Source organism: Mus caroli, unplaced genomic scaffold (assembly GCF_978045245.1).
Source record: "Mus caroli unplaced genomic scaffold, Mus_caroli_1 scaffold_11, whole genome shotgun sequence".
Taxonomy (NCBI): domain Eukaryota; kingdom Metazoa; phylum Chordata; class Mammalia; order Rodentia; family Muridae; genus Mus; species Mus caroli.
The window spans coordinates 64,327,803-64,820,679 of NW_028227266.1; the positions used below are offsets into that span (position 1 = coordinate 64,327,803).

At 42.7% G+C, this 492,877-nt stretch overlaps 9 protein-coding genes, 2 non-coding genes and 3 pseudogenes across 27 annotated transcripts; 7 read left to right on the forward strand and 7 right to left on the reverse strand.

Annotated features, from left to right (window-relative positions):
- Positions 1-2,281: 2,281 nt before the first annotated feature.
- Positions 2,282-15,659, forward strand: Oaz2 (ornithine decarboxylase antizyme 2). The gene is given in 6 exon segments (XM_021172652.3): positions 2,282-2,490; positions 11,841-11,916; positions 11,918-11,998; positions 13,153-13,328; positions 14,186-14,271; positions 14,457-15,659. Coding segments are annotated over 6 exon segments (570 nt in total). The 5' UTR covers positions 2,282-2,470; the 3' UTR covers positions 14,588-15,659.
- A 1,060-nt stretch (positions 15,660-16,719) lies between these two features.
- Znf609 (zinc finger protein 609) lies at positions 16,720-155,885 on the reverse strand. The gene is made up of 10 exons (XM_021171766.3): positions 155,785-155,885; positions 124,958-125,831; positions 59,690-59,915; positions 31,435-31,522; positions 27,819-30,156; positions 26,358-26,724; positions 23,008-23,183; positions 22,545-22,761; positions 21,479-21,557; positions 16,720-21,050 (listed from the first exon to the last, which is right to left on the reverse strand). Exons 2-9 carry the CDS (start codon positions 125,702-125,704, stop codon positions 21,484-21,486), a joined length of 4,233 nt encoding a protein of 1,410 aa, XP_021027425.1. The 5' UTR covers positions 125,705-125,831; positions 155,785-155,885; the 3' UTR covers positions 16,720-21,050; positions 21,479-21,483.
- On the reverse strand, positions 68,158-68,966 carry LOC110301333 (ATP synthase F(0) complex subunit f, mitochondrial pseudogene; annotated as a pseudogene).
- Positions 85,756-86,721, forward strand: LOC147002054 (high mobility group protein B1 pseudogene; annotated as a pseudogene).
- A 3,668-nt stretch (positions 155,886-159,553) lies between the features above and the next one.
- On the reverse strand, positions 159,554-215,527 carry Trip4 (thyroid hormone receptor interactor 4). 2 transcript variants are annotated; one of them, XM_021172377.3, is made up of 13 exons: positions 215,283-215,527; positions 210,923-211,092; positions 208,733-208,866; positions 204,716-204,928; positions 202,583-202,661; positions 197,495-197,624; positions 195,563-195,778; positions 189,491-189,617; positions 188,604-188,791; positions 184,679-184,803; positions 183,198-183,289; positions 167,502-167,604; positions 159,554-161,896 (listed from the first exon to the last, which is right to left on the reverse strand). In XM_021172377.3, exons 1-13 carry the CDS (start codon positions 215,381-215,383, stop codon positions 161,829-161,831), a joined length of 1,746 nt encoding a protein of 581 aa, XP_021028036.1. In that variant the 5' UTR covers positions 215,384-215,527; the 3' UTR covers positions 159,554-161,828. The 2 variants fall into 2 exon arrangements, with proteins under 2 accessions (XP_021028036.1, XP_029337643.1); XM_029481783.2 differs by lacking the exon at positions 167,502-167,604.
- Positions 208,078-208,233, reverse strand: LOC115032029 (U1 spliceosomal RNA; annotated as a pseudogene).
- A 5,013-nt stretch (positions 215,528-220,540) lies between the features above and the next one.
- Pclaf (PCNA clamp associated factor) lies at positions 220,541-239,131 on the forward strand. Of its 2 annotated transcripts, none has more exons than XM_085844722.1 (4): positions 220,541-220,651; positions 220,909-220,986; positions 223,532-223,694; positions 237,577-239,131. In XM_085844722.1, the coding sequence occupies exons 1-4, from the start codon at positions 220,606-220,608 to the stop codon at positions 237,656-237,658; spliced, it is 369 nt and encodes a 122-aa protein (XP_085700848.1). In that variant the 5' UTR covers positions 220,541-220,605; the 3' UTR covers positions 237,659-239,131. The 2 variants fall into 2 exon arrangements, with proteins under 2 accessions (XP_085700848.1, XP_021028852.2); XM_021173193.3 differs by having other exon boundaries at positions 237,594-239,131.
- On the forward strand, positions 235,939-236,043 carry LOC115032109 (U6 spliceosomal RNA). Its single transcript, XR_003837736.1, has one exon. It is a non-coding gene; the product is annotated as a U6 spliceosomal RNA (small nuclear RNA).
- Positions 239,132-245,695: 6,564 nt separating the features above from the next.
- On the forward strand, positions 245,696-376,257 carry Csnk1g1 (casein kinase 1 gamma 1). Of its 12 annotated transcripts, XM_029481319.2 has the most exons (17): positions 245,696-245,852; positions 254,382-254,461; positions 256,070-256,134; positions 280,113-280,161; positions 289,110-289,502; positions 303,872-303,912; positions 311,753-311,822; positions 334,396-334,547; positions 337,065-337,299; positions 342,736-342,821; positions 345,100-345,184; positions 345,460-345,608; positions 347,713-347,820; positions 354,757-354,867; positions 363,333-363,439; positions 366,234-366,257; positions 370,783-376,257. In XM_029481319.2, exons 5-17 carry the CDS (start codon positions 289,322-289,324, stop codon positions 370,835-370,837), a joined length of 1,404 nt encoding a protein of 467 aa, XP_029337179.1. In that variant the 5' UTR covers positions 245,696-245,852; positions 254,382-254,461; positions 256,070-256,134; positions 280,113-280,161; positions 289,110-289,321; the 3' UTR covers positions 370,838-376,257. The 12 variants fall into 12 exon arrangements, with proteins under 12 accessions (XP_029337179.1, XP_085700849.1, XP_029337178.1 ...); XM_085844723.1 differs by lacking the exon at positions 254,382-254,461 and having other exon boundaries at positions 256,070-256,145; XM_029481318.2 differs by lacking the exon at positions 254,382-254,461.
- On the reverse strand, positions 282,900-283,031 carry LOC115032041 (small nucleolar RNA SNORA17). Its single transcript, XR_003837688.1, has one exon. It is a non-coding gene; the product is annotated as a small nucleolar RNA SNORA17 (small nucleolar RNA).
- Positions 376,258-401,157: 24,900 nt separating the features above from the next.
- On the forward strand, positions 401,158-407,334 carry Ppib (peptidylprolyl isomerase B). Its single transcript, XM_021172127.3, has 5 exons — positions 401,158-401,423; positions 402,506-402,619; positions 403,978-404,071; positions 406,169-406,353; positions 407,007-407,334. The coding sequence occupies exons 1-5, from the start codon at positions 401,289-401,291 to the stop codon at positions 407,127-407,129; spliced, it is 651 nt and encodes a 216-aa protein (XP_021027786.1). The 5' UTR covers positions 401,158-401,288; the 3' UTR covers positions 407,130-407,334.
- Positions 407,333-410,457, reverse strand: Snx22 (sorting nexin 22). 4 transcript variants are annotated; one of them, XM_021173438.3, is made up of 7 exons: positions 410,288-410,455; positions 409,856-409,939; positions 409,374-409,478; positions 408,813-408,907; positions 408,476-408,508; positions 408,209-408,276; positions 407,333-407,913 (listed from the first exon to the last, which is right to left on the reverse strand). In XM_021173438.3, the coding sequence occupies exons 1-7, from the start codon at positions 410,360-410,362 to the stop codon at positions 407,795-407,797; spliced, it is 579 nt and encodes a 192-aa protein (XP_021029097.1). In that variant the 5' UTR covers positions 410,363-410,455; the 3' UTR covers positions 407,333-407,794. The 4 variants fall into 4 exon arrangements, with proteins under 4 accessions (XP_021029097.1, XP_085700852.1, XP_085700851.1 ...); XM_085844726.1 differs by lacking the exon at positions 409,374-409,478 and having other exon boundaries at positions 410,288-410,457; XM_085844725.1 differs by lacking the exon at positions 408,476-408,508.
- A 19,262-nt stretch (positions 410,458-429,719) lies between these two features.
- Positions 429,720-466,798, reverse strand: Snx1 (sorting nexin 1). The gene is made up of 15 exons (XM_021171418.2): positions 466,534-466,798; positions 451,917-452,028; positions 447,576-447,703; positions 446,820-446,886; positions 443,304-443,347; positions 440,218-440,359; positions 439,087-439,165; positions 438,167-438,242; positions 436,195-436,308; positions 435,930-436,023; positions 434,752-434,957; positions 432,181-432,324; positions 431,139-431,219; positions 430,737-430,808; positions 429,720-430,152 (listed from the first exon to the last, which is right to left on the reverse strand). Exons 1-15 carry the CDS (start codon positions 466,690-466,692, stop codon positions 430,102-430,104), a joined length of 1,569 nt encoding a protein of 522 aa, XP_021027077.1. The 5' UTR covers positions 466,693-466,798; the 3' UTR covers positions 429,720-430,101.
- Positions 466,799-468,571: 1,773 nt separating this feature from the next.
- On the forward strand, positions 468,572-481,093 carry Ciao2a (cytosolic iron-sulfur assembly component 2A). Its single transcript, XM_021171420.2, has 5 exons — positions 468,572-468,916; positions 474,818-474,982; positions 475,727-475,776; positions 478,473-478,518; positions 480,464-481,093. The coding sequence occupies exons 1-5, from the start codon at positions 468,793-468,795 to the stop codon at positions 480,559-480,561; spliced, it is 483 nt and encodes a 160-aa protein (XP_021027079.1). The 5' UTR covers positions 468,572-468,792; the 3' UTR covers positions 480,562-481,093.
- Positions 481,094-492,877: the final 11,784 nt, after the last annotated feature.

The following is a 492,877-nucleotide window of genomic DNA, read 5'->3' on the forward strand; positions in this document are numbered from 1 at the left end:
CGAACTCAGAGATCCACCTGCCTCCGATTCTTGAGGCGCTGGGATCAAAGGAGTGTGCCACCACGCCCGGCAAGGATTTCTGTTTTTTTCTTCTTCGAGACATGATTTCTCTGTGTAGCCCTAGCTGTCCTGGAACTCACTCTGTAGACCAGGCTGGCCTCGAACTCACAGAGGGCTACCTGTCTCTTCCTCCTGAGAGCTAGAACTAATGGAATATGCCATTACTGCTCTGCTGAGGTTTTGTTGTTGGGGGCTCGGGGATCGTTTGAGACAGTTTTTCTCTGTGTAGCCCTGGCTGTCTTGGAACTATGTAGAGGCTGGCCTCAATTCAGAGACCTGTCTGCCTCTGCCTCCCCAGTGCTGGGACTAAAGGATTGTGCCACCATGTCCAGCAAGGTGAGCCAGAGAAAGTACTGAATATCTAATGATAACCATGACAGTTCTTTTACCACTTCAATTTTTTTTTTAAGATTTATTTATTTATTATTATATGTAAGTACACTGTAGCTGTCTTCAGACACACCAGAAGAGGGCGTCAGATCTCATTACGGATGGTTGTGAGCCACCATGTGGTTGCTGGGATTTGAACTCTGGACCTTCGGAAGAGCAGTCGGGTGCTCTTACCCACTGAGACATCTCACCAGCCCCTCAATTTTTGTTTTAAGAAAAAGTAAAACATAGTGTGAAAGCCTGTCCTTCCTTTTGTACTATTTTGGTATCCCCATGATCTGAACACTAAAATCTTGTGTGTGAGACAGAATCCTTAGGTCCCAAGGGGCGCTGTAGCTTGGCAGTGGAGGTCATGTTGACCACTGCATTTTGGAGTAATACCAAAGTGAAAAAGTACAGGTTTTTCAAGCTGTCTCTTCCGCGTGTTGCTTTCTCTGCAGTGTCCTTCAGACTGAGTACTTACTTCATATTGTGATGGCCTCTCTCTCTGGACAGATTGTGACATCCAAGGTAGGTACATTGCCTGGCTCATTGTGGAATCTTCCTGGATTCCTGCCCATGCTAGAAGCACATAGTATGTAGCTATTTACTGAACGTTGACTAAATGAACGGATGATTTGAGGTGACCTGTGGTCTGAGAGTGCATCCTCTCCCTTTCTCTCTGCCCCACCTTTCTCTCTCTCTCTCTCTCTCTCTCTCTCTCTCTCTCTCTCTCTCTCCCTCCCCTCCCTCCCCCAACCCCCAAGATAGGGTCTCACCGTGTTACACTAGCCAGCCTGGAACTTGTTGCCTGCATACCACAAGCTGGCTTCAACTCACAGAGCCTCACCTGCCCCTGTGTCCTGGGTGCTAAGATAGATAAAGGCTTACACAGTCTCTTCTGACTGCAGTCTAAGTTGACTGCACAGGTTTGACGACTAGGGTTCTCCTGTGAGTGTGGCTGGGATTTGGGGGTGTGTGTACATTGCTGCCTGACCTCTGTGATTAGAGGGCCAGTCAAGACAGTGGCAGTGCACTAGGTGCCTTGCATGATCAATTGAAGTAGCTTGCACTGATTGGCTGGAAGCCACTGTCATTGCACTATGAATTGAAGGGAAAGATCTGTGGGATTGGATTCACACTGGAAATGGTGCTACTCTGTGAGTCTTCTATTTCAGATTTTGTTTTGTTTAGTGACATGGGTTTACAAATAGTATTCTCAGGTTTCGGTTTGGCCACACACCAAAAGCAGCAAGTGCCAGTGTGGTGAGGCACGCTATTTCCAGCACTTGGCAGGACAGGAAGTAAAGGAAGGAGGATGGGGGGATTCAAAGTCATCTTCCAGTGAGTCTGAGGCTAGCCTGAGCTACAAAGACTGTATCAAAAAATAAACAAAAAGCAGAAATGAACGAGTGGAGAGGGCTCAGCGGATAAGAGCACCGGTTGCTCTTCCAGAGGACTTGGGTTCAATTCCCAGCCTCTTCATGGCAGGTCACACTGTCTGTAATTCCTGTGCCAGGGCATCTGACAACATCCTCATATAGAGATACATGCAGGCAAAACACCAATGTGTATAAAAAATAAACATACATAAATGATTAAGAAAGAACAAAAGCAGAAATGAAGACTGGCCTTAGCCAAGCAGAACCTGAGTTCTTGGCATGGAGAGAGACCTCTTTCCCCACTTCTCCCTGGCTACCACCCCTCTTCCTGAGATGATAGCTTGCCCTTGGTACGCCTGCGCTTAGGCAGGGCGGTGCTTCGCCCTTTGTTGTGGGCCCCAGTTTCCCAGGACACCAAGCGGCGCTGGGTGGGGCTATGCAGATGAGATACTTGGGGGCGGGGCGGTTGCGCGGCGGCGGCCGGGGAGGGTCAGTTGGAGGCAGGCGCTCGCTGAGGCAAGAGGAGGGCACTCGGCCCGCGGCCTGACAGGGACTTAGCCCACAGAGACCGGCCCGCGCGCGCGACCCCACACCCACCCACTCGTCCACCTACCCACTCCCCGCGCCGCCTCCTCCCACCCTGAGCAGAGCCACCGAGGATGATAAACACCCAGGACAGGTAACGGCCCGGCGCAGGCTCCCCGCCCCCATCCTCCCTCCGCAGCTCCAGAGGCCTTCGTCCCCCCCCCCCCAGCAGCCTGCCCCCACCCCCCAGGGGGCTCCATCCGCTCCCACTGTTCCTCTTCGCCATCCCTGCCATGCCACCCGAGCCCTGAAATCGGGCCTCCTTCCGTCCTTTAGCCCCCTTCCTCCAGCTCTGCCCATCCCCCTCATCCGGGTTTTCTCCTCGCCCGGAGCCCCCCCTCCCCAAAACCTGGACATAGCCAGTCAGTCGCTCCGTTTTCTTAAGCCCAGCGGGACGGTGCCCAGTTCCCCATACTGTGGGCTTTCTCCCACAGATTCCCCGAATTGGTTCTTATCTTCCCTAAATCTCTCTTACTCTTCCACAAGTCACTTAATCGCTTTAAATCCATTCTGTAGTGAAAATTGCTTCCCAGGCAGACTCCTCTCAGCCCTGCCTGGCTGTCCCCAAAGGCAATCTCTGTCCGGCAGTTCTCAACTCGACCCTTTCCCCCTCTTCCCACCTCCTTGGGTTGTGCAGTCCTACTCTCTTTCCCTACCCTTCTCCAGGTAGGTCCCATTTTCCTGTCTGGGAACCCCCACTCTTTTTATTTCTCTAACACTATGGAGTCCATTCCTGCCCTCCATCCTGTTTTTCCAATGATGTCGCCAACACACTCTTACCCTTTAAACACTACAAAGTCTCAGTTGGAACTCATCTTACGCCCCCCACTCCCTTTCTTTAAAATCATTATATCGCCCAACTTAGTCTGTCTCCTTTCCTGGGAAGATCTTTAAGTGCTACCCCCCTTTAAATTTCACTCCAGGGCCTCCAAAACCAGATCCTGGGCCCTTGGAAGTTATCTACCTCAAGACCCAATCCCTGTTTCCCCCAGGATTTGAAATGCATTATTCTTTTGAAATGGTGTGGGTTTCTTAACTTTCAACCAAAGTAGGCAGAAGTCATCCCTTTAGTTACCCTCTCTTTTTTCCACGTCCTCAGATATCCCACAATTCTGCCCCAGACAGATGCTCTTCTCCAAAGCTATTCCAGAATTTTCCGATCCCTCAGGATTTGTAATGCCACTTGCTTATGTATTATCTTGGCTTCCATTAGCAATTCAGAAATGATTCCTTTGCCTTCCCCTGTAAGGCTCGGTGCTAAACCCTCCAAAACTTTTTTTGAAACCCATTCAGTTCCCATACTAGATCTTTTATCTTCACATTGGACTTTTTATAGCCTCTGACCTTGAGCAAGCAGATCCATTCCTTAAACTGTCAGGATCCCTCCAAAACCAGATGACTTCCTCCTACAAGTCATCTTTCTTGTGGCTGTTTACATAGGGCTCTGCCACTCAAGGGACCTCTGGAAGCTTGGGCTTCTTTTTCACTAAGTGATCTTGATACTCTCGCTTTCCTGCTTGATGCTTCTTCCAGCTCCATCTTTTCTCCAGCTGTGTGTTCCTTACATTTCAGTGTGTCTTAAACCTAGCTAGACATTAAAAACAAACACAAACCAAAAAACCAGTTATCTGTTCTTTCCTAGATTGCTCCAAATGGCCTAAGGTAGAGCCTGGTAAGTGGTGTGTATTCTAAAGCTCTCCAGTTCTCATGTGGAGCCTGAGTTGAAAAATACTCTCAGCCCAAGGAGGCCTTAGCCTTTCTTTATTCCTGCAGTGTTAGCCCCTCTAGTGACAAGCGATTTCTTGGTCTCCTTTTGTTCAGAGTTAGCCTGATAGTGATGGTGTGCACGACTGTGATCCTAGCACTCAGGTGGCAGAGGCAGGTGGGTCTCTGAGTTCAAGACCATTCTGGTCTTTAGATCAAGTTCTATGACAGCTGACAGCCGGGGCTGCACAGAGAAACCCTTTATTTTTTTATTTATTTTTTTAAGAACTCTTCTTTACCTTATGATATATTTATTGCTCCATTTTTGGCCATTTTCTATTCCAACTTCATCTTTCCATATAGGAACCTCATTCACTTCCGATTTCCTGGCTTGTTATGGTTGTGCTTGAGCCAATGTCACCAAACTACCAAACCTTTGCCGGTAGTCCCATCCTCCTTTTTCCTTTTTCCTTTTCCCTTTCCAAGTCTCTCCATGTAGGTCCCCAGAGCATTCCATTCTTTGAGTCTATCTTCTTTAACCCAGTCCTTCACAGCTCAGGAGGTGGAGGTGGGTGTATCCTTGGATGATGCAGGATGCAAAAGGTGCTGTTGTGGTCCGGAAGACTGTGTGTGCTGAGGATGGAGAGCAAGGTTGGAGAGTATGTGAGATGGGTTTTTCCCTGGGGTTGGAAGTGGGTCATTTTAGCGGTCATTCAGGAGCCCTTTGGACTGATGGGGTCTAGGTGCCAAGTCCTTTGCAGCTTGCGCCAGAGATTTGAGTATTTGAGACCAATACTTAAGGACTTTCATGACCTGAGTGTGAGCTTTCCTTGAGTTCTAATTGTGCCGCACTTAGCCAATGTGCTTACATGTAAAAAGTAGGGGGTTGAGTTAGCATAACTTGGAAGGATTATTTCAGCTGCCTAAGTGGCAAAACAGGCTCACTTGTCTCCAGGGCCCTTGCTTTAGTGTGTTGGTAATTTGAGGGGCTTGGCTGTGTGAGGCAGGTGGAGGGAGGAGTCAGTTGGCCTGCCAGGGCCTGGGCAAAAGCTGGTCCTTGGATCAGGCTCTTCTCCTTTGGCCTGGGGGTGGGGTGGGGTGTACAGGGTGTCTGGTTTCTTTGCTTTATGGCAGTCTTGTTTCCATAGTGTGTTTCCCAGCTTCCCTTCTCCTGTGCTGGCCCTTAACTTTCTGAACGGAATCCTGTTGGAGTCTTAGCTGGGGTTCTGATAACAGCCGGATGTTCTTCCCAGGCACTGTTGGTATTTTTAATGTGCACTGTAGGGAGCTGGCTGAGAGTTTAGTTCCCATTGGGTGGGGGATGGGCTTTCCAGCTTCCCTTGCTCCAGTGAAAAATTCAGGAGAGGGAGGCCTACTTCCCTGGAAGAAATAGTTGTGGAGGAGCTGGCAGTGTTTTGAAAACAAGGCTCTTCCTTTCTAGCAGTCAGATTATATCTCCAAAATGTCAGAATTCCTGATGGTGGGGGAAGGAAGAAGAGCAAATACAAGACCCCTTTATTATGTGCTTTGAACAATAGGTTTAAATTGAAAAGGATATCAAGTTTTGTTACCTTACCTTTGCCTGGAGTTGTAGGGGCTGGGACACAGTATCTGACTAGGGCTTGCTTGGTACCCTGTGACAGTTGAGTATGTAGAGTATAGTCAACACTGGCTTGGTTAGCCATATTATAGTCAATCTATATGATGGGCTCTAGAGGAAAACATTAGGCTCCACAGCCGTGTTTTTTGGGGTAGGGAGCTCCCAAGAACATTTTAGGAGCTACCTATAGTATTTTCACTGCATGGCTTCCTCTGTAATGGAATTTCTGTCTCTTTCCAAATAATTTGATATTGTTAATTCTCCTTTCTCATCAGTTTTGCTTGATGAGTGTGGGGCAGTAGGGAGATAGACAGCTAGTATAATCAGAAACACCCCTAAATTGGGTGTATGCTGTAGAAAGCAATGGGGACTATTTATAGCAATTCCCCATTCTGCCAAGAAACCCAAATTTAGCCCTAGAGCTGTGCTTATATATGAAGGAGACTGAGGGGTAGGGCAAGAGGTCTGTTATAAATGAGCATTTATGGGAAAAGCCATTCATTCCTTTCTGAACTGGAGTGCAGTGGTTAGGTTTACAAGGCTCATTGAAAGTGATAGGGGCTGGGACTGGAGACATGGCTTAGTGGTTAAGAGGATCTAGGTTCAATTCCCAGTGTCCAGCATCCCCATAGTAGTTCATAATCATATGTAATATCAACCCTAGGGAATCCAAAACCGCCTTCTGGCCTCCAGAGGTAAAATACCAACATACATAAAATAAGCAGGGCACGGTGGCACACACTTAACCCCAGCACTCAGGAGGCAGAGGCAGGTGGACTCTTTGAGTTTGAGGCCAGTCTGGTCTACAAAGCAAGTTCCAGGACAGCCAGGGCTACACAGAGAAGACCTGTCTTGAAAAAGCAAACCAACAAACAAAAGTGATAAGGCTGGGCATGGCGACACAGGCTTTTAGTCCCAGGAGGCAGTGGTAGACAGATTTCCATCAAGTTTCAGGCCAGCCTGGTCTACATAGTGAATTCTAGACTAGCCAGGGCTACATGGTCAATAAGACATTGGTGGTAAACTATAACAATAAAAAACAAGAACAAAAACAAAACAGGAAGGAAGTTATAGAATAGACTCTAATGGCTCAGTAGACGAGCAAGATAGTTTCCTGCAAACAGCAGCAGCAACAAATGTCTTGTGTAAGAGAAGCTTTAAGAACATTTCCTGGGCCTTTGATATAAACGATGATGTAATCCTGCCCTCAGAGGGGAGGCTGGACTATGTGAAGAGCTAACAGTATAAACTACACTGAAGACTTAAAAATATAAAAATATCTTACAGTGCAGTAGGATTGTTAGCTATCTAGCAACCATAAGTGGCAATAGGGTTGTGCCTGTCATTGGCAGATGTATCAATGTTAGTTGTGTGATTAGCAAACATCTGGTACAGATATTAGGGCTGCGATCAGATGTATGTTTCTTGTAGAAAATCAACTAAAATCTATTTTTGCTTTCAGCCTATAATTCAGAGTGGTGATGTCATTTTTTTTTTTTTATAATCATACTGATTGTGTATACTCCTTTTGGAGCATGTAACAGCTCTGATGAAGTGACTTAATTGACTAATGCATTGCACCATACATGGCATCTCTCAGATGCAGAGAGGAATTGTCAGTTGGAAATCGTTCTCTGTGGTCACTGTAGATTGAAGGTGGCTGACACTTCCTACCTTTCTTCTTGCATCTTTATTGCTAAGTGTGCTTGTAGTTCTGGATTAGTCTTGCTTTACGTAAGGATTACTCATCGGAGATGTTCCTAGCCCTAGAGTACAAACCACCCATGTGAGGGAATTGAGGCTGCCTTGGGTATTGTGTGAAGGAGGATCTGAGAGAGACACAAGTGGGTCAGAAGAAGTGGAGGGAATGAACGTAGAATACTGGGAGTGTTATTTTTGTGTCTTTTCATTTGATACTACCAAGGCCAGCTGATTGATGATCCTCTCTGACAGGCAGTGGGGATGAAATAGAGCAGACCTGAATGGGTTGAGACTTCACTAGAGTGAAAAACTAAACCAAGTTTGAATTCCAACTATTAGATTAGGTTGTGTTTGAGCAAAGTAAAATTAAAAAAAAAGTGTGTGTGGGGGGAGATGACAAAGTCAGTTGGAAGTTTTTTGGACTGTTTTGAGACAAGTTCTCACACCCTTAAATCACCATGTAGCTTTCAACTCAGAGCAATCTCCTGCTTCAGCTTCCAGAGACCTGGGACTACAAATGAGCACTTGTTGAGTTTTTCCTTTTGCTTGTGGTATTGGGTCTTTACATTCTAGGCAGGTAGTCTACCACTGAGCTACATCTCCAGCCCTGGAAGCCCTTTGTTAAGATATTTGATAGCACACTGTAATCCCCACACTTGGGAGATAGAGACAAGCAGGAGGGTCAGAAGTTCAAGGTCATCCTCATGTACGTGGCGAGTTTAAGGCAAGAAAAAAGGTTAAATTCTTGTAATTAGTAAATGCCATCACGATCTAAAAATATGATTTCAATGATAAAAAAATTTGACTTATACATCTGCTACATACAGTGTCTTTTGATAGTCATCATATGAAATTGTGGCTAGCTAGAGACATTTCAGATAGTAGGTCCACAGACACATTGATTGTTGGAGAATCGAACCCAGGGCCCTGTCTACACTAGGCAGACACTCCCAGTCCTCACGGATTCTGTGAAGTAGCAGCAGTAAGTGAACTGTGTATAGGTGACCTGAGGTGTGTTTCCAGGGGGAGGTCCTTTAACAGCTGAGGAAACAAGAGGCTTTAACATCAGCTCTAAGCTCCAGTGTCTTGATCTGCCTTGGATGTGGATACCAGACACTTCATTTCCAGTATGCTCTATTTGCTCTTCTCAAAAGCAGGACTGGGTCAGCTGGATGTCTGGGTACAGTATATACAGTTGACTTCTCTTAACCTATCTTTTTTGCGCCTCTGGCCTTAAACTTTAAAAAAGAATGTTTAAGTTACATTAATTTATTGTGTGTGTGCATAGTGTATGGAGGGCCAAAGGCTAGTTTGTTTTTCCATGTGGGATCAAGGGGTTGAACTGAGGTCCTCAGGCTTGGTGGCAAGGCTTTACCTGTTGAGCTTTCTCTTCCATCTCATGCTAGATTAAATTTAAATCATCTTTTTGGTGTAAGGATTAAGTCATTTCTGCCCCCTAGTGGAATGACTAAAATCTGTGGAAGGATTGGCAAAAGCTGAAATAAAACCAAATTGAGTACGAAATCTTTTCTATCTTGTCTTAGAGAGACTTGTCTTTAAGACTCCACATTCTCAAGCTGGCCATTGATGGTAACACACCTTCAATCCCAGCACCCAGGTGGCAGGGGCAGGTGATCTCTTGAGTTCAAGCCCAGTCTGGCCTACAGATCCGGAGTTCCAAGATAGCCAGGGTTACACAGAGAAGCCTGGGATGGGGGTGGTGGAGGGAAGAGGGGGCAATTCTCTTGTTCTTAAATTCTTTCAAAATCTTTTAAATTTCATTCATCATGATTTTGATATATCATTTGAACACTATCAGAAGAGAAGGTTGTTACCAGGCAGTTTCATGTTCTATAATTGCTATGTCCCATCACTCATCCCTTAAGAAATGACAATCAGATGTTTTGAGTATCGTAATCTGACATTCGGGTAACTAGTAATCAGTGTGTCATAATGCACAGTAAAGAGACTTCTTAGTGACCTCATGTCGTGTCTACCCAGTTGGGGAACTGGTCCTGGATACATACCTACTTCTACAGGGTTTTTAGAACAGCAGAGCTTGTATGTGATGATCCTGTGTGTGTGTGTGTGTGTGTGTGTGTGTGAGAGAGAGAGAGAGAGAGAGAGAGAGAGAGAGAGAGAGAGAAGGGGTGGGAGAGGAGTAGGGGGTGATCTGTTATCAAGGTGTGAACTTGTTGCATTTATTGATAAAGAAACCAGAAGTATCCCAGGTTTACAGATTAGTGTAGGAAAAGGAGGGTAGACACTAGGGATTATTTCTAGGAAAACAAAGAGTGCCCCTGCCCTTCCATCACTAAACTGATTCTTTCTAGGGGTGGCCTATTGTTTCTGCCATTTCTGATCATGAATTAGTTAGGAATTGGGATGCTGGTTGGAATGTAAGGTTTATGTCCAGTTAACTCAGAAGTCTGGCAGCAGAATTCTAGGATTGCAAGGACCTTGGTGATCTAGTTGTTTTATAAATCCAAACAGTTCTAGTATGCAAGGGATCTTCTTCTTGTCACAGATGGGACTTGTTTAGTCCTTGGGATAGTTCTGCCAGTGTATGCTAGCCAGCCAGCCAGCCAGCTATTTTCCCCAGTAGCCCAGCCTTTTGGTACCCCTACAGAACCTCAACAAAGGGTTAAGAGGGGGAGCTTCTCAGATGGGGTTTGGGGAATTCCTGACCTGAAGAAAAATTTGTTTTATTTGCCTGGACATCGATATTCTGTTCCTTACTATTTTACTAGGGGAAATTACAATAACTTTGTCTAAAGTAGAAAACAGAGCCTGTCCTTGTCCAGTAGCTGTTGCTAAAACTAAGAGTTGAGAAGTATTCCCTGAGGAAGGCAAGAGGTGGGATATGTAATGATGTGCAGATGAGGACACCACTGCAGGAGTTTAGTCTCTCAAATACTGTAGCATGTTTTAGAACCCCAGTTGGAATCCCCGGAGAAGACACACTGAGAAGTGAGAAGTTAGTCAGGGTGGGCTTGCATCCCTGCCTCAGCTACATCAATGCAAGCCTGGTGGTGGTTAGCTATGTTTAGTTTTGTTGAGTTTCAGTTACAAGAACTTTACACCAGCAAACCATGCACCATTTCAGTGAGGAAAAAAGCCCCAATTTCTAGCAAATACTGATTTCTGTAGTGTAGATATACTACACACACTTGGCTGGTTCAACACTGATAACAGTTGTGTAGGGAGATGGCTGTAGCACTCCCATTCACTAGTTCCCTATGTGGCACTGTGTTGTAGCTATGGGACAGGTCTGCTCCTGAGTCATGATACACATCACAGATTTCCTCTTTCCCTGTCATTAAGCCAGAACCAAAGATGGCAATAGTTTTGTGTTTTCCTGAAAATTAACGTGGCTTTCAGCCAGGCAGTGGTGATGAACACCTTTAATCCCAGCACTCAGAAAGCAGAGGCAGGCATACCTCCTAATTCAAGGCCAGCCCGGACTACATATTGAGTTCCAGGACAGCCAGGGCTGCACAGAGAAACCCTGTCTTGAAAAAAAATGGCTGACACATGTGGTGGCAACAGATCTTTTCTTGTGCCTGTGTCTGTTTTGACAGTGTCAGTATTACCTATGTTCTCATGCTTCGTTCATAAGCCTAGAGCAATTTGGGGCCCCTCTCTCCTCTCCCTTTCTCTCTCCCTCTCTAATTGCAGTTCCTTTGCTGAGATGAAGGATGGGAAAGTGAGTAGCCTGGGTAGTTTCTCAGCCCATAGTACCCAGCCCATGTTGACACTTCATTTTAGGCTCAGTGATTGTGCTGTATTGGTGACTAAAGCACAGATGGTTAAGGAAAGAGACTGATTAGGGGACATGATGCTGGAGACTTAGCAGCCAAGCTAGGATGGAGTAAATCTCATGTCAAGAGCTTACTGATGTTTGATAGTAATCCTCTGGTCAGATACATCCAGCAGGACTCCCTTGGACTTCTGGGACAGTATGCCTCTTGATAAAGTAGCATTTGTAGTAGTTTAAGAAAGAATTAAGCCAGGTGGTGGTTGTGCACGCCTTTGATCCCAGCACTTGGGAGGCAGAGGCAGGTGGATTTCTGAGTTCGAGGCCAGCCTGGTCTACAGAGTGAGTTCCATCCAGGACAGCCAGGGCTACACAGAGAAACCCTGTCTTGAAAAACAAAACAAGAGGCAGAGGCAGGTGAATTTCTGAGTCCGAGGCCAGCCTGGTCTACAGAGTGAGTTCCAGTATAGCCAGGGCTATACAGAGAAACCCTGTTTCGAAAAAACAAACAAACAAACAAAAAAAAAAAAAAAAGAAAGAAAAAAAGAAAGAAAGGAAGAAGAAGAAAGAACTTGAGTAGTGGGGAAGTCATAGAATACTTGGGTAGGCAGAGGAGGGCGGGGCTGGAGGGTATGGACTGAATGTCCTCGTGTTTACTGTCTGACTTTCTGTCTCTTTGCAGTAGTATTTTGCCGTTGAGTAACTGTCCCCAGCTCCAGTGCTGCAGGCACATTGTTCCAGGGCCTCTGTGGTGCTCCTGATGCCCCTCACCCACTGTCGAAGATCCCCGGTGGGCGAGGGGGCGGCAGGGATCCTTCTCTCTCAGCTCTAATATATAAGGTAAGGAGGACCTTGTATAGAAGCTTGGGTGGAGTCTCCCAGATCCCACAGAGCAGCTGCTCAAATGCTTAATTTTTCCTTAGTGTTCTCTTAGGCAGAAGTAGTAGGGTGGCGGAGGGAAAACGGGAACTGTTAACTTTTAAAATTGAAGCTGTGTGTGCTTTATTGGAATCCTAGAGGGAGAATCATTAATACTGCTTGTTGCCTTTTAATCTAATGGTGGTTGAGACCCAGGACCCAGTTCAGCTTCTTTCTTAGGTTAGGAATGGAAAGTTAGCAGGGCATGAGAATTCTGTGCATAAGGACTTGAGTGCTGGGATCACAGGCGTATATTCCATGCCCAGCTATCTTTTACTTAAAGGCAAGACCTCAGGCCACACATGGTAGCTTAAGCCTTTAAGTATAACACTTTGGAGCAAAGGCAGGTGGATCTCTAGGAGTTCCAGGCCAGTCAGGGCTATATAGTGAGATACTGTCTTAAAAACAAAATGCCTTATGTAGTCCAGGCTGGCCTTTAACTCATAATCCTCCTGCTCCAGTGTAGCAATACTAGAACTTCATGTTTTTATTATTTTTCTCTTAAAGAAGGTACAGCTCTGACAAACTGTCAGATTAGGAATACCTAGGTTTTAATTTCAGCTTTGCATTTATTACTGCAGGAACCATGGGCCAGTTGCTAAATTGCTCTTGCCTTGTTAGTTCTTTTTTTTTGTTGTTATTTTTCAAGACAGGGTTTCTCTATGTAGCCCTGGTTGTCCTGGAACTCACTCTGTAGACCAGGCTGGCCTCAAACTCAGAAATCCGCCTGCCTCTGCCTCCTGAGTGCTGGGATTAAAGGCGTGTGCTACCACGCCTGGCTTATTGGTTCATATTTAAGGTAGAGATATTAGTACATGAATATTACTTTGCATAGTACTCAGTACTTGGTTTGTTCTGAGTAAAGATTTCCTTTTCCATCTTATTCTGGCCTTTATCAACAGCAGCTGTTCTTAGAAATGGTTGTAATTGGCTGACCTAGAGGTCTGTATTTTTGAAATGACCCTGATTCACACTGCCCTGAGAATGGCCCAAGGGATGCAGCACCCTTGGTTTAGGGAGCATAGGATGAGGCCAGTAGTAGAGATCCTGTCCTCTGCCCTAACTTTCCCTCCCAGGACGAGAAGCTCACTGTAACCCAGGACCTCCCCGTGAACGATGGAAAACCTCACATCGTCCACTTCCAGTATGAGGTCACCGAGGTGAAGGTCTCTTCCTGGGATGCAGTCCTGTCCAGCCAGAGCCTGTTTGTAGAAATCCCAGATGGATTATTAGCTGATGGGAGCAAAGAAGGGTAAGGCAACAATCAAGAGAATGTCTGTTGGGGATAGCAGCTTTATAGGGGAGTCTATACCTTCTCCCTCTGAGCTCTAGTAGATGTTTTGTTGTAAGTTACTTTTAGCTAGGAAATCAGGCCTGCTCTAGGTTATAATTAAAGCAAATTGTTAGCATATTAGCCAGTCACCCACCAGTTTATCAGATTCCCGGAAGATATCAAGTTCCCCTTGATCCTCCATACAAAGAAAGGTGCAATTCCAAAGACCAGGGAATACAGGTAGAATGGTGGAATTTTATTGGATTAGGCACTGTTCTTGTAGTAACCAGTGTAAAATACAGTCCCAGGACATTCTCTTGACTGATCCCAGTTTCTATGTTTTTTTGAGACAGGCTTTTACTTTATTGTCCTGATTGTCTTGGAACTGTGTAGACCAGACTAGCCTTGAACTCAAAGAGATCCACTGCCTCTGTCTCCAGAGTGCTAGATTAAAGGTGTGAGTCACCAAACCTGGCCTCAAGTTTATTGAGGAAACTGGGCTCAGAGTATTCCTGTCAGTGTAATGACCACAGTAAGCTGGGCTCTGTTAAAGGCCCCACTTTCTCTTGTGATTTGCATTTCTTAAGTCAGTATTATTATCAGATGAAGAAATCAAGTTATCAGGAGAGAGAAGCTCCCCCCCGCCCCCCCCCCCCCCAGGTCTGTGACTTATTTTTCTCTTCACGTAGGGCTCTAGGTTGAGATCTTCAAGTGGGAATCTTTCTTTGGAGATTCTGGATTAATTTTGTGGTCTTTAGGCTCAGATGGTCCTTTTAAAGGGGGGTTGGGGAGGAAGTTTGAGGTGGTAGTGGACCTGAGCAGTGCTGTTTCTGCAGATTATTAGCACTGCTAGAGTTTGCTGAGGAGAAGATGAAAGTGAACTACGTCTTCATCTGCTTCAGGAAGGGCCGGGAAGACAGAGGTGAGCAGTCAGAACAGTCTGACACCTATGCAGAGGGCTGTACACCGTGTACATTTGCCTTACCAAGCTGGAGAGTTGTGGCTAAGGGGAAGTTCCTGAGGACCTAGTATTTGTTTGTTTGATCTTTGGAGTTTTCCCTGGATTTGAGCCTCATCAGAGTCCCTTCTATGCTTCATTTTCTGCAGCTCCACTCCTGAAGACGTTCAGCTTCTTGGGCTTTGAGATTGTGCGTCCAGGTCATCCCTGTGTCCCCTCTCGGCCAGATGTGATGTTTATGGTTTACCCCCTGGACCAGAACTTGTCTGATGAGGACTAATGGTCACAGAGGATGCTTTGCCTAAGAGCCACAGTGGGGGAAGAGGGGACGTTAGGCAGCCTTGGGACAGAGGAGAGGGTCTCTGGCTGTCTAGGGAAGGACATTGAGGGGCTCAGGTTGAGGGTTGCCCATTGTGTTCTCGGAGTTGACTCGTTGAAATTGTTTTCCATAAAGAACAGTATAAGCATATTATTCACATGTAATCACCAATAGTAAATGAAGATGTTTATGAACTGGCATTAGAAGCTTTTTAAACTGCGCTGTGATGTGCTCCATCTACCCTAGGGGAGGACATTGCCTGCAGGGGCGGGACTGCCGGGCCCAGGACAGGCCTGGAGGGCTGGTGGGCAGGACTGTCAGGCTCAGGTCTCCTTGGAGTTGGGCTTTCTTCTTTTGGTTTTGAAGACTTAGGTATTTTCTTTCTTTGCTCCTTGTCATCCAGGGGCTCCTGAGTGTAGGCTTTAGCTCCTGGGCAGTGTCCTTGGGTTGTCTTCAACACTCCACCTTGAGCTTCTGGCATTTTGTGTCTGGCCTGGTGTAAGCAGGTCTGACCTTGCTTTCTTTACAGCTTAGTGTTATTCTGGCATTTGGTTAAGCTGGCTTAATCTGTTTAATGTTACCAGTACATTTTAAATAGGGGCATTGAAACTCACTCCCCCACACCAGGGCTTTTTTGGGGGTGCCTGGGCCTTAAGAAACTAGCCAAACTACATCTCAAGTTACCACCAGAGCTCTTGCCTCTGTGGCCTAGGCCCCAGGATCTCTTTCCTTGCAAGAGCAGAGAGGAAGAATACCAAACTCAGGGCCTGGGGTTTGTGGGGGAGCCTGTTCTTAGCGCCTGGATGCCTCTGGCTGGCCAAGCACAGTACTGCCTGCCTCCTTAACAGGTTCAGAACAGTGCCTGCGCTGCAGAGCCGAGAGGTAGGGCTGGACTGCAGAAATGGCCTGCCTTTTACTGCTTTCACCAAACAGCTTGTTCTAAAGAGAAAAGGGAGAGAGATCTACATTGGGTGTGGGGTGTCAGGGAGGCAAGTGTGTTGTGTTACTGTGTCAATAAACTGATTTAAAGTTGTGGTTGGTCTGTCTTTTTATTCCTGTACCAGGACCAACTTCCTGTCACAACCAGAGCTTAAACATAAGTATGGTACATACTTCTCAGGGACAAGGCTGCTTGCTGCTGGTCTCTGGGGCCATGTTATACTGTGACATTCAGGGTTGCTAGGGGTGGCACACACTAAGTGCCCATGGAGAGAGAGGTGCATACGTAACACTTTCCTATGTAGTATTGACTAACTCAAATCCAGTTGTTACACACAGGGGTTGGGCTTAAAACTTTACTTTTTATGGTACTGCCTAACTTTATTCCTGAAGTCTTTGTTTCCTTGTTGACGAAAGCTTGTGTCAGCCTTCCTGCCGTAGCCTCTGCAGTGCACACTCTAAGTGGCACATTCTGTTCCAGTTTAGTTTTGTCTTCTTGGAGCCCAGTGTTCTATGGCATGTCTTCTGGTCCCTTTGTATCATCACCAGCATGAGGAATCAGTCATCTCGCAGTGGTCCTGGAGAGGGATCTAAGCAGGCCCCTGCCTCACTTCTCAAGAGTTCTCACAGGCACTCCTTCCCCTCAAGGCCTGTAGATTTACAATTGCCTTATAGTCATCCTTTAGTTTCTTTACAGGCTTTGCCCAATTTTCAGTTTTTCTTTTTCTTTTTTTTTGGTTTGTCGAGACAGGGTTTCTCTGTGTAGCCCTGGCTGTCCTGGAACTCAGAAATCCGCCTGCCTCTGCCTCCCAAGTGCTCAGCTTGTTTTTCATGGAGCTTACCTGTACTGTATTTAGCCATTTAGCCAAGTCACTAAACTTAGGTTCGACCTGCACATGGCATTTCTTCAAAGTCATTCACTTGAAAATACCCTCCATCAAACAGATGACTGCTAGAGGCAAGAGTCAAATGTAAAACCTGAGATACACATTCACAGATAAATAGGGGTAACAGTCCTTTACTGTCAGCTCACAAAGCAGAGGGAACACACTGTGTTTCTTCTGCTACTGTATGCAGATTCTTCCTGTTAACAGCCAGTGAAACAGGCTGACTTGGAAACCATATACCTACCCAAAGAGTTCTCTGGCAAAAAAATAAATTAAAAATAAAAAGGATTATTGAAGCCCACCACTGACAACATAATCATTGTAAAGCAGGCAGCAGCACTTCTTTTTTTTTTTTTTTTTTTAAAAAGCAACTTAGAAAGTAGAAAATTTGGGGGTGATGAAGAAGAGAGATAGGGGAGATACGTGAAAGGCAAACTTTAGTCTAAATGTAAGAACAGGGACATTAAAAACTTTATTCAATAAATACAACAAATAATTTAAAAATATACTTCAATTCCAAAGCCAATTAAGAAAAGGAAGTAGAAACAAAGGGGAAAGGGAAGAGGAGGTATGGAAAGAAGGAAGGCTGAACGTGATTTGGCTGGGCTGTTTCAGACAGTATCACTATTTGAGTCTCAAAAGCTCTTACCAATAGATCCTTAGCCCTTGAGGGTAACCACGGGAGTCCAGGAGCAATCCTGGGACCAGCAGACTTCTGAGGCTAGGATGGGTACAGATAGTATAGGGTGGAGTGCTGGGTGGGGGTTGTGGGGGTGAGGGAGAGGGGGACAGGGCGGGAGATTTCCCACTTGTTCCTAAAAACCTTTCATTCTAACGCCCAGGTAAGTTTAAGTAGTGCAAAATCTCAGGCAGAGAGCTCCCAGGTGCATAGTTTCATAGATGAATGAATGTCCCAAGCCAAGGGCCTCTGGGAGGCAGGTCCCAGAGCACCCAGGGGTCCAAAGCCACTTTGGTGAATGAGATCTAAGGGTTTAAAAAAAGAGGTCAGGATACAGGATCAGCCAGTGGCCAAGGTGGAAAACAATGCTGGAAAGGAAGAAGCTACAGGGCAGGTGGGCACACTGGGTTCAACAGCTTGCTGTCAGCCAGGAAAGGGGAAGCTGAGGTGGGTATGGAGCAGGGCTAGAGAAAAGACAGGGAAGCTGAGGGGGAACAGAACAGCTAGGGGAGGAGGCAGCAGCTCAGCAGCAAACTCCAGGAGAAATAACCAGCAGCCCTCACAGATTTGTGATTGTCTCTTAAAAAGATTTATTTTCTCTTCTTGCCTGAATGTACAAAGGCAAAAAGAGTACAGTTTGTATATATATATATTTATATATATATATATATATATATAAAAAAACAAGGAACTTGGTAATGTACACTTTACAGAAGGGAAGAATCAGGAAGACTGAAATTAAATTCAACAGAGCAACGCCAATGGAACAAAAGCTATGAACAGCAACACTGTCCCTCCAGCCCGAGCCTCCAGCTTGCCCCAACCTGCTCCCAACGGGAGGGCTGAGCACCAAGGCAAGCGGGTGGGCTGGGGCAGGAGGGGCTGGGGATAAGGCCTGGGAGGGGCCCATGGCAGGGAATCACTGGAAAGTTTCCTTGGATGCCCTAGTGATAAATGACAAAGGCCCAGAATTAGGGCCAGCTAGCTGCCCAGCCGAATCTTGGGGGCCATCAGAGTACACAGATAAGGTACATGGGGTAGGTGATGAGGCCTCAAATCTATATCCAATTCTCTAGCCCTTCTGCAGTCTTAGCTAACTCCCTTAAACTAAGTCCCCCGCCCCCTGGAGCCTGGAGAGAAGGTGCATGAAAGGATCATTTCACAGGGTACCCTCTTACCCTTCTACGCTTCTTTGACCTTGAGATGTGTGGAGAGAGTAGGCTAAGAGGAGACTACATGTACAAGTATAACATGGGGAAATGAGGAAGTAGATGTGAATCCTAAGCAGCAGCTGGCAATCGGTAGCTGCCCTTCCTCAGGGTGAGGCCCCTACTTCCTATAGCTTCTCTTCCACATGAGTCCCTGGAGATCATTAAGAGCAAGAGCATGGGCAGGGTGGCTTAGTGAAAGGCTTGGCTTGGTGGTCTGCACCAGATCCTGTCTTTCTGACTAGGAGTGGAGGTGGACAGTTTTGAAGCACTAGTCAGGAATTTCCACAGCTGTAGCTGTGTATGTAATACTACTTCAGAGCGGGAAGACTGGACTCAGACTAGGGACCAGGAGGATGGAGCTGAGAACATAGGGTCAGTTTTCTACTGCTAATCTCCTTTCAGAGCAGCACCTGTTTTTCAAGGGGCACTTGGGTAGAGGGAACAAAAAGCTGACTTGTTTCTATCGGGAAGAGGGGAGAGAGACAGACAGAGGGGGGGAGGGAGGGGAAGGGGAGAGAGAGAAAGCTGTTCCTTCTGCAGGATCTAAGGCTGTCTTGCAAATACAGACACACCTCTGTTATAAATGAAGTGGAAAGGGCTGGAATGTGGGCCATGCCTACCCAGGGAAAAACAAAATTGCTCCAATGGTTTTTTTTGTTTTTTTTTTTTTACAATATGTACAAAGCACACTGCAAACCAGTGCCACAGATACATACAAAACACAATGTTTAAAAAAAAAAAAAAAAAAAAAAAACAGGAACAGATGGGAGCATGGCTCTACTCACTAGAGTCTTGTGGGGAGAAGCATAATTAGGCGACAGTCACTTTCTTAGTAAGGGTAATGGATTAGATAAGATGTTATCTCCAACATCTATCTCCATGAATGAAAGGGGGTCACTGCCCAGACTCCTGCCGGGGCAGCATGTGGCAGAGGGGACAATGGTGGTGAGGAGGCTGTTTAGACAAAAGGATTTTCCCAAGTGCCCAGAACCCAACTCAAACAAAAACAAGGACTTGGAAACAGGAAAGGTTTGGAGGTCAGAGGTGCTAACTACCAAAGCCTGATTATATACAGGGAGGGTTCATGGGTTCTTGGGAGCTAGCTTCTCTTGGGCTTTGTGCTTAATGTCTCCTACCACCCCACTTTCCCAAAGAAGTTAGAGCCACCTACCTTCCTGCTCTCAAACTGTCACTTTTGACATGCTTGTTTCAAGCTCCCGATTAGCCTAAGCTGGTATCTGTGCATCTTTCTCTCTCTCTTGCAGTCCAAAGGGCAAAAACAGGAGGAAAGGGTTTCAAAGGGATGGTACCCTGCAATAGCAAAGAACTAAAAAACATCCCACATGCTGGGAAGACGTGACTCCAACAAAGCTAGGTCATCACTTTTCCCTAACATGACTTTGTAGCTCAGGAGAACATAGAAATGCCTGCCACCTCAGAGCCTGTGGCACTGTGTCCACTCTGTCCTGTGTCCACTCTGACCTGGGCATATAATGTTTGGATTTGCTGTTTTAGGGTCTAAGGAGCAAATCATCTCCCTTGGCCAGTGGCCCCTAAAACATAAACGGGTGTTACAAAGACACTCCTCATATTGGCACGTACGGAGTTACAGAGTGACTGTATAAAATCATGTACCTGTAGACAGAGGAACTGGGATGGATGGATACATTTGTGACCCTAAATGAGAAGGATACTCAGATAACTGACTGTCTCCAAGAACAGCCTGCCTTCTGGTTTCTGCTCTAAAGTGATGTGGCAGGCTCCAAGGTTACCCATGCTGGGAGGAAGTCTATTAATACTGCCTGAGTTGTAGAAGCCAAGCAGTAGAAGAGGTGAGGTCAGTATGGGGAATCCCCCCTGGGAAAGGCACCAAGGGGTTAAAAAAGAAAGAGAAAGGGGCAAGGAGTTGGGAGATCTGGAAAGCAGCAGGAATTTTGGTGAGGAAGCAGATTCAGTTTCACAGACTCCACTTATGCTCCAGTTCCTCCCAGCATCCCCAGGGAGCCTGTGCTGGTGCTAGAACCCCTGTCTTCCACCTGACAGGAGCACAAGACTCTGATGGGGCAAGTGTCTTACTCTCCCCTTTACAGGTTAGGCTCTGAGCATTTATCTGTGCTCACATCAGAGGGGGATGTCTCCACATTTGAAGACCTTGTCTTCGCAATTACAGAGGAAACAGCTCCCTACTTCTTTCCTGAGATTCTAATTTCTCCACGTGCTGCCAGTTCCCAGGGCCCAAACCACTGAGGAGATGTGGAATCTGGTTTATGGTGGTAATGACAGTGAGGGGTATGGCTGCTGTGCTGTCTTCAGACTTTATCCCGTGCTTGGGGTCCCTCCCAGGTGTGTGGTGCTGCTCTGGCAGCAGACCAGGGGCTAAGGTAACAGAGCAGTCATTTCTCTGGGATGAGGCTGAGTTCTCTCAGTTGCTCCTATGCCTTCATCTCCATAGATGACCACAACAAAACTGTGGCTGAGAGAATAAATATTTTTGCAAAGTACCAGTTCTCCAGCTCCTGAGGAAGAGGGAGGGTCGGGGGTCGGAGGGTCTAGTGGAGGTGAGGCAACCAAGGGTCTGCCTTCAGTCACGGTCGGAATGGCAAACAGGATGATCAACACCGTAACTGATGGTAAGATGGCACCTCCAGAATCACCTCGAATGAGCCAGTCTGGCCCATGAAGCTGACTTCATCTGGGCACTTGGTGTTCTGCGAAGGAAACACACAGATAAAACAGCTAATTGCGGTCTGCTGGTATCACAACCACAAGATGGCGCTCAAAGAAAATGAACTGGGGCTGGCAAATGGTTTAGTGAGTAAGGGTGCTTGCTGCCAAGCGTGAGATGAATTCCATCACCCACAGTCTGAAGAGGGGACTCCCTGTAAACTGTTCTGTGAGCTCTGCTCACAAGTACTACCCTTCACAACAACGTTAAAAACACCATCTGGTGCTGGTCCTCCGCAGGCCTTCAAATGCACATAGCTTCACAAGAGGCTGCTGTCACAGGCCTGGCCAACAGTCTCCCTTTTCCAGATTACTGACATCACATAGTTAACCCTCACTTGCAGGGATTCTGTGGATTCAAGTAGCACTACCCCTGTTAATCTGTCACTACAGATTAACAAAATCTACTTACCATTCTCACCTCCGGGGGGGTGGGTAGAGTGAGGGAGTTGAGCCTTGCTGGCTGGCAACAATGGCTGTAGAAGAAAGCCCTGGGCAAGCAGAGAACATATTAATATAGCACTCAGGAAGTCACCCTTCACAAGTTGGCTCGCTGTGAGGAGCTTCCCCTTAAATTCCCCTACCTAGTGCCATTGGATTTTTGGGGTGCCAACAGCTTGTTTCTCTCTAGTGGTTCCTTACTCTGATGAATAATGAGAGCTCCCAAGCTCCAGGGAAGAAATAAGTCCCAGCCTAAAGCAAGGTATTTTAGGGCTCGGCAGAGTGTTTAAGAGAGGATCTCTGTATGTGTGTGTTGTACATGTGTGGAGGTCATAGGACAACTGAGTATCTTTTTTTCTTTTTGCTTTTTCGAGACAGGATTTCTCTGTATAGCCCTGGCTGTCCTGGAACTCACTTTGTAGACCAGGCTGGCCTCGAACTCAGAAATCCGCCTGCCTCTGCCTCCCAAGTGCTGGGATTAAAGGCGTGCGCCACCATGCCTGGCAGCTGAGTGTCATTCTTAAAGTGCCTTCTGTCTTTTGTTTGAGACAAGGCCTTCCACTAGCTTGGAACTTTGCCAAGTAGGCTAGGCTGGCTGGCCAGTGAGCTCCAGGGATCTGCCTGTTTTCCTTCCACCTGATCACTGTAGTTACAAGCACACACCACCACATCTGTCTTATTACATGGATTTTGAGGACTAAATTCAGGTCCTCTGCTTATAAGGCAAGTGCTTCACTAAGTCTTCTTCCCATTCCACTTTGAATTTATTTTTATATTACTGCTTCAACATCCTGAGTGGTGGGAATCTCAGATTAGAAATCTGGGGGTACCCAGCACTCATGAGGCAGAGGCAGGCGGATTTCTGAGTTCGAGGCCAGCCTGGTCTACAAAGTGAGTTCCAGGACAGCCAGAGCTACACAGAGAAACCCTGTCTCGAAAAAACAAAATCTGGGGGTGAAAAAGATTCTTTGAGGGCAGGGGCCTTGTTACAGGGACTACTACTGAAATGGAAACAAAGCTGGAGGAAGGAGCCTTACCTGCGGCATAGGGTAGGTTGTACTGTGCTGGGAGCAAGGAATAGCCCAAGTGGTGGTGGTGGTGGTGTGTGGACATCAGGCGCTGGGAAGGGGATGTGCGGGGCCGGTCGGCACTCCTGTCAGCACCTCCTGCTCCCGCAACACTGCCACAGCTGCCACCACCCCCAACCACCCCACAGCCTCCTCGATCTCTCTCCTGAGAATTTTTATCACTTATCTGGAAAGGAAAGGAGACATATCAAGACACTATAATGAGATATAGACGCACTAGTGATCTAACCAGTGTCCTATATTATTGACTCTAAAACTGCAGGGTATCTACAAATAAAGGGGGTACCCTTATAAGGCTGGTATCAAGTCACCCAAGTAGCATCGTGTCAGGGCCTGCACCTGCCTACTCCTCCCATGCTGTGGCTTCTACTCCGTGGTCTTTGGACAAGGACCTGGGCTGTCCTCCACTTACCGTGGGAGACTTGCTCTTGTAGTGACTTGCATGTTGCTGCAAGATGTCCAGGGCTTTGGACTCTGAGCTGGCTTTACAGCTCACACTGGGGCTGGCACGGGCCTTGTCAGCGTCCTCGCCACCTGAGACCTTGCTGCCATACGGGGAGAAAGAATAGCTGGAAGGCAAATAGGAACCTAGAAAAGGAAAAATCAAGCAGTCAGAGAAATGAAGGCAGAAGAGACTGCTCTAGTGAAGGGTCAGGTGGCATCAGCTCGCCTAAGCAGTCCCAGACACTTTTGACCACAGCTCCTGGCTTCCTCCTCTTTTAACAAGCTGAGAACAGGTGAAGGGATAGCATATAGCACGCGGTTTACCAAAGCTGACTTCTCAGTTCTCCTGAGTTATCTCAGAGTCCTATGATAAAGTGGAAAGATCCAAGGATTTAAAGTCAGACAACCCTTGGGCTGCATAACTGTAAATGAAGTGACAGCCTTTTTGAGTTTCAGTTTATCATCAAAATGAAGATATTAGCAGGCATGACGGTACACCCATAATCCCAACACAGGTGGTTGGGACAGAATTCTGCACTCAGTGTCAGCCTATACTACATGAGATCCTGTTCTCCAAAACAAGGGCTGAGATGGCTCATGGGTAAAAGGACTTGCTGCCAGGCCTGATGACCTGAGTTTGATCCCAGCACTCAGGCCAGAAGCAGGTAGACCTAGGTGAAGTTGAAGCCAGTTTCATCTATTCCAGGCCAACCAGGATTACATAATGAAACTATGTTTTTATTGGAAAAGAAAAAGGGGTGATGGTGGTGGTAGGCCAGGTGTGGGAGTACACACCTTTAATTCCAGTACTGGAGAGGCAGAGGCAGGCAGATTACTGAGTCAAGACCAGCTTGGTCTACATGATGAGTTCTGAGTCAGCCAGGACTGTTTCAAAAAAGGGTGGTGGTCCTGGAGAGATGGCGCAGTATCTGGTAAGAGCACTTATTGTTCTTCCAGAGAACCTGCGTTCAATTCTCAGCACCCACATCAGGTGGCTGTAACCCCAGCTCCAGGGGAGCTGATGTTCTCCGTAAACACTGTGATTACATGCATGTTTTTCCCTCTCCCTCCCTCTCTCGCCCCTCACATACACACATTTATAAACAAATCTAAAAAAATAAGCAAAAGATACTAGTACAAAAAGAACAGGAGCATATATAATGCTCTAATCCAGGACTAGGGAGGCAACAGTAAGAGGATTGTTTCAAGGAAGGTAGCCTGAATACAGTAAATTCTAGCACAGAATTTACAGAATCTAGTTCCAGCAAAGTCTTTTCCCAAACAAGCAACAGGAAGATAGGTGTACACACACCTGTAGTTTTAGCTAAGGCAGGAAGATGAGATGAAGGTCAGCCTGGGCTTAGATGGCCAGACTTTGTCTCAGAAACTGAAGCTGGGTTGAAGAGACACATCAGTGGTTAAGAACACTTGCCTCGATTGCAAAGGACCCAGATTTCATTTTTAGCACCTCCATGGTGGCTCCATGGTATCTAACACCTTTTCCTGGCTTTCCTGGGTATCATACATGCAAATGGTGCACATAGATACATTAAGGTAAACATTCACACAAACAAAAACAATGATGCTTGCATACAAGCATGAGGATCAAAGTTCAGATCACCAGGGCCTACATAAAAGGCCAGGTGAAAGTGCTCATAGCTCTAAACTGTGAGGGTACAGACAGCAAAACCCTGGGGCTCACTGGCAAGTCAGTCTAGAATAATTGAGCTTTAGGTTCAGTGAGAGATCCTGTTTGAAAAAATAAATCATCAAAGAAGATAAATGACACTGACCTCTGACCTACACACACATGCAAATGCATAGATACACAAGCTGGGTGTGGTGGCATTGCTTATAATTCCAGCACTTGTGAGCAGAGGCAAGAAAAAGGAGGAACACTGGTTAATTATAGGCTAACAAACAAGGGCTCCATAAGAAGACCCTGTCTCAATGATGAAGACAGAACAACAGGGAAAAATGCATAAATCATTTAAGACAGTGCATGGCCCAGAGACAAGCCTTAGTGGATGGAGCTTTATTTGTATATAGGTGTAGGCACACCGTGAGGGTGAGATGATCTCCGTATCTGTTTGAAAAGCTTACTTGTATTCAGAATTTATCCCATAATAATGCCAGCAGACTGTGAAGACTAGTCTAGGAGGCTGGGAGCTGTAAGGAGTGAATGCTTAGGCTGATCTAATGGAGAACAGGCATTACCAGAAGCTGAGGATGGCAGGGCAGGGCAGGGCAGGGCAGGGCAGGGCAGGGCAGATAACAGATGCCCAAACACAGACAGAGGTATGAGCTCTAGTGTACTGCCGCACAATAGAGTGGCTATTACATATTTCATGAAGTGCTAAAGAGAAGAACAGGGGGAATGGCATTTACCTTGAGTGGATCAGTGGACACTGACTGTATCATATCATATCATCAACGGCCAGATCATGGCCAGGCATGGTGATGCATGTTTTTAACCCCAGCACTTGGGAGAGAGGCAGGTGGCTCTCTACAAGTTAAGAGCCCAGTTTGTTCTACATAAGTTCCCAGGCCAGCCAGGGCTACAAAGTGAAATTCTGTCTCAGGAATTCTGTCTCCCAAACTCAAACCAACCAACCAACAAAGTGGAAGTTCTGGGTCTTACATAGCTCTTCAGGCAATAGAAATTAGTGTGTAGAGTGGAATATGAACATTTTTTTTCCTAACAAGTTAAAAAACATTTAAACCTTGACCCACTGAGAACTCATTGTCAGCGGTGTAAGAACTAATTTTTCTCAAGCGGAACCTACTGGACATCCCTCCAACTGACTTCAAAATGTTCTCTGCATCCCCGGCAGCTTTCTGATCTCACAGCTGAGCACAGCTTCAAAGCTGAATGCCTGTGTTGTTCTGGTTTGAATCTTATTTGTCACATGTACTGCTCCCGCTGTATTAAGCTGTGAAGTCCTGGATGGAGGGAACTGGTCTCCCCTAGTTCTTTAGTATTCCCCACAGTGCCTTGCATGCAGCAGAAATCAGAGTGCATGTCTAAAGAAATTCCAGCGGAGAGAATGTGGCTGTGGTGCACATGAGTTTTTCCACTGGTCATCAAGAAAAGCCGACTGTAGAGGCAACCTTAGCTGAAGGACGGGAGAGGTGGCTTTTCTGATTATAATTACGGTCATTTAAGGTTAGAGTGACAACTTCCCGTCATGGACACCTTATCTATAAAAAAGTCTGTCATCCAAGTCAGTCTCCCAAAGCCACACAGCAAAGAGCTCTAGACTGAAAAGGCGCTCCACCTCCCTTGCCCACGAGCAGCACAGCCAGCAGGTACTGTACCTGGGTAGTTCTGCATCATCACAGCAGGCATCCCCCGGTAGCTGGGGTGGTTGGGATCATATGACTGGCTGTAAGAGTAGCCATGCATGTAGGGGATGTAGGACTGGTGCTGGGTGAGCGGTGAGGACACAGGCACATGGACACTTGGTCGGGGCTCCTTGCTCCCGAGGCGGGATTCCTCGGATGGGGGTAGCTTGCAGTCACTACTTGTGCTTTCCTTCCCGTCTTCCTTGGGAACAGAGTCCTTACTCCGGCTCCTGTCCTCCTTTAATTTTCGTTCCCGTTCCTCTTTCCACCGATCATCCTCTGACTTGATGTCTGAGTATTTGGCAGGATAAACATATGTCCACATTCGAGACTCCGTCTCCTGCAAAAACCACAGAATGGGTGCCGAGCAGTAGTACACACAAAAGCCTTTCAAACCCAAGGTCTAAGTAGAAACGTTAACAACACTACAGCACTCAAGGCGCAGTGCGCTTCTGACTTGTACAGAATTTGTTTACAAAAACACTGAGGAGGCAGAGGCAGATAGAACCTACGGGTGGGTTCAGGGCCAGCCAGGAATACATAGCGAGACCCTATCATGACAAAACACCTTCTCAAACCTAAGGAAACAAGATCCTAGGAGAGAAACAGTGACGCCATCAGTGGCTCTTCTCTGTACAAGACTCCTGGGGCAGCCACTCTGGGAATACAAGTTGCTTCCTGCCAAGATGTTTATGTTGCTTTGCAGTTATCAGTGCCTCAGGAGGAAAGGGAAGACCGTGTGAATGTTTGCAACAGGTATGGGTATCTGCGGAGACCAGAAGAGAGAATCCGATCCCCTGGAGCTGGAGTTACAGGCGGCTGCAAGCCATCTGATGTGGGTGTTAGGAATAAACTTCAGTCCTCCGGAGGGACAGGAAGTACTTTTAACCACTGAGCCACCTCTCCAGTCCCACTAGTTTTAATTTCTAAATAACATTTATTTAAGAGAACGGGGTCTTGCTAAGTATATGTAGCCCAGGCTATACAGCTCAGTGTGGCTATAAACTCAAGATAACCTGCTTTTAGCCTCCCAAGTCCTAGGATTACAGGCATGTGTTGTCACAGCTGACATCATAAATTCCTTTATAAAGAAACCTGTTAGGTGAGTGCTATATGCTTCCATTCTGAAACATTCTGAACACTGGGCTAGAAGTCAAAATACCCAGGTACTTGTCTTGCTTTGCTAATGAAGTCTCAACTAACTGTAGACAAAATAAGTTGTCTTATTAGTCCTTCTTCCCTATCGAAGGAAAAAATACCTTTTAAGGAGGTAACGGTGCTTTTTAAAAAACATAAAATGTACATGTTTACTAAAATTATACAATTCTTCTGCTAATTTCAATTCAATGGAACCCCTAAACAAGACAATGCTGGTCTGTGGGAGCCAGAAAGTTTACTAGACAGCATCTCCACTTCCTTACATACAACAGTTACCTGTCGGTACCAGAGTATTGGATCCACCTCTGCCTGTCGGCCACACTCAGTGCCCGTCTTAGCCTCAGACGCCTCCTTGCCTAGGTGGCTGGCCTCCCCCAGCTTCCCTTTAAGGCCTTCAGGGGGCTGGCTGGGGAGTTTTGATGAGTCATCTAACTTGGGAATGATGACAGACTTGGCAGGATCCGTCCCAGGCTCCTTGGCCTTGCCGGGCCCTGACTTCACCAGGTCTGTCAGGCTGGGAGCCTTGGTAAGAGTTGGTGGAATTGAGGGCTTTTGCTTCCACTCTTCCTTGAGCGATGCCTCCCGCTCTTTCAGGCCCATCTCTGTCTTCTTGTCCAGTCCCCGCTGCTGCTGCTCCAGGCTCTGCCGCTTCTGCTGTTCTTCATACTGCTGCCGATAAGCTGTGTTGGTACTCAGGAGGTGGCTGTGGTAACTCTGGTCACTGTAGCCGTAAGGAGGCACGTAGGCATACTGGTTGTAGTACAGGGACTGCATGTACATGTTGGGCCGCTGCTGGATGACGGAGGGCTGCTGACTGGAATTGCTCAGCTCCGGCTTCTTTTCCTCACAGACGTCATTCTTCACTTTCCCTTCTACGCTCTCAGGCTCCTCATCCTTTTTTGTCTTTAAGGGCTGGCTCTCCATTCCGGCCTGGCTGCTTGAGGTGAGAGCCCCTGGGCTGGACTGTGCATAACCAGGAGAGTAGTAACTTTCAAAGCCTTGATAATATGGGGAGTCTTTGCTCTGGGGCTGAGGGGGGAACAGTGTTTTTTTAGCCCCTTCTTTAACCAGCTGCTCAGGGTCCTTCGACTTGGCACTGTCCACCTTGCCCTCCCCATCCTCCCCAGCATCAGAAATGTCAGAGTAGGCAGGGCTATTGGTTTTGACTGAGCTGGCTTCAGCTCCATTCTGGGTCACTACATGGAGGGGAGTGAGAGGTTGGGTTGGGGTAGCACTATCTAGGCGGCTGCTGCCTCCGATTGAAGGGCTGGGGGCATTGTCAGTGAAACTGTAAACCTTATCCGCCTCAGCCTTGATACTAGCTAACCGGCTTTGGTGGGACTCTGAGGAGCCGTTCAGAAGGCTCTCCACTTTGATTCCATCTCCTGCTGCGTCTCTGAACGGGCTCTTACCTTCTTCTGCTCGGCATACCTTCCCAGGGGTCAGAGGACTTTCAAGCTCCTTTGATGAGTCCTTCTTTTTTTTGTCTTTCTTTTTCTTGTCCTTGGCAGGGGTCAGGGCAGGGCTGACTGTGAAAGGTTCTCCCATAACAGTGGGCTTGGGCTGAATGGGCTTGAGTTGGGGACTGTTGGGCATGGCTTGGACCACGGTGGTGGTCAGGCCTGAGGAGGAACCTGGGCTTGCTGCCGTGAAGGTGGCTGTCTGGAAAGTGTAGATCTGTTGTGGGGGGATGGCAGGGGCAATGGGGCGGGCTGATTTTAAGCTCTTGGATGGAATCTTTTCAGATTTCAGACTGGAGGGCTTTTTACACTTTTCCTTTTCCATACACTTCCTTTCCAAAGAGTCAAAGGCATCGTTACTTGTTTCATCCATTACCGAGGGCCCGTCATCAGAGCCATCATTGGATAAGGCTCCAGGGTCTGTGTCTCCCTCCCCACTCAGTTTTTTCTTACAGAGGCCTTTTGTGCTGAATTTGCTCGAAGGGGAAGGGCTGTGAGGTTCAACAAGCCGAACTTTGGGGGTAGCTGAGCGGGCAGGGGACAAGGATCCTTTCTGTGGGACAGGCGCACCGTTGCAGCTGAGGTCTGCATGGAGGGCGGGCTCTTCTCCATACTCACTGTCTCCATCAGCTTCCGGTTTGCTGTCGTCATCCGTGTGGGCGTGAGCTTGGTGGTACTTAAGCCCATTGATGTGCTTGTACTTTTTGTTGCAGTTTGGGTGGGGACAGTCAATCAGGACCGGGGAGGGACAATTTCTGTCCATAAGAGTGGGTTCTACCTTGGTCCCAGGGAGGGGCCCGGTGGCTGAGCCCATGGAGTTTGTACGGACACGCTTGCTCCCTTTGGAGTCCTCTGAGCTAGAATTCAGCTCCATGTCTGAAAGAGGTTTGCTTTTCCGCTTATTGGCTGAGGAAGGGCTGGCTTTGACATCCTCAGAGGTGCTGCTGGCAGGAGGGCGGTGCTCTGAGGAGTTCTGGCTACCCCGACGGCCTTTGCTATTGGCTCCTGCTCGGGTCTTGCTGCTGCTGCTGGTCCCTTTGCTGTCAGACGCTGTGGCTGCCTCACTGACAGGCGTGTTACTGCTGGGACGCATGCGCTTGCCTCTTCCTCGGCCATTCCGCATTTCCAAGTCACTGGTGGGGGAGTCACAGAACCTTGGAGAAGGACAAATAGGACAGGATATATTACTACCTTTGTTTTTGTGAGGCAGGGCCTACCAGCATGAACTATGCTCCCAGCTTTCTTTTTCTTGAAACCTAGGCTGGCTAGGAGCTCACTAAGTAGTCAAAGCTGGCCTCTAACTTGCAGCAATTCTTCTGCCCAGCTTCCGTTTGTTTTTTTTTTGTTTGTCTTTTTGTTTTTTTTGTTTTTTTTTTTTTTTTGAGACAGGGTTTCTCTGTGTACCCCTGGCTGACCTGGAACTCACTCTGTAGACCAGGCTGGCCTCGAACTCAGAAATCCGCCTGCCTCTGCCTCCCGAGTGCTGGGATTAAAGGCGTGGGCTTCAGCTTCCATTTTAATGACTGGTTTCCTTTAGGAACCTGCACGGGAACTGTATTGAGAAGTAACCTCCTAGCATGTCATTTGCATACTAGTTCTGGAACACCCCACACCATATTCTAGGCCTCTCAAGCCCTAGCACACTGGGTACTAACATTAGGAATAAGATATAAGAAGACATTGAAATATTAGTGTTTTTTATTGCATTTTTATTTTGTGGTGCTGTTAGAGAATTAATCCATAAGCCTCACAGAATATTCCAGACCCAAAATGTTAATATTATCACACATTTTGGAGACAAGGTATGTACTCAGGGTTAGCCTCAACTTCCTGTGTTGCTAAAGGTGGCTTTGAACTTCTAACCCTTCTGTATCCACCAGTGCTGGGATTACAGGGACATAGAACTATGGCTGCTTGAGATGGTTTACTTAAAGATCAAATTTGCAACTTGAAAGTAAGGCCAGGCCCAGTGACTCACACAAACACCTGTAATCCCAGCAATCAGGAAGCTAAGGTAAGATGATCACCTTGGGTTTGAGGCAGCCTGCCTTATTCAGTGAGTTCCAAGACAACCTGAGCTATGGGATGAACCCTTGTCCCAAAGAAAGGAGGAAGGGAGGGAGGGAAGAAGGGGGAGGCTGGAAGGAAGGCAAGAAGAACGGAAGGAAGGAAGGAAAGGAGGGAAGGAGGGAGGGATGGAGGGAGAGAAGGAAGGAAGGAAGGAAGGAAGGAAGGAAGGAAGGAAGGAAGGAAGGAAGGAAGGAAGGAAGGAAGGAAAGTGGATATAACTTGGGGTGGTGCCTCAAACTACTGATACCAGCCACTCAGGAGGCTTCAGTTTCAGGCCAACTGGGCCAACTGTAGTAAGATAAAGGTCTAACAGTTCACTGATTATGTGGGGGTTCAGACTGATATAAACTGTACATGCTCACCTTGGGGGTGCCCAATCATGCCTTGTGCAGTCAAGAAGTGTACCTACATATGTCTTGTTTCTCCATGTCACATTTACCACCAACATCCCTGAAATCAAGAAGAAAGAAGTATGGGTGATACAGACCTTTTGGCCACTGCAAAGAATATTCTTTATCTGAGAAGTACTCTGGTTCCTCCTGGGAAGTTTAATGTTGCTCTGGTACCCATGGGCGAGAACAGTTCCATGGGAAGGAACTGCCTACAGTACTCCTGAATTCTTACCGATGAGCAACAGTTCAGACTTCATAGCTTGATCAAGACAGTTTTTATTTTTCTGAAACAGGGCCTCATGGGTCCCAGGCTGTCCTTAAGCATTCTGAACCTCACTCCACTACCACTGAGTGTCAGGATGACAGGCAGGCCCAGCACACCCAGATTTATGCAGTCCTTGGGACTGAACTCAGGGCTTTGTGTATGCTAGACAAGCACTCTACTGAGCTATATTCTCAGCCCTCCCTAGTTTTTATAAAGACAGTGTCTTGCTATATAGCTCAGGCTAGCCTCAAGCTATCTAGTCCAGGATGGCTTTGAATCATGATCCTTCTTCCCCATCCTGTTGAGTGCTCGGCTTATATGTGTGTGCCTCCGTGCCTGGCTTCATGCATTCATTTTAGCTGAGTTAAACTATTCCGGTGCATGACGTAACGGCAGCTTGTATGTTCTCTGTTGCTGTTGCTGCCGCTTAGGTTGTTTGATATGCTTTACTTTTAAAAAGAAAAAGACAATTTTTAAAATCACTTTTGGTTATGTGTATATGAGTGGGTATGTGCACATATGACTGGAGATGCCTGATGAAACCAGAGGTTTTGGATCCCCCTAGAACTGGAGGTGGTTGTGAGTCACCTGATGTTGGGGTTGGGAACTGAACTTGGATTCTCTAAAAGAGCAGTATGTTCTCTTAACCACCATGCTTTTTCTCCAGTCTCACTCTTAAATGATACCACAATAACTTATTAAAAGGGGGTGGGGACTATGGTTCACTTGGCAGAGTGCTCGTCCAGGACACATAAAATCCTGGCTCTATCCCTAGCACCACATAAACTGGGCATTGTGGCACAAACCTGTAAGCAAAGCACTTGAAGGGTGGTATTAGAAGCAATGTAAGTTCTCATTACCTTTAGTTATATACCTAGTTCAAGGCCAGCCTAGGATATGTGATACCCTGGTTCCTCGACCCATCCCCCCCCCCCAAAGGGAAACAAGGCTTTTGAAGATGTATTACAACAATATTCCTAAATTCAAAAAGCAGTTAAAAAAAATCCAGGCATGGTAGTGCACATCTGTGATTCTGACATTTGTGGGGGGGTGGAGGCAGGACGATCAGGGAAGTTCAAGGCCAGCTGGTCTACAGAGTGAGCGCTAGGGCTCCACAGAGAAACTATCTTGAAAATCAAAAATGGGGTGGGGGGGTTAGCATGTGAGTGCTCCGGTGTAGCTTACTGGCACAGTGTTTCCCTAGCACATACACAGCCCTGGGTATTACTGGATATGATTCCTAATTCTTCCAGACAGACAGACAGAGAGAGAGAGAGAGAGAGAGAGAGAGAGAGAGAGATCTAGAAAGAGAGTAGTGTATATGGAACAGTGGCATGGTACTTCCATTTAAGGAAGAGTATATATTTCTCATTATGAATTTGTTTGGAGGGACAGGGGCACATGGTGTGAATGGAGAGGTCAGAGAACAATTTCTAACAAAAAGTTATACTGTGCTACCATGTAGGCTCCAGGAATTAAACTTAGGCCTCACCCACTGACACATTTCGTAGGAATATCCTTGAATGTTTCTAAGAAGGAAGTGTGAAGCTAATGAACAATGACAAGAGGGATACTTCATTAAGAATGTTGTTTTGGGGCTGGTGAGATGGCTCAGTGAGTGAGAGCACCCGACTGCTCTTCCGAAGGTCAGGGGTTCAAATCCCAGCAACCACATGGTGGCTCACAACCATCCGTAACAAGATCTGACTCCCTCTTCTGGAGTGTCTGAAGACAGCTACAGTGTACTTACATATAATAAATAAATAAATCTTAAAAAAAAAAAAGAATGTTGTTTTAATTTAATTTATGTATATGTACTAGAGTGTGCATTTAGAGGTCAGAGGATGAGAAGCAAGTGCTCTTAACAGCTGAGCCCCAATCATTTTCTTTAGTTGTAACTTTTCATGCCGTGGAGTAAAGTTTCTGTAACATAATCAGATATTTCCAACGGTTTATTTGCTGGTGGCAATGAATGATATGTAGAAGTGGTTTACGCTTGTGTTATGTTTATTAACCCTTTTTGGCTTCTTAGTTAATAGTTTTCTTTATTTTGCTTTTGAGTCTGGATCGTAAAACTCAAACCCGCTCATTGAGTATATACTCAAGTTGGTGAAAGGTAACCTTGAATTTATCCTCCTGCCTCCCCACCTCCAAGTGCAGAAATTACAGGCATGTGCCACTATAAACCTGTGCTGGAGATCAGAATAAATAAAAATGCAATGAAGAAGAAGAAAAGGAGGAGGAGGAGGAGGAGGAGAAGGTAGAGAAAGCTTGGTGTGATAGTGCGTGCTTTTAAATCTCAGCCCTTGAGAGGCTCTGAGTTCTAGAGCTATGCAGAGAGATTGTCACTCCACCCTCCCAAAAAACTTAGTAGTAGTACAGGCTGGTGAGATGGTTAAGTGAGTAAAGGCACTTGCTGCCAAGACTAATAATCCGAGTTCAACCCCTGGGACCCACATGGTGGATGGAGAAAAACCAACTCCTTCAAAGTGTCCTCTGACTTCTCTAAGTGTGCTGTGGAGCACACACACACACACACACACACACACACAAATAGATAAACATGTAATAAAGAGATCAAGGTCACTCTCCACTGGAGGAGATCATGCCTAAAACAACAAAACAAAACAAAAAAGGAATTGAAATCAGAAACTAAAGTCCAATAAGGGTAAATATTTTATTGAAAGACTAAGAGAAGCCAGATCCTTCTGATTCTAGGATGAGCTAGCTATCTATTGGATTTATTCTTTTCATAGTACGTTCTTAGATTACCCGTTTACCTCTCCCTTCACCTGTACTGAGTGACAATGTAAGTCTGCAAGGGGACAGGTATTCAAAGGAAAGAAAGGACAGGATTCCTATCCCCTTCAAGACCCTGGCTTCTTAAGGGAATGGACTATCTTCTAAGAAAGTAATTGAACTAAATTTTACACAGAGACTCTGTTAAAACAAACAAACCCCAAACCCAACAGTGTCCACTGTTTCTAGACAAGGTAAGTCTCAGTCAGACAGGTCCCAACCACATTCACAGAGGTGGACAAGCACAGCTTCACAGAGAGAACAGACACACAGGTGGATGGATGCTATTTCTATTCTTGAGACATCTGGGGATACATGTTTCTAAGTATGACTTCTTTCTCCATCACACTCTGCAAACCTAACAGTACTGAATGAGCTGAAGATCGGGCGGCAAATCGAGAGAGCTGGTAACAGGGAAGGGAGGAGGGACACTTCTAACATGGAAAGACAAAATGGAGGCTTGTTGAAATGTCACAGGAAACACATTTGCTGAAGTGTAACGCTCTTCCTACGAGGTTCTAGTGAATAAGAAGAGAGGAAGGAAAAGAAAAAAATAACACTTTACAGACCTACTTTCTCCAACACTTTATAGACTTACAAGCTTTAGGGCAATAAAAAGTAAGAAAACAGGTCTCCATATTTGAAGGGTTCTTATTTTTCAGTGTTCACAAAACAAGGAAATCCTTGACACAATCCCAGAGGGCAATTCTGTTACGAGCGTCTCTCTATGCAGTTATTATCACCTTTACTGACACAGACACAAGAAAGGGGCCAAGGCACCCTGTTCCAGCAGGACGACTGCAACTGGACCTTCCTCTTTTTTTTTTTTTTTTAATTTATTTTCATAGGTTTTATGTGTTTTGTTTGCATTTATGTGTGTTACATACATGCCTGGTACCCACATGTGATGGTTTGTATATCCTTGGACTAGGGAGTGGCACCATTTGGAGGTGTGGCCTTGTTGGAATAGGTGTGACTTGGTTGGAATGGGTGTGTCACTGTGGGTGTGGGTATAAGATCCTCACCCTAGTTGCCTGGAAGTCAGTCTTCCACTAGCAGCCTTTGAATGAAGACGTAGAACTCTCAGCTCTGCCTGCACCATGCCTGCCTGGATACTGCCATTCTCCCACCTTGAAGATAATGGACTGAACCTCTGAACCTGTAAGCCAGCCCCAATTAAATGTTGTTTTTTATAAGACTTGCCTTGGTCATGGTGTCTGTTCACAGCAGTAAAACCCTAACTAAGACACCACAGAAGCCAGCAGAGAGCACTGGAACCCCTGGAAGTGGAGTGACAGACAGTGGTGAGCCACCATGTAGATCTGGAACAAGAGCAAGCAGAGCTCTTCATCACTGGGCCATTTCTGCAGAGCCTGCTCATTTGTTTTGTTTTTGTTTTTGTTTTTGTTTTTTTTGAGACAGTCTCACTGTGTAGCCCTGCTGGCATTACAGAGATCTGCCTGCCTCTGCCTCCTATGTGCTGAAATTAAAGGTGTGTGCCTCTCTGCCTGGTGGTGGCTGCTACTGAGTCTTATTATATTTTACTTTATAAAAATGGTGTGTTAGTGTGCATCTGTATCCACTTGCAGAAGCCCCCCCCCCCCCCAGAGGGTGTCAGGTGTCCTCTTCGGTCATATTACATGTTCTTCCTTTGAGGGAAGGTCACTCCCTGAACTTGGAGTTGATGTATTTTCAGAAATCTAGTTGTACAGTTTTTCTGTTTCAAGAATTAATTTCTTCATTCCTTTCTTCACTGTTCTCCTACTACCCCCATGCCCCCCTCACTTCTGAGTGGTGTGTGTGCACTAGGCACCAAATTCAGATTTATCCCTATTGGGTAAGCACTCCACCTCTACCCCCAGACCCCTGACAGGGTTTCTCTGTATAACAGATTTGGTTGTCCTAGAACTCAGAAATCTTCCTGCCTCTGCCTCCTGAGTGCCAGGATTAAAGGTGTGTACTACCACCCTTAACTGACCTGTATAAGAAGTCTAACTCCTTAAGAGAAACAACTGATGATTGTGTAAGCTAGAACTCAGGGGACTTGGGCATGGCACAAGGAAAATGTGGGCTGAAAAAAGGAAATAAAACTGGATTTCTGTGGTACTTGGTTGGGTAAGAGCCAGCTACCCTGGCCTGTTTCTCTGCTCCTGAAATCTCTCAATAATTTCTTCTATTCCATTTCTACCATAACCACTGGGGGTCAAGCCCTCATTAACTCATCCTAAAGACTATTTTAACAGCTTTGAATTAGACGGCCTGTACTAAAGACTGCAGGCTTCAGTTCTATCCGCCCAGTTAGTAAGCTATTGTCTGATTCATCTACTTCAAACACTGCTGTCAAGCAGCTAACCAGCACATAAGTAATTATTTACATCCCATCACGTGCCAAGTACGACTTGGAGATTTAAAACAGAACAGAGATACATGGTTACTGAACTGAAAGCTTCATTCTATTTTCAGGGTACAGAATGGATAAACAAAATCATTGCTAAGACTGACCAACTAGACTGGAGAGATGGCTCAGAGGTTAAGAACACTGTCTGCTCTTCCAGAGGTCTTGAGTTCAATTCCCAGCAACCACATGGTGGCTCATAGCCATCTATAATGAGATCTGGTGCCCTATTCTGGCCTGCATACATACATGCAAGCAGAATACTGTGTACATAATAAATAAACATTAAAAAAAAAAGACCGACTGACCAACCAACCATAAAACCAACTGGCTAGATGTGTTAGAATATATTAGTCCCAGCTGCTTGGAAGACTGACGTAAAAGGATCATGTGAACTCAGAAGTTCAAGGTCAGCCTATAAACAATAAAGAAGCCTTAATCTTAAAACAAAACTAAAATTAAAACAGTCCCTCAAAACAACAAGATGCCCCCCACCCCAAATATATGCAAAGGGGTTTGGGTCACAGCTCATAGTATAGGCTTAGCACAGCACATACAAGGTCCTGGGTTTTATTCCTAATACCAAACCCCAAATCATATTCTTTTTTTTTTTTTTTTTTTTTTGTTTTTTGAGACAGGGTTTCTCTGTATAGCCCTGGCTATCCTGGAACTCATTTTGTAGACCAGGCTGGCCTTGAACTCAGAAATCTGCCTGCCTTTGCCTCCCGAGTGCTGGGATTAAAGGTGTGCGCTACCACGCTCGGCCCAAACCATATTCTATGTGTTGTGGTAGCCATGGTCTGTGGCAGACCAGGGAAAGAGGGGAGTGAGAGACAAAACATAAGAAGAGACCACACTGTGGTGGGCTGGGGCTATGGCAACACAGAGGAGAGGCTCAAGGCTTCCTCAAGCACCCATTCTAAGCAGACTCTTGTGAGTTGCCACTGATTTGGGGTTATTGCATTCAAATAAATCACAGAAAATAAGAAAATTGTTTTGTTTGAGACAGGGTTCCACTCTGTAGCCCTGACTGGCCTTGAAAGGCTCAGAGATTCCCTGGTCTCCCAGTGCTGGGATTAAAGGCGTTAAAGGCCACCACACCAGAAGATTTGTTTTTATTTTGTGTGCGTTTTGCCTACACTCATGAATATATGCACATGCGTTTGTGTGTGTGATTAGTGACCGCAGAGGACAGAAGATCATCCCAGAGCCTCTGGAACTGGAGTTGCAGACAGTTTAAGTCACCTTGTGGATGAAGGGAATACAGCCTTGTCTTCAGGAAGATCTCTGAGCCATCTCTTAAGGCTCTACGACAAACAGTTTGACCTTTGTGCTGATGCTCATAAACAGCTCCTGACAGATGATCCTCAGCTGACTAATGTGTAATGTTAGCATATAAAGTATATATTTTCCAAATCTGGTAAGAATATAGGCTGTTTTCAGCTTTCATATCACATACTTAGCCCATGCTCTATAGCCTCAGACCTTTTCACATGTAATATATGTTTTTTGTTGTTGTATATTCTTATAAAGTGTATATTATTTTTAGTTCATGTCTTTCCTCACTGAGCCATCTCGTCAGCTCCTTGATCTCATTATTTTTTTCATTTTTCTTTTTTTTCTAGTTTTTTGAGATATAGGGATTAGGGGAAAGTCTCAAGGATAGCTGTAGTGGCTATTCCTGGTTGTCAACTTGACTATATCTGGAATGAACTACAATTCAGAATTGGAAGGCTCACCAGTGATCCTAATCTGGATGCTGGGAGATACACGTTTCTGACCTTAATCTTGGCATGGAGATCTTGCAGCATAGTGGCTATGAATCCCAGAAGATTAAGGCGGCGGGGGGGGGGGGGGGGATCATTGAGTTCAAGGTCATCTGGGACACAGCAGGTCCCAGATCCAGGCATGGTGGCACACACCTATAATCTGGGCCACACCTTTTGCTGGAGACCTACATAAGGACATTGGAAGAAGGAAGATCCCCCACCCCCTTCTTCGACTGCTTGCCTTGTGGGACCAAGCAACTGCTAGATCCTTGGACTTCCATTCACAGCTGCTGTTGGGAGTTGGATGCAGACTGTAAGTCATCAACAAATCCTCTTACTATATAGAGACTAACCATAAGTTCTGTGACTCTAGAGAACACTGACTAATATAATAGCCCAGGCTAGCCTTGAACTTGCTAGTAGCTTTGAGGTTCTGATCCCCTGCTGTCATCTCCCAAATGCTGGGATTATAGGTTTGTACCATCAGGGCTGATTTGTCTTGTGTGTGCATGAGTGTTATGAATGTGTGTGTGTGTGTGTGTACCGTAGCACAGATGGAGGTCAGAAGTCAGTTCTCTCTACCTTGTGGGTCCTGGGGACTGACCAATCTATATTGCTATATATTCTACCTAGTTTGTAATATCTATGTACATCATTTAATAATCAACAACTAATGATCACTGATCATAACTATAATAAACTATCCATAGTTGGTGGCTATGAAAAAATATAGAAACAAAAGTCATGGTTTGTGAGCTTGGATGAGCGAGCAGGAGTGCTTGCTGCTCCAAGCATGAAGACATGAATTTGGATTCCAACACACACATACAAAGCCAAGCAAGGCTACAACACATGCCTGTAACTCCAGCACGACGAGGGAATACTGAGGCTTGCTGGCTGCCAGCATAACTCCAGGTTCAGCAAGGGACCTCTGTCAAGGTGATAATGTGATAGTGATACAGCAGGACACCAGATGTCCTCCTGGGCCTCAGACATGTGTGTAGAGGTACCCGAACCTGTACACACCATACAAACATACTCATGTCTGTGTATGTACATACTAAAGCATGGTCTCTCATGTGTCTTATGTTACAGCTGGGATAAATTCACATACAAATAATGACATGCTTTATGCACACATAAAGACAGAGTGAAGCATACCTAAGTGGTCTGTCTATACTAACTATATCATGACATATCGAGTTAGAGGATGTGCTGTTAAATTTACAAGAACTATGATAGTGAAGCTATAAATAGCATTTGAAATGTTTTTAGACTTTGCTCTATTGTGGTGGAGCAACCATACTGTCATCTCTATCTCAAGTTTCAACACTTAAGAAAATAAGAAAAAAGGGTTGTTGAGAAGGTTCACAGGGTAAAAGTACTTGCTGCTAAGCCTGATGACCTGGATTTGAGCCCTAGTACCAACACTGTGGAACGAAAGAACTTGCTCTTGTAGGCTGTCCTATGACCTTTACAGTCACATGTTCCCCTCGTCACAACAAAGCAAGTAAATACATGTGTAAAAAAGAAAAGGAGGGTAATTGTACAATCCATTAGTCCCTTGACAGCTCTGCTAGCAAAGTCATAGCCCTTTACTTCCCAGTCCAGAAGAAATTGTGGGCATTATTAAGAAGTTAAAATCAGAGATAATGTAGACTGTAGTAGCTTACCAATATATTAAGTTAAAGCAACATTCTATGTGTGGTTTTTAAAACGTCTTTATTCTTATTGTGTATGTGGGCACACACATATCATTGTATGTAGTATGTGGAGGTCAGAGGACAATCTTGTACAGTCAGTTCTTTCTTCGTACCATGTGGATTCTAGGAGTCAAGCTCAGCAGGTGTGCACGGCTAGTGCTTTTTTTTGTGTGTTTCTGAGGCTGGGAAAGGGGGACTGAATGATTTTCTCTCTGATTTCACAGGGTTCATAATACAGAATGAAAGAATGGAGAAAAAAATAAGCAGATGACATTACCACAGGCAGTGCTTCCTGACCAGGTTAGGAGATAAAGAGGGTACACTGGGCAGCTGATGAATATTCTAATCTGTCCAGGTAACAAGGTGCTTTAAAGACTTGTAAGATGAGTTTTTATTTTTGACAGTTTATTCCAGATAGGTCTCAACCTTATATTTTTCTTGTCAGACCTCATACTCCCAAATAGTTGGGATTATGGTCTACACCACCATTTGCTTTTTAAACACAAGGTCTTTTTTAAAAAAACAAAAACAAAACAAAAAACAAACAAACAAAAAAACCCACAAGCCTACTTTATGTAGCCTTGGCTGTCTTGGAGCTGGTATTATGTAGACAGATTAGGCTGGCCTCCAACTTTCAGAGATCTACCTTCCTCTGTGTTCCAAGTAATGGGATTAAGGCGTGCCTCACCATACCCGGCAAGACTAGTAATAATCTTCATTTTCAAAAAATTTAAAATATTTGTTGTATGTACTTGACTGTATTTACCCTTATCCTGATTATTTTGGAAATCTGGAGAAAGATTGAGGCCCAAGTAGTATATGGATAGGTACTCAGTCAAGGAGACACTGTGTACATTTGGTACTAACTACAAATACTGTAGGTAATATGGAATAGTGACAGAAAACTGTAAACTGATTGTGCCTTATATTATGACCCAAAACAAAACAAAAACAAACAAACAAACAAACAAATCCCCCAAAACAAGACCAAATCTGAGCCAAGCTTGCAGTGAATGGCTCTCTAACTCCTCCAGTACTTAGGAGAGACAAAGGAGGAAGGGTTAGGGCTAGAGATCACTCGGACCCAGATAGTGAGCTTGAAGGCAGTCTGGGCTACAAAGAACCCAGTGGCACATGCCTTTAATTCCAGTACTTTGGAGTCATATGCAGGTAGATTTCTGTGAGTTCAAGGCCAACCTGGTCTACAAAGTTCCAGGACAGCCAGGGCTGCACAGAGAAACCCTGTCTCAAAAAAAACCAAACCAACCAACAACATCATCACCTCACAAATCTTAAAGGAAGCAAGGCTATTTGGTACAATGTGACAGGGAACAGTTTGTGTCATTCTGCCCGTTTTATGGTAAACATAGCTTTACATGGTTGAACATGCCTGTAACCCTAGCAATTGGGAGGCAGATGAAAAAGTTCCAGGCCAGGCTGTGCTATATAGTCTGTCTCAGAACACCACCACCACCACCACCACCGAAAACAGAACAAAAAGAGGTCAGTAAGATGTCTGAGCAGGAAGAGGCAAGCATGATGGCATGAGTTTGGAATCTGAGACCTGCATGGTAGGAGAGAGTTAACTAAGAAAGTTGTCCTCTGACTTCTGTGTGTGCAAGAGTGTGTGCACACACCTATGATCTCCCTGTCTCTGCCTTAGTGTGCTGGTTGACAGTACTGTGCCACAACACCTGGATTCAAATATTCAAAAAAAGGGGGGGGGGAGCATAGTGTTGCACACCTTTAATCCCAGCACTGAGGAGGCAGAGGCAGGTAGATCTCTGTGAGTTCAAGGCTAGCCTGGTTTACAAAAGAAATTCCAGGAGAGTCAGGGTTGTTACACAGAGAAACTTGGATTTGTGTGTGTGTATGTAGGTGCCCATGGAGTTCAGGAGTCGGCATCAGACTGCCTGGAGCTGTAGCTTCAGGAAGTTGTGAAGCTTAACATGGGTGCTGTGGGCCAGAACCAGGCCCTGTGCAATAGGAGCATGTGCTTTTAACTGCTGAGCCATTTCTCCACCCTCACTGGCTTCAAGGTCTTCATTTTTATTTATGTTTGCTGCCAGACAAAATTTGTTATATATTTTGGGATAATTATAATAATAATTATTATTTTGGTTTTTTTTGAGACAGGGTTTCTCTGTGTAGCCCTGGTTGTCCTTGAACTCACTCTGTAGACCAGGCTGGCCTCAAACTCAGAAATTCGCCTGCCTCTGTCTCCCGAGTGCTGGAATTAAAGGCGTGCGCCACCACTGCCCAGCTTGGGATAATTATTCATCTTCCTCTTCCACCACGACAGCAGTTTACAACCTGTGTTATGACTCCTGGTGTGGAGGTAGGTATTGAATGACTCTTTCATCTTACATATCATATATTTATATATTCTGAACCATAACAGTAGCAAAATTACAGTTATGAAGTAGTAATGAAAATAACTTTACCATTGAGGTTCATCACAACATGAGGAACTACATTAAAGGGTCACAGCATTAGGAAGGTCAAGAACCACTGCACTATAAAATGATACATTAGGAGATTTTAGAACTTAACTATTCTCACATGCTGAAAATGTCTATTCAAAACTCAGATCCCAACCGGGCAGTGGTGGCGCACGCCTTTAATCTCAGAGCTTGGGAGGCAGAGGCAGGTGGATTTCTGAGTTCGAGGCCAGCCTGGTCTACAGAGTGAGTTCCAGGACAGGCAGGACCAACCAACAACAACAACAACAACAACAAAAAGATTCAGATCCCAGTATAATACAACTGAAGTTATGAGAGGGGTTCTCCAGGCTCGGTGATACACAAAGTACATATGTGGAGTTCCAGACAGGACACTATTAATTATATCTAAGCATCTTCTCTGTTACCTCACATTTAATCTTAATAGCCCCATAGTACTATTATTTCCACTTTACAGGTGGGAAAATAGAAGCTCAGAGCAATCTTACACAACAAATTATTGAGGCCAGCCTGGCCTATATAAGACCCTGTCTCAAACAAAACAAAATGAGACCCAACTCAAAATGTAGCCTAATCAATCAGATCAGACCCAAAGCAGTATGCTCTAAACTACTGCAGCTGCCTCCCAAGGTAGAAACACACTTTCTCAGCTCTCAAGTGTTCATTATTTCCTGTTGTAAAACACTACACATTCTATGGACTACAGTTGTGGACTTGGTGAAAGACATCAATACCCATGGGCTTATTTTTGGCTGAGAAGCAGTTATTGATTTTATGTTTGACTGCTCTCTACTGGAAAAGAAAACAGCAGTAACAAGGCTGCATACAGGTGGCAAAGGCACAGGCGAAGACACAGGGATAAAGAAGAAATATTTACCTAAGCAAAGCAACATAGGACAGAAAGCGGAAAAGAAAGTAGGGGACAGAAACTCTGAAGGTCAGAGGCGCAAAGTTATCTGTATAAAACATGTGTGTGTCTCCTTTGTTCGTGGGGTGCCTGTTGATGACATAAGAACAAAATGCAGGGCAAGCAAGGGGTGGAGCTCAGTGGGGAAGATGCTTTCTTAGCAGGCATGGGTTTGACACTCAACATTAGGTCATCTTTATCCTCATCCATGAGGTCAGCCTCTGTTACATAATGACAACCTGGGATACTTGAGACCCTATCTTTTTTTTTTTTTTTTTTTTTGGTTTTTCGAGACAGGGTTTGGGTTTCTCTGTGTAGCCCTGGCTGTCCTGGAACTCACTCTGTAGACCAGGCTGTCCTTGAACTCAGAAATCTGCCTGCCTCTGCCTCCCAAGTGCTGGGATTAAAGGCGTGTGCCACCAAGCCCGGCTGAGACCCTATCTTTAAAAAAAGGAAAAAAAAAAGTTCAAGATTTAAAGTGCTAGAAAATTGTAGAGGTCGGGAGGCAGAGGTAGGCGGATTTCTGAGTTCGAGGCCAGCCTGGTCTACAGTGTGAGTTCCAGGACAGCCAAGGCTACACAGAGAAACCCTGCCTCGAAAAACCAAAAAAAAAAAAAAAAAAAAAAAAGAAAATTGTAGAGGTTATGTTTTAAAAATTTATATATGCAGGAGATAATGTAATAACCAAGCACTCATGAGAAATCCTTAACATGAAATGTCATGCAGTTACTTAAAATGTTATCAGAGGCTATTTAACCTTTAGAGAACTTTCATGGTGTATTCCTCTAAGTAAACAAAGACCTCAAAGCATAGAGGAAGGGATCCCCAATCTGTTAAAAAGAAAATGTATGTGTATGTAGTCTCTGGGTGACTGTATTTATTTAGTTTTTTCTAGACAGGTCTCACTTTGTAGCATGGGATGGTTTTGAACTCATGGCAGTCTTCCCGCCTCAGGCTTATGAAGGAGAGGAGGACAGGTGAAAGCCAAGACATCTGGCTCTTATTTATTTATTTATTTATTTTTAAATACCACTACTCCTCACAAGGCGAAACATACAGTCAAAGCTTTTCACATAAAAGTAAAAAAGGTACCCTAGAAAGCTCTATTTGCTTATCTGGCCAGAGAGAAAGACAACAGTAAGCTGAGCTAGCATCAGTGGTTGGAGAGGTGGCAGCTGATGCCTGTTGCTCACACACACACACACACACACACACACACACACACACACACACACACACAGAGGTGTCAGTTGTCATTTCGTGCACTTTCGTCTCTTGAGGTTATAAATGTCTCTTTGATTTCCTAATAAAATACATTCTCCTTGCTTTTACTTCTTATAATAGAGATCCGTCTAGTCACAACACGATCAAAATCCCATTTATGATGTCTGTGGTTCCAATTTCTTGATGTTTTCTTTTTACTTTTTTATGCATATGGACAATTTACTTATGTCTGTTGTACCACACGTGCACATGTGTGCTTGGTACCCTTGGCAGCCAGAAGAGGGAGTCAGGTTCCCAGGGTCTAGAGGTCTAGCTGGTTGTGAACTGTCTAGGGAGTTGCTGGGAAGTGAACCCAGGTCAACTGGAGAAGCTGCCTCCTCTCCAGCCTCTCCAGTTTCTTTCTAAAGAAGAATGGCTGCATATCTGTTTGCCAGTGTCAAGAGATGAGATGAGATGAGGAGAAGACAGCCTAATAAAAACCTTTCCTCCCAGTCAATACCAGTGATAAGTTTTCTGGTTCTCTTGAGACATAAGACAGGAAGAGGAAGAGATAACCCACAGTTTCTGGGGACCCAGAGCTATAGCCTAGCCTTGGCTTAGAGCAGGAATGCTGTGGTTAGGACTCAGGAGTTGCCTATGAGATGAGACTCTAGGCACCACTACTGCAAAAGCCCCAGTAGGGAAACAGAGGCAGTGTTTTATTTTCCATAACTATCTCTGGTATGTTTTAATCTAACATTCAAACTTTGATATGTTACTAGAGAATGTACAAATTTCTGACCTCCCTCGTTCATGCTCTCCCTCCCCATTCCTTCCCTTTTTTTTTTTTTCCCCAATTCCTTCCCTTTTGTGATAGGGTCTTACTCTGTCACAGGCTGTAGCTTGAACTCACTTTGTTCTGGCTTTCTGACAATCTTCCTGCCTCAACATCTTCAATGCTGATATTAGAGGGGTGAGCCACTATGACTAGCTTGTATAGACTTCTGAGCATCGTTTCCCAGAACAAAAAGTTCAAAGAAAAGATGTAAAGAAAGGGTAAATACAGTCTTAAAGTCACAAGAGAGAGTAGCCTTCAGAAACAAACAAGAGTTTTGCACAAAACAAAAGTAACCACTGGCAGACTTACCTGAAACTGTACCTTTTTTTTTTTTTAAATGCAGGTAACCACAGGGTTATAATGCAGCAACCACCAGAAACTGCCATGATTCAGGGAAAACTCTATAGTTTTAAATTTGTCTACTGCAATTAAATTATTAGAGATGTGTTATGCTATAAGTTCTTTATGTGTAAACACAGCAAGATTTACTAATTTTTCTTTGCATGTATGTTCATGTGTGTGTACACGTGTGGATGGAAGCCAGAGGACAATCTTGGGTGTTGCTCCTCAGGAGTCATTCACCTTGTTTTTTCTTTCTTTCCTTCATTCTTTTTTTATTTTGATTTTTCAAGACAGGATTTCTCTGTGTAGCCTTGGCTGTCCTTTAGTCACAGGGATTTGCCTGCTTCTGCCTCCCAGTGCTGGGATCAAAAGCATGTGCCACCACCACCCTACATCACCAAGCTTACTTTCCATGAATTCATGGGATAGAACTTGGGTTCTCACGCCTGCATGATGGTAAAGAAGGCCCCAAAATATCAAGTGGCTATTACTATCTTTACTCGCGCATTCCAGGCTGAAGAAGTTTAGAAGCAGGGTTTAGAACCAGGCTGTTATGGGAAGGCCAGAGCACAGCAGCCTAGATGTAACCTTTCCCCGCTGTGGGACGGGTGGGCAGTTTCTGGAAAAAAGCTGGAGATCTGAGAGGCTTCTTCCTTTCATCTCTGAAGTGTTCACACTGGGAAATCTGGCAGAAGTGCATCACGGATCAGGTCACACACCCTTCCTTACACTGCATGTCCTCTCTCCTCTCTTGCTGAGGCATAAATATACTGTAGCCATGGCTGGAGGCCATCCTATCAGCTGGAATCTTTCTCGGAAAATCCCTAGAGTAAAAAAGGTCAGAGCTCAGTACAACTGTGTTGAGGAAATTGTTGCCTGGGGTGACAGGGACTCACACTGTCCACAGCTTTACTACTTGATGACCTAGCAGGAGGACTCAAGGTGACAGCATGGGCTAGGGCTGGCTTACACAGGTCCCTTTGCTTTCTTCTTTCAGCCAAAGCCTAAGAAGAACAGCAAACTTTGGAAATCTATTTCTCTTTCTGTAACCTCTGTGTGGCAGTTTCAGGGTTTGTTAAGAGAGCAGCATTCGATAGAAGCAGCAATGTGCAAAGAGAAAGGCAGTCAACTGGCTGGGGTCTATGGGCCCCAGGGCCTTGGGAAGCCATGACTCTCCGTATCACACACACAAGGACCACGCCAAGTTTCCATGGTAGGAAGAGGAACTGTTTCTAGACATCCTTTCTTTCTTGTGACAACACTTACAGCTTCTGTTATGGACTAAATTGTGCTTCCTCCCAAATATATATTCTAATCCAAGGTACCTCAAAATAGCATCTTTGTTGTTTTAAGACAGCTCATACAGCCCTTGTTGGCTCGGAATTCACTATTTAGCTGAGGCGGACTTTAAACATCTACACATCCTGCTTCCAACAGCCAGTGCTAGAATTTAAGCTGGACAGCACCATTGGCTATTATTTGTAGCCTTATAAAAAGGAGACTCTGGACACAGACACAGAAGCAAGGTGGCATGTGAACAAGTGATACTAATCAAGCTGCCCAAATGCTACCAGTGCCTTGCTCTACTCCTCAGCCCAGCGCTCAGTAACTAACACTAGCACAAGCAGGAGGATGGATCACACTTTGAATGTTCTCCAAACTAATCTGTGGATCCAATGTAATCCCAATGTAATCTGTGGATACAGTGTAACCCCAATGTAATCTGTGGATCCAATGTAATCCCAATGTAATCTGTGGATCCAGTGTAATCCCAATGTAATCTGTGGATCCAGTGTAACCCCAATGTAATCTGTGGATCCAATGTAATCCCAATGTAATCTGTGGATCCAGTGTAATCCCAATGTAATCTGTGGATCCAGTGTAACCCCAATGTAATCTGTGGATCCAATGTAGTCCCAATCAAAATTCACAGCAGGGCTTTTCATTAAAAAGTCACAAGCTGATCCTGACATTTATGTGGAAATGCGTACTGTGGAGAACAGCCCAGGTGATCTTAGGAAGTACAACCCAGCTAGAGAGAGGACTTACACTACTAGGTGTCCTGACTTACAAAGGGGTAGTTAAGCCCTGAGTTTTCGTGGGAGACTGAATAAGACAATGAATGCAAAGTAGAGAGCCCACCAGTAAGGCAGATGTGCCTTCTCTGTGCACCACGGGCAATGGTGGTGTTTTCTATGAGGTGCTGAACCAATTATGGACCCACAAGATTAAAAACAACCTTGACTCTCAATTCAAACCTTAAATAAAAAATCAGTTACAAAAACCAAGGTTCTCAGAGGGAATTTAGGAGATTATCTAAGAGTATGAAAAACTGCTAAACATGACACAAAAATTCCACTAATAACAAAAGGAAAAATAAAGACAAACCAGGTTTAATAAAAATGAAGCTTATATGCATGAAAAGACTAACATTATAAAAAAGGCAAGACACAGAAGATTTCTATAACACATCTGATGTGTATCTATGACTAGAATACACAAACTATAACTCAAAAAAGATATACAACCTAACCCAACAACTGACAAAACACTTAAGAGGAACATCACAGAAGATTTACATAGGTCAGTAAATACAAGACAAGATGCTAGATTTTACCATTCTTCAGGAAGGTACAAACTAACAACTCAGTGAGAAGCCACTGTCCACCAACCAGAAGGACTCAGATAGCAAGTGTCAAAGGGAAAGACAAAGGCAAATGCTGGCTAGGATGCAGGCCACTGTCACTCTAGCATGTTACAGCACTGCGGAGGCAGAGGCAGGCACAGTTTAAGGCCAGCCTGGTCTACAGAGCGAGTTCCAGGACAGCCAGGGCTACACTGAGAAACCCTGTCTGGAACACCCCCTTCTGCCCCCCAAATGTAAACTAAATTACTATTTTGGAAACCTGGAAATATACATACAGTCATACATACATACAAACATACATACATACATACATATCTGACCCAGTATAGCTAGGAATATGCACATATTAAAGTATGTCCAAGAATTTTCAAAGCAACTTAAAAAAAAAAATAGATCCAAACCAAAAATAAATAAAAATGCTCATAAACAACAGAATGAGTTTATTCACATAGTGGAACACTCAAATAAAGAAAAGAGTTAATTATAGGTCAGGTGTGGTAGAGCATACCTTTAAACCCAGACCCCAATAGATAGAAGCAGGAATCTGTGAATTCTGGGCCAGTCGGGCTATATGGTGAGACCCTGTCTTAAAAGTTAACTAACTACATGCAACATGGCTGAATCTCACTGGCATAATGCTGAGCATCTCAGCATCACAAAGTGTATACTATAACAATTTATGCACGCAAGCTTCAACCGGGTAACACTAATTAGCCGGTGGCAGTCAGATTTACGGGAGGGAACCAGGAGGCGTTCTGATGATACTGCTTTTCTTCACCTTAGGTCCTAGGAACACAGGGTGTATTCATCTTGCAAGTTCAATGATCTGTATGTATGCATGTGGTTCATGTACATACTTATCACTGTTCAATGAGACCTACTGATAAAAACCCAAATATCTGGGTTTATGACTCCTATGCACCAGTGAGGAGTGTAACAAAGCAGGCAGTGGCAGATCTGCTGAGACACAGGCCAGTTCTGGTCCTTAGACAATCAACCTGCAGGCCAGCAGCAAAGCAGCCTAGCATCTGATGTGACAGCACATGGTGGGAGAGGGAAGGCTTCTTTTTTCTTTTTTTAATCCATTCTTTATCCATGCCGATATTGATTCAAGAGATTTTAAAATGTAATTCTACCGAGAGAGCTAACCACTGAAAAATAGAGGGAAACTTGGTAAATCATAAAATGCACTGTTTCCATACTTTAATGTTAAAGGACCTGTGAATTTCTGAGAGGTGTTGGGTGTCTGGCCAAGCTGGTCCCCCAGTTACTTTAGGGTTAAACAGTACATTTGACTATGAGCTCACTAAGAGTAGAAGATTATTCCACAGCCTTTTAGGCTTTTTTTTTTTTTAAAGAATATCCAAAAACAAACAAACAAAAAACAAAGCAAAAAACCAAAAAACAGAAACAAAAACAAAAAAACAGAAGAACTGGATGGGGATGGGGTGGGAGTCTACTCAAGTCTTATTACCAGCCTTTGTCTTGTAGCTTGTTCCTTTGGAGAAGGCCATGAAGGCACAACGGAAAAGAATAAAGAACCTGGCAGGAGTAAGAACCAGGGCAGGGGATTAAAGGGAAATTCTTTAAGCAATTAGCAAGACCTAAAAATGACACACTTTCCATGTTTTCCTAATCCAGCCCCCCATGAAAAGTACATGGGCCTGGTTTCTCACTGTAATTTAACTCAGAAACAGAGAGGCCTGAATGGCCCTAACAAAGCCTAAGTCTTGGCAGACAGATCGTAAGGCCATTTAGCAATGCTGTCTCATGCCAGGAGGAATAAGCTACCTACCCACTCGATCCTGGGGAAATTATCTCCAGCTGCCTAAATTATAAAGTTGATGCCCCGTGATTTCTTTGTTCCGTAAAGCCTAAGGGAGAAGGGATAATGAGGAATCAGAAGGGGAGGAGAACGACCTCTGGTTTTAGATGGGAAAAAGAAGGGAAGGGAGGGGAGATGAGAGGGAAAGCAGGAGGCCAGGAGAGGAGGGGAGGGGAGAGAGGGGCGAATAAAAAATCACCCCCCTCCCCATTAAGAAACAGTAACATGTAGCAGCAGTGTGGGAGCAAAGCTCTGCCTGAACTGGTTTAAAACTGCTGCCTGCTGCCCTGGGAGCGAGGGCTAGTTGCCAAGATTGTTGATAGCTTCTGCTCACCATTGCCTCAGCAGCTTTATAAGCGGTGCAGGCCCAAGACCTGTTTTTAGCAGTGTGAGCACTAAGACCAATGAATGACATCTAGATCTCATCACAAAAAAACCCAAAAACCAAAAACCTGACAAGAACTATGTTGTCTTCTGTCCCATGCAAATGATCACAGAGCATAAATACTGAGCTCTAGAAGGAGCACACAGATGGTGTAGTTCAACCACTGCTCTTAGGAAGGGGAAAGCAGTGCACACACTAGCTAAATGAGCTTATCACAGAACAAGAGAACACTGACGCTCTGAAGTGAAGCCAGGGCTAGGCTAGTGCTCAGATCCGCATCATTATCAGAACTGCATGTATGGTCCAGGCTTCACTTATCTGAACACTTAAGCTTTAGCCACTAAACGACTGGTAAAGGATTACATTGGTACAAAATGGGCCTGTGTTCCACATGATCTGAGGAGAATTTTTTTTTATGTATATGAGTACACTGTAGCTGTTCTGATGGTTGTGAACCACCATGTCAGTGGGACCTTCGGAACTCAGGACCTTCGGAAGAGCAGTCAGTGCTCTTAACCTCTGAGCCAATCTCTGCAGCCCCCATGAGGGGAATTTTCAAAACAACTTTACCTATTTGCAAGCTTACAGCCGAACACATACAAGGTCTCCCTGTACTCTGCTGGCATGTGTCTGTGGCATGGGGGTGAGAAGAGGTGGGTTACACTAAAGGAACATGTCTTTTTCCCTTGAAGATAAGTACTCTATTTTGTAATTCATAAAATAAAACTCAAAACAGACTATGAATCAGTTAGGGCTTCAAGATTAACTAACTATATGATAGTGGGGCGATAACACAATCCACTTGGGTATAGAAACACATCATGTCCTGAAGCACCCTGGGAGGAAGCTGTTAGATGGGAAGAATGTGTTGTCTTTTTTTTTTTTTTCTTTTTTTTCTTTTTTAGTATGGGAAGGGTGGGAGAAAGTAGGTATTGATTTGCCTAATGTTTCCTTTGTGTGGCTGCTGGTGCCATGTAGTGGTCTGTCGGTATGAAGATTTGTGGTACCAGACAATGGCTACTAGGCTTTCAAGAGTCAGGCTACTATGCAGTAGGCTAAGTAGTGGGGAAAGCTTGGCCACTCCATACCACCTTTTTCCAGGTGAGTGTTGCCAAAAGCAAGACTGAGAAGAAAGGCAATTCATGTAAGAAAAACCAGTAGCTAAGTACAAACACTGAAAATTCAGCATTTCACAGTTTATACACAAATGCTCCTATACCAGAATCACAAAGGTTAACTACCATTTTAAAAAGAGTCACAGAGGGTTTACTAAGAAGCACTGGGCAGTTTCTTAGGAATTACACAAGCAAGCTAACCTTCATAGTAAACTGCTGCCCAGTGGAAAAGAGGCCAACCCATAGATTAAAAGCTCAAGGCTCAACAGAGAGTCTGAAACAGGGCCACAAGTTTGCCTAACAGAAGCTGTAGAACAGAAGTCACCCTCGGTCTGTATAGATGTCAGCTACTTACCAGCCCTCACTGTTTCCCTCACAAAAGCATTGTTCATTCTTAACAAACAAATAAAATAAATAAATATGATCTGATTTATTTTTACTGTGGGAGGATGTGGGAGGGTGTGTGCAAGCTACCCAGTGCATGTGGAGGCCAGAGGACGATGTGCAGGATCTGGTTCTCTTCTTGCACTGTGGCTCAGGTTGTCAGGCTTTGTTGTGCTGAGCCATCTTGCCAACCTAATTGATGCTGTTTTGTTTTCGAGAACACATATTTTCGCATATGTAAACACACACACTCTCTCTCACTCTCTCTCTCTCTCTCTCTCTCTCTCTCTCTCACACACACACACACACACACACACACCCTCCAAAATTGTAAGCTATTAGCAATATTCAACTGTTAAAATTAAATTTTATTTAGCAGCTTACGCTGGCCTTGTATTTGCAATTCTTTCTTTCTTAGCCTCCCCAGTGCTGGACCACAGCATATGTACATGTCTGGGTTTCATAAGAATTTTTTTTTTTTTTTTTTTTTTTTGAGACAGGGTTTCTCTGTATAGCCCTGGCTGTCCTGGAACTCACTCTGTAGACCAGGCTGGCCTGGAACTCAGAAATCTGCATGCCTCTGCCTCCCGAGTGCTGGGATTAAAGGCGTGTGGCACCATGCCGGGCTTTCGTGAGACAATTTTAATACATTTTTATTCATTTTAAAGGAACTCACCCCCCCCCCTTCAGACACCCCAGAAGAGGGTGTCAGATCCCATTACAGGTGGCTGTGAGCCACCGCGTGGCTGCTGGGGATTGAACTCAAAAGTCAGTGCTCTTAACTGCTGAGCCATCTTTCTAGCCCCCACAGTTTTGTTTTTAATAGCAGAATTTTAAAATACAAATGTCAAAGGAACAGCACATAAATCATCTACAAGCAGAAATGTTCTGAGAGGCAGCTGAGAAGGCAGCAGAGCCAGGGAGGGGCTGCCTACTCAACACCCTTCCTTCCTTTTCTGCCTTTGAGGTTTCTCCATACTCATGTTTCTGAGAGTACAACAGCCCTCAAGTTTGATAGTCCTAACAGACATGGCCATAATGGGAGCTGGAGAGATGGCTCAAATGTTAAGAGCACTTGTTGCTCTTGCAGAGAACTCCGGGTCCCAGTACCACATGGAACTTATAATCTCCCACAACAGGGGATCCAACACCCTCTTCTGACTTCCAGTATGCACATGGTCCACATACATACACGCAAGCAAAACACTTATTTTTACAGAATAGCAGCAGATCAGCTCTAGAATTACCAAACTGGTTCCTCAGACAGAAGTGAACAGTGGATTGACACTTCAAATACCAATCTGGGTAAATATAATAAACTATTCTGGAGCTCTTTCTGAAGGTATAGCTAACAGCTGGAAGACAAAAATTTTAAAAATGTGTGATATGGACAAACATTAAGGCTAGGAATTGACAACCTTTTCCAAGGAGAGCCTGCTGTGGTCTGAGGGTGAAATGTCACCCATTGGCTTATGCATCTGAATACTTAGTTCCTAGAAGGTGGTGCTGTTTTGGAAGGTTGGGGAATTTTCAGGAAATTTGGCCTTGCTACAGGATGGGTGAGCATTAGCTTTTCAAAGCTTGACCATCCTACTTCCTGTCCACTCTCTGCCTCTTGATACAGATACAAGGTGACCAACTGCTTCATGTTCTTGCCACCACAGCTTCCAGGCCATGACTGTATCCCTTTTTAAAATGTAAATCCCCACCCCCACAAATAAAAAATCCCTGTCTCCCTTAGGGTTGTTTCTTCTTATCTGGTTACAGCTATGAGAAAGTAACCAACTCAGGGTCAAGGGTCACAATAGTAATGGCAGATGCTCCTTTTACCACAATACCAATTCCTGTGTAAAGCACGTATGGCAGAGACCAACACCTCTGGTTTAGTATTGCTGTCTAAAAGGACAAACTATAGCAACTTCTGGAATTCTTATCTAAAGTCAGTCTTGCTGTCTTGGAAGTACCACAGGTATAAAACAATCATCCTAGATAGCCAGGCATGGTGATACATGCCCAGTCCAACACCTGGGAGACAGAGGCGGAGGATTAAGAGTGCCACATCAGAGCCAGGAACAATGAAGTATGCTTGTAATCCCTACACTTGTATGTAGGGCGCCACCACGCCCAGCTGTATCTGTAGTTCTTATGATTAAAAGGAAGACTGACTCAAGAATCTAGATCTTAGCCAGGCGGTGGTGGCGCACGCCTTTAATCCCAGCACTTGGGAGGCAGAGGCTGGTGGATTTCTGAGTTCGAGGCCAGCCTGGTCTACAGAGTGAGTTCCAGGACAGCCAGGGCTACACAGAGAAACCCTGTCTAGAAAGAATCTAGATCTTGGGCTGGAGAGATGGCTCGGTGGTTAAGAGCACTGACTGCTCTTCCAGAGTCCTGAGTTCAATTCCCAGCAACCACATGGTGGGTCACATCTATCTGTAATCGGATCTGTTGCCCTCTTCTGGTGTGTCTGAAGACAGCTACAGTCTACTCATATATAATAAATAAATCTTAAAAAAGAAATCTAGATCTTGAGGACATCTTATTTCTTGAAGAGACATGTGCCAAGTATTAATTCACATAAAAGCTTCTCCCGGGTAGTCAGTAAGCAAAGTACAATGTATCTCTCTAGAATAATTCTTTTCCCCTCAGAATGAAAGGAAGGAATGAAGAAAAGCAGGAAAGCATTCTCTTAGGGTTAAACACAAGACAAAAATAGGAAAAATCTGGTACTAAAATTCTAAAAGTAAGGTCAGCAATATGGTTCTGAGGATAAAGGTATTTGCTGCCCAAACACCTGCAGATTTGAGTTTGACCCCAGAATCCACGTTCAGTGGAAGGAGATAACAACCTCACAAGAAGTTGTCCTCCCACCTCGTGTGTGTCCTAGGACACATTTTCTCAGGCCTGTACCATGCATCTATACAATAGCAATTAACATAAGAGCACTTTTTGCAGAGGAATTAGGTTTGATTCCCAGCATCCACATGGTTGCTCACAACCTTATGAAACTCAAGTTCTAGAGGATGTGATGCCCTTTTCTGACCTCTGTGAGCACCAGGCACTCAAGTGGCACACACACACACACACACACAGACACACACACACAGACACACACACACACACACACACACACACACACGGCAAATCATTCTCACATGCGAAGTAAACCTTAAAAAAAAAGGACACTGTCTCAACATAACAAAACAAAACAACAACTCTTACATATTTAAATAAATAAAAAGGATATCAAATACTCTAAAAGCAGTATTTGTTCTTAGAGAAGTCTGGAAAGTAATGACATAATTGTGAGTTGAAGTAATAGTAAAGGACTTGTTACATATATGTTAACAGAAACAGAATGACACAGATGTTATTCATTCAAACAAAAAGACTTTCTTTTTCTTTTATGTTCTATGGTGAACTTACTATGTATCCAAGGCTGGTCTTGAGTTGGCTATCCTATTGCCCCAGATTATTGGCAAAGATTATAATAGCAGTTTTGCTTTTCTTTTTGGCCACACAATTATTTAAGATTTTTATTTTGCTTATATATGTGTGTGTGTTTGCATGTACAAACAAGCCTATGTCCATGTATATGCTGTGTACTCAGGTGCCTGCAGTGGCTAGAAGAGGGGATCAGCTCTCTTGGCATCAGAGGTAGGGTCATCTGTGAAACTTGATGCTGGTTCCCATGACCACTGAGCCACCTCTCTAGCCCTTACACAGTTAAATTTTACTTGGGAGGTGCAAACAGGAGGACCAGGTGTTCAAGCTCATCCTTGGTTACAAAATGAGTCTGAAACCAACCTGAACTCCAAAGTACTTACTTCACAACAAAAGGAGGACATGGCTGTGGGTGCCTATGCTTTTAGCCCTGGGAGGCAAATCCTAAGAGCTCACTGGCCAGTCGACCTCGTAAGTGAGCTTCTGGAGCAGTGAGATGCCTTATCTCAAGGCAGTAAGGCAGACGATGAAAGGGGAAGAGACACACAATGTCCTGTGTTGGCCTCTGCACGTGTAGTACATGTGCACAGCTGCACACTCATTTGTGTGCACAACAGCTCAAGTGTTGGGATTCAATGGTGAGCAGAGTCCCTGATTTTGTTGAATTTTGTAAACAGTGGAAAATATGGACAACAGAGAAAGGATATAGATCAGTGGTATAGTGTTTACATAGCACAAAGGCCCGAGAGTCTATCTCCAGCACTGCTAATTAAATCTCCACAGCAGTGAGAGAAAGTAGGCATCCTTAAAGATTTTCATTGTCATTGGAAGGTGGAATGAGTTTGTTTCACTCTCTTGAAAAGACTTTCTCAGGTTCATTTGTTTGTTTGTTTTTCGAGACAGGGTTTCTCTGTGTAGCCCTGGCTGTCCTGGAACTCACTCTGTAGACCAGGCTGGCCTCGAACTCAGAAATCCACCTGCCTCTGCCTCCCAAGTGCTGGGATTAAAGGCGTGCGCCACCACTGCCCAGCACAATAAATAAATCTTTAAAAAAAAATGTGTGTGTGTGTGTGTGTGTATAGTGCAGCATGCCACATGTATGCAGGAGGCCAGAGAGGGTATCAGAGCCCTGGAGCTGGAGTTATGGGTAGCTAAATGGTGGTGTGAACCAAACTTGGGTTCTCTAAAAGAGCATCCAGTTTTCTTAACTACTAAGAAACTACCATCTCTCCAGCCCCTAAGGTTCATATTTTGTTCTTAGAGAAAAGCCAACCACCATGAAGAGAGTAGAACACATAAGCAGGAAATTACATGTTTTACAACACATTGAGGCACAGATCTCTCCTGAAGATTGCATAGTGGCCCAAAGACTCTGCCCATGGGACTGGAAAGAGAGCTCAGTGGTTAAGAGCACTGGCTGCTCTTATAGAGGATTTGGATTCAACTTTAGTACCTACATAGTGGGTAACAACCTTTTCCAAACTCTCTCCTGGCCACTGTGGGCACTGCCTATGATACATGCAGGCAAAATATACATATACCTAAAATATATTTAAATAAAATACATACATACATACATACATACATACATACATACATAAATAAGATTAAGTTCCTGCTGTCTACATACATTTGTCATTCTAACACAATTAGTGTGCTCAGATACTTAGCCACAGGCAGGCAATATCATTTTATATTTTACTTATTATTTCAAAGGTTTTTTATGTGTATGGATATTTTGCCTGTGTGTATCTGAACTATGCATGTGCCTGGTGCGCAAGGAAGCCAAAAGCGGGGATTTCCTGGGACTGGAATTTTATATGGTTATATGCTGCCTCGGGGATGTTAGAAATCAAACTTGGATCCCCTAGAAGAGCAACCAGTGCTCTTAACTTGACCCATTTCACAGCCTCACATTTAAAAATTAGACATCTAATTTCTTATTTCCAGATTGCACACTGTAAATACACATCTAGATTTTTGCATAAGTTTCTATAACCTTTTCACTTGAAATACATTAGCATCTACTGCACAGAGGGCTTTCAGTAACGCCAAATGACAATAAAAATACTTATGAGAACAGCCTACTAGTAGACTGACAAGTTAGTGCTGCTATATCAGAGATAGTTAGCTGTGTTCCTCTGGGTACCGCCACAGAGTCACAACAGGAATTGTGGCTGTGTTCTCCAACCACAGACACTTGGATGAGAAGTTCACTTTAAAAAAAAAAATTTACTTTTTATTTATATGAGTACACTGTCTTCAGACACACCAGGAGAAGGCATTGGATCTCATTACAGATGTTGTAAGCCACCATGTGGTTGGTGGAATTTGAACTCAGGACCTTTGGAAGAGCAGTCAGTGCTCTTAACCATTGAGCCATCTCTCCAGCCTACCCCCCCCCCCACTCCCCTCTCCTTTAAGACAGTCTCTTTGGCTGTCCTGGAACTCAGAGATCTATCCACTTCTGCCTCCACAGTGCTAGGATTAAAGATGTGTGCCACCTCCCATCCCCCATGATGAGAACTTGGTTTTTTATTAAAGAATCCTTTGCACTCAAAGTAACTAAATGTTACCAAGGGATCTGACTTAAATGGTTAAGTGCCTTTGTACCCCCATTCTTTTCTGTTCATGTTTCTGTTCAGAAATTCTAACAGTAGAGTTTCTGTTCTCCAGGGCAAATGGAACATATAAAAAGTCTGCATGGCAGCTAATAGCAAGCCAGGTGAAAGCCCCAAATTTCCCTACTGACAAGGCCCATAAAGACTGTATGTACTCAGGGACAGACACATCAAATGTGTAGGTAGTTGGACAATGAGGTGACCTGTGGAAGGAAGGAGTTGCCTGTATACCTGGAAATACTTAAAATTCACTGTGCCAACATTAAGTGGCACAATTTAAGAGTGGCAGGTGTGGTAGTACACTTCTGCAATCCCAGTAATTGAGAGGTAGAAGCAGGAGGAACCAGAATTTAAAGCCATCATTAGCTACATATTAACTTTGAAGCTACCACGGGCTACATGAGACCATGTTTATGTTTTTTGTTTTTTTAAAATCAAGACCAACACCTCCCACCCCCATGTCTGCATGGCAGTTTCCCTGGCCCTGTTCTCCAAAGCCAGTGAAACTGCCCAGCCAAGAGCTGCCCCCAATCAATCTGCCTTTGTAACAAACACAGAGGCTGGAGAGATGGCTCAAGCAGCAGCAAGTACTAGCTGAGTTACAAGAAGATCCTTAGAGAACACACTGGTTTCTGTTAAGAGCAATGGCTGCTCTTCCAGAGGACCCTGGTTCAATTCCCTATAAGCACTTGGCAGCTCACAACTGCTTGTAACTTCAGTTCTAGTATGTCCCTCACACATAGATGCTGATAAATCACCAACACATTAAAAAAACAAAAAATTAAAAAAACCCTCAAACAAACACAGTACTGGTCTCTATTTCCTTGATTCCCTCAAACGCCTTTTTATTAGTTCCTCTTAAAGTCTAATTGAAAATTCCACCTGTCATCTAAATCCCTGATATAAAACATAATGGAGGGCTTAGAGAGTACTGATATAGTTTAAACGACACAGCAAGCACTTAGTAAATGACTGTGTACCAGCTAAAAAAGGGAAATAATTTAGGGGGACAATGAATACTCTTATGGGTGCTTGGCAGTGTTCCCATTTTTTTGGTGGCAATATTTATACCACTAAGCCTCTAGGGACTCTTCTGCAGAGCCAATTGAGCAGGATGGACTTACCATCTTCTGTTTCCTGCCACACGATGCCTTCAAGGTTGACGCTGGTTCCAGGTTCACAGGGGCCTAAGCACTCAGGCTCTGTGGCTAGAGCCACATCGCATGTGTTGACACCAACTGATCGGGTACGGACCATGATCTGCTCACAGGGAGATGAGATGTCATTATTGACCACTGGCACTAACAGGTGCAGTGGCAGCACCGCTGGGGTGGAAACTGGGGACTCCATCTGTAAGAGAAGAGAAAGTATAGCTGAGCTATAAGAAGACCATTAGAGGACATACTGCTTTCTGTACTTAACATAGTTCTATTTGTCTTTTCCTCTCAAGTTCTACCTCATGATACCACTACAAACATGTGGTTTAGATGACAACATCTCAGACTAGAACTATCTATCTATCTGTCTGTCTGTCTACCTACCTATCTATTTTTGTTTACTTATCGATCTATCTACTTTTGTTTACTTAGAAGAGGGTGACTCAGGTTGGCCTCAGATTCCCTATGTAGCTAGCAAAGGATGCCCTTAACCTCCTAATCTTAACAAATACTGATATTAAACATATGTCATCATGGCTGGCCTTATTTTCTTTTATTTGAGGGAAGTCTCACTTTGTAGCCCAGGATGGCTTTGAATTCACACCAATCCTTCTGCCTGCATCTGCCTCACTACTCCCCACTCAAGGTCGCACCTGGGTAGCCTTGGTTGGCCTGGAACTCTCTATGTAGACCAGGCTCCCTTAAAACTCACAAAGATCTGCTTTGCCTCCACCTCTGAGGCAGACAGAACCTGAATTCCAGTTTGCACTACATAAACAAAACCAAAACCAAACCAAACAAAATGGCAAGCTCCCAGCTTCTGAGTTATATATTACTCACCATTGTACTTCCTACTAGTACTCAATCTATCAGGTTAAAATCAATGAATACAGGCTAGAGATAAAGAGAACCCAGATTCAGTAATGCTATCATTGCTAATTATCCTAGAAGCTTTAATACATCTTTAGTTAGGAGAAAGTTTACAAATTGTAGGAGGGCTGGGAGCAATTTGATGGGGATTTCTGAAACTCAAAAATTGGTGGTTGGTCAATGAGTATAACATCTTTGAATAGGACAGTAACATCAAATGTGTCTCTAATACACAGGAGATGATGCTATTATGCACAAGTCAATCCATACCAGCATGAAGATACAACTGATTATGCACACACTAAATGGTTGAACACTAGTAATCTACTTTGAAAGTTAGAACTTCACAGAACATAAATTATTCAAGTTCCAGAATAAAACATGCTTGGAAGTAACAAGGTGGATGGTGGCCATTTATTACTTATGTTAAAGATTTATTTATTTATTTAAAGAATTTATTTATTTTATTTACATGAGTACGCTTTAGCTGTCTTCAGACACACCAGAAGAGGGCATCAGGTCCCATTACAGATGGTTGTGAGCCACCATGTGGTTGCTGGGAATTGAACTCAGGACCTCTGGAAGAACAGCCAGTTAACCGTTGAGCCATCTCTCCAGCCCAAGATTTATTTTTTTAAAAAAAGATTTAAAACTTTTTATTGTATGGGTATGAATATTTTGCCTACATACACGCATATACACCATGTATGTGCTACTAGGAAAGCACTGCAGTTATGGATGGTTATGAGCTCCTGTGTGGCTGCTGGGAACCAGGCTGGAGGCCTGTGTAACAGCCGAAAATGCGTTTAACTGGTGAGCTCTCTCTCCAGCTCCTGAGCTGTGGACCAAACTCAAGCCCTGGGCTTGCTCAGCATGAACTTTATCATTGGGCTAAACTCCAAGCCCTCCCCTTGCTTTATTTTTAATTATGTGTGTGAGTTTTTGTGTGGTGTCCTTGGAGGGCAGAAGAGGATGTCAGACTCTCCTGGACCTGGAGTTATAGATGGTTGGGAGCCATTCAACCTGTTCTGGAAACCTAACTCTAGCCCGCTACAAGGAAAGTCGCACTCTTAACTACGAGCCATCTCTCCAGGCCCTCGTTACTGGCTAAATACTAGCATGTATCAAGGTGACAAATTACTAACGGTGAGTCCATAATGCCCAGATCCTAACTAAGACTCTTCCACACATACAAAGTTAATACACACATGCACTGATTTCCTCTCAACACATGGCACCAATCAGCAAGCTTAGAAAAGGAGTTATGGATTTGGTTCCCTTCCCCTATGAAAGACTCTTCAGCTGGCTTAAATCCGGTTCTTCAGAGTGGCTAATCTTAATCAAAAGATGAGACTGACAAGGATGCTAACTATGGTCTTTGACTAGAGAGACTTTTGGAGATAGAAACACACAGCCGCTATCCAAACTCCTGGTCAGCTCTGCAATGAACTCTGACCTGAGGTTAAGTTAGTGCATGGCCAACATTCTGCCTATAAACGACTTCTCTCCCCACATGTACCTTTCTACTCTTGAGAAAATTCAGTCTCAAAGCTGTTTAGATACTGCCTGCATTTTTTTATAGCTGGCTCTGACTTCTTAGTTTAGGAAGTTACCACTACTGCAGAACAACCAACACTTTCAGAGTCCACAGAATGTTGACACAGTGATTCTTTGACTAATTCTGGTCCCCAAAGAGCTGCCCAAAAAAGCTATCCACATCTTTCTCTTCACACCCGGCTCCAACACTACCTTTTTCATAAAATGAAACGAAGTGCAAGTTGTATGATGAGTATTCTGCTCTGCTCTCTCTTTTTGTGATGTAGTAGGTCCTTGAAAGGCCCTTTAAATTTCCCACACAAGCTAGGCATGATGGTGCATCCCTTAAATTAATTCCAGTACTCTTGAGGTGGAGGCAGGCAGGTATCTGTGAGTTCCAGGCCAGTCAATGCTGCACAGAGAGACCTTGTCTCTATTCAACCAACCAACCAACCAACCATTCTCTACACAGGGTTTAGGGAGATAGCTCAGTGAGTATAGTACAAACATGAGAACCTGAGTTCAAATCCCCAGCACACATAGAAAAGTTGGGTGTGGTGGTGTGTATCTTTAACTCCAGCAATGGAATCTGGAGTGGAGATGGATGGTTCATTCCCGGGGGCTTGTTGTTCAGCTTTGCTAGTCAAAATGGCAAATTGTGGGTTTAGTTAGAGACCCTGTCCAAAACAAACCAAACCAAAACAGGGGAGCAATAGAGGAAGGTATCAGACACTCACATCTGGCCTTTATACACTATACATGTGTGTGCATGCAAACACACACACACACAACACTCCATAGGTTTGAAGGTAAACTGGAATGTTCCTACTACTACTTTATAGTGCTAGAATACAGCTTTGAGAGGTACAGTTAGAAAAGTCAGGAACAGAATATACAGACCATCTGCACTCTAGCTACTTCTCTATCTCTCTTCTTTTTATAAGAAAGAACTAAGACTGAGCACTATCGGTATATACAGTCTTTCTTCTGGTACCAAAATAAGTCCCTTCAAGGTACTCTTTCTTGGATACAAAGACTGATCTAGTTTAGGACACAGCTGGGTGTGGTGGCTCATACTTGCAATCCCAGTATCCAGAAGGTTGTGCCTAGTACATCACTGTGAGCAAGAAGCCAGTCTGGGCTACAAAGGAGTTTGTGGTAAACCCTGTTTCAACACCTCTGGATCCCAAAGAAAGTCAAACCAACCAATTAACAAACCTCCCCAAACAAAAAATCCTTCTGTGAGCTTGCAGATTGCCTTGCTTGCACATGCTCTGTTAACAATCCATTCCACAACGGAGGCAGCACTATCAGGCACAGAGGTCACCAGAAAGACATCTACTCTTGCTCTCTCTGAGTCCAGAAAGGCATACTAGTGTGCTATAGATAAGAGCCAGATCCCAGTTCTGCACTGAGAAACACAGAAAAGATCAGATGTGAGATGGAAATGCCACTGCTGCTTTTGAGCAGTCTATCGTACTAAACTTTGCTACTGAACACCTCAACAAAAATGTTAGTGGAAATGCTATACCCCAGGATTCTGTTATTGCTGTTTGTTTTTCTTTTTTTTTTTCTTTTTTCTTTTTGGTTTTTCGAGACAGGGTTTCTCTGTGTAGCTCTGGCTGTCCTGGAACTCATTTTGTAGACCAGGCTGGCCTCGAACTCAGAAATCCACCTGCCTCTGCCTCCCAAGTGCTGGGATTAAAGGCGTGCGCCACCACCGCCCGGCTGCTGTTTGTTTTTCAATACAGGGTTTCTCTGTGCATCACTAGCTATCCTGGAACTATCTCTGTAGACCAGGTTGGCCGGAAACTCAGAGATTCCCTTGCCTCTGCCTCCAGAGTGCTGAGATTAAAGATGTGTGCCACTATAGTTGGCTAATAATTAACTGTTTTTGTTGGGCTGGCGAGATGACTCAGAGGGTAAGAGCACTGACTGCTCTTCTGAAGGTCCTGAGTGGCTCACAACCACTCATAATGAGATCTGATGCCCTTTTCTAGTGCATCTGAAGACAGCTACAGTGTATGTATGTATAATAAATAAATCTTTGGGCCAGAGTGAGCAGGGACTGAGCAGGGCTGACCAGATTGCAGAGGTCCTAAATTCAATTCCCAACAATGACATGAAGACTCATAACTATCTGTACAGCTATAGTGTACTCATATACATAAAATAAATGAATAAATAAATCTTTAAAAACAAAACCAAAAACCTGTTTTTGTTGCTGTTGTTTTTAAAATTCTTTTGGTGGTAGGAGGTAAGGCCTCACTCTAGTCTAGGTGGCTGTCACAGCTCTTGTTATGTAGTCCAGTCTGGACTTGAATTTACCACAATCCATCTCACTAATATTCCATCCTCCATAGTGCTGAAATTACATGTATAAGGCACTACACCTGCTTTCAAAGATTTTTTTCCCCTTTGGAGAATCCTAGTCCAGCCTTGGAATTAAGGTGTGGCTGAGGATAACCTTGCACTTCTGATCTCCTTGCCTCTACTATCTATGTGTTGGGGTTACAGATAGGTGCCACCAAGCCCTGCTTTATGTAGTACTGGGAACTGAACCCAGGCCTTCTGTGTGCCAGATAAGCACTCACTCTACTGACTGAGCGACATCTCCAGCTTTCATAGCTCAGGGTTTCATTAACACGTACACATCAAAACTACCTCACAGGTCAGAGCCACTAAGCAGAGCTGTGTCTCTGTATGAAGTTAGCTTTACTTTATTATGCACTGAATTAGAAGGGAAGTATGGGAAATCAAAGAAATCTTCCTTTCCAACAGAAATTTAAAGAACGATCACAGAGAATCATAGTGTTTAATTATAATACCAGCTCTACTAATTATTATTTGGGTGCAATTAGAATCTACACAAAGCCATAATACATTATAAGTAGCACTGTGATATACACCTAATAGTCTAGATGGCGCCAGGTGGTAGTAGTGGTGGTGGTGTACACCTTTAATCCCAGCATTTGGGAGGCAGAGGCAGATGGCCAGCCTGGTCTACAGAGGGAGTTCAAGGACAGCCAGAGCTACACAGAGAAACCCTATTTGGTAAAACAAAAGCAAACAAATAAAAATTCTAGATTGCTTGATAGTATATCATATTCAGCTACTTTCTGGAACAAGCATTGCTTCATTTATTACTCTGCAAGAAAATTAAAATCAGAAAATTACTCACTTGCTATCTTTTTCATACCTAGGGCCCCCAAACAGAGATGTCAATTGACTGGCACCAGCAGGGGAAATAAAGCATAGGGATGTGAAAAGTTAAGGTCATCAAATGTCTCCATGGCTACAACATAAGTTGGACCAATTCTTAAATCTCTGATTGGGACATTTTTTTACTGGGCATCCCTGGGCTCAGTTACATAGCAAGGAAAAAACAAAACAAACAGAAGCCTGAAAAGAAACCAAGAATTTAGAACAAATCTGAAGTTCCATAAAGTCCATTTCCTGTATCTTTTGGTGATATTTCTTTTCAGTTCACCTTTCCATATTAGTTTAACAGCACCCATTAAGATTCTCAATAGCATCTATTAAGGTTCTGGGGTGCTGACAGGCAGGCAGCTCAGAGATAGGGACAGAGAGAATAATATAGAAAGGCCAAGGTCATTAATCTCCTCACAAGAAGTAATTATCCACTGACTTCCACAGGAGAGGCACTGATGGAGAAAATTGTTCCAGGCTGCAGTACAGTTTTGGGATAGAAAATGTTCTAAAGAAGATATATTTGGGACAGACTTCCTTTTCCCTTCACAATGTGGATCTCATACCTTCATGTTCCTAGTCAAAAGACAGAAAAGAGTCAGCAGTTAAGAGCATGTCCTTTTCTTACAGAGGACCTGTTCAGCTCCCAGCATCCACATCAGTGGCTCACAATGGCTTTAGTTCTAGCTACAAGGATTCTGATGTCTTGTCTGTGCAGACTCTTGCACTCTAGCTCAGACATTCACACATACACATAACTAAAAATTAAACATTTAAGCCAGGCAGTGGTGGCGCATGCCTTTAATCCCAGCACTTGGGAGGCAGAGGCAGGTGGATTTCTGAGTTCGAGGCAAGCCTGGTCTACAGAGTGAGTTCCAGGACAGCCAGGGCTACACAGAGAAACCCTGCCTCAAAAAAACCAAATAAATAAATAAAAATTAAACACTTTAAAAAGGCAGAAAGATAGTTATACTGGCAACGGCACTAGCTCTAAGAAGATTTGTTCAAAATAATCATACAAGAGAGTATAGAAAGTAGAATGCTAAGGCTGTGTACAATGATGCAGACTTGTAATGTCAATACTTGGGAGGCAGAGGCAAGAGGATTCGATCTCAAAGTTGTAAGTTATCCTTTGCAAACTCTAGTCCCTACACTCTACTAAGTGACTACTGAACCTATTCTTGACAAACCCAACCAACCAACCAACCAACCAACCAACCAAATCACTGACAGAACTGATGTCTGCCCTTGACAGAGGGAAGGAGTCACCCTCTCTAAATGCTCATTTCTTTGGCAACATTACCAAGGACAGATAAAACATATCTGAAGCCGGGCGTGGTGGCGCACACCCTGAATCCCAGCACTCGGGAGGCAGAGGCGGGCGGATTTCTGAGTTCGAGGCCAGCCTGGTCTACAAAGTGAGTGCCAGGACAGCCAGGGCTACACAGAGAAACCCTGTCTCGAAAAACCAAAACAAACAAACAAACAAAAAAGCATATCTGAAATTAGAAGCCATCATCTACCTTCCTTTTAATGAGCCCTTAACTCTGAGACATCATTTTTTTAATATGTAGCTTTTTTCTTTTATTGAAGATATTTTTCATACAATATATTCTAATTACAGTTTCTTCTCTCCCCTTCAGCTTTCCTCTCTATAAATTGTCTGCCACATCCTGTAGTAAGAGAGACATCATTTTCTACAGGAAACTTTCTTGTTCTTGGCATTTAAACTTCAAGTATAGGTCTAAAATGTCAAGTGGTAGGACAACTGTTGTATAGAATGGTTTACTTAAAAAAAAAAAAAAAGACAAGGTCTCACTGTCTAGCTGTGGCTGGCCTCAAATTGACAATGGAGACTACACTGGGCTCCAACTTGAGCTGAGCCTCTTCAAGCTGCGACTTCCTAGTGCTATGGTTACACAGTTCTACTGCGCCCTGCTTCTCAAACTTCTCATCAGCCAAGTTTTCTAAGTTTCTATACATCGTCTACACACCAGACCCTTGAAATGGCTCAGCAGGTAAAGGTACTTCCTTGCTAAGCTTGATGACCTGTGTTTAATGCTCCCCAGGACCCACATGGTGGAGGGAGTAAAATCAGTGCCCTTAAGTTGCCTTCCTACCACTCCCACATAAGTGCTATGGCTCTTTCCCCACACACATGCAATAAATACAGTGCAATGCTTGCTTGTTTGAGAAAGAATCTCATGTAGCACAAATGCTATGTAATTGTTGTAATGTTTGAATGAGAAATGTCCCCCATAGACATTTAAACACTTGGTCCCCAGGGAGTGGCACTGTTTTTTGGAGGGGTTATGAAATGTGACATTGCTGCGGAAAACATGTCACTGGGGTAGACTCTGAGTGTTCGTAGTCTTATTCCACTTCCAATTTGCTCTCTCTGCTGTTCTTATGTCTGAGATACAGGCTCCCTGCATCATCTTCCTGCTGCCTTGCCTGTTGCTTGCTGCCTTGCCTCGTGACATGACAGTCATGTTTCTCTGGAGCTGTAAGTCAAATAAACTTCTTATATAAGATACTTTGGTCATGGTATTTTTATTACAAGTAACAGAAAAATTGTCTTAAACTAAAAGACAGACTGGTGGAAATCTCTGCTGTGTTAATAGCTGAGTGGTCACAGACACATTATACCACACCCACCTTCCTTCCTTAAGATACTGAACTGTTCTTTTAATGTTGTCCAAGCTGAGTTCTTGGGCTCAAGTGATGCTCTTGTCTCACTCCTCCAGGGAGCTGGGACTATGGCATGCTTTGCTACAGTGTCTCCTCTATAAAACTTGTCATACTGTATGGAGGTCAGGGACCAACTTGCAGGAGTCAGTTTTCTCCTTCTATCATATGGGTCCCTAGGAACTGAATTTAAGGCTTGACAATGAGTGCCTTTACACAGTAAGCCAACTTGCAGACCTTTTATTGGACACTAGTTCTCAGTCAGGGTATGAAGATTCAGCCAGTTGAATTCTGAAGAATAGGTCGGAGTGGGTCAGGCAGTTATGCTCAGCGACCCCTCTTCAATGGTACTTGCATCGCCACTCATGTTTGAGTTCCTTGTAAGAAATGCAGTAGCTGAAAACCACATAGGCTGCCAGTACCATGTTTATCCCCCGAGATGCTGCCTTTCAAATGTTGATGTACTTGTTGTAATACCGGTCATACCCTCTCTGAAAAGCTCCTGCAATGCCACTGGGGGTGAAATCCCGTATCAGTATCCAGCTCGGCAGCTTTCTAAGTTTGACCTCCGTGAGTTTCTCCTTCAATGGCATGAGTGATGCCATCTTCAAGTCCTGGTGTCCGCAGAACTCCAACTTGCAGACTCTTTTTTTTATTTTTATTTTTATTTTATGTAAGTACACTGCAGCTGTCTTCAGACACTCCAGAAGGGGGCGCCAGATCTCGTTACGGATGGTTGTGAGCCACCATGTGGTTGCTGGGATTTGAACCTCGGACCTTCGGAAGAGCAGTCGGGTGCTCTTACCCACTGAGCCATCTCACCAGCCCCAACTTGCAGACTCTTAGGCTTTCTTTTTTTCTTTCTTTGTTTGTTTATTTATATGAGTACACGGTAGCTGTCTTCAGACACACCAGAAGAGGGCATAGGATCCCATTACAGATGGTTGTGAGCCACCATGTGGTTGCTAGGAATTGAACTCAGGACCTTTGGAAGAGCAGTTAGTGCTCTTAACCACTGAGCCATCTCTCCAGCCCCTCTTTTCATTTTTTAAAAAATGGCTGTAATAAACAATTAGCATTTTTGAGATGGAGTCTCCCTGTGTAGTCTTTTGGTTTTTTTTTTTTTTTAATTAATTTATTTTATGTATGTGAATACACTGTAGCTGTCTTCAGACAGATCAGAAGAGGGCATCAGATCCCATTACAGATGGTTGTGAGCCACTGTGAAGCTGCTGGGAATTGAACTCAGGACCTCTGGAAGAGCAGTTAATCACTGAGCCATCTCTCCAGCCCCTTCTATTTTATTTTAAACAAGGTCTCTCGAAGCCCAAGTTAATGTCAAACTCCTTATCCTGATGCTTCCATCTTCCTTGTGCTAGGGTGACAAGTATGTACAATCACACCAGGGTGGGCTTTGACTTTCTTTCCCTTGTAAAGAAATTGCTCTTTTTTGTAGGAAGTTCATTCCTGTGTCCATACTCTACTACAGAAGCAGGCCTAGATTTATCCTAACTGTATGGAATAGATTCTTCAGTTCTAGATTATTTTTCATTTGGAACCTTGAGATATGAAAACTAATTAAATCTGCAGTTTCCTGAGGTCACTTTGCCTGGCTTATGAAGACATCTCTCCTGGACTAAAGGGAAACAGACTGGCTGCTTTTGCAGAGGACTCAGGATCACTTCCCAGAAATCACATGGCCACTAACACTCTTTTTTTTTAAATGGTTTTCTGAGACAGGGTTTCTCTGTGTAGCCCTGGCTGTCCTGGCACTCACTTTGTAGACCAGGCTGGCCTCGAACTCAGAAATCCGCCCGCCTCTGCCTCCCGAGTGCTGGGATTAAAGGCGTGCGCCACCACCACCCAGGAACCTTCAGCTCAATCTTAAGGGACAAATTCAACAAAAAGATTAGGGAAATTAGGTTACTTTTGGTTTGATGCAATACCAAATACGTAGTCTCAGAGGAAGCAACAGTCATTTGTTAGAAGAATTGAAGATTATGGTGGAAGATGTCTAGCAGGGTAAAGAGTCAATGCAACATGACAATCAGGAAAGTGACATGTTCCATTATGCTTTAAAGCGTTTCCTGTACTAGGGCTAGACACACAGCTCCTGGCAGAGCCTAGCAGCATATACTTCACCTTCAGTTGTGTTTTCAAGAAGATGAATGAATCAAAGGCATGGATACCAATCAGAAGCAAGCCCACCACAACACTCCAAGGAAGAAAAGACAACCTGGCCTGAGGCAGATTAGTGAAAAGTTACGGATTAGAGGCAGAATAAATAGGACTTGGTGAATAACTCAATATTCAGGAGGTAAGAAACACCTGGGCTGTTTTCTAGTGTCATTATCACAAACAGGATGTACAATGAGACAAAGTACAGTAGCACTGAACACAAATATGTTACTGGGGCAGAATCAACAAACAAGTGTAGTGAGCTGGATGTATATGTCAGGAAGTTATGAGACAAATCAGAGAGTAGATCATAAAAGTGCCACACTTGCTTGGGTGAGATAGTTGCAGAGTCGCAGATATTGATTACACACAGAACAGAACTCAGGGAAGAGAACAGCAATATTCAAAGAAATAAATGCACAAAGGGGAGACCATAAGGAACTCTGAAGGCGACAGTAACCACGGTGACTAACTTCTGCTTATTGTGTGTGTGCCAAGCCCTTGGGAAAGCTCTTTTCAGACATTTCAGTTACTCCTTAAAACCCACAGTGGTAGCCAGGCGTGGTGGTGCACGCCTTTAACCTCAGCACTCGGGAGGCGGAGGCAGGCAGATTTCTGAGTTCGAGGCTAGCCTGGTCTACAAATGAGTTCCAGGACAGCCAGGCTACACAGAGAAACCCTGTCTCGAAAAACCAAAACCAACCAAACAAACAAACCCCCCCCCCCCCCAACAAACCCCTGCAGTGGTTACTTTTGGCAGTATGGTCTAGAATTCATGATGTAGCTAAAGACAACATTTAACTTCTAATCCTTGTGCCTCTACCTTCTTATTTATTTATTCATTTATTTTATAAGTACAGTGTACTTACATATAAGAGCAGTCAGTGCTCTTCTTAACTGCTGAACCATCTCTCCAGCCATGCCTCCACCTTCTGAGTGCTGGGATTATCAGTGTGTGCCACCATGTCTGGTTTATGTGGATATTGAGCCTAGTGTTATGTGCATGCTAGGCAAGCATTCTGCTTTTAAACATGAATATTGGGCCACATGGAGGGAGGAGAGAAACTCAAAGTTGCTGGGTGGAGTAAATTGTTGCTAAAGGTTTGGTTCCATTTGTCACTATTGGAATGTGGCGGTACAAATCTTGGACTGGGCCTTAATGGGAGGAGGTCTTCAGGTCACTGGGAATTATGCTTTCAGAGGTAATTTCTTATTTTCTGTTTTCCACTTTTTTTGGTGGGGGTGGGGGGTTCGAGACAGGGTTTCTCTGTGTAGCTCTAGCTGTCCTAGAACTCACTCTGTAGACCAGGCTGGCCTCGAACTCAGAAATCCGCCTGCCTCTGCCTCCCTAGTGCTGGGATTAAAGGCGTGCGTCACCACCGCCCGGCTAGGAGTCTACTTCTGATCAATGTTAGCTTTATGGCCTACATATTTGAACGTGTGGCAGCTGCCTGTCTATAGTTTTCTGGCACCCTTTAATTGACAGATCACTGATTTTGAGTACAAATTCTATACTCTCTACTATGATTACTTTGGACTTAAAAGACTTCAATTCAATCAAAACTTTAAGTATTCTGTCCAAAAGGGTATTTGCTATTTAGTACTCCAGTAAAGCAAATAAAAAAAAAATTAAGAAGTGTGTCGGTCCATGATTGTAACGCCAGCACCCTCGAAGCCAAAGGGCTATCATTCTCCACTACATAGTGAGTTTCAGGTCACACTCAACTGTTACATGAAACCTAGTGTCAAAACAGACGAAACTAAAATGGATAAATAAACCACCACCATCACCCCACCCTACCCCCAACAAAATCAGGCATGATGGGGCACGCCTGTAAATTCAGTTCTTAGGAGGGCTCTGGGTTCAAGGCAAATGAGCTATGCAACGAGATCTTGTCAGAAAACCCTTACATCAGTGAGATGACAGGACAGGCACACAGATTTATGATATACAGATCAGTTCAATGTTTTTTCATTAACTAATTTGGTGGTCAGATGTAGCCCAAGCTGGCTAGAACTCTCTATGTAGACAAGGATGACTATCAAGTCCTGATTCACCTGCCTCCACCTTCCAGGTGAGCAATTACAGGAACGTGCCACCATGCCCGTCTTTTCAATGCTGTTGCTTTATAGCTGGGGAGAAACAGATTCAGAAACAACCTGAGTGTTCATCAAAGAAGAATCTCTACTGTTGAGGACAAGTAGCCACAATCTATTTCTTTTTAGTGACTAAAAGGATAAAAGGTCATAACACAGGGTGGAACAGCCCAGCGATGCTAAAGTGAGACCTATCAGAGCATAAATGATTCTTAAAACAATCACCAACAGGGGAGGTCTGGAAGGACATTCCAGCTCATTTTGAGTAAGGAAATCTGAGATGACTTTACACTGAAAATTTATTATCCTTGTTTAAAATTTATGTTTTGAGAGAAAAGGGAGGTTTATGTATGCATTTCATTACAACAAAAGGTACTGAGTTAATAAGAAATGTGCAAGTAGGAAAAGTAAGAAGACTGGCCAGGCCGGGCGTGGTGGCACACGCCTTTAATCCCAGCACTCGGGAGGCAGAGGCAGGCGGATTTCTGAGTTCGAGGCCAGCCTGGTCTACAGAGTGAGTTCCAGGACAGCCAAGGCTACACAGAGAAACCCTGTCTCGAAAAACCAAAAAAAAAAAAAAAAAAAAGAAGACTGGCCAGGTGAGGGGGCTATGCCTCTGATCCTAGCATGCAGTAGACAGAGGCAGGACACCCTAGTCTACATGGGAGATCCACACTAGCCAGGGTTACATAGTGAGACCTTAGGGAGGGTGGGGTGGTGGTACACAGAAGGAAGGCTGGAGGTCAGAAAATAAAATAATTACCGCATGCTTGCTGGGGAGCAGGAGTATCTCAGTGGTGTTTATGTTTGTTGGTTGAGACAGGGTCTCTCCTTCATTGCCCTGAGAGTAACTAACCCACCATGTAGACCAGGCTGGCCTCAAATTCACAGAGCTCTGCATGCTTCTGCCTCCCAAATGCTGAGATTAAAGGTGAGTGCCACTATGCTTGGCTTCAATAGTCTTCAAAAGGCAAATATGCATATATACTATTATTGCTATTATTATATATTACTATTATCCTCATATATATGCATATATGTGGATATGTATATATATATATATATATATATATATATATATATATATATATGGGGATAAAAAAAAAACTACCATGGGAGTTACATTAAGACAGCCACAGATGGCATCTCTGAAGAGGTGTATTTAAACTGAGAACCAGGATGGGAAGGTGCCAGTCACATGAAGAACTTAAGAGTAAATAACAGGCAGAGAGAATGGCATATACAAACCTCTAAAGCAGGACAAAACTTAGCATACCTCCCAAGGATAACTTGCATTAAGTCTAGCTTTCTTGAACCAATAGGCATATTTCACAAGCACACAGATATACAAAGTTTTTATTGAGAAATAAATAGCAACCCCAAATTCCTCTCTGTGGCAACCAGAATTCTGCCTGGAACAGAGCCAGAAAAAGCCATGTTTCTAGCACTTCTGAGAAAACTGTGGCTTCTGTTTATCAAATTAAAATGCAAAGCAGCTCATTCCTGTGTCACTAGAAACTGTCAGAAAGGGATTATGGTTCCCACCCCAAGGATGCAGGTCAGCTACACAATACCCATCTTCCAGTACCGAGAGGGAGGAGAAAGATTAGGCCTGCTTCCAAATAGCAGGCCTGCCTGCTTGTTACCGTGGTAACCTCCTTTCCCTGAGCTGCTCTCATTTGTCTCTCTCTGCCTGACCTTCATGTTGCTCTGACAGTACTGAGGAGGAAAAGGTGCCTGCCTGCCAGCTAAGCACTCAGACTGAGGGCACTGAGCAAGAACAAGAGGCACTCAAATTCCCTCTTATTCTAAACTCCAAAACTGTGACCTCAGAGAAAGATTTCTGGTGGCTCTTGTCATTCCACCCTTCCTCCCTGCTCTCAGAGACACCTCACTTCTCTGATATATCCTTTTAGTCTGAAGACTCTGAGTCAGAGTCAAGCAGGAGAGTGACAAGCCACAGAGAAGAGGAAAAATGAGGCATGACAAGCTGGACTACAGATAATAAAACACTAACTCAAAGCCGCCTGACATACAGCATCATAGGTAGGCGTAGCTGCTGATTTCCTTGCTGCAAGACTCGTGCTATGTGCACTGTCAGAAGAGAGATGGAGCCCCAAAGCTTAGTGCTTCCCACTGCTTTTCAAGACACGTATATACAGAGTTTGACCACTGATCAAACAATTACTGAGTTCTTTCCCTGGAAAGCTTTTATATTATGCACTGAACATAGAATGGTAAATGGAAAAGACCACTAAATACATAGAAATTAGACATTACTAGAGCTAGGCATTTGTCTCACCTGTGTGATTCCAGGACTCAAGAGGATGACGTAGAACTGAGTTTCAAGCTAGCTAGGACTATATATTAAATCATACAAACCCCCAAAGAAGGAGCTGGGGGTGGGGCATGCTTGAAAACCTATAGGGCATATGGTTAACAGAAACAACTACCATGGAGGTTACATTAAGACAGCCACAGATGTTATCTCTGAAGAGGTATATTTAAACTGAGACCCTGGATGGGAAGGTGCCAGTCACATGAAGAACCTAAGCATAAACAACAAGCAGAGGGAACAGCATATACAAACCTCTAAGGCACAATATATTCATATTAGATATACCCAGGGGAAAAGCATCTGCTGATTCTTAGGAGGCACGAAGAATGGACAACATTAAAATAATTAACCAACGCCGGGCGTGGTGGCGCACGCCTTTAATCCCAGCACTTGGGAGGCAGAGGCAGGAGGATTTCTGAGTTCGAGGCCAGCCTAGTCTACAAAGTGAGTCCCAGGACAGCCAAGGCTATACAGAGAAACCCTGTCTCGAAAAACCAAAAAAAAAAAAAAAAAAAATTCACCAGAGTGGTTCTGGTGTCTTGCCTCTGTAATCCTAGTATTGGGGAGACTAAGGAAGGAGAACTACAAGTTCCAAGCTAGTTTGAGTTATCATGTGTGTCATAAAACAAAACAAAACAAAACAAACAAAACCCAGGAACAGAAAAAGATGGCTCAGTGGGTAAAACTGCATGACACAGAGCCTGGGTTGAAATCCAGGACCCATATGTGGGAAGGAGAGACCCAGTTCCTTTGAGCTGTAGCCAGGTCTCTCTACACAGGCACCATAGCACACGTGCACCCACATACATATTCACAAGCAAGCAAGCAAGCAATGCAGCTAGTCACTGAATTCAAGTGATTGTTATTTTTCAATCATAAAAACCTGTGATGTATGGACAGTTTGCTTATCCAAATTCTTAATGGTGCCTCATGGTAGAAGCTCGTTATCCTAGCTATTCTGGAAGCTGAGTAGGAATGTCACAAGTTCAAGGTCAGCCTGAGCAACTTTGTAGGCCCTAAATATTGAATATACAATACTAGGGTCAAATTTCTACTAACTGTCATTCCAAAACACAGTTTATAAGAATAGGGCTGGGGGCTGGTGAGATGGCTCAGTGGGTAAGAGCACCCGACTGCTCTTCCAAAGGTCCAGAGTTCAAATCCCAGCAACCACATGGTGGCTAACAACCATCCGTAACGAGATCTGGCGCCCTCTTCTGGAGTGTCTGAAGACAGCTACAGTGTACTTACATATAATAAGTAAATAAATCTTAAAAAAAAAAAAAAAAAAAAAAAAAGAATAGGGCTGGGCTGGGGAGACGGCTCAGTGGTAAGGTGCTAGCTGCAGAACCTGATGACCTTAGCTTAAATCTCTAGAAGCCATGATAAATCGGGACAGGGTTGGGTAAATAGCTGTATAAACAGCATGTTTCTCTAAATGCTTGAAGGCTGAAATAGGACCATTGAATGGAAGCTTGGGGGCCAGCTATCCTGGTGTGCACAGTGAAAAACAGCAAAGAGGCCTACTCTCAAAATGGAAGATGCGGACTGACTCCTGAAGTTGCCCTCTGCTCTCCAGATGTGTGTATACACCCCCGCCCCAGAGTGAGTGAGCACAGGAGTGCAAGAGAACAGGGATACTTATTATTTCTCTTCCATTCCAGGGCTTCCATTAACTCCCTTTACCCACCACGTTTTTCTCAAATCTATGTACGCTGGAGCTATGAGGCTATAAGGAAAGTGGCTACCACATGGAAACTGCCATTGACAGCTATGGTTTATCTTCACTCAAGCAGATCTATACTGGTTCTGGATTTGTTTCCAAGGATAACAGGATACAAAACTGACGGACACACACACACACACACACACACACACACACACAAGGATAACAGGATACAAAACTGACGGACACACACACACACACACACACACACACACACACGTTGGTTTGCCTGACATGGTCCCTCATCTCATATGCATGACCTTGTGTCATTTCAGATAATATTCAGTTAAGGCCCTAAAATGTGAATACTGAGCAGTCAGACCAATTAAAGTCTAGAACTCTTTGCACACAGGTAGATTGATCCTTTCTCCCAACTTCCTTTTTTGAGGTAGGGTCACACTGAGCAGCCCTGACTGGCCTGCCATTCTCAGCAATCCTCCTGTTGTAGCCTTCTGAGTACTGGGATTATGGATGTTGAGGCAACATGCCTTGCAGGACTTTGGGGTTTTTGTTTGTTTATTTGTTTTAAAGATTTACTTATTCTATGTAAGTATACTGTAGCTGTCTTCAGACACTCCAGAAGAGGGCATCAGATCTCATTATGGATGGTTGTGAGCCACTGTGTGGTTGCTGGGATTTGAACTCAGGACCTTCAGAAGAGCAGTCAGTGCTCTTAACCACTAATGTCATCTCACCAGCCCCCAGACTTTGGTATTTTTAATCAGTAAGTATTTGACAGCTAGGAAGGATTTGAGTTTTTAAGTTAAACAGGGCCATATGCAGCCTTTTCTTTCCCCCTCCAGCTTCTTCGAGATCAGCCCAAACTTAGCACTTCTGCTCTCTAGCAAACTAGAAGCATGCCCAAGCTCACCATTTGTTTCTCATTAAAAAAAAAAAAAAAATTAAAATTTGACAAAGAGTCCTATTAAGTTGCTTAGGCTGGCCTTGAACTTGTGACATTCCTACCTGGCTTCCAGAATAGCTACGATAACAGTCTTGTACCAAGAGGCTTGACAGACCACACCTAATTTTACACTAGTACCCATTAGTCTCAGTTTTCGCTGTTACTTGTCTGTGCCACTTCACTGTGAATATATAAGAGCTTTCTGAAAGGATAGCTTTTCATGCCAAATTAACAATGTATGAATCTATTTCCAATATAAATTTAAAAAACATTTTATTTATAAACTTAACCCTGTAGAAAGGAAAATCTCACATAAAGCTATGTTCCTGAAATGTAATATTTTAGAAAAGAGTAGAGGGATACTACTGATACTAAAAGACACTTCAGATGAAAAGATAATCATGGGGGTGGGGGGTGGGGGACCTAACTTTGAAGGCTGTGTTCAGATATTTTGCTGTCTTCTTTAAGAAAGTCACTTAATTTTTTTATGCCTAGTATGTTCATTAATATGAAAACCATACTGATACATATTATAAGAACTAAATGAAATATATAAAAAGCATTTAGCACTGCTATCTGGCACATAAGTCAGATATCAGCACTAATTCAGGATACAGGTTAGGCATTTGGATTAATTAATTTTTATGTTTTTGAGACATACCCCTACCTGGTCTGAAACTCATTATGTAGACCAGACTGGTGTGGAATTCTCAGCAATCCTCTTACCCAAGTGCTGGGATTATAAGCATGTGCTACCATGCTGAGAAAGAGCCGGCTGTCCAGAAGCAGTGAGTTGACTCGGTGGTTAAGGCCTTTGCAGCCAAGCCTGGTGACCTGAGTTTGCTCCCCAGAGCCCGGGTTAGGGAAGGAAAGAACCGAGTCCTGCTTTCTGCCTTAGTTTCTTGTCCAGCATTTAATGCCTTTAATAATGGCTGAGCCATCTCTCTAGCCCTGCCTTTATTTTTTGAGATTAATAAAATAGCACTGTATAAATTTTATTGATTGATTTTATTGACTGACTGACTGTGATACCTTCTGCATGCCAGGCACGCATTCTTCCGTGGACTTACATCCCTAGTACTCTTTTTAGCTTTTACTTTGAGATTAGGTCTTATAATTACCTAGGACAGTATAGAGCTCAATCTTTAACCCTCCAATACTTTGAACTCTCATCCTCCTGCCTCAGTCTCTTTAGTGGCTGGGATTTCAACTTAATTTGAACTGGCTTAATATTGTAATAAACCCTAACTTGTCTAAATTCAAACTAAGTGTTGGACACAGCTATTATGCTCAATAGCAGTTCTATTAACTTGGGCTTTATTACAAATGTATCCATCAAAACAAGAGTGTCTCATTCAGACAAGCATTTTTAGTACAAAATCAAAACACTGAGACTGAGGAGCCTTTCTGAAATTCTGTAACTAAGATAAAGGTACTATGTAATCAATGACTTTGGATGTATCAGGCTTAAGAGTCAAAACATGATAGCTACTGAAAGAACACACACTTTGAGCTCCAGATAGAGAGATTTTAATGTTTTGAATGATAAATGTTCACATAGTTTAGGTGCATTTATTCAGATTAAGAGATAACATCTGTCAGTCTGTGAAATACTAACACGGTCTTAGATTTAAATGATGTTCCCATCGAGAGCATCCCACAGCCTAGTTAGTTCTGAAGATCTCCTCCTCCTCTTTTATTTTCATTTATAGGTCTTGTTCAGGTCTCAAAAGGAATTCTTTGGTCTTTAGCCACCAAACTGGACTGGTTTGTTTGAATAAAAGTAAAGGTGAGAAAGCATGAAAGCATGTACGTACGTACGTACGTATACACACACACACACACACACACACACACACACACACACACATATGGAGGGAGGGAGAGGGAAAGGGAGAGGGGGAGGGAGAGAGGGAGAGGGGGAGAGGGAGAGAGGAAGAGGAAGAGAGGGAGAGAGAGAGAAGAAGAGGGGGAGAGGGAGAGAGGGAGAGAGAGAGAGAGGGAGAGAAGGAGAGAGAGAGGGGGAGAGAGAGAGAGACAGAGACAGAGATGATGGACACAAGGGCTGAGAAAGTAAAGACACTTGCTGTGTGAGCGTGGTGACCTGAGTTTAGCCTCAGACTTTGGGTAAAGGGAGGCAGAGAACAAATTCTATGAAGGTGTCCCATGGCCTGCACACTTGCCGTGGGGCACAGGACTGCACAATGCACCCCCCAGAAATAATACATAAAAAAGTAAAAGTATTAAAATAGCAAGCATATACATGCAAGAAACTACATACATTAAAAACATAAACACAAGAACAGAGAAAGCAGTCCACAAGAGGAAAAGTCCTTACACATGTCTAGTAAGTCAATGGAACAGAAATCCATGCCTTTACATGTCAATTACTTTAATTCTACCAGTCTGTTTCATTATAACAGACCCTATGTAGCTATCTGCTTTCTCATTCAAATGAACATATTGGTATTACTGTAAATCACAAAATTTCTTTTCTCCTGTAAAAGAAAGAAAAAAAAAGGAAAAGGAAAAGAAAAAGAAAAAAGCCATGTGGTGGCACTGGCATTTAATTCCAGCAATAAGGGGGCAGAGGCAGGCAGATCTCTGAGTTTAAGGCCATCCTTGTCTACAGAACAAGTTCAAGAGCCAGGTAGTGGAGGCATACACCTTTAATCCCAGCACTTGGGAGGCAGAGGCAGGTGGATTTCTGAGTTCGAGGCCAGCCTGGTCTACAAAGTAAGTTCCAGGACAGCCAAGGCTATACAGAGAAACTACAGAGAAACCCTGTCTCGAGAAAACAAAACAAAACAAAAAAATCAGAAAAAATATCAACTTCCAAGTTTACCTTCCTTCTTAAGTTTCTGTTTTTGAGACTGCATTTATGTGTGTAGCCCTGACTGTTGTGGAACTCAATCTATAGACCAGGCTGGCCTGGAACTCACAAAGACCCACCTGCCTCTGTTTCCCCAGTACTGGGACCAAAGGTGTATGTCACTACCATCCAGCCTAGCTCTCATTTCTTTATATATGCACAACACGGTGAGCCATGTGGCAAGGTACCAAATCACTTCATTACCATATTAACAAGTCCAGACTTTCTACCAAAGGGAGAGTTTGTATTTATATGTCTAGAGGGGATTCTCACAGCACATTCTCCTTAGCAACAGCATCCAAACAGAATTGAATTAGTTCTTTTTTATCACATTTAAGACAGTGCACTTTTCTTTCCTAAAATATATATTTCATTAGTTCTTTGAAAGTTTAACACATTTGATCATATTTACTGTTTCTCTCCTTTTTCCAGATCTACCCACCTTCCTTTCCTAACCTTGTGTCTTTTCTTCCTCATCAAGGCCAATCTGTGCTACCCAAATATTCATGGATGGGTGCCCCCTGTTTTTTTTTAATTTAATGTTTAATTAATTCTTCGTGAACTTTAAATCATGCACCTCAAACCCACTCATCTGCCCGCCCTCTGCCCTTGCAACCAGGCCCCTCCCCAAAGAAAAATCTAATCTTGTTGTGGAAGCTGTAGTATGTCACAGTGTGTCACACAGTATACCCTTTTGTCCACACTTCTTTATTTGTGAATATTCACTGTAATGAGTCATTGGTCTGGTTCAAGGTCTCTGCTTCTCCTACACTATCAATCTGGACCCTTACCAGGAATCTTCTTGGATATCCTGTTATTGCCCTGTGTTATGAAGATCCTGCAGCTTTGGATCTGTAGGACTGGCTCCTTCACTTGATTCAGCAGTTCATAGATGGGGTAGATACTGGGGTGGGTTAATTTAAAGCCCTGGATCTGGGCCTGGATAGTTTGTGAGCTTGTCAACCAGCCAGCTCTCCTGCTTTTCCCCATCAAGTCATCCATCACCACTAGGGCAAGCTTTCCAGCCCTGCCCTGGATAGCTCACCCAATCTTGTGCCCTTGGGGCAGCTAATTCCACTCCCAGGCAAGCAAGGCCAGCTCTACTGTGCTGCCCCGGTGAAATGCAGGGCCTACTTTCCCAAGTGCTGCAGCCAGTGAGGGGCAGAGTCAGCTCTCCTGCTCGCCTGCTCTCAGGGCCAGCCCTCCCTCATTAACAGCATCCAGGACCACTATCCCAGGAATGGAACCACCACAATGGTACTCACACATCAATAACTAAATACAAAAATACCCTACAGATTTGCCTATAGACCAGCCATATGGAGGCATTTTCTCAATTGAGAGTTACTCTCTCCAAAAGACTCCAGCTTGTGTCGAGTTGGCATAAAACTAGCCAGCATAGTATGTAACATAGGATGGGTACTCATATTGTCATTAACCACACTCTTGGTCATATACATGTACCCACCATAATAGAAAAAAAAATTAAGTTGATAATACCAAATACAGGCAGGTGAAGCAGTACAGGATATATTTCACAACTCAAAACTAAGAAAAATAATCATCCCCTCTGACTGTTTTGGACTAAAATGTACAGACAAGGTTGAGACTGCAGCAACTGGGGGTGGAGAGATTAACTTAGCTCCTTCCACTGCTCTAAACAATTAAATACAACTTGGAATTCTTGCCTGTTCTGCACATCGCCTCCTAAAACACTGAATAAACAGCAAAGCATTTCCCTTCTGGAATCTTTTCTAGAAAACAAAAGGAAGAGATAACTCAAGAAAAAAGTCAGAAATATTTTAAAGAAAAACATCACTATTATAGAACTAAAAGGAGTCATACCTTGCACAATGTTACAGATGATTCTTTGCCTACATCATTTTTTAAAGGTACAGGATAGCCTTAGCTGAGGATGACCTTGGACATTTAATCCTCCTGCTTCAACTTCCCAAGTGCTTCTCTGTTTTATGTGGTATTTGGCATTGGAATCCAGTTTTTTTTTGTTTTTTTGTTTTTGGTTTATCGACACAGGGTTTCTCTGTATAGCCCTGGCTGTCCTGGAACTCACTCTGTAGACCAGGCTGGCCTCAAACTCAGAAATCTACCTGCCTCTGCCTCCTGAGTGCTGGGATTAAAGGCGTATGCCACCATGCCCTGCGAAATCCAGAGTTTTTGTATGCAAAGCAAGAACTCTACTAGCCACAACCCCAGCTATCTTCCAACATACGGAAAGGTTAAAATTAAAGACAACTAAAAAATTTAAGTTGTGGGTTGGAGAGGTGGCTTAGAGGTAAAGAGCACTGACTGTTCTTCCAGAGGTACTGAGTTCAATCCCAGCAACCACATGGTGGCTCACAAACACCTGTAATGAGATCTGGTGCCGCCTTCTGGTGTTCAGGCACGCATGCATACAGAACATTGTATACATAAGAAAATAAATCTTTTAAAAAAATTAAGTTCTGGGTCAAATGAAGTTGAAAATTTTGTATATAAAGTTCTCCCAAATTTACCTCTCATAATATCTTTCTCTTTTCTTTCCTCTTTTTTCTTTTCTTTTTTTTTTTTTTTTTAGACAGGGTTTCTCTGTGCAGCCCTGGCTGTCCTTGAACTCACAGAGATCCTCATACATATACCTCCTGCTGTTGGGATTAAAGGCAGGCTGCACCACCACCACCACATCCAAAATTCTTTTCATAGAAAGAGAATGATACTAGCAAGCAGTGGTGGCATATCCTTATAATCCCAGCACCGAGTTCAAGAGCAGTCATATATACATGCTCAATTGCTTGTGCTCAGATCAATTTCTCCACTTTTGCACATCCCTGCCCCTCCCCCCACAGTACCACCCACACTGGGCTAGGTCTTCCCACATTAAGTAACTTAAGACACCTCGGCACAGATATGCCCATAGGCCAATTCACTACACAATCTCACTGAAAATCTCTTTCCAGGTGACTCTAGGTTGTGTTGATGTCAACCACTTTTTCTTCCTTCTTTCTACACACACACATGCACACGCACAGGCAACGAAGAGAATGTGAGAGGGGGCAGACACAATTTCTTGGAGCTAATGTTGCAATTCCAGGGCAGGCAGCACAAGGATGGTACCTCACAGCCAACTCCCCAAGTGAGCTGACAGAGAAGGAAGGGCCTCTCTAACAACCACAGCATTGCTTCCTCAGTTTATGAGAAGCACAGCCCCTGTGGCCTACTTGGAAAGGGTCCTTAAGAATCCACCAAGGACTATAATGGCAAAAAAGGGCCAATATAAGCTAAACAATGCCAGCTGAGGCTGAAACTACGCAATCAGTAATCAGCTTAAGGAAATCCAAGTTATAATTTTTCTTATCTAGATAATGCTTTGTGCCATTATGCAATCAGTTTTTAAAAGGTAATTTTTATTAGCGGACTATAGTAGTGCATGCCTTTGATCCTAGCACTCAAAAGGCAGAGGCAGGTGGAGCCCTGTGAGTTCCAGGCCAGCCTGGTCTACAAAGCAAGTCTAGGACAGCCAGGGATCTGTTACACAGAGAAACCCTGTCTCAAAAAACAAAAACAAAACAAGAAATAGTAACTTTTACTTTATATACATGGGTATTTTGTTTGCCCAATGTAAGTATGTATGCATATACATGTACATTACATACTCAAGGAGGCCAGCAGAGGGTGCTGCAGTCTCCTGTTACTGTTACTACATAGAGCTGTATGGGTGCTATGAAGCAAAGCCAGGCCCTGGAGGAGATCAGCCAGTGCTCTTAACCGTGATCCATTTCTCCAGAGCCCCAAGAAGATTTTTAAAATTTTACTTATTTGAAGAGGTCCTGCACAGTATCATGCTGCATATGTGATAGTCAGAGGACAACTTATAGGAGTTAGTGGCTAGGTAAGAGAAACATGTTTTCTGTTTTATTGAGACAGGGTTTCTCTGTGTGTATCTCTGGCTGTCCTGGAATTCTCTCTGTAGACTAGGCTGGCCTTGAACTCAAAGAGATCTACCTGCCTCTGCTTTCCGAGTGCTGGGATTAAAGGTGTGCACCACCACCTTACTGCTGAGAAAATAACTAAAACATGCTAGAAACCGGGATGTGGCAGTGCCTATCTGTCGTCTCAGCTATGTTTAAGGATGAGACAGGAGCATCACTTAAACATATGAGTTGGAGATCAGTTTGGGCAACACAAAAAGACCCATTTGCAAATTAGGGCCTGAGGAACAGCTCAGTTGGTGGAGTGCTTGCTTAGAGCACAAAATCAGGCACAATAGCAAATACTAGGAGAGTCAGAAGTTTATAGAGTCAGGCTCAGTGAGATGGCGCAGTGGGTAAAGCACTTGCTGAAGAAGTCTGATGACCTAATCTCAATCCCAGGACCCATGAAAAGGTAGGTCCACAGAGTTGGCCTCTGACCTTCACTGTGGCACACATGTGCCTGTCCTTTAAGATGAGATTCACTGAATTTATTGATAAATCTGACAGCATGGTTAATCTTCACTTAGATTATTTTATATATCTTTCAACATTTTTGTAGTTTACAGTGTATAGGTCTTACACATTTTTTGTCAGGATTATCTTTTAACAATTTAATATCACTGTAAATGGTGTTTTTAAAATTTCATTTTAAGTATATAAAATACTTTTCATATAATTAATCTTTGCTCTGTATTTTTACTAAATTCATACTTTAGTTGTTGTGGGTGTTGTGTGTTTATGTGTGTCAAAGTTTTTAAGACATGGGCCTATGGCTCCTAGAATATCTCCATCCCGGTGGAGATCTAAGTGGGAGGCAGAGGCAGGAGCCTCATTCCCAAAGCTAAAAGGCCAGTCAGCCTGGAGTACATATACACAGTATAGAAAAACAAGAGTCCCTGCCTCAACAAGGTAGGGAGAGATGACTAACTTCCAAAATTTGTCCTTTGACTTCTGCATGGGATCATACACAAACATACCATACAAACATAGTAAGTAAAACTCAAATTTAAATGTGACAAGTACAATGGGCTGGATAAACCTTATCAAGACCTTCCCTTCGATTCCTAGTTTTCTTTTTTCTTTTTTCTTTTTTTTTTTTAACATGGTGCAAGCTGTTACAGGAGAGCTTTTATTTATTATTTAATTTTTATTTTCTTTAATTAGGTATTTTCTTCATTTACATTTCCAATGCTATCCCAAAAGTCCCCCATACCCTCCCCCCTATTCCTAGTTTTCTGATTAGCTGAGGTAAATGAGATATTCAGTTTGGTGTGAAGCTTAAAGTGAGTACCAAAAACACTCAGTAATCAACATATTTTAATACAATAATTTTTTAGGCTTAAATCCTTTATTAGAAACCATGCAAACTTGATACAAAAATCAAGTGCAGGGCTGAAGAGATGGCTCAGCTGTTAGGAGCACTGACTGTTCTTCCAAAGTTCTTAAGTTCAAATCCCAGCAACCACATAGTGGCTCACAACCATCCGTAATGAGATCTGATGCCCTCTTCTGGGGTGCCTGAAGACAGCTACAGTGTACTTACATATAATAAATAAATAAATCTTTAAAAAAATTCAACTCTCACAGCCATTGCAGTACATTGAGCTCCATAGAGACAGTGCCGGGGCAAGCGCGAGCTGGACCGGCACTGGGCAACTCTGTGCTTCGCGGAGGAAAATCAACTAAACATGGGCAAAGGAGATCCTAAGAAGCCGAGAGGCAAAATGTCCTCATATGCATTCTTTGTGCAAACTTGCCGGGAGGAGCACAAGAAGAAGCACCCGGATGCTTCTGTCAACTTCTCAGAGTTCTCCAAGAAGTGCTCAGAGAGGTGGAAGACCACGTCTGCTAAAGAAAAGGGGAGATTCGAAGATACGGCAAAGGCTGACAAGGCTCGTTATGAGAGAGAAATGAAAACCTACATCCCCCCCAAAGGGGAGACCAAAAAGAAGTTCAAGGACCCCAATGCACCCAAGAGGCCTCCTTCGGCCTTCTTCTTGTTCTGTTCTGAGTACCGCCCCAAAATCAAAGGCGAGCATCCTGGCTTATCCATTGGTGATGTTGCAAAGAAACTAGGAGAGATGTGGAACAACACTGCAGCAAATGACAAGCAGCCCTATGAGAAGAAAGCTGCCAAGCTGAAGAAGTACGAGAAGGATATTGCTGCCTACAGAGCTAAAGGAAAACCTGATGCAGCAAAAAAGGGGATGGTCAAGGCTGAAAAGAGCAAGAAAAAGAAGGAAGAGGAAGACGAGGAGGATGAAGAGGATGAGGAAGAGGAGGAAGACGAAGATGATGATGATGAATAAGTTGGTTCTATCGCAGTTTTTTTTTTCTTGTCTATAAAGCATTTAACCCCCCTGTACACAACTCACTCCTTTTAAAGAAAAAAATTGAAATGTAAGGCTGTGTAAGATTTGTTTTTAAACTGTCTTTTTTTGTATAGTTAACACACTACCAAATGTGTCTTTAGATAGCCCTGTCCTGGTGGTATTTTCAATAGCCACTAACCTTGCCTGGTACAGTCTGGGGGTTGTAAATTGGCATGGAAATTTAAAGCAGGTTCTTGTTGGTGCACAGCACAAATTAGTTATATATGGGGACAGTAGTTTGTTTTTTTTTTTCCTTTGGTTTTATTTTTGGGTTTTATTTTTTTCATCTTCAGTTGTCTCTGATGTAGCTTATATGAAGATAATTGTTGTTCTGTTAACTGAATACCACTCTGTAATTGCAAAAAAAAAAATTGCGGCTGTTTTGTTGACATTCTGAATGCTTCTAAGTAAATACAATTAAAAAAAAATTCAAGTGCAGTAAGAACCTGTTAATATTAATGCTAGGGTTTCTCATCATAGCATCAATTCAATCATTTTTAAAATAAAAAAAATAATAATACAAGCCAGGCCTGATGGAGCATGTCTTTAATGCCAGCTCTTTGGGGAGCTGAAGTTAGGGGATCATAAGTTCTAGGCCACTGAATGAGACCACATTTAAAAAATAAAACATAACATGAGAAACTGAGTATAGTGGAGTAGGGATGTATGTAACCCTGGCACTCGGGAAGGTGGAAGCAGCCACACGGTGGAAATGGAGGCCAGCGTAGGCTCCATGATCTCGATGCAAAACAAAAACAAACAAACCTCAAAACAAGTAAAAGAAAGAATTGCAACACAGCTTCATGGTACCTGCCTAACATGCAGAGTTCTTTTTTTTTTTTTTTTTTGGTTTTTTCGAGACAGGGTTTCTCTGTGTAGCCCTGGCTGTCCTGGCACTCACTTTGTAGACCAGGCTGGCCTCGAACTCAGAAATCCGCCTGCCTCTGCCTCCCGAGTGCTGGGATTAAAGGCGTGCGCCACCACGCCCGGCTGCAGAGTTCTTTACTTTAATCCCAGCAGGTGAGGAGGACCTCTGTGAGTGGTTGACATACAGTTCCAGCCATCGTAGACAACACAACGAGACCCTTTCTCAAAAATCAACAAAAGATTTGTTTTTATTTATGTTTATGGGTGTTTTGCCTGTATGTATGTTTGTACATTACATGTGTGCCTAGTGCCCATAGAGGCCAGAAGAGGGGATTAGAGTCCCCAGAACTAAAGTTAACAGATAATTGTTAGCAGCCATTTGATTTGGTGCTGGGATTTGAACCCAGTCTTCTGCTAGAACAATCAGAGCTTTGAACCACTGAGTGAACCATCTTCTCTAGCCCAAGAATTTGTTTCCTTGCTTTCCAGTTTCAATAAATAATCTGTTTTCTTGTGGGGAAGGGAAGGGGAGGGGAGGGGAGGGGAGGGGAGGGGAGGGGAGGGGAGGGGACGGAAGGGAAGGGAAGGGAAGGGAAGGGAAGGGAAGGGAAGGGAAGGGAAGGGGAAACCTGCTGAGATACATCGCCAATTCTAAAATCTGGATTCTTATTTTCCTTGCTTTCCAGTTTCAATAAATAATCTGTTTTCTTGTGGGGAAGGGGAGGGGAGGGGAGGGGAGGGGAGGGGAGGGGAGGGGAGGGGAGGGGAGGGGAGGGGAGGGGAGGGGAGGGGAGGGAAGGGAAGGGAAGGGAAGGGAAGGGAAGGGAAGGGAAGGGAAGGGAAGGGAAGGGAAGGGAAGGGGAAACCTGCTGAGATACATCGCCAATTCTAAAATCTGGATTCTTATTTTCCACAGAAACCCTTGGATTTGTTTTTGACTCTTCTTCATGTTGAGGCTGTCATTCATGCTGTTTCCTGTGTAAGAATGAAAAGCCCTTTCTATATCACCAATCAAAGCAAGTCAAGCAGGAATCATCTCTATACTGTGCTGCCAAGTACAAGCCCCATTAAATTAGTGAAGAGTACACAGAGGGATAGGGCTTGGTTTAGTGAAATGATTAGTGTCCAGAGAACTGCAACTCTGCAAGCTGCTGCTTTTAGAGAAATTCACTTAACTGTATCCATGGGTGCCCCCCCTCTCCTTGCTTCAAAACTCAGATGTTCACCCAGCCCTAGCAGGAAGATGAAGACCTCAGAGAGAGGGTGCTGACAGCAGACTGCAGAGGCTGCAGACACAACTCGCTTTAATTGCACCAGCAACTGCTAAGCAATTAGTGAAAAAGAAAAAGAAAGAGCATTAGGGCAAAGAGGAATGGAACATGCAACCATGTGGAAATTCGCCATCCTTGACTGAGGAGAGCGGGTTACTCATGGCAGCTGCGATGCACCCAAACCTTGCACCTGAGCCCCAAGGCCCCTCTTTCCAAGCAGCAACAGTGAGTGACAGTCTAGTCTTCCCCTTGCCTTTACAGTTTTTATCTCCCATTTTCTTCCCTGTGGCCACAAACAAACTAAGGAAAGATGAAAGTCACAGATCAAGTGGGTGATTTAGCTCTTGGGTTCCTTGGGCAGAGCCTGTGCTTGCACAATACTGGAATATGAGCATCCATAAATACTAAGCAGTGGTTCATCAGAAGCATGCATGTACTGGGCCTAGGGAGTGGTGACGACAGGTCACTTCTGCAGGTGCCGTTTCCAAGTTGTATCCTTATTCTATCATAGTCAAGAAAGGCAATACAATTAAAAACTGCCAACAAAACCCAGAGAAAGTCAATTCTCAAATGTGACTTGGGGGGGGGGGGAGAAAAAGAAACAAGAGCTAAAACAGTAAATCATCCTCAGTCAACAGGGAATTTGGAATAGTATCAGTAAGTATCGGTGTCTTTTGTGAGGAGAGAGTATAGAAGTCAACGAGAGGAATAGTTCCTAAGGAAGATAAATGTTCAGGTACCCTCATTTCTCCACATTCACTATAAAATCACAGCCTAGAAAGTCCCAGATTTTCTATAATGACCTAGATTTTAAAAACAGACCTGCTGGACCAGGTGTGGTAGTGCCTGCCTACCATCTCAGCACTCAGGAGCTCTCTGAGTCTTAGACCAGCTTGAGTTATATGAAACTGTCTCACAAAACCCCAATGATAATGAATAAATCTAATGGTCATTTTATGTATGAGTTACCCCAAAGTCCCAGCACAGTGCTATCCAGCAACCAGTAAAGCAATTCAGGTAAAATTAAAGCCAAATAGAAAAGCCTAAAGGATAAAAATTGGGGCAGAGGTAGAGGGGAAGAAATCTCAACAGAGTATATCAAGTACAAAAGGCTGAAGAGGAAATGTCCTTGACAGAGTTGAACACAGAAGTGTTCGCACTCCCCACCTCTGGGAATCCTTTTCCTGAATACTTACATTACAAATTATACACCCAGGGCTGGAGAGATGGGTTAGCTGTTAAAGGCTAGGCTCACAATCAAAATAAATCACATACCTATATTAGCTTTCTATGACCTAATCTCTTACTTTCTTCATAACACTTGTCATTACCTAACATTACATGTAACTGCTAAATTTTTTATTACACTTATGTATTTATCTATTTAGAGAGAGTGTGTGTCATGGAAGGTCAGAAGACAACTTGTAGGAGCTGGTTCCTCCCTTCCATTTTGTTGGTTCTAGAGACTGAATGTAGAGCCATAAGTGCCTTTACCTACCCACTAAGCCATCGCTCTGGTCCCATGTAATTTATTTTATACCAAATTATATATTTATTTTATTCATCTCTTGTTCCCAGAATGGGATATATGTTCAATGAGGCTGAAGCCAGGGTCTTTCGTAGGTCCATGAGGCTTCTTTCAGTAATTTAGGAAAGTCTGCATTTCACAGGCTTGCAGCTCCACACTAATGGGCAGTTAATGAGGAAAGCCTGAATCACAGTTTCCTTTACCTCTCAGCTCATTGACAGGCACTGATAAGTATTTGCAGGAGAGTAAAGTTAGAGGGAAGGCAGACAACCAGACCTACTAAAATCTAGGGAGTTGGATTGGATTTTCTTTTGCTTTAACAGCAGTGCCATGAAATACTTTTTCACTAAATCTTTTCTTTTTTTGGGGGGGGGGGCTTGTCAGGGGTGGTGGGTACAGGGGGATAGTAGAACAAACAGCTTGGCTGTTTGGAACTCGAGATGTAGACCAGGCTGGCCTTAAACTCAGGGCAATGCCTCCCCCCAGCTGGGATCAGTAAGTGATGCAAACAATTCTGCAGTATGTGAAGTCATCATGCAAACTAGTAACCCAATGCCTCCCAAGATGCCCTCACGGGCCTGCCTTCTGCCTACTTCATTCTCTTCTAGCTTAAATGTCATTTTCTCAAGGGACATTTGCAGCAGAACAGCTATCAACATCCCTTGGCATTTCTGACCAAATAAAGAAAACAGCACAGATCTGAATCCAGTCCAGGTTCCTGACTTAACTTCTCTTGTTCAGCTTTTCCATCTGTAAAGGAACAAGAACAATACCTCATTTATGGGATGACAGTAACAGTAACAGTAACTGTTCTTACTATGTGCCAGGTGTAAAGTAAATATGACAGAACTACCTTTTCAAGCTAGGTATGAGGTCATGCTTTTACTTCTCTCAGCTCTTCTGTATGTTTAAAACTTTATGTAATCCACAATGTTTGGAAAATTGTCTTTGTAAAGCTTTCAATTGACTAATAGTCTCTTTAAAGGAGGTACGAATCTACTACTAAAAGAGCTGATAATAAACACCTGTTTTTAAATCTCTAAAAGGAGGCTGAAGAGACTGTCAACCATTAAGAGAAATCACTGGTTGCTATCCCAGGACCTGGGTTTGATTTCCACATACCCACATTGGGATTCACAACCATCTGCAGGCACAGTACCATTGTCCTTTTCTGGCCTGGTACTACATGTATGTGGTACACAGACAAACATGTAGGTAAAAACCTATACGCATAAAATAAAAATTAAAGTACTAGGTGTTTAAAATGCTTATTTAAAATGTATTGTTTATAAATACTTCCTCTGGGGCTGGAGGGATGGCTCAATAGCTACGAGCACTGGTTGCTCTTGAAAAGGACCCAGGTTTGATTCCCAGCACCTTTCTCCCATTACTTTAGTTTTAGAATGCACATGATACACAGACATACACTCATACATGAAATAAATGTCTAACAGTAAATATATATATATAAAAAGTTTCTCACAACCCTTTTTAATCCGCTCCTTTCCAATCCTCTACTTCTTATGAATATGCAGCAGAAGCTAACACACGCTTCTGAGAATTCTGATTTTTTCACTCTGAGTCAAATTTCCCAAAGCTTAGCACTGAAGCCTTCTGTTCTATCAGCTGCGCCAGGCTCCCTGCCTCTCTCAGTGTGGTCGAGGGAATACCCAAACCTGAAAGCTGATCTGAGCTTCCAGCAGAATGGGATTCCACACACCTGAGTTCTATACTCTGTGGTCTAACCTCTCTCCATCAGCTCTAGAAAAGCAGTTCACACTCAGTGGGCTGCAATCAGGTTGGCCCAGGAAAAGCCGGGAAGCCCTGTCCTCCAACTCTCACTAGCAGCTGAAGAGCTTTCCTTTTAACCCTTTCTTCATTTCCTTTCAGATATGTTTCCTTTACTCACATTTAATTGTAAGCTGTGAATCAATTACATCATTCTTTCTACTAAACTATGTTCATGAACTAGACTTTCAAGACATAGCCAGAAGTCACGTGTGTTGGTTCACACTTTCACATATGTAATTCCAGCACCTGGGAGGTAGAGGCAGAAAGCTTTCATTACATAAGGAGTGTGACGCTGTAGCCTAGGCACTGTGAGAAACTCAAAAGCACGTATTCTAAGTGGTGGTGAAGTTTCCTCACTGGCACACTATGCCCAGCAGGAGCTGGGATGAGCAGCTGCTCAGCAGTTGCGGACACGTGGGGCAGGCCAGGTCTCCTTTGAAATCAATTCTAAGCCAAGGAAGATAAACATTGCATATGTGGACTATGAAGACACTATGTCAACAGCATGAACTCTGAAGTGCTGCGGGAAAAACCTAAGGCCTTTGTGGCTGCTGGGATAGCTTGCCAGTACACTTCCCCATATGCATCCCTTCATGAGACAGTTCCTTCATCTACCTGGTGTGAAACTGGGACAAGTCCTGCACAAACCACCTAGGAAGGACTGAGAAGCCGGGAGGATCTGCTGGTGGCATCTGGTTGTTGCTCACTCATGTTGCGCCATGATGAATTACACACCACCTTTTATTAACAAGAGGAAAATGGCGTGATGAAAACAACTGTGGTCTTGCAGCAGAGGGACAGTGAGGCGCAGTGCACAAAACCAAGATCAACGGCTTTGCAGGTCTGCTGTGGAGACAGCTGTATTCTGCTTCCTCGGTGCACACATTAACCATTTCCACCTAAGATACCTACAGTGTCCTTTGAGTCACTGCCATCAATTTAGAATTAAAACAGTTGCAATAAATACGTACATACATACCAAAAACCCAAAAAAAGAAAGAAAGAGAGGGGAAGAGAGAGAGGGAATGGGAGCTAGAGCAAGACAGCTAGAATTTGTGTCTTACAGTCAGCTGTCCTGTCATCATGGTCACCTATTCAGAATATATTACTAGGACAAGATGGGAGGTGGAGATGAGCAGCTCTGGAACTCAAAGACCACACACACACACACACACACACACACACACACACACCAGATAAACACATAAAACTGCCTTTTATTTCCAGTAATGTAGAAAAGTCTAAATTTACTGACCTCAAAATGTTAACTTCTCCCTTATAACAATGGCCCAACAACTTAAGGAGACCAAGGAAGCAGTAGTTCAACATGCAATATACAAGTGACTTTTATAATTATCTTGAGTTAATTAATGGGTTACACAAGCAGCTTCTCTCACCAAAGCACTATCTCTTCTTAGTGTCAGTAGAACAATTAATCATTATGAGAATATACATTTGCTTCCTATACTAGTTTGGAATTATCTTCAGAACTCTTTAAAACGTAGGTTGCTACTCTTCTTTAGATAATTAGATATCACAAGTAAGCTCATCTCTTACTTTGCATAGTAAGTATTCTGTGTCCCTCTGGACACACAGGTAAACAGACAGACACAGACATGTACCCAAACATACACTACCTGCTTGTGATTGTTGGGTTTTGGCAGGTTCTGCTTTTAAATGGAAAACTCAGGTTAAAGTTCAATCATGCTGTTTCTTACATTACTGCCAAGAGACAAAGCCTGACTCCTACTTGTCCAGCATCATTAGTAAAATGTAAGAATTTAATCTAATATCTGAGACTTAGCTCAGGCAGGAACTTCAAACACCGGGTGTGGCTGTACTCTGAGTGTTTAGGAGTAAAATCGGAGTCTCCTGTGGGTGTTTCGTTTATGTAATGGTGCCATCACACTAAATGACAGAGGGGCCAAGCACGGTGGTGAGATGAGCCATGTTGAAATGACAGTCCTGGGTGATAAATTAACTTTCACCCCTTTTCTAGTTTTATGTTCGTGAAGATGTCAATGTTCCTAATCAAAGTCTCTTTGAATGTATAGGTGAAGGTTGACATGAAATCCTCAGTACAGGGATTGTAAGCGTGTGAAACTACACCAAGCCTTTCCACTTCTGGAGCAAGACTTGGGTTCTTAGGCCTTGGAAGGAAGCACTTTATCAAATGAGCTAACTCCCTAGCTCTGTTCTAAACAGTTTCTATGTGTCATTTTCACTTCTAGGTGGTTCCTGAATATGTCACGTACCAGGGAGGAACAACTGGGCGAAGGGACCAATTGAGGCAAGAAAAAAAAATGTCTATGTGGATGGTGCATGACTGGTAAGACAGCAGTCACAGTCAGATGTGTAGGATCTGTGGCCTTTGGTTAAATGATTTTTGCTTAGTGCTCAGCTGGCACAGTGATGGCTTACTATGTACAGAACCCTAGGTTCAATCCCCAGAACGGCTTAAACTGGGCATGGTAGAGCAGGCTTGGAATCCTAGCACCTGGGAGGTAAAAAACAGAGTTTTTATTAGTTGAGTTATTAGGGGACTTTAAAATATAGCATCAGTGACAGTGGCCTATACTCATGTTCCTGTGGAAGCTCACAAGTTCATACAAAGCCAAAAAATTCCATGAAAAAAAATGTACTTAAGTGTACATTCTGTAGACTTCAGCCATCTGTGTCCTATTTTTTGTTCCTCTAAATTAGTGAATTAAAAGTCCTAACCTAGACATTGTGGTTCATGTTTGTTAAGGGTCTGGAGGCAGGAGGATTACTGTGAGTTTGAGCTTGAACTACACAGTAAGAGCCTATTTCAAAAGAAAAACAACAACCCAATTTCTTCTTCATAGGTTCATAGGCTTTTTTTTTTTTTCTTCTTCATAACCATCTTTCTCTCTCATTTTAAATGGTTATGGATGCTCTGCCTGCATGTATGTCTGTGCACCAAGTATTTGTCTAGTGGCTGTAAAGGCCAGAAGAGAACACAGGATATCCTAGGACTGGAGTTCCACACAGGTATAAGCCACCACGGGGTGCTGGGACTCCAACCTGGATCCTCAGAAAGAACAGACAGTGCTCTGAGATACTGAGCTACTGCCTTGCCCCGCCGTCATCTCATCTATTTTTATTCCTTTTCCCTGGCATCTCACTGCAAAATCTTTTCCATCTCTGTTCTTTTCCTCCTCTTCTCTAAAACTGTGCATAATGTACACAGATGGGTGGAAAATTTAAGAGACAATCCCCTGTAAAGAAGGGCCTGAGTTTTCTGTGTTAGGATCTAAATCATGAGTATGGAAGCAGTCTGATTTTAGGAGTTGTATATAAGGCTTTCCCCATATAAGTAAAGGAACACGGACAATAAATAAACTATTTAAATGGAATGGCATCTGATGCTACAGAAAGCCAAAGGATCCCCAGCTAAAAAGAAAACAAAACAAAGACTTGGGAGATAAGCGGCAGGCTAAGTTTAGGAGTAGATGGCTACTGAGCTCTAAAACAGTATCTCGTGTGAGATCTGTCTCCAGATGCTTCTTGTCCACACTCTCTGCTAGTCATCTGAACTTCAGTGTAGCCTGCTTTAATCTGTGTTGCATTGTGGATATCATTACCTATCTTGTTTACAGCACAACAAGGTGAACAGGGGAGAAAGGTAGAATATTAAATGATTTATCTGTGAAGACGCAGAGCACTGGAAAAGGTCAAACTAATTCATTTATTCAATAAATATTTACCGAGCAACTACTGTGTGCCAGAAACAAAATGGATGTAGTCTGTATTCTCATGGGAGTTTATACCCTTAAAAACTGTAGGGAATCTCACATCGTAGTGATGCATGTCCATCTTTTTTTTTTTAGCCAGATATTGAGATTCTCTATTCTTTTTATGTCTGTCTGTCTTTCTTCCTTTCTTTTTTAAAATTTTATTTATTTAATGTATGAGTGCTCTGCTGCATATATATCTGCGGGCATCAGATCCCCCCTATAGATGGTTGTGAGCCACAATGTGGTTGCTGGGAATCGAACTCATGACCCCTGGAAGAGCAGCCAGTGCTCTTAGCTGCTGAGCCATCTCTCCAGTCCTACTGAGATGCTCTAAAGGTTCACACTACCATACCCATCGTTCTTCAAGGCTGTGCATGCTCAGAGACAGGGAATCTCAAGTCCTGACTGGGCAATGATGCTTTCCTTTCTTGGCACATTCTCTGTGGCTCAGCCAATCTTCTTTACCCATTGCTTATTGTCACCAGTCACTTTTAATCTCTGCAGTGGTCCCTCCTCACCTTCATTCCTTGCTGACTAACCCAAAGGTAATTTTAGCCTTCCACTTTTTCTGCCCAGGTCTTAAGTCTCACTACCATTACCCTTTCTAAAATATAAAGATTTATTCTGTCTCTGTGTGAGGGTATATGCATGTGAGTGCAGATGCCCATGGAGGCCAGGGTGTGGCACTCCCTGGAGCTGGAGTTAGGCAACTGAGCTATCTCTCCAGCTTCCAACCTCATCACCTTTTGAGTCCATCTTTAAACCAACGGATCTTTTCTTACAAAACAAACATTCTAATTAAGAAACACTTCATAGTTCTAAAATGAAAATTTTACAGCTTTGAAGTCTCACATTAAAATAGTTTACAATATTAAGGAGTAAGTACTTGTTGAACAATCCTCATATAAGGTAGGAGAGAACTGACTCAAAAGGTTGTCATTCACACAAATAAAATGTGACGGACAGACACAGACACACACTCACACAGAGACACACCCTCTCTCCCCCTCTGCCCATCCGCCCGTCTGTCAGTTTGAGTTACGTATGGCCCTGTTTCAAAAGGAAGCACCTGGTTTAATAACATCTAGATCAGAATCCGCTCTAACATATCTAATATTCTTTTTTTTTTTTTTTTTTTTTGGTTTTTCGAGACAAGGTTTCTCTGTGTAGCCCTGGCTGTCCTGGCACTCACTTTGTAGACCAGGCTGGCCTCGAACTCAGAAATCCGCCTGCCTCTGCCTCCCGAGTGCTGGGATTAAAGGCGTGCGCCACCACGCCCGGCTTCATATCTAATATTCTTATTCAATCGTCCAAAAGCTGAATTACTTAGAAACTAACAGCTTCCCCTTCTCACTGCCTCTCTCCTTTCTCTCCATAACACTCAGAATTGCGGAGCCATCTCTTAGCCCCTAAAGTAACACATTTTCCTAGTTCCCTGATCTCTGATCTCATAAAACAACATGGTTTACAGGGCTATACTCTGTTTTCTATTTTGTGCTTGTAGGTATTGAAAAAAGCTCAAATGCCTCCCTCTTCTGGCCTCCCTGGGCACTCTACACACATAGCATACATATCTACAGATATAGACATAACATCAAAAAAAAGATCTTTCAGCAAAAATTCAGATGCCAAGACTTGTACAGTGAGATGGGAGCTGGAGGGAGAAGTGAGGAGCCAGGGGCTTTTATGTGGAACTTTCCTGAAAACTCCTGATAGAACTGAGACAATTCTGATCAGAGTACTTTCATTAAATAGACAATTGTGAATTAATTTTCCTCTTGCTACTTATGAGTAATTCTATTCTTGCATGTATGCATAGAAAACCCACCACTACCATCACCACACACACACACACACACACACACAAAAAAAACCCAGAAAACTAACAAGCCAAAATCTTATCAGGTATGTTCAATGTGTGGCCTACTGACTATAAGCAGCCAAGGAATGAACGAATGCAGCCTAAACAAACCTGCAGACTTAAAACATTGGTTTTTGTGTGAGTGTTTTTGCAACTCAATTGAGGTTCTAGAACATGAGCTTTGTAGGTGACAATCATGCCAGAATAGGAAGAAGCTGAACATGCCTGTTGGGCCATATGTAACCTATCCTTACTGTTCCAACCAGAATAAAGTAGGTTAAACATCAACACTGTGACTGGATATGTAGAAAACCCTGAGAACCTATAGACAATTTCTAGAAGCATTAATAGAGGTCAATGAAAACATGAGAAATCAGTTGCCTTCCTATATAAGAGCAAATGAAAAGATGTATGTTTCTAAACATCTAGGATCAAAATAGAAATTTAAACAGCTATGACCTCACACCAACTAGGATGGCTATAATTAAAAAGACTGTATCAGTGATGACAAGGTGAAGCTGACATGCACTGTTGGGAAGAGGGCAAAACAGTGCAACCATCTGGGAAAACAGTTCACTAATTCTTTTTTTTTAAAGATTTATTTATTTATTTATTATTTAATGTGTCTGAGTACACCACTGCTTTCTTCAGACACACCAGAAGAGGGCATCAGATGCCCTTATAGATGGTCGTGAGCCACCATGTGGTTGCTGGGAACTGAACTCAGGACCTCTAGAAGAGCAGTCAGTGCTCTTAACCACTGAGCCATCTCTCCAGCCCAAATGTGTAGCCCAGGCTAACCTCAAACTCGCAATTCTCCTGCCTCTGCCTCCTTCAGCAAATTCTACCAGCTTGTGCCACCACAACTGGCTCATTAATTCTTAAAAAGCTAAAAATCCAACTACCCAGTAATTTTCCTTCTAGTATTTTTACCCAAGAAAAGTAAAACCCTCTGTCTTTCTATAAAAAGCATTGTAAAAGTGCATTTTCAAAGCTTTATTTATAAACGCCAAACTAGAAATCATCCACCATCACCAAAGGAAGGGGAAGGAGAGCGACCATCATAAAGCACACAACAGGGGCCTTTCAAGCACATTACAGTGGTGGAAAGAGCTGGACACAGGAAGCACAATGCTTGATTCTTTTGACACATAATCTAGAACAGGCAAGCTCACTTACTGTGTTAGAGATCAGGTGAGCAGTGGGTCACAATGGAGCACCTGACTGAAAGGACACAAGGAAGCTTCATTCTGGGGGAATTTAACTGTATCTTTGTTTGGATGGTGGTTAAACAGTTTATTCACTTATCAAAATTCAGTAATCTATACACTTAAATTTAAATCTATTAGTTTAATTGCATGGACATATCACAATGAATATATTTTTAAAAATCTTGCCCCGGTACAACAAACAAAAACAAGTGACAAACTCTCCGTGTATGTGGGTCCTTTTCTTGTCATACTGCCTGTCTCCCACCTTTTATTAAGCAGGTCTGACTGCTAACACAGCAGAAAACACGAGTAGTCTCTTCTCTATGTTCTTTTTCTGAGTCTCATTCAGTCCTTTCAAACTCATTACCACCAAAACGACCCTGAACTTCCGATCTCTCTGCCTCTACCTTCCAAATACTAGGACTGTAGGTACCTAATTTTATAGGGTGTTGAGGACTGAACATAGGACTTCTGTATATTAGGAAACACTCAAACAACAGAACTACATCCTCAGCCCTTAGAAATAGGTTTCTAGTCTCATTGGATTTTGTTAATTACCAAGTCTAAGCCTTAACCCTTTATTATAGCTGACATAGCTCTGTCATAACAGGTAAAATACAGCTTTCTGTAACATCTAAGGTCCATGAACCACACTGAAACACACAGCACAGTCCCTACAATCTGACAGTCTGGTCAATAAGGAAAAAGTACCAACTTTAGAATCCAGAAACTCAAAAGGGGTGGAGGTGGGAGACCTGGAAAACAACTCAGGTAAACAACAACTTGCTGCTAAGCCGGATAACCCGAGCTCCAGAGAGGGAAAGGAGAGAGCAGTGCCAACAAGTGGGACTTCTACATCCAAGTACCATGGCATCCTCCACCCCTCAGAACCAGAGACTAAAAAACCTTTAACAGCAAGGAAGCAGGCATGGCAGTTCTCCCGTGTAATCTTAACACTTGGAGGTTAAAGGGAAGGACTGAGTGATTCATTGTAGCCTAAGCTACATAGTGAGGTCAAGGTGCTTCTGGGATATAAAGTGAGACTCAGTTACACTCTCCACCACAAATAAGATCTTTCAATTTAGTTGAAAAAAAAAAAAAAAAAAGGTCATATGATGTGACAAATGCATGACCCAAAATATGAGGTCTGGGGGCTTTCTGAATTAACAGTTTCGTGTTAAGTTCTAGGGATGGAACCAAGGGTCCAGCAATCACCAGGCACTCAGCTATGTCCTCAGTAGAGTTTTTACTTTTGTAAAACAGTATTTTAAACAAGTTTTTTGAGGGTGCCATACAATGTATTTGATTATACCCACTCCCTACTCCTCGTTCTATCTCCTCCCAGATTTTCTTCAGTCTCCCAATTTAGTGTTATTTTGACTTTCTTTTTTTTTAATTATTTATTTTATGTATATAAGTACACTGTAGCTGTCTTCAGACACACCAGAAGAGTACATTGAGCCCCATTACAGGTTGTTGTGAGTCGCCATGTGGTCGCTGGGAATTGAACTCAGGACCTCTGGAAGAGCAGTCAGTGCTCTTAACCATCTGAGCCATCTCGGCAGCCCTAATTCTGACTTTCTTTAAAATAGCCCAGAGTCCAATTTGTTCTATCCACACACTCCTGGTAATAGGGCCATTTACTGAAGTCTGGTCAATCAGCAGGGGTTACACCCTTAAAAATACTGACTGTCTCCCCCGGAGTCAGTCAGAATCAGTCCCTTAGGTGGGTCATAACAAAGGCTACCTAACTTACAATGTAGCTGAAGATGCCCTTAGTCTCCCAAGTGCTGGGATTATTGGCACATGCCATTATGATCAGCTTTACTTTTAATCTGGAGATAGGAGCTTATTAAATTGGCTTTAAACTTGTAATATATTGCTTCAGCCTCCCAAGTGGCTAAAATTTCAGGCCTGGGTCATCAGACTTGGTTTTAATGATTCTTTATTTGATAAAAACCAGAAGATTGAGCTCAGTCAGTGGTAGAATGCCTGTGTAGAAAGCTCAAGGGCCCGGAGATGGCTGGTGGGAACTGGAAAGCAGGACCATGGTGGCACACCCCTATAATCCCAGTAACTGAGAGGCAGAGGTGGGAGCAAGCCTCAGCTACTTACTTCTGATTTTGAGGCTAGTTTGAGTTATATAAGATCCCATCTACAAAAAGGTGGGGAGATATCAATATTTATGGAACATATGGCTTGCTTAAGGACTTGACATACCTTACTATCACTAAAATAAAGGAGAAACAGTAGATGAGGAAGCTAGGAAAAAACCACAAAGGGGCAGAGTTCTGAAGAGTTATGTGTAGCATTAGTGTAGTGGCACACACCTTCAATCCCAACACTTGGGAAGTACAGGTAGGCAAATCTCTGAGTTCAGGGACAGCCTGGTCTATCAGTGATTCCAGGACAGCTACTGTTATGTAGAGAGACCTGTCCCAAAACAAAAACAAAGGCCAAGTGCCTTTAATCTCAGCACACAAGAGGCAGAAGTGGATGTGACAAATACAGGATGGGGAGGAGGAGGGGGAGAGAAAAGAGGGATGAGGGAAAAGATCAAACTGGTGCATCTAACCACAGAGCACTACTCAACAGTCAAAAGTACTGAAGAAAATCAACTCCATAAACTTGTCCTCTGACCTTCATTCATGTGTTATGGCATGTGAACACCCACACATCTCATATACACATGCATGCATGCATGCATGCATGCGCGCGCGCACACACGCACACGCACACATGTGCACTCCCGCGAGCCATCCGCGTGGAGGTGGAGGCCAGGCTAGTAGTTGCCAGGATTAGTGATGGGGCACATGCAGAAAACTCAAAGTAAGGATCGTCGCAGTGCTAGAATTGTTCAGAATCTTGATAGTCAACTTGCAAAAAACACCAAGTTCGGCTCCCAGTACCCAATAATGTGGACATACCCTCCCTCCACACACACAGATTGAAAATAATTATTAAAAATCTTTCTAAATAAAAGCAAATGCAATGCAAACAAACAAAAACTAAAAGTCTATCTCATCTTCCGTGTGATAAAATTATATAAAACTAAAAATATTGATGGACAAGTTAAATATGGAAAATCTATATAATTTACCCATGTTGCAGCCTGGTTGTTATATTTACCAGTTGAAATTGTTACTACTGGACACAGTAGGGTAGGGCACACCTTTAGTCCCAGCACTTGGGAGGTAGAGGGAGTAGATTTCTGTGAGTTTGAGGCCAGCCTGGTCTACATTGCAAGATTCAAGATAGCTAGGACTACAGGGTAAGACTCTGTCTCAAACAAGACAAATCCTGCCCTGCCTGCCCTGGCTCACCCCCCAAACACACTACTGAGGGAAATTGGTTAAGTAAAGTAATTTAGTCTACTATTCTTAAAAACTCCCTGTGAGTATTAGTATCTCAATCAATTTGTCAATCAAAAATAGTGGTGGTGCTAGGAATGCAGCTCTGCGGAGTGTTCCCTCACTGGCACACAGGAGGCCCTGAGCTGAATTCCCTTCCCTTTGCAAGGAAAAGAAAAGAAGAAAGGAGGGAGGGAAAAGGAAGAAAATGGTTGTAGGGTTGGTGAGATGGCTCTCAGGTACCTAAGTTCCATCCCTGGAACCACTTGTCCTGGTACCTCCACTCACACACGTGTGTTCTGACATACACTAAATAAATATAAATAAAGCAAAATGAAAACCAAGACAGTAAATAAGAAAGACTGCAACCCTACACAAAAGCATTCTCAAACTATTATAAAGGACTTAGAAAAGCACACAGGAAAGGGAGAAGTGCTGAGCTGATGGCAGAAACTTTGGAACCTGGAAAGCAAATGAAGGCCTGGATAAGGGACAGACAGACAAGCCACCACAGGCTGCTACAGTGAATACTACATTTGCAAATGGAGAAAAATCATAAACTCAAGAATTCTTCCCCCAAATCTAAGAATTGGTAGCATCTATTAATTCAGGCTCAGAACTGATGATTTAGAATGAATAAAGCTGATTAAAACTGTGTGGAAGCAGCAATATCCTTAACTTTTCTCACTCAGATGTACTCCTTCATTTGAGAGACTAAAGGCTTAATTTCCTCAAGTGGCTCACACAGGATCTCTGGACTAGAGTGCTTCCGGCATAGTAGAGAAGATGAATATTATACTTAAAATAAGGAAATTAAATGTGGCAGAGAATGCTAAATACTAAACGCTGAACCTGCACATTTTTCTCACGTGGCTCAGAAAAGGCTGATAATCTTCACCCTCCAGGAGAATTAGAATAAGTTTCTAAGGAATCTGAGAAACACACAAGGAAAGACCTAAAGATATCGGCATCTGGGGCTCGCTACTTAAGGGCCACCGGACTGGGAGCTCAGCGTAAGCACAGAGCTTCCACTGTATTTTTCAGCAATACAACTTAAAGACATTGAAAACATGAACAGAGACATCCAAGGCTCCAGACAGCTTTTAAAAAAGAGCCTCTAACATGAAAAATGAGATCAAAATGAGTATTTTGTAAATGAGTCAACAGAGGCCAATACCAACTAAAACTGAAGTTATTTACCACAACGCATACTTCATTCACATACCTATAAGCCAGGCAGTAACAGGTGTTTTGGAAACAGACATTCATAAAAGGAAATCCAGGAGCAGCAGCCCGGTAAAGCTTTTACTCTTATCTAGCAAGGAGGACAAGATGCTAAGCATAATAAAGCACACAGATAAGTAAGAGACAGATTAGAGACAGAGGAACAATGGGGTAAAGAAGGGACAGCTGGAGACACAGCGCAGCTGACAAAATGCTTGCCTACCATGCATGAAGCCCTCAGTTTGATCCCTAGAACCACAGAAGCCTGCAGTGGTACACAACCTGGTGTGTCCTGTAATACCAGCACTGAGGAGGTGGGAGCAGGAGATGCTAAATTCAAGGTCAATCCTCAGTCATACAGTGAGGTCCAGAGCAACCTGGGAGAGATGAAGCTGTGCCTCAAAAAAGAAAAAAAAAAATCAACAATGGGGCAGTAGAGCAGTGTAGAAATGAGCTGCACATTTCCAACAGGGTGACACTTGAGGACAGAAGGCAGAGAGTGGAGGAACTGGAGGTGTCGCCAAGAGCACACAACCACCTATAAACTCCAGTTCCAGGAGGTTGGTCCAGTGCCCTCTCTGGCCTCCTCAGACAGCAGGCATGCACATGGTGCACAGACACACTCATAGACAAAACACTTCTGACATACATATTTTAAACAGTCACAATGGCCAAGAGACTGTGGAAGCAAGATTCAGAGTTCAGGAAGGAATTAAATCTCTCCAAGTCTTAGGACTGACAAAGAGGACTGAGAATTTCTCTCAAGTCTTTCAGTTAAAGTTAAAAACAGCCAGGCAGTGGTGGCACACGCCTTTAATCCCAGCACTTGGGAGGCAGAGGCAGGCGAATTTCTGAGTTCGAGGCCAGCCTGGTCTACAAAGTGAGTTCCAGGACAGTCAGGGCTCCACAGAGAAACCCTGTCTCGAAAAACCAAAAAAAAAAAAAAGAAAAAGAAAAAGAGAAAGTTAAAAACATAGATGCTGCTTAGCACAGCGAACACAGTGTCTGTGCCACCATTCTAGTGCTTTCAGGGTTAGTCTCTCATTTTGGGATCAACAGTCCTCTAGGTAGCTAATAGGTTTTTTTTTTTTTTTTTTTTTAAACAGTGAGACTGACTGACTATACTTCAAGTTAGCAAAGAACTCATTACATAGCCCAGGCTGGTCTCAAACTCAAGCAATCTTCCTGACTCAGCCTTCTGAGTGCTACAATAACATGATTCACTTGTGTGTTATGCAATCCATTGGCTGCACAGCAGAACCAATGCTACTAAATAATACTCTAGTATGCACAGAGGAATGGTATTCATTACATATTAAGAGGAAGAACCAGTAAAGCTGTGTATGATGGCTCACACCTGCTATCACAGCACTTGCGATGCTAAGACAGAAGGCCAGTTCTAGCTACAGAGTGACACCCTACCTTAACAAAACCAAACACAGTAATTCTGAGGCAAATTGGAAATAGCAATACTTGTTGCCATGATGCTCTGAGCCCTTCCCTTCTTTCACAGCCAAATCTTACCCTCAGATTAGGAATCAGCTGACCAGCAAGGTCTTTCCATAAGATAGTTGTGGATAACAGCTGTAAGTATTGTCTGTCTCCAGAGTGTGTGTGCTTTAATGAGAACTGTGAAACCTTCAAGTCCCAAAGGAACTGTAGTCAAGTTAGCAGGAAATATTATTCTGAAAAATACCTTCTAGCTATTTCCAAGTCACAGAATAAATAAATTCTGCCAGTCACACAGATTAGGCTGAGTCTTGCCCTTCAAGTGCCAGCTAAGAGCCAAATGGGTGGCTCAATGGGTTATGGAGCTTGCCTCTAAGCCTCACACTGAGACCATGGGCTTTCCACATAATTCAAGGGAGAACTGACTCTGAAGAACTGTCCCACTGTAGGTGGAGAGCCATGGTATGGTATATATAAGCATGTGTATGATGAGGTCTTTGGTTTCAATCCCTATACCTGATAATGCAAACAATAAGGAGTATGTGTAGAAAATGATTCTGTTTAAAAAAGATTTATTTATTTACTTTATGTATATAAGTGCTCTACCTACATGTACACTTGCAGGCCAGAAGAGGGCACCAGATCCCATTACAGACGGTTGTGAGCCACCATGTAGTTGCTGGGAATTGAACTCAGGACCTCTGAATGAGCAGTCATTCAGAGTTTAACGGCTAAACCATTTCTCCAGCCCTTTCTCTCCTCCCACCCTCTGAGCAGAGCAAGCATGGGTTTATTAACAACAAGAGAATTAGGGGTGGTGGAACATGTCTTTAATTCCAATACTCAGGAATCACAGAGAAGTGGATCTCTTTTTGAGACCAATCTGTTCAACATGAAAAGTTCAAGACCAGCCAGGGCTATGTAGTGAGACACTGTTTCAAAAAGAGTAGGGGTATGGCTAGGTATGGTGGTATATGGCTATAAATCTAGCACGAAAAATTTGAGGCCAGCTTGGTATACCTTGCAAATTCCAGACCAGTCAAGGCTACATAGTGACTCTATCTCAGACACAAAAGCAAAATAAAATAAAAAATAAATAAAGTTAAATGGGAAAACAGCGGGAGGGGTCCAAAGGAGGAAAACCCCCCCTTTTTTTTTTTTTTAAATAACGCATTGTACAGTTTTATTTAAAATGTGCATATGAAAAAAAAAGTCAAAGTAATGACATACAGTGTAGCCCACACTAAAGGAAATAACATTCGAATGAAACCTTTCTTATCGAATTTAGAAATTCACATCTATTGAGCGAAACTGTCTTGGAAAACCCCTATCTTAAAGTACCATTATTCTTGTGTGTGGAGGTTTTACCTGCACCTATGTCTGTGCATTAGGATGCCTGGTGCCCAAGGACACCACCAGAGGGCATCAGATCGCCTGGAACTGGATGGAGTTAAAGATAATTGTGAACCATCATGTGGGTGCCAGGAACCGAACTCTGGGACCTCTGGGCCATCTCTCCAGCCCCTTTTGTTTTCTTTTTTTCTTTAAGATTGATTGATTGATTGATTATATGTAAGTACACTGTAGCTGTCTTCAGACACTCCAGAAGAAGGCATCATATTTCGTTACAGATGGTTGTGAGCCACCACATGGTTGCTGGAATTTGAACTCAGTACCTTCAGAAGAGCAGTCAGCACTCTTAACCACTGAGCCATCTCGCCAGCCCCCTTTTGTTTCTTTTAACACCAAAATAGTACAATACGTCCAAAACACATTCTCTACTTGACCCAAATTTGTTTTCTTACTTACCACAAACCTATTAAAAGTTAAACATAAATCTAAATCTCTAATAAGCAGAAGCTTGCGCCTATAAAGTCACCAAAAAGTGTGTGAAAATAAATGAGCCCATTTCTGTGGCACTTCCTTAACTGAAATGTTACTATAGAGAAGTAAAGGTTCTGACGGAGCAGTCTGTCATAATGTTATATGGCAGTCTCTGCCTCTTCAACCCATCCCCCTCTCTTTCGTCACCCTTCATGTTCCCCCTTTTCTCCTCTCTGAGAGTTTCACTATGTAGCCCAGGTTGGACTCTATCCCAAGCACTGCTCCCCCTGCCACAGCCTTCCCAGTGCTGTGTTATAATAGTGCCAAGACAGCTGCCAGCCCCTTTCTTTTTATATAAAACTCTTTTTATATTAGCTCAGTAGTGAAAGTAACTACTAAGTTAACTGATATCATAGATACCTCCCCTTCTAAGAAGCGAACTAAATGTGCTAAGCATTTAAAAAGAACTACTACCCCTTACACCTACTTACCACCAGCAGCTTAAAAAATAAACACAGACTTCTGAACATAGTAACCGATGAAGATAATAACTTTGATACAAATTATAAAAACATAAAGAAAAGGAGTTTCAGACTTCAGGGTGAAATCTCATCATCAAATGTAATAAAATCTAGTCAAGCTAGGCCAAACCAGGTCAGTTCTCTAATGGGAAAATTAAAGATGCTTAAACAGAGTTGAGATTCATGCCCAAGCTAGTCTTGAACCAATAATCTCAACCACTTCTCCAATGTTACAGAAACTCCTTTCAAAATACAACTGGAAGGAAGCCTGTAATCCCAGTTGAGGTAGGAAGATTACAAAGTCAAGGCCTGTCTGGGCTATAAAGGGAGTTTTAGGCTAGCTGGGTAACTTAATAGGATTCTGTTTCAAAGTAAAACAGAACAAGAGGGCTGTTACAGGCCTCTGACACCGCACAATGCTTGCCTGCATCCATCCCAGAAGTAGGAGGCAGGGTCCTCAAGCCAGTCATCACAGCACTCAGAAGCAAAGGCAGGAACATCACAAGTTCAATACCAGCCTTGGCTACACATGGGAGTTTAAGGCCAGCTTGAGCTTGTGAGGTCTTCTCTCAAGAAAAACAAACAAGCAAACAATCGGCTTTTTTGCCCTTTGCCAACTATTAACTGAAAAGCACTATTTCACTACTTTTAGAATCTTTTAAAATATTTATTCATTTTGTTTGTGTGTGATGTGATAAGTAAGGGCTCTCTACAGAACTATGCCTACAACCAACAGCTGCTCCTATTAAAAATTATTACTGTGTGTGTGTGTATTGTACACGTGCAAGTGTTAAAAGACAACCTTTTATCATGTGGGTGCAGAGAACTGAACACAGATCAATATTGGTGGCAAGAACCTTTTCCTGCTCAGCCTTCCCTTTGTATTTCCAATATTAGGGGGAAAAAGTTTAAAGAAACATTAATGGAAAGTTTTGAAGCCTGAACACTGAAATCTCATTAGCAGAAAATATCAAAGAAACATTAAGAACAGGTTGCTGCTAATTGAGGTCAAGGCATCCCTGTTGCCAAGTAGACAGTTGACCACGAAGGCATCAGAGATAACAATGGCTGTACTTTGCCCTAATCTCTCTGACAAAACGGGCCTTTGTCTACAGTGACCAAATACCCCTCAGTTCTCCCAAGGCCTAGACAGCACAGCTGGAGTTTGGTACTCCAAGACAGGGATTAAGAAACAATTTCCAGCACACAACCCCGACAGCAAACTCTGCAGGCAGCCAGGATCAGCAGAGATTAATGGAGTGGGGAGAAGAGAGCTAGATCCCAAGAACCTGATGACTGGAGTTCTATCCTCTGGCCCCACATGGTGGAAATAAAGCCAGGAGACTTGCAGGTCTTGCTCATAGAAGAGGACCTGCCTAGTTTGTGTAAGGCTCTGGGCAGACGACTGTGGCAGGGTGACCTTTGGGTTAGAGGCCAGCCTGGTCCATAGTGTTCCAGATCAGCCAAGAATACAAAGTTTTGGGATCAAAAAGAGGAGGGGCAGGGAGTGCTCTGGGTTCAGTCCTCAGCACAGGGAAGCAAAACAAACAAAACCGGGGCAGCAGAGCCCACAGGCAACAGTGGCACCTCGTTCCCACGGCGGTGATGTGTTTCCCTCCCCCTCTAATGCCAGCCTGACGCCTTTCTAGCCCCTTCAGCGTGACTGAGACAGCTGTCTATCCTCTTTCAAAAACCAAGCTCACAAGAATGGGATTTTAGGAAAACTTAAATACTTCCAAACAGACAGAATTTTTGCTTAGGATATTGGAAAAAAAAAAAAAAAGCTATGGGTCTTGACTCTATCTAATTAAACCCTACCCCAACCCCAGCTTTAGTCTTGGCACAGCAGAATACTAAAAGGCTGTCCTAGAAAAGCTATAAAATGGTAAGTATCCTGAGGTGGGGGGGTGTTTCCAAGCCTCAGAGACCAGCTCCAAACTATTCGGATTCACACAACATCCAAAGCCATAAACAATCCTTTCACTTACAGAGCCTCCCATACATTTCTCCCTTAACTAACTCTGGAGCCAGGATTAGAGACTGCAGGCACATGCCAGTTCTTGTTTGGGCTGGTTACCACCTCAAAAGCTGCTTGGCTCAAGACCTGCCCTTTCTTTATAGGATCTTTCAAGTTTCAAAACAGCACCTTTTCTTGGATTCCTCTCAAGACACTGAGGTAGGTGACTTCATCTATTACTTTGAGCTTGGGCTCCATCCAGGAACTTCTCTTAGAATTTACATTCTCACATATTGAAGAACTTACCAGAAAGCAAACCCTTTCACAAGTAACTTCAGTGGCATCAGACCAGAGGGTCATTGATGGCAGAGTGACTAGGAATAGGCCACCATCATCTCTGAGGTTCCAACAGGTAATCTGGGAAGGAAGCTGCTGCTATGCAGACAGCTCACAGCTTATCTTCCTTTACCTCACCTTATTTCTGAACCTTCAATTCCAATACCCTATTGCCAGAAGTTGAAAATGTTTTCGAAAGTGAAATTCTGACTTTTTTTTTTAAACCTGCCTTTCCATCCTATCACTAATGTCACATTTTAGGAGTTTAGGAAAAATGAAAACCCAAACATACTTAGACAGTTCTAGGTTGCCTGGTTCTATATTGGAAAAACAAAAAACAAAAACAACAACAACAACAAAAAAACTACTTTCTAAGGAAATAGAACATTTACAGCAAAAACAACATATATCATACAATTTCATAAACCACAGCGGTCTAACTCAAGAAACTTCTTCCAAGTACTTCTACAAGGAAGAGGACATTTTAGTAAACAGCTTTCTAACAAAGCTTTCGCCCTCCATGAAAAGTTGACAATGTGTGACAAATTTCTGGTTCTCAAAAACCTCCACCCACTCACTGGCCCATCCCCAAGTGTTGGGCATGGTTCCTGACTGCTCTTTCAATTTCATCTAAAATCTTAGATTACTTGAAGAAAAACACCCATGCACGCACGCACGCACGCACACATACATACACACACACACACACACACACACACACACACAAGCACACATACATACACACACACACACACACACACACACACACACCAAAACACCAAAACACAAAAAACTAAGTTTCTTTTACAAGTATTGCATATTCTTGGAGTTAATTTGGTGTGTGGATACCACTTTTTCCAAAATACATCTACCAAGTCTGCAACCTGACTCTGAGACATTATATCTTTAAAAAAATTTATGCTCAGCCGGGCGTGGTGGTGCATGGCTTTAATCCTAGCACTCAGGAGGCAGAGGCAGGCGGATTTCTGAGTTCGAGACCAGCCTGGTCTACAAAGTGAGTTCCAGAACAGCCAGGGCTACACAGAGAAACCCACCTGGGATAATTGGGACTCTGTCACAAAGACAAAACATGGGAAGTTTGAGGTCACCCTGAATTGCAAGAATTGAAGGGCTTACCTGGCAAGCACTTTATTGACTGAGCTATCATGCCAACCCACTATGCACCTCTTATTACACAAGTATTACTTGTGTTAGAAAAAAAGGCTAGCTGTGATGAAAGGATGGACCATTTAGAGACTGCTGTATCCAGGGATCCGTCCCATAATCAGCTTCTAAACGCTGACACCATTGCATACACTAGCAAGATTTTGCTGAAAGGACCCAAATATAGCTGTCTCTTGTGAGACGATGCCGGGGCCTAGCAAACACAGGAGTGGATGTTCACAGTCAGCTATTGGATGTATCACAGGGCTCCCAATGGAGAAGCCAGAGAAAGTACCCAAGGAGCTAAAGGGATCTGCAACCCTATTGTTGGAACAACATGATGTACTAACCAGAACCCTGGAGCTCTTGTCTCTAGCTGCATATGTATCGAAAGATGGCCTAGTCGGCCATCAATGGAAAGAGAGGCCCATTGGACTTGCAAACTTTATATGCCCCAATATAGGGGAATGCCAGGGCCAAAAGAATGGGAATGGGTGGGTAGGGAAGTGGGGGGCGCTATGGGGGACTTTTGGGATAGTATTGGAAATGTAATTGAGGAAAATATGTAATAAAAATATAAAAAAAAAAAAAGAAAAAAAGGCTAGACTTTATGAATACATATTATCCATCAGCACTGTTCTCAAACACAAAGCCATCTTTTTAAGAGACTGAAACTGAAAATAATCGCTTGTCTTAAAGCTAGAGAAAAAACTGGTTGTGTGTGGTATTTATGGAGTCAGTGTGTTACACTTCAGCATGTCATTACCCTGAGTAACTCTGAAGGCCAAGTCCTCAGAGGATATGATATCTAAGTCTGACTTTACCACCTGGCATTTGTAGGAGATGGGAAAGAACAAGAACTACTAGAGGGGGAAAAGAAAGTGTCAGCCTTTTTCTAAGACTGTTTGATTTCAAATCCCTACGTTCTCAATCCAAGCACATATGTATAATCAAAACGGAAATGCCTTATGGCATGCTTTGTCTAAAACAGACATTCTACCAGATGTTTAGGAGTCTGCAGAGTGGTAGAACTGATCTGCTCTAACGTAGTGTGTACAAATGTGTAGTCACTTTGTGTGATAATTCCCACAGCCACACAACTGCTAATTTTCAGTGGTATGTATGATATATTTGAAATACAACAAAAATCTTTTTAAAAATGCATCAGGAGAATAGAATGAATACAAATTTTAAGAGTAAAACTAATATACATACTAGTGCTGAAAGCTGTGTTTTAAATTTCATTGTACAAGGATGTTAATTTTGCCAAAATATTATTCCACAATATTTTAAAATGACTTCACAGTATATTTAGGTATTTGTTCATCTTTGTTAATAACTGGATTCTTTTTTAAAAAAGAATTTTTTTTTAAATTTATATGAGTACACTCACTGTAGCTGTCTTCAGACACACCAGAAGAGGGTATTAGATCCCATTACAGATGGTTATGAGCCACCATGTGGTTGCTGGGAATTGAACTCAGTACCTCTGGAAGAGCAGTCAATGCTCGTAACCTTACTGAGTCATCTCTCCAGCCCAATAACTGAATTCTAATCACTTCCCCTTAAGTAAGACACTTACAGTCTCAGCAGTGAACCAGGCATGGTGGTGCATGTCTGGAATCCTTGAACTTGTGAGGCCTAGGCAGAAGGTTTAGGAGTTCAAGGTCATCTTCCTTTACATAGGAAATCCAAGGCCAGACTGGGCTACATGAGACCCCTGTGTAAAAACCAAACAAACAAAAGCAAACAACCCCAAAGCAAACAAACAAAAGATATACTAGTAGAAAATGATTTATAATGCAAAACATTTAACTTTCTTCTGGACTTCAAAGGAATTATATTTCTAAAGACAAAACAAAAACACTAAGAGAAAAAGGATTTCTGCTCTTTCTTTGACATAGTATTTATCTTCCTAAAGCAGCACGCTTAGTTTGAATATGTCCAGAAGTAGACTCAGGCAGAAATAAAGTTTTTATTTTTAGCAGCATTCTTTCATTTCAGAATGTCACAAACTTCCAGGAAACATTTTTGTCCATAATAAGTGCAAAAAATACAATCACTAACTAACATATGGAAAACAAAAAACAAAAACCAGAAACCCTGACTTTGGTTCAGCAATAAATTTTGATTATCTTAATCTGTTTTATTCTCTTTAGTCCACTTTTACAAAAATCCCAAATTGCTATACTGTGGCAAACAGATCCAGCTATAAGGATTTTCTTCAGCTGTGTTGATGCATCTACCTATAACCCTTGCATTTGGGATTAAGTTTGAGGCCAGTCTGGATTACATATGGTGCTACAACAAACAACAGAGCAATGAATTAACTTCAAATTTATTTGTTCTAAAGATGAATAAGTAAAGCTGGTGTAGATATTAGGCCTTAACGTGTTTTTACAAATTTTCAGAAATTCATATTTCTCCTACTAATGATGAAATTGCAAACTCAGCTTCATTCTAACTGTATTCCTAAATGCCTGGCCCCATGCTCTCTAGATCAATGGTGAAAAGGGGCAGTTGGATGGGAACCTGGAATATGCTGTAAGAGCATCAAATAACATCCGAAGCACAGTGGACAGCCCATCTGGAAATGGCAAAGGCAACTCTGATCTGAAAGTGCATTCGCTGGGGTCAGGGACGTTACTATGAGATTGTAGCCATTATACCCATGAAGTGTCACCAATATGACTGTCCAAATGTGAGCTGAACAAGGAGGACCAATGAACAAACTGGACAGGGAAATGCCCTCAAGGATTCAACCCTCCACAAACCCTAGGCAACTAGGTAAAGCTGGGAGTGGGTGGGGTGGTCCTCCCCAGGAAAGACCAGTCCTCCTCAGAAAGGGCACACCAATTGGTTGTTCAGTGCCAAATGAACAGCTCTGAAAACATACATACATTGTACGGACTCAACAGGTATATTTAGGATTATATATGTTTATACATACATACATATATACATACATACACACACACACACATGCAATAACAACCGGTGGAAAAAAAGAGACACAAATGTGAAGGAGAGCAGGGAGGGCTTGAAGGGAGGAGAGTGAAGGGACAAATGATGTAATTAGATCACAATCTCAATTATACAATATTGTGAAGAACCTACATAGAATGCGTCCCCAAGAATAATGGGTTTTAACACAGTGGAACATTAAAAGCCCCAGCAGGAATTCTAGAATGTGGCCTAAATTGAGAAGCACTCAGACTTCTGAAACTTGAATACTAACCTGTCCTAGCCATGTTACCTTGACTGGTGCAAGGTAAATGTGTTGTGTCTCTCCTTTCTACAGCATTGTGCAGCTTTCCCTGACACCTAACTCAGTGCACTGCTGAGTCCCTGAAAATGAAGAAACATACCATCCAGAAATGCCAGCTCTGAGCTGAGGGACCTGGGTACCAGTGTATGAAAACCTTCTTAAGGAGTCTCTTGCCAAACAAAAATAGAATCAATCTAGACAGGAAAATTCATCAAATCCTAATCCAGTATTTGTCACTACAACTACAACTCATCTTAAGTGTCAAAGCAGTTAGAGAGTTTCCCAGGAAAACTGTCCTCTCTCAGCGGACAACAAATGCTTCAAACTCAAGAGGGACCTGCTTAAGACCTGACTTTGTATTCTCTGAAGCTAGTGAAACTTGACAAAAAGGAGTATCCTGACACTCATTCTTCTGGACTGTTCATGCTGTCTGTGCTAATTCTTCAGAGGGCTGAAGTCTGAGACCAGTGAGAACTCTCAGCTCAGCGGTAGACATAGAGTATGAAAGCCTGGTGACCTGAATTTGACCACTGGGACCCACATGAAGGTAGAAGGAGGGAGCCAACTTGATAATGTTACCATTTCACTGTCACTCATGCATCATGGTATACAGAGCAGTGCACACATGTGCTCATACATGCCCACACACACCCCAAGTAAATAATTTTTATTAAAGGATCATGCTATCTTCATTTCAAATCTAAGAAATAAATTTCAGGACTTAAACACCAAACAAACTGGTTTGAAAGGAAACTGTTATGAAAGAGCTATGGTTCTTCCAAGTGATCTCTACCAAAAGGAGTCCAAAACAATGAGATGAACTAAACTGACCAAATACCAACCTAAACCACAACAGCTCTAAATGTTCTGGATTAATCTCTCCCTTAAGCTTCCTGGGACATTAGTAAGAGTTGCAGTATTGTTCTACGTATTATAAAATGGATACCTGCTGTGTATTTCAGGCAATAAACTTTCCAGGTCTTTAAGGGTAGCCTTTCTCTTTAATTTCATAAACATCTTCTATCACTGTATCTCAGTTAGGAATAATACATTAGAAACAAGTCTTTTGGGTGTGTGGGGGAGGAGACAGGGGAAATAAGGTCTTGCTGTGTTGCCCAAGTTGGTCTCTAACCTGGAGCTCAAGGGATCCTCTTATCTCAGATGAGACTCTAGGTACAGACAACTGTGAAGATAACAATTTTCAAATACTTTACAATATTTAAGTATTATGCTGAGCACTTAAGCTTCCTTATCTTGTTTAAACTTCAGTGATTTTAAGAGGTGATGGTTTGCATTACAGTTGATGAAGGGGAAGCTTAAAAAGGTAGCATTTTGAGCTTTTCTTCTGTTTTTCAAGTTCTAAACCCTAAATTGGTGAGATGATTTGGGAAAGGCCCTGCCTGACTGGAGTTCAAACCCTACAACCTACTCGATCAACATAAGGAGGACCAAGATAGCAGAGCAGTGGTGGCGTATGCCTTTAATCCCAGCACTTGGGAGGCAAAGGCCAGCAGATTTCTAAGTTCGAGGCCAGCCTGGTCTACAGAGTGAGTTTCAGGACAGCCAAAAACCCTGTCAGGAAAAAAAAAAAAAAGACCAAGATGTTCACTGAACATTACTCACGCATACCTCAAATACAATAAAAGTAAAATATGTTTTAAGTTCCAAACCCCTAGATAATCCCTCTAATTTGAAGCATCTCAATTTGTCAAAGAAGACAAAAGATAATCTATATAACACATAGAAAAAGAAAAACCACATCTATAGTCAAGGGTTAATTTTTATTCTTTAAAGTTTTTGGCAAATTTTATTTTCACTTAAAAATTTTAATTCTTGCTGGGCGTGGTGGCACACGCCTTTGACCCCAGCACTCGGGAGGCAGAGGCAGGCAGATTTCTGAGTTTGAGGCCAGCCTGGTCTACAAAGTGAGTTCCAGGACAGCCAGGGCACACAGAGAAACCCTGTCTTAAAAAAAAACCAAAAAAAAAAAAAATCTTATTTTTATTTTATATGTATGTGTGTAGTAGTGCATGCGATGCTCATGGAGTTTTACGGAACTGAAATTACATATAGATGGTTGTGAGGAATCATGGGAGTGCTGGCAAGTGAACCTGGATCCTCTGCAAGCGTAAGTGCTCTTAACAGATAAGCCATCTCTCTGGCCCCCGCATTGTCACTTTTAAGAAGAAAGGGACAAATAATGTTGTACCTGAAACTTGAGTATCAGTCAGTAGGACAGCTAATGTTTGGGGAAGGGGGGCTGTTGCTTCTTTGGAAAAAGGGTCGACTACAGAGGTTTATCTTGAACTCTAAGCTCAGGCCCCACCAGCCGTAAGTACTGGGATCACAGATATACGCTGCCACAGCAGGGAGGAAATGCAATGCTAAAATGGAAATTGTGAAAAATTGAGCCTAAGGGTTACTGGGAGCCCTGGTTAAAGTCTGACAGTGGAGTCTTTATCCAGCCATCAAAAACCACTGATGCTAAAGGAAATGGTGACTTTCATTCTCACCTGAGTTACCACTTCATGTGGAACTGTTCGCTAGAGTACTTTCAAAAGAAAAACACTAAGGGTTTAAAAAATACTTCTAGGGTCTAAAGGTTAAGGGATTTCCCACCCTCTCTTCCTTTCCTTTCTGAGGCCAAAAAGGTACCACTGGCCCTGAAGATTCAAGAACAAGAAAGAATTCTAGAAATATACACGTACATAAAGGAAAAACCCTTTTACCATCCTGATTTTTCCTCATTCTTGGGAAAACAAAACAAAACGCTTTTCTTGTTGGTCTTTATGGCAAAAGAAAGATGCTAAAAGAAAAAAAAAGAGGCCATTTTATTATTCCAACCACCATAATAGAGACACATTAAGATCTATTATATTTTTTATTTTTATTTAGGTGTTAAGTGTCTCTGTGAGTGCCAGACATGTGTAGTACTGGTAAAGGCCAAAAGAACGTGTTAGATCTCTGGTGGCTGGGGTTATAAATGGTTGTAAGCTGCTTGACATAGGTGCTGGGAACGTAGGTCCTCAGCAAGAACAGCAAATACTCTTTAACTGTTGAGCCTTAACCCTCTAGACCCTTTAAGTATAATTTTACCCTATAAATAGACATTTTCAAAGTGCTCTAAATTACCCTCCTACTCTTCCAGCAGTCTGTCCTCTGCCCAACATGAACTCTGCCTCGTACTGAGACAGATCTGAAGTCCAAGACAACATAAACACTGACACACCAGTATCCAAGTATGAGTAACTTCAGGGAAAAGCGTTTAAGACACATGTCTCCTCAGATAGCCAAGGACATTTCTTATGTGGGTGCTCTCATCCATGACTAAACTGTATCAAGAGTAATATATTTTAAAATATTAATATGGCCTGGCACCTTCCTGATGCTAATTCTTCCAAGTCCACCCAAATGGTACAACTGGGAAATTAGCCGAGGAGAAAAGCAATCTTCCCTCTGCTCTCTACCTTCAGACACTCCTTCTCCATACCACTGCCTTGTACAGAATCAATTCTATACAAATGCAGAGATAAAACATGCTCACACACACAAATAACTCTCAGCAGGATCTAAAAATCAAAGCCTAACCCCATGGTTTTTAAGTGAGCAAGTCCAATTTCCTTCTTTGTAGCTCTTGACACTTGCTGGCGAGAAGCCGTCTGGATTTTTTCTGCCTTGTTCCTGCACCAGAAGGCTCTGCACTGCAGGTCAGAGGATGATAAGGAAATGAACAGTGTAATTTCCAAGGCCTCTGAACACAGCCCTGTCAGCAGCTCTGGAGGCAGGTTACTCAAGCATGGCTTGAAGAGTGCAAACCACAGAGAGGAGGTCTCAGGCAGTCAGCAGTGGCAGATCTCAGCTGTGTGTGTTATTGCCACCTCTAGCCTGAAAGCACAAGCCTGCTGCCTCCCTAGATAAGCCCCGCTGGTAAAAAGCTCTTGTACCCAAATGGCAAAAATACAAGTTCACATCAGGGGAGGAAAATTAGGGACTAGGACTTAGATTTTATTTTCCTTTGCATGCTTATGTAGCAACAAAAGCATGGCTCTTCCATGCTCTGCCATGAGACTGTACATGCTGGCAGACCCACAGCAACGGCCATCCAGCACACTCAACACCACCCCAGGGATGCAGACAATTCATATAACGAAGTACAATCTGAAGTACAACGAGGCTGCTTCAATCTCTCTGAATCTTGTTTTTGGTCTTCTGAGGCTTTAGAACATAGCACCAGCATGCAAATTTCCCAGCCCAGGTTTGGAGCTTCTCCTGGGCACAGTGATGAAAGTCTTAGCCAACATGTTCATCTGTTACTGACAGGCGTTCTTGTGCAATAAACTGTTATAGTTCAGACCATCATTGCCTAGGACAGACTGACACATATTTTAAATAATTTTTTCTAATCGTTACTAAATGCTTCCTATGTATTACATAATTTTCTCTGACTTAACTAATGTAATTTTTTGTTTTGTAAACAAAATCTTCCTATGTAGCCTTAGCTGTCCTAACTTCCCATATGGAACAGGCTGGCCTTGAACCCAAGAGATTTGCCTGCATCTGCCTTCCAAGTACTGGGATTAAAGGTGTGTGCTATGATGCCCAACAACTAATTTAATATTGCAATAACCAATGTGCACACTAGTAAAGATCAGTTAGGTAACTAGCTCAAGATCACTCAGGTAGAAGCACAGAGCTGAGAAACTCCCAACAGTCAGACTGCAGATCACATTCTTTAAGAAGAAAAGGAAAATTAGGAGGAGGGGGTAGGGTGGGAGTGTGTGTACATCTGTGTGCCTGTATGTGTGCACACAAGCATTTGCCATGGTTTAGATGTTAAGGTCAGAGGATAATTTGAGAGTCAGTTTTCCTTTGACATATGGGTTCTGGGAATCAAACGCAGGTCATTAGAGTTGGCAGGGATCCTTAACCTGCTAAGTCAGCCATGTTTTCACTTCCCAGAGTACATTCTTAATCACAAAATCATGTAAGACTTGATGTGAAATTTACATTAAAGTTGGTCTTAAAATCAGAAATGGTTCCTAAAATGTACTCCACAAAGAAAATGTACAAAGGTTCACAAAATCTCTTTACTTCAAAGTCAAGATCTCTGGGCCCTTATCCCAAAAATGTATGCAGTAGATGTGATGTAGGGTCAACAATCTACACTTAAAAAAACCAAACCAAACCAAACCAAACCAAAAACCTGTTGTACACTTGATTTGTACCTAAGACTGCATCACAGTAAGAATAGAGGTCAAAGAACAATTTTCTGGAGTCAGTTCTTTCCTTCCATTGTAAGGTTCTGGGGAGTGGGTGGGTATGGGATATGTGTGTGAACTTAGGTAGTGAGGTTCTGTTGTAGAGAGCTTCACCTGCAAGGCCATCTTGCCAGTCAACAATCCTCCCTTGAAAGACATCCTTACCCAGGTTCTATGCACTTTTAGGAGCTCTACTTTAGTTGTAACTGTTAGCTCTAAGAAAGAAGAGACCATCTCTTCTTTACCTAGAATCTAAGGTACAACTATTTGATATACGTAATAAGCAACGGTATCCATGGGTCAGTGAGAGGGTTCAGCAAGCAAAGGCGTCTGTCCCAGGCCTGCGGACCTGAGCTTGATCCCTGGACCCATATGGTTCAATGGAAAACAACTATGACAATTACAGATTCATTAAGAAATCTAGGTAGGGCTAGAGAGATGGCTCAGTGGTTAAGAGCACCAACTAGTCTTCCAGCGGTCCTGAGCTCAATTCCCAGCAACCACATAGTGGCTCACAACCATCTGTAATGGGATCTGATGCCCTCTTCTGGTGTGTCTAAAATAACATAAAATAAATAAATAAATAACATAAACATAAAATAAATAAATAAATCTAAAAGAAAAAAAAAGACAGGGCTTCACACTGAAAAGAAAGAAAGGAAGGAAGGAAGGAAGCAAGCAAGCAAGCAAGCTAAAGTAACACATACTACATCATTTCGTGTTCAAGAGGCTGGAAAGATGGATAAAAGCATTGGCTGTAAAAGCACAAGAACCTGTTCTGGACCCCAGCACCCTTGGAGCACAGAGAACCAAGCATGGCTCTGCATACACCTACAATCTCAGAGCTGTGGAAGAAGACAGAGAACTGAGAGGCTTGCTAACTGCCAACCTATACTCCAGAGTCACCAAGCGACCCTCAAGGGAATAAAGCAGAGAACACTAGAGCAGAACACCTGACCTTCAAGTGCACACAGGCTCACACGCCACACTCTGCTTGTACAGAAAAATCATGGTGTTAAAAAAAAAAACCCTAGCTTTAACCAGGTGTGGCATGATAGCTCACACCTATGATCCCATGACACAAAGGCCCAGGCTCAAAAACAAAAACCAGACAATATCTCTCAAACAACAAATCAAAAACCTAGCTTCCATACTAGCCTTTGTTATAATCCAAGAAAGTCTGAGAAAGTCACATGACCTTCACAGTCTGGAGGAAGCTTCCTTTCTCAAAATGGGGAAATTGAACAAGATAATCTTTCTCTAGACTTTCCATGAATGATACCATCCATAAGGAAAATAAGAGCTGCTGAATAAAAATAAATCATGCTTGTGGTCAGACAATGCAACTTGGACCCAAGGAAGAATTAGCTTTTTATTTTTTCAGTGAAGGAAAATGCTTGGGGACATTTGGCTCTGCTGTCAATAACCGAGGAAAGAGCAGCAAGTCAGGAGGAAGGCATCAGGAAAGCCTGAGATCACTGGGAATAACAAACCTGACCTAGATTGGCCAATGAGGAATGGCAACACAAAAGAAATGACTTAGAAGGCATAAACTAGAATGGGAAACCAAGGGCAAAGGAAGAGGCTCTTAAAACACATATAATGTAGAACCCATAATCTGAAGGCAAAAAAGCCAAGAACACCCTCAACAACATGTTTTCCTTGTACTCTAAACTAATGAGGAAAGTTAGAGAAGGCAAATAAAGCCTCACTAGTGAAAGCAACCCGAGCTGACACCAAGCACTGCCAGCTGAGTGTACGGTTCCTACCTTGTAACATCAAAAGCAAATGCTAAGGAAAAGGAAGCTTGGGATTGCAAAACTCTAGACCCTAATCACTAGAGCTGACTAGGTACCTTATATAACTTGGAAAAAAAGTATTTTCAATAAATGCCTCATCCAGAACTCCTGGACATACACCCTGACAGTCAGCACCGACAGATCACACTGTCTTGTTTGTGAATTCCTTTCTTCTTGCCTGTCAGAGGGGTGACAAAAGCAGTGAGCTCAGAGCATCAGACAGGAATCTACCTCCTCCATGCATCTCCTGTTCCATCCTCAACCTAACAACCTATCAATCAAGCCAAAAAGCAAGGAAGCAGACAGAAGACAGAAACTCCACGGGCTTTCCTTGACATTATTACCTCTCCCATCTCCTCAGGGGTGTTCAATAGTTCAGGGCAGCAATGGCTCCTAAGAGCCATTTCAGTCTCTCCAGGAAACTCTGCCAAAAAGGTGTGTTAGAGCAAACCCTGATTTCATGAAGGGAAATACACATGCTCGGCTGACAGAAATCCCTCAGTCACAGAGCAGTGCCAGGCACTTACTTTGATAGAGAAAGCCCTGGAGTAGGGAATTTGAGTATTCAACCCCTGATTAGCTAGTGCTCAACATGGGACAATTCGAACCAGTATCACAGACTCCTCTTCTATTTGGAAAAGTGGTCGGTGGGGGCTAAAGAGATGGCTTAGTGGTTAGAGCACTGGCTATTGTTGCTGAGTACCCAATTTCAGTTCCCAGAACCCACATTGCAGCTAAAAACTATCTGCAACTTCAGTTTCAGAGAACCCAACGCCTCTTCTGGCCCCTGAATACATGCACATAGACGCACATCAGGCAAAACACCCATTTACATCAAATAAAAATAAATAAACGTTGCGGAAGAAAAGAAAAGGCAGCGTGGAATACAGTGCTTTAATCAAGATATCTTCAATTTTGAGTTTCCCGTCTTCATGGTAGCTTCCAGCTTGATTACATCACACGTTTTGTTTTTTGGGTTCTGTTGATTGTCCCTACAAAAAGTAACATTCCAAACTAGTTATATCAGAGGCAAGCCCATATTTCAGGGGTTTCAAAGACTCTGCTTGCAAACTAAATTACAACACTAATCAACACTCTGAGAGCAGCTATTGTATGCAACACACTGGGGTTCCAAGTTCTTAAAAGCTGATGCTTCCTGAAAAACTCCTAACCTTTTCTTTCTTATCTTCCTCTCCCTACCTCTCTGCTCTGCCATCAGATCAAGCCTGTGCATTCCCACTAGCCACCGATCCGATGGGCTGCAACCCCAGACCCTTTCCTTTCTTTCACTTTGCCTGTCTCCTCTTTCCATTCCATTCCATTCCAGAAATGCTTGTTCCTTGCAAAGTGTGTTTGTCTCCTAGCAACTTCCAAACATTTACTTAAATATTTTATTAGCCAAAGACAATATGGTGGTAAAGCATCTCTGAGCAACTGTATCCAACTGAGGTTCTAGAGTACAAGGTAAGGAAGTGTTAAAAAGCAGACTCAGCCAGGTAGGTGTTGTATGCTAGTCATTCCAGCAATACAGAGGCAGAGGCAGAAGCAGAGGCAGGAATACATCTCAAGTTCAAGAATAGCCTGGTCTAGCCATGTAGGTGTACTCCTTTAGACCCAGCACTCTGAGTTTGAGGCCAACTTGGTTTACAAAGAGAGTTCTCGGACAGCCAGGGCAACACAGAGAAACCCTCCCTGTCTTAGAAAAGAAAACAAAACCAACCAAACAAACAAAAACTAATAACTTGGCCTATATAGTAAGTTCTAGGCAAGTCAGGATTGTATAACTGGATATGTATTGGGAAAAAAAAATCACAACAATAAATAAATAAACAAATAAATAAAATTGTGCTTATGGTAACACTGAACTGCACAAGTTGTTTGACTCTCAATACTTCCCAGAAATTAGTTTTTCTCAAAATATGAAGCACCTTTTTTCCTCCCCTTTTATTTCTTTTTTTTTTTTTTGGTTTTTCGAGACAGGGTTTCTCTGTGTAGCCCTGGCTGTCCTGGCACTCACTTTGTAGACCAGGCTGGCCTCGAACTCAGAAATCCGCCTGCCTCTGCCTCCCGAGTGCTGGGATTAAAGGCGTGCGCCACCACGCCCGGCTTTCCCCTTTTATTTCTTATTTGACTGCTCCATTCGTAGTCTACCAGGGAGGCAAAGCTTATGTCAAAGTTACAATAAGGGGCAAAGCTCCCTAGCACCAAGATGGAACAGCTAAAAGTATAGTGTCTTTCAGGCCACTCAAACAATGTATGCACCTACACAAGAGAAAATAGACTCCTTAGAGTAAGTCATGGACACTGAGACTTAAATATAATCCATACCTAAGCAGTCGTAATCCATTCACCACAGACTACAACTGAATTTAGAAGATTCCAACACAAGTATTCTAAAAGATGAGAAATGAAGAACACCCTCAGAGGTACCCTTCCACACAGAACAACGATTGTGAACACGGATACATGGCAGGGACCTCCTGAAGCCAGATGTAGGGAACAGTCTAATGAGCCTGGAACAGTAGCAAGAACTCCTGGTACTCCCAGGCCTCTTTAAAACAGCATTACCCATCTGCACCCCAGAGAAAATGGCAAATCACAGCCGGCACAGAATGAACCATGCCAATTACCAGCTGGAACTTGACTCTACTGAGGTGGACTACAGCATCTGCCACCCAAACATAGGCAGCCTCTCTGGCAGCTGCCACTGGCAAAAGGGAATCAACCATTGTGTTATATAACAGGAAAAAAATCACAGCCCTGCTACCGAAAACACCCAGATGTTGCTAAAAGCTACAGATGTGCCAGAGGCAAAGACCAAAATACCTATAGCAAAGAAAACACAAGGTACTACCTACCAAAATCCAGGCAATAAGAGAGCACCTCCACCCAAACATACATACTTACATAAACACACACACACACATATATACATACATACATACAGTCTTTATTTATTAACACTTATATTTGGAAATAGGTATTCCCTGCTGCAACTGATGTAATTACAGAGAAATCAATTTATGCCGCATCTGCTGTGATCAGCTGAATGCACAGGGCGAGCAGAGCAAAGCAGAAAATCAAGAGCCAAAGAACAGCTCATCACCAGACCAGCTGCTTTGTAGGAAAATGTAGCCTGCTCAAGTCTGTGGCAGCCTGAGCTGACCCTAGACTGGAAACTATTCTACTATAGTCCTACAAGCTTTATTTCCTGAAGCATCAGCTACGATCGCTTTCCCGAGGGAGGGAGCAGTCCTACTGCCTCCTGGGGTTGCAGGCACCTATGCTTCCAAGTCAAGCAGAAAGGGAGGTATTATTACACGGTTTGGCAGCAATAAAACCACCATGAGACTTTTGATTTCCGATGGTTGCAGGAGATAACTGGCAGAGAGCAATACTTTCAGGGGCCAAAGAATATTCTAGGCCAAACTTTCAAAGCTACCACAGTAACCTATAATGCCTGATTAAGTGCTGTCTAGTATAGTCAGCACCTCCTGTCCCTTGTTTTCTAGACTGGTATCTTTATCACTTTGTTTTTGGTAGCCACCAATAGAATCCTTAGCAGATACACCATGACAATTAACTCTTTGTCCTGCCATAGACTCGGCAGTACCATTTACCCCACTAAGAACATCATTCAGGTTGAACATGTAACCAAAGCCTTTTACATTTATCAACCATCATGATCCTGATGAGGAGATTTCAGCCAAGCAGGAAATCACATGAAGATTTAATGTCAGCATCTAGCAACAAGTGTCTTGACATGTGACAATAATAAGGTGTGAGAAAATTCACTCTACCAAGTAGCTGATCCCCAAACAGAAATTGTATTCCAAGAGGTCTGGGCCTGCTGCAAATGAGTCTGTAGGGAATGCTCTAATTTGGAACAAAATCACATTATCATTACCAGCTGCTCTGACCTTGTAATTGGTCATTACCCACAAACTAATGAGCCTCCCACAGAGTGCACACAGCATTTGGCGGTTAGTCCGGGGCAGTTCTGATGGGCAGTGGGCAGCCAGATCTGGCCACCTCTTACCTTTTCAGACTTGACTTTCTTTAGTGGCCGGCACTCATTCTCCCCTTCCTCTGGCTCCGGCTTAGTTCCCAAAGGATTGAGCGCTGCCCCGGGTTCAATAGCTATACTCCCAAGCGGCTCCACGGTTCCTGTGTCCATCCCTGCACTTCCATCATACTGACTACCCCGTCCTCCCAAGGGAACTGGCTGGAGGACCCCAGGATCCTTTTCCGAACAAGTCCCCACGCCTTCACTTCTCTCCTTCTTGCCCTTAGATGAGCTGTTCTCCTTTTCCTTTTTGGAGCCAGCTACACTGCGTGACGCCTTAGCAGCCTTCTCTGAGCCCTTGGGAGCAACAGCAGCAACCAGGCCTCCCGCACTGGCACCATCTCCTGCGCGACCCTGCACCTCTTTCTTGCTGGCTGCTCCCTCACTTGGAGAGAACAAGGAAGTCCCTGGAGTGGGTTTGCTAGCGTCTTTGCCACTCTTACTCCTTTTGGATTTTGATTTGCCTTCCTTCCCTTGAGGACCTGGCACTGGGGTGACAAACTTGATGTTGTCTGGTAGTGTGGCCACAGCATTGGGAGCTGGTATCCCCACCTCCTTGGAGCCTGACATTTCCAGTTTCTGCTGGTCCTTTTCCAGGTCGGCGTCCAGGTCGATGATGAGATTCCCTACTCCAATGTCCCATTCATCCCCACTGTCGTACGTCTCAACCGGGTTTGCATCCACTCCTTTCCCTCCGCAGGCTCCACTGCTCAAGGACATCTTAGAGTCAACGTCCCACCTCAAGATTCAAGGCTCTTCCTTGCCCCCAGCTTTCCTATTTTCAGCTTCAGCTACGTTCTCAGACCTGCCTCCTTGGTCAGAACATGTCCAGTGGACAACATCATTGCTGGAAAAAGAAAATGTTAAAAAGCTGTTAAAGAAAACAATACAGGCAAGGAGATAGCCTGAAATAAACTCCCAATACAAGCTGGACCCTTCCTGTGTGGCTCTCATGCCTCAGTGGGCAAGACAAGTTCAATTATATCTCCAACCATGTCACCCTGCACCTAGAGAAGGTCACTCCCATCCCACCTCCTCAGGGAAGAATACAGTATTTCTATGCCCAAGAGTCTGTGGTGAGTGTTAACTAGTAGTCTTCTACAATTAGTTGCCCCTTCCTGAAAGACTTAACTTCTCCTACCACTGCCAGCTGGTACTCCTGTCTGACTCAGTACAGGCTGCAGCACATTACAGATTGAAGCTGCAACAACTCTGCTCACATGCCCTTTACTGTTAGCTGCTTGAATTATCAGTAACTCAGAACATGATCTAGCAAAAGCCTTAACAGCTCTATACTGACAGGGCCAACCCCTACTAAAAATAGTGTACAGATTCCCTGTCATTCTAGTACTGTAGAAAAAAAAAAAAACCCTACTGTGGTTAAGGGAAAGAATAAAGAACTAGGAAAAGGGGCTGGTGAGATGGCTCAGTGGGTAAGAGCACCCGACTGCTCTTCCGAAGGTCCAGAGTTCAAATCCCAGCAACCACATGGTGGCTCACAACCATCCGTAACGAGATCTGGCGCCCTCTTCTGGAGTGTCTGAAGATAGCTACAGTGTACTTACATATAATAAATAAATAAATCTTTAAAAAAAAAAAAAAAGAACTAGGAAAAATGTGAATTTTCAGTGTATAACTACAACCAGACATGGTTCTCAGAGGGACTCAGCATATCACTTGATTCCAGAGAAGCTACAAAGTCATTACCAAACACCAGGCTGGAAAGCAGGGTTCATACTAAATATTTAGAAAGAGAAATGTTTTCCTTGACTCTGCTGAAAGCCCTTCTCCCAAGAGTAAAATGATTCTTCACTTTGTTATGGTAAGATTTAAAGACCTGACTAAGAGACATCAAGGCTTTATACCAGAGGCACACCATCAGAGACAGGCTTTTACAAGGATAATTTATGTCTGCCCATTGTCTTCTGGCTTAGGAGACATAGAGGGAAACATCACCTAGGAAAACCAGCAACCAATGTGTACCATCCAGGAGTGATTCTAGGACAAAACCAAAAGTTTTGTTCTTGTGTACTTTCCTGTGCACCATCTTTCTATATCTATTTAGAAAACAAAACAAACTTTGGGAACACGCTTATGTATAAAGAGCAGGACAGCGGTGTCACAGATCAACCTGGAAAGTAATTATTTAATGAGTAAATGACTCATATAGGACAAGGCAAGCTGTGACTTTCTACCTGTTCTGTCATAACAATGTCTATAAACTAGGGTGCTGGGGGCGGGGGGGAGGAAGACATTTTAGAAAAGCAGGTCTGAAGCCGGGTGTGGTGGCGCACGCCTTTAATCCCAGCACTTGGGAGGCAGAGGCAGGTGGATTTCTGAGTTCGAGGCCAGCCTGGTCTACAGAGTGAGTTCCAGGACAGCCATGGCTACACAGAGAAACCTTGTCTCAAAAAACCAAAAAAGACAGAAAGAAAGAAAGAAAGAAAGAAAGAAAGAAAGAAAGAAAGAAAGAAAGAAAGAAAGAAAGAAAGAAAGAAAGGAAGGAAGGAAGGAAGGAAGGAAGGAAGGAAGGAAGGAAGGAAGGAAGAGAAGCAGGTCTGTACCACGTCAGCATCAGATTTAAGCAAGAGGTATGACCTTAATCTGCAGTTTAGCTTCAGATTTGATAGTTCACCCATTACCTAAGTAGAAAGTTTATTGCCAACAGCAGTCAACTACTGCTTATTAGCAAGTATCAAGTCTATATAAATCTTGCTTCCTCCAGGATGAGCTAAATTAAAAGTGGGGGAATAAGATAAAACAATCGCTCTACAGAAAAACCCTGTCTCGAACCCCCCCCAAAAAAGATGAAACAATCAAGAGAAGGAAAATGACCCCATGAAAGGTAAGGACCCATAATTCCTGAAGATGCTGAGAGATGAGAACTTTGAAAGTGACCTAAGAATTAAAAAAATAATTGTTAGTGAACTGTTTGGATTTTTTAATACTCAAGAAGACATGGTGTCTAAGAGTAGTATAACAGATATTTGTTCATTCACCAAACAGTCTTAAAACTTACAGCCTAGGATGTGCTAGGCATTAAAGAGTCAGAAAATACAGCAACTAATCACAGCGAGCGAGGAGGCAGAGCTCGGCACTGAAAGCGATTCTCTTACAAGGGCCAAAAGCATTTCTAAGAAGAGAATGCTTAAACTGAATTCCCACTACAGAGGACTGTGACAGCACAATCCTTCCCCAAGTCATAATGTATCACCTCTGCAATCTTTTTAACCGTGGCTGGGTTTAACATCTATTCCACATTAATTAAAGCTTTACTTACCATCTCCAGAGCTGCATTATCATTAGTGTGTAATTTAGTCACTGAATGACCTCACACATAGTTTTACCATTGGAAAACCACTATAACTTTCCTTACGTACAAGAGACATTTCTCTAAAAAATAGAATGGTAGTAAAGAGACTGGAGGAGAGAGAAAAATGAAGGCACAAGCATGAAATTCCTAGGACTTGCTGAGAGTTCTTTTTGCACTGTACTGGCCAACTTGTGTAAGAGCAGGATAAGTATGCCAATAAGGAAGAACAGCATTAAGAAGGTAACAGGGGGGGCTGGTGAGATGGCTCAGTGGGTAAGAGCACCCAACTCCTCTTCCGAAGGTCCAGAGTTCAAATCCCAGCAACCACATGGTGGCTCACAACCATCCGCAACGAGACCTGGCACCCTCTTCTGGAGTGTCTGAAGACAGACAGTGTACTTACATATAATAAATAAATCTTAAAAAAAAAAAAAAAAGAAGGTAACAGGTTAAAATGAAAAGAAACAACTTAGCTGAAAGGACAAAAGGACAACTACTATGGGAGGGTGGTAGAGTACTTGCCTAGTTACTCATCAAATATACACAAAAAAGAAAGATTAAAGCCCGGCACACGCCTTTAATCCCAGCACTCAGGAGGCAGAGGCAGGCAGATTTCTGAGTTCGAGGCCAGTCTGGTCTACAGAGTGAGTTCCAGGACAGCCAGGGCTACACAGAGAAACCCTGTCTCAAAAAAAAAAAAAAAAAAAAAAAAAGAAGAAGAAGAAGAAGAAGAAGAAGAAGAAGAAGAAGAGGAGGAGGAAGAGGAGGAGGAGGAGGAGGAGAAGAAGAAGATGATAAAATTAAACATAAATCAGTATCAATTAAAACCAGAGCAATCAAAAATGCACAAAAATAAATCTATGCAATAAAATTATGCAAAATTATCTTTTCAGAGTGCAAAGGGAATGAGCAATAAAGAAAAGTAATAAAGGAAACAGATGCCACATTTAGTGCCACTTAAGAGATTGGAATAAGTGGGAGAAAAGCAACCTATCAAAGACAAAATTCAGGAGCAACACCTTGTGTAGACAAAGACTTTTCATGAAGACCAGAAATGACCACTACATGTTCAGCAAACTCATTTGTTTAGGGACAGACAGCAGCCTGAGATAGCTTCAAACTCACTGTGTAAAACTCTTGGCCCTCATGCCTCTGCATTGCAAGGGTTGTCACACATGTACTGAACACTCAACTTATTTTGAGACTAGATCTCCTATATATTGCCCAGGTTGATCTTAAACTCATGAACTCATGAGTCTTCTGCATCAGTCTCCAAAATTCTTGGAATTACAGGTATGTATGTGCCATCACACCTGGCTTGGTGAAAGCATTAAAAAAAAAAAAGGAAAACTCAGCCAGGCAAGGTAGGGCACACCCAGCACTCAGGAGGCAGAGGCAGGTTGATCTTTCTGAGTTTAGGGCCAGCCTAGTCTATAATACAAATTCCAGGATAGCCAGGGCTACACAGAGAAATCCTGTCTTAACCCTCACTCCTAAAAAAGGACCAGCATAGGCTACATGAGCTATGGTCTTAAAAATAAACAAAACAATTTGTTAGGAAAGACTCTTATACTAGAAGCTGTAAAAATAAATAAATCTCTCACTGTTTCTCCTTCTCCCACCCCAATCAGGGTTTCTCTGTGTATCAGTCTTGGCTGTCCTAGAACTTGCTTTGTAGACCAAGCTGGCCTCAAACTCAGAGGTTTGCCTGCCTCTGCCTTGAATTAAAGGCACGTACCACCATGCCTGGCTGTAAATAAACAAGTCTTTTTAAAAATCTTATACTAGTGGGTCTGCTGGAAAAGCTATTCTGGAGGATAAGGCAGGAGGCTCACAAGTTTAACAACTGCCTGGACTACAGTTAAGTTCAAGATCAATCTATGCATCCCAGTGAGATTCTGTTTCAAAAGGTAACATTTTTTAAAAAGGAAATCAGTTCGGCCAAATGCCCAAGATCCTAGCTTCAATCCCAGTACTGACAAAACAAACAAAAAACACATGAACTGTGTGTATGTGCATGTGTTCGTGTGTGTGTGCGTGTGTGTGTGTGCGTGTGTGTGTGTGTGTGTGTGTGTGTGTGTGTATACGCACGCACACACATACACATATATATTTGAAGACAGCAACAGTGACAGTGAACTTACATAAATATAATAAATAAATCTTAAAAAAAAAGAATGGCAACTGAAGCTAGCCTTCATCCTAAACTTAAAAAAAAAATTACATAGAACACTAAAACAAGTTCCATAAATGTAAGTAATTCTTGTAAGTACAAATGCTGAATTGTAAACTCTGAAGATAAATTCAATAAACATTATCTTTACCTATTAAAAAGTTCCTTGCTAGAAAACTACCTAGAACTTCTAAATGTCTAGAACATAAAATAAAAAAAGACATATCCCAAGGAAAGATTTCTAGTGGTCCTGGTGTTCTTTTAGAGATCTCATCTCCTATTTTTGACAATAAAGAATTGCATAAACATTACATTACTTCAACCAGGTGACTTCAGAAACCCAGCTTTCAAAACTCAGCAGACTTCATAATAACTTTGGTGGTACATTTCAAAATATACACTGTAAACTTGCCAAGGAGTCTTTAATTAGCCTTGGCCACAGCAGCCAAACCATTTCCCATCTGTTCCATACAGCATCCCTGGTTTTATACAGCTAATAATCAGCTCTGACAGGTCACTGCAGACATGTTTAACCTTAGGAGGTAGGATAACTATCACACTGGCTGGAAATGAAAAATGCACTCTCCATGAATGAGAGTGCAGAACCAGGGCAAGCAATGCTGTCTCAGAGCTCTGTGACCATTTCCCTAGCTCTTCTCTCCTCCTGTGTAACTAGACTCCATTCCTATTAGGATTACTACCCAGCAGATTCTGATATCACTTGTCCACCAAAACTTATGCCATCTGTGCTGTTTCTGCACATATAGCAAGAAATTCCTGTCTACATGGCTGTGGCTATGGGACCAAGGTCATGACAATCACTCTATACCCACACAAAGTAGTTACCACCAGAGTTTCCAATTTGGAAGCCAAATACAGATCCTGGCCTATCAGCCCAGGGATAAAATCTTAGACCACACACTTAATAGGTTATCATCTGCCTGTTTTGAGGATATTTGTCATAGGTCATACATATTATTCCTCTACTATAGGAATAAATCAGCCTCTTCTCCAAGGATAAGACTGATAAAAATTGTTCACTGCCCTTATTGAGAAGGCAAATCGACTACTGAGCCATACTTACATATAAGCATAACTAGAGCACTTCTCTTTCTACCCAGATAAAGCTCTATAGCCCCTAAGGACTTCAAAAAGAGGGTTCTATTCCTTGCTAACTACCCACAGACAATCCAGTCTATGAAAAAAATAAAGCATATAATGTTATCCTCTACTCTTTTAAGAGCTTTAGGTCAATTTTCTTATAGGCTTTGGGCTAGACACTGACAGTTATATTTAAGTGTACATAGTCTGCTTACAAAACTTACAAACATCACATACATTAACAGTCAGATATTCGTCTCCCAAAACAATGCTATATTCATTCTTCCTTCTTTTTCTTTCTTTTTTTCTCTGTGTAGCCTTGGCTGTTCTAGTACTTAATCTGTAGACCCAGATGGGCTTGAACCCAGAGATCTGCCTGGCTCTGCCTCCTGAGTGCTGAGATTAAAGGCATATACTATAATCATTTCTGATTTCTCCCCCCATTTCTGATTTTTTTAAATAGTTTTTTAAAATGTGAATTTAGAATCTGGAGATATAATTTCAGAGGCTAAAGAGATGGCTCAGTATAAAAATACATACTGCTTTAGCAGAGGATCATGAGTTCAATTCCCAGCACTCACACTGGGCAGCTCATAGATAACCTGTAACACTCCAGAAAATCCAAAACCTTGTTCTGGTCTGTAGTCCCTCCCACACCTGTGGCATATATGTATAGGCACATGCACACGTAAGTAAGAAAAGAAATATGTTTTTTAAAAGAGAAATATGATTTCAGAACTTAAATTTCCACTGAAATTAAGCAAGTTTCATCATTAAATATCAGTTTCTCTTATATGAAATGGAAGAATCCGCCATGTTCTAAGCATGTTCTGAGAACATGAAACTAAAAATATAAGACAATTCAAAACTTTTAGTGATTGTCTATTGAGCTATTTTACAGTTATACTTCATTAGCCAGCTAAGTAGTCTTTTTTTCCTTTTCCTTTTCCTTCCTTCCTTCCTTCCTTCCTTCCTTTCTTTTGTAAGCAGTGTCTCACTATGTAGCCCTGGCTGTCCTAGAACATAGACCAGGTTACCTCTGCCTCCCCAGTGCTGGGAACCAAAGGCATGTGCCATTATGCCACACTTTTTCTGTCTTGTTTGCTTTTAAATACAGGGTCTCACTATATAGCCAAGCCTGCCTTGAACTCAAGATCCCCTGCTTCCTATGTACTGAGATTATAAGAATGTGCTGCCTCAGCTAGCTACAGATTGTACTGATAGCCATTTGAGTCCTATAAAGGGAAATGGCAGTCATTTCTTCTTCCACAGACTGATCTAGGGCCTCCTTTTTTTACTTTTTTAATTCATTTTATTTATTTACATTTCAAATGTTATCCCCTTTCCTGGCTTCCCCTCTGCAAAACCCCATCCCATTCCTCCTTACCCTGGTTCTATGAGGGTGCTCCCCCACCCACCCACCCACTCCTGCCTCACCGCCCTAGTATTTCTCTACACTGGTACATCAAGCCTTCACAGGACCAACAGCCTCCCTTCCCATTGATTAGAGCCTCCTTTTTAAAGAATTCCTACCCAGCTGGGGATGTAATAAAGGCCTCCAAGAATGCTTGCCTAGCAAGCCTGGGTCAATCTATAGACAGCACACAGCTGTAATCAACACTTGGAAGGTAGAGACGTTCAAGATCACCCTGATGAGGTAGAGGCGGGCAATTTTCTTCAGTGGTACAGACACTAGTAAGTTATGCATTCCTCCATATATAACCTCTGACCCAGGCTCCTGTAAGTAACCCTAATTAAATTCCTTGGTTCACACAAAAGGGAAAAAAAAAGACATCAAAGTAAAACAGGGACTAGGAAGGGGATCAGCAGGAATGGGAGGGACAAGAGGTTAATGGGTGTAAATAAAATAAAACATATCTGAAAATATTGTAATGAACCTATTGTTTATTTAATATATGTTAATAAAATAATATCCCACTTGATATTCCTACCTTCAGATGTGGTTCAGAAAACCTTATACATAATGACTTAAAGAAAGAGTCCATCTTGTTTCAAAATCTCTTAGGTCCAGGGTAGGGGTGCAGCTCAGTGGTGAAGTGTTTACCTACTATGCATAGGACTCTGGGTTCAATTCCCAGTACCTCAAAACAAATCACTCAGGGTCAGTGTGTGAAGCTCAGGATTTAAACACATCTGGTCTCTCGTCCAACCTACTAAATTGTTGACCTGACATGACAGGCCTTCAGAAATAGACTGGGTGAAGTTCAATATGTGTATGTGCTTAAACAACTGAAAATAAATCATTCGGATACAAGGAAGTTGCCGAGAAGGTATCACATTATATCATCTTCCTGAATTTCAGATGCTGCCTTGAAACCACATGGTCTTAGGTAGCCTCCAGTAGGGGCAGTGCAGCATATAGATCACCCGAGCTTACTCAGACAGCAGAGTAAAGGCACCTCCCTCTCCACCTGCCACACTACAGGGGAAATCACTAACCCACCCAGGGCTCTGTGAGAAAAACAACCAACTTCCCTTTGGGTCTCTTCCTTACATTACATTAATTTATTACATTAATTACTGTAACAAAGGAACTGTGTCATATCCTCAAGTAACAATCTCTGCTGTATACCACCAATGGAATTAGGTATTTAAAAAAAAAAAATAGACTAACTGTACCAATTTGAAAAGACAGATCTAATCAACTGGGCTCAACTGACCATGTGTCACATAAGGACAGCAGAGTAAAATTGTAGCACCGCTGTCTCCAAGTCTTTCTGAGGGGCAGCTCATGAACAGTTTTATGATCCTTACAGGCTGCTATTCCCAGACAAAGATTATGAGGCTTGACCTGTTTCATTTCACATAAGCAACTGACATTTCTACCAGGACAAAGCTATTCAACAGAGCTCAAGTATAGATCCTTGGTTGTTTGTCAATATCATTCTGTGTCAGCAAATGTATCTCAGATAAGATGAACAGCATATTAAACTTATAAATAATTCAGTCCCAACTCTACAGAACCCGACCTATATAGGAAGCACTTATCAAGACCTGTAAGTAGAACAAAAAGCAGAAGGCAAGGGCTATCCGAAGTAACAACAACAACCACCACCTGCCACTCAGCTCCTGTGTAATTAAAGGACTATAGCCCTCTACAGCTTATTTTCCTCAAAGGGAAAATTATTGTTATTGTTGTTGTTGCTGTTGTTGTATGGGGAGCTAGGCTCAGTGACAGTGAGAGAATACTTGTCCCACCGTATGGGACATGGGGAGGCCTTGGCTTCCAGCTCTAACACCAGGGATGAAGTAGGAGAGCATGATAGCATACACACATAATCCACTCAGATAGCTGAGGACAGAGCTTCATAGCAAGTTCCAGAGCAACTGGAATACATGGTAAGACTCTGTCACAAAACAAAATCAACATCAACCAGCTACGGGAAGATTATAAAACAAAGTAGGTTTCACGTTTCTCAATGTTTAATTGCTCTTTAGTATTTTGTTAACTTTCAGCTTCATCTATACACAATTGCTTCCTAAATAGGGCTAGTCTGAAACCAGATATTATAAACCAACTCATGTGAATTCCCATGAAGAGATAGATATTCCTTGACCTACAATGTTATAGCCCAACAAAGCCATCACAAGCTGAATATATCCTCATGCTTCATGTACAGGCTTTATATGAAGCTTCAAAATTCACTGTTTTGTAGAGGATGACTGCCTATCACTATGACTAAGTGGCTACTGGGAGCTGCAGCCTCCCCCCAAAACTTTCCTGATATAGTCCAGATACATATAAGTGTCAAAACCAAACCCTGAAGTATAACCTTCTAACTTTCAAGAAACGGTCTGGAATTGGCTCCTATTAAATATGTATAATTTTTTCATGATCATAAAGTCAAAAAAATCTAACTTAAGCAGTTAGAAATTGAAGACTGGCTGTATACACACTTCAAAAAAAAATGGTGATACACGCCTGTAATCCCAGACCTCAGGAGGCAGAAGCAGGTGATCCCTGAGTTCTAGACCAACCTGGTCTACATAAACCAGCCAAGGTTACACATGTAGACCCAGTTTCCAAAAGGAAAAGATGGAATTAGGGGATGGAAAGATGGTTCAGCAGTTAAGAGTGCTTACTGCTCTTGCAAAGGCCTGGACTATTTCCCAGCAATCACATGGTGGCTTCACAACTGTAACTGTATAATTCCAGTTCCAGGGGATACAATACCCTCTTCTTGCCTCCATGGGCTCCTGCACACACATGGTGCATATAAACTCATGCAAGCAAACACATAATTTTTTTTTTTTTTTTTTACAAATACCTTGGCCATATAGCTAGGCTCTTCTCTGACTAGATCATAACTTAAAATAACCCATTTATTCCAATCTACATTCTGCCACATGGCTGGTTATCTATTCTCAGGTACCATTCGTCTGTCTCCTCACATCTTCCCGGAAGAATCTCCTAATTTTTTTTATAAAGGAAAAAATATGTTTTAAGTTAGTAGACAAAGGAATGAGCTTATACCTAAATACATAATAAATATAAAAATTCTATCAAACTTAAAGCGCTCATTTGCCAAATTGGTCATGTCTGGGAGGTAAACACTGACAGAGTGGGAGAGTGAGCAACCCCTGTAGGGCACTGGTAAAGTTCTAATAGGAAACTGACTTGTAGTTATGTGGCTAAACAGATGACATAGACAAGATTAGTGCATGTGGCAGGCATGGTGGTGCTTGTCTTTATCCAAGTGCTTGGAAGACATAGGAAGCAGAACTGAGTTCAAGACTAAATAGCAACCTTGTTTCAAAACATTAATGAACAGAAGATGGATAGGGCAGATTGGTATGCTCACTGTACTTCACTCCCTAACAGTTCTGTGAGGTTAGTTCTCTCCTTCCACCATTACATGGGCTCCAGGAATTGAACTCAGTGCCACACTTGTCCCACAGGCACCTCTACCTGCTAGGTCATCTCATCAGACCCTATTTAAAGCAATATATCATGCAAAGGGAATCATGCCATCAAAACACCACAGCTTAGGATATTTTGAAGGGTAACAGAAAAGGAAAAAGAGAAAAAAATTAACCAAGGTACAGACTATGATTCAATATATGACCTCACTGTAAGATCTTAGATCTGAAATTATTAGTGAAAGAGAAATAATAAGCAAAAAAGGAGATACTAATATTAAATTTTAGCAGGGGGAACTTACACGAAACACAAAAGTACATCAAATGGCTAAAAAAAAAAAAAGATTAATTCAACCTAATGCATGCTGACCAGACTGAAACACTATGGCATGACCACCTTAGGATTCAGTAAAGTAAATGGACAATAGTACAATACAATATTTATTATTTATATGTATACAGGAACAGATAGCACAGTGGCATGTGCCTATAGTCCCAGCTTCTCAAGAGGCCAAAAAGATAAACTTATTGAACCTAGGAGCTTGAGACTAGTCTGAGAAACATGGAGATTGTGTCAAAAACAAAAAGGAGACTAAATATAATACACTAAATACTTAGAAAAGGTTGCTTTTAGAAAGTAAGAGTTAAATAATAGATTAGATTGTGATTTTTTTCATTAAATACTGCAGCAGTTTCTCTCTTACACACACACACACACACACACACACACACACACACACACACACTTACTTGCAAGCCCCCAACCTCCCACTGAAGATACAACCCAGGCCCTCATGAGCTCTGCCTCTGAATGAGCTACAACCCTAGTTTCCTTGTTTGACTTTTAAGAAAATCATGAAACAAAACATTATCCATTTATTATCATTAATAATAAATTTTATTTATTTAGTTTTATAAGACAGAATCAGGGGGCTGGTGAGATGGCTCAGTGGTTAAGAGCATCGACTGCTCTTCCAAAGGTCCTGAGTTCAAATCCCAGCAACCACATGGTGGCTCACAACCATCTGTAATGGGATCCTATGCCCTCTTCTGGTGTGTCTGAAGACAGCCACCGTGTACTTACATATAATAAATAAATAAATAAATAAATAAATAAATATTTAAAAAATAACACAGAATCATACATAAGTCAGGCTTATCTTTTTTTTAAAGGTTTATTTATTTATCTTATGTATAAGAGTACACTGTAGCTGTCTTCAGACACAACAGAAGAGGGCATCAGATCCCATTACAGACTATGATTCAATATATGACATCTGATCCTCCTTCCTTCACCTCCCAAGTTCTAGGATTACAACCTGTGCCACAACACCAACCTAACAACTTTAATCAAATGAACAGTTTCCTAAACATTCCAGGATACTCTAAAAGACGAAGCTGAAATTTATTTGGGGACTGAAGAAATGGCTCAATGGTTAAGAGCACATACTGCTCTTTCAGAGAACCCAAGTTTGGTTCCCAGCATCCACATCAGGCAGCTCACAACCACCTATCACTCTAGCTCCGAGAGATCAGATAGATGCCCCCTTTTGGCATCTGCAGGCACCTGTACTTATATGCACATACCCCCACACAGATACATAATTAAAAAATAAATCTTTAAATTGAATATGGTGGCAAAAGCTTTTAATCCCAGCACTGGGGAGGCAGAAGATCTCTGTTTGAGGCAAGCTTGGTCTACAAAGCAAGTTCCAGAACAGCCAGAGCAACACAGAGAGACCCTGTCTCAAAACAACACAACAAAACACAAAACAAAAGGCCTGCTGTTCTTGGCAGTGGCCTGCAAGGGGCTAGCTAGTCTTGACTGGCATTCTGAAACCCAAGGGAGTTTTATGCTGACACTCTTGGCTAGCGCCCGAAGTCTGCCAGAGAGCACAGAGCAGCAACACTTGTGAGCTCAAGATGTTGGCGTCCTGCTGTCACCAACAGCCTCTGGAGATCCCACTTTCCCCTTTGAATTTTAATTCCTACATAGCAGATAACACGCCCTGCTTTTCCCTTAGGAAGTCTGCTTACTCCATGTTTGGAAGGGGAGCAAGACAAATAGGAGAAACACCGCACAGGGTTCAATCTCCAGTGCTAAACAAACAAACAAATACAGAACACACATACACACACACACTCACACACTCTCTCTCTCTCTCTCTCTGGAACATGTGAAATGGGGCAGCAGCAGAAGATATGGCTATAAAAGGACATCATGAGGGTCCCTAATGCTGGGGCACTGAGTACACCATTACTTTCCACATGACAAAATGGCATAAAACCAGTCAGTCAAGCATGGTGGTAGTCACTGTAATGCTAGTATTCAGAAGGTAAAGGCAGGAAGAGTTCAAGACTACTCTAGGCTACAGACTGAACCTGAGTTCTGTACCACATGAAATGCTATTGTCTTAAACAAAATAATGGGCCAGCAGATGGCTCAGCAGGTGAAGGCACTTAACTGCCAGGCCTGACAACCTAAAGTTCCATACCAGGGACCCACACAGTGGAAGAAGAGAAACAACTTTACAAGTTGCCCTCTGATGCATGACCCCTCCCCACCAATAATAAAAGTTAAACATATACATAAGTATACATACATGAATGCCAGTCAGTCTGGAGAACCTCAACTAGCCTATGAGAATGTCAGTATTACAATATTGCACTCTATAGTTTGGTTCAGAAAGACAAATGCCACATGTTCTCTTATATATATATAGATCCTAGCTTTTAATATATATATACATTTAATTTATTTATTTAGCTCACTATGAGGTCCAAGCTGGCCTCAAACTGACAAATCCACCTCCCTCTACCTCCAAAATGCTGGAATAAAGGTCTGTACCACCATGCCTGGCCCCCTAATTTTTATACAAGTGTACTTGCATGGGAGTGAATGTGGTTAGAGGTCATAACACTAGAGAGGGAAACAGGAGGAGGGAAGATAGGCTTTAAGAAAGGAAGATAGGAGGTGTAGAATGCTGGGGTAGAAGTATAAAGGTGGGAAGGTGGCAGGGAGATGGGGTGGGCATCAGTCAAAATAGAGTAAGAACCAGTAGTTAATTCCAACACTGGGGAGGCAGAGATGAATCTCTTGAGTTCAAGGCTAGCCTACTCTACACTGTTCCAGGCTAGCCAAGGCTACATAATGAGACTCATCTCAAAAGAACAGGAAAAAAAACAAAACAAAACAAGTATATAAGAATGCTATGAAGAGGGCTGGAGAGATGGTTCAGTGGTTAAGAGCACTGACTGCTCTTCCAAAGGTCCTGAGTTCAAATCCCAGCAATCAACCACATGGTGGCTCACAACTAACTGTAATGAGATCTGAAGCCCTCTTCTGGTGTGTCTGAAGTCAGCTACAGTGTACTTAAGATATAATAAATAGGAGCCGGGCGTGGTGGCGCACGCCTTTAATCTCAGCACTCGGGAGGCAGAGGCAGGCGGATTTCTGAGTTCGAGGCCAGCCTGGTCTACAAAGTGAGTGCCAGGACAGCCAGGGCTACACAGAGAAACCCTGTCTCGAAAAACCAAAAAAAAAAAAAAAAAAAAAGATATAATAAATAAAAAAATTTTTTTTTAAAAAAGAATGCTATGAAGAGTGGGGTGGCAGTGGCACACACCTTTGATCCTAGCACTTGGGAGGCAGAGGCAGGTGGAACTTTGAGTTCAAGGCCAGCCTGGCCAATGACAGCCAGGGCTACACAGAGAAACCAACAAAACAAAAAATAAAAACAACAACAACAAAACCTAAAGAAAAATCTACATTTTTCTACTTTAAAAACCTGTAATTCCAACACATGGGAAATAGATCAGGATTAAGTGAATTCCTATCTTTAAAAACCCTGACCTGCAAATGGGGAAAATGGTTAAGTGGGTAAAATCGCTAGGTTTGATCCCCAGAACCCAGTGTTAGAAAAAAAATTAATAACACTGGTGTTCTCTTCTGCTCCTTCTTCCATCATATGGGGATATGGCAGGGAAGATTTTTTTTCTGAAGCACACAGTGAGTCCTCACCAGAACTATCCTGTTGTTTTTACCTCAGCCTTCCTAATACTGGCATGCTCACCCTGATGGGAGTCAATAATTCCTGGAGATTCCCAGATCACACCTTAACTTTGCAGGAGAGAGACCCAAAATTTCACTTTGTTCATTTCCAAATCTCAGTCCATTTTTCCTATCCCAGGGATCCTTTTCTGGTCTCCCTTGACAGCAAAGCCATCTGGCTTGCTTTGTTCTCCTCCAGGTATATCAGTTACAGCATAAGCTCTGTGTCAGTGTCCATTAGGCCCAACTTTTAATTCAACAGAGTTGCTTGTTAATTAAAAAAAGAGCTGGGTGGTGGTGCACACCTTTAATCACAGCACTCAGGAGGCAGAAGTGGGTGGATCTCTGTGAGTTAGAGGCCAGCCTGGCCTATAGGGTGAGTTCTATGACTGAAACCAAGAAACCAACCAACCACCACCACCACCACTACCAACATAGGGCCCGGAGAGAGAGAGCTCTAAGACCAATAGCTGTTCTTGTAAAGGACCTGTCACTCCAGTTCAAGGTGACCTGAAGCTATTTTCTGACCTCCACAGGCACCAGGCAGGCATGTGATCAACAGTCATCCATACAAACAAAATACTCATGCACATAAAAATAAATGTAAAAATAAAGCTCTTTATTCATGAGCCATCTTTCCTGGACAAGTGTAGCTAGCCTCCTCTCATCAAAGAAACCTCTTTTCAGCAAATGAAGACCATCACAGGAAAACCACAACCGGACACAAGGCAGAGATCAACAGATTGTGGGGAGCCCAGACCCAGTGGATACATCCACACTACAGCTCCTGTAAACTATGGCTCAAAGAACTTCATAGATACCAGGACGCCAGCTGTGAAACACTCTCTCCTAGAAATGGCTGCAAAAACAAGACTGGAACAATGGCAATATCAATGGACATGTTAATGTGACAAGGGGAGATTTTTGCTTGGGTTCACCCCTAGACAAATAACTTCAGACAACTAATGACTGCTGGGAGGGAAAAAAAATTAACCTCTCCCAAGGATGAGTCTCCTTATTGAAGTTCAATGCAAAGTGGTTAGCCTTGGAGCCACATATACATACCAACAACAGAACAGATTCAGCAGGCTGTGTGTGTGTGTGTGTGTATGTGTGTGTGTGTGTGAGCATATATGTAACAATAATAATCAAAGAAAAAGAAGCTATCAACTTGAGAATGTGGTGGGAAAAATGAAAGGATCTGGAGGGAGGATAACTGGAAGGGGCTATTCTTTCAATTCATTAAAATCTTTAAAAATACAGAGGGAAAAAAAAAAAAAAACAGAAACCCTACAGAGTGGTAGGCACCTGTAATTCCATCACTGCTACAGAGAGATGGAAGGTGCAAACAGGACAATCAGGAGACAGCGGGACACTCATGCAGCAGTAAAAACCACAACAGTAGAAACAAGAGACCATACCTCGCCAAGGTAGAAGGTGAGAACTGGCTCAAAGTTGTTCTCTAACCTCCACAAATGCGGCACACATGTATCCTCGTTCACACATTCTCTCTTCTTCTCACACAAGTTTTTAAAAACTATTTTTAAATTTCTCCAACTGTAGAGTTAACACATTTTAGTTACTTAGCATTCATAAAGATAGCTACTTAAGTATAATGAATTCACTTCTGACTTGAAAGGGAATTCTGAATCAAATATAGGACGGACATTAAGAACTGATGACCAAACCTATAGGTTCATTCCATAGTTCAGCAAGGTTTAATAATCTTTTTAAGCTAAGAAGCTAGGAATGCAGTGCAGTGGTAGGCCAGATACTTATTCAATTCCCAGGATGGGAAAATTGGGGGGGGGGCAGGGGTGGTAGAGGAGGAGGAGAAGGAGGAGGAGGGCGACGACGACTGGGGATATAGTTCACTTAGAAGGGTGATTGTCTAGCATACACTAAGCCCTAGGTTGAATCCTTAGCACCACATAAAGCAGGTGCAGAAAGATATCCCAGCACTAAGGAAGTAGAGGTAGAACCAGCCGTTCAGCATAACTGTTGGTTATAAAGTAAGGTTGGGGCCAGGCACAGCATGTGAAACCCTGCCTCTAAATGAATGAATAGTTAAAAACAAGCTCCAGGGTTTGGACTATAGGCAAATATAGTATCATAGTACACAAGAGGTCCTAGTTTCAACTGTCAGCAAGATGAGGAGGAAACAGTTTAAAAACCTGTGAGGGGCTTGAGAGATTGCTCAGTGGTTAAAAACACGTACAGCTCCTGTGGATGACCTGGGTTCCACCCCCAGCACCCCACGGCAGCTCACAGCCATCTCTAACTCCTGCTGCAGGAGATTTACCACCATCTTCTGACCTCCATGAGCACAAAGTACAAAAGATGGACATATATACATGTAGGCAAACACCCATACACATAAAATAGACATCTTTAACCCCCCTAACACACATTGTTATTAAAGTCTTCACATTCTTTGTCTACTAACTCTGAGAAGTATCTGTACCCAGAACAAGACAGTAACACACATTAGGCACGTCTTAGTTTTATTTAGATCTGATTATGTTCCTAATGATGCCCAGCATTTCTTTGGCAGCACACTGACCCAATTTTTCTAGGAATTGCTTACCAGTTTCCAGTTTCATTTGGGAGTTACTATTGTTAACTAGAAATTACTCATCCTGAGAAAGAGCATGAGACTTTTTGCTTTTTTTTCCCCTTCAATTCTTGCACTCTGAGGTTCACCAATGTTTCATTTTACTCATAATATGTATTCCTGAAATAAAACCTCAAAGGGCTTCAAGTTCTTGCCTGTCTGGTGGTACATTTCTCTAATTCTAACATTTGGAAAGTGGAAGCAAGAAGACTAAGAACTCAAGGTCACACTTGTTCATTCCTCAGCACACTAGCCCACTCCCAGTTTTGGGAGTACCCTTCCCTTCCTTAATAAGCTATCTCTATTTCTACTCCATGCCTAACTTAAAAGGCAAGACCTTTTCTCTCTCCTCCTAATGGCTGCCAGGATTTTTACCTAACCTGTACTGCTTTTCTTTTAAACTCCAATAAAATAGCCCTTGAGCTTAAGAGAGAGTCCAAGGTCATCTTTGGCTACATAGTGAGTTTCCATTAGCCTGAACTACACAAGACCCTGTCTCATTAATTTAAAAAAGTGGCTCAGCAGTTAGAAATGCTTGCAATGTAAGCATGGCCTCATATACTTCTGTAACCCAAGCACTGAGTGACGCAGAGACAGATAGAGTTGCTTGGGCTCACTGGCTGCCAACCTAGGTAAAAAAAAAAAAAAAAAAAAAAAAAACCTAGCGAGCTTCCAGGTTCAGAGAGAGACCTGGTGTCAAAGAAAGAGGACAGAGTGACCGAAAGAACCTGTGTACATACATGATCACACAGTACATCACACCATCATGCCACAGAAGAATTGTAATATTGCTCATGTGTGCACATGAGTGCGTGCGTGTGTGTACACAGTGTGCTTGAGGATACACACACCCTCCTATATCACTGCCCACTTTACACTGGAACAGGGATCCACCCACCCCCACTCCCACCCACCACAATACTGGGGTTACAGATGTATGTTACTGCAGTCAGCTTTTACACGGGTGTTGAGAATCTGAACTATGGGTCTTTAGGTTTACACGGCAAGCACTTCACCAATGGAACTAGATCTCTAGACCCTTAAGGTTTTTTTTTAGGGGTGGAGAGCAGACAGATCCTCATCTACTGTGGTAGTTTGAATAAAAATGGCCCCATAGGTTCATATATTTGAATGCTTAGTCACAGAGAATGGACCTGTTGGACAGGATTAGAAGGATTAGTAAGTATGGGCCTGTTGGAGTAGATACGGCTTTATTGGAAAAAGTATGCCACCGGGAGTAGACTTTGGGGTTTCAAAAGCCTACAGCAGGTACAATCTCTCTCTCTCTCTCTCTGCCTGTGATTCAGAAAATAGGTCTCTACTACAGCATCATCTCCATACCTGCCTGCAAATCGCCATGATAATACACCAAACTGCATAGACACTGTTAAGTCCCCAGGTAAATGCTTTCTCTTTATAAGAGTCATGGTGTCTCTTCAACAGCAATAGAACAGTGACTAAAACAGCTACTTTAAATGTCAAAAAATATAACAAAGAGGCTATGATGAGATATCTACAAATTATACCTTCACAAACCAAGGACAAAAAATATGATTTTCTATCTCGTATATTAGAAACACTGGCTTTCCAGAAGTTACTAAAGCAGTGTTCTACCCTGAAGAACTTCTTTCCTATCAGTTTCATGTGTTGAAAGGAAAAGGGGGGATGATGGGGCCTGGCAGTGGTAGCATAAGCCTTTAATTCCAGCACTTGGGAGGCAGAGGCAGGTGGAGTTTGAGGCCAGCCTGGTCTACAGAGCAAGTTCCAGGACATCCAAGAAACCCTGTGTGGAGGGGGGGGGGGGTGAAGAAAAAGAAAAAAAGAAAGGATAAAAGGGGACAATGTAATAAGAAAAATACTGAACTACAAAGGTTAGAAAAAGACAAGTGTAGCAATCAGAAGATTACACACTCACAGCACCCAGACATTACACCTTCAATAGCAAATTGCTGAATTAGGCAGAGGCATAACCTATATGTTGAGAGGACCGAAAACCCCAACTTTCACTTTTTAAATGTAACAAGTTTGGTTTTTTGTTGTTGTTTATAAATTTCATTTGTGCTCGTGTGTATGTGTGTGTGTGTGTGTGTGTGTGTGGGTGGGTGGGTGGGTTCCACCACATGAGTACTGGGGACTAAGATGCTGCACCTGCTTTTTTTTTTTTTTTTTTTAAAAGATTTATTTTATTATATATAAGTACACTGTAGCTGTCTTCAGACACTCCAGAAGAGGGCGCCAGATCTCGTTGTGGATGGTTGTGAGCCACCATGTGGTTGCTGGGATTTGAACTCTGGACCTTCGGAAGAGCAGTCGGGTGCTCTTACCCACTGAGCCATCTCACCAGCCTCTGCACCTGCTTTTGATATAGGGTCTTACCCACTATGTAGCCAGAGCTGACCTTTGATCCTCTTGTCTCCACCTCCCAAGTGCTAGGATTATAGGCATGGGTCATGCTGCTGAGCCACGTTCAGAGCTAACTCAAACTTGCTGAAGCTTTACTAGAAAGAAGGACAGTCATATTTTTGGCCTTTTCATCTTGAGAAAGGAGAAAATCCAGAGACCTAACTCACCCCTCACTCCAGACACCCAAGGCCTGGCCAGCAGAAGAGCAAATCCCATTCTTCAGGGAGCTGTTTCTAACCCTGGTGTCTTCCAGACGATTGGGTGCAACTGTCATTGTGACTGACTTCCAGGAATGCCAGTCAGCAGAAAAGACTTATTATCAAGTAGCTTCAGAGTCAGCTGGATACTGGAACAACTGCACACTACCTCCTTCTCTTTGCTGGCAGAAAAACAGCTACCAATCTGAGGAGTCTATAACCATCCAGGAACGTAACAACACTAACCCATCTCATGAAGCTGCTAACCTCCCACTTGATCCATCTAACCCTTCTTCACATCTTCAGCCTCCTTTACCCTGTCCCATTTCCCCTACATTATTTTTCAACCTTTTAATACTATATGATTGTGGCTGGGTGGTGGTGGCGCACGCCTTTAATCCCAGCACTCGGGAGGCAGAGGCAGGTGGATTTCTGAGTTCGAGGCCAGCCTGGTCTACAGAGTGAGTTCCAGGACAGCCAGGGCTACACAGAGAAACCCTGTCTCAAAAAGACAACAACAACAACAACAACAACAAAACTATATGATTGCTTACTATGCTTATTCTTATCTTCTTTTAAAAGACACAATCTGGGCTGGTGAGATGGCTCAGTGGGTAAGAGCACCCGACTGCTCTTCCGAAGGTCTAGAGTTCAAATCCCAGCAACCACATGGTGGCTCACAACCATCTGTAACGAGATCTGACTCCCTCTTCTGGAGTGTCTGAAGACAGCTACAGTGTACTTACATATAATAAAAAACAAACAAACAAAAAAAAACCCACAATCTGCTAGGCATGGTGCCTAAAGCCTGTAATCCCAGCACTGCAGAAAGCAAGGCAGGAGAAATGCTTCAAAGCCAGCCTGGGCTCAGAAGCAAAACCTCTTCACTCACAAAGAAAAAGTCCACTGGTGGCTGGTTTTGACCTGGTCTGTTTTACTCACTGACAGATCCTAAGAAGCTGGAGCAGTATCTTACATATAGTGGGAATCCAACAGAATGAGACAAACCCTTGAGAAGATCAACAAAACCTACAGTGCCCAATACTATTTCTCTAGCAGAACCAGGCTGCTCCTACAAGTAGCTTACCTTGTACACGCTCACCTTGTACAGCAATGCTATAAACAGTGAGATAACAAAGCCTGCCTTTGAATCAGAAGGGTTTCTTAAGCCATTCAGTCTGTCTTGCACACTAGTTTATTCAATTTGGGGTAAAATGTGTTGAATGGAATTTGTTTCACTATAAAAGAGGTTTGAAAAAAAAAATCACATGAAGTTTCTTTTTTTCCCTCCAGAGTCTAAGTCTAATTCAATTCAGCAAACATTAATTATGCATAGTTATATTCAAAGCACTGGGCTAGGAATTACAGAGGACAAAAGAACAGAGGAGACAGAGCTGTCTTACAAAACTTAGACTGAGGCAGGAATAAAATACATCCACAAATAATTATCATTTAAAGCACTGTATGATAAAATACTGTAACAGAGATCTTAGCCATCTTTCCACAACCCACCCCCCAAACAAAAACAACAACAAAAACCTAAAGGGACATAGAAAAAAATGAAATCAGCTCTGGAGATGGGAGAATGAGTAGAAATGTGGGTAAAAAGGCTTCAGGAAGGACACTACGCACTGTGCTAGTTTAAAGGAAGGGATGGACTAGGGATGTGAATGCTTTGGAAGCACAGAAGAGCATTACCACAGAAAAGAAAAGACTGAAAAAACGCAGGGTAAGTCAACGGGATGGCTGTAGAGATATGGATAGACTGAAACATAAAATAAAGCTGAGGAAGGCCAGATTTGATCTGAAGACAAAAGGAATCTGCAATAAGCCTAGAAGCAAGTAAGATGGCTTACTGAGTAAAGGCTCTTACCCTACAGCCTGGCAAACTGGGTTCACTCCTTAAATCCCACATAACGGTAGAAGGTAGAACAGAAATAACTCTGCAAAGACATCCTGACTTTCACATGTACACAAAGGTACCCACCTACACATAAATTACACACACACACAAGCTAAAAATAATTTAAAATAATTCACTTATTTATCTTGGTTTTTTGAGTCTGGTTTTCTCTGTATAGCCCTGGCTATATTGGAACTCACTCTGTAGACCAGGATGACCTTGAACTCAAGATATCTACCTGCCTCTGACCACCACCCCACAAAGTGCTAGGATTAAAGGTTGTATGCCACCACTGCCCGGCAAATAGTTTTAAATATTAGCCTACATTAGTAGGCTGGGTTTCTTTATATTTTTTTAAAGTGAGGAAAAAAAATGTTCGAAATTACTATTTTAAAAATCTATGCTAGGTCGGGTGTGATGGCACAGATCTTTATTTAATCTTAATCCCAGCACTCAGGAGACAGGCAGGCAGATTCCTTTGAGTTTAAGCAATAAATTCCAGGCCAGCCAAGGCTACATACTGGCATCCTGTCAATAAATAAATAAATAAATAAATAAGACTGGAGGGCTGGAGAGGTGGCAAGGTGGCTAGAAGCACAGGGCAACAGGACCTTGATTTGATTCCCACCACTCACATGGTGACTCACAACCATCTATAACTCCGGTGGCAGGGGATATAATGCCATCCTCTGACCTTTGTGACATTAAGTTATTTGTGAAATGCATAGACATGTGTATAAGCAAAACATTCACATATGTAAAATAAAAATACTTAAAATTTAAAGAAACAAAATAACCCGCCTTCCTAGAAGCCCATGTTGGGTTTCTGTGTTACTTATTCTAGAACCAAATGATTTTCTTTTAAAGCATTTTAATTCATAATTACATATTCATTAGTTGGCTATATGCTCCATTAGACTACAGGTCCCAGTAGGACAGGAACCATGTCTGGCCTAGCACAAATAATTAAATATTATAATACAGCAGCAACATGTAGTATAGAACAAAGAAAGACACTGCCATGAGATTACTGCACAAATGTACAGAAGATGAAAACCTGAGCTAGGTCAGCTAAGAAGAAAAGGGAGGTAAATGGGGGTAGAGAGCTACGGCAGTGTATGAGCACAAAGTACACACAAACTACTCTTCCAGAGGAGCTGGGTTTGATTCCCAACACCAGTTCCAGGGGGTTAATACCCTCTCTTGGCTTCCATGGGCACTCATAAACATTAAAAAAAAAAAAAAAAAAAGGAAGAAGAAAAAGGAAGCAACAGTGAAGTAAATGGGTAAATGAAAAGCAGGCACTTCAGTGACTGGTCAGACGAGGTGCTAAGTCAACAGTCTTGAATTACAGAAATGGGAACAACAGTAAGAGGACGCCAGCTTCAGCAAGATTGAACTGGAAATACACATTAAAGCAGATGCCAAGTTGAAAAATGCCATTCTTTCCTATATACCTTGCGTATTTAAGCACCATTGAGATTAGGGATTAGTTCTGTTTCTCTTCTATTACAGTTCAATTTCTGATACCATCCTCAAGACTGCTCTAGAAGCAAACCTTGTACTAGAACGAAGGTAAGCATTTGAATTTCACACTAAACTTCAGCATCTGTAATGGAAGTTTACAAGGTCTATTCATAAATGTCCACTTTAGTTCTGTGATGGACAGTCACCCAACCACTGTAGAGAGAATCTCTTATAAGCACCATCTGTCAATAGAAAAGCTTTTGGCCAGCCGGGCGTGGTGGAGCATGCCTTTAATCCCAGCATTCGGGAGGGAGAGGCAGGTGGGTTTCTGAGTTCAAGGCCAGCCTGGTCTACAAAGTGAGTTTCAGGACAGCCAGGGCTACAGAGAAACCCTGTCTCAAAAAACCAAAAAAAAAAAAAAAAAAAAAAAAAAGAAAAAATGAAAAAGAAAGAAGGAAAAAGAAAAGCTTATGGCCAATTGCTGAGGCAGGACACTGGTGGGGAGAGGATTCTGGGAAATAGTGAGAGAATAAGGGGAGATGGTGGGGGAGATGCTAAGATATGAAGGAAGAAGTGGGCCAGTACTGAAGGAGAGGTAAGTAACCATGCAGAAGACATAGAGTAGTTTGAATGGGTTAAATAAGTTATGTGCTAGTCAGGGAGTGAGCCAGAGCTTATGGCCTAGGCACTGAATGATAAATAATTAATTTCAGAGTTGTCATTACAACTGCAGGGGGCTGGGAGGAAAAATGGATTAATTCTTTTTACAAACCAGACACAAAGTGACACTTAGAAACATGCTAGGAATGGTGCTGACATCATACCAAAAACCAATAAGCTGATATTAACAGGGTAAAGCAAATACAGATAATGGTATGTAATGTGGTACCAGAACCCAGTGTACCCTAACTATAGAGATCTGGATTCCATGCTATGATCTGATTCCAAAGGTTGTGTGGTAACTAATACCCTGGCCATTTGCTAATCGAATTCCCTATGCTCCACATGACATTTAGAACAACAATGCAGCTATCTATAGGTACTAGAGAGGTGGCTCAGCAGATGAAAGTACCTGCTGCCAAGCCAGACAAGTACCAGTCCACTCCCTGGTACTAACATGGTAGAAGGAGAGAATTAATACCACAGAGCATAATAAGGCAATTTCAGAACTTGCCTAGTGTCAGACAGCTCTCACCTCCAAGGGGGGGAAAAAAAATCACTCGAGCAGGGCATGGCCAGCACTCGGGAGGCAGAGGCAGGTGGATTTCTGAGTTCAAGGCCAGCCTGGTCTACAAAGTGAGTTCCAGGACAGCCAGGGCTACACAGAGAAACCCTGTCTCAAAAACAAAAAAAAAAAAAAAAGTCACACAAGAGACAAAACCCCAAGGTTTGCCCTACTGCTGGACTAGGTATGATGTAACGGGTATTTGCCATGTCCTATTTCTGGAACTCTGATCGAAGAACAAACAGCAAGAGAAGCATGAAAACTCAGCCCTTTTGGATCTAGCTGTGTCTCATTCATTGATCTGGCTGCTCACAGTTAACTACTACAGCTAGAGCAAGGGAGGGGCCGGAGGAGGACAGAGGGAGTGAGAAGGGAGATGGGGAGGATCTGGGTTGTGACCACAGGAGGACTACTCTAGATTGTAAAATGGATTAATTCTTTTTTACAAACCAGACACAAAGTGACATTTAGAAACTTTGCTAGGAATGGTGCTGACATCATACCAAAAACCAGTAAGCTGATATTAACAGGGTAAAGTAAATATAGGTAATGGTATGCAATGTGGTACCAGAACCCAGTGTACCCTAACCTTTACTCTATTGGGCTCGGAGAAAGACATCTGAACTTTAAAACAGTTGATATAGTTTCTTTCTTTTCAATATCTGTGAATTCAATTCCTGTGAATTCTACTGGCTTTACCCATTTCTGGGTATGTGTGTGTAACAATAGAAGGGCCATGGAGCCTGGGACCTAGTACAGAAAATTATTATAAAACAAACATCAAGTTACTTGTTCATAATTTTAGCCTGGGGCCAAGGGTAGTGGTATATGTTTGTAATCCCAGCCCAGGTTACATAGGAAGACACCATCTCAAAAGGAGATGAGCAAGCAAATTGCCTTAATGAACATGGAAAAGGAAAATCATGCTAACAAAAGATGGTACTAGGGGCTGGTGAGGTGGCTCAGCGGGTAAGAGGACTGACTGCGCTTTCAAAGATCCTGAGTTCAAATCCCAGCAACCACATGGTGGCTCATAAACCGCCCAGCCAAGCGAAGGAAGCAGAGCAACTAAATTCAATTACCAACAACCAGATGAAGGTTCACAACTATCTGTACAGCTACAGTGTATACTCATATACATAAATAAATAAATCTTTAAAAATGGTAATAACAATCTAAAGGAAAATCTATGAATTTTCAGAAATCCTCAAAATATAAAGAATTATTCCAAATCACAGGAAATGCAATAGTTGCTTTTATTTTACTGTTTTTAAAATAAATATTTAATAGAAATAGTTCCTTAACATCATTTGGCCCTCTGGTGATAATTTGGTTTTAATAAGTGGCATTAGGAAGATCAAGAAAAAACAAAAACTGATGAAAGCAAACTGAAGAAATACAAACTTCATGGAGGAAATGATATTTGTAAAATAAAAACATGCAAATTTTTTGCATAAGGAGTTTCAGGTGTACGCAGCAGAGCAAAGTCAATTGGACCTTTGCATAAAACCAGCTGGGCATCCTCCCAGGGCACTAAAGCTTTTCACCATCAAGTCAGCAAAGCATTTTCTGTTTCCCATTTCCTTTTAATAAGCAAGTCCTAGAAGCACTGAATTACCACTATTTCCTTCCCTTTCATGGGGCAGAAAGCCAGAACTTCCAGAAGTACAATAGGGCCATGGAGGGCCATGACTAAGGCATGCTACTCAGAAAAGAACCTCTTTTCTCTATTCCATTACCTTCTCACTCACAAATCAACAATAGGCATTAAGGAATATGAAACAAAGTGCAATTTCACACATGTGAACGGAGCCTACACCACACAGGACTGAGTATTTTCTTGTCAGTGTGGCATGTGATTTTTCAGCCACCTGCTCAATAATCCCTCTTCAGCTGCACAGCTGCCGCCACCGCCACATGCCTTGCTAGGCAGGTGCTTCGGTGAATTACCTGTTCTCTAGTGAAAAGAGTCCTTCACTGACACTTAGTGGACCCAGAACCTGCCAATCAGCACCACCTATCTTCATTCTGCCTGTCACAGCCGATTTCTATCAGAGAGGTGATATGAAGGCACTACTTAACATACTGTGGGTTTTGTGTTTTGTTCATTTTTCATTGCAACATTGCTCTTTTATTTTTTTTTTTAAAAAAAAGGAAACTAAAAAATAAAGTAGATGTGAGAATTAAGCTGCTGAAAAGAAAACTTGCCGCACAACCAAAGGCTATATCTTATCTTAGTACCTGGCAGTAGTCCCAGCCATGCTGGTTTTCCACAATGAAAATAACAATTGCTTAGCTGCCTTTGGAGCAGTGGAAGTATTAAGATGCCTGGCAAAGAAATAGAAAGAGGAAGCGGAGTGGCAACTACTGGAGAACAAATGTCCCTGTATGTCTGTATCCTCCATGCCTGAACTCAGGCTCAAGTGTTGATAGTCAGATAATAAATAAGGAGTGGTACTTCTGCTTAACAGAGTAATCAGTAACTCCTCAACAAGTTAGCCTGTTCCAGGCACTTAGTTGTTAAATGCTAACTATAACATATTAATACAAGGAGCCACATCCACACACACAACATAGTCATAAGCAGTGAGGTGTCTGGTTATAAAGACTTCTCACGAGGAAATATTTCCTACCAAGAAGGTGGAGGTGAAGAATTCAAAGTGACTTCTGAATCACAGTCACTCAAAATGCTAAGGGATGGTCACACTCAAAAGTCCAATTCTGAAACTACTAAATCTAATCAAGGTAAACTTAATGTGAGGGTCTGCTTTCACTGACAACACTCAAGAAAAAAACACCAACAGCCCAAGAAGAAAAAGGCCTTAACTTCAGTTTAACTGGGGCATGCTAAGAAGCCTGGGACACACAGTTAGAAACAGTCTGGGGCACACATGCTTTTGGTAAGGCTTAAAGACAGTTCTACTATAAAAAAAATTAAGTGTCAAAATAACCTGTTCTCTCCTATTAAAGTCCCACCATCTAAATGCCAGGCCATCATGTAAAGAAACGCAATGATATAAAGGATAACGGAGGGAGAGACCACAGTTAGCATTTATTGTCTTGAAAGACCTTTAACAAAAACCAAAGGGCCCCGCTCGATGATAAACTATAGAAAATGGTTAGATAGCTATTTTATACACTGATACTGAATACAATCCCCTTTACAGTGAATCTTTTAAAAGACGTCCTTAGCGGGCTGGAGAGATGACTCATTGGTTAAGAGCACTGGCTGCTCTTCCAGAGGTCCTGAGTTCAATTCCCAGCAACCACATGGTGGCTCTCAACCATCTGTAATGGCTATACATAAAATAAGTAATTCTTTAAAAAAAAAAAAGACGTCTTTAAAGTCTTGCATGAAAACCTCTTTTCTAGTCCTATATATAGGTAATTGTTACATTTGTAATTACACTTGTAATACAATTACATTAGCTATAATTGATTATATATATGTAATTGATGTGAGAGACTTAATGGTACCAAAATACTGCTTGGAGACTTTCATAACACAGTCAAGGATCTGATTCTTCCTATCCTTCTCTAATACCGGATCCAAAAGATTTTTAGCAGTTCCTCTCTGTGGCAAATTTCTCTCCACAATACCTGAATCATCTTCTCTCATTAAATACTGAATTATAAAAGGCAAGTTTTGTTTTCAAAACTTGTCTTGGGCAAATTGAGCAGCTTTTTGTTGTTGTTGTTGTTGTTGTTATGTAATTATTCAACAGGAAGTCACCATTTAAAAAGGGAACAGGGTGCAGGGCATAGGTGCATGCCTGTAATTGCTAGCACTGCGCAGGAACGATTTTGAGTTAGAGACCTGCCTGGGCAACTACTGAGTCCCTATTGGGGGAGGGGGCACTTGATCCTGGACTCCCCTATCTTACTCATATACAGGTCTTTAAGTGGTTTTCCTAAGAGAACAAACAGAAATAACTGCAGGAGACTCCCATTTCTATACAGAAACATTTAAATACAATGTTTTATGCAAGTACAGAACCTTCTTCACAGTCACCTTCCTCAAAGGTCTGCCACAAAGCGTGAGGGTGGCTTGTCCCAGACGCTATTCCTTCCCAACTTAGTTACAGGCTAACCAGAGGCAGGCACAACATGGCTGGCATCCTCTATTCTTCTGAAAAATGTGTGCCAGTGAGCCCTGCATTGTTCCTCACTCAAAAAGAAGAGCCTTTCTGTCTGGCCTCCTCCAATGGCAAGCCCCAGTCTGGAAAAGGAAGAAAATGGCACTGAGGAGCCTGGGAGATGGAGCATATCCAAAGCTCTCAGACAAGACTTGAACCTATGACCTTCACTGTGTACACAATAGGCGGGTGAGAGGGACCGGTTTATCTCTGCTGCAACAGTTCTCAGCCCTGGGGTAGCACTCCCGATAAAATGACACGACTATTGTGTGGCAGCAGAACAGTCATCGCTCACAACAGCCTAAACCAGCACTCCCTCCCCCAAGACAAAGCAGCAGGGGTGAAATTAACTCAAGGCTGCAGAGCAAAGCCTAATACAGAAAAGAGAGGCCTGTGGGGGCTTAGGGACTCTCCTCAACCCCTGGGGCTCTGGACACATGGCTGGAAACAGACAGGCTTTCTCCCCCATCTTTCCCACTCTCATTTAGGTAGGAAGCGGTTTCTGAGAGAATTTAATCATCTGTGATTTGTTCAGAAATATTCCCCCTGAAGGGCTCTGCTCTCTCCACCCTGTGTGAGCCTAATTCCTAGAAGCCGAAATGACTGTTTGCCGCTGCCTGTTTCACAAACACACATTAATTGGTCAGATGTGTCTCCTCCTCCTCAGCCCCAGAGGGAGGAAGGAGAATCTGAACCAAGCAGAGAGATGATCCAACCGTAATTACACATAAAGGGAAAAGAGGGCAGCATGGGGTTTCCAAACAGGACAGGGTCTCAAACCCTCCGGGGGATACAGGGACAGCAGTTTAAAGTCCAGGCCTAGGGATCCCTCCATCTTGAAGAAAAGGACAGGAGTAAAATGTGACCTAAGACTGGGAAGGCGCACACACCCACAACCTACTGCCTGCACGCTCCCAGCCACCTTGCTCTCCTTCCCGGGCCGCACACACGTCCTGCTTTCAACCCTCCGCTCCCGACGCTCCCCTGAGTCCCTAACGAGCCCCAGTCGCCCCGGGGCTCCCTCAGCAGAGCCTCCGAAAACTCTCTGGCCTGCCCCTACCACCTGGCCAGATCAGAGACTCTCCCGGGCACAGCCACCCTCAGCCCGAACCGCCCGGGCCATGCTTTGAACTTCACCTCAGGCCCCCTCCCCCACCCACGCAACGACCCCGCTTTCCCCGCACACACCTTCCCCTCGCTCCGCCCCGGCCCCCCCAACCCCCACTTCCTCCGCCGGGCGCCGCTGCCCCGGCGCCCTCCGCGCCCCTCGGCGCCGGGCCTCCCCCAGCGTCGCCTCCCCCTCCCAGCCCCGGCTCCACACAAAGCTTAGACTCACCGCGCGGCCGGTCCCGGGAGCCGCCACCTCCGCCCGCCCGGGGCCCCGGGCCGCAGAGCCACCACTGCTACGCGTCCCGGGCCGCCATCTGGGCCGCGGCCCCTCCCCCTCCCCGCCCCGGCTCTCCGCCCCTCCCCGCGCCGCTCCGCCCCGCCTGGCCGGGGCCGCTGTGTCCGGGGCTGCGGGTCCCTCAGCTGCCGCCGCCGCCGCCGCCGCCGCCGCCGCCGCCGCCGCCGCCGCCGCCACCGCCGCCGCCGCCGCCGCGATCCGGGACAACCAGGGCAGCCTGGAATACCTGGACACTGGATTCTCGTGCTCTCGGATCCGGATTCCGTGCGCTATGGAGTCTGGAGCGGGCGAGTGCACGAGGAAACCCGGAACCTGGATGCAGGAGCTAAGTCCTGGGTCTCTAAATGCGCGGTAGCTGCGAGCCCTGAGAAAAGAATGCTGGAAAACCTGGCGGGCGGGTTGAAACTAAGATAAGCTCAGAAGCCCGGGCTGGACAGTTTGAACCCAATGCTCTCTCCTCGTGCAAAGATTCCTGGCTGGATAAGACTTCTCACCGAAAAGTCTCTTGAGAAGCGTTAGCTCTTAAATACAGATGTTTTTTTATCGTGGAAAGAGGAAAGATCATGGGATCTGAACATGACCCTTTCTACAAAGAACAGAAGACAAGTGCACAGCTCTTGACGGTCTCATCCATTTTGCCGCTTAGTTCGGCAAACTATTTTAAGAAAAGAATTTAGGGTGGGGGTTGGGGGACAGGACACGTGTCGTGGCGCACGTTTGCAGGTCAGCCGACAATTTGCAGGAGTCGTTCCCTCCACCATTTGGTTTTAGGGATCAAACTTAGGTCCTTAGACTTAGCAGCGCGCATCTTTACCCACTGAGCCATCTCACTGGCCCTCAAACTCCTTTTTTATTCAATGTCCTGTTTTGTTTTGTTTTTTTTTTCTTTGATTACCGTTTGTTTTCCTCCAGAGTACCTGTTTCTAAAGTCTTCTGTGTCCCTTTCCACCTCAACATCCAATATCACTAAATCTTACTGCTTTTTAACCTTGAGCCCGTTTCTGCACTCCATCTCACCATTCTGTCACTATAGATTGTGACTTTTAAATCTGTTACCTATCTTAAGGTTGCCCAGCACACCATCTACACAATACACATTCTGTTCTTGTGTAATTGAGCCCTCCCACCAGTTGCTTACGAAACTGCTTCATGACCTAAGACTTCCACCTCCTACCATAGCAAACCAATGTTTATCTAATTCTCAAGAACCCCTATCATGCCCTTCCTGTATCTGGGACCATTTTATTCAGCTATGCAGTTACCTTTATTCTCTTATCCTAAGGGCACTCTTCACTGGTGCCATTCACAGTAGCATGTGACTTAGAGATCGAGTGAGTCATAACTCTCCACTGCTATCTTCACAGAAAGAAAAGGAGGGTGGGAGAGCTGACAGCTTAAAGATGAACGCTAAGCCCAAGCCCCTCTAGTCTAGGAAAAAGTAATTCCCTCTTGGTCCATAGATAGCTACATTGTTCTTGGATAGTAAAGGGACAGAACTGATGACTCAGAGTGGCAGCCAACTTATCAATCTATACTCTATATTACAAAATGAGGGCTTACTTAAACAGAAAGGAAAAACAGGGTTTAGTGTTCCATATTTCTGTGATTTAATAATTAAGGGTTAAACATTGTAGCACTAGATTAAAACAGGGGACAAGGAAACAGTTCTACTTAGCTTTTAATCACAGCTGACTCTGACTAAAATCAAGGATCTAATGTATAAGACAGTAAGAGAATCTCGAGTTTTGACTTCTTGTATCTCGAGAGCAAGAATTGGCAAACTAGTAGCCCAAAGAACAAATCAGATTCACTACCACATGTTTTGGTAAATCCTGTAAGTTAAAAACTAATTTTTACATTTTAACAATATTTAAATAAAAGAAGATATTTTACAACACAAAAGTTATAAGAATCTGGTGTGGTGGTACAGACTCCAGCACTTGGGAGCTTGACGCCAGAGATCTAAAATTGAAGGCTAGGCCTGGACTTGAACTGGGTTACACAGTCTGTCTCAAAAAAGTGTCTACAAATAAAGTTTCCCTGGCTGTAGCCAAGCTTTCTTGCTCACATTATCTATGGGTGTATTTGCAGTACCACAGCACAGCTGGTTTATAAAACCAAAGCCATTTGCTGTCTGACCCTTATAGAATGACTTTGCTAACCCCTGCCCCCTGCTGTTCAGAAGTCTCTAGCCACATATGAGCTACTAGGGCACTCAAGGTAGGATGACTGAAGAACTGAGTCTTTTTTTTGTTTGTTTGTTTTTTGAGACAGGGTTTCTCTGTATAGCCCTGGCTGTCCTGGAACTCACTTTGTAGACCAGGCTGGCCTCGAACTCAGAAATCTGCCTGCCTCTGCCTCCCGAGTGCTGGGATTAAAGGCGTGCGCCACCATGCCCGGCAGAACTGAGTCTTTACTTAAATTTTAATTCATATTTAAACAGCATGTGGTTACCATATTAGGCAGCACTACCCTAGAGATCCACCTGCTTCTGCCTCCCAAATGCTAGGACTAAAGGCATGCAACCACCATGCCTGACTAGACTCTTCTGAAGTCTTACGCAGTGGTGCGCTTTTCTCTTCATGCCCAGGTCTTCTTTCCTGACACATCTCTCTGTGGATTTAGGCAACTCCCCCACCACCCCACCCCTGCACCCTCCTTTTTCCCTGACTCCAATCTCTGGTATTTTTTACTGGGATTTCTGAGTTTTCCCATCTTCACAACTGAAATTCAACATCTGATCAATTTACATTTCATCTCCTGAATGGAATGAAGCCACATTGTATTCCCACACGCAAATGGACGTTTATCCAAGTTCATTGTGACGTAGGATGGCACTGTTCTTTTTCCTCTACAGTAGAAAAGCTCTCTGCAGGCTGCCTGGATCCCTTGTTGCTGTTGGAGCCTTCCATGTGGATCACCTCCTCCCAAACACATTCACAGAAGCTGAGAATAGCAGATGTGTGCTTGCTATTTGAATCGCAAGGAAGAAAATATCCTTTCTCACTGGATTGTCTTCCCTCCTCCCAGCCTAACAAACTGAAGTTAGCTGATTTCTCTCTTTCTCTAGTTTAGTAGCTGAGCTGGTCAAGTGAACAGCCCCCATGCCATCTAATCTTGGCTAGGCCCCACATGGCATTAAACAAATCTTCTAAATTAAATGGCCACCACATGAATGGGCTATAGGAGAGACAGTAATTAAAATGGAAAAAAAATTAAGTGTCATAGATCATAGAAGTCCATAACTATACTTATTTGTAAAAGTAATCTCTCTAGTGTCTCACATTTACATGCTAGGGGGAAAAATGGGTTTACACTAAAATTTCAGTTTAAAAAGAAAAGATAGGGCACTTAGTTCTTTATTATCTTAGTTCTGTATTAGCTAAAGAAGCAAAACAAAACAAAACAAAAACACCAAAAAAAAAAAAAAAAAAAAAACAGAAAAAAAAACCCAAATTCTTTTTCTGTTTTCCTGTGTGATACGGACTTACTATATAACTCTTATTGGCATGGAACTCAGAGATCAGCCTCCTGAGTGCTGGGATTAAAGGTGTATACTATCACATCTGGCCAAATTCTTCATCTATTCTAAACACTTCACTAAAGATAAGATCTCATCAACTCTGACAAAGTCCATAATTTCTATCATACCCTACTGTGAGCTCATATAAAGGAAACTGAGTCTTGTCTGGGACAAACAAAAAGAAAAAGCCAATTCCTTTACTGTATGAATTAATGGCATCTTAATTCAGTCATTCAAAAGGGAAACAGAAGCTACAACAGAAAGGCATCTGGGAAATTCAGAACTGTCTTAGGCGAAACCGCCCCAGAGTAAGAGGGTCAGAGTGAAGTGCCATAATGCACTAACAAGCTATTCTTGGACGAGCTTGGACTCAGGCTACTAAGAATTTCCATCTGACTTTATACTATTCATTCTACATTATATTATATTCATTCTACATTATACTATTCATCAGTGAGCAACCGAGGGCCATCTACCCGCAGGCTTCTCCCACACTTCCTCCCCTGTGTCTCAGCAAACAGAAGAGAGACCTTACACTACCACTGCCATGTAAACCAAAGACAGACTTCCCCAGCCTAACCATGAAAAGGAGACGTTTCCCAGTAACTCTGCCATTTATTTATGTGGTTCTGGCTGTGTATTTGAGAAGCTGAGGTGGGTTCTTATAAACTTGCAAAGCTCCGGCTGATGAGCTCATCTGTTGACATTCCTGACTTTTTTCTTCTAAGGTGTGCACACAAATTACCCACCCAGAAAAGACAATCCATACTCTTCTGTGTAAAGGCTGTTTTCAAATAAAAGAACAGAGAACCCCCAACCCCTTCTTTTCTTTTCCCATCCTACCTTTCAATTTTATTTTGATATTAAGAAAGCCAGACAATTTCAGCATGGAATTCAAGGTGCTACTGCTTGGTAAACTATTAACTACATAGTAAACACAGTTTTGCTTTCAACAATGGTAAGGTTTCCAAGAGGTCAAAAAGACATCTCTCACAATAATAAATGCCACTAACTGTCCTCTTCCACTGTATACACAGAGGTCCAAGAGAACACAAGAGAGAATGCTGCATGTGTACATCACTGGAACAAGAATCTGTTCGGGTTTCCCTGGGAATCCAGAGTGATCAGCCTCGGTAGAACCAATGCTATGCAACAGGCAGTTCACAGTCGAGTGAACATCAATGTGGACTGAGTGCAGGCATTTCAATGCAAATAAATGCTGAATATGAAGGATTAAAGAAAGGGAAATTAATCTTTTTCATAATACAAGGTACTTTTTTTTTCTTTCTCACTTGCTCTTTCTTTTTTAAGTCAAGCACACAAACTGTTGGAGGGAGTCCAACATCCCCAGTGTGGTAGTGGTGTTTTATAAAAAGCAGAGCACACACATTTAAGACCATGAATTTCCTAGGCTCCAGCAACTGAGATTCCAATAGCACTTTAGAAGAGCCTCAGAAACACATGCTTCCTGAGAAGGGCTAAAGGGACCAGTGAAAAATCTCACTTCAAACCAACCTTATTTTTCCAGTAATGGCTTTTTAGGATATTTATAGGTTTAAAAGGGCTTGTTTTCAGCATTAGAGGGCTTTCTGATGTATTTACCAAAGGATTGTATTTTCTAGTTTTTCTCTAATTGTCCCATCTACATGACTCTTTTGCAACACTAACAAAATAAACAGGGCAGCTTCAGGCTGCATTAGCAGGTAGCTCCCTCACTTCCCAGACTAACCCATGTTCTCAAACTAAAGAACAAAAGGAAGTATGTCTTCATGTTACCTTTTCCAGAAAGAAAGAAAGAAAAAAAATCTGCTGATACTGGGAATTCTAGCTTTCCACTCTGAGAGATTTGGGTTAGAAGCTGAGCACGGGGCCATTGGCCTGTAAACACAGCACTTGAGAGGCTTCGGCAGGAGGATTGTTGTGAGTTCCAGGCAAGCCTGGGTCACAGAATGTGACCTGGTCTCAAGATGTCAAAAGCAGAACATTTGGTAAGAACATCCTCATTTCATCACAGGCTTATATTAAACAAAGATTCCTAAACATCCTAATATTCTCCATTCTATTATTTTGAGAAAAAAAATTAAATTCAGAGTCTCTTGTAAAAATGTTAATCTGTTAAGATTTTCCTAATTCAAAATACAAATCTCACTGAGGAAAATAATTTCCAATTTGTTCCTTCCTGTTTTGAATTTAGTTCTGAGAAAAATGTCAAAGACCTAGAATTTTTAAAATGATTTTTTATAAATAACATATTCAAAGATTTGTAACCTACTTCATAAAGAATTCCATCCTTTAAGAAAAATACACAGATTTGGTAAGAGTTTAGATTCTCAGAGATTGAAGCCTGGTGCCCAGCCTTTTCGCTTTCTACTGCTTCAATCCCAAAGGCCCAGCGGATAGCACTTTAGTACACAAGACTCCACTATGTTGTATAGTTCCTTTTTTCCCTGGGTCAGACAGCTTTATTCTGCTTCATTAACCCCTTCTTTGCTCCTTGATGGATCTTGGAATCCAGTTTCCCTGTAAGAGAAAAAAGAAGTCTCACTCATTATTTATTTTTATATTTGCATTACAAATCTTTCCTGGCCTCCTAGGTCTTCTGGTTACTGTGTTCCTGTCACATTCAATTATCTTGCTTCAGGATGCTGGACACTTCCAAACTTCAGAGTTTTATTTTTTAAGAAGAAAGCAGTGGGAATACTGTAGACAGACAGACAGACAGACACACACACACACAAAAATATTTATCTAAAGAATTTAAGAAGCTAATATTTCTAACTTTGTAGGTTATGATGTCTGATACTAAGATAAATTTTTCTAAAGATCACAGATCTGTAGATAAACAGAAAAGAAGAAAGGATAGGGGCATGCCATACAGAAATGCACTTCACACAGTAGGAGACCCATTCCACTGACCTGTTAACTAGCTGAATACAAAGCATGAACCTCCCTCACAGTGGGAAAAGCCGTTAAATTCACCCTTTTGCTGTCTCATACTTAATAGGGGAATGACTTGAATCAGTGGAGTAGAATCCACATAAATGCTTTCCTGACAAAGGGTCCCTATCACCAGCTAAGCGGGGGTGGGTGGGGCAAAGGTCATAGATTATATGGCTCTTCTAAGTGTTAAACTTAGAAAACAAGCAACCTTAGCTGCTGTCAGGTTTATGCAGTAAGCTGTACTCTGGAAGCAGAGGCAGGAGGATCCTGTATATTCGAGAGCAGGTTGGTCTACAAAGCAAGTTCTTGGCCAGTCAAACTATACATAGTATGCCTCCGCTTCAAAAAAGCCAAACCACACTAAACCAAAAAGGAAGTCAGGCTAGACCACACAGTAAGACCCTAGAGATTCTATCTCAAAAAATGCAAACCCAGGGGCTGGAGAGATGCCTCAGTAACCATTAGGAGCACTGGCTGCTCTACCAGAGGACTCAGGTTCAATTCCCAGGTCTTTGAAAGCATCTATTTCATGAAGAAAAAATTTAAAGTTCCTGTTTGTCTGGTCTGAGAAAAAAAAAAATTTACAAATTTCTTTTTGCCCACAAAAAGCTTCATTTATGTCGACAGGGATGATGAAAACTTGAATATAGAAAATATGTTTTTTAAGAGTCCTGGTCCAAGCCGGGTGGTGGTGGCACACGCCTTTAATCCCAGCACTCGGGAGGCAGAGGCAGGCAGATTTCTGAGTTCCAGGCCAGCCTGGTCTACAAAGTGAGTTCCAGGACAGCCAGGGCTACACAGAGAAACCCTGTCTTGAAAAAAAACCAAAAACCAAACCAAACCAAACAAACAAACAAAAAGAGTCCTGGTGCAGGGTAGCCTGGCACAATGACCTCACACCCAGCAGCACTGCAACACACTTGGTGCTGCTGTCCTCTTGTTGAGCAATCCAGGTGACAGAATGAACTCTCACTAGAAGCTGGTTAATACCAGCATGAACCAGACAAGTCATTCAGCCTCTCTGGACTTCAATGGCCTCATTTGTCCAATTAAGATAAGAATGCAAGTTCTAACCGCTGTTTATAGAGACAAGGAGAAAAACAGCCTCAGCCCTGGATGTTTCCTTTAGGCCTTTCCCTCGTTTTTCAGGGCTGCACTTGCTTCTAGAACAGCAGCACACCTTTTTCTGGGCTACCCAAATGCTATCCATAATGTCACAACACTGTTGATTTTAATTTGGGCATTAGAATGTGGGCATTCCCAGTGACTTACTTTGTTCCTTTATTCCATAGGCTGCCTAGCTGGGCATGTGAATGTGACAGCAAGCTGGCAAAAAGCCCTATCTCAGGACAGATTTTCTTTTGTCTCACTCACAACACTGAAGTGACTGTCAATTGGTAGGTGGTCAATAAACACTTTCATCAAATAAATTAAACAGGAGGTGGAAACAGAAGGGCCAGTTCAAGGCTAGACTTAGCTCCACAGTGAATTAAAGGCCCACAGGGATCATATGAGACCTTGTCTCAAAAACAAAACAAACAAGCACAAAAAAACAAACAGAAAAAGGCAACTAATACAAATTTTAATCCTCACTATAATGGAGACCACTAAGTAACACAAAGCAGCAGGTAAAAGACAGTAGTACTGAGTGAGGCCCAGTATCAATCACGTCTTCTGGATTTTAGGACATGCTCGCTATGTGAGAATTTGAGATCTACTGAAGAAGACTCCAGATACCCAGTTTTCAGCATTGCCTTTGGTTTTACGACTTTAGGCTTTGCTCCTCAAATTTCATCTAGCTATATAAGATGTCACCTAGTCATTTCTACTCCTCAACTTACTTTCAAATAACAGAAGAAAACAGAATACACACTATTAACAACCTTTTTCCGTGCCATGATATTGTACCCTAAAAATGAAATATAAATTGGAAATTTGTTCCTGAAGCAATCAGATAAAGTAAAAGGACCAGAAAAACAGTCAGAAAGATGAGTAAAATACAATCTGTGAGTTGGTGTGGTGTCTCACACCTGCAATTGTAACTTTCTAGGAAAGGGGAGTCTTGAGTTCAAGGTCAGTCTAGGTTTTACAATGCAGCTGAAGTCAGCCTAGACCACACAGTAAGACCGTAGAGATTCTATCTCAAAAAAATGCAAACCCAGGAGCTGAAGAGATGCCTCAGCGGTTAGGAGCACTGGCAGCACTTCCAGAGGACCCAGGTTCAATTCCCAGCACTCACATGGTAGCTTACAACTGTCTGTGATTCTACTTTCAGGGAATCTGATAACCTTACACAGACATATACATGTAGTCAAAACACCAATGCACATAAAATAAAAATTAATAAATCCAAAAAAAACAAAACAAACAGGGCTAGAGAGATGGCTCAGTGGTTAAGAGCACTGACTGCTCTTCTAGAGGTCCTGGGTTCAATTCTCAGCAACCACATGGTGGCTCACAACCATCTGTAATGGGATCTGATGCCCTCTTCTGGTGTGTCTGAAGACAGCAACAGTGTACTTACATACATACATATGTATACATACATACATACATACATACATACATACATCTTTAAAAATAACAACAACAACAAAACCCACAACCCAAGCCATTCCACCCTGAACCCACCTAGTTTGATCTTGGAAGCTAAGCAGGGTCAGGCCTGGTTAGTACCTGGCTGGGAAACCATCTGAGAATACCCAGTGTTGTAGGCTTAAATCAATCAATCAATTAATTAATTAAATCCAAACCCTCAAAACTTTCCTAAACCTGATTACTCAGCCACAAAATCAAAAGGAGGGGAGAACCCCCTACTAATTCATAGAGCTGTTGAGATTATAGCTAACATGTGCTTTCTATAGACCATGTACACTAAGTCATTCAATCAACTAATTAAAATAATTATTTGTCTCTGTGGCTTTAGAATCCTCACAAATATCAAACTCCATAGGTATTCTGTGAGTCCCTTACATGAAATGGTATGAGGCTTACATGCATTCTACATCTGCTTGTACAATTTAAATTCTCTATAGACTGTCATACTTGATACAATACAGTGTAAATGCTTTGTGAATAATTTTTGGGTTTTTAAAACAAGATCTACTTTTATTTTACATGAGTATTTTTGCCTGTGTGTATGTATATGTCCCCCATGTGTGTTTGGTGCCACAGAGTCCAGAAGAAAATGTCAGTTTTCCTGGAACTGTGGTTACAGCTTTGAGCTGTCATGTGGTGCTGGGAATGGAACCTCTGTCCTCTGCAAGAGCTCGGAAGTCAGCCAGGTGTGTTGTCACAAGCCTTGAATCCTACTACTTGGGAGGGATTAAAGAAAGCAGACTAGTGTCAGCGATCTGTAAACTCTAACAAGCCACCACCCGTTCATATCTGAACATCTAACCACATGACTATTAAAAGCCACAACTCTTAAGCCAACCGGGTTGATTGAGCAGGAACTTAGCTTCTTACAGAAGAGGCACACAGTGTGGCTACCTTAAACCTTATCTTTTATCTTACTTTTTTTATGTATGTTCTATGTATATAGATGTATGTCTGTATACAGTATGTATATATAAGCATGCATGACATTGTAACACTGTGTACATGTAATCAAGGGGACATCTTGCAGGACACAATTCTTTGCTTCCACCAAATAGAGATGGAACTTGAGTTTTCAGGCTTGTCAGTAGCACCCTTAGCAGCTGAGTCACCTCTATGCCCTGGAGCCTAGTTTTTCTAAGATGTGGATTCTAACCTTGGCATTATGGTACACATCTATAATCTTGGCATTCTGGAGGTAGAGGCAGGAAGGCTGGAGTTCAAGGTCATCCTCAGCTATGTAGGGAGTTTAAGGTCAGCCTGGGCTACCTAAGACTCACAAACACTTGGGGCTAATATAGTGAACATATAGCACATTCTTTTCACAGGGTAGTAATAATGTTTAAATTTTTTATGTTTCTCCAATATTTTACATTTAATACCTAAAGCATTTCACTACTCAACCACATCTATAATCTCAACAGTTAAAAGAGTGAGGCTTGCTGTGAGTTCTATGCCAGTCTTGGCTACATAGTGAGACTCTGCCTCAAAACAAAACAAAACAAAACAAGACATATCAAATCATATGAAACAAGCAAGAAGTTACAAGAGGAGAAGTGTTAGTCATGATTCCGATAACTCTGATGGAGATTTTCATGTGTTTTGTAAGATATAATGCAGTAATTTTTTTTTTTTTTTAAATTTGGGGCTGGAAAGATGGTTCAGTGGTTAAGAGCACGGACTGCTCTTCCAGAGGATGAGGTTCAGTTCTCAGCACCCACATAGCAGCTCACAGCCATCTGTAACTTGAGCTTCAGGGAATCTGATACCCTCATACAGAAACACATTCAGGCAAAACATTAATACACATAAAATAGACTAGGGCTGGCCAGCAGACCAGGTTCAAAGCTTTTGTCACTTTTGGGGACTACAATGTTCACATTGGTCTTGGTGTTAAATGTTCCAAGGAGGTAGCTACTACCATCTGACAGGCCATAATCTTGGCCAAGCTCTCTTCATCCCTGTGCAGTGAGGCTACTGGGGGAACAAGATTGGCAAGCCCCACACTGTTCCATGCAAGGTGACAGGCCGCGGTGGCTCTGTGTTGGTGTGCTTCATCCCTGCCCCCAGAGGCACTGGCACTGTCTCTGCTCCTGTGCCCAAGAAGCTACTGATGATGACTGGTATTGATGACTGCTACACATCAGCCAGGGGCTGCACTGCCACCCTGGGCAACTTTGCCAAGACCACCTATGATGTGACCTCCCAAACCCACAGCTATCTGACCCCCGACTTCTGGGAAGAGACTGTGCTCTCCTTACCAGGAATTCACTGATCAGCTTGTGAAAACCAACACCAGAGTCTCTGTTCAAGGACCCAGGCTCCAGCTTTGGCTACTTGTCACATAAGGGTTTTTATATAAGAAAAATAAAGTGAATTAAATCCGTTTAAAACTGAGCTGGAGAGATGGCTCAACAGTTAAGAGCACTGACTGCTCTTCTAGAGGTCAGTTCCCAGCAACTACATGGTGGCTCACAACCATCTGTAATGGGGTCTGATGCCCTCTTCTGATGTGTCTGAAGAGAGTGACAGTGTACTCATAAACATAAAATAAATAAATCCTAAAAAATAAAGGACGATTACTTACAGATTTTAGGATTTCCTTTAATAGGGAACTTCACAACCATTTCCTGGGGATTTTTGCAGATGAAAACAAATGAAGAGTCAGACTCTTGACTGATGTCTGGGAACTAAAAGAAAAAAATTCAGGCTAGTTGGGACAAATCTGTCATTTTATTTTTGGTTTTTTCGAGACAGGGTTTCTCTGTATAGCCCTGGCTGTCCTGGAACTCACTCTGTAGACCAGGCTGGCCTCGATCTCAGAAATCCGCCTGCCTCTGCCTCCCGAGTGCTGGGGTCAAAGGTGTGGGCCACCACTGCCTGGCTCTTTCTGCAGCTCTTAACATGGGAGTACATGCTATCTCTGGCTTCCTGTAGTACAATCAGCTTCATAAACAAAGGATGCTTGACATTTCTCAAAGAGAACAAGAACTGACTATTCTTTTAACACAAGCAGTCGTGAGAGTCTCAGCTCTCCTGGAATGTTGGGCAGTACCCTAGGTTCAACTCAATGGAAGCTCTGGAGGACAAGGAAATTAAAGCATTTATGGAAATTATGTCAGAAATAGTACACACAACCCTATTCTGACTAAGGGAAAGGAAGATGATTTATTCTGAAAGGTTTGCGCATGTAAAGGCTGCTCAGCTGGGTACATTTCCAGACCTGCTTAGGGAAAAAGGTAAGTGATAGAACTTTCTCAAAAAAATCATGCCGCAAAACACATTTTTTTGAATAAGAGTGGTATATTTTTAATTTTTTTTTTATGCAAAAGCAGACATGTAACCTAAAGTAAGACTCTTCTAGCTGCATAATGACAAGCCAGGAAACTATTATGGGTTAGCAGAAATGTTCTCTAGCAATGCCCAAATGATCTGATGTTTCATTATTTCATATCTTAGGATGTCTAACATATAGCATATTTGATAAGTGACTGATAGGCATCTTGGTCACACTTCATTACCACAAAAGCTCTTTTCCCAGTAACTATTATGAAAAACAGAACTTCATTTTCTTTATTTTCTTAGTCACCTTTTGTACTGGCTGGTTTTGTGTGTCAACTTGACACAGCTGGAGTTATCACAGAGAAAGGAGCTTCAGTTGAGGAAATGCCTCCATGAGATCCAACTGTAAGGCATTTTCTCAATTAGTGATCAAGGGGGAAAGGCCCCTTGTGGGTGGGACCATCTCTGGGCTGGTAGTCTTGGTTCTATGAGAGAGCAGGCTGAGCAAGCCAGGGGAGGCAAGCCAGTAAAGAACATCCCTCCATGGCCTCTGCATCAGCTCCTGCTTCCTGACCTGCTTGAGTTCCAGTCCTGACTTCCTTTGGTGATGAACAGCAGTATGGAAGTGTAAGCTGGATAAACCCTTTCCTTCCCAACTTGCTTCTTGGTCATGATGTTTGTGCAGGAATAGAAACCCTGACTAAGATACCTTTTAAGACCTACCCTCTCAAATCTGAAAGTATTAAAAACAAAACAAGAAGAGCCAAGAGTCTTGCTGGGCATGGTGACTCATGCCTGCAGTCTAACAGCTGGGAAATGGAGGTAAGGCTGCACTTAAGGCCAGCCTGGGATATGCAGGAAGTTTGAGGCCAGTCTATGCTACACATGACAAAAACCAGGGCTGAAGAAGACTTAGCACAAGTCTTTAATCCCAGCACTCAGAAGGCAGAGTCAGGCTGGTCTCTGTGAGTTGGAGGCCAACATGGTCTACATAGAGAGCTCTAGACCAGCCGGAACTACATAGCGAGACTCTGTCTCAACAAAGCAAAGCAAGGTAAATCCTAACAGTTCAAATTAGACAAAGAAAAAATAATTTAAAAAGTTAGAATATTCAAATTTGTCTATAACTAATAATAGAAGCATAAATACTTAAATTTATTTACTGACCACACTGATGAATGTAAGTGATGCAGTGAAACAAACAAAGGGTATTTCTCAGTTTCTTGGTCCTGTGCATACATGATGGCCTTTAGTGAGGCAGATGTGGCATGTATTCTTAGAAAATATAAACTCAGTATCAACCATCAGCCACCAATAACATACTCATTAACAAAATGAAAATATTCGCAGTAGAGGAGCCAGGAGGATGGATCAGTAGGCACACTGAGCGAGCGGGGTGGGATCCATGCAGCTCACTGGCTGAGCAGCCCGGTTCCATCTGTGAGCTCCAGGTTCCAAGAGGATACCTCTCAAAAAGTTGAAGAGGAACTAAAGAATACCAATGTGTGCAGGCCAAGGGACAAGATTTTGTGAGCTGGTTCTTGCCTTCTACCTTGTTTCAGGGCAGGATCTCTGTTACATCTACTGCATTCGTAAGTTTCTTCTCTCTTCTCATCTTAGGAATGCTGGTGCTGTGCCTGAAGCTGTGCCTGAGCCACCACATCTGACATTTTTATATGGTGATGGAACTCAGGTGATCATGATTGTGTTGCACGCCTCTACCCTGTTTGTTTGTTTGTTTGTTTGTTGCCTCTACCCTGTTTGTTTGTTTGTTTGTTTGTTTGTTGGAGACAGAGTCTTACATAGCCCTGACTGTTCTGGCACTCACTATGTAGACCAAGTTGGCTTCCAAATCACAAAAGTCCATCTGTTTCTGGAGTACTGGGATTAAAGATGGGTACCTCCACACCCAGCTATTTTAAATCTGCTATAGAATTATTCCTGTAAAGGTCACTGCTGACTTCCATGCTGCTAAATTAAATGATCAGCTCTTGGTTTTTATCTTAATTATGCTATCCTAGAGAATTTGACAGGCTGTCCCTGCCTCTCCAGTAAATGCTGGGATTAAATTAGGGATGTGCTATCACACCTGGCTAGCCCATTTATTTAGCATATATATTTTTATGGTGTTAGGGATCAAATCCAAAGTCTCCCATATGGTAAGCAAATGCTCTAGCATTGAGCTACATCCCTAGCCTGACAGAAATGTCTATAGCTCTGTCTTAAACATGGTCCCCACTTAACTTCTAGGATATCAATTTCTTCCTAGTTTTCCTACTTTCTTGGCTGTTTTTCATCTTCCAGCCTTAGTTGTATTTACAATCTTGTTGCTCTCCTTCAGTGTGAGTAATAGAAATCTATCTGTAAAGATTTTCCAAGGTCCTGGAAATGCAAATCAAAACACAAGGAAGATGGTTCAGCAAGGCAAGGCACTTGCTGCTGAGCCTGATGCCCTGATTTCAATATACACAGTAGGAGAGGACAACTCCAGATAAAGTTGGTCTCTGACTTCTAAGCATGCACTGTGACATATGCCCCACGACATTCCCACGCTCAAGGAATATATATATATACATATACATATATGTGTGTATGTGTATACATATATGTGTGTATACATATGTGTGTGTGTGTATATATGTATGTATATATATGCACACACAAATCGCCACACCATTTCATACTAAGATGGCCTAATGAAAAGGTGGCAAAGGTATAAGACGGCAGGCCCCTCCGCACTGCTGATGTGATGTAAAGTGCCACAGCCACAGTGGAAAATAGTTTGAAGGCTCCTCAGAAGGTTCAGCAGAGAATTATCATTATCCCCAGCAACAGAAAAGAAATTAAATGAATCTCAAATGGGTATTTGCACACTAATGTTCTAAGCAACACCAACAGTGCTGTAACTTCCGAATAAAAAATATGAAGAATCTATCTCCATCAAAGTATTTTCCAGGGCTGGTGAGATGGCTCAGTGGGTAAGAGCACCCGACTGCTCTTCCAAAGGTCTGGAGTTCAAATCCCAGCAACCACATGGTGGCTTGCAACCATCCGTAACGAGATCTGACTCCCTCTTCTGGAGTGTCTGAAGACAGCTACAGTGTACTTACATATAATAAATAAATAAATAAGTCTTTAAAAAAAAAAAGTATTTTCCAGTCCAAGAAAGACAGGAAATGCTAAGACATTCTATAACATGCGAAAACTATGGAAATATGATAAATGAAATAAGACACAAAAAGATAAATTCTTCATGATTCTACTTAAAAAGGTACTTAGAACAGGCAAAGCCACACAGTTAGGAAGTAAAATAGGAACCAGTTAGCTAGCTAAGAGGGTAAAGGCACTTAGCAAGCAAAAGGCTGTCCATAAATAAATAAATGTAGTGAAGATACTAGATGCCCTCTTACCTCTATAAAGTTGCCTTGTTACCTCCACACATACACAGTATCTTACATGCTTGAGCATACGCAAGCACACATGGTGGAAAGAAGGAAGGAAGCAGGGCGGGGGGGAAGGAGGGGAAGGAGGGAAGGAGAAGGGGCTGGAGAGATAGGACCTAGTTTGGCTCCTAGCACCAAGGCAGCACAGAACTGCCTATAATTCCAGTTCCAGGGGATCCAATGTCCTCTTTTGACTTTCATGGCTCCTGTACATACATACACTCAAAATTTAAACAGAAATGAAACATTTTGAAAAATGAAAATAAGTAGCTGGGCATAGTTTAATTCTAGCACTAGGGAGGCAGGTGGATCTCTGTGAGTTTGAGGCCAGCATGATCTACTGAGTGAGTTCTAGGACAGCCAGAGATACATAGTGAGACCCTGTCTCAAAAAGCCAGCGTCCCTCCCCCAACAAAAAAAGTGAAATAGTAGTTATAACCTGGGACTAAAAGGGGAGGGGAAACAAGTAATGATTTAATAGGTGCAGGTTGGTGGTTAGGATACTAGGTAGTGATGGTAACTATACTCCAATATATTTAATGTCACTGATCCATAACACATAAATGTGCTTAAAATGGAAAAGTATCTTATATAAGGTTTATCACAATAAAAATAAAAGTTTAAAAATTAAGGTTAGGTGCTAGAGAGCTTGGTTAGGGGTGAAGGGTACCTCCTGCTCTTTCCGAGGACTAGAATCTGTTTCCAGTACCAATGCCAGGCAACTCAACTGCCTGTAACTCCAGCTCCAGGAGGTCTGATGCCCCCTTCTGGCCTCTAGGCACCTGCACACACAAGACATACTTACACATCAACATACATTTAAAAAATATTTCTTGGGGGCTGGAGAGATGGCTCAGAGGTTAAAAGCACTGACTGCTCTTCCAGAAGTCCTGAGTTCAATTCCCAGCAACCACATGGTGGCTCAAAACCATCTATAACAGGATCAGATGCCCTCTCTTGTTGTGTCTGAAGACAGCTACAGTGTACTCATATAAATAAATAAATCTTTAAAAAATCAAATATAACCGGGCGTGGTGGCGCACGCCTTTGATCCCAGCACTCGGGAGGCAGAGGCAGAGGCAGATGGATTTCTGAGTTCGAGGCCAGCCTGGTCTACAAAGTGAGTTCCAGGACAGCCCAGGCTATACAGAGAAACCCTGTCTCAAAAGAAAAAAATCAAATATAAATAAAATTAAATAAAATATATTGCTCTATGTTCTGTGAAACTCAAGATAACTCAAACAAGCAATAGGATATTTATACACCATCCAAAGAAACACTAATTTGATACTCATTTGCTGAGAAATGATAGTAGAAAAACAAGGTTTTTATTTTTCATAATTAAAATGTTTCTAAAATAGAAAAAATAAACAAAGCAAAACCATTTTGTATGGCTAGTAAGAACACAGCAATTCAGAAGAGAGCGGTCTGGTGTCCGAGTCAAGAAGATCCAGGCAGCATTGGTCAGCCTTGTGTAGTGTGACAAGCATAACGCAAACTGTGTACCAAGGCTCTGGTAAAGTTATTTGATACAGCCTTGGATGAGGTCTGCCAGAAACAGGTATATTCATGTGAATTTGAATTCATTTTTGGCACTTGCATGTCTAGAAACCTTTTATACTGCTAAATTTCTCTAAACCCCAAATTCACTTTCATAGTACCAAAAGGAGAGGCTGTGACTCAATTCGTCAGAAGTTGAGTTTGCCTCTGTACCTGGCTTCCTAGAATGTTTCAAAGCCCTATTACATGGCTTCATCTTGTTCTTCCTTCAGGACTTTGTTCAAATGTCAATTTTGACATAAATCTCTCCCGACCCCGCTATTTAAAAATCAGCGGTAGAGTGCTTGCTGCTTGCCAAGTATGCACAAGGCTCTGGTTCAATAACCAGCACCAACAAAAATAAATAATGAAAACATAAGGAAATCACAGCACCAATTACTCTATAAATTTAGCACTTTGAACTTCTTTCCTACCTTATCTTTTTCCATAGTACTTACCATGATCTGATAACATATAAATTATTTATATTTTTTGCTTCCCTTCACTAAGATGAAAAAGCTTCAAAAGGGCAGACATTCCCACACCCACCCTTGGAGGGAAGCCTAGGAGATGGCTCAGTGCCTAAGAGCAACTGCTGTGAAAGAAACAGGGCTCGAGTACAGGAAGCTTCAAGTTCAGTGGGAAATGGTCTCAGAAAGTAAGGAGACTGATAGAGGAAGGCACCGGATGTTCTCTGCCCCTCTCTCTGCTAGGATCAGACACAACATACATTAGGCAATCAATGAATAGTTGTTGAATGCTGTTGGCACCATCCCAGTAGCTGGGATCATGAGCCTTTTACCACTTCCACTGAACTTGAGAGTGTTCACAAGAAACAGAAATGAGAGCCGGGCGTGGTGGCGCACGCCTTTAATCCCAGCACTCGGGAGGCAGAGGCAGGCAGATTTCTGAGTTTGAGGCTAGCCTGGTCTACAAAGTGAGTTCCAGGACAGCCGGGCTATACAGAGAAACCCTGTCTCGAAAAACCAAAAAAAAAAAAAAAAGAAACAGAAATGAGGAACAAAGCAGAAGTCTAAAGAGAAGTCCATTTGGATAAGTCTTGTATCTCTCAAGAATATAACCCTTGCCCTTGAGGTCTGGACACGAAGGGCCACATTACACACTAAGTAGTACTTAGTTGGCCCGGTAATGTGGGCCTCTAATCCCAGCTACTGGCAAGATTGAAGCAGGCAAGCACAAGTTCAAGGCCTACCTGGGTTACAGAGAGAGTTTAAAGAGAGCCTGGGCAACTTACTGAGACTGTATTAAAATAAAGTTATTATAAGCAAGGCTGGGGCTATAGCTCAAAGGTGATCGATCAGCACAATGCCCTTGGTTCAATGCCCAACACTGTGTGTGTGGGGGGGGGGGGGGAGGAGAAGGCTTTGTATCTCTGGTCTGAGATTTACAAAGCAGCAACTGCAGCGGCTCAGCAAGAATCAATTCTCAAGGGTAATGAACACAAATAAGCTCCAATGTCACATTCAGTTTAGATGCTAAGCTAAGGGTCACTGATAGAGCATAATAAATAGGTCAGGACATATGAGCTTTATAATCGAGGAACAATCCAGAGTTGGCCACAGACTCTGGCAGGTGCTTTTACTTTGGTCTGTAGAGACTTCTATCACGGGTTCCAGCCTGAGGAGCAGCAGAGGAGGGCCTACCTCTCTTTCATGCCTCATAACTTTCATAGCTGTCTAACATAACAGCTAATTAACTGCCAAACAGCTATTTCTTCTCCTCTGAGGGGAAACTGCTCACCAGTCATTTAGAAAACATTGTTTTGTCATTTTCCAAACAGAGAGGAAAAGGGTTAGTACCTTTTGGCAACTACTACTGATTTAGAGCCAAATAAAAATTTCTGCCCAACTCGGCAAGGCCCCACTTCATCCTTTTGTTAAAATGATCAATAACTCCTTAATTATGTCACTCTTCCCAAGAGATCCCCAGGTGAATTGCATATATACACACTGCGTGCGTGTGTGTGCCCATGTCTGTTTGTGTGGTGGTAGTGCCTGAAACAGGGCCTTGCACATGCTGGCCAAGCACTATCAAAGAACTATAGATCTAGCCTATAACTTATAAAAATCTTTTTCCTGTCTCCTGATGACTAATAGCAAAAGCAAACACTTAAGAAACAATTCACCCGCCGGGCGTTGGTGGCGCACGCCTTTAATCCCAGCACTCGGGAGGCAGAGGCAGGCGGATTTCTGAGTTCGAGGCCAGCCTGGTCTACAGAGTGAGTTCCAGGACAGCCAGGGCTACACAGAGAAACCCTGTCTCGAAAAACCAAAAAAAAAAAAAAAAAAAGAAACAATTCACCCCCAGCCAGCCCCGCCCACACCCCACCCCATACGCAGATGCATAGCTTGGCCTTCATGCCGGTCCCCCAACAACTGGAGCAGGAGCTGTTCCTGAATCTACTGCATGCCTGTGGATACCATTCCCCTAACTGGGCTGCTATGTCTGGCCTCAGGGGGAGAGGATGCACCTTGTCCTGCAGTGACTGGATGGGCCAGGGTGGGATAATACCCAGGGGTCTCTCTTCCTCTTCTCAAAGGAGAAGGGGAGGAGGGGATGGGGGAAGAGCCGTATATAGGGGAACTGGGAGGGGAACGGGGGGGCTGATACTGGGATGTAAATTAAATAAATAAATGAAAGCAAAGAAAACAATTCACTAACAAGAACATATATTTGCTGGGGAGAAGGGGCACAACTAGATAATCTATGAATCAGGCTCTGAAATCCAGTTAACTGAAACTGACTCCAAGATTGAGGTGAGAATGCACTGAAAGACAGTGTCTGATAAAGATCGCAGCTACAAGCATACCACCTCTAAAGAAAGAGGGCATCCCAACAACTGTGCCTCTGATAAACACTGCAGGTGTTAGGAGTGGCTACAAGCAAGGTTTGTTTGTTTGTTTTTGTTTCTCTGTGTAGACTAGACTAGGCTGGCCTCAAACTCAGAGATTCACCTGCCTCTGCCTCCTAGCACTGGGATGAAAGGCGTGCACCCCCCCACCCCATAAAGATGTATTTTATATGTGTATGAAACTATTAAATAATAAATAAATGATAATTTTTTGAGATTTATTTATTATTATACATAAGTACACTGTAGCTGTCTTCAGACACACACCAGAGGACTGCATTTGATTCCATTACAGGTGGTTGTGAGCTACAATGTGGTTGCTGGGAATTGAACTCAGGACCTTCGGAAGAACAGTCAGTGCTCTTACCCGCTGAGCCATCTTGCCAGCCCCCATAAATGATAGTTGTTTTCTTTTTTTAAAGATTTATCTATTTATTATATGTAAGTACACTGTAGCTGTCTTCAAACACCCCATAAGAGGGTGTCATATCTCATTACGGGGTGGTTGTGAGCCACCGTGTGGTTGCTGGGAATTGAACTCAGGTCCTTCAGAAGAGCAGTCAGTACTCCTGACTGCTGAGCCATCTCTCCAGCTCCATAAACGATAGTTTTAAAAGTAGTTCTCATTTACATTTTCCTTCAAAGTGGCTGGTAATCCTAAAACTCTAGAGGTTAACACAGAAATAGCCTGAGCAATACGCAAAGCCAGGCATGGAATCAAATGCCTGCAATCCCAACATTAGAAAGTGGAAGCAAGAGGTTAAGAAATTAGACCTACAAGAGACCATGCCAATCCAACCATCCAACTAGTCTGACATCCCGAGGGATGGGACGTTACCTTAAAACTCTGCTCCTTAGTCTTCATCCCAGTGCTTGTTATATAACAATTAATACTTAATTCTTTTCTCTTTTTGCTTCATTAGTATTTATTGAATATGTGGTTATATAATAAAATATGAGAATAAAATTGTCACTTAGGTAACTCAGAAAACTAGATGACAAACCAAGATGTCTTGAACAGATTGCCAGACAGTGAGGCCACAAGTCCTAGGTCAAGCAGTTCACATCTCCTAAGCCTTGGTTTGTTCAGGGTAAAATTAACCTGTCACAGCAAACTCTTGATTCTACCAACACCAGGTCTATGGTGCTTGTCCCTCCGTTGTCCAATTCTGCCGGTGTTATCATGAAATAGATCTTTATATGTCCTTACCCTGGACTACAACAGTCTTCCACCTTCAGATCTTTCCAATCCATCTTTCAAACTGTGATCAATGAGTTTTCCTCAGGCAGGATTCTTATCACCTCATTGCTTCATAAAAACTTTCAAAACACTCCTCCACATTTCCCAGCTCACTAGAGAAGCAGACCTTCCTTCCCTAAGGGCTCCATCATCCTCGGCTATCTTCTATCTGACCATAACCTACTTTCCAGTCCTGTGTGCTGCGACTTCCTCTTTACTCCCATGCTTTGTCCAACAGATGGGCTTGCCACTCAGCCACACAGCCCGGACTTCCTGCCCATGCCTTTGCTTCCATCATCTCCTCACTTGGGAATGTGCTTTTCCAAAAAACTAAGGAAAAACGATTTCAACAGCAAATTCTCAATTTTCTAATCTTTTTGCCAATATTATATAAAGTACTTGTCTTAGTCAGGGTTTCTATTCCTGCACAAACATCATGACCAAGAAGCAAGTTGGGGAGGAAAGGGTTTATTCGGCTTACACTTCCATGCTGCTGTTCATCACCAAAGGAAGTCAGGACTGGAACTCAGACAGGTCAGGGAGCAGGAGCTGATACAGAGGCCATGGAGGGATGTTCTTTACTGGCTTGCCTCCCCTGGCTTGCTCAGCCTACTCTCTTATAGAACCCAAGACTACCAGCCCAGGGATGGTCCTACCCACAAGGGGCCTTCCCCCCTTGATCACTAATTGAGAAAATGCCCTACAGCTGGATCTCATGGAGGCATTTCCTCAGCTGAAACTCCTTTCTCTGTGATAACTCCAGCTGTGTCAAGTTGACACAAAAATAGCCAGTACAGTACTCTAAGTTTTATGTTCCCTCATCATTGAAAGTAGGGTAATGATACTTAGTTTAGCAAGTTTTGTTGTTTATTTTGTTTTACTTTATGTGTATGGCTGGTTTGTCTGCAAGTGTGTCAGTGCTCCACTGCATGCAGTGCCCCCTAAGGCCAGATGTTAGAGCTCCTGCAACAGGAGCTACAGACGCTGTATACTAACATGTGGGTGCTAGGAACTACACCCAAGTCTTCTGGAAGAGCAGCCAAGTCTCCAGTATCTTGTTTGTTTTTGACACAGGATTGTACTGGGTGGCATAGAACTTGCTTTATGGACCTGCATGTCCTTGAACTTACTGAGATTCACTTATTTTTAATTCTCAATTGCTGGGATTAAAAAGTGTGTGCTACAGAGCTGGGTGGTGGTGGCCAATGCCTTTAATCCCAGCACTCAAGAGGCAGAGGCAGACAGATCTCTGCGAGTTTGAGGCCAGCTGGGTTGATAAAGTGAGTTCCAGGACAGCCAGGGCTACACAGACAAACTGTCTCACAAAAAGTGCCTATCCCAAATTGTCCAGAGATTTAGAAAATAAAATACATATACATGAGTATGGCACATATTTAGTGATTGAGTGTGATAGTGTCTATTATTATTCTCCAAAGATATGGAATCTCTTCTGACTAGAGATTATATTTCCCTTCCTCAAGTCCTGAAAGGTAGTCTCTCTTCCCCACACCTCTCATAGACTCTCAGGTCTCACAATGTGACCCAGGCTGGAACTTTCCAAGCCTGCAATCCTCTTGCCTCAGCCTGAAGAACACTGGCATTATAGGCATGTACCACCATGCCCAGCAACTTTGGCTTCTTTAATGGTCTCTTGGGCAGAGGTATATTCAGTGGTACAGGGCTCATACAGCATGTTTACTGGGCCTAAGCCAACAACCACAGAAAACACAAAACACACCTGTGTCTTCACTTCTGATCCTTAACACACCTATCTAGTGGACTCTCAAATACCTGAGAGCAGAATCTATGGCTAATTTTATCATTTCCTTTAGTATCTACAATGGTGTCTGGCTTATACTAGGCACCCAAATATTTATTGATGAGTGTATAATTATATAAGTAAATATTTTTCCTTCCTTCCTTCCTTCCTTCCTTCCTTCCCTCCCTCCCTCCCTCCCTCCCTCCCTCCCTCCCTCCCTCCGTCTCTCTTTTTTTTTTTTTTTTGAGGCAAGATCTCACTATGTAGTCTTGGCTGGCCTGGAATGCATACAGATCTATCTGCCATTGCCTCCTCAGTGCTGGCATAAAAGGCCTTCATTACCACTTGCTGGTATGTAAGAAAATCTAGGAAATTTATGTTCATTGTCAAGTAAAGAGCTATTGAGCTGGCAAGATGGCTCAGTGTTGACAAAGGAGTTTGCTACTAAGCCTGACATCTGTGCTGCTTAGATAGTAGTAGAGATTTTTTTGTTTGGTTGGTTTTCGTTTTGTTTGTTTCAGAACAAGGTTTCTCTGTATAGCTCTGGCTGTCCTAGGAAGAACTAGCTCTATGTATCAGGCTGGTCTCCAACTCACAAGATCCACTTGCTCCTACCTCCCTTCTGAGTGCTCGGGTTAAAAGCATGCCAGCCTAGTGCTTTGATGCTCTTAAAGAAACTAGAAGAAGTCATATTCTTCTCCCTAAGAGGACTGCAATTCTATTCTTGGTGTCAATCACTAGATAGAGGAACCCAGTAGAATCTTTCTCAGCATAATTCCTTGAAGATAGGATCTGGTCTGTTACAAAAGCCTTAGCATTAAATAGACTAATGGTCAGAAAGCTGGCACAAGAGAAATGGATTCTGTTGGGAAGAAATAGAATAATCAATGACCTTGGAGATTTCAGACAAATCTGAGTTTCTTTTGAAGGCAAGGATATAAATAGCACAAACAACACAGACCTGTAAAAACAAAGGCCACCAACTCAAAGCCAAGACTGAAAACTTGTTAGGTCTGGAGAACTGCTCACAACCACAGCTGCTAATGGTTATGGATTTGGCAATCAAAATGTCTTTGTTAAAAAAAGTTTTAACTGCCTTGCTATTGAGGTTACAAACCACAGCCTTGATGCATTGTTGCAGTCAGCATCCTCCCTGCTGCTCTGGAGCGCTTACATCTGCTGCTGGCAGATAAAATGCTGGCAAACAGCAGGGGCTCCTTCCAGGGGAATACAGGAGAAGGAGGCGCTCAGAAAGGATGGCTCTCATCTACCTAGCTCCCCTCAGCATGCAGCCCTTTCTCTGCACTTCTTCCCTGTCTAGGTTCATCCCCTGACATTAGTCAGAGGAGGGTTGAGGGTATAGTGGGATTTTCTTTTCCTGGCAGAAATTAGACATGCTGGCTAAACTGGCTTTAAAGGATAAAAGGAAGACAAGTTCTTAGGCCTGTTCAGCACATACTTTTCAAAGGACACTTACAATGTCATGCACTTGATTTTACTTTTTTGCGGGGTGGGGGAGCGTTTACAAGACAAGATTCCTCTATGTACCCCTAGCTGTTCTGGAACTTGATCTGTAGAGCAGGCTGGTCTAAAACTCAGAGATCCACCCGCCTTGGCGTCCCAAGTACTGGGATTAAATGTGCATACCTTCACTGCATGGTGATTATTATAACTATGGAATAAGTCCTTTTGTTCTTATTCTTTTAAATATTTATTCAGGTATTTTATGTGTTGTGTGTGCTCTGCATTGTATGCCTGCATGCCAGAAGAGGGCATCAGATCCCATTACAGATGGTTGTGAGCCACCATGTGGGTGCTGGAACTTGAACTCAGGGTCTCTGAAAGAGCAGCCAGAGCTCTTAACCACTGAGCCATCTCTCCAGCCCTCTGCTCTTAAAGAGAACTAAATGGTCAATCTAGTACATTTTAATTTATTAAAGACAGGGCAAGAATGTGAGGTCAGAAATAAATTACCCAGTTTCTTTGGGGAAGGAAAATGTTAGCAACAACAGAATGCTGAAGGAGAATGTGGTCCAAGTCACATAGGAAATTAGTGTCAGCTGAAAAAAAGGGGTTGGTAGCTCCATGGTTTTCCAAGGAAAATGAACTTCAGCTAGTTGATAAGAATAGATGCTGAAGATATGGGGCAGACACTGTTTTCTGGATGGTTCTTTCTCAATAAACTGAACTTACAGAGGATAAAGGAAAGCCTGGTATGTACATTCTAAATTGTGCATGCCAGGGCTACAGGTCTGTAGTATGTAAACAGGCAATGGATGTGTGTAGAAGGTGAGAGGGCAGTAACTCGGTGGTAGAACATTTGTCTAGTATGCACAATGTCCTGGGTTTGATTGCTAATATGTTTCAGGGAGAAAAGTGTTTAGGAACACTGTACCCTATTATCTGTTTCTTGGAGAGCTGTAATTGATACTTGCATATTAAAGGCTCTGAGAAACTCTATGGTAAACAAATCTGTTTAACCCAAAGATGTTTCCCAGATGTGCACTAATTTTAGGGAACACCTACATGAAGTACTTTGTGAAATCCTAGGATAGGAAGGTTTCCCCAAATTCCAAGAATTAGGCTAGGAGTGGTAGAGCACTTGCCAAGAATGAGCAAGGCCCCAGGTTTAGTCAACAGTACCATGTAGTGAGAATTTTGATTTCTTTAAAAAAAAAAAAAAAAGTCTTCATTTTAACTCCAGGTACAGGATATGAGCTGCTTCAGCCTGTCCACAGCAGCCTGTCCACAGAGCTGACTATGATTTGCCTCGGGCTCTAGCAAGAGTGTGATTTCACTAGCTACAGATAGTTTCTGCAATTGTTTCAGGACAGCCAGAGCTACATAGTAAGATCTTGTCTTGAAAAAGAAAGAAAGCCCAAGATATTTGGGAGACTGGGAGAGCTCTGTGTTGGAGAGTCTGATTAGAATGCAGGGAGCCCAAGGTTTATTCAGCACAGCAATGGAAATGTCCAGACAAACAAATTTACTGAGCAAAATTAAGTTGCATGCACAGTAGTAGAAGCCCTAATGCTTAAATTAACTGCTCAAAGAAAAGGAAAAGAATACTGTCTATAAGACTTTTTCTGCTTTAAGGATGAATTTGGCTGTTTTGGAATTCCTGCCTGTCTGAGCCCAAACATACTCTACATTTGAGGCATTTGCTAATGAAATTAAAGTTCTTTAGTGCCCTCTACTGTTTAAAAGTATGTTTTGAGTCATGTCAATTTAATGTTTAGCACTTTAAAAAAATGTTTTTATACATATATGTTCATTTATACACACATACCTTCCAACATGGCTCAAATCAAACAAAGTTTACACATACTGTCTATTGAGTTCAATGGTCCGGAAGAAACGCTTCAGAATAAGCCCAAACAGAGAGAGTATCCATGACCAATACCCAATCAAAATAATATTTTAGGGTCTCTTCATTTCAAAAAGGAAATATATTTGTTTTGCTTTTTGTTTTTTTTTTTTTTTGTTTTTTTTTTTTTGAGAAAGGGCCTCACTAGTAGCCCTGGCTGATCTGGAACTTACTATGTAGAACAGGCTGGCCTCTAACTGACAGAAATCTACCTGCCTCTGCCTCCAGGTATGTACCATCAGGCCCAACCTAAAAGACCTTACACTTCCTTTCCTGGACTTCAGTGGCAGCTTTTTTCCCCAGAAATGGATGTGTGTTGCTTCTCTATACACTGCAAGCCAAGCCATCTCTAAGTACTTCTGTTTCTGACCTAATCCTATTCTTTCTCCATTTTACATGTGTTAAAATATTTCCCTGGAGCTGGGTGTTGAGGGTGGGGGGATGGTGGGGTGGTGGTTACAGGCCTGAAATCTCAGCACTCAAGAGTCAGAGACAGGAGGATAATCAAGAATTCAAGAGCTGTACATAAGTTCCAGTTCAGTCTGGGACATGGCTGAAAATAAAACACTGCAGGTTCAATACAACACTGTTGTCCCCTTGAAGGCAGAGGACGTAGGACTGTAAATTCGAAGCCAGCCTGAGTTATGCCGGGGGAGGGTATGTGTCAGTCCTTTCTTCTCATGTTTAAATTACTAGAACCTTACTGTCTTCAGTCTGTTAGGAGGATCTAGAGCCTGTTAAAACAGCGAGCAGCTGCCCACAAGAAGAACTCAATACTCACCTGCTCCTGAAATTGTTTCTGGGACAAGCAATCGATAAGGTCCACACAGCCCAGAAGACAACCCGACGGATAGTCATTTGGAAACTCCACATCTGAACAGAAAACAACAAAAGGACTGGATAAATCTCTTCTCTGTGACCCTGAAACTCAGGAATCTGCTTTCAATTCTGAACACGTAACATTTTCCATCATCTATTTGTAGAACCAAAGGAAACCAGGGAAGTTTTTATATGGCACAAATGCTTGTATTTTAATGAGAACCTAACAAATGACTAGCTTAGTTTACTATCCACATGCTAAACTTGGTAGCTTTTACTATTAAAACAAAAACCAAAAAACCCTTCATTTACCATCAGGTTCAAGGAATCTACAAGTTAATTCTGAACAAATTAATTCTAATGTTCTCACAACTGGATCAGATCAGAATCTGGTGGTGTGATGGTTAGTTTTAACTCTCAACACAACCGACAACCATGGAGGATGAGTCTCAGTGAGAAAGAGATCGTCAACATCAGGTTGGCCTGCGGGAATGTGTGGGGTGGGGCGGGGTGGGTGGTTCATAAACTAACTGATGTAGGAAGCCCCAGCCCACCACAAGCAGCTCTGTTCTAAAAAGAGTGCTGAGGTGTGTGAGAGTGGAGATGAACTGAGTGGACAGGCAGTGGAGCACTGTTCTGTGTTCCTGACTGGATGTGACTGACAGGAGCACTTACTTCAAGTTCCTGCCACTGTGACTTCCCTGAAACAATGGACTGAAACCTGGAACTGTGAGCTAAAGCAAACTCTCTCCTCTAAGTTGAGTTAGGTTAGTGAATTTTATCATAGCCATAGAAATAAAACTAAAACAAGAGATACAGTGTTTTAAGGAAAATAATTAACATTTACAAAATTCAAATAATGATTGGTTGATGTTTGGTTTGAGAAATCCTTCTTTTCATTTCCTATTTTCTTATTTAATTATTTTTGACACAGGGTCTCACTATGTAGTAAAGGCTAGGCTGGAACTCATGAGGATCAGGTGGGCCTCAAACTTAGAGAAATCTACTTGCTTCAGTCTCCCAAGTGCTGGGATTAAAGGTATGTCCCACTACACTAGGCCTTGCGTTTTTAGTGAAATTAATGCTTTTGAATAGCTGTCTATGACTTGTTACTCAACAGACAAAGAAGCTGAGTGCGGTGGCTTATTCCTTTTAGCCTATCACTTGGGAGGCTGAAAGGGGAAAAACCTGCCTTGAGTTTGAGGTTAGCCTCAACTACACAGTGAGTTCCAGGGTAGCTGTGCTATAGTAAGAGACCCTGTCTCAAACTCAAACTAATAGACAAATGTGAGGTTCAAAAGTCTATATAACACAAGAAAAACAAAAAAAGAAAACAAAACAACAACAACAACAAAACAAAAAACAAAGGAAATAGAAGAAGTGAGCATTAAGGACGTCTCTCCGCAAATCGGGCTGAAAATCAAGTATAAATGTGGCTGTTACCTTTCCCGCGAAGGAGACGATAGGTGGCCTGGAGTTCTGAGACTTCTTGAGGGGAAGGCCTTTTGCCTGTGGCTGCTATCCAAAGTCTTCCTCTGTGAGGAGTATACCAGGATCTGCCCTCCACCCTTAAACAAAGTCAATGGGAAAGATCTAAACTCTAATTTCCTTGAAGATTTCATAATAGATTACAATTCTGCAGCAAATTATCCAACTGGATCAAGAGACCTAAAGAAGACACCTCAGCGACACCCTTCCCTTAGCTGACCTGAGCCCTCCCACTCTCTTTCCTGTTGTCACCACCATCAGTCATTTCTTTCAACTCCTACTGGCCACCTGATCTCTGTAACTCAAACAGGGAACTGTCACTTGTCTTGGGACTTCTATAATTTACATTTATAATTAAGTTGTTGCATGTATTTGTAGGAAGGGCACATATGAGGCATGGCATTTCTAGAGAAGCTAGAAGATAACTGGCAGGAGTTGGTTATGTTGTCAGGGGCCTGCTGTGGTGGCACACACCATTAACCCCAGCACTTGACAGAAGCAAGTGATTATCTGTGAATTTGAGGCCAGGCTAGTCTACATAATGAGTTCCAAGCCAGGCAGGGATATCTAATGAGACCCTAGATCCTAAATGTATGTCTGTATGTATATGCAGGTATATGCTACATATGTTCTCAGAGCCCAAAAGAAGGTGTCAGAGTCAACAGAGGGCTCTGAGCCATTTGTCATTTGTTCTGAGATCCTATTTTGGGTCATTTGGAAGTACAGAAAGGATTTTAGCCACTGATCTATCTCTATAGCCCCTCCCTTCTTGACATACATTTATTTACCTAAGTGCATATATGTATGCATACATATGGAAGTCAGAGGATAATTCTGGGGAGTTGGTTCTCTTCCATATGGGCTCTGGGGATCAAACTCAGTTTGTTAGTCTTGGTAACAAGTTCCTTTACTACCATCTCATTCTTATAACAGGAAATAGGGCTGTGAAGTTTTCAAATTCTTAGTTTTCCAACATAGGTGAATTAAAAGAATGTCAGATACACTGTGAGTAACCAGTATGCGGAATGAACAAATTGTATGGTTCCCTCTGGCCAAATAACTTGAAGATTTGCTGACAAAATGGTCCCCAGGTGTGAAAGCACGACCCACTGACTCCTGTAGGGTTAATGATGTGACAGATGCTTCTTATCCTCCTCTTTTCAGTGAGAAAGGATGAGTAACTCAGAGCCCTAAGAGGAGGAGAGAAACAAAAGCATTCTGACTCCTGAAGCCAGGGAGAGCATGCTGTTTCATCTCCTACTTTGGAAAAAGAAGAGAAAAAATGTGAAGGGAATGAGAACACACACTGAGGGCTCAAATGCCCTAGAAAAGAAGCAGAGTCCTATTGCTTGGTACTAACAAGTACAGCACTGCACACATGGCCCGTGAAGCAACAGAGCCAAACATGAAACCATGACCTTTGGGGCAGGGGTGGGGGTGGAGGGGTGGAGGAAGATAGTTGATGCACCTTAGTAAATGAAGGAAGGAAATGACAGTTAACAGCAAAACCTGTGTGGTGCAAATGACTGTTTCTAAATGTTGATATATTTTCTTTCCACCAAGTAGAGAAAGGCCTGGTACCCACACAGTCCAGTACATGAGTACTTTGAAGACATGAAGTCTAGCTCTGTAATTCAGAGCAGTCTAGCTTACCTTTGCCTGCCTCACTGTTTGCACTTGTCAACTGTGAAGTGATAGCCTGGGCTACACAGCTGCTCCATTAGAAACTAAAATCCTATTTTATATATATTTTAGGATATATACACACACAGGCATATAAAATTCGAGGAGGTAAAAGGAAGGGGAAAATGAGCATCTGATGTAATACTAAGTGAAATGAAAAACACAAACAAAAATATATAACATGATCTCAATATGTGATTATTCACATAGGAGAACCAAGAGAAAGAAACATTCCAGGCCAGGCATGGTGGTACATGCCTTTAATCCCAACACTCAGGAGGCAGAGGCAGGCAGATCTCTATGAATTCAAGTTTGAGCCCAGTCTGGTCTACTTAGTATTGAGTTCTAGACAAACTGTATGTCGAAAAAAAAAAAAAAAAAGAAAGAAACAAACAAGCATTGCAAAGTACTAAAGCAGCGAATAGCTAATAACTGCTTCTAGGGAGTGAGAGTATGTATGATCTTTTTCTACCTCTTGTTTTTCATTTATAATCTTATATTTCCATGAATACAAGTAAAGAAAAGGGAAATTTAAAATATGAATTAAGGGGCCAGAGAGATGGCTCGGTACTTAAGAACACTGACTCTTGAGTTCAATTCCCAGCAACCACACGGTGGCTCACAACCATTTGTAATGGGATCTGATGCCCTCTTCTGGGGTGTCTAAAGACAGATACAGTGTACTCAAATAAAATAAATAAAGCTTTTAAAAAATTTTAAAAAATGAATTAAGAAGAAACACAATACACAATACACCTTGGATTGGAGTATGGTGGTACATGCTTTTAATGCCACTCTCCAAGGCCAAAGGAGGATTTTGGGAAGTTCCTCAAAGACTGGCTGGGATAGAAATGTACTTAGTGGTACTGTGCTTATCTAGCACAGACAAGCTCTTGAATTTGTTATCTAGCACTGGAAAAAACCAAACCAAACCAAATAAAAACCAACATCAACAGATGATCCTGTGGTGCAGGACAATAGTAGAAGACTTTCCCAGTGTGTGTAAGGCTCTGGGTTTACCAACAAATCTTCACATTAAAAATAAGATCAAAAAAAAAAAAAAAGATCAAAAAAAAAAAAAGATCAAAAAATGAAGATTGCTGAACAATATATTAAAAATAAACAAAGCCAAGAGGTTTTCCAAAAGACTTTCTTCCAAAGATGAAAACCACTGGTGTTCTAGTTTTATTAGGTCTTTTCCCTCTTTCTCTTCTGCAGTACTACGGGCCAATCCAGAGCCTTCTGGACATTGCAAACATCCTACCACTGAGCTATACCTCAAGCCTTGATTTCAGGATTCATTCTGAGGAGGAATCTCACTGAGCTGCCCTCCTCAAATTCATCATTCTTTTGACCGTCTCCTGAGCAGCTGAGAGTACGAGTACACATATGTGTCACCATACTTCCATTTTTTTTTAAAGCCAAAAAATTTTTTACAATTTTGTTGGTTAAACTTTTAAAAAATAATTAAAACAACAACAAAACAAGTCTTAAAAACTAAAATGAAATAAAAAACTAAAACCAAACAAAACCAACTAACCAACCAACAAACAAACAAAAAAACCCATCACCAATTAAAAAAAAAAGAGAGATTTATTTTACTGTATGTACATGAGTGTTTTGCCTGCATTATGCATGTGTGTGAATGTGCCTGGCATCTGCAGAAGCCAGAAGTCAGGAGAATCCCCTATAACTGGAATTAAAGTTAGCTGTAAGCCATCATGTGGGTGCTGGGAACCAAACCTAGTTGCTCTACAAGGACAAGAACTGTTCTTAACTGCTGATCAATCTCTCTATCCCTAAGTAAGTTTTTAAATACACGTGTGTGTTTTAACTGTCTTTTCTTACTGTGTGTGTGTGTGTGCGGTTAGAGGATACCTTCAGGAGCTGGCTCTCTCCTTAGTGAGCTCCGCCCATCAAGCGTATATAGAAAGTACTTTTGCCACCTGAGCCAACTTTACAGCTCTCTTTACTTTGTTGAGATAAATTTTGCTAATGTACACCAAGCTGGACTACAACTCACAATCCTTCTGCCTCTACCTGCCAAGGGCTTTGATTACAGGTTTGCACCTTGGCCTTGTTTAAATTATATACACTGAACAATACCATGTTACCAGTGGACTGGTACAAATGAGCAACAATCCAAAATTCTAAATCAATTGTATATGACTCTAAGACTTTGACTCTCAATTCTTACCTTTTAATCCCCCTGACAAGCAGAGAAGCCCAGGGCTGATGCATAGACAGGCACCAGCCGCCATCAAAGCCTTCCTGGAATTCTTGGTCCTGGATTCGCAGCTGGTGCTGATGTAAACTGAGCTCTAGTCTTGGTCCTGCCGAGAGTGAAGTCTTCTGCTGTGGGGCTGAGCCAGTGTTGTCAACCCACTGCATAGGAAAGAACACAACAAAACAGAAATAGAGCTTTGGGAACCTAGGGAAAATAAACCATAGCGATTAATGCCAGTAAAAAGAAATCACATAAGCAACCTTTTCTTTTTCTTTTCTTTTTTCTCTTCTTTTCTTTCTTTCTTTTTTTTTTTTTTTTTTTTCAAGACAGGGTTTCTCTGTGTAGCCCTGGCTGTCCTGGAACTCACTCTGTAGACCAGGGTGGCCTAGAACTCAGAAATCCACCTGCCTCTGTCTCCCAAGTGCTGGGATTAAAGGCGTGCGCCACAATCGCCCAGCTTTTTTTTTTTTTTTTGAGAAAAGGTTTCATATAACCCAGGCTTGCCTTGAACTTGGTATGTGGCAGAGAATGACCTTTAATTCCTGATTCTTTTGCTGCCACCTCCCAAGTGATGGGATTACAGGTTTGTGCCAATGCTCAGGCATTGTTTAGTTGTATATTTGCTTTTTTTTTCAAGACAATTTCTCTGTGTGGCCCTGATGGTCCTGGAACTAACTCTGTAGAACACCATAGCCTCAAACTCAGAGATCCTCCTCTGCCTCTGCCTCTGCCTCCCAAATGCTTGACTGACATGTTGAGAGGAAATTGGTATCTAAGGCCTATGAAACAGACACATCTGTAAGGAGAACTATTTGGGGTCAAAAATGTCTCATCAATTAGAGGAAATATTTACTAACCTGAGGAGGGGCCTGGTACATGTTAGGGTTTACCAGAACTCCCAAAGGCTCTTCACAAGATCTATCCAACGTGACCAGTGACTGGTTCAAAGTCCCACTAGTAATGGCTTGTATTGTCTCATCTAGTCTGTGGGAACAAACCAAAAGGAGGCAATAATTGGTAATCTTCTACGCTCAGAGTGTCCAAACTTAGCACACGAAATAGTAGTGATAAAAATTGGAATTGAAAGTTTTATTTGTAGACATGGACAACGTTTTCTGCTCCCAACCCCACCTTCTTTTTCTTTGTACCAAGAACACTAATGAAAACAGGTAGGACACACTACCTATCCATCTCTTTAACAAGAACAGTAACATGCCAAGATTAGAAAAGATGACTAGCAATAGACTGACCCAGAGAAGAAGATTCACAGCAACTCATCTACTAAAGGAATCATAGTTATTCTGCTTACTGAAGAGTCTCCTTTCCACTCATCCATGCTAATCTGAACTCTATCCTTGCTTCTGAAACTGTGAGCAAGCACCAGATTAAATTCTTTCTTTTATAAGAGTTGCTGTGGTCATAGTGTTTCTTCACAGAAATTGAATAGTAACTAAGACAGAAGTTGGTACTGGGGGCTCAGCGGTTAAGAGCACTGACTGCTCTTCCAAAGGTCCAGAGTTCAAATCCCAGCAACCACATGGTGGCTCACAACCATCTGTAATGGGATCTGATGCCCTCTTTTGGTGTGTCTGAAGACAGCTATAGTGTATTCATATAAAATAAATAAATCTTGAAGGAAGGAAGGAAGGAAGGAAGGAAGGAAGGAAGGAAGGAAGGAAAGAAGGGAAAAAAGAAAAGAAAAGGAAGGAAGAAAGAAAGGAAAGGAGGAAGGAGAGAGAAAGAGAGAGAAAAAAAAGTTGGTATCAGGATTTGGGTATTGCTGTGACAGGCCTGATGGTGCTGTTTATTGAAGGAATATGGAAGACAGTAGGACTTTGGACTAGAAAGTAGTTGAATATTTTCAGTGGGGCTTTCTAGACCATTCTGGTAGGAGCATGGAAGACCATGGTGCTGAGGGTGATGTAGATTATGACAGTCTGGCTCAACAAGTTTCAAAAGGGAAAGATTATTAGTAAGTGGTCTAGAGATGTGGCCTAGACTATATGAGACCATGTCAAAAAAAAAAAAAATCAAAAAACAAAAAACAAGCAAGCAAACAAAAACCAAAAAAACAAAAACTAACAAAACTCCCCAACCCCAACAAAATGAACATAACAAAACCAAAATTGGGCATGGTCTTTTTAATTTCTTTTTTTTTAAGGTTTACTTATTTTATGTATATGAGCACACTGTAGCTGTCTTCAGAAATACCAGAAGAGGGTGTGCCTCATCTCATTACAGATGGTTGTGAGCCATCATGTGGTTGCTGGGAATTGAACTCAGGACCTTTGGAAGAGCAGTCAGTGCTCTTAACCACTGAGCCATCTCTCCAGGCCCTGGGCATGGCCTTACAAACCTGTAATCTTTTTTTTTTTTTTTAAAGATTTATTTATTTATTACATGTAAGTACACTGTAGCTGTCTTCAGACACTCCAGAAGAGGGCGCCAGATCTCGTTACGGATGGTTGTGAGCCACCATGTGGTTGCTGGGAATAGAACTCTGGACCTTCGGAAGAGCAGTCGGGTGCTCTTACCCACTGAGCCATCTCACCAGCCCCAAACCTGTAATCTTAACATTGAGAAAGTCAAGGCAGGAGGATCAACGAAAGTTTAAAGCCAGCCAAGGCTACATAGTAAGGTCCCAGCAAGGTGGGTTACCCTGTGAAACCTGGTCTCAGACACCAGCAGGGCCTGACAGATGGTACAAAGGGGAAGAGCGCACTCTGCCTTTACACATGACCTGACCTAGTTCCCATACCTAAAGGAGGTGACAAATGTTAACTCCAGCTATAGGGGATCAAATGTCCTTCTGGCCTCTATAGACACCAAGTGTGCATGTGGTACATGTACATGCATGTAAAATTTAAAAAATAATAAATCTTTTTTAAAAGTATAAAACTTTTGAGGATGGAGATATCTTTCTTTCCTTTTTTTTTGGAATTACTTTTTTATTTTATGTATATGAATACACTGTAGCTGTCTCTTCAGAAAACTCCAGAAGAGGGCATCAGATCCCATACCATATGCTTGTGAGCCTCCAAGTGGTTGCTGGGAATTGAACTCAGGACCTCTGGAAGAACAGTCAGTGCTCTTAACCTCTGAGCTATCTCTCCAGGCCCAGAAAGATTTCTTAAAAAAAGAGTTGGAGGGCCGGTAGTGGTGGCGCATGGCTTTAATCCCAGCACTCGGGAGGCAGAGGCAGGCAGATTTCTGAGTTTGAGGCCAGCCTGGTCTACAGAGTGAGTTCCAGGACAGCCAGGGCTACACAGAGAAACCCTGTCTTGAAAACACCAAAAAATAAAAAAAAATTAAAAATAAAAAGAGTTGGAGAATGACATTATTTAAATAAAGTTTAAAATCAAAAATTATAAACTGGGGGCTGGTGAGATGGCTCAGTGGTAAGAGCACGCGACTGCTCTTCTGAAGGTCCGGAGTTCAAATCCCAGCAACTACATGGTGGCTCACAACCATCCGTAACAAAATCCGACTCCCTCTTCTGGAGTGTCTGAAGACAGCGACAGTGTACTTACATATAATAAATAAATAAATAAAAATTTAAAAAAATTATAAACTATCTTAATACCATATTCCAAAGTGAAGAAATTCATTTTTCCAATGTATTAACTCCAAAACTCATAAAAGAAAAAAGGAGCAAATCGTTGCATTTCATCAAGACTGAATATTTTTAATTTTTTCTTTTTAATTTTTTTATTTTTTTAATTTTAAAAAGGATTTATTTTTATTTCATGTGACTTGGTGTTTTGCCTCCATATATGTCTGTATGAGGCGTCAGCTCCTTTGGAGTTGATATGGGTGCTGAGGTTGAGTCCAGGCCCTCTGGAAGAACCACCAGGGCTTTTAACAGCTGAAGCATCTCTCCAGACCCTATTTTGTTATGTGTGTGTGTTTTGTTATATGTGAGAGTGTGGGCATGTGTGTATCATGGCAGACATGGAGAGGTCAGAGGATAACTTTTGGGACTCAGTTCCACCTTTCACTATTGTTCTGGGTTTTGGAGATGGAACTCAGGTAATGAGACTTGCATGACAAGCAGCTAGCTAAGCCACCTCACCAGCTCTACCAGTTCATCTCCCTAGCTCTCTCAATTTTTAAAAATTCAATGAAATTTGATAAGTCAACATACATACACACCAGTTTTTATGTGTATATGTGAATTTTCCCTTTTTTGTTTTAATATTTAGTTTTATGTATATGGATGTTTTGCCTGCCTGTATGACTGTATGCTATGTATGTGCAGTACCCAAAAAGGAGGGTGTAGAATCCTCTAGGGCTGGAGTTACATATGTTTCTGAGCCACCATGTGGGTGCTGGCAAATGAATATCCTGTGCTCTTAACCACTAAGTCATCTCTCCAGCCATGGTTTTGTTTTGTTTTTTGGTTTTTTGGTTGTTTTGGTTTGGATTTTCAAGACAGAGTTTCTCTGTGTAGCCCTGGTTGACCTGGAACTTGCTCTGGAGACCAGGATGTCCTGAAATTCACAAGACCTGGATCTACATGCTGGGATTAAAGGCATGTGCCATCACCACCAGGCCGGCTTTTCTTTTCTTTTCTTTTTCCTTTCCCTTTCTTTCTTTCTTTCTTTCTTTCTTTCTTTCTTTCTTTCTTTCTTTCTCTTTCCTTCCTTCCTTCCTTCCTTCCTTCCTTCCTTCCTTCCTTTCCCCTTTCCTTCCTTCCTTCCTTCCTTCCTTCCTTCCTTCCTTCCTTCCTTCCTTCCTTCTTTCCTTCCTTCCTCTTTTGACAAGGCTTGGCTATGTAGTCCTTGCGGGCGGGCCTGGAGAGATCCTCCTACTAGGCCTTCTGAGTGCTGAGATTGAAGGCGTGTACTACCATGTCCCACCAAATCCACTGATTTAGTCTAGCTTACTATTATAGTGTAGTTTGGGAGCGATCTAACCCACAGTTTTTCCAAAGTGGTGTTAATCATCTCAACATTGTATAATACATCCTTTCATTACAGCTTAAAAATGTTAGCTTCACTTTTGGTTTGTTATTTTTATTTCTGTGTGTGATATGTAAAGCCAAGGATGGAATGATGGTCTTATACATATTAGATACGCGACCACCACTGTCATTCCCAGCCAATGGTTAACTTTAGCCATTATCAATTTCACACACATATCTACATATACTCAAGCCCAACTACACAGATTAGTTTCTTTCTGGATCATGCATTTCACTGATATATTCTGTGTATATGTGTGTGCATACTCATAAATGAACATGCCCATGTAAAGGCTGGGGTGGGGGTCAATGGAGAGCCTTGTCCTCAAATTCTTCCCACCTTATTTTTTAGATAGGATCTGGCACTGAACCTGGAAGCTGCCTATCTGACTAGGCTGGCTGGGTGGGGTGGAGGGGTCTCGCCCGCCTGCACAGCTCTGGTTACAGGAGAGCTGCCATGTCCAGTTGTTTGTTTGTTTGTTTTGAATGCAGGTTCTAGGGAGCAAACGGAGATCCTTTTCTTTGCAGATCAAGCACTACCAACTCAGCATCATTTCCTCATGCCTTGCAGATTTGTTCTCTTGCCTAAATTGCACCCTTCTGGGGGATGTTGTTGTTTTATCAAAGAGAGTAATGAGTAGCCCAGGCTAGCCTCAAACTCACTACTTTACCTTGAACTCTTGATCTTGTCTCATCTTTTCAAAGTACCAGGATTATGCGTGTACCACTGTGCCTGGTCTCACGCTGCATTTTCAAAATCCTCAGCTGCTCTTATATACTTTATGTTCTAAAATAACAATTATTACTTTATATTTTGCTTCTATTTTTTTTTTGAGGTGCTGGGGATCAAACCCTGGGGCTCAAGGATATTAGGCATATGTTATACTTCTTCGCTGCAATCTCAGCCTTAAATATTTTTATTAATCTACTTTTGGAATGCTAGGAATTATTATTTTTGTTTTTACTGGTTTTTTGCGAAACAAGGTCTTGCTATATAGCCCAAATTGACCTGAAACTCATTATGTAGTCCAAGCTACCCTCATACTATATATCCTGCCCCATGATTACAAGCATATGCTATGATAAAGAATTTAATTATTATAAAATTTCTTGTGTGTATGTATGTGGTACCTAGGTTGAACATATGGCCTATGTATGTCAGACAAATGTTCTACCATGGAGATATATTTTTAGCCTTTTGTCACTAACATTATTTTTTTTAAGTTTTGTGTGTGAGAATATGTGTGCATACATGAGCCACAGCATGTATGTGGGGGTCAGAAGACAACTTGTGGAGCTAGTTCCTACTCTCTACCCTGCTAAGCTAATTCATTGGTGTTCTCTCTCTCTCTCTCTCTCTCTCTCTCTCTCTCTCTCTCTCTCTGTCTCTCCCCCACTCTGGTCCTAGGAATCAAACTCAGGTTGTTGTCAGGCTTAGCAAGCAGACACCTTTACCTAGTGAGCTAATTCATTGTCACCATCTTTCTTTCTTCCTCTATTTCTTCCTCTCTTTCTTCCTTTCTTCCTTCCTCCCTCCCTATCTCTGTGTGCATGATGTGTTCATATGAGATGGATACATGTATGCGTGTATGTGTGAGGACAGATACGTGTCTGAAGTATGTGTATGGAGTGCGGTACAACCTCAGACGCTGATCCTCCATCTTCTACCCTGGTTGAAACGTGTTTTGTTTGCTGTTTGCATTGCACACATCAGGCTAACTGGCCTGAGAGTTTGGGATTTCTATCTCTGTCTCCTATGTTGCCTAGGAACAATGGGATGACAAACATGTGGTACTGCACAATGGCATCACACAGCCAGTGAGGATATGCAGTCCCAGTCCTAAGGTTTGTGTAAGAGCTTTACATCATTGTTTTTTTAATACACAAAATAGTAGATCCTTAGAGGGAAAGCCTGTCTGGTCAGACTGCTCCTATTCTCCGAGCCCACCAGAGGCCTCCCGCTCACCTGCTGTGATACTCTGCTAGTGGATTTTCATCTTCTAGGATCTTCCGCCCCGCGAAGTCAATGGTCACTTTCTTAGAAAGTCTGGAGGCATGTCGGAGTTCTCTCAGCTCCTCCTCTCGTTTCTGCAGCATTTCTCGCTCAACTTTGGACAGCCACTGGTTAGAATCACTGGCAAAGTAATCTGATTCATCGTCAATAACTTGGGTCCTTCGGATACTGAGCAGGAAAGATGGAAAAAGAACACAAAGCAACTAGGTCACGTGCTGATAAATATGGACTAATTACCACTTAACTTTTGCTATTATAGAGGTTTGCATCTCAACTATGAAAGGCTGAGAATGTTGTAAAATCAGGCTAGGCTGTTCCTTACTTGAAAGTGTGTGTGTTCCATCCACTGAAGGTTGTTGTGTTGCTAGCACTAATCTCAGCCTCAGGCGGCAGAAGACACTGCAGTCCACTGTCCTCCCTTTCATCTACCTTCCTCGAATCCTCCAGCCCTCTAGGTGTGGATCACAACTTGCACATCATGACTGGGATGTCGCTTGTTTTTGTCATAGCCCAGTTGGTTTGTTTTGGGTTTTGTTTGTTTGTTTGTTTGTTTTTTGAGACAGGGTTTCTCTGTGTAGCCCTGGCTGTCCTGGAACTCACTTTGTAGACCAGGCTGGCCTCAAACTCAGAAATCCGCCTGCCTCTACCTCGAGTGCTGGGATTAAGGGCGTGCCTACCACGCCTGGCATAGCCCAGCTGTTATCCCACTCAATGCCCTCCTCCTTTACAGTCGCTGGCCCCTGGTTCATCATTGACAGATAAATCTGTCTGCTGGTGCTTGCTTTGCAGGCTCAGTCCTGTGGCTTTTTGTTTTTCAAGAAAGGTTTTCTCTGTGTAACAGCCTGGGCTGTCTTGAAATTCACTTTGTAGACCAAGCTAGCCTCAAACTCAAGAGCTCTGCCTGCCTATGACTCCCAAGTTCTGGGATTAAAGAAGTACACCACACCACCATCGGTGTGCTCAAGTGGCATTTTAAAAAACATTTTATTGATTGTGAATTTCACATCCTGCACCCCAATCCTACTCATCTTCCCATCTCTTCCTTCATATCTGCTTTCTGCCCTTGCAACTTCCCCCAAAATAAAACAAAACAAACAAAAAACAGAATTTAAAAAAACCAGAGGCCGGGCGTGGTGGCGCACGCCTTTAATCCCAGCACTCTGGAAGCAGAGGCAGGCGGATTTCTGAGTTTGAGGCCAGCCTGGTCTACAGAGTGAGTTCCAGGACAGCCAGGGTTATACAGAGAAACACTGTCTCGAAAAACAAAAAAACAAACAAACAAAAAAAAACCAGAAACATCTCCCCATGGAAGCTGTGGTGTGCCGTGGTGTATCACACAGAACACCCCTTGCTCAAACAGCTTTACCTGCAAATGTTCACAGCAGTGAGTCATTGGTCTGGGCTCCTTCTGAATCTCCTGTTGTTGCCCTGTGTCATGAAGAGCCTACAGTGTTGGTTCTGCAGTACCATCTCCTTCACATGCTCCAGAAGTTCACATGGGATAGACATTGGGGTGGGCTGGGTGGTCAGCCTGCCAGCTTTCCTGTGCCTGAGCCACCAGGGCCAGCTCTCCTGCTTTGCTCAGGTGAGGGATGGGACCAGCTCTCCCACTCTCATGCCCTCCTGTTATTTATGCGTGAGTACATCTGTGTGCTCATGCCTGTAGAGGTATGCGGGCATTCCTCTGGAACTGCAGCAGCAGATGATTGAGAACTGCTACACTCGTGTGGTCAAACCTGGGCTGCTGAAAGAGCAGTGCATGCTCTTAATCTCTAAACCAATTCCCTGGCTCCCCAAATTAAAACATTTGGGGTGCCAGAGAGTTGGTTCAGTTCTAGCTCTCCAAGAGCTTTGTCTTAGCATGTTAGTCTAACCTCACCATACCTCGTTCTGTCGAACTCTAACAGCTTTTCCTTATGCTTGATAGCCTTCTCCAAACCAGACTTCATTCGGGATTCTTGATGAGGAAGTAGGTCCTTGGTAGAGACATCCACCTTTCCAGAAGTCTCTGCCCCTGAAATTCAGTAAGGAAAGCAAATGGTATCAGCCCATAGGACAGAGCTGTTGTATTGTTGTGAGGTCTGGTTCTAGCCTGATGAGCTGAAGCATTCATTTAAATGAAAATGTTTATGGTCAGGCTCAACCAGCAGCAAGTGGTGTTTGACATCAATGGTAACAAAACAAAACAAAACAACCCATAAAACAAAAAAGGAGATGGGGAGTTTCTTTATTTAAAGGAATCTACCAGAGTAAAGGTGGCACACACCATTATTCCCAGCAGTCTGAAGGCAGAGGCAAGTGGATCTCTGAGTTAGAGACCAACCTGGTCTACAGAAGGAGTTCCAGAACAGCCAGAGCTACACAGAGAAACCCTGTCTCAAAAAACAAACAAGCCAGGCAGTGGTGGCATACACCTTTAATCCCAGCACTTGGGAGGCAGAGGCAGGCGGATTTCTGAGATTGAGGCCATCCTGGTCTACAAAGTGAGTTCCAGAACAGCCAGGGCTACACAGAGAAACCCTGTCTTGGGGGGAAAAAAATTATTAAAAAAAAAAAAAAAGTAGTGTGGGCTATATGAGATCTTATTCTAAAGAGGGAAAAGGGGTGCTCAGAAAGATAAAAAAAGGTCTTTTAAAAATGGTCTTAATTTTTCTGAAGTTTTAAAAGAATTTAGTGTGTATGAGAATGTGTCCATGTACACATGCCATAGCAGGTATGTGGAAGTCAAAGACAGCTTGGAGGCCCAGGACCTCAGCAGGAAGCACCTTTACCTTTTGAACCATCTTGCCAGTCTTAAACTTTGTTTTTTTTTTTTGTTTTTTTTTGTTTTTTTAATTTTTATTTATTGATTATATGTAAGTACACTGTAGCTGTCTTCAGACACACCAGAAGAGGGAGTCAGATCTTGTTACGGATGGTTGTGAGCCACCATGTGGTTGCTGGGATTTGATCTCCGGACCTTTGGAAGAGCAGTCGGGTGCTCTTACCCACTGAGCCATCTCACCAGCCCAGTCTTAAACTTTGATTAAGACAGTCTCATTACACAGCTCAAGACGGCCTGTTTTTAGTTCACTATGTATTGCAGGTTGGTTTCAAATATGCCTTGCTCCTTCCATAGATTCTAGAGTGCTGTTATTATTATTTGCTTAACAGCACCACTATGCCTGGCTTAATTTTTTCTCTTTTTATATTTTACTTGTTTAGTGTGACATGGTGTGTGTGTGCATACGAATGTCATGAAGCACACATGATAGCAGAGGACTCATGGGAGTCCAGTTTTCTCAGCAGAGGGTACCTTCACATGCTGAGCCATCATCTCTCCAGGGTGCCTTTACAAGTTGAGCCATCATCTCTCCAGGGTGCCTTTACATGCTGAGCCATCATCTCTCCAGAGTGCTTTCACATGCTGAGCTATCTCTCCAAGGTGCCTTCACATACTAAGCCATCATCTCTCCAGGGTGCCTTTACATGCTGAGCCATCATCTCTCCAGGGTGCCTTTACATGCTGAGCCATCATCTCTTCAGGGTGCCTTTACAAGTTGAGCCATCATCTCTCCAGAGTGCCTTCACATGCTGAGCCATCTCTCCAAGGTGCCTTCACATACTAAGCCATCATCTCTCCAGGGTGCCTTTACATGCTGAGCCATCATCTCTTCAGAGTGCCTTCACATGCTGAGCCATCTCTCCAAGGTGCCTTCACATACTAAGCCATCATCTCTCCAGGGTGCCTTTACATGCTGAGCTATCATCTCTCCAGGGTGCCTTTACATGCTGAGCCATCATCTCTCCAGGGTGCCTTCACATGCTGAGCCATCATCTTCAGGGTGCCTTCACATGCTGGGCCATCTCTCCAAGGTGCCTTCACATGCTAAGCCATCATCTCTCCAGGGTGCCTTTACATGCTGAGCCATCATCTCTCCAGGGTACCTTAACATGCTGAGCCATCAACTCCAGGGTACCTTCACATACTAAGCCATCATCTCTCCAGGGTGCCTTCATATGCTGAGCCATCTCTCCAAGGTGCCTTCACATATTGGGCCATCATCTCCAACCCAATTTTATTTGTGAGTAGATAAGAATCCTGCTGTGTTATCCAGAATAGCTCCAAACTCCCAGACTCAAACAATTCTTCTGCCTCAGACTCTTAATAAAGTACTTCAGGTATTTACCAGCCCTAAAAAAAGGTCCTTAGCTATTTTTTGTGAGATGCTTTCAAATATAAAAGACTTAACATTTTTAGAGTAAAAAAGGAAAAGAACACTTCTTATATATATTCATCTGGCTTCCCTTGATGTCAGCATTATCTTTATAAGGATTAAAACTAAGAAATTAGAGCTGAGAGCATGGCATGGTGGCACATACTTTTAGTCCCAGAACTTGGGAGGCAGAGGCATGTGGACCTCTGTGAGTTCAAAACCAGCCTGGCCTAAAGAGTGAGCTCTGAGAAAGCCAGAGTTATACAGAGAAACTCTGTCTCAAAAAAGCCAAAAATAATAAATATATAGTTTCATCATTTTGGGAGGGGCTGGAAAGATGGCTCAATGGTTAAGAGCACTGGTTGTTCTTCAGAGAACTCAGGTTCAAATCCCAACTGCCCATAGCTGTCTATAATTCCAGTTTCAGGGGATTCAACCTCATACAGACATACATGCGAACAAAACACCAAAATACATAAAATAAATAAACCATTAAAAAAAAAAACAGGGCGGGAACAAAACACCCAGGGAAGGAGTTACAGAGACAAAGTTCGTAGCTGTGATGAAAGGATGGACCATTTAGAGACTGCCGTATCCAGGGATCCATCCCATAATCAGCTTCTAAACGCTGACACCATTGCATACACTAGCAAGATTTTGCTGAAAGGACCCAAATATAGCTGTCTCTTGTGAGACGATGCCGGGGCCTAGCAAACACAGGAGTGGATGTTCACAGTCAGCTATTGGATGTATCACAGGGCTCCCAATGGAGAAGCTAGAGAAAGTACCCAAGGAGCTAAAGGGATCTGCAACCCTATTGTTGGAACAACATGATGTACTAACCAGAACCCCGGAGCTCTTGTCTCTAGCTGCATACGTATCGAAAGATGGCCTAGTCGGCCATCAATGGAAAGAGAGGCCCATTGGACTTGCAAACTTTATATGCCCCAATATAGGGGAATGCCAGGGCCAAAAGAATGGGAATGGGTGGGTAGGGAAGTGGGGGGGGCGCTATGGGGGACTTTTGGGATAGCATTGGAAATGTAATTGAGGAAAATATGTAATAAAAATCAAAAAAAAAAAAACAAAAAAAAAAAACAGGGGGCTGGAGAGATGGCTTAGTGGTTAAGAGTACTGACTGATCTTCCAAAGGTCCTGAGTTCAATTCCCAGCAACCACATGGTGGCTCACAACCACCTGTAATGGAATCAAATGCACTCCTCTGGTGTGTGTCTGAAGACAGCTACAGTTTACACTCATATAAATAAAATAAATAAATCTTTTAAAAAATAAAAAATAAAAAACAAGATGAAACTTGCATCAGTGTAATTCTTTTTTGTTGTTATTGTTTTTCAAGACAGTGTTTCTCTGTGTAGCCCTGGCTGTCCTAGAACTCACTCTGTAGACCAGGCTGGCCTCGATCTCAGAAATCCACCTGTCTCTGACTCCCAAGAGCTGGGATTAAAGGCGTGCGCCACCACTGCCAGGCATCAGTATAATTCTATTAACTACTAGTAATGTAGCAATTATTTAGAAGTAATATAATTAATAGTATTTAGTAGAATTATATTTCTCTAATTTTTTTCTTCATTACTATCACTTTTCTGTTGTAGGAACCAATTCAAATGTCACTGCATTAGTTTTAACATAGCCTACTTCAGTCTAGCCTCTCCACAGCCTCTTTTATCTTCCCTGTCCTTGAATGTATGCTATTCTTAAATGTTTACACCATCATTGAAGTGCCTTGCCAGCAGCAATTAGAACTACCATTCATACTCTGATGGTGATTTTCTGTTAGACTCATTTCTTTCTACTTTATTAATTCAAATTCTTCAGTTAGAGTTGGACTCTTCTTTATTGTTTCATTTGTTATGTTTGTTACAGAATGAATATGGATATTAATTTTTTCTGCTATAACCTACTATTACTATTTATTTTGTTGCTCAATAGTATGCAGTTCTTAGTAATACATTTTTTTAAATGCTTGTTGAGGGGCTAGAGACATGCCTTAGCAATCATGAGGGCTCAGGTTCAATTGCCAGCACAAAAAAAAAAAAAAAGCTGGGCAGTGGTGGTACACGCCTTTAATCCCAGCACTTGGGAGGCAGAGGCAGGTGGATTTCTGAGTTTGAGACCATCCTGGTCTACAGAGTGAGTTCCAAGACAGCCAGGGCTACACAGGGAGAAACCCTGTCTTGAACCCGCCCCCCACCCCCACCCCCGCACCCCATCATTTTAGCCAGATAAAGAAAAGTACTAGCTTGGTTGAGTACTAGCTTGGTTGAGATTTCTGTGGGAAAAAGTTGAGGCCCCTGTAGGAAAGTACTACCCCAAGTTAAGAACAAATAGCTATAGATCTTGTGGACAGGTAGGTACCTAGCAACCCACTCTGTTCTGTTCCTCCTGCTAAACTTTTTACCTAGCCAATATCCTGCTTTTGGGAACAGGCGTGTTCTCCCAGAAACAAAGTGATTCTGAGTTATCCCCCTCCCCATATCCTGCTTCTATGGGTATAAAACCTGTCTGGGAAAAATAAAATTTGTCAGCTTGATCAGTATTTCTTGATTTGCTGTCTGTTCTTTGTGTTTCTTGCCCCCTATTCTCTCCACAGGTGGTTCCTCAGACCCTGTTCGACTATCCTGCAGGCTGGGACACTTGGAAGGCAGAGGTAGGCTCAAGACCAGCCTTGAGTGAGTTCCAGGCCAGCCAGGGGTACACAAGGAGGCCCAGTCTCAAAGAATGAAAAAAGAAAGCAAGAGAGAAACCTAGGCTTTACCTGACATGAGCTTCTTCAGCAGTTTTTGACTTTTGTTTGAGTCCCGCTGTAAAATATCCTGTTCTTCATTAGTACATACCTATAATGTAAAGAAAGATTTGTCATACAGAGGTTGAATGACACTGCTTGCTTGGCATGCTATAAAATGTAGCCTCAACACAAGGATTTCTGAGTTCGAGGCCAGCCTTGTATACAGAGCAAGTTCCAGGATAGCCAAGGCCACACAAAGAAACCCTGTCTTCAAAAAAAAAGTTCATTACAATAAATATTCCTGAATAACTATATAATTATATATATATATATATATATATATATATATATATATATATATATACACACACACACATAGATATACATATACCTACTTTCAAAGGACAAATATTTGCTTCTGTTGAGAATACTGAAAAATATCAAAAATATCATGGCTCTTTTCAAAAGCCTTTGGTTCTAACAATAAACTCCAGTTCTGACAATAGAAACGATAAGATGTGGGGGCTGGAGTGATAGCTCAGTGGTTAAGGCTGCTCTTCCAAAGGTTTTGAATTCAATTCCCAGCAACCACATGGTGGCTCACAACCATCTGTAATAGAATCTGGTGCCCTCTCCTGGTGTGTCTGAAGACAGCTACAGTGTACTCATATAAATATAATAAATCTGTGAAAAAAAAAAAAGAAATTATAAGATGTTTTATCAGAAAGAACCAGAAGCTTGAGGACAGAGAGATGGCTCAGCAGTTAAGAACATTAGCTGTTCTTCCAGAGGACCTGAGTTCAGTTACCAGAAAACACATGGCGGCTCACAAGTGTCCAAAATTCCAGTTCTAGAGATCCAATTCCCTCTTCTGGCCTTTGAGGGGACCGGGCACAACTGTGGTCCACAGATATAAACATGTAAAATTAAGAATTACACCAAGAAGCCTTGTCTTAAAAAAAAAAAAAAAAAAACAGAAAGCATAGAATATGATAGCACTCATGTGTAACCTCAGTGCTTAGGAATTTAAGGCAGGGGGACTACCATAAACTTAAGGCTTTATATAGGATATAGGTTTATATAGGATGTACAAAGACGCGCCAGGGCTACACAGGGAGCTTGATACTAGCCTAGTTCTACAGTGAGGGTGTGCTTTAAAAGCTCACTTTTCTGCCTCGGTCTCCAGAGTACTAGGATTTCATTAAACAATACAGGGAAGCAACTTCCTAAGAGAAATTGCAGAGGATTTGAATGGCCTTGGTTATTAACTCAAAGCACAGTGTCTTAGATAGGGCTTCTACTGCTGTGCTGACTGAAAACAATTTAATAGGAGGAAAGGGTTTTTTGTTTAATATACCCTTATTTTTATTGTCTGAATGTTCGAATATTTTGCACATATATCTGTTCACCATGTGTATACCTGGTCTTATTGCGGTCAGAAGAAAGAAAGCATCAGAGCTGCTGGAAGTGGAGTTATAGGCAGCTATGAGCCACCACGTGGTTGCTGAAAACTGAACCCAGGTCCTCTACAAAAGCAGCCAATGCTCGTAACAGCTGAGCTATCCTTTTAGCCCTCGTGAGGATTTATCTCATCTTGTATTTCCAGGTAATAGTTCATCACTGAGGGAAGTTACGGCAGGAACCTGAGTCAGGAACTGATAAGCGATGTAAGGAATGCTACTTATTGGCTTGCTCCTTTGGCCGTTTTATGTTTTGGTTTTTTGTTTGTTTGTTCGTTTGTTTGTTTTAAAGACAAGATCTCATTATGTAGCTCTGGCTGGCCTGGAACTCACTATAAAAACCAGGCTGGCCTCAAACTCACAGATTCTCTTGCCTCTGGCTCACAAGTGCTGGGATTACAGGTGTGCACTGTCATACCTAGGTCTTGGCCTGTTCTTATATAATCCAGGACTACCTTCCCATAGGCAGGACTATACACAATTGCAGGGCCTATTCATATTAATCATTAGTTAACAAAATGTTTCACAGGATTACCTAGAGGCCAATCTTAGGGAAGGATTTTTTCAATTGTGGTACCCACTTCTCAGATAATTCAAGTTGACAAAATACAACAACAATAAAAACAAAACAAAACAAAACAAAAAAAAAACCCCACCCAACCAGGACACAGAGTAAAAACAAAACATGAAAGAAGGACTTTACCAAAGAGCCACAGAACAAGCAGGGGCCTGACCCCTCCTGCTCACAGACGATCCGCCCACAGACCAGACAGTTATTGATGAGTTTGTGCTTCTGGCCCAGGCAATCACACGGGTGACGACCAGGAAGCAGGACTGCAAGTTTGTCTTGTCCCTCTCTAGTATATAAATTGACAAATCTTGTCTTCTTCTTTACGGAGTTGCTGCTTTCTTGTGCCTGATAGTACAAAGACATCACAGGAGCACTGATCAATGACAAAGAAAAGAATCAGGGAGGCAAGCCTCACTTCTGCTGAGTAACTACTTACAACTTATTCAACAGTTATGAGAGGGGAAGACAGGCTTCTTATAACCAGGTGCCCTGATAAGGCGAGGTAATTAAACCTAGCAGTGGCTTTATGTGTTAGCAGCTCTCAATAGTTTAGTATGCCTAGAGCAAGGGAAATGGAGCAATCAGCTTGGTGTGTTTTTAAAAGAATTTGTTTTGTTTTGTTTTTTGTTTGTTTGTTTGTTTGTTTGGAGACAGGGTTTCTCTGTGTAGCCCTGGCTGTCCTGGAAGTCACTTTGTAGACCAGGCTGGACTCAAACTCAGAAATCTGCCTGCCTCTGCCTCCCGAGTGCTGAGACTAAAGGCGTGCGGCACCACTGTCCGGCCTAAAATAAATTTTTACACATGTGAAAACATGCATAAGTATGTGCACACTATAGTGTGCTGGTAGAGGTCAGAGGACAACTTGTAGGAATTAGTTCTCTCTTTCCACCTTGTGGATTCAGAGGACAGATCTCAGTTTTGGTGGTAAGCACTTTTATCCAGAGCCATAGGCTGTCCCTTGAGCTATTTCTCTGCCCTCATATCTTGTTTCAATTCTGACACGGCATTGTAATGCATATACCAAGAATCCCCTGTCGCAAGTTTGTGTAAACAGTTCATACCATTTATTCTTCGCCTTGTCAATAAATGCTGATCACCCAATGGCTGGGTAGAATAGAAAATAGGGCTGGACTCCTGCCAACCAGAGGAAGGAGAGAAGGAGAAAGGGAGAGAGGGACAGGACAGAGGGAGAGAGGAAGATTCAGATGAGCCAGGAGAAGGGGTCTGGAGAGAGATCATGAGGACACACCCGAAGCCTAAAGAGCCAGACCAATAATAATATGCAAGTATCATGGGATGGAGATGCAGGGTAGCCAGATTAGCATAGAATGTTAAGGTAAATCATTTAACTGCTCAGCTATTGAGGTGCAATTTTAAGTAATTCTTGGTTTTTCTATGTGATTATTGGGGACTAGTAAAGAAACACAGCTGCCAGGTTAATTCAGCACTACATTTATATTAGAAATAATTCACTTGCAAATTGGGTTATTTTTTGTTTTTGTTTCTTAGTAATATCTGGCCTAAAACTATTATATTCAAAGCAAAGATGATATTGATCCTCCTGTTTATACTTCCTGAGCACTGGGATGACAGACATACATGACCACTCACATAATAAGCAGTACAAGGAAGCAACACAGGGGTTCATGCATGCCAGGCAAGCACTCTACCCACTGAATAAGCTACACCCCCGCCCTATTTTTCCTTTTTTTTCTTGTGGTGCTGACTATTATTGAACTAGTGCATTATGAACACTAGGAATATGCTCTGCTACTGAGCTATATTTCCAACCCTTGATATCTTGAACCATAGCTAAAGAATGCCTTTAGGGGTTAGTTAAAGATGCTTGCCAAGCCTAAATGACCATAGTTTAATACCCAGGACCACATCATAAAAGAAGAGAACCAACTCCCACCACACACACACAGAATAAGTAAAACAAAGAATTAAATACTTCTAAAAGTAGGTAACATTCACAGATCTCAAAACAAAGGCAATCAATAAGATAAAAAAATCATTAACAAATGTATTCATGGGCTGGAGATGGCTCAGAGGTTAAGAGAACTGACTGCTTTTCCAGGATCCTGAGTTCAATTCTCAGCAACCACATGGTGGCTTACAACCATCTGTAATGGGATCTGATGCCCCCTTCTGGTGTGTATGAAGACTGCGAAAGTGTACTCACATACATAAAATAAACAAATAAATCTTTGAACGAAAGAAAGAAAGAGAGAGAGAGAGAGAGAGAAAGCAAGCAAGCATATTCATTCAGAAATGAGTAGGAGAGACAGCATGATGCTAGCTAGCATGCATGCAGCCATGCATTCACTCCCTATTATGGGGGTGGGGGGAGATAAGAAAAAAGACAACAGTATAAAAATGATCATAAATAGGAATTTCATAGTAACAGATATTCAAATGACCAACAGAAACATGAAAAAGTGGGCAACATCTTTAGCCATTAAAAGAATACAACACAGCACTTGAGTGTTGTTCTCGGGTAAAGTATTTCCCTAGCATAGACTAGGCTGTGGATATGGGGATCAAAATAAAGAATACATAAACTAAACATTTCTATAGTTCTTGATGCATGTTGCCAATATTATTTATTGACAGTTGACAGGATATTGACAATCTAACAGGAAACATCTCAGTGATTTAATGTGTATTTATCTGACTGGAATGGACATCTTGGTTTGTTCATGCCTTGGGGTAGGGGTATGGTGTGAGACTTTTGGTGTTAAAATTGTAAAAGTCCCAAGCAAACCAGGAGGAGTATGAAGAATTAGCCATCCTAATTCCTAGTGAGACGGAATACCCATATACTTATTGGTCAGATATTCTTTGTCACTTGCAGTAATCTTTGTAAAGTTTGTTCTCCTTGCTTTTGCTTTAGTTTTTACTCTTTAGTTTTCTAAGACAAAAGTCTCATGCTGTAGCTCTAGCTGGCCTGGAATTCATCATGAAGCCCAGGGTGGCCTTGAATTTAAGGCCTTCCTTCTGCTTCAGACTCCTGAGTACTAGGATCGAAGGCTCGAGGCCACCATGTCCACCCTCACCCATGTTTTTGCATGTTAGCCTACTCAAATTTGTCATATCCCATCTTAGATTAACTTTCTTTTTTAGAGAAATTTAGCCTGTCAAGTTGTGCTGACTATAAATGTTTCAGTTGTCCAGGTTGTAGTGATTATGGTCTGAGCTCTTGGAAGGCTGAGGCAGTAAGATTTTGAATTCAAACAGCCTGGGATACTAGGCCAACCTGGTTAAAAGTAAGTTTTGAAGACTAAATATGGATAATAATGGTAGAAGGGAAACCTCTCAAAACAAGAATACTATTCACCTATCTTTTTATTGATTTTTCAGATAGAGACTCACTATGCATTCCACGGTGGCCTAGAATTCACTAAGTAGTCCACATTGGCCTGGAACTCTCAATCTTCCTGCCTAGGTCTCTCAACTACCTGGCAGTTTTGTTTTGTTTGTTTGCTTTGATGTAGGGCACAATGCAAACAACCCCCCCCCCTCTCACAAATATGCAGTCCCCATTTGCGGAAATCACAGGAGTCAGCACACCCAGAGTGCTATGGATAAGCCCTGTCCTGGGAAAACCACCTTCAAATATCATGGCATCTCTCCTGCCAGGTAAGTATGCCTGGCAGTTTTAATAACAGCAATAAGAATATAATCGTTTAGTTTTTACTCCCCTCTCACATGCTAAAGTTGAAAGCAGGGTGCTTCATTAACTATCACCCATCCAGGGCTAGGAGTGCAGCTCACTGGCAGGGTGGCTGTCTCATACATGTACAAGGTTCTAAGTCTTATCCAAAGTATGAAATAAGTCTTGTAGAGAGTGGTGACACACACTTGGAGTCTCAGACCTTGGAAGATAGAGGTAAGAAGACCAGGGGTTCAAGGCTAACAGCAAGTTAGATGTCCATCTAAGCTGCATGGTGCCTTATCTCAAAAGGAAAAAAGGTCTACCACAACACACAGAGAGTAATATGTCAGCATTGTCAACTTCTGTTCCTAAAAACATCAGTCTGTTAAGTCTGACAGTATAGACCAATTTCTGCACTTTGTCTCTAAAACATATTAGTCATTTCCTCTTGTCCACACAGCCAGGAAAAGCTTAATTTTGTAAGCACTTACCTTAGCCAAATCTAAAGGTGTTTTGACCTCCACAGCTACGTCAGGTTCAGGAAATGCAGGAACTTCCTGTTTGTTTCGTCCTTTCCTCCTACTCCGCTTTAGCTGGTCCACTGATCTCTGTCCATCTAAAATTTCTTTAAAGAATAAAATAAAATACACATGGCTACAGAAAGAGACTAGCAAGATTGATTAGTTTCTGTAGCTAAAACATGAAGGAAATTCTTTTTCTTTCTCTCTCTCTTTCTTTCTTTTTTTTTAAATGCATATGAAGGCTCTATCTGCATGTAGTACCTCCATGCCAGAAGAGGACACCAAAGCTCATTATAGATGGTTGCAAACCACTATGTGGTTGCTCCGATTTCAACTTAGGACCTTTGGAAAAACAGTAGGAGCAGATGGCTCTTAACTGCTGAGCCGTCTTTCCAGAAGCTAGTTCTTAATATTTAAAGTCAAGACAAGAAGTCAGTCAGAACTACTCTCAATTAAAAATTAAATCACTATTTTTATCCCAGCACTTGGGAGGCAGAGGCAGGTGGATTTCTGAGTTCAAGGCTGGCCAGCCTGGTCTACAAAGTGAGTTTCAGGACAGCCAGGACTACACAGAGAAACCCTGTCTCAAAAAAAAAAAAAAAAAAAAATCACCATTTTCATGACTGTGGTCAATAATGAACAATTTCAAACAGGATTGGTGAGGGCAAGTACCTGCCTACCATACAAGCAGCCCTGGCATAAATCCCAGGACTGCAGGAAAAAATCAATTTACGACTGAGTGGAGGTTAATAATGTAAATTCAAAAAGTCTAATGTTTTACACTGTGTAATAAAAGCATATTATTTGGTTTGGTATTCATCAATTTATCTCTTGTACTATATAGATACCTTTAAATATCATTAATACTATAATCAGTCAATAATTTCTTTTAGACATACATGTCTTTGAAAGTATTTATAAAAATGGGGCTGGAGCCCAGTGTAACAGCACATAACTTTAATTAATTAGCACTTAGAGGAAGAGGCAGACAGATCTCTGAGTTCAACCTGGTTTACAAAGTAAGTCCTAGAACAGCCAGGGCTACATAGAGAAACCCTATCTTTAAAGAAAGACACAAACAAAACAAAAGAGAGGCTCAGCAGTTACAGCACTGCCTAGGCATGGCTCAATTCCCAGTACACACACATGGCAGCTCACACTATCTGAAACTCCAGTTCTAGGGAACCCAATCCCCTCCTCTGGCCTTCAAGGGCACCAGAAATACACTTGGCAGAGACAAACATGCAGGTATAATACCCATATACATGAAATAAATAATTTTTAAAAATCTTTAAAAATATATTTATTATATATAAAAAATTATTTTTGTAGTGTGGGGGATGGAACACAGGCTCTCACACATGCTAAGCAAGTGTCTTACCACTGAGTTAGGGTTCATCCCTTGAAAGATATTTCTTTAATCTAGTTCTAACTTTTTGAAATTATTCTAAAGCCACAAAGTGCCTGAAAAATGATTCTCTTGTGAATTTTCTGTAAATTTTAGAAAGGCGGCTGGTACTCAGTGTGGTGGAACATACTGTCAGTCCCGGTATTTGAGAGGCAGAGGCGCACAGAAAAGTTGATAGGTTAGAGCTACAGTTCTCAACTTGTGGGCTGTGAACCTTTTGGGGGTCATCACATAGCAGATATCCTACGTATCGGATATTTACATTACAATTCATAGCAGTAGCAAACTTACAGTTATGAAGTAGCAACAAAACAATTTTATAGTTGGGGGGGTCACCTTATCAGGAGGAACTATATTAAAGGTTGAGAAATGGGTTAGAGCAATATTCATTTCTAACTGAATAGACCTAAGCTGAAAATAGGCACACATAAGTTCTGTTTAAGTTGGCAATGAACAAATTATACTCAGTGGCAGGAAACACTGGGGCTTTTTTTTTCTTTTTTTTTAAGATTTATTTATTTATTATATGTAAGTATACTGTAACTGCCTTCAGACACTCGAGTAGAGGGAGTCAGATCTGATTATGGATGGTTGTGAGCCACCATGTGGTTGCTGGGATTTGAACTCAGAACCTTTAGAAGAGCAGTCGGGTGCTCTTACCTGCTGAGCCATCTCACCAGCCCACACCGAAGCTTTTAAAGCCAAGCATTTCTCAGTGATATTTCAGTTACTACTAAACCACATTAACTTACCATCTTTTTTCAAGCACTGTTGAAAAGAATCAGAAATGAACTCTTGATCATTCTTTTGCCATTTGGTTATAAGATCTTCTATGAATTGACCCTTTTTGCCCTCATTTCCCTGGAGAAGGTCTGTCACATATTCTCGTATTTCTTCAGCATTCTCAATTGACAAAACATATCTAAGGAGGCAAAGATATAAATTGCTGAGACAAAAATAGTTTACTGTATGACTTTCAGAAATCATAACAGAGATGAAGATAATAAACACTATTCATCAGGGTTGATGGGAGTTTAGTCAAACAAAACTTGCCTAGTATACATGAGATTTGGGGTTCAATGCTAGCACTACTTCACAAACACAAACAAATGAAAAGCATTCATTAATTTCTTTTTTTTTTTCTTGTTTTTTTGAGACAGAGTTTCTCTGTATAGCTCTGGCTGACCTGGAACTCACTTTGTAGACCAGGCTGGCCTCGAACTCAGAAATCTGCCTGCCTCTATCTCCCAAATGCTGGGATTAAAGATGTGCACCACCACTGCCCGGCTCATTAATTTCTTCAGTGTTTACTTTGAGCCATGCACTCTGCTAACATGCTAAAAGGATTAAATTTGATGAGGGCAAAGACCCTGATTTCAAGTAGGTCATAATCTAACTTATATATGCTATTTAGGCATTTACTGTTTCTCAGTATTTTAAGAAATTGTGGGACTAGAAAAATGGCTCAGCAGTTAAGAGCACTTGAGGCTCTCGCAAAGGACATGAGTTCAATTCCCAGCACCTACATGGTGATTCACAACCACTCCTAACTCTAGTTCCAGGGATTGAATGTTTTCTTTTAACTTCTGCAGGCACCAGACACAAACACTGAACACATACCTTTATGTAGGTAAAGCACTCACAAACATAAAGTAAATCTACCTTTAAAAAAAGAAGGAATCAGTGCTGGAGAGATGGCTCAGCAGTTAAGAGCACTGGTTGCTCTTCCAGAGGTCCTGAATTCAATTCCCAGCAACCACATGGGGACTTACAGCCATCTATAATAGGATCTGATGCCCCCTTCTGACATGCAGGTGTATATGCAGATAGAACACTCATTCATATACATAAAATAAATAATTTTTTAAAAAAAGAGGGGGAAAAAAAGGAATTGTCTTATCGTTGGTAGCACATGTGTGCTGAAACCATAGCCTATGGATGGATTGCATGTACTCCGAGACAGCTATGAATGTAGTTCAACATAAAACTTCAAAATTACATAAAACATTATAAATGTTTTGGCCTTTTTTTTTTTTTTTGGTAACTCTATCACATGATTCTAGAGTGTGAACTCTGTAGATGATAACATCTCTCACAAGGTAAAACATGAGATGGTGAGACAGCAAGTAGAGCTAGGTGCTCTTCACCAAGTCTAATAGCCAGAGTTTGGTGCAGAGAAGACAGCCAACTTCCACAAGTTGTCCTCTGACCTCACATGTATACACAGATATGTGCACACACTCATAAATAAATATTGTAATTAAAAATTTTTAACATTGAATATACTTGTTATATTCTTCTAGTGTGATAATGGAATTTCAGTTATAAATCTATAAATAAACACACCTGTGCATTTATACTTCATTAAGAACATCTTATCTTCAGATTTAATTAATTAAATTTGTTTATCTGGTTTTGCTTTTATTGTTGTTTTAAGGATGGAACCTGGGCCTTGGACATATCTCTACCACTGAGCTACACTGTGGTCATCAGACTTAACTAAAAATAAAATAAAATGAACTAGAGAGAGCTAGAGAGATGGCTCAGCGGTTAAGAGCACTTGAGGCTCTCGCAAAGGACCTGGGTTCAATTCCCAGATGATCTGATGACCTCTAGTAGTCTATGAGAACACGATCCACACATGGTACACAGACATGTATGCAGACTAACAACCATACACATAAAAAAATAAAATTTTAAAAATGAAAATAAATGCTGGGCAATGATGGTGCACGCCTTTAATCCCAGTACTTGGGAAGCAGAGGCAGGCAGATTTCTGAGTTCAAGGCCAGCCTGGTCTACAGAGTGAGTTCCAGGACAGCCAGGACTACACAGAGAAACCCTGTCTCAAAAAAAAAAAAAAAAAAAAAAAAAAAAAAAGACAAAAAAACAAAACAAAACAAACCCCCCAAAAACAAAATAACTAAAAAGAATTTTTAAAAAATGAAAATGAAAAATGTAAAGACACAATGCCTAATCCAGTGATGCCTGTCTTTAATTCCAGAACACAGGAGTCAGTAGCAGGTGTATTTCTGGGAGTTTGAGGTCATCCTGGTCTACACAGTGAGTTTGAGGCCAGCCCAAACACCACAGTTCAGAGGCCTTATCTTTCTTTAAAAGTGGGGGAGGGCCAAGCAGTGATGGTGCACACCTTTAATCCCAGCACTTGGGAGGCAGAGGCAGGTGGATTTCTGAGTTCGAGGCCAGCCTGATCTACAGAGTGAGTTCTAGGACAGCCAGCGCTATACAGAGAAACCCTGTCTCAACACCACCCCTACCCACCCCCACCCCGCCCAAAAGGGTTCAGTAATGAATAGCACTGGCTGCTCTCCTGACTTTAATTCCCAGCAGGTGTACATGCAGCACTCATCCACGTAAATAAATAAATATTGTTAATAATGGCCCAATGACCTTTCAGACCTTACACATTCTAACCACCTTGTTCTCCAAGCTTACTAGTCACACCAATATCAATTATTATCAAAGACCTACAGAATCTCTAGAGTTATTTAACACTGAAAGAACTAAAGAGTCCCAGGTACAAGCTGTGCGTAGTGGCACACACCTTTAATCCCAGCACTTGCGAGGCAGAGGCAGGCGGATTTCTGAGTTTGAGGCCAGCCTGGTCTACAAAGTGAGTTCCAGGACAGCCAGGGCTACACAGAGAAACCCTGTCTCGAAAAAAAACCAAAAAAAAAAAAAAAAAAAAAAGAGTCCCAGGTACATAGTAGTAAATGTCATTTCAACAATTTAACCACTTAAAAGACATGCATCCAAATGTTATACAGCAAGTCTCATCTATTAAAATCAAATCATGAATCCACGCAGATATGGAATAAAGTGTATTTTTCTAACTGTGTACTGATCTCCATGTCTTCTAATATGACAAAGACTAGAAGGCTAATTCTGTGTTAATTCTTTTAGTATTTGGGACACTTATATAAACTTAGTCAATTGTTACAATATTACATCTGTGTTATTCAAATTAAATGTCAAAACAAGCACAGTGCAGCTTTCATCCTGACATAATAGCCTGATGCAAGCTAGCGAACACTTAATAAGTACTTCAGATAATATTATAGCATGCTTGAGTCCTTATGAGCAGCACACTTCTTGTCTAACTTGTTTGTAAAATGTAAGCAGGTGTTAAGCCATACTTACAGCTTCAACTTTAAAACAGCCAGTATGTCTTAACTCTTCCTTTAAAAAAATTATTTTCTCCAAAACTCAGAAAACTGACCTTATTTCTTATAATTCTAGAATAGTAATTTTGTTTCCAGCAACACAGAATCAAATTAAGGAAAACTCTTAGTTTTGTTTTCTTTCTAATCAAGTCTCTTTTTGAAACCCTCTGATTACTCTGAGCCGGAGCCTCTGCCTGTCCTTCAGCTCTCACGTCAAAGCATTTTTTCCAGTACATTTGAAGAGTTTCAAATCATAATGCATATTCTTTATTGAAGAGTTTGTTGGATATTGAGAAGTGTATTACGTGCTCCCAGAAGACCTTCAGCTTCCTCCAACTACATCATCTTGACTGCCCAGAGACTGGTATACAATAATAGTGCAACAAATTGTTAGTCATTTCAAAAAATATTAAGTAATCGCCATCTGGTTTGCAAGACTTTTAAAACACTGTAGGCAAGCTCAAGCTAGTATTAATTTTCTAAATACAGAAGAGAGTACAAAGGTTCCAAAACTGGCTAGTAGCAACAGAAAACTGAAGGTGGGACTCGATTTAGGAACTATCGGTACTGGACCATGTCGCCCCTCCTGTAAATTCTGGGTCTTGCTTGATACAAACTACAACGTTCAAAGTAAGGAATTTCTAGGAAGCCAATCTGACTTGTTCATTCTCTCCACAATCTGTAAGCAAACCGATTCCTGGGACAGTCTTACAGGTCTAAATACTACTTTGCCACTTTCCTAGGAGAGTGGGTGGATTCTGGCATACTTACCTAGAGGCTAAACTGAATAAGTCTAAGCCAAAATTCAAACTCTAAAGACCGCAGTCCCTTTAATCATACTTTTCTTCTCAACATTTTAGTCCTCCCGGCTTTCCCGTTCGCCCTCCCATGGAGCTGCTTTCCCCCTCAGTCCCGGTGCCCATCTTACTGTATGATTTCCTCGCTGACATCCAGGGCGAAAGTTTTTCGCAACTGCTGTGTGCACCAGTGTACTAGCGGCTCCGGGTACGCCGCCCCAGCCACCGCCATCTTCCCCAACCGGAACCAGCTGGGCTACAAAAGCCTCTCGTCCCGCCCTAGACTAGTTCCCTTCGCAGCGCCGACCTCGTCGATGAAGGTTCCGCAAGCTTGCACCGCCAGGCTCGGTCACGCAGGCTTCGCTCAGCTTCCGGATCTACTTACAGGAGTGAGAAACGTGCTCAGATGATTCTTCACGAGGGGCAACTCCAGGACGACCAGTGACAACTGTGCTAAGAAGACAATACACACACCTATAAAAGAGCTGAAGACGGAATAAAAGAAAGTAGGACCACAAAGGATGGGTGCAGCCTTCAAATCTAGTCAGATTCTGATTATAGAACGTTTAAAACAGCGGTTGTCAGGAGTATATCAAGTCCAAAGCCTGCTTGTGGTACTAAGTGAACTCAAAGCCAGTCTTTTTTAGCGAGGTCCTCTCTCAAAATAAAAAGGAGGTGGACTCGAGGAAGACTAGGCAAAAAGTTGAGTGGTGGTACCCTGCCTCCTGAGTATCCAAGAATCTCAGTTCAATCCCCAGTTGGACAACCAAAGGAAAGCAAAAACCCCAGCACTTGTCAAGCCATTTGTAAGCACAGTACTAGTTTTTGATCTGAGGATGGTGGTTCTTATTTTTAGTTCTGTCTGTAATTGAGACTAGAATTTCGCTGCTATACCACATAAAGACTTACAAACATCTGGAGCTCAAGTTCCAAAGACTCTGGTCTCTTCCAGCCTCCACAGACACCAAAAATGCATGTAACACACATACATACATGCAGGCACTTACACATAAAAAATTTTTTTTAATTAAACAAAAAAATTTTAAATTAAAAATCTTGGAAAAATAAATTACATTAGCTGAGTGTGCTAGCACATACTTTTAACCCCAATATTCTAGCAGGCAAAAGGTAGATAGACTTTTGTTCAAGGCCAGCCTAGTTACTAGTGAAACCCTGTCTTTAAAATATTATTATATGCCAGGCAGTGGTGCTGCATGCCTTTAATCCCAGCACTTGGGAGGCAGAGGCAGGCGATTTCTGAGTTTGAGGCCAGCCTGGTCTACAGAGTGAGTTCCAGGACAGCCAGGACTACACAGAGAAACCCTGTCTCGAAAAACTCAAAAAAAAAAAAAAATTATCTATGTCAGTGGGCTACCACAAATCACAGTGCACATGTGGTGTCAGAGCACAGCTTGTGGGAGAGTACACTTGCCTTCTACCATATGGGTCCCGGGAATCAAACACAGGCAGTCAGGCTTGACAGCAAGAGCCTTTACCTTCCCAGCCATTTCACTGACAGAACAATTTAAAAAAAAAAAAAAAGCAAAATGTTAATAATTAATGATGAGAATAAATGTTCTTTTCATAATAATCTGATTATTATTATAGTGATTCAAATAATGTAACCTTTTCTATATTTATTAATTTCCATAGTTTAGCAGCTCAGTGGTAGAGACTGAACTTGATATCTAAGGCCTTGAGTCACATCCCCAGTAGCAAGATAAAAATTTAATCAGAAATTCCATTAACTCATGCACTTTTGTTTGTTTGTTTGGTTGGTTTGGTTTTTTGAGACAGGGTTTCTCTGTGTAGCCCTGGCTGTCCTGGAACTCACTCTGTAGACCAGACTGACCTTGAACTCAGAAATCTGCCTGCCTTTGCCTCCCTGGCAATTAAAGGCATGCACCACCACTGCCCAGCTGTTTTGTTTTGTTTTGTTTTTTTTCAAGTGTTTACATTTATTCTTTAAGATGTTTGTTTTGTAATGGGTGGATATGTTTCATGTAGAGATTGGAGAAGGGACACCTTGCAGGAGACAGTTCTGTTCTTCTGGCATGTGGGTCCTGAGAATGGATTTGGTAGCAAGTGTGCTTACCTGCTGTGTCATTTGCTCTCCCAACTACAACTCTTCTTAATGCATTGGGCCTCAACTCTCTGAGATTTTCATGTTTAAATCACATAGCTCTCTGTTTTATGTAACACAGAGAGTTTAATTTTATTTAGAGAAGGACTTCTCTAAAGCAATCTGTTTCGTTTTGTTTTGGTCTTTTGAGACAGGGTCTTTTGTAGTATGGGCTGTCCTGGAACTCTGGAACGGGCTCAATTCTGAGAGACCCTCCTGCCGCTGCCTGGAGCCCAATCACCATCTTGCTTCTCTCCTCTTTCGTCTCCTCCCCTCCTTCTAGATGGGGTTTACATATCCCAGGCTGGGCATGAGCTCACCAGTAGCTGAGGATAGCACTAACTTTTGATCATCCTGCCTCTGCTTTCCAAGGGCTGGGACTGCATTCATGTGCCATCATGCCAGCTTTATGTGGTGTTGGGAAGCAAACTAAGAGTTTTATGCCTACTAGGCAAGTATTATACCAATTGTGTCACATGCTCAGCTTCCAGAGTAGCCATTTTAATAAAAAAACATTTGGTATGTCTCATGCTTTTTTGTGTGTTCCTTCTCTAACTTGCATTCCCCATAAACATCATTGGTATTAAAAGACAAACAAAAGCAAGACAATGCTTAGAGCCTCCCTTTAACCCAAGCATTCAGGAGGCAGAGGCAGGCGGATATCTTTCAGTTTGGGCCCAGCCTGGTCTACAGAGTTAGTTCTAGGATGGCCAGGGCTGCACAAAGAAACACTGTTTCAAAAACAAACACAACTACAATAATATGTATATTTTCCCTGAGTGAAAAGGCATATTTGAAACTCTCTCTAGTCATTTGCTTGAAATGTAAAAGAAAAAAAAATTCTCTGAGTCCTTTCTTTGCAGGACTCGAGAATGTTGAGTTCAACTAGGCAATTCAGTCTGGAATAGAAGGCCTTTAAGTGAAAGGAAACAATGCCTTTTAAGAACCACTGTGCAGTCTGGCAGTGGGGAACACACCTTTGATCCCAGCACTTGGGAGGCAGAGGCAGGTAGATCTCTAAATTGGAGGCCAGCCTGGTCTACATTGAGTTCCAAGACAGCAGAGCTATACAGAGAAACCCTGTCTAGAAAAATAAAACAAGGGCTCAAGGGCTGGAGAGATGGCTCAGTGTTTAAGATCGCTGACTGTTCTTCTGAAGGTCCTGAGTTCAAATCCCAGTAACCACATGGTAGTCCACAACCATCCATAATGAGATCTGACACCCTCTTCTGGTGTGTCTGAGACAGCTACAGTGCACTTAGATATAATAATAAGTCTTTTGGGCTGGAGAGAGCAGGGGCAAATAGAAGGAATGGGGTCGTTTGACCAGGGTGAGCAGAGGCCCTGAATTCAATTCCCAGCAACCATCTGTACAGCTACAGTGTACTCATATACAAAAAATAAATAAATCTTTAAAAAAGAAAAACAAAACAAACTAAAAAGAAACACTGCATTTTCATGAGGGTGAAAGACAAGAATGGAATGTCTGTTGATTGACTTGTTGATTTTATGTGAGAATTTGGCAGTAATTTAACACTCCAGGGTTAAGATAAACTACAGGCAATTGCTAAGATTATAATGTTAATTTAATGACTGCCTAAACCTTTTCATTATTTTCACTTGAGTTGTTTGTCTAATTGTTTGGTTGTTCGATTTTCTTTTCTCTGTGTAGCCTTTGCCTTCCTGGACCTGATTCTGTAGAGTTCCAGGACAGCCTTGATTCACCTGCCTTTGCCTCCTGAGTGTTGGTTTGATTGAAGGCCTGCACCACAGCCTGACTCCTTTTTTCTTGATGATTTATTTTATGTGCATTGATTCCCATTTTGCCTGAGTTTGTCCGTGTCAATGTGTCAGCTCCCCTGGAGCTGGAGTTACAAACAGCTGTGAGCTGATATGGAGGTGCTAGGGATTGAACCTGTGTCCTCCAGGCCCGGAAGAGTAGTCAGTTCTCTTAACTGCTGGGTTACCTCTCCTGCTCCTGTGTTTTCAGTCTAGCTCTTTCCTTTCCTTCCTTCCTTCCTTTCATTTTTTAAATAAATTATTTATTTTTATTTTATGTGTATTGGCATTTTGCCTGCCTGCATGTCTGTGTGAGGGTGCCAAGTCACTTGGAGCTTGATTACAGTCAGGTATGAACTGCCAGCTAGTGCTAGGAATTGAACTGGGTTCCTCTGAAAAAGCAGCCAATACTCTCAACTACTGCGCCCCTTTTCTTTTCTTCCTTTCTATATATTTTTTTCTTTTTTAAAAAATATTGTGATCTAGCCCAGACTGGCAAAGAACTCACAATTTACCAGTCTCTCTGCTGCCTCAGAGCTGAGATTACAAGGTGCAGTAGGCCTGGCTTTAAAATCTTTAAATTGAATATACTATTAATTGTTAATTTGGTTAAGGCCCTGAGTAGATTTCATTGCTGTTCAAGCATAATTCACTGCAGAAAAGTAGTTCTGTGACATGCTGTAGGGTCATCTTTTAAGCAAGCATTAACAGACAGCATTCTGCAGCAAGCACATACGGTTTTGTTTCATGCATGGCATTCAGAACAAATACAAATTCTTAGGAATATTGTAATTTGAAACATGGGTCAGACAATATGATCTCTTTTTGATTATCCTCACGTGGGTTGGTGCTGTGACCCTTTTACATTTGGCATTAAAAAAATTCTTTGGCCATGCTTTTTAAAATGTATTTACTTATTTTTTATATGTGTATGGACAATTTGTCCAAAAAAATTTTTTTTTGTCTCATGCGATCTGAAAACGGTTTTTAAAACACTGTAAACTAAATAAACTAATTGAGTTTTCCTTTCTCCCGCCTCAGAAAGTTGTTTTAGAACACAGTAGAGCTCATCCTTAGGATACTAAACTTTAGTTATGATTAACATTGAAAAGTCCACTTAATTTTCACTTTCAGTGTTTAATTATCATGGATTTAACTCTGGTAACTTTTGAAGAAATTTTACAATCCCTATCTCTACTTGGTTTTATTTTGGCTAGTTCACAACCTATCTACCTCAGCTCCCACACTTGGCGCCCCCCTCCCCCCTGATCCAGAGTCCTAGCACCGCCTACCAGGAGGAGGTACAAATCACGACCAAAGGGGCTGATGGACTGGCCAGCAAAACCTTAAGTCTCGAGGCTGTCACTGCTGGACGCTGTCAATTGGTCCAGAGTGAAGGCGCGGAACCAATAAGAATCGCGGTTCTCGAGAGCTTGGAGCGCGCGGGAAAGAGACCCATTTAAACGGTGGCGGGAACATCATTTTCGGGTTCTTCTCTAATTGAGACATCTGCAATTGGGGTGTCGGTGAAAGTTGTCTCTTCCTGTGTGAACATGGTGCGGACCAAAGCAAACTACGTCCCAGGAGCCTACAGAAAAGGTAAATGATGCAGCAAGGTGGCAGGGGGTTCCCTAGGCAGCCTGTCCAGGGGTGGAGACTCCCATGGCTGCCTCCCATTGAGCAGCTAGAAGGCAGGCTCCTGGCCCTCACTGCTAATAAGCGACAGAGACCAGGCAAGGTCGTTTGCTGCTGTTCATCTCCCTCCTCTTTACTAGCCTGGGACTGTAGTAGAACAAAGCTCGGGGATCTGAACCCTCCCGCCTTTTCTGAACGCTCCTCTTTACCTCTCTTTGCAGCGGTGGCTTCTCAAGCCCCTAGGAAGGTGCTTGGCTCCTCCACCTTTGTCACCAATTCTTCAAGTTCGTCGAGAAAAGGTAGGAAGGGTCGTGGACGCTTCCAAAGTAACATCCCGAGAGCATCAGGCTGGGCACGGCAGTACTAACCTGTGTGGCCCTGACCCGGGGTGGATTTATTTTTACTTAGTTTCCTTCCTCTGGAATTTGTTTCCGTTGACATTCTCACACCTAAATTTCTTTCTCACCCTCTAAGGGAGCCTTAGTCTTTCAGCAGGCTTGGATGGGGATGAGGGTCCAATGGAAAACTCATGTCTTGGTGGTGAGGGGCTGTATATTATTAAACTTTTTTTTTTCTTTTCTGAATGGTGTTTTAAAAATTGTTAACAGTTACTATTTTCTTGGAGGCTACTTAAGTGTCTCCTCATTAGATTTATGGTGATGGTTGACAATACTACCACATTTCCGGTTAGGGGATGTATGTGAGTGTCTGTTTGACCATGCATGCAATCTTTGGGAACTGAACCCTGGGCCTTCCTTGCCCATGTTGAAGAAGTACCCTACCGCTGAGCTAACCACACTGCCCCAGTATAGTTTGCTTTTGTCTCTGCTTTTCCCTCCTCCCTTTTGTTCTCCCTCCTTCCCTCCCTTTTCCTTCTTCCAAGGTCTCATGTAGCCCAGGCAGGCCTCAAAATTTTTATGTACAAAGAACACCTTTGAACTCCAGATCCTTCTGCCCTCCATCTCCCCACTGCTGGAATAACACACACACACACACACACACACACGCCCTGGATGCAAGGTCTAGTCTGGGTTGGGAATCTAACCTAGGGCTTTCTGCATTTCAGGCTAGCCTCAAACTTGTTACGTAGCTAAAGCTGGCCTTCAACTTCTGATCTCTTTGTCTTTAAGATCTTCAATTTAGGGGATTCGCAGGTCAAACTTGGGTTTCCAGGATTGTAGGTGACACCATTCTCCTGTAATTATTTTTTAAAGGAGCAATTTTCTCCGAATTTTGATTTTACATTCCTATATTAAAATATAACCAGGAATGGGATTTTTCTTATGCAAAGGAGCTAGCAGCTTTGAAAAGTAGGATTTACTCTTATAGAAAACTTAACATTTCCCCTTCCCCAGGTATTGGGGATTGAATCTATGGCCTTGGACATTTCAGGCAGAGTCCATTGCTGAACTGTGTTCTTAGCTCTATCTGTAATGGAGAGAGGGCTTGGGATTGGAGTTTCAGTAATCTGCCTGCGTTGGCTTTGTGCTCTCTTGGTAATACACGCAAGTTTTGAACTTTGGATTCTTCTGCTTTGTCCTCCCAAGTAGCTGAGATTATAGGCCTCTGCCACTAGCCTGACTCACATTGTATATATTTTTTAACTAAATAACCTAATTGGTCTAAGAAACATACCTGAGTAGTAGGGCACTTGCCTAGCACATGATTCTGGGTTCAATCTTTGAACCAAATTTATACTCATAAACCCTCATAAATTAATAAACAAATAATAAATAAATAAATAAATCTGCTAAATTAAATTTGGACAGTTTATCCTACATGGCACAAATGAATATTAAGGAAAAATACATTTTATAAAATGTATTATTGTTGCTGGGGGGGGTTGGTATATGTGTTGTGGCACGAATAAGGCCTGAAGACAACTTCTGGGAGTTGGTTTTCTACTTCTACCTTTATGTGGTACCTTGAGATTCAGGACATCAGGCTTCTGCATCAAGTTATTAATATATAAATGTGTGTGTGAGACAGAGACAGAGACAGAGAGACAGAGACAGACAGACACCTGTGTATGGGTACTTGACATTGGATTCTATGGAGCTGGAATAATGAGCAGTTATGAACTACCTGATATGGGTGTTAAGAATCAAACTCTAGTCTTCGTTATTTAAGATTTATTTTATGAGTATTTTGCTCACTGTATATCTGTGTACTACATGTGTGCCCATATAGGCCAGAAGAAGGCATCAGATTTTCAGGATTGGAGTTATGAAGGTTTCAAGACACTATGTGGGAATGGAACCTGGGTAATCTGCAAGAAAAACACGTATGCTTAGCTGCAGAGCCCTTTCTCCAGCTCAGCTCTAGTATTCTGAGAAGCAGCAAGTGTTCTTTGCCACTGAGTATCTCTCAAGCCTTCATTTTCTAATTTACGATAGAACACGTTAATACCTGGACTATGATGCTAAAGATTGGCAGTGCCGGGGCTGGAGAAATGGCTCAGAGGTTAAGAGCACCCTTCCAGAGGTCCTGAGTTCAGTTCCCAGCACCCACACGGTGGCTCACAACCATCTGTAATGGGATTAGATGCCCTCTTCTGGTGTGTCTGAAGAAAGCAATGGTGTACTCATTACACATAAAAATAAATAAATAAATCTTTAAAAAATAAAAATAAAAACCAGAATGGCAATGCCAGGTGGTGGCGCACGCCTATAATCCCAGCAATCAGAGGGGTAGAGGCAGGTGGATCTCTGTGAGTTCGAGGCCAGCTTGGTCTACAGAGCAAGTTTCAGGACAGCCAGGGCTACACAGAGAAGCCCTGACTGAGGGTAGGGTGGAAAATGCCAATGACATTGGTTTTTATTTAGTTCTGTTTCTATTTTACAGCTGAAAATAAGTATGCAGGAGGGAACCCAGTCTGTGTGCGCCCAACTCCCAAGTGGCAAAAAGGCATCGGGGAATTCTTCAGGCTGTCCCCTAAAGATTCTAAAAAGGAGAACCAGATTCCTGAAGAAGCAGGAAGCAGTGGCTTAGGAAAAGCAAAGAGAAAGTAAGTGTTTATGTTCTGGAAAACAAGAAAATATCCTCCTAAAAATAAAAGACAAACGGGATAATAATTTTAAAGTTTCTTTCAGGACTAGTGAGAAAATGAAAACTGTGCTTTAATTTCTAATCATTTATGTCACTTTAAGATTTCAAATATTTTTCAAAAATTATTTACTTTTACTTAACTCTAAAGAGACTTGATTCCTCTTCATTTATTATTCCTCTAATTTTCATAGCTTTTTGTTTTGTTTTTTTATTTGTTTTTTTGAGACTGTCTCTGTATGTAGCCCAGGATTAACTGGAACTGTTTGCAATCCTCTGCCTCGGCTTGCTAAAGCGAGCACTGCACTGAGAAGTATGTCCGTGTGTCTGCCGTCCTCCTTCCCTCTCTTCCCTCCTTTGTCTCTTCTTTTTCTGCTTTTTTTTTTTCCCCAAAAGAAATTTCTATGTCAGTTCATCTAGTTTGGATTCCATTAAGCTCCTTATACTGCACACAATTACTAGTTAGAAACTGAGGGTGTAGCTCCGAGGAAGTCTGCTACTCAGCATGCCTGCAGTGCTAGGTTTAGTTTCCAATTCCAAGATAAGTAATAATACTAAATGTTGAACTTTCACAAGAAATATACAAATAAAATAGAGAAATTAAACAGAAATTCCTCTCTACAGAAACTATCCATAGTAATTCCATATTTTTTCTTGGTTTTTGTTTTTAGTCTTCTGTAAGTCCTTAAGAATTCTTTAAAATCTGTGGCTGGGGTTTTGTTTTGTTTTCCCTTGAGACAGAGTTTCTCTGTGCAGCTCGGGTTATGGTGGAATCCCACTCATTCTGTACACCAGATTGACCTCAAACTTGGGGATCTGGAGGCTGGAATTTTTTAAATGGTTTTTTTTTTTTTTTTTTTTGAGACAGGACCTCTATCATGTAGCTCTGGCCATTATGAAATTCACTATGCAAACTCAGCTAGCCTCACACTCAGAGAGTTTTATTTATCTGCCTTTCCAATGCTGGAATTAAAGGTGCCATCATGCAAGCTTGTTTTTAAGTTTTTAATGAAATGAGAATGCTAGTGATAAATTCTGAGCTAAAATTCTAAGTATGAAAGTATAATACTTGGGGCTAGAGAGATGGCTTGCTGCTTGCAGAGAACTGTGGTTGGTTCCCAGCACCTACACGGCAGCTCACAACTGTCTGTAATTTCAGTTCCAGGGGGTCTGATGCTTATTCTGACCCCTTGGGTTCCTACAGTATATGATGTACATCAATACAGTGGGGCACAAACACACATGTACCCATAAAAATAAATATACATAAAATGAAAATCTTTTTTAAAAAAGAAAAAGTTTACTCTGCTTTGCAAAATATATACACACACTATATGAAAATATAACAAGTACCAATAATTATTTATCTGGGTACAAACTTTGTTTCATGCTACATACTATGAACTTCTAACAATCAATGTCTATCTTGAAGTTGAAGTTGAAGTCTACTCAACTTCAGTAAGAATCACAAAAAAAGCTGGGCATGGTGTGACATGCCTTCCTTCCTTTATCCCACCACATAGGAGGCAGAGACAGGGAATCTCTGTGAGTTTGTGAGTCCAGCCTCGTCTACAGAGTGAGTTCCAAGACAGCTAAGGCTACGCAGAAAAACCCTGCCTTAAAAACCAAACCCAAGGGGCTGGAGAGATGGCTTAGTGTATAAGAGCACTGACAGAGGTCCCAGCAACCACATGGTGTCTCACAATCATCTGTAATGGGATCTGATGCCCTCTTCTGGTGTGTGTGAAGAGAGTGACAGTGTACTCACATATATTAAATAAATAAATAAATAAATAAATAAATACATCTTTAACAGGGAGTGGGGCTGGGGATATAGCTCAGTGGAGGAACACTTAGCATATTTGAGGCATTAGCTTCATTACTCTGCACCTAAAAGAAAAAATTAGGAAAAAATATTTGAATTCTTTCTTTTAGTTTCTAAGTATCAAAACCAAGATACATGCTATAAAGGGTGTGTGGAGTTCAGAGGACAACTTTCAGGAGTCAGTTCTCTTTCTACCTCTACACCGGTCTCAGGGACTGAACCCGAGGTGTTCAGAGTGAAATGACACGCAAGCACACTACCAGAGGAGCCATTCACTGCTCTCAAACTTAAGTTTCCTTCCTTCCTTCCTTTTCTTTCTTTTTTTTTTTTTTAAGATTTATTTATTTTATGTATATGAGTACAGATCCCATTACGGATGGTTGTGAGCCAAGATGTGGTTACTGGGAATTGAACTCAGGACCTCTGGAAGAGCAGTCAGTGTTCTTAACTGCTGAGCCATCTCTCCAGCCAACCCCCCTGTCCCGATTTTTTTAAGACAGTGTAGTGGCTATTCTTGGTTGTCAACTTGACTATATTTGGAATGAACTACAATCCAGAATTGGAAGGCTCACCAGTGACCCTTATCTGGAGGCTTGGAGATCCTTATCTGGATCTTGGTATGGAGATCTTGAGACATAGTGGCTCTGGATTCCAGAAGATTAAATCTCCGAGTTTAAAGAGATTTAATCTGGGCTACACCTTTCATCTGGGATTAAAGGTGTGGTGGAACACACCTTTAATCTGGGCTACACCTTCTGCTGGAGACAATATAAGGACATTGGAAGAAGGGAGTCTAGCTCTTGCTCCTTCGCCTGCTTGCCGTGTGAGACTGAGTAACTGCTAGATCCTTGAACTTCCATTCACAGCTGCGACTGAACCATTGTTGGGAATTGGGCTGCCGACTGTAAGTCATCAATAAATTCTTTTACTATATAGAGACTATCCATAAGTTCTGTGACTCTAGAGAACCCTGACTAATACAGAATTTGGTACCAGGAGTGGTTCTAGAGTAACAGAAGTACAAGGATGAATCTTTTAAAATACTGGAATTGGCTTGTTGAGCCACCAGCACTTTCAACTACTGAAACCTCTCCAGATTCTCTCCCTCCTGGGAGCTCAGAGAATTTTGAAGACCCATGGTTGAAACTATATTTCAAACTTAAAGAAGCTAATGCCCTTGATTTTCTTAATGAATTAGGTGATTCAGTGCACAAAGCTTTCTACAAGATGGGGAAAAAATCAGAAAATGATTTTACTGGCTGGCTGCTCTTAGTTTCTGGGGAAAAAATGATGAATGAAAGGAAGGAGTTGTGTGATAAAATCGAAAGGCTCCAGACACAAGTAAACGATCTAAAAGTTGCTAAGTGTGTCCTTGAAGAGAATCTTCTCTCTTGCAGCAATAGAGCTCAAGTTGCAGAAAATCAAACTGAAACCCTCATTATAAGGTTGGCTGAACTACAGCGAAAATTTAAGTCTCAGCCTCAGAATGTGTCGACAGTTAAAGTAAGGGCACTAATTGGCAAAGAATGGGATCCTATAACTTGGGACGGGGATGTGTGGGAAGACCATGTTGAAGCTGAGAATTTTGAATCTTCAGATTCTCAAGGGTTTGCCCCACCTGAGGAAGTAGTACCCTCAGCCCCACCCCTTGAAATAATGCCTTCCCCACATGAGGAAATTAATTTTGCAGAGTCTGATAAACCAGCAATGACTTTCACTACTGATGTTTCTCAAGGCCCACCAATAGTTTCTTCTAGACCTGTAACCAGACTCAAAGCAAAACAGGCTCCTAGAGGGGAGGTAGAAAGTGTAGTCCATGAGGAAATTCGCTACACTACTAAGGAGCTTAATGAGTTTGCTAATTCATTCAAACAGCAACCTGGTGAATATGTGTGGGAATGGATTTTAAGGGTGTGGGATAAGGGTGGAAGGAACATAAAACTAGAGCAGGCTGAGTTTATTGACATGGGCCCTCTGAGTAGAGATTCTAGGTTTAATACGGAAGCTCGCATGGTTAAAAAAGGTGTCAAAAGTTTGTTTGAATGGTTGGCTGAGGTGTTTATCAAAAGATGGCCTACTGGAAATGACTTGGAGATGCCTGATATTCCATGGCTTAGTGTTGATGAAGGGATTTTAAGACTTAGGGAAATTGCATTGCTAGAGTGGATATATTGTGTAAAGCCTAATTGTCCACAATGGGAAGGTCCAGAAGATATGCCCTTCACCAGCTCTATAAGACGCAAATTGGTGAGAGGGGCACCAGCACATTTGAAGGGTTTTGTTCTTTCCCTTTTCCTTGTGCCAGATCTTAGCATTGGAGATGCTTCTGCTCAATTAGATGAATTAAATTCACTGGGTTTAGTTGGATTCCGAGGTAACAAGGGCCAGGTGGCAGCATTGAATCGCCGGAGACAAGGTGATCCTAGTTATTATAATGGACAGCGTAGGCAAAAGAATGTTTATAATGACAGACCCAGTAACGGTCAGCACAGGAAAGGTGAAATTTATAATGGCATGACTCGCTTGGACCTTTGGTACTGGCTAGTCAATCATGGTGTTTCCAGGAATGAAATACATAAGAAGCCTACTGCATATTTGTTTGATTTGTATAAGCAAAAAAATTCTCAAACAAATGAAAGAAAGGCTACATTAGATCGTGGTAAACAGCAATCTCGGCCAGTGAATCAATTTCCAGACTTGAGCCAGTTTGCAGATCCGGAACCCCTTGAATGAAGGGGTGGCCAGGTTCCCCTGAGGAAGGATCCTGATAAGACACCCAAAGGTTTTGCTGTTACCCTTTCTCCAGTTCTTCCCCAGAGGGACCTACGGCCTTTTACAAGGGTAACTGTACACTGGGGAAAAGGAAATAATCAGACTTTTCGGGGTCTGCTGGATACTGGTTCTGAGTTGACACTGATCCCAGGAGATCCCAAGAAACATTGTGGCCCTCCAGTTAAAGTAGGGGCCTATGGAGGGCAGGTGATTAATGGAGTTTTGACTGATGTCCGACTTACAGTAGGTCCAGTAGGTCCCCGGACACATCCTGTGGTGATTTCCCCAGTTCCAGAATGTATAATTGGGATAGATATACTCAGAAACTGGCAGAATTCTCATATTGGTTCCCTGAACTGTAGAGTGAGGGCTATTATGGTTGGAAAGGCCAAATGGAAGCCTTTAGAGTTGCCTCTGCCAAAGAAAATAGTGAATCAAAAACAGTATCGTATTCCTGGAGGCATTGCAGAAATTACTGCCACTATCAAGGACTTGAAAGATGCAGGGGTGGTGGTTCCCACCACATCTCCATTTAACTCTCCTATCTGGCCAGTGCAGAAAACAGATGGATCATGGAGAATGACAGTTGATTATCGAAAACTAAATCAGGTAGTAACTCCAATTGCAGCTGCTGTACCAGATGTAGTTTCGTTACTTGAGCAAATTAACACATTTCCTGGCACCTGGTATGCGGCTATTGATCTGGCAAATGCCTTCTTCTCAGTACCTGTCCATAAGGACCACCAGAAGCAATTTGCTTTCAGTTGGCAAGGCCAACAGTATACCTTCACAGTTTTGCCTCAAGGATATATTAACTCTCCTGCCCTGTGTCATAATTTAGTTAGAAGGGATCTTGATCGTTTGGATATTCCACAAAATATCACATTGGTGCACTATATTGATGACATTATGCTGATTGGACCAAGTGAGCGGGAAGTAGCAACCACTTTGAACTCATTGGTAACACATATGCGTATCAGAGGATGGGAAATAAATCCAACCAAAATTCAAGGACCATCTACCTCAGTGAAATTCTTAGGAGTCCAGTGGTGTGGGGCATGCAGAGATATTCCTTCTAAGGTGAAAGATAAGTTATTGCACCTGGCCCCTCCTACAACCAAGAAAGAAGCACAACGTTTAGTGGGTCTATTTGGATTCTGGAGACAACACATCCCTCACTTGGGTGTGTTACTTAGGCCTATTTACCAAGTGACTCGGAAAGCTGCTAGCTTTGTGTGGGGCTTGGAACAGGAGAAGGCCCTTCAACAGGTCCAGGCTGCTGTGCAGGCTGCTCTACCACTTGGACCATATGACCCAGCAGACCCGATGGTACTTGAGGTGTCTGTGGCTGATAGAGATGCTGTTTGGAGCCTCTGGCAGGCCCCTGTAGGTGAATCACAGAAAAGACCTTTGGGATTTTGGAGCAAAGCTCTACCATCATCTGCAGACAACTATTCTCCCTTTGAAAAACAGCTCTTGGCCTGCTATTGGGCCTTAGTGGAAACTGAACGTTTGACAATAGGACACCAAGTTACTATGCGACCTGAATTACCCATTATGAGCTGGGTACTATCAGACCCTGCAAGTCATAAAGTGGGACGCGCACAGCAGCAGTCTATTATCAAATGGAAGTGGTATATACGTGATCGGGCCAGAGCAGGTCCTGAAGGCACAAGCAAGTTACATGAAGAAGTTGCTCAAATGCCTATGGTTTCTACTCCTGTTACAATGCCATCTGCTGCCAAGCATGCGCCTATAGCCTCATGGGGTGTTCCCTATGATCAACTGACCGAAGAGGAAAAGACTAGGGCCTGGTTTACTGATGGCTCTGCACGTTATGCAGGCACCACCCAGAAGTGGACAGCTGCAGCATTACAACCCCTTTCTGGGACAACTCTGAAAGACACAGGTGAAGGGAAATCTTCACAGTGGGCAGAACTTCGGGCAGTACACATGGTATTACAGTTTGTTTGCAAGAAGAAATGGCCAGATGTACGATTATTCACTGACTCATGGGCTGTAGCCAATGGATTGGCTGGTTGGTCAGGGACTTGGAAAGATCACAATTGGAAAATTGGTGAAAAAGACATCTGGGGAAGAAGTATGTGGATAGATCTCTCCAAATGGGCAAAGGATGTGAAGATATTTGTGTCCCATGTAAATGCTCACCAAAAGGTGACTTCAGCCGAGGAGGAGTTCAATAATCAAGTGGATAAGATGACCCGTTCTGTGGACAGTCAGCCTCTCTCCCCAGCCATCCCTGTCATTGCTCAATGGGCACATGAACAAAGTGGCCATGGTGGTCGAGATGGAGGTAAGCAAGAGTATGTCTGGAGTGTAGGAGATCCCTTAGGGCGTCTCCTAGTACTACCATGTCCTGTGATTAAAGTCAATGGGAAACTACAACAGCCTAATCCAAGCAGGATGACAAAGGACGCAGACCCATCAGGAATGAAGGTATGGGTCAATCCTCCAGGAAAAGAGCCAAGACCTGCTGAGGTGCTGGCCGAAGGTGAAGGAAATACAGAATGGGTAGTAGAGGAAGGTAGTTATAAATACCAATTAAGGCCACGTAACCAGTTGCAGAAACGAGGATTATAAAGTAATATGAATGCCCCATTGTAAATTTACAAATGCGTTTGCGATTGTACGAGGGATAGTTATATCATGTTAGGCGTATTCACAACCTTGTTATTGTTTCATGTAAACATGGGATATTATTTGTGTCAAGTTGACAAGGGGTGGATTGTAGTGGCTATTCTTGGTTGTCAACTTGACTATATTTGGAATGAACTACAATCCAGAATTGGAAGGCTCACCAGTGACCCTTATCTGGAGGCTTGGAGATCCTTATCTGGATCTTGGTATGGAGATCTTGAGACATAGTGGCTCTGGATTCCAGAAGATTAAATCTCCGAGTTTAAGGAGATTTAATCTGGGCTACACCTTTCATCTGGGATTAAAGGTGTGGTGGAACACACCTTTAATCTGGGCTACACCTTCTGCTGGAGACAATATAAGGACATTGGAAGAAGGGAGTCTAGCTCTTGCTCCTTCGCCTGCTTGCCGTGTGAGACTGAGTAACTGCTAGATCCTTGAACTTCCATTCACAGCTGCGACTGAACCATTGTTGGGAATTGGGCTGCCGACTGTAAGTCATCAATAAATTCTTTTACTATATAGAGACTATCCATAAGTTCTGTGACTCTAGAGAACCCTGACTAATACAGACAGGATCTCACTATGTAGTCTTGGCTGGCCTGGAGCTCACTCTAGACCAGGCTGGCTTAGACCTCAGAGAGATCCACCTGCCTCAGCCTCCTGAATGCTGGGGTTAAAGCTGAATAACACCACTTCTTGACTTTTTTTTTTTTTTAAAGTTTTAATTCTAAAAGAAAGTATTTGTGAGATTGAGGCCAGTCTGAACTACCTGAACTCCTGCTTCAAAAACCAAAACAAAAAAAGTACTTGGGTGTAGAAAGAGAGGGTGTGGTACCATAACATTGTCATTGTGATGTCTTCATGAAAGTAAGACCTGGTTTGTAATCTCCACACCAGCCAAAAACTTAGGGAAACTTCCAGCTCAACAAGCAGCAAGCTGGCTACTCGGAACCCTGACCACCAGGGGTAAGAGGATGGCGGTCAGGCTTTGTTTGGGACTGTTGCTGCTCCTTGTTCTGGTCCTCCCCATGCAGGTCGAGTCATTTGTCCCTCTAACCAGCACATCGGGCCCTACCTATTATGAAACAGACGCCCCCTCATCTTCCAGCAAGTCCCTAAAAGCTTTGGTCAACCTCCTTGGGGTCTCGCTTACCTTTCTGTGCCTTATCCATTAGAGACTCAGGCCAGACCACACTAATATTGGACCAAGTGGCACCTGCCCATCCAGTGTTGCAAGGCAAACAAATCCAGGTCTTCGAATCTACTCAGCCCACTGGTTTTAGTAACTAGGAAACCTTGAGAAGCTCAAACTGGACGACTGCCTTGAAGATCATCTCAAGGGTTAATTAGACGGTGAATACTAATCTTAAGCCTCCTGCAGTTTCACTACAACAACAAAGAGAAGGACAACGCTGAACATTGGTTAATGATTTCATTAAATGTGGCCTATGAAATAATGGATTATAAAAAGTTCGTCTTGAAAATTTCACTTTGATCTAGAGAAAAAGTGTGCATTGTGGAATGGAGATTCGGTGTTCTTTATGGCTCACTAAATAAACCAAAAGGCCTGTAAAGTAATTAGGAAATATGAAGACTTCAGGTTTTACATGCACTTTGGAGGAAGTACAAGGTACTACTGTACACCTCTTATCTCTCTGCAGTTCTCTCTGTGCTCGGGATTGAACTCTGGAACTTGTAGGCATTAGGTAGTCTCTGCCCGAGTGCTGTAGTCATTCAGTTCTTTTCTCTTCTTTCTGTCCTTTGTTTGTTTTTGAGATGGGGTTTCTGTGCATAGCCCTGGCTGTCCTGGAACTTGTTCTACAAACCAGGCTGAACTAGAACTCATACTCTCCTGCCTCTGCCTACTGAGTCCTGGGAACAAAGGCCTGTATCACCATTATCCAGCTTCCTTGCTCTCCCCCACAGCCCATGCTCTCCCTCTGCAGCCCATGTTGACCCTCTTTACCTCTCTGTCTCTCTGGTTTTGGGATTAGGACTATAAACTACCATACTTGGCTACATTTAGCTTTCTCTATAGTAACTGACACTTGGGCAAGGATGGGTTTGAATCATGAGTAATCCCCTCCACCTGGTAACCCAGGCTAGCTTCAAATTCACTATGTAGCTAAGGGTCTTATATCTTCCTGTCTTATGTACTGGGCCTGGAGATGTATCAGTGACAGAAGGCTTGTCAGTACAAGGTCCTGGAGTCAACCTCTTACTTTTTCTGTTTGTTTGCTTGTTGTTTGTTTGTTTGTTTGAAACAGGGTTTCCTTTTTATAGTCTTGTCTGTCCTGGAACTCGCTTTGTACAGCCTTGGGAGTTCTGGAACTCTCTCCGTAGATCAGGGTGGCCTAGAAATCATAGAGATCTCACCCACTTCTGCCTCCCAGGTACTGGGATTAAAGGCGTGAGCCTCTACAGCTTGGGTCTGGGTTCTGATTAGTCATTCTTTTTTTTTAAAGATTTATTTATTTTTAATATTTTTTTATTACGTATTTTCCTCAATTACATTTCCAATGCTATCCCAAAAGTCCCCCATACCCTCCCCCCTTAAGATTTATTTTTTATTTACGCATATATATGTATGTACCACATATGTGCAGGAACTTACAGAGAGCAAGGACACAAGTGTCATGGAACTAGAATTTCAGATGGTTGTGAGGCACCTGACATAGGAGCTAAGAACTGATATGTGACTTCTTGGCCACTAAACCATACTTCATCATTTTTTTAAATATTTATTTATTACCTATAAGTACACTATAGCTGTCTTCAGACATTCCAGAAGAGAGTCAGACCTTGTTACAGATGGTTGTGAGCCACCATATGGTTGCTAGGATTTGAACTCATGACCTTCGAAAGAGCAGTCGGTGCTCTTAACCACTGAGCCATCTCACCAGCCCCAATACTTCACCATTCTTACATATATACTTAATAACTTATCCCTGTCTATAAATAAATAGAAACAAAACAAAACAAAAAAGGGCTTTCCATCACATGGAGATAAATTATATAGTTTTATAAACAAGTTTAATCCATAGTATAATAATTCAGTAATAGCTAGACATGGTGATACATGCCTTTAATGACAAAGATTGAGACAGGGAGATCCATGAGTTTAAAGCCAGCCTGGAGTGCATGTTGAGATAGTCTCAAAAAACCCACAACCAGAGATGTGTTTGTAGCTCCTTGGTGGAGTACCTGTCTAGCATATGTCCCTGGGTTCAGTGTCCTGGGAAGAAAATAAAACAAAACACAAAAAAACTCAGAGCAACCAAACAAGAAAACTCAAAACAACAAAAACTAGATTCCAGAGGTTTATACTATTTATAGGCTACTTCTTTGACTTGCCATTGTCTATGAAAATTATATTATCCCTTTACTGAAATAGTAAATAAATATGTTAGAAGGAATATGAACTTCTCAATTCATACTCTGCTATGGTTACTCCTTATAGTCTTGTTTTGGCCCCAAGCAGGGCAAGCTCCTTTTGCATGGAGAAATATTTAGATAAATGTTTTCCCCTTTTTAGTCAAATTTCTAAAAGTTACATTTTTGTCCGTGTGTGTTTGTGCCACAGTGCATCTGTGGAGAACAGAACACAATTTCCAGGAGTTAGTTTTTTTCTTCCACCATTGGACCCAGAAATAAAACTTGGGCTGTCAGTCAGGTGCCATGAGCCCTTACCCAGCAAGCCCTCCCAGGGGCCTGCCTACCTTTCATGTGCACACATCTACCGTGTAGCCATGCTCTGACTGCCCTTTGCATATCTGTCCTCTTCCTTACTTCTGAATCTCATCACACAGACCTGAGACATTGAGAGATGAACTTCTCAATCCTTCCTCCACTCTTATCTTGCTCTCATACCTCGAAGTCCCTTTTCTATTTGATATTATTTCTTCACATATATCTGCATGGACAAGTATATATAAATTTAAATCTAAATTCTGTGTATGAAAAAAAACATTCAATAATTGTCTTTCAGAGTCTTGGTTATTACACTTAACATGATAATCTCTAGTTTCATCCATTCTCTTGGAAATGTCAATTTCTCTTTTTAACAGGATTTTCCTAAAACTATAATTTTAAATATTAAAAATTAAAATTTTTATTTACAAGTATGTGTGTGTATGCCCATGGGGACCAGAAGAGGGCATCGGGGATACTTGGGAGCTGTAGTTACAGGTGGTTGAACTGTTCTGTGTGGGTGCTGGGATATGAACTCCTATCCTAAAAGAGTAAGCTCTCTTTGTATGTGGGTGCTGGGAACTGAACTCTGGACCTCTGGCACAGCAGCCAATGCTCTTAACCGCTGAGCCACCCCTCTTGCCCTGATTTTGTAGTTATTTTTACAGAATATATCCATGTAGTCCAAGGGATATGGCAATTTGCTTGCTATATTGCTTTCTCTACTCAAATGGATTTTTTTTAACTTTATATATTATGAAAATTTATTTAACAGGTTATATTCTATTTATGAATCAACTTAACATTCAAACCAATGGTTTAAGAATGAGATTTTAAATAAAATTTGACAGTTTCATACATGTATATATTTGACATATTTCTACTTTAAAGATTTATTTCTAGTTATGTTTATGGGTATGTGCATGGTGAGGTGCCTGGGAGGCAAGAAGAGATCACTGGATACTTTGGAAGTGAAGTTACAGGACATTTTGGCATGTCTAACACGAAGGCATCTAGACTTGGATATTCTCCAAGAGCAGCCAGTGCTTTTAACCACTGAGCCATCTCTCCAGCTCTCGTGTATTTATTTGTAGAATCTATCTATGTAGCCCAAGCTGTCCCAGAACTCACTATGCAATTCAAGTGAGACTTGGGATTTGCAACAATCTTTGTGCCTCAGCCTTCCAGTGCTGGAATTACAGGCTGACATACAGTTTTATTTTTTATATTTATTTATTTTTTTAAGATTTATTTATTAGTGCTCGCTTCAGCAGCACATATACTAAAAATTAGAATGATACAGAGATTAGCATGGCCCCTGCACAAGGATGACACGAAAATTTGTGAAAAAAAAAGATTTATTTATTATGTGTAAGTATACTGTAGCTCTTCAGACACTTTTTCTCCTCTCTCCGGCCCCACTAGCTTCAGCCTCGATCATTCCGGCCCAAAGATTTCTTTCTTTCTTTTCTTTTTTTGTTTTTTGTTTTCTTGTTTTTTCGAGACAGGATTTCTCTGTATAATCCTGGCTGTCCTGGAACTCACTCTGTAGACCAGGCTGGCCTCAAACTCAGAAATCCACCTGCTTCTGCCTCCCAAGTGCTGGGATTAAATGCGTGTGCCACCACTGCTGGGCCAAAGATTTCTTTTATTTATTATATGTAAGTACACTGTAGCTGTCTTCAGACACCCCAGAAGAGGGCATTAGATCTCATTACAGATGGTTGTGAGCCACCATGTGGTTGCTAGGATTTGAACTCAGGACCTCTGGAAGAGCAGTCAGTGGTTTGTTTGTTTTTTGTTTTTTAGTTTTTTGGTTTTTTTTGTTTTTTGTTTTTTGTTTTTTTGTTTTTTTGTTTTTTGTTTTTTTTTTTTAGGTTTTTTGAGACAGGGTTTCTCTGTATAGCCCTGGCTGTCCTGGCACTCACTTTGTAGACCAGGCTGGCCTCGAACTCAGAAATCCGCCTGCCTCTGCCTCCCGAGTGCTGGGATTAAAGGCGTGCGCTACCACGCCCGGCTGTTTTTTTTTTTTTTTTTTTTGAGACAGGGATTCTCTGTATAGCCCTGGCTGTCCTGGAACTCACTTTGTAGACCAGGCTGGCCTCGAACTCAGAAATCCGCCTCTGCCTGCCTCTGCCTTCCAAGTGCTGGGATTAAAGGCATGCACCACCACCACCCAGCAACAGTCAGTGTTCTTAATCACTGAGCCATCTTGCCAGCCTGCATTTTTATTTTTTATTTTGTAATATTTATTTCATTTTAATTTGTGTGTGTGTGTGTGTGTGTGTGTGCGAGCGCGCGCGCGTGTGTGTGTGTGTGTGTGTGTGTGTGAGAGAGAGAGAGAGAGAGAGAGAGAACCCAATTGTGTGTATGGGTATAGGTGGAAGGCTGAAGAAGGTACTGAATGCCCTAGAGCTGAGTTACAGGAAGCTGTGAGATGCCTTATGTGTGTGCTGAGAACTAAACCCGTTGTCCCCTTTAAGATTGGATGAGCCACCTCCCAGTTTGTTTCTTGTTTTGTTGAGAGAGGGTCTTACTGCATAGTTCTGGCTGGCCTGCTACTTGGTATATAGACCAGAGTAGCCTCACACTCCACTTTTTGATTTGCTTTTTTGTAATCCTACAGCCTCAGCTTCCCTAGGTACTGGGATTATAGGTATACACTGCCATGCCTGGCTGAGATACTCCTTTTAAATAAAATTCACAACACGTACTAACTGAGAAATGGAGATTCCATGAAACAACAGGGAATCGTGTCAAGAAGTTTTGTAGTAGTTCTTGGAATTTGTTTACCCTTGCTAATTAGTGAAGTTTAATTTCTCTCTAGTTACTTGAGCAGACCTACTGCATTTATAATGTTCTGATTTTATACAGCTGATACTTAAGTGACTTGAAGTTCTCTTCTTTTCACAGAGCTTGTCCTTTGCAACCTGATCACAGAGATGATGAAAACGAATAGAATTTACTCATCTGAATAATGTCTTCGGTTTTTCTACATTACTTACATGTAAATTCGGGTAAATGAGTTTGTCCAATTGGCCTGTTGATGGGAAAAAGATTAGGCTAAAATTTAGCCATTCAAAAGAAACCAGATATAAGAATGGGGAATTTTTATAATTTGTAAATTTGAATTGCATACTTACATTTATAGCCTATGCTCCTCCTTTTTTTACCTGTTAAAGCTTCTTCTTAAAACCAATGTTACCTGACACTCTAATTACTACTCTACGGTCTTTGCTTAGATTTTTGTACTGATGCCATTTTATGGGCATTGATTATGGAAATGGTGCCATATTGTTATGGATGGCATGTTTGCTTTAAAAATTTGACTTAGGCTGGGGAGATGGCTCAGTGGTTAAGAGCACTGACTGTTCTTCCAGAGGTTCTGAGATCAATTCCCAGCAACCACATGGGTAGCTCACAACCATCTGTAATGGGATCCGATGCCCTCTTCTGGTGTGTCTGACGACATTGACAGTGTACTCACATATATAAAATAAATAAATCTTTAAAAAAAAAAATTGACTTAGGCCGGGAGTGGTGGCGCATGCCTTTAATCTTTAAGAGTGAGTTCCAGGTCAGCCAGGGCTATATAGAGAAACCCTGTCTCAAAAAAACAAAACAAAACAAAAAAAAATTGTCTTAGTCTTTTTTACATTAAAAATTTCAATATTAACTAAGTAGAATCTCTTGTCATTTATCAGAATGGGTTGAGGAGGCAAAGATAAAATGTTGAAAAGCTAGTTGTGTATCTTTTTAAGAAAACGTTAGCTGTGTGTTAAAGGGCTGCACATCTTTGGTCTCAGCACTCAGGAGGCAAAGCCAGGTGGATCCCTGAGTCTCAGGCTATAGAGGGAGTTCCAGGCCAGCCAGGACTAGGACTACACAGAGGATCTCTATCTTGAAAAAACAAAAAGAAAGAAAAAAAAGTTAAAAACCAGTTTATCTTGAGGACTTAACTAGTTGATAACCATACAAAGGGATAAAATACTAATAGAAGCAGGGACAAAGACTCCATAGATACATTAAAAGGATTTTTTTGGCTATATATTCAGTTCAGTATCATAAAATAGTACTTTTTTGCATGTAATATTTTTTCTTTTCTATCTACCCCCTTAACAGTTTCTCTGTGTAGCCCTGCCTGTCTTAGAACTCACTTGGCAGACCAGGCTAAGGTGGGATTAAAGGTGGGTACCACCATGCCCTTTTAAAGTTGGAGATAAAATAATGAGACTAATCGTGCTGCAAATCAGGTTTTATATCTCAGGTCCTTAGCATTTTCCCTTCATATCTCAAGATGACTTGAGATCATTGAATTTATAGATATTATAATAATGGTTTTGAGATAGGATCTCATTATATAGCCTCTTAGGTGGCCTTATTTGTAGAACACATTAACCTTGAACGCACAGAGATCTGCCTATCTGTCTATCATCTGCTAGGTTATAGGTGGAAACATCCATTTTTACTTTTTATTTTTGTAATATTTATCTTACTTTCGTGTGTGTGTGTGTGCTTGTATGCACACGAAATTGTGTGTATACATGTGTGGAGGCTCAAGGAAGCTATTGAATCTCCTGCATTCACAACACAAGGAACCGTGAGCTGCTTCATGTGTGTCTTTGAGAATGGATGGGCCATTTCCCAGTTTGTTTTGCTGTGACAGGGTGACAGGGTCTTACCACATAGTCCTGGCTGACCTGCTACTGGGTATGTCAACCAGGGTAGCCTCAAACTTCCTCTTTTTTTCTTTTCTTTTTTTTTTTGTAATCCTACTGCCTCAGTCTCCCTGGGTGCTGGGGTTAACGGTGTGTACCCTCATGATAAATGATATACTTGACTTTCTCATCATGGTTTGACAGGCTATCACTTTTTCAAAATTAACCATGTTTTTAGCAGCCTATCTTTTTAAAACTTGCTTAGTTTCATAATATAGTTCTATTTGTATTTCCTACCACCTATACTATTTTATTTCCAAATACAAATAAGTGTATTGGTGTGATTTTTTGTTTTGTTTTGTTTTGTTTTTGTTTTTCGAGACAGGGTTTCTCTGTGTAGCCCTGGCTATCCTGGAACTCACTTTGTAGACCAGGCTGGCCTCGAACTCAGAAATCCGCCTGCTTCTGCCTCCCGAGTGCTGGGATTAAAGGTGTGTGCTACCACGCCCGGCTTTTTTTTTTTTCTTTTTTTTTTTTTTTTGACATTTTTTTTTCTTTTTTTCTTTTTCTCTTTTTAATGGCTGCTTAGACATTAAGCAGAACCTCTTTCAATCCAAAGTACTTTGAACATCATGTTTCTTGTTTCTCTGCTTTTTTGTTTGTGCTTTTGCCTTTTTAAATAAACATTTATTTTTATTTTGTGTACATGAGTATTTGGCCTGCGTGTATACATGTGGACTATGTATGTGTATGAGTGTATGGGGTGTGTGTGGTCTGTAGAGGGCAGAAGAAGGCCTCAGACCTCCTAGACCTGGAGTTAGAGACAGTTGCAAGCTGTCATGTGGGTGTTGGGAACTGAACCTGGGACCTTCACAAGAACATCAAGTGCTCTCAACCACTGGTCCATCCTCCATGCCCTAAGTTTCAGCTTTTTTTAGAGAGGGTCTCACCAAAGCTCAGATTGAATTGAAACTCCATGTAGCTCAAGTTGGCTTGGCTTGGCAATCATACTGCCTTGGCCTTTCAAGTGCTCAGATTGCAGGAATTTGCTAATAAAAGGGGTGGGTTTGTTTTTAAGAAGTATGGGTTTTGTTTGTTTAGTCCCCCCCCCCCTTTTAAGAATTATTTATTTATGTATGTGAGCACACTGTAGCTGTCATTGGACACACCAGAAGAGGTCATTAGATCCCATTACAGATGGGTGTGAGTCACCATGTGGTTCCTAGAGATAGGACCTCTGGAAGAGCAGTCAGTGCTCTTAATCATTGAGCCATCTCTCTAGCCCCTTGAAGAAGTATGCTAAATTACGTTTTTTAAGGTTAGATTTTAGTGGCTCTGAGATCTAATATGCTCTTTTTCACTAGTAGAACTACTTTATGATGATGAGCCTAACTTTGATGTGTATAATTGTTTTTACAATGTAAAATGAACTTAATTGTATTATTGAGTGTGTATACATATACGTATATGGGGGTGTGGATGTGTTGAGGAACATGTGTAAAGGTTAGAGGACAACTTGTGAGAATCAGTGCTTTCCACCATGATCAAAATTCAGGTCCTCGGGCTTGGCAGGAAGTACCTTTACTTGTACTGAGCCATCTTTCCAGCCCCTTTCTGCCCCCCACCCCACTCCTTTTTGATAGGGTCTCCCTAAATTCGACTATACTTAAAACCCTCCAGATTAACTCTTTTCTTTTGGTTTTGAAGATGGGGTTTCAGTGTAGCCTTGGCTATTCTGGAACTTGCACTATAGACCAGAGGCTGGCTTCAAACTCAGAGATCTGCCTGCCTCAGCCTCCCGAGAGCTAGGATTAAGGGGATGTGCCACTACTGCCTGACTGAGATGAACTCTTTTTTAGAAAAACTGCAAGTTTAACTGGGACTTGCAAGTTAAACCAACATTGTTATAATTGGTCTTTTCTTTTTTCCTTTTCTTTTTTCTTTTTATCTTTGAGAATAGCACATAGAAATCAAAGAAACTGTTATCAAATCAAATGTGTAGGACTATTAGAAGCCATCTTGTTCAATGCAGGCCAGCCAGTAAGCGTTCACTAAATGGACTGTCCTATTACTCAACAGTAATTGTGGAAATGTTGAGTGTGAGTTGTTTTAACTCCTATTTATTTTTGGTTCCATTCTTGAAAGAACTAGCTATTCCACATGTCAACCTCAGTTATTTAAAGATGAATTATATCTTTAGCCTTCTCTTCTTCAGGCTTAACATTTTATTGTTTGTCACATATCCTGAGTTTGTCTGGATCATTTATATATAGGGGCTATATCTTTTCAATTGTTTATTGCTTAGACACAGTAATGCTTAACTTGGCTAAGTTTCTTCTTACAGGCCAGATTGCTCATCAATGAACTAACTATTCATTTCTAATTCTGGTATATTTTTATGTTTAGTGAAACCAGGTGAGCTCTAGCAGTACTTATTTTTATTTTATTGTTTGTAACTCAGATGGCCTTGAGTGTGACCTCCTTATCTGTCTTCCGCTGAGACCACAGCTGTATGCTACCATAGCGAGTCCTCTAACAAGGTTTCAGTACTAATTACACATCAAATGTGTTCTTTTAGTTGTTTAGTCCAGGCTGGGTTAGAATTCATATCAATCCTCCTAACTCAGTTTCTGAAGTGATGTACACAGGCACCATGCACAATTTAATTTTTTAAGTCATTTCAAAGAAAACAAAATGAAGGGGCTGGTGAGATGGCTCAGTGGTTAAGAGCACTGACGGCTCTTCGGAAGAGCATTTCAATTCCCAGCAACCACATGGTGGCTTACAACCACCCATGAGATCTGACACCCTCTTCTGGCATGTCTGAAAGTAGCTACAGTGTACTTATTTATAATAATAATAAATAAGTCTTTGGGCCAAGCCGGGACGCCTTTAATCCCAGCACTTGGGAGGCAGAGGCAGGCGAATTTCTGAGTTCGAGGCCAGCCTGGTCTACAGAGTGAGTTCCAGGAGAGCCAGGGCTATACAGAGAAACCCTGTCTCAAAAAAACAAACAAAAAAAAAGAAACAAAAACAAAAAAAATCTTTGGGCTAGAGTGAGCAGGGTTTGAGTGAGTGGGGCCAACTGGAGCGAGCAGGGTTGACCAGAGTGAGCAGAGGTCCACCGAAATTCAATTCCCAACAACCAGATCAAGGCTCACAACCATCTGTACAGCTACAGTGTGTACTCATACATAAAATAAATAAATTAATTTTAAAAAAGAAAAGAAAATTAAAAAGTGAATTTAAAAAGACACTGTTAGGAGGCTAGAAGTCCTGTATTAGTCATATATGATGAGGGTACTGCACTGGTTGTGAAGGCTATGCGGGATCTAGCCTATATATATGCTACTGTTTTATAGCTCATATTAAGAGTATAGATTCCTCAGCCAGCAAAATAACTCAAAGGGTAGAGCGACTACCAATGCCAAACCTGCTGCCTTGAGCTCAGTCTCTAGACCATCGATATGGTTTAAAAGGAGAAGGGACTCCTTCAACACATCCTTTGACCTCCACGTTCACAATGGTATGTCAGCACCAACACATACACAAATAAATAAAATAAAGAGAATAAGATTTTTGTAGTTAAGCCCACATAAGCAGTTGTAGTGTAGGATTTTGCAGCTCACCTTCCCAGGCCTCGAAGCATGACTATGTTGAAAATGAAAGAATTATAAAAGCTCATGTGGCCAGGCAATGGTGGTGATGCATGCCTTTAATCCCAGCACTTGGGAGGCAGAGGTAGTAAGATTTCTGAGTTCAAGGCCAGCCTGATCTATAGAGTGAGTTCCAAGACAGCCAGGTTTCTCTTGAGACAGAGAAACCCTGTCTCAAAAACAAAACAAACAAACAAACAAAAGCTCATGTGGGGCTGGAGAGATCGCTCAGTGGTTAAGAGCACCAACTGTTCTTCCAGAGGTCATGAGTTCCATTCCCAGCAACCACATGGTGACTCACAACCATCTGTAATGGGATCCGATGCCCTCTTCTGGGGTGTTTGAAGGCAGCAACAGTGTACTCATACATTAAGTGAATAAATAAATCTTAAAAAAAAAAAAAAAGCTCATGTGGTTATTTAGGACTCAATCCAGATTTTCATATATTAATAGAACAGTGAATTAAAAAACCCGGGGCTGGTGAGATGGCTCAGTGGGTAAGAGCACCCGACTGCTCTTCCGAAGGTCCAGAGTTCAAATCCCATCAACCACATGGTGGCTCACAACCACCCGAAATGAGATCTGACGCTCTCTTCTGGTGTGTCTGAAGACAGCTACAGTGTACTTACATATAATAAATAAATAAATCTTAAAAAAAAAAAAAAAAAGACCAGCTTTTAAAAAAAAAAAAAAAACCCCAAGGCTATAGGAAAGGAGCTAAATGCTGCTTGTAAACCACCTCAGGCAGTGGACAGAGAGTTCTGCAGATGCACATGCATTTTCATATTAGCTTAAGCTTATGGTTGGTTCTAACTGAATTTTATTTAATGAGGCACCAATTTCTATAGGCCACATTTTTTTTTAAACCATAAACATGTTCTAGTTCTTTAGATGTATTGTAAACTGTTGCATGTTGGACTTATATTTATTTTAGAATTTAAATTTTGGAATTTAGACCTGCTGGCAGGTGAAATACTAAACTACTGTAACACATCACTCATCACTGACCCAGATTGTGTGTGTGTATATTTCCAATTGTATACACAATGATGGTGGGGGTGGGGAATGGAACTATTTTAGACTTAATTAACAACCCAACTGCTGGTACATTTGAGCCTAAAGTGGTTTCTTCAAAGCTTTGCAGAGTTGACTGCCTAGGATGGATCAATTTAATGCCATCCTATGAGTCTAGGAAATGAAAAGGCCTAGAGTTACTTTTCAATTACCAAAATTAGTTTTCTGTCTTAGCTGAGGTAAACAACAGTCTACCAATAATTTTGTGACCAACAAAATCGGGTCTTATAGTTGCAAGTGTTTCCACTGATGCAGATGAGAAAAATTCAGAAGTTAAAGTTAAAATAGGAAAGCCGATCCATCCCGGTAGTGAACACTTTAAATCCCAGCACCTAGGAGAAGAGGCTGGTGGGTCTCCGAATTCAGGGCCAGCCTGGTCTACACATAGATATTACCTGGTCAGCCAGGGTTTCAAAGACTCAGACTCAAAGAATAATACAGTCAAGTGATGGTTTTATTCCCCGCCCCAGGTTTCTCTAAAAATATAATTACTATAATTATAGGGGTCGTTACAGAGGGTTATTTTGTTGGCTTTGGTCCCCACCATAGTTTTCCAGTTTTTTCAAAGATTGAACCTATGCCTCGGGTATGTCAGGTAAAATGTTTTAAAACTGGGACTGCCCATGTAGTCTAGGCCTTGGAGTTACTATCCTCTCTTTTCCTCTGGAGTCTAAGCATTACAGGTCTGCTTATCATGTTCGGTAAATGAGTCTCCTCACCTCCCTTTCTTCGATGCCTGGGAATCGAACTAAAGACCTTGGGCATGCCAGGCAAGTTTTATACCATAGACCTAAATCCCCAGCCTAAATGAGGGTTTTTACGTCACCGTATAGGTATGGTGGTTTATTCTGACGGGAGGATTAGTTGTCTTCCTACTCAAGCGAGATTACCCACATTCTTTAGCCCCCCCCCCCCGCCCCGCCCCGTTGTTTTATGGAATAACAATAATATTACTCTGGTCAATTTTCATGGACTCAAATATAGCTAGGTTATTTCCAGGTCACACATAAAAACGTTAAATCCCTTTTAAAAAAAGAAAGAAAAGAAAAGAAAAGGCAAGGTAAGAGAAAACTTTTCTTACCCACTTCACTGTTCGACTTCTGGTGCCGGTTCAGAACGAAATGCATGCAAAAGTCTGGTTGAAAGGACAGGAAATCCACCAGAGGGAGACGCTAGACAGTGAGAAAGAAGCTCCCGCAAGGGGCCAAGAGAGGAGCTTTGGGAGGAGCCGCCGAGTTGGCCCAGGATTCCAGGAGGTGTGTGTAGTTTGGCGCTGGTGTCGGAGACCAACTGATGGAAGCAGCTACGTTGGGCCTACTACCTGCTGCAGCGAAGGGTTTACCTGGCCTAACATTGTAAACTAAAGGCCTAAAAACATTTCCAAAGGAGAAAACGAAGCTCCCAACAGTCTCCGAAGAAATTGAGGGGGGCGGGGTATTTAAAGGCACTTCCGCTTAGCAACCCCACGCTGTTGCTAAGGAGGGGCCGCAGCATTAACGACCCGGAAGTGGTGGTCTGAATTTCACAGCGACGGCTGGGGGTTGTCCAATCAGAAGAGCGAGGATGCTCTGCGGCTCCAGGAGGTGGGTGGGACCTGCATTAGTACTTCCGGCTTGGTTCGGCCGCCCCTCAACTCGTCTTCCCCCTCCCCTCCGCCTCCTCCGCTCCCTCCCGCTCCTGGGAAAGCAAAGCTGCGGCTTAAGGGGTGGTTGAGAGAAGCAGTCGGCGCCTCGGGGAGGGGACCGCGCCCGCCCCCTTGGAACACTGGAGCACCGCTGATTTAGGTAGGTACTCTGGCTTCGACTGGGTCTGGGAGACTGGAGTCTGAGATGTGTGTGTGTGCGCGTGTGTGTTGGGGGGGCTTTAGGGGGCCTTCACTGGGGCGGGGCAGTGGACTCGGGGATCCCGGGTGGGGCGCGGGCCTGTCCGTGGAGGGTTGCGGGGGCGGGACAGAGGGACTAGGGTTCCTGCGTGCAAAGAGTTGCGGGTTGCGGGTTAGACCCGGTCGCATGAGGCGCCTTTTCTGAAGCAGGGACTTCGGCCAATGCAGACCGGGAGTTTCCCACCTGGAGTGCCAGCTCCGAAAAGAAGGGGGAGCATCATCCAGGGCCGAAATCAAGGGTATAGACTTGGAGAGGTGGCTGTGGTCATCCTGTGCTTTACATTGTCCGCGTCCCGGACTCTCTGTTGGGACAGAGCCGAGCTTCGAGTGCTTGTAAGGGTTTCGTGTCGGCTGGGCACCGTGGAGCCGCCCTTGGCAGAGGTAGGGCAGAAGAGTGGGTAATGAGACCTCCCTCCACCCAACTTCCGTGCGCTTCCCCCGCTTCTTCCTTTATTGCTCTCTCGGCAGGGCGCCCTATAGGAGCGTTGTCCCCCAGGTGGGTACGCATCGCGTCGTAAAACAAGAGTGTGGAACTGGGTTTGTTGCCCCCGGATGATTTTTCGGATATTTGCAAAGTGCCAGGATGGCATATTCTAGCAGTCTCCCAGACCGATATGTGTCTGGTATAAATTTTCTTAGAAAATGCAATACTGGAAGGCATCTGACTATATTCAAACGTAGCCTTGTAAATGAGCATGCTTTTAAAAAAAAAACCACTAGGAAATCCATATTTAGAGGTCTAGATGAGACATGTTTAGGCAAGCCTTTTTCAACCTCTTTCTCACCTGCCAGTAATCCTTTTGTAGTTTAAACGAATTAGAAATACTATCTTCATTTTGTTTAAGTGACTGAATTGTAGGAAGTGTATGTCTTAGAAGAACTAGTGAACATTTAGAAAGACAAGGGACAAGAGTCCCTTTCCAATGATTGAACTCTCTCTTAATCTTTTAAGGAGATAATTATGTTCAAGTGGAAGTATTGGCTTTGAGAAAGATAATTCTGGGACTGAACCGAGCCTTTGCCTCTTACTTGTTGTGACCTTGGTCAAGTCATAGACTAACAGTTTCAGCCTCTTCACAGGAGGAATTAAATTCTAGTCAGTGTCAAAAGAGAGGTGATTACTTATATAACTCCATTTAAAACAAGCACCTTTGAATTTCAAGATTGTCATTAGTCAACATAGTTAAGGGAGCCCAACTTAGTGGAAGGGGATTTTTGAAAAAGAAACTGGTAATATTCAAATAGTATAAGGCAGGAATTCGAGGTTGTTTGTTTTTTTTTTTTTTGTCTCACACACACACACACACACACACACACACACACACTCACGCTCTGGCTGGCCTGGAAGTCACTCTGTAGACCAGGCTGTATTGCATTCACAGAGCTCCACCTGCCTCTGCCTCCCCCAGTGCTGGGATTAAAGGCATGCACCACCACTGCCCAGCTTTATTATTCTTTATTTTGTAGTTCTGGGCATTCAGTCCAGAATGGTCTCACACAGTTTTCACTATTGAGATACAACTTTAGCTCCTAGAAATTGATCATAAGTAGCATAAAATGCAATTATCAATAGTTTCCTAAAGCACATATTAAGTACAATATGTTTATTTTTTTGAAATGACCCAAGTACATTTTATAGGTTCTTCTCAGATCATCTTTATGCTGTTAGATATAGCATGGATTGAAATAAAAAACATAAGTAACTTACTTAAATCTTAAGTCACATGTCTTCTTAATGGAAATTAAACTTGGGGCATAAAATAGTAATTGTAATTCTAAGGTCAACATCACTTGCATGACTCATCTTAGTTAGATTATAAGATTAGCAAAACTTAGTTTTGTTTTGTTATTTTGAGACTGACTTATGTAAACTCAGGCTGGCCTTGATCATGAGATACTCTTTCCCCTTGAGTGTTGGGGTTACAGCTGTATGATAATTCACTTGACTTCTAGAAAATTCCTATATAAACTATAAAATGAATAAATGAAAATACAATAAATTCCTCCTTCTAAATCATTAGTAATCAGAATGTAGAAATGATTTTAGAAAATGAAATATTGACATATGCTTATTTGCCTTGAGGATTTAAAATTGCAGTTCTTTGTAGCCTGTTTGTTTGTTTGTTTGAGACAGGGTTTCTCTGTGTAGCCCTGGCTGTCTTGGGCTCCCTTGGTAGATCAAGATGGCCTTGAACTCACTGAGATCCACCTGTTTTTGACTCAAGTGCTGGGATTAAAGGCATGTGCTTCTAAACCCCATTGATTGATGGATTGGTTTTTCCTCTGTAGCCTATTATGTTGGGCTTTTCTTTTCTTTTTGGAAAAGGGTTTCACTGTGTAGCCTTGGCTGGCTCAGAAATTGTTTTGTATAGTAGATTTACTTGGAACTCACAAAAATCCGTTTGCCTCCCCCCCAAGTGCTGGGACTAAAAGCAGGCATCATCACAGCTTCTGTTGGATTTTCAACTAACAGGTTTTCTTTCTGGTTAGTAATCTTTTATATATACTTTATTTATGTACTTTTATTTTATGTGCATTGATATTTTGCCTGCATGTGTCTCTGTGTGACATCTTGGAGTTACAGTTCTGAGCTGCCATGTGGGTGCTAGGATTTGAACCTTAGTCCTCTGGAAGAGTAGTCAGTGCCTTTAATAGCTGAGCCATCTCTTCAGTCCCTGTGGTTAGTTTAAAACATTTCAAATATACTTTATATTCAAAGAGGCTGAATATAATAACATCCTTTTTTTTGTTATTGTTTTTGTTTTTTGTTGTTGTTGTTGTTTTTCGAGACAGGGTTTCACTGTGTAGCTCTGGTTGTCCTGGAACTCACTATGTAGACCAGGCTGGCCTTGAACTCAGAAATCCGCCTACCTCTGCCTCCCAAGTGCTGGGATCAAAGGTGTTTGCCACCACGCCCGGCTAAATAACTTTTTAAAAGCAGGGTTGAAATTATGTTTTGCTCTAATTGAGGCTTTTTGGTGTGGTGATTCAAATTTCCAAATGGCTTTTTAAAGGGAACATTCTTAAATTCGTATCTAGGATTTTTGGCTATGTTTTTTGAGTTGTTATTTTTCATTACTTAAAGTTGAAGTCATGTTGTCTTGCTAGCTCTCAGCACTGTCTGTCTTTTACCTGTCTTTTTATAAAATGTTAATCCATTTATTTTCACATAAGTAATAGGATAATAGCTATTTGGTGTGAAAATTCTGCCTAAATTATATGCCACAAATACAAAACCATTGGATATACTTTCCCTAGTGATCTCTTCCACAAGAAGTCTGTGACCAAGCCAGAGATCTTTGCAGTTGTCAGTTGTGGAATTTGCTGGTGAGGGAATCTAAGAACTGTTGACCCTTCTTGAACAGCTCTTTGATGATGTTAAAAAGTTTAGGCATAATAGAGGAGGTGTATATAAGGAAATAGACACATACATTTGTACATATGCACAATATAGTATAATCATAGAATGAGCACAGTAGTTAGTTATGTTGTGGTGCTGTTAAACCAGGAGCAAAAAAATTACTGTGGAAATGAAAAAAAGTCCAGAAACTACTTTGTTTTTACTGTAACCAAGGGACTTTTCTCTCCTGAGCTTTTTCCTATCTTACACCGTATTTTATGGAAATGGTTATTTAGCTTCTAATTAAGTTAAATAATCTTTATATTAAGGCTATTAATTTTTACTATTTATGTTAGTATATAAAATAACCTTTCTATTAAGATATAAAATAGAATGTAGTTAGATTTTAATGTCACCAGTTTGGTAGTAACTGCTTCCGTGGCTTTGCATACATAGTAGACTTTCCTGGAAGAACTTTGAATTTGTAGAATGATAGTGTTTTTCTTCACAGCGACTCTATCCACTGGGGCCTAATATAGAATCTCGGAGAAGCTGGGAAGAGAAAAAGAGTGAATTTGCTTGAGAATTACCATTTTAAGTTTTATAGATTTCTTATTTAGAAAGCTAAATTGGATTTTGACATTATTGGGATTGTGTTCAAGATGGACTCAGGGAAAAAAACGAGATGCCATCTGTTTCACATTCCTTCTTTCCTCCCCCTCCCATGTTTTGTGGCTTTGAATTCATCAGATTATTTTTCAAAAATACAAACCCTCAGTAGATTTAGATTATATAATATCAATTGTCAGTGAACATTTAACTAAATAACGTGGATTGTTATTGTTGAGTTATATAGGACAATAATAGACAATGCATAAAGGTAATTGTTGAATTATTTAATGTTCTCTGGATTTGGCTTCAAATTTGCTATATAGTCAAGGCTGGCCTTAAACTTTTGATCCTCTTGTGTTATCTCATAAGTGCTGAGATTGCAGGCCTGTGCCACCAGATCTGGTATTGCTAAGCCATTTTTGTCATTTCCACTTACTATAGCTTAATTGCTGGTGAAAGCTATGTTTTTTTTTTTAAAGGAGTATATTAGAATAAATGGTGGTATTAGAATAAATCTTTATTGATTCGATAGATCACAACCTGAAAAACAAAAGTCTGCTCAGAATTTTTATTTAGTGACAAACACACTCTAATTTATACTTGTAGCAATAGTTTTTCCTTACCTATATACCTATGGCTTTGTTTTAATCTAAAATGTATACCCAATTCAATTTGGATTTTTTTTTTTTTGGCAGGCAGGTGTGGGGCACATTTGAATCTAAATAAATCCCAAGCAGGGGCAATTAGGTTTCCAGAACTGAGAAAAAGCATACTTTGCTGAGGTTATCGTAGTCGGTACTTAGCATGACCTTAGAGACCCAGGTATCTTTGATAGGCTGTAAAGGAGAACTAATGTGGTATCCTAGAAATGGCCTGAAGAGAGAGCCATCTGGACAGAAGAGACTCATGCTTTGTCTCCAGCAGGAATGTTCTGGTGAGGTAGGAAGACAGATGGACTATCCCTACACCACTGTAGTTTGTCCCTCACTTAGAAGCTTCAAGTGGGCAGCATAGTTATGTGGGGCTGGGATGCCAGGGATAGTAATTTTTTTTTTTTTTTTTTTTTTTTTTTGCCTGTCACAATGGAGGTGTGGACATTCTGGGAAAGGATTCTCTCCTGGCTTTTACGGCATGGCCAGAGAAGGAGGGTAGGCACAATAGCTGTTCCTCTTTCACCAAAGAGAATTCGGTACAGCATCTCTCTCAGAGTGCTTGGGCCGTGCTTATGCTTACCGCAATTTGATGTCTTCCTCAAAATGCTGCATAACTTTTCTAGGAAACAGCATCGGATCTGTGTTGATGTCTGCCCCACATAGCTCCTACTCTAGCAAAAGAACTTGCGGGCCTCTCAATGAAAGTATTACAGAGGTACATCTCTCTTCCTAATTCTGAAACACTGCAGATCACCACTGAGGAAGGGTATGTGTGTATGGGCACGATGCACACTTGAATGTCTATGATAATCAGATTTCATTTCTGATTCCTAAATCACTAAAGATTACAGTTTCTTCCAGCTTCCCAGTTGAATTTTTTGTCCATTTCCTAGTGGTCATCCTGATGTAAGATGCCAGTGAACAGAAGACTGATGGATAGCGGGAAGATGGAATATTTTGGCTTTTAGTTTTCTAGAATTTCTTTAGTCCAAAGCTCTGTATTGTATGGTTGTGTATGCCTTGCTGTGTTTTCTTGTGTGTGTTCCCAGTTCGTTACTGGGGGGGGGGGGGGTTTCGAGGCAGGGTTTCTCTGTGTAGCCCTGACCATAGACCAGGCTGTCCTCGAACTCAGAAATCCACCTGCCTCTGCCTTCCAAGTGCTGGGAATAAAGGCATGCGCCACCACTGTCCAGCTTAAAAAATTATTTAAGTGTATGTGTGAGAGAGTGAGAGAGAGCACATATTTATGAGTATGAGAGGGAGGAAAGGGGGGGGTAGGATATGTGTATGTATGTGTACTAGTGCTCATAGGTACATGAGTAGATTTATTTCTGAGTTTGTGGCCAGCCTGGCTTACATAGCAAGTTCCAGGCCAGCCAGGACTAAATAGAGAGACTGTGTCAAAACAAAACAGCGTCAAAAATGTTGAGAGCATATGCTTGGGAGGCCATGCTACAATGCTTATGTGGAGGTCAGAAGATATCTTGTGGGAATCAGTTTTCTCCTTCCACTGTGTTCAACCTGGGGGTGGAATTTAGATCATCAAACTTGCCAGCAAGTGTCCTTATCCACCAAAACATCTCACTGGCCTGTTTTTAAATTGTATATTTTATTTCATTTTACTTGGGGCTGGAGAGATGACTTAGAAGTTAAAAGCATTTGCTGCTTTTAACAGATGACCTGAGTTTGGTATTCCACACATGGCAGCTCACAACTACCCCATAACTCCAGTTCCAGGGGATCTATGCTCTCCTCTGTCCTCTGGGGACATTGCATACAAATAGATACATGCACACACATAAAAAAGAAAACTTTGTAAATGAGGAAAATACCTAATAAAAAATATTAAAAAAAAAAAAAGAAAACTTTGTGTGTGTGTATACATGTGTGAGAGGGCACTTGTGTGTAGTTGGTTCTCTTATCTCACCTCTGCCTGTGTTCCCAAAATAGAGCTCATGTTATCTGGCTTGTGTGGTAAGTAAGGCTCTTACTCAGTTGATAAAGGTATTAACTTGGGGGGCTGGAGAGATGGCTCCGCTGTTAAGAGAACTGACTGCTCTTCCAGAGGTCATGAGTTCAATTCCCAGCAACCACATGGTGGCTCACAACCATCTGTAATAGAATCTGATGCCCTCTTCTGGTGTGTCTGAAAACAGCTACAGTGTACTCATATAAATGTAATAAATAAATCTTTAAAAATGTTGCTATATGGGCGGGAGAGATGGTTCAGTGGTTAAGAGCACTGACTGCTCTCCCAAAGGTCCTGAATTCAAATCCCAGCAACCACATGGTGGCTTACAGCCATCCATAATGAGATCTGATACCCTCTTCTGGTGTGTCTGAAGACAGCTACAGTGTACTTACATATAATAAATAAATAAATCTTTTTTTAAAAAATGTTGCTATATTTAAAAAAAAAGAGGTATCAACTGAGCCATCTTGCTGGCCAACTTTTAATTTTAAAAAAGATTATTTATTTCTGTGTGAGTGTTTTGTCTGAGTGTATTTTGTGTGCATCATGTTCCTGCAGTGCCTGTTGAGTCTAGAAAAAGGCACCCCTTGCATCTGGGGTTTTAGATGATTGTGAGCTGCTATGTGGTGCTGGAAACTGAACTCAGGTACTTTGGAAGAGCAGCCAGTGCTCATAACCCGTGACCCTTTTCTTCACCCACCCCCCATTTTTAATGCTTATGAAGTTTAATTATCACTTCCCCTCCATGGATAGTTTTGTGGGTCTTAAATCTTTGACATTATTGCAGAGCCTAGGATTTTCTCCTGTACTAGTTTTGACATGATCATTTTGCTGCTTATTGTTAGGTTTATGATCATTTTTGAGTTAACCTTTGGGGAAGGTTTAAGAACTATGCTTTACTCTTATTTTGGCCTGTGAGTCTTTTCTTTGGGTCTTTGTTGTTAGTGTTAGGCATTGAAACCTGGTCCTTGGGCTTGGTAGATCACACATATTCTTGCCCTGAGCCAAATAGCTAGATTCTAAAAGCAGTAAAATGATGTCCTCACACAGTTCTCTCATAGCCTAAGTGTTAATTGCTAACCAGATATTCTTGTAGTTGGCTCTATAACTGTTCTGTCCTCTGATACAACACCTTGTTCTCCAAAACATCTTCATCTTAGTTGGTATCATAATATCTAAGTATTTTGATTATTTATGATACAAATATGATATTTAGTGGGGGGTCTCTTCTCAACCTCTCCTGCCTTCTCCCCCTTTTTATGTCTGTCTGTCTTTCTGTCTTTCTTTCTCTTTTTTTTTTGGTTTGTTTTTTGTTTGTTTGTTTGTTTTTAGAGACAGGGTTTCTCTGTGTAGCCCTGGCTGTCCTGGAACTCACTCTGTAGACCAGACTGGCCTTGAACTCAGAAATCCACCTGCCTCTGCCTCCCGAGTGCTGAGACTAAAGGTGTGTGCCACCACTGCCCAACTTTATTTTTATTTATTTTTATTTTTCAAGGCAGGGTTTCCCTGTGTGACCCTGGCCTTCCTGGAACTTGCTCTGTAAATCAGGCTGGTTGTGAACTTAGAGATCTGCCCACCTCAGTCTCTTGAGTGCTGGGATTAAAGGTGTGTGTCACCATTATCTGGCATCCCACCCCCACCTTCATTTTTGAGGCATAGTTTCATGCTGGTCTCTAACTTGCTAGAGGAGGAAGACCTTGAACTTGTGAATCTCCTGGCTACCAAGGGCTGGGTCTACAAGGTGTTTTCCTTCATGCCCAGTTTTATGTAGATCTGGGGATGGAACCAGGGCTTTGTGCATCTAGGCACATACTCTACCAACTCTGGTGTCCCCATCCTTTGTTTGTTTTATAGTTAACAACAGACTCCAGGAACTATCTGTGTGAAAGCCCCTAGGTTCTCCAGAGATGGACGCTCTCCACATCAGTCACTATGTAAGCTCACACTATGAAATCCATCTGGTTAATGCTTCTGTTTCATAAGTTTCAAACATTATGAAATTGGGCCATGAGGTGTTGCTGTACAGGCCTAAAGACTGGAGCTTTGTGATCTGAGTTTGTTCGTGTGGTTTCATGTAAAGATAAGAGAAAGCTCCATGAAGTTGTCCTCTTAGCTCTTTACACATGCCATGAAACATGTTCAGCTCCATACTCATCATACACATATGGAATAAATAGAATTTAAAAATCAAAAAATATTTTGAAATTATAAGGCTGAAAGAAAGCATGGAGAAAGTCAAGTAAGACACATCCATTTTCCAGCTGTGACTGACATAAGTGCAGGAAGCTAAACCGTTTGCTTAGGTTGTATAGCTAGTTAATGAATAGGACAGAATTTTAGGCCTCCGACTTTGAATGTAGTCCGATTGCTGTTATAACTAAATTTTGAGGGGGAAAAAATAGTGAAGCTATAAAAGACATATTTTCCAGGAAATGTAAGTAGGCCATTTTACTATTGTGGGGCAAGAGAGATAGCGCATTAGTTAAGACCACTCCTAACTCTTGGTGAGAACCCAGGCTTTTAGTTCCACTATCCACATAGTTCATATCCTTCTGTAACCGTAGTTATAAGGGATTTGACACCTCTTCTGACTTCTGAGGACACAAGGTTCACAAACTCACACACATTTTTTAAAAAATGTCTTAAACTGTTGTAATAATTTTCTTTTTCTTCCTCTCTTTTTCTTCTTCCTTTTTTTTCTTTTTCATTTGGTTTGTTTTCTTTTCTTTTTGAGACAGAGTCTCACTATGTATACCAGGCTGGCCTTGAACTCACAAAGATCTACCTGTCTATGTCTCCCCAGTGTTGGAATTATAAGCCTGTGATATTAGCTTTAGTTTCTAGCAAATTCATTATGTTTCATATTCTAGGCAGAAATCAGCAAGTACAAAAATAATGGTGAGGTTATCATATCCTGTATTTACAGACATTTCATTGTATTAAAATAAACCTTAATTTTTTTGCATAGTGGCGATAACCTGTTAATATTTAATAAATGGAATAAAGCAACAGTCGAATTTTGCTTTCATGTGATAGTATATTTATAAAACTAGAGTGGGGTGTTATGTAAAAATTTAAAGTACAGAGTAATATGCATCTGGTGAATTCAGGGCTTGAAGGATGCACATCTGTTGAGAAAACAAATCATAACAACTATTCAGAGCTTTCGCATCTTTAAATGTGTGCACTTTGATTCTGTAATTGTTTTTGAAACAGTCTTTAATTGATTTAGAAAAGCTGTTTGCTCTAAGGAAGCAACTTGTGAAGCCATTTGGAAGCCTTTTAATTATTTTATTGTTCATATCATTTTGGAATATTAATATTTTTTTCTCCAGCTTATCTATTGGGGAAGGAAGGAGCTAACTGACTAAAAGAAAAAGAGTTTATTGCATAACTATATTTTAAAAGGAAAGAATGTAGTTTCTTGAATTGAATATACTAGGAATATTGTTAAGACTCTGAATTCTAAACTGAATCGATACTCAATGAAGAACTAATGTCGGAGTTGCTACCATGTATCCATTCCTATCCTTGTATTATAGGGATACAAAAATGAAGATATGGTGTGTACTTTCATTAATCAAGTTGAAGAAACAAGACTTCAAAGGTAGAGTAACAGTTAAGTGCAAACTTGATGTAATCTTTGAGTACTGCAGGAATATAAAGGAGAGAAAAATCCAATATTCATAATTCTGATGGGAAGGATAGTCAAACTAGAGAGTTTCAACACTGACCATGGATTCACCTGGGGAAGCTTAGTCATCTAGGGGGAAAATATCTCCATTCATTCACTGGAGACAGAATCTTTGTATTTCTTCATGTTTTCTCTGTGGCTTATGTTGATCTCAAACATTTCTGCTTCAGTCTCCTGAGTATGGGAACTATAGATGTGCGCCACTAGGCTGGACTTTTTCTATAGATGTTAAAAACCTATTCAGGATCTGCTGAGATAGCTTTGAGGGTAAAAGTCCTTGCTCTACAAGCCTCAGAACCTGTGTAAGATGGAAGGAGAGACCCAGCTTCACAAAGCTGTCCTCTGTCTTCCACATGTGCACTAAGTCATGTAAACCCCCCCCACACCCACACCAATAAGCAGATATTTAAAGAATGAGTCTCTTCAAGGTGTTTGCAGTGGGCAGGCAGTATTGAAAACCATATGCTTAGATGATGGCTATTTTCAATTAATTAATTATAATTAATAGTTGTTCCAGGACAAGGTTTTCTGTAACTTTGGCTGTCCTGGAACTCGATCTGTCGACCAGGCTGGCCTTGAATTTACAGAGTGCTGAGATTAAATAGATAACTTTAATGTGCCAGCTACCATCTGGCTAGATGGCTAGATTTGATTTGGTAAGAAAAACAGACTAAAAGAGGGTTAATAGGGCATATTCCAAGACTAATTTGGTAAAAACCATAACAACAACAAAATAAAAAAATTTAAAAACCCTATAATATAAGGAGAAGTAAATACAGGGTGGCAGAATAGAATCTGGGTTTTTTGGGGGGGGTGTGTGGTTCAAGATAGTTTTCTGTGTATAGCGCTGGCTGTCTTAGAACTCTCTCTGTATAGTTGCCCTCAGACTCACAGAGATTCATCTTCCTCTCTCTCCCAAATGCTGGGATTGAGGTTGTATGACACCACAGCCCAGCTAGGGTCTTGCTTTTTGTTTTTGTTTCTAACGGTGCTGGTGGCCTTGAACTTTTTTTTTAAATCTCAGCTCCTAAGTGATAATTGTCTTAATTTCTACCCTGTGATTTCTTCTTGGAGTTATAGGCTTTTACGTATTTGCCTTTTTGTTTGTTTGTTTGTTTGCTAATTGTCTAAAATTGTTTAATTTTATCCCATTGTATTTATAAAAGATGTCTATCTCTTAAAATGTATTGACCCTAAGGCCAACATAGTTGCTTGAATTTTGTTTTGTTTTTTGTTTTGAAATTGAGTCTTACTGTAGCCTTGGCTGGTCTGGTACTTGCTATGTAGATCAAGCTGGCCTCAAACTCTATGCCTCCATAGTTGCTAGGATTAAAGGTGTGCACCACTAGCCTCTACAGCTATTCTGTCTTGACTAGCAGCATCAGCATCAACTGGAAATTTATTATAAATACAGATTCTTTTGGGAGAGCAAATACCTAAAATTGTTTTTTTTATATATAACATTTATGGTGTGTGTGCGTGTGCGTGTGCGTGTGTGTGTGTGTGTGTGTGTGTGTGTGTGTGTGTGTGAGAGAGAGAGAGAGAGAGAAGGGAGGGAGAGGGAGGGAGGGAGGGAGGGAGAGAGAGGGGGAGAGAGCAAGCGTGAGCACGTATGCATGTCACAGAATGTATATGGAAGTCAAAGGACAGCTTGGGGGAGTTGTTTCTCTCCTAAGCCATTCTTCTGCCCAAGAATTTCTAGTAGCAGATATGAACTCTTAATTTCCAAGCCCAGCTTATTTTGCATGAAATGTATTTGCAAAGTCAGGTGTCCTGGTTCTTTTCTTCTTTCTTGTTTTTGAGGCAGTCGGGTATCCTCAGGTTATGGAGTTGAGGGATTTGGGGTGATTTTGACTCATGGATTATCTGATCCCCCAAAGACAGTAGGCAGGCAGACCCTGGTGACCTTGAACTTTTCTTCAACCTCAGACTCTTGAGTGGTAATTGTCTCATTTCCTTGTAATTTCTTCTTGGAATTGTTAGTCATGAATGTGTCCGTTAGCTTTTATGTATTTATGAATTCTGGGTTTGTTTTTTTTTTTTTTGTTTACTAATTGACTAATTTCATTACATTGTGATTGTAAAGAATATTTTGTATAATTTGTCTTATAAAATATATTGTGCTTTGTGACCTATCATACCTTGTGTGTACTGTTAAAAAAAAATGTGTAATTGGGGGCTGGTGAGATGGCTTAGCAGGTAAAAAGTGCTTGCCTCAGACTTAGCAACCTGAATTCAATCTCTAGGACCCACAGGGTAAAAGGAGATAACCAGATCTTACAAGTTGTCCTCTGACCGCCACATGTGTGTTGTGGCATGTGTGCACCCACATGCACATACACAAATCAGTGCAGTTTATAAAATTAAAAAAATTAAAGTATTTTGTAAGGGAAGACTTCTGTGTAGCTTTCATTTTTTTCATATCTTTTTATAATTTTTAGTTTCTGTCTCTTTTTGCAATTTTTTCCTGAAGTTATATTTTCTACTCATTTTGCTTCTGTATATTCTTCTTCTCCCTAATAGTTATTATATAAATATATATAGAATGTACTTCCAAGGTGTATTTTAAAGTCATTATTGCATGTGATTATTGAAGCCTATTTTGGAAAATTTTCCTTAGATACAGAAAAGGAAAAATGGAAAAATTACAAGGTGGGAGGGTAGGGGTTGTTGGAGTTGGGGAGAGAAAGAGAAAGACACACACACACACACACCCTGCTAGGTTTGGATGTTTTGTTTTGGGTTATTCCCAAAGTGCTTCTCAATTGACAGCTCTGTAGCTTTATTGGCTAAAGTAGGAGCTGAGTATGTACTCTAGACATGTGAGATTCATTAAATATAATTCTCCTTTACTAAAGAACACCTACTTTTTGCCGCACTTTATTTAGTTCACCGTTTCCTTTGTTCTTGAAGTTTTCGCCCTCTCACAGGCAAGGCTGTAGTGTACCCTGAGATTTAGCTTCTTGTTAGGACAGCACTGACAACATAAATGTCTTTATGTACTCAGCTGTGATTAAACTAAGCCCGGTCCTTGAATGCTGCTTTGTAGTTACTGAGCACACTTTCAATCTAAGTTGCCACACTTACCAGTACTGATTTCAAGGCCATTGGGATTTGTGTGGAGCAGGTTAGGAAAATGAATTTTTTTCTCTTTAATTAAAAAAACAAACAAGACTTTTAAAGGTTTTTCAAGCATTTTATAACTTATATTTGAATATGCCTACTAATTTATGGTTGAGAAGTGTTGACTTGGGGCAGGGGCTCACCTGTGTTTAGAATTCAGAATCTTTAGTCCTTGTTCTTTAACATTCTGTGCTCCTCTTCATGAGGCGTTCTTTGCTATTCAACTCTTGATTTCTTACATCGATTTTCTTTTCATACTGAACTATATAAGGATATACCAGATTATTCAGATTCATCAAATACATTTTTTTGTTTGTTTGTTTTTTTCCAGACAGGGTTTCTCTGTGTAGCCCTGGCTGTCCTGGGACTCACTTTGTAGACCAGGCTGGCCTCGAACTCAGAAATCTGCCTGCCTCTGCCTCCCAAGTGCTGGGATTAAAGGTGTGTGCCACCTTGCCCAGCCATCAAATACATTTGTATTTGGAGAGCCAAACACTAACTCTACTTAGGTTTTTTGTTTGTTTGTTTGTTTTTCAAAACAGGGTTTCACTGTATAGCTCTGGCTGTCCTGGAACTCACTCTGTAGAGCAGGCTGGCCTCGAACTCAGAAATCCGCCTGCCTCTGCCTCCCAAGTGCTGGGATTAAAGGCGTGCACCACCACTGCCCTGCTCTACTTAGTTTTTAATACTCAAAGTGTATTCCTTATAAGATCCCACTTCTAGGATTACCAGTCACAGAAATGGGCAGATTTTGTTATACTTTAAATGGAATGACCAGAAGAGAGTTTATACCTCTAGTTGAGATTATTCTCTGGTGTGCTTTATAAGAAGGGCCATAATACATGGATAGTTTAGTCATGAAAATTTAAAGTTCCAGTCCTAGAAACAGGGCATCATAGAATTTAATTTTTCACTAATTATAGCATATATAACATACATGATTGTTTTTTATAACATTCTGAATTTAATGTAACAGTTGTAATGACATGTAATGTTCTGGAACTAGCTCTGTAGGTAGAGTAGTATTACTTTTGACATAATGTGTATTTTTCCTGTTTTATGTGTATGTAAAAGCAGTACCTACATGTGTATGCATGTATGTATGGCATACCTCTTTATAAATGCGTGTTTGTGATGGGGTGCACCTATGCATGTGGACGCCAAAAGAAGAAATCAGGTCCCTCTGTCCCTCTTTACCTTACTGACTTACTACTGACTTACTGACACAGGCTCTCTCACTAACCTGGGAGCTTGGTCTTTTGGCAAAGCTTTCTAACCAGTGGAGTTCTGAGGACCCACCTCTCTCTGCTGTCTAGTGCTGGGTAATAGGCAAGCACAGCAATGCCTAGCTCCTTTTAGGTGGGTGCTTAGGATTTGAACTCACATCCTTGTGTTTTCATAGTATGAGTTCTGTGTTAACTGATCTCCCTAGCCTTACAATTTTTTTTTCCATTGAACTCTTGGGTTGTTTTTTTTTAATATGATTTTAATTTAAATAGTAACATTCAACTATTATAAACAGTAATATTCAATTTGTCAAGACTTAAGTATTATAAGGTGCTACAAAACTAAAACATAGTCCCTACCAAATGTGCCAGTGTTTAAAACTTTATAATAAAGTATAAATACTTTTATTTATATAGAGAAATTGTAACAGTTTGATATTTTGTGAGTTTTTTCGTTTGTGGGATTTTGTAATTGTTGCTGTTGTTATTTTTGAGACAGTTTCAGATAGCCTGGACTGTCCTTGAATTTTCATCTGTGGAATTTTGTTACTGTTGATGTTATTGATTTTCAGAGGGTGAATTTTGTTTGTTTGCTTGGTTTTTGTCAAGGATTCTCTATATAGCCTTAGCTTTTCTGGAACTAGTTCTGTAGACCAGGCTGGCCTCAAATTCACAGAAATCCACCTGCCTCTGCCTCCACCTGGCCAGGAAAATTTCCATTTTCACATAGCCCAGACTGTCATTGAATTTGTTATTTGTGTGATTTTGTTTTTGTTGCTGTTACTGGTTTTCAGAGTTTTAGGTAGCCTGAACTGTTGTTGAACTTACCATGTGCTGCTGCTTCTCCTGTCTCCATTTACAGATGCCTGTGAAGGCAGGGGTGAACCTTTTTCTCAGCAGCCTTCCACCATGTGGTTTTGTTTTGTTTTGTATTGTTTTAGTTAATTTTAATTGTGTGTGTTGGTGTGAGTGTTACAGACAATTATGAGCTGACTGATGTGGATGCTGGGAACTGAACTTAGGTCCTCTGCAAGAGTAACACATGTTCTTAACCACTGAGCTATCTCTCTAGCCCAAGATTTATTTATTTTTATTTATATGTGTATTTGTGTGTGTGCATATATACCCTCAGAGGCCAGAAGAGGATGTTGGATCCCCTGAAGGAGGTGATATAGGTAGTTGTAAGCTGCCCAATGTGGGTGTTGGGAACTGAACTGGGGTCCTATGCAAGATGAGTACACATGCTTTTCTTAATTTATTTTAGTTATTTAAACAGGGTCTCAATGTGTAGCCTTGGCTGGCCTGCCTCCCCCTCTTAAGTGCTGGGATTAAAGGTGTGCACCACTAAGGCTGGCACTCCTTAAACTTTTTTAGACTTACTTGATTTTATATGTATGAATGTTTTACCTGCACGTATGTATGTATGTGTATATATATATATATATATATATATATATATATATATATATATATATATATATATATATCATATGTGTACATGGTGCCCACAAAGATTAGAAGAGGTAGTCAGAACCCCTGGAAATGAAGGTCGTGAGCCATGAAGTGAATACTGGAAATCAAAGCTGGGTCCTCTGGAAGAACAGTTATTGCTTTTAATGCCTCAGCCATCTCTTTAGTCTCAAAGATTTGTTTGATTAATTGCTTGTTCATTTGAGACAGGGCCTTATTATATAGCCCTTTGTCTAGGACTCACTTTGTACAGCAAGTTGACATTGAACTCAAATAGACCCACCTGCCTCTACCTCCATATGCTGGGCTTAAAAGCATGAGCCATCATGTCCAGATCATATACATAAGTGCAGATGTCCTTGTAGCCCAGAGATGTCAGATTCCCCTACAGATGGAATAACAGGCATCTGTGAGTGTGTGATGTGGGTGTTGATGACTGAACTCAGGCCCTCTGTTCTTAACTGATGAGCCATCTTTCCCCTCTTTTACCTTTGCTTAAGAGACAGTGTCTCTCTCAGAGACCTGGGACTTACCACTTCATTAGGCTAGATTTACTATCCAACCAGCCCTAATGACTTATCTGCCTCTGCACTTGAGTTATAGTTGTGTGCCACCATGCCTGTCTTTTTACTTGAGTGCCTGAGATTAAACTCAGGTCCGTATGCTTCTTCACTAAGACTTTTTACACTGAACCATTTCCATAGCCACTACCATACTATAATTCTTTGATCAAGGAATTTGGCTGAGAGTCATGGTACTCTCCTGGGTGCTAAACTTGAGAGCAAACTTACTAGCGTGGGGTTGGTTTTAAATAATGTTTCCCAAAGCAGTGCTAAAATATAAGCTTGGGTTTTATTTGCTCTGTTTGTGGTGGTATAGCCTTTCTTCCCCCTCTTAACTTTCATTGCTGCAAGAAACGCATATTTTACTCAGACTGTATGTGTGTGCATGTGTGTGCTTGTGTGTGTATAGATACTGACACATCTATACTACAGTATTCATTGGAGGTTAGAAGACAACTTTTTTTTTTTTTTTTTTTTTTTTTTTTTTGGTTTTTTCGAGACAGGGTTTCTCTGTGTAGCCCTGGCTGTCCTGGAACTCACTTTGTAGACCAGACTGGCCTCGAACTCAGAAATCCACCTGCCTCTGCCTCCCAAGTGCTGGGATTAAAGGCGTGCGCCACCACTGCCCGGCTAGTTGAGCACTTTTCAACTAATGATTCTGGTGATCTAGATTGGCAGCTGTAGCCCTGACTGGCCTAGTTCTCACTGTGTTGCTCTATGGGGGATTGAATCCAGGACTTCATGCATATTACACAAGCACTTTACCAATAGAGCTAAACTAAAGTTCTAGCCCCATATTATTGTCATTAGTACTGCATGTAGACTAAAAAGTCATGCTGAGGCTTTTACAAATTCAGTATGGAGTCACACAGGGAAAGAAGGGAAACGTTTCGTTTTGTTTCGTTTCGTTTCTTTCTTTCTTTTTTTTTAAAAGATGTATTTATTATATGTAAGTACACTGTAGCTGTCTTCAGACACCAAAAGAGGGCACCAGATTTCGTTATGGATAGTTGTGAGCCACCATGTGGTTGCTGGGATTTGAACTCAGGACCTTCGGAAGAGCAGTCATTGCTCTTAACAGCTGAGCCATCTCCCCAGCCTGGAAAAGTTTCTAGTTGTATACACTGTTAAAAATTGAAGGGGGTGGTGAGATTAGCTTTGTTCTTGTTCTGTGGCCATTCTTAAGTTACCAGTAAAGAAATTGAGGCGTATATGTTCTGATGTTCCTATTTCTCTGGATTTGCTGCCCCTTGTTTTACTATTTCAACCATTCTGTGAGTCAGCATTTTTCTCCTACTTTAATCTTGTGAAACCATTATTATTTCTCTCTCAGATATGTTGAAACAATAGTCATTTACTTGTTAGTGGTTGCAGCCCACTTCCTCTTCCTAGCACTTTATAATATTGGGATTGCATTGGTTTAGGTCATAAAGTATATTTGAGTAATTTTTGATAGGCCATGAAGAGTGAAATGTATGCAGCTTTAAAATAAAAACTGTCATATGATACATTTTACAATGATTATTACCTTCCTCCTTCTTTCCTTTTTTTTTTCCTTTTCTCTTCTCTTTTTTTTTTCCTTTTCCAGACAGGGTTTCTCTGTGTAGCCCTGGCTGTCCTGGAACTCACTCTTTAGACCAGGCTGGCCTTGAACTCACAGAGATTTATCTGCCTCTGTCCCAAGTACTAGGATTAAAAGTGTACCACCACCACCGAGGTATAAAGACAGTTTTTCAAAATGGCATATTGAGACGTTGAGGAATCTTAGAAAGGGAGGCAAATACTAGAAATTAATGCTTCATGGTAGCTATTAGGTAAATTAAGAAACATCTTATAAATGAATTTTGAAAATAATTAAAACAGAAAAAAATGAGAAGATGGGAGTAGATAGGGCATAATTACCAAGTTTCTGCCATAGTGCAGTGTGTTAAGAAGAGGTACAGTTTGTTTCCAGTAATATGACAAATTCCTTACTCTTAACAATTATTGTGTTAAGAGGGGGTACAGTTTATTTCCAGTAATATGAAAAATTCCTTACAATGATAATCCCTTCCTTCTTATTGGTACCCTCTGTAATCTGAGCATCTGGGAGGTGAAGGCAGGATGATTAAGTTTGAGGCCAACATTTTTATTTGTTTTTTTAAAGGGGTGCTTAGAGCAATGGTTCATTGGTTAAAAGCACTTTCTGCTCTTGTAGAGGACTCCAGTTCAATTCCCAGTACCACATGTTGATTCACAATCAGCTTTAACTCCAGTGCCAGGGGGTTTGACACCGTCTTTCTGACCTATAGGCACCAGACGCACTCACAGCTTACATCCATACAGGTAAACTGTCTTATGGTTTCCATTGCTGTAAAGAGACACCATGACCTAGGCAACTCTTATAAAAGACATTTAATTGGGGCTAGCTTACTAGTTCTAAGCTTCAGTTCATTATCATCATGGTGGGAAGCATGGCAGGGTCCGAGCAGACATGGTGCTGGAGTAGTTGAGAGCTCTACCTCTTTATCCAAAAGAAGCAGAAGATTGGCTCACGTGCGGCTAGGAGGAGGGTCTCAAAGCCTACCTCCACTATGACACACTTCCTCCAACAAGACCATACCTCCCAACAGTTTCACTCCCTGTGGGACAAGCATATTTAAGCCACCACATAGGTATAACACAAATACACATTTAAAAAACATTTTTTAAAAGGTCAAGGGTGTACTCAAATGACTGTTAAAGTAACAAGCACCTGCTGCCTTAGGACATCTCCTGGTTCCAAATGACTCATATATTTTTAAGAGATGTGAGTGGGAGGCAGGTGTGGAGGTGAATGCCTAGAAGTAAGGAGCCTGAACCAGGAGGATTGGGAGATCAGAGACAGTTTGGGCTACTAAATGAGTTTGAAGTCAACTGACTAGCAAGACTACTATCTGGAGGGAGATATGCATGGAACTTATAAGTCAACAAAAAGGAGCCATTGTAGTGTATTGAGAAAGACCAGAGATTGACCTGCCTAAAATTAAAACCACTCCCCAAGGCTTTATGCTTGCTTCCAAAAACACAAGAGAAAAAAATTAGCCTAGCTGTGAGAAATGTTCAAAGGACTTTTGCTTTTCAGCCTTAACTGTGACTAGAGGGAGTTTGCCCTGGGCATTTGTAATTGGAGATGCTCTGATTAAGATTTAGAACACTATTTGGTGTTGAAAAAAAACCCCTAGACTAAGACTTGTTTCAAGTGAATAATCTTGGTATTATTCCTAGGAAAAGAGAGAGGTAAATCCCAGTCCTTGTTGTAATCAGTCTACAGAGTGAGTTCCTGGACAGTCAGGGCTACACAGAGAAACCCTGTCTTGAAACAAAACAAAACAAAACAAAAAAGGGAATGTAGTTAGCATGTGCAAGGCCCTGACTTTTGTACTGATCACCAAAAAACAACCAAGCAAGCAAATCAAAATATTGTAGATACAGGTCAGTGGTTCTTGGGCATGGCGCATGGTCATGTTTTGTCAATACTCTTTGGAGAGCTGAAAAGAATATATTTTTGAGTTTTGAGAGCAGTGATAATTAAGAGGAATAGGGCCATAGAAGCTGAGGAGTTTCTCTGTTCTTTCTCCTAATTTATTATTAGCATACAAGGCCCTGTGCACTTGAAAGCGCATGTTACTGCTTCCTTTAATTAGATATAATTCTAGTTCTCTGATTGGACTTGCCTAGTGACTCTTAAGTATGTAGTGTGTATCAGAATCCCTTAGAGAGTTTATCAGAGTTGTACTGTTAAGACTTTCCAATTAAACTCTACTTGCTCAGGATCCCAAAATGTTTATTTTAAACAAATTACCAGAAGATGCTCATGTTCTTGGCCATTAGACCATGATTTAAGAATCTCTGTATTGGCCAGGCGGTGGTGGTGCACGCCTTTAATCCCAGCACTTGGGAAGCAGAAGCAGGTGTATTTCTGAGTTCCAGGCCAGCCTGGTCTAATAGGACCAATAGGAGAGGGCTGGGATTAAAGTTATATACTCCTACACCCAACTTTTTTCTTTTCTTTTCTTTTCTTTTCTTTTCTTTTCTTTTCTTTTCTTTTCTTTTCTTTCTCTTTCCTTTCTTTCTTTCTTTCTTTCTTTCTTTCTTTCTTTTTTAACTTAATGTTTTTGAGACAAAAATCTTACTAGGTAGTCTAGGCTGATCTGGAACTCAGAGACCAACCTGTCTCTGTCTTCTAATGCTGTGATTAAAGCAGTCTTCTTCCTTACTTAACTTTTCCCCATCTGTCTTCTTGGCACTGGTCCTACCATGCTGTTAAAAATCACTTATCTGTACTTAGTTATGATGTCCCTATCTTATTTAGGGTTTTACTGCTGTAAACAGACACCATGATGTACTTAGTTATGATGTCCCTATCTTATTTAGGGTTTTACTACTGTAAACAGACACCATGACCAAGGCTGCTCTTATAAGGACAGCATTTAATTGGGGCTGGCTTACAGGTCCAGAGGTTCAGTCCAGTATCACCGAGGTGGGAACATAGCAATGTGCTGGCAGGCGCGGTGCAGGAGGTGCTGAGAGAACTTCTACAGTTTCATCTGAAGACCAATAGGAGAAAACTGTCTTCCAGGCAGCTAGGAGGAGGGTCTTAAAGCCCATGCCCACAGTGACACACTTCCTCCAACAAGGTCACACCTAATAGTTCCACTCTCTGGACTAAGCATATGCAATCCACCACACACCCCAAATACTCTGTGTCCTAATTATACCACGAATACCACTATACCACGTAAGCTTTCAGGATGGTTGCTATCTAAAAACATGCCTTTAATCCCAGCACTCGGGAGGCAGAGGCAGGCGGATTTCTGAGTTCGAGGCCAGCCTGGTCTACAAAGTGAGTGCCAGGACAGCCAGGGCTACACAGAGAAACCCTGTCTCGAAAAACCAAAAAAAAAAAAAAAAAAAAAGGAAAAGAAGGAAGTAAATATTGGTGAGAATGTGAAGAATTTAGAAGTCTTTTTAAATTATTTTGTTAGCATAGAAAGAAATGGGTTTCACTATTAATGCTTTATGCACAGGTGTCATTATACTTGGGCTTTATTCTCCAACTGCCCTCCCCTGTCTTTCCTCTTTTCCTCTACTGGTTCCACCCCACAAAAGCTCTCCCCTTTTCTTATATTGAATATATTGCATTAACCTCTTGTTCCTCTCTCTTATCCTGCCTGTAGATTTTTTTCTCTCATAGTCTCTTCTACTTTCATGTCCTACTTATACAGAATTTAAATCTAGATTCCACATGTAAGGAAAAAACAAGCCATTTATATCCCTTTGATTCTGGCTTATTTCAGTTACCATAAAAATCTCTAGTTCTATCCATTCTCTTGTAAATGTCAAAATTTTGAGTTCTCTTTACTGCTGAATAAAATCTTGTTATATGTATGTACCACATTTTCTTTATCCATTTGTATTTTGATAGACATCTAATTTGGTTCTATATCTCAATTTACTGTGAATATTACAGCAGTAAGCACAAAAAAGTATCTCTGGTATGCTCACTTCAAATTCTTTGGATATTTGCCCAGGATGTGTGTAGCTGGATCATACAGTACTATATGGTAAGGTGTTTTTGTTGTGTTTTTTTTCCATAGTGATGGTGGATGTTTTTGAGACAAATGTTCTATAGCTTAAGTTGATCTTCAAACTCACTGTGTAACTGAGGTGAGTTTACTCTACTTCCAGATGCATCAACCACCCCTGATATCTGTAGATCAAGGGATCCAGTCAGAGCCTTGCTTATCCAGGAAAGCACTCAGTCAAATAGCTGCATCCCTAGTGTGGTTATGGATGTTTTCCAGTTTGTTATATTTATACTCATCATTATTGTTTGTATTTTTATTATTATTTATGAAATGTAGCCCAGATTAAACTCAAACTGATGTTCCTTCTGCCCTCCCAAATGCTGAGCATACACCACTATTCCTGGACATTTCAGTTAATTTTTTTTTGTCTTTGTAAAGCAAAAAAACTTTTTTCTAATTAATTTGTTTAGTTATGTAGTTATGTGTAGGATGTGTGTGTGTGTGTGTGTGTGTGTGTGTGTGTGAGAGAGAGAGAGAGAGAGAGAGAGAGAGAGAGAGAGAGAGAGAACATGAGCCTGAAATACCCACAGCAATCACAGAGAGGGCATCAGGTCCCTTAGTGCTGGGGTTTCAGATGGTTTTGAGCTAACATAGGTATATTGAGCCAAATTTGGGTCCTGCATTTTCAAGAATAGTGCATGCTTTTAACTGCTGAGCCATCTTTCCAGCCTCTGTGTGTGTGTGTGTGTGTGTGTGTGTTTGTGTGTGTGTGTGTGTGTGTGTGTATAGTTATTTTTTGTGAAGTTTGTTTGTTTGTTTGTTTGTTTCAAGTCAGGGTGTGTCTGTGTAGCCTTAGCTGTCTTGAACTCTGCTCTGTAGACCAGGTTCTTTGTACTAATTCTTCCGTATATATCGTTAAAGGATTAAAAATAGACACACTGTTGTGATGGAGGAACTGAGGAAGCTATGAGAGCATGGTTTTGGTGAAGTTGCGTATCACTAATTGGATCCATGATACCAGTAGTTTAAACTTGGCAAGTCTCATAACTTAGGTTCTAAACGGAAGACACTTCTTTGGGGGCTGGACAGAGTTAAGAATGTTTACTGTTCTTGCAGAGGACCCAGATTTGGTTCCTAGCACCCACATGGTAGCTCACAATTGTGGGAAATACTGAAAATAAACAGCAAGTTCCTGTGCCCGCTGGACACCCGCGGGGGTTCTCATCTCGACAGACTCTGGCCCAGAGCTCTCCAGTTCCCTTGGTGGTCTTTGCCTCGCCGGCCCCATTCAGTGACCACTCACTTCAAGGTTAAATGTCACAATAACCCAGTAACCCTGTAAAATCAAAACTCTTGAAGCTTATAATTAACCAGTCAGATTTATATTCCAATAAATTCTCAATTCACAATTTGCCCACACAATATAATGATACAAGCTGCCCACCTAGATTAGACAAGTTATCCCAATTATTCTATCCTTTAAGATATTTATAGCCACCTATGGCTATTTAAAGCCACACAAAAAATATGGATCATCTTTCTCTTGCTCCATCTTTCCTCCTCCTTCTCCACCTGTCTCCCTTGTCTCTCTCTCTCTCTGCAACTCTTCACTCCACCTCCCTTTTCCCTGTCCAATTACAGACTTCTTACTGTATTAATAATTAAATTAATTGGACATGGAAAGATCCTGCTACACACAATTGCCTGTAACTGCCAATTCCAGGGACTGCAACGTTTTTTTTCTGGACTTCAAGGAAGTTAACTCAGAAAGGCAAAGACATACACATACAGAAAATACACACCTCTTTCAAGTATACTTACTGAATATGGTGTGCTTAGAAATCAGCATTCTTGTCTGGCCCGTGACACACATCTGTAATCCCACTTGAGAAATGGAAGAGGATCAGGAGTTCATGGTCATCTTAGGTAGAGGCAAGCCTGTGCTAGATGAGATACAGCTCTAAAAGAACAAAAAGAAAAAATAGGATCCTTTTGGTGTACCTTAAGCTCATGGTTTTGTTTTTAAGATTTATGTATTTATTTTATGTGTATGAGTGCTTTTTCTGTTATATACCTAAGAGATCATCAGATCCCATTATAGATGGTTGTGAGCCATCATGTGGTTGCTGAGAATTGAACTCCAAAGTGAGCCATCTCTCTGGCCCCTGTTTTTTGCTGGTTTTTTTTTTTTTTTTTTTTTTTTTTTTTTAGGCAGGGTTTCTCTATGTAGCTTTGGCTGTCCAGGAACTCACTCTGTAGATCAAGCTGGCTTCGAACTCATATAGATCTGCTTGCCTCTGAGTGCTAAGATCAGAGGTTCACCACCATCCTCTTAAGTTCATGTTTAAGTAGTGTATATAATCTGAAAATATAAATTCCCGGGTCTTTTGTTACTATACTAAAACGTTGAATGTTTGTAGATTAGTATAAATTGTGTCTTATTAGAAGCTTTTACTTGTTTACTTTTTTTGGATAGGGTCTCAATGTATAGTCTTGGATGTCTTGAAATTCATTATGTAAACCAGGCTAGCCTAGAATTCATGGAGATCTGTGTCTGCTTCTGGATTGTTGGGACTAAAGACAGAGGCTACCACACCCAGCCAGAACTTATTTTCATTATGTGTATTAATACAGTTATAAGTTGATTAAATAGCTTTCAAAAATTAAAAAAAGGGCTCATCCTTGTAAACCGAGACACTTTGCAATCCAAAGCAGGTGGATTGTGAGTTTCAGGCCACTTCATGAGACCCTGTCTCATAAAAAGAATGAAATTAAGCATAGGGACTGGGACTGAGTGAGACACGCCTGGGTAGCGTATGGGAAACCCTGAAGGATCCTCAGTGCTAAACATAAACAACTAAGCATTAAAATAAGCCTTAGAAATTGTTTTTGTTTGTAAGCAATGTGTAAGTATTTATTGGAAAATAATGAACATTAAACAAATCATAACTACATTGGCCATAATGCCATAAGCATAATTAATATGCTCAAAAGCATTTTGTTTATATTTTTAATTTATTTTATGTCTGTGATATTTTCCACATCTCCTTTTCTTTTCCCATATCTTTCTACCCAGTCTTTATTCTCCTTTCATTTTCTTTGCTGCCTCCTTCTCTTACCCATTCTGTATGGCAGACTTTAAGCATCCAGATAGCTTTCACTAGACTAACCATTCTTTTTTTTTTTGTTTTTTTGTTTTTTTGTTTTTTGTTTTTTGTTTTTTGTTTTTTCGAGACAGGGTTTCTCTGTGTAGCCGTGGCTGTCCTGGCACTCACTTTGTAGACCAGGCTGGCCTCGAACTCAGAAATCCGCCTGCCTCTGCCTCCCGAGTGCTGGGATTAAAGGCGTGCGCCACCACGCCCGGCTTAGACTAACCATTCTTTGTAGCATTGAGAGATGAGATCATTTTAATGACCATATCAAAGATATTTCTTAAGATGAGCATGGTCGTGACGTTGTAGTTCCAGCTTCTTGGGAGACTGAAGCAAGAGGATTCCTTGAAAGCAGGGGTTTAGAACCAGCCTGAGCAACATAGTGAGACTCCAGCTCCTTTAAACAAATCTGTTTGCCTTTATTTTGCATGTATGTATGTATGGGTGTGCACCATAGCCCACATGTGGATATTGGAGAATAACTTGACAATGTGGAAGTCCCATCTCTCCTTCTGTCTTTTGGGTTCTGGGGATTGAACTCCAGTCATGTACTAATCAAGGCAAAACACAGCTAAGCAACTTGTCCTAGCAGCTCTGATCTGATAGAGAAGGTGACCCAAAAGAAGAAATTCTCTAATGTTTCCAACTTTGAAACAACCTTCCATGGTAGCTGCTTTTTTTTCTTTCAAAATAATTTTTAAAATTTGTTTATTTATGTATATGTGCATGTATAGGCTTGTAAATCTGGAGCTCAGAGGGACAGTTTGTGGGAATCAGTTCTTTCCTTCCAGCATGTGGGTTCCATGGTTTACCTTCTGCCTGCAGAGTTTTCTTGCCAACCACAGTGGTAAAGAGTTTGCTCAGGATGAGCAAGGCCCTGGACTCCTCCTCAGCATTGAAAAGAAAACAGATTTCAGGTACACACACATGCACACCTTTCCTTTTGCTGTCCTTGTCTTAACCACAGTAAAACTGCCAGATGTGATGGGCACACTTTTAATCCTAACCCTGAGGAGGCAGAGGTGGTGGATCTCTGTGAGTTTGAGGCCATCATGTTCCATATAGAAGTTCTAGTGCAGCTAAGGGAGTAGAGACCTGGTCTCAAAAACTAAACTTGCCGGGCATGGTGGCGCACGCCTTTAATCCCAGCACTCGGGAGGCAGAAGCAGGCGGATTTCTGAGTTTGAGGCCAGCCTGGTCTACAAAGTGAGTTCCAGGACAGCCAGGGCTACACAGAGAGACCCTGTCTCGAAAAAAACCAAAACCAAAACAAAACAAAACAAAAAAAACTAACTAAACTTAATTAAATCACAGTAAAAATAGCAAAGTTGAGATAAGAAGTTCTCATTCCTCTGGAAAGGATTGACTCTATGATGCATAGTGTGGCACGCATGCCGAAAGGAGACTCCTTGGCAGCCAGCCAGCATATTTGAGTTTGGGAGAAGTTTATTTTCTCGCCATTAGCCATGTTCTATCAGACAACTCAATTTCTAAACTTTCTCTCATGTGTAAAGTAAGGGAAGTAGTGCTTCTCATACAATAGTTCAGTCCCGTATTGATTGTTGTGTGGTACCTGGTACTCAATAGGCACGGAAAAATTGTTCTTATAGACTCTAAAAACTGAGAGCTGTGGATTAAATCCTAAGGTTTATAGTAGTTGAAGGGAGTTATAATTAGGGAGCTTTCAACCCCATTATTTAAAGTCGCTGTGGGTTTGGGGAGTGGGACTTAATGGTAGTGTGCTTCCATCTCTAGAACTGCCCAACATTTTACAAATCTCTACAATTTTAATTTGTTATAGAAATTAAATTTCTTCTTACAATGCTGGGGCTGTGGAGTCTTTCTTTCGTTAAGTCACTAAGCTGGAGAATAGTGAGGTGTTAATTTCCTGAAAGAATTTCCATGGAATAATCTGGGTATTGTTGCATAGTCAGCAATAAATCTTAAGGATCAGTTGAAGAAATTGGGTGTGGTTCATTTATACGTTTAGACCACAAGAGTATGTGGTCTTAGGGCAACCATACACTTCTCTTGTAAATTTTGATGATCAGTAGTGTTGTATACGTGAGGCTGTTGGGGCAGGCTGTCAGATGCCCCTTTCCTACTGCTGGTCAGCTTTATAACCTTAAGCATCTTGGTTTCCTTATCTGTGACAAGAGCATGATGGTGGGTTGTAGAAGGATTTAATAAGTATGCTTTAAACATTTAAGTGTAATGATAGATAAGGACCAATATGTATGTGTGTTTATATAAAATACATATTTTACTGATTGTTTTTTGAGATGGGGTCTTAATGTAACCCAGGCTGACCTCAGACCTCACTACTGTAGCTAAGGTGGAGTGACTTTTACCTTGTTTCTTTTGCTTCCACTTCCAAGTGCTAAGATTGCAGGTTTCTACCACTGCTAGCTTTGATTTTGAGTTTTTGAGATAAGATATTACTATGTAGCCCACAGACTCACTATCCTCCTCCTTCCTGAAGAGATTATAGTCATGTACCATGCCTAAGAGATTTTAGATATTGCCATTTAAAAATGTAATAGATACCTTTATAAAAGTTAATTGTGTGTGTGTGTTTTATCATATCCTATGATGTGAATACAGAGATTAAAGTCTGGGAAAAGGCAGGCTTTGTCATTCTTGGGGTTTTGTTTGTTTGTTTTTATTTTTGTTTTTAAACAGGGTGTCACTATTATGTCCTGGCAGATTTGGAACTCACTGTGGAAACCAGGCTGGTCTCGAACTCACAGAGATCTACCTGCCTTAGCCTCCCAAGTGCTGGGATCAAAGGCTTGTGCCTCAATGCCCAGGTGTGTAGGCTTTGCTTTAAGTAATCTAAACAAAATCTATACCTTTCACTTTCATATAAGCTATGAAGTTTTTTAAAAAAGCAAATAATGTCAGTTTATAGGAAAAAAGAAATTAAATATAACTTCATTCTAGGCAGGCAGGTAAAATTACATATGTTTAACTGTAGTCAGTGGTTAATAAATACTTATTTGAGATGGTCAGATGTTAAATTAAAAAGTAGTAGCAGTATTAAAGTGAGTTGTAGCTTTTGAAGATGTGTGCTTCAGGTAACTATCAGGTACCAAATGATAGATAGAGCAGTGAAGGAGTACTCAAGATGAGAGAGCAGGGGCAAAGCAGGTAGTTAGGTGGCAGCCACTGCACGTTCCGTCTTGAAAAACTGACTGGAACAACTTGTTTTGAATGTACTAAGTAGGAATATCTTTTATACCTGAAAACCTTAAAAAAGCATGGCTGCTAATGCTTCAAACTCCCCACAAGTAGGATGTGGAGGCCTGATGATAAAATTTCAAGGCTGTACTTGCATACATAGTTTTAGGCTAGCCAGCCAGCCTGAGCTATCAATCTCTTTATAAAGGGGTCAGGGAGAGGTATGAACAAACAAACAGCTTATCTTGGACCTTTGGAAGGAAAAATCCAGAGGACTTCCTGACTAGTTTATGCATACAATAGGAAGGAGAAAAGCATATGGCAAGACTCACGTTACCTTAAGATTCTATAGTGCAGGAAAGATTTTAAAAATGTAGCATAGGGATTTCAGAAGACAATATACTTAGGATTTTAGGTATAAAAGGTATGATAAAATGGTGCATAAGGTCAAATTAGAGTGTAGCCTGCACCCCTAGAAACCTTGTTTCTCTCTTGGGTCGTCAACAGTTTTGTGGAAAATTCAGAAACAGACTTGAGACCTTGTGTTCAAGGTCAGTATAGCAACTCTCATCCTTGATTCCAGCAGCTGTGGCATAAACAAAATCTAGTGGTGTGGTTGGTTTATGATTTTAAGACTTTTTATTATTATTACCTCTATCTTGAGATAATATTTCACAGTGTAGCTCAGGCTAGTCTTGAGCTTTGTCTTGTTTCCCCAGCTGAGTTTATAGATGTGTATCACCATGTCCCACTAGAGTGTTAAATCCAAGAACTTTTAACTGAAAATTTCAGTGCTGGTGTCCTTAGCCTACGTAGTACAGTATCAGATGCCAGTGGATTCATACCCGAAGTATGTGACAGTTTGTGATACAGCCTTTTCCCATTATGTTACAAAACCATGTGTTTGTCATACAAATGCTTCCTTCCATTATCTCAATGTTTCTGCTTGTATAATGCATTAAATTATTCTTGTTTTGGTTTTAAAATTGAAAAGTGGGAAATATCCTTTCCTTCCTTTCTCCTCCGCCCCCATACTTTTTTCTCTCTTTTTGGGGGGTGTTTTGAGACAAGGTTTTTGTTTGCAGCCCCACCTGTCCTGGAACTCATTCTGTAGACCAAGCTAGCCTCAAACTCCTAGAGGTCCACCTGCCTCTGTCTCCTGAGTGCTGGGATTGAAGACCACTACCTGACAGGAATTTTTCTTTGAATAAGAAGTAAATATTAAACTTAAAGGGTTAACAGTACTAATCATACTTTTCTGAATTTCTCTGTGAGACACATAATAATTTGGGTGAAGAAAGCACTTCTGAGCAGGGAGTGGTACAGGTGGCATAGACTGTACCTAGCCTTTGGATCGATCTAGGGCATCTTTGGCTACGTAAGAAGTTCCAGACCAGTTTGGGCTATATGGGATGTTGTTTGGCTGTTTGTTTTTTTGTTTTTTGTTTTTAATCAAATAAGGATAACAAGACATTTTTATTTTAAAGAAGATAAGTTTTGTGAGTCTCATCCTTGGTGATTTTCTTTTTTCTTTCTTTATTTTCCTTTTTCTTTCTTTTTCTTTTTTCTTTTTCTTTTTTTGTTACTGGATCTCACTGTGTTTCCAGACTGGCCTCAAGTTTTAAAGTTCCTGCCTCAGCCTCCTAAGTGTTATTATCATTCAAGGCATGCACCAACACCACCAGACTGGCTTTGGCTTTAAGAGCAACATTTTTCTTTTTAAAGAATTTATTATTTCTGGGCAGTGTGGGGACATGCCATTAATCACAGCACTTGGGAGCCAAAGGCAGGCAGATCTCTAAGTTTAAGGGTAGCCTGGGCTACAGAGGGGTTTCCAGGACAACCAGGGCTGCACAGAGAAATCCTGTCCCCAAAACAAACAAACAAAAAGAAAAGAAAACTTTTATAAGTTACTCTGTGTGTGTGTGTGTGTGTGTGTGTGTGTGTGTTTACGTGTGTATGCACCTGTGTTTGTATGGGTGTCGTTATCTACATATGTATGGAGGCCAGGAAAGGCAGGCTTAAGTTTATATAGTCTTGCTGTCTTTTTTTTTTTTTTTGGTATTAACCCTGTTCATTTATTTATTTATTTAATGTAAGTACACTGTAGCTGTCCTCAAACGCACCAGAAGAGGGCATCAGATCTCATTACGGGTGGTTGTGAGCCACCATGTGGTTGCTGGGATTTGAACTTCGGACCTTCGGAAGAGCAGATGGGTGCTCTTACCCACTGAGCCATCTCACCAGCCCCCTAGTCTTGCTGTCTTGTGTCAACCTTTTGAGTATTGGGTTTACAGCCGTTTACAACCACACAGCAGAAGCCTATAGTTTTAAAAGCTGCTCAACTAGTTTTGCAAAAGAAAAGAAAGATGGTATATTTATTTCTAATGTTCTTAAGACTTTATTTTATTTGTTCACAAATGTGAAGGAATATATTTGGTGGGTATGTAATCAGTTATAGGGGAAGTTATCTTCGGGCCCATGCTGAGGCATCCCATCCCCCTGAGGGACCAGCCACAGGACAGTGTAGTATAGAATAGAGTTTATTCAGGGCACGGGGAGGGGGAGTTGAGGGAGTAGAGACTGAGAAAGGCAGAGAAAGAGGGGGGGGGGATAGAGGCTGGCCATGAGCACATGGGGTGGGAGGAGAATGGGGAGAGAAGGGGGTAAGGAGCAGGCAAGAGCAAGAGCAGGGGGGCAAGCAGCCCCTTTATAGTGAGTCAGGCACACCTGGCTGTTGCCAGGTAACTGTGGGGCAGAGCCTAGACAAAATGCCAACAAAAGATATCTATAATTTGACACAATCAAATATGGCTACATTTTAGTTTCACACAGCAATGCATCTGTATTTGTGCAAAGTAAATAGTTCTCCAGGAAAGATGATGATGTAAAAAATACAGGTTATGCCTATTGGCCCTCTAGCCACCTCTGTCCTCCTTTCTTCTGTTCGTTTGTATGTTCTCTCTCTCTCTCTCTCTCTCTCTCTCTCTCTCTCTCTCTCTCTCACACACACACACACACACACACACACACACACACACACACACACACAGAGGGTCTGGCTGACCTGGAACTACTTATGAATACCAGGTTGGCCTTGACCTTAACTGATTCATAACTCTTTCTTAAAATAATGGATTAACTAATAATAACTTTAAAGTAAAACTAGCAAAGAGAATCTCATTGAAGTGTGACAATCAGATTACAGCTCCAACTTTATGCTGCAAGTTTCAAGATGTCTTTATGCTACAGTAGAATTAAGGAAGAAAATTGATTGCAATTACTCTTTCCAAGAGTTCCATACACTGTTGTTGGGGTCTTACGCAATTTGACAAGCCCTACTAATGTATCACAGGAAGGCTATTTTGTACTTGATTCAGTTATTTTGCAGCCATAACAACAGAATCATCAAGGAAACTAATAATTTATTAATATTAACTTACAGTATTTGGTTTTGACATAGCATCTCATTACGTAGCCTGCTGGCCTGAAGCTTGCTATGTAGACCAGGTTGGCCTCCGACTCACTGATGTGTAAGCACTGAGTGGGGTCAGGAGTGTGTGCTACTGTGCCCAGCTACAGATTTACTTACATTAATACACATTTTCCCTCCTCTTTGTTAAAATCTCCCAGTGTGTAATGTTGATAAGATTTACAAGATTTAAAGGTGAGGAGGTCCTGTTGTTTTTAAAAACAAAATCTCAAACTTTCGATTTACCAAAGACAAGTCAGGAGCCAGATGTTGAGATGAAAACCTGCTCAGAGAGGTCGAGAAAGCACTCAGATGACCTTCAGCTCTACTGACATCCCAGAATGAAAAAGCCCCTCCTCCTTCACACCTTCTTAAACTTCACTTCAACTTAGTGTTTCTCCCTCTACTTCCTATGTGCACTCCCTTTCAGCTGGCTGCTTGTTCTCTTGACCCATTGTTGACTTTATTGACCTGTCATTGACTTTATTTAGCTCTTGTTTGCAGAGAGCGTTTGGGTTAAAGATGTATGTTAAGACTGTGCCACACCACAATTACTTGTTTATAGGAAACAGAAAACTCTTGGAATAAAAGATGTGTGCTAGGGCTGTTTTTTCCAGTCCACAGTTTGGACTTCACAGTGTGACCAAATATCTTGCAGCAAGGTCCACGGGCAAGCGAGCAGGCGTTCAGTGTTGAGAGAGTACTTGTTGCTCGTCCACAGGAGACCGGAGTTGGTTTTTCAGCACTCACATGCTGGTTCAGTACTGTCTCTAACTTCAATTCTGGGAGATCTCACACCCTCTTCTGGTCTCTGCAAGGTACCAGGCAACACACATGGCACACATTCACACATAGCCACAACATTCATTCAAATAAAAAAAAAAAAATCTTTTTAAAGCCAAGGGAAAGGAAGAATACCGACATCACATCTTATCCCGGTGTAAGCCCAAAATGAGTAAAGCAACTAGAAAAGGTTATGAGACTATTTAACCAGTCAAATAATCTCAATAACTAGGTATGGTGGTACACACCTGTATTCTCAGTACTCTGTAGGCTAAAGCAGGAGGATTGCTGTGAGTTTGAGGCCAGCCTGCATGACATAGTAAGTCTTTGTCTAAAAAAGGATAAAGCAGCAATGTGTGGTAACCCACACCTTTAACCCTGGCACTTGGGAGGCAGGTTTAGATCTCTTGAGTCTACAGAGGCCAACCTGGTTTACAAATAGAATTCTAAGACGGCCAAGGATACAGAGAATATTCTGCATACCCTCACCCCCCCACCCCCCAAAAAAGAAGAAGAGAAGGAAAAAAAAAAGCCTCAAGTGCTGGGGGTGTAACTTAGTACAGCCCCAGATTAGCATGCACAAAATGCCTTGGTTCAGTTCTCTTCCAGGGTCTATAGGGCTGATAAAATGGTTCAGCAGGGAGAGGCACTCAATCCTGGCAACCTCAGTTTAGTACCCAAAAGCAATATAAAGGTAAATGGAGAGAACCGATTTCATGACGTTGTTCTGTGACCTTCACACATACATGCTATAGGATGATATCTCAAATACATACATCATGTATACATATGCGATAATAATAAAATTTAAAAGCTTCAATAAAAGCCATTTGCACTAATTGTGAACTAAGGTATAGTGCATTTGAAAGTTATCTCTGTAGCATGTATTATTTGTTGCTTTGTGGGGAAGGGGCATTTTTGGGACTCATGAACCTAGGCTAGACTTTCAACTCACTGTCTCATGAGGGTAACTGACCTTCTCATCTTCCTACCACTGTCTACCAAGTGCTGGATTACAGATGTATTCCACCACACCCACTTTTTATTCAGTTTGTGGAGCTGAACCCAGGGTCTCAAATATACTAGAAAACCACTCTCCCTATTGAGCTACTACACTCTCTACTCTTATGTTTATATATATATGGTTCATATAGTATGTGAAATATGAAATCAATTTTTTAAAGCTAAAAATATGGTCTCAAAGAAATTTTGCCAAAAGGAGTCTAAGTATAGTTCTCAAATCATGGGGCATGTTGAGTGTGAGAAACAGAGGCAACTAATTTGTTCAAGGGAGGGAGGAATAGGCTGTCCAGCAAAAACTCGGTGAATGTGTTTTAAAAACACTCTATATGTATTTGTTTTTGTTGTTTCAGGAGGACAGGTGTGAGGCCAGTGCACCTTTGACCCAATGGGGCTTAACTGGTGAGTAAGTGAGTGGGAAGAGTCCTTTGTTAGTGTAGCAGAAGGAAGAGAAAGCTCAAGTTTGGAAACTTCTGGCTAGATTGAACTATCTAATACAGTAATTACCATATCTTCTCTGTTCCCAGTGTCCTCTATAAAAGCAATAATTACTCTTTCAGAAAGCAGGCATATTAAGGTTGAACCTACCCAAGAGGTGATACAGTACCTAGAGCCAGTCATTAAAAAAAAAAAATCTAAATGCTTCTTACAAGTTGATATCTCTTCAAGTATAAATGTCATTCCCCTGCTTAAATGGCCTCTTATTGTTTCAGTGACCTTTAAAAAATATTGAATAATGAGCCGGGCATGGTGGCGCACGCCTTTAATCCCAGCCCTCGGGAGGCAGAGGTAGGTGGATCTCTGAGTTCGAGGCCAGCCTGGTCTACAAAGTGAGTTCCAGGACAGCCAGGGCTATACAGAGAAACCCTGTCTCGAAAAACCAAAAAAAAAAAAAAAAAAAAAAATATATATATATATATATATATATATATATATATATATGAAATTCATCCTTTAGTCTCAAATTTAGCAACACTTGTTTAATTTACACCATGATCCCAACACTTGTTGTTCTTTTATTTGTGTGATTATTTGTGATGTTCTTTCTATATTCTTTTTAGCCTTTTATTGATTGCTTTTGAATTTTGCAGTATGCACTCCAATCTCACTCATCTCCCCCTCCCCTTGTACCCATCCTCCACCTTTGCAACCTTCCCCCATTATATATATATATATATATATATATATATATATATATATATATATATATATATAATGGACTCCTGCTAACTCTCTTCACCATGAAGATCATGATGCCCCTTATCTATCGGTCTCCCTATACCAAAGCCTTTCATCTATAGACTGATACTGCCTCTATCTGGATACTCTGTCTCCAGCTCTTGATGAGGCTCCTGTTCTTCAGGACACTGTTAACAGTGGTAACTTAGTGGGGCTGAATAGAAAAGCCTTAGCATCCTCTTTCTGACCCCTTGACCAGCACCTTGTGCTGGAGATCAGACTCAGGACTTTATGCATGCTAGCCAGGCCCTGTCACTGAGCTGTAGGAGTTATAGCTTCTATCTGAAATTCATCCTTTAGTCTCAAATTTAGCAACACTTGTTTAATTTACACCATGATCCCAACACTTGTTGTTCTTTTATTTGTGTGATTATTTGTGATGTTCTTTCTATATTCTTTTTAGCCTTTTATTGATTGCTTTTGAATTTTGCAGTATGCACTCCAATCTCACTCATCTCCCCCTCCCCTTGTACCCATCCTCCACCTTTGCAACCTTCCCCCAACAGAGAAAAAAATATCTCACTGTGAAAGCTGTAGTGTGGCACAGTGTGTCTCACAGTGTACCCTTTTGTCTATACTTCTTTGCTAGTAAATCTTTGGCAATGACTCATTGGTCTGGTTTGAGGCCTCTGTCTTCTACTACAATACTGGAAACTCACTGGGACTCCTCTTGAATATCCTGTTGTTGCCCTGTGCTGTGGAGATCCTGTAGTTTTGGTTCTGTAGGACTGGCCCTTTCAAGTGTACTCTGGCAGCTCCTCCATGGGATAGATGTTTGGAATGGGCCAGTTGAAAGCCCTAGATCTGGGCCTGAGAGGTATCTGAGCTTGTCATCCTGCTGGCTCTCACACCCTCGGGCCCAGCTCACCAGCAACACTCTCAGCCAGAGCCAGCTCTACCAGTACTGTCCAGGTGAGCTGTAAGGCCTGCTCTCCAAAGTGCTGGAGCAGGGCCAGCTCTCCTGCTCTCATGACCCCAGGGCCAGATGTCCTACCTGCCAGCTGTGGTGAAAGCAAAAAGGAGGGAAGGGATATATCTCCCTCACCTATGTCATGCCATGGCAGTCAGGTGTTGGGGCCAGCTCTCCCATGCTCATGCCCTTGGTCACCAGGGTCACCAATCTCAAACAACCCCTGTCACCAGGGTCAACTCTACTGTGCTGCCTAAGCAAGCTGCAGGGCACACTCTCCTAAGTGCTGGAGCAAATGAGGAGCAGGACCATCTCTCCTGTTCTCATGACCCCAGGGCCAGGTCTCCCACCTGCTGCAGGGGTTGAGAGGTGAGGGGGATGGTATCTTTCCCTCGGCCACACCACTACCCAGGAAACAGGTAGTAGGACTGGCTCACTAGAAACTCCTGCAATGTGTGGGGCCTGCCTTCCTGAGTACTGCAGCTGCCCAGGGGTGGGGTCAGCTTCCTGCTCGATGCCCTCAAGGCCAGCTCTCCCACTATGCCCAGGTGGAGGGATGTCATCAGTTCCGTCCAGCTTTTAGACATCAGCATGTCAGGACAACAATGCAGACCAGGGACACATCTGCCTGGCCTTTGATGGTAACAGACCCTTGCTACTGCAGGGTCACAGACCCAGATGTGGCCCATGATGGCAACACAGGCCAGAAGTCCCAGGTGGCATCACTGGTTATGCACATCAGGTTGACCCTCACTACCTTGAGTCTCCATGTCTGCCTCTCTTCATTGTGCCCACATCTTCCTGTCTCTCTTTAACTTCTCCATCACTTACTAGTTACCTCTTAGTTGGGCCCAGAATCTCTGGGGTCTGGGGTCATCTCAGGAGTGCTATGCCCTGCTCATCTATTATATCACCAGACAGGGTCTGCCCCACCAGGCCTGTGTGGCAACAAACTGGTGGTTATCTCAGTCAGGCTCTCTTTTTTTTAGGGAGTGTTAGGCTACTGATCATTCAGATGTTCATACGTCAGAACACTGAGTGTAGACATAGTCTCTCTCCTCTCTGCTACCTACTGATGTATATGTGACACAGAAGCCACACCTGCAATGTCTCTAAGGGCCCCTTCTCCAACATTCCAAAAAAATCAAAAAAGATAAGGGCTATAAAGTATATTTGGTTTAGCTTCAAATATGTGACTTAACTATGACAAAAGAAAGATTTAGTGGATTTGAGGAGATGAAATTTAAAATGCATTTATATATTTTTGAAGACTGGAAATAAAGACAGAACATTAAATGTGTTTGTGTAAGACTTGTGAGAGAGGGGACGGTAGATAGGAAATGATGACCAGGAATGGGTATTACAGCATGTCAATGTAATGGAAAAGTTCCAAGGACAGGAGGAAAGTAGTTACGTTGAGAGTGTGTTCAGTGACTTAGTAAATAATTTGCCTCAGGCTCTTCGTTGAGATGAGAAGGTAAATAGTTTTATAGACCTGTTTTCCTAGTTCCATAGTAAAAACTTGGGGGAAATTTTTCATCTTACAATTTTAAAAAGTTGCCTTCCTTTCTATGTGTGCTGTACATCTGTGTGGGACACATGTGAATGTATGTTTGCATGTACTCCCATGTGTTAGGATGCCTGAGTCCAGCATTATCTCCCTTGATTGCTGTCCTCCACATTCATACACAAGCACGTTAAGCCTGTTTAAAAAATGTTTTTATTAAAACAAAATAAAAAAAAAACACAGCTTAGTGGTAGAATGCTTCACTAACACCCAAAAGGCCCAGGATTCAAACGATGCTGGAGATTTAATGAGTTATTTTGAAGTTCTCTTAACTAGAGTATTGATGAGATAAACCAAACAAATCAAAGAATGGAATAGATGCCCATCAGTGGATTGACATAAATATGGACACACTGGTTTTATACAAAAGAGTAGTGGTAATTCTAGGGAAACCACGCATATTCATGAGTCTCATATGTACATAGGCACATACAAACACACACAGACTCTACATGCAGACATATACTTTTCTCACAGTTTAACTCAAGCTAAGGGTAGTGTTGCTTGCGGAGGCAGAGACAGGCAGAGATGTCTGTGAGTCCCAGACAGCCAGGGCCACACTGAGGGCAGTTGAGAGCATGGTGAGTTGCTTTTGTGAGGAAGTGTGGTTCACAGCAACATGACAGTTGCTCACAACTGAAACTCCAGCTCCAGGGCACCCTCTTTTGGCCTCCACAGATATCTGCCTGAATGTACACACATACACAGGTGAACACGTACACTAATGTCCTCTTCTGGCCTTTGTGGGCACATATACACATACACATAAATAAAAAAATTAAAAACAAAAACGTTTTGGTGCTACTGTTTCTTTTTTGCATAAATTCTAATTGATGTCATCAGTTTCCATTATCCTCCTTAATGCTCATCAGTCTATTTCAGTTCTTACATTTGTTCACATTTCTCCATTTAAAAGAAGACAATGTTTAAAGGTAGAGAGTGCTTGCTTTGTAATACTGACTAAAGTTCAGTTTCCAGCACCCATATAAAAAGCCAGGTAGCCGGGCAGTGGTGGCGCACGCCTTTAATCCCAGCACTTGGGAGGCAGAGGCAGGTGGATTATTGAGGTCGAGGCCAGCCTGGTCTACAGAGTGAGTTCCAGGACAGCCAGGACTACACAGAGAAACCCTGTCTCGAAAAACAAACAAAACAAAACAAGCCAGGTATCAAAAAGGAGAGGGGGACTGGAGAGATGGCTCAGTGGTTAAGAACATTGACTGCTCTTCCAGAGGTTCTGAGTTCAGTTCCCAGCAACCACATGGTGGCTCACAACCATCTGTAATGAGATCCAATGCTCTTTTCTGGTGTGTCTGAAGAGAGTGACAGTGTATACACACACACACACACACACACATATCTTTTTTTTTTTTAAAGCCAGTATCCTGCAAATGTCGGCAACTTGCTTCTGAATTGTCTGACTCCCTCTTCTAGCCCCTGTCCTTGCAGAAGCAAGGATGAGAGCATACTACTTCAGCAACTAAAACTTGTATCTTGGGCTGGAGAGATATAGCTCAGGCTTGAGAGTTCTTGCTGCTCTTCTAGAAGATGTGTGTTCGCAGCACTCACATCAGTTAATAACTACCTCTAACTGCAGCTCTAGGGAGTCAGCATGCTATTCTGGCCTCACACATGCATGGACACACCTATACAGTAAACAGAAAATAAATAAATTCTCAGGTAAGGGGACCCATGAGCTTGAGTGGGTAGTGGTACATGCCTCTAACCAAACACTTGGGAGGCAGAGGCAGGCAGATCTCTGTGAGCTCAAGGCCAGCCTGGTCTACAAAGTGAACTTCAGGACATGCAGAGCTATACAAAGAAACCCTGTCTCAAACAAAACAAACAAAAAACTTACAGGCTAAACTTAAGCTTGATAAGTTCTAAGGTTTATTATAGTTCTTAATGTAATGTAATTTTTGTTTTTAGCTGAACTGAGTTATAGTAGTTTTGTTTCTAGTTTAATTGTTCTGTAGTATTTGTGTTTAATTTTTGAGAGAGCATCTTTTGTCACCCAAACTGGCTTTAAACATTCTCTGTATCAAGACTGGCTTTAGTCTACTGATGCTTCCATCTCCACCCCCAAGTACTGGGATCACATGTGTGCACCACCTTGCCTGGCTTTAGAATTGGAGTTTTTTTTAAACTAACTTTTGATGCAACTACAAAGGTTTAAATAAATGTGTTCACTATAATTTGTGACATTTATTAAATAATAAATGACTGATTTATTCAGTAGGAAAACAGACACCTATTTGCTGCATTTATATAATTTCTCTCTTCTCCCTTTTCTGGTAAGAATAAAAGTACAAATAATATGATAGTGGAAGCATATGGTTTATCTTTTTGTGTTTTCCTTGGAAGCCTTAAAAAAAAAAAAAAAAAAAAAAGAGCCAGGCTGTGATGGCACACTGTTCTAGCACTTGGGAAGCAGAGGCAAGGAGCTCTTAAAGTTTGAGGCCAGCCTGGTCTACAGAGTGAGTTCCTGAACATCCAGAGCTACACAGAAACCCATCTTGAAAAACAAACAAACAAAAATAACGTGGCAAGCATCCTATTATTGATCTATATCCCCAGCCCAGAAGTCCTCCTCCCCTCTCTTAAAGGTTAAAATAAAATTTACTTTGTATGTTCTATTCAATCGGTTTGTCTTTATGTTATCTACTAGTAACTGCTAAAACCAGCCATTCAAAATATGATAGTGATGATAATCTGAAGGTCCAGGCATTAGTTGAATGTGCATATGGGCTAGCTGCACATTCTATTTGTGTCCTTAAACAATGTGTACTATAAGGAAAGAAAATTTCTCTACCAGTCTCGAACATACTCATGCCTTCAACAATTAAAACAGATCTATATAAATAAAACAACTTCAGTTTTACTTTGCTTTTCTTTCTCCGTTACTGTTTGATTTGGATAAAAGACAACCAGGGAATATTGGGTACATTTGGAAATGAGCAGAAATAAGAACTTGTTCTATTGTTCATGTAGGCATTTTATTTTATTAATGATTAGTATTATGGAAATTCTAATGTCATTTTATAATCTTAACACAAAAACAAATAGCAAATATAATAATATAAAGATTATTTTAGCTAATGTTGTACTATAAGCATATATCCTTGGATTGGATTAGATTGTGTGTCCATTGACATCTTGCAGCTTTGTACCTGTGATCGTATTGCTAGGGAATTAGAAGTGGAAGTGTTTGTAGGAAGCTTCTATACTATAGCCTAGAAACCTCTGCTGTTATATAACAATGGTAACTGTGGTGCCCTGATGGGGGGTGGGCATCATACATCTTTAGTTCCAGCACTGGGGAGACAGAGGCAAGTGAATCTCTATCCTAAAAAGGGGGTGAGGATTTTTTCTTTTTAAAGAGGATTAACAGTTGTTATATGGTCCAAACAGAAGATTTCCATTACCTGAAAAGGTGTGGAGATTCTCCTACCAGCAAATAAGGAATTAATTCTGCAGAGCCTTGATGTCCTAACTTGAGTCTGATACTGTGAACATTGAAACTGAGTCAAATCCTTAAAACTGTCTTTCCCAAGTTGAGGTTCCCCTTCTAAGTCTCTGGTTATTTTGCTTGTGGTTTTGACTAACTGGTCATAAATAAGTAGCTCCCTTGTGCTTCACTTCTGGATTCTGTTTTGAGTAGCTCATAAAACTCAGGGAAACAGCCGGGCATGGTGGGCGCACACCTTTAATCCCAGCACTAGGGAGGCAGAGGCAGGCAGGTTTCTGAGTTCGAGGCCAGCCTGGTCTACAGAGTGAGTTCCAAGACAGCCAGGACTATACAGAGAAACCCTGTCATGAAACCCCCCACCCCCAAAAAACAACAACAACAACAAACCAACAACTCAGGGAAACATAATTTATGATTTACTGGTTATTATAAAATCATATAATTATAAAAGGGGTACTATAAAAGGTACAGATGAAGAGATGCAGAGGTGTTGCGGGTATAGGGTTTTTACCTCAGTATCTAGAGGATCTGATCTGTCCTTCTGGGTTGTTATGGAGACTTTATTGTGTAGTCATGATTGAAGCATGCAGAAATATGACTGGACAAAAAGAAGTATGATCTAAGGGAAACCCAGTGAAGGTTCTTGTTCATATTCCCCCTCTCTATGGCTTTTATTCTTTCTGGGTAGGAGGCTGTTCTCTTGAAATGTGGTGTGAGGGGTGGTGGTCTTATGATCTACTGTCAGACAAATTAGAGCTGAGGATTTCTTTATGGTCATTTTCAAAGCTGGGGAGATAAAAGTCTATTTTGGTTTGCATGACTTACCTTGGAGAGAGGGAAATTATGGTCTTCCTTGTGGAGAAAAGGAGATGAAAGAGAGGAAAGGTGAGCTTGGTCCTGTTCTCTGAGGCTTATTCTGGTCACTTAGGAAGAAACCATGGCTATGTATGAGTAAAGAGCCAGGACCGTGGGCAAAATCCAGAATGTATCACAGTATCACAAGGACGTGCATTATCAAATATGGCAATAAAATGATCTTAGTGTCAACTTTGGTGTTGGGCTCAGTTTTTACATGAGACTCTGAATTCTAATGGGGATAAAGGTTAAGACTTTAGTTTTATGGATTTATTTTCAATTGGGGTTTCTACTCAGAATAAAAATAAGTCTTTTTAAAATTCCCCTTCCCGAGCCGGGCGCGGTGGCGCACGCCTTTAATCCCAGCACTCAGGAGGCAGAGGCAGGTGGATTTCTGAGTTCGAGGACAGCCGGGGCTACACAGAGAAACCCTGTCTCAAAAAACAAAAAAACAAAAAAAAAACAAAAAAATTCCCCTTCCCTTCTCTTCCCCTGCCTTCCCCTCTTGTTTTCTTCTTTTCTCTCCCCTCCCCCCTCCCCCTCCCCTCCCCTTCCCCTCCCCCTTTGTTCCCCCTCCCCTCCCCCCCCTCCCCTCCTCTTCTTTCCTTTCTTTCAGCAGGGTGTCTGGCCTGGGAATCATCCTGTAGAATCAGCCTGCCTTGCCTTTGCCTCCTTCCCAAGTGCTAAGATTAAAGGCATATGTCACCATTCCTCATGTCTCTCTGTTAAAGCAGAGTTGGGGTTTTATGAAATATAATTCTGCTTAGACATAAGGGTTACGAGAGACACTGGAGAGAAACAACACCAGAAAGCATTAAGTGTGGGCTGAGAGACTGCATGATTGCTGCCCGTGCTTGGTAAATGTTGAGGAGAGGGAGGAGAAACACTGGCTAGCCTCATTTCTAATGAGTTTGGACAAATTGTATAAGGACAGCTTTGAATTAAATTGTCTCCAGTTTATTTAACTTAGCATTAACCCTTTCTGCTGAATACCCTGTTAAACAATCAATTAAGAAAACAACTTAGCAAATAATTTTCTTTTTGGCTAAATGACATTATTAAAAGAAATGTTTCATATTAAATACTAAGTATGTTCCCTTAGTGTCCTGATTTGTAGTTTACTTAGATTATGCTAACTTGTAAGTAATTAATCCAGATGGCTAACATTTTGAAAGATATAAAACCAAAACCTATTTCAGGGAGCTCTGAAGATCACTGTACTTACCATTGGATAAGATCCATTCTAATTAGTGACTTTCTCAGTTTGTTTTAGAAATTATTTTTTAACTGTAATTTTCTTGGTTTTTATCCAGGTTACAAAATGTCCTTCTATGCATGAGATCTACGGACTATATGTTCTTCAAGAACTGATCAGTGGCTTTCACCTTCTGGAAGAACACTAGAAGCATAAATATGGTGCCAAAACTCCTCATTCTCTGACTGTGGTGATTTGGACATACTTCTGTGTGGAGGAGAAGTATACACGCTGAGGTCACTCATTGTTCAGAGACTGTCGTGTAGGAACATGGACCATTCTAATAGGGAAAAGGATGATAGACAACGGACAACTAAAACCATGGCACAAAGGAATACACACTGTTCACGACCATCTGGCACTTCAACATCCTCTGGGGTTCTCATGGTGGGACCCAACTTCAGGGTTGGCAAGAAGATAGGGTGTGGGAACTTCGGAGAGCTCAGATTAGGTAAGAGCTTGCTATGGCTGAGGCTTTTACTAACAGCAGTAACATTCTCTGGTGTGTTTCAAGATAAGCAGGTGATTAGGAACTTCCTCTTATGTAGGTCTTACTGGCGTAAGGAATAAGGGCTTTGCAAAGGAGTTATTATCAGTCATTATGCTGTTCTTCAAGGCTTCCCTTTATGTGTGATAGGACTTTTAATTTTCTACCAATTTAGAGTTTATATTTATTAAATTTAAATTATTATTACTGGTTTTTCAAGACAGGGTTTCCTTGTATAGCTCTTGCTGTTTTAGATCTTGCTTTGTAGACTAGGCTGGCCTTGAATTTAGAGATCTACCTGCCTCTGTCTCTTGAGATTAAAGGAGTTCATCACCCTTCCTTGCTGTAAAAATTTTTATATTTAATTTTGAGACACATTTTGCTCTGTAGCCCAGGCAGACCTTGGACTCATTATAAAGCCTACACAGGCCTCAAAGTTGTAACTCTTTTACCCCAGCCTCCTATGTACTAGGGTTATAAGTGAACACCATCATGTCCAGCTCAAATATGAGTTTGTGAATAGGGGATAAATAATGACAGTTAACCAGCTGGAAGATGTGAGAGTAAGAAGAATGTATACTGGGAATGTATATGCTTTTTAATATGCTATGCTATATTAATGGAGAAATGGAATTTGTTAATTTGTTTTTGAGACAGGGTTTCACCCTCAGCCCTGGCTAGCCTAGAACTTACTATGTAGACCAGGTTAACCTAGACCTTTTAGATATCCTTCTGCCAAAATACCCTCCCCTCCTCCAACCCACCATCAGTGCTAGGAGTACAGGCACAGGAAACAGAAAATAGACCATATAAAATTAAGAAAAACCTTATAGGTGGAAAATGTGAAAAGCTGAATCTTTTTTTTTAATCTTTATGTACATTTGTCTGTGTGGGTATATTCTGTGTATGTGCAGGTATCCAAAGGAAGTCAAAAAGAGGGCATTAGATCCTATGGAGCTAGAGTTACAGGTAGTTATGAGCCACCTTATATGTAGATGCTAGCAACTAAACTAGTGTCCTCTGGAAGAGCAGCAAGCACTCTTAACTGTTGAACCATTGCTCCAGCCTCTAAATAGTTGTTGAAGCTGTGATTATTATGAAAATTAATCATAATTTGGACCATTGTGAGGGTAGAAACATGAGATGCTTGGGGTGTTTTGTTTTTAACCTCTGGTTTTGATAATTATGCAAAAGAAAGTGGAAGAATTATATACCTATGATTACCATTTTCACTCCTTAATGAAACATCACTATACTAGCTATGTATCTCCAGGTACAGAAATGAATCGGAAGATGCTAAGAATGAAATCATTTTTAATTAGAGAACACTAATAACCTGGAATTGAACCTGACCAAGATAATAAAAAGGCCTTCATATTTAGAGAAGTGTTCATGTTCCAGTTAGCTAAACTCGATGCTTCTGCGAATAGAAGGTGTGTAATTTCATACTGCATGCCTTCCTAGCAACTACTCAGTTGCTTCAGCAATTAGTTTTGCAAACATTCATTCATTTAATGAATTCCCTTTGTCTTACCACCACCATACTGCTTGGATTAGATGTGTTATGGAATAAGCATCCACAAAGTTACCAGGCAATTTCTAATGCATAAACTTGAGTATTCTGAGGGCCAAAATGCCTTCGTTTCTATGAAGATCAAGAAAACCCTCAGCTAATGGAACTGGAAATTTGTTTTCTTGAAGTCCAAGATTTATATTACAAATTTACATGAAAATGGGAAAATCAAAAATATAAATTTCTAGCCCCTTTCTTCTTTCAGAGTGCTAGATTTTTGTTGTTGTTTTATTTTGTTTTCTCTGGTGAATCTAGGATAATTTTGACATTTCTTTTGTATTTTAATTAAAGACTATCTCTCTGAACCTGGTGTGGAAGTGCACGCCTTTAATCCCAGCACTTAGGAGACAGAGATAGGTGGATCTTTGAGTTGAAGGCTAGCCTGGTCTACAAATCAAGTTCCAGGACAGCAGAGCTGTACAAAGAAACTATTTAGAAAAACTGAGAGGGAATGGAGAGATTACTTTCTCTCTGAAGCCCAACCTTTTGTCAGACTAAATACTCCTGCTTCAGCTTCCAACCACCTGGGGTCATAGCCTGACACATCTTATTTTTACTTCATTTGTAATTAGAGGAAAGAACTTACCTTTCTTTTCAGCTGCTTTTATCCTTCTATGAGCCATAGAGTAGGCTGTGTAGAAAACAGAAAATGTAAAGTAGGAAAGATCACACACAAACACTAGCTAGGTACATCTCTGCTTTAGCTCTGCACCTGCAGGATTCTTCTGTGTGGGGTATGTTGGTGTATGTATGTACACACACACACACACACACACACACACACACACACGCTCGCACGCATCTTCCACTGTGTACACATGGAGCTTTTGAGTTTTGAAAGGACAAAACTGTGTTAAGTCAGTTCTCTCTTTCCACTTTTATATGAGTTCCAGTGAACAAACCTATGCTGTTAAGCTTGCATGGCAAGAACTTTACCTACTACATTGATCACTATCCAAAGGAAAAGTGCGCCTCTGTTTCCTGTCGTGACTTCTCTTTACTTGGTCTTTTTTTTTTTTTTTCTTTTCTATTTTTAATGTGATGCTTCATTTGCTCAGGCTGCTGTTCGATTGCTCTGCAGCGTATGCAGACCTTGGACCTCGGATTCTTGCCTTTCTTTCCCAGATGTCATGGTGCCTCTCCTTTCGAGTGCAGGGATTTTTCTGAGTATGTTTGGTTATTTATTAAGTAGATTGTCAAGATAGGTAGATAGAAGGGACAAAGTGTGCTTTCTTTGTTCTTTCCCTATGTGGCAATAGTAGTAAGCAGCAGTCTTACTGTTTGAGTATACAGAACACAAACAAACAAAAAAATACTGGCAGGGTTCCCCCCTCCCCAAGTTCTTGTTTTCTCCTTCATTAACTATGTAGTATCTTGCCTCAGTCTTCCAAGTGCTAGAATTTTATGTGTGTGCTGCTACTCCTTGCCTTATCAGTATATTTTGATTTTCAACTGTCTCTTGAATATTTACTAATGTCAAGTCTAGGGAAGATTGCGTAGAGTAGGATATAGTTTCTGTTTCTAAAGATACTATTGTCTCCTGGTACAAAGGGAAAACCAAATTATAATACAAAACAATAAATATGATAACAAGTGTATAGAGACTACATCTGCAGACATAAATGAAGGTTTCAGAAAGGAGTTATTTATAATAGTACTTTTGCTGCTAGACAGTAAGGAGGGACTCTGTCCAGTTGCAGGGTACAAAATTGCTAGGTGAGATTACTCAGCAGATTATCAGTGCAGCAGATGATTATAAATAGCTGAGCCAAAAGATGTGAAGTCAAACAAAGCAAAGCAATAGATGTGCTGCTAGGTAAATTAGGACCAAATTGTGAAGTGTTTCTGTGACTCTGGGATAGAATCATGAAGGATCTTAAAGAGGGGAATGACCCAGATCCATTCATACAGGAAAGAAGGTGACATCATCTAGTCATTGTGCTGCTTACTTTTTTGTACTTTGTTCTGCTCCAGGGTGTGGTTGTGTCTCAGCACTTTGTTTTTATATCCATAACTCTTTTCATTATGTGTGATATATAATGTATACTCAATAAAATGGTTGGCTGGGAGCCTGGAGAGATGGCTTAGATAGAGCACAGGTTGCTTTTCAAGAGCAGGTTTGATTTCATTCAAGTGCAGTTTACAATTATCTCTAAATCCAATTCCAGGAAGATGGAACCTGCTTCTAGTCTCTGCAAACACCGTGTACATGTGGTGCAGATAAAACACCCATAATTGTTGAACAGATAGACGGACAGACGGACGGATGGATGGATGGATAAGTAGATAGATAGATAGATAGATAGATAGATAGATAGATAGATAGATAGATAGATCGATCTAAGCCACTTCTCCAGGCCCCTAGCCAACCATTTTTTTTTTTAAAGAAAAGGCTAAACGAATAAGCCAAGTTATCATCTAACTTTTGGCAGTAGCAAAAGAGATTAATTCAAAACTAGCAGAATTGATTACTAGTTCTTTGAGGGGAAAGGGTCAGTATTTACTAGTTTAAGGAGACCTTGTGAGTGAAGAAGGCTTAATGAAGTTAGTAATAAAGGACTAGGGTGGGTAATAGGATAAATGTGTAAGATAGTTTGTGACTATCTTAACTTTGACAAGTATGTGGCACAAACATAGTCCCTAAATTCCTATGTAACATGTGTTTCAATTATTGAAAAAATTTTGGCTTGATACAGGAATTAAGAAATCACCACAGCTTCTCTGGCAGTGGTGAGGCAGGCCCTTAATCGCAGCTCTTAGGAGGTAGAGGCAGGCAGATCTCTATGAGTTTGAAGCAAGCCTCGTGTACAGAGCTGGTTCCAGGACAGCCAGGGCTACATAGACAAACCCTGTCTCAAAGAAAAACAAAAACCAAAACTAAAACAACAAATAAAAAAGAAAAGAAAGAAAGAAGTCACCATGGTGGCTGGTGAGATAGCTAAGTTTAGGAGGGTCTACTGCTCTTGCAGAAGACCCAGGTTTGTTTCCCAGGACCCACACTGGTGGTTCCTAACTTCTATTAAACTCCAGCTCTAGGGAAGCCAATGCTCTTTGGCTTCTTCAGCATGTCTGTGGTATACATAAACTCACACATGTGCACACATGTGCATACTTACACACAATCTGAATCAATCTGGGGGAATGGCTCAGCTAGAGTAGGAGTTCCTGAGCTTCTCCCTTTGTGCTGGTATTTTGTTTTGGCCCTATCTTGTGCATGCAGTCATAGTTGCTGGAATTTTATATTTACAATTTGTATTTATAACTACCATATCATATTGGGCAAATACTACAGACATACAGACATTTACTTCTGGCTCCTAGGATTTTTTTATCCCCTCTTCTGTGATGTTCTCTTAACCTTGAGGGGGAGGTATAGTATAAATGTCTGATTTAGAGTTGAACACTCCACAGTCTGTTCTCTGCAATGTGACCAGTTGTGGTGTCTATATCAATCGCATCTATCAAAATTAGAACCTTCACTGATGATATTTGAGAAATGCTCAAACCTGTACATAAGAACTTAGGAAGCAGTCCATTTAGAATAGTATTAGGTTCTCTCCTACATCCTGTGACCTGGTCAGCCCTCAGTTTTGGCCCTAGTTAACAGTACCAGGCAGGCATGACACCTGTCTTGTGGAGCATGCTTTGAATCCATCAGAAAAGTACTGGTTACTCCCATAATATCTAAGCCACCGTTACACTAGTGGACACATCTTTCCAGGACAGTCACTATTGTAGCTCATAGGGTTCACAGCTGTGTAAGCTGGTTATTACTTTTCTTCCACAGCATATGCATAGATGAGAGAACAGGACAGAGGAGATAGGAAGAGATAGATAGTTAATACTAAGAACAATTGATAAAGCCATATGGAAACTTTACACACTTATACACATGCACATGTGCACGCACGCGCGGGCACACACTCACACACACACACCTGTGTGTATGGTATTAAATGGTACTACCCTATATTATACTTTTTAAAAAACATATAAAGAGCTCTTCTTAAACTCAACAATAAATTAAAAGACAACCCATTAAAAATTAGCAAAGTGAAGTGTGGCTGGAGAGATTATGCAGCACTTAAGAGCATATACATATGTATGTGCTCTCTGTGGACCCAGGTTTAGTTTTCTGTATTCATTTTGGTTTCCTCACAGCCTCCTGTAACTCCAGATCCAAAGGATCCAATGCCTCCAGTGTAAGCATGTGTACACACACACACACACGATTAAAAAGAAATCTTTTAAAAGGTGAACAAATGATTTGAATATACTTTAATTCAATATTTTGAAATTGGAAGATAAACACATGAAAAGTGTTCAACTTCTTTAGTCATCGAGGAAATACGGATGAAAACTACTTCAAACTTACCAACTCTGGAAAGAACTAGTGTTTGCTGGAAAGACTAGATAGAGATTGGACTGCTTATACAATGATATTGGGAAATTAAAATGGCATAGCCACTTTTGAAGATAGTCTGGTTAAAGATGTTAAGATGTTAAAACAATTCAAATATCTTTCATCTAAGAAGACATGACAAAATATCTGACATAAGATGTTTATGGAGGGAAAGAGGAAGGAAAAGAGAAAAGCTTTCCTTTAGCTCCATTTCAGAGGCCAAACAGCATACATAGTATAGGCTTGATGCCTTGAGCCCAGGCTCCCTTGCAGATGGTATTTGCTAGAGTTAAGGCACTAGGAGTTATATGTAACCATCCTTGTATGAGAACTTCAAGGCTCTCAAGTAAACTACTTTCCAAGACGATGCCCTCAATAATCTAAAGATATCAGGAAGCCCCATCTCAAAGCTTCTACAGCCTCTCCAAATAACCAAACTTTCAGTACATAGGCTTTGCAGGACAGGGTTAATTATATCATAGCATGTGATCACAACCCCTGTAGGTCACAACCCCTTTGGCAAATCTGTCTTCAAAAAATATTTACATTATGACTCATAAATAGCAAATTTATAGTTATAAAGTAGCAACAAAAGTAATTTTATGGGGCTGGAGAGATGGCTCAGTGGTTAAGAGCACTGACTGCTCTTCCAGAGGTCCTGAGTTCAATTCCCAGCAACTACATGGTGGCTCACAACCATCTGTAATGGGATCTGATGCCCTCTTCTGGTGTGTCTGAAGACAGTTACAGTGTACTCATATAAATAAATAAGCCTTAAAAAAAATTCTAATCGGGGGTCCCCATGACATGAAAATTGTAGTGAAGAATTGCAGCCCTCAGAAGCTGAGGTTGAGAAGCCCGGGCACAAATAAACAACTCTGTGTTATTTATCTAGTTAAGAGAATGAGCAGGAGCTGGGGTTGTAACTTAGTTTGTAGAGTGCTTGCCTTGCAGGCTCAGAGTGTGATTGTACACACCTATAACCCCAGGGTTTCTCTGTGTAGCCCTGGCTGTCCTTGAACTTACCCTGTAGACTAGGCTGGCTTCCAACTAACAGAGATCCACTCTACTTGCCCCTGCCTCCTGCTTTTTTTTTTTTTTTTTTTTTTGGGGGGGGGTGTTTGATTCTTTAGGAAAGTCTTAGAAACTAGACTGACCCCTGTTCTAAGATTTTTATCTCAAAATGAAGTAATTGACACTGATTTTCAATCAGGTTTTATAGATAACTTTTCTGACCATTAGTTACATGAAAAAATAAATACTATAATTCCATACACATAAAATGTATATGCCTGAAATAAAAATTTCTCAAAATAATGTCTGTTTTTACTAAATATTTTTCTCCAAAGAATGGGGCTAGATATGTTGCTGGGTTATAGAACGATTGATGGCTTGTCATATGTGAACCCCTGGGTTCATCCCCCATTGCATCAATGATAGTAAAATGAATGTGCTAAGATCTTTAAAAATAAAGGTGAGCAGGGTGGTGGTGGCGCATGCCTTCAATCCCAGCACTGCACTTGGGAGGCAGAGACAGGCGGACTTCTGAGTTCAAGGCCAGCCTAGTCTACAGAATGAGTTCCAGGACAGCCAGGGCTATACAGAGAAACTGTCTCGAAAAAAAACCAATCAATCAATCAATAAATAAATGTGAAAGCCAAGTATAGTGGCATATACCTGTATCATACTACTTGTAGTATAGCAGTATTAAAGATATATCTCAGGTGGTAGAGTGTCCCTATAAGCTAGGTATGGTGGGTACAGCCTATAATCTCAGCACTTAGGAGATAGACACAGAAGATCAGGCTATCCATCTTTGACAGCATAATGAATTCAAAGCCAGTATGGGATATATGAGATACTATATCAAAACCTAACCTAACCAAAAAGACAAAGGCTAGCTGTAGCCCAGTAGTAGAGTACCTTCGTAGCATCCATGAGGCTTTGGGTTCAATCCTCAGTATTGCAAAAAAAAAAAAAAAAGTAATTCTTGGTTTTTTGTTTTATTTGTTATTGGTTTGGTTTTATGTGTATGAGTATTTTGTCTGAATGACTGTGCCTAATGCCCACAGAAGAATTGAATTCTCCTGGAACCAGCATATGGATGACAGTAAGCCACCATGTTGGTGTTGGGAACTAAGTACAAGTACTAAGAACTAAGGAACAAGTACTCTTTGAGCCATCTCTCCATCCCAGTGCTATTATTGATAACCACTTTTTTTTAGATTTATTTATTTTGAGTGTTCTATCTCTAGGTACACTTTTATGCCAGAAGAGGTCATCAAATCACATTACAGATAGTTGTGAGCCACCATGTGGTTGCTGGGGATTGGACTCAGGACCTCTAGAAAAGCAGTGCTCTTAACTGCTGAGCCATCTCTCCAGCCGCAAAAAGCTTTTGAAAATTTGAAATTCAAAAATTGAGAAATTGGCATATTAATTATCCTTAAAATTAACTGATCATTATTTGAGAAAAATTTAACATTGTACCAATCTTTCCCTTAATCATCCTGTACACATAAAGAGATGCTCTCTGGGTGGGACTGGAGGGAGCAGTGGACAAACTGCCCTCTTTTCACTAAGTAGAATGGTAACTATTCATAGGTAGGCAGAAGTATTTACTTATTTATTCTCCATGCTAATTGCCTGACCGACTGCCTGCCCTCCCTTCCTTCCTTCCTTCCTTCCTTCAATGTGTGTGTGTGTGTGTGTGTACACGTACATGGACACACACATGTCCCCTCTTGAAAAGACTAGAAGAGACCAATGGATCCCCTAAACTGGAGTTAGAGGTATTTAGTTGTTAGCCACTTAACATGGATGTTAAGAACTGAACTTTGGTCCTTCCTGCTCTGCTCTTATTTGCTGAGCTTTCCAGCTTCTGCCTCAATTTCTTCTTGCTGGATTTTAAGAAATACAGTTTAGGTAGTAATTTATATGTGCACTGCTTCCACTTTAGGGCAGGAAAGCTTGGCAGCTAGGAAGATGATTAAACCCTTTATGTTTCCTTAGTTGTGTGACTCTTGACTAAGAGCTACTGATTCTTTGAGAAATGCTGCCTCACTGGAACTTTCAGTAAATGTAGCCTGTAGGTAACTCACTGAAACAGGAAGTTTTCCTTCAGCTGTTTTGTTTTGGTTTGTTTTTTTTTTTCTTTTTTCTTTTTTCGAGACAGGGTTTCCCTGTATAGCTCTGGCTGTCCTGGAACTCACTTTGTAGACCAGGCTGGCCTCGAACTCAGAAATCCACCTGCCTCTGCCTCCCAAGTGCTGGGATTAAAGGTGTGCGCCACCATTCCCGGCCCTTCAGATGTTTTAATGTCAGTATCATATCTAGGCTGCTTCTTAGAGAAGCTGAGTTTAGATAAAAGTGCTCCAAAACTTGTAAATAATACAGTTTCTCTGCCATTAATGATAGAGCCTAGAACAAAAAGTTAAACCTGTAGATTTTATGAAGTGGCTACTAAAGCTTCGAGTGCTTGGTATCAGGCCAGCTCATGCATAGATTTTTCAGTCCATTAAGCTGTGTACCTTTTCTCACAGTTATTGATACATTTTATGTATATGTTTAGTTGAAGTAGTTATTAATTTTAAGAGGATAGAACTTTGACCCACAAATCTTTGTCATTAAATTCTTCCAGTGCAACATTTCTGAGTACAGTATATTCACTGAGCATATTGACTGAATGATTGAACTTCTAAATGTCTGTATTTCCTGTTGGCTTATACAATTTTTTTTAATTACAGACTTTATCTATTTTGTCTATCGGGTGGGGCATGTGCCACTGTGTACCTTTGGAGGTCAAAGGTTTTTGTTGTCCCCTTTGCTAAATGGGCTCTAGGTATCTAACTCAGGTCGTCTGGCTTGGTGGCAAACACTTTTACTGTATGGGCCCTCTCACCAGCCCCTGTTCAATCTTTGTGATGCCTTTGCCCCCTGGCAAAGGAATCGATTTAAACAGTGCTTGGCCCAGGACAATTATTGCATCACCTCCGGTGTTCTTTAGCTATTAAGTAAGAGAATAACATTTATTCAGTTCTTTTGGCATTCTTAGAAAAAGTAAACAAGCACAAGCCAGTCAGCATTTTGTAGTGTATCAACAGTGGTACCTAAAGTTAAGTTTATGCTTGTGTTCCCTTAGAAGGCATAAAGAACCATCTCCCCACTACCCCCCGATAGGGCACTGAGAGGCTCAAGAAACCATCAAGAAATCATCAGGATGGCCTGATGATTTTATTGGGGTTACTTACAACAGCATGGATAACTAGATAACTAGCTGGATAATACATCACCAGAAGGTCCCAATTCTGGAGAGCTGTGTCTTAACTGTAGTCTTAACTCCTAGGCAACCTTCTATCTTTAATCCACTTGTCACCCTGTCCCCTCAGACCACACAGAGCTGCAGGGAGTGAGGAGAGTGGTAGTGACTGGAATCTCCAGAAGACCTACTCTACCTTTTTTCTACCAGGGAATGTTAACAGCCCTGTTATTATTGCCATATATGTAGCTGTCACTGAATTGCTTACTTTTCTTGTCGAGATGACTGGAGACCAAGGCATTCATAGGTCACAAGAGTCATTCTTGATGATGGCAGATGGTCTTGTCATGTCTGCAGAAAATAGCTTCAACATTTAGTATATTTTTTATATAGAAAATTGAATCTGAGAAGTACTTCATAATCAATCGCTTTCCAGTTTAGAGAGAACTGAAGAAAAGCACACTGCTTATGCTCCTCTTCTGACTTTTCTGTTCTCCACTCACTAAGAGCATCTCCCCCCACAAACACACACACACACCCATCTCCACACATACCCATCTCCTTGCTCCTTCGATCTTTGTCCTTCTAGATAGGATCTCACGTAGCCCCTAAACTCAAGATCCTGCTGTCTTTACTCTTTGTGTACTAGAAGAAGGGGTGGGCTGCCACACTTAGCGTAAGGACAAAACTTTAGCCCTTACTTTCTTATCCCCTATTAAATGTAAACTGGAGGTGCTTATTTTTTCTCTTCAAAATACCTGAAATATTTTATTTGTTTTAGTCTTTTTAGGGGGGCTGTTACCTCATACTTAAAATAATAATGAAAATTAGATTTATTAATACTTTTCAGTTTACAAAGGACTTTCACATGTAATCATTCTGCGCCAGAAATGTGGTTCTCTAAGTGCTCTGCTATGAAAATGCCCTAGTTATTCTCTTTTATTTTATACTGTAGGGCCAAGATAATACTTTTAAAATACCACTTGATTTTCTCTTAGCATAAGACTATTGGTGATTCTCAGCAAGTTGAATAATGAAATAAAAATGTTACCCATATGTTAGTTTCTCATAAAGAGCATACAAGACGAGAGGTTTATCTAGTTCATGGTTCCAAATGCTTCAGCCCATAATTCCATGCGTTTGTTGGTATTGTCTGATGTAAAACAGAACAGATGACTAAATTGTATAGTGCAGCAGAGCGGTGCACCTCATTGGGTCTGGAAGAAAAAAAGCCAGAGGAGGGGAAGATGGATGGATGGAAGGATGGATAGATGGATGGATGGATTCCAGGAGCTAGATAGTAGATCATTCAAAACTATGTCCTGGTGATCAACTTCTTCTCATGAGGCTCCATTTTCTAGTTTTTACTACCTGTCAATAGTGCCATCAAATTATGAATCTACTCTAAACTAATCCATTGATAAGTCAGCCTCTTCTGATCCAATCAAGCATCTGTTACTATATGTTAGATACTGTACTTGTTACTGGGGATATAAATATTGATGGGGTAGAGATGTAGCTTAATGACAAGCCTAAAAGACCGTGAATGTTCTCTCTCTCTCTCTCTCTCTCTCTCTATATATATATATATATATATATATATCTCACATGCTTGTGCACGTGCATGCGTGTGCATACACACACACACACACACCATTTTTGTACTTTCTTCCTAAGGTAGGAAAAAATATATGTAACATACCTGACATATACCTGTCATTCTGGTCTGAAGAGGCTGAGGCAGGAAGATTGTTATGAGTGCAAGTTTAGCCTGACCTACATTTTGAGACCCTGTCTTCTAGATAGATAGATAGATAGATAGATAGATAGATAGATAGATAGATAGATAGATATGCAGGCCTGGTTTTACTTGCCTTCAGTACCAGCACTAGGGTGGCTAAGGCATGTGGATCTCTGAGTTGAAAGCTACCCTGGTCTATATAGCCAAGCCAGACTGTAAAGAGATCCTGTCTTAAGAAACAACAACAAATATAAATTGACACATTACAATTTACAATTTTCTAGAAACTAGGTGTTCATTTGTGTTATTAAGCTTCTTGAATCTTGTATAAAAGCCAGTTCCTTATCACCCAGATGAAACCCTATGCCCCTTTAAGATTTTCTAAGGAAGATTCCCCACTTCCCCCAAGGCTAGGGATGTAGTTTAGTAGTAGCACAGGTCATGCTTAGCACGTGGAAGACCCTGAATTCTATCCCCCATATGTCAACAAGCACAAGAGGAAATACCCCTAAACACAATCTGATCCTGTGACATGCTAAAAAATGTAGAATCTGATATCTGTGACTAGTCCCAGACAATTAGAGAATGTGGTACATGAGAAGAAATGGAAAGAAGCCAGAAAGGATCAGTAGAGGAAGCCTGTGGATGGCCTTGGATAGCCTTCCTCTGCAGTATGCACACCTCAGAGCATATTGTCATAGGTCAGGGCCTCTGTGTACTAAGCTGCAGAACAAATAAGACACATTATTCTTGGAACCTTTTTTTTTTTTTACTTGCAGATTTAAGGAAAAATATTTATATTGAAATGAATCTATAGTATCATAAAAATCACACATCTTTTTTAAAAATGCAAGTGTTCAAAGAAATCAAAGGTTCCTTTCTTTCTTTTGAGATAGGGTAAGGCCTTACTATAGAGCTCCACGTGGCCTGGAACTGCTCTTGTAGACCAAACTGTCCTTGAACTCATACAGATCCACCTGCCCTCTGACTTCCCACTCCTAGAGTTTAAAGGTGTGTGTCACCATGCCCCACCTGGAATTATTTTTTTGTTTTTAAATATAAGAAGTAACCTTTATTCTTCAGGTTACTTGACTTTCTTACTAGAAATGTTTGTATCCAAACATGCTTTCCCCTATTTTTCAGATTCTTCTATGTACTTATTCATATTTTTGTCTTAGCATCATCTCATTATATAATTTATTGGCTGGGTTTTTAATCACATACACTGGACTGCATGAGAAGCTAGGGCATATTCTCTAACGTTGGAGAACTGCCCGTGGCTCATCTTGGATGGATGGTGCTTGTATGTGATGGGTAGTAAGACCTTCAGAGGCATCCCTTTACTTCCCCTCTCCTACTTTGAAGTTAGTTCTTATGCTGCCTCATACATAATCATTCAGAGTTGTAGATCTGATTATGTGATCATTCTACCTCCAAATCTTCTGCTTTAAATCTAGAATGGTATTGAGGTTTTCCTAATACAGCTATAACTTTTTCCAGTTTTTGCTGTAACCACTCCTTGTCAGTCTTCATTCGTCCCTGATGTCACTAAACTTAAGGACTACACCACTCTGAGTCTGTAGCCTCTTTGGCTTCATTTTTGTTTGCTTTTGCAGTTTCCTCTTCCTGAAATGATCTTACCCAGTCTTCAGCTCTTAAAATACTGCTTGCTCTTTGAGATTTTTGTGGAGGAGGGAAGTCAAAGAGAGAAAATTGAACTCCTGAGACTCCTTCCCTGGTCCTTCTGTCACCTACAGTAATTATTTTCTCTTTGTTCAGAGTGATATCCAGGTTTGTCCCTTTGCTGAATGTGACTACCACCTTGGTTCACCTTAAATATTCACCTCTTGTTTCCTCCTCCCTCTTAACTCCCAGATCTGAGATTAAATTTTTTTCTAGAGTTGGGAGGAAGTTTGAGACAAGAGCTCATGTAGCCCAGGCTGGCCTTAAACTCAATAAGTAGCCAAGGATGACCTTGAATTTCTGATTTTCCTACCTCTAACCTTCACCAATTTTAAATTTCTATCTTTGAGATTGTGGCATTTCTTCTCAGTTGACTTAATGCCCTAATAACTGAGAAATAATAAAGTTGCATGTATGTGGGGGCATAAAGGAAAGAAGAGGGGGTGGATTTGGTTGGTTTTCTCCTTTTTTAAAACAAAACAAAACAGTTTCTTGTACAGCTTACATTTTTAGATTCTCAGCCTGTTTTCTGTTCTAGCCCTGCTGGTTCTCATTATCTCTGTTTAGCTTTTCACTTAGCTCTGGCTTCCTGTACTGAGCCCAGTTAAAAAAGCCACCTTTCTCATGACCTTCTAAGCTAATATCACTAAATATATACATTCTCTTTTTCCCTTAGGTAAAAATCTCTACACCAATGAATATGTAGCCATTAAACTGGTGAGTAGACGTGTGCTGTGGTCTTTGTGGTTTGGTGTTTTCATTGCTAACGTCTTCTTACAGGAAGTCTGTATAAGCATTCACGATAACGCTGCTGGTTTTACTGTGCATATGATGCCAGACAGCCATTTTTTCTCCATTAGGATGTTATAATGATAGATCAGTATATGTGTATGTTATATAAATGGTATACTAACTGAAGTGCTAGCAAAGATTCGTCAAAAGTTAATTGATTAAAAAATAGCTGAAAGAACAAGTAATTCTCTGGACTCTCTTTCATGGTGCCAACCTAATTTTGCTACTGTTTTTAGATTTATTTTATGGGTGTGTGTCTGTGTGTGCACGCTCACTCTCTCGAATGTGTGCGTGTCTGGTGCCCATGGAGGCTAGAAGAGGGTATCCGTGTTTCCTAGAACCGGAGGTAATGGATGACTGTAGATCCTGTTGTTGATGCTGAGAATTGAGCCTGGGTTATCTGCAAGAATAACAAGTACTCTTTAAACCATTGAACATTTCTATGGAGCCTCTTGACATCAATTTTTTAAATGTAAGGTATTTATTAATATATTTAACAGAAAAAAAATCTGACCATTGATGTTTCAAAGCAGTGGTTCTCAGCCTTTCTAATGTTGTGACCCTTTAATACAGTTCCTCATATTGTAGTGACCCCAACCATAAAATTTTTTTTTTTTTTTTTTTTTTTTGGTTTTTCGAGACAGGGTTTCTCTGTGTAGCCCTGGCTGTCCTGGCACTCACTTTGTAGACCAGGCTGGCCTCGAACTCAGAAATCCGCCTGCCTCTGCCTCCCGAGTGCTGGGATTAAAGGCGTGCGCCACCACGATAAAATTATTTTTATTGCCACTTCATAATTATAATTTTGCTACCACTATAAATCATAATTAAATATTTTTGGAATTAGAGGTTTGCCAAAGGCATCAAGACAGCCAGGTTTAGAACCACTGCTTTAAAAACCTGTCTAGACAGGTACGGCCAGCACACGGTTTTCAACACGTGGTTTTTGGTTATTGGTTGGTTGATTTGTTGGTTTTGGTTTTTCAAAACATGATTTCCTTTGGTAACAGCCCTGGAACTTGCATTGGAAACCAAGCTATCCTTGAGCTCACAGAGTGCTGGCATTAAAGGCTTGAGCCACCATGCCTGGTTTCTGCACATACTTTTAATTCCAGCATTTGAAAGGAGAATGAGGACTTCGGTGTCATACTCAGATATATATTGATTTTGAGTTTAAGGCAGAAGCAGGTAGATCTCTCTGTGTTAGAAGCCAGCCTGGTCTTTATAGTGCCAGGACAGCCAGGGCTACAAAGGTGAGACCGTGTCTCAAAAACAAACAAAACAAAAAGTTGTTAAACTGGTTATGGTCATGCATTTCTTTATCTCCAAGGATTGGAGGGCAGAGGCAAGAGATCAGGAACTCAGTATCTTTCTAAGATGTATAGCTAGTTAGAGGTTAGCCTGTGCCTGGAGACTCAAGAAACAAACAAAATTCCCACAGAAACATCCTCTCCTGATTAGTCTTTGTATTGTCTTTAGCTTGTCAGTTTGTGGGCTTGTTGGGATTCTTTTTGGAAGTGTTGGTGTTGCCAGGTTAGTTCCTCTACTAAGGAGAAAACAGGTACTGATATTTAAAACAAGAGGCTTCACTGAAACTCTCCTGGCTCTATCCCTTTTTGAGCTGCTTCATGTAACTCAAGCAGGTCTTAAACTCCATGTATACCTGAGGATCACAGTGAAAGCCTGGTCTCCCTCCTCCTCCTCCTTTTTTTATTCTTGCTGAAACAGGATCTCACTTTGTAGCCCTGGTTGACCATAAATTTATGGCAACCCTTGTGCTGAAGCACCCTTAGTGCTGGGATTACAGCAACTCCATTTGCTTTGCTTTTGTGTTTGACTTAGAGTTCTTGGTAGAGAAATTAGAGCAGGAAGAGGTAGAACATGCAGTGATGCAGGGCACACGTCTTCTGAGATGGGTGAGTGAGCGATCAGCTACCTGCTTTCTGTAGAGGGATTTAGTTCTGGGCCGTGTTCTCTAGTGCATTTGCCCTTGGACTTTCTGTTTTACACAGACTAACCTTTAATTATCTCAGGCTATTTAACAGGAAGAAAGAGTCCATATAACACTTGAATCCAATAGTATCAGTGCCCACTTGTAACCCCAGCACTAAAGCAGTGGTATTGTAAGTTTGAGGTCAGCCTGGGCTATATAGTAAGTTTAGTGAGTCCCAGTTTCAATAAACCAAACACACACACACACACACACACACACACACACACACACCAACCACAAAAACAAAGAAAACTAAAACAATATAAAAACTTGTCCTTTTAAAATTTTGTGTCCCTATTATATACTTAACACTTTTATGAAACTTCATTCTGCTTTGTTTTGCCAAAACAGAAAGTAGAATTAGGGACTAGGGCTATAGCTCAGTGGTAGAGTGCGTATTTAACATGAGTTAGAGGGAGACAGAGGAAGGTAGGAGAGACTGAAGTGAGAATCCTGTTTAGAGCATAGCAATTCCATCTGTACATCTCATCCCTTGCTGTTGAACTTATTCAAGGGACATAGAACAATAGTAATTGATCTCCTTTCACTGTAAGCAACATTTTTGTGAAGTATCAAGATCCTGTAAGACAGCCATCTGTCATTTGGTCTAGGATTTCAGGCAGGCTCCTGTGTTCCAGAAAAGCCATGATTCTGGCAGATGGCCAACCCTCTGGTCACAGGCACTCACATCTGCCACAAAACTGCAAGAAACTTGATACTAACGATTTTGTTGTTGTTTTTTTCAAAATAAAGTTTCTCTGTGTAGCCCTAGCTGTCCTGGAACTCACGGATCTGCCTGCCTCTGCCTTGAGAGTATGTGCCACAAGTCTGGTACTGCTGTTGCAGCTCTTTGTTTAGATCTTCATTGTAGCTCTTGCCTTTAAGTTTTTAAGTAGGGCCATTTAGGGCAGCTCAGAAGGTAAAAGTACTTGCCATGCAGTCTAGACAACCTGAGTTCAATATCCAGAACCTATATAAATGTGGAAGCAAAGAACTCCCGCCGGGCGGTGGTGGCACACACCTTTAATTCCAGCACTTGGGAAGTGGAGGCAGGCAGCTTTCTGAGTTCGAGGCCAGCTTGGTCTACCGAGTGAGTTCCAGGACAGCCAGGGCTACACAGAAAAGCCCTGTCTCGAAAAACCAAAACAAAACAAAACAAAGAACCCCAACAGTAATTCCCAAAGTGTTGTCCTGCCTACCCCACTCTTTCTTTCTCTTGTGCACATTCTCTTATACACACCTAAAAATGAAGAAGGAGAAGAAAAGAAGAGATGAGTGAAGACTGTTTAAAAATATGCTAAGTAGGGGCTGCAGAAGTGCCTGAATCGTAAAAAGCGCTTGCTGAAGTTCAGTTCCCAGCACTCGTGTCAGGTGATTCACAACTGTATTGAACTCCAGCTTCTTCTTCTGTCCTTCATGGGCAACTGTACATATATCCACGTACATACACACAGAGATGCAAACACATGAATAAAAATGAAGTAGATCTTAAACACATATGCAGAGTAACCAGACATGGCGACTCCCATTTGTAATTTCACTTGGAAGGTGAAGCAGAAGGATCATTAAAAGTTCTAGGTCAGTCTGGGTTATAGAATGAGAGATATTATCGAAAAACAAAACAAGAGGCTAGAGAGATGCTTAAGAGCACTGAGTGTTCTTCTAGAGATCCTGAGTTCAATTCCCAGCAATCACATGGTGGCTCACAACCATCTGTAATGGAGTCTGATGCCTTCTTCTGGTGTATCTGAAGACAGCTACAGTGTTCTCATATACATAAAATAAATAATTCTTTAAAACAAACAAAAAACAGTGTGGGTGTCTATCTCATGGTTTCAGTCCCAGTACTCAAGAGGTAGAGAGAGGAAGATCTGGAATTCAAGGTCGTCCTCAGCTACTTACCAAGTTCAAGGCTAGCCTAAGCTACATGAGATCCTGTCTTAAAAATGGAAAAAGTATAAATGTATACATATACGTACAAAGTAAAAACAAAATAGTGGGCTGTATTTCTCTTTTATTAATTAAACCTAGAAAGAATTAGAAGTAATATAAAAGCCTATGTGTGTTGCTCATCCTGCAACACACATTCTCTACACTGCTGTTTGTATGTTAATGCTTCCAGATCAGGTCCTTAAGCCATCTTAGCTTGAGTAGGTTCAAGAGACTGTCTGAAGGGTGTTGTACATCCTGTGATTGATAAAACAAAACAAAAAACTCGTCTTGTGTGAATATGTGTAAGATATAGGCATGTTCCCAACACTGGGATTCTACAAAGGTTAGTTGTTGTTTGTTTTCTTTATTAACTAAATCATCAGAGATTATACTGAATATTTTCTGTTAAGGTTTCTAACTAGAAATTTAAGTAAAGGTCCTCTGGTAGGTGTCCACCTCTTATGTTTGCCATTCTCTCGGGTTCATCTCTGGAGGCAGGCAGTGCTCTCCTGCTCTACATCCGACTCCTCTGTCCTCTTTGTTTATCATGAAATCATTGGTGGTGATTTTGCTATTAGACACATTCTGTAACTGGCTACTTTATTGGTGATAAAGTAGATGACCTGTCACCAAAGGAAGAGTACACGAAGGTAGCTATCATTGTATTGGTATTGTGTGCTTTTCTCTTCACTATGACTATCTCAGGAGGCACACAGTTCAACAATAGTTAATGTTGAGTGCTGTGAAGTCTTTAATGGAATGCCTTGAGGTAGAAAGATCCAAATTTATTTACCTTATCTTTTCTTAGAAGTAACAGGTGAATGAATTAGGTGATGTGAAAGAAGCTTCAGAGTTCTGTGATTTATAGATTCTATGTCCTAAGAAAATATAGACTTTGTTGTTAAACAATAATTTTTTGCATTTTTGAAATAGTAAATATGTTTTTAAATGTTGATACTACAAAAGTATGATAAATGTTTGAGGAGCTGTGATGTAGATCAGTTGGTATAGGCTTATCTAACATGCATGAAGTCCTGATTTTAATTACCCTATACCACATAAAACCAGTTGTGGTGCCACAAGCTTATAATCTATACCAAGAAGTAGAAATGATTGACTACAGCATTTTCAATTATACCATGTTATCAATCTATCTGTCTGTCTGTCTGTCTATCTATCTATCTATCTATCTATCTATCTATCTGTCTTGTTTTCTGAGGTGATCTCTCATGTAGTTTAAACTTGTTATGTAGCCAGGGATAACCTTGAACTCCTGATCTTTCTGATTCCAGTTCCCGAGTGCTGGGAAAGTGGAAGTGCTGGCGGCCGCAGCATTTGAACGTAAGGCTGGCAGAGCAGCAGGGTTTTAGTTTCTACATAGTGCTCATTCATCAGCCCTTCCTTTCTGCTTTCGCAGTAGGCATCCTAGTTGAGTGTGTATGTTTAGGAAGTTTTGGTTGTAGTGGTTGTTTTAGTTTTGTTTTTTAGCAAGGGTCTTATTCAATAGCCCAGATTGCCCTCCATGTAGTGGGCCATGTCCTAAACCAAGACCCTCCTAAATACTAAGGTTATAGAGACTATAAGCATGCTTGGCTTGATGATTAGTTTTGGTTGGTTGGATGGTTGAGGTATTTGTGTGTGTGTGTGTGTGTGTGTGTGTGTGTGTGTGTGTGTGTGTGGCTTTGCTTTGCTTTGTTTTAAGACAGAGTCTCCTATAACTCCGGCAGGCTTGATTTTTGATCTGTGTATTCCAAACTGGTCTCTAACTCAGAGATCTGCCTGCCTCTTAAAGGCGGGTGGCATCACAGCTGGGCGATAATTTAAAAATAAATAAATAAGAAGGATGGTTTTCGCCTATCATCTATGTACCAGATTGTCAAGAAGCTCTTTTATCTTTTAGGCTAAATAGCCTTTGGTTGCCTTGTTAGCTGTTTGCCAGTACTACACATCTGTTTAGACCAGTTAATCACTCAATTCTTAGGTGTGACAGAGCAATGTGTGGTGGTTTACCTGCTTTATAAAGATTTTGAAACTCCCTCATTGTTGACTATTGTTTCTATTCTGTAGGGTTTTGTTGTTGTTTTTAGTCAGAGTCTCACTTTGTAGTCCAGAGTGGCCTGTAACTCATTATATAACTCAAGCTAGGCTCAGACTTGTGGATGAACTTCTTGCCTCCACCTTGACAACATGAACCGACCGCTATGCTTGACAAAAGAGTCCAAATTTTGTTGGAAAGACTGATACCAACCACATGGTTGTTTGGGGTTTTTTTTTATCATTAGTTGTTTATATACATGGAATCTAGATTAAAAAGAGAAAAAACCAACACATAAATTAAAAGGTGAACTATTTGGAAAAATAAAGGAACCTGTGGATGATAGTGTGAGCAGTGGTGTGTGTGTGTGTGTGTGTGTGTGTGTGAATTTCCATTATAAATGCATATATGAATATGGCATAATCTATTATTTTATCCTATTAACATGTATTAATAAGACCTTTGAAAAGCCTTCTTCCTAAATAAGAAAGAAAATTACTGTTACTGAAAATTAACACATGCAAGCAGGTGTGGTGATGTGTGCCATTAATCTCATCACTAAGGCAGAGGCAGGTAGATCTCTGTAAATTCAAGGACAGCCAGGACTACATAGGAAGACCCTTTCTTAAAGTAAACAAACAAAATAGTGAACACCACATTAATCAAAGTTACTGATTTATGTTGCATTTTATAGTCCCTAATTCTCGCAAGATTAATTGTTCATAATGTTGAAAACAGCAAGCATATGCATACACAAGAATGTATTTTAACCAGTAGAACTGTTCATACCTCACACACATAGTAAATAGCAAATAAAGTCAGATCTCCTTCATATAAAATGATCTGTATAATAGATACAGATAAGTTCTTGGAGCCAGGCATTGTGGTACACACCTCTGATCCTAGCAATTGGGATACTAAGACAAGATTTCCAAGTTTGAGGCCAGCCTGGACTATGTAGAGAATTCAAGATACATGCCCCGTCCCAAAATAACCCCCCCCCAAATTTACAAAAGCATTAATAATGGCTATCTGAAACAGTAGATCCTCAGATTACTTTTTCTTTCTTCTTAATTTTTATGTATTTGAAAATGTGTTTTAATGTATATTAATTTTTCAAACTGTTTACCACCCAGAGTTCATAATAACACAAGCAAGAGATATCCACTGTGTTTTTTAAGATTTGATGTCTAAACCAGGCAAAATAGTGAACTACTGTAATCCTAGCAGTCCGAGAGGCAGGAGGATTGAGATTTTGAAGTCATCCTCCCTAAATACACAAAGATTTATTGGCAAAGAGGAAAAGAAAGAAGGTAGGCTGGTGAGCGAGCCCATTTTTGTAAGAGTGTTTCATGCTGTGCTGGTGAGATGGTTCAGTGGGTAAGAGCACCGACTGCTCTTCCAAAGGTACTGAGTTCAAATCCCAGCAACCACATGGTGACTCACAACCACCCATAATGAGATCTGATACCCTCTTCTGGTGCATTTGAAGACAGCTACAGTGAACTTATACTAATAAATAAATCTTTAAAAAAAAAAAAAGAGTGTTTCATGCCAAGAGAGCTGCCCTTGAGTGTTGGCTCATGGAGAGTCTGACTGCCTGAGAGAGGAGTTGTATGTAATCCAACTCATCTTCTTCTATCTGCACTCCTAAAGACGACAGCTGTGGTGAGAACACACTATCTGTCAATCATGTGCAAATCGTCTCCACATTAAAGGATCTTTGCTCTATTGGTGCTGAAAATCTAAGACTGGGGAAAAAGCCCATTTGTTGAAATTTGATCACAGTGTTTCTTCTTGGATTTCAGGAACCAATAAAATCACGTGCTCCACAACTTCATTTAGAGTACAGGTTTTATAAACAGCTTGGCAGTACAGGTAAGTCCCATTATTTTTCTCCCTTTATTTAACATAGAATTTAGTTGGATGCCCTAAAGTAAGCTTGTCTGGTTTGTCTCCTTTACTAGACCACTTATCTCCTGTCTACTGGGTAGGTTATAAACATGGCCAACCAAAAGCTGTTTGTTCTCTGGTTCCTGGAGATTTAATTGAGGGGCTGTTAATGGTGTGACCTGTTAAGGTCAACCCTTAAATGCTACTGGCTAAAATCTGCTTAAAATACCACATGCTATGGGGATTTGGGATTTGTCTCTTTGCTGACTTTTATCTATACTGGGGATGGGGGGTGGGGTGGGAATTGGCTCGGGGTGGAGGAGAAGGGATTGGTCATTTGTGTGCTATGCTTGAGTGTTTTAACTGAGATAAGTTCTAAAATACAGCACTCTGGTTTTACTTATTGTTTTCTTCATTTACAAGAGCCACTCATGGGCTGGAAAGATGGCGCAGCAATTACGAGCACTGGCTGCTCTTCCAGAGGCCCCAACCCAGTTTCAATTTCCAATACCCACTTGGCAGCTCACAACCATCTGTAACTCCAGTTCTAGGGGATCCTACAGCCTCTTCTGGCTTCCTCAGGCAGCAGGCACACACATGGTGCACAAATATATGTGCAGGCAAACTATCCATACATATGAAAATAATAAAAATAAAGTTAATTTTTTAAAAATTACACCTGAAAACGAAATTCTCAGGGTTTGTATTTAGTCTGAGGTTTGTTTCTCTGGTCTGAGAATAGAATTGATGGGGTTTTGTTGTTTGTGTGTGTGCTTATAAATAAGTAGCTATACAGTTATTTCTTTATATAGCTGGGCCATATATATTGAAAAACATTGTGAGTTCACAAGAATACTTAAATTGCAATTGAGGGCTTCCAGCTCATTCCTAATTGCTCCATTGTTTTTGTCCATAAGAGAAAGTTAGATCACATGCCAAACAGGCTTATCATTAGCCCTTCTCCCTAACTTACCACTGTTTCTTCTTAGTTCTTTTCTGACATTTTTGTGTTATTTTTCTAATAGCATTACATCATGTAGCCACCATAATTGTATGACTTTAAAATTTGTTGTATTTGATGCCATTTTTTAAAATCAATTATCTTTGAAACTCCTTAAAGATTTTCCAAGGGCACTAAGGCCATGTTTGTTGGGTGTCATAACCCAAGCTAGCCCAGATTCCTGCTGCTCCAGTTTTCACCTCCTCAGAGCTGGGATTATAGGTGTGCACCACCACACCTGATTCTCAGTTCTTGCTTTGGATGCTCTTCCTACTTTGCTAATACTGGTTTGGTCTAGTTTGATTTGCCTTGGTTCAGATGGGGTTTTACATTGTCACCACAGCTGGTTTAGAACTTACTGTGCAGACAGTCTGGACTTGAACTTATGGTAGTCCTTCCCAAGACTGCCTTAGCCCCCCAAGTACTAGGATTACAGGTGGGAACTATAACATCTGGCTCATATATTGTGAGCCTGAAATTTTTCAGGGTGATAACTTTATTAACCTAGTTATGAAAAATACACTTATACACATCTCACAAATCTAACACATAGGTTAAAACATACCTGATCCAAACCAGCAATGTTTGAGTGGCCTGGGGAAGTGAGCAGGCCTATTTCCAATATTGCTTCTATAAGTCCTTCCAGATAAAGCCACCAGAGCAGGCCATTCTTCTCTTTTTAATATGAAGCCACACACAGTGGTGCACATCTCTCATCCTAGCAATATGGGAGACTGAGGTAGAAGGACCACTTGAACCCAATAGTTTTGAGACCACAGTACCTTAAAATGCTGAGGTAAAATGTGCAAGGCCCTGAGTTTATCTCTGGGAAAAATTCATTAAATGAGAAGAAAATCTGTGCTACTGGAGTTATGACCTTTATAAACACAAAACACTGAAGTCCGGAGGTTTGGATATTCTCTGTAAAGAAGTACTACACCGAAAACAACAGAGGAAGTAGGGGTTCCAAAAATTGCTTAATGCTTAAGGCAGCTCCGGGATGTGCATTGTGTCATTGCTACCAGTGAGAATAGGACGGCTGCTGCTCTTTCATTCTCTCCCTCTCTGCCACTCCCACCCCTTTCTACAGTATTGCATTGGATGCTCACATGTAGTGGGTTTTCCTGATATCATTCTTACCCCTTGATAACAGTGCTTTAGTCTCCTAAACTAAATTGAAATGCTACTTTTCCATGTTTCTTCAGTCCAGCTCACTGTCTGGAAGACTGCTGTTAGTGCTTTTGATCTGTGTCTCTTCTGGGCAGCCATCTTCTGCATGGTGTGTGTGTGTGTGTGTGACTTGATGTTTTATGTCTTCCTTTATTGCTTATTTTTTAGACTATATCAGTAAACCTCACTCACCATTTTTGTCAGGCTAACTGGCCAGTGAGTTACAAACAAGTACTTTTTCCCACTGAGCCATCTTTACAGGGTTTTTTTATTTTATTTTCTGTGAAATTCAGTGGTGGTCTCTCTCTCTCTCTCTCTCAAAGCTTGCATATTGTCTTTTTTCCTTTTCAAAGATTTATCTGATGTGTATGTGTTTTACCTGCATGTTTGTGTATATACCTTGTACATGCCTGGTGCCAGAAGAAGGTGTCAGATTTCCTGGAAGTGGAGTTACTCACAGTTTGTAGGTTGCTAGGAATCTAACCTGGGTCTTCTAAACTGCTGGCCATCTCTCCAACCCCTTTCTCCTTCGCTGTCCTTCCCTCCTCTTCCCTCCTTCCCTCCTTCCTTTTTTTTCTTTCTTTTCTTCCTCCCTCCCTCCCTCCCCGCTCTCTCTTTCTTTCTTTTGTTATTTATTTATTTACTTATTTATTTATTTAATAGTGGTTGGTTGGTTTTGACAGTATCTTGCTGTGTATCCCAGGCTGGCCTTGAATTTTTCTATGTATCTCAGAGCTGTTCTTGAACTTGAAATCCTTCCTGTCAACCTGCACCTGTTAGGGTTACAAATGTACAACTCTGCCTAGTTTTACCCACTACTCTTAACTGGAGTTCATGTTGTCTTAATATTCTTGTCTGCAACTAAGTAGTAGCCAGACTTTTCCAAGATGAGAACTTTGGTGATGTTTGAATCTACTCTAGAGCAATGGTTCTCAACCTTCCTAATGCTACAACCTTTTTTTTTTTTTTTTTTTCTTGAGACAGGGTTTCTCTGTGTAGTCCTGGCTGTCCTGGAACTCACTCTGTAGACCAGGCTGGCCTCGAACTCAGAAATCAGCCTGCCTCTGCCTCTCGAGTGCTGGGATTAAAGGCGTGAGCCACCAACGTCCAGCTTTCTTCTTCTTCTTCTTTTTTTTTTAATTTAAGATTTATTTATTTATTTATTTATTTATTTATTTATTTGTTATATGTAAGTACACTGTAGCTGTCATCCAGAAGAGGGTGTTATATCTCATTACAGATGGTTTGTGAGCCACCATGTGGTTGCTGGGATTTGAACTCAGGACCTTAACCCCTGAGCCATCTCTCCATCGTGCTGCAACCTTTTAATACAGTTTTTCATGTTGTGATGATCCCAAACATAGAATTATTTTATTGCTATTTCAAAACTGTAATTTTGCAACTGTTATGAGTTGTAAATGTCTTATATGTAGGGTTGTGGGATCACTGCTCTAAAGCAAGAATACTTTTTTTTTTTTTTTTTGGAAACAGTTTCTCTGTATAGTCCTGGCTTTCCTGAAACTCACTCTGTAGACCAGGCTAACCTCAAACTCAGAGATTTGTCAACCATAAATGTGTTGTCCCAAGTTTCTGGCTGCACTTGTGATTCTTTAGTAGCTAGGTGTGAGCAGCCAAAGCACATATGCTACTATGTTCAGAAAGAAGGTGTCACAGCCTTCTAGACGAACCCTGTCTTATCAGAGGCATAGAAGGAGCAATCATGGTGGTCAGCACTGCTTTGCTAGTACACACCATAGGCCTGTTGTTCTGCTTGGGAACAGAACACACATACATGTGAGTGAATTTGAGAATCAGTAGCAAGAACCTGAGATTGCTAAAAAAAAAAAAAAAAAGCCGCTCTGAATTATAATAATACAGGAGAAGCTTCAGATAAATCAATATGTGACTGTCTTTCCCTGTAGGTGAGGCTGGAGTTGGTGGGGAAGGGGCAGAAAGGAGATACGACAAGTCTACCTGTATTGTATAGAAAGACAAGCATTTGCTCTATTCCTACCTGGCACCTGAATTCACTGTGTGGCTCAGGCTACCCCCAGACTTGTTATCTTCCTGCTCCATTCTCCTGAGTGCTAAGATTATACCATGTCCAACTCAGAAGGAATTATAAACTACCTTTAAAAGAACATTGATATTACAGTCTACATTCAATCAATGATTGATAACTGATGCTGGGGGCAGGGTGTAGGGTGATGAGGTACCAGGGAATAGGGTTATTTTATTTACTAGGCTTTAAAAGTTATAAGTCACTTATTTGGTACTAATTAATTGTTTTCTATTTGTAAAATATTTATTTTATTTTTTACGTGTGTGCCTCTGAGCATATGTATATACACTGCAAACAGGAACTCTTTCAGGTCCGGGGAGTTGTCAGATCTTGTAGAACTGGAGTCATTGAAAGCTTGATCTTGTTTCTAAGTTAAATCCCAGAATTTTTACGAGTTGATTCTGTTGAGTTAAAATAGTCTAAAATGGGGCTGGAGAGATGGCTTAGCAGAGTACAAACCGCTCTTCCAGATGACCCAAGTTCAGATCTCAAGACCCGTGCCAGGTGACCCCAACCTGTGACTCCAATCCCAGGTGATCCAGTGCCCACTTCCTATCTCCAAGGGTGTGATGCACGGGCATATATGCTAGCAAATATATGTAAAACAAAATGAAATTAAAGATGAATTAATTTGGCCAGATATGATCACACACATCTTGACTCCTAACTTTGGGGAAGCAGAGGCCAGCAGATCTCTATGAGTTCAAAGATAGTATGGTCTACATAGTAAATATGAGGCAAACTAGAGTTATGTAGTTGAGATCCTGTCTCAAAACAAACAAAATTAATAAAATGGCCTAATGCAAAGTCTGAATTTTTTTAAATTATGGTACTATGAATTCTCATCTGTCATTCCAGGAATGACACAGCATAACATTAACCTTTACTGTGATAGTTGACCAAAGGAAATACCTGGTGTCTGGGAGCCAAGCCCAGCATCAGGATGAATTCTGTGATGTACAGAGGCTCAGGACAGCTGTGAGTGTGGCCAGTGTAAAAATCATAAACTTAAAACATTATGAGGGTGTGGGGTTATGCAATTGCATTAGTAAGTGTCAGGTATGAGCTGTGTAGTTAACTACATCATAATACCACATTACAAATATTAATATTAGGCATCCCAGCACTTGGGAGGCAGAGGCAGGCAGATTTCTGAGTTCAAGGCCAGCCTGGTCTACAAAGTGAGTTCCAGGACAGCCAGGGCTACACAGAAAGGCTGTCTTGGGAAAACCAAAAACCAAAAACCAAAAAACCAAAAACCAAAAACAAATATTAGGCACAGTGAGAGACTACTTTTACACTGGGATCTTACTCATTAACTCTACCATATAGTAGAATAGGAACAAAACCTATTATATAGATGCTGTAAGAGACTTGCTTCTTTTCTGAAGCCAACCCCAGTTGGCCCTTCTCTTCAGTCAGACTTGGTGACACATGCCTACAATACCATGACTCAGGTGGCTATATATTGAAATCCTGTTTTTTTCTTTTTTTTTTTAATGTTTGTTTAATTATTTATTTAATGTGTGTGAGTATACTTTTGCTCTCTTCAGACACACCAGAAGAGGGCATCAGATCCCATTACAGATGGTTGTGAGCCACCATGTGGTTGCTCGGGATTGAACTTAGGACCTCTGGAAGAGCAGTCAGTGCTCTTAACCGCTGAGCCATCTCTCCAGCCCTTGAAATCCTGTCTAAAGGGGGATTAAATAACAGAGATGAGGAGCAGAGAGGGCTCAGCAGGTAAATGTGCTTCCTGTGCAAGTTTGGCTCTTGAGTTCAATCTCAGAACCCTTGGTGAAAGGACAGAACTCTAAAATTGTCCTCTGTCCTCCACACAAGGGTCATGGCACAAATACACAAATAAATAATTTTAAAACTTTTAAGTTTAATTATGATTTGTAAAAGAGGAAGATATTAAAAAGCCACTCGGATTTTGTAATTTCCTTTATTTGTACAATTACAAAGCAAAAAGAGATTTGGAAGATCTCTCTTGGAAGAGAAAAAAAAATCACTTCCATTTTACCCATTTTAGATTGTTAGTTTTTCAGTTACAGTAGAGTGTTGTGAAGTTGTTGACTGCGCATATCTCACAGAGACGCAGAGTACCAACACCCTTGCAGTCACTTTTGCAAAGTGCAGACCAGCTGCAGCTGAAGGCATTTGCTTAGTGTGGAGGCAGTTTGTTACTTGAAATTTGTCTTTTACATTCAAAACAGAAGGTCAGCTTCTGGAAGTAAGCCCAGCTAACTTATGTATAAGGTGACTATACTGAAGGATTGCCGTTAGTTTCAGAAAGTTGTTACTGTGTTTACCTGAGCATAGTTTTAGAAGAGTGAGTTGGCCACCAGAGCCTGCTATGGGGAGCTCATTTTTCAGATGTGAACAGTGGTTATGGTTCTAGTGCAACTTTCTGCCCTGTAACACTAAGTTGTACGCTTTGATACTGTTTTGTCTTAATATCATCTTTCTTACTGCTTGACTGCATGTTTTCTTCCTTCTTCTCAAAGCCGTCTTTTGGCCCTGTGACGAGGACACAGTGATGCTCTTAGAGCAGTGGTTCTCCTCCTTCCTGATGCTGAGACTCTGCTACTTTCTTTATGTTGTGGGGTTATGTATCCCAGCCAGGTTTTACTGCTACTTTATAAGTGTAATTTTGCTGCTGTTTTAAATTATAATGTAAACATCTGTGTTTTCCTATGGTCTCAGGCGACCCCTCTGAAAGTGTCATTCAACCTGCAAAGAGGTCCTGACCCCGTGGAACCACTGCTGTGGACAGAGGATGCTTGATTGACCTGTAGACTAGGGAAAGTTTTCTTCATAACTAATGGCTAGAGTAAACTCAGTGATTCCAGGCACTCCACGTCTTTCTCATAGTACATGAAGCTTAATCATTTAGAGGGGAGCTAATATTTGTTCCTAAACGTTATCAAGTGCTGTGGAAGGAAAGTCTGTATTATTGGTAAGAGAATATTTTCTTTCTGCTCCAGTAAAAGATTGTATGAAGCCAAGTAGTGCACACCTGTACTGTGCTCAGAAGGCAAAGGCAGGCAGATTTTTTTCTGTGAGTTAAAGGCCAAAGTGGTCTACTTAGAGAGCTCTAGGACAGCCAGAGGGAAGTAAGAATCTGTTGTTTTGTTTGTTTCAAAAGGTTGCATAAGGTAAATATTCCTTACACCCACTATCAAAATAGCAGTTTACTAATATTTTTAGAATGCAAGTTTATAAGAATGCTTTAGAAGAAACAGCAAGAGATGCACTTTTAACATTGGTGATCATTTATATTGTCATTTTTGTTCTGTTTGGTTTGTTTTTTTCATTACTTTTTTTTTTTTAAGTCCATTTCTTCCCCTCTCCTGGTCCGCCCTCCCACAGTTCCTCATCGCATTCCTCCTCCCCCTTGACTCCAAGAGGATGCCATCACCCTCACCCTCACCAGGCCTTCCCACTCCCTGGGACCCAAGTCTCTTGAGGGTTGGTTGCATTTTCTCTCACTGAGGCCAGACCAGGCAGTCCTCTGCTGTATATGTGTTGAAGGCCTTGAACTAGCTAGTGTATGCTGCCTAGTTGGTGTCTCAGTTTCTGAGAGTTCTTGGGGGTCCGGGTTAGTTGAGACTGCTGATCACCACCCTCCTCCTCAGTTTCTTCCAGCCTTTCCCTAATTCAACCACAGGGGACCCCAGCTTCTGTCTAGTGGTTGGGTGTGAGTATCTGTGTCAGTCTCAGTCAGCTGCTTTTTGGGCCTCTCAGAGGACAGCCACGCTAGGCTCCTGTTTTTCTTTTTGTAATTCTTATTTTGTTTGTTTGTTTGTGTTTTGTTTTTGTTTTTTGAGACAGGGTTTCTCTGTGTAGCCCTGGCTGTCCTGGAACTCACTTTGTAGACCAGCTGGCCTTGAACTCAGAAATCCGCCTGCCTCTGCCTCCAAAGAGCAGGTATTAAAGGCGTGCACCACCACTGCCCGGCTTCTTTTTGTAATTCTTTTTTTTTTTTTTTTTTTTTTTTTGAGACAGGGTTTCTCTGTGTAGCCCTGGCTGTCCTGCCTGGAACTCACTCTGTAGACCAGGCTGACCTTGAACTCAGAAATCCTCTTGCCTCTGCCTCCCAAGTGCTGGGGTTAAAGGTGTGCACCACCACCACCCACTACCACCCCCGGCTCTTTTCGTAAGTCTTAAGTAATTTATACTCCATTCACTAGGAAATTTTTGTCAGCTCTACACCTCTGCTTTCTTGAACTTTGAACAGCTTAACAAGTGTTTTAACTCTTTCTTTTTAGTTCATATCACTTCAATTCATCCTCCCTGACTGGCCCATAGGATATCTTGTTCTACTAACTAATGATAATCTAAGGAACGATGTTTTGTTTGGTTGGTGGTTCGGTTTTGTTTATGCTTTTGTTTCTCGGTGTAGCCATGGCTGTCCTGGAACTCACTCTAACCCCCAATGCTGTTAGTAAAGATGTGCTGCCACCACTGCCCAGCTTGGAAATGATGCTTTTCCTAACAAAAATCTACTGACTTAACAAGTATGTTAAAATAGATGTGTAAGAAAAGAGTTCTGGATACAATATAAGCCAAGGTCCATATGTAGGTTCTGTACATTTTTTACTTGCTTTTGGTATACTTAAAAGACTTGGTGTCAAAACCCAGGCTGGCCTAAAACGATGGATCTTCCTGCCTTTGCCTCCTACATAATGTGTGCTAAGACTACACACACGTACGACTATAACCAGCATGGATCCACATTTACCAAAGTGGTTTTTATTGGGCATCCTACTTATATTATGTGTGGTTATAAGTTCTAGGCATACCAAATATATGCAAGGTGGGCACAGCACCAAGCTTATAAAAAGGAAACAACTTGTGACTAGCTCCAGAGAAGCAGACTGAGGTTTGGAGAGTTGGAAGGAAGGAGAAAGTTTTGGGTGCTTGGGTCGTGCTAAATGCTAAGGATAGAACTTACTTCCTACTCTCTGTTCAGCCTTACTTCTGTCTGTCATAACTACATTCAGAACTGAAGTCCTTTCATCTAAACGTAAATGTAAACTACAGATTGAATCTCAAACATTTTGCTCTCCCCTAAAAAAGTTTAAAATGTAATTTAAAAATTGATTCTATGTTTAGGTTTAGACAGCCAGCTCAGCAGTTAAGAGCACTGATTGTTCTTCCAAAAGACCCAGGTTCAATCCCCAGCATCCACATGGTAGCTCCCAACTGTCTATAAAATCTCAGCATATATGACACCCTTTTCTGGCCTCCTTAGGCACTCCATGCATGTAGTAGTATACAGCTATACATGCAGGCAGAACACCCATACACAGAGAATTTAAAAATAGATTGCCAAACAAACAAACAAAAAAAAAAACAACAAAAAAAAAAATTGCCAGGCATGGTGGCACACGCCTTTAATCCCAGCACTCGGGAGGCAGAGGCACTCGGATTTCTGAGTTCGAGGCCAGCCTGGTCTACAAAGTGAGTTCCAGGACAGCCAAGGCTACACAGAGAAGCCCTATCTCAAAAAAACAAAACAAACAAACAACGACAAAAAAAAACAACAACAACAAAAAATAGATTGCGTTTTAAAATGACACTTTGGATGTTAGTTAAGCATAGTGTATTGTTAAATTTAATTTCACACATTTTTACTTTTAATACGTGGCTCCTAGAAAACTTTAAAACAAAATTCATGGCTCCCATTAGCATGTGGTGGTTCACAGTGATAATCACAGCACTTAGGAGGTAAAGGTTGGAAAATTATATGTGTGTGTGTGTGTGTGTGTGTGTGTGTGTGTGTGTGTGTGTATTTTTAAAAAAAAAAAAACATTATTCTGGTCAGGCAGTGGTGGTGCATGCCTTTAATCCTAGCACTTGGGAGGCAGAGGCAGGTGGATTTCTGAGTTCGAGGCCAGCCTGGTCTACAGAGTGAGTTCCAGGACAGCAAGGGCTACACAGAGAAACCCTGTCTTGAAAAACAAAAAACAAAAACAAACAAAAACAAAATCCATGACTCTGAATAGATAAGAATTTTATCACACATACCCAGCCCTTAAGAATATTTTTGATGGGGAAAAACTATTTCCTGTGAAAATAGTATTAAAGCTATACTGAGACAACATGGGTATAGTATACTTACTTTTTATTTACTTAGATATTGCTTTACCAATGACCTCTCCATAATTCATTCTTCCTTCCTTCCTTCCTTCCTCCCCCTTCCTTCTTTCTTTTTTCTGATTTTTATTTGCTTGTTTTGAGACATATTCTCACTATGTAGCCTTTGTTGGCCAGCCTGACCTCTAACTCATAGGTGCCTGTTTGCCTCTGCCTCCTCACTCCTGAAATTTAAGAGACATACCACTATATCCAGCTTAAATTATTTTTTTCCATTTTATGTTGTGGGTACTTTGCCTGCATGTATGCATTCTGTGCACCACATGAATGTCTAGTAACCATGGAGCCCATGTCACAACTCTAACATCCATGTAGATGCAGGAATCGAACCTCAATCCTTTGGAAGAGCCACAAATATTCCTAACTGCCGAGCCATCTCTCTATCCCCAATCTACCTTTATTTTTAAAGAAATTGTTTAATAGGTACTCCAAGATTCAAGAAAACTCTGTGAATGGCTGGAGACATAGCTTAGCGCTTGTTGCTCTGGTAGAGGACCTGGGTTTGATTCTCAACACCACATAGTGGCTGTTACTCCATTTTGTGGTCATCCAGCACTCTGTTCTGACCTCTAAAGACACGGGTCACGCACATGTTGCACATACATACACACAGGTGAAATACCTATACACATAAAGTAAAAAGTTTAAAAAAAGAGAAAACTCTAACAGCAAAAGGTTGTGAAATTTTCTAGTCCCATAGAGCTGACTGTTTCTTACCTTGCTTTCACCTTTGTACTTTCAAAGGCTCCCTACAGCTTTCTTAACCTGCCAGCTGACAGGCTCCCAACTCTAGTCTAGTCAGCTGACTCATCCTTCAAGACTCTAGTGACCCTTACTTGTAAAGAGTTCCCTGACCCCTTCAGTTATGGTAGCTGTCCCCCTTTCCTTTTCCCTTTTTCTCACTGGCAATGTTTGATGAAGGAATACAGTAACCATCAGACATGTTGGATTTGGAGATTAGAAGCAGCATATCCCATGCGAGTGTGCCAAGTTGTCTTTTAAATTCCCTAAGTGTTTCATTGTTAGACTGACTTTGAAGACTGACCTTCTGGGTACACTGCTTCTGAAACACCACCATGACACTCCCATGTTAATGGTTGTACTTCTGTAAGGAAAGTGTTGCATAAAGTGTTCATAATCTGTCAGGTTAAAAGTCTGCAAAGTAGATTAATTCACTTTGTTTTCTCAAATGTCTTCATACCTTTTAAAGTAATAAAAACTATGAGATCATCTGAATGCTACAGCTAATAGAGTCATACTTGAATGAAGGATAAAAAGAAAAAACAAAAACAAGACACGGCAGCCCTCAGCATCTGCTCTGTGGCAGACGCTTGTACCTTTCCATTTAGAAAAAAGTGACTCTTGTCGGGTCGTGGTGGCGCACGCCTGTAATCCTAGCACTTGTGGGGGCAGAGGCAGGCAGATTTCTGAGTTTCTGAGATTTCTGAGGACAGCCAGGGCTACACAGAGAAACCCTGTCTCCAAAAACCACAAAAAAAAAAAAAAAAAGAAGTGGCTCTTAGATTTACCTTCCCAAGACTCTTCTGTTTTTAAAGAAGGGTGGGTGCTAAAATTAAATGGGACCTTATGGCTTTGTGCTGTGAGTGGCCTGATACAGTTAATTTTTTGTTGCTATAACAGATACTTAAAACAGTAATTTAAAAAAATACTTAATTCATGTTTCTGGATGTCCAAGAGTGTGGGTGCAAACTTTTGCTCATCTTCTGGTGAAGACATCACAAAATTTCAACTCATGGCACAAAAAAGGACATACTTAGAGAAGAGAAGAGAAGCCAGGGAGGCAGGCATATCCAGGCCTGTGCATTTGTTTTTGTGGTGCTGAGGATCAGGCAGAAGTAGCCAGCCCATGCAGGTGAGCAGGCACAGGCTGAGCTGCTTCTTCAACCCAGATTCTTATCGCCAATGGCTCTTGAGGGCACTGCATTTCATTCCTTATGTGTTCTTATGCAAACAGCCATCAGCTTCTCCTAACAGCCCAACTTCCAATACTGCTGCACTGACAACTAAATTTTACTGTGAGTTTTTATGACACCCAAGTTTTACCATGAGTTTTGGTGGCCGCAGACACATCTTCATTATATGGGCTTGTTTTTCCAGTTGGGATACTTCTTGGAACAATTTGTAATATGGGCCCACAGGGAATAAAAACATTCTTATCTGCCTTTTATATTTTTTGTATCATTCTAAATATATGCCAAGTTGTTTTCTACAAGATGTATTTAATTTTTAGGCTTAATTAGAAGATTGATTCCTTGTTAGGATTTATTTGTGTACTTGGTTGGTTTTTGGGACAGGATGTTCCTGTGTAGCTGGCTGTGCTGCACGTGCCGTGTAGACCAGGCTGGCCTGGAGTGTACACAGAGTCAACTTGCCGAGATTACAGGTGTGCACCGCCATATCTGGCCAAAATGTTCATTTTTAAAACAATATTTAGAGCTTTTCCACTGAAATCTTAGCTGTGTGTCTGTAACAAATATTTTCTTAAGCATTTGCATTAATAATCTATCAACCTAATTATGAGTGTTTTCCACTGTCATCAGGGCTCATATACTTATAGGCGTGTGTGGTAGTGAAAAAATAGGTTCGGATCCTGTCAAGGTAATATGGCACAGAGTTCATCCCACCACTCTTAAAGTCTGTGAATTTAGATCACAGGTAAGTAAATGTCATGTAGCAGAAAGGCCTAAGACCAAAACTTAGAGGCAGAAGTCAGGGTTTAGGACTTGACTGATCTACTCAACCTGAGCAAGTTACTTCAGATCAGCTCTCTATTAAAAAAAAATAATAATAAAAATACCCTTACATAATTGATAGGATTAATTGAAAGTCTGTATAAACTATAAAGCATTATTTATACTAGTCTTATATAATACCATGAATAACATTTCCTAAGTGTGACATTAAAAAAATAGTTCAAGAAGGAGTCTCCTGATTTTGAATTATCAGTGATACATTGAATAAAAAGACAAAAGGACACTTTTTAAATCTTTAATCCTTTTTTTTAACTGCTGAATTAGATCAGCCTGTATATTTTTTAAGATTTATTAATTTTATGTATATAAGTACACTGTAGCTGTCTTCAGACACACCAGAAGAGGGCATCAGATCTCATTACAGATGGTTGTGAGCCACCATGTGGTTGCTGGGATTTGAACTCAGAACCTCTGGAAGAACAGTCAGTGCTCTTAACCTCTGAGCCATCTCACCAGCCCCTCTTTAATCCTTTTTTACAGTCCAGTCATTATCCCCCTCCCAGTCCACCCTCCGACAGTTCCTCATCCCATTCCTCTGCCTCACCCCCCACAACCCCGTATCCAAGAGGATGTTCCCCCACTCCCCGCCCCATCCTGCCAGTCCTCACCATTCCATCAAGTCTCTTGAGGGTTAGGTGCATCTTCTCTCACTTAGGCCAGACCAGACAGTCCTCTATTGTATATATGTCGGGAGCTGTGGACCAACTAGTGTATGCTGCCTGGTTAGTGGCTCAGTATCTGAGAGATCTCGGGGGTCCAGGTTAGTCGAGACTGCTGGTCTTCCTGTGGGGTCACTCTCCTCCTCAACTTCTTCCAGCCTTTCCCTAATTCAACCACAGGGGTCCCTGGCTTCTGTCCAATGTTTTCGTGTGAGTATCTGTGTCTGTCTCAGTCAACTGCTGGTTGGGCCCCTCAGAGCGCTGCCATGCTAGGCTCCTCTCTGTAAGTACACCATAGCATTAGCATTGTCAGGCCTTGGAGCCTCCCCTTGAGATGGATCCCAAGTTGGGCAAGTCACTGGATCTCCTTTCCCTCAGTCTCTTCTCCATTTTTGTCCCTGCAGTTCTTTTATACAGGAACAATTCTCCCATGGTTGGGAACAAAAGACTCTTTCACACACTTATGACTGAGTATAAAAAGTGGTAATGCAAGCATTTGGATAGTAGGTACCCCTCAGCTTAGATCCCCAAGCAATGGCACCATGGTATTAACTGTTGAATGCAGGTCCAGGACAAGAGACAGAATAGAGAGGATTTAGTGCTCCAGCAGCTTTGCTTACATACTGTTAAGATTTGGATCTGAAGTGTCCCACCAAGGCTTGTGTTTTAAAGCCTTTGACACCAGTTTGTGGTGCTGTTGGAGGGTGGCAGAATCTTGTGAGGAAGCACATTTGAAAGATGTTATTGGGACACTTGCCTTTGGCTTTTTATCACTTCCTGCCTGTAGTAATGTGAGCAGCATGCTTCTGTGGTGATGTTCTGCCAAGCTTGCCACAACCCCAGACACATCGGACCTAGTGACTGTGGAGTGGAACCTCTAAAACAAAGGGAACATTTCCCCCTTTTAATTTGTTTTTCTCAGACATTTTTTAACAATAACTTGAAGCTGACACGTGTAAAATGTTAAAGAATGTATACTCCTTGACTCATTATTTCATCTTCAAAGAATTTACATTCAAGGCTTGTTTATATAAATGCCCCAAAATGAATGCTGGACCATAACTCAATAAGGGAAAGTGCTAGCCTAGAATAGATTCTCCAGTACCTCATAAATACCACAGAAGGGGAGGGGGACTTATATTTTCCAGTATTGTTAATTGTTTGCCTGGATTCTTTCATTTTCAAAGGCTAGAGCTAGAAATTCCTTTTCAAAGTCAAATGAAAAAAACCGTGGTGATTCACAAGAGCAGGAAGTCAGAGAAGTACAGTGTTCCATTTTCCAGGTACCCATTATCTGACAATACTACGTGAAAAAATTTCAGAAGCAAGATCTACAGTTTTAAATTACACATTAAGTTGTACACTATTTTGAATGGTGTGATGAAATCACGGGCTATCTTGCCTTGGAAATTAACTGTCACCTTGCCCAGCTTATCTATGCTGTATGCGCTACCTTACCTCTGTCCTTTAGTGACCATCTCCATGAATTCCACTGTTATGGGGTAATCACAGGGTCACATTATTTTATTGAGGTCCTCTAGGATGAGTGAGAGTCCAGTGAGATAAGAAAGGGCTTCCTGGGGGCTGGTGAGATGGCTCAGTGGGTAAGAGCACCCGACTGCTCTTCCGAAGGTCTGAAGTTCAAATCCCAGCAACCACATGGTGGCTCACAACCATCCGTAATGAGATCTGACTCCCTCTTCTGGAGTGTCTGAAGACAGCTACAGTGTACTTATATATAATAAAAATAAATAAATCTTTAAAAAAAAAGAAAGAAAGAAAGAAAGGGCTTCCTGGGTACCAAGCAAGGTAGACATGGCCAAAGTAATGTATTTATCTGTAAATGGATAGAAGGCAAAGAGAGAGGGGGACCTGGGTGGGGGGAGAAAGTCAAATTTCCTTTGCATTTAAACAGCTCAGATAGTCTTTGTAGGTGGTACAACTGATACATTTTGTTGTTGTTGTTGTTTAATTGGTTGTTGACTTTCTTCAGACAGAGTCTTCATTGTGTTTAAGGTGACCTTGAACCTATGATCCATGTTCTTCAGTCTCCCTAATAGATGAGGTTGGAGGTCATTGGTGCTACACTCAGTTCTGCAGGTGCTAAGACAGTAAAGTCGTTGAGTGTAGCTTTTGTGCTACAAGCTATAATGAGTAATTTTGCATGATTGTTCACCTGTTTAGGGGAATCACACAAGGTAAACTAAAGGTACCATAAACAGCCATTATGGAAGAAAGTCGGTGCAGACAAAGATTGCAACCTTGAGTTACTTTCCATCTTTCCTATTGAGGCTTGGGCCCAAAAGAACGTCTTTTTTATTGCAAGGAAAATCAGATAATATTGAGAAGGGTGTCCATTTACTTTGCATTCCCGCTATATTTAAAATCTGCCAAGTTTGCTTTGCTTTTTGTGGTATGTGCATTTTAGAATCTTAAGGTAAGCATGCATTCCAGGTAGAAACTCCCATTATTTTTCATCACATTGCATTTGTTAATTAGTAGTCCTTTTCTTCAAATCAGCTAAATGCCTGGACCAATGCTAGCTACTAACACAAAAATATTATTAATATCCAATAGTTACTGCATACAGTTAATCTTCTGTTTATAGAGAAGACATACATGAACAGAGACAATATAATATAGGAGTTTGGCGTGTTTGTCAAGACAATGAATTGTCAAATGTTGCTGATATTTGGGTAGCCTCATGTTTCCCTCTTTTATTTCTTCCAAGTGCTCTCTAGAATTGTCCTGACTTTAGTTACTGTTTACATGTGTGTTATGAATCAGCATCCCTTAGCTTTCAGGGTACTGTTGAAATTCAATAGCTAGTCGGTCACAGGACTATAAGTCAGTCAACAGGACTGGAGCTGGCTCACTGGTTAAGAGCATATACAGGTCTTTCAGAGTTTCTGAGTTCAATGCTCATCAAATAGCTCCAAAGGATGATACCCTCACAGACAGACAGAAAAATACACACACACATACACACACACACACACACACAAAATTAAAGAATGTAAGTCTTTATTTAAAAAAAAAAAAAAAAGTCCGGGCATGGTGGCGCACGCCTTTAATCCCAGCACTTGGGAGGCAGAGGCAGGCGGATTTCTGAGTTCGAGGCCAGCCTGGTCTACAAAGTGAGTTCCAGGACAGCCAGGACTACACAGAGAAACCCTGTCTCAAAAAAACAAAACAAAACAAAACAAAACAAAACCCAAAAACCTTAGAGGCTGGAGAGATGGCTCAGTGGTTAAGAGCACTGACTGCTCTTCCAGGGGTCCTGAGTTCAGTTTCCCAACAACCACAGTTGTCTTAGTCAGGGTTTCTATTCTGCACAAACATCATGACCTGGGGAGGAAAGGGTTTATTCAGCTCACATTTCCACATTGCTGTTCATCACTGAAAGAAGTCAGGACTGGAACTCAAGCAGGTCAGGAAGCAGGAGCTGATGCAGAGGCCATGGAGGGATGTTCTTTACTGGCGTGCTTCCCCTGACTTGCTCAGCCTGCTCTCTTACAGAACCAAGACTACCAACCCGGAGATGGTCCCACCCACAAGGGGCCTTTCCCCCTTGATCACTAATTGAGAAAATGCCTTACAGTTGGATCTCATGGAGGCATTTCCTCAACTGTAGCTCCTTTCTCTGTGATAACTCCAGCTGTGTCAAGTTAACACAAAACCAGCCAGTACAGCAGTGGCTCACAACCATCTGTAATGAGATCCCATTCACTCTTCTGCTGTGTGTCTGCAGACAGCTACAGTGTGCTCATATAAATAAAAATAAATAAATCTTTAAAAAAAAAAAAAAACTTAGTCTGGGTATAGTGGTGCATGCCTTTAATCCCAGCACTAGGGAGGCAGAAGCTGATGGATCTCTGTGAGTTCAAGGCTAGCTTAATCTATATAGTAAGTTTAAGGATGTCCAAAGCTACATAGAGAGACTCTGTCTCAAAAAACAAAGCAAAAACTAACAACAATCAAAACCCCAAGACCTTTTTCTTATCCCTTAAGGAGGCATTTTACTGAAACTTGAGCTGATAGTAGCCCCAGCAATCCTGTTCTTTATCCTTGACAAAGCTGTGGTTACTGTGAGTTTGAGGCCAGCCTGGTCTACAAAGTGGATTTCCCATTAGTCTAGACTACTGTTAAACTACCACCATCTACTCTCCCCAAACACACACAACACACACACACACACCATTGTGTCTCAGAAACCATGCTGGGCATATGAACTCATTCCGATGCTTCAACAACAAGTACTCGTACCTGTTTGGTTTTTAAACAAGACTGTAGCCCACAGTGACCTCAGACTTCCGGCAGTCCTCCTCTCTCCACTTTTGAATAGATGGAGCTATAGGTATGAGCCACCTATAAAGTTTCAATATAAGCCCTAGTTTTTTGTTTTTTGTTTTTTTTTTTTTGGTTTTTTTCGAGACAGGGTTTCTCTGTGTAGCCTTGGCTGTCCTGGAACTCACTCTGTAGACCAGGCTGGCCTCGAACTCAGAAATCCGCCTGCCTCTGCCTCCCGAGTGCTGGGATTAAAGGCGTGCGCCACCACGCCCGTCTTAAGTCCTAGTTTTATATCCAAATTTTATTGTAGACTTTGCTTCACAGTTAGACAACTTAGGGGGTTTTCCTTAATATAATACTTAATAATATAACTTTATACTTAATATAATGTTAAGTGTAATTAACATTATACTTAATATAATACTTAATACTATAAGCAAGCTACCAAAACTTTCAGGTGCTTTTATTTCAGTTCTCAGCCTGGTGTACATTTAAAACATCTCTGCTTAGTTATTCTTCAGAGTGCATTTTGGAATCTTTTTAGGTAGCAACAGCTTCAATGCTAGATAAGCAATTAATGTTGATATGGTCGTTTTAACCCAAATTAAATGTATGATAATTAGCTGTGGTGTTGTAACCATACTTCCTGTGCTATACAACTTGATATATGTGTGTGTGAGACATATGGCTTACAGGATTTACAAGAAAATGCTCTTGCTAAATGGAAAGGCTATTTCTGGAAAGATACTTAGGATGATGTGACATAATCTTGCACTTTAGGTTTGCTGAGGATTTAACCTATGATTAAACTGTTCCTTTTCCTTTGGCTGATTTAATGGGAGGCCTCACTTATGAATGCATTATTTCCAGAGCAGATAAAAGATTATAAAGCTAGCCTGATGTGGTGGTTTTTAAGCCTGACATCCCAGTACTAGAGAGACAAAAATAGGAGGATTATTTCAAGTTCAAGGTCAGCGCAGGCCAGAGTGAGTTGGTTAGCCTAGGTTACAGTAAAATCCTGCACCCCTCAGGGAGAGAGAGACAAGACAGAGAGAGAGAAGAAGGAGGAGGAAGAGGAGGAGCTGGCGGGAGGGGAGAGAGAGAGGGAGGAGGAGAAGGAGGAGGAGGAACAGTGATTATAAAACGACCTTAGTTTTTGACATGGTGTAATAAGAAAATCTAGTGCATATTTCTTTGCTCAGTTTTGCCATCCTTTCTCTCGTAAGTAGTCACAGGAAGTGCCTTCTTTACCGTGTGTATAGCCTGTATTGCATTTACACTGTCCTTACTCCCAGTCTTATTAAAGAATTCTACAACATAATGTTAATTTAAATTGCATTAAGCAGTAAATTGGAGATTGCTCTACAAAAAAAAGTGAAAGATTCAGAATTTTTACTTGCATTCATCCCAGAGGTGGGTAAAACATTATTGTAATCTCTATACAAAGAGCCTTGGAGGTCTATAGCTACTATATGGGCAGCCATGCAAATACATAGGCAAATCTTTGTACAGACAGTTCTATTAAATTACAGCTACATCTCCCGAAGACACTTTTCTACTTGGTAGTCCATTTCTTGTAATAACCTAAAAACCTTGGGATAGAAGGCTATTCTCATCACTAGGAAGCCTTTTAAATAACCTCTATTATTCCTTTAAAAGGTGTTGTGTCCCCGCTGAAGCTGGATTTGGTGACACACCTGCAGTGCCAACAGTCTGTGTGTTAAGGCGGGAAGAGAGCAAGCTTGAGGCTGGTCTTAACTGTTTATAGTGATACACGGTCTCAAATGAATAGAGTTCAGTTGCTCTAATCTGAAATAACTGTAGAAACAGGTTTGTTTGTATTTTCTGAGTCCTGGTAATAGATTAGTCATAAAACAAAGCAATGCGTTATATTTCTCCTCTCCAGGTGCAGTTTCTAGTTGGGGCTACATAGCACTTAGAGTGTTGTTTGCTTCTGCTCAACTCCTAGAAATTCTAATTCAGAAGGTGTGAAGCAAAGTCACTTCATCTGATTCTGTTTTAAGTTTTAGAGATGTTTCAGGTGAACATTGTTCTAGTTGCATGACACTCGTAGCTTACATTTTAATTGTTACTCCACATGGAATCTAAGTTTAATTCACACTGATTTTGTAGCTTTACAAAGATGAGCCTAGAAGGTAGCTAGAAGGAAATAATAGTCATAATTTAGATTTAAAGAGGAACTAGTTTAAATTCTTCTATATTGGGAAAGATTAAAAAAAAATCCAATCTACAGAGAGAGGCAAAGGAATGTGCTAGAAGTATAGAAGCAGATACTAGATTCAAGACCTCTTGACTTGAACGCTCTCTACACTAGTTCCTTGGAACTAGTACCTCCCTAGAAATGCTGTACAACTAAGCAGTGGCCTGCAGATGATGGCAAACATCTCTACATGCACATGGAGGCCTTCTGAAGTCTCACACAGCACACAGGAACTCCTCATGCTATGAAGTTTGTATACAGAATTTATTACTGACATTATAGTAAAAATTATAAGCATTACCCAAAAATGCTTTTGTAAGTTTTTAGTAAATATGGAGAAAAAGACAATTCAGTTTAAACCCTGTTTCTATTTGGAGACAGAATAAAATTAACTCCAGAATTATGAGGAGCCGAGAGTACCTTATTAGATGATACAGACTATCATGAACTCACTGAAATACTTACACATGGTTTAAGGGTCTAAAGAGAACAAGACAGATTGATACAGTACATGGAAAAGCTAAGCATACACCCTTTGTAGCAATGAGTCACAGTATCTACAGATATATAAGGCCTTCCTTGAGGAAAAGGATAGTTAAATATGTGTTGCTTCCGCCTGTGTTTCATCCATGGAAATTAGAAAAGAATGGAGGCTGGAGAGACAAGACAGTTCAGCCGGGAAGAGCACTTCTTCCTCTTCTAGAGGACTGTGGTTCAGTTCTCAGCATCCCCATCTCACAATTACCTGTTACTCCAGTCCCAGAGGATCTGATGCACTCTTCTAGCCTCCATGGGCACCAATACATGCATGACATATATACACACGTACACATAAATTTTTTTTTTTTTTTTTGGCTGTGAGCCTAACTCTTAACAGCTGAACCATCAACCGAGCCCCAGAAATAACTCTTTAAAAAAATAAAAAGATGGATGCCAGGCATGGTGGCACACTCTGGAGGCAGAGGCAGGTAGGTTTCTGGGTTTGAGGACAGCCTGGTTTACAACAGATCAAGTTCTAGGACAGCCAGGGCTAAACAGGGAAACCTGTCTCTAAAAAACTAAAATAAATAAATAGATAGATAAAATTATATTTTCTTAAACTTTGAAGGAGAGGCAGTAGTAAGCGACACCATGCATAACTGTAGACTAATGTACACATACCTGTGAGATGGGAATGTTGCTGCTACATAAGATGAAGATGAAGTCATTTATTAGATGTTTTGTATCTACTGTTTTGTTTTTTATTTTGGTTTTTTGTTTTTGTTTTTCGAGACAGGGTTTCTCTGTATAGCCCTGGCTGTCCTGGAACTCACTCTTGTAGACCAGGCTGGCCTCAAACTCAGAAATCCCCCTGTGTCTGCCTCCCAAGTGCTGGAATTAACGGCGTCGTGTGCCACCGCTGCCCGCCGAATCTACTGTTCTTATGGTGTCATTTTAGAAGCATTTATTGAATACCTTGTTTTTATGATTCACTGTAAAGAATTAATTCACAAATTGCTGTTTAGTCAAGAAAACCTGGATTTTTAGCTTCACATATGAATTTCAAATTTGGGAAAACTGAGACATTTTAGATTTTAGTTTCTCCCTTTCCTTTCATAATTACTTAACAACAACAAATGCCAAGTGTCTGCTGTTTCCTAGATGAGAAAAAGAAACCCCTACAGAGATTTTGTGTGAAAAGAAAACCAGTTGTGCTGGCCTAGGGCCAGGCTGCACCTCTTTGACCTTGCCTCTCAGTCTGACTCTCCAGGGGGCAGCAGTTACCAACAACTCTTTTTGGCTTTAGCAGTGAGCCCAGGGAGTGCTAATGAAACTAGGCGGATGTACCAAGGTTTGTTAGCTTGTATTTGAGCTCGGTGAGGCTCCCTTTGAACCTTTTATGATGCTGCACTTTCAGGCATCCTTTGGGAGAATAGTTTACATCCTGAAGCAATAATGGATCAGAGACCATTTTCTTTTATACAGCAGTGGAAACGCCTTTGGCACTCTGGTATTAAATAACTGCTTATTTGGACATATTGTGCAATGACTTTGCCTTTTCCACACAGTAATAGTTTCCACAGAAGCTATTATACTCAGTTTAACTTTTCCAGGAGGGACTCTTGACAGGAAATTGAAATCTTACAGATTACACTTTATATTACATTCATTGCTAATGTCTTATGTTTTAGTTTTTGTGTCTCTCACTCTGTACCCCATTTGCCCCTCTGCTTTCAGGTGAAGGCCTCCCACAGGTTTATTACTTTGGACCATGTGGGAAGTACAATGCCATGGTGCTGGAACTCCTTGGCCCTAGCTTGGAAGACCTGTTTGACCTCTGTGACCGAACGTTTACTTTGAAGACGGTGTTAATGATAGCCATCCAGTTGGTAAGTAGATGTGTGGTTCCAGAAGATAAATGGATCCCTTGCCCACCTCCTTGAGGGCCCTTTAATGATGTATTAGCTGCAGTGAGATCTGGTGACTTCGGTTTTACGGGCTTAATGGCATTCTAGAAGGATCTGGCAGACTTCTGAAAGGAACTATTGCAGCTGCTGCTTTAGCTGGTTCCTGTGTATAATTTGGCCACAAAGCCTCTTGGCCAGTATGTAATATGCCAAACAGCTAAGGCAGGTTCTTAGTCACACAACTGCGAGGGTTACAGAGGGTTGACTGGGGGAAGTCAATGCATCTGCAGTGTGCTCTATTTTAAGAATTTGCACCTTGAAGCAGAACCATTCCTGTAACTGAAGTGGGGGAATATAATTTACATTAGGGAGAAAGAGGACGATTAGGTGGAGCTGTGTGAATTCAAGTAATTGCTTCAGCATCTTATTTATAGGTCTTAGGCACACAGTTATAAGCTTTTATCATGCCTTCTTTCTCTCACTGTTGAAAACTAGAAAAGACTGAAGGTACCAACCTTTATTCAAAGTCACGTAACTGAGATGTTACAGATAATATACCATATATAACATGTGGCAGATTATATATTTGTGGGCTGGCCAAGAAGCTTTACAGCCAAATGAAATACTAGTTCTACTTTGAGTAATTAGAACAGTCTCTTTGAGAAGTTTTTTAGCCCCTCAAGGGAAGATTTCAAATATTGGGTTGTTTTATTTTGTTTTGTTTTGTGGTATTATCTCACCAGTTTAGTTAGACTGGCTTTGAACTTTAGATATTCTTGCTTCTGCCTCCTGAGTGCTCGGGTGATTGTGGACCACCACCCTTCCACAGCCTGGAGGTAGATCTTAATTCACGGGAAGTCTAGTGATGGGCTCACCATCATCCTATAGCAATTTGGAAATACTTGAAAATTGACTCTGCTCAAGGATTTAAGCCTTCCTTTCTGTGCTTAGCAGAAATGCTTTATAGATAGAATTATTTAATGAAATTTGATATAATGTTACAATTACTTCCTTTGAGCTTTGGTCACTACACTGCTCATCCTCCTCCTGCTGCCAGCCAGCTGTCTAATGTCAGGCTAGCATCCATTTTACTGGGCCCCTGCTTTCTTCTTTCTGCAATACCAAGATTGGGGTTAAAGAGTCCTAAGCAACTAACAATAGAAAGTGTGGCAGGAGGTGAGGTGGCAATAGCGCCTGTCTCAGAGGACACATTTGCAAGTTACAATATATAATGTAAAAGTATTACCATCTTAGCCAAACTTAATGACCTCATTGTTTTCTCTTAATCTTAATAGTTGATATATGTTTGTAGCAAAAAGTATTTGGATGTGGGGGCTTGCTGGAGATAGATTAAGCAGTTAAAAGCAGTTATTGCTCTTGCAGAAAATCTGAATTTGTTTCCCAGACCTACATCAGATAACTAACATTGCCTGTAACTCCATTTCCAGGGAATCTGATAGCCTCTGGCCTTGTGGGCACATGCACACAATTGGTACATATAAACTCAGGAAGGCACACATACATATGCATGAGTAAAATCATAAAACAAACCTTAAAATATAGTTTTAGTTTATGTCAGTAAAGTGGGAGGTAGATAAGAGTGGATGATGTGCCGGGCACTGGTGGCGCACGCCTTTAATCCCGGCACTTGGGAGGCAGAGGCAGGTGGATTTCTGAGTTCGAGGCCAGCCTGGTCTACAGAGTGAGTTCCAGGACAGAGAAACCCTGTCACGACCCCCCCCCCCCCCCCTCCAAAAGAGTGGATGATGATGTTGTTGTTGTTGTTACTTTATTTTTTGGAGAAAAGGTCTTACTCAGTAACCCTGGCTGGCCTGGAACTTTCTTAGGTAGGCCAGGCTGGCATTGAATTCATAGATATCTATCTTGGATTAAAGGCATACACTACCACACCCAGCCAAGAGATGAGTTTTCATTTTAGTTTCAGAAACCTTATGTTGAGCCAGGGACAGTGGCATATCTATGATGACAGCTGCTTAGCAGACACAAATAAGAAGATTGCTTAAGTCCAAGAGCTCAAGGCCTAGCCTAGACAGCAGAGTGATACAGAACAATGGGAAGGAAAGACTAAAACTGGGGAGGCGGGGTGAATGTGAGGGGGGGAGTCACAGTGAAATGACTCAGCAGGTAAAGGCACTTGCCACCAAGCCTGACAAGTTAAGGTTAAGCCCTCAGTCCACATGGAGGAAAGAAGTGATCTTCTGACTGCCACACACACCTATGAATGCACTTTCATGCACACACACACCACAGTAAGTAAATAAACAAACATAATTTTTAAAAAGAAATATTTGGGCCAGGCATAGTGGCACATGTCTTTGACCCTAGCACTTGGGAGGCAGAGGCAAGCAGATCTCTGTAAGTTCCAGGACAGTCAAGCTACATAGTGAAATCCCATCTCTAACAAAAGTTTTTTGGATTCTCCCTCCCCCAGCTTGCTTATTTCAAGGTATTTCCATTATTATTTTTTCTTTCTTTTAGCTTTCTCGAATGGAGTATGTACACTCAAAGAATCTTATTTACCGAGATGTCAAACCAGAGAACTTCTTGATTGGCCGACAAGGCAATAAGAAAGAGCATGTAATACACATTATAGATTTTGGACTGGCCAAGGAATATATTGATCCTGAAACCAAAAAACACATACCTTACAGAGAGCACAAAAGTTTGACTGGAACTGCGCGATACATGTCTATCAACACACATCTAGGCAAAGGTGCGTTGAAAGGGGCAGGTTATGTGGGCATCTTCTTCCCATAACACTGACTGTGCATTACACTGTGCGTTACAACCTGTACCATCTGTTGCATCACAAGGTAAGTGGCATTTTTGTCCTTGAGAGTGGAATGGTAAGTTGGTGATGTTCTCATATATCTTAATTCTGTGTTTTCTGATGCTTCGTTCTTCAGCAGTTTGAGAGTTATTGCAAGATGATAGTAGTATTTGCATTAAGTAATGAGACTTGTATTTATTTACATGTGCATGACTCTCTGTACACATAAAAGGAGGACATCAGGCTAGGCCCTATGTTAATGAAGGGGTTTCACTAAACATGGGTGCTGGGACTGGAGAGATGGCTCACCAGTTAAGAGCACTAGCTGCTCTTCCAGGAGACCAGGTTTGGAGGTTTGGTTCTCAGCACCCACATGTCAGCTCATAACCAGCTGTAGCTTTAGTTCCAAGGAAGGAATCTGATCTATTCTGTTGGGACCAGGAACACATGTGGTACACAGACATACATGCAGGTAAAACGTGATGTGGATAGTATGATTAGCCCAGTGGGTTATCCCTCATGGCAATTATCTTTATTATTCTATAAAGTATGTTTTGAGCATCTACCCTGTATGACAGTAGAGCACTTCCTCTTGTTGGTGCTCTGCCATCGCCACTAGAATTATCTCCAAAGTTAGGCTTCCTGAGCCCAAGTGTTCTTCAGGTCAAATCTAATATGCCTTACCATTATGTTTGTTCTCCATTTCTCTACATAGTGTAGCGCTTTCTCTCTCTCTCTCTCTCTCATATGGTGTATGTGTGTGTTTCAAGACAGGGTTTCACTATGTAGCCTTGAACTCAGAGATCTGGATACCTCTAACTCTCAAATTCTGCAACTAAAGACATGTGCCCCTGTGTTGATAAAAATTTTTGTAATTGGGTTAGTAGCACACACCTTTAATTTCAGCACTCTAGAGGCATAGGCAGATGGGTCCCTGAGTTTGAAACCAACCTCATCTCCATAGCAAGTTATAGGCCAATTGAGATTACCTAGTGAGACCATGTCTCAAACAAAACATAACTCATAAACTCTATCTCAGGTATCACACTAGAGAAGTGTCCCTGGGAGTTCTAATGTTGTTGGCTTTAAAATGTGTTATATTTTTTAAGTTGTAATGAGGGAGGGAGACCCTGGGAAATATATTGTCAAATAACTCAGAGAAGTGCTCTTCACTTTGTAATGGAAGTTAGCAAAGGAAAAGGTGTTCTACCTGGCACTACATCAGATGAGCTATCTCCCATTGATTAAAACATCCCAGCCCAGGTTTAAAACCATTATTTAATGGCTAAAATTAGAGAACACTCTTTCTCTGAACAAAATATGATTAGCCTAAAATTGGGGTGTTGTGCCTGTAAAGCAAACACATTTTTCTTATAACCTGAAGGGGGCCTCCACCATGTTGAAGATATTTGTGTCTTGTTCATTTCCTAGTAGTGAAACCCTTCTTTGAAAACAACAACAAACCCACTGTGAAGAGTGAGGAGGGCCTACCTATTGCATTACAGTGCAGACTATCCAGAGTACAGAGACAGCACGTGCTGGTTTTCATTTACATTTTAAGACCTACCTGCAGACAAACAGAGAAATGAAGATTTAAGACCTAATAAATAGTTTAATATTGATTATTTTAAATTTTTGGAGCTCAGCCAGGCGTGGTGGTGCACGCCTTTAATCCCAGCACTTGGGAGACAGAGGCAGGCGGATTTATGAGTTCCAGGCCAGCCTGGTCTACAGGGTGAGTTCCAGGACAGCCAGGATACACAGAGAAACACTGTCTTGAAAAACCAAAAATAAAATAAAGTAAAAATAGATAAAAATAAATTTTTAGAGCTCAAAAATGATTTTTCAAATTACCTAAAATGGCCACATTATTTTCATATAAGAAACTGAGGCCCAATGTAGGTGGCTTGGCTGCGTTTTCACTTTACTAGATGGAGTTAATATGAGTTAATAGGAACAGTGACCACAGACCTAGGTCTCACACCTAGTTTAGGTTTCATAGTTTCTCTGTTCTGTGTCCCAGAGCAATGCTTCCCCTCCCCCCGCCCTCAGGACTTACAGAGCTACGTCGTGTGTGTGTGTGTGTGTGTGTGTGTGTGTGTGTGTGTGTGTGTGTGTGTTTGAAAATTGTAAATCTGTGGAGAGCTCGCCCTCTAGTGCTCACTTAGCTACAATTGAAGCATTTGCTTAGGGAATTTTTTATTCTCCCCAGGCTTCCTGTTACATATAGGAAACAGATGTAAAGCAGAGGTGTGATGCTGTGTGGGAAACTCTCCTGCTGTGCTTCCCTTTCTGTCTGCTCACCTCACATACTCTGCTCCTCTCCTTATTTCCTATGCTCTGTTAACAAACTTTTTGTCTGACTACTTGTTTTCAATCCTGTAACATTTTATTGCAAATTTCAGACACCTCACGTAGGCCAAACTGTCTGGAGAGCTTATGTTTTCTTACATCCTTTTAAACGCTTTTCCCCTCCTTTTATTCTTAGTGATTTTTAATCCAGGACCTGTTCATTCAAGGAAGACCCTTCACAAAATTATGCCCCAGTCATGGGTGTATCCTTTTTTTTAATTAGAAACTGCCTTTTCAAAACCCTTTTTGTCAGGCATAGTGGCCCACTTCTGTATTCTCAGCATTGTATAGACAGAAGGCAGGAGGATCACCAGGAGCTTCATAGTGAATTCCAGGCTAGCCTGGGCTACCAAATGAGACATCATCCTCAAAAACAAAACAAAACAAAAAGTTAAGGAAAGTCCCCCTTCTGTCACAGTACTGTTTATAAAGTTGCCTTTGCAGACGGGGGCACCCTCAAATGAAGAAGGTGAGCTGGAAGGTGTATGATGTAGGAACTGTTTAGAGGGCAACTATGAAGTAGTAGCAAGGTACAGTGATATGCGCAGGTGACAGTGACAGAATGAAAGCTTTTAAGTTGAAGCAGTTCATCTACTCTGTAGAGTACTGTTCAATTTTATGTTGTTAAAATATTTCTTGTTTATTTGACGTGTGTGTGTGTGTGTGTGTGTGTGTGTGTGTGTGTGTGTGTAAATCTATATTACTAGCCCTCTAACTCCTGGACCTCTTCCAACAATGCTCCTCTCAACCTTCATCTTTTCCTTTTCTTCCTCCTCCTCCTCTTCTGAATAACCCACTGAGTCTAGTTAGTGCTGCCTTCAAGAGCATAAGCCATATCCTGGAAATAAAATGACTTCCTCTTCCTCTACCAACCATCAGTTGTCAGTCACTCCTCAGCTGAGCCTCAGGAGCATCCCCCACCCACACTGGAGTTATTGGCTGGCTGCTGTAATTTGATGAGTGCAGTGGCCATGTCCTGTCCCAAAGACTGTTGTTTATATAGCACTCTTTTCCACCCTCAGCCTTTACGTTCTTCCCACACCTCCTTCTGTGATGGCCCTTGAGCTTTGCTGGAGGGTAGAGATAGCCCATTAGGGGAAGCACTCAGCAGTTTGGAGTCTCTCAGAAACTTTTCTGGCAAAAGTGGAGAACAGCACTAATATATGGGTCTAAACATAAATATTTAGTAGGCAGCTTGACGTGTCTTTAAGTAAAAAAACAATAGTAGGTTTCCCACTTAGGGCCCGTTTCCAAAGAGCATGACACTTTGACCAGGTTTACAGTATCACTACTCATTCCTTCTTGTGCAAGTTTCCCATAATTTGAGGCAGCAATTATGTTATGTTGTGCTGTATTTTTAGTCTGTCACTTTCCCAGCCTAGATGACAATCTTGGATTTTACTTTGAGTTCAAAAGATTAGAATCAAGTTGAAAGCGATAACTTAGCAAAGTGGTGGGACACAGTCCTGTAATTCCAACACTTGGGAAGCTGAGGTACAAGGATCATGAGTTTTAGGCCAGCCTGTCTTAAATAAGATACGTTCAAGGTAGTCTCTTAATTCTCTTTATGTGTATACACACACACACACACATCCCTGATTCTCAGCCAGGGTATCATTTAGTCCAAGCTGGCCTTGAACTCACCAAGATCATCTGCCTCTGCCTCTTTAGTGCTAGGGTTAAAGATGTACACCGCCAAGCCCAGCTGTAATCTCTTTTGGCGAAGCTCTAAACTTGGCTAAAACAAAAAGTAAATACAAATCATGCCTGTACTTTGAACACTTGAGAAGTGGAGACAGGATGATCATCCTGAAGTACATAGCAGATTTGAGACTGTCTTGTGCTACATTAAAGTCTAGCTCTGTAAAACAAGAACAATAAATAATAAATGCCTTGATGAGCCATAACTGTCAAGTTCAAAGTAGATGCATATACTAGTTAATATTCAGTGTTGACATCCAAAGATTTTGTCAACTATTCCATAGTTACTAATTTATCTTCCTATTTCAAAGGAGAGAAAAGCTAGAAACATAGTCAAGTTCCAAAGACTGCAGCTTGTTTTGTGTTTGCATAGAGGACACTTTAATGTTAAACCAAAGACCGCAGCTTGTATTGTGTTTGCATAGAGGACACTTTAATGTTAACCCTTTCTAGTTGTAAGGAGATTGTGGAACACTTGGTTCAAGTTAACCAAGACGTGATAGATTGTTCTTTGCTGACTCGAAACCAAAGTGTTGCTGGCCGGTGGTGGCGCACACCTTTAACCCCAGCACTTGGGAGGCAGAGGCAGGCAGATTTCTGAGTTCAAGACCAGCCTGGTCTACAGAGTGAGTTCCAGGACAGCCAGGGCTACACAGAGAAACCCTGTCTCAGGAAAAAAAAAAAAAAAAGAAGAAGAAGAAGAAACTAAAGTGTTCATTTTTGTGATGAGTTAAAATTGCTAAACATGTGGGGGGAGGGGTGATGGTGCTTGCCTTTAACCCCAGGGCAGGCAGATCTTTGTGAGTTCGAGGCCAGCCTGGTGTATACAATGACAGATAGCCAGAGCTCCACAGAGAAACCCTGTCTTGGGAAAAACTTTGCTAACATGTATACTAGGTATTCTGCACCTTGTATCTGTGGGCCTAGTCCAAGTGGACTGTTTTAAAGTAGCTTCTGCTGTGCAGACTGCTGCCTAGTTTTCCCTGTGATAACCAAACTAAACAAGTCCTGTTTGTTTATGTATAATCCCATGCTCCTGCAGGTGACAGTGTTGAATCCGGAGTGCTTTGCCCAGGAGCTAGCATTGGGTCTTGGTTGGAATTTAGATTTTACTCTTCTCTTGCTCTTTACTTGGTAGTAGCAAAGGATGGCCACCTATTGTTTTTCAATTTTAATCTAAAATATTATTCCTGGTTCAAGTGTACAAAGATTAGTAAGCAGAGCCTTTCTAGAGCAGAAGGGCTTCGAGAGGGATTGTTTGGTTTTAAAGCTCTTTCTGCTTTAATAACTGCAAACATAATGTGTGTGATCTGTCTTCCCTCCTAGAGCAAAGCCGGCGAGATGATTTGGAAGCCTTAGGCCATATGTTCATGTACTTCCTCCGAGGCAGCCTACCCTGGCAAGGACTCAAGGTATCCTTGAAAGTGCTTTGTCTCTGCTCAGTTGATAATGAAAGGGCTGCCTAGGGTGATGTCTCTAAAAAGCACAAAGGGGAAAGTTGGTTTCCAAGATGAGAAGCAAGGCTTATGACATTAGTCCACATTGTAAAAGGTTGGTCACCTGGGCTTGGGGAGCTCTGTTTGTTCAAACATTTGGCTTCCTCAGCACCTTCCTGTCCTAACCCCTGCCTCTCTGCATTTGGCTCACCATTCTTCTTCCTCCCCTCACTCCTTCAGCCGAGGCAGTGCTGCTTTTCTCTGCGTGTTGGTGGCCCTCCTCCACATCATCACTCTCAAGGAGGAGTGTTCCCCAGCTATTGGAAATTTTTACAACAAAACGATGACAGCAGCTGCTACACATTTACCAAAAAAGCCAACAGGGTTTTTCCAGGCTCCTAAGGAGAACTAGGAAATATGTATTAATCCTACATAGATAAAGGATTCACCTTAACAAAAATAGCAGAAAAAAATTCAGGCTTCACACTAGTGTTTGTTTAAATACATTATTGAATAAATAACTTTCAAATAATAGCCATTTCTTACAAGCATAAGTTTTCGCCCCCTTTTTTTAGGTAGATGTTTCTTTAGGTAGATGTGAGTAAACTCTTTGGTTTTTCGAGGCAGGGTTTCTCTGTGTAGCCCTGGCTGTCCTGGAACTCACTCTGTAGACCAGGCTGGCCTCGAACTCAGAAATCCGCCTGCCTCTGCCTCCCCAGTGCTGGTATTAAAGGCGTGCGCCACCACGCCCGGCATAAGCTCTTAATACAGTTATAAGCATTATAATTACTCTGTGGCTGTTACTAGGAAACTTAATTTCCTAACCCTTCCCAAAGCCCTTTACATAGTCAGATAAAAGGTATATTTTTAGTTGTAATTTATTTCTTAATATGGAAAGACTCTTAATCTGTAATTTGAGGTATTAATATACTTCCTTCCTCCAGGTAGGCAAAATAATCCATTTTCCCATGCTATCTACATGACTTCTACACCCATTCATTCTTACTAATTAAACACGAGGCCTTGTACATTCTCAGCAAATGTCTTTTCTCTAAGCTACAGCCAGACCCTCCTATTCTCTAAAAAATTCTTTTCTTAAATTTTTCTCCTGTTAACTCTCACCTAGAATCGTCCAGTCCTGTGTGTCTTTTCACTGATAGTGACATGTTACATATAGCTTACACATCCTGCTTGCTTGAAACTCTGGTGGACTCTGAGACCCCATTTTGGTGTTGATAGTGGATTTAGAATCTCCCCAACTTACTTTTCCTCGCCATTACTTAATTCTGGGTGAAGCAGGCAGGTTAGAGCCTAAGGGAGTGTCACCCAAGGCCCAGGAGCCTCCTGTTTAGTCCTTATGCTGCATTGGGACTGCTCTGACCCTCCTGCACACATTTACTTGTAAGCAATCCTATTCTTTGGGTATCTTTCATTTGTCTGAAGAAGTTTTGTTTATTGGTTGGTTTCCCTTGTCGGTAAAGCTGTCTTCTGAACCCTGAGAACATTACTTAAAGGATTCTTTTCATTTCTTGTCTTTCCAGTCTTTTGAACTTGGCACTAATTTTTCTCTCCTTTGAAATAAGATAAATTACTAACAACAGAAAAGTTGACAAAAAGTTGTGACTTCACCTGAGAAAACATATTCTTTGGATGTCAATTGAATGCTAATAACATATGCATCTACTTTGACCTACCAGAAACTGGAACTGGAAACTTAGAGGGAGAAGGGCTGAATCACTTTGAACTCTTAACTGGTCATGGGAGATTTCTAAGCTGCTGCAGTTTTTAAAACACTACTGCATAATGGTTCTGTCATCTTATCCTGTCTGACCATCTCATCTGAGATTACTAAACGTATTTGCAAGTGACACTTCCTAGAGCTCAACAGAAGTTTGTAGGTATCTAAACCCAGCATGGCTTTAAAATGAGATCCACTAACAAATCCCAGGAGTTTGAGTGAGCATAACCATTGTGGCTGCAAGAGAGATGGCTCAGTGGTTTTAGAGATGTACTGCTCTTGTAGAGCACCCACGTTCATGCATTTCCTAGTACCTACGAGGTAATTCACAGCCACCTATATATAATTCCAGCTGCAGGGAACTGACTTCCTCTTCTGGCCTCCTCGGACATATATACCACGTACAGATACACACATATACACATAATTGAAAGAAACCCCAGTGTCTGAAAACATCCTTAAGCCTGTTTACTTAGTATGTTTTTCCAGGTGTTTTTATTTCTTTACTTTCTACAGGCTGATACATTAAAAGAGAGATATCAAAAAATTGGTGATACCAAAAGGAATACTCCCATCGAAGCTCTTTGTGAGAACTTTCCAGGTAGGATGCTAAAAAGATAATATACAGCCAATGTGACTGTCACTTCGAAGTAGTAATGTCACAATATCTATAAATACTAATAGATATTGGCCAGATCATTTAAATTTCTTTTTATTATTATTCAGCCTAAGGAGGTATCACTTTTATTTGGTCCATAAAGAAAATATTAGTGTCAGATAATCTGTATAGATATCTCTTGTGTGGCTCAAGAGTTTACTTACCCTTTGGGGAGGCATTCAGTTAACAGGAATGGCTTTTTACCTCTTTCTTAACAGAGGAGATGGCAACCTACCTTCGATATGTCAGGCGATTAGACTTCTTTGAAAAACCTGATTATGAGTATTTACGGACCCTCTTCACAGATCTGTTTGAACGGAAAGGCTATACCTTTGACTATGCCTATGATTGGGTTGGAAGGCCTATCGTAAGTACCCTTTAAAAAAATAAAATTTCAGACCAGTACCACCCCATCTTTTTACTTGCCAGTCCTTCTGCTTGAATCTTTGAGGAGAAATTGCTTCCACTTAATGACCATTTCCAAGTAATACTATAGGTTGCCATTCTTAGACCAATGAGTTATATGTTTTTTGGATTATGACTTGTGGGAGCTGGATGGATGGCTCAGCAGGTAAGAGTACTTGCTGTTTTTACAGAGGACCCTGGTTCAGTTCCCAGAATCCACATGGCAACTATCTATAACTCCAGGTCAAGGGGATCCATTGCCCTCTTCTGCTCTGTGTGCACCAGGCATGCATATGGTGTTCATACACATATTTAGGCAGTACCTATACACATAAAATTAAAACATGAATCTTCAAAGAATATAATGTGTATCATAGGTTACTAGAATTTGGACCTGTCTTTTGCATATTTTTTTGAGTGATTCACAACTTAGGACTATCTGTGCTATAGAAGGACTTGACTTCTGTAGGAATAGAACCCTTTCAGCACCGTAGGAAACTTGGCTTTACTGTTCTGGCCAGGAGTCCACACCATCAGTGACTGTGCTAACCGATAATGCTATAGAACTGGGTTGTTGGGGTTTTTTGGGGGTTGGGGGAATCTTTCTAAAATAGTTCTCAAATGGATTATTACATGTAAAAACAAGATGGCATGAAAGAAAAACAGTGCGGGCTGGAAAGATGGCTTAGCAGTTAAGAGCACTGATTGTTCTTCCAGATGGCCTGGGTTCATTTCCTAGCACCTGCCTGGCAGTTCGAACACAGCTGTCTGTAACTCCAGTTCTAAAGAATCCAGCACTCTTCTGGCCTCCTCTGGCATTGCAAGCATGTGGTGCACAGACACCCATACACATAAAATTGGGGGGGGGGGAGCTTTATTGTTTGTTTGTTTGTTTTTTACAGTCCAGTCATTATCCCCCCTCCTGGTCCACCCTCTAACAGTTTCTCTTCCCATTCCTCCAACCCCAACCCCGACTCCAAGAGGATGTTCCCACCCCCACGTAACCCAACCCAGCCCGCCAGGCCTCCCAACTCCCTGGGGACTTAAGTCTCTTAAGGGTTAGATGCGTCTTCTCTCACTGAGGCCAGACCAAGCAGTCTTTATATGTTTCGGAGGCCTCAGACCTGCTAGTGTATGCTGCCTGGCTGGTGGCTCAATGTCTGAGAGGTCTCAGGAGTCCAAGTTAGTTGAGACTGCTGGTCTTCCAATGGGGTCGCCCTCCTCCTCAACTTCTTCCAGCCTTTCCCCAATTCAACTATAGGGGTCCCTGACTTCAGTCTATTGTTTGGGTGTAAATATCTGTGTCTGTCTCAGCTGCTGGTTGGGCCTCTCAGAGGACAGCCATGCTAGGCTCCTGTCTGTAAGCACACCATAGTAATAGTGTCAGGCCTTGGAACCTCCCCTTCAGATGGATCCCAAATTGGGCAGGTCACTGGACCGCCTTTCCCTCAGTCTCTTCTCCATTTTTGTCCCTGCAGTTCTTTTATACATGAAGAATTCTGGGTCAGAATTTTTGACTGTGGGATGGCAACCCCATCCCTCCACTTGATGCCCTGTCTTTCTACTGGAAGTGGACTCTCCGAGTTCCCTCTCCCCACTGTTGGTCATTCCATCTAAGGTCCCTCCCTTTGAGTCCTGAGAGTCTCTCGCCTCCCAGGTCTCTGGTACCTTCTTCTAGAGGGTACCACCCTCCCTGAGGTTACATATTTCCATTTATTCTGTTGGCCCTCAGGGCTTCACACTGCCCCCCCTCCCCAATACCTGACCATATTCCCCTTTTCCCTTCCCCTCTCCATCTCCCATCCAGATCCCTCCCTCTGCCCTGCCCCCTTGGCTGACTCCTAGTCTATAAGAATTATTACGCTGCTACCCTTTCAGAGCTGTTTCATTAAGCTTACTTTCCCCATTTACCGTTTTGGGGAACATTTTTGGAGACAGGGTCTTACTCTGTAGTTTTGACTGTTTTAGCACTCTGTAGACCAGGCTGGCCTCTGCCTCCAAGTGCTGGAATTGTGTGTGCCACCACACCAACACTACCCATTTGACCTTTACTTTCATTTTTCTAGCCTACTCCAGTAGGATCAGTTCATGTAGATTCTGGTGCATCTGCAATAACTCGAGAAAGCCACACACACAGGGATCGGCCATCACAACAACAGCCTCTTAGAAATCAGGTATGTGTTAGTTTTAAGTTATTTTAATCATTTCCCTTCTTTATGGCTACTGCTAAAACCCAGATATGGAGTTCAGAAAAAAAAAAAAATAGCTGGTTTAGTATGACATTGGAACAGCTGTCAAGCTAAAGAATCTGTTGTCTGAGCTGGGTGGTGGTGGTGGTGGTGGTGCACGTCTTTAGTCCCAACTCTCAGGAGGCAGAGGCAGACAGATCTCTGTGAGCTCAAGGCCAGCCTAGTCTACAGAGTGAGTTCCAGGACAGCCAGGGCTACACAGAGAAACCCTGTCTGGAAAAAGAAAAAAGAAAAAAAAAAAAAAAACAGGTGGGCCTGACCCTGCAGGTATGTGTCATTGGCTTTTACTCTCAGCATAGGAAGAAGCAGACAGATCTCCCACCTACCCCACCCCACCCCCAAAAAGAAAGAAAAGAAAGAAAAAGAAACAAAAGAACAGACTCTGAGCCTTAGAGAGTAGTCTGGCTTTCAGGAGACCTGGTCACTTAACTGTGAATTAGGATCTAAGGTCTGAAGGACTGCTGGGTGTGCAGATAGACACAAATACCCAGGTCGATCTGGAAATTGTATAAGGTGCCTTAAAGATGTAGTTCAGGGGTAGAGCATTTTCCTGGCATGTAGAAGATCATGGTTCAGGGTCTGGCACAGCCACCAAAAAAAAGTTGTGTAGAGCCCAATATGGCAGGGCATATTTCTAATCACAGTACTTGGAAACAGTAAAATTGCTACAAGTAGAGGCAGGTGTGGAGTGCATAGCAATAGTCTTGTCTTAAAAAGCCAAAATAAGTAAGTAAATAAGTCTGCACAATTTCCTCTCTGGGGAAGGGAAAGTGAACAAAATTAATGAGAAGTGGTAATATAAAATAATAACAGAAGTAATGTTGGGAGTAGAATTCTGAGTGATATTTTTCTGAAACAGTTTTTATGAGGTTTCAGTTTTATAATAAATGGAATGTATAGGGCCATGGGATAGTTGCTGCATGCCTTTAATCACAGTGCTTTCGAAGCAGAGGAAGGTAGATCTCTGCGTCCCAGGACAGCCAGGGCTACACAGAGAAACCCTGACTCGAAAAATCAAGGAAGGAAAAAAACAAAAAGAAGAATGTATAGAAAGAGAAAAGAGATAAAAGTGAGACCATAATTATTATATCTCAGCTCATTTTTAGTAATGGTTTAAATTAGTGTATAACATAATGAGTCTCCTTAAGACTGTTTTGTGCACATGTGTTGTTGTACTTTGTTCAGCTACCCAGTCTGCCTCTCTCTCGCTCGCTCGCTCGCTGACCTCCTTCTTCTCTTCCAGTTTCTGTTTTCACACAAATACTCAGTTTTTAAACCTATATTGTCCTTGTGAGAGAGAATGGAACAATTTTGTCTCCTGCTACCGTTGCCCTATCTTGTTCCTCCCTTTAGAAGTCTCATTATTTGTTCCCACTTTCATGTTATGTATTCGACCATGCTGTGGCTTGTCAGGTATAGCCACTGGCTGGCAAACCTAATGGCCTCAGGGATAAGTACAGAGCTTTTATTTCCAAAGATCTGACAAGTAGGGGCTGGTGAGATGGCTCAGCGGTTAAGAGCACTGACTGCTCTTCCGAAGGTCCTGAGTTCGGATCCCAGCAACCACATGGTGGCTTGCAACCACCCATAATGAGATCTGGCACCCTCTGAACAGCTACAGTGTACTAATGAATAATAATAAATAAATCTTTAAAAAATTATTTAAAAAAAAATCTGACAAGTAGATAAGCCATGTAACCAGATAACTGTAGCACAAGGCAGAATAGAGAAGAATTAAAAAGTAAGACCTCTTGGAATTGATTGGTTGGCCGGTTGGTTGCTTGGTTGGTTTGTGACAAGGTCTTTTTAGACAACACTGGACACAGAGATCTGCAGAGTGCTGGGATTAAAGACATGGGCCACCATGCCTAGTCTCATTTGGAATTAGAAGGAAACATTTCTTCTAGTCAGAGCATGACATTATTTCACAGTGAGGCTGAAAAGCTCCATTTGAAATGTTCTTGGAAGAAGTGGAGATGAACAAGACAGTCCAAGCAGAAAGAGCATGACCAATAATAATTATGTATCTAATAAAGGAGCCCTAGGAATTGTGGCTACAAAATAGGAAGTTCCCAAAATGCTGGAATTAACGTCAGCAGGCAAGTGGGCTATAAAGCAGAAGTCTGATAACAAGGAAATTTGCTTTAAACCCTTCTGTTTTTAACTTGGCAGCTAGTACTGAGACCAATGAGAAAGCAGTAGCTTCTTGCTGGAGACATAGCCCAAACAATAAAGTGCTTGCTCTACAAATAGGAGGACATGGTTTTGATACTGAGCTATTAGTTAGTGGCACATGTTTATAATCTCAGGCAGGACAGGTAGAGACAAGAGGATCCCTGGTGTTCAGTGAGCAACCAGCTAGTGGAAATCATCACACTTCAGGTCCCAGTGAGAGACCATGTCCTCAAAGGCTGTCCTGCATCCACTTGTAGACATACATTACGTGTACTTGTGCTCATATAAACACAAGCACCATAAACACAAAGCATTTCAACACTGATCTGTGCATTTGGATTGGATATAGAGATTGTTCAGCCTGTACACAATCTTGTGTTCAGTCATCCACACACGTGAGTGTAAATAAATGTCCATTTCAACCCTTTACTTTCTCTTCTGGTTTTTTAAAGATTTATTTATTTAAGCCGGGCATGGTGGCGCACGCCTTTGATCCCAGCACTTGGGAGGCAGAGGCAAGCAGATTTCTGAGTTCGAGGCCAGCCTGGTCTACAAAGTGAGTTCCAGGACAGCTAGGGCTATACAGAGAAACCCTGTCTCAAAAAAAACAAAATGAAAAACAAACAAACAAACAAAAAAACCAATTTATTTATTTATTTTATATACATGAGTACACTGTAGCTGTCTTCAACCACACTAGAAGAGGGCATCAGATCCTATGACAGATGGTTGTGAGCCACCATGTGGGTGCTGGGAATTGAACTCAGGGCCTCTGGAAGAGCATTCAGTGCTCTTAACTGCCGAGCCATCTCTCCAGCCCCTCTCTTCTGTTTTAAATTATTTTTTTATTTACTTTTTGTTCTGGAGATCAAACTGAGGACAAGTGTGCTACTAGTGAGTTACATTCTTAATGCAAGCCCTCTTTTTTTTTCTTTTCGTTTTTATGTGACTTAAAACAAAAGCAAAACCAACTTTTATGGAGTAGAGTGATAGCTCAGTTAGTAGAGTGTTTGCCCTGCAAGTCTGAGGACCTGAGGAGTATCCCCAGTACACATGTGAAGAGCATACAGCACCTATGGGGAAAAAAGCAGATTGGTAATGAGGAGAGGTGACTCAGGAATTAGGAGCTCTGTTGCACTTCCAAAGGACCCAAGTTAGGTTCCTAAAACAACAGAACAGAAAAGCTGGGCATGGTGGCAGGCACACAGCTGTAATCCCAGAAATATGAAGATTGAGACAAGCAGTTCCCTAGGGCTCACTAAACAGCCAGCCTATCTTACATGATGAGTTCCAGGCCACTGAGAGACCTTTTCCTGGAATGAATGAATGAATGAGTGAATGAATGTGGGTGGCCACTGGGGAACAACACCAAGGTTGATCTCTGGCCACAGTACATGTGTACATAAATGTTTACACATGCACACACCAAAACAAAACAAGAAGAACAAAACCATCATTTATGGGAGAAGTAATTGTTTTGTGTATTTATCATAAAACCCTAAAGAATGCTAACTGGCCAGTAAATGGACTTTTTAAATGTTTTATTGGCATAGATTAGTTATACATGATGATTGGTTTTATTGTGACCTTTTCATGTGTTAGGATGTGTATTGTTCATATTTATCATTCATCTCCCTCCCCTCCTCTCTCCCACTGATCCTTTCCTCTTCTCAGCTAGTTTCTCTTTTACTTTCATACTGCTTTTTCAAAGATTTACTTACTTATGTGTATATGTGTGTGTGTGTGCTTAGATAATGTATATAATATGTACATGTACACACACATACATGATACATACACACACACCATGTATGTGCAGATGCAGGAGAAGAGGCCATTATTAGTTCTCTGTGAACTGGAGTTATAGGCAATTGTGAGCTCTCTTGAGTGAGTGCTGAACCCTTGGGGCCTCTGGAGGAGCAGCAGTGCTCTTAACTGCTAAGTCATCTCTCCAGCTACCTATCTTCTTTTGTCTTTGGTGACCATTGAGTTTAACTGGGGTTGCTTACTGAGGAATGGGCAATTTACCAATGACTACAGGGCTAAAAAAAGTGTTCCTCTCCTAGCAACTAGTAACTGCCTATAGATCCTTAAATAGGGGCAGGTCTTTGTGAGCTCCTTCTCTTGCTTTTTTTATTTTTTATTTCTAGTATGTTTGTCTTTGTGCTTTGTATGTGCCTGGTGCTGACTGAGGTCAGAGGAGGGCATTAGATTCCCTGGAACTGGAGTTGCTGACAATTGTAAGCTACCATGTGGGTGTTGGGAACTGATCTCAGGTCCTCTGCAAGTGCTCTAACTGAGATATTGTAAAGTATTTAAGTCTTGGGAAGCTGGGCACCTTTGTGGCATACACACACCTGAAACAGGAGCATTCATGAGTTTGAGGCCAGCCTGGAGTTATATAATGAGACCTAATTCTACATAATAGTGTAAGAACTTGAATACTCTATTTAAACTTTACTAAACTAATTGTGCATCTTCTAATGTTAGAAAAACATTTATTCAATTGTCTAGGCATCAGATAATGTCACTGGGTTTATAACATGGTAAAATTTTGCTAGATATCCCAGCTTTTTTTTTTTTTCCCAAGACAGGTTTTTCTGTATAGCCCTGGCTGTCCTGGAACTCACTCTCTCACTCTGTAGACCAGGCTGGCCTCAAACTCAGAAATCCCCCTGCCTCTTCTTCCAAAGTGCTGGGATTAAAGGCGTGCGCCACCACTGCCTGACCTACCACAGTCTTATTTTGGAAAACTTAACATCTGAATATCTATCAACAGAAACGGTTGGATGGGAAGCATCAAAGTAGTGTATACTCTAATCCCAGCTACACAGGTCACTAGTGGGATGATGGTATGACAGTTCAAGATCAACCTAAGCAACTTAACAAAACCCCTCAGGGAAGGGATATTTATAATAGTTTCAACTCTCTGTGGTGCTGTCAGCATGAAACCCAAACCCCACTTGTAGAAGTTACATAGTAAGCAAGTTAATACAGCTACCTCCTTATTGAACCTCTTCATCCCCCAAAGGAAATAACAGCAAATCAGACCAGAATCTTTTACAGTACTGTTACTCTCTATCCATGTGACTTGAGAGTCTGTTAATAATGGTGAGTAAATTGTAGCTTTATAGGAAATGTCTGTTAGGGCACTTACTAATGAACTTTAAACAGTTCTTATCAGTGAAATCCTTAGAGGGAAATAGTCAATATGGAGCCTTAAGCTATAGAATACACATTTATATTTACCAGCATTTACGGGATTTATAAGTTCCTTACCTAGTGTTCATGTAGAGGAACGTTACTCTATTCCAACCCCTGCTGTTACTGATATTAGCAGCAATTAAATTTTTAATTACTAATCCTTCATTACTTCCTCTTAAACTACTCATTTTCATTTTTTAAAGCTTTAGGGCTATTACACAGCTGTGAGACATGGTGGTAGTACCTCAGCCATGTGGCACAGGGCAGAAGGGACCTAATACAGACTATTGAGAACAAAAAGTCACACATAACTGATAGCAGACTAGTATGAGATCTTAAACAACAAAGCGGTAAAGAAGACACGAGGACAGCCTGAATGGCAGCAAAAATAGAAACAGTATGAAGAGTTTTAATTTTTTAGAGACCCTATTTTTGCTGAATAAATATCTGCCTTTTGCTTTCCAAAAGAAAGTAATTCACATCAGTCATTGTTTCTAATTCCAAATTAAATACTATTGACCCAAGGAATCAGAAGCTTTATTCTGTCTTTGTGTGCTTGCTTGTTCTTAACGTGTGAGTCTCCTTTAAAAAGATATTTTGGGGGCTGGAGAGATGGCTCAGTGGTGAATATCACTGACTGCTCTTCCAGAGGCTTAGATTAAGTATTCAGGCACATAGTGACTTACAACCGTTCGTGACTCCAGTTCCAGAATATCTAACCCCTTCTGCTGGTCTTCATAGGCACATGGTACACATACATACCTATAGGCACAACACTCATACATATAAAACAAATCTACAAATACTTTTAATAAGTAAAATATTTTAATTTAAAGAAAACTACTTTTCTCGTTTATTTAGATATGAAAGCATATTCCAGCCACTGTTCATCGTAGTAAACCTCTTGTTAGTCAGCTATGGTGTTTTATGCCTAAATCTCAGCACTTAGTGTGCTGAAGTAGAAGAATTGCTATGATTTCATACCACTCAGGGTCTCAAAACTGGAAGAGGAGGAGAGGAACAGCAAAAGAAGAAAAAACATGTCTCATGGACATTAATCTTGAGAGTAGAAAGCTACGAAAATGGCATCGTCTTGGTTCCTCATAGGAAGACTTTTATCTGCTCAGTTATTTAATCAATGAAATTATAAGTATAGCTGTTGCTCAATATCTTTTAACTTTTCTGAGTCTGATCTGCGTAGTGGCTGCTGAGATCACACTAGTGCGGAAGCTGAAAGGTGATTCCCAGTTTTTGGTCGGCTCCCTCTCTACTCTTGGTCAGTACAGGTTTTCTTTCAACTGCTGTGTTGGTTGGTTAGTGGAAATGAATGCAGCCATGATATTATTTCTTGGTGCTTTTGTCTCTGCAGCCGTTGTTAATGTCAGGTTGCAGGAACACTAATGTACTGGATTTTGTTGTTGCTCTCTGTTGCTTTGCCCTTCCTTCCATATCTCGCTGTCATGCTTCCTAATGCCTAAGCAGACTACATCATCAGAGCGCCGAGGAGAGTGGGAAATCCAGCCCAGCCGGCAGACCAATACCTCATACCTGACGTCTCACTTGGCCGCCGACCGCCATGGGGGTTCAGTACAGGTACTCTGTCTTCCCTGGCCTTCTTAGCCTGGCTAGTAGAATGTTGCTTGCTCTTACAGTTTGGGTCCTTTCAGATGGATGTTTACAGCAGGGGTGAGTTGCTTCTGTTTAACTGATTATCTCTGTGCTGATTATCTCTACAAAGACTTCAGTAAAAATCATTTTTTGAGATAATTCCTTTTTTTGTCATTGACATTAAAGCATCTGTGTGGTTTCTGTATTGAGTTAACCTGCCCTACTTGCCCTAATCTTGGTCTACTCATGATCTGCAAAATACCATCAAGGTAAAAGTGTGTTAGTATCTGAATTATAAAGTCCTGAAGCTTACCAGAGGTATGCCTGTGTAGCTCATCTGATGATGATAGATTATTTAACACCTCACAGCCTGGGAGTATTGATTGCAGGGATTTCCTGAGTTGATACCTAAGGAGTTGAACTGTTTCTTTTTTCCTCTCTGGAATAAATTTGGTTTTGGAAATTATTTCTGTTTTTATTTGGGCTCGCCTGAATTTTTCTTCTCTGTTTAGTACCAGGAACATCTTCTGTCTCTTCAATTTTCTTATGTGTAACTTTTAAAGTCATAACCAGAAAAAATTCAACTGAATATTTTTCTCATACTGATTACCTACTAGTAGAGCCATAGAAATGAACTTCCTGCGTGTAAATAAATCTTGATAGGCATCTTATGGAATATGCTTTTTTTTAAGAAATGACTCACTGAAAGTTTTTATTCATAGGAAGTTAAGACACTTTTAGCCCTATAAAGTACTTCATAGAAACATGAAGGTAAAATGATGAATAGACACAGACTTGCTTTTATCTCTTCTGAAGCAGTGGTAAAGGAGCATGATGGCCAGGTAGGTCCGAGGCCAGCCTGCTATGAACATTGTGTTCCAAGCCAGCCAAGGCTACATAGAGAGACCTTGTCTCAAAAAAGGAAAGGAAAGGGGAAAGGAAAAAGGAAAGGAGGGAGAAAGAAAGAAAGAGAAAGAAAGAAAATAAAAAGATGATTGTTTAGAGGTAGAAGTCCATAGAAAGGTGAAGAAAGCAGTTATAGCAACAAAACATTGGAAGTTGAAAGGCAGATTAAATAATAATTAGTTTAAATTTTAAAAATTGAATCTTAGTCTGTTTACCCTGGCATTTCCCAAAAGCCTCAAAAATTGGCTTTTAAGTTGAAGAGTGAAAGCAGGACATACACTAAAGATTGAGGGGCTGGAGAGATGGCTCCGTGGTTAGGAGCACTGGCTGCTCTTCCAGAGAACCAGGATCAGTTCCCAGCACCTACATGGTAGGCAGCTCACGGCTGTCTGTAACTCCAGTTCCAGAGGATCTGATGCCCTCATGCAGACTTACATGTCAATGCACATAAGATAAAAATAAATAAATTAAGCAAACAACATCAGATTGGTTGAAAGTCTAAGAAGGCAGAGATCCTATATGTTGCTTCTTCACCAGAGATCAAATCTTTATTTGAAGAGGGGAAGTGGGAGTCAGTCCATCCCATCTGATTCTGTATCTGCCCACACCTACCTCCTGCCCTCCCCAACAAGCCTCACTTTGTTTCAGGGGCTGCATCAGGCAAGACCTGAGACAGTCTTGGATAATTGAAGACATGACATTCTGTGACAAACAGGTGGCTAATTTATTGTTATGATGCTTCACATGAGAAATGCTGAGTGGCGAATACTGAGATGAAAGACTTAGTGCAGAGCTGAAGAGCTGGCTCAGCAGTTAGGAGCATTTGCTGCTTTTGCAAATGACCCAGATTTGGTTTCCAGCACCCACATGGCAACTCACGACCATCTGTAAGTCCAGTTCCAGGGGATCCGACGCCCTCTCTGCTTCCATAGGCACTCGGTGCACGTGTGGTGCACAGACAGACATGCAAGCAAAGTGCTGAGACACATAAAACTTTTTTTTAAAGAAATACAAGGGGAAAAATGGTAGTTTTGTTTCAGAACAAAGTATAATTTTGCTGGTAGAAAAGCATGACAAAATAACATCAAATCAAAGAGAAAACAATAAAACAGTAACAGAACATAAAATAAATTCTCTAGAAGTACAAAGATTTCTCGTTGTAGAAAAGTGGATGTACTTCCCTCCTAAGAAGACCCAGGGAACACTGTGTTAGCTGCTTACCTATCAGTCGGGGCCCAGGGAACACCGTGTTAGCTGCTTACCTATCAGTTGGGGCCCAGGGAACACCGTGTTAGCTGCTTACCTATCAGTCGGGGCCACGGAGGAATCCTAAGGGAGTTACTTGATTTCATTTCTGAAAGTTCACAATATTTTACTTATTATATTCAAAATGAAACTAGGATTTCTGCTATAAAAATAAATTAAGGAAGAAGGTGTTTGTTTTTGTTTAAAGTGGGTTTCTAGACTAATAGATGTGAAGTGCCCTTGGAGGCAATGTGTAATGCTTAACAAGGAAGAGTGGGTGTGTGGTCTCCTGACTGACTGACTGACTGACTCCCATCTTTCTACTATTTCCATAAACCTTCTGCCTCTACACCCTGGTTCCCATCTTTCTACTATTTCCATAAACCTTCTGCCTCTACACCCTGGTTCCCATCTTTCTACTATTTCCATAAACCTTCTGCCTCTACACCCTGGTTCCCATCTTTCTACTATTTCCATAAACCTTCTGCTCTACACCCTGGTTCCCATCTTTCTACTATTTCCATAAACCTTCTGCCTCTACACCCTGGTTCCCATCTTTCTACTATTTCCATAAACCTTCTGCCTCTACACCCTGGTTCCCATCTTTCTACTATTTCCATAAACCTTCTGCCTCTACACCCTGGTTCCCATCTTTCTACTATTTCCATAAACCTTCTGCCTCTACACCCTGGTTCCCATCTTTCTACTATTTCCATAAACCTTCCGCCTCTACAGGCCTAAGTTCCAGAAGACAAAACACTTTTCTTCTTCCAAAAGATGACTTCTAAGTTGTTCAAATTAAACTATATTGGGAATTGTTAGAAATCTCTACAACCAAGTAAAGACAGTGTGACTTAAGAATTAACAGCTGGACTGGTGAGATGGCTCAGTGGGTAAGAGCACCGGACTGCTCTTCCGAAGATCCAGAGTTCAAATCCCAGCAACCACATGGTGGCTCACAACTATCCACAACGAGATCTGGCGCCCTCTTCTGGAGTGTCTGAAGACAGCTACAGTGTACTTATATATAATAAATAAATAAATCTTAAAAAAAAAAAAAAAAGAATTAACAGCTGAGGGTGCTGGAGAGTTGGCTCAGAGGTTAAGAGCATTGGCTCAAAAGACCCAGGTTCAATTATCAGCACTGTCATGGCAATTCAAAACTGTATCTCCAGTTCCAGAGATCAAAAAACAGCACACCATACAAGCAGGCAGAACACTGATATACATAAAATCAAAATAAATAAATCATATTTAAAAAGAGTTAGTAGCTGAAGCATTAACCACTCTGGTACACATTATCTTTCCTTGGTGACTTTTTTTTTTAGATTTTATTTATTTATTTTTATGTATGTGAGTACACTGTAGCTGTTTTCAGACATACCAGAAGAGGGCATCAGATCCCATTACAAATGGTAGTGAGCCAACATGTGGTTGCTGGGAATTGAACTCAGGACCTCTGGAAGATCAGTCTTAACCACTGAGACATCTCTCTAACCCCCCTCAGTGACATTTTGAAAAATAGGAATTATTCAAATTTGTAAGATTTGTAAGATTTCTACAAGAGATATAACTAATAATATATGTGTGTGTATGAATATATATGTGTGTGTATACCTATATTGAATATGTGTCTGTATATTCACATGTATGTATGTGTGTGTGTGTGTATATATATATATATATTACATTTTCTTTGTCTTCCTCATAGATAATCTTACATGGTTTTGTGTAACCAGAAAAACGATGTGGCTAAAGCTAATATGGTTACAGCAAAATTAATGTGCGTGTATGTAATATGGAAGTCTTATTTTTCAGTAAAGATTATACTAAAATTTTAACAGAAAAATTATAACTGATATTATTTAAAATATAGGCATAGTGGCACTCACCTTTAATCCCAGCACTCAATAGGCAGAGGCAGGTGTATCTGTATGTATGTGCCTGACTTATTTGCAGTCATGTGCTTTCTGGTACAGATATTAATGCTAACTCTAAAGTAACTTAGAGTGCCAAGGACATTGCTTGAAGGACCAGAAGCAATTCATAGGGAGAAGTATAAGATATGAAGTGCTGTTAGCAAATGCCAAAACCCAAAGTCACAGGTAATTCTCAGTAGTGACTCTTCCTAGTTCTTTCATGTTGAAGAGATAGATAGATAGATAGATAGATAGATAGATAGATAGATAGATAGATAGATAGATATGCTAGGATAACTTTGAATCCCTCTTCAGCTCACGCTGGCTACACACTTCAAATCCTCCTGCCTCAGGCACCTGAATGCTGGCATTATCGGTTCACACCACTTCACCTGGTTTTTAGCCAAGACATCTTACATGACATTTTATCCAGTTCATTAAGAATCAGTGATTCAGGGCTGGGGATATGATTTAGTTACAGTGCGTCCTAGAATACACACAACCTTTGGTTTACTCCTCCGTGTTACAGAAATTAATTAAATAAACATAATTTTTAAAGCCTTCAGACATACCAGAAGAGGGCATCAGATCCCATTACAGATGGTTGTGAGCCACCATTGTGGTTGCTGGGAATTGAATTCAGGACCTCTGGAAGAGCAGCCAGTGCTCTTAACTGCTGATCTATCTCTCCATTCCCTACAAGCAAATATTTTTTTTTTTTTTTTACTGTTTAAGGAATTTTTTTTTTTTTTTTTTACTGTTTAAGGAATTTTTTTTTTTTTTTTTTTTTTTTTTACTGTTCAAGCAAATATTTTAAAATGGCTGGTTTCATAGGATGAGCCAGTTACCAATGTTAACAGTAATTCATGCTAGAAAATATGTCTACTGGAATCGGCAGAACTGAGGCAGTCCACAGGATGTAGTTCTCAATCAAGTTAACCTCTCTGCCTTTTTTATTTGCTGGGCTTTATCCAACTTCTATTTTGAAATTTTCAAATCTACAGAAAAGTCCAGAATATCCTTAACCTAGATGAAAATTTGTTAAGGTTCTGCCACATTTACTTTAATTTTGTGTGCTTGCATGTATGTGTGCATGTCTGCATATTTGCTTTCCAGACCTTTTGAAAGTCAAGACAGTATATTTTAGCTCCGTGTGTTTCAACTACATCTCCTCAGAACAAAGATATTCTTTCATGTAAGCAATGACACCCTTGCCTTCTCCAAGAAAATAATCTCATAATACCTAACAGCCCAAACCCCAGTTGTCCTTAAAGTTTTATAGTATTCAGAATCTAACCAAGATCCCTGCGTTCCATTGGTTGTTCTGCCTCTCCATCTCTTTCAATCCTTTATTCGCTCTCTGTTTTCTTTTTTAATTTTGGTTGTTTTGTCAATCTCAGTCTGTGGCCTATGCTAACCCACATCTCACTGTATAACCCAGACTACCTTCCAACTCATGGTGATCCTCCTGTTTTAGCCTCCTGAGTCCTAGTAATTTTAAGTGTTTACCACCTTGCCTGATTCCTTAGTCTCTTTTTCCCCCTGCATGAATGTAAGAGCACCACATGGTGCTCTCAGAGGTTGGAAGAAGGCATCAGATGCCCTGGAACTGGAGTTATGAATAACTATGGGTTCAGTATAGGCACTAGGAACTGAACCTAGATCCTCTGCAAATGCTCTTACTGCTGAGTCATCTCTCCAACCCTTTAATCCCTTTTAATCAGGGATTTTTTTTTAAGGTCTTTTTAATATGGTCCCTTTTGAAGAATCCACAGCAGCTGTTTTATACAAATCTGGATTTGTCTAACTTTTGATGAGAAAAACGTCAGGCATGATGTTCTAGACCTGTCATAAACTAACTCTATGGAAACTGAGTTAGGAGCAGTGTGAGAAATGTATATAGTCTCTAAGTTTATATAGCTTAGGCTATATAGTGGGTACCAGGCCAGGTCCACAATATAAGATCCTTGTCTCAAAAACAGTAGGTAGCATTCAGTCAGTCTGCCCCCAAAGTGGTGGACATTTCCTTCCACTTGCCTTTTTAGGATAATTTAGGAAATCTTGGAAGAGTAGCTACTAGTCACCACCACCACCACCACCCCGGCTTGAGGCAAAAAAGAGTATCAGGTGAACATTTTTGAACCATTAGTATGTCTTATGGCTCTGGGCTGAACACTTACTGTGGCTTAGCTTGCATGGTAACACCAGTAGGATAAGCATTGCTGTTACCCCATTTTACAAATTAGAAAACTGAGGTATAGAAAGAGCAAAGATCTTGCCCAGGCATCCATAGCCAGTAAAGCTAGAGTCCAAATCCATGGCTGCCTGATTTTAGAACACTGTTCTTACTTCCTTTTTTTTTTTTTTAACTTCCTCCAGCATTGTATAAAGGTATCATACCCAGTTCTGCCCCATTCATTACTTTATGAGCTTCCCATCGTCTGTTAGAGCAGTCTCAAATAGATGAAGTTACTTACCCAGTAGCATAAGCTGTCTGAACCTTTATCCTATTTTGTGGTTCTCTCCCATGTTTCAGCCAAGATCTTTAACAGCAGAGTGGTTTGTGCTGGGCCCCTTTTCCCACTCTCCAGCACCCACATAAGCAGGAATCATGTGCTGGGAATGAAAGCAGGTGGCAGAAGCAGCCGCACAGCAAGCCAAGCCTGACCGGGTCCACACTAACCAGATGTCAGGAGTGGGAGACAGCCTTCACTGACAGTTCGGGGACCATCAGTGAGCAGTGGGATGACAGTGAACCTGAAATAAAGGCCATTGAAATAAGACTTGTTTTCCAAGGGAAGTTTGTCCTTACCGTCCTTCCTCTCACCAGAGGGAGTGTAGCAGTCCTGTTTGAGTAACTTCAAACCAGTGCTGAAAGCCTTGAAGAAATCTCCAAAAGAAAGTATGATTATTTATGGTTTCTGGTGCCCACTCTTGGTTTCCTTTTAGAATATTTTAAAGCCATTATTACCTAAACTATATAATTATATAATGTAACAAACTGAGAGTAGTAGAATTTGCCCACCATGATCAAGGAGCAGAATGAGTTAATCTTTAGAAGTTAGCTGCACAGTTATTTTTTAATACAGAGCTATACACATTTTTGAAAAATGAAAGAATCTGTGGACCAACAGGTGGAAGACATACATGCACACAGACTCTAACTTAACCCTTGGTTAAGTCATTGTGTAGAGTTCTCATCCATTAAAAAAGAATAATTAGTGCTGGGGATAGCAAGATGGCACAGTGGGCAAATGCAGTGCACAGCAAGCCTGATGTCCTGCGTTCCGCTGCGAGGAAACACATGGTAGAGGGTGAGCGCCACCTCCGTCAGGCTGTCCTCCAGTCTCCATGTGCACACTGTGGCACTTAAGGCTGCCCCTTCACACTTACCTACACATCAGTATGACTTGCTTTGTGTTGTACGTAATTGAGCCAGGGAGATAGGTCAGTTGGTGAAGTTCTTGCTGGCAACATGAGGGTCTCAGTTGGAGCCCTAGAACATGTGGTTTGTTTGGGTTTTGTTTGGTTGTTGTTGGGTTATTTTGTTTGGGTTTTTTATTTTATTTGGGGTGGGGGTTGTTGGTTTTTGTTTTGGGGTGGGTTTTTTGGGTTTTTGTTGTTGTTGTTGTTTGTTTGTTTGTTTGTTTTATTATCCCCAAGACTACTAGTGGTAGCTTCCCTTGTTGTAATCCCAGCACTGGGGAAGTGGAGACTTGGGAACCTCTGAGTTTCACAGGGCAGCCCAGCCTAATCCAGCAACCTGCATGTCCCAGTGAAAGACCCTGACCACGAGGACACAATCGTAAGATGGAAAGCTCCTCAAGAGTGATACCAAGGGGGCTGGTGAGATGGCTCAGTGGGTAAGAGCACCCGACTGCTCTTCCGAAGGCCCAGAGTTCAAATCCCAGCAACCACATGGTGGCTCACAACCATCCGTAACGAGATCTGGCGCCCTCTTCTGGAGTGTCTGAAGACAGCTACAGTGTACTTACATATAATAAATAAATAAATCTTTAAAAAAAAAAAAAAAAGAGTGATACCAATATTCTCACACACACACACACACTAGTTGTGACATATTAAGTAAGAGGTTTGAAGGATTAAAGTTAAACATACAGTGTAGCAAAGTGCTAGCCACAAAGTAGGCATTCAGTATGAAAGTAATTGTCAGTGATTATATCATTGAGTTAAGAGTTCTGATGTGATAGAGGTCTAGGAACCCTCTCTAAATCAGGACAGTACTTCCTCAACCCAAGTAAACACACAGTCGACACCCTGCCTGGCTAGTACTTGGAGACCTAATCTCTCTTAGTCTGCTCTGTGGTAGCAGGTGCTGCACATGCCCGTGGTGTTTACGGAAGCCTGTCTCTGTTTCAGGTGGTTAGCTCAACCAATGGAGAGCTGAATGTTGATGACCACACTGGAGCTCACTCCAATGCACCGATCACAGCTCATGCCGAAGTGGAGCTAGTGGAGGAAGCTAAGTACGTTCATCTTTCAAAGGGGTTGTCTTGTCTTTGAAAGGGTTGTGTCCTCGTGGGCTGGAAACTTCTGCCTCCTCTGTGTGCTGCTCATCATGGACTGGATTCATGCTTATGTCCATGGTCTGCTTCTTCTGACCTTTTTTTTTTTTTTAATTTTTTGCATGGTGCATTAAGGTTGTTGCCACCCTTTTTAGCTCCTATTTCTGGGCAGATAAGTTACATTTTTCTGGTCTGCTGAAGGCAAAAGACATAGTAAACTAAAAGAATGGTACAGTAAAAGCCTCAATAGATCGTAGCCATGAGTTTCTTAGAGGTCCTGGAGCTTCCTGCTCCCTGTGGATTACAGAGAAAAAATTGTTAGACCATGGGCCATGGTGTACAGTATTACATTTTTAGTTGTTGCCTAACCATTCCAAATGGATGGTCCTGAGTAAAAGGGTTTGGCAGACATTTTGCTGACTTTCAGACAGTCTGAGCTCAGAAAAACTAAGTACATCAGGTAAAACAATTGTGCTTGTGAATACAATAATCTTGGGACAGCAAAGAAGTAGCCCTAATTCCAAGGAAACAAGGCAGTTCCTCACCTCCTTTTCTGCTTCTTTTGCATGCGTCTGTCTTGCTGTGCTCTCCCACTAGCCCCTTAGTGCTTTCTGCATGATCTGTGTTTAAACTCTTGAGTTCTGGGCTAGAAGGTGATGCTGACTTTGCTGCACAAACAGCATTTCTGCCACTTCTTCTTTTTTCTTATCCCAAACTCAGATCCAAGTTTAAACTCCTAAGAAGATAACAGGTAGGGAAAGCTAGACAAACATGAGACAGTAACTCCTGCCAATCCTGACCTTTCTTTGAAGCTCTTTGAGAACATTCAGTGTCCAAATGTTTTCTCTGGGGCAAGCAAAATATTTTTTAGCACAAAGGAGGACATGTTTACACCTCTGGGCATCAGTCAGGGTCACCACACATTGTGGATTTTCTTCAAGATGTACTTTGCATGGTTCTATTCCTGCCCTTCTCTTTAGTGAGCTTACTTGGCCTTCAAAAGGTCTTTTCCTGCTTAGCAGGTTAAAGCATCAAGTGTGACTTCAGCTCTATCTTGTTGATACCTGTAGACAGGGGTTGGCTGAGAAAGTAATGCCAGCAGGAGACTATTTTTAGTAATTAAACATGGTCCTTTCTTCTCAGGGGCTTGGGAGATTTTAATAGTGCTTATAATTTTTTTTGTCATTCTCAGTAAATTATATGATATTCCCACTTTCTGAACTCTCACCCTTGGCTGCACTTTGGAATCACCTAGAATATGTTAGTATACAGATACTTCTGCATGGCCTCAGATATTTGAGGCTAATTTATTAATACCTGGCGTGATAATGAATATATTTAAGAGATCGGGGAATTCTAATGTGCAGCCAAGATTGGAACTATCACACTCTGCACGCTTTGAAAGACAGACACACCTTTTCCCACCCTACCCCACCCTTTCCCCATTTCACATTTGTACCTGTCTTTTTAGAAGTTAAGATCTGACTCTAATTCAAATGAACTTTAGTATTGGGCCCTAAAAAGATTTATATTTTGGACCTTTTCATTTCATGTTGAGTAAATGTGTACACTATGTATGTGAGTGTGGTGTTTGTGTCCAGTGTGAAAGATGGAGGTCATCCATGAAGAAAGAGCTCACCCTGTTGTGTTCTGTTCTGTCATATTCTGAACACTAGACTATTAGAGAGGTTAGTGCCTTCCCGTTTAGCAGACAGGACCACTATACTTCTTGCCTCCAGCTCCAGATTGAGGCCTTCTGAAAATTATAGAAACCACACAAGAGTAGTTATCTTTGACCAAATGTCACGCAAACCCTGTGCTTGGGGCATTTTGTATACTGGTTCTGGTAGTGATTTCATGAGCTACCAACATATCTTGCCTAGGGAATTGTCAAGGCTCAGCCATGTGTCTGTGGTATATGTATGTTGGTATATATGGATTAGGAACACAGTAGCCATATATTCACTAGCTGATTTTAATGGAAAAGTCAAAGCTAGAGAGACCTAAGGTGTCCCAAACAACCCCTCATTGCACAAGGCTGTGGTGCCATTCATTCATGGAGCCTGTTGAAGTGTGGTTGAAAGAGTGGTAAGGGCAAATGATACTTAGGTTGATTTTTTTTTTGACAATTGTGGGCCCAATTTCTCCTGAGAATTAGTGTAATTAGAATTTAGATTATTCTTTGGTGGTTATACCCAAGCAGTATATTCCCTCATCTAATAGGATAAAGTATCTCTTAAACTTTTCCTTCCTCTAAGAAGACCTAAGTGCTAGTTGCTGCTTCTCTAATTGCAGTAGGGAAGTTAGCTGAACATTGTGGAAGACCTGGTGTGGGAACCATATGGTTCACAAGCCAGAATCATTTGCTCCTTCCCCTGCTGCCTTCCTGGAAGTTGCCCTGGAAAGCCCACCTGAGGCTTCCACTAGCTCTTTTTGTTTTGCATTCCCCTGAGATTCAGCTCCCACATTAATGTTTCTGTCAGGTATCTGCCCCTCTCTTACATGTGAAGACCAAGTGGCTTGCTCTCCCTCAGCTGGGGGAAACTAAACACAGACACATACTGCATGTTTGCATGGCTCACAGGGAGTCACGTCCATCTCACCTGTGGACTAATACCTCTCTCTCTCTCTCTCTCTCTCTCTCTCTCTCTCTCCCTCTCCCTCTCCCTCTCCCTCTCCCTCTCCCTCTCCCTCTCCCTCTCCCTCTCCCTCTCTCTCTCTCTTTTCTATGTTTTTCTCTTTATATACTCTGTAGCTGCCTGAAAATGCTCAACCTGTGGTGAGTCCCTCTCTCCAGCCCACATAAAAGGGGAGTGGACCAGACTAGACTGGGATTGGCAAAGCCTTAGAAATACTGAATGGATACATATACTTTCTTATGCCTTAGCCACCCAGACTAGGGAAGTTAGGTCCACCAGGTGGGATGGGGCAGGCCTTGAACCCAGAGATCAATCTTTTCCTTTTCTTTCAAACTCACCTCATTTATCACTGCACCCTCTTACTAACAACAATAGCTCACAATATCCAGACTTAACTCTTTCTTTTTTTTAAGTTGAATGAGCTTCTTTCCAAATTTTTCTCCCCAAGTTATTACTAAAACTCAGGAGGAACCAAGGTTAGGAAGATAAGATTTTAGATGTTTTAATACCCATAAAACAACGCTATCACCAGGTAATTAATGTCACCTCTGGCAACTTGTTTTCTAACATGGAAATAGACTGGAGGAATCCGTAAGTTCCTTACTGAATTTCTTGTTGATTTTGGTTAGTTTTTTCATCTATAGTCAGAGTCTCTAAAAAGAACCCCTTGAGGGAAAGATCTATATTTTGTTGTTGATTGGACATTGCTGGATTTTTTGTTTGTTTGTTTGTTTGTTTTGTTTTGTTGCCTTTTATACCTTTATTCTTATGTGAGAGGATAGAGGGTTAGGTGCTGACAGAAATATGGAAGCCTGTCTTTTCTTCCAGAAAAGGCTTCTTTAATATAAACATAGGAAATATGGGATTTAGGAGGAAGTCCCCGAGGGATTCATGTTGGTAACTTTTTGTAACCCTTCCACACTCTGCGCACATAAAATCATATCCTATCCTGTGATAATAGCCTGCTGGATTCTGACTACTTCATTCTGAAAAATTATTTTCAGTGACTGGATTGGGCCCTGGTTTCTAAACCTCAAATGTCTAAGTCAAATTATCCACAGGGGTTTACCTAGAAAAAAATATGTTATTGAAGATAAGAGCTGGGTTTTAGGAAAATAGCATTGATAGTTTCAAAGAGGACATTGGGTCTATTCATGTGTCTGTGTAATCTAATGTTGTCATGGTCTATTTTTTTTCCTGTGAGGTGTCAGTTACATGATCCCAGTTGCAAATACTTTAGGTTCTACTGTGTTCATCCAATCTTGTGCATAGAACTCAGAGACTGGGGGTGGCAGGGAAGGACAGGTGTCACCCAGCTGCAAAGTGAGTCATACATATGGGAAAAGATACAGACTTTTACAGAAGGCTGAGTGAGGAGTCACTGGGAGTTCTCAAGGAAGACTTCTATACACAGTAGGACTTGAACCAATTTTAGAGCAGAGGAGGAGAAAAAAAGTATGGTAAAGAAGAGAAATGACGAGGGGGCTGCTTAAAGGAGAGTGCTGAGATGGCAGCCCAGCAAGAAGAGAAGGCTTAGGGCAGGGGCCTAAGAGGAAGAGTGTGATGGCTCATGATAATTTCTGGTCACTCAAAGGAGCATCTAGAAGGAAGACATAAAGGGGATTGGTCATTTGTCCTTATTCTGTTCTGAGAGGAACATAACTATATAGAGTTACTCAGCAGATTTGGCCTCCAGTCTAGATCCTTTTGCTAGTGGTCACCCCAGAAACCAAAGCCTTCAAGAATAGATTGTGGGGTTCCTTTCCCTCGTTGGTAGAATTAAGAGCTTCTACTCCTGCTGAAGCTGTACAGGGCTCTCTAAGTGCATAACACGGCTGGCTCTGAATGACAACTTCAGCTATGTGGACTCTGGGGATTCCGCAGGAGCGCATGCTGATTCCTTGAATTGCCTGTAGGAAGTAAAAGAAAATTCTTGGGATATTTGGAAATTGGCCCAGTACTTCAAACTCATTTATTTATTTATTTATTTATTTATTTTAGTGTTTTCATTTGAAAACACAAAAATCATCTTAGGATCCTCCACACAAAAAAATACAAACAGAAATGAATTTTAGAGTTAGTAAACCCACTAAAAATCATAGTTGACAAGCAACAGGTAGACTGTTGAGATACTGGTTCTTCATGCAATTTGAATTGTCTACTTAAATACTAAACTCTGGACATTCAAGCTGGCAGATTCAAGTCCCAGTTTCTGGGACTAAAGAGATGGCTTAATGGTTAAGGTCACTTCCAGAGCAAGCAGTTTCATTTCTCAACACCTACATGGTACTCAACAACCATCTATAACTCCAGTCTCAAGAGTTGAATGCTTTATTCTGACCAGGCACACACGTGGTGCATAGACATACAGGTAGACAAAATACCCATGCACATAAAAATGAATAAAACTTTTTTTAAAACAAATGTCCATTTCTTTGGTGGTGGGGTTTTTTTTTGGGGGGGGGTTGTTTGTTTGTTTTGTTTTTTCGAGACAGGGTTTCTCTGTATAGCCCTGGCTGTCCTGGAACTCACTCTGTAGACCAGGCTAGCCTCGAGCTCAGAAATCCCCTGCCTCTGCCTCCCAAGTGCTTGGATTAAAGGCGTTGCCACCACTGCCCAGCTTTTCTTGAGTTCTTCCTTGGTGTTTTCTTTAAGGATTATTTTAAGCAATCAAAAGTTTTTACTTAAAATAACTTATTCAGTTTCTAAATATATATGACCCTTTTGTTCACACCAATTAATGGCACTTACTAATGTCATTGATCCACAGGTCTGGCTGAGGCCGACAGTACACATACACACAATCAGACAAAGTCTCCTACAGTCCAGGTTGACTTTCCACTTGATAGGCAGCCAAGAATGACTCGCAACTCCTGACTCTTCTTCTAGCTGTCAAGCACTGGAATTACAAAAACCATCACCATGACCAAATTTTGAAGAAAATATTTTAAAATTCTCTTAAGAATCTCCTGTCTCAAATTGCTCTCAAATTGCGTGAAATTGCATTTAAAGGTCAAATTGCTATCTCTTTAAATATTTATTTCTGCATTCTGGAAAACTTTCTCTCTCTAGGTAAATCCTAGCACTCTGGGAAGCTGAGGCCAGAGGATTGCACATTTGCAGCCAGCCTTGGCTACATAATAATGAGTCCTTGTCTCAAAAGAAAATTTCAAGAAAGAAACTTTATCCAAATTTCTAGTGATGAATATCTTAGAAACACCAAAAGATAATATAGTAACACTGGGCTCTAAAGGGAGGGTGAGAGCTGCAGGCCAATGTAGGAGTATTGGAAGGGAGCAGTAGTGTCTCTATAGGGATATCCCTTTTACTCACTAAACTCTGGGAGGCAGGGCTGGCGGATGGCTCGGCAGTGAAGAGCACTGGCTGCTCCTCCAGAGCATATGTCGCTTCTCCCAGCACCCACACAGCAGCTCATGACTGTCTGTAAGTCTGTCCTACGAATCCGATGTCCTCAAGCTTCCATGGCACCAGGCACTCATGTGACACACAGACATATACAGGCAAACACACTCATCTACATAAAATAACAAAAGTAATTTTAAACAACTCTGAAGGGATTAGGGAAGAGACTTAACCATAGTTTTCTCAGAACGAGTTTTCTTTCAAAGATCAAGCATCAGATGAGCTCTACTCACATCTTTCTTCCCTTCATTATCGGCACCGCTGACTCATCCTCTGCCTTCTGCCCATCCTTCTCATTTCCCATTTGTCATTTCTGGACAGAGCATACCTTTGTATCAACCTTGCCATGGCCCTCAATGTCCCTTCTCCAGTGCCTGTATACAGCTACACTCCCGGGTGCAAAGGCTGGGTGAGGAGGGCATCCTCAGAGTTAGGGCACGCCAGCACTGCCACTCCTCTACAGGCTGGTCCTCTATGGCATGGCACCCGCAGGGCCTCAGCCTCTACCTTAAACAAACCAGTTGCTAACCCTGTCTGGAGCAGTGGCAGTCTTGGGGAATTCCCTGTGACTAGAGTTTCCAGAGGATTAGCTCCTGGGCTTCGGGCATTAGTCCCCTTGGGATGCTTGGCACATGTGCTGCTGTCAGGAGATGAAAGTTCACCCCCTTATGAGCTAGAGCTTCTGCTTACTCCAGGCCTCATGTTGGGGACAAGAACAAGGTAGAAGGGACCTTAGTCTTTTGTTGGCATCATGTGATTGCCAGGATTCTAGATTTCATACTTTGTGTGAGATATATTTGTCTCAGTTTAGCCTCCTTGCCTACTGGCCAGTGAGCTGCATTGAACTGCTGCTGGTATCAAGGGGCATCCAGTGCAACCTGCTTTTTTGTTACCCTGAGCACCCTACAACTTGGTTCTAGACAAAGATGGAGTATCTAGGTTAGATGTTAGTCTAAGAACCAAGCCACCTTTATCCCTTCTTCCAGGAATGCCTGTGGCAGCCATGCCTAGAAGACAGCATTTTGATGATCTGGTAGAGTGGCTGCAACTCAAATCAGCTGTTGCCTTTAGCTTTCCTGACAGATGCCTGCTACTTCCAGTATATGTGTACTGTAGATGGCGGGTGGCCATGTGGGTGGGCACCAGGAGGAGAAAACCCATCTCCCGCAGTAAGCAGAGGCAGGCAGGGATCTGCTCAGAGCTGAGGCTTCTAGGCTGACTTAACATGTTCTTGTGCTCCAGGTGCTGCTGTTTCTTTAAGAGGAAAAGGAAGAAGACAGCTCAGCGACACAAGTGACCAGTGCCTCCCAGGAGTCCTCAAGTCCTGGGGACTCTGGCTCCAATTGCACCTGCAGCTCCTGCCATTTCTCATTGGAAGGGACTCCTCTGTGGGGGAGGGTAGAGATCCAAACCAAAAAGAAGAAAACAGATGCCCCCAGAAGGAGCCAGTGCAGGCAGCGAGGGCCGAGTGGGCCAGTGGCAATCCCCTCTGTCTGAGCTCTGAGCGGGTCCAGAGCTGCTGCTTCTCCACTGCTTGCCCTTGGGCTATCTGGTTGACTCTCTTCCCATTGTTTACAGTGAAGGTGTCATTCACAAAAACTCAAGGACTACTATTCTCTTCCCCTACTTTACTCCTGGCTCTTGCACCATCCTCAACCCTCTCCAGCATAAAAAAACTACTAAGCTAAAGGCTCTATCAAGAAGCTGGTGGTGTGGCCAAGAAGATAGGGGAAGATGACAGCCCTGGGCTGGAGAACTTCTCCACTTCCCAGGTGTGTCTGGTAGTGTGGCTTCCTCTCCCTCTGTGCCTGGGTAACCCCTCAGCCCAGCTGGCCACAGGGTTCAGGTCCCTTCCTTCATCCTTCCCTTCCTCCCTCGATCCTTCCCTCCTGTGAAGTTACACTGTAGGACACAAGCTGTGAGCAGTCTGCAGTCTACTGTCCCTGTGTGTTGGCGTTCTTAGCTTTTTTTGACAAGCAAATCCCTTGCTCCGGGCTGTAGCAAAATATGCCTGTGGTTCTGAGCAAAGGAAAGGAGACTGACTTTATTGCACTTTTAGTTTTTTGGGGTTTTGTTTTTATTTTATAAACAACATGGCAGATGCATATTGTGTCTGGTTATATTGGGGGGTTTGCTTTTTTTTCTTTTTCAAGGGGGATGGGCCAGCCAAGCCATTCAGAGAAAGTGTGGGTCCAGAGGACATTTTTGATGGAAAGAGTCTGATTTGTGCAGCACTTGAAGAGAAGAAGCCAAACTCTGTGTCATCCTGAGTAAATATTCAGGTTGGCAAGGAAACATACTTGAATTTTCATTCATCTTCTCTGCTGCAGAAAAAAAGCCCCCACCAGAGCCCCTTGACCTAATCAGCCCAGAGTTTGAAAGCCCAGCTCCTGAGCCCTTGGGATGAGCACCGAGCCAGACTGTGACCAACCAGAAGGCACCTCGTCTCAGAGAGGAGATACTTAACAACAACAACAAAGTAAATTTCTGTTTCCTCCACTGCCAGGGACTTCCTACTAGATAGCCATGTGACTTTCTGTTGACTCGGGGGACAAAATTAGTGACTAAACAGCCACCACCGTATTGCCAGTAGTGGACAAAAGAAGGCACCACATTTGCCTTCCAACTGCCAGAGGAGCCTCAGGATGCAGCATCCTAGGGCCAGGAAAAGAAAATATTTTCTGTCTGCCTGAAGTGAGCTAGAACATGTGGGTCAGTCTGCCTTAGAAACCATGCCTGTGATAATCTTGGAGCATATCCATAGCAACAGGCTTAGCGCATGGTACGTGGGGCTGCTGCAAGCAGGGAAGGTAAGATTAGTTGGTGCTAGGAAATTCCAGGGAAAAGGAAACTGTAATGAAAGGTCTAAAATTTTATCTAAACAATCGAACAGAGACTGTCCAGACAGTATGACCACATATCTTAGCATGTTTTCCCCAGTACACTCTCTACCTGCTACCATGAAGTATCGCTGGTTGCACAGTTAACAGTGTGTGGGGTTACTCCTCCCATGTTCTATTTTATTTGAGATTAGTGGCATTTCCAGATAGTAACTTCTTATACTAGTCGTGGCAAGGCGGCTTATTCATGTGGGTAAAGAGGTCTTGTGTTTGGGTATGAAGAGCTAACCACAGAGAGCAGTGGCTAGTGACTTAGTGGAACACAGAACTCTTTGTATATGTAGAGGACTGGACTGGAAGATGTCAGGACACTTGTGGACATGGATCAAATTTAGTATCAAATGAAGCAGAGTTTGTGCACCTTACCTGTTCTATTGGACCGTGGCTAGGGAATCTCCTCACTGACTTCAGACCTGGTCAGCATTTGTAAATATTGCCCCCTGGCCATTTCTTTACAAGGAATGTTTTTGTCTGTGAATCAGAGTGGCAGGGAGAAGTCAGGCCAGACCCCTTCCCCAGGAGGAGTTGGAGTGTTAGGATTTGCCTCCTGTCTGCTGTATAGTAGTTAAAGCTCATCACTAGCATGTATACAGTCCCTCATTTGGCATGTGGGCAACTCTGACTTCCCCTACAGAAACTTAAAAGTCTTTATCCCAGGAAATGGTGGCAAGGCCTAGAGCAACCTGGCACTCTCTGCCCTACTAAGTGCCTCCCCCACCCTGCTTCCAAGGTAAAGTAAAGGCAGTGACCAGCTTGGCTGCAGGGTGGGATGCCCTGCAGCTGGGCTTAAGACTTCTTTTTTGTCTTAAAATATTTTTATAGGCTAGCTCTTGAGGGGTTAAACCTGAGTGGTTTGTGTATGTGGAGGAGTGTCCTTCCTAATGCACTCTTGGCACCCTCCAGCACCCACAAATCCCTTACTAGGTATTTGGGTTTTGTAGCAAAAGTCCCTTTAACGTGCAGGGTGGCGGTGATCCTTTCAAGGCCAGTGACACGCCAAGGTGATCCCAAACCTGAGGAATTCTCATCTTCCTTAAAGTTAAAATAGAACTAAATTCCCCCAAAACACTCTTCTCATCATTTCAGCCCCCACCTCCACCCCCACCCCAGCACTTGAGGCTTCATGTACATCCCTGCTTCTTTTACCTGCCTGACTGCAAGCTCAGCAGATCCTCGGGCACAGGCAACCATCTCCATCTCCTTGCATCCAGGTCCACTTGCTCCATCTCACCCGACACTTGAGACAGCAGGCATTTGATACTGTACTATCTGGAGTTTCCTCGAGCTTTGCTGTCCTTGAGACATTGCAGTTTGAGCAGACTAAGGTCCAGCCAGGCCAGGGTTATACCAGGGTGTAAAGTGTTCAGTCATATAAGTGGATTTTCAGAATTCTTACTCCAGACTTCCCGCAAGGCTGCACTGAATGTCCTAGCAGCTGGTGAGCACTCATGACTGCCCTAACATTCTTCTACTTCGGGTCTGTCCAGGAGCAAACAGGGTCTGTGAAAATGTCTGAGTCAGGTGACTAGGCAAGTCTCCAGTTAAAAATCCCATTTCGATTGGAACAAACTGCAGGAAACAGCAAGGGCCCCAAGATTTCTGAAAGTGTTCATTTCCTTTTCATTTTTAGTGAATGACAAGAACTCAGAAGCAGCCCGTGTCCATTAGCCAGATGGTGTACATCTTCTGTAAAATAACTTCCAGTTTAGTTCAGAAGGAAAGTGTGCTGTAGTGCTTATTTAGTGTTGATGTTCAATGTTAGCAACCACTTGAATTGCCAGAAGTATGCTATGTTAAAGTGGTTGCTAAGGATCATAGCCTTAATTAAAAATAAAAATGTAAAAGATAATTCATTCCCCTCCATATTGAGCTAGTATGGCTGCATTTCTCAAGAGTAATTCCACAGGAGCCTAGGAAGCATTTCCTCAAAGGAACTTGGTCTTAATTTCTCTTGATCCATCCCTCCCAAGCCCATATGGCTCCTGTGTCCCAGCCACCTCTTCCATGTTCATAAGTGAGACCAGTTTTTCATGTCTGTTTAGTTGTTTTGATGACGCTTTGTCTAGTGTCGCTCATACCATGACCTGAATTTGAAGACCAGGAGTTTGCATGGTCATATAACCAACATTGCCTTTGCCAGGCCACTGCCACCATCCCTCCATTGCCCCAGGTGGGCAGGTTGATTCCAGAGACCCTCAGGGAGCCAGAATAACGAGGTACCCATCTGGATTGGCCATGTGGGTGATGAGCACTTATCTCTGGATTTCTTGATTTTGCAGACTTCAAGGAAGTCCAGGTAGAGATTGATGGCCAATGACTCCAGCCTTCCCCATGATGGGTTGGTAGGAATCAAATTACAGTTCCTTTGTTTACCAGGCAACTTTGTTTTAAGGTGGTTTGTTTTTGATTATGAAAAGGAAGAGGCCACCATGGCCCTTCTGTGAGTTTGTAAGTTTTGAGCAGTGTTTTCATCAGCAGTCCTGGGAGTCTCTGATCCAATCACCAGTCTGAAGGTGTTTTTCCTACTTTTGCAAGTAACTAAGTACAGAAGAATAGAGTTCTTAATGCATTCAAAATAGTAAGTAGGTCCCTGAATGTAGGCAATAGGAGTTGAAATATTTTCTCAGAAAAACAAAACAACCGGGAGACCCACTCCAGTATTTATAGATGAGAATATCAAGGGAAAAAAAGTGAATATGCACTCCATATATCTCTAGTTCAGTTACCAAACTTGCTCTTATAGAGAACCTCAGTTGTATGGACAGAATTATCCCCTCCCCCATCTTTTTCTGGTGCCATCACCATCTTGAAGGTCTTAAGAGCAGAGGGATATCTGTGATAATAAGCCAGGAAGCACTGTAGTCATCTCAGCGGTGTGCAGACAGCTGCCATCCTGGTTACCCCAAGCGCACCTTTCAGGGTCGGTGAGACGTTTTGGTGCCCCTTTTCAGGAGCTCCAGACCAAACCCCAGGCCACTCCATGCACCAAAAGCCTTTTAGAAGGTTTCCCAATCTTAGGAATGTCTCAGGAGACATGAGCCATTTCGTGGGGGATGCATGTACTCACAGATGGATGTGTGCACTCTGCTTTGATACCTGTATTTACAGTGGATGTGTGCACTCTGCTTTGTGGGCTTCTCAGAGACAGCACAGCTCCTGGGAACTGTGTTCCTTAGTGATCTCAGTGAGCTGCTCAGACCAGCGAGTAAGCTGGCTCTGAGGCAGAGCAGAGAATGACAGGAAAGATGAAACCAAAAATGCTATAACTCTCCAATGGAAAGTAATGTTGATGCAGCAATTCCCATTGGCTGTATTACACTCTTTTAATTTATTGTCTCTTAAGTTTTACCCATTGTACTCTTTAGAAGATGTTAGGATGTTGGTTGCAGGGTTTTTTTTTAAGTAGATGATGTGGGAATCAGTTTTAATTCATGTGTGGATGTGTCTAGTTATTGTTAAATGCCCTTTTTTTTCTACTTTTTAAAAGATATGTAATACTTCATAATCCCTGGCACTGGTCAAAAAAACAGCTGTGAAAAGTGAAATTGTAGTATTTTTAAATGAATGTCAATTTCCAGTGTATTTGAAATGTTTCCTCCAGTAGACAGATCTGAACACCATTGGAGGAGACTCCTTTGCAGAGGAACTAGCCTTTGGAGAAAATGGACTGTGGGTCTGCATATGTTATCTCAGAGTAGCCCATTTCATAGGGCACCGTGACAACACAAATGTGATCTTTAAGTGTACCTCTTCCCCCTGGGGAGGGAAGGGCTTAGTTTGCACCCTTTTTGTATGTAAAATAAAATGTCCTACCTTTCTTGGCTACTTTTACTTCCTTGTTTCATTACCCGGTTTTTAGTCTCCTGGTTCAGTTCTAAGAATCTGGCTGATGGGAATCAACACGTCTCTTAAACAAAAATGTCTGGTACCCTGGCACTCTGCCTTCATTCCTTGGACTGAATATTGCCCTCTCATCTCCTCCGACTCCAACTTTTAAAATATTCCAGGACAGCAGAATGGTGCAAAGGGGAAAGGCGCTTGCTGCACAAGTCTGGTGACCCGGGTTTAATCCCCAGAACCTATGTAAAAAAGGCAGAGGAGAACTCTGAGCTGTCCTCTGACATCCATGTATATACCAAGACATGCACCACCATGCACACAAACTTTATTTTTCAGGACTGGGAATAGAGCTTGGTAAAGTGCATGCCACACTACTATGAGAACCCAAATTTGGTCCCCAGGACCTGTGGGTACTCAGGTGTGGTGACACACTTGTAATCCCAGTGCTGGAAAGGAAGAGACCAGCAGTCTCTGGGGCTGGCTTCCCAGCCAGTTCAGCCCTAAGGCAAACCCCAACCCCATCAACATACCTTGTCTCAAAAAATAAGAGGAAAGGGACTGGAAAGATGACTCACCGTTAAAAACTGGGTACTGTTCTTACAGAGGGCCCAAGTTCAGGTCCCATTACCCATGTTGAACAGGTCACAATTGCCTGTAAGTCTAGCTCCAAGGTATCCAGTGTTATCTTCTTGCACCTACATACATAAACGCACACAGACAAATACACATAAAAACAGCAAAGAGAAAAAATACGGCACTGGAGGAACAACACCAAAAGTTGTCCCCTGCCCTCTGCACATGTACACACATGCAAACACACAAATCCAAGCTAGCGATGGTAGTACACACCTGTAATCCCAGCACTTGGGGAATAGAGGCTGGAGAGCTAGTTTAAGGCCATTATGGATACATACCCAAGTTAAAGGACATCACACGTGCTCAAGTTTGTGATTACTGAAAAAAAAAAATGGGGTTATGCTGGCTAGACATACTTTGACTCTGGTTTAAGGGGAATGTGAAATGGCTCGGGAAGTACTTCTTGGCACCAGGTGATGGAGGACAACAAGGGGCAATAAAGAACCACCACCTTACATCATAGGGAGAATCTGAGGAGAATCCTGCAAGTTTTAACCGGTACCTACTGTGACAGGAAAAAGAAAATGGATGTTGGTTGTGATGAAGGAGACAGTTTGAGGAAAGTGCTGAAGAAAAAGTTCATTGAGAGAACACAGCACAGGTAGTGGAAGCAGGCACACTTATTGTGAGGGTTTCTCAGAAGATCTATCTGGTCAGACACTGGACAGCACACACCATTAATCCCACCACACAGAAGGCAGAGGCAGGTGTATCTGTGAGTTCAAGACCAGCCAGGACCCTGTAGTGAGATCCTCTTAAAAGTGGTTGTGTTGGAGGCTCGAGAGATGGCTCAGTGGTTAAGAGCACTGACTGCTCTTCCAGAGGTCCTGGGTTCAATTCCCAGCAACCACATGGTGGCTCACAACCATCTGTAAAAGGATCTGATGCCCTCTTTTGACAGCAACAAAGTACTCACATGAGAGAGAGAGAGAGAGAGAGAGAGAGAGAGAGAGAGAGAGAGAGAGAGAGAGAGAGAGAAAGAAGAAAGAAAGAAAGAAAGAAAGAAAGAAAGAAAGAAAGAAAGAAAGAAAGAAAGGAAAGAAAGAAAGAAAGAAAGAAAGAAAAAGAAAGAAAGAAAGAAAGAAAGAAAGAAAGAAAGGAAGAAAGAAAGAAAGAAAGAAAGAAAGAAAGAAAGAAAGGAAGAAAGAAAGAAAGAAAAAATGCAGCTGAGGATAGCCTTGAGCTCTTAAAAAAAAGTGGTTGTGTTGTCGGGGCAAAAGAGGGTAACAATTCAATATTAAAGTCAGGAGAAAAAAATGTTTTAGGGTTGTTTTTTTTTAAGATTTGTGTGTGTGTGTCACAAATGCTAAGAAATGTCATTCCCTCTGAATCTAGAGTTAGAAACAACTGTTGAGTTGCTCAATGCTGAGAACCAAACTTTAGGAGTGCAGTGTGTGCCATTCCTCCAGCTCAGTGCAGACAATTATAACATGGACAGAATACATTGGGGAGCCTTTTGTACTATGTGTGATCTTTCTGAGACTACAGTACAAGAGAACTATCCTTTGAGCGGACTAGTAATGTGTGGAGCACACAAATGAGATGTATACAAGTACTAGAGATGTGTGTGTGTGTGGGGGGGAGAGAGAGAGAGAGAGAGATTTTGCATTTGAAAAATAATGTTGGTAGAATTTTATAAAAATTAACCAATGAACATTTAAGACTTTTGACCTAGGCCTGTATATAATGTCCAGTTTTTTTCAGTTATTTGGTTTGGTTTGCTTTGGTTTGGTTTTGGAAGAGTGTGAGAGAGGTTGTTGATTTGTTTTGAGACAGGATTTTCTCACTATGTAGCCTTGGCTGGCCTGAAACTCTTCCTGCCTCTGCCTCCTGAGTGTTGAGATTAAAAGCCACCATACCCAGTGTAACTTCCAGTTTTTAGAAATGTGTGCTGAGCTAGGAGAGTAGATCATGGAATAAAACACTGCACAAACCTGAGAACCTCGGGACCCACATAAACACCTGGTGAGCTGCATATAATTCCAGCACTTGGAAGGCAGAGATGGAAATGCAAGTCAAGCTTGCTCTGGCTAAGCCGTGGGTTCATTTAAGACCCAGTGTCAGCCTTGGGCCTCTACATGCATGTAGACATATGCCCACGCAAGAGAACACACATGTACATTGTGCTGACTGGTTTGTGTCAACCTGACACAAGCTGGAGTAATCTAAAAGCCTCAGTTGAGAAGATGTCCCCATAGGATTGGGCTGTACAAGCATGTAAAGCAATTTCTTAATTAGCAATTGATGGAGAAGAGTCGGACAGGGAATCTGGCCCTCTGGAAGAGCAGCCAGTGATCCTAACTACTGAGTCATCTCTCCGGCCCCTAGAAACTAACTTTTGTAGCTGTAATTCTTTAAGGAACATGTTTACAGACAGGAGATATGACTTAACTATATAGTGCACTGTAAAATCACGTGCACATATGGCCACCAAAACAACTTCCTATCTGGGTATAACTGGCTGGTTTGGAGGCTGGGAGGTATTGCAAATTCAAGAATTAGGCTACATAGGGAGACCCTATCTAAAAACAAGATCATGATAAAAGTTTTATATGAGGTGGTCAGTGGTAATACACACCTTTAATCCTAGCACTTGGGAGGCAGAGGCAGGTGGATCTCTGTGGGTTTGAGGCCAGCCTGGTCTACAGAGCAAGTTCCAGGACAGCCAGTGCTACACAGAGAAACCCTGCCTGGGGAAGGGCTGGATGTTTTATATGAAAAGTACTTTATCAGACAGACTGTGGCACTGCTTGCCTTTAATCCCAGCCTGAGAAGCAGGCAGATCTCTGGAGTTTGAGGCCAGCCTGGTCTAGAGTTCCAGGACAGCCAGTTCCTCTACACAGAGGAACTCTATCTCAAAAACAAACAAAAAAACCACCACCACCAAAATACAGACAGTGAGGGAAATAAAAGGTATTTTATGTGATTTTAGCATTAAGGTACTTGTGTGAGAAGCCCCTTGGGACACATGGTTTAGTAAACATTATTTTTCTCCACAGCTATATAGGCTCAGTGTTGGAATGTGATAATCATCACACCTCCAAAAAGCAAGGGGTAGGAACTTGATTTCAGAACGTACCTTTATCAATGTAACAGCTATAATCACCTGTACCTGATTTCCTAGAGATCCAAGAAGTTCAAGAATAGAAGACAGCAAGTGTTATTTATGGTTACACAAATAAATTAGGGTTTAAGAATGTAGAGATGGCCAAGCGTGGTGGCGCACGTCTTTAACCCCAGCACCTGGGAGGCAGAAGCAGGCGGATTTCTGAGTTCGAGGCCAGCCTGGTCTACAGAGAGAGTTCCAGGACAGCCAGGACTACACAGAGAAACCCTGTCTCGAAAAAAAAAAAAAAAAACAAAAAACACAAAAACAAAAAAACAACAAAAAGAATGTAGAGATGGTTCAGTAGTCAAGGGCACTTGCTGCTCTTGCAGAGGCCCTGAGTTCATTTCCCAGCACCCACACCAGGCAGCTCTCACTACTTGTAACTCCAACAAATCGAGATCCAATAACCCACTTTGGTTTCCATGGATACCTAAACTCATGTTCACATACACATACATATACATAATTTTAAAAAAAATTTTAAAGGACAGCTAGGTTGAGTGGTGTTGGCACGCCCCTTTGATCCCAGGCCAGTCTGGTATACATAGTGAGTTCCAGGGCAGCCAGGGCTACACAGAGAAAACAGTCGCGAGAAACCAACAACAACAACAACAAAAAAAAAAAAAAAAAAAAGGAGAAGAAACGGAGGGATAGGAGGGTAAGCTAGTCATGCGACCATGAAATGACTAAGGTAAGCCACCAGCTTTGACTTGTGTTTGTTTCTTGTTCCACCCTCCCCATCCCCCTTTCCTCAATGGTCCTAACCGCCTTGGCAACACATTGGAGATTTTATGGCCTTGACCGTGGTCCAGATATACTACCATAAATAATTGCAAAGTTATTTCTAAGATAACTACTATGTTCTTCCAGGAGTGACTGTTTCACGGTTACTCTGACCTTCAGTCTACCATGACACTCATCGAGCTCTGACATATCTCTGTGGGTTTTGCCTTTTAAAACTGTATACCTGAGGGGGCTGGTGAGATGGCTCAGTGGGTAAGAGCACCCGACTGCTCTTCCGAAAGTCCAGAGTTCAAATCCCAGCAACCACATGGTGGCTCACAACCATCTGTAACAACGCCCTCTTCTGGTGTGTCTGAAGACAGCTACAGTGTACTTACATGTAATAAATAAATAAATAAGGGCTGGTGAGATGGCTCAGCAGATAAGAGCACCCGACTGCTCTTCCGAAGGTCCTGAGTTCAAATCCCAGCAACCACATGGTGGCTTACAACCATCCGTAACGAGATCTGACTCCCTCTTCTGGTGTGTCTGAAGATAGCTACAGTGTACTTACATATAATAAATAAATACATCTTAAAAAAAAAAAAACTTAAAAAAAAAAGAAATGTAATTTAAAAAAATAATAATAATAAATAAATAAATAAATAAATAAAAACTGTATACCTGCCTGAACTTGGGCACCAAGAGACTTTTCACATGCACAAGCCGGCTCTTGGTCTGGCCATCAACGAAAAGAATGAAAACTTTTAATTGGCTTAGTCAGCATGTTTGTTAATCACATTCTTTTGTTATTCCATTGGCGGTGCCCTGAGATGCCCCTGCTCCATGGGATTCTGCCTCACTCCTGGCCTTCCTAGCCAGGGGGCCAGGGTGGGCATGGGGACAGAGGGAGCTACAGGGGAGGTGCCCCCTAAAAAGTTGCAGGGCTCTACTCCTCTCACTTGAGTCACATGACAGCCATGTTTTTAAAACATAAAAGCACAGTCCTTCTGATGCCCCTAGGGGGTTTATCTGTATTCTGAACTTAGTTCTAGCTGTTTTCTGGTTCCGGTTGAGGATGAGCCCCACAGGGAGCCTTCTGGATAAAGACAGGCTCCAAAGGGGAGCCATTGACGCCTGAAAAATGGGATAGGCCCAAGGGAGGTCCTCAGATCCTTTTAGGAGCCCTCTTCCTGGTTTGGGAAGGGAAATTTGTTTTTGGACAGGAAACGTTCCCAGTCTTCCCACGCTAAGTTGAAGTGCAAATAGTAGGGGAGGGGTGCTGTATTCTGGTTATGTCTCTCATGAGAGATCTGTTTTTGGTTTTGTGTAAATGGCTGGCTAACTGTGTGAATGATTAGATAAATAATGGACAAGTTTGGCCCTAGTAATTGTAGTTGTTTATTTGACTTCTTTGTTTCTGTTTTGTACCTTCTGGGTGCTGGGGGTTTTTTTCCTCCAGATTTTACCACTAGGTGGCAATCCCTGCAGGCCATTGTTCTTTTTGTGTCCCCTGTTTGTTTGTTTGTGGCACCCTCTACATGCCATTATTTGTTGTTTGTCTTTTTCCTGAAAAACAAAACCAAAAAAGTTTCCTATCCTCTCCAGGATGAAAATTTTCCAGTCATACCAATCCCGGAGTCACCTCTCCAGCCTCAGATGGTCACTAGCTCCCACAGCTAGAGTCACCTCTCCAGCCTCAGATGGTCACTAGCTCCCACAGCTAGAGTCATCTCCAGCCTCAGATGGTCACTAGCTCCCACAGCTAGAGTCATCTCCAGCCTCAGATGGTCACTAGCTCCCACAGCTAGAGTCATCTCCAGCCTCAGATGGTCACTAGCTCCCACAGCTAGAGTCATCTCCAGCCTCAGATGGTCACTAGCTCCCACAGCTAGAGTCATCTCCAGCCTCAGATGGTCACTAGCTCCCACAGCTAGAGTCATCTCCAGCCTCAGATGGTCACTAGCTCCCACAGCTAGAGTCATCTCCAGCCTCAGATGGTCACTAGCTCCCACAGCTAGAGTCATCTCCAGCCTCAGATGGTCACTAGCTCCCACAGCTAGAGTCATCTCCAGCCTCAGATGGTCACTAGCTCCCACAGCTAGAGTCATCTCCAGCCTCAGATGGTCACTAGCTCCCACAGCTAGAGTCACCTCTCCAGCCTCAGATGGTCACTAGCTCCCACAGCTAGAGTCATCTCCAGCCTCAGATGGTCACTAGCTCCCACAGCTAGAGTCATCTCCAGCCTCAGATGGTCACTAGCTCCCACAGCTAGAGTCATCTCCAGCCTCAGATGGTCACTAGCTCCCACAGCTAGAGTCATCTCCAGCCTCAGATGGTCACTAGCTCCCACAGCTAGAGTCATCTCCAGCCTCAGATGGTCACTAGCTCCCACAGCTAGAGTCATCTCCAGCCTCAGATGGTCACTAGCTCCCACAGCTAGAGTCATCTCCAGCCTCAGATGGTCACTAGCTCCCACAGCTAGAGTCATCTCCAGCCTCAGATGGTCACTAGCTCCCACAGCTAGAGTCATCTCCAGCCTCAGATGGTCACTAGCTCCCACAGCTAGAGTCATCTCCAGCCTCAGATGGTCACTAGCTCCCACAGCTAGAGTCATCTCCAGCCTCAGATGGTCACTAGCTCCCACAGCTAGAGTCATCTCCAGCCTCAGATGGTCACTAGCTCCCACAGCTAGAGTCATCTCCAGCCTCAGATGGTCACTAGCTCCCACAGCTAGAGTCACCTCTCCAGCCTCAGATGGTCACTAGCTCCCACAGCTAGAGTCATCTCCAGCCTCAGATGGTCACTAGCTCCCACAGCTAGAGTCATCTCTCCAGCCTCAGATGGTCACTAGCTCCCACAGCTAGAGTCACCTCTCCAGCCTCAGATGGTCACTAGCTCCCACAGCTAGAGTCATCTCCAGCCTCAGATGGTCACTAGCTCCCACAGCTAGAGTCATCTCCAGCCTCAGATGGTCACTAGCTCCCACAGCTAGAGTCATCTCCAGCCTCAGATGGTCACTAGCTCCCACAGCTAGAGTCATCTCCAGCCTCAGATGGTCACTAGCTCCCACAGCTAGAGTCACCTCTCCAGCCTCAGATGGTCACTAGCTCCCACAGCTAGAGTCATCTCCAGCCTCAGATGGTCACTAGCTCCCACAGCTAGAGTCACCTCTCCAGCCTCAGATGGTCACTAGCTCCCACAGCTAGAGTCATCTCCAGCCTCAGATGGTCACTAGCTCCCACAGCTAGAGTCACCTCTCCAGCCTCAGATGGTCACTAGCTCCCACAGCTAGAGTCATCTCCAGCCTCAGATGGTCACTAGCTCCCACAGCTAGAGTCATCTCCAGCCTCAGATGGTCACTAGCTCCCACAGCTAGAGTCATCTCCAGCCTCAGATGGTCACTAGCTCCCACAGCTAGAGTCATCTCCAGCCTCAGATGGTCACTAGCTCCCACAGCTAGAGTCATCTCCAGCCTCAGATGGTCACTAGCTCCCACAGCTAGAGTCATCTCCAGCCTCAGATGGTCACTAGCTCCCACAGCTAGAGTCATCTCCAGCCTCAGATGGTCACTAGCTCCCACAGCTAGAGTCATCTCCAGCCTCAGATGGTCACTAGCTCCCACAGCTAGAGTCATCTCTCCAGCCTCAGATGGTCACTAGCTCCCACAGCTAGAGTCACCTCTCCAGCCTCAGATGGTCACTAGCTCCCACAGCTAGAGTCATCTCCAGCCTCAGATGGTCACTAGCTCCCACAGCTAGAGTCATCTCCAGCCTCAGATGGTCACTAGCTCCCACAGCTAGAGTCATCTCCAGCCTCAGATGGTCACTAGCTCCCACAGCTAGAGTCATCTCCAGCCTCAGATGGTCACTAGCTCCCACAGCTAGAGTCACCTCTCCAGCCTCAGATGGTCACTAGCTCCCACAGCTAGAGTCATCTCCAGCCTCAGATGGTCACTAGCTCCCACAGCTAGAGTCACCTCTCCAGCCTCAGATGGTCACTAGCTCCCACAGCTAGAGTCATCTCCAGCCTCAGATGGTCACTAGCTCCCACAGCTAGAGTCACCTCTCCAGCCTCAGATGGTCACTAGCTCCCACAGCTAGAGTCATCTCCAGCCTCAGATGGTCACTAGCTCCCACAGCTAGAGTCATCTCCAGCCTCAGATGGTCACTAGCTCCCACAGCTAGAGTCATCTCCAGCCTCAGATGGTCACTAGCTCCCACAGCTAGAGTCATCTCCAGCCTCAGATGGTCACTAGCTCCCACAGCTAGAGTCATCTCCAGCCTCAGATGGTCACTAGCTCCCACAGCTAGAGTCATCTCCAGCCTCAGATGGTCACTAGCTCCCACAGCTAGAGTCATCTCCAGCCTCAGATGGTCACTAGCTCCCACAGCTAGAGTCATCTCCAGCCTCAGATGGTCACTAGCTCCCACAGCTAGAGTCATCTCCAGCCTCAGATGGTCACTAGCTCCCACAGCTAGAGTCACCTCTCCAGCCTCAGATGGTCACTAGCTCCCACAGCTAGAGTCATCTCTGCATTGCCAGAGTTGCTAGTCCTGTTAAATGTTTTAGTCTCTCGAGTCACCTAAGTTTTCTCCTAACATGGGACCACTGAGTCTAAACTCTCAGTCCTTCCATGAAACTCCCCCCACCCCGAACCCCAAGGGTTTGAATTTTAGGAGTACAGGTTTCCACTATCCAAAAAAAAAAAAAAAAAAAAGGCTCTGCACCACTTACTGTGCTATTGAGTGGCCCTCTTATAAAATGAGAAGGCCATCTACCAGTTCCTTGAACCCAGATATTATGAAGACAGTTTGACTTAAAGTCACAGGAATTCCTGGGCATCCCCTTTCACTGACAAATGGTTGGCTCTTGTTCAACACCCCCCCCCCCCCCCACACACACTTGGTTAAGAGTTTGCCTCGGGATTATTCTCTAAAACAAAACAAAATCCCTCCATGGTACAGTGAGGTTTTCATGTAAAGAGAACCATTTCCTCTTAGTACAGGAAGCGACTGAAGCTGGCCTATCTTTTCTCTATAAGGTTCTCGGAATTCATCCCAACCCATCATTACCCTTACCATACAGTAAACTACTTTTATATTACTTGGTAACATTTATCATAACTCTCACTGTCTTCATGCTGTCCAATCAGGTAAAGTCTTGCTTTCTCCATCTTTCAAAAACAGTTGCCATGCCTTCTGTGAAATCATTCAGAAAAATCCCGGTTTGATTTACATGTCCATCCACTATTCTGTATCCCAAAGTATACAACATTTATCCAAGTTCTTACAGTACTCTGTTAAATTTCACGTGTGATATGATTTTTATAGACTTTACAATGGATAAAATCTGTTATACAGAGTATTATTTCAGCATTAATTAAGTGCAATCAGCGACTTTTAAATTAATCAATGCTATCTTGTTATTGGGTATTTTACTTGTACAATGAAATGTTCACAATATGTCATATATGACAAAGGCCCATTTTCATTAAAAAAAAAACAAAAACAAACAACAAAAAAAAAAACAAAAAAACCTCTGTATCACTGACTGGCCTCCTGCCAAATGGCCTGCCACGTCTACTAGGCTCCTCTACCCCTTGTCTACAAGCCATCTTCCTCATCTCTCCCACCTCTTCCAGATTCGTCCTCCTCCTCCCCAACCTCAGGCCCCTCCATCCTGACCCACCCCACTCCATCGACCCCAACACCTCTCTCCCATTTCTACTTCACCCATTTCCCCTTCTGTATCTGTACCCCTTGTTTCTTCTCCTCTGTGGTTACCTCTCTGCCTCCTGATAGAGAGATTCCCAGTTTCCCCAACCCTCCTGCACATCCTTCACCACCTCTGGCTCCCTGTTTGAGAACCTGCTACACCCCTAACCAACTCAGGTCCCTGTTTGAGAACCTGCCACACTCCAACCAACTCAGGTAGCAGCCTCTGATTTCCCATTGTGGGAGGCTCCCACAACTGCTGGAGCCGAAGGCAATGGCCTAGAGAACGACTGTGCCCTCTCCTGATCTACATGCCTTTCTCTGCTTTCTACTGTCCCCCTGTAATCTGTCCTCCACACCTACCACCCCATCTGGCATGCTTGCCAGCGACTCTTGACTCTTTAGAGGAAAGGGAACAGCCTGGGGCAGAAGCAAGGAAAGCTTATTTATTTATTTATTTATTTATTTATTTATTTATTTTTGGTTTTTCGAGACAGGGTTTCTCTGTATAGCCCTGGCTGTCCTGGAACTCACTTTGTAGACCAGACTGGCCTCGAACTCAGAAATCCACCTGCCTCTGCCTTCCGAGTGCTGGGATTAAAGGCGTGCGACACCACGCCCGGCCGAGGAAAGCTTTTTGGTCTCAGCCATGGACACAGATAGATGCTCAAAGCTACTGTCTCTTCCCACAACCACCATCCCAAAACAGGGATTCACTGTGTAGCCCTGGCTGTCTTGGAACTCAGTCTGTAGACCAGGCTGGCCTCAAACTCAGAAATCTACCTGCCTCTGCTTCCCAAGTGCTCAGATTAAAGATGTGCACCACCACCACCCAGCTAAAAGCTACTGTCATTTGAGGCAGCTCTTCTATCCAAACACCCTGAAGGGATCCTAGGACACGTGTAGGTTCCCAGGCCCTGAATGCTTTCCACTGATACCTTATGACTGAAATTCAGGGTACTGCTCAAAAACCCACTAATTTATCTAAGACCACTGGGGTTCTTCGGGGCTCAAAAGAGTATCTTGGGGCATTTCTTGAGTAATTATAAAAAGCTTTCAAATTTTATATCCTTTTTGACCCATTATCTCAAAATAAATAAATAAATAAATGCTCAGGCATTAAATTTTGCTCTTGTCAATCAGCTCCAGACATGCGCAGAAAACTCCAAAAGATAGAGGGCTTTACAGGAATAAAAACATCTAGGTTCATCAAAGTGGCCTAAAAAGTTTGCTATAACCAAAACACTAAAAGGCAGAGGCAACACACACACACACACACACACACACACATAGAGAGAGGCAAAGACTATGCTGGCTGCTTTCCAGTAAGCTGACTCTGAGCTCCTACTGCTGACACTGCTTATGTTTAAGGGAGAGATCCTTAAAAACAAAAAATGGAACATGGGCCCACTACAAACAGATCAATCTACATATATTTAGAAAAAAAAAGAAAGAGAGAGAGAGAAAGTAAGAAAGTAAGAAAGGCTAGAAACAGCTAGACAGTGGTGGCACATGCCTTTGATCCCAGAACTCGGGAGGCAGAAGCAGGTGGATTTCTGAGTTCGAGGCCAGCCTGATCTACAAAGTGAGTTCCAGAACAGCCAGGGCTATACAGAGAAACCCTGTCTCAAAAAACAAAAGCAAAACCAAACAAACAAAAACAAAAAAAGAAAGGCAGGGCCAGGCAGATCTCTGTGAGTTCAAGGCCAGCCACAGTCAGGGTCACACAGAGAAACCCTGTCTCCAAAACAAACAAACAAACAAATGTATCCTGTCTCCAAAATAAATAAATAAATAAATAAATAAATAAAATTTAAAAGAATTTTAAAAAAGAAATCCCATCCCAAACCTAGAAAAACAGTAACCCTCCTGACCACAGAGAAATGGATAATAAATCAGAATAAAGGGGCTGGACTGTACAATCTTAGACCTCCAAGAGCTCTGAGTCACTGTGTCAATAAAAAGCTACTCAATTAAGTTTTTGGTAGACACTAGCGCAGATGTTTCTGTGTTGGTTTTTTTTGAAATTATTAAGATAGAAGTTTCTCTTTTTAAAAGTCAGATTACCAATAAAAAGGTACTAGTACAAGGAGCCACAGACACACACAAAAAATCTCTTTTTTGTTTGTTTTTTAAAGATTTATTTATTTCATGTATGAGTACATTGTAGCTATCTATCTCCAGACATACCAGAAGAGGGTGCCAGATCCCATTACAGATGGTTGTAAGCTACCATATGGTGCTGGGAATTGAACTCAGGACCTCTGAAGAGCAGTTAGTGAGTGTTCTTAACCACTGAGCCATCTCTCCAATATATCTTAAGCCAATGGTTCTCAACCTTCCTAATGCTGCCTCCCTTTAATATAGTTCATATTGTGGTGACCTCCAACCATAAAATTATTTTTGTTGCTACTTCATAACTAATTTTGCTACTGTTATGAATCATAGAATGGCAGAAGGGACCACGAGGGACTGGATTAGATGCTTTCTATCCAAAGTAATGCCTTTGTGGGTTGGAGTAGTGGTTAGTGTTAAGGCCTAGGTAACATGTTAAGGGTTAGGTAACTAGTATCTGTCTAGCCGGCCACTTAGCACTGTTACTAATGTTATAAGGAAACTTTCTCATACATTGTTACTGCTGTTACTAAAAAACTTTCTCATGCCCAAGCTGATTGCATAGTTACATTTCCTGCTCATGGAAACCTATCACAACAGAAGTCAGTCAGAACTGTGGAGGGATAATGGTGTTGCAGACTGTAAAGTTAATGCTTGTGTTATTCAAATGCTGATTTCTCTGCCCTCATATTTACAGACACAGCATTGTGTAATGCTTATACCAAGAATCTCCTGTCTCAAGTTTGTGTAAACAGTTCTTACCATTTATTCTCTGCCTTGGTTTTGTTTGGTTTTGGTTTTGGTTTTGTTTCCCCGAGACAGAGTTTCTCTGTATAGTCCTGGATGTCCAGGAACTCACTTTGTAGACCAGGCTGGCCTCGAACTCAGAAATCCACCTGCCTCTGCCTCCCAAGTGCTAGGATTAAAGGCATGTACCACTACTGCCTGGCTCTCTGCCTTGTTAATATATGCTGATTACCTAATGGCTGGGCAGAATAGAAGGTAGGGTGGGACATCTGCCAGCCAGAGGAGGAAGAGAGGGAGAGAGGGATATTCAGATGAACCAGGAGGATGGAGGAACTGGAGCCATGAGGAAGGAATCCAGAGAGAGGTCACAGAAACACACCTGAAGCCCAACGAGCCAGATCAATAATAATATGGGAGTATCATGGGAAGGGACTGTGGGGCAGCAGGATTAGCATAGAATGATAAGGTAGATAATTTAACTGCTCAGCTATTGAGATGTAGTTTTAAATAAATCTTGCTTTTTCTGTGTGGTTATTGGCAACTAGCAAAAGGTAAAGAAATACAGCTGCTGGATTAATTCACTGCAAATATTTGTATTAAAGATAATTAATTTACAGAACTGCTTTGTTTAGTTAGCCACAATAAGCTTGGACTGGAACCAACCACCCAGCAGCTCTTCCTGTACCTGTATATAAGTTCTTGTGGTATTTGCCTTTATGACCTGCTCCTGGGATGGACCCCATTATAAAAGAGACAGCTGAAACTATTTAGAGGCAAGTTCTAAACCAATCTCTAGCTAGAATGCCCCAGGGGATATTGTAGTTCCACTGAGGATCCATTGAGGACCACACTTCAGCCCCAGCCGCATGCTGCATTAGTTTGGTGGATTTAGTCAGCATTTGCTCTATCAAGTCCCATCCTGGTTGTCCAAGACATAGATGTTGAAAAGAAGAAGCTAAGGAGATAGAACAGGGCCAGCAGTATCAATATTTCCCAGGATCGGCTGCTAGGTGAAGGTTCATGTGCTGAAATACAAGTGCAAATTGAGTATGACGATGCCACCTTAGCGCTGTGTTGTACAGCAGCTTTCAGTGCTTGGGACAAGGTTGAAGAAACAGGAAAAGGGTCGGAACCATTTACTAAAATTATACAGGGTCCAATGGAAGCGCTCAGTGATTGTTTTTTCTTTTAACAAAGATTGACTTCAGCTGTAAATAGAAGAGTGTCAGAATCAGAAGCTTGCTAAGTATTAACCAATCTTTGGCTTTCCAAAATGCTAGTTCTGCATGTAAAAAGCGATCAGGCCAAGATCAGCACCAATATATGAATGGATTAGAAATATGGCTGATATTGGATCTCATACTTGTGATGCAACCTTAGTGGAAGTAATCTCAAAAGGTGTGAAGAAAAATAAAAAATTCAGATGTTTTCATTGTGCTAAGCAAGGTGATTTGAAAGGGACTGTAGGCATAGTGCTCCTAGAAACAATGCTTTCTCTGGAGATAATCCAAAAAGAGGGCCCCAGGCTTCTGGAGTATACCAAAGAATGTTCCTGGATTCTGAGCCACCACCATCGCCCCCCTTTCCCTCCTTGCCCCCTATATGAGACAGCCCTTCCTTGGCCCTTCATAAAACCCCTCTCACATCCATCACCAAGCCCTTTCAGAAGTTCCTACAGGCCCTCCCTCCTTTAGGCCCTAGCCCTACACCTTCTAGACCTAACCCATCTCTTCTCCCTCTCTGTAACAGAAAAATCAGGTTATGCCCTCAGGGTCCTAGGCCACTAACTGGGATCTTTCTTTGCCCCTGTGGCACACCTGTCAAAAAGAAATTAGACCTTACTACCCAGGGATGGGCACCTGCAGACACAGCTTAGCAGCTGCTGAGCTCCACATTCAAAGAATAGATATAACGCCGGGCGTGGTGGCGCACGCCTTTAATCCCAGCACTTGGGAGGCAGAGGCAGGCGGATTTCTGAGTTCGAGGCCAGCCTGGTCTACAGAGTGAGTTCCAGGACAGCCAGGGCTACACAGAGAAACCCTGTCTCGAAAAACAAACAAACAAAAAAGAATAGATATAGATACACACACACACACACACACACACACACACAAACTTTTGGTCACCTATCACTATCGTTCCCACAACCTGTCCTACCTCTTGAGGTATAACACACAGCAGCAATCCCCAAAGCAGCCAAGTTAGGTGACATTAAGAAGTGGTAGGCTAAGATCAGAGTCTGAAACAGGAGACAAAGAGACAGGTCTTTATGTCATTTAGGAGAGGGGATGTTAAAGAGGTTCAGACCCTGGAGGAATACTGAATCACCTCTTTTACCTCCCCTATCTCCAGGGGTTGAATAGTCAAGGTGTATTCTCTCTGGTTTTTAATCATGCTCACCAGGTGCTGGGGTTGAAGAAATGGTAGAGTTTGTAGCTCTCACCCACTTCCCACCTGGGAACCCTTCAGATCTGTGATGGAGAGGTGAAGGGCCCCATTTTGTCAACAGAGGAGGGAATTGGAGCAAGGATGTGTAAGTGGCACATGACACAAACTAGGCCAGTAAGGGCAGCCTCCATATACAGCTGGCCACTCTTTGCAACAGCCTTCTGTCTGGTCATAGAGGAAGCAAGCAAAAAGATCATTAGAAGAAGGAAGAGGGGTAGACATAGGGGTGATGGGAATTTAATCGGCTCCTGATAGCCTGCTATTGAATAATTTCTCAACCCTATCTGGAAGGACTGTTTGTCAGAGGTGACAGTTTCTTGACCTCAGATCCCCATATGTAAGAGTTGCCCTGGACGGAAGCAGACAGGAGGTAAAGAGGGGAAAGTCAGGCATAATCCAATGGAGTTGAGTACCACGTCCTGGACAAAGCCAAATTCGACATATTTCCAACTGTCTCAACAAGTGGCATATTCTCCCTAAGCTCATGTGCTACCCCCCTTTGTAAAGCCAGTGGCTTCACAGCCTGCTGTCTTTCTCCTCCAGCCTTGCTCAGAGGCAGCCTCTGTATAGCACCCTCCCCAACAAACCTCTTCTGTGATACCTGTTCCATGGTGACTTTGTGGCATTCCTTGGCCTTGATCCACCAAGATACTCTTCCACTGCTAAAGCCTAACAAACAAACTAGGCCCATTGCCCAAGGCCTTACAACCATAAGTGAGACTGAGGGACTAACAGGGCTTCTTCTCAGTGCTTTGGGACAAAGCATTGCCTACAGTTATCGACACAAACCACTCAGATCATAGCTCTGCAGCATTGCACTCACTGGAACCAATACAAAGAGAGCCCATAGAAAGAGAGATGAAATTCCTGCCAGTTATTTTTTAAAAAGGGAGAAAGAGAGATTTTTTTCTGCTGGACACATTTTAGCCAGTCTTGACCACGCTTGCTTCCCACTGCCAGGCCAGCCCCATTGTGGGATTTACCATTGAAACTCCTTTTCTAGGGGGCTGGAGAGATAACTCGGGGCTTGAGAGCACTCACTGCTCTTCTGGAGGCCCCGAGTTCAAATGCACACCATGCACAGACCAAGCTACATAGTTTCAAACTATAAAAATGTGTAAAGAGTGAGAAGTTGTCTTAGTCAGGGTTTCTATTCCTGCACAAACATCATAACCTGAAAGAGGAAAATTACTGACCACCAGAACTTCTCACCCCAGAGTACATTCTGAACTCTCACACCAGAGTCAGACCCCCTCTCAAATGAAAACTGTTCCGGGGACATTTCTGAGATAAGGGTTTCCTGGAACGAACCCAGTCCAACCCCTCCCAACTAAGGACTGTGCCAGGGACATTTTTGAGATAAGGGTGTGAGTAAAAACCTCAGTTCCAATGAATCAAGTACATGGCCAAAGTGTGGGACGCGGTTGCAAAAGCACTTTGGAAAAACCCTTGGCTGAATCTCTTAGTGACGTAAAAACTGTATTTTCCCTGCCCTGCATCCCCCCTTACCCTTCTCCTATAAAAGCTTGTGAAAAGTTTGGGCTAATTGTCGAATCCCCTCTACACCATGCGGGGTGTGTGGGTTTCGACCCCAGAGCTCTAGTTCATGTCTTTGCTTGCTGTTGCTTTATAGGGCTCTGGTTTATGTGCTTTTATGTGCTTTCTTGTCGTTGCTGTATTAAATCTTACTCTCTATACATCTTAAGTACCGGTCTCAGTGTCTTCTTGGGTGCGCGGCTGACCCGAGGCTTGAGTAAGTGCCTCCCTTTGGGAGTTTTGGAGTCTTTCATTTGGTGCGTTGGCCGGGAATCAGCGCGACCACCCAGAAGTCCTGGACCCACTCAGAAGTAAGATTTACTGTTCTGCTTTGGTCTGGTATCTGTGTTCTGTATCTGGAGGCCAGGTAGGCCGTTCTGCTGTTTGGTGCGATCGCTGTTTTGGGTTTGCGTGACGCTCTGTGCTCAGTACGAGCACCAGAGACCGTGCTCCGGGACTGTGGGCCTGGGAGAGGCCATCTGACTGGAGACCAAGCAGGTCTCAATAGAGAGCACGGGGTGGGTAGAGATAGACGTATCTGGTGCCCACCGTCCGATCGCCCTGGGGGACGCCCCAGGAAGACAAGGGGAGGGCCAAGGACGCTTGGCGGACCCCTCTGAAGGCCGAGAGACCATCACTTAGGTGGAAGGTCTAAGCTGGCCGGCCTTGGAAAGGCCATCTGAATCTGTGAGTTGCCTGTGGGCGACGGGAAGTCGCCGCTGTTTTTGGTTTCTTTTTATCTCAGTCTTGTGTCTGCTTTTGTCGTGTCTGCTATTATTCTAGAAATGGGACAATCTGCTGGGTGTGTAGGTGTGGAACTGCTGCATTTGTGTATTCTGAGATTGTGGGTTTATTCTGGCAGTGGCTGTGAGAGGACGACTGTCTATGGCCTCACAATCTGCACCCCAAAAAGATGTTCCAAGGGAGACCCTGGAAGGAGTGCCCAGGGTACAGAACAGTTAAAAAGACCTGGCTGTTGCCTGGCAGAGTGAAGGAGAGAAAGAGTGTTCTCCCTGCCAGAGCGGGAGTGAATGTGGAATCCGACCGTCAGAAAGTGGAGTTTGGCTGGTTGTGTAAGTCCAGGCGTGGACGAGTGTGCTTGTTTGTGGCCACATGACAGACTGTGTGTGTGTGTGTGTGTTAACCCTTTGTCGACTGTAGACTTGGACTGACGTCAGGACAGAATTTGTCAGAAATGGTTTTAAAAGGAAAAAAAAAACTCAGTGCTGGTGAGTCCCAGACTGCTCAAAAGAGCTCTGAAATTGCAGAGCTGGGCTAAGAATTTCCGGCTTTGGCAGCGCGGGTAGGGCTTTGATAGCAGCAGTGGCGCTGAGGTTCTGAGTTCTGCAGACACAGCAGCAACGGAGGCTGTCTGTGCCCTGCGAATGAGTTGTAAAATGCTGATAGTGAGTGCAGCGGCCTGCCGGCCCCCGCCTGCCAGTCCCGGAGTGACCGTGAAGCCTGCCACAGCTGGGGAGGGGCCGACTACAGCGTCCCTCTTTTGGTCCCCCCCCCAGAGTCTACCCGCACTCCCTTGTGCCGGCCTGGCTGCGTGCTCCCTCCCCAAAGACAGTGCAGAGAGCACCAGGAATCTATCAGGTAGTTAAATAGTTAAATTGCTGCCTCTGCCTGTCAGCGTTTGTTTGCCACTCCCAGGAGTTTACGCCGCATTCATTCCAGCACACAGCGGAGACTCGGCGCTGGGCTCTTCACATCAAAGGATCTGTTTTCAGCCTTTGCCTGCCTCTTGGGTGGGAGAGAGGCTCATTCTCCTGTCCCCTGTATCTTGTCTCTTGTTAACAGAAAAAATTGTGTTCATTTTGAAATATCAGTGGTCTGATGTGAGAACTGCACTCCCTTCTCTGCCCCATGTGTTTTCTCTTCTCAGGCACTGCCCTGAGTTGTTGGCAGTGAGTCTGTTCTGGGCTCCGGTGAGGGAGACATACAAGGTAAGGAGCACCTATGGGTCTAACTGCCAGGCTCTGATGAGGTCTCGTCTCTGTGGGACTGAAAGTGTCCCATCAATCTGACCTAGGTAATAGGTAATAAAAAGTTATAGAAGTTAAGAAAAGGATAGAGGTCTGCAAAGAAGAACTGAGAGCAAAGCTTCAGCAGACTCAAAAGAAATAGGTTAACAGTAAAAAGAGGTGAACTATGAAAAAGTTAAGTGACAGAATATAGATGTAATAATTAGATAACATTCAAAGTAAGAAAAGACAAGAAAGAGATATATATAGATAGAAAGAGAGACATTATATGAGATCTCCATTGCAGTTAAGAAACAGGAGCAAAGAGAGATAAATGACAAAGACTAGAACCTAGCAAAGTGACACTTGCTAATAATGCTAGCACTTAGAAATGATCTGTAAGAAATAAGGAGCCAGAAAATTTTCTAAAAAATGATAAGAGAAATGAAATGCTGGTCACAAAAGTCAGGGAAGCTAGAAAACTTAGTACCTGGCAACAAAAGCAAGCTTTTGGCTGAAGATCAAAGTGTTTACTGTTATCTGTTAAAGAAAAAGAGCACTGAGTGAGAGACTGCCCTAACAAAAAGAAGAAGAGCCCCCCTCATGACCAAACCCTTCACCTGCTCGTGGCTAAAACTAAAGAAAAAGCAGAAGGGGTGCTAACACAGAAGCTGAGTCCTTAAAAGAGACCGGTGGCCTACCTGTTAAAAGCAGCTAAAAAGAGACTGTGTTTCATATTCCTCCACTGACCAGTGCAAAGCAAGTTTAAAAGGTTCCTGGACACTGCGGGCCTTTGCAGACTGTGGATTCCAGGTTTTGCTGAATTAAAAAGATAAACAGCCCTTCGTATAAAAAATAAAGAACAACCTTGGATGGCCTTAGATGCTATTGAGACTGCCCTAATGTTGTCCCTAACTTTGGGACTCCTAGATGTGACTGAGAACAAAAGTATTGCCAAAGAGGTTCTTACTCAGAGATTGGGACCCTGAAAAAGACCGGTGGCATACTTGTAAAAATTAGACCTGGTGACTGTAAGATGACCTGCTTGTCTGCACATAGTGGCTTCTGGTCAAGGACGCAGATAAACTGACTCTGAGACAAAACTTGGCACATGCCCTAAAAGTGTGGTTCAGCCCCCTGACCGATGGCTGACTAATGCTCTGGAAAACATGAACTCTTGGCACTAACCCAAGCCCTGCGGTTGGCTGAAGGCAGAGACATCAAAGACAAAGAAGAAATTCTGGCCCTCCTAGAAGCTCCTGAATGAACTGGGTGAGTTGGGGTACCGGGTATCAGCCAAGAAAGCTCAGTTATGTCGTACCAAAAGACTGTGATGCTGATCCCAACCCCCACCACCCCGCGCCAAGTACGTGAGTTTCTGGGGACGGTGGGCTTTTGCAGAAAGAAAAAGTCCCATTCACCTGGACTGAGGAACACCAAAAAGCCTTTGACAGCATAAAGGCAGCGCTGCTTGCAGCCCCCGCTCTGGCTTTGCCAGATTTGACTAAGGTAAGCGGAAGGCGGGGACAGCAGTGCAGCGGTGGACAAAAAGCAAGTGATCTAGGCCAGCAGCCTCCCTAAAGGGACTTCAGCCTAAAAAGCTAAATTTGTGGCTTTGATACAAGCTTTATAAAAGTCTACACTGACAGCAGGTATGCTTTTGCCACTGTATGGAACAATATACAGACAAAGAGAGCTGTTGACATCTACAGAAAAAGACCTAAGATGCTGTGAACAAAAGAAATCAGATGGCAGATCTAACCGCCAAAAACAGGCATCCCAAAGAGCAATGATCCTGGCAGTCTGAAGACTATCAAGTTATAGACAAATTAAGACTGGTAAAAGAAACCCTGTATAAAATGGTAAAAACTGAAAGAAAGAAAACTAGTCCTCCCTTGAAAAGACAGACCTGACATCAACTGAGAAATAAACTTTACTGAGAAAAAACGTTCTCAAAATGGATAAATGAGACTGCTCACATAGTCATCAAGAAGATTATTGAAGAAAATTTTTCCAAGAGTGCCAAAAGCAATAGTGTCAGATAATGTTGCCCAGGTAAGTCAGGGTGTGGCCAAGCATTTAGAGGTCAAATAAAAATTACATTGTGTGTATAGACCTCAGAGCTCAGGACAGATAAAATAAATTAGTTTAAAACTCTATGACAGACCTTGACAAAATTAATCGTGGAGACTGGCATGGACTTGGTGTTCCTTCCCTATGCCCTATCTCTCGATTCAGTTTTACTCTGTTTAAAGTCCTTTATGAAACTCCTATGCCCATTACTGTTTTTAATAATGTGTTTAAACCTATGTTGTTATAATAATGATCTGTATGCTAAGTTAAAAGGCTTGCAGGTGGTCTGGTCACAACTGGGAAAAATTGGACTGAGTACGCGGACGACATTGCTCCAGGGATCCCAACAGCTGAGACAGTAAACGAGCTGGGTACCCCAAGGACATCTCACCAGTTCCAGCCAGAGATCTGATCTACGTGCACCTACATCGTGCCCAGACCCTCAAGCCTCGCTAAAAGGGCCCCTGCCTAGTTCTGTTTACTAATGCTTCTTATTCTGTTTTTGTTCCCATGTTAAAATAGAGTAAATGCAGTATTCTCCGCATAAAAATATAGACTTCTGAAATTCTAAGATTAGAATTACTCACTAGAAGGAGTGGGGAATGAAAGAGGAAAATTACTGACCACCAGAACTTCTCACCCCAGAGTACATTCTGAACTCTCACACCAGAGTCAGACCCCCTCTCAAATGAAAACTGTTCCGGGGACATTTCTGAGATAAGGGTTTCCTGGAACGAACCCAGTCCAACCCCTCCCAACTAAGGACTGTGCCAGGGACATTTTTGAGATAAGGGTGTGAGTAAAAACCTCAGTTCCAATGAATCAAGTACATGGCCAAAGTGTGGGACGCGGTTGCAAAAGCACTTTGGAAAAACCCTTGGCTGAATCTCTTAGTGACGTAAAAACTGTATTTTCCCTGCCCTGCATCCCCCCTTACCCTTCTCCTATAAAAGCTTGTGAAAAGTTTGGGCTAATTGTCGAATCCCCTCTACACCATGCGGGGTGTGTGGGTTTCGACCCCAGAGCTCTAGTTCATGTCTTTGCTTGCTGTTGCTTTATAGGGCTCTGGTTTATGTGCTTTTATGTGCTTTCTTGTCGTTGCTGTATTAAATCTTACTCTCTATACATCTTAAGTACCGGTCTCAGTGTCTTCTTGGGTGCGCGGCTGACCCGAGGCTTGAGTAAGTGCCTCCCTTTGGGAGTTTTGGAGTCTTTCAAACCAAGAAGCAAGTTGGGGAGGAAAGGGTTTATTCAGCTTACACTTCCATGCTGCTGTTCATCACCAAAGGAAGTCAGGACTGGAACTCAAGCAGGTCAGGGAGCAGGAGCTGATGCAGAGGCCATGGAGGGATGTTCTTTACTAGCTTGCCTCCCCTGGCTTGCTCAGCCTACTCTCTTATAGAACTCAAGACTACCAGCCCAGGGATGGTCCCACCCACAAGGGGCCTTTCCCCCTTGATCACTAATTGAGAAAATGCCTTACAGTTGAATCTCATGGAGGCATTTTCTCAACTGAAGCTCCTTTCTCTGTGATAACTCCAGCTGTGTCAAGTTGACACAAAAATAGCCAGTACAGAAGTCTACCTACTTACAGACAAGACCAGATAAACCAGAATTTTTTTAACACACAGGGTTTGTTTTTGGTTTTGTTTTGTTTTTTTCCCAGTGGAAGAAATAACCTATTGACCTTTGCTACTCTGTGAAGACAGCCTTCACCCAGAATCCCCCAGACGCCTGGGCACTGTTTCTGAGTCAGTATAACCCTTCCTTATGAAAGAGGTCCTGTGTGTTTTGAAAAAGAGTTTGCTATTCTGCTTATTAGAAACCTTTGCTCCCTAGGCTCTTGTTCTGAGCACTGCCTGTCAGTCACTAGAGCCTGTTCTTGTGGAAAGTCATAAGTGCTCTGCAAAGGGCATGTGCTTTGCAAGGGAGTTCCACTGCAGGCACACCTTAAGCTTTGTTGTGATAACTGTCACAAGGAAACTTTCCTCCCCAAGGTTTTACTGAAGTATGAAAAACCTACACTGGTTGGTATCAGACCCCAGAAAGTCAAACCAGCCTGGCTAGGTCATGCCGAGCTGAGTTTTATTCTTGCCTCTCTGCATGGCAACAGGAACAGCTGAGAGCTCATATCCAGAACTTGAAGCAGGAAGCCGAACACTAACTAGGAATAGTGCAGGACTTTGAAACCTCATATCCTACCAAGTGATGAGCTTCCTCCCACAAGGCCCCACTTTCTAAGCCTGCCCAAACAGCAGCACAACTGGAGATCAAGCATTCAAATGCCCGAGCCTATAGGGTATATCTCACTGAAATCAGCACCGTGTAAGGCTCCAAATGCCAAAGTGTGTGGACTGTAGAATGGAGCAACACCAAGTGTGTGTTACAACCGAAAACAGCCCATGGAAGCATCTGCAGCTATGAAAAAGAAAAGGCAGTCAGCCGCAGACCTTTGTATATGTTATTTTCCACTTCTATGTTAATGTGAAGCCACCCCAACCAATACCTGCTGAGCACCGAGCCCTGGAGACAGGCTAGGGGAGCTGTGTAAAGACTATGTGCAGCAAGGTCTGATCCTCCTAAAACAAAGTGCAGAAAAGAAATTTAAAACCAGGAGCTGGTAGGATAGCTCAGGTTCAGTAAAGTTGCCTGCTGCCTCTGAGCCAAAGGACATGGGTTCAACCCTCAGAGTCCTTGTGATGTAAGGAGAGAATAAACTCCCTCCACATGCAGCTAACTACATGTCTACCCGCTCACATGCAACGACACATTGTAAAAAGGAAAAGATAAATACCAAAGTATCCAACAGAATGCATCCTTTCATAGGCCCATGCAGCAGTTAAGCACAGGATTCCAAACAAAGATGAGTAGTAAAGTAGTGAAAACTAAAAATGGAAGCAGTGTGTGTGTGTGTGTGTGTGTTGGGGGGGGGGTGCATGCACATGTGTGTAGAGCTCTTATCATTCTGGGCCTTCATTTTGAGACAGGATCTCTACCTCAGTCTAAGAACTAGTCCGGAAGCAAGCAAGGCTACGAGACCCGCCTATGTCCAGCACTTCTACAGCACTAGGATTAGAGTCATAAAGTACGGCCATGATCTGCTTTTAGAGCTGGGTCCAAATTCAGGTCCTCATGATTGTGGAGCAAGAACCTTAACACTGAGCCATCTCTTCACCCCTCGACTCCACCCCTTTTTTGTTCTCGAGCATAGGTGTTACTATGTTATGCTTGCTAGCCAGAAACTAACTACATAGAAGCCGCCTTAAACTCATAGAAATCTTTCTGCTTCTTCCTCCAAGGTGCTGGGATTAAAGCGACGTACAACCATAACTGGTCGTGTTCGTTTTAAGACAAGGTCTCACTCTAGCCCAAAAAGAACTAGTAGTCACTCTGTAGCCCAGGCTGGCCTTGAACTCATTACCATCCTACTTCACCCTGCCCAGTGCTGGGATGACGGGTGTGAGCCACTACTCCCGGTCTCCAAGCAAGGCATTATAGAAGATATAGAAGGCTATGCTGTAACGTTCAACCGTTAAATTCAACCCCTAGCACTAAGGTTAAGTGTGTCCAGTCGTCTGAAGACCACCTCCAAATTTGGCAGCGACTGGTCTTTGCACGCCGTGACAAAAGTCTGAAAGTTGGATGGGCAGGTCGGGTCGCAAGGCACGCTGGGGTGCGTAGTCTGTCTTTCTGATACCAATCCCAACGCCGCCTTCGCGCACCGCCTTGACATACCCAATCAGAGGGCTGTAACGTGGCAGCCACCCGCAGCCCCGCCCGCGGCAGCGCCTGCGCAGGGAGAACGTGGCGCGCTCCTGGCGCTGCGAGACCGCTCGCGGCCCCGGGTCCACCCCACGCCTGGGCGGCCACGCGCACGCTGCGCGTCCACACCCTTTTCCGGTCCGGGCTGCCCGACCGCTCTTGCTGCTGCCGGTGGATGCTGCGCCTCTCGGAGCGCAATATGAAGGTGCTCTTCGCCGCCGCCCTCATCGTGGGCTCCGTCGTCTTCCTTTTGCTGCCCGGACCCTCCGTGGCCAACGATAAGAAGAAGGGACCTAAAGTCACAGTCAAGGTCTGGGCTCCCCTCACCAGCGAGGCCTGCCTTCCGCCGCCTTCGGTCCGGCTCAAGTCGGAGCGGGTCTGGCCCAGTAGTTCCGACCTGAGCGTCCTTGTTCTTGTTCAGCTCTTCCCTGGGTCGACTTTGATCTCTTGAAGCCAGGCTCGCCCTATCTACTCAAGCTAGAGAATAACCCAGACTCCCCCAGCCCCCCGCCCTGACCCAGGATGCCCAGCTTTGGCCAGCACGGACATCCTCAGGACGGTCCCTTTGCATATCCCCTGCATTGCCGGGAAATGGTGATGGATCAGAATTGCCGAATCTTCTTTTACTATGGTCGCTCCAGTTTAGTGTGTTTTGTAGTACACACAGTAAATATAGTTAAACTTGCAAGCACAGTGTATCTCCCTGTGTATGTCCCCCCTTTAATGTATGTTTCTATAATCTGGAGTCATTTAAAGAGCACAGATTGCTATTCTATAGTCTTGAGAACGAAAACTTTTAAAAAAATGTTACATTATTTACTTAGTAGGGAGAGGGACTCGGGTACCACAGTGCAACTGTAGAGGTCAGAGGACAGTTTGCAGGAGTCCATTCTCTACTTCCATCACGTTGGTTTCTGGTCTTCAGGCTTGGCCGCAACTGAATTTTCCTCTAAGCCATAGGGCTGTCTGTAATCATTTCTTGGGGTGGACCCAAGTGCTGTGGCATTTATTACTCCCAGCTACTTGAGGGAGATTACAGTTTAGCAAGATTAATTGCTGGGGTTATTAGCTCAGTGGTGGACCGCTTGTCTGCAGTGGCCCACCATTTCGAACTCCCTAGTACTGGGGTTGGAGAAAACTAGAGCTTTCATAAGTGTACAGATGGTTGCAGCCACCATCTAGGTGCTGAGAACTGAAGCTCTAGGGTCTGGGAAAGCAGCAGATGCTCTTAACAGCTGCTGTTTCTCCAGCCTGTTTGTTGGATTTGGACAAAGGTTTTGCCCTACTCAGCCACAGCTTTAGGCTTTGTTCTCACTCATGGGGTAACTGCTCAGGCCCTTCTCTACCAAGGCCCCTGTGAAGGCTAAGCTTGGACTTGTTCACTTTCCTTAGGTATACTTTGATTTACAAATTGGAGATGAACCTGTAGGACGAGTCGTCTTTGGACTCTTTGGAAAGACTGTTCCAAAAACAGTGGATAATTTTGTAGCCTTAGCTACAGGAGAGGTAAGTGGCTAACCCCACACAGTAGGGATGGGAGCAGCTGGGGCTTCAGAGTGTGGCCTGTGTGTAGCAGTAGACAGACTTCATTAGCTGGCTTCCCTGAGGATGAGATATTTTTGTATATTAAGTGGGAATAAAGGGGTCCAGTCTTTAATTCTGGAGAAGGCCCTGGAACTGCTCTGACTTACTCAGAGCCTCAGTTGCCCAGTTTGGCACTTCCCAGAGATTGGACTGATTCTTCCAACCCCTGCTGCTTCCTACAGCTAGTCATAATAGAATAATAATCCACAGTGCTAAATCTGGCAGCCTCACAGTTGTCTCTTCCAAATGGTGTGGCGGCTACTGAAGTGTTAACGTGGTGGTTTTATGTTAGAGAGAACATAGACAAACATGGTACTGTGTGGCTGTAATGTTTAAAGAGTAAACTTTAACATCTGATTTTTTTTTTTTTTTGAGTTCTTATTTGAATGTTCTTAGACCATGTGATATGACTAGTTTTGGAATAAGAGCTTTTTGGGGGGTGAGGAGTGAGTTGGTTAACACTGGTCGTCCTGGAACTTGCTCTCAGATCAGGCTAGCCTAGATTCCTAATTGCTGGGATTAAAGGCTTGTGCCGCCACACACATAGCTGAGTTATCAGTTTTTAAAAAAGAATAAAAGGGTCCAAGGAACTTGATCTAAGAATATGACAAGGAATTTTAAGGAAACATATATTTGTTTTTCCTGAGACAGTTTTATGCTGCCCCTGGCTGACCTTGAACCTGATTGTAGCCAGGGGTGACCTTGAGCCTCTGATTATGCCTGCCTCTACCTCCTGAGTGCTGGGATCACAGGCACACACCACCACACTCAACTTATACCGTGCTAAGGGTAGAACCCAGGACTGTGTTCCTGCTAGGACAAACACTGCCGGCTGAGATATATCCCCAGACCTCTTAAGAGAACACAGAGAGGCGCCGGGCATGGTGGCGCACACCTTTAATCCCTGCACTTGGGAGGCAGAGGCAGGTGAATTTCTGAGTTCGAGGCCAGCCTGGTCTACAGAGTAAGTTCCAGGACAGCCAGGGCTACACAGAGAAACCCTGTCTCAAAAAAAACTAAAAAAAAAAGAAAAAAAAAAAGAGAACACAGAGGGAAAATGGCATTTCATGGCCTAGGTTACATCATTCAAGAACAGTAGAGAGATCTGCTCCCCTTCACCCCCAGATCTGTATGCTCTGTGTTGGCCTGCAGTGGCTGGTCCCTCCCTTGGTACATTAAATGCTGCATCTATACCAGAAAGCACTGTGGGCGAGGCTGTGCAGGCCTGTCTGCCATTCACTTCTTGCCTCATTCTCCCTTCCTGTCTTCTCTCTCTCCAGAAAGGATTTGGCTACAAAAACAGCAAGTTCCATCGTGTCATCAAGGACTTCATGATCCAGGGTGGAGACTTCACCAGGGGAGATGGCACAGGAGGTAACTTCAGGCCCTCTGAGCAGAAGAGTCTTGACACGGTGGGGTGGTCAGGCATCTCCTCTCACCTGCTCTAGGGGCTGGCTTCTCTCCTGCATTGAGACTAGCTGTACCCTTCTTTGAAAGGAGAACCCAGTGCAATTAACAAGTCTATAGCTTGCACCACACAATCTGTTGCTTGTGTAAAACACATGCACATAAACTTAAAGGGCCAAAAAGATGGGTAAAGGAGCTTGAGGCCAAGGCTGATGACTTTTGTTTCCTGGGTCTCACACATTAGAAAAAGAGAAGTGACTTCTGCAAAAGGGTCCTCTGACCACTGTGCATGCACGCGCATGCGTGCACACACACACACACACACATACTACAAATAAGTAAAGCTAGAGAACTGAAGGCAGCCGGGCGTGGTGGCGCACCCCTTTAATCCCAGCACTCGGGAGGCAGAGGCAGGCGGATTTCTGAGTTCGAGGCCAGCCTGGTCTACAAAGTGAGCTCCAGGACAGCCAGGGCTATACAGAGAAACCCTGTCTTGTAAAACCAAAAAAAAAAAAAAAAAGAGAGAGAGAACTGAAGGCGAGTGTAGTGGTGCCTGTAACCTCTGTGCTCTGGTTAAGACAGGAGGTTCCTGAGTAACTTAAAGGCCAGCCTGGTCAATTTTAGCACATCAGGGACTAGAGAAATGAGGTAGAGAGGGTTGGCAGGAGCAAGGGCCCTGGCCTCCATTCCCACGTGTTGACTCACAACTGTTTGTAATTCCAGTTCCAGGGTATCTGACATCCTCCTCTGGTCTCCTCACGCATATGTGTGGTACACAAACATATATGTATGTAAAACACCCACACACTTAAAAATAAAAGCCAGTGTGGTGGCATGTGCAGTGGCAGAGACAGATGGATCTCTGAGTTTGAGCCCAGACTGGTCTACAGGTCAGCCAGGGCTACACAGAAACCATCTCAGAAAAAAGAATTTAAACAAACAAACAAACAAAATGGTAGGCCTGAAGCTTAACCATTTGCAAAGTAGATGGATGGGAGTTCTGTGATAGATTAAGTGGGATTTATGTTTACCATCATAAAGGGTAAAATCCAAATTTCAGGGGTTTTGTTTTGTTTGTTTTTGTGACTTGGAGCTCCTTGTGTCTTGAGGGTGAGAATGAAACTAAGGCTATAGATTGGACTTTTTGGAACAGGGACAATTGCAGTCTCATGGTTAACTAAGATTTCCAAGGATGGAAGGCAAATAGGAAGTCTTGGCAGTCAGTATCCAGCCAGGAGCCATTGCAGGAAACAGGCCACCTCACCCCAACTAGTCTAATCTTGGTTCACTGCCTCCCCAGAGGCCACACAGTCATCCACCTCTCCTGGTCAGTCCCTGACCTGAGGCATCCTGAGGAGCTGTGGGATGAGCACTAGTGACCTGAGAGCAAAGGAAGTTAGTCACTGTGTGTCACTGGCCTGGAGCGCCTCATGTCATTCCCTGTCATACCAGGCCACCTGTAAGCTTGTATGGGGTTGACTGGCGCACGACGTTGTGTGCATGCTAAAGCCAGTTTCCCTCTTCCACCCTGTGGGCTCCATGCCTGGCAGCAGGTCGCTGTGCGTGCCAGGTCTTCTCACCAGCCCAAGAGGATGGCTGCTTCTGTGCTAGTGTTCTCAGGCCCAGCAGTCTGTTGGTGGGTAATGGGGAAACCAATTTTGCAACCAGGATCTTGGAAAGGGTTTGAGGCTCTGTGCTCACCATCATGGCCCTGAACCCGCACCCCACACAATGACAAATGTTCATGGGCATCTTTTATTTTATGTTCCTTGGTAAAAAAACAAATAGGAGCTCTATCTCCCCCCTCCCCCCCGAAGCTGCACCTATTTTGTAACCCTGGGAAGGTAATCTGGTTGGTTACAGCAGCCCTTTTCTGAAGGAGTCTACACCCCCACCCCCGGCCTGGCCTCACACCCTAGGTGGTCTTGGTCCTGACAGCTTGGGTAGAAGACAGGAAGGTTGTTCATCTGTCTTTGCCACCCAAGCCTAGCCTAACAGATCCTCGCCCAGGCACCTGCTGTTTGGGGTCAGCCCCCCTCCCTGACCTGCTCTGTCTCTTCCTAGGAAAGAGCATCTATGGTGAGCGCTTCCCAGACGAGAACTTCAAGCTGAAGCACTACGGGCCTGGCTGGGTGAGCATGGCCAATGCAGGCAAAGACACCAATGGCTCGCAGTTCTTCATAACCACAGTCAAGACCTCCTGGCTGGATGGCAAGCATGTGGTTTTCGGCAAAGTTCTAGAGGGCATGGTAAGTTAAAATGTGGAGGTTAAACCTCGGTAGTCCTCACCAAGGATCCAGCTGGAATGGGCAAGGGCTTCAAGTAGGAAATCTTTTCCCCCAAAGGTGCCTAAGCCACAGATACAAACAGATCAGCAGCACTGGTTCTTCCTAACCTGGCATAGAGGTGGGGAGTGTCAAGAATAAACAGCCTGACTAGGTGCCTCGTACATGCCTATGGTCCTAGCTTTCAGGAGGCTGAGGCTAGGGGATCACTTGAACTCAGGAGTCAGAGGCTAGGCTGGACAACCTGAGACCACGTTTGAGAGTGCCCGTGTGGCTGGCTCCGTGAGAGAATTAACCTGGAATGCTTGCGGCCCTGAGTTAATCCCCAGCACCACAATCAGAGCAAAAATTTGTGATACCTGGCCTGCATCTCCGTGCCCCCAAGGCTCTAAGTCCTAGGCCCCAGACAACCCATCCAGAAGACCTGTTTGAGTTTGTCCAGCTGCGGGGTCCTGTTTGGTCACTCATGGAGTCAGGGATATTCAGATTCACGTCTGAGCAGTGTTGGATCAGCTGTCCAGCATCATGTTCTGTGTTCACCCCATGTGGGGCTCTCTCCCAGGGAGTGTGCCTCTTGACCCCCGCTCGACCTCTCCTCTCCTGCCTTTCCTGTCTAGGATGTGGTACGGAAGGTGGAGAGCACCAAGACAGACAGCCGGGACAAGCCACTGAAGGATGTCATCATTGCCGACTCCGGCAAGATCGAAGTGGAGAAACCCTTCGCCATTGCCAAGGAGTAGAGAGTCTTGGGGACCTCATCCCTCTAAGCAGCTGTCTGTGTGGGGATCGACAGGACCCACACAGACGAAGGTAGCCAGTCACAAGGTTCTGTGCCACCCTGGCCCTAGTGCTTCCATCTGATGGGGTAACCACACCCCTCACATTCCACAGGCCTGATTTTTATAAAAAACTACCAATGCTGATCAATAAATGGGTTTTTTTATAGCTTGGGTGTGGACTGTGTTTGGGGGCGTATATAGTACCAGTCCTGAGTGTGTGTCCCCATGTGTGACTCTTCTGTGCTGATGCACACATGCTCCTCCCCCAGGTTCCTGCCTCAGCCTGTACTAGTGCAACGCTAGCTCCTGTGCCTCATCTTAAGCTTACACCTGTCAGGCTGGGCTAGAAAATACACCTGACTCCTCTCAGCCTACCTCTGAAATTACCTCACACCTTTCTCTTTATCTTGACTTCGCCACGACCCCTGGGCTTTTAAGAGTCTTGAGTTCTACCAGCTACAGCTGTCAGTGCAAACCAGGCTCAGAGCTTTGAGTGGGGATGGGCACACCTGAGCCTCAGCCAGTTACACCTGAGTCTAGTCCAAGGGAAGACCCAGTTTCCTATATGGAACTCCTGAGACTGAGGCACATAGCTGTCCTGAAAGGTGGCCCAAAGCCTGGGCTAGTCAGGGCACTAGTGATGGAGCAGGATGACAGTTAGCCTCTGGCTGGGCTGGTGCCAGGCTGGTGCTGAAGCCATAGAGACCCTGGAGCACACCGTCCACTACCACTTCTGGGAGAGGTTCTGTTGGGGAGAAAGTGAAAGAGAAGGAGCTAGCGGGTGATATGCTTGGCCTTGAGCTTGCAGCACTCTGAGCTGCCCACAGACTCAGCCGTCTACCCAGAATGAGGCACCGGTGGCTTTCTCTCTTCCACATCTATTCATATTAGCTTTGGAAGACAGGCCCCAGGGGAACAGAGACCTGGTGAGCCAACTGTAATTACACTAGGTTCTACGGAGTCACAAAGCAAGCTGCCAGTTACAGGAGCAGCAGGTGGTAACCCCTGAGGACAGGAGGGAGGTGCTGATGGGAACTTACCTGGGGAAGGGGTGCAAACGTAGGGATCCATACAGAAGCCAATGACTGGCCGGTGGTGCAGCTGGGAGCTGTGTGAGAGAGGAGTTGTGAACAATGAGAGTGGAGAGGTGGCGACGCAAAGATTCATGGGATGGTCACTGAGGACCAAAATCCATTCGCAGGGACCCACAGAGGAAAAGGAAGGGACTGGCTAACAGGCTGCTGGCCTGCCTCCTAGCACACAACCACCAGGGGTCAGCAGGCCTTTAGGGCAGGACTTTGACTTGCCTGGTGTCACTAGGCAGGAATTCCCCCAGGGTGCTGAAAAGAAGAGAAACACTAAGTTGCTTGAGGATACCCAGGGGGATGGTGAGGAGGGGGTGGAGACACTATAGCCCAGGAGACTGTTGCTTCTATTTTGTAACAAGCCCAGTTCCGGAGGTGGAGGAGAGGCAGTTAGAGTAACCAAAGCTGTCCACCAAAAAGCAGCCCCTGTTCCAAGTCAGGAAAGGTGATGAGGGAAGCGGTGTATCAGAACCAGGCCAGGGCCCAGTCCTTTCAAAAAGGAAAAAAGCTTATCCTTTTGCGGCCGAGGGCCTTGCCACCCGAGCAGGGCTATCCTTACCTCCAGCTGCTGGTCTTGGAGTCTGTAGGGAAGTGTCTAAGTCTCAAGAATTCCAGTAACTCCTTGGGCACATCCTGATTCAGGTACAGGATGCCCTAGAGAAGAAGGCAGAGAAAGTCAGCAATCAGATAAGATCCAGCTACTAATTGCACAACCCGTTACAACAATTTTGAGGACATTTGTTCCAAAGTAATTAAGAATTTCAAGGCAGTAGAAACAAGTATTAGACCAAACTCAGGGCCATCCTAAGGAATGGACCGCAAAGACTGGCACCACAAAGTGGGCAGGCTAGTTAAATAACTATCACTGTTAGAGGAAGGAGTCCACACACACCTCATGAAGAAAACACAGGAAAACACCCTAAGGGTGAAGAATCTACTTGTTGGATTATTCAAAACTTTCAATAACCCAGATAGAAAAGTTCGTACTCATTTGGACAAATAGAGCCTGAGATACTGAATAACAACCCCAAGTTGTGGGACCCAACACACTCCCACATCTCTAACTGGGTCTCCCCTGGTCCCTCAGACTTAGGGGCAACCAAGTGTACCCCGTGCACACCTGGATGTAGGTCTCTAAGCCCTGCCGGCGCTGTTCCAGTCCTCTGGTCCTCCAGTTGGGCAGGCGTTTTGAGGGAAAGTCAGGCACTTTGTACCGTTTCTTGATCTGTACATCAGTTACCAAGGTGAGTTCCCAGCAAAGCACTCAAGCCCACTGCATCTAGCTGAGGACTTTCTCCAGTCCTCTCTGTATGTCTTTAAGCTTCAACCTGGGACAGCTGGCAAGGGGTGGTTGGGACAGAAGTGACAAGCCAGAGTGGAAAGGACGCACACGGACAAGGTCAGTCTGAGCTGGGCTCTAGCCATTGTGTCCTCCCCGCGAGGGGTCCTGCAGCCCAGGGGGAGTCGCCTATGATCTACACCCTCCTGGGGGCTGGGACAGTAATGGGGGTGAGCAACCAGAAGCTGGGATCAGAGCTCTTTCTCATGCTACCGAGGGACCTGGCCTAGAGCCAGATCGGTGGGTAGTCCGCGACATCTCACCCGCTTGTGTAGAGAGTGGAACTCGCTGTAGCGCCGCGGCACGGTGTGTCTGCGTCCGCTGTACAGCACCTCCACTTGGAACACCTGGCGGGCGGAAGAGTGCAGACGGCGGGTCCAAAGGATGCAGTAGGACCCGCGCTGCGAGACGCGCCCAATTTCTGGTGTTAGAAAGGCACAAAGCCGACTTGGCGTGCCACCATCAGGGAAACCCCTTCCGAAACCCACACACACCTGAAAGAAAAAGGTGACGGGCCCTCCCCTCTGCTCCAAGCGACCCCTCAAGAGCCCAAACCATTGTCCAAGGGGCTGGCAAAGCCAAGTAACCCCGAACCTTTGCGACGAATGTCCTAGCCCTGAATTCTGGGTCCCTTTTGCGCTGATCGCGAAGATAATCGGTAGATCCCCGCACACACTCTTCGTCCATTTGCTCACCATGTGGCCTTTCTCTGGACTCTGCCTGGGCCCTTCGGCCTCGGGCCCCACCGAGGGAATGTGAACTTCCAGCATCCGCGCCCCGACCCGGCTGCAGCCTCTCCCGGATCGAGCGCTAGGGCACCCGAACTCCCTGGAGCAGCCAAGCAGCCCTAAGAGGCTGACCCGCCCTCGGGCTCCAGGCCCTGCCCCCGGGCCGTAGGCTCCGCCCCACTCTCTGGATTTTTCAGCCCCAGGCTCCACCCTCTGATTCGGGAGCCCGCCCTCGCCACGCCCAGGGTGTTCCCTGGCTCCCTAAAGTCCTGAGGCCAGAAGATAACACCATGGGTCGCCAGGCTAGGGAAGGAACCTTCAGCAGGGTCACCCATTTGTCAAACATTTCCCTAGTATCTATCGCCTGCTAGGTAGTCAGCCGAGGTACATTTTTACCTGGTCTCTCTAAAATTTCACCTGGTCTTTGTTGAATGTCCTGGATGCTAAGGTGCCAGAAGAAGGCACAGTGGGTTTCAGGTCTGGGCTTCCGGTTAGGACCATCCTTGTTCTTAGAGAACCTAGCCACCACAACCTTCCCTCTTTCATGTGGTCCCTGGTAGCACCACCTGAAGACTCCAACTGAGGTAGTGCCGGGGTGAGACTGGCATCCATTCTAGCTTTGATGAGCACCTACAGACCATTCATTTATTCCATCCACCCGTCCATTCAATCATCCTTCCTACCTTAGCATGCCTAGTTTGCTTCAAGCTAGTGTATGGGGAAGAGGCAGTTTAAAAACCCAGGCTTAGCACTGAAAGTCGAACGGCCTGGATATCGAGAACTGTGTGGAGTTTCTGCACAGCTGTAAAGCAGGTAACATAAGTATAAACACTGAGTGAAGCTGGGCGGCACGGGCCAAGGGTTCCACTTATCTATGAGGCTGAGGCAAGAGAATTGCTTGAAACCAGGAATTCAAAGTCAGCTTGAACAACTCAGCCAGGACCCAATAGTGGCTTCCTTATGGGCTTGTTCAGCTGGGATGGATGGGTGATGATGGACAGATAATAAGAAGTAGGTACAGAAATGTGTGTAGAGAAGAGGAACAGAAATGTGTGTAGAGGTGGGGCCCCAGCTGCTCTCATCTGCCCTGCTGGTCTTCTTTAGAATGCAGTAGGATTTTTGGTTGGCACATTGCTTAGTTTGGGTTTGGTTTTTCTAAATATGTAGATACGTTTTCTCTGTGTAGCCCTTGCTGTCCAGAAACTCCATCTTTAAGCCAGGCTGGCCTCGAACTCAGAGATCTGCCTGCCTCTGCCTCCCAAGTGCTGGGATTAAAGATGTGTGCCTGCCTGGCTATAGTAAGATTTCAAGACAGAATGATCACTTCATATGTAAACACAGAAATGGCTTTCATTTCTACCTCAGCCCCACACTCCTTACTCTGCTCGAGGTAAAGTGCGACTGACTATTCAGTAGCTCAATGGCCCAGTGTTCTGTTCTCAAACTGGGTCATGTGTGATGGTTATTCTGAATTGCCAACATGGCTACAGGTAGAGTTAACTAAAACAAAACAAAACAAAACAAAAAAACAAAACACCAAACCCAAGGAGCTGGGCATACTCGTGAGGGAGTTTTGGTTAACAGGATCATTTGAGGTAGGAAGACCCACCCTAAACCTGGGCCACACCTTCTCGTGGCAGCCTCTGTGAAGCACAGGGAAGAAAGAAGCTTTGGCTTCTTTCCTGCCAGCCTTCACTCCCCGTCAGGGTAGGATCCTGCTGTTCAGGCTTTCCTTCACTGGTGTTACAGCCTGCATTGGGATCCAAACACACACTAAAGAGCAGCTGAGACAGCCAGCCTCGTGGACTCTACAACTACTGGATTCCTGGACTTTCTGTTAATAGACAGTCATTGTAGGCTAACTGAGCCACAGCCTGTAAGCCACTCTAATAACTCCCCACACACAGGGAAAGACAGAGAGAGAGAGAGAGAGAGAGAGAGAGAGAGAGAGAGAGAGAGAGAGAGAGGGAGGGGAGGGGAGGGGAGGGGAGGGGAGGGGGGGGAGGGGGGGAGGGGAGGGGAGGGGAGGGGAGGGGAGGGGAGGGGAGGGGAGGGGAGGGGAGGGGAGGGGAGGGGAGGGGAGGGGAGGAGAGGAGAGGAGAGGAGAGGAGAGGAGAGGAGAGGAGAGGAGAGGAGAGGAGAGGAGAGGAGAGGAGAGGAGAGGAGAGGAGAGGAGAGGAGAGGAGAGGAGAGGAGAGGAGAGGAGAGGAGAGGAGAGGAGAGGAGAGGAGAGGAGAGGAGAGGAGAGGAGAGGAGAGGAGAGGAGAGGAGAGGAGAGGAGAGGAGAGGAGAGGAGAGGAGAGGAGAGGAGAGGAGAGGAGAGGGGGCTCCTAATGGTTCTGGTTCCCTGACTAATACATTTATGTAACTGAATGTGGGTTAAAAACTTGGCAACAATAGCATTACCTAAAATGCCTCAGCTGTAATTTGAGATTATTGTGAATGAATTGCTGTGTAGTTTTTTTGGTTGCTTGGTTTTTGTTTTGTTAATTTTTATTTTATTTCAATGAGTACACTGTAGCTGTCTTCAGACACACCAGAAGAGGGTGTCAGATCTCATTACAGGTGGTTGTGAGCCACCATGTGGTTGCTGGTAATTGAACTCAGTGCTCTTAACCAGTGAGCCATCTCTCCAGCCCGATTGGTCTGTTGTTATTCTTTTAGACAGGATTTCTCTGTGTAGCCCTGACTGTCGTGGAACACTCTCTTTAGTTCAGGCTGGCCTCAAACTCAGAGAACCACCTGCCTCTGCCTCCCAAGAACTGAGACTAAAGGCCACTATCATCTGGCAAATTGCTGTGTTTTTAATGTACAAAGTTTTGTGCTCTTACAAAAACATAGTGGTTTGATTTCAAACAACAGAGATGGTATTTTCTTATGCCATTGTTTGTTTGTTTGTTTTGTCTTTGTTTTTGTTTTTGTTTTTTGAGATAGGGTTTCTCTGTGTAGCCCTAGCTGTCCTGGAACTCACTCTGTAGACCAGGCTGGCCTCGAACTCAGAAATCTGTCTGCCTCTGCCTCCCAAGTGCTGGGATTAAAGGCGTGCACCACCGCTGACTGGTACTACTGATGATTTTAAACTCTAAATACCAACCGACTCTGACAAGTGGTAATGATGCTCTATGTCCTGCAACATCAAATATCCATCAAGATTTTATTTTTTCTGCAGAAATGAGCAGCACATTTGTCCCACTGCTGTGCAAATGCCTGCATCTTTAGTTATGGTAAAATTATTGTGTAGAGCAAAGAGTCCCGCACTAACTTCATACAGTGGGAGCCCCGTAGAGTTAGGTGAGCAATTTTGCTTTATTAGGCTCATACCTGGAGGGAGGGGTTGGGGTAGAGACGAAAGCAGAGCATCTCTGTCTTAAGGGCTAAGGTTCGGAGACACATCTCTCTTGCTAGTACAGACATGCTGCTCGGCAGAGGACATCCTTACCAACACTGATTCTTTTTTTTTTTTTTTTTTTTTTTTTTTTTTTTTTTTTTTTGGTTTTTCGAGACAAGGTTTCTCTGTGTAGCCCTGGCTGTCCTGGAGCTCACTCTGTAGACCAGGCTGGCCTCGAACTCAGAAATCCGCCTGTCTCTGCCTCCCGAGTGCTGGGATTAAAGGCGTGCGCCACCACACCCGGCTTAAAATGTGTTGCTATGGGAACCCCCCTAAACCAGTGATTCTCAACTTTCTTTTTTTTTTTTTTTTTTTTTAATTTATTATATGTAAGTACACTGTAGCTGTCTTCAGACATTCCAGAAGAGGGCGCCAGATCTTGTTACAGATGGTTGTGAGCCACCATGTGGTTGCTGGGATTTGAACTCTGGACCTTCGGAAGAGCAGTCGGGTGCTCTTACCCACTGAGCCATCTCACCAGCCCACCAACACTGATTCTTACACTCTCCTTCTCCAAATACAGTGTACCAAGGCCAGGGAACCAGGAAGCCGAAACTTCCCAGGTAGAGGTGGAGGTGTGGTCTCTGGAAGGGAAATGACCCATACCAAGGAGAAGTGCTGGGGTTTCATTTCCTCTTTGGGATGTTGGTATCTGAACTGAGCAAAGGGGCATTGGGTCTTCTTACCTACAAAGCAACCCCAGTGTTCAGAGCATCGTCCTGACAGCCTCTGTTTCCTTCTCTCTCACACAATACAAACTGCTATCAGAGTACCTGCTTCCCCATAGCATTCCACTTGGAATTGGGACCCATTCTCCCTGCCTGCTTATGATGGCTTCAGCCCAACCCCCTCACCTATCCCATCTTCACCCCTCCCGCCACCCCTAACGCGTCGTGGCCACAGGAATCTTACAGCTTTTCTAACCTTCCACATTCTTTCTTACCTGGAACATACCTTCTCTTGACTCCTCTGGCGAACTTACTGTGCCCTCCTCGAAAAGGACTCCTTCCTCATCACAGCATATACTTAGTCCAATCTGTGATTGCTGTGTGTCTCCAGTATAAGAGAGGGGAGAGAGAAAGACAAGTCCCCTCACCCACTGTTTGTGTTAGTTTTCATGTCAAATTGACACAAACTCGACTCATCGAAGAGGAGTAAGCATAAATTAAGAAAAAGCCTCCCTAAGATCAGGCTATAAGGCAGAGGCAGGTGGATCTCTGTGCTCAAAACCAGCCTGGTCTACAAAGTTACAAGACAGCCAAGGCTATATAGAGAAACCCTGTCTCAAAAACAAAAAATTAGGCTATTCCAGCTAGGCAGTAGTGTTGCACACCTTTAATCCCAGTACTTGAGAGGAAGAGACAGACAGATCTCCGAGTTTGAAGCCAGCCTGGTCTACAAGGTAAGTTCCAGGACAGCCAGGGGTTGCACAGAGAAATCCTGTCTCAGAAAAAAAAACCAAAACAACAAACAAATAAACAAAAAAGGCTATAGGCAAACCTGTAAGGCATCTTCCTAATTAGTGGTTGATTTGGGAGGGCACAGCTCCTTGTGGGTGGGCCACCCATAGGTGGTTCTGGGTTCTATGAGAAAATAGGCAGCAGGAGCAGTTGCCAAGTGGTAAGGCGTTGGTCTCATAAGAAAGTAGGCAGAGCAGGTCACAGGAGCAAGCCCAGAAGCAGCCCTTCTCCATGCCTCTCCATCAGCTTCTGCCCTGACTTATCTTACAGGATAACAGTGAGGTGGAAATGCTTTTGGATATGTATCATCACAACAATAGAAACTTGGGAAGAGTCTTGTTTATACTCCTAGAACAAAAGACAGACTAGAGCTGGAAAGATGCCATGTAATTAATAACACTGGCTGAGCTGCCAGAGGACTCAGGTTGGATTCCAAGCACCCACATGGCAGCTCACAGCCACCTACAACTCCAGTTCCAGTGTTACAGGATATTTGAATCTGTTTCTAGTTGTGGTATGGCTCAGCCCTTAGCACATATCTTTAATCCCTCTGGCTGGAATACAGACATGCCCTTAGTACACATCTTCAACCCCAAACAATGAAGGTAAAGTTAGTTTGTAGAAGGAAGCACCATGTTTGATAGTGATATCTAATTGAGGGGCAGACAAAGTGATGAATCAGAGAAAGATTTGACAGAACAGGATCTGCCCAACTCTCACAAGAGGCAAGGGAAGCTACTGAAGGGAGAGACAGACAGCACAGGAGGAGAGAGTACAGCACAGGAAGACAGTAGAGTTCGTGGAGAGCAGTGCTGTAGAGTTGAGAGGGAGAGTGGAGCAGCACAGAGATGGAGAAGGAGGCAGTTTTACTGGGAGAGTTTTACAGAGACAGATTGAAGAGAGAACGAGCTAGACACAGGTAAAGACAAAGCAAGCAAGAGCGAGCAAGCTAATGAGAAGGGGCCAGAAGAGTGACAGTTTGAGGCCAAGCAGAGCAATTCAGTCAGAAGCTGAAAGAAGCTAATAAGAATTGGTCAGCATGGAGAGGAGTCTGAGCCAGAACAGCTGAGTCGAACCAGCTGGCCAGGGCTCAGAAAGAATTAGAAAGGGTGAGCTTATTCAGCAGTAAGTCTCAGAGGTTGAAAACATTCTAGGCCCAGATAAGATTGTACGGAGACTACAGGCTTCTGGGACTAGGCCTAGGTTAGCAGACGGAGGCAATAACTATGACAGGAGAATAAAAGTTACTATCACACTATGGAGGATTTGAAGACCTCTTTAACGTGACATGGACTACTTTAGAGGTGAAAGTCCAAAGATCCTGGGAAAACAGTTTGAGTGTGGGAAGCCTGGGACTATAGCTTAAGGGCATAGCATGTATGAGACCCTGGACTCACTCTCCAGCACTACAAAGCAAAGAAAAGCCACATGTTTCTATGCTTAGGTGTCATGAGGAATAGATAGCTGTATGAAAATGAGATTTGACCAAAGGCTGTGTTGTAACTCTAGCAGATAAAGGAGAAAACCCAGTGAGGCCTGTCTGCTTGGATTCTTCTGTAGCTACAACACTCCTCCCTCCTTTCCTGGGTGTGGGGTAGAACACTCTGGAATGAGTGTCTTCCAGGGAGTAGGGAGAGGACTTAAATAGAGGGTGTGGTAAAGAAACCACCAAGATGGCTGTTCCATGGTTAGGGGAAAGGTTTTTATTGTAGATGTGTGTGTGAGTGTGTGTGTGTGTGTGTGTGTGTGTGTGTGTAAGAGAGAGAGAGAGAGAGACATAGAGGCAGACACAGAGAGAGACAAAGACAGAGAAAGAGACAGACAAACAGACAGACCATCCAGAGGCATCAGGAAGAGTTCAGAGCAGAGAAGGAAGGAAGACTGGATATGGCCGGGCTGTCTGCAAGAGAAGCAAGGACAGCAGGAGAGATAATTGGGGACCATGCCCTTATGTAGAAAATGAAGGGGTGTCTTGGAGGAGGGAAAGCCTAGGAGATAGCATGGACTTTGAACAAGGACAAGTGCCTGTGGGCAGGGAGGGAGGCATGGAGAGGCCAGTGCGGGCTTTGATATGTAACTATAGGGATATGCCAAAGGAATTGACTGTTTCTGGTAGGCAGAAACCAGTTTTTTCGGTCTGTGAGAGATGCTAACCTAGGCTTTCCTTTTTTTTTTTTTTTTTTTTTTTTTTGGTTTTTTCGAAACAGGGTTTCTCCTTATAGCCCTGGCTGTCCTGACACTCACTTTGTAGACCAGGCTGGCCTCGAACTCAGAAATCCACCTGCCTCTGCCTCCCGAGTGCTGGGATTAAAGGCGTGCGCCACCACACCTGGCTAACCTAGGCTTTCCTAAACATTCCTTCTAGAGTCCAACTTGAGCGGAGCCAAGACTGTTGTTTCTGGACACAGGCACTGCCTTTGGAGTCTGGAGAACTTGGCACTTCCTGCGGACCTGCGCGGAATAACTTTTCTAGATTTGATGGCTGGCTGAGGAGTGAGGAGCCTAGGCTGGCTTTGACTTCACTGATAACGCAGGTACAGTTGTCCACCACCATGCACTGCTTGGGTTGTTCGTGGTATCTAATTTTCACATGTGTGTGCATCTGTGGTGTGCATGTGTGTGTGTGCATTCAGTCTCTCCCCTTGCCCCCCAAAGACTTGTGAATTTCATTCACTTACTCCATTTTCAAATATTCTTTCTCTCTCCTCTCTTTTTTAAAAGATCTATTTATTTATTTATTTTATGTATGTGAGTACACTGTAGTGGTACAGATGGTTGTGAGCCTTCATATGGTTGTTGAATTTTTAGGACCCCTGCTTGCTCTGGTCAACCCCGCTAGTTCAGTCCCTGCTTGCTCTGGCCCAAAGATTTATTTATTATTATTATACATAAATACACTGAAGCTGACTTCAGACTCACTAGACGAAGGCATCAGATCTTATTATGGGTGGTTGTGAGCCACCATGTGGTTGCTGGGATTTGAACTCAGGACCTCTGGAAGGGCAGTCAGTGCTCTTAACTGCTGAGCCATTTCACCACCGCCCCTTTTAATTCATTATTTATTTATACACTATAAATTAATACATTTAATTAATTAATTAAATGTATATGAGTACACTGTAGCTGTCTTCAGACACACCAGAAGAGGGCTTTGGATCCCATTTTACAGATGGTTGTGAGCCACCATGTGGTTGCTGGGAACTGAACTCAGGACCTCTGGAAGAACAGTCAGTGCTCTCAACTATTGAGCCATCTCTCCATCTCCTTTCTTTCTCTCTCTTTTTAAAAGATTTATTTATTTATTATATGTAAGTTCACTGTAGCTGTCTTCAGACACTCCAGAAGAGGGAGTCAGATCTTGTTACGGATGGTTGTGAACCACCATGTGGTTGCTGGGATTTGAACTCCAGACCTTCAGAAGAGCAGTCGGGTGCTCTTACCAACTGAGCCATCTCACCAGTCCCTTTCTCTTTTTGAAGAAGCATTTTATTGGTTTGCAGTGGGGGAAGGGTGCCATCCCATGCAGGTGTTTACAGGTATACAGAGATATAGAGATACAGGACCCAGGAACTGAACTCAGATCACCAGGCTTGGCAGTAAGTGTCCTTACCCACTGAACCAATTTAACAGGTATTTTTTTCAAATCAGTGTGTTTTCCTCACTAGTTATAGGGTGAGAGTTAATGCTGCTAAGGTGTAAAAACCTGTAGTAACCTTCCTGCTCCTAGGACCCCAGGGCTTCCTTCACAGAACAAGAGTGCAGTCAAACAGCAAGAGGCTTATGGTGGGTGTGGTGGCACAGATCTGCAGTCTCAGCACTTGGGAGGTACAGGAGGGAGTTATCCTTGATTACATGGTGAGTTTCAAGCCAGCCTTGGCTACATGATACCCTGTCTCAATCAGCAACAGTACCCCTCCGCCCCCCACCCCCAAATCTCCTTGACCCAGAAGTATTACTTACAATATTTTGGGAGAGACACTGCAAGTTATGTGAATTATTTTCTTCCAAAAAAAAAAAATGCCAATGTATACCATGATATCAATGCCAAAGCAGTTACCACAAAGGACATTGGCTATTGCGGCAAATGAACTGTTTTTCCCTCCCAGACTTAAAGTGACTTCTATCTAAAAGGGCTGTTTTTTTTTTTCTTTTTTTTGTTTGTTTGTTTGTTTTTGGTTTTTCAAGACAGGGTTTCTCTGTGTAGCCTGGCTGTCCTGGAACTCACTCTGTAGACCAGGCTTGCCTTGAACTCAGAAATCCCTCTGCCTCTGCCTCTGCCTCTGCCTCTGCCTCTGCCTCTGCCTCTGCCTCTGCCTCTGCCTCTGCCTCTGCCTCTGCCTCTGCCTCTGCCTCTGCCTCTGCCTCTGCCTCTGCCTCTGCCTCTGCCTCTGCCTCCGCTGTGGAGCACGCCTCTAATCCCAGCACTTGGGAGGCAGAGGCAGGCGAATTTCTGAGTTCGAGGCCAGCCTGGTCTACAGAGTGAGTTCCAGGACAGCTAGGGCTACATAGAGAAACCCTGTCTCGAAAAATACAAACAAACAAACAAACAAACAAACAAAAGGCATGCTCCACCACTGCCCAGCTAAAAGGGCTGTTTTGTTTGTTCATATTTTGTGTTTTGTTTTGTTTTATTTTGTCTTGTTTTGTTTTGTTTTCCAGGCAGAGTTTCTCTGTGTAGTCCCGGCTGTCCTAGAATTTGCTCTGTAGACCAGGCTGGTCTCAAACTCACAGAGTGCTGTGATTAAGGCATGCCACCGAGGCTAGGCTAGAAAGGGCTGTTTTAAGGGCAGGTCTTGCCTTTTTCCCATCACTGTCTAGTATGTGGATTTCATTTTGGAGATGCGGAGTGACAGTTGCTTAAAAGTGCTTAGCTACTTCTGAAAGTTTTTGTGACTTTTTTTTACATATGCACATGCACCCTCAAGTTCGCATGAGGGTCAGTGCCCTCCTTCCACCAAGGGGGTCCCTGGGAATCACACTCAGGTCATCAGGCTTGCAAGTGCCTTCACTGTTGAGCCATCTCACAAGCTCTCTTTTCCTTGGCTACATTAGGATCTTATACTCCATTAATAGATTACAGAACAAGTATTTCACTTCCAATTTTCTGCGAGCTTACAGCATGGAGGAGCCTGATGCTAGCTAGCATTTACAGTAAGTTCCAGACCATGTTCTGATCCTTGTAATAGCTGGTAGGACCCAAATGACAGGCACTTGTCTGTTCACACCAACTTCCTGGTACCACTCCACACTGGTTACACGATGCAGGCATGGAGACTACAGCTTACAGCTCGTAGGCAGGATCATGGACTAAGCAATTGGCAGGAGAAGCTGTGGGTGGTGATGTCTTCCCAACAGAATGCTGCTCCTACGATGGCCTTGGTTGCTTTGGGGAGCGCCCCATGCTGGTGCTTGAGCTGGCTCCAGCTCCGGCCTTGGCTGGAAACCTCGCCCTTCACCATCATCACACAAAGCTCCTTTTCACCGGCAGGGCTTCTGCAGCTGAGAGGCGCTCAGGAGGTTTGGATAACCCCCGTTAAGAAAACAAACAGCTCCTGGCTGCAGCTGGCGGGCGCCACTGGGCACAGAGGCCGGATTCTTCTCTGGGGTAGGCAGGCACGCTAGCCCAGAGGACTTCAACAGGATTACCCGAGCAAGGGTGGTGGGTCTAGCCCGCTACAGCAGATCCCGATTTTGCTTGTCTGTGTAATTTTTGACACCCACCCCCAACCCAAATCCTTATCTGCAGGAGGTCTGTACATGGGTTAAATGACATCACCCTTCCTAAGTGTTTAGCATGGGCCTAACACACAGTGAATAAATATTAATTTCTTTATTTATACAAAATTACTATTTTTATACTTCTTAAACCAGAGGGATACTGGCAACTACATATGGTTCATCCTAGTATATTTTATTTCTTTCAATACATTGAGATCCAACTATTTCAAGATCAGGATTCCTTCGTTTGCTCCATAGTGCACAGAGGTGTTGGAGACAGAGATTGGTGTGAACCAGCCTGTCTTATTCATCATACGAGCATAGTTCCTGCTGATCGCCTTTAATATAGAGATAAAGATAGATAGGTATAGATAGGTATGTGTGTATGAGTATAAATTTATAAATTATACTCTTTTTATTTGTGAGACAGTGGCTTTCTGTGTAGCACTGTCTGTTCTGGAATTCACTCTGTAGAATAGGCTGGCTTCCACCTGCCTCTACTTCCCTTGTCCTATGATTAAAGACTTGTGCCACCATGCCTGCTAAAAGACATTTTATAATTTTTACTTTACTTAATTAAAAAAAAAAAAAAAACAAAAAAACAGGCTTTCCTGTCTGGCCTCCAGCTAGCTGTGTAGCCATCCTTGGACTTTTGATCCTCCTGACTCCACTTCCTTGGAAATGCTGGTGTTATGGTTCTATGCCATATTGTCTAGGTATAGGCATTGCTTGGGATTAAACCCAAGGCTCTGTGTATGCTCAGCAGCACTCTACCAATGATCTGTAGAGGGATTTTAACCCAGCAACATGGCTACTCTGGCTGGAATATAGACACACCCTTAATATACACCTCTAGTCCCAAACAATGAAGGTAATGTTATTTTGTAGAAGAAAGCACCCATTGTGAAAGCGATGTCTACTTGAGAGGCAAAGTGAGGAATTAGAGAAAGATGTGACAGAATAGGATAATGTCCAACTCTCAGGAGAACAGAGAAAAGAGAGGCTACTGGAGAGAAAGCAGCAGGGGAGAGAGAGAGAGAGAGAGAGAGAGAGAGAGAGAGAGAGAGAGAGAGAGAGAGAGAGAGAGAGAGAGAGAGAGAGAGATGCAGAGAGAGAGAAATGCAGAGAGAGAGAAATGCAGAGAGAGAGAGATGCAGAGAGAGAGAAATGCAGAGAGAGAGAAATGCAGAGAGAGAGGGAGAGGGCAGTTTTATTAGAGGCAGCTTGCAGAGAGAACAAGCTAGACACACGTGAAGACAGTAGGAACCAGAGAATGAGAAGCAGCCAGATTAGGACATATTGCTGACGTTAGTATGAGGCCAAACAATGCAATTCAGTCAGAAGCTGAAAGAAGCCAGTTTGAATTAGTATAGAGAGGAGTTTAGATCCAGAACAGCTGAGCTGACCAGCCAGCCAGAGTTCAGAGAGAGCTAAAAAGAATGGGCTTAGTCAGCTATAAGTCTCAGAGACTGAAAACAGTCTAAGCCTAGATTAGATTGTATAGAGGCTAGAAGCCTCCATAACCAGGACTGGGCCTAGGTTAGCAGACAGAGGCAGTAAGCCTCCGGAGACAACAATTATATCAAGCAAATAAAAGCAACTTTTACACCGAGCCACACACATCCCAAGCTTGATTTGTAAAAATTACTCTGCTGTGAGTGTGTGTGTGTGTGTGTGTGTAAGAGAGAGAGAGAGAGAGAGAGTGAGAGAGAGAGGTGGGGAGAGAATACTACACCTTTAATTTCACTCAGGAGTTAGAGATAGGCAGATCTCTGTGAGTTCAAGGACAGCCTGGTCTACAAAATGAGTTTAGGACAGCCAAGGTTGCAGAGAAAACCTGTCCCCCCAAAAACCCAAAATACATACACACATATACATACATACATACATATATACATAAACAAACAAATTTTATGTGTGAATGTTGGACTTTTAAAAGAATAACCTTTTTAAAAAAAAGTTTTGCTAAGACATTTTAAACTACAGAGGTAGTCTAAACTCCATTTTTATAAAGTGAGGACAGGCCTTGAGGAAGGAAGAGAGTGGGTTTTAGAAAGGGTGGGGGTAAGAAGGCACCTTTGGTAAGCATGTCCTGTGTGAGCAAAACCTAGGACATGAGCCAACAGTGTCACTCCTAAGGGCCACTCACTCCCTATCCAGGTGATGACAGAGGGACTCAGGAATGCTAACAGCACGTTCCACCACATAGACTTTCTAGCTCTTTCTCCCTCTCAGAACCCACCATGAGGTTCACAGAACAAAGAAACACCCATGTAATTGGGGTAGTTTATGAAGAGAGCTATTGAACAAGAACTGAGGTCAACAGGCAGAGTCCAGGAGGGGCTGAGGCTGCTGCAGATCTGCAGGTCTGGAATGGAGGTGCCCCTACCTTACACCCTAGCATTCCACAGGGGGTTGTCTGTGGCTTCTCAAAAAATGGAGTTGTTTTGCGCAGTATGGGATCAAACCAAGGACCTTAGGTACCAGTCACCAACAAGTCTTTTAAGCATACCTTTAAATCCCAGCACTTGCAAGGCAGAGGCAGGCAGATCTCTGTGAGTTTAAGGCTACAGAGCAAGTTTCAGTACAGCCAGAACCACAAAGAAAAACCCTGTCTCAAAAGACAAAACAAAACGAAAATGTTGTCTAGTGACTGCTCCTAATACCAGCAGGACAAGACATCATGACAAGACTTTCAGGAGAGACAGTCTCAGATGCTCAAATATAAGGACAAGCTGGTACCAAAATGAGACTTGTTCATAATTTTCATGTTGAGTGGACTTAATTCAGGTCTTTAAAAAGACTAATTAGCCAGCCAGGCATGATGGCTTGGAGTACCTGGGAGGTTGAGGCCAGAGGATCAGAAGTTCGAGGCCAGCCTTTGCTATCTAGTACATTAGGGGCCAGCCTGAGTTTTATGAAACCATCTCAAAAGGCAAACAGATAAAATAGCTTAGTAGTCTCAGCTGATTCCTCTTGACAATCTCTATCTATCTTGTGTGAGGCATAATGGAGCAGACAAGCTTGAGTTGGTAATTTGTGTTCTTCTTGAGCAAATATAGCTCCTGTGGTAGATGGTGCTCACCTAGCCGAGGGAGGGCTCACTGCCCGAGCTCAGTGCCTGGCATGTATGACTGTTCAGATGACAGTTCTTATTGTAATTGATAATCAGACTCCATGGTGGCAGTGGCTATTGGGGACACTCTGCTCTCTGCCCTGCATATGTCCCTGGCTGCCTTGTGCGTCTGTGTTTTTCTGGTGATGTTCCCCATTAGATAGACAGGCTGGTTGGGCCCCTGTGGTCTTGACTGCAGCCACTCATAATGCAAGGGGAAGCTGACAGGGGGAAATAGTCATTTGGAAACAGTCTCTTTAGGGAAAGGTCCTGTCTCAGGCTGAATAGGGTTTTTCTGTGGGTTGTTTTTTTTTTTTTTTTTTTTTTTTTTCCTGAACCCAAAGTGTATCTTTTGGAAGATAAGCTGCTGGCTGCCTCTGAGCTGCCTTAGGTGGGTGGAGCTTTCTATCCAGGAGGTCTGGTCATCACCGCAACAGGGCAATTTCCCAAGGCAAGCCAGGGTTAGAGGGATGAGGTTTGTAGAAGGCAAATCTCAAGGGATCCAGTAGCCTGCAGGTTCAACCTAAGTTGCCAAACAACAGTCTTACCACCACAGTGAGGTTTATTAAACCTTAAATTAGCCCAGATATCTGGGACCCTTGAAAAGTGGCCTTAGTTGAGCAGGGCTCACATCTTTTTTTTTTTTTTTTTTTTTTTTCGAGACAGGGTTTCTCTGTGTAGCCGTGGCTGTCCTGGCACTCACTTTGTAGACCAGGCTGGCCTCGAACTCAGAAATCCGCCTGCCTCTGCCTCCCGAGTGCTGGGACTAAAGGCGTGCGCCACCACGCCCGGCTAGGGCTCACATCTTTAATCCCGGCACTCAGGAGGCAGAAGTAGGCAGATCTCTGAGATTGAGACCAGCCTGGTCTAGAGATCAAGTACCAGGACAGTCAGGGATACACAGAGAAACCCTGTTGGAGTCTGGGGGGATTAGCTTTGGTGGACCCACAGGCAATAATTTGGAGTAGTCCATGGTCTTCAGGTGACAATCAGGAGTCTGGTAAGGTCATTTTGGAGTAACAGGACACAAGGCAGAAAGGACCAATGCTCAAGAGGACACATATGGGACTGGTGAGATGGCTCAGCGGGTAAGACCACTGACTATTCTTCTGAAGGTCCTGAGTTCAAATCCCAGCAACCATATGGTGGCTCACAACCATCTGTAATGAGATCTGACACCTTCTTCTAGTGTGTCCGAAGTCAACTACAGTGTACTTATGTATAATAATAAATAAATCACTGGGCCGCAGTTAGCAGGGACAGAGAGAGAGCGGGGTTGACCAGAGTGAGCAGAGGTCCTAAACATTCAATTCCCAACAACCACATGAAGGCTCACAACCATCTGTACAGCCACAATGTACTCACATACATAAAACAAACAAATCTTTAAAAAAAAAAAAGAGGACACATGTACAACACATAAGAGATGTGCGGAGGTGAGATTCCCATTCCTATCAGAAAGTTTACGTATGTTAAAGGATGTGTGGAACTCTTCTTCCACAGTGAAATATCGCTTTATTTGATTTTTCAGAAATTTAAAATTAAAAATTTTAAGCAATATAAAAATGACATAAAAAAGTAAAAGTAATGAAAATTTCCATTTCTAAAGATAACTGTACTTAACAATCCAATCAGTGCCCTTCCCAATCATTAAGTGTGGATCATGTTGTTTGTGCAATTCCTATCGCCTGCTTTTTTCACTCAGAACATATTTTCCTTGTGGATGAATACTGCTTGTGGTCACTATTAATGTCTCTGTAGTATCTAACTGGGTCACTGTGCCATACCTCATCTAATCCCTTCCCGATGGGATGGGCATGTAGATTGCTTCCAGTCTTTCCAGCTGTCCACCATGCCAGGAAGGACATCTTTGAGTACTTGTCTTTAGTACCTGGTTTCTACACGTGTTTATGAGGATCTTCAGTGAGCGGCTCTCACACACCTGTCCACAGCCATCCAGAGTGCTGGACGTGACTGTTTCAGGAAGGTGTGCTACAGACTGAAGACAAAGATAGACGCAGAGGGCCTGCACAGAGGCCTCGGCAGCTGAAAGCATGCACTGCTCTTGCAGAGGGTTCAATCCCTAGTGCCCACATGGCAGCTTCCAACCACCTGTAATTCCATTTCCAGGGGACGCAACTGTCTTCTGACGACCTCCATGTCTGTCTTCTGACCTCTGTGGGTTATGGTATATATATATGTACATTTAGGAACACATACACTTTTTTTTTAAAGGAATGGGGGCTGAGAAATAGGCACAAATGATGTTACAGGCACAAAGCCCAGAGCTAACAGAAATGAGGATGGGAATGGCAGATTTGGAATTACCTTCTAAGAGGTGTTCCCGCCATTGTGAAGGACTGGGAGATAAACAGGGCAGGGTGAACTAGGGTCCTCACAGTACCTAACTGTGACATAGCCTGCACGTTTGGCATCTGTTTGTGCCTGAGCTATTGCCAGGGACTTTGGAGTTTATGGTTTGGTAGACAGTGCCAACATAAAGCCACACAACTGACAGGGCAGAGCATTGGCAGGTGACATGTCCCCAGGTCCAGAGGACGGGCCAGCTTGTCCTCATCTACATCCAACACTCAGTCCTGGCCTGGGCTGGCCTGCCCAAACATGGAGAGCTTTGCCAGTGTCTCCAGAGAGTGAGTGAAGTTCACATGAATGCCAACTGCAGCAGAGATATGTCCTTCTCTGCTCCAGGGGACCCATCATCCTCTCTCCCTTCTCTTCCAAATGCTGGTGGGGAAAATCTCAGCATCTTGTGCCAAAGCTCCTGTGTGCCCAGATCTTGCTCGGCAGGGACCGACCACTCCTCCATCCTTGCTCTGCTCTGCCAGTCTCGACTCCATCCCGAGCACACCTCCGACAGCAGATGTTATTCATTCATTTAGGCTTCCCAGCTACAGACTGAAATTCTAAGAAGAGCCCAAAGTTGCCAGGCATGGTGGCACACACTTTTAATTTTAGCAATTGGGAGGGAGAGGCAGGTGGATCTCTGTGACTTTGAGACTAGCCTGGTCTACAGAGTGAGTTCAAGGACATTAGGGCTACAAAGAGAAACTCTTATCTGGAAAAACCAAATCAACCCAAAAAACAAAACAACTTTGACACTTTGAGTCTACCTTAGCTCCTGACTTACTCTGTCACTAAACACTTATACTAAAAGCCAGGCTCTAATCTTCAGATGACATTGAGATTTAGTGTGCATGGGGGGATGGGAGGGTGGGCAGATGGAGATAACCTGCCCAGCTAGCTCATTTGGTAGAGTATGAGACCCTCCCTGAGAGCAGCATGGAGCAACCCCTCTTCTCAGAGCTTTCTTTCTCAGCGTTTCCAGTGAGCATGTGATGGCCCCACCCACCCAGTATTCTTTGTTTGAGACTGGGTCTCACTATGCAGCCCTGGCTGGCCTAAAACTTCATGCAATGACCAGGGTAGTCTGGAGCCAATGAGATCCTCTGGCTTCTATCCCCTGTGTGCTGGGATTAAAGGCTTGTGTTACTATGCCTGGCTGCTTAAGTTTATTTTTATGTGTATGTATGTCCACAGAGGCCAGAGAGCGCCTTCATTCTTCAAAAATGCCATGGTAATTAAAGACCAAGGCAGGTGGAGGAAGTCTTCCATATTAACCGACTCATGTACTCCACCCAGCGTGCAATCTATGGCAGTCTTCGTATAACTCATGATCCTGGACAAAGAAAAAGAATGGCTACAAGGACACTCTTTAGGCAACGGACAACTTTGAGCTATGTATTAAATAACTCTTATACTATTAAACCTTTTAAAAATGTGTGTGTGTGTAGGCATGTGTGCATGTGCGAGCAGGTAGATCCCTGGAGCTGGAGTCACTGGCAGCGGTGGGCTGTCCAGTGCGAGTGCTGAACTTATGTCTTCCGCTGGAGCAGTGTTCTTACCACTGAGCTGATTCCCCAGCCCCCGACTTCTTGGCTTTAACAACTTTATTTAAATTGTGATGGGATAGTCTTGTTCTTATGGAACTGCACACTGAAATTTTGGAGTAACTGGTAACGTCTGCAACTTACTCTCAAATGATTCAGAAAATACATGTAAATACTACAGATAAAGTGTGTTAGGTATGCTGGTGCACACATGTATCCCAGCACCTGGGAGGCTTAGGCAGGAGGATGAGGAGTTCAAGGCCAGGTTTGACTACATAGCAATTTCAAAACCAGCAGAGATCTTGACTCAAAAGCAAACAAACAAACAAACCAGCAAGTGGGGTGAAATCTCAATGCTGGAAATTTTCATGAAAAAATACAAGTTCTTGGGCTGGTGAGATGGCTTAGCGGGTAAGAACACTGACTGCTCTTCCGAAGGTCCTGAGTTCAAGTCCCAGCAACCACATGGTGGCTCACAACCACCTGTAATGAGATCTGACACCCTCTTCTGGTGTGTCTGAAGACAGCTACAGTGTACTTACATATAATAATAAATAAATCTTTAAAAAAAAAACAAGTTGTCTGACCCTTCCTCAACCAAGGATCCAGCAGTGAGTGATGAATCTGAATTATGGTACTCCATAGAAACCTGTCTGTTTGTTTTTGTTTGAGACAGGATCTTACTATGTAGTGTACTAGGATTAAGTGTGTTCTTTTCTACACCCAGTCATGGAAGCCTTAAAAATGACATGGTTACAAAAGATGTAGAGGGAAAATGCTTATGACATACATAATACTGAATGACCAAAGCAGGATCCAGAACCCATTGTGTAATTTTAACTATGTGAAAGTTAGATGGAGAAGGGACTGAGATGAAGTCACAGTGTAATGGCCAGGGGAGGCAGCTGGGGGCAGACCACCTTTTCTGTCATTCACCTGTTGACAGGACAGGACAGCTGCAGCTCAGCATTAGCACCTGCTCCCGTGCCAGCGTGAGAACCACGAGTCAGAGCTGTTCCCAAGCTGCAGTGCCCACTGGCAAGGAGGACATCCAGGGGCTTCTGTGTGGGGCATCTCTGGACGACTGGGGGCTGGAGAGCAGGATCCCCACAGCAGCATCCTGTTCTTTCCTCTCACCGAGGAGCCTCCTACCCCTCAATAGCATTTGCCACTGGGGCTGTAGGCACTGCTGAAGGCAAGCCCAGCAATGGCTGGTCTAATCACGCCTGGCTTGTGTGCATGTACTCGGGCTCTAGGGGACACACTCTCTTTCAGACACACTTTGAAAGGCTTAGGTGCACTGTGATTGCCTGGCTAAAGCCGCCAGTCTTTGGATGAGGTGCCTTCCCTTTGTGCGGTGCTGGGGACTGGACCCACATCCTTCACATGCTAAGCAAGCACATGCCCAGATGCTAATGAGCAACCTCCCTCCAGCCTGAGTACCTGTTTTAATAGGAAGAAAAGGAGGATTGAACATATAATAGGCCAGAGAGCTCTTCAGGCCTAGGGAAGCAGGGGCAAAAAGCTAGGTTAGCCTCCTTTATAGAACAGGCTTTAGAGTCGTAAGTCTGTCTTGATGCTCCTTCCTACAGGAGTAGGAACAAGACTCAGACAGACTGAGATGCTCTGAGCAGAGAGCTGAGGCAGGTAGTGAAGAAACTCCAGTTGCACAGGAAGGCAGCAGCAGGCCTTCAGTGCCTGTGGAGGGAAACCTACCAGAGCCAGCAGCTTCTTGGTCAGGAACACTCTAGACCTTCCCAACTGCTTTCCAGCAGAGAGCAAAAGTGCTACCATGCTGAGTCCTGTGACCTGATTTTCAAATATTTTATTACATAATCTTTCATGGCACCATCAGGAGTAACAGAAAACGTTATTCCCAGTTCCTAAACCACATCCTGAAAAATATACATTTGTATTTATATATTTATATCAACACTCCACTCCAAACCTATAATTCCACCACCTATTGTAGGTCTTTTGCTTAAAGCAGGAAACTATTCTCTTAGGTAAGAAAATATACGTGGGAGCTAAATGAAATGCTGGTTAGAGTAACTGGGAACAGTTTGTCTGTGGGGCAGAGTGGAAGGGCTAAGTCCAGCCAAGGCAGGGGCATCAGTTAGGGTCCATCGAGGAAGAAGGACAGTGTATAAAAAGGCAGCGTCACGAAGGTAGGCTCTGGTGTCCTTGGTCCCTCAGGAGATGGCCTTTGCCTCAGGAAGGAAGGCTTCCCAGTATTTTGCCAGCTGCAAAGAAGTGGGGAGACAGTAAGCAAGTGCCCCACCTAGTGGCAGAGCAGAGCCTGAGCTAGCCTGGGAGGGAGGCAAGTTCAGTGTCAGGGCAAACCCCATGCACCACAGCCACCCGAGAGGAAGGGCAGGTGGGGCAGGTGGGGCAGGTGCAGAAGCCACATTCTTCCTCCTCCCTCTGGACTTAAGGAGGCATCAGTTTCTGTCCCAAGTTCAAAGGCAGTCTCAGTTTACACCTCACAATGGCTCATTGTTCCATAGATTGGTTAGCGCCTCAGAAACCAGAGGGGAAGAGGGTACCACAGGGTAGGCACTCAGGATAAGGCAGTGAAAGAGGAGTGAAAGAGGAGATGAAGGTCCCTGAAAATAAACTGTAGACTGAGGGCAGCAGTGGGAGGAGAGACGGTCTCACTGGGGTAAAGAGGGCAACAGAGTTCCCCTGACTGAGGTGGAGCACGAAAGCCCCTTTTCAGTTATCAACGACAGCAGAGCCTCCCCCCTCAGAACCAAAGTCCCAGAAAGACAGCTGTCATTTTGGGCAGGAAATCAGGGGCCAGAGCTGTGCAAAATTACATACATACCTGCTGCTGGGAATGTAGGAGTGTCTCCAGGTACTTCATCACGTGGTTTTTGAAATCCTTGGACTTCTCTTTCTGTAAGAGACAGGATTCTACGCTGACCTCCCAGTCAGTGGCTCCTTCCCGTTTTGGGATGGTGGTGTTTACTGCTGACCAAGGCCAAGCACAGACTTGGGAAGTAGAGTCAGTAGCTTTAACAGCGACAGTTTCTCTGCCAAAGCTCTGCAAGCTTTCTCTGTGGGCAAGGAGAGAGTGGTGGAGGGGAAAGGACACGTAGCAGCTCCTGGCTTTGCTTTGTGTGTAATTGTGTTGGTACAGCAGTAAATGTAAGATAGCCACCATGCCTCAGAAACCAGCAGAGAGCAGATACAAAGGTGCACACAGAACACATGGGCTCTAGCTCACCTCAAATCGTGTCACTTCCTTGCGGACAACTGTGGAAATCCTTTCAAAGTCCCTTTCATACTGAGTCACCCGAGATTCCCACTAGGAAGAGGAAAAAGGCTCACTTAGGTCTGGATGGAGTTCAGCAGCACAATACTCGAGTGTGTCAGAGTCTGGGTTTGAGTTCAGTACCACAAATCCAAAGGGCGTGTGAGGTGCGCAGTGTCATTTAATATCATGGTGAGACCTCACTGGAATCTAACATCTTTCTGCCCCTTTGGGAAGGATAAGATACCTAAGAGTATGGTATGGCATTGCATACCATAGCCCAGCAGGCAACGGGAAAAGATGGCCATGTGTCTCTGGCCAAGCCTAGCCTTTGAGAAAACTCTAGCACCATAGCAGACTCTGATTCAGGAACTCAAAGATACAGCACAAAGCACAAAAAGCCCTTAATTTATGTCTTTCCTAGACAGGCATGTCTGAATCACTTAGGTAGCCTCTCGAAGATTCATGGAAGGAGTTAGAGTCTTAACATTTTTTTAAAACCTTTACTTATTTTATGTATATGAGTACACTGTTGCTGTCTTCAGACATACCAGAAGAGGGCATCAGATCCCATTACAGATGGTTATGAGCCACCATATGATTGCTGGGAGTTAAACTCAGGACCTCTGGAAGAGCAGTCTCTTTACCACTGAGTCATCTCTCCAGCTCAAAGAGCTAAAATTACCCCAGGGATTAAGAGCACTGGCTACTCTTTCTGGGGATCCAGGTTCAAATCCCAGCCCCCACACAGTGGCTCACAAGTTCCTAGGTATTCAATACCCTCTTCTGGCCTTCTCAGGTCCCATGGTGCACAGACAGACATGCAGGCAAAACACCCATAAACATGAAAATAAAATCATTTAAAAATAAAAGACTGGAGGAGAGCCAGCCTCAAGGCTGCCCTGAAGTCATCCCCACAGGCCTACCCAGTAGCCCTGGCCCTTTAATTAGCTCTCTTGCCTATTCTGGGCTCCTAAGCATCTGGTCACTGGGCTAGCTTTGGTGGGAAACTCACCTCTGTGATCTCATCCTTAGCCTGCTGCAGTTTGTCAGGCTTGTTGGCCCACAGCAGCCGAGCCTCAGACTCCCGCTTCTTCTGCAGCGTGGCTTGAGCATCCTGCCAGCGCTGCCATGTCTTCATGCGCTGGTCGAAGGCAGCCTATGGGGGAGGGCAGTTGGGAGGAGCACAGCCAGCTCTTCAGCAGTCCTGGCTGGCTCTGCCTTAGAATAAGGATCCCCCAGCAGCTGTGCCAGGGAAGCACTGAGCAAGGGCACCCTCTGCAGCCACTGTTAGCTGAGGCATTTAACGTCTAAAAGCACAAGCTTGGGTCAGGCCCTCTTCAAGCTTCCAGTGGGCCAGTGCCATGCGACTCCAGGCTGGGGCTGGGTGACTGGAGCACAGAGGGTGGCCTGATGCTAAAACCTGACACTAATAAGGTTTCCAAACTGCCTACCTCAACCAAGTCAGACCAAGAGTCTACGCTTCCCTGGGTCTGCCACATGTGAGGAGCTATGAATACCGTGGGAGTGGAGCACATGGTCCCACTCTCAGGGAAAGCCGTCAACGTATTAGCAATTACAGTAGCCGCTTACACATATGCAGAGTACTAGGAAAACAAGCAGGCACCAAAACTTAATTGACCTTGCTCAACTCTGCAGCTCTAAGTCTACAGCAAGGATGCAGCCTTTTAAACTGATGCAAACAACAGGCCTGGTAACAGAATTTTTTTTTCCTTTTGGGACAAGGTCTCAGGTAGGCCAGGCAGGCCTGATCTCATGGTAGAGCTGAGGATGACTGTGAACTCCTGAACCTCTTGCCCCAGTCTCTCAAGTGCTGGCATTACTGGCATAAGTCACCATGCTGACAGCTTAAGGAGACTTTACATAAACACTTAAAATGGCCACAACCTACTTACTGCCTTCACCTCACCCACACACTCACTCACCTGCTCTAGGCTCTCCAAAGGTCATTACTGGCTTCCTGTTTCTAGTCTTGGAACAGAAGCAGCGCTGTTAGAGGACAATTGCTGGCCAGGCCACCTGCACTCTACAGACTTCAAAGGCAGTCCACAGCAAGGTGGGGGGAAGCCTCGTGGCCCTGTTTATTTGCTCCCCACTCCCTGCAAAGGTTCCCTGGATGTGTGCTAGGCTTCCTCAGCACAGCCCAGGCCACAGCACAGCTCCTAGTGAAGGCAGAGTGCAGGGCCACTGAGGTCGCTTCCTCCAGCCCTGCTGCTACTCTGCTGCTGTTGCTTCTGTTCCTTAAGACAGGCTTCACTACGTATCCAATGAACTCTCTATGTAGCATATGCTGGCCTAGATTTTCCCATGATCCTCTTGCTGTAGCCTCCCAGCTGCTGGGATTACAGACATGTGTTTCCATTCCTTACTTAGTACCTTAATGTCAAAAGTTCAGGAACAGGATTGACTCCTTATCTAAAAAGGCTTACACCTATCCCACTGGGTTAACAGGGCTTCAGGGAAGGACACAAAAGAAACCTTTGCTCATTTCTTCATTCCCACTGCTCATTCATGACACTAGGAGGCCCACACGGGTTCTCTGAGAAGAGACCTGCTCACAGCTCTCTGCTCTCAGGTTTCTCTAGCCCATGGAGAACAAGGCTTAGCCCTGTTCACAAAGGCTCACCCTGTCTACAATCATTTCCAAAAGCTGTGCTCTCTAGGGAACCCCTGCCTCCCAAAACAATGCTCTTCACAGAAAGCTTTTCCCAGACAGAGCCCTTCTCCATGGCTTTCTAACCTAGAAGTCTAACTGGTTCTAAGAACCCTCCTTATCAGGCTTGATTTCTTATCTCTCTGGAATCAGCAGGACAAGGAACAGCTCTCAGGCTACATTTAACAGCTGTGACTGCACGGAAGTGAGAACCCAGGGGGCAGCTCAGCTCTCCACACAGCACAGAAGCTCCACAGTGGGAGATGCGCTGGGGATGAGGAGTAGGGGGAGGCTCATGCATCCTGATACCGTGCAGAATCAGGTCCTTACAGTGCAAGTGCCAGGTTCCTCTTGGTTTCTCCCTTTATCAAGGAGGCCATGCAAGAGCTAATAATACTGCCCAGTAAAGCTTCCTTAACTGGTAAGAGAGCTCGGAAACAGACCACCCTGGTCACCAGGAGACCCGAGGTATGTGACCTGAGGGGCAGCGTGCAGTGCTGCTACCAGTGTGGTTAGCACAGCACAAGGAGGGAGGGCCCTGGTGAAAGCTCTCTCAGCACACTCCTCCATGCAACACCAAGCCAGTTCTGTGTCATTACCTGACTACTCACACTGGAAAGACAAGTGGAAGCCAGCAAGAGCTCTTATCAGGGCAAAGACCAAAGGACTGCAGAGTCACTGCTCCAGGGGCCAAGCAGCAGTCTGTAATAAGCCTTGCTTGGAGAAAGGTGCACAGAGAATACTGTCTGTCCTCAACAATAATGAGCCAACTTGGAAATCCAAGAGTGGGCTGCTGTGAGCCTCAGAATAACTAGAGTTAACTGGCTAGTGTAAGTGGGTTGCTGGGTCTACAGGGTCCTTTTCTTGGGCAGTGAAGAGCAGAAGACAGCTGGGGGAGGAAGTGAGGCTTACTCGGACAATGGCCAGGAGGCGAATATAGTCACTCAGGAGTTCAGCAAGGAGGAAGAAGTCGTTGTTGGCCTGTTCCTGGTGGAGCTGCTCAATCTTTTCTTCCACCTCAGCCAGTTGGGAGAGTGCTCGAGAAAGTGCTGTGTTGTCCTCGGAGCTCCCAAGCATGGCCAGACTCTTGGCAAACAGGGCTGTGTTCAGCGCTAGTTCTAGAAGGAGGCAAAGACAGCAGAGGCTTCTGATCTCTCAGGAAAGGGGAAAGGCGCTTGAGCCTGCATAGCACAGCCTGTGGACTCTGGCCCCCACATACCTGACAACTAAGAGCTTTGCAAGCCAGTCTCCAAACTCAGAATGAAGGGTAAGAAACGGCCTCAGTTGGTCACAGGGTTGGAAGGGAGAAGCTCTTGCTGACTACATATGACTAAGTCTGGCTGCCTCAAGGAAGAAGCCCCAGCATTCTCCGAGTCAGCTGCTTGCTCATGTCACCAGGCTAAGTAAAAGAGTGACTCTGGTATTTATGCTGGAGCTCATGAACTGTCACCTATAAGTCACACACACACAGACACACAGTCTCCCACTTTCTACAGCAGAGCAAACTTTCTGTCTGGGGCCAGTCAGTACCTTGGGCTCTGCAGGCCACACATTGTCTCTGCAGCATCTTCTCATAGCAACAGGGTCCAAGGCCAAATCTGTCCTTTCAGCCATGTCAGAGCTTGCCAGCTCTTACACTGGCTTCATCATGCTAATGGTCTTTTAGATTTCTTGCTAGCAGTATGTTTAAGACACAGAAGGAAAGCATTCACATTTGGAAAATTCCACAAGTTCCCAATTAAGCAAAGCTCACTATAAAGGAGGGGGAAGAAAGAAGACAGAAGGCTTCTCTGCATCCATACCTTGCTAGTATGACCATGTAACAAAAGCATCAACGTGGATGTAAGCCTCCACCTCCCATCAAGAGAAGCAGTGTGTACCCAGGCAGGCTCCCGCCACCCACCGCCCATAGTGGTTGAAGTCATGTTTCTCGACAGGAGAGCATGGCGTATCTTGCTTATCAGAACATCATGCAACAGGTGGGCTGACAATTTCCACTTGGATGGCTGAGAACAGCAAGCCTGGAATCTCCAGCCCACTGAGGACATGGGTTTCCTCCAGTGCAGGTGTGTGTTTGAGCGGCTGCTTACCTTTCCTATGGTTGACTAGAGTCTCCACCACAGCATGCAACTTCCGTAGGCGCTGCTCCTCACACTCTACCTCCTGGAGTTTCTCCTCAAACCACTGGAAACACACAGCCCAGAGCTGGCTTGAGAAGTTCAACAAAGTGCAGGGAGCTGCCTTTCTTTAGCAGCTTTTACCAAGGCCTGTTTTTTGTTTGTTTGTTTGTTTGTTTGTTTGTTTTTTGAAAAGAAAGTAATCTCAGAAATTTCAGGACTTTTCAGGGCTACTCACAATGTCTGATTCATTCATCTTGATGGTCATTTTGCTGACTGCATCTGTAGCTTTGTTGAACATCTTAAGGAGACCAGCGCCACTCAAAGCCTGCGTGCCCACAGCTCGAGGCAGCTACAAGATCAAGGCAGGATACATGTTATCTGCTGCCTTTTAGGTTCACAAGAATTAGTATCCACCATGGCATGCCCAAAACTTGTCAACAAGTCACTTGACTCTAGACTGCTGCATTCGAAGGCACTTACAGGAATCTAAGACTAGGAAATGAGAAGCAAACCCAAAGCACCATGGGGTGCAGTAAGAACCAATCACACTCTCAGCTTTGATACTGTTCACAAAAGGAAGCTCTGTGGCCAGGCAGCCCCAAGTCAAGGCTGTATGCCTACCCAGGTGTGACCTACTTAAGTTCCAAGCAATTCTTTAATTTTTTTTTTTGACATTAAAATTATTTTGTGTATATGCATGGGCACACATAGAGAGGTCAGAGGCCAACTCTGCCTTTACAAAGTGACTTTTCATCTAGCTCAGGTAGGTCATCAGGAATTCAGAGCAAGGACCTTCCTTCCCCTGCAGGGGACTGCATTCCTTTGTTAAAGTTAAAGGCTCCTGCAGGGTGTGGTGGCACACATCTTTAATCCCAGCACAGCCAAGGCTAGAAGGCTAGGTAAAAGGCCAAATCTCAAAAATAAATAAATAAATAAAAATAAAACGGTCAAGGGTCGCTGGGCAGTGGTGGCTCACGCCTTTAATCCCAGCATTTGGGAGGCAGAGGCAGGTGGATTTCTGAGTTCGAGCCTGGTCTACAGAGTGAGTTCCAGGACAGCCAGGGCTACATAGAGAAACTCTGTCTCAAAAAAACCAAAAAAAAAAAAAAAAAAAAAAAAAGGTCAAGGGTCCCTGCACAGAAGGGGACTCACAGCTTTGAGAGTCTCTCCAGTGACTGGAAGTCTTAAGCACAGAAGCTATCTTAAGGGTCTTAGGTATTCAGAATGTCATGTAGTCCTTCTCAAGTTGAGACCATTTTGCTCCAAAGGGACATGTGACAATATCTGAAGATGATATGAGTTGTCCCATCTAGGGAGGGAGAGCTGCTAGCATCTAGTGGGCAGAGCCAAACATCTTTCAGCACAGCATAACCTCCACCCAAAGGATTACCCAGTCCAAAGTATTTCCAAAAACAAACCCCACTCTAGGGTTACAGAGTAAGGAAGGATAGATTAGAACTATCCAGAAAGAATGAAAGGACTCAAGGCTTTGACAGACCATTTTCAGTTAAAAAAAAAAATCATTTTGGAGGAAAAAAAAATCTCATTACAATAATCCATTTTCATTACAGTAACAAAAACATAACAGCAGTCTTGCCACATGACTGACTTCATTCGTGTTTTCTAAGGTACTATTTTCTGCAGTCACGAGCCTTCCGCTTTAGGGAATACTTGCTATTTGATGCTTCTTTTCTTATACCCTTCTTTCTTTACACTCTGTGTGAATGGTCAACATAAGGTGCTTGTTGTGTGGACATATTTTATTTAGTTCTTCAGTCAGTTAGTAGCAATTGGGGTGTCTCCAATTTTTCACAATCACGAATAGCCTATGCATCGACTATTTAAAAAAAAAAAAGTCTACTCCAATCAACCCTTTTGCTATATGGTGGGTCTGTGGTCTGGGGTAGCTGTTTTTTAACTAATGCTCCTCAGATTTCTAGCACAAAATACACATTCAGTTTGAACCAGTTAGTAACTTATGAAAGGCATGCCGAGACCCTGTCAAACAGAGCATTCTGCTCCACAAGACAACAGCAAGTCACCATTTGACCACCCATAGAGCTGCTTTCACTTGGAGCAGTGGAAATCCTGTCTTGGGGGACATGCAAACTCACTGGCTACAGCATTTGAGAATTTGTCAAATGCACCAGTTCCATGCCACTCAGGGTAGTGATAGATGAGGAAGTTGAGCTATGTGAAATACCAACCTCTTCTTTTTCCAGAAACTCCCTGACATCTGGGTCCTGTAACATGGTAGGATGATTCACAATTCTTTGAAGGTACCTAAAGGGTAAAAATCATCAACTGGTTAGGACTCGGTTTCCCTGGTTTAGTTTGGTTTGTTTCAAGATAGGATGTCTCTGTGTAGCCCCATCTGTCTTGGAACTCACTCTGTAGATCAGGCTGGCCTTGAACCCAGAGATCCACCAGAGTCTGCCTCCCAAGTGCTGAGATTAAAGGGGTGCACCGTTACCGCCCAGCTCTGGGTAGAAGAACTCTGAAGGTTTGGGGTGTTGCCCAGTGCTAGCAGGGACTCGTATCTTTATTATGTAAAATGGCCTCAAATAAGGCACTTAAGCAAATCTTTGAAAGTATTTAAAATTTCATGTTCTTCATATTTCTTTCTTTTTTAAAAATTTCTTTCTTTCTTTCTTTCTTTCTTTCTTTCTTTCTTTCTTTCTTTCTTTCTTTCTTTCTTTCTTTCTTTCTATCTTTCTTTCTTATACTTAAGTACACTGTAGCTGTCTTCAGATGCACCAGAAGAGGGCCTCAGATCTCATTACGGATGATTGTGAGCCACCATGTGGTTGCTGGGATTTGAACTCAGGACCTTCGGAAGAGCAGTCGATGCTCTTAACCACTGAGCCATCTCTCCAGCCCTCTTCACATTTCCAAAAGACAACTAACTGACTCATCAGAGAGAGACCCCAGAACCATTCACTACATTATGCAAGAAGGAAATATGACGTTCAGTGGGGATGAAGGGAGAAAGAGGGCTTATGACCGAGTGGGAAGGGAGTGATAAAAAGGCAGGGGTGGCTCTAGTTCATCTCAGCTCCTCTCCAGCAGAGAAGCACAGCAGCTTCTCCCTGTCTAAGGTGGCCAAGGGCAGCTGTCGGGCACCTACCTTTCCAAAGCAGCCCTCCGTTTCTCAAGAAATTCTGCGGAAGAAGAATCTTCCTTCCCAACCTTCACCTTTGTCATTCCTAGAGTAGAAGTTAAGAAACAAAATAAGCAGAAATAGTAAAAACAGTGCATCTAAGTTTTATTTTTTTTAAATATAAGTTTTTATTATGTAGTGCAATACATTTTCTCATTTAGATATAAGTGATTATCTTTCCCATTTTGCTTTTGGTTTTTGGAGATATATTTTTCAAATTCCTCTTGAGTTTCTGATCTTCTGGCTCTAACTGGCCAAGTGTTGGCATTGTAGGTAGCATCTAAGTTTTATAAAGAGCCATCTGAAGTAAGGACAGCTCTACATAGCATCATCCAAAGACGTGAGCAGGGGTGGACTCAGGTCCTTGGACCAAGTCCTAATGAGTGCATATGCTGGGAGCTGTAAACCATGGGATTTAGAATGCATACACTAAAAGCACACTGGATGTGGTGGCACAAGAAGGAGATTTCTGTGAATTCAAGGTCAGCTTGTTCACGTAGTGAGATCCTATTTCAAAAACAAGAGGTGTACTGAGTGCTTGCTCTGTGGCTCTTTCAGAGCATAAAGGTCGTGTTTCTAGCACCCACATGGGGTTCACAACTCTTAGCTCTAAGGAATCTGGCAGCCTCTCTGTCCTCCTCAGGCCCCCTTCACACACATGGTACACACACATATAAGCAAGTATACATATATATAAAGTTTAATAAAATCATAATAGAAAAAATGCTCTGAGATTCTGAGTACAGACTAACAATCAATTAATGGCAGTAAGAACGTTCCTCCCCTCATTCCCAAAGCAATTTCAATCTGGAAGGAAGAGCAATCATTAAGAGTCCTGAGATTGAGGGTATAGCTCAGTGGTAGTTTCTACCTAATATGCATGAGGCACTGTATTTAAATACCACCCCCACCACCCTCACATACACACACACACACACACACACACACACACACACACACACACAACTTTATCTTTTCCAGGTTGTAGTGCATGCCTGTAATTCTAGCACTCACGAGTCTGAGGCAGAAAGAGAAAATGTAAAAATAGCCTGGCCACTTCTCTGGTGCCCCGAGTATCATTAGAGACCACAGGCTTACCTATCAGGCTCTTCTCGGGTGGAGGAGGCACAATGAAGCCGTTCTGGGAGTGCTTCTCTGAAAGCTTCTCATAAAGACCCAGAAAGTCACTGAATCTTCTTTTCACCGCAAACTGCCTACTTCCGAACATCGGTAAGCTCGTCTTGGGGGTGGAAAACACAAGGCAATTTAATTCCAAATCCAGGATGAGTATCTATCCTGCTGACATCAAAGGAAACAGATTACCTCACCCTTTAGACACCTGGTAAAAAACTTTGTCCAAAACAGAGGCTTTTCTTTTTTTCAGCCTGGGAATCTAAGAAACCCTACTCAGAGTAATAATTTTCCATGCATTAAAAAAAAAAAAAAAGGATTATGTGACTTGGGGGGGATGGCTCAGTGGGTAAGAAGACTTGCTCTGTAAGCCTAAGGGCCACTCTGAAACTTCAGTATCCACAGAAAAAGCTGGGTTGGGTTGGTGGTGATATATACCATAAATCCCAGCACTTGGGAAGAAGAGACAGTCAGATCTCTGAGTTCGAGGCCAGCCTGGTCTACAGAGCCAAATTCTAGGACAGCCAGGGCCACAGAGAGACCCTGTCTCGAAATAACAAAACAAAACAAAAAAACCAAAATTAAACCAAATCAAACCAAAATAAAACAAACAAACAAAAAAGCTGTGCAAGGCTGTGCACGCCTGTACCTCAGCACTGGGAGGGGAGGTGGAGACAGACAGGTAGATGCCCAGTGCCTTCTAACCAACTAGTGTTGCCAAAAAGGTAAGCTTCAGGTCCAATGAGAGCCCCTGTCTAAGTCAGTAAGACAGAGAGCTATAGAGTTAAGACACCCAATATCCTGTTGTACTTCCACATGGATACATGAATACACACACACACACTTGCACACTCAAGTGTATATGAGGTTATAAAGGCAACCAATAAAATTCAAATATAGTTTCATTCCTAGGTTAAGAACACTTACTCTAATTAAACTAATATTGAATTCTAGTTAAAAGATACAATTTTATGGTTATCTGTAAGCAATTTGTTGTTAATTGACTTACTTTAGCAACTAGAATCAAAACAGACAAACAAAACAAGACACACTGAAGAATGCTTCTAAGATGATGAGGAAATCAGATGACATGTCTGTAGACAATAACCTCTAAAGTGCTATGGGTTTTAGACCTCACAGGAGGGCCAAGGAGTAGTTGAAAGAAACACAAAGAAGTCTTCTAGTAAAAAAAAAAAAAAAGAAAAGAAAAAAGAAAAAGAAACGCTTGGGTGATGGCTCAGTGGTAAAGAGCACTGGCTGCTCTTCAGGACCTGGGTTCAATTCCCAGGTTCCACATGGTAGGTTACAGGCATCTGTAACTACAGTCCCAGGAGATCCAACATACCCAACATACATATAAACATATAATTATGTGTGTGTGTGTGTATTACACATATATTGTACATGCATGCATCTTTTAATTTAAAAAAGCAGGAAAGCTAGGGAATATACTAGGAGACATAACTTTATATTCATATTTATATTTGCCAGATTGGCAAAAATTACAGAGGTTTGCTCTGCCAGGTACTGGCAAGGAAACAAATTCATGAAAACTTCTGGACAAATTTTTGTATAAATTGGTACAAAGACATTAAAAATAGTTTATATTTCCTTGCATTTAATACTTCCTAGTTACTTATATATCTAGAGAAACATGTCCATGGGGCACCACAGACATTAGAGAAGATATGCACAGAGTTCAGTTATGAAAACTGGAAAGGCCTAGGGAAGACAGATTGTACACTATGGCATGTTCATGTAGCAGACTAACCATTGTTATTCCCAACAAGGAGAGGTCTGGGGAACCATGCGAAATAAAGGAACCAATATTTTCAGCAGATTATTTTTATGAAACAACACAAAACATCACATTTCTTAAAGATACACACGCAAAGACTGTTTATAAAGGAAATGAGATTACTCAGGGAGCAAGTGCCTGTGAGGGATGAAGCCGTGCCTATGACAACCAGGAAGGCAGAGCTGATGCAACCAATGGTGCTCATGGTAGTACCCAATGGTAGTAGGCCCAGGGCTCTCTTTTACTAGAGTGACAATATAGTATCTAATAAAAACGGGCCAGATTCAAGGAATAAAAGTTATAGAAAGTATAGAAAAAAAGCCAGGTACAGTGGCAAATGCCCGTGATTCCTGTACTTGGGAGACTGAGGCAGACAGTCTGGCTTTGTGTCAGGGGCGGTGGTGCACACTTGTAATTCCAGTGCTAAAGAGGCTCAGGTGAACATATCATAAGTTTGAGACCAGCATGGGCTAAACAGGGAGATCCTGTCTCCAACACCAACCAACCTCAAATCTCTCTGTTCTGAGGGTGCATATACATAGTTTTTGCTTCTTTGAAAAAGGGTCTCAACTAAGTACACCAGGCTGTTTTTTCTCCAACTCCTAATCCTCCTGCTTCTGCCTCTGTAGGGCTGGGTTTACAGATGAAGGCCACCTTGTCTGGTCCAAGAACTGAAAAGCTGTAAACTGATAATTACTCTTCATTTGAGGCAATCCACTAAACTAGCTCCAGTCATGTACTTTTAAGAGGGATAGGGTAAAACTCAGATACGATGCACATCTTAAACCTTGCACACTTACACACTCAAGTACCAACTTTCTGGAAGAATATTGGGAGGCCTAGGCTGGTGTACCTAGTTAAGACTACAAAGGCAGGGGGGCCAGAGAGATGGCTCAGATGTTAAAAGCACCGGCTGCTTTTCCAAGGGATCTAGGTTCAATTCCTAGCACCCGAACGGCAGGTTACAGTCATCTGATACATACTCTGGTTCCAAGTGGTTTTGGCACCCTCTTCTGCCTCTCTGGTCACTAGGCATGCACACGGTGCACAGGGTAAACACGCAGGCAAAATATTCATACACATAAAATAAAATAAGAAAAGACTGACAAGGGAATGTAGACTTGCTATAGCTTGATAAATAGGAGAGGTTACTAGAAAAGAAACAAAAAGAAACGTAGAAATAGTCTTGATGCAAGCCTTGGTACGAGCAGTCAGGACACCCGAGGAGGGCGTAGGCAGTGCTCCTGGGACTCACCTGTGTGGTGACTTTGTAGGCTACGTAGGCATTCATGCCATCCCCTGTGGGAGAATGAGAAACAAGAGGGCATTGTTCTTCCAACGACAGAGAGGGAAGCTAACCCACTAACATTGCCTCGAGACCTACGACAGAAGCTTCATTAGAGGCTGCTGCGTCCCGGCTCTACATGTAATCCTAAGACCCACTTTTTCCTGGGCCTCGGGGTAGTGTGGCACACATGCCCCTACGGATGCTGGCTGGGCCCCAGTTTGAGTTAGACAAGAGAGTCAGTCCCCTGTTCCAAAGCCAGGCTCCATTTATTCCCTCACAGAGCAGCACTGGATACTGACAATTCATCACTTGTTACCACGCCAATATTTGGGCTGGTTACACACATCTGTCCAAAACTAAACAATTCTCTTGCTGTGTAAAGCAGGAGAAGGAAGCGACTGATGTAAAAGGAAACAAGTCGTTCTCCCCGAGGCTAGCTCCAGCTTGGTCTGCTCTTTCAGAGGCCCCAGCACTGGTGCTGCAGACACTGACCTCTCTGATCCCGCATGCTCACACAGAGCAGAGTGCCTGCAGGAAGACACTTGCGCTGCCTGATGTCACAAAATCGCCCTTTCCTGGAGGAATAATTTTTATGAAAAAGCCATTGACTGTTAAATAATCTGGGATTCAAGCAACTGTTTTTCTCTGGGGTAGTGTCCTGACCTAGACCACTTAGGGAGATAAAGGACCTATTGACTCCCTGAGCCTTGAAAAGACATATACTGGAACCCAGACAAAGCCCTAGTGCTGGACCATGGGGTTTAGTGTTGGTTCCCCCACCCGTTTCCCTGATTCCTCCTCTCATGAAACAGGAAAGCTCAGGTCAACAATTCTCAATTGTCTTTGCTTCTGATCTGATTCTGGGATGAGGGACCAGGGAGAAGGGCAGAAGTGGATCAGCAGGTCATACTTTGCAATATCACTTCACTGTGATGGGTGGAAATGCTTGCTTTTATTGGTAAGTGCAAACACACAAAAAGGCTAGAAATTATACAGAAATAGGAGGTATACCCATCTCACCAACACCTACCAAAAAGTGTGTTGCAAAACAGGAACTACAAGCTAGTCTAAAAAATTACCTTTTATTGACTACCACCTTTATAATACTCTCAAACATTTACTAAGAATACTCACCAATACTAAGAATTTGTTTACCATGCATTAAAATCATGCATTAAAACCAATTTTTTTTTAATATGATGGAAATTTCTCCCACCATAGAATAGTCATGGTTGGTTACATAATTTAGTAGCCACAGGAAGACAAACCTAAGTGTCCAAATCCACTGAGCACAAGAGCCAAGCAGGGCCTTCGATACTCTGCAGCATCTCCAGACACTGTTCCAGCTAAGGCAGTGTGTGCAAAGAGAGGTACAGAAGCCCTGAAAGCTGCCTAGCCACAAAACAATCTGAAAATGCACAGATTTCCTAAATAACTTCCAAGTTGGCGATGGCATATGCAAATTGCCAAGATTCTAAAAAGAATACCCTGGTAAATGTGCAGTTCTAATTTATTTAGATGTATGCTGGAATGAGACACGAATGTTGACTAAACAGCCCACACAAACAGAACATGCTGTTATAAAGATCGGGTCCTGATTAGAAAAAATGTTTTAATTAGCTGGCTTCTTGGTATCAACGTGACTAAGAATATAGAACAAGGGGACGGAAGCTTAGCATTTAGAGTAATTTCTGTTCAAATCTGATTTGTGAGCTGTTTAAATTACTCTGTAAGTAGGGTCAGTTATGCCCCTCTAGATAACATGGCTTTACTTAAAAACATTGTCTTCACAGATAAAATAAAGATATTAGGGTGTGTACTAGCTGGTTTTGTGTGTCAACTTGACACAAGCTGGAGTTATCTCAGAGAAAGGAGCCTCCCTTGAGGAAATGCCTCCATGAGATCCAGCTGTAAGGCATTTTCTCAATTAGTGATCAAGGATGGGAGGGCCCAGCCCATTGTGGGTGGTGCCATCCCTGGGCTGTTAGTCTTGGGTTCTATAAGAAAGCAAGATGAGCATGCCAGGGGAGGCAAGCCAGTAAGTAACATCTGTCCATGGCCTCTGCATCAGCTCCTGCTTCCTGACCTGCTTGAGTTTCAGTCCTGACTTCCTTGGTGATGAACAGCAGTATGGAAGTGTAAGCTGAATGAACCCTTTCCTCCCCAACTTGCTTCTTGGTCATGATGTTTGTGCAGGAATAGAAACCCTGACTAAGACAGGGTGGATCAAGTACAACATGACTGTGTTCTCAAAATAAAAATAATAATAATAAAAATAGGGCAACTCAGACAGGATGGGATGATGATGTGGAGACTTAGAACAACATGGGACAGTGGTGACAAAGTACTGATTCGTCTTCAGGCCATGGCACACCTGACACAACTAGAAGGCAGAAGACAGGCAAGGGCCTTCCCAATTTCAAAGGAACATGGCCATGCCCACACCATGATTTCAGGCTTTCTGATTCAGAACTGTGAGAAAATCTCTGATTTTTGTTTTTGAGATAGGTTTTCATTCTGTAGCCAGGTAAGCCTCAAACTCATGGCACTCCTCCTGCCTCAGCATTCAAGAACAGGAAGGACAGGTATAACCTGCCATCCCTGGCTTACTTCTATTGTCTTAAGTCTTTTAGTTTGTGGTTCTTTGCTACAGCAGCTCTAGGTAGCTAACAGCTTTAAAGAACTCCCTCTCCTGATTCAAAAATCACAACAGTAAATACTCAAGCAATCAGTAGCATTTGTAATTTGTATTATTCTACTAGGGATGTAGGCAGCTAAGCTTAAAATGAAGGTGTTAAGGAATAGTCACAGGCAAGAGACGCCTAGATATGTCACCCAAGACCCTGGTCCTACTTTTACAATGGACCACAGGCTGCCTTAACAAGATGCTACTCTTCTTGGTCCTCACTTTGCTCTTCTGCTAGGTAAAGGAACTGAATAAGATGCCCATAAACACCCTGCCAGAGCAGCTGGAACTTATGAGCCATCCACTGTAGGCACTGGGTCCTCTGCAAGAGCAGTGGGTGCTCTTAACTGCTGAGTCATCTCCCCTGCTCCTGCTTATGGCTTTTTTTTATATTATTAATTTTGCATTTCTATGTAAGTGGGCACGACCATGTCATGATACACATGTGGTGGTCAGAAAACAACTTTCAGAGTGGGTTCTATCCTTCAACATGTGAGCTCTGGGGATTGAATCAGGTTGTGAAGCTTGGCTTCAGGTGCCCTCAGAAATCTTCCAAACCCCATTTGAGTTTCTAAAGATTATAGTTATATTTCACGTTTCTGGTCTTTCTTCCTAAAGATTAAAAAAAAAGAAATCTAAGTAAAGTGCTTGAGAGCTCCCTCTGACCTCAGAAGCATAGTTCCAGGAAAGACACTGATGAAGCACTTCACATTTGCTGATTCAGCTTTGTTGAGAGCCACTCCCAAACTAGCTGGTCAGGGTTCATGGTAACATCACAAGAATCCAAAGATACTTACCGATCTTCTCAGGATCGGTGATACCAACTGTCAAATCAAACTGATCCTCCTGTTCTTCTTCCTCCAGCTTTAAAAAGAAAAACCCAGGAGAGATGCTATAAAGAAGGCTAGACACAAGCTAGGCAGTGGTGGTGCACGCCTTTAATCCCAGCACTTGGGAGGCAGAGGCAGGCGGATTTCTGAGTTCAAGGCCAGCCTGGGCGACAGAGTGAGTTCCAGGATAGCCAGGGATACACAGAGAAACCCTGTCTTGAAAAATCAAACAAAACAAAACAAAACAAGGCTAGACATCACAAATTCAATACTTGTTAGTATAATAAAGTCAAGATGTTCTTCTCAGAGCTCACTTCTCTTACACCAGTGAGCCAATGCCTACAGTGTAAGTCGTGAACCCGTTCACAGTCATGTCATGTTCATTTCGTGACACTCGTATTTTCACAATAACAAGTAATTACAGAATTTTAGTTGACGTGGCCCCCTTTGGACTAAACAGGGACTAGGGAGAGGCTGCATTCCTGCACATGGGAGCTCCAGACAGTAAATAGCTTCAGTGACCAATGAAGGCCTTTATGCTGTCCTCGGAACAGACACTGTCTAACAAGGAGTTCTCATTAGGATTCTGGTTGGGCATTAACCATATGTGTCCTTCAGTAGCTGTAACTGTTTTTTCAAGGTTCTAACCTAATAGAACTGCAGACTGGCAGCACATAGTCCCAAAGATGCAAAAGCAAGAAGACCAACAGCATCTACTCTCACCTCCTCATAGCTTGGCTGTGGCTTCGGAGAATTTGTGGCTTCTTGTGGAGGATGAGAAGTAAGGGCTTTGCCTGGCATTGTCTTCTGGTTATTCTGTGTGCTGTCCAGGGATAGTTCCACTGTGGCATCTAAAACAGTTGATAGTTTAGAACTCTTGTTTTTACATGAGTCAAAGGAGAAGGCGCTGAAGGGAGGGCTGCTCCAGCCCAGGTTTGCTAGATCAAGCTCTCCCTTTCATTTCAGACACAACTGTTTGGTTACTCTAGGCCAGAGAACCAGGAATCTAGCAAAAATAAACATATCAAATTATTTTACTCTTGAGAGTTGTCTTACTTAGGGCTTTACTGCTGTGAACAGACACCATGACCAAGGCCACTCTTATAAGGACAACATTTAATTGGGGCTGGCTTACAGGTTCAGAGTTTCAGTCCATTATCATCCAGGTGGGAACATGGTCGCGTCCAGGCAGGCATGGTGCAGGAGGAGCTCAGAGTTCTACACCCTCATCTGAAGGCTGCTAGTAGAAGACTGGCTTCCAGGCAGCTAGGGTGAGGGTCTTAAAGCCCAAGCCCACAGTGACACACCTACTCCAAAAAGGCCACACCTCCAAATAGTGCCACTCCCTGAACCAAGCATATGCAAACCATCACAGGAGTGGTCACTCAAAACTTTACACGAAGCTCATTTATTCTTGTTTGTACAAGAGAGCTCCTCTGGTTGTCTGCTTTATACACGGCAAGACAGATCAGGCAAGTATGCATCAGAGGAAGCCTCAGGAAAGATATCAACCAGAAAACGCACAGCAAAACTTGGGAAAGTGGGGTTTGGTACACTTGATCACAGCACAACTATGTTGACAGTTTAGGAACTAGACACAGTGATAGTTTAGCTCTATCCTGACAGAGTAAGATCTCACTTGTAAATGCCGCCAGAATGGGGAGAGGGAGCAGCAGACCCGGAAACACTTCTGATTTTGAAGAGAATACTGGGTCTGAATTTTAAGGAGAAGACACAGGTGAGCAGAACAACTCATTCTCTATGTGTCCAGAGAAATGACTTCTAAAATAGCATTTTGTACCATTTTTAGATATTAAAATTTCTTATGCAAATGTACTTTGAATGTGGAGCAGTAAATCTAGAAGGTCTAACCATAACCAGTTCACTGTTTTTTCTTTTTAGTAAAGAAAAATATAAATACTCACTAATGGGTTCTGGTCTGACTGTTCTGTATTCAGTTTAGTCTTGGGGATCACAGAGAAAGCTGCTTCCTGTTCTTCCTAGATTTTCCCTGGGGCCCAAGCAGAACCCAGAGACAGTTTTACATTACTGTGCTGACCACTGAGTGTGAATCATTCCTGCAAGACACTGCTGTGGGGGCATAAAACCAGAAGGAACACACAGAATGGACATGTTATGTTGTGAGGTCTCTGAAACAAGGAGCCAGCTCCAGTTTGTATAGGAGATTCACTTTATGCAGGTCCAACATAACAGATCAAGCTAGTAAAGAAACATGCACTATTCATTAAAACTGTTCTTTGGGTGACACTGGGTGTAAGGGGATGAACTTGCAATCCTGGCAGCATTTCTGCCAGGCCCAGAGCACAGACCTAAAGTTACTTAGCAAGAGATTGATAATTCAAGGTCTACCTGAGCAATTTAGTAAAACATTGTATAATAATAATAATAATAATATAATGCTAGTGTCCTGGCTACTTTTTATGTTGACCTGACACAAGTGCAGACATCTAATAGGAGGGAGCCTGATTGAAAAATGCCTCCATAAGATTGAGGTGAAGGCAGGCCTGTAGGGTATTTCCTTAATTAGTGATTGATGTGAGCCAAATCCACTGTAGATAGGGATATCCTGGGCTCTATAAGAAAAGTGGGATGAGCAAGCCATAAGAAGCAAGCCAGAAAGCAACACCATTTTATGTCCTCTTCATCAGTTCCTGCATCCAGTTCCTGGATGATGATGGACTGTGGTACCAAAGTGTAATCAAAATAAATCCTTTCCTCATAACAATAGAGTGTTTCATCATGGCGCTAGAATTCCTAAGTGAGACAGCTGGGGATTTGGGGGGGTGCGGTTTAAGGCATTTATTGTAGAAAGGCAGAGAGGAGGAGAAAAGTAGAGCAAAGGAAACTTGCCTAATGTATGTGAGGACCTCAGATCAATCCCCTGTACCATGAAAAAAACATTCCTAAGAAGTTAAAAGTTGGATAAAGGAATGATAGAGAGTTTGAGACCATCCTGGGCTACATAAATGGACCCTGTCTCATCTGAGCATAGTGTAATCCATACTTCATACTTATAACCTCAGACTTGGGAAACTGAGGCAGAAGAACTGCCATGATTATGAAGCTATCCTGGGCCACAGAGTAATGAAGGCAAAGGTGGGGGGGGGAGAGAGAGAGAGAGAGAGAGAGAGAGAGAGAGAGAGAGAGAGAGAGAGAGAGAGAGAGAGAGAAGAAGAAGAAGAAGAAGGAGGAGGAGGAGGAGGAGGAGGAGGAGGAGGAGGAGGAGAAGGAGAAGAAGAAGAAGAAAAAGAAGAAGAAAGGAAGAGAGAGAGAAATCTCAAGAGAGCCAAAGGCACCATCTCAACAAACAAACAAACAAACAAGCCCACCAAAACCAAAACAAATAAGCAGAAAAACCAAAAACAACAACCACAACAAAACCAAAACTACAGTGAGGCCAGCCTGTGCTATATACAGTAGAATCTTGTCTCAAACCAAAGGGAGAATATGCAGGTGCTTACTCAGGCATGCCCAAGGGTTCTAGACTCAATCTTCAGAATGAAAAATAGAACTAAAATACCTATGGTTTGCTAGAGGATTAGTAAAAGCCTTTGAAAAGCTGAGCATTTCCTATAGAAATTGCTATGAGATGTCAAATCTTTAAGTGTGCCTAAGGATGAAAATATGGGCTTCTTGTCTTTGTGATCCTAACAAGAATATGTTTGAAAGCTTTTGAGATCTAGAGACCAATCAGCTACAGTAACCGTGTAGAAAATAAATCTAAGCTTTAACTGTCCACTCAATATTAGTTGACTGGAAACACCAAGAACACACTCAAGTTTCACAGTAGACACTCCTTTCCACTGGCATCCTCTGTTCCTTTCTTAGTAGTGAGGCAGCAAGTGTCTACCTGTGGCACTGGCAGCAGATGACATAAACCACAATGGCTGTGCTGAGAAAATCTGTAAGATCTATGCATTCATAGAGAAAGCCAATCACAGGGGTTACTGTGGCAATAAGATTTCACGCCGTGTAAGGAAAGATCACATAAATCTCAAAGGCGCAAACACAGAAAGTGTACCTTCTTCTCAATGTGCTCAGTAAAGACAATTCATTATTTGTATTTTATCATTTTCCTTTAATCCATTCCTCTCCCTCTAAAAACCATTAACTACCGGAATGCATAGTGTGCTTGATAAGGTTTCAGAGACCAAATGAAGTAGAAAATCTTTTAAATCTTTATATTCTTCAAGCCTCTTTTTTTGTTCCTTTCATGTTCATACCACCTGGACATTTTTTCTTTATATTCAAATTTAAAATATCAAGATCTAAATAAACTTTCAATTTTTCTAAGCTCAGATTCATGTAAGATTCATATATATGAACCTCCTCTAGTCTCTCTGTGGTTCTAACCTCTCTCATGGTTCTAAGGATTGGGCCTGAGGGCCCATGTCTAAATTCTAGCACTTGGGAGGCAGAGACACCGTCACAGGTCTGTGACCAGCCTAGTTCACACAGCAAATTCCAGGTTGGCGAAGTATATATAATAAAATAATATCTCAGATTAATTAAATAAGACCCAAAGTGATAGGATGTACCTGCAATCCCAACTATTTGAGAAGCTGATGCAGGAGGATTGTGAGCTCTAGGCCAAGTTATACAGAAAAACTACACATTTCAAATAAAAGCCTAGAGCTACTGCAATGGCCATTAACCTTATACTTTTGTGAGTTCCTGTGATACAGTATTTTTGTAATTCCCCTGACCACAATTCTAATACTTAGTACTTTAACTCATATTATAAAATTTAGATTTTTGTCTGTTTGCTTAGGGGGTTTTGTTGTAGGTTTTTGGTGGTTTTTTGAGACAAGGTCTCACTCATTTAGCCTGTGCTAGCCTTGAACTTGCTAGGTAGCCAAGGGTGATGACCTTAGACTCCTGATCTTCCTGTCTTTACCTCTCAAATGCTGGTATTACAGACAGACTCTATTGTGCCAGGCTTAGACTTTCTAACTTATGCATATGTACGGTGGTTTTTAATTTAATAACTCATAACTTAATAAAGATGAATAGAAGGTGTCTAAATTCTGAGTCTCTACTTGCCTGCAAAGAGATCCTGTGGCTCTTGGTCTTGGTCCTCATGGATCCCATTCTCTTTGGAACCATTTTTGATAGGAAAAAGGGATGTGGTTTTCTTTGGAGACTGGGGCTTAGTCTGAAAACAAAAAGATACTTTGAACAAAATGGAAATGGTAAAAACAAGCTCAACCTACTTAGAAAGGGACCATGGCGTCCCTTTGCTCCCACAGGTGTTTAGAAGACAGGTCCCTAGTTAGCTGGCTCAGCAAGCGGCAAATCATTGCTAGAATGAGGAATGCTGCTGCTGCTCTGGTGACCACAGGGCTAAGTTCACATGTCGCAGGTCAATTTGTATAACCAACATCTTGCTGGAATATGAAATCCTAAACCAACATAGGTACAGATACACACAGATAATTTCTTTTCTTTACTTTTTTTTTTGTTTTGTTTTTGGTTTTTGGTTTTTTTGGGTTTTTTTTTTGAGACAGGGTTTCTCTGTATAGCCCTGGCTGTCCTGGAACTCACTTTGTATACAGACCAGGCTGGCCTCGAACTCAGAAATCCGCCTGCCTCTGCCTCCCAAGTGCTGGGATTAAAGGGGTGCACCACCATGCCCAGCAGATAATTTCTAAAAAAAAATTCTGCCCCAATGCCTTTCTGTTCTGATGACCGTTCTTTCTTTCCTTTTTTTTTTTTTTTAAGGGTGGAGTAGGTGTTTCAAGACAGGTTTGTGTGTGTGTGTGTGTCCAGATCAGGCTGGCCTTGAACTCAGGGATTCATCTACCTGCCTCTGCCTTTCAAGTGCTGGGATTCAAGGTGTGTGCCACATGTCCAGCCTGATGCCTTTTTACTTCAAGTGCTGACAGGGCATGTTCTAGTGACATCATATTGGAGTTCAGAAGTCAAGCTCTAATCTCAGGCTTCCTTTGCCGTGTTGGCTAAACTATTAACTGAAACTTAGATATCCTAACTCATCTGATAGACACAGGGAGACGTAACACTTTCTGTCTAATGCTGCATATAAGTACGGTTGTTTTTCATCTGCAACTTACATGGACAAAAATTTTAACCACCCTCCACGGTAGGCTGGAGAATAAGTCCAGTCACGCTTGGTCTAATAGGCACATAGTGAAAAAGCAGTCAGCCCTCGGCCTTTATTAAAAGCTCAGCTTAGAGTCACAAACAAGAGTAGGGCAGCTCCCCAGGCCGGTACCAGAGTGAACAAAGCAGGATTGTGCCGCATGCATCTACAGAAAGCCAGTTTATGCTGCTGCAGGGCTTTGAAGTCAGACCCCAAGGCGAGGGCAGTTAAAAGACCTGATGTAAGGAACTTTTCCTAAAACATTCCCTCAACAAATCTGAGGGTGTTTGTTCCTTGAACAGGCCTTTTAGGACCCAGAACAAAGTGAAATGACAGATCTTTTGGGATCTCTCTGAGTTTCTCATGCACACAGCTTCCTCACTATATTGGGCCTCCCTTTTCAAGGAAAGAAAATTTCAGCTGCATTTGGTTTGTATTAGCAAATCATGCCTTTCCTGGGCTGTTCTGTGCTAATGAAGTTCAGTGGTAGATGTCAGGCATTATACTAATCTGTCAGATACCAAGGCCCCTCCTGTAGCTGCTCCCAATTGTAAAGAACAATTATCAAAAGACAAAGAAACAGAACGAAAACAAAACTAGCACTTCCTGCCTCCAACCGCTGGCCTCCTTCCTACACAACCAAACAACAGACTTACAGACCTACCGACCTGTGGACCTACTGACCAACGGACTGCTTCCTTCCCTCACTGGAGGCGAGCTCAGAAGCCACCTACGCTCTTTTAACTTCTTTCCCACTGGCAGCAGCCCTCTTCAGAGGGAAAACTCGGGGAGCTTAAACTCAGTAGGCACCAGAACCAGGGGACTACAGGGAAAACAAAGCAATATGAAAGGCCCTGTTACAATTTCCTTTTTAAAAATCCAAAAGAATCTATTCCTAGCCGGGTGGCGGCGCACGCCTTTAATCCCAGCACTTGGGAGGCAGAGGCAGGCGGATTTCTGAGTTCGAGGCCAGCCTGGTCTACAAAGTGAGTTCCAGGACAGCCAGGGCTATACAGGGAAACCCTGTCTCAAAAAACAAACAAACAAACAAACAAACAAACAAACAAACAAAACAAAACCAAAACCCCCTGCCCCCTGCCGCCCCCTGCCCCTCTCCCTCTGCCCAGCCATGGCTGGCCCGGACTGAAGCTTAGTGGAAACTGTGATTGAAACAAGATCTGTACTGTTAGTGAGCTAAATAACAAGTACCCTTGAGACTAGAGAAATGCTCTCACAGATTCCCTGGGGCTCGAACTCATGGCTGAATTCAGGACAACTGAACAAAGTCCAGTGCCATACTACTACTCTAAGGTTTGTCTGTAGCTCTTGTAACAGTCAGTATGTTTATATGTACATTTATATTACATTTATAAACAATCTTTTTCAGGGCTGGGGAGATGGTTCAGTGGGTAAAGTGCTGACCACACAGGCCTGAGGGCTCAACTTCAAATTCTCAACACACACTTAAAAGGCTAAGGACAGTGAGGATCAGGCAGAGTCAGGAGGATCCTGGGAGCTTACTGGCCAGCCAGCCAGTCTAGTCAATTTCTCCCTCTCTTCCTCACTCCCTGTCTCCCTCTCTCCATGTCTCCCCCTCTCTCCTCTCTCCCTCTCTCTCTCTCTCCCTCTCTCCCTCCCTCTCTCTCTCTCTCTCTCTCTCTCTCTCTCTCTCTCTCTCTCTCTCTCTCACGAGGAGAGCCTACTGCACAGGTCATCTTCCTGGCATACCAATGCTCTCAAGTTTAACTTACAACCAAGAACGAAAAAAATGAGCAAATTGAACAAAGTCACTTAAAAAAAAAGAAAGAAAAGAAAAAAGAAAAACCACAAACCTTTGGGTCTTACTAAGTAGCCCAGGCTGTCCTCAAACTCACAGCACCGGCTACCATCTCCCAAGTTTTAAGGTTAAATGTGCATGCCACCAAACTGGGCCAGAACCACTTTTAAGAAAAGAAGGAGGCAGCCGGGCGTGGTGGCGCATGCCTTAAATCCCAGCACTTGGGAGGAAGAGGCAGGTGGATCTCTGAGTTCGAGGCCAGCCTGGTCTACAAAGTGAGTTCCAGGACAGCCAGGGCTACACAGAGAAACCCTGTCTCGAAAAACCAAAAAAAAAAAAAAAAAAAAAAAGAAAGAAAGAAAGAAAAGAAGGAGGCCATACATTTGCATGGTCTCCATAGCATGCTGGTGGAGGGGACCAGGTAAGAGAGGTCTACTATCGCTTGTCTTCAAAACAGAACCTGCCAAGGCATGGCAACAGTTCCCTTATATCATTTCCAAAGTTAGGAGCTAATTCAAACACTTTAACATCTTTTTTATTTTTACTTGTGTGTGTGTGTGTGTGTGTATTCATTGGTATGTGCTTGTGAGTATAGTTTCTGTGGAGGCCAGAGGCATCAGATTCCCTGGAGCTGGGACTGCCCACAAGGATTCCAGGAATCAAATTCAAGTCCTCTGCAAGACCAATATCTGCTCTTAATCTGTGAGCTCTCTCAACAGCCTCCAAACGCTAACTTTTAATTTGTGTAAAGCTTTGATTTGGGCTGGAGAGATGGCTTAGCGGTTAGGAGCACTGACTGCTCTTCCAAAGGTTCTGAGTTCAAATCCCAGCAACTATCCATAATGAGATCTGACACCTTCTGGTATGTCTGAAGACAGTTACAGTGCACTTAATTATAATAATAAATAAAGGTTGACTGGAGTGAGCAGAGTCCTAAATTTAGTTCCCAGCAACCATCAATACAGCTACAGTGTACTCATATATATAAAATAAATACATAAATCTTTTTTAAAAAAAATTTGTTTTAAGAAAGCTAGTTTTGGATAGGTAAAATTCTAGGATGAAGGGAGAGACACATATTACACTGAATAGCATAATACTAATGCTTTATATTTATAAATCATCCTTTTAAGATTTTAGTAAGCAGGCATGGTAATACATCTCTGTAATCCAGTGGTTCCTAACCTTCTAATACTTCGATCCTTTAATACAGTTCCTCATATTGTGGTGATCCCCAACGGTAAACTATTTTCTACTGTTGTTACTTCATAACTGTAATGTTTCTGTTTTGAATTGTAATGTAAACACCTGATATGTAACCCCTGTGAAAGGACTGTCTGATTCCCAAAGGGGTGGTGACTTACAGGCTGAGAGCTGCTGCTGCTGTAACCCCAGCACTCAGAGGGCTAAGGCAGGAGGACAGCAAGTTCAAGCCCAGACTCAACTACTTGGAAAAATCCTGTTTCAAAAAGATTCTAGCTCCTTGATAATAAGTTACAGCTACCCAATCCTTCAAAAGAGGAAGCATTTCTGGGTAACAGATGAAAATAGTAGTTGTAGTAAGTAAAGCCAAGGAAACGATCTATCCTGCTATCTCCCTTTGCCCCTTTTCTATGAGAGCAATGTTCTCTTTTGTTAGCAGATAGAGTTCCTAGCTAGGATATCCAATACCTGCTTACTCCTTTTGGCTGCTAGCAGGGGGTTTCACTGATAAGCCTGTCTAGAAGCTCCTGCTTCTTACAATAAGAGCAGAGAAATGGGCCAATGCTAATCTTAGAGAGGTACTAAGATCTTGCAGAAGAGGGCACTTTTGTTTAGAGCAAATGGGTATTTCTTAACAAGTATCAGCCTCAAACTCTCAGGCGTAGGCCATGAGCATGCTTTCCTTGGCTTAGAAAGTGGGTGTGGGTACCTCAGAGCTGATGTGGCCAGTCTGGACTGAAAACCACTACTGGGATTCTGGGCAACTTCCTATGAGGTTAGCAGTTGTGATTCTTCCTCTTGTTGCTTAACTTCTCTTTGCTCTGCATAGGACCTATGAATTACATTTAAGAGACCTTAAAAGCCTGTGTCAAAAACTCCCAACCTGGGCTAGAAAGATGGCTCAGCAGGTGTCTACCACTAAGCCTGAGGACATGAGTTCAATCCCTGAAATTTACACGGTGGAGAGAGAGGTTTGACTCCTGACAGCTGTCCCCTGACTCCTCCCCCAGAATCATGTTCAACAGTGGCTGACACCTGTGCTTGGGAAAATGAACACTTTGTGTCTGCTTGCATCTTGGTGCATCTACAAACTGGGTAAATAACTAGACAGTTAATATAAATGTGCGCACACACACATAAATAAATATGATAGATTTAGGTTACTGCATAAAAAACCAACCCCCATTGTACTTATAGACCCAACCCAATTCACTGCTAAGGTAACACTGCCCATGGAGCTAGAGTACTTATATTTTTTTAAAGATAAAATGAACGTAATTGAGTAAGGCTTAAGGAACTAAGGAGCTATGCCTTCACTCTGCTCTAACACGGCAAGAACAGCCAGGAATACGGCAATGCCAGGGCCACACCCACATAACAGCCAGTGGAGTCGTCCTTACCACGAATGCTGCTCCCCTTGCCAACTTTACTATGGAAAAATAAATGAGGTTGTATCAGTGTATTATTGCTAGTAACAACAAACTATCACACATTCAACAGTTTAACAGTGCAAACTTGTCATTCTTTATCCCTATCAGAGTCCATATAGAGAGCACCAGGCAAAAATCAAGATGCCAGTGGGGCTGCTTTCCTTTCTGAAGGTGTTAGGGGCAAATATCTGTAGATGACTCCTCCCCCAGAATCATGTTCAACAGTGGCTGACACCTGTGCTTGGGAAAATGAACACTTTGTGTCTGCTTGCATCTTGGTGCATCTACAAACTGGGTAAATAACTAGACAGTTAATATAAATGTTTCTCTCACAACTTTAGCAGCCGCTCTTCCCCCAAGAATTGGGCCTCACGAGCCACAGAATTCTAAGGGTGAATGTATATGAACTTGGATAGGAATAAAGTCACAATTGTATTTTCCCTAATCTCTGGCCAAAATGTACCATTTTCTTTGCTCATAAAGAAAGGCATAATTGCAACAACAGTAGTTGAAACAATAACTAAAACACACTAAATGTTGTTTGTTTTGAAGTACTAGGAATAGAATTCAGAATCTTACCTCTATTAGTAAGCACTTCACCAGCCAGCCACCCCACCCCCACCCCACCCCCACCCCACCCCAAGCCAATAGTAGGTTTTTGTTTTTTTGTTTTTTGTTTTTTTTGGTTTTTCGAGACAGGGTTTCTCCGTGTAGCCCTGGCTGTCCTGGAACTCACTTTGTAGACCAGGCTGTCCTGGAACTCAGAAATCCACCTGCCTCTGCCTCCCAAGTGCTGGGATTAAAGGTGTGCGCCACCACTAACAGTAGGTATTTTTGTATGATGTAATTGCTATAGATACTGAAGTATCATTTGTGCTTGTCTTTATTTAAAAATTATGGTAATTAACTAGATTTCTAGATTTTATTATTTAAATAATCAAAACGAATATGCTAAGCTACGTATGGTGTTTCATGCTTACCAGCTCAGTATTTGAGAGGCTGAGGGAGGAGGACTGTCCTAATTCAAGGCCACCTTGAGCTGTATAGTGAAAGCCTGTTTCAAAATACAAAGTAGTACATGTTACTAATATAAATGGTTTCCTTTGTGAGCTATGTATTTTATATGTTCAAGTATTTTGTTTTGAGAATGGGTCTACACGATGAGCCCAAAACACACACACAAAGGAGAAGGACTTCTGAAGTAGAAAGGAGAAGAACAAAGGAAAAGGCCTTCTGGAAGGGTGGAGAGAGGAGCCTGGAGTTGGCCATTTTGCTAGTTAAGGAAGATCACGAACAGGGCTACTGGAGATCTCAGAGTACAAAGGCTGCTGTGGTCAGCTAACACAGAGCTGCAAACATTCAGCTCCACTCTGGCTGTAATTCCTTTTCCTCACTTCAAACCAATCACCACTGGGTCAGGACGACGACGACAGGAGGATCAGACACTAAAGGGTGGATTAGCTTCTCCACGAAAAAGCAAACCCAGATCAGACCTGTCTTGGAGTGAGAAGGAGCCCCGGCTGGCCATCTGACAAGCCAAGCCTGAGCCAGAAACAGTTGAGCAACAGCTGAGCTCTCTTCTGGGGATGAGGTACTTGTGGCTACTCTCTGCAGCAGCTACCCATGATTTATTCATGCGAAAAGTGACTTTACAGTGCTGAGAAGCTCTTAGGACCCAGGGAAGAGAATCAGTGTTCTTTTTCCTCCGCTCTGCTTCCAGCCTTACCAGCTGCCAGCAACAGCCACGTCATGGGAGCTGACCCGATGCTGAGGACGCAGAAAGGCTGAAGCCCCCTCAGAGACTACAAGTCTGGCCACAGCCTTTGTTATTTCTCACATGCTCCATAGGCCAATTCTAAATAAAATTTAGGTTGAGTTCTTACTAGTCATCAGGAAAAGTCTTCTCTCTTTCCCCACAAGAACTTTCTAACTACTTCCTCTATAATGCTAAAAATCAGGTAAAGTGCAGAACAATTTAATGACATATAAGATAATATCTGTCCGTCCATCTGTCTGTCTGTCTGTCTATCTACCTATCTATTTAATCTACTTTTTTAAAAAAAAAAAAAGAATGGGTATCGCCGGGCGTGGTGGCGCACGCCTTTAATCCCAGCACTCGGGAGGCAGAGGCAGGCGGATTTCTGAGTTCGAGGCCAGCCTGGTCTACAGAGTGAGTTCCAGGACAGCCAGGGCTACACAGAGAAACCCTGTCTTGAAAAACAAAACAAAACAAAACAAAACAAAACAAAAGACTGGGTATCTATCTATCTATCTATCTATTTAATCTACATTTTTTTTTTTTTTTAAAGACTGGGTTTCTTTGTGGAACAGCCCTTGCTCTCCTAGAACTCACTCTGTAGATCAGGCTGTCCTCGAACTCACACAGATCCCACCTGCCTCTGCCGCCAGAGTGCTGGGATTAAAAGTGCAAGCCATGCCCAGCAACCTATGAAGTCTTTTTTATCCTTCAGAAAAACATGACTGTTCATTATTTGTGCTGATCACTAAAATGAAGGTTTGATAGTATTGCACATTGCTGCTATCAACTAAAGTTTTATCAGAATGTGGAATTTCAACTTCTGGACTTTAACATTTATTATTATTATTATTATTATTATTATTATTATTATTAGAGACAGGGTTTCTTTAAGTAGCCCTAGCTTTCCTGGTCACTCTGTAGACCATTAGTTCTCAACCTATGAGTTGTGACCCTTTTGGGTTTTGAATGGCCCTTTCACAGGGGTCACATATCAGATATCCTGCATGTCAGATATTTATATTATGATTCATAACAGTAGCAAAATTACAGTTTTAAGTAGCAATGAAAATAATTTTATGGTTGGGGATCACCACCACACGAGGAACTCTATTAAAAAGACTGAAGCTTAGCAAGATTGAGAACCACTGCCCTAGACCAAACTGGCCTTTAATTTAAGAGATCCTTCTGCTTCTGCCTCCTGGGTGCAAGAACTAAAGGGACACGCCCAGCCTCCAACGCCTGAACTTCAAACCAGATTTAACCACATGTTTTGAAGCACAATGTGTTCCCACAAGAAGCCAAGGCAGACCAGAAACCCTTCTTTTGCCTTAGGAAACAGAGTCCTGCATAGCCCTGCTGGCCTGGAGCGTCCCCTCCTTCTATCTCCACCCTTAGAGTACTACTACACCCAGCTTTACAGAGAAACTTACCTGTAATTATTTACTATTGTGAGTTCTAGGTGGTTAAACTATTAACTAAACAAAACAATGCACCTATCCAGGAATCCTCATTGCAGGGTGTGGTGGTGCTCGCCTTCAATCCCAGCCCTAGGATGCCAGACATGCAGATCTCTGTGAGTTAGAAGCCAGCCTGGTCTGTGGAGCAAGTGGCAAGGCCAGGATCTTGTCTTAAAAAATAAAAGGATTCAGAATCAGAAATTCTGCTAAAACTAAAGACGAGGGTTGAGGTATGGTTCAGCAAATGAGGGCACCAGCCACACAGAGCTGACAGACCCAAGTCTGATCCCCTGAATCACATGCTAGAAGTAAATTGACTTGAAAGTTGTCCTCTGACAACCGCCCCCATGCCACCCCCCACACCATCATCACCAACATTTTTTAAAAAGGCCAAAGTAGGGTTTGTGTCAAGAAATTTACTGGAGGGCTGGAGAGATAGCTGGTAAAGTGCCTACCACTCAAACATAAGGACCTGAGTTCAATCCCCAGCAGCCACATAAAAGCCAGGAATGAAATGAACCTCCCACTACACTCACAAGTGTACCCTCCAAAACATATACACACCTGGAAAATAATTAACTTCCTTTAAAGAAAAAAAGAAATTTACTGAAAGATGCTAAGGAGATAGTGAACCAGTAAGATGCCTACCGTGTAAGCATAAGGACCTGAGTTTAGCCCCAGTTCCCACCTAAAAAGCTGGGCATGGTGGCACACTGGTATTCCCAGTGCTGGGAAGGCAGGGCTACTGGCTAAATCAGTCTAGTCTAATCAGCAAGTCCCAGGTCCCAGTGAGAAACTGTTTCAAAACACAAGATGCATGACTCCTGAGGAACAATGCGTATCTAGACCTCTGGACACACAGGTATGCATACACACACACACACAAGCCCATCCCTCCCACATGAACTTACACATATATACTCACAAATTTACTGAAGACAGGCTAAACGTGGGGAACACCCATGTGCATGCTTTACAGAATACAGAATTAAAACACTGACAGGGAAACTGTCACTCTTCTCATGTTTTCTTTCTTTTCTTTTTGTTTGTTTGTTTGTTTTTGTAAAATAAAATTTCCAAATTCTGTCCAGATTGAAAGAAGTTATTCCATATGCACTCAAGGTTGAAAAAGAGCTCAGCTGGGATTGTAAAATGGTATAAATATAGAGGTTCTTCAAAAAAAGATTAAAAATAGTATCACCATATGATCCAGCAATCCCACTACTAGGAATAGATCTAAAAGAAGCAAAAGAGGAACTGTATGTTTGCACACTCTTGTTCAAAAGCACATTTCGTAATAGCCAAAATGTAATCCCAGTGTCTAATGGCATATGATGGGATATTATCCATCCTAAAGAAAGTACTGATATTCACCACAAGGATGAATATCCTTGAGGATATTATGCTTAGCAAAATAAGCCTGCACAAAAGACACATACTGACAGTATCTGTTCCATGCCTGCAATCTCAGCACTCGGGTTACAGCAGGAAGATGTATGACTGAGGGTACCCTGACCTTCAAAGATCCTAGGGTTCCCTGAACCTCATAGATCCTATCTCAAAACAAAACAAAACAAAACAAAAACAAAACCAAACCAAACTGCTAGGATTACACTTGTATGAGGTATCTACAAAGGTCACAATTGGAGGTAGGGGCAGAAGGATCAGGAGTTCAAGACCATCCTCAGCTGTAGACCAAAAGGTCAGACTGGGCTACATGGGGCCTTGACTCAGGAATAAATAAATAAAGTAACAGTGAGTTCATAAAACTGTTACTCATAGAAACTGTCACAGTAACACATGACTGTAGTCACAGTTATTGAGGAGGCTGAGGCAGAAGGATCAGCCTGGTAAGATGAGCCTACATAGCCGGGTGGTGGTGGCGCACGCCTTTAATCCCAGCACTTGGGAGGCAGAGGCAGGGGGATTTCTGAGTTTGAGGCCAGCCTGGTCTACAAAGTGAATTTCAGGACAGCCAGGGCTATACAGAGAAACCCCATCTTGAAACCCACCCCATCCCCAAAATTTAAATTACATTAGTGTGTGTGTGTGTGTGTGTGTGTGTGTGCGCGCATTGTAGCACTTATGTGGAGGAAATCAGAGGGTAACTTTTAGGATTAAGTTCTCTCTTGGCTGCCTAGAATCAAGCTCAGGTTGTCAGGGTCATCAGCAAGCACCTTTATCTTGCTGGTCTACATCTAAGACTTTTAAACATTTAAATTTATAACATTATATTACATCTCTTGTTAATTTTAAATATCAGAAGGCATATATAAATAAGTCTTTTGTTGTTTTTGTTTTAAGACAGGGTCTGCTATATAACAGCCTGGCCTTGAACTTGTGACCTTTTGCCTCAGCCTCCCAAGGGCTGGGACTACAGGCATTCAGCCTTTGCACATGGCTCTGTAAGTAATATTAGACTAATCAAAGACAAATTGTTCAGCATGACTTTTCTAGTCTCTTGCCTTTCCTTCTTTATCCCAAGTTATTTTCCCAGACCTTTCTCTAGTCAATAGGGTTTAGTTCACAAGAGAGTAATGAGAAAAAAAATCCTAATTGGCTTGACATAAAACCAAATAAAGACACTGATGTTTGACGTTTGGCCAAAATCTAAGCCAATGACTTCATTTCTCTATATTTTTTTTCCCTTCCTTTCAGCATAAGAAAAGCCACCATAGTTTCTCCCTTTTTATTTGAAAGAGAAATCTCCTGTGGTTCTGGCAGGCTGCTGAACCGATGAGCAGATAAGACTGGAGGACAAAGGGACCTGCTTCTGTTGTGAGCCCTTTCCTTACAGTAAGCTGAGCAGTGCAGTCATGTGTGGTATAAAAACCTGCACGCACTTTTCCATCTTTTGAACATAACATTGAGAAATTAAAATGCCCATGGCTCTAATTCAGTGCCTTGTTTTACTGAGAGATCAACTCCATTCTAGAAGAAAGCTTCAACTGAGTATCAGGATTCAAGTCTACATCAAAGATTTGGATTCAGGCTTTTCATTAATGATTTCTGATTTGTTTTAGAATTCTTTTGATTTCAGGGTCTCCTACTCTACTGAATGGCATGTATATTTTGAGATGTTCCTCATGGGCCTATCTTTTTATTACTGTACTGACATGACTTCTTGGCTGTAGAAAAGAGCAGATGGTATGATTAACAGCAGCAGCTGTCCAGAACATTACATGCATACCATGAATTAGTTTTAAATGCTACATGCCTCAGCTTCCTAATACTGTAATGCCTATTTTTTTGTTTCTAAAATGTTAACAAATCACAATAGGAAGGTTAACTTGGGCTGGGATGTAGCCCAATGGTACAACAGTAGAATGTTTAAAATACTTCAGATGCCTGGTTTCAAGCCCTTCTCTCCTCTCTCTCTCTCTCACACCACACAAACACACACACACACACACACACACAATCACACACCAACTTAAAACAATAGGAAGCCACTGAAGCCATCAACTGCCTACTCTGATGACTTTTAGCTGATCAAGTCAATCTTATTAATTAGCTTTGTTTTCTAACTCATTCAGTTTTGTAGGAGTTTTGACTGCTGAAACCCTTATCAACAAAAACAGCCCAAGCTCTCTAAAATAGTTTAGTTTTTTTATTGTGTAGAAACAACTGTTCCAAGTATTTCACATCCTAACAACCTTCATAAAACCAGTAGTAAACACAGCACCCTCTGTTGACAGGAGTGTGTGAGTGTGTGTGTGTGTGTGTGTGTGTGTGAGTGATTCTACCACATCTTTCTTACTCTGCCCATTCATCAGGATCTCCGAAAACCCACTGATTTAGTTTCCTAAGACGACGTCCCATGAAGTCCAGTGTGGTGCCTTGATCCTTCTGCCTCAGTCTTTCAGGTGTGTTGGGATTTACCACACCAAGAAACTTTTCTTTCTGTCAGGAAATTTAGCTAACAGAATACTTTGTCCAAAAATAAGCCAGCAAAACTGAGCTTGGTGGAACATGCTCATCCTACCATTCGGAGGTGTAGGCAGGAGGATTGACTGGGAGTTCAAGCCACTTTGGCTACATGAGAACCTATCTCAAATGATAACAAAACAAAAACCAAAGTTAAAATAAGCAAGAAAACAGCCTAGATTAGCATCAGACTTTAAAACCTACTCTGCAATCTTCTGTGTACCGAGGCTGACCCTGAACTTTCAACAGAGCCCCCTGCCTCAGGTCCAGAGTAGCTGAGATTATAGGTTTGAGCCAATAGGCCCAACTTAATTTCTTAATTTTTCAGTGTTTTTCTTTCACTATAACTGTGCAGAAGTCTAAATTCTTTGTCTCATATCTAAAGCACCTGTTAAAAATATAATTTATAACTAATGGTTGCTTAATAAAATCACTTAGTGAAGCCTTGGTTTCTAGAAGAGTAGTATTCTGGGTCAAATCTAAAGATATCTAGCTACTGAGGACATAGTTCAGTGGTAGAATGTATAACTAGCATTTGCAAAGAGCTGGGTTTGACCCCAGCACCTGCTTTCTGTGGTAGAGCAAAGTAATTCTGACTTTCCCTCCCTCATTTTTTGGGAAGAAGACAAGAGATTTTTACAGTCTTAAGAAGTATCATGCCTCTATCAACTAACTGGATGAGGTCAATAAAATCACAGCTTCTTGCATTTCACTAAGAACTCTAGACAACAGCTCCTCCGTGCCAGTTTCAATTTTCAGGTATTTCACCCATCATCTCAGAAGTTACTAACAGTAGCTGTTCTCCATGATTTATGAGAGTAACTATATAAAGATACTTAAACAGAAATAAAGACTCCATTAGCGGCAAGTTATTCTTTCTCAGAGTAGCAGACATCATTAGACAATCTGCTGTCATTAGCACCAGCAACCACTTTATGATTATGGCCTTCAATTTCTCAACATAGTAAAAATTTAACTATGGCCATGTTTAAAAAAAACAAAAACAAAAAACCCTCCAAAATCTAAACTTTTTCTAATGTAAGGGGCACCTCCAAGCTTTCAGACACACGCTATGTACAGAATTTAAAGTTATTTAACTCAGTCTGATACTGATTAGCTACTGTCAAGAGAAACAATAACCAAGAAAGGAAGATAACTGCATAGACTCGGTACTGAAGACGTTTCTAAGCTGGAACTAACTGTACTGAGTGGTATGAGTCAGTGTTCTCATAAAACAGCCCAAAACATCTCTCCTGGTGCTGTTAACCCATGACATTCCACACGGGAAGACAAGGAGGTCTTGGTTGTTTTGCCAGCAGCTAGCTCTCATTTGAAATCTAGATATTTATTATGGGAGGCAGTTTTTCCCTTCACATTTACAGATCTGTTTCCAAGCACTTTAATGCATCCTTTTAACAGAAACAAAAGCTTTCTGATCCGTGTAATCTATTTCTCTCAACCAGCATTTGCCCCGATTCCTGGAGAGATCAAAGGAGTCACAACCTAACTTTCATAAACTAGAATCCAGAATGGGCTTTGGGTAATGACCAGGAAGTGCTGGGTATAACAGGAGGATCAGTGGGCGGGTCATGGTCCTTCCCTAGATCACGTTTCCACTTTCGGTGCAATAAAACAAGGGAACTGATGGTCTGCACCTCATTTTCTTATTTATCATGTTTAAAGTCAGTCTGCCCAGGACACAACCAGCAGAACTGCCCGCTGAATCCCTGGGGTGACCACACCTCAGGGCCAGGGGACGGCCTAGGTTGCTCTTGGCTATTAAGGATCCGAGGTGAAGCCACCACACCCCTCATCGTCTCTTCCCGCCCGGGCTTGGGCAGCCAGGCTCTAGGGCTCGTTTCCTACTCAGGGCCCTGGAGTCCTGATTGCTGACACCGAGCGAAGATTTCCCACCAGGCCCACTATCCTCAAAGCCCTCGAACCCTTAATAAGGGTTCTCTTTTGGGGGGCTCTTTTCTGTCTGCTGCCCCAAGAGTGGGAACTCACGGCTGCCGCGGCGCCAGTGAAAATATCCTCCCCCTCGGTGTCGCTGTCCCCAGCCTCGGGTTCTGACCCCCCGGCAGCCCCTTCCGACTCCGGATCCATGCCAGGGAAGGGCGGAGGGAGTCGCTCCGAAGCGCTACAGCCACCACCTCCTGACGCCATCTTCCTCCACCCGTGGCGGAAGCAGCAACAACAACTTTATAGACAGTGCCGCGAGCAAAGCGCTCCAGTCGTGTGAGGTGCGCGAGGGCCGTTATGGACTCAGAGGGACCGTCGGGGCGGAGCTTGGGGGAGCGACCTAGGGCGGGGCCTGGGCTGCTGCTCAGCCAATCCAAGCTCTGAACCGCAAGGCTGCACTGGGGCGGGCCAAGTAGGCAGAGGAGGAGCTAGAGGCTGCGGAGTTCCTCCGGGTCTTTGTGCCCTGCATAGCTCTGTCACGCTTCTAAGGTTCTGTTTGAATAAAGAAGTCTGTGACTAACAATGTTTGAAAACCTCTGCATGCCACCTGCTCATGCAAAGCACAGTGTTCTCAGAGAGATTCAATAAATATTTTTGATTGAGGGCTGAAACGACTGCAGGAAGTTTTGCCACTTAGTTTTTGGACATTAATTCATTTAACATATACAGAGCATTCACTGTGAGCTTGGCACCTTACTGTGAGTTTCAAATACAAACACAAAAGCTCCTGGCTCACAGTTTAATGAGGCAGTCTTGTAAGTCAACAATTTAAACACACTCAGTGTTACAGTGTGCAACAATAAAAAGAAGTTATAGATTTTTTGAGAAGCCAGGCTTCACACAAAGGGGAGATTTCCGTGTATTAAATTCGGTCGTTAAGAATTTTGGGTTATAGCCGAGCGTGGTGGCGCATGCCTTTAATCCCAGCACTCAGGAGACAGAGGCAGGCAGATTTCTGAGTTCAAGGCCAGCCTGGTCTACAGAGTGAGTTCCAGGACAGCCAGGGCTACACAGAGAAACCCTGTCTCGAAAAACCAAAAAAAAAAAAAAGTTCCCGGGACTTAATCACAGGTTGGTGAGTCGAAGTCAACTAGAGTTTAAAGATAACATAGGTTATGTTATCACGGACTAATTCTGCAAGATCCTTTCTTTTCAAGGAGCTGAAACCTGCCACTAACACCACAGAGGTGGTTTGCTTTTCTGGTTGAAACCACCTTAGGCAGGCCTGAAATTCTGTGTCCAAAGCTGGCCTCAAACTCAATGCTCCTCCCTCGGCCTCCCAACTGCTGGAATTACAGGCATGAGCCACCAGGCCTAGCAAAGTTGGCTGTTTACAACTGCAAACTCAACATCAGGGGTGGACTCCCTTACAGATAAAGTAAACTGCTTGAAGGTCAGGAGAGTGTCTTAGTTTGTAACTTTTATTCCTGCATACACATTGTGTATGGCAAATTAAGTGTCTAATAAATATTTGAGGTGGAAACACAATCAACTCTGTAACTGGCACCCATCACAGCCATGAACACACACAAAAAAGGTTAAGAAATGCTTTTTTTTAGGATGTTCATCTCCGTTATCATTACTACACATTGTGAACACAGATAAAGTTCTCTCGCTGTAATTTGGGTGGTGGTCGGTAGAAATCCTCCCCATGGAGAGAAGCTGAACTAAACTAAGTTTCTAGGAGATAAAAAAAAACTAAGTCTTCCCTGTCCGTAGGCATGCCTATCAACATTGGTCTCCCAAAATAACCCTTTTCACCGCAAAGGAAATCCACTTCCGGCCTGGTCAGAAAGTAAGAAAAATTTGTTTGGAAGTGGCTTCCTCTGAGAAATAGCTGTAGAGTCTCCGTTCTAGAATATCTTCCAGTAGTAGTAACCTTGATCTCCTTTCCCCTACCTCTTTAGGATTCATCTTTAGCTCTTCCTAGGAACTGAGTGGGGCACTTGGTGACGTATAACAGTCCGTTACACGATCCTCTGGCTAAGACTACAAGCCCCATATGCATTTCGCCGACGCTCGGCTACCGCCCCCTTAGACATCCCAGCATGCAATGCGCCTAACGGGCCGTAAGGATTTTTCTGTGCCTTCTAAATCGAGCAAAGCATCTTGGGACATGTAGTCTTTACTGCTAATTTCCCTAGGTCCTTCGCGTTGCAGTTTTGAGTCCCGCCTATTCTCTGCTCCCCTAAACCTTTACACATGTCTTGGTTTATTTGAAGACCAGGAAGTTCTCTCCCGAGGTCGGCTGCGGAAAGACGGTGGCTCGGTTGGGACAGTCGCCAGGGATGGCGGAACGTGAGGATGGAGCGAGTGTCTGGGCTGCTTTCCTGGACGCTGAGCAGGGTCCTATGGCTCTCAGGCTTTTCTGAGCACGGAGCTGCCTGGCAGCCCCGGATCATGGAAGAGAAAGCGCTAGAAGTTTATGGTAATTTACCCAGAGCACTATTTGACGGTGTTTGAGAGGCGGCATTGGAGAGGGGGTGGAGGAGGGCCTCGCCCTCACCCTTGGGCTGGAGTGGACACTTGGGGTTTTTACCAGACTTAGAGGGAAGCATGTTCTTCCGGGTCCTAAGTCACACAGCAATGTCTGGCTATTTCTAAACCTGGAGCGAAATTGAGCCTGGAACTCATAAACGCTTCGTTCCCCCGGACTGCCTACAGCTCTAGGGACTGTCTCAAGGGGTGTGGGCAGAATGAGCCTACAGTGGTCAAGGAGCAAAGCATGCCTAAGATTTCACTACTCGAGAGTCTTTCCTTCTTTAGTTCCTGGACTTGCGTTTCTCCCGCCATAACTGAGGCCACTGTTTGGTAATGGCCGAGTTGGGGACTGGCCCAAGGTCATAGCCACTCTCTTGTGTGACAGAATCAATAGGAAGTGAAGAGGTAGGGATAGATATCTCAGCGAGAGGCTTTAACTTTACAATTTTCTTACCCAGTTAAGTGTGTTCGTGTATTCTCTCAGAGACTCTCCACGTTGAGGGACTGTCTTCATTGTACAGATGGGGAGGGAGTGGTTTAACAAGTACCCAGAGGGTCATATTGCATATTGTCAGTAAGAAACAGAGAAAACCAAACTTGTGATTGAAAATGTAATGCCTGGCCGGGTGTGGTGGCGTTCGCTTTTAATCCCAGCACTCGGGAGGCAGAGGCAGGCAGATTTCTGAGTTCGAGGCCAGCCTGGGCTACAGAGTGAGTTCCAGGACAGCCACGACTACACAGAGAAACCCTGTCTCGAAAAACCAAAAAAAAAAAAAAAAAAAAGAAAGAAAGAAAATGTAATGCCTGTTCATGTTCTCTCTCTCTTTCTCTCTCCCTCTCTCCCTCTTTCCTTCTCCACTCTTGATCCTACCTCCCCAGCCCCTCTCTTCCCTCCATTGACCATTTGTAGTATTATTTATCAGGATTGAGGAGAAAATCCAGAGTCTCATACAAATTAGGTGTGTTCCACCACTAGCCCTATTTTTTTGAAAACGAAAAGGCCAAGATGTAGCACTAAGAGAGACGCTCCTACAGGATACAGTTTAGGTAGAATTATAGGCCAGGAAGAAGGATCGCAAAGATGGAATGGCCCGGGAGCTAATCAGGTTCCCTTATCTCTTGGTAGAGAGGCAAGGCTGACTTAACCCCAGGCAGAAGATAATCGCTACTGTACTATCTCCACAAAACATTCCCATCCTACCATACCTCTGCATATAGCATCTGGAAATACAACTCTTCAAGAGAGATGGTTCTAGTCCTCAAGTTTGCATTGAATGACACCCACTTATGCAAAAATACAAAATGCAGTCGGAGGTCATGAGCTTAAGTAGGAGGTATGGAGACGCAGAGGAAAGAGAAATTGATTAGAAACATCTGTGATGATGTTAGTTACTTGGGTAGGTCTTGAAGAGTAATTTGGATATGTCAGAGGTCGCATGCGCTGAAGAAACTAGAGTAAAATACGGAGGTGAGAAGACAGAATTGGCTATCCAGAAGGAGGCCCCTGATGGCGACTGCAGGTGGAGGTGTGGTCGACTGTTTCTTTAGACAGTAGACTGGAATTGAATACTGAAGTTTCTAATGACCTTTATTACATTTAGTTACTTTGTGCGTGTTTGCAAGTCACAGTGCAAATACGGAAGTCAGAGGACAACTTGCTGGAGTTAGATTTCTCCTTCCAGCAAGTGGCTCCTGGGGATGGAAACCCAGGAGGTTAGGCTTATTTGGTGGCAGGCCCCTTTACCCACTGAGTCATCTCACAACAACCACCACCACCACCCATTGAAACTTTTAAATATAAATGAAAGAATCATCTTTTTAAATATTAAAAAAGAGGGTTTTTTTTTTTTTTAATTTTTTTATTTTAAGTCTGTGTGTGTCCATGGAGGCCAGAAGTGTTGTGTCTCCCTGAAGCTGGAGTTACAGGAGGTTGTGTATTGCCAGTTGTGGGTGCTGAGAACTGAGTTTAAGTCCTTTAGAAGAGCAGACCTTCATGTCAATACAGAGCAACAAAAACTTAGTTGGGGGTGAGAGGAAATTAGGAGAGTAATGTGAGAACAAGCTTGATATCTTTTTTTTTTTTTTTTTTTTTTTTTTGGTTTTTTCGAGACAGGGTTTCTCTGTGTAGCCCTGGCTGTCCTGGCACTCACTTTGTAGACCAGGCTGGCCTTGAACTCAGAAATCCGCCTGCCTCTGCCTCCCAAGTGCTGGGATTAAAGGCGTGCGCCACCACGCCCGGCTGGCTTGATATCTTTTTAAAGAAATCAAACTTCTCAAATCACTAGAAAGGGGTAAGGTTTAATTTCAGGGTTTAGTAGTGTTCTAAGACTATAATACGGCTTTTACAAATGAAGCTTAGAAGGAGAAGCTGAGGAGAGGAGGGGGGAAAGCCTGCTTTTACAATCCCGTAATAACCTGCTAAGTGAAGGGGAAGTTTATCCTCTTTCCTATCTGCATTTTCTTTTTCTTTCTTTTTTTTTTTTAGTTCTTTGAGACAGGGTTTCTCTGTGTAGCCCTGGCTGTCCTGGAACTCACTTTGTAGACCAGGCTGGCCTTGAACTCAGAAATCCACCTGCCTCTGCCTCCCGAGTGCTGGGACTAAAGGCGTGTGCCACCACGCCTGGCTCCTATCTGCATTTTCAAATGTCCTATTTTATCGTTAAGGCCAGAAGACAGTCTAGGGAAGGAAAGTTTGATGGATTTATTTTCCTGGCTGCTTTTGAGGTCACTGGGTAAGGTATGAGCAGTAGAACATCAGACTCACCTGAAATCCTGCTTCTCTCCCCTGCCCTCCGTTTACCACTCTCCTTTTTATTCTATTTTATTTTCCTCTGTGAGCTTGGGGCAGGACGACCTCGTGTCCTTGCCACCGCCTCCTTGAGGTCCAGCCTTCTTAATTCCCTTCTCTTCTGCTTCCTTTTACCCAGCTCCATTCACAGTGTGATTTCCCTTCTGTCAACCTTCCATTTGAACTAAAAACCACACTCAAATGTCCCTAATCTTTGTCAAGATTCTAGCTTCCGTCTAAAGCCTCTGCCCCACCCTCCTGCCAAGGCTTTTGGGATGCATTCTCTGATCTGTTGGCTCCCCACTTTGCACCTTCCCTACCAAACTGCTTTCTTGTAAGTGACTTGTTGAATAACCAATCCAAGACCACTTTAGCCTGAGTTGTCCTGTAGTGTTTAAGGTTGGCCACCTCTGGCTCTCCTCTTCTGATTCTTTTTGCTTTTCTTTTCATGCTGGCCCTTTTTTTCTTTTTGAGAGTCTTATTATGTAGCCCAGGATAGCCTTGAGTTCAAATTCTCTCACTTGTGTTCTTCTGTAGCCTTTGCTATGGTTAAACACGTCTCCTTTCCCTTCTCTGTTCTTTACTTTTCCATTTTGGTCCTTTTCTTTTTGAGATAAGGACTCAGTGTGTAGCCTAGAATGGCCCAGAAGTCAAGATTTTCATCCTTCAGCCTCCCAAGTGCCAGGATTATAGCCGAGTGCCACCACAGCCAACTTTTCAAGGATCCATTTGTGGATTTCCTTCCCTCTATACCAAGGAGCCTCAAACTAGGCTGCCTATAAGAATAACCCGAGGGTGCTCAACAGTTAAGAGCACTTGCTGCTGTTGCAGAGGTCCAGGGTTCGATTCCTGGCACCAACTTGGTGGCTCACAACCATCCTAACTTCCAGTTCCAGGGAATCTGAAGCCTTTTTCAGATGTCTGTAGGCACCAGGCACATGTAGACAAACATTCTTAGCATAAAGATAACAACAACAACAAAGTTTTAAGAAAATAATCTGAGGAGTTTTAAGAAGTCTAGCTGTTCCGGCCATGCTTTAACCCAGTTAAGTTAGACTGCCTAGGATAGGGCCAAGACAATGTTTTTTTGTTTCAAGGCATTCATGGTAACTGCAATATCCAGCCAAGTGCTTCTTTTTTTTTTTTTTTTTGGTTTTTTCGAGACAGGGTTTCTCTGTATAGCCCTGGCTGTCCTGGAACTCACTCTGTAGACCAGGCTGACCTCAAACTCAGAAATTCACCTGCCTCTGCCTCCCAAGTGCTGGGATTAAAGGCATGAGCCAAGTATTTCTCGATGGATTCTATGAGTTCAATAACCACTCTAGCCTTGGTGTGCACTTAGTACTATACAACTGTTCACCTTTGCTAGAACACTTCATTGTCTGAAGCACCTCCACAATCACTGCATATGAGACTGAGCTAATTTTCTATCAGTCTGTCCACCATGTGGGTCTGAGAGATGGAACTCAGGTCTTCAGGCTTGGCTAAAGCACGGTGTCTTCCCCAGTCAGCCTCTATGGGCCGCCCCCCCCCCTTTTAATCTTAATACTGTTCTCCCAAATACTTGAGCTTAAAATCTGAGTTATCAGCCGGGCGGTGGTGGCGCGCCTTTAATCCCAGCACTTGGGAGGCAGAGGCAGGCGGATTTCTGAGTTCGAGGCCAGCCTGGTCTACAAAGTGAGTGCCAGGACAGCCAGGGCTACACAGAGAAACCCTGTCTCGAAAAACCAAAAACAAAAAACAAAAAAAAGAAAATCAAAAAACAAAAAAAAACCAAAACAAACAAACAAACAAAAATCTGAGTCCTCTCCCTCCTCTCTGTATCCTTGTCTTGTGGATGCAGAGAGTTGCCACCTGTTAGTTCCTGTGAAACAACTTAGTTGCTTGTCCTGTCTCTGTCCCTGTTGTCATCTGCTGATTTTAAGCCGAGCTTTTCAGTGGCCATCTCTAGCTCTTCTCTTTGGTTCTGGTTCTTGCAGCTAGTGTGAGTAAATTAGCAGTTGACTGTACCCTGCTGCCCTTCCTACTTCCTTATTCTAAATCTCCTGAGGAATCCCTATTGCCTGTGGCTAGTTGTGAAATACCCTGGTGGGTGGGCCCCATGGGCCCCACCCTTCTTCTCTGCTCTTTCCTTTGCTGGAAACAAGCCAAGGAAGCGCCTGATGGTTCTTTCCTTCTGTCTTTTGTTTTTTTTTTTTTTTTTTTTTTTTGGTTTTTCAAGACAGGGTTTCTCTGTGTAGCCCTGGCTGTCCTGGAACTCACTTTGTAGACCAGGCTGGCCTCGAACTCAGAAATCCGCCTGCCTCTGCCTCCCGAGTGCTGGGATTAAAGGCGTGCGCCACCACGCCCGGCTTTTTCCTTCTGTCTTAATGTGATTTATTGACAAGCTGTTCATTTTCAAAGGCTTAATCCCACCTTCTCTCCAACCAAGACTCCTCTGGGGCTCCCTTCACATTCTCCCCATTCACAGTTCCCATGGTTTTGAATTAAGACTTGGATGTGGTCTAATAATGATCTAAGAAAATTGTTTTCTATTAGTAGAAATTTCTGTCAGATACTTTGGAGTTGCTGAAATATTTGATTAAAAGAAAGTTAGGAGGATGGGCAGTGGTGGCACATGCCTTTAATCCCAGTGCTCAGGAGGCAGAGGCAGGCACCTTTCTGAGTTTGAGGCCAGCCTGGTCTACAGAGTGAGTTCCAGGACAGCCAGGGGTACACAGAGAAACCCTGTCTCAAAAAACCAAAAAAAAAAAAAAAAAAAAAAAGAAAGAAAGTTAGGGTGGGGTGGTTGGGCCTGAAGAAATGGCTCAGCATTGGCTGTTCTTGCAGAGGACCTGTGTTCAGTTTCTTATGCACATGGCCACTCACAGCTGTCATTCCAGGGGATCTTGAGGCCCTGGTCTGGCTTCTGTGGGCACTACATACCCAGAATACACAGACATATATGGAGACAAAACTTACACATTTGAAACTAGTCCGTGCTTCAGCTGAGATAAGAATCCTCATCCTCACTTAGAATATTCATATTTTAATTTAATACCTTGTCTCTGATGCTTCTAGATTTGATTCGAACTATCCGGGACCCAGAAAAGCCCAATACTTTAGAAGAACTGGAAGTGGTCACAGAGAGTTGTGTGGAAGTTCAAGAAATAAATGAAGATGACTATTTGGTTATTATCAAGTTCACACCAACAGTACCTCATTGCTCTTTGGCAACTCTTATTGGTAAGGGTTGTGTGTGTGTAAGTGAGTGTGCATGTGTGTGTACATGGGTGCATGGGAATTCTAGTTTTTATTGGTAAATGTGTGTCTGTATGAATGCTTTTTACATTTTTAATTAAGTTTTTTTGTGTATGGGTGTTTTATCTGCATGTATGTCTGGGTACCACGTGCCAACAGAGACCTGCTGAGTCATCCGACGGCAGTTAGATAAGTGGTTTTAAATATACTTTGTTTTAATTTTTTGCCTAGCTTGTCTTACGAGTGGCTTATTTTGGGGGGTAGGGTTCAAGACAGGGATTCCTTTTGTAGCTCTGGCTGTCCTAGACCAAGCTGGCCTCAAACTCATAGAGATCCGCTTGCCTCTGCCTCGGAGTGCTTGGATTAAAGGTGTGCGCCACCATGCCCGTCTTCTGGCATTTCGTAAAGCTTAAGGGTCCGTCCATTATGCCTGAGTGCCAGTTGGCCCAGCAGAAAAGGCCTGGCCTTTGTGGTGCTATTTTGTTCTGGTCAGTGCCAGCTCTGCTGTGGTACCACCTCCAACAGTCATCTTACACTGTGACCTTGCTTCACCATGTATAGAATGGACTCAGCTCCCTGGATTTACTGGGGCAGGCATGAAACTCTATTTCCTCATGGTGCCAAGGTCACAGGAGACCCACACTGGGTGGATGCAGTTTGAACTTTATGGTTTTTCTAGAGCCAGTAAGAAGGGATACAAAGATAATGACAGTTTTTCCCCTCTCATAGGGCTGTGCTTAAGAGTAAAGCTCCAGCGGTGTCTGCCGTTCAAACACAAGGTAAGAAGCTCGCTACCGCCATAAAACCCAGAGCCTCACGTGAGCCAGTGCCTGCCTGCTGCAGAGTCCCGTCCCTACTCCAGCTTGACTTGTGACACCTATTAAGGTGTAATTCACACATCATATAAGCCACCTGAAGTGGATAGCTGAGTAGTCTCTGATAACTCCTACAGGGTTCTGCAGCCATCTCTGAATCACTGTTAGAACACTTGCATCCCCTGCAATCCTGTATGCAGTCAAGTACGGTAATACATGAGGAACGCCACCACTTGGGAGGTTAAGAGAGGATGGTAGCCTGGGCTACACAGCCAGATCCTGTATCAAAAATGGAGAGAGAGAGAGAGAGAGAGAGAGAGAGAGAGAGAGAGAGAAGGAGGGGGCAGCCTACATTGATTAGCAGTCTCTCTGTGCTTACAGCATGCTCTTCTCTGCTTCTCTGTATAGAACAACCATCTATTTCCAGTCTCCATAATTCGGGATATTTCATTTTAATGAAATTAGACAGTGTGTGGATTCCTTGACTTACTATGTTTTTAGTGTTGATGTTTTAAAGTGTGTGTTTTATTCTTAGGTAGTGTCATATAATATTCCAATTAAATGGAGAGACCTTGTTTAATTTTGCTTTCTTACCAGTTTTTAGACATTTGAGTTGTTCCCACTTTTTGTTAAAATGGAGTTTTGGGGCTGAGGAGATGGCTCAGTGGTTAAGTGTGGCTGCTCTTGCAGAGGAACTGAGTTCAATTCCCAGCATCCACATGGTGGCTCCCAATCATCTATAACTTTAGTTCTTCTTTTGACTTCCATTGGCACATGATACACATACATACATGCAGGTAAAACATTTATATACATTAAATAAATTATATGTATAATAAATCATATATAAATAAATAATATATGTATATATTATTGTTTCCAGTAATACCCTTTATGGTGGTAGTGTTCCCTCCCCTTCCTGCCCTCCCCCAGTAATGGTTCTCAGTAGTTACGTCTAGTCACTACTATTTACTTCATTTAGGCAGGAGTAGTTCCTTGCTCTTATCTTTCATGATTTTGATTTGTTGTTGTTGAGACAGGATCTCATTATGTAGCCCAGGCTGGCCTTGAGTTCGGGGCTATTCTCCTGCCTTAGCTTTCCAAGTGCTGGCACTGGCATTATTAGCATCTGTCAGCACACTTAGAGATCTTGACACTTGTGAAGAGTGTAGTAGATATTTTATAGATTCTGTCTCAAATTGGGTTTTCAGATGTTTCATGATTAGATTGTTATTCATTTTTGGTAAGAAAACAGAACACATATGTTTTTCCTACATAGCATGAAGAAGCTATAGTTTTAGTTTGTCCCATCACGACAGCTATGCTATTAACTATTTGGTTATACTGAGGTATATTAGTAATTCACATAGGAGCAGGGGAGTAAGTGCTTGGCTCTTCATCTCTGTTTGTTGGCCTCTTTTTTTTTCTCTTGAGAAAGGGTCTTACTATGTAGTTCTAGCTGTTCTAGAATTCACTGAGTAGATCAGTCTGGCCTCGAACTCACAGAGAGACCTGCTGCTGCTGCCTTCCAAGTGTTAAGATTACAAGACTTCTGCCATTATGCCCAGCCTGTGGCTATTTCAGAATAATGAGTCCATAGTGAGTCATGTAAAGTCTCACCAGAGTTAAGCATTTGTTTTTCATGGAGTTTTGTACTAGTGGAGGAATCTGGATAGTGGTCTTTTTAATTGTGTGTTTGTATGAGTGAGAGTAGTGTGTTTGCCATGGAACATGTTTGGAGTCCGTTTTCTCTGTCCACTGTGGGTTTCGGGTATTGAATTCAGTCACCAGGCTTGTATGACAAGCACTTCTACCTACAGAGCCATCTCAACAGCTGAGTTTTGTGGTTTTAAAAGAAACTGAACTAAGTGGGGCGTGGTGTGCACATCTTTGATCCCAGCACTTGGATCTCTGAGTTTGAGGCTGGCCTGGTCTACAAAGTAAGTTCCAGGGTGCCCAGGGCTGTTGCACAGAGAAACCTTGACTTGAAAAGAGATTGAACTAGACGATCTCTAAGGTCCCTATTAGCTATAATCGTTCTGACTGTTTTCCTCTTGAAAACTCTTGATCTCTGGGCCGACTCTGTGCTGCCTTCTGCACAGGCTGGCCTCAGCCTCAGCCACAGGATTTGTAGCAGTTTTGTGGTTGTATCAAAAGCTCTTGTACTTAGGAGTTGACTAATTTGTGGGGCTAACAGGGCTAGACAAGACGGCTTTATTGGTGTTACACCTGGGAATAAACTAAGACAGATAACAGGAAAAGGAGGATGCTCTCGTAGGCAAGAACCTATATATTTGTCTCATTTTTGTCAAGCAGTAACTTAGTGTGTGTTTGTGTATAAAATATGCATAAGAGAAAAAATGTGTTTGTGTGTGTAGAAGTGAGGAAGAAGAAAGGACACACTAGTTGCTGATGTGGTGCCCCCGGGAGGTGGGACAGAAGGCAGATCAGATAATGATTTGGGAAGAGGGTGAGGGTGGGGCAAAGATCACGTGAGATCTGTGTGATTCATACAGAAATCCAAGGGCACGCCCCCTGCAGGTCAGTTGGTGGAAATGCTTCGTTCCATCCTGTTAGGTCTCTGATGTTCCCCATCCTGGGTCTGCCCTCCACACCTCTGGATGCTGCTGATGTTTTGCTTCTGTCTCTCTTCTCTCCAGTTGGAAATCTACATTTCTGAAGGAACTCACTCGACAGAAGAAGACAGTAAGTGAAGATGGCTTCAGCTAATACTTTTGTCTTGGGTACTAGGTTGTCAGCCAACTAGCCCAGCTGATATACTGGGGTGCCCTGCAAAAAAGAGGGGACACCACAGTTATGCTCTTCCTTCACAGGTGGGGAAGCCCAGGCATTTAAAGGAAGTCATTTTGTAAACTGGTTCTGATCGCAGGCTACATGCAGATGCATAAACGTGTCCAGCTCCAGAGACCTTGAGCTAGGAAGCCTTGGTTCTTCTCTGTGTGCTGTGTGCAAAGTTGAAACCAAAAACGTCACGAGTCATGTGTTAGGGGATCTTCGGGGGGTGGGGTGGTGATGGGGGTGGTCTGGGTAGGACAGGAATGGGGGCCCCTCTTCTGTAGAGAGAGGACAACCAATAGTCATTTGAAAAGTGAATTGTGGGATTATAAAACAGCAAAGGACAAAATGTCTCCTCATTAATTATGTGCTACATGGAAAACAGAATTTTGTACAAAAGATGGGAAACAAGGGAAGAGAAAAACACTGGAAGTGCTTGCTTCCTGCCAGGCTTGATGGCACACGCTTTCAGTACCAGCACTCAGGAGGCAGGGACCGGCAGGTCTGAGTTTGAAGCCAGCCTGGTCTACAGAGTGACTTCCAGACCAGTCACGATTGCACAGTGAGCCTCTGTCTCAAATAAATAGTAAAAGTGCTCGTGTGTTAGCATCACTAAATAGATTGAAAAGGTAGAGAAGAGCAGAGGAGAAAACGGGAGGTAATGGGTGAGGTGAGAGAAGATAGTAAGCCCTGAGAGCAAGCTGTAATAGTGGAGAGGCGAGGGAGGACACTCGCCGTTCCAGAGGGGCAGCCTGCCGGCCTGTCCTAGAAGCCTGTTAGGTACTGTGGGAGAACAATGAAAATCATGCCCTAGTTTTTATAGTTCTCTGGGGGATAAATGCTCCAAACCTAAGCTGAGGAATTTTATCTCTCACTTCATTTATTTACTTACTGTGTGTGTTTTGCTTGCATGCATGCCTGCATTCATGCCTCCAATGCCCTTAGAGGCCAGAGGAAGACATCAGATTCCCTGGAACTGGGGTTATTAGCTGCCATGTAGGTTTTGAGAATCACAGCCAGGTCTCCTGGAAAAGCAGCCAGTGATCTTAACTACTGAGCCACCTTTTCAGCCCTTACTTTATTTATTTTATTTACTTTGTATAATGCTAGGGATTGAACCCAGGGCTTCAAATGTGCAAGGCAAGAGCTGTTCCACTGAGCTATATTCCCAGTCCATTTTATTTATTTGGTTTGTTTGTTTGTTTGTTTGTTTATGAACTTGGTCTCACTGTGTACACCAGGCTGGCCTAGAACTCATAGAGTTCCTTCTGCCTTTGACCCCTGAGTGCTGGGTAAAGGCAGGCACCACTATGCCTGGCCAGACACTTAGAATTTTTGCCATGTAACCAGCACTATAGTTAAACAAACAGGGTTAAATGGGAAAAGCAGCAGTTTTGAATTTCACTCTGAATGTAACTGTAAAGAAATGTGTGTATTGATGATGCCCAGAAAGAAATCAAAACTGCAGTTGGTTGTAGAGTGGAGCACGAGAGAGTACTTTTCTCTTGAGACTGCTTTCAGGACCTTAGTCATTGCATTAGGATGGATTAGTTAAAAGCACTTGTTGTTCTTCCCAAGGACTGGGGTTCAGTGTCCAGTACCCACATCAGGCAGCTCACAGTCACTCAGAGCTTCAGCCCCAGGGGATCCAGTGCCCTATTCTGGCCTCCATATACACTTGTGAGCAGTGCACATGTGTGTGTGTGTGTGCCCAAGGGGAAAAATCTTAATAAACTATATGATGAGTTAGCTGTAAGTTCTCAAGGAGTTAAATGCTTTGCTTTAGCAGGCCGGACAAATGCTGCTGACCTCTCTGTCAGCACAGTTCTGTTAAATTTGTCCTTGTGTTTTGCAGTCAACAAGCAGATAAATGACAAAGAGCGAGTGGCAGCTGCAATGGAGAACCCCAACCTTCGGGAAATTGTGGAACAGTGCGTCCTCGAGCCGGACTGACCCCTTCCTAAGAGCCAGTGGCTTAGAAGTGTTGGATCTGCTTGTTTAAATCCTTTGTAAGATGTAGAGGACACATGTTGACTAGATAGGTGATTTGTACCTCAGAGCTTTTTTGTTTTTTGTTTTTTCGAGACAAGGTTTCTCTGTGTGGCCCTGGCTGTCCTGGAACTTGTTCTGTTGACCAGGCTGGCCTTGAACTCAGAGATCCACCTGGCTCTGTCTCCCAAATGCTGGGATTAAAGGTGTGCGACACCACTGCCTGGCCTTCAGAGCATCTTTTAAGAGGATTCTTTCAGAGCAAATTTCAGTTATGAGGTAGATTCTAATTGTTCAGTGAGTAACATTCTCAGGATTTCTAACTCAAGTGATCAGACAGAAAATATTTTCTAGTTATTATGTGTAAAATGTTACTATTTTTCTGATGACCATTCTGATACAACTGCTTTTCATGTCAAATATCTACTGTGCCCAAATGTATTTGATTTAAACCATTCTAAAATAAATATGACAGATGATTCTTTTAATGGCTCACCTTAGGTTTTTACTGAATTATAAATTCTAATGTAAATGTGAACTTTTAACAGGCATCTCCATAGCTGTGTTCTCTGATTATTGTGTAGAGTGAAGTCTGAGAATGGAAAGGTGAGACCTGCTTTCCTTTTGGAGAATGCTGGACCCATGCATTTAGAGTTGAGGGTCATATGTGCAGAGGGTCAGATGACTTACATAGTTTTAACTAATTTATTTTATGTGTATGATTGTTTTGCCTGCATGTATATATGTGCACCACATGCTTGCCTGAGGAGTTCAGAAGAAGGGATCAAATCCCCTGGAACTGGAATTACAGTTGTTAGCTGCCATGCAGGTGCTGGGATCGAACGTAGGTCATTTGGAAGAGCAGTGTAGGTGGGTGCTCTTAACCACTCAACAACCATCCATCTCTCCAGCTTCATATTCACAGTTTTAACTCCTCAAGAAGAGCGGAGGACCTAGCACAGTGAGAGTGCTGTGCTCGGCAAGGCCAAGTACCCGGGTTCAAACCCCCCCAAAGGAAGTAGTGTGAGGCACTTGTTTGTTTTGTTTTTACTGAATTAATCTAGATGTTCTGAGCTTTCTTTTTACTTAGCTCAGCCTGATAGGGAGAAGCGTATACCTTTGGAGTGTGAAAGGGTATGGTAGGCAGCTTGCAACAGAGCCTAATGTCCTCATCACCTGGCCTTTGTGCACTTGTACAGTCTCTTCCAGTCACAGCTGGTGGACAGACCCAAAGAAATGGCAGAGGGACATAGTGTGACTTCTGAGTGCAGATTAGAATAGGTATTGCTGCTTCTGTCTTGGTCTTTTGGATTGTTCTCTCTGCCAGAATCTGGCCACTACAGCCAGAGAAAAGTCAAGCATACCTGTGGAGACACTCACAGGTAGAGGAGGCTACCCCACTGTCTCCTACAATCACCATACACTAATTTGCGACCTTCGTGAACCACCGTGGAAGCCATCTTCCACCCACGGCCACTGTGTTAGGTAGATAAGAGTCTCATAAAAGACCTGGAAGGGAAGGGCTGGGCTAGAGACCAAATGTTTACTGTTTATTTCACTAAGGGCAAGGATTAGTTTGTTATGAAACACTAAGTCACAGAGTGCTGGGTGCCAGCCCCATTTTGGCAGAAGCCTGGGGTGTGACACTTAGCATTCTGTTGAGGGGAATTTTAAGAAGTTAAGTCGGAGTTTGGAGGTGTGCTGTCTGTGGGTGAGAGAGACTCAGGACCGTGTTTATGGCAGCCCAAGGGACAAAAATGGAACAGGGCAAGAGGCTAGGCACCTTGGAAATTTGAAAGTACTTTAAAAATACATATAGATTTAAAAAATTTTAAGTACATGTATGTCTGTACACCACATGTATTCTCTGAAATTAGAGTTACACACGGTTGTGAGCTGCCATGTGGGTGCTGGGAATCAAACCCTGGGTCCTGCAAGAGCAACAAGTGCCCTTAGCCACTGATTTGTCTCTCTGGCCTCAAGTCTAACCACTTTGAGGGCAAAGCAGTGCCTGAGTGTCTTGCTGGGGTGTCATAATTGACACTGGCCCAGTAACGTTTATGGATTGAGGCTGGAGATGTGGCTCCGTTGGCAGATGCTTGCTTGGTGCACCCTGGGTTCTGTCCCCAGCACTGCACAACCTACAGGTTGGCCTCAAACTCGGGGGATTCCTCCTACCTCAGCCTCTTGAATACTTAGAAGTATGAACCTCCACTTGAAACTTTAGCACTGTTATTTATAGCTCGAAGCTATTAACTTGGAGTCACAGGAGTGGTGGGGCCCACCTGTAATCCCGGCATTCGGAAGTAGAAGGAGGGGTATCAGAAGCTAGAAGTTGGTTTAAGTAGACCAGCGTATTCATGAACATAATCGAACTCTATTATTATTACAATTATTATTTTAGGCAGGGCCACATTATGTAGCCTTGGCTGGACTTGAACTTAGAGCAACTTGCCGGTCTTTGACTTCTAAATGCAGAGATTACAGGAACATGCCATCTCACTTGGTGTAAAATTTAATTTCATGTGATTTTCATGAGTCCTGAACACTCCCTTCCACCAGTTTCAACCATTTAAAAACAATGAATCCCTTCTTACCTTGAAGATTATATAAAAGCAAGATCTGAATTGTATTTGACCCCTTTGGAAGGTCTCATACCAATCTGAGAATCAGTCAAAATGTAGACCTTCCCCCTATGGATAAAAGGGGGGGGGGGGGAATTTACAGACATGACCCCGACTCCAGGACACCTGAAGCCAGTGGACCCCAAGTCAAGAGCTTTGGACTATAAATAGCAGTGCTGAAGCTGGAAGTGGCAGCTCATACCTGTAAACACTCAAGAGGCTGAGGCAGGAGGAATCCCCAGAGTTTGAGACCAACCTCTGTAAACTCCAGGCCAGCCTGGACCACAGAGAGAGCCACTGGCTCACAAAGCCAAGACAACAGCAGTGAAACTAAACAAATAATGGAGAGGAGCATTTGGGCTTGCTAGTCCCCTGAGAGCTCTCCAGAACACACGTGAAGCAAGTATAGTTACCCACAGGTGGATGCTTCCAGCAGGAGACAGTGCGCATGTCAGCGGGAGGGGCTGCAGGTTAGGAGGCAGAAGACAGTGCGCATGTCAGCGGGAGGGGCTGCAGGTTAGGAGGCAGAAGGGTTGCTACAAAAGTCACAGGGCTCCCACAGTCCAGCAGATTCCCCTCCTGGATTAACAAGGTGGCAGAAAACAAGCCAGGGTGCTGTAGGGCTTCAGATCCATCACTGGTGTTTCCAGGCTAGCCCCGTGTGATCTTAGGACAGTCGTGCTGAGATTGAGGACACTGCTGTGTGAGGCTCTCTCCAAGTGCTGTCGGTGCCACATAGACCCTTGACCCTCAGGGAGCAGGTGACCAGGATCACAGACCTAGGTTAACCTGCACCTTGTTCTAACCGCACCAGGGCTCTGAGCTCGTTGTGTGACCATGAGTAAGTTACCTGACCTCTGTGTAGTTTTTCATCCCCTTTTCTACACATGTTGATAATATTACCTATGTTACAAGGATGGTGTGAGGATTAAAAGAAAGAAAGCGGGGCACTATGCTGGAAACCTAGTGTTTGCCTTGTTAAAAGTAGAAGAGGGGAATCTAGGCGAGGTGACACCCGACTTTAATCCTGGCACTTGGGAGACAGTGGCTGGTGAATCTCTGAGTTCGAGGCCAGCCTGGTCTTGAGAGCAAGTTCCAGGACAGCCAGGGCTACACAGAGAAACCTTGTCTCGAAAAAAACCAAACCAAACCAAACCAAACCAAACCAAACCAAGCCAAACCAAACCAAACAACCAAACCAAACCAAACCAAACCAAACCAAACCAAACCAAACCAAACCAAACCAAACCAAACCAAACCAAACCAAACCAAACCAAACCAAACCACCAAACCAAACCAAACCAAACCAAAATTTAAGAGAGAGGCTTGGCGCTAAGGCACAAGGAAGCAATTGAGTTCTCTTGGCTAGGCGCTCTTACTACATGTGAACACTAGATGGCAGCAAAGCATGATTCTTGGGGGCGAGGTCTCAAAGATCTCTACACAGGTCTCTACATCAGATTAGATCGGAAAGTCCAAGCTATGGGCTCTGCACTTTGTTCCTTCTCTTGGATTGGGATAATTGTAACTTGAGACTTTCTTAGGCTTAGAATTTTTTGTCAAAGGTTATGATTCTCTTAAGTTTTTTTATTTTATGCATAGGGGTGTTTTGCCTTTGTGTATGTCTGTACACTGCATGCATTCACTCTATGGGTGCTGGGAGGACCCAAGTCCTTCAGAGGAGCAGCCATTGGTCTTAACTGTTGGGCCATCTCTCCAGCGAGATTTCCTGAGGCCCATGTTCTATCACTCTGAAGAAGCTGTACACCTAAGGTACCAAGAATGTGGCCTGTGTGTCCCTGCCATGCACTAACATTGGAGTTATTACTTTAAAAAATTTCCCAAGGGGAATGTTTGAATATGCCTGGCCCAGGGAGTGGCACTAATTGGAGGTGTGACCTTGTTGGAATAGGTGTGTCACTGTGGGTGTGGGCTTTAAGTCCCTCATCCTAGCTGCCTGGAAGTCAGTCTTCTACTAGCAGCTTTCAGATGAAGATGTTGAACTCTCAGCTCCTCCTGCACCATGCCTGCCTAGATGCTGCCATGCTCTCACCTTGATGATAATGGATTGAACCTCGAGCCTGTAAACCAGCCCAATTAAATGTCCTTTATAAGACTTGCCTTAAGCCGGGCGTGGTGGCGCACGCCTTTAATCCCAGCACTCGGGAGGCAGAGGCAGGCGGATTTCTGAGTTCGAGGCCAGCCTGGTCTACAAAGTGAGTTCCAGGACAGCCAGGGCTATACAGAGAAACCCTGTCTCAAAAAACCAAAAAAAAAAAAAAAAAAAAAAAAAAGACTTGCCTTGGTCATGGTGTCTGTTCACAGCAGTAAAACCCTAAGACAGTGAAGGACAAAAAAATATCTTTTTCTATTTAAATTTGTTTACTAAAATTAAATATTTATTTAAAAATTACACTGGGGAAATATATATATTTCAAAGGATATATGATATTATTTGTCTACTTTTCTATTGATATTTTCAGTCTTTAAGCCTAACGATAGGGACTGGAGAGATGACTCAGTGGATAAAATGTTGTCTACGCCAGCAGAAGGACTTTAGTTCAGGTCCCCAGCATCTCTGTAAAAGCTGACTTGGTGACTAGCACTCATAATCTCAGTACTGGGTGGCAGAGGCAGGAGGATCCCCTGGCTTACTGGCCAGCCAGCTCAGCCAGGATGGTGAGTTTCAGGTTGAATAACAGACTTTGTCTTAACACCGCAACCAATTAAAATGCAGAGATGGGTTCCTGCAGAGCCCAGCCTCAAGGAATACATCTACAACGCAATTCCTGCACCTGAGGTCCCCTGTAGAAGAGGGAACAGAAAGATGTAAGAGCCAGAAGAACAGAAAATTCGCTGTGAGATTGTGTGTCCTAGAAATGTCAGAGTGGCTCATCAATGGGGACGCCTCAGCAAGTCCTGAATAAGGTCGACACCCATGGGAGGGGGAAAGGTCTGCAGCCTCAACCCTAGCAGAGAATGAAGGGCAAGTGGGGTGTGCTGAGATGGGAGAAATGGTCTTCCCCAGGGAGGAGCCACACACACCCTGGTTGGAGTAGTTAGCCTTGAGATCAACACACAGGTAACATTCTAGGACCGAGCAGGTTATACTTGTGTGTGTGTGTGCGTATAAGAGACAGAGACAGAGAACAGTCAAGAAGGAGTCTGAATTTGAGAGAGCAAGGGGAAGGCATCGGGGGTTGGAAGGAAGGGGGACATGCATGTAATTACCACTTTAAAAATAAAAACATAAAAAATTAAAAAATGGTCAAAAGCAATAGAGGAAAATGCCTGATATCAGTCTATGGCCTCTATGGCAAGCACACACATGTGTACATCCTTCTACCCTAATACACATGCACACACACACACACACACACACACACACACACACACCACCTAACTATAAAGCCAAGTGTATGCTTGTTTGTAACCCTGGCACTTGGCAGGAGGGTTGTATGAGTTAAAGGCCACTGGACTATATAGCAACACTAGTCTCAGAAAAAAAAAAAAAGGCTAAAAAATCAGAGACTGGGGAGAAATGGGTCACAGGGCAAAGTACTCGCTCTGTAAACATGAAGAGCAGAGTTCAGATCCCCAGAAACAATGTAGATAGGAGCAGAAGCAGGCTACATGTGGCAGCAGCCTGCCTGTAATCCCAGCATTTGGAAGACAGGGGAGAACCAAAACAAGCTGGCTGGCTGCCTTAGTCAAACTGTCACACTTTGGGTTTTTAAGAGAGAGAGCCTGCTCCAATGAATAAGGTAGAGAGAGATTGAAGAAAGCACCTGATGTCAGCGTCGGGCTTCCAAACACTTGTGCAAATGCATGCATGAGCACCAGAACAATTGTGTGCCCACCCACATGTGAACACACACACACACACTTAAAAATCAAATGAAGCCTGGCATGATAGTGCATTCTGGAGACAGAGGCAGGCAGATCTCTGTGAGTTTCAGGTCAGTCAGAGCTACCTAGTGAGATTTTGATTTAAAAAGTAATCAAATGCAGGGCAGTGGTGGCGCACGCCTTTAATCCCAGCACTTGGGAGGCAGAGGCAGGCAGATTTCTGAGTTTGAGGCTAGCCTGGTCTACAGAGTGAGTTCCAGGACAGCCAGGGCTACACAGAGAAATCCTTTCTCAAAAAACAAAAACAAAAACAAAAACAAAACAAAAAAATCAAATGAAAAGCGATCTATACAATGTAAACATGTGTAGAGGACATGAGGGCCTTGTGCTCACAGATAAGCACCAGGGAAGTCAGCAATGGTAAACATGCAGGGTTGTCTCCTCAGCAGAGAAGATGTATACCTGTTTTCCACCCAGAAGGCTGAGGATGGATAACAGCCTGGTGACCTGTGCTCTCTGTGGGGCCAGGCCACACCTGCATCCCACAGACTATTATGTTTGTTTATCCCGGACTCTCTCATTAGACCTTTATCTTGGGCATTCTCATGGAAGAGGTCACTGGTACTTTGCCATAGCCTAGGTAACTGCTGTGCTCTCTGTGGGGCCAGGCCCACAGAACTCCAGAGACTTCCATGTTTATCTCAGTCATTCTCCCTAAACCCTTGCTTCTGGGTCAACCGAACCCATCTTTATGGAAGAGGCCATGTGTACTTTGTAAAGAGCTTCAATGTCAATGTGTCATCTTAAGCTTTGTTGTATACATGTTTGCCATTACTTGTTTTCCGGTTGAATGAGCCATGTTGTAACATGAGCCAACAGCAAAAAGGTCAGCAATGTATAGGATGGAAGGCTCCTTCCCTAACCAGTTCTTTCCCCGCTCACTCTAGAGAGGTTTTTTTTTTTGTTTGTTTGTTTGGTTGGTTTTTTTTTTTTTAACTTCCTTAACTGTCACAGTATGCATGGTCCTTTAGCATAGGTCATGCAGGGCCACCCTGCTCTGTGCTTTCTTTTATTCTTTTAACAATGTATCTTTTGTATACTACCCCCCTCACCAGTTTACAAAGAGCTTGCTCATTTTATAGCCTCATAGTGTTTCATTGTATGTATCACACTGATGGATATTTAGGTTATTTCCAGTATGTGACTGCTATAAACTATACCACAACAGGCAACTCTAGACACACCTCATATTTGTCACCTACAAGTGATCTCTAAGGTAAATTCCTGGAAATGGGATTGTTGAGTAAAGAGTATATTCGGTTATTACTTAGGTAGAAAATGGCAGATTGTCCTACACACACACACACACACACACACACACACACTGTACAAAAACTGTACCAATTCATGTTGCTGCCATCAATGTCTGAATGTGCTCACATAGACGTCACTATAAGACTTCAATTTTGTCCAAGTGCTAGGTGAAGAGCCCTACATTGGTAAAGCTCTGGCATTCCTTCTTATGGATGAAGTTGAACATCTTTTGCATAGGATTGGAGGCATTTGTGTTTCCTTTCCTGTGAACTATCTGTCTTGTGGTGGTTGTTGTTATTGTATTTTTAAAAGTTTTCACATTAATTAATTTTTGTGTATGCCTGTGGAAGTCAGGACAACTTGCAGCTGTCGGTCCTCTTCTTCCTACTGTGGGTCTCAGGGATAAACAAACCCAGGGCTTCAGGCTCTGTGGCAAGTGTCCCTCCTGCAGCTTGCCAGCCCTCAATTTAATTTTTTTTAAAAGATTCATTTATTTATTTATTATATGTAAGTACACTGTAGCTGTCTTCAGACACTCCAGAAGAGGGCATCAGATCTCGTTACAGATGGTTGTGAGCCACCATGTGGTTGCTGGGATTTGAACTCGGGACCTTTGGAAGAGCAGTCGGCGCTCTTAACCACTGAGCCATCTCACCAGCCCCCCTCAATTTAATTTTTGAAGATTGTGTTGTTTGTTAGGGGTTGTTTGTGCTGCTGTGTCCTGATTGGGCTTGGTAAGCTGACATGGGTCACAGCAGTGGAGTGTCCTCACTGATGGAGCCCAAAGCTTTCACATCGCTGTTCTCTGGCTATGCTAGGTGAGGTTTCTCGGGTGAGTCAGTTTGCGTGTGTGCAGGGATCCAGGCTGCCTTGCTGGGAGACCTTACAAGATTGCAATTTTCTAAGAGTTCTCCAGGAGGAACTCTGGGGACTGGCTCCACACAATCTAACTCTACCACCCAGTTTTTAAAGTTTATTTATTTTTATTCTCTGTGTGTGAATGTTTGTCGCCATGTACATATGTGTACCATGTGTGTGACTGGTACCTGAGAAATCCAGAACTCGAGTTCTTGATCTCCTGGAACTCGAGTTGCCAACCGTTGTCATGTGGATATTGGAACTGACCCCAGGGTCCCAGGCTGCAAGAGCAAGTGATTTTAATCACTGGGCCAGCTCTCCCGTTCCATACTACCCATTTTATAGGTAAATAAACTAAGACAAGAGACGGTGGATAGGCTGTCTCAGACTGGCGTTAAGATATATGGAAAGAAGGTTTTCAGTTGCCTATTTGAGAACCGGTGGCATGAGTTAGGTAGGCAAGACATATCTCTCCATTGATATAATGAAATCAAAGATAGACTAGGGGCAGGGAGATTGCTCAGTAAAGCGGGTAAATGTGAGTACCTGAGTTTGAATCCCCAAAATCTGCATAAAAGTCAAGTGTTGTAGTGTACACATAATTCCAGCGTTCTATAGGGACACTGGGAAACTTAGACAGGAGAATCTCGTGGAAGCTCACTGGTCAGCTAGCCTGGCCAATGCATCAGGGAAAAATCCAACAACAAAAGAGACCCTGCCCCATGGAAAGCAGGCACTGATACCCAAGACTGTCCTGTAACACACACACACACACATTCACGAGTACACACCAGACATGTTCTCTCATGGGCATTAAGCACATGATTTCTTTGTTCTTTCTGGAATGAAGAGGTCTCCATGAGTATAAGCTTAGTCTTTTTAGCACAGTCTCTATGTGAATGTTGGTTTGATTGGTTAACCTTGTTTTCTTTAGTTTTAGAAGTATTGTGGAAACATAGTGAAAAAAGGAAATCTTCCACAGTGGGAAATGCAGCTCTGGATCCATGCCTGTATTATTCGCTGTTGTGGTTAGAATGTTTGTGTCCTTTCCCAAGCTGAAACCCTAACCCCAAGGTGACTCTGAGCAGGGGGCTGCAGGAGATGATTACCCATGAGGGCAGAGTATAAAAGATGGCTACTCTTGTTAAAAAGGCCAGGAAGAGAGGGGTTCACAAGGCACCACCCCTAGTTGAGGGCCTTTGGCAGTGGATAGCTGCTGGGGAAGGGAGAGGCCACTGGTAGGCTCCAATGATCCAGTGGATAGCCCACACTCATGTACGTGCAAGCAGCACTAAGTGGACTCAGTTATAACTAAAGAGGAGGAGGAGGAAGAGGAGGAGGAGGAAGAGGAGAAGAAAGAGGAAGAGGAAAGGGAATTCAGAGAGGGGCATCCAGGGGAAAGGGAGAATCGAGTAGAGGATGGGTATAATCACCATACATTGTATGCATCTATGAAACTGTAAAAGTCTGCCACAACAGTAGGGATCACTGACGGTCCTTTTGGACGACCTGGGTTTGATTCCCAGCACCCACATGGTAGCTCACAAATTTCTATAACTCCAGTTCCAGGTGATTTGGCATCCCCTTCTGTCCTCTGAAGGCATTTCCTAAAGCAATCATCTTCAACATGATTTTAGTTTTCCTTGTAGTTTCTAAATTTTATTTCCTTAACTCTTGACTTTGAAAATTTTTAAGCTTACAGGGATGTTCCAAGAATTAACCTAGATTTTGTTTGTTTGTTTTTCTTTTCTTTTTCATACAGTGTTTCACGCAGACCAGGATGGCCTCAAACTTGATATCCCTAGAATCATCTTGAACTTCTGATCCTCCTGCCTGCACCTCTGGAGCAGTGGGTTTAGAGGTGTGCCATCATGTCTGGTTTATGGGTAGAGGACTGAACCTAGGGTTTCATGCATGTTCTTGTTTCTTCTTCTTCTTCTTCTTCTTCTTCTTCTTCTTCTTCTTCTTCTTCTTCTTCTTCTTCTTCTTCTTCTTCTTCTTCTTCTTCTTCTCCTTCTCCTCCTCCTCCTCCTCCTCCTCCTCCTCCTCCTCCCCCTTCCTCCTCCTCCTTCTTTCCTTCTCCTTCTTTCCTTCTCCTTCTTTCCTTCTCCTTTTCCTTCTTCTTCCTTCTCCTCCTCCCCCTCCTCCTCTTCCTCCCCCTCCTTCTTGTTAAGGTTTTCATTATGCCATTTTGGGCTAGGGGTGTGGCTCAGCTGGTAGAATGTCTGCCTAGCATTCACAAAGCCCTTGGTTTGAGCTCCGGCACCATATAAACTGGGCATGATGGTGCACCTGTAATCCTACTGCTCTGGGGATGGGGGCAGAAGGACCAGATGTTCAAACTGATCCTAGGACTATCAAGTTTGAGGCCAGCATAGTTTACAATGAGACCCTATTATGACATTCTGACCTGCACCTATGGTTAAACCAATTAATAACTTGTCCATAGGTTAATTCTAGGAATTAAAAGTTGCTGCTGGGGCTCTGTCTCTTGTCTGCTGTGTAGGAACATGACAACAGAGAGATCCCCTCCCCTCCCTTTTACCCTCAGCACCAGCAGCAGCAGTGGAGAGAGCTGCGCTCAACTGGCCTCAGGAGCGTAGGAGAGTGGGCCCCACCCCTCCTCTGGGCAAAGTGGTAGAGCTAAACCTGACGGTGGGAACATGGTGAGCCTGCCTGAGGGGGTGTAAGTGTGGGAGAGCTGGCCCACAACTTGTCCATATGAGGGAGCTTGGGTGAGGGAGATATGCCCTCCCTGACCCTCACCCCTCTACCTGTGTCAGGCAGGAGGGCTGGCCCTGAGGTCATGAGAGCAGGAGAGCTGGCCCTGCACCTCTCTTGGGCAGCACAGTAGAGCTGGCCCTGAATGTGAGGGTTGCAGTTGAGCCAGCCACAAGGGCATGAGCACAGGAAAGCCCAATATGCCTCTTTCTGCTGGGCAGTGGTGTGGATAAGGGGGAGATATTCTCTTCTCCCTCACCCCTCACCATCTATGGCTGGTGGGAGAGCTGGTTCCAGGGTCTTGATGGGAGAACTGGCCATGTCCCTCACCGGCTGCCGCAGCAGGGTAGAGCTGACCTGGGTTGAAGGGGTTACTGGTGAGCCAGCCCTGAGGGTACGAGAGCAGAAGGGCTGCCGGGCTGATCCTCAGATCCTCTCAGGCACAGATCCAGGGCTTTGAGTTGGTGCACCCCAACATCTACCCCATCGATAAACTGCTGGAGTCCATGAAGGGGCCAGACCTTCAGATTCAAAACTCTGAGATCTCCATGACACAGGGCAACCAAAGCATATGTGAGAGGCATCCCAGGAAGGTTGCAGTATAGATAGTGTAGCAGAAGCCAGAGGTCTTGTACCAGACCAGTCATCGCAGTGAACATGTGCGAGCACAAGAGTATGCTGTGGGGCAAAGTGTGACACTACAGCTTCCAAAACAAGGCTTTCCCCCTCTGTTGTAGGGTAAGAAGGTTGCAAGGGTGGGGACAGGTATGTGGGATTGGCATGCATGATATGAAATTCACAAAGAACCAATAAAAAGTTAAAACAAAACAAACAGAAAGTTGCTGGTGGTCTGGTTTGTATTGTTGCAATGAAATGCCTTTTCCTTCTCAATTCCTTTAAATGTTTTCTCCTTA

Excerpts from the sequence above, each read along its gene's own strand:
- Znf609 (XM_021171766.3), bottom strand. The coding sequence starts at position 125,704 with ATGTCCTTGAGCAGTGGAGCCTGCGGAGGGAAAGGAGTGGATGCAAAC. Across the intron at positions 23,184-26,357 it reads GATGATGCAGAACTACCCAG|GTTCCTATTTGCCTTCCAGC; the intron begins GTACAGTACCTG and ends TTCCTTTTCTAG. Across the intron at positions 21,558-22,544 it reads CAACCTACCCTATGCCGCAG|GGCTTTCTTCTACAGCCATT; the intron begins GTAAGGCTCCTT and ends CTGCTTGCCCAG.
- Trip4 (XM_021172377.3), bottom strand. The coding sequence starts at position 215,383 with ATGGCGGTGGCTGGGGCGGCGTACCCGGAGCCGCTAGTACACTGGTGC. Across the intron at positions 208,867-210,922 it reads ACAGTGCTTGAAAAAAGATG|AAATTTTAGATGGACAGAGA; the intron begins GTAAGTTAATGT and ends TATTCTTTAAAG. Across the intron at positions 188,792-189,490 it reads TGTACCAGGCCCCTCCTCAG|TGGGTTGACAACACTGGCTC; the intron begins GTTAGTAAATAT and ends TTTCCTATGCAG.
- Pclaf (XM_085844722.1), top strand. The coding sequence starts at position 220,606 with ATGGTGCGGACCAAAGCAAACTACGTCCCAGGAGCCTACAGAAAAG. Across the intron at positions 220,652-220,908 it reads CCCAGGAGCCTACAGAAAAG|CGGTGGCTTCTCAAGCCCCT; the intron begins GTAAATGATGCA and ends CTCTCTTTGCAG. Across the intron at positions 220,987-223,531 it reads TTCAAGTTCGTCGAGAAAAG|CTGAAAATAAGTATGCAGGA; the intron begins GTAGGAAGGGTC and ends TCTATTTTACAG.
- Csnk1g1 (XM_029481319.2), top strand. The coding sequence starts at position 289,322 with ATGGACCATTCTAATAGGGAAAAGGATGATAGACAACGGACAACTAAA. Across the intron at positions 303,913-311,752 it reads AATATGTAGCCATTAAACTG|GAACCAATAAAATCACGTGC; the intron begins GTGAGTAGACGT and ends CTTGGATTTCAG. Across the intron at positions 334,548-337,064 it reads TAATGATAGCCATCCAGTTG|CTTTCTCGAATGGAGTATGT; the intron begins GTAAGTAGATGT and ends TCTTTCTTTTAG.
- Ppib (XM_021172127.3), top strand. The coding sequence starts at position 401,289 with ATGCTGCGCCTCTCGGAGCGCAATATGAAGGTGCTCTTCGCCGCCGCC. Across the intron at positions 402,620-403,977 it reads TAGCCTTAGCTACAGGAGAG|AAAGGATTTGGCTACAAAAA; the intron begins GTAAGTGGCTAA and ends CTCTCTCTCCAG. Across the intron at positions 406,354-407,006 it reads GCAAAGTTCTAGAGGGCATG|GATGTGGTACGGAAGGTGGA; the intron begins GTAAGTTAAAAT and ends TTTCCTGTCTAG.
- Snx22 (XM_021173438.3), bottom strand. The coding sequence starts at position 410,362 with ATGCTGGAAGTTCACATTCCCTCGGTGGGGCCCGAGGCCGAAGGGCCC. Across the intron at positions 409,940-410,287 it reads GTCCAGAGAAAGGCCACATG|GTGTTCCAAGTGGAGGTGCT; the intron begins GTGAGCAAATGG and ends TCCGCCCGCCAG. Across the intron at positions 408,509-408,812 it reads TCCAAGACCAGCAGCTGGAG|CACCCTGGGGGAATTCCTGC; the intron begins GTAAGGATAGCC and ends TCTTCTTTTCAG.
- Snx1 (XM_021171418.2), bottom strand. The coding sequence starts at position 466,692 with ATGGCGTCAGGAGGTGGTGGCTGTAGCGCTTCGGAGCGACTCCCTCCG. Across the intron at positions 432,325-434,751 it reads GCCTCCTGGCCATTGTCCGA|GCTGCCTTCGACCAGCGCAT; the intron begins GTAAGCCTCACT and ends CCTCCCCCATAG. Across the intron at positions 430,809-431,138 it reads AGGAAGTGACACGATTTGAG|AAAGAGAAGTCCAAGGATTT; the intron begins GTGAGCTAGAGC and ends TGTCTCTTACAG.
- Ciao2a (XM_021171420.2), top strand. The coding sequence starts at position 468,793 with ATGGAGCGAGTGTCTGGGCTGCTTTCCTGGACGCTGAGCAGGGTCCTA. Across the intron at positions 468,917-474,817 it reads GAAAGCGCTAGAAGTTTATG|ATTTGATTCGAACTATCCGG; the intron begins GTAATTTACCCA and ends TGATGCTTCTAG. Across the intron at positions 475,777-478,472 it reads GTCTGCCGTTCAAACACAAG|TTGGAAATCTACATTTCTGA; the intron begins GTAAGAAGCTCG and ends TCTTCTCTCCAG.